This window comes from Aythya marila (genome assembly GCF_965140915.1).
Source record: "Aythya marila genome assembly, chromosome: Z".
NCBI classification, from domain to species: domain Eukaryota; kingdom Metazoa; phylum Chordata; class Aves; order Anseriformes; family Anatidae; genus Aythya; species Aythya marila.
The window spans coordinates 30690184-31223288 of NC_139080.1; the positions used below are offsets into that span (position 1 = coordinate 30690184).

Here is a 533105-nt window from a genome sequence, read left to right on the forward strand (position 1 = left end):
AGTGCAGAGAGAATTGTGTACTGCTTACCTTAACAGGTGTATCATGACAACAAGGTACTGAGATATTCTTTGGGAAATAAGCATTTGTGCTCTTTTATTCTTATCTAGGCGTTAAAGTTATTGTGCAACAGAGTACATAGATTTTGAAAATTCAGGAAGCCTAAAAGGTTATTTTTCAGAAGATTTGCTTCTGCATATACTTGGGGTTCTCTAGTATTTTTACACTAGAAATGGAATTATAAAATTTGTACTTCAGATAGTACACCAATACAAACTGCTGAGATGACAGGTTCAGAAAAATTTTCTTTCAAAAACAATTAAATGAACAAAACCCAAAAGCATCAAACACACACACAAACAAACAAACCAAAACAACAACAACAAAAGAAAGTAAAGCAGATCTCAGAAGTCTATCCAGATTTTCAGTTAAACAGGTGTTAATGAAACAAAAGAATTGCCTGGAAGACACTGACTAAAAATCCTTCCCCCTTTGAAAGATTGGTCACAGTTCCTTATCTTTTGGTGTTTTAATTCTTCCAGAATTTGATCATGTCTTAGCAATAGTGGAGCAATCACACAGCTGTTTTTCTCTGTTCTGTTTAAGTTAAGGATTTATGAAATCCTCCTTATAAATCGTGGAATCTCTAGTAAGGGCATACCTCTTTTTCCTTTGCAGCTCAATGTAAAAGCTCTGTCACGTTCTTATGCTGTAAAGTTTCTAGAGGAATTTTAAGTCTTCATCTACTTTAAAAAGGGCTGATGCTTCCAGAGCTGTAATGGTTTAATATTTATCAACACACATCTAAAGATTGCTTAGAACTTCTCTACAAATGAAGGAAGTAATGTCAGCATTTTCCAACATACTTTCTGTAAGGTTCTAAGGGACCTATAATTGGTTATGGTGTTCTGTTTGATCATAGTCCAACTAATATACACAGATTTACCCCTATGACTGTAGATGAAGTTTAATTTTCTGAGTGTATCAATCTAATATTTTATCATACCAAATTCAGCCTAAAAAGAGGGATGATTTTCCTGGCTGAACAAGCTTAGCAGTCCTACAGAAGGATCATAAAGAATGAACATCACATTCAGTACAGAGAAAGAAACAGGACTGCGCAATGAGGATAGGGGAATGAAAGAAATGTGGCCAGTTCTTTCAGTGACAACCGCTGCTAATGTTGGTTCAGCTGTCCTCTTTAAATACATTTGCAGTTGATTAGAGTATCTATGTTATAAACTCCTAATAAACATGTCTGTGTGGGCTGTTCAATAGAGACCAGGACTGAATCAGCTACATAGAGCAGAACTGAGGAGTCTGTCTCTGAAATCAAAACTGAATAAATACTTTAATGTTACATAATGGCTTAGTTAACATATAACTTGGAAAAAGCTTGAAATGTTGCAATGGCCTAGTTCTTGTATTAGATGTCTTTTTGCTGTTTGCATTAAAAAATGAAAAGTAAAACAATTAAATGGGGCTAAGGAACAAGCTTTTGAACTAATTCGTTTATATGCACTTATTTGAGACTTCTTAGGGTTCAGATATAACTTCTGTAAATATTTCAGCTACAGTGAGCATGCCTTACCTCAGGGTGGCATGATTTGAGCATGACTTACCATTCACTTACACTTCCTGAACTTGACAGTGATCGCACATGGTTTGTACAGTCATGACTCTGCAATTCTGGGCAAAGAGCCATGCAATAGTACTGGCTCAGAGCAGTTCAGCATTAACATAAAGTTTGGCTCTTAACAGGTCTCCTTAATATGATAATGGGCCTCAGCTAATTCAGTTTTTTTTTTTTTTTTTTTTTTCTGTTATTTGTTATATTTGTTATGAAAATTTTTATTTTCTGACTTATGTTGTCCATATGTTGAACCAGAATCCCAACTCAAATGAAGAAGGATCAACACTCAGACTCAGGGAGCACCCAAAAAAGTAAACTGCAGCAGGAAGTTAAAAAATGCAGATTGGGATAGCTACTCTTTCAGTGTGGAAACGACAAGTGAGGGGTGACCTATCAATGTATATAAATATCTGAAGGGAGGGTGTCAAAGAGGATGGAGACAGTTTCTTTTCAGTTGTGCCCAGCAACAAGAGGCAATGGGCACAAACCGAAGCACAGGAAGTTCTGGCTGAATATGAGAGGGCAATTATTTACTGTGAGGGTTACAGAGCACTGGAACAGGTTGCCCAGAGAGGTTGTGGAGTCGCCTTCTCCGGAGATATTCAAAACCCTCCTGGATACCCTCCTGCACAATGTGCTCTAGGTAATCCTGCTTGATAGGGATTTGGATTAGATGATCTTCAGAGGTCTCTTCCAACCCCAACCATTCAGTGATTCTGTGACTTTACAGCTCACAGCAGATAGGAAATGCTGATCAGAAACAGTGTGTCTTAAGTGGAAGGAGAACAATAGAATCAGCAGCTACTGAGAGCAGAGACTGAGACAGGACTAATCAGTGGAGATGAATGAGAGAAAAGAACTGGAATAACAGTAAGTGCAGCACCGAGAGGAAGGAAAAAAAAAAAAAAAAAAAAAAAAAGCAAGTAACTAACCATTTCCTAAACAAGGCAAGTGTTCTAGGGAGACAACAGGGACTTCAAATATTCTAAAACAATATCCTAATGCATATGCTTAGGAGCTAGATGATTAAACCTGCAAAAGAAACTATAAATCTTCATTTCATGTTTTTCAGTGTTTCATCTTGTTTGGGTATAAAATTTAACAGCTATGTCAGAACCTGTCATTAAAATAGCAGTATAGAATGACGGGGAAAGCTGAGAAGCCTCAGATGCTAATAGCAATTCCTTTGGTATGTTTTAACATATCAAGGATTCATAATTTTTTGTCATTACAACCACTTTCTTGAAGAACAACATGGCAAAATACTAACTAATTGATGAATAAAGCAAAAGAAAGTTGGATTTTCTGTAGTACTATAATGTCTGGAAAGTTATATGGTTTCATATTACACTTAATTGGAAAAAGCAAAAACATTTCAGATTAACTTATGTGTAACAAATAGAGTGTTCTACAAGAACACCACACTACACTTGTAGAACACTCTATTTGTTACAATAGACACTGAATTAATTAAGAGCAGTCTGTTAATTTATTACTGTAGTGATGACAATAATAGAGATCATCATCTTCTAATAGTGCTAATACATTAGTCTTCCAAAGTGCAAATATTTAAAATGTACCTACTCTGTACTTACGTTTACCAATTGCAAAATGGCATTATGCAACTCTGCCTTTGGCAATCTTTTTAAAAAACTGGAATAAATAATAGGTCAACTCACCTTTACTTTTTTACCAGATTAAGGTTAACATAAACCAGAAACAGTGTGTCTGAAAACTTAGGAAAGGGAAAGAGCACAATTGCACTTCCTCATCTGAGTGACAACCGCTTTTTAAAAGTGTACCACCACAGTAACTTCTGACATGTGACCATGAGAAACTTCCAGAAACAAAAACTGTGATCCTCCTCACTGCTTCAACAGAAAACCTGCCCTCTGTTGATCAATATTAACTTTAAAATAAACTTAAAAGACAGAAATATGGTTTTCTAAAGAGATAGTTTAGGCTCATTTGTAGGAAAAGCACTGACCAAGAAGTGTTGACTAATCCACTGTCTTCTTGCCTAAGCATTTTTTAATCAAGATAAGCAATACACACTGTTAAAAGGGACTAAGTACTCAGGAGCTCTTAAAGTAATAAAATACAATAGTGGTAATGAAATACAAAAAAAAAAAAGTAATAGATTCTTTCTTCTTTCCTGATCATATCTCATTGTATTCACTCCTTTACTCAAACACACACACATGAAAAAGAGAGGTGTTCAGGTCACCCATTACTGAAAAGCAGATAGCAGCACCTGTGAAATAGTTACCTTCCATTATGAACTTCTGACCAACATCAAATAATATTTGTCATTTTTTTTCTAAGTATTTTTTATTATAGATTAGATAGAACACTCTAGTAATTTTGAGACAGAAAGTATTTGTTGTAGAAATGGAACAGGAAATGGATGAAGAGACCTATTTCAAATATATGAGTGTAAGAGACTTTAAAGCAGTATAATAACCTAAAAAGAGAGAGAGAAAGAGAGAGAGAGAGAATCACAGCTTTAAGGATTCTATTTCCTTCTAAAATAATTACACTTTTCTGAGGTTTTAATCCTGTTCATAACTCGTACAGATACGAAGTTGATAAACACACAAAATACCCATGTTTCTCTATGCATTCCTTAAACCATTTGCATACATTTGTTTGTTGTCCTATGAACTATGAAGTAAATTATTCACTGCCAAATAACGCAAAACTGGTATTTCTTTTCAAGGTTTCATGAACTGGTCTTCATAATCTTTCTGCTTAAGAAAGACTCAATAGAGGCCAACACACTCTCAGTCACGTGATTGTACTTAGCGGAGAACTAAACACAAAACACTTAGCAAGGCATAAAAAGTTAATATAAAAATTAATCTCCCTTCCATGCCCTGTCAGTCCAGTCGTATTTTTCTACACACTCCTCTGCCCTGTGAAAATTGTTTTGATAGTGGATTTAGAAACAGAACACTGCAAACTACTTCCCGCACTGTTGTTACAGGTTGAATAGATCTTAACCCACTTCCCAATCCTTGCCTTCTGATGAATCTCAGTATTCCTCTTCACTAGTTTTAGAGGGCTACAAGGAGCTAACAGGCCATAGAAATGCCACTTGGATGGAGTGTAGGAGGGCCTGTGGTGGGAAGGGATCTGCCAGCTCCTCTGATAAGTAAACATTATCAGCATGTGATTAGGTTTGTGAAAGAACAGAATGTTAAACCTGAGTGTCACTTCATATTGATTCACAGATCACATACAAATATTTCACCAAGTTTTGATGAATGCCATGCCACTTTTAAAAATTATGATAAACTGTGAGAAACATTTGCTTTATAGCTGTTTTTAGGAAAAAAAAATTAAAAACTTTATTTTAATTCTGAGAGTCTTTCAAGCTTACTCAATTTTGTACTGGAATGTGGCCAATATTTTGTACTTTTGGTTTATTCATAAATGCTTAATGACCTCAATTTTTAGTTAAATAGATACAGAATTGGTAGTAAATGGAAGCTAAAATATGTCCTTTCATTAACAAAATATCTTTTTTACCTATTTACACCATGAAAATCTACAAAATTTAAATCATTACAGTCCTAGTTGTCCCTCAGATGAGAAAGTGTGATTGTGCTCTTTTCCCTTTGCTAATTTTTCAGCATTGTAGGTGGCATTTTGTTCTACCAGTGATAATAACTTTAGTAAAATACACATATCTATGGACTTGATTATACTTCAGCATTTGCTGAACTTCAGATGATGGACATGTAGACAGAGAAAGTATTAAAAGCTGCACTGAACTACAAACAGATAATGGGAAGTGGTGATGAAACCAACTAGGCCAGAAAGGGATTTAATATTTGTACATTTCTACTCAGGATAACAGGAAGGATACAAAATAAAATTTCAAATCCTTCTTCCTTCTGGAACAAACTACGCCAAACAGGGAAGAAAGTTACTTGCTGTAACAACAAGCTTGTCTTACAATTATTGCTTTGATAGAGGAATAGCAGATTGGTGCTCCATCCTCCACACCATTCAGGCTTGGAGCCAGTAGGTACACCGCATGGCATCAGGGCAGAAATCAGATTATTCTAAAAGCTTGCCTTCAGTGCTTAAGCAGGGAGATACTTTTTTTTTTTTTTTTTTTTTTTAATTATGTACTTTGTTTTTTTTTTTTTCTGCTTCTTTTGGTTTCTCAGTTCTGGTCTTCTCTTCCCATTTCCTTTTTGTTTTTCTTTGAAATTTTCTTTTGCTTCACCACATTTATCTTCTTTCCTATTTCCTTAAGTAAAACACCAGTTTGAGACCCTACTAAGCACAACCACACACTTTCTATTTACTTTTCTTATGTTTTTATACATCTTCCTACACAAACTACCTACTGTCTCCTTGCTCCTTTTTTTTTTTTTTTTTTTTTAATTCTAATTCTGTTGATCAAAATAATGGCACTAAGCCACCTTCTTTTCTTCAGAACTGTTGGTTCTCTACATGGTTCTCTATAGAAATAACTATAATCTTTAACTTTAATGCATAAAATTTATTTTGCAAGAGTTAGGTCCTCAATCACTTGAATTTTATTCTTTGTAAGAACACCTGTAAATTAGCCACCAAACTGTCACAAGATATATGAAAACAAGTATAAGTCATTCAAGAAATTTGTTTGCAGCATTCCTCCTGCCCCAAGAGGAGGAGAGATTACAAGTCAGGATCATGCTAACACACTGGAGTAGACGGGTTCACAGCTTCCTAAACTGTAAATAACATTTCTTGCCATTTGCTCTTACACTGCCAGTTGCTGTAGTCTGTTAACTATAGTGGTCAGGCTTGGCTGCCATGGCTGCCACTGTGGCAAGAACTCTCAGGCCTAACCTGCATTTTGTTTTGCCTTGGAGTAGGTAGAGGCAAAACCTACAAAAGTAGGTGGTCCCTTCTGGAAATGATGGAGTAAGGTCCTGGAATATTCAATAAAGTCTTGTGAGGTCTTATGAAGTTTACGCAACAATATCTATGCCTTGTTGGTGTCCCACATATTTGTAAGCCTGACTTCTTATTTCCACACGTTCTCCCCCTCTCCCCAGGGTCTTACCAAGTTCTTTGTGTGGACGCAGCAGCAAATAAACAGCAATGCTGCAGGGTACAGTAAGTGTTACTATGTAGGAGTGTTTACACCATTTGGACAAGCAGACTAAGAATACTAGGGCCATAGGACATTAGGGAATACAGGACAAATAGGAGAGGAAAACAGAATGGAATTACATGTACAATTCATAGCAGCTCATTTAATTTCTGTATAAATTTGAAATATACTCATGTGACATCTCCCTCTGCAAGAACACCAAAAAGGGAAGGAAAAAAGGTTATTTCCATCTACACAGCTGGATACTGTTAACAGTACTTTTTCTAAAGAATGTAGGAATTCCCAGAATGCCTTTTAAACTGGAAAGTAGAGAACCACAGCTTGTAACTATGACTGGGCTTAGCTTACTTTTACCCAGTTGTAGGGTGTGATTCTCTATTAACCAGATTTCTTAACAGTATATCCTGTATTAGGCAGAAATGTCCGAGAAAGGTTTATTCTTTTGATTTCTTTTTTGTTTTTAAACTTTATAAAGGGAGTTTAAGAGACAAACAAATGAAAAGCTGTACAGGCTACAGACCTGAAAAGTAAAAGGCTACAGTTGAAAATCAACTGATGATGAGAACCACATAATCAGCGACAGTTTGAACTGATTACCACTGAAAATGAGAGATCTCTGTTTCTCTTCTGTTCACCCCAGGTGCCTTGTGCTTTTGTGATATCTCATAGCACTGAGAGAGGCCCCTTTTATGTGCTGAAATCTACAATCTTCTACTTTATCAGAAAAATTGTTTTTTGTTTTTTGTTTTTTTTTTTTTTCCTTTTCCCTTTAAACTGCTTTATTAATTAGTTCTGAGGGAGAGGGAGGTTTTACTGATCTCAGGAGCAAACTGTTGGCCTGACCTAAGCAGCGTTAGCAGAAACACCCTGTATTCCACACAGATACCACATACAGCTTGACACATTTAGGGGCAGATGGTTAATGATGGCAGTGCACATTGTGAAAAAATCCTGCTTCTGTTTGTCTGTTTCTTTGAAATACATAGAATGCACGGTTCATTATAAAGCTATGCTTTTAAAAGCAAGGTATTTAGGTGCATCCCAACATCAAGACTTGCCTGTGTGTTCTAGTTATCTTATTGTTTTATTCTAATTGGCTTACTTCTCCAGTGTTACAATTAAGCTAAACGCGCGGTTTCCTCTGTGCTTTATATTGTTAGTTTTGGGCCAAATGTTACTTGTACACTGCAACACCATTTTCCTACATCTATCACCCCTGCTAACATTGCCTGCTTCTTTGTCACTCACTGTTTTCCTTCCCTTTTTTTTTCTTTATACTAAAATATCCCATCAAGTGCATTTGAGTGTCTGTTTGGAGCAGGTACTCTTCTGTACTGTAGCTGATGTAGCTCTTTTTAAATATTTATAAAGACCGTATCACTATAAAACTGGGTTAATTTTTCACTTTTGCTATTCTAGCATCAGTGAAGCCCATGAATTGCATGAAATTCTGCGGAAGAACAATTTGGCTCAATGCCTTTGACTTTCAGCTTTTAAGAGCCATACTTTATTTCAGGCATAATGATTAAACCAAAAGAGACTGATTGCACAGAACTCATCAGAAATTGAAAAATGCAGATCAGCTGGTGCCATAGCTCACAAAAGAATTAAAAGACAACGTTGCATGACCCAAAGCATTTCACCATCTGTACTTTGCAACACATGGAAGAGCACACTGAAGCGATAAAAGGGATACAAAGGAGAAAGAATAAAAGGCATGTTAGCTGTGGCTCAGCTGGAAATGAATATTGCTAGTAGCAATAGGCTCTGAGATCAAATGACAAATTTGCTTTTGTAGAAAATCAAATAGAAGGTATGAACACAGTAATAGTTATTTAGCAGTCAGAGTTTTCAAAAACCTGCTTAGCCAGCTGGCTTGCTCATTTTGAAAAAACAAACAAACAAACAAACAAACAAAAAACCACTAATTTGAGGTCCTGCTCCTATAATTAATTTTATGGTGTACTAAGATTTTCATATGGTTAAAAACTTAGAAGCTATGCAAGCTGTGCAAGCCCCAATAAAATAGGTTTGTCCCAAACCTAAAAACCAGTTTGTGCATTTTAAAGTTCCAAATCTGTTAGAAGGAAAGTTATATGAACAGGGTTTATTTCCATCAGCACACTGTATATAAAATTCCCTCTTCTCAAAACCTCTTCTTGGAGAGTAATCAAAAAAGTAATCCAACATTGTGCTGGGATTTTTATTTATTCTCCTGACAGAGGAACTGTCTTCTGCTTTGACCTTTCTGAAGATCTAGTGGGAATTTACAGCTGAACTGGTATTCTGTCAGACTTTGTACATTTGGGTGAAAAGGTAGAAATACAAGAGAATTAGGCTGATGAAAGACTTTCATTTTTGGTGGAACTTCTGACCCTTTCTTATCTTTCCTTGGATGACCTCTGGATTGGAGCTCTCACTGATGTCATTCAAGTCAAAAAGCCTTGAACTATTGTCATCATTACCCTAGGCAGATATTTGAAACTTTCTTAATGTCTTAAAAAACAACGCAGAAAAGAATCCTGCTCTTTGGAAATGTTGTACGTTGATATATGTCACATGGACATATGTCAGGTTAATATATATATTAAAAATATGTATATATGTAAAAAATATGTATATATACTGTGTATTTTATATATATATATATGACATATATAGCAGGTTAGCATATATATTCCACCACTGCACTGGAGGTTGGAGAGGGAACAACTCCCCACCTGCCTCACAACTCACTGGCATTAAAGAGACCTGTTCTCTGTCAGTACTAAAATGGCATCTGAGGGGTCATGGTCTGTTCTCAGCATTGGGAGTTCACAAAAACTATTGTGGTTGAAAATATGATATGTAATGGATATACAGAAATACAATAATAATAATAATAAAACCCACAATCATCATAAACTGAACTTTTAAAATGCTATCGGAAAAGAAAGAGCATAAAAAAGGTTTTCAGGAGTGTTCATATACTTAAAAAAAAAGTGTTTACAATGTAACCAGTCTGTATTTCCTGATGTAACTTGTAAATCAGGTATCTGCCTCCAACTAGTGCTTATTCCATTACTGATTTTAGTCTTTTGCAGTTAACACTTGCTCTGTGTGCAAGTGTTAAACCAAAATTTATCGAGATGATGATAACACTACACACATGACAAAAACTTTACTACTATAATCCTTGTTTGAGTCCAGTATAGCCAAAGTTTTTCTTCTCTGTTTTACAGGTAGGAACACCAACATAAAAAAAATGAGTTGTGCCAAATGAAGTCAGTAAGAAAATTTCATACTTCCTCAGGTACTGTGAACTTGTACGCATTGTTATAGCACTATTAGTGGGAGGGTTAACTGCATCTAAGCACAGCAAAAGCCACATGAAATCACCTGTGAGGCCAAAACCATGTATTTATCAATATTTGGTTGGTTGATATGTTCTCATATCATGTTGCTGCTCACAGCTGTGACAGCATCAGTGCTTTGATGGAATTAATGTCTTTTAATGGAATTAATATCTTTGCAAGGATTATATACATCTACATAAGAAATGAAGTCTCTATGTATATCCTTGCAAAGATTTCTGTAAAAAGTTTTAAAAACTGAAAGCAAGAAAAAAAAAAAGAATACCAAATTAAAATCAAGTCAAAAATTATGTCTGTGTTCAATTACATTGAGTTAACTCTCAAAATCATTAGCCTTTAAAACTTCAAATGTAATAAGATTTATCCATTTAACGTTAATTCTAACTACTTATAAATCACACCTTAACTTATTTACTAAAGGATGCTGCATATTTAAGCTGAAGCTAGTTAAATGTTTGACTACTGTAACCAAATTATCTTGTTTGAAACAAGATCTCAAAGTCAAAAATGAGATTTCCCGCTTTGTAATCTCTTCTTTTAAAGTCATTAATCTTTTATGCTTCCCTATAAGATACTATATTTCAGAATTTAACTGAACAATTAGAAATATGGCAACTTCTGTTTAGTACTAATTGTCCATATTTTCCAGTTTCTCAAGAATTTTAAAGCTAGAGCAAATTCTAGGAAACAGTATTCTGAGGCAATGCTTTCAGCTGTATACACTTGGTTAATTTTTTTTTTCCTTTAAAGTTGTTCTGTGCAATGAACCAAAGGGAACGCTATTTCAGGTACTTCTTGTATTATTGCATAAAGGGCAATTAAAACAACAACAACAAAGATATAGAATAAGAAATAGAGATGATGGGAAGGTTTATTATTATTATTTTACAATAGGCCTTCTTGATTTCTACATATCATCACAGGAGTACTAGACTTGTCTTCAGACTGACTTTTCTTGTAAGCTAGCTTGTGGCAGAATCCAGGTCTATCACATTCTGGGTCTTTCTCAACTCAAAAAATGCTAAGATTGATGACCATTCCCTGGGTCGTCAGCAGCCATCTTTCAATTGGAGAAAATTTCCAAATTTGTTTCCTCTCAGCTCCTCTGTTAATTTTCTTGTGCAGAGAAATATGTTTCAAGACAATAATGAAAATAAAATTACAAAAACAAAACAAAACAAAACAAAAACAAACAAACAAAAAAATCAACAACAGCAACAACAACAACAAAAAAAAGCCAAAGAAACAAACCCCAAAACAAAACCCCAAACCCCTTCCATTCACTGGTCCCATTATACAGGATAGAGTTCATTTCTGGATGATGGCTTTATGAAGGAATTAATTTTTCTTAATTTAGCCCTCAAATCAGTTATCTGCAAGAAAGTACAGTGATTGTTAAATGCCATTAGTTTGAAGGTTCATCTTTGTCAGAGTCTTGATATCCAGTAGGCAGCATGCAGAGGTTTAATTTATTTCTTTTGTGGAAGCAGTTAAGATTACTGGCAGAGCTTTACTTCCTTTCTGTTGTCCCAGTCTAATCAGATTAGTCATTTTTGGTGTGGAAGAAAAGTTAACTGCTTTTGAACAAGATGGAAGATAAAGACTGCCACCTACTGCATCCTGCAAGAAAATACAGTCTACATACAATAACATAGAACATGCTGGCAATCCCGCAACGGATCAACATAAGCAAACAGGACAGAACTTTCTTTTCTGAGATGTTTAAGGCACTGAAAAATAATTCTTTTCTTTTGGTTGTCTTGAGTCCAGTGCTCCAGCTGCCCTGTAAGAACGGTTTGGTTTCACAGAATCCTAGAATCATAGAATATCCTGAGTTGGAAGAGACCCATAAGGATCATCAAGTCCAACTCCTGGCACCACACAGGTCTACCCAAGAGTTTAGACCATGTTACTAAGTGCACAGTCCAATCGCTTCTTAACTCCGCACGGCGGAGGCATACAGCGGCACCTTGCTTGCCATGTGTATCAGTTCTTAACTAAATGGGACAAGCTAATTACAGTGAAAATGATTCCAAACTATAAATAAAAATAAAACATGTCTTTTCCTATATTTCCTGTATTAGTGGATATTGGTATCAACAAATCGAAGACTTAGTAGGTATAGTGTACCTTTGTGAGATATTTAATGACAATACCTATTTGCTTCTTTTTTAGGGTAAATGTATGTACATTTGTTCTTTTATTCATTTACAAAGAAAGGAAAAAAAACATATTTTTTTCATCCTTGTCTGAATATTCATCTTCACCTTGTCATTATCCTGGGCATTGTCTTTTATGCATATAAAACTCTCAAACCTGAGTGAAGTCATATGGATGCTGATGAGAAAGTGGGCGGATATTGTGAAAACTTTGACCTAAGGCTATTAAATATGTATCAGACAACTCAATGTAATGAAAGAAACACAATTTCACTGGCACATAGGGGAGACAGGATGACCTGATTACATATTTTTAATCTCTTTATCATACTATAGTATAATCAAGATTCTTGACCATCTGTCCAATAATGATGGAAATTAGCATGAAATTTTTCATAAAAATGACAGCAAGAGCATGAACGAAGAAAAGAATAATCTGGTATCACCAAATAATAAAATGTTATTCAACTTTTGCTGTTGGATACTGATGAACCTTGACTGCTTGTCACTCCACTCTACATTCAGGATCTTTTAGAGATTCCTGGCAGAACAAGGGCTGGCCAAAGGGTTATGGTTATTAGTGATTTAGAAGTACATAAAAACAAACAAACAAAAAACAATCATCATAGCTTATTATCTACAATTTCTTACGTAGTTTTTTTTAGGTACTTAAAGTAGCTTGTAGTTGCACAGAATTTCTAGCATTCTCAGCTACATGCACTTTTGTAGCCTGGACCATCTGCAGATTGCATAAAAATACTTATAAATCAGCACGATTCAATCATACTGTATCCCCCAGACTCAGGCTTTACATAAAAGAACATGAGTCACTCACTCCATCCTGGGACAGAGGAAGAAGAAAACTGTGGATGTATCCCTGGAGACTGGGTTTTGCCATCCAGCAGCAACTCCTATCTAAGGACCATTTAGGGTTGGTGGCTACTTGAATTTATGGACAGAGCTCCCTGTGTTGTTTGGCTTCCCTGTTCCAATGTTCACCATCCCCTGGCAGCCCTGCACCTAGGTACTGATAAGGTGAATGGGCTTTACCAGCCTGTCAGTGGGTGCCCCACACCCGCTCTGGGTGACCCAGTGCTTGAGTTTCTATGACACTGTTGCCCTTATCACCTTGTCAATAGGTGTCCCTGCACCTGGGGCCAGAGAAGGGAGAGGGTCATGGGTATACATTAGTAGCCTGTTTACATATTGTGAGTATTCGCCTGATTGTTGGTTATGATAACCATGTTACCTGGGGCCAGGAGAGGGGCATACTGGGCACACTGGTCTGAACTGGCTGGGAGACCGGAACGTGAACCTCTGAGATTTGATGCTTGAGTAGAGTTGCAATGTGCTGTTCCATCACCCTGACTATGCAAAACACCACAGGCATCCTTTAGTTCACACATGTAGCCTCTCTATTTAATCCTGACACTTTTTTTTTTTTTTTTTTTTTTTTTTTAGGAAAAAGGCCTTGGCTGAAAGAAAGGAACAGTGTCCGGATAGGTATGCTTTTTCATGAAAAAGACACGCGTTATAATAAGGGAAAAAGACCAGTGTTACACACAATAAGTATTCCCGTATTTTTAATACAAAATGTCAAGAAGAAATATAATCAAAATAAATACTAAATGTGAAATCTCAGCTCTGAAGTTGCACACATGATTATCTAGTCTCCTCTTTGTAAGAAGTGCAGATATATTCTGGGAATTTATACAACAAGCCAATAATTTCTTGTCTGAGTTGGAGCACTCAAAACTTTTTATCTGACCTTAAGTTAGGGAGCCTGCCCACCCACTATATCCCTGGGTAAACTGCCTCCCTGATTTTACTGTTGTTATCTTCACAATACTTCATTCCCCACTTATATATGTAACATTATGGTCATGCCATATGATCATAGAGTATCCTGAGTTGGAAGGGACTCACAACGATCATTGAGTCCGACCCCTGCCTCCACACAGATCTACCCAAAAATTCAAATTTTATGACTGAGAGCAAAGTCATACACTTTGGACACAGGCTTGGTGCTGTGACTACATACACGGGGAGCCCTTTCCACTGTATGACCACCCTCTTTGTAGCCGTTCTCTGGACACTCTCCAACAGCTTGACGTCCTTTTTGTACAGGGTACCCGTGTCCCAGTGAGGTTTCCTGGGGGCGCCCATGGCTGTGGAAGGTGGCAGCTGAGGTGACAAACCAAGTCACCTCAGCTGCTCCTCATACATCTTCCCCTCTAAGCCCTTCACCGTCTTTGTAGCCCTTCTCTGGACACTCTCCAACAGCTTGACGTCCTTTTTGTACTGCGGTGCCCAGAACTGCACACAGTACTCGAGGTGAGGCCGCAGCAGTGCAGAGCAGAGCGGGACAATCACCTCCCTCGACCAACTAGCAATGCCCTGCTTGATGCACCCCGGGATACGGTTGGCCCTCCTAGCTACCAGGGCACGCTGCTGGATCGTATTCAACTTGGTATCAGCCACAGATCCCTCTCTGCGGGGCTGCTCTCCACTGTCTCATCTCCCAGATGAACTCCCCAGATGATCCCCATTGGTGGTAGGGGGGTGGCTGTACCAGATGATCTTGGCCGTCTTTTCCAACCTTAATGATTCTATGGTTCTATGATTTTATTCAACCAACAGCCAACTTGGGGCTTTCCTCTTAATGGGGGCTTCCACTCTGCCCACAAGAGGGTTTTGAAGAGAACTGTGCCATGGCCGTCCGGCTTGGATGTGACTCTGGCCACATCTCCTTCTCACTGAGAAATTCAGGGCACGGCCCAAAACACTTGGGGCTCAGGAACACTGCCCTACTGTGCAGGCAGTCCCCCTGTGCGGACTGCAGCAGCAGCCGCAGGCTTTAAAGACCGCCAGCCCGTGTCCTCCCCAGCCTTGCCACAGCCTTCATTACCTGCCGCTCTCACAGTGAAAGGCCCCGTGACATCACAGGGCTGGGCATGGCGTCAGGCTGCGGCCGGGCATATAAGTTCAGGCTGCGGCTGGACACAGCTGCCAGTGCTGGTGGTCACTGCCAGAGCTCTGCTCAGCGTGACAGCCGTCTCCAGTGTTGGTAGCGTTCTTCAGGAGAGCGCAGGATGAAATTCAGCCTGACTCTCCTCTTGGCCATGGCTCTGGCCATGGCTTCCTTTATCCCAGGTGGCCCTGGCCTTTGCAGCCACCGTGGGGACAGGGTCAGGGTCAGCAGGAGCCTTGGCCCCAAGCAACAGGTGCCCAACTGGCCCTGCAGCCTCGGCTTTTCCAGCTGCCCCAGCCGCATCCGGCTCAGGCTAGGCACAGTGGTCCCTGATGAGGGCGCGAAGCAACAGCCCCTCGGCACAGAGCGCCAGACCTCCGACCTGCCCTACCCCCTGGGCCACTTCTGGGAATACCTTGCCCAGGACGGGGGTGTCTGGATGCTTCGCAGAAGCTGGGAAGCCATCTGTCTCCTCGGTGTGGCGCAGCTTGCCAAAGGCCTCTGGAGAAAAGCAAAGAGACTCCGCAGATGGGTGAGTAACAGAGACACCGTGTGCAGGACTCAGTTCTTCACCCGGAAAGCTCTCATCCATGTCCTTCACTGTGCCTCTTCACTTGTTGCTTTCAGGGAACAGGCCGGTCGGCCTCGGTTTCCGCAGGGACAAACCGCCAGGGACAGGACGCTCTAAGTGATGACAACTTGCTCTGCCGGCTGGAGGGCAATGCTGCCTTCACGGTGAGGTGCCTGAAGCACCTCTACCGCCTCCGCCTGCAAGAGCTCGGGCACCCACGGCCAGGGAAGAAGGTGCAAGACCAGCGCAGGAAAAGAAGAACCCCCTTGCGCTCCCTGGCTAACTTCATCTAGAGCGTGCGTCCCGTGGACTGGCGATCGGAAAGGCAGTGTGGCGAGTGAGTGCTACTGTCCATGGGTCTGGGGAGGCTGATGTTCCGGGACAAGGGGGGAGAGAAACTAGGACCCATGGCTGTGGGTGGCCCCATAGGAGCTCATGTCCCAGGAGAAGGGGCCCACGTTCTGGTGGCTGCCCATGTCCCAGTAAGATGGCAGGGGCGAGGGAATGCCTATGACCTCTTGGGTTACCCCTTGGACTTAGGACCTCCAAGGCCCATGCGAGGGTAGGCACTGCATCAGGAAAGGGGGCAGGTAGAAGGAAGTGCCTGGCTAATAATTCTGCCACTGCATTTTCACCCACGCGACGGTCAGGTCTTTTCAGAATGGCAGCCAGCTGGTGCAGCAGGAAACACCGCAGCCCTCCAAAGGCTCCTGCAGTAAAGGCACCTCCACTGACAGCTGGATGCGAACATCGCCCGGATCACCTCCTTCCTGCATGGGTGCCACCAACAATGCCAGCTCTCCCTTGGTGGGCTGCCCAGGCCCAGTCAGCACAACAGCCAGCAGGGACTCAGCAACCACCTGATGAGGACCTCCGAGGAGAGTCCCCTTTTGCAACCTCCCAGCGGCGCTGCTGGGACCTGCTGGCAGCCCGAAGGACATGGCTCTGCTTCGTTCCTTCACAGAAGACAGCAGGAGCGTGCACGTGCAGCAGAGCTGGCTGAGGGCCTCTTGAAAATTTCTTCTGGTAGCAGACTATTTATTTCAGTTGAATAAAGAGTATCTGTATAGGAGCTTGTGTCCTTTCCTTACCAAGGGGCTTGGGGCAGCAGCCACATGGGAGGCAGTGGGGCAAGCGAGGGCTGCTGCGTGCGGGATTTAGAGAACACACCCGAAGAGGAATGAGGAGGGAGCTGAGCTGGGAGAGAAGAGCTGTGAGGTGCCCCACAGGCGCCTGTGACCCAAGAGGAGAGACCACATCCTGGCAGGGTGCCCGTGTCCCAGTGAGGTTTCCTGGGGGCGCCCATGGCTGTGGAAGGTGGCAGTGGTTCATGAGAGCTCAGGACGCCATGGGTCATGTCCCTCTGAGAGTAATTCCAGACTAACTACACTCCTACTTCACAACGGTTTACATTTGAAGGCCCTGAATAGGGACCTGCAAAGTTTGGATCAATGGCAGAGGCCAATGGGATGAGGTTCAACGTGGCTAAGTGCCAGGTCCTGCACTTTAGAAAATCGCACGATCATCTAGGTTGCAAGAGACCTCCAAGATCACCGAGTCCCACGTCTGACCTAACACTAACTACTCCTCCACTCAACCGTACCACTAAGCCCTACATCTAAACGTCTTTTAAAGACCTCCAGGGATGGTGGCTCTACCACTTCCCTGGGCAGCCCATTCCAGTGCCCAACAACCCTTTCGGTAAAGAAGTTTTTCCTCACAGCCAACCTAAACCTCCCCTGGTGCAACTTGAGCCCATTCCCCCTCATCCTATCACCGGGCACGTGGGTGAATAGACCAATGCCCACCTCGCTACAGACTCCTCCAAGGTACCCGTAGAGAGTGATAAGGTCGCCCCTGAGCCTCCTCCTCTCCAGGCTAAGCAACCCCAGCTCCCTCAGCCGCTCCTCGTAAGGCTTGTTCTCCAGACCCCTCACAAGCTTCATCGCCCTTTTCTGGACGTGCTTGAGCACCTCGACGTCCTTCTTGTAGTGAGGGGCCCAAAGCTGAACACAGTACTCGAGGTGCGGCCTTGCCAGAGCCGAGGAAAGGGGGACAATCACCTCCCTAGTCCTGCTGGCCACACTGCTTCTTATACAAACCAGGATGCTCTTGGCCTTCTTGGCCACCTGAGCACTCTGCTGGCTCACAGTTGCTGGCTCATTAGTTGTGACTAAAGTCACAACTGTTGTGACTTTGGTCACAACAAGCCCGGGCAATGCTACAGGTCTGGGGGAGAGTGGCTGGAAAGCTGTGCAGAGGAACAGGATCTGGGGCTGTTGGTAGATGCTCACCTGAACATGAGCCAGCCGTGTGCCCAGGTGGCCAAGAAGGCCAGTGGCATCCTGGCTTGTATCAGGAATAGCGTAGGCAGCAGGGCCAGGGACGTGATCGCCCCCCTTTACTCAGCCCTGGTGAGGCCACACCTCGAGTACTGTGTTCAGATGTGGCCAGAGAAGGGCTACAAAGCTGGTGAAGGGCCTGGAACAAAACTCCTACAAGGAGCAGTTGAGCACTCTGGGGCTGTTTAGTTTGGAGAAGAGGAGCTCAGGGGAGACCTTATTGCTCTCTACAGATGCCTGAAAGGAAGGTGTGGGGAGCTGGGTGTCAGCCTCTTCTCGCAGTTAACTAGCAATAGGACTAGAGGGAATGGCCGCAAGTTGCTCCAGGGGAGGTTTAGGGTGGAAATCAGGAGGCGTTTCTTCTCAGAAAGAATAATCAGACACTGGAATGGGTTTCTCAGAGAGGTGGTGGAGTGTCTGTCCCTGGGGGTGTTTCAGGAAAGGTTGGATGTGGTGCTTAGGGACACGGTTTAGGGGATGATACTGGTATAGAATCATAGAATCACAGAATATCCCCAGTTGGAAGGGACCCACCACGATCACTGAGTCCAATCCCTGCCTCCACACAGGTCTACTCAGAAATTCAGACCATATAGCTAAGAGGATAGTCCAGACGCTTCTTAAACTCCAACAGGCTTGGTGCCATGACTATGCCCCTGGGGAACCTGTGCCACCGCATTACCACTCTCTTGGTGAAGAACCTTTTCCTGATATCAAGCTGAACTTCCCCTGTTGCAGCCTGACTCCATTCCCTCAGGTTCTATCGCTGGTCACCAAAGAGAATAGATTGGCGCCTGCCCTTCTGCTTCCCCTCGTGAGGAAGCTGTAGCCTGCAAAGAGGCCTCCCCTCAGCCTCCTCTTTTCCAGGCTGAACAAACCAAGTCACCTCAGCTGCTCCTCATACATCTTCCCCTCTAAGCCCTTCACCGTCTTTGTAGCCCTTCTCTGGACACTCTCCAACAGCTTGACGTCCTTTTTGTACTGCGGTGCCCAGAACTGCACACAGTACTCGAGGTGAGGCCGCAGCAGTGCAGAGCAGAGCGGGACAATCACCTCCCTCGACCAACTAGCAATGCCCTGCTTGATGCACCCCGGGATACGGTTGGCCCTCCTAGCTACCAGGGCACGCTGCTGGATCGTATTCAACTTGGTATCAGCCACAGATCCCTCTCTGCGGGGCTGCTCTCCACTGTCTCATCTCCCAGATGAACTCCCCAGATGATCCCCATTGGTGGTAGGGGGGTGGCTGTACCAGATGATCTTGGCCGTCTTTTCCAACCTTAATGATTCTATGGTTCTATGATTTTATTCAACCAACAGCCAACTTGGGGCTTTCCTCTTAATGGGGGCTTCCACTCTGCCCACAAGAGGGTTTTGAAGAGAACTGTGCCATGGCCGTCCGGCTTGGATGTGACTCTGGCCACATCTCCTTCTCACTGAGAAATTCAGGGCACGGCCCAAAACACTTGGGGCTCAGGAACACTGCCCTACTGTGCAGGCAGTCCCCCTGTGCGGACTGCAGCAGCAGCCGCAGGCTTTAAAGACCGCCAGCCCGTGTCCTCCCCAGCCTTGCCACAGCCTTCATTACCTGCCGCTCTCACAGTGAAAGGCCCCGTGACATCACAGGGCTGGGCATGGCGTCAGGCTGCGGCCGGGCATATAAGTTCAGGCTGCGGCTGGACACAGCTGCCAGTGCTGGTGGTCACTGCCAGAGCTCTGCTCAGCGTGACAGCCGTCTCCAGTGTTGGTAGCGTTCTTCAGGAGAGCGCAGGATGAAATTCAGCCTGACTCTCCTCTTGGCCATGGCTCTGGCCATGGCTTCCTTTATCCCAGGTGGCCCTGGCCTTTGCAGCCACCGTGGGGACAGGGTCAGGGTCAGCAGGAGCCTTGGCCCCAAGCAACAGGTGCCCAACTGGCCCTGCAGCCTCGGCTTTTCCAGCTGCCCCAGCCGCATCCGGCTCAGGCTAGGCACAGTGGTCCCTGATGAGGGCGCGAAGCAACAGCCCCTCGGCACAGAGCGCCAGACCTCCGACCTGCCCTACCCCCTGGGCCACTTCTGGGAATACCTTGCCCAGGACGGGGGTGTCTGGATGCTTCGCAGAAGCTGGGAAGCCATCTGTCTCCTCGGTGTGGCGCAGCTTGCCAAAGGCCTCTGGAGAAAAGCAAAGAGACTCCGCAGATGGGTGAGTAACAGAGACACCGTGTGCAGGACTCAGTTCTTCACCCGGAAAGCTCTCATCCATGTCCTTCACTGTGCCTCTTCACTTGTTGCTTTCAGGGAACAGGCCGGTCGGCCTCAGTTTCCGCAGGGACAAACCGCCAGGGACAGGACGCTCTAAGTGATGACAACTTGCTCTGCCGGCTGGAGGGCAATGCTGCCTTCACGGTGAGGTGCCTGAAGCACCTCTACCGCCTCCGCCTGCAAGAGCTCGGGCACCCACGGCCAGGGAAGAAGGTGCAAGACCAGCGCAGGAAAAGAAGAACCCCCTTGCGCTCCCTGGCTAACTTCATCTAGAGCGTGCGTCCCGTGGACTGGCGATCGGAAAGGCAGTGTGGCGAGTGAGTGCTACTGTCCATGGGTCTGGGGAGGCTGATGTTCCGGGACAAGGGGGGAGAGAAACTAGGACCCATGGCTGTGGGTGGCCCCATAGGAGCTCATGTCCCAGGAGAAGGGGCCCACGTTCTGGTGGCTGCCCATGTCCCAGTAAGATGGCAGGGGCGAGGGAATGCCTATGACCTCTTGGGTTACCCCTTGGACTTAGGACCTCCAAGGCCCATGCGAGGGTAGGCACTGCATCAGGAAAGGGGGCAGGTAGAAGGAAGTGCCTGGCTAATAATTCTGCCACTGCATTTTCACCCACGCGACGGTCAGGTCTTTTCAGAATGGCAGCCAGCTGGTGCAGCAGGAAACACCGCAGCCCTCCAAAGGCTCCTGCAGTAAAGGCACCTCCACTGACAGCTGGATGCGAACATCGCCCGGATCACCTCCTTCCTGCATGGGTGCCACCAACAATGCCAGCTCTCCCTTGGTGGGCTGCCCAGGCCCAGTCAGCACAACAGCCAGCAGGGACTCAGCAACCACCTGATGAGGACCTCCGAGGAGAGTCCCCTTTTGCAACCTCCCAGCGGCGCTGCTGGGACCTGCTGGCAGCCCGAAGGACATGGCTCTGCTTCGTTCCTTCACAGAAGACAGCAGGAGCGTGCACGTGCAGCAGAGCTGGCTGAGGGCCTCTTGAAAATTTCTTCTGGTAGCAGACTATTTATTTCAGTTGAATAAAGAGTATCTGTGTAGGAGCTTGTGTCCTTTCCTTACCAAGGGGCTTGGGGCAGCAGCCACATGGGAGGCAGTGGGGCAAGCGAGGGCTGCTGCGTGCGGGATTTAGAGAACACACCCGAAGAGGAATGAGGAGGGAGCTGAGCTGGGAGAGAAGAGCTGTGAGGTGCCCCACAGGCGCCTGTGACCCAAGAGGAGAGACCACATCCTGGCAGGGTGCCCGTGTCCCAGTGAGGTTTCCTGGGGGCGCCCATGGCTGTGGAAGGTGGCAGTGGTTCATGAGAGCTCAGGACGCCATGGGTCATGTCCCTCTGAGAGTAATTCCAGACTAACTACACTCCTACTTCACAACGGTTTACATTTGAAGGCCCTGAATAGGGACCTGCAAAGTTTGGATCAATGGCAGAGGCCAATGGGATGAGGTTCAACGTGGCTAAGTGCCAGGTCCTGCACTTTAGAAAATCGCACGATCATCTAGGTTGCAAGAGACCTCCAAGATCACCGAGTCCCACGTCTGACCTAACACTAACTACTCCTCCACTCAACCGTACCACTAAGCCCTACATCTAAACGTCTTTTAAAGACCTCCAGGGATGGTGGCTCTACCACTTCCCTGGGCAGCCCATTCCAGTGCCCAACAACCCTTTCGGTAAAGAAGTTTTTCCTCACAGCCAACCTAAACCTCCCCTGGTGCAACTTGAGCCCATTCCCCCTCATCCTATCACCGGGCACGTGGGTGAATAGACCAATGCCCACCTCGCTACAGACTCCTCCAAGGTACCCGTAGAGAGTGATAAGGTCGCCCCTGAGCCTCCTCCTCTCCAGGCTAAGCAACCCCAGCTCCCTCAGCCGCTCCTCGTAAGGCTTGTTCTCCAGACCCCTCACAAGCTTCATCGCCCTTTTCTGGACGTGCTTGAGCACCTCGACGTCCTTCTTGTAGTGAGGGGCCCAAAGCTGAACACAGTACTCGAGGTGCGGCCTTGCCAGAGCCGAGGAAAGGGGGACAATCACCTCCCTAGTCCTGCTGGCCACACTGCTTCTTATACAAACCAGGATGCTCTTGGCCTTCTTGGCCACCTGAGCACTCTGCTGGCTCACAGTTGCTGGCTCATTAGTTGTGACTAAAGTCACAACTGTTGTGACTTTGGTCACAACAAGCCCGGGCAATGCTACAGGTCTGGGGGAGAGTGGCTGGAAAGCTGTGCAGAGGAACAGGATCTGGGGCTGTTGGTAGATGCTCACCTGAACATGAGCCAGCCGTGTGCCCAGGTGGCCAAGAAGGCCAGTGGCATCCTGGCTTGTATCAGGAATAGCGTAGGCAGCAGGGCCAGGGACGTGATCGCCCCCCTTTACTCAGCCCTGGTGAGGCCACACCTCGAGTACTGTGTTCAGATGTGGCCAGAGAAGGGCTACAAAGCTGGTGAAGGGCCTGGAACAAAACTCCTACAAGGAGCAGTTGAGCACTCTGGGGCTGTTTAGTTTGGAGAAGAGGAGCTCAGGGGAGACCTTATTGCTCTCTACAGATGCCTGAAAGGAAGGTGTGGGGAGCTGGGTGTCAGCCTCTTCTCGCAGTTAACTAGCAATAGGACTAGAGGGAATGGCCGCAAGTTGCTCCAGGGGAGGTTTAGGGTGGAAATCAGGAGGCGTTTCTTCTCAGAAAGAATAATCAGACACTGGAATGGGTTTCTCAGAGAGGTGGTGGAGTGTCTGTCCCTGGGGGTGTTTCAGGAAAGGTTGGATGTGGTGCTTAGGGACACGGTTTAGGGGATGATACTGGTATAGAATCATAGAATCACAGAATATCCCCAGTTGGAAGGGACCCACCACGATCACTGAGTCCAATCCCTGCCTCCACACAGGTCTACTCAGAAATTCAGACCATATAGCTAAGAGGATAGTCCAGACGCTTCTTAAACTCCAACAGGCTTGGTGCCATGACTATGCCCCTGGGGAACCTGTGCCACCGCATTACCACTCTCTTGGTGAAGAACCTTTTCCTGATATCAAGCTGAACTTCCCCTGTTGCAGCCTGACTCCATTCCCTCAGGTTCTATCGCTGGTCACCAAAGAGAATAGATTGGCGCCTGCCCTTCTGCTTCCCCTCGTGAGGAAGCTGTAGCCTGCAAAGAGGCCTCCCCTCAGCCTCCTCTTTTCCAGGCTGAACAAACCAAGTCACCTCAGCTGCTCCTCATACATCTTCCCCTCTAAGCCCTTCACCGTCTTTGTAGCCCTTCTCTGGACACTCTCCAACAGCTTGACGTCCTTTTTGTACTGCGGTGCCCAGAACTGCACACAGTACTCGAGGTGAGGCCGCAGCAGTGCAGAGCAGAGCGGGACAATCACCTCCCTCGACCAACTAGCAATGCCCTGCTTGATGCACCCCGGGATACGGTTGGCCCTCCTAGCTACCAGGGCACGCTGCTGGATCGTATTCAACTTGGTATCAGCCACAGATCCCTCTCTGCGGGGCTGCTCTCCACTGTCTCATCTCCCAGATGAACTCCCCAGATGATCCCCATTGGTGGTAGGGGGGTGGCTGTACCAGATGATCTTGGCCGTCTTTTCCAACCTTAATGATTCTATGGTTCTATGATTTTATTCAACCAACAGCCAACTTGGGGCTTTCCTCTTAATGGGGGCTTCCACTCTGCCCACAAGAGGGTTTTGAAGAGAACTGTGCCATGGCCGTCCGGCTTGGATGTGACTCTGGCCACATCTCCTTCTCACTGAGAAATTCAGGGCACGGCCCAAAACACTTGGGGCTCAGGAACACTGCCCTACTGTGCAGGCAGTCCCCCTGTGCGGACTGCAGCAGCAGCCGCAGGCTTTAAAGACCGCCAGCCCGTGTCCTCCCCAGCCTTGCCACAGCCTTCATTACCTGCCGCTCTCACAGTGAAAGGCCCCGTGACATCACAGGGCTGGGCATGGCGTCAGGCTGCGGCCGGGCATATAAGTTCAGGCTGCGGCTGGACACAGCTGCCAGTGCTGGTGGTCACTGCCAGAGCTCTGCTCAGCGTGACAGCCGTCTCCAGTGTTGGTAGCGTTCTTCAGGAGAGCGCAGGATGAAATTCAGCCTGACTCTCCTCTTGGCCATGGCTCTGGCCATGGCTTCCTTTATCCCAGGTGGCCCTGGCCTTTGCAGCCACCGTGGGGACAGGGTCAGGGTCAGCAGGAGCCTTGGCCCCAAGCAACAGGTGCCCAACTGGCCCTGCAGCCTCGGCTTTTCCAGCTGCCCCAGCTGCATCCGGCTCAGGCTAGGCACAGTGGTCCCTGATGAGGGCGCGAAGCAACAGCCCCTCGGCACAGAGCGCCAGACCTCCGACCTGCCCTACCCCCTGGGCCACTTCTGGGAATACCTTGCCCAGGACGGGGGTGTCTGGATGCTTCGCAGAAGCTGGGAAGCCATCTGTCTCCTCGGTGTGGCGCAGCTTGCCAAAGGCCTCTGGAGAAAAGCAAAGAGACTCCGCAGATGGGTGAGTAACAGAGACACCGTGTGCAGGACTCAGTTCTTCACCCGGAAAGCTCTCATCCATGTCCTTCACTGTGCCTCTTCACTTGTTGCTTTCAGGGAACAGGCCGGTCGGCCTCAGTTTCCGCAGGGACAAACCGCCAGGGACAGGACGCTCTAAGTGATGACAACTTGCTCTGCCGGCTGGAGGGCAATGCTGCCTTCACGGTGAGGTGCCTGAAGCACCTCTACCGCCTCCGCCTGCAAGAGCTCGGGCACCCACGGCCAGGGAAGAAGGTGCAAGACCAGCGCAGGAAAAGAAGAACCCCCTTGCGCTCCCTGGCTAACTTCATCTAGAGCGTGCGTCCCGTGGACTGGCGATCGGAAAGGCAGTGTGGCGAGTGAGTGCTACTGTCCATGGGTCTGGGGAGGCTGATGTTCCGGGACAAGGGGGGAGAGAAACTAGGACCCATGGCTGTGGGTGGCCCCATAGGAGCTCATGTCCCAGGAGAAGGGGCCCACGTTCTGGTGGCTGCCCATGTCCCAGTAAGATGGCAGGGGCGAGGGAATGCCTATGACCTCTTGGGTTACCCCTTGGACTTAGGACCTCCAAGGCCCATGCGAGGGTAGGCACTGCATCAGGAAAGGGGGCAGGTAGAAGGAAGTGCCTGGCTAATAATTCTGCCACTGCATTTTCACCCACGCGACGGTCAGGTCTTTTCAGAATGGCAGCCAGCTGGTGCAGCAGGAAACACCGCAGCCCTCCAAAGGCTCCTGCAGTAAAGGCACCTCCACTGACAGCTGGATGCGAACATCGCCCGGATCACCTCCTTCCTGCATGGGTGCCACCAACAATGCCAGCTCTCCCTTGGTGGGCTGCCCAGGCCCAGTCAGCACAACAGCCAGCAGGGACTCAGCAACCACCTGATGAGGACCTCCGAGGAGAGTCCCCTTTTGCAACCTCCCAGCGGCGCTGCTGGGACCTGCTGGCAGCCCGAAGGACATGGCTCTGCTTCGTTCCTTCACAGAAGACAGCAGGAGCGTGCACGTGCAGCAGAGCTGGCTGAGGGCCTCTTGAAAATTTCTTCTGGTAGCAGACTATTTATTTCAGTTGAATAAAGAGTATCTGTATAGGAGCTTGTGTCCTTTCCTTACCAAGGGGCTTGGGGCAGCAGCCACATGGGAGGCAGTGGGGCAAGCGAGGGCTGCTGCGTGCGGGATTTAGAGAACACACCCGAAGAGGAATGAGGAGGGAGCTGAGCTGGGAGAGAAGAGCTGTGAGGTGCCCCACAGGCGCCTGTGACCCAAGAGGAGAGACCACATCCTGGCAGGGTGCCCGTGTCCCAGTGAGGTTTCCTGGGGGCGCCCATGGCTGTGGAAGGTGGCAGTGGTTCATGAGAGCTCAGGACGCCATGGGTCATGTCCCTCTGAGAGTAATTCCAGACTAACTACACTCCTACTTCACAACGGTTTACATTTGAAGGCCCTGAATAGGGACCTGCAAAGTTTGGATCAATGGCAGAGGCCAATGGGATGAGGTTCAACGTGGCTAAGTGCCAGGTCCTGCACTTTAGAAAATCGCACGATCATCTAGGTTGCAAGAGACCTCCAAGATCACCGAGTCCCACGTCTGACCTAACACTAACTACTCCTCCACTCAACCGTACCACTAAGCCCTACATCTAAACGTCTTTTAAAGACCTCCAGGGATGGTGGCTCTACCACTTCCCTGGGCAGCCCATTCCAGTGCCCAACAACCCTTTCGGTAAAGAAGTTTTTCCTCACAGCCAACCTAAACCTCCCCTGGTGCAACTTGAGCCCATTCCCCCTCATCCTATCACCGGGCACGTGGGTGAATAGACCAATGCCCACCTCGCTACAGACTCCTCCAAGGTACCCGTAGAGAGTGATAAGGTCGCCCCTGAGCCTCCTCCTCTCCAGGCTAAGCAACCCCAGCTCCCTCAGCCGCTCCTCGTAAGGCTTGTTCTCCAGACCCCTCACAAGCTTCATCGCCCTTTTCTGGACGTGCTTGAGCACCTCGACGTCCTTCTTGTAGTGAGGGGCCCAAAGCTGAACACAGTACTCGAGGTGCGGCCTTGCCAGAGCCGAGGAAAGGGGGACAATCACCTCCCTAGTCCTGCTGGCCACACTGCTTCTTATACAAACCAGGATGCTCTTGGCCTTCTTGGCCACCTGAGCACTCTGCTGGCTCACAGTTGCTGGCTCATTAGTTGTGACTAAAGTCACAACTGTTGTGACTTTGGTCACAACAAGCCCGGGCAATGCTACAGGTCTGGGGGAGAGTGGCTGGAAAGCTGTGCAGAGGAACAGGATCTGGGGCTGTTGGTAGATGCTCACCTGAACATGAGCCAGCCGTGTGCCCAGGTGGCCAAGAAGGCCAGTGGCATCCTGGCTTGTATCAGGAATAGCGTAGGCAGCAGGGCCAGGGACGTGATCGCCCCCCTTTACTCAGCCCTGGTGAGGCCACACCTCGAGTACTGTGTTCAGATGTGGCCAGAGAAGGGCTACAAAGCTGGTGAAGGGCCTGGAACAAAACTCCTACAAGGAGCAGTTGAGCACTCTGGGGCTGTTTAGTTTGGAGAAGAGGAGCTCAGGGGAGACCTTATTGCTCTCTACAGATGCCTGAAAGGAAGGTGTGGGGAGCTGGGTGTCAGCCTCTTCTCGCAGTTAACTAGCAATAGGACTAGAGGGAATGGCCGCAAGTTGCTCCAGGGGAGGTTTAGGGTGGAAATCAGGAGGCGTTTCTTCTCAGAAAGAATAATCAGACACTGGAATGGGTTTCTCAGAGAGGTGGTGGAGTGTCTGTCCCTGGGGGTGTTTCAGGAAAGGTTGGATGTGGTGCTTAGGGACACGGTTTAGGGGATGATACTGGTATAGAATCATAGAATCACAGAATATCCCCAGTTGGAAGGGACCCACCACGATCACTGAGTCCAATCCCTGCCTCCACACAGGTCTACTCAGAAATTCAGACCATATAGCTAAGAGGATAGTCCAGACGCTTCTTAAACTCCAACAGGCTTGGTGCCATGACTATGCCCCTGGGGAACCTGTGCCACCGCATTACCACTCTCTTGGTGAAGAACCTTTTCCTGATATCAAGCTGAACTTCCCCTGTTGCAGCCTGACTCCATTCCCTCAGGTTCTATCGCTGGTCACCAAAGAGAATAGATTGGCGCCTGCCCTTCTGCTTCCCCTCGTGAGGAAGCTGTAGCCTGCAAAGAGGCCTCCCCTCAGCCTCCTCTTTTCCAGGCTGAACAAACCAAGTCACCTCAGCTGCTCCTCATACATCTTCCCCTCTAAGCCCTTCACCGTCTTTGTAGCCCTTCTCTGGACACTCTCCAACAGCTTGACGTCCTTTTTGTACTGCGGTGCCCAGAACTGCACACAGTACTCGAGGTGAGGCCGCAGCAGTGCAGAGCAGAGCGGGACAATCACCTCCCTCGACCAACTAGCAATGCCCTGCTTGATGCACCCCGGGATACGGTTGGCCCTCCTAGCTACCAGGGCACGCTGCTGGATCGTATTCAACTTGGTATCAGCCACAGATCCCTCTCTGCGGGGCTGCTCTCCACTGTCTCATCTCCCAGATGAACTCCCCAGATGATCCCCATTGGTGGTAGGGGGGTGGCTGTACCAGATGATCTTGGCCGTCTTTTCCAACCTTAATGATTCTATGGTTCTATGATTTTATTCAACCAACAGCCAACTTGGGGCTTTCCTCTTAATGGGGGCTTCCACTCTGCCCACAAGAGGGTTTTGAAGAGAACTGTGCCATGGCCGTCCGGCTTGGATGTGACTCTGGCCACATCTCCTTCTCACTGAGAAATTCAGGGCACGGCCCAAAACACTTGGGGCTCAGGAACACTGCCCTACTGTGCAGGCAGTCCCCCTGTGCGGACTGCAGCAGCAGCCGCAGGCTTTAAAGACCGCCAGCCCGTGTCCTCCCCAGCCTTGCCACAGCCTTCATTACCTGCCGCTCTCACAGTGAAAGGCCCCGTGACATCACAGGGCTGGGCATGGCGTCAGGCTGCGGCCGGGCATATAAGTTCAGGCTGCGGCTGGACACAGCTGCCAGTGCTGGTGGTCACTGCCAGAGCTCTGCTCAGCGTGACAGCCGTCTCCAGTGTTGGTAGCGTTCTTCAGGAGAGCGCAGGATGAAATTCAGCCTGACTCTCCTCTTGGCCATGGCTCTGGCCATGGCTTCCTTTATCCCAGGTGGCCCTGGCCTTTGCAGCCACCGTGGGGACAGGGTCAGGGTCAGCAGGAGCCTTGGCCCCAAGCAACAGGTGCCCAACTGGCCCTGCAGCCTCGGCTTTTCCAGCTGCCCCAGCCGCATCCGGCTCAGGCTAGGCACAGTGGTCCCTGATGAGGGCGCGAAGCAACAGCCCCTCGGCACAGAGCGCCAGACCTCCGACCTGCCCTACCCCCTGGGCCACTTCTGGGAATACCTTGCCCAGGACGGGGGTGTCTGGATGCTTCGCAGAAGCTGGGAAGCCATCTGTCTCCTCGGTGTGGCGCAGCTTGCCAAAGGCCTCTGGAGAAAAGCAAAGAGACTCCGCAGATGGGTGAGTAACAGAGACACCGTGTGCAGGACTCAGTTCTTCACCCGGAAAGCTCTCATCCATGTCCTTCACTGTGCCTCTTCACTTGTTGCTTTCAGGGAACAGGCCGGTCGGCCTCAGTTTCCGCAGGGACAAACCGCCAGGGACAGGACGCTCTAAGTGATGACAACTTGCTCTGCCGGCTGGAGGGCAATGCTGCCTTCACGGTGAGGTGCCTGAAGCACCTCTACCGCCTCCGCCTGCAAGAGCTCGGGCACCCACGGCCAGGGAAGAAGGTGCAAGACCAGCGCAGGAAAAGAAGAACCCCCTTGCGCTCCCTGGCTAACTTCATCTAGAGCGTGCGTCCCGTGGACTGGCGATCGGAAAGGCAGTGTGGCGAGTGAGTGCTACTGTCCATGGGTCTGGGGAGGCTGATGTTCCGGGACAAGGGGGGAGAGAAACTAGGACCCATGGCTGTGGGTGGCCCCATAGGAGCTCATGTCCCAGGAGAAGGGGCCCACGTTCTGGTGGCTGCCCATGTCCCAGTAAGATGGCAGGGGCGAGGGAATGCCTATGACCTCTTGGGTTACCCCTTGGACTTAGGACCTCCAAGGCCCATGCGAGGGTAGGCACTGCATCAGGAAAGGGGGCAGGTAGAAGGAAGTGCCTGGCTAATAATTCTGCCACTGCATTTTCACCCACGCGACGGTCAGGTCTTTTCAGAATGGCAGCCAGCTGGTGCAGCAGGAAACACCGCAGCCCTCCAAAGGCTCCTGCAGTAAAGGCACCTCCACTGACAGCTGGATGCGAACATCGCCCGGATCACCTCCTTCCTGCATGGGTGCCACCAACAATGCCAGCTCTCCCTTGGTGGGCTGCCCAGGCCCAGTCAGCACAACAGCCAGCAGGGACTCAGCAACCACCTGATGAGGACCTCCGAGGAGAGTCCCCTTTTGCAACCTCCCAGCGGCGCTGCTGGGACCTGCTGGCAGCCCGAAGGACATGGCTCTGCTTCGTTCCTTCACAGAAGACAGCAGGAGCGTGCACGTGCAGCAGAGCTGGCTGAGGGCCTCTTGAAAATTTCTTCTGGTAGCAGACTATTTATTTCAGTTGAATAAAGAGTATCTGTATAGGAGCTTGTGTCCTTTCCTTACCAAGGGGCTTGGGGCAGCAGCCACATGGGAGGCAGTGGGGCAAGCGAGGGCTGCTGCGTGCGGGATTTAGAGAACACACCCGAAGAGGAATGAGGAGGGAGCTGAGCTGGGAGAGAAGAGCTGTGAGGTGCCCCACAGGCGCCTGTGACCCAAGAGGAGAGACCACATCCTGGCAGGGTGCCCGTGTCCCAGTGAGGTTTCCTGGGGGCGCCCATGGCTGTGGAAGGTGGCAGAGGTTCATGAGAGCTCAGGACGCCATGCAATCCATGCGATCTGTGGCTTTTAGTAGATGTGCACCTGAACATTAGCCATCAGTGTGCCCAGCTGGCCAAGATGGCCAGTGTTATCCTGGCTCATATTGTGTAGGTACCAGGGCCAGGTATGAGATCGCCCCCCTCTACTCAGCCCTGGTGAGGCCACACCTCAAGTACTGTGTTCAGTTTGGGGCCCCTCACTACAGGAAGGATATCGAGGCACTTCTCTTGACACTCTCTAACAGCTTGACGTCCTTTTTGTACTTTGTTGTCCAGAAGTGTACACAGTATTCGAAGTGAGGTCACACTAGTCCAGAAGAGAGCGGGACAACCCCTTTCCTCGACTACTGTCCTAGCTTGACTCCATTCCCTGTACTGTTCGTTTCGCAGCTTGACTCCATTCCCTCGGGTCCTAATACCTAATGAACCTGTGTTTATCAGCTACAAAGTTTTATACATGAAAAAATTTTCCTGAGCACCAAGAGATATAAGCTTATATACAGCTTTTAAGATGAAGCCACGATGGCAAAGATAGAAAATTGACAAATTACACATTGTTCAGGAAAACTTTTATGTTCCCTCTGTAGCCAACACAGCATATATTACACTATTAAATTGCACACTATTTAATTAATAGTGTAATAGCATGCAATATGCAGAAAGTTTCAGCCAGGATTACACACAAACAACAAACTTTCATGTTCGTATTTACAGCTCATTGTAGTGTAATAGCGGCAGCAACCGGCACTCCAGGAGCACGGCAAAATCAGCTCCTCTGCTTTGGGCTTGAAGCACTTTACTTCCTGGTGTTTGCTGCCATCTCATGTCTTTTAGATAGTATTGCAGATGAATTCTTCCAGGGAACTTTCTGCGTCAAAACCAGCCGTGTCTTTAGATAGTCGTGCTACTGACATATTAAGCAAACACATTGCTTACAATTCTGAAAAGGTTTCCTGGTATTGTTCCGGCACAGTGTAGAAGTAACCTACATTCAGGAACAAATATGGTGTTTTCAGAACTAGTTGTGTGGAATACCATGCTGTGCCAGCTCTGGGCTTCCCAGTAGGTGAAAGACATTGGCATATTTGAAGAAGTCCTGAAGAAGGCGGCAAGATCATCCAGGGCTAGAGAATATGACATGTGAGGAGAGACTGAGGGGGCCTGAAAAGGACAAGGCTTCGGAGTGATGTTGGCAGGTGGACAGCAGTCCACCTTTGCCTAGAGAGAGAGCACAGAAAAGGCGGAGCCATGCTCTCCTTGGAAATACATAGTGATAGGCCAAGACAAACAACATAGGAATTTCGGATTACATTAAGAAGAAAAAAAATCCCCATGAGAACAGGCCACAGAGAAGTCGTGGAAGACAAGCTTGTAACTTCCATGAGTAGAAAATGACTATTCAAACAGAAGTGGCTTCCAGCATCAGCCAAACGGGGTGGAAGACATGTACTGTGTAAACTATCATACAGCAGAAAGGCCACTTTTGTGGTTTGATTTCCTGGAACATCTTTTTGGTAGCATAATTAACTCTAACACTCACACTTGAGATGGCTGACCCAGAAATTGAGGTCTTTGTACCAAGTCCAAAGGGCTTGAGAAGCCTATAGTATAATTTCAGAAGCCTGTGCTGTGCAGATATTGAGCTCACAACTTAAAACAAAAGGAAGGGAATTTAGGAGATTCATCCTTTATTTCTGAGTGTTTGTAGTCACATAAGTAGTGTTTTTGTTACTAGCCAACACGTACCTAAATGCACAGCCTGAAACATGAAAGGCAGGAAGAAAGTGCAGAAAAGATTGCTTAAGCCTCAATAAGATAAAAAATATTCCTCATGCCCTAGAATGTCAGCAAACTCACGGGTACTTTAAGATGAGCCCATTAAAGTAAAGAAGGTGATCAGTGAGTTGGAAATTTCTCATTTCATAGTTGGAAATGGGAAAAATTGCACCCCAGAAAGAGTGAGCATTTCACTCCAGAAAGAGTGGGCATTGGAAGGGATTGCCCAGGGAGGTGGTGGAGTCACTGTCCCTCGGGGGCGTTTAAGGAAAGGTTGGATGAGGTGGTTAGGGACATGGTTCAGCGTGTGGTGGCGGTGGGGTGATGGTTGGACCAGATGAAGCAGGAGGGCTTGTCCAGACTTAGTGATTCTGTGAGATCACTGTGCTGCTGGAATACAGGTGAGACAGTGATCTACGTAACTTTTGAAGAAGGCCAGTGTCCTCCTTCAGAGGTGTTTATATTCCTGGCTGACGCTGTGAGGCACACTCTGAACCCCCCCCCCAGCCCAGATGCGGGGGCTGCGGGGTGAGGTAGGAGCCACGTGACCCAGCCGGGCCCCGGGCACGGCACCGCTGCTGGCCGCGTGACGTCGACGCCGTCCTCCGTCACGCGCTCCCCCCCCCTCCCCCCCTCGGGCCTCCTCTCTTCCCCTCCCCTCCCCTCCGGGCGTGCTAGCGCCGCGCGCATGCGCAGGGCGCAGCTGTCATCCGCGCACGGAACGAGAAGTCCCGGGCGGGGAGGGGAGGAGCCGGGCGCAGCGAGGGGAGGGGAGGGAGGGGGCGGGGGAGCGCCCGTGCGTCCGGCCGGCCGGCGGCAGCGGCGGCACCCGCGGCGCGCCCGTCCCAGCGCCCACCCCGGGCAGGTGCCGTGGGGCTGCGGGGCCGGGGCGGGGCGCGGCGCGGCTCAGGGGGAGCTGGGGGCCGGGAGCGGGCCGCGGAGGAGCGGGGCGGGGCGGGGCGGGCCGGGCAGGTGGTGGCGGCGGCGGAGCGGGGCTGGGGGTGCCGGGGCGGGCAGGGGGAGGGCCGGCCGCGGGGCTGCCGCGGGGCGCGCGGTTCATTCATCTCTCCGCGCAGCTGGGGCGCCCGGCAGCCGCGCGACGTGGGAGCACAGCCCGGGGGGAGCGAGGCTCGGCTTCAGCACCACCTGCCCGCCGCCAGCGACCCGGCACCGCGGTGCGTGGCTCCCCCGGGCCGGCCCTCTCTCCCTCCCTCCTTCCCTTCCTCCTTCCTTTCCTTCCTTCCCTCCCTCCCTCCCTCCCTCCCCGCTGCCCCTGACCGGGAGCCCCGAGTGGGAAGTGCGAGTCGCTGCCCCCGGGGCGCTGCCTGCCTCGCTGCGGGAAGCAGCCGGCCTCGTGCCTTTGTTTATGCGGTGTCGGGGGGACAGTCCTGTCCCTGCGGCTTAAAAATCCTCCAGCTGCCTCCCAGAGTGAGCAGGGTGTGTTTTCGGTGCTGTTGAACTGTAGTTTTACACCTCTCGTTCCCCCCACCCCCTTTCTGAGACACTAGTGACAGCAGCAACAGGAGTTTCCTGGTGGTTACTAAAATAAAAGTTTTTTTTTTTTTTTTTTTTTTTTAAGCTAAAACGCTTCCCATAAGAAAAAACTTAACAGCAGCCCAGTGCAGCGTAACTTTTGTCACCTTGCGGTGCTACACGTTTAATGAACCGAGGGCGTGCTGCTGACTGTGGTCATCATACATGGATGTAAAAATGCATCTTGGGCCTTACCCCCATTCTGCCTGGAACTGCAGCAGCCACCTGGGAGCGCCGCCACACCTCTCAGAAGTACCTGCCAAACACGAGGCTGGGGAAACACCAGCACGATTTGCTTTTCACTACTTGCAGTGAGGCTGCACTGAATTGCGACTACTGAGCTACTGCCAGTCATGCTTATCTTACTCTCAGCTTCGGGATGGAGCTGATTTCTCGGTTGTTAGTAGGTTGTTAGATGGTTAGCAGGTTGTTTGATGGTTACCTTTTGCTGAAGTGAGGGTATGGGTGCCTGTAAGAGGAATTTCCTTTCTTGGGACCAGTGCAGGAAACAATATGTCTTATCTGGATAAGTGGATGTGACTGAATAGCAGCTGAATCAGGATTAGAGCCAATGTGTGTAAGGGAATGACCTTTATTTGGTGTCTACTTAAAAAAAACACAAGCAAACAAAAAAAAACAACAACTTTTGATTTGATCTCTGAATTTCTGTGGTGAGTATGGCAGAATAGGAAAAAGAAGTCAGGTCTTGTAATTTATAAGCCTCGGTTTTTGTTGACTGTTGAGTACAGAATTTTGTAGTTACTTTTTTAAACTTTTTTTTTTTTTTTAAACAAGGTAAATGATTTTACACCAAATCTAAATGTATAGTTACCACCGTAATGCATTCAGTTCAGAAAATTACATTGTCAAGTACTAATTATGATAATCTCCCTAAGCTATTACGGGCTAGCCCAGTAATTATGCAGGAAAAAGAAAATCTGCGACTTAACGCCTAACTATTTAAAAACAAAGGGATTCGGTATATTTAGGACTTTCTCAGTTCGAATGGCGCTTGATTGGACTACTAAGTACCGCAGTTAACTTAGAAACTTCTGCTTTTTTCAGTAGGTGTCGTTTGCTAGTGTGTTTCTTCAGTATAATGCCGAATGAGGCATATGGTTTTGTTTAGGTTAGTTTTATGAAGGTCCTAGTCTCCCCCATCCTGAAAGCTACAGGCTCTTCAAACACATTTTCAGTGTACACGGAGCTTCCAGTATAACACATCTTGCTGTAATTAATATTCTAAGATTTTAATTCATATCTAGTGGAAACAACTTCCAAGGTAACTTGTTATTTCAGTATTTCATATTTCAAAACAAATGAGTGATATTTTGAATTATTTTCTTGGCTTTCATTTGGATTCAGAGACTGACTAATAATTAAGATATTTTGAAGAAATGCAGTGTTTTATACTTGAAGAAATCTAGTAGTTGTGTAATGAAATCACAATGAAGGTTTTCATAAGAAGTTGCTGAAACAAAGTCCAGAGTGCTTTATGAATGCTTATTGTAGTTTTGGTGTATAAATTGTTAGGACAGACTTTAGGTTTCTTAGGTGGTATCATATACTATATTGCATTCTGTTGTAAGCTTGAATTTTGCTCCAACTTTTTCACTTGTTTAAAATTGCGACAGTAGGCGTAGTGGGTAAGTTCATTGTCTGCATGAGTAGTCCTACTACTGACTTAGGCAAGCATTCATCTTTTTTATCCTTAATTCTGTTTAATTTTAACTGTTGGGATACAGTATATTTAGGGAAATATAAAATACAGTATATTTTAAGAACATACATATTTTTTAAGAAAATACACTGTACAACAGTAGATTAGAACAATTGCCAACATTTTTTACTTAAGACGTTCAGAGTTAGAATTAAGAACACGTCGTTTTGTGAAGGCTAAATATTGCAAGAAGTTCTTAAGTGTCTAACTGGTTTCACTTTGTGATTGTCAGGCATGACAGGATATACTTCATTGGCTGTTGGTGTTTTTAAAGGAGTTTCATGAACAAAATGTGCTCTAGTTCCTTTGTGACATTTCTGCATTTAGCATGTAGAATCGGTTGACTGAGGCTGTTGTGATTTATTTCAGTAGACTTAAGATTTTCTGCTGGGTTTTGTCTAATTAAAGTTTTAGTTGTTAGCAGATACCCTTTCTTTGGGAGAACCTTGGCAAACATGCCTGGTTTTAATAGATGCTTTATGGCAACGATTACACTGGTGGACCAGGTTTTGTTTCACTTTCACTGTTAGTTCTTTGCTTAAAAGGTAATTTATAAGTGGCTTAAGTTGTAAATGAGTCTATGGTTTTGGAGATCGGTAAATCGTTTTAGAAAAAAAAAAGATGGTAATTTTGATTCAAAATTAAAATTGAGATTAAGTTTAAAAGTCTGCAAACTGAGTTATGAATGAAAGAACAGAAATAAAACTTGAAGAGTTTTATCCCTAAGCATTAGGGATTTTCTTAATGTTTCAGTTTAATTCCAATTTGGAGTATTTGATCTGAATAAATGATGGCAAATACTTCAAAAGTGAGACTTGTAGGAATATTTAAAGTTAGAGAAAATAGAAGAGGAAAATAACTGTTGTAACAGTTGTCAGTTTTAGTGCTGTAGGTATTCCTTATGCAAGTTGCTGACAGTGGGAAGCTCACAGTGTTCTCTTCCAACCCCTACAGTTCTGTGATTCTGTGATTCTCTTGTTCTCCCTGTGGAAGTCTCATCTAGATTTACTCAGATACAAAGCTTCACAGGTTGCTGCTATACAAATGTTAAATGTATGGTTTAACAAGTTCTTCCCTGAACTTTTTGCATCACAAAGTGATACTGTAGAGCTGCAAGTACAACATAGGCAGAGTGCTGGCCTTTTCTTCTTGCTGAAGCTTCACCTTCTAGAATATTGTAGATCAGAGCCAGCCTGCCAGTTCATTTTAGGCTGTCTGCCTCTGCTCTGGAAAAGGTGTATCGTTTTGGTGGCCTGTGATCATTTTGGAGCGAGGAGGCTCTTGGTTGCCTGAGCTGAGGATGTGCTTTCTCTGCTGCTGTGAGCGTTGTAGCAAACTGTGGAAGTGTCCAGTGACTATTCCATGCATGTGCTCTTAGTCAAGTAGTTCACTTCAGCGCGCGTACTTCCAAGTCACAACAGCAGGAGGGCACGTGTGACCCTTCCCTGGCTGCTTGGTATTGGGTCTCTGGTAATTTAGAACAAGATGTAAAGGTAGGGGAGAATTGCATGGCTTCTTTGAATTACAAAATCTTTAACGAGGGGTGAAATGCTCACGGGGAAGGTCACAATAGCAAGTCCTGCACTGTGGTGGTTCTACCTTGCTAGGCAGCTGAACTCCACCACGCTGCTCTCTCACTCCCCGTCCTCAGAAGAGGAGGGGAAGAAAAGGAAAGAAACATCTCATGAATAAGGATTATTTAATTAAAGGAAAAATAATTATTAAGGGAAAACTATTATTAATTAAAGAATTTAACTAAAGGGAAAGGGGAAAAGGGGGGGGGGGACCACAAAGGCCATATGGAAATGCAGAGGAAAGAAATTACTCTCTGCTTCCCGCAAATGAGCGATGCTTGTCCACGTCCTTGAAGCAGGGCGTCAGCACACGTAGATACTGTTCGGGAGGACAGGAGACTTGATGTGGTGACGGCATTGCTCAGCAGCAGACACAACACTGGTGTGGTATCAGGGCTGCTCTGGCTGCATGTGCGAAGCACAGCGCGGTGTGGGCTGCTGCAGGGGAGTTAACTCCATCCAAGCCAGACCCAGTACCTGCACCCATGATGAAGTCTGTAGCTTCGGGGGTCCTCTGAGTGGCATGGGGGATGGGGAGAGACAGGGAGTAGTCTCCACAAACTGAGAAAAAAAGACAACATTTTTTACTTTGTCTTTGTCTTACTTTGTCCTGTCTTTGTTCTTCACCTGATAAATGGTTTACCATGTAATGGCAGCTTGTGAAAGAATATCACTGCTCACCTAGCATGTTCCTAAAAAGAATGCATGAGGTTTGATCTTAAGGAGTTCTGAAATCCAGAATGTTTGTGTACAAGAGTAGCTTCTGGGATGGGATCTGAAAAGGTGGTTAGTAATCTGCCGTAAAGCTAGGGAGCTTTTCCTGGGAGCTGCATTCAGTGTGAGAGATCTGGCAGGACTGTGTACAAAGTACCTTTAGGATGGAGATCACTTGTGGTATCCTCATCACAGCTGTGAATGCAAACAGCACGTCTGCCACCTGCTGTCTGTATCCCCAGCAATGTTATCGATGCTGCGTTATCAGTGAATATTCTTCTGAACTTCTAGGGGCTTGTCAGTTAGCTTTTCAAAAGCTGCTTTGTGATTTCTGTGAGGACTGCACCTACATTTGCAAATGCTGGTGCTCATTTGCGTGAATTCATGGTTTACTTCCATGTTGAATATTGCTTGTGGCTTTGGCACCCTTTTCCACTAACTGAGTAAATTGCTAAAACTAGTTAAGATCCAGAAATAGGATGTAAAGATGATTGGAATTAATGAAATGGATTTTCTGCAAGGAGACTAGGAGTCTTGAGCCTTGAAAAGAGATGACTGAATGATCTGATGGTAGAAATCTTCATGCTATGCATGGACTGAAAGTAATGGAAATGATAAACGATTGTTTACAGCATGCATGTGAGATGTCAGATGAAACTAGAAAGTGAAATATTTAAAGCATACGGGAGATCCTTCATTTAGTATATATTGATTGTGGAGGGCTTTGTCAAAAGTTTTTTTTTTGAATATTAAAGGCCTACAAAGTTTCTAAGTCATGAGCAAAAAAAAAAAAAAAGCAACTCAAATGCAAAAATATCCTCTTTGCCTCTGTATTCCTTGAGCTGTGAATTGCTGAAGACTGAGATGTTATTCTGGAAAAGTATAAATATGAGCTACCCCTTAAACTGCTTTTTCTGAGAGACCTGCTGTTAGCATCTGTGGGAACTGGACAGGTTGGACTGGCTATTACTGTGCCTAGAGACTGTTACATGCTATACTCAGCTTGGACTACAGATTTCATGCTTTTGTTTTAATCAAAAGCTAAAACCTCTTGAAATACCGGTTGCAAATAAAAATGAGAAAAAAATATATATACTTTTTTATTACTCCGGATTAGTTCTTTTAAGACATTGTTGCGTGCTTTGAGCTTGGTGTGGGGGATGAATGTTTATAGAACTAATTAGGTCATTTTTCAGTTCAGTATTTATGCGTTCAAAATAGGTCACTTTTTGTGTTTTGGAAATAATTGCTTTAGGGGTAGTACTGTGACATAGAAATACAAACTTGAAATGAAGTTTGTCAAACTTCTTAGAGACTTATAGTGAAATTAAGATGACTCTAAGAGCTATAAAATAAGGTCACTTATCCAGATCTCATGTTCCTTAAGCTTTTGTAATTCATCAAATACTTTATATAATTTGTAATTTATATAAATATACATTTATAATTTATATAATACATCTAATACTGAGTAGAAGGGAAGGATCACCTCTCTAGATCTGCTGATGATCCTTTGCCAGTGCAGCCAGGATTAATGTTCTCAGCAGCAAGGGCATCCTACTGGCTCATGTTCAGCTTGGTGTCCACCAGGACCTCCAGGTCCTTTTCTGCAGAGCTGCTTTCCAGCTGGGTGGCCAACACTCTGTGTTGGTGCCTGGGGCTCCTCCTCTGTAGCTGGAGGTTCCTGTCAACTCACTTCTCCAGCCTGTCTGGGTCCCTCCGGGTGACTGTAGAGCCCTCTGCTGTATCAGAATACAAATACATAATGTTTGTATTCTCTGCAGTTATTATGGAATTAAGCAGAAGTAGTAGCTCTGAGGGTGGTTGGACAAAATTGTATGTCTGAGAGGTATTGAAGTATTGACACAACAGTTTATGGTTAACAATTCCAACTATTGTTTTTTGCAAAAGAATCTTTAAAGTTAATGCATGACTTTGTTTAGGAATTGTTAGGATTAGGAGTGCTTGACTTGTTACAGCCCAGTTAAGTGAATAAAATGGACATCTGACAAGTTCTTACCTTTCCAATGAAGGAAAGAATATTATTGATTAGTAAAGACAAATTCATAAGTGGGGCTGCTGAAGTTGCTTAGTTTTGGAAAACAAGAACAAACCTCCCCCCAAAAAGCATGAATCAACTCCCTCTGCTTCTGCTTGAATCCCCCCAGAACTGAACTGACAATATTAGAAAACAGCAAAGAGTTTAGGGAAGGATATTAATCTCTGTGCTGTGATGAAAAACCTAATGACTGCAGTCTGTCTTGTATACATGTATAGTCAATGAAATAGGTTGAAGGTGTAAAATGAAAATTAATGAAATACCGTTACATTTCTTGCCAAGAAGAAATAGCAGGTTCTTTTAGAGGTGCTGTGTTTGTGGGTACTACACTCGTGTGCATGTACGTTTAATACATGTAAACCTGAAAGTCTAAAAGCTGATTAAGGAGAGATCAAATCTCCTGCTCAATTACCCTTTTTCAAGTATCACCTCATTGTCAGTGAAGAATTATAAATTGTAGCCATTGTATGCTGTGCTATGCAATGAAGGCAAGCATAACCTGTGAAATAAGTGGCTAATAGCTAACTCACAAGCAAAATTTAAGGTAACAAGGTGTGGCAACAAAACCATGGATGCATGTTTTGCAGATGGAGAAAAAGAGGAATGAGACAGCAAAATCACTAGAAAGTTAGCCAAAGCTGAGTTATTTGTATTTTGGAATAAATTTTTTGTAAGATAAGGAAGTAAACAATAGGTTGTACTCCTTGTTGGCACGTGGTGAGGTAGAGTTGGAAATGACACCCGCTGAAGCTAAATTATATCTGTTAGTGGCACAAAGACCAGTCTTTTCATTATTTCTGTATCTTAGTATGAAACAAAAATATTTCTTTAACCATCCTTAATGTAGTCATGGAAATTAAGGGAAATGCCAGTCATCTTTCTGTATCTACTGCATGCATTGATTCTGCTGAAAAGGCTTTGGAGAATGAGGGGTGATACAATTGCTGTTGAAACACTGACGTGAATTAAAAAATCCAGGTGCTCTTTCCCTACATTTGCAGTGTGACTAAAAAGTCAGTAATCAATTTCCCCATGTGCTAAATGGGAGTAATGATATTTTATTACTAATGTAGTTTTGCTGCTCTAGGTTATATGTGTGTAATGTAATTGTCTACACAGAGAACCTGTGGATGGATCAACACAGGAAGTTGCTAGTATGATGTTAAATGATAACTTGAGAAAATCTGTTGTAAATTCAAACTGGTATGTTGCTTATGGTAGTGTCCCTCCTGGGTGAGGGCCAAGTAGTCTTGAAGGAGCAGGGAGAAAAAGTATATATCCTTTTTGTGCCTTTTATAGAAGCATGGGCAGGGGATTTTGAAAACCCTTTTCCAGTTTGAAACATACATTGAATCTCAAATATTGTTTAATAGAAGATTGTTCTCTTCAGTATATGTAATTATTTTGTTATTTTCAGTATATGTAATTATTGTTGTTTTATTTTTCAGTGGAAACTGAGCCACGATGGAGGCTGTCATCTCAGATAGTCCTCCAAACCCAAGTTGCAAAATCATGACTTTTAGGCCTTCGATGGATGAATTCAGGGACTTCAACAAATACTTAGCATACATGGAATCACAAGGCGCTCACAGAGCTGGAGTTGCAAAGGTATGTAGAAGGAAAATTGTTCCTAATGCACATTTTCCTAGTATTTTTATTTCACTGATTGCAAAACTTACCTCATTAGGACTTAACATTTTTTTTCCAAATGATTTTCAGTGAATACATACTACTCTATTTTTCTTATGCTTTGCAATATTTCTGTTTTATGGAAAATAATGAAGATACTGTTCTCTTTCCAACTTTCTGTTGTTTCTATCTTTACAATGGCAAAAGGCATCTCTTCCTAAGGCAGATCTAAACTATTTTTTTTGTAACGCAGAACTAAATAGGGAAGTGAGAGCATAACCTAGAAAATCCTTATCTATCTGATGTTGAATTCATTCCTTTGGGGTGGCATATAATTTCTCTGAAGTAGATAATCCCACTAGTCAGTGGTTACATATGTGAAGATAGTGAACCACTGATGGAATTTAAATTGTTTACTTTATAATGGTGATTGTGTTATATTTTTATTCTGGGAGTATCACTTAGATTGGAAAAGACCCTTAAGATCATCACGTCCAACCATCTACCTCACTGCCAACTCTTACCTCTAAACAATGTCCTTAACTGCCACATCCATATGTTTCTTAAATACCTCCTGGGACGGCAACTCCACCGCTTCTCTGAGCAGCCTGTTCCAGTGCCTAACCTGTGTGAAGGAACCCTTCCTGATAGCCAGTGTAAATCTCCCCTGGTGCAACTTGAGGCTGTTGCCTCATGTTCTTTCACTTGTCACGTGAGAAATGAGACTAACACCCACCTTGAGAGCAGTAAAGTCTACCCTCAGCTTCCTTTTCTTCAGACAAAGCATCCCCAGTTCCCTCAGCTACTCCTCATAAGTCTTATTTTCTAGACCCTTCAGCAGCTTCATTGTTCTCTGCACAAACTTCAGCAACCCAGTATCCTTCTTGTAGTGAGGTGACCAAAACTGAACACAGTACTTGAGGTTCAGTCTCACCAGTGCTGAGTGTAGAGGGGCAATCACTTCCCTAGTCCTGCTGGCCACCCTGTTTCTGATGCAGGCCAGGATGCCATTGGTCTTCTTGGTCACCTGGGCACACTGCTTGCTCATATTCACCTGGCTGTTGACCAGTATCCCTGGTCCTCTGCTGGGCAATTTTCCAGCCACTCTTCCCAGGCCTGTACTGCTGCTTGGGATTGTCACTGAACCCAGCACTTAGCCTTGTTGAATAGCATATAATTGGGTATGACCCATCGATCAAGTCAATCCAGATTCTTCCGTAGAGCTTTTCTACCCTTAAGCAGATCAGCCTGACATGGTGTCATCTACAAACTTACTGACAATTACACTCAGTCCCCTCATCCAGATCATTAATAAAAAAGTTAAACAAAACCAGCCGCAACACTGTGCCCTGGGGAACACCACTTTTGACTGACTGCCAACCAGATTCGACTCCATTCACAATGTCTCTTTGGGCTTGGCTGTTAAGCCATTTTTTTTGTCCAGTGAACAAGCAGTACATCGGTCCAAGCCACAAGCAGCCTGTTTCTCTAAGGGACAGCTGTAGGAAACAGTATCAAATGCTTTGCCAAGGTCCAGGTAAAAAACTGCTGATGATCTGCTCCATGACCTTCCCTGGCACCGAGGTCAGAGTGGCAGGCCTGTAATTTGCCAGACCCCCTTTCCTGCCCTTCCTGTAGATGGGCATCAAACTCAAAAACCTCTGGTCAGCTGTGATTTTCCCTTTTTAGCAAGGACTGTTAGCAAATTATCGAAAGTGGTTCAGTGAGCAGTTCTGCTAGCACCTTCAGCATCTTTGAGTAGATCCTATCCAGCCCTGTGGGTTATAGTGTTGTTGTGTAGTAGGTTGTTAACTATTCCCGTTTCAATTTTAAGGGCTTCATTCTGCTACCTGGTTTGGTCTTCCAGCTCAGCAGGCTTGGAACCTGCAGAACAATTGGCCTGAGTAATAAAGGCTGAGGCAAAGAAGGCACTAAATACCTCAGCATTAAAGGCACTATCTACCATTGTATTGCCCTTCAAGCAATGGTATATCCAGGATCTTAGAGCAGGTATTCCTTCCCTAATGGAGAGTGACTGGCAGAGACAGTTACTTAATGTTACATCTTATTTGTACCTTACTGTTTTGTCACTTTTCAAACCAACTGCGCACAGTGAAAGTTTGGAAATCCAAGCTTAGTTATTTTAAGTAGCCACTGGGAACAGCTCTTTTCATCACTGGGTTTAAACTAATAGAGCAAAGTGAAAACATTTAAAAATTGAGAGGAGAGAAACAAACCCTCTGAGACACTGAACCATGCAAATTTTCAAAAACTTGTGGTTGATTTTCTTGCTGACTTCTGAGGGTAGGGTGCATATAGGTGATATTTTAAACCGTTCTCCACAAACAAGAGTAGAAATGTGATAGAAAAAACAGGAAAGCCTGAGCTCAATTTCCACGTGTTCAGCCATGCTATGGAACCTATTTGTATGTGTGGGAATGAGCTATTACAGACTTCTCATCTTGAACAGTGAAGTTAACAGCAAATTCATCATAGTGACATCTATTGCTCAACAGATCTACCCCATTAATGTGTATGAGGGCAGGAGATTCTGTCTGCCCAACAAGTTAACTAATCTTTTCTTGCAGTAGTATTAACAACAAAACTTTGTTTAGAAAGAAAATCAAGCTCATATTTCATCTTAAAGAAAAATGAAGTAAACTGTATATTTACCTCTTTGACAGTTCTCAAGAAATGCATAATCAGAGATGATACTATAATCCTTAAAAAGGCTATGCAAAGGTACGTTCTTATTGCTTAGATCATAATAAGAAGAGCTTCAGTTATTCCCTGTCATGAGGGTAGGAAGGCTCAGCAGAGGGATCTGGATAGGCTGGATTAATGAACTGAGGCTGACTGTATGAAGTTCAACAAGGCTAAGTGTTGGGTCCCTTACTTGGGGCACAACAACCCCATGCAATGCTACAGGCTCGGGAGAGAGTGGCTGGAAAACTGCCGATCAGAAAGGGACCTGGGGGAATTGGTGGACAGTCGGCTGAATATGAGCCAGCAGTGTGCTCAGGTGGCCAAGAGGGCCAACAGCATCCTGGCTTGTCAGGAGTAGTGTGGCCAGCAGGTCTAGGGAAGTGATTGTCCCCCTGTACTCAGCTCTGTTCAGTTTTGGACCCCTCACTACAAGAAAAACATCGAGGTGCTGGAGCATGCCCAAAGAGCAGCGAAGGTGGTGAAGGGTCTAAAGAACAAATCTTAACATGGAGTGGTTGAAGGAGTTGGGGTTGTTTAGCTTGGAGAAAAGGAGGCTCAGGGGAGATCTTCTTGTACTCTGCAATTACCACAGACCCAGGAGACCACAGCAAGGTGGGGATCAGCCTCTTCTCCCAGGCACTAAGTGGTAAGACAAGGGGAAGTGGCCTCGAGCTGTGCCAGGGGAGGTTTGGGTTGGATATTAGGAGAAAGTTCTACACTGAAAAGGTTGTGAGGCACTGGAATAGGCCACCCAGGGATGTGGTTGAATCACCGTCCCTGGAGGTTTTCAAGAAACATGTAGATGTAGTGCTTAGTGACATGGTTTAATAGTGGATTTGGCAATGTTATGTTAAAGGTTGTACTTGATGATCTTAGAGGTCTTTTCCAACCTAAATGATACCATGATTTTTTGTGTGTTTGTGTGTGCTTGTTCTGTTCTTACCTGTTAAAGACTGAAGCAGCTAGAAACCTTGTTCAGTGTCTTCTTGGTACAGGTTTTAAGCACTCCTCTGAGGCTGCTTGTATACTTAAGACTGAGTAGGTGTCTAAAACTTAAGTCCAGTGCACTAGCCATTTGTGTGTATGTACTTTAGGATGTCTTAGGAAAGAATTTCTTGGCACTCTTGGTTGCAAAATTTCAGCCACTAAAAGTGAAGAAAGATAATGAATTTGTCTTTTGAAATAATGGAAAGATTGTATGTTTTCAGTTCATTGGTTGAAGACGTGATGACTGGGGCTTCAGTGATTGTTCTCATTTGTTTTCTTATCTCTGTTTTGGTTTCTTGTCTGTCATCCAGCAATTAAACGAAGGTGTAAAGCTAGATGATATAAATATCAAGAAAATATGCTGTCACTTACAGTGTCATTTAGTGCTTAATGTGTTTGGCTTTGTAGATTTTTAACTTTTCTGTAAAAATTATGAAGTTGAAACACCTTAAAGGAACACTGTAATGAGGCAAACTAGTAGTAATCTTTTAAGTTTAGGCATATAAATGTGTGAACATAACCGTTTTTTAAATACTAGATGAAACAGTGATTTCCAGCAGATATCTTAGTATTTTAAAGAGTAGTAGTGTAGATGTTGGCTGTGGAATGGATGCAAGCATATAACATACCTAATTTTAACACTAGCCTAGTCAAAATAGAATCTGTGAAATGGCAATTATGACAATAAAATAACAGAGGTCAGGCTTTGGTCTTTACTTATTCTTTGATATTTACCCTGGTGCAATGCTGCGAGACTGTATATTAGAGTCCTGTAACTGAGTTGAAAACGAGTGGGGAATACATTTTTGTAATGAAATACTTCAGAGCTGTAACATGTTTCAGGATTAGGATGAAGAGTAGGTGGTAAATTTTAGGTTGTATATCTAGCTAATGCTTTTTGAACTATATTAATTCTTAAATTTTCAAGGTATGTTTTTTCATAGGTACTTAAATACAGAATGAAACCTGAAAATTATTTCCTGACAAGATGATGTGCTGCTTCCTCAAGGGCAAAACTTCCATTTGTTTTTGCCATCACCGAACTACAGCTATTTATTTTGTAGCTTTACCTTGACTATGCCATTCTTGCTTCACTTCTGAATTAGGTGATTATTAGATCTCACTAGCAGATAGTAGACACAGAAAAACTTGGCTACAGATGACTGTTCTCTCAAATTTCACACGTGTACAATTAAGAGAAGCTGGAAATTAACTTAGTCTGAAAAATAAATCCAAGATTTGATTTTTCAGAGTTTGATACTACTCTCATCGTTCTTGGAAAGTCATACAGTTTCTTCTGAAATCAGTAAAACTGAACATATGTTTAGGGCAGTATTTGGCTATGTACTCATGGATTTGTGATAGTTTCATAGTATATTTGGGATTAGTTTAAATTTAATGCCCCTATGCTTGTATGACTGAAAATGTATATGTACTCTCTTTTCTTCATATAGCCCTGGTACAACTAGTCTGTGGGGGGGAAATCTTTTGGAATTAAATGGATATATCTAGATTGGTAGGATTTCCCTCCCATTCCATCTGTCAGAGATCAAAACTATTTGGGAAGCTCTTCTCCATAGGACGGGTTCTAATGATTTCCAGGCGCACATAAATTACCTTTCTGTCTGTATTTATATGCATACAGGACCTGGGTTTACAGAACACCTGGACTAATGTATATAATAAGGGAGTAATAAAACCTTTAAAAAATGTATCACGTTTCAGTTCTACTGTGACTGCGGGAAGGGCATTTGTAACCATGACATATGTAGGTCTGTTTTCACCTTTCTCTGCTTGCTCTAGAAATAGTGGTTAAAGCATCTTTAGCTGTTACTACCCTGCTAGTTAGTTGATGCATATTATATAGTTGTCTTAGCACTTTATATGTTCTGATTTTTCACTGTATTTTTAAAAGATATATATATATATTATATATAAAACCTCAACAAACCAAGGAACTAATTATTTTTCAATACAAATCTTAGGAAGTCAGTAATTCATACGGCAAAAGTTGAAGGGATGCTTCCTGAGTTTTGGAAGTTGGACTTCAAAAGAACAGGGATAAAATAATCTCTTCCCTTTCGATGGTAATATAAAATAAACTCAGGAACTAATTGATAGCAACTATAGAACTACAGGATTTATCATCTCGTGTGAATGCAAAGAGAATAGATTGCAAGAAGAGCTTTGTGCAGTAACAGTCATTTAACCTCTGAACAGGGATCGTAAGCAGAGCATGCATACAGTTTACGTAACACTTCAGGTTATATATGAAGATGGGGGGGGAAAAAAGACTACCTCTTACCTGCGTGCAGAAGAATATGTGTATATAAAAGAGGATGAAATGAATGTAAGGCTTGTACATACTATAAGGGGAAAAATAAAATGTAGTATGCTTTGGTTGGGATGGCATGAAGTAAATGTGTCTGAAGAAGGTATGTCAAAGCTTACAGACTTGGAAAGTGGTGAATCACAGAATTGAAGGGGTTGGAAGGGACCTCGAAAGATCATTGGGTCCAACCCCCCTGCCAAAGCAGGTTCCTTAGAGCAGGTTGCACAGGTAAGCGTCCAGACGGTCCTTGAATATCTCCAGAGAAGGAGACTCCACAACCTCCCTGGGCAGCCTGTCCCAATGCTCTGTCACCCTCACCGTAAAGAAATTCTTTCGCATGTTGGTGTGGAACTTTTTGTGCTCCATCTTGTGATCATTACTCCTTGTCCTGTCCCCGCAAACCACTGGAAAGAGGCTGTCCAAATCCCTCTGTCTCCCACACCTCAGGTATTTATACACATTGATGAGATCCCCTCTCAGTCTTCTTTTCTCCAGGCTGAACAGACCCAGATCTCTCAGCCTTTCTTCATAAGGAAGATGCTCCAGGCCCCGTATCATCTTTGTGGCCCTCTGCTGGACTCTTTCCAGGAGATCCCTGTCTTTTTTGTACCAGGGAGCCCAGAACTGGACACAGTACCCTGGGTGAGGCCTGACCAGGGCAGAATAGATGGGGAGGATCACCTCCCTTGACCTGCTGGCCACACTCCTTTTAATGCACCTCTGGATCCCATTGGCCCTCTTGGCCACGAGGGCACAGTGCTGGCTCATGGTCAACCTGTTGTCCATTAGGACCCCCTCCTTCTCCTCAGAGCTCCTCTCTAGCAGGTCGTCCCCCAGCCTGTACTGATACATGTGGTTGTTCCTTCCCAGGTGCAGGACTCTACACTTGCTCTCATTAAATCTCATTTGGTTTCTTCCTGCCTGTCTCTCCAGCCCGTCCAGGTCTCGCTGAATGGCAGCACAGCCTTCTGGCGTGTCAGGCACTCCTCCCAGCTTTGTGTCATTGGCATGCTTGCTGAGGGCAGACACTATTCCCTCATCAAGGTCATTGATGGAGATGTTGAACAAGACCGGACCCAGCACCAACCCCTGGGGAACACTGCTAGGCACAGGTTTCCAGCCAGACTCTGCGCTGCCAATCACCACCCTCTGACCTCGGCCAGTCAGCCAGTTCTTAACCCGCTTTACTGTCCACTCCTCTATCCCACACTTTCTCAGCTTTGCTATCAGGATGTCATGGGAGACAGTATCAAAAGCCTTGCTAAAGTCAAAGCAGATGACATCCACTGCTCTGAAAAAAAAACATACAAACAAAAAACAAACAAACAAACAAAAATCCACAAAACCCATGTATGTGGGGCTGAGGAAACTAGTAGAGAATCAAATGACAAGTTTCTGAATGACTGCACTACTGAAGGATAAACGAGTAAAATTACATATTTAGTAAAGCTAAGTCAGGTACGCAAAAGGAAAATAGAAGTCTGTGGGTTGTATTTGAATGTGGTGTAGGGTGGCTGGGCTATAAAGCATTTTTGCTATTGTGTACATGGGGAGAAGACGAGATTGCAACTGTGTAAAGTCAGGTTAGAATTTTGTGTTAGAAAGATTGTAATTCTACTAAGACAGTATAAGCCACAAATGTAAAAGGAAAAACATAAAGGGTTTAAGATTTTAGTGAAACAGTGACAAACCTGTGTGGTGTGGCTGACTTGGAGGAAAGGGACGCTGTCCAGAGGGACCTGGATGGGCTTGAGAGGTGGGCTTGTGCGAATGAACCTCAGGAGGTTCAACAAGGCCAAGTGCAAGGTCCTGCACCTAGGTTGATGCAGTTCCAAGCACAGGTACAGGCTGTGTGATCGAGAGCAGTTGTGTGGAGAAGGACTTGGGGGTACTGATGGACGAAAAGCTTACCATGAGCCAGCAATGTGCACTTGCAGCTCAGAAAGCCAATTGTATACTTCAAAAGAAGCATAGGCAGCAGGGCGAGGGAGGTGATTCTCCCCCTCCACATTGCTCTTATTAGACCGCACCTGAAGCCCTGTGTTCAGCTCTTCGGGGGCCTGCAGCGTAAGAATGATGTGGACATGTTGGGGCTGGTCCAGAGGAGGCCCACAAAGACAATCAGAGACCAGTGAATTCTGGCTGAGTGAGCTGGGATTGTTCAGCCTGGAGAAGAAAAAGCTCTGAGGAGATCTTGTGGAGGCTTTTCTGTACTTAAAGGGGGAAAGCTGGGGAGGGACTCTTTATCAGGGGTGTGCTGATAGGGCAAGGGATAATAATTTTAAACTAAAAGAGCGTAGATTTACATAAGATGTTTGGAAGAAATTCTTCTCTCATAGGGTAGTGAGGCGCTGGCACAGGCTGTCCAGAGAAGGTGCGGATGCCCCATCCCTGGAGGTGTTCAAGGCCAGGCTGAATGGGGCTTTGGGCAACCTGGTCTGGTGGGAGGTGTCCCTGCTCATGGCAGGGGGGTTGGAACTGGGTGATCCTTAAGGGTCCCTTCCAACCCGAGCCATTCTGTGATTCTGTAAAGTTCCTATTACTATGCATGAAATAAACAATTGAGGCACTGCAGGAACAATATTAAAGCCATTCCCAGAGTAGATGATGCACTATGGCATCCCTGGAGCAAATCAGCTAAAAATCTTCATTAGGTTTTTGGAAGTCTGGAATGAATTCTAGGCATAGATAATATATTTTAGTCTTACTTTTACAGAGGATTTTGAACTTAAAAAGGAAAGTCAGGAATGAAAGCAATAGAAATGAAGAACAAGGCACACTGATAGGTTAGTTGCTCTTTCTGGAGAAAGAAGTGTTTTGGAGCCTGAAACTGAATTCACGTAGAGTGAAACAGTTAAATGAATTTGCAATCAAATTGGCAAGTAGAAATGTGATTTTGGAACACGGCACTGAAAATGTGTTGGCTAGCAGAAGCAAAAAAAACTTTTTAAGAAAATTTTGGATGAAACTAGCTACTGGGACATAGTAGCCAGTGCCATTCATAATTGAATGTAGGTCAGATTACCAATATATGAAAGAGGATTTAACAGAAATTTTATGCATTAGTAGCACTCCGAAATAACCTAATTTCTACAAATGTGCAGCTTTCATGGAGGAGACTGAGTGGTACTTGTTAACTATGACATCCCTTATATAAATATGAATACTTAACACATTGAGTAATGCAACGTAGTGTTATTATGCCTAGGCTGTTTGCTGTATGTATGTATATAAATTGAGAAAGCCTTGCCTTAGTTTCTCCTTTTTATATTTGAGTATTGCCTTAGTTTTTCCTTTTTATATTTGAGTATTGAACTAATTGGTTAATGACTTTGATATAGGTTGCCTCCATGTCATAAACCTAACTTGCCTGACTTCAAAGAGGGTATTCTTTTTAAAAGGAGTGTGGAGAGGCTTTGTTAGGATGGATCAGTGGTAAAAAAAAAAAACAAAAAAAAAAAAACAAAAAACAGAGACTTAGTCATTATTTTCAACCTTGATACTGACTGTGACTGTGTGTCATTTTGGACACGATGCTTTTAATATTTCTACTTCTGGCCATGACCTTTGTTAGAAAATGTAAACTCTTTGTGTTGGAGACTCTATTTTCATTTAAAATGATGTTTAGCATATCAGTGCTCACACAATTCTAATGACTACTCTAACTACAACAGTAATAAATGTATTCCAGCTGAAAGTGGATATTTTGAACCAGTATTCACAAAAATGTTTTTATTTCTTAAAACACACTGACCTTGAATTAAATAAGATGATGCAAATTTTGCTTTTCAGTATTCATCTAGTTGAGCCAAACGTACAAGTTCATGCTTAATAATCATGAAAATGGAAATCTCTGTGCACATATTTGATTTATATGCATATATTCTGAATGCATGAGTACTTTGCTTCCAAACTAACATTCTGTATTTTGCTGATGGGAGTATAACTTAAGATTTGTGTGAAAGAAATAAGTAGAAATCACAAGATGACACCCTTACTTTTTCTCTAAAAGCCAAAAACATTGAAACAAGCTCTTGAGTCTCTGTACAGGTAAAGTCATATGGTAGTTGAGAAGGAAAACAAGGATTTCCATCCATGTGAAAACTGGATAAAGAAAAAGTTTGTTTAAAGTAAAAATGTTAGGTATGGAAGTACATTACTACCTGATAATTTTTCTTTAGCTTGGTGTATCTACTTTAGTATGTACTTGCTACCAGTGCATATTGGTGTTGACAGGGTTTCTTTGAGGGATAGACTGTTGGGTACATGTGCCTTATAATCTGCACACGTCTATTTGTTTTCAAAAGGTAGCAAATGATCTCAGGATCTAGGTGATTTTTTAATTATTTTTAATCTTTTTTAGGGTTTTTACTTTTTGTGATTGATGTCATTACAATCTCTAATGACAAGCGGAGCAAAGTATACATCATTCAGCCTTTTTGGCAAGTAAAATTAAAGTAAGTCACAAACAAACAAAAAAAAAGTAAACAAAAACAACAAAAGCCCCTCCCGATTTGTTTTAAAACTTGTGATTTCAAATTTAGAGATTTTTGTTTTGTTTTGTTTTCAGATTATACTTAAACAGAACATTAAAAATTACACAGGCTGTTAAAGAGTGCTTCTGTGACTACAGGCTCCTTTGAAATTTCTAATGGCTCTAATTGTAACACTAATAGCTACTGAGGAGTTTTTGTAGACTTTGGACAGCTCTCTGATATCTAAAATAAGTGTTAACTTTACAATTGGTTAATCTGCACATAGCTTTAATATTTAATTATGAGCTTTAAATTATGTTAATATAAAACCAGTATATCTTAATGAGTCCAAACTCCTACTATAATAGAGTTGTACCCTGCAGTTTTATGTGAGTTACACAGACAACAGTTATCTGAAATAGCTGGAATTTTAAAAAATTTTCAGTAAAAAAATGAAATTATTCATACTGTATACACCAAACAACTTTTGGGCAAAGGACTGTCAAGTGTGTATGAATCTATTTTTTTATACTGAGGATAACAATTTTGTATCAGAGCACGCAATCCTTGTGCATTATAAGGCTTTCTGACTGTTAAAATTATGTATGTGTATGTCTGCACAGCTTCACGATTGAGTTGCTGTGGATTAGTGAGTTGGTGCTTGTGAACTGAGGAAAGGAAGGTCATGCTACGGCTATTTTGAATTGCTTTTTGTATCATCTAGGAGCATTTACATGGTAACTTAGTTATGTGAAGCATTGGTAAGCAGTAAGTTCATCATGTAGGCATATTTGACCATTTCTTTGGATTTTCCAGAATGTTTTGAATTGGTATGGCAACTGTTGACATTCACGTTTGTTTGTTTGTTTGTTTTTTTTTTTATTTTGAATTTTTAGGTTATCCCACCAAAAGAGTGGAAGCCAAGAAAACATTATGATGATATTGAAGATTTGGTAATTCCTGCTCCAATTCAGCAGATGGTCACGGGCCAGTCAGGGCTCTTCACACAGTATAACATTCAGAAAAAGCCAATGACAGTGAAGGAGTTCAAGCAGCTGGCCAACAGTGACAAGTATGTATATGGCGGCCCTTACTTAAAGTGAAAAAAGTTTATCTGTTCCTATGATGTGATTTCTTTGAGGAGTGATATTCTGTTAGTGTTTTTTATTTATTTACTCACTTGATATTTTCCTGTCTTTTAAGTTGTGGAAGAATACCACAATGTGAAGTTTCCATTTTTCTGTTGTTGAAAGTGGCTTGTACTGTGGTAGCAAGAAGGCTAAAAAACCTGAGACATGATGTTTTCTTTTTGTTCTCTACCTGTTTTTCTGTCTGTTCCAACAAACACATATATTGGAAATAATGAAGGTCATACAGACCCAGTTTTATTTTTAATACCTTTATTAATGTGTAATATTTACTTATTTGGCCTAGGTACTGGAATGACCTAGCATTTAATTCTGGAAAAAAAAACCACACCCCAAGGTATTTTTAAACTCACGTCAGATTTTTTTTTTTAATTTAATTTTATTTTTTTTACTAATGCAAGAGAATGCATCTGCTCATAGTGAACCTCCATGTTCTGCTTATGGCAAAATGGCTATTAAGGAAGGAAAAAAGGGTACCATGAAGGGCTCAGCAGTATACTAAAAAGCTTCAAAGTGTTGGGCATTCCAAGAGGGAAGGTAAAAGAATAAATTCTTCCTCATTACTTCCTGTAACCTGATGGGAAGTGGTTTCTGTATGGTGACTCAAAGAGTCTTAGAGACAAAATGTATTTGAACGTAATGAATTAGAGAAAGCAATATAACACTGGACTGGTTTGAAGGAAAATTTCTCTTACAAGTTAACTTAAGAAGTTAAAAGATATGGAGAGAAACCAAGATCAGGAAAAATGGGTGGATGAAGAGCTCTTAAAGAGGCTTCTCAGCAGATGTTCCATAATATCCATACCTTTGTAAAAGTGCAAAACTGATCTCCGTTTTGAATTAAAAAAAGAATCAGTATGTTTTTTCCACATATTTCTTGTGAAAAACTGATGCTATCACATTTGGAGTTTTCTTTTACTGATAAGTAGGAATGGAAATGTGTTTTGTAGTTCTACGAATTATTTGTTCATTAACTGTTAGAGGAAAGAATGAAGTACAAAACCTCTGTAGTATGTGAAGAAAATTATTCCTATGTTATATATTCGTATATATATACATTAGATTAGCCTATGATAAAATGAGAAACACAAATTTCTTGAAATAGGTTTGAGAATGCATAATACCTGTGAAGACTACTTATGTATCATGATGTTAGTTATGTTTATTTTATTTCTTATCATTCAATATATTTTGGAAGCATATCTGATTTCAGTTTTCGTACTTGTTTTACTGAAAGCAGTTTATGACTTCATAATTAAAATTAAGAACATTTGGGAAGACCTGTATTACTAGCTGTGTGTCTTTTTCTGAATATTTGTAACTGCTCTTGAGAAAATGTCATATAACCTCTTATCTCCTAATACAGGCTATTTTTCTTAAACTGTTAAGCAGCCAGGAGACCCTATTCTCCTATAAAAAGACTTCTGTTCCTTAATAAAGAAAGCTTCTCTGTTATGGACAGCTGCTTTTCCTGAGAATTGTGATGTCATCCCTTTCTTTTAGGAAAGAGGGAAGAGCTATGAGCATCTGAATGAAAATAAACATTTTATTTAAAACAATTGTGTGTGCCCAGTCTAATGCATTGCATCTTTTATTTGTTTAGGCATTCTCAATTCACCACTTAACCAAGGTGCTTCTCCACTGTGTTTTCTGGGAAATATGGGCATACCTGCATTCCATAATTGAGATACTTGTTAAGCTTAGTTCATGTATCCATTTCACTCAGATCCAGTCAGAAATACTGGCTGATTTCTGGAGCTATATCATGAGAAATGATTGCAACAGCAACTCTGTTGCTGAGAATACTTCAAGATGTGTTCTGTTAACTAGTTCTATTTGCTTTCTTAAATATCTTGTTTTCATTGCACGAGAGAAGTTTTGGTACCACTGTTTGAAATATTCCTTCTCTTAAAAGCTTTTCCCAGGGGAGGAGGAAGAGAGCAAAGTACTGTTTTTGTCTGGCACAGCTGCTGCTTGGATGAAGTAGTACATTAGAATTATTTCAGGGGAACTTGTGCAGGCCCTGCCTCTGACTTTGGAGAGCTAGTATTGAGGCAGAAAAATAGCAAATACTTGTCAATTGTCAGAGAAGTGGCTCTTCCATATGTGTTTTTTGCTGAAGATAAACCAAAAGAAGGGTCTCAGCCTGATGGCAATCAGGACATGTTCTGTTTAGCTGCTGGAGATTGAAGAAAATACTGTGTGGGTAGGTGTATAACTTCAATGACTGCAGCTGCCATGTAAGGAAGTTACATTCTGTGGTAAACTATGAAACGAGGAATTCGAGTAGTAGTCGCTCTCTTTAAGGGGATTTGAAATAATGATCTCTTAGAATTCAGCTTGTAGGATCAAAAAAGCATAGTCCATCGTGAAGGAGGTTGTTGAAAGACTATGCTGAACATTTGCCTTACCTCTTCTTCTGCAGATACTGCACCCCAAGACACATAGCTTATGAAGACCTGGAGCGTAAATACTGGAAGAACTTGACTTTTGTGGCACCAATTTATGGAGCAGATATCAATGGAAGCATTTATGATGAAGTATGCATAGCTTTTTATGAAGTTTCTCTTCTAGCCCCCTCTTAACGGGTAGTATACTTAGAGGATACATTCCTGTTTTGTGGCTGAGAATCTGTCTTGTTGGAATCTTTATGTTACTTACTTCAAAGACTCCAAGCAAGGTTGAAATTAACTGTACATCTGCAAAGACACTTCTATCCTTAGACAGTAGGATTTTGATATTCTTCCTGGTCATAAGACTGCCCTTTTGTCACTTGAAACTCTCCAGGGCTTTGAGATGCTTTCCTGTTAATATATTTATTAACATTTCAGTATGCATCCCATACTGTGTACCTGTGTGAAAATTTAGTAATATTTTAAATAACTTTAAAATTAAAAGTACTTTAAAATTTAAAATTAAAATTAAAATTAAAAGACTTGATTTATTTCATTGAGGAAAAATGATAGCTGTACTTCCTACATGTTTGGAATGTCTCTGGTTTCTGTGAAATGAGCTTATGATTACTGTATACTTCTAAATTAAGATAGACAAAAGAAGTGAGCTTCATAAGGAAATGAGTTTTACTGGATACTTGTGAAGATCTCCATGAATAAAAAGGGACGTAACACGCATCTTACTACCAGAATTACAGAAGATCCATTGGTATCAAACTGGCTATATAAGCAGCAATAGGAACTAGATAAATAGGATTATTTAAGTAATGAGATGAATAGAGGAAACATTAGTGTTTCAAACAATGTTTGAAGTTTACAAAACACAGGATTAACTTTTATCCAGGGGAGCCTGTCTTCTGTAGAGTTCTTCAGTTGTCATGTCCTATGTAACTCCCCTTTCCAATCATTTAAAAAAAAGGTAGAATTTCCCTGTGGCAGATGGTCTGAGGCCCTACTAATATTTCATATTTCTTCACAGAAGACAAATTACTGAAAGACTCTTTTGTCCAAAGATAAATGCAGTCAGTCAAGCTAGTTTAAGGCAATTTTTTTTTTTTTTTTTTTTTTTTACTTTTTAAAGAAATATATAAATAAATGTCGAGTGATCTTTTGTTTAGTGACAGCAGCAAATCAAAATTTTATTGTGTGTCAAAGTAGCTGTATAAAAATGATTAAGAAAATTAACTCAAGATTCTGCTTTGGGGTGTTTCAGTGAAGAGCCACTTCAGATGCAGATGACAGTTTTTTTGTAGAGACCAAATTGGGGTACAGGAAAAGAGTGTTTATTTCAATAAATGCAAGCTTGCCTGTTTTTTTCCTTTCCTTCCTTCCTTCTTCCTTCCCTTCTTTTTGATGTTGACAGATAATGCATTTTGTGATAGCATTTTACAGTTGTACACTTTTGTTTTGATTGTGTTCTTTGGTACTTAATATTTTAAGGTTACTGTTGAATGAGCAACATGGCCAAAGAAAATAGAATACAGTAGTATTTGATTTTGAAGTGCTAACTGGTCAAGGAGAGAGTCTGAGTTTTATTTCTCATGTAACTGCACTGTCATTCAATTAGGGGGCTGAGGTAGGGAGGTGAAAACCCTGACAGGTGAAGTGAGAAGTGCAGCATTCAGCAATCCTAACTCAAATGTTAGATGCATAGGAAGAAGAGACAAAGAAAGCATGGAAGGTTACAGGAAGTGGGGGATAAAATAGCACTAGGTAGAATTAAAGAAAACGAAACCAAAGCAGAACAGCATTTTGCTTTTGAGTAAATAGGAATTATTTAAAAATAAAGGAGAAATGTTAGTGAAACATCAAGGAAAGGGTGAACAGGCAGAACAATTAATGTGAAAGCTGTGTCAGGGTGTGCAGCCTGGTAAGGGTCTGGAGGAAAAGGAGGAATAACCCCTGGTATAAGTCTGTTCATGAGAGAATTGCAGATTCCAGATGGAAACATTTCTCATTTGTCAAAATTAATTTTTGGCCACCAGATGGTGCACTTGGGCAACTAATATTTTTTTCATGTCTTGATGATAGTGCTAAGATTTTTTTTTCTTCTTCCAGTTTTGAATTAGAAATTGTTTTTACACGTTCAATCATTTTCTTTCAGGATTGTCATTTTTTGGGGAGAAGGGATGAATGTAGTTAGCTAACATTTGGGGCAATGTACAGCAGAAAGAGGATGGCAGGGTTAATTTGGCAGAAGAGCCTATTCGTGCTAAACAAAAAGAAATGCTTACTATTTATAGAATGTGTTTTATAGAAAACATTGTGCTATAGAAATTGCATTTAATACAGAATGATAAATATATATCAGAACTCTGGATAGAAAATACCAGGAGGTTAGTGAAAGTGGGATGTATAATTGGGCCAGCAAAACTAGGGAGAAATGCTGCTGTGCTGCCAAATCTTATTTTTCAGTTTAAAAGTTTACCACTTACACATTTTTTTTTCACATGGTGATGTTCAATTTTATATTGACAGATCTGTAACTGAAGCACAATGAGGCCTTATTTTTTCCATTTAGGTAATTTAAGAAATAATATTCTGATTTGTGGAATCCAGCATCTTGCAAGCATTATGCTGCAGTTTATAGATTTTGTTTTGTTTGATTTTCTTAGATCAGAGGATGACAGATCCTGAACAGTTTGGAAGGGGTGAAGTTATAAAACTTGTTATAATGAAGGAAAAAAATAACAGCAATAAAGTTATAAATACATGTTTTGAAAATTGACAACTATCATCAATGATTCAAAATTCTCACTTGAGATACATGGATTTTTCTAGTCTCTAGTTTATTTATAATGTATTTATGGTTATCTCCCAGTTTTGAACACATGAATTTTTTATGAATAAAGAACCTGAAAGAATGAGTGTTCTGTACACTCTATAGAAAATAAATTTAAGATAGTTGATTGCTTGTAATATTATTCTATGCTATAGATGTTTTGATTGGTTTTACATTTAATTATAGTGTTTTGTAGGAGAAAGGCAATGTGAATAACTCAAGAAAAATATTTGCACTAATGAGTAAGTTGTAAAGATCATTATTTCTGTTAAGCTTACAAACATTATTAGATGTTCAAAGTTCTGTCTTTCTGTTGCTATAAGGTCATCTGTACTTGAGTGAAAATTAACATTTCTGACAGGGTTTATAAAGTCAATAATAAAGCACCAGTCTTACTAGCTCCAGTTGTTAAACTGATTCATGAATTGATTATGAACTGCTAACGGTTATGGCTGGTTTGGAAGTTTAATTGAGAAGTGGTATTTTTTTATTATGTTATTTCAAGAGAGCTCTCTTGCTTGTAAGTTAGCCTGAATGTAATACCAAGTTGAGCCTGCCTAGACTGTGAATGACTAAGCTGTGAAGCAGTGGCAAAAAGGTACTGTCCCTATCACGGAGAAAAAAGAGGAGAGTTATTTTGTATTTGATATTGTGAGTTTATTAACTCATCTTGCAATTTTAACTGTGAATAAATCTGGAGAGTGATTCCTGTACTCTTTCTGTACAGTCTTTGACCTCAGGACATTTACTTCCGTGCCACTCTCAGTTGTTTAAATCATACCGCTAATCACTGAAGCTGTGGATTTAGTTCTTTCCTTGTTGTATGAGATATTAGGAGCTGAAATTAACTTTTTGTTTCCTTTGGGTCTTTTCTCTAGAAAGTATTTTATTAGAAATTTTGCATGGACGGGTAGGGGAAGTTATATAAAACCTCTACAAAGACTGATCTAGCAATGAGGGAAAAAAATCCTGATTTCAAGACAGGTTCCAAAGAAAATTGACAGATCTGATGTTTTTAACAGATCATAAAACATATTTGAGTACTGTGCTGTGAAAGAAATCTGCTGTTCAGTAGAGAAAGCCAAGGTTTGGAAAAAGCATGTATAAACATTGGCATGCCTCTTTCTTACTGTTCTTTCATCTCCTGTGTGCAAGATAGAACTTCTTCCCTTCCCTTTTCCTTTCCTTAGTTTTATTCTTCCTGATGAGATATTACTTTCATGCTTGCCTTCTCCCATACCTAAGCTGTGGGGAGCACACCTGTTTAGTAATATAGAGTGACTGGTTCAGCTGATTTTGCAGATTAAAAGTTGATTTTTTTTTTTTTTTTGGGCAAATGGAGTTGTAGGTGCATCTCTAACGTAACTAACTTATTTGTGCTTTTATTGTCAGTTGTAGGGGCTTTTAGTACTAGTTGTACAAGAGATGTATTGTTTGCCAGGTTAATATTGTAATTAATCCATGAGATAATCAAAGGAAAAATTAAACAGTGAAAAAGGATTGTGTTTATTAGCATATACGTACACAGAAACCATGTTCATAGAAATAGAATTCCTAAGACTGCTGATTTGATTAAGGAAAGTGTGTAGAATGGTATTAAGTCAGTATCATAATTACTTTGAAAAGGGGAAATGAATAGAATATAATTTTGCTTGGAGGCCTATTTTTGTCTGCCAAAAGGTTGTCACTGTTTGTTTAAAAAAACAGTGAATTTCACTTTTTACCAGGGTACTGAAAGATGTATTTTTTTGTCTTTGAGAAAAGGATGGGTCATCTCCTTACAAACTGTTTGGATATTTGTGAGAACTGCTTGTGAGTTGTCCCCTTTTATCTCCATATTCCATTGCAAGCTGTTTCAGATGCTGTTAAAAGAGCCATAAAAACTCTTGACAGTAATTTACAATAAGTTTGCGTCACCTAAACAGTTTGTAAAGTTTGGATTAGTGGTCTCTTATATAAGCTGTTACCTGCTATATTTCTCTAAAGAATTGCAATGTAAGTATAACGTGCTCCAGCAAGGATGTTTCAACCTTCTTTGTTGTAGTAAATAGAGAAAATTTTTATTGTTTTTTATTGCTTTTTTTTTTTTTTTCTGATGTGGGGTTCTGTGGTACTGTTATCACAGATGTTCTTTAAAACTTTACCATGTGGGTATTAGAAATGTTCTCTACATTTTCCTTGAATTTGTTGTAAAATTATATCCAGATGGTACGCTAATGGCAGAATAAATATTTGAAACATTGAATAGATTATTTTTTTTTGTATTTTTAAAAAAACTCCTAGGTATGCTTTTAGATTAAGGATTATGTGTACTGATGATCTAGTAATGGTTATTAGGAATATGCTGCTAAGGTAGACTTTAATTTTGAGAAGTATTGTTATGTGTTAACTTGTTAAACTACTTTTTTTACAGGTCATATGATGTTTTTAGTCAGCATTGAAATTGTAAAATCTGCAAACAGTTATGTAACTATTGCAAAAGTTTGAGTTAATATTTCACTTAAAAATTCACATAAACATTTTACTTAGTTCTTTGGAGTACCAGAAAGAGGTATACCTTTGAGGTAAAGTAACATCTTTAATAGTAGTTTGTAGTAATTTGCAGTGATCTATGCATAAAGATAAAACTTTTTTTTTTTTTTTTTTGAAGGTCCAGGTATGTAGAAAGAATTAAAATGAATCATTCTGATTTTAGAGTATAAGCCAGTTTGAGTGAACTTTCCTCATATGCTGAAGCTTCTATAGCTTGTCCAGAGTAGTTTTTAGGAAACGGAAATAGATTGTGTCTTGGTTATAGAGATTGTGGATTGTATATGCTTGGTATTTTGAAGCAACCTTCTTACCCACGGGAGGATTTGCTTTTGTTTCATGGACAAACCACTAGTAGTTTGGTGATTAGTTGTTACTAATAACAGGAATGGAAAAAAAAGAGATGTGTTGGGGAAAAAAAAAGATAGTTCATTCTTAATCTATTCTTTTAACTATCATTTAGTTCTTAGTAAGAGAAGAGTAAGATTTCAGGATGTTATGGCTGCTAAGAGCTTACATGGATTAAAAAAGGTGACTGGAAAATTGAATGGGTAAGTGGTAAAAAGCCTACTGGGTACTGTTAAGCAGAAGAATAACAACTCCGGTGAAACTTTCAGTCTGCATATTGCTGGAGGCTGGAAGGATGTTCTTTGCTTACACTGTTTCTTTTCTGCTTTTGGCAGAAAAAGAGGAAACTGCCTAGATTAACAGTTGATTTTTTTTTTTTTTTTAATCTGGTATTTATTACTGTGTTCTAACATTGTATATGTCTGTGCCTCCATAGCTAAGTAATTGTTCTTATTTTGCCATGTTATTTTGTTTCTCTAAACTAACTGCACAATTGGTGAACAAAGATAAATTTTATTTTAAAAATCAAATTTGTAAAGTAATTTGAAGAATAATTAGTTAAAATTGTTCCATCACATTAGCTTTGTACTTCACAGCTCTAATACCTTGCTGATGACTGAGTTCTAGATTTGAAGGGTGCAAATTTTACTGGCATCTACTACTTGGATACATATTTGTGTTTAATTTTATTCTTTGATACTGCTTATCATAAATACATTTATATGTATTTTTCAAGTGCTTTTATGTCACATGAGTGCATCAAAGTTAAAGTATTCATTAAAAATACATACATAAATAAATTTGCTCTCTAGAATGAACTCGTTCTGTAAATACAGCTCCTTTGTAAAATTCCCAGATGCCTTAAGGGTAGCTTTTCATAAGTGAAATAGTCATTGCAGGCAGTCAAAAGTGGTTGCTTAAAGAGATGGTTGAACTTAGTACAGAAGTTGCTATCTTTTATATAAACTCAGGTTGCTGAACACATAACATGCTTCATTATTTCTTCCTCAAAAAGCAAGAAAGCGAAAACTGAGAATATTGAATGTTGATTCTTTCTCGCTCTAACTTGCTTTCTTCACCACCTGCACAACTGTTGAATGTCAACATGTTTCTTAGTCTTATTCAGCTGCATCAGAACTGCAGTCTACCATCAAATTATTTCCCAAATTTGAGTAAGATTGTCAGAACTGTGCAGGGTATCGGTGATGAGAGTTGAAGAGCTGGTGATACTTAAGAACATGTTTTGGTGCTGTCTTTCTTACCAATAAACAAACTTGCCTGAATTGAGTTCATAATAGTTTTCATTGTATTTCACGTTTTCCCTGCTACTTGAGCTACTTTTTAATGTCTTCATTGGAGGTGCTAGCAATTGCTGTTATAGGGAAGTCTAAACTCTTCGGTTTTGTGGTTTTGATCTTGGTTGCACTGACTTCTACGTACTGCATTACCTGAAATTAGAATTGCTCTTTGTGAATCTGGAGTACACAAAAACTACATTAATGGCTTTTAATGTGCAAATTTTATGGGCAAAAAATGGAAGGACAACTGCTGAAATCCCATGAAATCAGTAGATTTATTCTGTGGTGCTCTATTGTGCATTATATCATTATGGTTAGAAATTGCTCTGAAGTCTAATAGTTTTAGTTTTTACGTTGTTCAGAGAAATGGTAAACTTGCACAGGAAGATCGCAGAATCACAGAATTTCTAGGTTGGAAGAGACCTCAAGATCATCGAGTCCAACCTCTGACCTAACGCTAACAGTCCCCACTAAACCATATCCCTAAGCTCTACATCTAAACGTCTTTTAAAGACCTCCAGGGATGGTGACTCCACCACTTCCCTGGGCAGCCCATTCCAATGCCTAACAACCCTTTCAGTAAAGAAGTTCTTCCTAAGATCCAACCTAAAACTCCCCTGGCGCAACTTAAGCCCATTCCCCCTTGTCCTGTCACCAGGCACGTGGGAGAACAGACCAAACCCCACCTCGCTACAGCCTCCCTTGAGGTACCTCAAGGTATAGAGAGCAATAAGGTCGCCCCTGAGCCTCCTTTGCTCCATTTTCAAGATGACATTATAAAAATATTTTAAATAATATTTAGTATTATTTTTGTAAGAAGCAAGAAGCATAGACATGCGCAGTGAAACTTAGTGACATCTAGCTATCTACTTACCAGAGATCCTTGTTTATGGCTATTATTTCTGTTCTGTGTGGTATTTTGATCCATTTTATTTGACGTATTTAGTATTAAGCTGATACGTACCTCCCTGTTGTCTGCTTCAAACATCTGATTTGATACCTGATCTAAATTCTACTAAAGTCAAGAATTTTTTTGTGTGAAAATTTCATCTGTCTGTTGAAGTGCCTACAAATTCATGTTAATCTACAATCTTTTGAAGGACTAGATCAGGCATGTGTCTTTTGAGTAAGACTATTATATAAAATTGCATTATTTTATTTATTAATACATTTGTTATTTATCTTTTTCAGGGTATTGAGGAATGGAATATTGCCCACCTTAATACAATATTGGATGTTGTAGGAGAAGAATGTGGAATTTCTATTGAGGGTGTGAATACCCCATATCTGTATTTTGGCATGTGGAAAACAACATTCGCATGGCACACCGAAGACATGGATCTCTACAGTATTAATTATCTACATTTTGGGGAGCCAAAGTCATGGCAAGTTCAAATTTTTATTAAGTATCATTTGTCTATTTGTTCAGCTGAGTAAACCAAACAGTTGGGGTGCAGTTGCTTTGCAGTGATGAGCTTTACTCAAAAGCCAAAATAACATTCTCAGCTGAAAAAGCAATGAAATACGTGAGGTCTGTGATATAAAGAACATCGCAGTAATGTATTGTATTTTAAAGGAAAAGGCTAGTAAGTATATAGGGCTTATTTCAGTTCAACAGAAAAATATTGTAATGATTCAATTTGAGAAGCTTAATTAGAGTTGGCAACTCCAAGACTATTTGAGAGAACTCTTGTAAGGCCTCTTTGAAATCAGTTTCTGTGGTTCAGTTTACGTAGACACATGACTTGTCCTTTGGGAATACTTACAGGTTTTTCGATTAAACATGCATTTAATTGCTTTTTTTTTTTGCATCAGGGTTGCATTCTCTACTGTTACATGGGTCCGGTAGCAGAGGAGATTCAGCATTGAAGTTACTTTCTATATTGGAAGCTTCTGCTATCCTTTCCACATCATAATAGATTTTTAATTGAACAGCCTTTTGCTTTGTTACCTCTCCATCAGTCAGATACTGCACGTGTAGATAATGGTACACATATATATTAAAGCATGCAAGAGAAATGTCTTCCTACAGATAGTAAGTTTTTTTTTTCTCTGCTCAAAATACCTGTACAAAGAACATAAAGTCATTAGAAAGATACACAGAAGATGCACTCTGCTCAACTGGATTCTGTCAGTTTCTAATCATCCAAACTAGATGGAAAATTTTGTAGCTGGTATTTCCTTATGATGTTATTTGTTGCTTTCATATCGTTAAAAAAAATACTACTTATTTAAACTGTAAATTAGAAAATATTGCCATTCTGATCATAGTACAGAAGGTGGTAAACTGGTCAGCTGCTGGTTCTTAGGCCACTTCTGCATCTTTATCTGCTTTTCTTGTACAGTGGGTCTCTTGTGTTTAGACAGAGTAGGTAAACAACACATATTGGAGTAATGCGCGTCTGTGTTTTGCGTTGTTTAATTATAGATATATTTTTGTTGGAAATTGCTATTTTGATAGATTTGGGCATACTAAGTCTTCCCAGCCAGAAGAATTAGAGCTGTGTTAAAAATGGATGAAAAGATGGGTAATTCCAATATGTTCTAAGATGAAAAGACAACTTTTACTAAATCAGTATGATTGCATAAAAAATTGTTTTAGGTTCTTCAGAACTATAAAAATACTATTTACAGAAAACCTTACTGCACATTGTAAAATTCCAAGTAGTCAGGACCTTTTGTTACATCTTAAAGTATTTAAACTCATTAGGAACTAAGAAAACTTTGCTGTCTTCCACTATTTTGAAGAAGGTGTGAGTTGAAAATATGGTAACTGCTTTTCTAGTTTACAGATACTCGTTTATACTTCTGAAGAAATAGTAGTAGATACTAACTTCCTTTTCTGAACCAAATTGGCTCGTATTATTACAAAGTGTAGCACCAAAAAAAAAAAGTTGAGTGAAAACTTTAAATTTAATCAGTTAAAGATTTATTTATTGTGGTATGGCTGTTGGGGGGTTTACTGGAGGAATGGCACAATAGTTTATGCCAATGCTGCATCAGCAAAATATGCCATGTGTTAACATGATATTTTACTTCAGAAACATGGAGGAGGAGTTGTAGGTTAGGATACAGACAGCAAAGATCTTCAATGTTCTTTTAAAATCTAAGCTGAGTCGACAAGTGCTTCCTTAGTGAAACCAAATACCCTGGCATGTATGGTAGTAACACATGGTTTTAACTTTACTAGTTATACATGTAGTTCTTCAAGACAGCCGCGGTGGTCTTATGGAGAACCAACAAATATTTTCTTATGAAGCATGGTAAGTAGTGTGTTTTCTCCGAATTGTGAGAAGAGACCCACTTCCACCTGAAAGCCCAGATGAGAATGTGCAGGCAGTAGCTAAATCTGACTTTGGTGATGTCTATGGATTTGGAGCTTTCTCCAATAGTTAGGTGTAGATAAAACTTCATTTCTTCGTATTCTCTGTGCACTTTCACCACCAAGAGGTATGCAAGTTTATAGGTTTATGTTACTCATACTGATTACTCCATTGACTGCCTCATCTGAAACAAGAAAACATGTCAGATAACTTTGCAAAATCACGATTATGGTTGTTTTCGTGTCTATGTACGTATATAGTTTTGCAACTCATATGCTTGCTTTACAAATTACTTTTTGCTTGCAAAAAGGTGTCAAGGACAGAAAATAATTGGAGAAGAAAGGACTTAATGAAATCTATAGGCCTTGAAATGGAACAGTATAAGGGGAAAAGAGAGGTCTAGTGAGAGGTCTTACTTATTTTTATATTCATACATAGCTTTGAATTTCTTTTAGCTTTATGAAAATGTTGAGGTTGTTAAATTATTAATAACTTTAAATGGTTTGCAGTGCAAAAAAGCATCTGTTTTGGTTTAACTTCACAGGCTGTTTCACCTTATCACTATTGTGGGCAAATAAAATTTTATTCAGTGTCTTTTTTTTCTTCCTTCTGTCGTGGACATCAGAGGGATACAAGTCAAGTGTGGAAGTCAGTGTATGACTGACAGTTTATAGAATTTTGTGCTGATCCATGCAGTACGGACTCACAGGAAATGTTTTGCTAGCTAACCCAATATATTTTTATTTTTTTTTATGACAAATATAGGCCTTATTTTCTGTTCTTTGAAACTAGGGGCTTGTCATCTTGTAGCCATTGTTCTAAGAGGCTATTACAACCTTACTTTTCTATCTTGAGAATGATAAGGGTTCCTTGGAAAAAATAGAAACAACTTATATTTCAGAGATCTTTGTGTTCTTGTCTATAGTACCATTTAGCTCCACTGCTTTTTGATGTATGAAAGTAAAATTCACTTTCTGTGAAAACAGGCTAAATTAAAAATGTGTGACTCATTGTACCAGAATATCCTTGCTTGTCATACAGTGCCAGCTGTGCAATTCATAGAACAAGTACAGGTATTTGTGAGTTTTGGCATTCTTTGCAGCCAATAAAGACAAACTGTCCTTTTTCCTCTTCCTAACACAGTTTCCCCGGGTGAGGACTTAAATTTTAATTTATGTCCTGAACATATCCTTAAGCCAGGATTTTCATCGTGGAACAAAGCTGGAGATAGAAGCTTCTTCTAGAAACAGAGTATATGTTGATGGATGCAGAATGCTTAAGGTTTTAATAGTTCGTGCGTGTCAGACTGAAAACTTGAAGTTCTGCAGCAATACAGCTTAAAACTGCATGTTGGCTTCTGATTTTTTTTATTTTAAAATGCAACTTAAGTGTATATTGGTCATAACCAATGTAGCCATGCCATTTTGCTTAATTAAAGAAGGATTAGATGGTTATGTATCTTGGATATGTATATACATTGAGTGTATACAGGAAATGAAGGAAAAACTGAAAGGTTTAATTCTTATACAGACAGAAGATAGCATCACTGTATTTGTTTTTAGCTACAATAGTAGATTATGCAGGATGTTTTTTAATATAATATGTTAAATTTTGCTTCAGGAAGTGCAGTTATGTGTAACATGAATGAAGTGTAGTGTAACATTACACTTCATTTTTTTGAATAAATATTCTCATATTACTGTCTTAAAAACAAGGCATTTTTAACTGAATGTAACAGGGAAACTGGAATGCTAAATAATTGCTTGGATTCAATTAATATTTAGAAAGTAATAATGATTTACGATAGAATATTAACAATCAACATTCGTAATGTAATGACATTTTAATTGCATATAATTGCATTTATTTAATTTTATTAACATAGTTTAGGTGATTTACAACTACTGTGGTGTTACAGAAATTCAGATTGCTCTGTAGCATGTTTTCTGGCTGCTTAAAGACTTTTCTCAGAGTCCAAGAAAACTTTTCAGAGAGTTGAATAACAAAACAGACAATTATTTCTTCCCTGATCATATAGAGATATTGGTCTTAAAAATGTGTAAATATTTGTTACATTACTGTTGAAGGACTTAGTAGCTTTGAGCTGGAAGTGTTTTGTTTCAATCCCATCTTTGTAAGAATGCTAGGTAGCTTCAAATGGGACAATTCTTTTGTCTTTTTTTCCTGAATTTACACAAGTTACAGTTGATCAATTTGCCCAATTTTATGATGACGTGCTGCCTTGGTGTAGCAACACCTCATCTACCACGCTACATGGTTGATTCCGAGGAAAAAAAAACATGAATCAAGTACTAGGATTGCTTAAATAGTGTGTTTGTTATTATAAATTGAGAAGAAACTGCAGCTGAATAGGGTGTCTGTTCTATGAAAACCTGGTGCTGACTTAGCAAGGAGTCCTGAAGTAATGAGCTGTGATACCACGCTTAACTTCTTGTCTGCTCAGAACTCTGAATTCAGTGCTTAGGCTCTGCGTACTGTGAGTGGGTGGAACTAGGTGCTTCGTAACAGTACACATGGTGAACAAGTTGAGTGGGAAATAGACCAGTCTAGCCAGTAGGCAAGTCTAAAAAGAGGGGGGGAATATTAGAAATTTTGTGGTTTAATCCTCTAAGAACTGCAGGAATGAGGATTTGAAAATATCTTCCTTAAGTTTTCCTAAGTCATCACTGGTGATGTAGGTGAATAAGGAATCTTGGATTCCAATGTGTTCTGCTAGAAAGTTTCTTTGATTTCCATTAGCTGGTCAGTAGGTAAAAATGTAAGTGCTAAGACCAGGGAATCAAGACTTCCTGTGAATTTGAATTTATTGTATTTTTTTTAAGCCATCAACTGGGGGGAGAGCAAAAAAAAAAAAAAAAAAAATGATGCATATGTTTCAGAAATGTTATTTTCATATATTAATGTTACAAACTGGCACAGCAGCATTATTACAGATAGGCAATCTCAAATTGTATAGAATGTTGTTTCCTGTGTTTTCTGTTTTTTTTTTTTTTTTTTTTTTAAACCCTGGAGTTGCACTAATATAGTGACATTTCTGATCAAAATTTGTTCTGGAATTTTTTTTCAGTCTCATTTTAATATCAGTACAGAAATGTAGCCATTTTAATTTCCTTTTTAGATAACCAAGAGCTCTGAGCAGGTTTCTTTTTTTTTTTCTTATTCTGACCTAAGCTCATTATCAGGAGAAACAAATGGTTATACTGTGACCAGGAGAGCAAAAAGAACATGAAAGTAATGGAAAAAAAAACATGAAATTATTGATAGGTAATGCACAGTATATAATGTACAGTAAATCATACTCTAGCATTATTTAAAAATATTTGTAGTCCATTCATTTAAATGAGTTTGTGTTTCCAATAAGTGCTTGTTATGTAGTATAATTATTTTCTGTTGTCTGATGTTTTTGCTATAGTCTGTCAAATGGCAATTTGAAAAAGTGAATAATGCTGTGGAGATACTAGTTTGTCTTGTGTTTTCTGAAATGTCTATTAGTTATTTCTTCTGAAGTATGTAATTTTCATCTGTGTTTTCCTTTGAGTTAATCCATTTCACAAGTGATCCACATGCTTGTCATTCTTATCTTCCAAGTGAGTTATGCTAAAGATTTCATTTCTGACGTAGAAGAAAATAAAAGAAAAGGAAGCACTTCTTTATTTTACATCATTATATGGATGTGTCTCTGTGCAACATCCATACATTGTTAATAAAACTGAACTTGAGTAAAATCCATATTTTTTCCCTGCACTGATTTTCTTTTTCTTTGACATGCAGGGTGAAACTGTTGTGTTTTACTGTAATGAAGTAGCTCTCCATTAGTACAGGGAGAGAAAAAATAAATTCACTCTCACCTAACAGAAGATGTGAAGGAAACAGTTCCTTAAAGGTTTTTTACATTTTGCATCTGAGTATAAAGCAAATATTAACCAAAGTTATTACTGTGCATTGCTATTTTCAGCCCTGCTTGCAGAATGTTGTTTGTTCATATCACAGTCAACTATCTTAACAACCGTATTTCCCAAGTTAAAGATAGGACTGAGTGATCATGGGTACTAGGCTGTTGCCTGTTATTGTCTACCCTGGGGATCTCAGGTATATAGGACAGGGAGCTTACATTGCCACTGTTCATATATAAACAGTGGATTAATCTTCCATAAGATTGAGTTTTTATTAAAAAAAAAAAAAAAAGAATAAAAAAATGAAGTTACTAGCTTTAAAGTACACTAAGAAATTCTGTATAATCATTTAGTCTTGAAAACATAATAGAAATTATATTAGTGTCCTGCGTATATGTTTCAGAAATACAAATTGTTGACTTAGATTTAATAATTGTTAGTTCTCTTGTTGGCAATACCCTTTAATTGCTGAATTAGTATGTATTTGAGACCTTTTCTGAACAAGCAACAAACAGTGACTCCTCAACTTTAATCTGTCTCTTCAAAATTTTTAACAAATATGTCCTCCTGAGCTAATAAGACTAAAGTTTAGTTAGCACTAACAGAAATAATGTTATTTCTTTCCATTTATCTGCTTCTTTGCTTGGTATCCAAAGCGTTTCTCTTTGCCTCATAGTGATAAAGCATTTAAAATCCATTACATGTACTTCTGAAGAGGACAGGACTTGACCTTAAGATATGAGGAGTCAGACAAACATTATTGGCTGTTTGGAAATGTAGCTAAGTAGAGGCTGTGCACAAGAGGAGGGAAAATATTTTTCTGAAAGCTTTTAACGCTGCAGGTGTAGAGAAGAGATCAGTAACAGGAAGAGTGCATGGTGTTTTCTGTGAGAGTTTCTGTACTTTTTCAGCCTCTCCTTCTCCACGTGTATTTCTTTCCCCTAAGTACTCAGTGCTCTTCGGAGAGAGGAGGGTATGATGGAAAAGTGAAATGCCATTATTAAGAGCTGATTTGAAGCTGCAGTGTAAGTCTGTAACACTTAACCCGGTGAGATGCTGTAGAACGTGTTTCAGTTCAGCTTGACAGTGGTTCTTACCTCTGTATTGAAAGTGATGGAGTGTTCTCCAATATGAGAGAGTGTGTTGAAGGTGTTACATGACCTGGCTAAGGATGCTGAGAGGGATGTTTCTTTCACTGACAATGATCTGAGGCAGAGCTTGGGAGTATTTTGTTTAATGTTCTGTGCAGCAGATGAAGCATCCAGTTAGATTTCATGTCACCATACTTTGACTGATATCCAAGGCAGGTTCATATGTTTAATAAGTCTCAGTTTTCTAATAAATGGTATTTGGAACCAAGGAAAGTCATTACTCAAGCATGCCTGGAGAGTGAAATTGAGGCTTCCAATGATACTATGAAGGCAATCTCCTTTTCCTCATCCTCTAACTGTGAGAAGAGGGAAAGTAGCAACAGTGGGAAGAAATGAAGGATCAAGGAGTGGATGCTACCATGTTACCCCAAAAAAGACAGTGTTAATAAACAGTAGCTTGTGTTGAATCACAGAATGATTTGGGTTGGAAGGGACCTTAAGGATCACCCAGTTCCAACCCTCCTGCCATGGGCAGGGACACCTCGCACCAGACCAGGCTGCCCAAAGCCCCATCCAGCCTGGCCTTGAGCACCTCCAGGGATGGGGCACCCACAGCTTCTCTGGGCAGCCTGTGCCAGTGCCTTACCACCCTCAGAGTAAAGAATTTCTTCTGAATATCTTATCTAAGTCTACCTTCTTCTAGTTTTAAACAACTCGTCTTAGTCCTATTGCTACAGTTTTTGATCAAGAGTCACTCCCCACCTTTTCTGTAGGTACTGGAAAGCTGCTTTCCCTGGAGCCTTCTCTTCTCCAGGCTGAACAACCCCAGCTCCCTCAGTCTGTCTTCATAGGAGAGATGCTCCAGCCCCTTGGTCATTCTTGTGGCCCTCTGGACTCATTCTAGTATGTCCATGGTTGCCTTCTTAATGAATTATTGATTGATAGTTTTAGATTCATTAAACAAATAGGTGTAGTCCAGTTAAATCACATGCCCTGTTTTATCATTTCAAGAGACTTGTTGAGACCTCAGTTGTCAAGCTTTGTCTTTTTTATTCATGAGTACTTAAATCTACAGGTACAAACAAACATGTAGCTCTCTATTACCACAAAAATGCAGTAAATCGTACTTTTGGAAGAACAATATACAAGAATAATTACAGTCCAATTAGAGACATAAGAAGTAAAGAAAAGTCTCTGGATTTTTTTTTATTATTTTTTAGACATAAACACTATCTGTTCTGGTTTTAGTTGTGTATTTAATGACATACAATAGAATATGTAATGCTATACATAGCTATTTGTCTCCACTGGTGTGTGAAAGATACAAACGTACTTTTAGATTATTATGTATACACTGGTGCATGTGTTTTAAGCAGTGGAGAACAGACATAAATACGTTGGAAGTATAAATGGAGATAAACAATCAATTCTGTGAAGACAAGGAAATTCTGATTAAAACTGCAAGCAGTGAGCAGAGTCAAGTTGAAAGTTTCTTTAATAGCATTTGGAGTGGGTTGTCAGTAGGCATGGGCTTTGTTACACTTGTTCTATTTAAAGCACTGACTTTGGAAAAGTCTTGCTTCCGTGCAGCAGTTTCAGTTGAGATAGTGTAAAATAGTGTGTGTGTGGAGGTGCAAAGGAGAGCTTAAGATATGGGGTTGTTGTGCAAAGTGAGTCACTTGTTTCTTCTTAGTTGACAGGGAAGATCAATGAAATAGGTGTTCACAATACAGTAAAAGAAAAAAGCTGCATGTTCACTTTGAAAATGCAGGTTTGGACTATGCTCAATATGCATTTTCTCCTTTTCTGAACCGTATTTTTTTATAAGGAAGAATCAATCTGAAGTTGTTGCAACATTAAACTGGAATGAAAGCTGTTAAAGTCAGAAATAAAGCGTAATGCACAGATATACGTGTAGTATATCTATTAAGTGCAGTAAATGTGTGAAATGTGTAAAGCTTTTGTGTTTTCTCAGATTCTTCTTGTTTTATGTTCTTACTCATTTGTTGCAAATAGCTTATGGAATCTTCTAAAAATAGTTTATTGTTAGAACAGAGTGTTTCCAATCTGTACAGTTTCTGAATTTAAAGAGCATGTATTTGTTAGAGTTAAAAAAATAATTGTAATGTTTTACAAAGACAAGTAACCTCTTACTCCTTAGCATTGGCAGTAAGACAAAATTGTGATGTCTAACGCTCATATTTTTTCTGTTGAACTCTTGTGTCTTGTGAAGCACAGTAAAAATCAGAGACTAAACCTGTATGAATTAGGTTTATTCTGTTACGTGGTTTTGTTTCATTTAGAAAATGTATCTTTTTAACTGGCCTGTTACAATCATGAAACATTGTCAATATACATGATTTTAAATAATGAATATAAAATTTCTGAACTGAATTACTGAACTACATTTCAATATACAATATACTTTCTTTACCGAAAGGGTTGTTGGACGCTGGAACAGGCTGCCCAGGGAAGTGGTGGAGTCACCATCCCTGGAAGTCTTTAGAAGACGTTTAGACGGAGAGCTTAGGGATATGGTTTAGTGGGGATTGTTAGTGTTGGGTAGAGGTTGGACTCGATGATCTAGAGGTCTCTTCCAACCTAGAAATTCTGTGATTCTGTGATACAGTTCAATATACAGTTTGTATTAAATATGAACTGTATTATGATATTAAAGCTATAAATATGCTAAAATATTTTCTCTGAAGTAACTTAATCTTTATTTTTTTTCTTAGAAAATAGTATATTTTTCCTACATAATTTTTCATTCTTTAATCTTCTTGTTTTCTGTGTTTTGGGGGTACTTACTGTATGTGAAATAATTTTTAGTTTAGTAATCATGTCTTTAAACATTTTCTTCATCTGAATTTTAGGTATGCTATTCCTCCAGAACATGGGAAGCGACTTGAAAGACTAGCTCAAGGTAATATTTTCAGTATTTCTGTATGTAGGATATTTGAAGGACAAACCTCCAGCAAAATGACAAACGTTTTTCTCTACTAACTTGTAGTGTTTTATTACTTCTAAATATTGTGTGACTTTTATCTGTCAGTAGTAAGTTTACAAACCAGGAACACTTTTTAGTACTCTGAGGAATTTTAAAGAAACAAAGCCTTTTTCTTAGTACTTTATTTTGTACTGGCATTTTTAGGTTGATTAAGTTTATGAAAATGAGACTTGGTATTTTGCCCTTTTTATTCATTAGATTTTCATTGCCAGTATCTTTGCCTCTTTCTGTGCCCTTGCTTTCTTTCCCTTGTCATAGCTTTTCATAAAGAACTTCTGAATTTGTAGCTGATCTTAGCCAAATTTGATTCAAAGAAATGTCAAAGATAGTTGAGTGTCCAGAAGGTTTATGAAAGTTAATGACAGGGTAGAGGACGGAAACCTGGTTAGTACCTCTGGGAAAGAGGACTCAGACAAAATGTACCAACTCTAAATCTTACTTGGTAGCAGCCAGTGAACAGGCATAATAAGGTACTTTAGCCAAAGCACTTACTGGCTTTTGCCCTCCAGAGATGTGAGGAGCATCTTTTGAGAAGGAGCAGAAGATACTATTGTGGGGATGAGATCTAAGGATGAGGCTAATTTAAAGGAAAATTCTTCTTGCACATAAGCTTATTGTAAATAAAGCTACAGCTCTCCTTTTGTTTCTAGATTTAGAGTGCCTACTTTATAAATACAGAAATAATTAGGCATATTTCTTGGTCAGACAGCTCATGTTTTACAGCCTGCTATCAATGATATTATGTAAGGAATACCATTGAAAGCTGATAACTGGATATTGAGAGTCAGGGTTTAACTGGGCACACAGCTGTTTGCTCACTCCCAGTAAGTGGGAAGGGGGAGAGAATCAGAAGAAGGTAAAAACTTGTGGGCTGAGGTAAAGACAATTTAAGAGGACAGAAAAAGAATGAAAAATAATAAAAATAAATAAACTGTTGTATATATAAAACAAGTGATGCACAGTGCAATTGCTGACCACCTGCTGATCAATGCTCAGCCAGTCTCCAAGCAGCCCCTTGCAGCCAACCCCCCAGTGTTACTGTTCAGTGTGGTATGACATGGTACAGACTGTCCCTCTGGCCACTTTGGGTTAGTTGTCCTGGTTCTGTCCCCTCCCTGCTTCTTGTGCACCCCTAGCAGGGCAGTGCGAGAAGCTGAGGAGTCCTTGACTTAGTGCAAGCACTGCTCTGCAGCAACTAAAACATCAATGTGTTATCAGCATTATATTTCTCATAAAACACAGCACGGTTACTGGCCACCATGAAGCAAATTACCTCTGCCTCAGCTGAAACCAAGGCACAGGGCCATCATCTGGAAATGTTTGTTATTTTCTTTTTGTATCTGTTTATGTGCATATATATGCTTGATGTTTAAACTAGTCACTGCGATCACTAATTGACATGAATGTGTCACTGAGATGTGAAAGTGAAGATGTGAGCTCACACTATAATAAAAATATAATAAACTATAATAAAAAACAAAAATGACAAACACATTAAAAAGATAGATTTCAATCTGGATAATTACTTATACTGTTCCTAATTTTTCCCTTTTTTTTTTTTTAGTTGAGAAAATTGCCACTTCTCTACTTTCTCCATCCTTCTCTATGACTTTAAAAGCACAGAACTCTTCATATGCATACCTTGAAGCTGTTATTTTCACTGATAAACAAATTGATGCATGTGATAGACAGGGCAAGAGACATTGACTTATGCTAAGGTTAATAGATATTTGTAAGATTTATAGGAAATGAGCTGGGAGTAAAAGGATAGAGATATGGAGAAGGTTCAGAGAGAGATAGCGGAGGGACAGTGGTGAAAACTTCATATAAAGGACTGTTACGTTCTTTAAAAGTTTTTATTCTGGAGAAGAATAAAATGGAAACAGGTATGATAAAGACCTGTGGTGATTGGCATGGAAAAGGTGACTAAATGGTGAGTGTTCATTGGATCTTCCAGTACGTATGCAGACTCTGAAGGGTCTCAGAAGGTTAAAATCCAATAATAAAAATCTACATGGATTCAGGGGGAGACTGAACTATGCTGGCAAAGAAATCTGCTAGAGGATATGTAGGAGCTGCATCTGGCTTTGGAATTCTTTGACAGATTACAAAACCTTGGCAGATTACAAAGGGGAAGCAAAGATTTGATGCTGTATTTTAACTATTCTCTACGTCTACTTCTGACATTTTCTGGGAAGATGATCTCAGTATCTGCATTTGATATGTTTTGGCTGCTGTAATGTTTATTACAGAATTTCATATTGACTGTTATAGCTGTGCAGCATTTTAAAATGAGCTACTCACATTTAAATGTTTTATAATGACTCTATCCAAACCTTTTTTATTCTTTTTTTTAAATTCCTTTTTTTTTTTTTTTTTTTTTAATAAAGAGTGGGGGAAGAGTGAAGGAGAATAGGCAATTTCAGCAACACGTGTTTACTTCTTTCTAAGAATTAACTGAAAGTGAAGGATGGCACTGTTTGGTGCAGGCTTTAAAAAAAAAAAAAAAAAAAGATCTCAGATTTTTCTTTGACATAACCTGTTTTTCCATGGATATTAGACTTACTTTCCAAATCTGTAGAGGTAAGTTATTTTTGATAGGCATGCTTTGCTATATGTTTTTTAAATACAAAACCAACCAAACCAAAAAAAAATTGGAGAAAAGGAGGCTCAGGGGCAACCTTATCTCTCTCTACAGGTACCTTAAAGGAGGCTGTAGCGAGGTGGGGTTTGGTCTGTTCTCCCACGTGCCTGATGACAGGACGAGGGGGAATGGGCTTAAGTTGCGCCAGGGGTGTTTTAGGTTAGATATTAGGAAGAACTTCTTTACCGAAAGGGTTGTGAGGCATTGGAATAGGCTGCCCAGGGAAGTGGTGGAGTCACCATCCCTGGAGGTCTTTAAAAGACGTTTAGATGTAGAGCTTAGTGATATGGTTTAGTGGGGACTGTTAGCGTTAGGTCAGAGGTTGGACTCGATGATCTTGAGGTCTCTTCCAACCTAGAAATTCTGTGATTCTGTGAAAAAAAAAAAAAAGAAAAAACCATGTATTTTCATGGGAATTTATGTTGCATATTGTAAACTTCTATAATATTAGCAGACTGTATGGTGAGAGTGCTCAGACCTCTTATTGCTTCTACTAGTGTCTCAATACAGTAAGAGGAACAGGACAAAGCATGGGGGAGAAATGGAAATTTCCAAAGCTTCTGTTTGTCACGAGCTGATAGGGTATATGGTGGGGGGGGAGTAGTGTCTTAATCTCAGAATGTCTTCATTAGAGTTGGGTAGTAGGCTAAATAGGACTTCAGGCTCACCCAGTGCAACAGTTCTTAGGGCTATAACTACTACAGTAATGCAAGACAGGCAGGGGTCAGGCCTAAGGAACGTTGGCATTGGAATACACGTACACCTTTTTCCACAGCTGGGAATAGGAACGCAGTTCCTTGATCATTAGTCATCCTTAGCTTTATTTAGTGAAGCTGCCCAAGCATGTCAAATCAGCCTTTTTCAGTGCACACCTGCATGGAAGTTGTCTACTACTGCTTATAGTTAGTGCTACAAGTTATAAAGGTGTGTGATGAATAGAAGTCTACTTTCCTTGATGAATCATAATAAGGATGATCAAAACTTAATTATTTTTATTTCAGAATCAGGTTTTGAACAGTGAGTAGCAATTAAAAGATAGGATCGGATATTGAACAGTGAAGATAAAATTTCAGATGTTATTTATTATATTCAGTGGATGAAACTGGATTTGTTTCTGTTGGAAAATTACATGCTCATTGTAAAAGCAATGTAAGGTATGCGAGTTAGTTTTACAGACAAACATCTTTGAAATTACCTAAATTTTCAGTGTTTGACTTCTACCTTGCTTTTCAGTGAATAGGGTGTTTTCATGGTATTTTTGGTCCAGCTAGTAGCTTACAGTATGGAAGATGCAGTTCTTCTAAGAATATTCTTCTAAGAAAGTTCTAAGAAATTCTAAACATACAGATGATGAACTTTATGTTCATTTTAACATACTTTCACTTATTTGTAAACTTCCATTTCTGATTATACTTACAGAGCTTAAGACTTCTCTGATCCTCTACTTTGCAACAGCTGCCTGCTAAAATACAGTTTGAATTTTACAGTAGGGTAAATTTAGGGTAGGTATACAGAAGGGTATGTTAAGAAGGTGAATATGAAAAGTTAGCGACATGGCTATAACTTACTTAATGTTAAATATTAATGCAACATAACATAAACGAGTCAATACTTAATGTTTATTAATTTTTTTCAGTCATATTTCTATAGGAGTGCAACATCTGAAGAAAAGTAGTTTATGCAGGAAGGCTAACTGCTGACTAATGCTTACTGAATCAACTGAATGCTCCTATAATAATTAAAATAATAAAATATTACATTAAATGTGGCAGGTTGTCTAAGTCAAGGCAGCAGTAGATACATTAAAATTAAAGGAAGGTTAGTATATTTTCCATTATCTTGTCTGCACATCACAATTATCATACATACCTTTTGTGCATGAATGCTCTCATCTTTGCTTTGCAGTGAAATCTTGATTGACTGGCACCTACAAATATTTTATCTGAAAGACATTAGACTTGCATCTAATAAAGGCAACAGTTTGATTTTGCCCTTCAGCTGCTTTCTCATTTATGTAGGATTTTTTTCAATTTTATGTAGACATAAATGTAATAAAAATCTCAAGTGAGCTGTTACTGCAATTTTTATACTTGTTGTTATGTTAATCTGTAATACTGTGGTATTCTTAAGGATTTTTTGTTTCACAAAACGGGTTAGAAAATAAAGAGAATAGCAGCAGCGTGGCAAATCATAAATGACATTTGAAAGGATTTTCAAGTTCTTTTAATGGTTGATTTAATTGCAGAAATTATTTTAGAGAAGAGATGACATCTATCTGATGTTCAGTTATGTTGCAGAAGAAACTAAAGTAAAAATTTGAAACGTTCTATGTATGTAGTGGTGTTAGAAAAAGCTTTGTATGTTATATAGTATTAATTAATCTACTTGATGCAGAAGTCATTACCTGTTACATATGAAAATGACTATAAATAATTGTTTAAATGGAATTTGATGTAGAACTTGCATAATTTGTAAGGCTCTTAACATCTGAAAACTGCAGCTGCTGAAGAATTGGAGTTTATCTCAATTGATAGTTAAGTGAGTCAAGAAAGTCACATATAAGAGGTAATAAACTCAGGGCTGTAACATAATCATCTGGGCATAATAACACATTTCACAGAACTTTCTTCTTTTGTGTCTTTTGTACTCTTTGCTTTATACAGCATACAGATTGCCACTGCTGCTTTGTGAGGAATGTTGCCATGCAAACTTATCCTCTGAATTTCTTTTATGTACAATACACTAAGTTAAATCAAATTAATTCAAATCATGGCAAATTAATTTTAAAATGTTATCTTTTTTTTATGTATACTTACCAAAGCAAAATGTAGAAAATAGACTAGAAAACGCAATCTTTATATTTGCCCGTGTTCCAAGAGTAGATCTTGCGATCTCTGAATTATGTTTGATGCTTTGTATGTTCTGCAGTCCTTTAAATGAATATCTACGTAAGTGAAAAATCACCTTAATTTTGAGCTTTCTTTCTTAATTACTTAGTTGGGATTAATTTTAACTACCGTAAAGTTAAATTAAAGGTATTTGCAATTTAGGATGTTCTCCTATGATGCAAATTTTATATTTTTATTTTCAAATAGTATTAATAAGCTAAAAATATTACATGCTTAATGTAAAATTTGAGGTGAAGACTTGAGTGTGAAAATGAAGAAAAAGATAGGAATTATGGCCTCATTCATTCCCTGGTTAGAATTTGATTTGAAAGTTCCCTATGAATACGATTTTTGTGTGTTTGTTAAATAATGACTTAATTTCCAGCCAGACTGTGATATCTTTGATCATATAAGATAATATTTAGTCACTTGCCTTGTGGAGTCTACTTGCATGCTTTCAAATTACTAATTTGAGAAGAAAAATACCATAATTTGTTCATGTACAATCATAGCCAAGTGGTTTAACTGAAATCACTATGAACACATTACTAGTAGTATATGGAAGTATTCCAGTTGTTTTAAGAATGCTGATCAACTGGAGGATAAAACCCAACCCACTTCAGTTTTCATGAGAGATAACTGGTGATGTTATGGTCACCTGATACAACCTATAGCTTTAGGTTGGAAAAAAAGTTATAAAGCTGTATGGTTAATGATGCTCACTGTCCCTCAATAATTAATTGAGCCAGCCTTATTTTGAATTTGTCGTTTTCCTTGATCATTTTCATGCACTCTTTAATGTGTCTCACTGCAGCAGTGTTGTATGTGTGTGTGAATCTTGTCTTCGTCAGATACAGCTAGCAATCTGCTTAGTAGCCTCTGCTGCCAGCTTCCCATAAAGATGAGAATGGTTTGACTTGTGTCTGGAAAATGGATCATAAAACCAGAAATTCCATAAAGGTGACATTTTCTAGTGAAGGGGAATAGTCTTCACTGGCCTAGCATTAACAACCAAAACAGTTTTATTAGCGCAAATAGCATTGGTTACCTTGTGTAAAGTTATCTTATTTTGGTTTATGTTACTTGACAGAGTATGTATGTGGAGTTATCTGAGAGCGTGTTTTTGATTCTCAGCACAGTCTGAAGCCTGTGTTTTCACATAATCTTTGCTTTTGTTGCTTGTGCTAACTACATAAGGCTGTTAAAAAGCTTGAGTGGGACCTTCTGTTTGCTGCATAAATGTACTCTACCTGCAGTGTATGTGTTTGTACCCAAACATTTGTCCACCATATGTTGAATCATGTTCTTATCTTGGAGATCATTCTAATCTGCTCTAGATGTTCAGAATATCAGTTTCTTTAAATTGATTGGAGAATTTTGAACCAGATGGTCTGTTATCTTGTAGATGAAAATCATTGTGCAACCTATCTGTTTTGCCCTAATCTTTGAATACTGATCTTTGGTTCTTCTGAAGGAATTGTTTTGAATTATCATTTTGTGTTCTGTGTAATCATTTACGAGAGGGTGAGTAGGGAAGAGGATGGGTAGAGTACAGATGATGAAATGTAAGTATTGAGAGTAGGGATAGAAGAGGTCTACCAGGTCTAAAAAGACTGTCTGTGAAATTGGGGTTGCACAAAATAATACCACAAAATAACCGCTTTTGTAGACTTGATGTAGAGCTAATGAGTGCTTAATTTCATGTAATTAATAAAAGCATGAATCTTCTACGGAACTTGAATTCTAGATTGCAGTATTTTTTTTCTAGATTTGCAGTCTTGTTGTGGGAATTCACTAGGTATTCAGGATTAATGCGAAACCTGTAAATTGGTAATTCTAACATCAACTTAAGTGTTTGCGTGATTCTGATCTGGGATCAAAAATAATTGAAAATTTAACAAAGGAGATAGAAGATTATATGGTGTTTCTATTATTTAAATTGCAGTGTTCTGTGAGAAAGCTTATTCCTCTCTGTCTGTGCATTTAATGTATTTGTGAAGGTCTTGTGAAACTTCCAATGCAACGTCCTCTATTCAATGGATTAGTAGGTCTTTAGATATCCTTTAGCCCATTATCTTTCAGGGTTTTTCTTTGCTGAAGGAAAAGTTGCGTGACCTTATCTTTAGCCTGGGTAGAACAAAAGACCTTCTGATGAACAGTCTTATAATGAGGAGATGCTACCTTCCTTTCTACCTTTGTTCATTGAAGGGGAGCATTTCTGAGAATGGGACTGGAAAATTTGTGTGTCCAAGCATCAGCTTTGAAAGAGTCAGAAAAATATTTTATAGTGGCATAGAATGTGTTGGCAGCACCTTTGATTTCACTGGTAGGGCCCTGTAATCACAACAAATGTCAGTAAATCCTGTAAATTTCTCTTAATATAGATTTAAGTAGTGTAAGTGTATGTTACACCTTTGATCCTTAGGGAAACTTTTTTTCCAGTAACTTAGAACAAAAATCGTTCCGACAGGACTGGGGAGTATGCTAGAAAAGAATATGCAGGGAACGTACCAATGTAGTGTGTTCATTTTAAGATGGCTACAGAATTCTAGGATGGTTAATGGATGTAAATGTGAGAATTATATTAGAAAGAAACTAAATATGACAGTACAGAATAAACTGTATATTATGGAAAATTGCTGAGATTTTATCTATTTAGACTATACCATCCACCATCTATATATTAGATGGTTAATTGATTTGAAGTTGTTATTCATCTAATAGTGATGTTAGTTTAGTAGTGTTACTGTACCAGGCTTGACACTGTTTCTGTGAATGGCAGAATAATGTTTACTTGAGAGGAGGGATACAACTACTTGTCCAAACACAGTAAATTGATGACAGAGAGTCATTTCATACTGGTTAAATGCCCTGTTGCTAATTTCATATCAACTAAACAAAATTTTTATACTGTTAGTTATTTTGTTTTCTGCATTTTTCTTGAGTGACCTCTTCTGCTTTCATACATTTACCAGACATTTTTTTCTTCCCAGCAAAGTGATTATAATGCAGGTTGGACAAAGTTGAGTGGTGTTCTTGATTAATACATTAACCAAAAATTACTGAATTACTATTAATACTGTTATTAAGGAGACTTTTTCGTAATGAGTAGTTGATTTTGTATCTGTTAGTTATGGGAAATTCCTTTGTGCCTTAATTCTGCTTTCTGGAAATTAAGATAATTTTTTGAATTGATTACATTTAAGAGCATTTTATTTTTCAGTAGTAGCCCATGAAACTTTCTGAAGTTGCTGAAATCACTCAGGAATAAATGGCATACAGTGGAGTAAACTATTGATGTTAATAAGTCTTGGTAATGTTGGAAAAAAATACTCTCTCCAGAAGAAAGTGAAATAAATTAATGAAGTTGGACTTCATAAAAATGTGTTATTTTCAAATGTTGTATGCTTGATACAGTAAAATAACACATTTTCTGTGATTGTTATATGGATGAATTGTAGTTTATCCTTTATCTAGATACTATATATCTCTTGGTGATTCTTGGTAATGTTCTAGTGCAAACACTAAAAAGACCGTAAAGATTAATAATAAAAATATCTTTTTACAACAACAAAAATAATAGCTTCTAGTCGTAGCTGATTGTTAAAGGGAAACAATTTACTCATTACTCTAGTTCTGTTGGTTTGTTAGTGCTAACATTTTGTAAGACTTGAGTGATGTTAGATTTTAACACAGTCAAAAATGACTGACTTTTTGACAAAAGTCAAAGTGAGGTGAATGTAACTTTGCTCTCGTCAACTAGATTGTATCATTAGTTAATGAACCAAGCGCTAATGAAATAGTGCATAAAAAATCAAGAAAATTGAAATCTGAATAACAGACTTTGTTCATAGAATCAGAACAAGATGTAAAGAAGCAAGAACAACAACAACAAAAAGCAACCTGTCTCCTTCCCCCCATTAGATACCTCTGTGGGGAATAGTTAAGAATGATGCTTCCATACTACCTGGCCTTTTTTAGATAGATTTTTTTTTTTTTCCTGTATAGATAATATGTGCTAGCTAAATGTAATAATTGTATAGTCCTCCTACATTTTAATGATGTACTTGATTTTCAGGTGTGCAGGAGTATAAACATGAAAGAGGGAAAATACAGAGTAAAGTATTTCTGGAAAAGGAAAGAAAAGGATGCCCAAATTGTATGTTGAAAAATCAGTTCTTTAAAAAACAAAAGCTGAAAATCAGCTAAAAAATGTAGGAGATGAATTTGCCTTTTATACAAGTTTCTCAGCAGCTAACAATGACCAAATAAAAAAAATACAAAAAGTTTGAAGTGTTGTTAAATATAAAAAATAAAATATAAAAATATCCTTGTTATTTTAATTAAAGAATACCCAATTTTGCTTCTCTTGCCTTATTAGGTTTCTTCCCAAGCAGCTCTCAAGGATGCGGTGCTTTTCTTCGCCACAAGATGACACTGATTTCTCCCTCCATATTGAAAAAGTATGGAATTCCTTTTGACAAGGTATGTTTGTGTTTATTTCTAAACTGTGCATTCATATGTCGAATTATTTTGTGTTTATTATAAAGATTGTTCGTAGTGAAGTTGAGGCAAAATTATATTTTTTTTAGGCACAGACTCCATGAGAAGATGAAAACAAGTGTTTCTAATGCTAGAAATCTCACGTGATTTAGCTTGGAATTTTCCAGTAGAGAGCACTCACAGTTGTCACAGTCTGTACCCTGAAAGTATCTGTGCTTTTAAGGGATCACCGTTTTTTTTTCTTTCTATTTTACTTCCATGAAAGCTTGCATGTGATTTTTAGTTGTCTGAAACCCTGCTTAACTAGCTGTATTAATAAAAATTATATTAATATTTTTATTAATGTATATATTAATATATATGTTAATATATCAATTATATATTAATATATTAATAATATATAATATATGTTTATTATATAATATTACATATTAATATTATATAATTAATTATATATTAATATATAATGAAATTACTAATATATATATTAGTAATATATATTATATATATTAGTAATTTCATTATATATTAATATATAATATATAAATATTATATATATATAAATATTATATATATATATATATATATATATATATATATATATATATATATATATATATATATATATATAAAATTATATACCTAAAATCTTAAATGCTTCATTTTTTAATGTCTCTATTGCTTTTCTGATGTAATTTAATAGGACTGTATTATGATATAAAAAGCCTCAGAGTATTTACAGGGTGGAGTAAAACTGAAAGAACTGTTACGTAATTTTAAAATACGTAATACAAAAAGCTGTAGTATTACAAAAATAGAGAATGGTTATTTTGGACTGCTGGGTAGTAGCAGACTGGATACTTAAGAACAAATTTATGTATACAGGAAGCGGGAAAAAGAAATTGTAGTATTCATTTTAGATGAATTTAGAACTTAGCTGCTTTCAAAAATGTCTGAAGTTTTCTGTTTGTTATTCTTCCCTACAAGATTTTCTTCCCAATTTTTTCACTTAGAACATTTTCGCTTGAACTTTGAACTTCCTGTAGGTGTCTGACAGTAAAAGCATTTCTACTGCATTGCTTTTTCCTTAAGTATATGTATTTTATATACTGAATGTTTTCTAAAATTCTAAATACCTAAATTCAATGGTTTTGCAAGCCTGCTTAGAAGACTACCTCTTGATTTGGAAATTCCCCAGCCTGAACATCTGTTTATCTTATTCCAGGATCATAAAAGCCTTTTGATCACTAATCAGTTATGATTCTCACTCTGTTCTTGCTGCAAAGTAGTCCTGTAAACTGTCCTCACCATACCCCTCTTTTATTCTTGATGTTTCTGTTGCTTCTGTTTTAGTGTGTATTTGTTTATTGGTATCATGTGGACCTTTGTATACAAACTCAGCTTCTCACGTTCCCCTGTGCAGTATATAGGATTATGCAGTGCTTTCCATCTCTTTCAGTTGTTTATGTGACAGTAGGAAATGTAGCCCACAAAAACACTTAAGTGAATGTTTATATATATATATTATATAGAAGCATAAAATACTACAATCCACAAAACACAGCAGGCAATATTTTAAGTGAAAGAATACAGAAACAGGTAATCTCAGAGCTATAGGATAACTTTATGATATCCTGTAATTTGTAGCCTAAATAATACCACATGAAGTGAATCCATTGTTCAAGAAGTAAATATAATTAGAGATTATGTCCTTAAATGTATTCTACTACAGATACTTGTCAACAATATAAAATGTTCTCAAACATTTATACCATTGTCAACAACAACATTGATTATCAATAGCACTATTACTAGTAAAACAGCAGTAACTGGCACTAGACAGTTATGTAATGTTTTTAGTAAAACAGTAAGTACAAATTTAAAAAGGTTATTTGATTAAAAGAATCTTGTGAGAAATACAGCATTAGTCTTCAAGACAGGGAATATATTTGGGATGAAGCCATTGATTGTATGCCTTTTGGAAGATTACTTCACTTTTTATGCTTAAATCAACCTATGTATAAAATTGAAGAAATGCAGGCATTTAGTATCATACTGCCTGCCTTGGAAAACAAGCTTCTTTTTGAATAAATTATTAATAGAAAAGAGTAGTTTGTTTTCTGAATGATGTATTATCATATGGAAATGTAGTTGCTGCGTTCAGTTTTTGTAATATATAGGTAACTACTGATTCCCTTCATAACCTTGTGCTTTATCATGAAATGTCAGATGAAACCTTCCAAAATGAAAGGTTTTATAACCGGATTTATAGTTTTGGATTTACTGAATTTTACTCTGAACAATATGAGTTTGGGTAGTTTGTGTTTGAAGTAGCATCTTGCTGAATGCCAATGGATTTGTTTTCAGTACCACACATTTGAGGTGGTGAAGGAGTTGATGTTCTTATTTCAGAGTATTGATTTAACCTGTATTCTATGTTTTTTAAATGAAAGTGCTAGAAATAGTTAAAAATTTAAGTTTGGTTCTGTCACCTAGTGTTCGGAGAAAGCAGACTGTACCCAAGTGTAATTGTAATTAATGGGATTCAGTGAGAAAGTGAATAGAGAAAACCAGGCTGTGATCTCTCATGGCTCAAAGTGATAGAAGTGGAAATGTGCTGAACGCTGATAAGACAGCCTACGCCTACCAGGTGGCAGCTGAACTGCTGCTTGTTGCAATAGAACACCTGCTAAACTGTCAGCAGTGGGAGGGTGTATTGAGATAAATTTTGGAGTTGCTAGCATTGAGAATAATCTTTCTTAAACATTCCCACAGCGATTGTTGGAGTACTATAGTAGCAGTTATAATATATGCACCTGTATCTGTGTTTGCATGTATACACTGCATATGAACCCACAAAAATATTAACCTTGCGAAGTGCAAACGCAAAAAGTAAAATACTATTTTTCAGGCCTTAGATTTTCTGCTAAGCATGTTTTTCTTATTTTTCCTCTTTGCAGCCTCCCATAATACTATCAGAAATTTGCATCAGAAATTTGCATCAATAGGTGAAACATTAACCCTGTGTATTTATTCTTGCATTAAGCATAATAAGCACAGAAAGGATTTGTAAAACTATCAGATGAAAACTTTGAGGGTGCTAAAGGAGTCTTCTAAAAGCAGATTCTTAATAGAAAAAATATTTCAAACTGTGATTTTAATTTTGGTAATTGTTTAAAGTATTACACTTTTTGCTACTTAAAACCACGGGTTTCCCTTAAAAAAAAAAAAAAAAGTGTCTTTATTTTCCTTTCCAACTCCTTAGTTGCTGTATTGCTTATATAAAGCACTGTCACACAATGAAAATCTATTTAATCTCTAGGAAGTCTCATATTTTGCTGTAATCAGTAAATGTGTCTTGTTGAACAGTCATCTGTCATTGCTCAGATTATCTGCTGAGTTTAAGTGGATGTTTGCTTTTTAGTGAGCCTGTCTTCTGATGTGTTTGTCATGTAAAAAGACACATCAGGGTATGGGGAATCTCATTTGACTGTTTACTTCTGAATCTTCTAGTTTATTGATTAACTTTTAGCAGAAAGTTGAGAAGACAGCGTGCCATTTCTGGTCTTTGGCTAGCTTGTCCTCAATACAGTCTTTGTGTCTGACTTTACAGAGGTATGGCTTTAATCTCCCAGAAAGAACATCAGTGAGTGACCAGAAGTGCTGTCTTTTTCTTCATCTCCAGAGGAGAGCATCAGTCCATGAGAGCGCAGGAAGATGAATGTTTTTAATTTTGCTTCTTGAAAAAGAATATCATGACCAATTTTTGCTTACCTTACTCCATGTTTTTGTAATTTATTCTGGAATCCTTTTATATCTGATGTCCGATCTTGCAAACTGCTAGGAATTTGATTTCTTTCAGTCTATACAAAATACAGTCAATTTTATTTTTTTCTTCCTGTAACTTTGTGTTGAGTCAATGGTCTCAGCACACTTTTATTTTGATTGCTATTTGTTGTACTTGGAAAGAACAGAGTTTCTATTTAGAACTACCCTTGCTTATTTTCTAAAGCAGTGCCAGAGCTTAATTGTAGTCAAGTTTTTCCTCTTTGAGAATCTTCTTCGAGGTCCCCTGTTCTGTAGGTATTTAGAATTATGGCCATGAGTAGTACTGGAATTATTATGTCCATTATGCTTAAAGAGAATGAGTAGAAGAACAGAGGCACATTAAAATCAAATTTAAAGTAATGCTTAAGCAATTAAAATGCCACTTTAAAACTGGGACATACTAGATGGTATATCCAATGCAAGAATCCCCTTTGGTGTTAGTAGATGTAATGCTGAATAATTGGTGCAGTGCCATTGGTAATTCTTACTTCTCATTTCCTGTCTGAACTGGTTTGAAGATACTGCCTTGAGGACCCAAATGTATCGTGCTTCACTGTTGTACTTCTAATGTGTTCCATTGGTATAAAACATTTTCTCTAACTGCCAAGGCTCACTAACTTAGTTTCCCCTATTTTATACTCAATCATCAATACGACTTAAAAGCCCAGTCAGTCCCTCAGGTGGATATGGGAGAGAAAGGTGAGCATGAGGTCTCTCTTCAAGAACAGTGAAATGGTTCTGGTGCAATTTTAGGGAAACAATTTCAGGGCAGCAAACAGAATATTTTGTTCAACAATTAGTGTGTATTAGTATTTTGGGATGGAAGAGTATGGGTATTTTTGACCACCATGTCTTTGCTTCCTCTTGGTCAAGAAAATTGGTACATTCTTTCCAGTGTCTTTGTCAGTTCCCAATCCTGCCAGGTCGTCTTCCCAGCAAATAACTCTTTCAAGACTTTCTTTCTTGGAAGTACTTTCTGAATTTGTAAATACATGTAGCTATGCTGAGAAGCTATCCAAATTACAGTAAAAAAAAAAAAACCACTGTCTCAAATATTTTATTTCTGTATGTGTTAAATCACAATTGTGTGCAGGGGGAAAAAGCATTCTTTGGATAATTGTAAAGGGGCAAGTATAGTTTTGATTGCTTCAGGAGCAGAACTTACGTTGCATTTTTTTTTTTTTAAATGCTATAGGTTACACAAGAGGCAGGGGAATTTATAATCACCTTCCCATATGGATACCATGCAGGATTCAACCATGGTTTTAACTGTGCAGAGTCAACAAACTTTGCCACTATCCGATGGATTGACTATGGAAAGGCAGCAAAGTTGGTAAGTCATATTGCAGAAAAATGATGTATAAGAAAGTCTTTTTGTTGGTTATTTCTGGTGGGAATCTGTGAAAGCCAGTGAGAAAGGGAGAACTTTCAGCTAGTAACTTAAACTACCGCTAAAGTTTTAGTTATAGTTGCTTTTTTTTTTCTTGCCAGCAACATATATTCCTCTCAGTAATGAATTTTGATTGAAGCTTACTTTATATATTGTTCTTCAAAAATCAGTCCTATTTATAGAGTTTTTAAGCTGAAACTACACAAATGGAGGGTATATGACTGAATTCTGCTCTGAGCTGCACTGCTTGTGAAGACACTTCATTTGAAGTTGGAATTCTGATACCTGGAAAAGAACCATAAATGATTAAACTGAAAATAAAGTTTAAAGAAACAAATTCAACTTTTATCTTCTTTAATGTGAATATATGCTATACTACAAGATGATAAAGTACCTGTGAGCACAGAATAGATATTTGCAGGTTTTAAAGTCAGGTGTGCTTTACTGAATATACTTCAGAAAAAATTTGGTACATAGCATACATCTTTTTTAATTTTCATACGTAGCATGTGAGTAAATACGCAACATGAAAGCACACAATTTGTCCAGTGAGTGCTTGTTACTGTTTTTCAATGTTGTACGGTTTTTCTCAGAATTATGGCTTAGGTAACTGTAAGTCAGTATGCTTCCCAGAACACATAATGCAGAAACATTTTCTGCATTGACATGGACATTATTGACAAAACCAAAATAACGTGATTTGCATAATATAATAGCTAAGAAAATTAGCTAATAAGCTGATAAGGCTGTTCAGTGCAAAATGAGGTTTATCAATTAAGTAATAACAGTTAGCTCTCACTAAACTCTTTCATTTGGAAGACATCATGTCTTGAGATTTTCTCAAAAAACAGAATTTTATGATCCTTGTCCCTGTTAATTATTATTCTTAATTACATTAAATATGCTTCAAAAAGGAAAAGGTTTGAAGAAATCTTTTTTTTTTTTTTTCCATGTGCTATGTCTGTACTAATGGTAGTGAAAATACTGAAGACGTCAGTATGTATCTAGCATGCTCAGCTTGGTCTTAACCTTAAATGGGAAACTTGTGTTTTTAATAGCTCATGGTTAAAGTATTGACTGTGAAGTCTATTAAATATTTGATAGCTCAAAATTTCAGTAGATAACTACAGTGAAATGATGTTGAGAGGAATATGGGCGTGGATGCATAGCCCCTTTTGTGCTGGGTAAACTGACTTGTATTTTAAAAGGTATGGATGTGCTGCGGCTCTAAAATTTGCATACCTGAATGTCAAGAATGGTAAATTTTAACTTGGGGTGCAGAAAAGCTAGTGACACCTGCAGCTTCATCCTCTTCAGTGTACGGGCTTTGTATTTCTTATGCTTTTAAAAGAACTTCCTACTTTACTGTGTGCAGCAGCACCAGTACTGACCTTTTATGCCTCCAGCATGGCCTCTCACTTCTCATGTCATACCCTAAACTTAAATTCAGGATCAAAGTCAACAGAGTTAAAAGATAATTTGTTAAAGGTAATGAAGTTTTATTTCTTTACATCACTCCAAAATTACTTCTTAAATTCTGAATTTTTAGCTGAGTAGTCTTGGCATACACAGTGTAAGCACAGTTCTATTTAATGAAAACTCTAGCACACAGATAAACCTTCCTTTTAGGACATTGACTTACTTCCGTCCCCTGTGGTCTTTATACATACGCACAGTATTGTATGTGTACATACATAATATAAGAAATGGAAGTAGTTCTGTGGTGTTTGCAATTAAATGTTTGAAAGTTTCAAAGGGGCAGCTAAATCAATGACTCAGTGAGTCTCCCTCTGTAGAGAAATCTTTGAAACCATTGTCAAATGTGAAGTCTAGTTTCTTTGGCAAATGCTGTTTAATGCAAACTGCTTAATGTTTTTTTTTTTTTTTTTAATTTATTGTAAAAAGCACACAAGAATTAAACTTTATATTTTCTTTTTTAAATGAAAAAGAAAATGCTAGAAAGTGTGAATAGGATTTTCTGTATTTTTACTGGAATTGTTTAAAAAGATGGATTAACAGAAAGGGAGTGAAATAGTTCATAATACTTGCGTATGTTGTTCATACTGTACAAATAGGGTAAACAAATTGAAAGGAGGGAAAGTAAATGGCTATCTATTAAATTGTAATTGTGTGGTACTTCAGAAGCATAAACAAGTTAGAGTTATTGCAAGGGGGGTATTCTGTTTCTTGATTATGGTGTTTCTCTAGAAAAACATGAGGATGGCTATTATTATTTTTATAACAACTTCAGGAAAATTCATGAAAATACTAATTAAAAAGGTATGAAGTCTGTCTGCCCAAAGGATACTTACATTTCAGTAAGTTTTATTTGATGGTCTGATAATTTCATAAAAAACAAAACAAAAAGCAAAACAAACAACAACAAAAAAAGTACAGCTTTACATCTCCATTTGTCATTCTTCAGAGTGCTGATGTTGTGTTTGTTATCTATTTCTTCTGTATGTTGTATGTACAAGAATTGTAATTGGAAAAAAAAAAAAGGTTTGGATCTCTTAGTTCCATGGTATTGTACTTCAGAAATTGCCTGTGTCAGCAAAATGCAGCAATATCTAGGTCAGTTTGTTGCTGTATTCTCATGAGAGAATATTGCATGTTGATGACTAATTATTTGTCTTCCTACAGCAACACATTCATTTTTACAAAATAGCTTCTAATTACTTACAGCTGGGTTTCTGACTTAGAAAAAGACCTGAAATACAGTCAATATTCGTTCTACATTAATTTGGAAAAAAAAAAAAAAAAAAAAAAAAAAACAGGCAAAGATTTCCATTAAAGCTGTAGTAAATATTTAGGCTACGTGATAATATTGCTTTCCTGCATAAAATGAAATGATATTAAAGATTCTGTGAAATCAATTGCAAATGTTAATTAAATCAGAGATCATTTAGTCCCTAAGCAGTGTAAACTTTGGTTAAGCACACACTATAGATAAAAATTCCCCAAATGATTTTCTGTCGTTAAAAATGCTGAACTTGTAATCCTTGTTTCCGTATGTGTAGCCTGCCTACCCATCAACTCTGGGAGCAGGAACATACCTCTGGCTTGTTTATTATTATTTTTTTTTTTTTTACGGTTTGTGTAAGACTTCCACTCAGGGGCAGCATATGAAAAGTAATACCAGCTGGCATCTCCAGTGTGCTGTTTGCTGTGACTTGGCTGCTGCTTCAAGCTGTGTTCTTACTTTTGTGAGTCAAGTGGGAACATCTGCACAGATGGGGTGAGAAGTAGAGGATGATGGGCAGGAACGACACAGGTCATAGAAAACATGATGTAGACAGAATTAAATAGAAGTAACATAGATTAGAAGAACAAAAAACAAGGGGAATTGGAGGAATAGGTGAGCTGTACTAAAAGTCCCAGAACTCCAGAGGAGAAAGAGCATAGTTCAATTTCCAGACTTTTTCCTACTGGCAAGAACATGCAGGAAGAGAAATAGGAGGTAACTGCTGAAAGGAATAAACCAATCATGCTTGGCACATGCGTGTGGTGTGGAGGGATGTTGAAGTGCTGATTGATGTATGGTAATGGTGGGACTTAAAGACTCAAAGGGTAGGTAGTGCTCAGCTAGCAAGTACTTTAACTGTGCTTGTTATGTTGTATGAGGGTAGGAGAAGCATTCAAAGGTTTAAATATTCTTAATAGCCGTCATCCTATGATTACAGGTTGTTGACTGATATTTATTTTTGAAAAATTTAAATGGTAGAATGGGGCAGGTGGGATATTTCTACAGATTTTTTTTTCTTCTTCCTAATGGAACAGCATTGGAAGTGCATTTTAAATTTCCTTGCTCCGATGTATTTTATTGCTCTTGCTAAAGCCATTGGGCCAATAGTAACTAGCTGTGTGTTTTGTAAGTATATACTTACACTTTGATTTGTTCAGAGTAACTTAAGTGCTGAAGAAGGAGTAATGTTCTGGTGTTCCAGTCACTGAATATAAATATTTGCACATAATTCTTTTATTTCTAATGAAATAAATATCGTTCTGAAGAGACTGGATAAAAGATACTTCACTAGTCTGAGAAAAATCTTGTGTTCCTTGAGCAGAAATTTAAATTTGTAGCTGTGTGAGCGGAGCCCCCTAGTCTACCCTCTCAAAACGTTTGTAGACCATCTATGTTGATTAATGTTCTATTTTTGTCTACTGTATTTTTTTTAATGAATGTCAATGTTGCCCTCATACAAGGCCCTCTGTGCAAGACCTCTCATTTACAGTTGCCAAAATCATGTTTTCAGTCATGATTTTCACCTGTCCAAATTGTAGCTCCGGTGGATAGGGTTGATGAACTTTATACACTTTAATTTGATACTGAGAATCAGAAACGGATCTAAATTTTCAACAAAATCCTGTGCTTTCATGTTCAAGCTTTTTTTTTTTTTTTTTTTTTTTTCCTTTGGCTTTTACCTTGCTGCTGTTTATGAATGTTGTTTGAAGAACCTAGATGTAGGCCAGTATTCCTAATTACAGGGGATCTTTTGACAAGGCACTTTGTCTGACCTTGCATAGTGTGTCAGGACTGCACGGTCCCACGTAACCTTGCTGGCTGAAGGATGTTCACAGAACTGGGTTGAGATGGAGGTTCTGTGTAGAAAATGTCCAGCAGTAGGGTGATCAGATGAGGGCTCTCTAGTTCTTTATTTGCTGGTGATTGTTTTAGTTTCTTTCCTTCCCTCTTCATCTTGGATTGAAAGCCCCACATTCCCCCATCTGCTGCTTTTCCGAATCCTCTTGTCTCAGTGTCTCACAAGTCCCTATCATCCCTTGCCCAAATCAATACCCATCCATACTTCCAAAAGCTTTCAGAGGAAGCACGGGCATTTCCAAATACTGCTCTACTGTGCTGTGTGTGTTTTCTGGGACCACTTGAGGACTCTCCTTCACTGTAAATGTATGTAAATTTTACTGCCATCTATCAGGGATAGAGTCACACTAGGTGATTTTAGTAGTCATTATAATGATTCCTTTGTACTGTAGCTCATTTCAGAACGTGATTTGTTTTCAGATGTTGAAGGGTTCTGTATTGGAAAGCTTTTTGTTCTTTAGCTGATGCGTAGAACCTGAAGAGAGAAGTCTGCTGACCTTTTCTACTTGAAACTGAGGTTACTTAAGTATTATTGCTCTCTTTCATAAAATTATATTGGTAATTACTCATGCATATTCTTTGGTGGTAGCTGCTTAGCAACGTGTTTTCTGTGGATAGGTTAGATCAAAGTGCTGGCCTGCAGGTTGTATTTTTCCCTTTGGTGGGATGAAGTGCAGTTGTTTTGATGTTAGGTTTGATGGATTTGTTTGCCACTGCATTCATTAGCTTCACATCAAAAAATTGACAGGCTGTTAAATGAAACTTTGGCTTAGATTTTCAGCTTGACTGTTTGGAGACATTTGTGAAGATATTTTGTTTTTGTGCTGCAACAGCCTCAAGCAGTTATGACTGTTTTAAAGGGAAGAAAAGTTATTTACTATCGTGATTTATTTGGGTAAAAGTAATTTTCTTGAGGATAGCTGTGCCCAGTTTATTTTATCCAAACAATATATTTGTTATGAAATGTGTATTGAGAAACAATATGCATGACTTAAATAAACATATCAGAGAAGAAATTATACTTACTGACCACACAAAAACAGTTTTCCACCTCTCAGGATTTATCAAGGTAAAACTTTGTTAAAGAAGGATGTTTAGTTGCTTTTGTTCAATAAAACGGTACAGTTATCTCTTAAAAAAAAATAAAAATCCACTAAATCCCCCCCTTTTTTGGGGGGGAATGGAGATGAATGATATAAGGATTTAGGCTTAAAAAGAATCTTGCTACTCCTGCAACCATGTTTTAGTACTGAATGTCAGAAATAGCTACAAGTGAGCTCATGAATGATTATTTCATCAGTTCATCTTACTAGTTTGAATTATGTTCTCTTGTCAAGGTAACTTTTTTTTTTTTTTTTAGCATACGTGTTGATACATTAGTTTGCAATGGTATTAACATCATTCAAGATGTAAAAGTTGAATGCATTTACTTACTAGAAATCATAATTAGCCTCCTTATATTGACTTGGCTGCTAATGAAATATTGCAAGGATTCAGGAGCCAGACATACTTACACACTTCCCATTTCTGGTCATGATGATAGCATGCCACATCCTGCGCATTCTGCAGTTGTTTTTTTTCTTTTTTTCCTTTTTTACTTTACAATTGTAGTGTCGTGAGCATACTCTCAGCTTTATGATTGTCATGGAACACTTTTTCTATTTTTTTTTTTTTTTTTAAATCTTGATGTTCTTTATCTTCTATTTTTGCCCATCTTACAGCTGTCTTCTATTTCCCTGGTTTGATTCCTACTTTCACAAACTTGGTACTTCCTGAGGACATCGCCTATAAAAATGTTTCTCTCTAAAACATGGTTCTTGTGGCCTGAGATCTATTACTGTGATGGGGACAATGGGCAATAGCTTGCTTGCTTCCAGTTTTCTAGTTTTGTGACATATGTTGAGTGTAGAACTGTAACAGTTTTAGGAATATGTTACTAAAGGTAGTTTTAAAAGCCTTCTATAGCATGAGTGTCTGTACAATTCAGCTTTTTAACTTCGTATATATCCAAATGATACAGTGTGCATGCTGTGCAGTATCTTTATTTGTCTACCTGGTACAATCTGAATTATTTACAGTTGTTGTCTTTGAAGGTTCAGATGCCATCAACTCCTATTTCTGTATAATAATAAAAATATTTTCACCTATGAGCTTAACAGAATAATATTCTGTAGTTTTCTGAATCTTCCCATTTTGGTAGAGCAAGTAATAGCAAATTCATATTCTGAGACTTTTCATGACTGCAGTGCTACACTATGTGCAAGAAGCATTATCATCTGAGTAGTGTCTTCTGTGGTTTGGAAATTCATTGTACATTTCTGCTGAATCTTTTCCATCTGTACATGGCCAAATTCTTGTGTGTGATGCTACAGTATGTGTGACTAAGGTTATGTATGCAGGCATGTTTTTGGTACAGGACTCTTATGCCAGCTGTTCTAATTTACTAAATTAAAATTAAATCAATGGTGCTATCAAAATCCCTGAAATATTAAGGAAAATACCAGATTTTTAATGCAATTTTGAATAATAAATAAGAGGAGAAGAATTTCTTAAAATATAATTTTAAATGTTAGAATATATGTTTGCAACTGAGTGAGTAGGAATGATGAGATCTAATTTTTGTTCGATTTTTTTTTCTATGTGATATTGTAGAAGTTCCATTTTTCAAAGTAATGTATGTACCAATCTGGCATACTTGGTGGATTCCACCCCCCAAGTTGTTTAGAAGTTTTTGTTTTATAGCAGCTCTCACCAATGAACAAAATGATTTTTTTTCCTGAAAAAAAGTCAATAATTTGCAATAAACTTGCCTTTCAGTATATCATTTATATGAATCTTTGAGTAAATCAATGCAGTTTGTCTTTCCTTACTTTTCAACAGAATGCAGATTATAATTATCTTTGATTTACTGAGAAAAAAACATTGTCACTAGGTACTTTCTTTTCCTTAGATTAATGTCAACCTGTAAAGAGAGATCACTTGCATTCCAGGTTTTTCCAGAAGGCAGAATTTCAGCTAAGAACTAGAAACTCACAAAATAGACTCTCTGAGCTTGAGTCAGTTGTTGAAATACAGGTGTCTAAGACCATTTGAGATGAATAAGGTATATTACTTTCTCTGTCAAGCTAGAAGAGTACTGGTATTCCATGAGCTCTGTGTGGTACTGAGAGCTCAGGAAGGTGTCACAGATGCCAGAAAGTGGTTCAAGTGGCAGTGGATGCACAGGCAATTGAAGTGAGCCATCTGTCAGTGTATTCTCTTATTTATACGTTTTGTTTAAGCAGAAGTTGTGCTAAAAATTAATTGCATTCTTGTACCATTTATCATATATCGTATCAATATCCTGCCAGATACTGCCTGGCAGCATGGATGTCTTTTTTTTTTCCTTATGTTTCCGTATGTAGAGAAAAAGCGTTGTATGAAAATCTCTTTCCCTCAGTTAACCTATTTACCTTCTACTGTGACAGCAGACAGGAGGTGAATCCTCTTGCAGCTGGTATTAGTCCAACTCTACAGTGACATTTAACAGTTCAGAGAAGTCGAAGACATGATACGAATTGTCTGTGATACAAAGGATAATGAAAGGTTTTGAGACTTGAGGTAGAGGATATCACAGGTTAGATTAGATGCTGTGTGAGAAGGCTCACACCAAACGTATTGTGAAGCACATACTTGCAATTTTATTTCTTCTTACGAGAGTCTGTGGAAGTTCATGTAAAAATGAAGAAGAAAGATTGACTAGCAGTATTGAGGATTTGCAACAGTCTTGTCTTCATTTCCAACATTTGAAAGAAAACACTGTAAATATAAGCACAGAACTCAAAATCCTTGACTAAGTCTCAGCAATGACTTGTATGATTGAAGAAGAATAAGTGATATACCCCAATCCTGACGTATCTGCAGCAGAGCAAATAAAGTGTATACTCTATTTTTAGTACAAATGACCTTACATAGCCTAGCAGATACGTGAAACAGAAGCTGAACATAAGACCTCTCAGCTGCAGGTTTAGTGTCCCCACTGTGCTAGCTCCTTGAGTGACTAAAACTTGTTTATATACAGCAAGTTTTTTTTTTTTTTTTTAAAAGTCTTAAGGTTTACAAGTCTACAATATGATCATAAATGAATTGTACATGTATAGCTTGTACTGGTTTTATTTTAGATAAAATCCGCAGTAGAACATGCTGCTATGCTTTACAAAATGAAGGCTATTAAAATATGTCTTGAAATCATTTTCTGAAATGTTCTACAGACAAAAATGTTGAATTAAGACCTCAGTGCTTTTGTGGTTGTGTTCAGTTTCTAAGGTTTGTCTTTCTGCCCAATGCATTTATAACTTTCAAGCTGATGAGAGAAAAACTAGAATTAATCACCTTGAACATGTTGTAATTTCTCACAGGATGTATAGTAACCTCCTAACTTGCATGCATTTTGAGTGAGATAAGTTAATCCTTTCTGTTGCTAGTTTATAACCAATACTGTCACCAAATAACTTAAGAGTCTATTTTAAGTTTGTTCTCTGTATTTAATGTAATCTCATATATTTGTTAATATCTTCTGGTCAATGAGCACTGCATGCATAGACTTCAACAAAACATTCATAGGTTTTAATGAAAAAATTCATTTGATCTTACATTTGCAATTCAACATCTTGTATGCTTTGGATTCTGAGGGAGAATTCTTCACGTTAAGTTTGTGATACAGGTATGTATCCACATGAATAAAAAGAGGATTATGTCAGAGAGCCAGAGTGGTATTTGTGTCTAGGAAGCAGTCAAGGGACTGCTCTAATTCAAACTATTTGGCAAACGCTGGAATGAAAAATAAAAGATTGGTGTCATTTTGCTTATTTCTGGATTTTCCAGACTATTCCACCTGAGTTAGTTCAGTTACTTCTATGTATCTTAGAAAAGAACAGTAAATGCTGTGTGTTTGTAGTTGTTTTTTTTTTTTTTTCCAAACTATTAAGAGAAAACAGTGTATAAGAATGACAGAAGTCTGAATATTTTGGTGCATTATAATGAGCACTGTGGGAACAATCTGTAATGTATTAGGATGGGTCAAGATAAAGATTTCAAAATTTCTTCAAAAGGGAAAGTTACAGTCAAGAAAACTCACAAAATCTCCTTCTGTGCATAATTTTCCCTTTTTTATGTTGGTGGATGTTGATATACATGTCTTAGTAAGTGTATCAGCAGTTAATTTGTTAATCGCGACATAAAGAATCTATCCTGAAATCTAAGATTACATAAGATACGAGAAAAAATCCAGATAGATGGCAATTTGTATGTCTCTTGGACATCTTTGAAATGGACTGTAACATAAACCCTTGGCAAGTGCATTTGAAGTTCAAAATAATTTTGGTACTTTGTTGTAAATCAGTTACTTTGATGGTTGCTATGTACATACGAATGAAAGATTGAACTAAGGAATTTTTAAAGTTTTAATGGTGTCATTAAAATTACAATATAACAAAAACAGTTGTCATAGGTGATGCTGTTGATGTTCAGTGAAAACTGGGACCTCAGAGAGTCTAGACCCAACACATTTTGTCAATAAGTCTTTACAGATAATTTTATTTAAATAAAATCTAAAATGTATATTTGATCCCTGAAAGTGGAAACTTTTTTCTTTTCTTGTGTAGGTGAGGTATCTAATTAGATATAGCTTAGCTTCCTGTTTTGTCAACGTTATCCTGAAGAAATTCTCTGTATTTAGAAGCTGGAAGGAGTGCTGCCTTAGCACGTTTAATTGAAGCAAGTTTTACTTCTATTCTTGCTTCATCTCTTAATTCCCTCTAGCATGACAGTATGATAGCAAAGAGATAATAAGAAAAGGACAAAGAAATAATGTGCTAGAGTTTGCTAGCTTTATGAGGAGGAGTATTTCCAGTCAGACAAGGTGGACAAAAGAATTAGGGATAGTAGCTCTTGGTGTTACTGTATTTGTACATATTTCTTTCCTCCACCAGCATGAGAATACTGTTTACTTCACTAACGCAAACTCCAGCCATTACAAGAAAGTCTTCAAGAAAGACTGTGAAAGAAACACAGATACCTGACTGTCTGCACATCATACAGCTACTTACTATGTCTGTGATTGCAAAGTAAGGTGGTTGAAGGTGGTGGAATTATTGAAATTCTTCTGTCATGATGTTGTGGTTTAACACCTGTAGGTAGCTGAGCTCCACCACACTGATCTCTCACTCCCCTTCCTCAATAGAACAGGGAGAAAAATAAAGTGAAAAAAGCTCATAGCTTAAGGTAAGGACAAGGAGATCACTCACCAATTACCATAATGAGCAAAACAGACTCAGCATAGGGAGATTAATGTAATTTATTGCCAATTACTAACAGACTAGAGTAGTGAGAATAAAAACAAACTAAAAACTCCTTCTCTCCATCCATCCTCTTCTACGTCATCCTTCCGAGTAGCACAGAGGAATAATGCTTTGTCTCTGCTGATATTTAATCTCCACTTCCTTCCCTCCTTGAAGAAAGGACGCCGTTCTTCCCGAACTGAGCCTGCGGGGGCTGCCCACAGGCAGCAGCTCCTCAGGCACTGCTCCCACATGGCTCTGTACCACCATGGTACATCCATCCCCCAGGAGCAAACTGCTCCAGCACGGGTCCCCCACAGGTGGGCGGCAGCTCCCCCCAGACCCCCTGCTCCTGCGTGGGCTCCTCTCCACAGGCTGCAGCTCCGGCCCGGGGCCTGGTCCTGTGGGGGCTCTCCATGGACCGCAGCCTCCTCCAGGCCACATCCACCTGCTCCCCGGGGGCTCCTCCACCCATGGGGGGGACTTTCTGGAAGTTATTTTCTATTTGGTGTACCATAACCCTGTTTTCTTTCAAGAGTGTTGATGCAATCACACAGAAGTTATAATGGACAGATTGCGTCTATTTAATCTTCTTTATATGTCTGTTTAAGATTTGTGCTGCTCTGAATTTTTCTAGAATTGGTGCTCTTCTTCATGTTCTGCCATCTGAAATTGAAAAATGCCATTTCTACAGTAATCTCCAGTCTCAGGAAGCTAGAGGAGTGTTCTTTTACAGTTGTACAAAGTGTTCTTGACATTGTACAAGTTCTGGGCAAAGCAGGTAATTCTGGACAAGTCAGTTCAATGGCAGCCTATAAAATCCTGCAGGCTTGATATTTGTAGCTATGAGTTAGGATATCTGAGCACAGGTATTCTTACAGGGCTTTTCTTTCCGTAATGTATGCTCTTTTCAATAGCTGTTAGAAATTGCATGTAGCTTGTCATTATTTGAAGGTTATAAATTGCTTCAAGAGCATTCTAATTTAATTCTTTCTTTTAAAAATCATAAAACATTGGCTTATTCATAATTGTTATCAAGCTGTTCTCTATCATCTGCTGAATAAAAATGAAATGTTATGTTAATGTAACAATGATTCATACACATGTAAAATAGTCATAGATGACTATTGAAAGAAGTCTTGATCGTGTTTTGAAAGCAGTTTCTGTTCATGATCTCTAAATTCTAAAAATTCAAAACATCTTGTTTAAGAGAACATTTAGGGCACTAGATTCTTTTTGGCAATTACCGTATTTAGATGATTGTATATTTTTTTTCTTTTGAAGTAGTCAGAGTCAGTGTTTATCAGTAAATCTGAATAAAGAGGTGCTTTACAATATGTAACTTAGAGGCTTTCAGCAACTCTTCTTTTTTTTTTTTTTTTTTTTTTTTTTTTTTTTTAATAGTGTTTGCAGTGTTAGCAGAACAGGCAGATGGTTTGCTTTGCCAAATTTTTGCCTGTTCTCTCACCTCCAACAAAAACAGGGTCTGTAAGAATAAAAAGAGGGAAGCCCATTTATCACTTTCCGATGGCCTGATCATCAAGAGGAGGAATCTAAGAAATGTTTTATGATCTCTACTACTATGTGCTAGAGATCTTTGGCCAGTGAAATATAGCAGTATGCAACGTGTCACAGGAGGGGGACAGATGTACAAACTTCCAATCAGATAACACATTGCCTAGCATATGCGCATATATATATATATATTTATTTATTTATTTAAATCAAATCACCTCAGTGTTTGTTTCTCACGCTCACCAATGTATCAGAAACATCCCAACCATGCATTTCAGGCATATTTTTTTTAATGGTGGCATTTATTAGAATGTCTGGAGCATTTTTTGTTTATTAATGGAAAGATATGGGACTTTTTTTTATCTTTGCTTACCATTTTAGCATAGTATTCCATAGAGTGTTAAGATTGTATTTTCAGGCTCTTCTTAAATGTTCACATTTTTTTTTTCTCTGAATAAATAAGTTCATGCAGGTCTTGTTCATAACATAAATCCTTGTCTGTGGGGAAAATGCTTCCATGTCCTTCCACGCACCTACAGAGTAACTTGCTTCAAAATGTATTGTAGTCTTTTGTATTATGAATATTTGAATATGTAGCTCATTAGGTCTTTTGCCTGGAAGAGAATGAAATCTTCCATGGTCCTTTTGTGGCTGTGGCAGAAATCTGCCTGCAGTACTTCAGAAGGGAGTACTTAGAAGGGCATTCACATCTTTCCTTTTGTGCTGTTGACAAACTTTTTGTTGTTTATTAGTTGCTTTATCTTGCAGATGTAATCTGGCAGACTTCTTAAAAGAGCTGACTTGTACACATTGTGGTTATTGAATGTGGTATTCAAAACTACAAGGTCTTGAATTTAATTGTAGTACAATCAAACTTTATTCAGAGGGTGTTTGTAGATGAAAACTTCCAAAATACTCTTGATTTTTCGCACTCTTGATTTTTCTTGTCTTGGTGTAAGGTAAAATATGGAAATAAATACCAGAAAAATCTGTTCTTGAAACATTTTTTATATGGATAAATTTAGTGCTAACTTTGTAGAGCAAGAAGGATTTTTTTAAGCCATTTTGACATAAATATATTCTGACAAGCTTCTACAGCTAATCAAACATACTTTTTCTTTTGGCTTTGGAAGGTGCTGAGCACTTCCAGGTCCTATTGACAGCTAGTATAATTTAAAATCTCTAAAAAGTAAGCAATATTTTATTTCATTTCAGACAGGATTTTAATCTTAATCATGACTGCCAGTGGGTATCTTGTAGCTTTTTGGCTTTGCAACATTTACAGGAAATGCTAGATTATTTTTTTTTTTGGTTGGCAAATCCATGTTTTTTGTGAGGCAGGTAGGTCTTCCTGTGCCATGTTAATGACCAAGTACTTGTCTTGCACGGGGAGAAAGGTGATAATTTTAGTAGAACTGTTGCTTCGCGTGTCACCGTAATCATCAAATGGAAAGTAATAATACAGTGACAGGATTGGCATGGAGACTGATGTGGATTTTTCTTTTTCTGTCTTTATTACTAAACTCCAATATGCAACAGAATCTGTATTTAGTTTCATAAAGGTAATGTGTCTAGCATGTAATGGCTAATTTAGAACAATGTGAAATTTTATCAGCTGCTGTGCTGCTTATAAAATTGTTACAGAACGGTTTGAATTGGAAAGCTCTGAATCCAAAGAGAATAAATTTAATATGAATGCCTTTAATTAAATTGTGCTTAATTTAAATAATGTAATTTGTATTGATTATGCTGCTGCAATTCATTTGGATTTTTATTTTTAATTAAGATTCAATAATCTTGTTTTACCTTCTGGAGCTATTCACAAAATGACTGTGAAGAAAATTTATGTTAATTAAATGAACATTTATATACATTTATTAAGCCAAAATCAAGCCATAATTTTTTTTTTTGAAGGTAGCTAAATATAACAACATTTCTTACAAGGACACAGAAGTTGATTTTATTTTATTTTATTTATTTTTTTTGAGCTAATCTGTGTTTGTTTAAGTCCTAAAAATGATGCGAGTCATTTGCTCTCACTTCCTGAATGTCTGCCAGCGTTACCTTCTGAAGTTACTTGAATGATTATTTAAGTGCAGCATAATACTATTGTTTTCTTCTCCATCTTGTAATTTGTTGTGTGACTTCTCCCTATCATCTGGTGGCTGTGGGCCATGGAAGTGAAGTTTCAAACTTGTGTGACCTCCTAATAATTTTCTGGAAAAGAAGCTACCAGCACATAATACTGCATAAGCTGAAAAAAAAAATCCAAAATGAACAACATGCTGTATTGTATCAACTCAGAGCATGAATGCTGTGTTAAAGCTTATTGTTAGTACTTTTTTTTTTTGTATTATTAGCAGTAAAAAAAAAAAAGATTGTGAGATGAGACATCCATTTATTTGTAAGTGTGCAGTGATAAGCATGTGATTTTTTTTTTTTCCCCTGCATTTGTGTATTTGAAGGAGAAGTCATGTAAAGCAAAGGTTACTGGAAAAGTTGGAAGGGCAGAGAAACTGAGCGAAAAGCTGTAGAACGAATTGCTTGGCAAGTGTCGTCCTGTACCTTAAGAGTAGACAGGAAAGCTGAACATATCGAACTAGTTAAGTTCACTTCACCCAGATCTCTGTAAATATTTGTGCCAAAGGAAAATCCTCCAAAGTGGTAGCCTCAAACACTGTTTCAAGCTTGAATTAACACTTAATTTACCTGAATTGAGTCAGAAAGATTGGACTACTGTTGACTCACCAAGTCTTCTTTCTTCCTAGAATCACAGAACAATGGAATGGCTTAGGTTGGATCCTTAAGGACCCTTAAGGATCACACAGTTCCAACCCCCTGCCATGTGCAGGGACACCTCGCACCAGACCAGGCTGCAAAAAGCCCCATCCAGCCTGGCCTTGAACACCTCCAGGGATGGGGCATCCACAGCCTCTCTGGGCAGCCTGTGCCAGTGCCTCACCACCCTCTGAGTGTAGAATTTCTTCCTCAGATCTAAATCTAAAAACATTACCTCTCATTGTATCTACTCAGCTTTGTGTAAAGTCTCCCTCCACCTTTCTTATGAGGTCACTTTAAGTATTGGAAGTCTTTAATAAGGTATCCCTGGAGCCATCTCTTCTCTAGGCTAGCTAACACCATCTCTCTCAGTCTTTATAGGAGAGGTGCTCTAGCCCTCAGATAATTTCTGTGGCCTTCCTCTGGACCCACTCTAACAGGTCTATGCCTTTCCGCTGCAGGGGGACTAAGAGCTGAACACAGTGCTCCAGGTGGGGTCTTCTGAGAACATAGTAGAGGGGGGACAATCCCCTCCTTCCAGTGCTGGCCACCTCTCTTTTAGTTTAAAACTATTCCCCCTTGTCCTATCACTATCTGCCTGAGCAGAAAGTTATTCTCCAACTATTCCCTACGCGCCCTTCAAGCATTGAAATGCTGCAGTGAGGTCTCCCTACAACCTTCTCTTCTCCAGCCTGGACAGCCCCAGCTCTCTCAGCCTGCCTTCATAGGAGATGTGCTCCAGCCCTCTGATCATCTTCATGGCTCTCCCTTGGACCCATAGAACAGGTCCACATTGTTCTTGTGCTGGGGCCCCCAGATCTGGACACAGCAATCCAAGTGGGGCCTCACTCACAAGGGTGGAGCAAAAGGGACAATCACTTCCTTCAACCTGCTGGTCACTTCTCTGTTGATGTAGGCCAAGATGCAGTTGGCCTTCTAGGCTGTAAGCACACACTGCTGGCTCATGTCCAATTTTTCATCCACCAGTACCCCCAGGTCCTTCTCTGGTGGGCTGCTCTCAGTCCTTTCATCTCTTAGTCGGGTATTTATGTCTGGAAATGCTCTGATCTGTGTGCAGGACCTTGTAGTTGGGTTTCCTTGGACTTCTCAGTCCTGTCCATATCCCTCAGGATGTCATCCCTTTATGCTGTGCCAGCTGCACCACTATGCTTAGTGTCATCTGCAAATTAGCTGAGCATGCACTCAGCAAGTCTGTCTTTGCTAACGATGTTAAACAGTATCAGTCCCAATATGAGAGATGCCAATTGTTACTGGTCTCCGCCTGGACATTGAACTGTTGGCCACAACTCACTGGCTATAGCCATCAAGCCTTTTTTTTTTTTATCCACTGAAGAGTATGAGCTTCATTTATGTATCTTTCGTTTCTAGAGACAAGTATGTTGTATGGTACCATGTTAAAGGCCTTCTTTTCCACAAAGTAATTCTTACCTGTAAGCTCTGTCTTTCAGACAGCTGATTGCAATCAATGGTTTTCTTTTTAAAGAGGTGTAGTGGGTTTATGTGGCAAGGTTTTGGTAGCAGGGGGCTATAGGGGTGGTTTCTGTGAGAAAGATCTAGAAGCTGCCCCATGTTTGGGAAGGGCCCCATTGTTTTCCAGATCTGAGCCAATAAGCGATGTTGTTTGCGCCTCTGTGAGAGCATATTTAAGACAGGGAAAAAACGCTGCGCCAGACAGCAGCCGGGAGAGTCAAGGGAGTGAGAGAACAGCCTTGCACGTGCCAAGGTCAGTGTAGAGGGAGGGGGAGAGGTGCTCCAGGCGCCGGAGCAGAAGTCCCCTGTGGCCTGTGGTGAGGACCATGGTGAAGCAGGATGTCCCCCTGCAGCCCATGGAGTACCATGGTGGAGCAGGGTTCCACGCTGCAGCCCGTGGAGGAGACCACGGTGGAACAGGTGGCCCTGCACCGACGGAGGCTGCCGCCTGTGGAAGACCCCTGCCGGAGCAGATTCCGGGCCGGACCTGTAGCCCGTGGAGAGGAGACCACGCAGGAGCAGGTGACCTGGCAGGAGCTGCTGCCCGTAGGGGAGCCAGGTTGGAGCAGTTTTCTCCTGAGGGATGGACCCCGTGGTACGGACCCATATCTGGAGCAGTTCTGGAAGAGCTGCTGCCTGTGGGAAGCCCACGCCGGATCAGTTCATCAAGGACTGCATCCCGTGGGTGGGACCCCACAGCACAGGGGATGAGAGTGACCGAGAAGGAGCGGCAGAGAAGAAGTGCTGTAGACTGACCATAACCCTCATTCCCCTGTTCCCCTGCACCGCTCGAGGGGAGGAGGTGGAAGAGGGTGGATGGGGGGGGGGAAGGTGCTTTTGGTTTCTTTCCTTTGTTTCTCACTTCTCTCGCTTGTTAGTAATAGGCAATAAATCTTACTATCTCCTTATGCCGAGTCTGTTTTGCCCGTTACAATAATTATTGCGTGATTTTCTCGTCCTTATCTCAATCCTTGAGCCCTTTTCATATATTTTCTCCCCATTCCTCTTTGAGGAGGGGGAGTGAGAGAGCGGCTGTGGTGGAGCTCGGCTGCCCACTTGAGCGGAACCACGACAAGAGGTCAAGACTCCAGTCCCTCCTTACTGGCCTTTTTCTCCTGAACAGTTTGTTGGGGAGTTCAGACTAAATAGTTGATGAAGCAGTTTGTTTGCAGTTCAGACTGCATTGCTCCAGTCATGTAATTCATCCCACCACATTTTGGTGATAGTGATTAGCTCCTAGTTGCACAGTGGTTGCCAATCAGCTGTCAACATCACAGAAGGTGAAAACTTGAGCACAGCTCCAGGCAAGCACCCGGGTATTCACCTGTTCAGTTCGTCTCCTTTTTGACCCTGCTTCTCCCACTGGGAGGAGAACACCACCTGCGCTCCTGATCCCTTTAGTGTTGTTCTGAAGGTCAGAAAGCTCTATTAATGTTTGAGTTGCCCTATCATTCCATCATTTGACCCTGCATGGAATAGTAGGAATGGGTGGTAAATTTTTTTTTTCTAGTATATTTACTTCAGATATTGGTACTGTGTTAATTCTGTCATACCCAAGCAGCTAAAAATGCTGAGCTGGTGTTACAGTGTCACCTTACAGTTACTGTTGGAATCAAAACTACATGGGATGTTGACAAAACACAAGGAAATCTAGAGCAGTTTCAGTGTCTGGAAGTGCATGTGTTTTCTGGGGTTGGTCATTTTAAGTCATCGTATATATATAAAGCTACTTTTTATTGAGCAATAATCAATTTCGATCTTTTGCGTGAACAATTTGCAAATCTTCATGTTAAAAATGTAATTCGTAATGCAAATTCCTTGGTTTGCTTTACTTAATTTTCTTCTGTTACAAAATATATAAATGAGTTCGTTATTAAAAATACTATTTAAAGGATTTTTCATTCCTGTCTGTGTTCTGGTTTTCCTCCAGTTGCAGATACTTGAAAGCATGAATATATGGTAGCAAAACTGAAGGACTAAACAGATGATGAGAACTGACAGTGTTGTTATATAGCTCATTGTGACTCTTCTGAAATTAGATCCAGGAAAGTTATTGACTCTGTAGGGCTTGTGAAAGCAGGTGAGAATTTAGTTTTCTCAACTAATTAAGAATGTTGACACAGCCAATTAAGATTATTTAAAACATTCTAATTTTTCCACTTGTTTATTTTCATCCTTATCAAAAATAGTTTTTGACTTTTTATTTTTTCCTGGATATCAAAATTATGTTGGTGAATAAAGCAGGTGTGTAGAGGTCTGGCAAATGGACTGTTTTGGCTTCAGTAAATCTTAAAACAGAAGGTGCTGAGTTAGGCAAAGGGGTTTCATGTCACATTTGTTACCTTTGTCTTTTGATAACTTTTTAGTGACCAGAGAGATAAACATACATCTCTTTATGTCATTCCCTTTATTTGTTGACCATGTCTAATGACCATGACATGTCAGTCATTGGTGATAAATTCCTTTCTGTGCAGAGGCTGAAAGACAGTGAAAACTAGCTTTTCAGAAGAAAGGGTATAAGGTCATGGGACAAAGAGATGCATTGTTTCTTGAGGGCTCCTTGGTAAAACTTAGAGCATTTATTGAAATTTCAAATACATTGAAATGAAGAAAAATTGGACTCTTAAAGGATGATTTTCCTTTTTTTTTTTTTTGTTTCCCCTTTCTTAATAAGTCTTGTATTTCATAGAATGAAATACACTGAATGGTTTGGGTTGGAAGGGACCTTAAAGATCACCCAGTTCGAACCCCCCTGCCATGCTATCAGATCTGGTTGCCCAGGGCCTTTTCCAATGTGTTCTTGAGTGCTTCCAGGGATGGGGCATCCATAGATTCTCTGGGCAGCCTGTTCCAGTGCCTCACCACCTTATCAATGAAGAATTTCCTCCTAACATCTAAATCTCTTCTATTTTATTTTAAAACCGTTCCCCCTTTGTCCTGCCATTGTCTGCCTGAACGAAAAGTTGTTCTCCATCTTTTCTGTAAGTCCCTCTTAAGTATTGAAAAGCTTCAATAAGGTAGCCTTGGAGCCTTCTTCAGGCTCAACAGTCCCAGCTCTCTCAGCCTTTCTTTATAAGAGAGCTGTTTCAGCCCTCTGAACGTCTTCCTGACCTTATTTTGGGCTTGCTCTAACAGATCACCGTGCTTCTTGTGCTGGGGGCCCCAAACCTGGATGCAGCACTCCAAGTAGGGCCTCATGAGGGCAGAGCAGAGGGGCACAATCCCCTCCCTCCCCTGCTGGCCGCACCTCTGTTGATGCAGCCCAGGATGCAGTTGGCCTTCTGGGCTGCAAGCACACACTGCTGGCTCGAGTTGAGCTTTTCATCCACCAGAATCCCCAAGTCCTTCTCCTAAAGGCTGCTCTCAATGAGTTCTTCTCCCAGTCTGTATTCCTGTCTGGGATTGTGCTGGTCCAGGTGCAGCACCTTGCACTAGGGCTTGTTGAACCTTGTTATGTTTACATAGGTCAACTTTTTTTGCTTGTCCAGGCATCCCTTCCTTCTCTTTTATCAGCTGCACCACTCAGCTTGGTGTCGCCTGCAAACTTGTTGAGGGTGCACTTGATCCCATTGTCTATGTCACTGGTAGAGACATCAAACAGTACCAGTCCCAGGGCAGACCCCTGAGGGACACTACTTGGCTCTAGCCTTCACTTGGGCATACAGCCATTGACCGCAGCCCTTTGGGTGTGGCCTTCAAGCCAATTCCTTTTGCAATGCATGGTCCACCCTTCAAATCTATATTTCTCTAATTTGGAGATCAGGATGTCATGTGGGACCCTGTCAAAACCTTGCAGAAGTCCAGATAGATGACAGTATTTGTTACAGTACTACTGCTCAGGATTTTGTTTCTGACTTTTAGAAACTATAGATGTGTTATGATTTATTATAGGCAAAATGCAATTTTTTTGTTAGGCATCAGTATATCATTTGTAGTTACAGTAGGTATGAATAAATATTGCTTTAAGTATATTATTGTATTTAATTTTTGAAGAAATATGCCTTTATGGAATGGAGTTCTATGGATAGTTTTGCAGTTCCAGAACTTCCTGAACCAAGAAACAGTTTTATTCTTAATTTCTTATGGACACTATGTGGTTTTGTACTTGTGGAATATGAGAGGATGTTGCAGAGGTATCAGTTGTTATGATGATGAACAAGTTGCAGTGTATGGTGAATGTGTTGTGCCTATGAGATATGCAGATTGGCTGTAGAGCACTTTCTCTGCCTCCGAAGAACCTTACTTGAATTAGGAGATACCTAATTTAAAGCGATGTTTACTTCTCAGCATAAATGTGTTTTTTTGTTGTTTTTTTTTTTTAAGCTAATGACCACTTAGGGGTCCTTCATACAATGTCTTGCATGATAAAAGCATATAATCTAATAGTTACTTTTACCAATATTTGCCATCCTGATTTAATTTGTGGTCATGGTTACTGTATCATCCTCTGAATGTTACAAATGACTTTCTTTAGTTTAGACTAATTTTGGGGGAAACTCATAATTTGAACCGTTGCTCCGTGTCTGCTGATGAAACTATCAGGATTTCATTCTGAATATCAGAATTTTCATTCTGATACTTGCCCTTCCTTTTTTCCATTTAGGATCTTTCATTTTTGCTTTCTGAATAGCTTAGGTAAGAAACTGTTTTACTTTATGTATGTCTGCTACTGTAATTGTGAAATTGACTTTCAGCACTGTTTAATCACTGAAGTAACTAGGCAGGAGCAATATTTCATTGCAGTATAACAAATATGCACACAACGTTTTAACAAATGATAGTACTATACAGCAATAAATAAGCCTCTATTAGGCAAATTTAAAACATAATCCACATTCTTTTTTCAATTCTAAAACACATTTTATCTCCTATCTAGATAAGCTTTGGTAGTCTTCTTGTCCTTGCTGTTCTCCCTCTTCGGGCTTTTAAGCCTTTGCGCAGATTTTGCTCTCTGTACATTCAATATATTCATTTTTTTTTTTTTTTTCTGGCAGGCTTAGAGTTGTATGTGTTTATTTGTTTATTTATGTTTTTAAAAAACACTACGAATGGGTTGAGACACCAAAAAAGATTCATGACTTTTTTGAACATCCTTAATCCTGATTTTGCTTATTGGGAAAATATGTACAGAAAATGTCTAGTTCAGGAAAGATATAGTTTACAATTCTGTAGTATCATCTGGTTTACAGTTCTGTAGTATCATGTATTTCATTAAGGTTACCATTGAAGAAGTTGGGTGGTTTGCAATACTGAAGACAAGTGAGATGGTAATTCTAATAAGCAATGGGTGAAATTAGCACAACAGCGTTAATACACACTTGGAAATGGGAGAAACTCAGTGAACACCCGCTTCATTTGGTTGTAGATGGTTGTCAGTTTGTCATATCAGTTTCAGATTTCTTATGTATATTCTCACAGGGCTTTAGAATAGACTATTTCCATTCCTACCTTTTTCCATTGCAACTCTTTAAGCTAGAACTTTTTTTCTAATCATATTAATTCTCTGATCATCATTTCAATTTAAGAGAATTATGTGTATTTTTTTTTTTATGGCTGTTTCTAAAACCACCATGACAGCCCTTGTCTTTAGCTGTTTTTTCTCAAGTTTATCCTGGCCTTTTAGGTCATTACATGGAACACCTGTAATTCAGCAAGTCAGGTGTGCTTTTCATGAAATCCATAAAACTTCATATTATTCCTAGCAGTCACTTCATATTGACCAGAGACCACCCATATAAGTATTTTTTTTTTTTTTTTTTTCCCTAGGGTGGTTGTTGTGTTTTCAAACGAATACCTCAGGACCTCCTAAAGTCCCTTCTCAGGCTGTACTTAGACTGTTTTACCTATTTTGGAAATAGGTAAAATACCTGTTTTGGAAATCTTAGTTTGGTTTTGATATTGAGCTATAGGTAATCGGGAAACTATGCTGGCAAAAACACGTCTGTGGTCTTATGGCTTAATGGAAGATTTATATGATAGATTTATTGGGTTAAGTTAAAAAAAAAAAAAAAAAAAGACTTAAAAAATTGGCAAAACTGTAAGCACTTTCATGCGTCTGAGCTTTTTTTGCCCATGGTTGCTGATATCTGCATCTCACTTCTGGTCTTGTCACCGAAGCTGAGTTTCAACAGAGCTGGAGTGAATGAGAGTGCTGCTAAACTGGGGATTGCTAACGGTACTGTCAGTACATATGTGTTGGGATAGCTGCTTACTGCCCTGCTAACGAATTGCTTTGTACTTGTGATAATGCTTATCATCGTCGGTAGAAAATATTTCAGTTTCTTTTCCCAGAAGCACATAAGAAATACATTGATAAATGTCCTAAAAATTTTCAAATCCAAACAATGAGTTTGGAGGTAAATGAAGATTAATGTACAAAGAAAGGGTCAAGGAGGAACATGGGTGACAGAAAACAATTACACAGTTATTCTACTGAATCAAGAACGAATCTTGATGGTTCTAAAGTTACTTTATTTTTAATATTAAGAATGGCAGTAGTCACTGTAAGACATACTTCAGAATCATGGTTTTAGAAGACATTTACAAGTTGGAACTCCAGAGACTCAGTCACTGTTTAGGAAAGCATTCAATGAATAAGAATGATGGAAGGAAACACATAGTCGTCTTCTTTCTTAGTTGTATTGGCCATTGTGGATATGAAAGTTACAGACAGGTATGAAAGAAATCCATGCAGATTTATAATCAATCATATGCTTTATAGAACTTGAAATCATGCCCTAGAGAGACTGTGAAGAGACATAAGTGTGTGTTGCGTTAAAGTAATTGGGAGTGATGCCCAGTTAGGTGTTATAAGCGCGGTTGTGTTCAGGGTACTGAACTATCATGATTACAGTTTCACAGGTAATGTAACGCACCCTCGATCTAGTCGTGTTCCATGAACTACCACGGTCACACTTAAAGAGTTTGGTCGCGTTCAATGAGAACTGTCATGGTTAGATTTAACATGGTGCAATTTATTAAAGCAACAGGTACACAGGGTCTTTGCACTGCTGGTGATAAATTCATTGTCTGCAAAGCACATACAAATACAAATACTCATACAAATGTACAAAAAAAAAGTATAAAAAACAAATACACAAATGTATGAGTAACACAATATGACTATAAACATGTTAAAAAGTATGAAGCGACTCAATATAGATTTCTGAGTTTCCTGGGGAGACACTTGGCATAACCAAGTGTTCAAAAAAGGCATTCCAGTGGGGGGGCGGGAGAAGAGAGGCTCAGTCCATTGACTGATCCCAGAAGTTAGAATGTGTCCTTTGTAATGGTATCTTCCCTAACATCCCCTCTCCCTCAAGCTAGTTTATGTTATTTTCAGTCTTTTAGGTGGAGCTTGAGTGACTCTAGTCATGCATGGCTTAGTTAGGGTTGGCGCAAAGTTTTCTCACTTTTGTTTAAAGGTATAGGCTCAGAGAAATTCAGAGCACGTGCTCAGTGAGGTGGTCGCACCTTGGAGGTGGGTAGCTTTTGGGATGGAGACGTGTTTTGGTATTACAACGATACTATAATGAGCAAAGTTCACCAAAGTACAGCATTTTGTTAAAAACATGCAAGTCTTTGCCTCAGGGTATCAAATGTGCAGCTATTGGTCTTGGTGTGCACAAGAGCAATCAAATTTCCATCTTATCACAGGGCCTAGCTGGGGTGTCTCTGCTCCACTCTATGCTCCTTACTGTTCCTTACAGTCAGCACTCCATGTTCCTCTAGTGTGATAGCATCTAAGGCTGGAGACCTAGGGAACTTCTCTGTGTTACAGCTACATAGAAATTGCCCTTTCTTTAAAATGTGAATATCAGTTTAATTTCCAAGTCACCTCAGGCAATTATTCCACAGTGTGCTGTGAAGCTTAAGGTACCGAGTTAGGAGCTTAATAGGCTTTTATTTGGATTTATTGAGGACATCAAGGTTTCCACAACGGGGATGTTACTCAGATTAATAGTGTTAATAAATATCAATATTTATTGCAATAAATATCAGTATTTTGTCACAGTTCCAATTCTCTCTTTTCCTTTCAAACAGTTTTTATTGTAACCTTGCAGCGTGGGAGTATTGCAAGTGAAATATTTATTCTTATTAAGACATTGCTTACTTTTCATATGCAAGATAAAAATAACAGAAAATCAGAACTTAGTGTTTTCTTTTTCATCACCTTAAGCTTGTTGAATTTAAGAGTGAAAAAAACTTGATATTAATATGAGAACATCTCACTTTTATTCAGAAAACATGATACGTTTCCTTCTATTTGCCTGTTTTGTCTCAGGCCTTAAACTCTTCTGTGGTCTAAAAGGAGAAAAAAAAAAGCATTGTGAAAGCAACCTAGTGAAAATGCAAGATCATTACTTATGTGCTGGGACTACATACTGCCTTGTTTCCAAGGTGATGGTATTTTTTTTTCATGTGTGCTGCTAATCGTATTTTAAGAACATATAAGGAAATCATAGGCCTATATAGATTAGAATTTAAAGATGTGATATGAGATGAAATTACCTAGTGTGATCTAATTAACATGTCATAAAACTGCAGTTAAGATAAAGCAATTGTACTTTAGCACATGCAGGACCAAGAAATTAAAGGCTAGAAGGAAATTTAGGCTATAATTTAATCTACTGAAGTCTTTCAAAGTACATTCAATTGTGTCTGCACTGCTGCTGTTCATTTGAACTAATTGTATTGAAGATAATTAACTAGTCTAGATAAAGGCAAGGCTAAAAAGGAGCGACACTTTATGTAAACTCTTCCCATGTAAGGTGTTTCATTAGGTGGCTCATGTGGTTCTCTCTGGTTACTAGTAAATACTAGTAAGATGTTAACGCTGCTAGTAGTAAGCTCTAGTGTGTGGGGAAGGGAAAAAAAGTAAAGCAAGAATTTATTCTAATGATTAAAATGGTTATAAATAAATGTAAATCCAAAGTTTAGGCAGAATGAGACCTGGAGTCTGTAGGGGAACAATAGATAAATATAATTAGATTAATTATATTTTCATCACATGGCCTGTATGGGCCAGGTATAATGTTCTTTCATAACCTCTCGTAAATAGTGTCTTTTTGAAAACTGCCTTTTAATATCAATGTGGAGTGGATTGTTTTGGTAATTGCTAAATGTGGTATCATTTCATATGAATTAAAAGAAAAAAAATGTGTTAATAAAAATTCAGCTTGATTGGACAAATATTTTCATACAGGAAATAATTCAAAGTGAGGCTATGCAGGTAAATTTATCTTAGACTAGAATTAAATTAGATAGGTTTATTTTCTAATGCTAGGATCAGGAAAAAAAAAATTACATGATTTTCTTCTTCAGATCTTTTATATTACTCTGTTTGCTGATAATTCTCTTAAAAACAGAACTGACATTTGGGATCTGTTGGAATTACAGCAGAACAAATATTTGAATTTTAGTAATATTTGTTATTTAAAAAGTGTTTATTGGAGCATGAGCTCAGGTTTTATGTCCATTTTCAGCTATTCATCAGCAGAGGGCAATATAACCATACATTTCATCGAACGGGTTCAATTTGTTGATCTTTTATTTCTAGTTTTAACTAAAGGAGCGCACCTACTTGTAAATACTGAGGAAAATATTTGAACTGATGATGAAAAAGCAATGAGCTGTGGTATTAGTATTCCTTACGCACTTTTAAAAGGCTGTATAAACCTTCTAGTAGTTGCACCCTTTGGGGGGTGTTCTCCAAGTTCATAAGCAGGCAGATAATGTTCAGGCTTTCTGGTGATGGCAAAATATACTATATATATAATATATATATATAGTATTTTTTTTTAACTGGAAGTGTGAATCCTAAATTGTTATTAGGTGAGGTATTTTCTTCAGTATTTCTTCAGTATTTTTCTTTTGTGTGTGTGTGTGTGGAGTGAGGCTGGAGATAGACCTGAAAAATTTGGAAGGCGGGAAGCTTTCTGTCATCTCTTTTTATGTCTTTTATTGTTACTGTTCCTTACGAAGGTATGTCACACATATGAAGAACTCCTGTCAGTTTAGACACTGTGTGTACCTGTGTTGTAAATTAAAGTGCAATAAGAAGCTGTGCTGTGAGAAGAAAAAGTGGATTTGAGTCTGCATTACAACTCAGTCATATTCTGTATGTTGTGAGAAGAGTTTTGTCTTACAGGTGGGGTGATAAAAATGAGCCTTTTACAGTCCTTAAGAATTGTGGGTACCATTAACCTGTTGGAGTACATCATGTTAATAGTAATCTGTTATGACAGTTCTTTGATTTCCATGTTACCATTTAAGATTTCATTTAGTTTCTCTTTCAAAATATATTAGGAATCCTAAAATGGATATTCATGTGCAGCAATTTTTTAAAAAATGCTTTCCTATTTCTGATGTTCTTGAGCCATATTCAGAAAGACTTCAGACATATGGTTTCTTATTTTCATCCTCTCCTTTGGGCATCACACGTTCAAAGAGTCTATTTTACTGTCAGAGCGTACATCCAATTCTTGCTAACAGACTGGGACAGGCAGCATTTACCACTGTTAAAACATGAGGCTAGGATTAAAAGATTTTGAGTTCTGGCTCCAGCTCTGCCCTTGACTTGCTGAATGACCTTAGGCAGTTGCATCTATCTCTTTACTTTGCTGCAAAAGCATTGGATTATGCTGGTTTTCCTCTATTCATGAAAATAGTTTTGAAGATTAATTTGCCACTGTTTAAACTGTAATATTTACAATGCAAATAACAATTGAACTTATTTTTTACTGCATGAAGATAAGAATAGCAGAATACATCATGAAGAATGCCTGTGTATTGGTATGATGCAGCTTTTATATATATATATTCTTTTTTGCACAGATCTTTGTGCTCATGTATTCTGCATTCTAGTTCCCGAACTGCCCCTAATTATATGATTTCATTAAATTACTCAGTCTTTCGCTCCATCAGTGTGTTAGTTGCAAAACTGGAACAATTTCAAATCCGCTTCAGCAGGTATCGAAGTCCTGGCCTGGAAAACATGAACGCCAAGTAATAATTATGCTGGCTTTTAAATTTTTATTTAGAAAAACATTCAAAATTTGCATGTATAAATACAGCATTCATAAATACAAATGGTTAATTAAATGTAGCATTGTTAGATGGTATAAATGAACATGGTTTGCATATGCAAATGTAACTAGCAATGTGTACATTAGGTGAATAGTTTAAAAAATACCTCCCTAGCATCATAGATTTTTCATTTCCTTTGGGCTAAAAAGGCTGTTTTGTCTTTCTAAAACCAGTTAATTGGAATGAATGGAAAGTTTTACAGACATCTCACTGCACTTGGTGATTTTATTATCCATTATAGCAGGGTTAAGTGGGGAAGAAGAAGCTAGCATAATAGGATGGCTTGCAGAGCAAAACCATTCTCATTCTCAGTGCTATATCCAGGCACATGCATGTGATCCATTTACCGTGTCTTGGTAGAGACACGATAACTTCTTAAAATATACTAACTAGATGATTTTTGATCATCCTACTGTTTCCTTAGTCACTGGGCTTTGTGCCATGTCCTAGGACAAAGGAAAATGATTTTTTTTTTCTCCTGAACATTTGGAAGTGTAAAACATCCTTGTTATTAAAAGCTTCTTAATAACCGGATACATATGTCACTGTTCATACTTACGCAATATATGTGTGATATTGACAAAATGACAAAAGAGCTTTACTTTGAAGACTGTGACAAGTTGGGATGTAACTCTAATTTTATTAAGTAAAATTCCATTAAAATGTAAAATATTCAGAGTGCTTATGTAACACAGTGATGGGTGACTAATGAATTTAATGGAGATGTACTTAGGTAGGAATGTACTAAATACGCTTTCAACCAACATTGCCTGTAGATTTTGGAGTTTCAGAGAACATGATTTGTGAAGGAAGTTGATATAAACCAGTCATGAATAGCTGTAACTCAAGCATCTCACTGACTGTTAGAACGTAGTTTCAAACCAAGGTAATGATGTGTGACAAGCTTGTTGTTAGAAATATATTTTGATCTGGTGCTTCTGTAAGGTTTTATTTTAGGCAGTTCTATTTAAAAAAGTCACATTTTGATTATGATTTTTTTAATCTTCATATATCAAACTCTATTTAACTGTTTATATTATACTTGTATTTCTGCATTTTTATTGTAAGAGAAAGTATATATACAGTTAACAAGTGGTTTTATTTTTTTTCTGGCAACTGCAATTTGAAATAAATGTATTATAGTCATTTCTGCGACTTACAGTATCACAGGTAAATAGGAAATATTGCTGCTCCTATTCTAATTAAGTGTTTGAAAACTGTGTGTATGATAAGTAGCATAGATAATTTTCATAAAACCACTGATTCCCCAAATTTTATATATTTATACAGACAATTGACAGATAAAAAAGAAAATAGAAGGTATTCTGATTGCTTTTTCCTTTTTTTTCTTCACACTATTTTTTTATTGAATTTCTTGAAAACAAAATTGTTTTTTCAAAGGAGTAGTGAGTACATTTTAAACTGTGTTGCCCTGCAGTAGTCATTGGATCTCAGAAGTGTTGAATCCATTTTATTGTCTTGATTGTGCAGGACAAAAGGCTTAGGCATTTAGGAATATGGCTTAGTTAGGTGACAGCACTTCGACAATTACCTCTTACCAACTGGTTGCAGTTTGAACCTAACACTTGCCCAGTTATACCTATGGACAATGATATCAGAAGATTAAAACAAACAAACAAACAAACAAAAAACACACAAAAAAAACCAGCAACACTATTTTCCCCTCACCTGCTTGGATATAGAAGCTGTGTTTTGAGGTATGTGTTTTCTTAGATATGGGCAATTTTTTGTCCCTAGTGATACTCCCCTTCTTCCCTGTAAAGCTGAGGGAGATAAGCAATCTTAAAGAAAATGGTTATTTTCTTCTCATATAATGAACAGGCTTGCTTCCTTGTGTGATTGCTTTGTATTTCCTTGCAAATAAGAGTTTTTCATGTAAGTACTTCTTTAGTACTTTAGTACTTTACTGAAAGAATATGCAAGGTGAGAGAGACAGTATAACATTTGTAGAAACTTCCATTGTCCTAATGATTCTGCTTAAAATCTATACCTTAAGGAAGGTATGGATTTCTGCTATGAAATGGTAGAAATCTTTGTACAATGCTGAGGAGGAAGAGGAAATTTGGGAAAAGATGCATATACAAAGCAGGGTGAGGGAAGCATCATTTCCCACTGATTCCAGAGTGCAGAGGGGTTGTTTGGGCCTAAAATACACATTGCCTTATGGCACCTTGGTGTAGCAGATTCTCAGCCAAAAAAGACTGTATTTTCTATGTGGTCTGCTTTTGGATATCTATTACGTTCTGCTGTCCTTCTGCTGGTCTCAGATTTGACCTGTAGATTGTAATTTGGTGTACCGATGTTTGACATGTGCTTGATAGAAATGAAAGGCTGATCCAGAGCTCTGTATCTGCATTTCGCAGATCCCCAGAAAGGGGCATTGTGGTGCTTAATGAGAGGAATACAACAATCCATTATCAGTTTCGTGTCAGTCTGCAGTACCGAGGTGCTGTGATATTAATGAGGATGTATAATCCAGAATGCCTATTAAAATTAAATGAAATCTTATGCCCCATATGAGGACAAGGATGAACTCCTGTGCAAAGTCGATTTAAATAGATTTTGCATGCGATATTCCCAAAGCTCTGGAGGCAATACTTTTATTTTATTGTGAGATTTCTTGTTTTTGTCCCTACCGGGATTTGTGTCTGCTATCCAGATATCACTGGTCTGCCAATTGTCAGATGTATTTTTTTTTCTCTCTTGGATTTATTTTTTTTTTTAAAATACATGTTATATACGGTTATTTTCCTGTATTCTCCTAAAACTAAACTGTTCAATCTAATTCAAACTTATTTGTCTGTTACTGAAATTATAAATAATGGAAATGACTGGATAAAACTGAATAACGTCTTATATTTTTTCCATGTTTGTAACTGTGTGATACTATTTAAAATATTTTTTTTTGTTTGAACTTTGACATAATTTAAGCTTTTCCTTACTATTAATTTGGTATTTTGGATTTAAGCTTAAAAAGGATTAGGTTGTACCATGTTTGACATATTTTCTTGTTTTAATGATGTCCATGTTTCACGACAGCTGATAAAGAATTAATTTCCAATTCAAATTCTCTTCTCTGCCTGAATCTATTAGAGCATGTTAAGGAAACGTTATTTGGTGCATGTTCTCTGAGGCTATAGTCAGATGTCTTTTCTTTTTTCTTTAGTTTTGCTGTCTTAATGGAAGTAATCTCAGCACTGCTGGGTTCCTTGGCATTTTTGAATCAAATCATTGCTCTTACAGAGCAAGCAGGTACTTGGTAGAAAATGGACAGTCTTTTATTCCATTATGCTAAAATGTAGGAGAGGTGAGGCCTAGTAGTGACTATGTTAGAAGCAGGCTAAAATTGTTCAGATTTTTTTCAAAAATGAAGCTTTACATTCCTTAAAACCTGCTTACTTTAAGACCTGATAAGTCTTCATTGTTCATTCAATATTATTTTTAAAGGATTATTGCAGCGAGTGAAAATAAACTTGTCTGTTAAAGATAAGCAGTGGGTTAAGTCATTGCAAGATTTTTTTTTTTATAATATCAATTAAAAGGACATATCCTACTATCTTTTTTTTTTGTTGAATGATGGTTTAAATAGTACTTCACTATGGAGCAAATGGAGATAGTTGGGAATGTAAGATCTTCCACATTATGCCATGCTTCAAGTAGAACTGAATACCAAGCAGTAGTAAACTGTTTTTCCCCATACTCCAAATCAAAATATTGATGACCTTTGAGAAATCATTTTGGGAATGTGGTTATTAGTACAGTGCATCTCTGAGTTGCAGAAGAGTGATGTTGATGATTTGCCCTTCATCTTTGAATATCACTTGAAGTAATGGTTTGCGTCAACAACTTTTTGTGTTGTGAAAGGCGCTGTGTTTTCCTTTATTTACACAACTGCATGTAGCTATAAAACGGGTAAGACCATGGGTTTTATAAGGGGAAAGTAATGAACTTGATTATTTTATTTTTCATTTAGCAACCTAAATCTCATATTCCTGAGCTTAAAATAACTAACAGGATTAGCATGGGAAATATATGCAGCAAAAGTATAGTAGTTTTATGCACAAAGTGCACTGCAGTTTTCAACATTGTAAAATGAAATGAAATAACGAGTATAAAGATAAAGAGGAACATTTCTGAAATACTGATTTAGGGAGTATGATGAAAGAATAAAGATTAGTTCTTGAGATTTATAATGGAACAGATTTTCTGAAAACTAGCTAGTAAATGAAAATAAGTTGGACTTTTTAAAAATTTATTTAAATTTAAAGCCTTGTATAATGCACTCCAGAGTTTATAAAACTATCATGTAATTTCAAAACTGCAGTATGAAAAAAATGAGATGACTGTTAATTTTACTTTGATACTTATAATTAGTATAATAGAATGCTAAATGTGAATAGGTTTGGAAATTGGTATTCTAGTCAGCATATTTTATTGATTGAAAATGGGTACTTGCTGAGCTGTGCTAGCTGGTAATTCGTGTAGTAACAGGTGTGAAAAAAATCCCTAAATTATATGTAGGTAATAAGTAAATGTTACAAAATGCATAATTTCAAAATAAAAATGAACCCTGCCTTCTTGTAGTTGGATTAAAAATGTATTTTATAAACATGTTTATTTTTGCCTATTTTGAAGCAAAATCTTCTTAGAAGTGGTGTGAAATGGAGATGTCAATTGATGGACATTTCTGAATAGCAAACTACTTTAAAAATGAAACTAGAGGTTAGCTAGATGAACCAGGTTCTTGATCTTTTTCCAAGTGAAACATTAGAAGCTGCTGCTGTTTATTTCCAAAGTTTGTCTGACTTCTAAGATCGCATGTTTATTCTTTCTTCTCATCTTGTGTTTTTTTTTTTTTTTTTTTTTTTTGTGTGTGAGTGGGGGAGGTGGAGGTCGGGGTTAATATTTCTGGCAATGAAAATATCCAGATATTTTGGGTACGTGTTATGTGAATTTTAATGTAAAATAATATACGCATATATGTGCAAAGTGGGTATATTTGACTTGGTGCTGTGTGCCAGTATACTGTTTTTTCTTCTTGTTGTTTAGGTAGTGCTTTTTTGGAACGTCTTTGTAATATAACAAAATTATGCTAGAGTTCAGTCAGTTCAGTATTATTTGTGTCTTGAGCTAATTTATGTTTTACTTCAGAAATTGTGTGAAATAGACTAGCCATGGTTAAATACTCTACTTGGCACTGATTTTAAGAGAGTGTTTTTTGTTAACTACATACCATGAATGAAAGTAGAATCCTGTATTATATTTTACTCATCCCCCAAATACTCTGCTTTGAGGTGCAGGTTACAATCACAGTATATACATTTCATTTTTAGCCTGTGCAGAATAGAAAGGAAGAGATGGTGTGATGACACGTCCTTTGCTTTAAGTTGTAGTGGCTCTTATGTTGGTTGCATGATGTTGGAAATAAGACTCCTCTCATCATTTTCTTACGGACTGTGAGCCTGTGACAGCTTTATTGTGGGTTTTGCTAGGGATCTCTTAAGCCTGTAATTATTGGCTGCTGTGGTTCAAGGAAGGTGTCTGTCTGGGACTGTGACCTGGTGAAGATCAATCAGTATGGAGGAAGGAGATGGTTATTTCCATGGTACCGTTGAGTAACCGTATTTAGCAGTAGGTGACAGAGAGGTATTCAGTACAGAATTTGGGGGCGTGTATCCATGTAGCAGTAGGATAGGGTTTTTCAACTAAGCTGAGAGTCACATGAATACATAATTTGTCTTCTAGACTGGCCACCCAGTTTGACAACCTGTATGTGAACTTGTTTTGGGGCTGACAGCACAGAGTGGAAGGATGATGTTCAAATTGTTGTCTGCTGCTGTAAGCAGAGCCCTCTTTGTTGCAGAAACTTGCTGTGGCATTCTCTTCTTTGCAACTTTGCTTTGGCAGCAGTGATTAAAAACAAACAAACAAATAAACAAAAACACCACCACCACCAAACAAACAAACCCATATAAATAGAAGAATAAAAATACAGAACAAGAATTTAAAAACTTTAGAAGCAAAAGGTAGGATAATTGAGATAGTGAAGGAAATGTGGGAAATACAGTGAAAACAGGGAAGGTGAGTAGAGAAGCTGTTCGTAAGGAGTCCACTCTTTAAAAGGGCATACTTCTGTGAGCAAAGAGGAGGCTGTGACTTTTATTACTTTTTTTTTTTTTTTTTTGACATAACTGTTTATAAGTATGGGTAACTTCAATTTTAATAAATGCTTAATAAAATTGCATGGTCTGTTTAACTAGCAGCGGTGTGGTCACTGGAATGATGCATGCTTACCTTTGTCCATTCTGCTCTCTGTGCTGCATGAGCTTGTTGACTGTCATTACACAGTCACGTTTGACAGCCTCGCTGTTTTGTTTTCCTCATGATTGCTCTTTGATTGTAAGGAAAACATTATGTCTCAGGGAATATCGGAAAGCACTTTTATTTTATTATAGCACTGTTCTTTTCACTGCTCATTCTTAGTTTTGCCTGTCAGTTGAGAGTCTGCTTTCAGCTTGTCACTAATCAGTAAGAAACTGATTATATTTGAATTTTACTAAAATAGCTATTTTCATAGCTGCTAAAGGTTAATTTGTATTTTAGATGCAAGTAATTATTTTGAACTGCTTTGTTTATATTTCTTACAGAGAAAAATCAGTTTACTAAACTTAGGTAAACGTCCAGTGAAGACCGGAGCGTTTTCTTTAACATAACTTAAAAACAATGAGAAATTATCTACTGCCTTTAAAAATTAGTGTTAAGCAATAGAAAATGTGTAATAACCGAAAATACTCAGTGAACCCTGTTTACTTTATGAGGGCTCAGTGTTGTAATCCTAAGTATCATGTGTACTGATAGCATATGTTGGCTATGTTTACTCTAGGCTTATTGGAATAAAAAGTTTCTGTGGAGAGAAATTCATTACTGAATCATGAAACAGACAGTAAACTTCAGGCCCACGTGTGTTTGTCTGAATTTGCACGGAGTGGTTGTGATTGAAAGCTGTCATTTCCAGACAGAGAACTGTATGCTGGTAGAAGGAGGGGACAAGAGTGCTGATTTGTTAATAGACATTTTTGGTAATAAAAATGTTAATTTGAGGAATTTTGGTATGGAAACCAAGAAAGGAGATGTGAAAAAGTACTGGAAAGCAAACAAATTAAAAAATGATACTAAGGAGAAGAAAGAAGTGGAAAGTAAAGATCCCTTTCATACATTAAATGTCTTAGACACCACTTGGATGTAATATACCTGTATTTTCCATTTGTTAAGATGGATTTATCCAACATATAAATAATAAGATGGATTTGTCCAACATATAAATAATAATGGGAGGCATCTAAATAATGGTAATAAATTGAATGTAAAGCACATCTTTAGTGGATATGCATCTATGCATCTTTTTTTTTTTTTTTTTTTCTGGAAAGGATAGCATTAGCTTTGTCAGACCAAAAATAAGGTTTAGTACATGTGAAAAAATATACTTTTTATATTGAAGGAAAATTAAAGTCTCAACCATATTTGGACAAACAGATTAGATGCAGTCTACTAATATGGGTTCACTTGGAATAATAGATTTATTGGATTCATTTTTGTTTCATCAAATTGCTATTATAATTGGGAAAGATGACTGTGAAGCGTTTCACTGATATACAGAAGGCATTTAGTATTAAAAGTTTTTCGGATTTCACTTTTACCATGGTTATACTGAAATCCATATCCTGTGTTTGGCTTCCTAGGTTCTGGAAGAGATATATTTTTTTTTATTTTTATTTTTTACTTTCAAGTGTAAGCAGGAGTGTTATCTGTCTTACAGCTTCCTGCGTAACAATGTTCAGGTATGGAGAAAATAGCAGTGTCTGACTACTTACGTATTCTTGTTTTTGTCATTTGTTTTATAGATATGTGCAATCAGAAAAAGCAGACTGCCAGGCATAATGTGTCTTCTTTAACAGTGTTAAATATAATATATTGCATAAAGGGAAAAGAAACCTAAAATCAAGGATCTTTTGATGTTTATAATTGTTTACAATATTTTGCTTTCTGTTGCAATAAATTTCTGATAGTATTGAACATAGGACTTGTATTGTTTTTATGGCAATAATTTCTATAAAAATATATTAGGAGTAAATTCACTATGCATTTTTAAGGAAGTCTTTTCATTATCATCAGAATGCTAAAGAAAGGTGCTTGAAGGCATGTAGGATGGGAGAAATCATCCTGGTTGTGATTGTTAGAAATTTCTTGGTGGTATTTTTAACAGTATCTGTGTGTCTTTCTTAGATGCCTTAGGGAAGCCAGTGTTTACTTCTTATAAAGCTCTGATATGGTAATCCACAGTCATCCTTCAAATAGCTACTGGCTTTTGCTGTGCAAAGAAAATGCAGTCGCTTGTATTATGGTGAAAGATATTTATTGATGGGGTGGTGAGGTCGTCTTCTGGCCAATGACAGTGGAGACCTTTTGTAAATTAAACTCGTATATACTTCGAGGAATTCCAATACATACCAGTCTACATATTTAGGTTTGCAAGTAATTTTAAAAACCTGTCTTCAGGAAAATTTATGCTTCAGATTTTGTGTTCAGGTTGAAATCACTGCACTCCTGAATTTTAACACATCCAGGTTGCTAAAAATATTTAATCATGAGGAAAGTTTTTATTTGGAAACAGAGATACCAAATCTCTCCTTTAAAGTTATATCGAGACTGAAAATGCATTAATTAGTTAAGCTTTACTACTTCCATACTTGTAATGGATGTGCCTGAATTATTATCCTGAGTTCTCTGCAGAAACAGGAGGATATCTAGGGAGCAGTTTCAACTATTTAAGTACAAAAACTTTTAATTCAATCACTCAAATGAGATAAGTAAATTCTGTAAGTTTGAATTTTGGGATTGGATGTTTGAAAAACAAAACCAAAAAAGCACCCCAAACCACAATAAACAAAATACAAAGTTGCGAGGAGAGTTCTCTGTGGTGACTGGATTACATGACTGACAGTGTTTAGAACATTTTTGTGTAGTAAAATTTCTAACCCTTCTCCTGTGTAATATTCTGGTAAAATAAGTCTTTGCATATTTTTTTAATCAATATAAGAGTTATTGGCTACCTTTGATAGTCCTGCAATTAAAAACCGTGAGTTGAAGTTGCATTTAAGATTGTGTAGCCTCCTGGAGCCTGAACTTTCGAGACTTATGAGATTTTTGGAGAGAGCTCACTTTTTCTGTCAAGGATTACTCAGGGATAGTGCAATGCATACTTTACTGCTCAAGCTGTTTTTCCAGGAGCCAGGAACAGATACGGTGTGTCACCCGTTTTGTACCATGCCAGAGAAATGCAGCCAAGTGAATTGTCCTGTGTATTTTTGTTTGTTGTTTTTGTTTGTTTAAAATTCTTTAGTTGGCTTCGTCTGTTTGGTGATAAATACTGTTTGTGAGCATAAAAGGACAACTGAGCAGCTTCAGTGCTGAGAATTTAGTGATGTTACAGCTTTGGAGATTTTCTGGGAGTGGACATCAAGTCTTTCATAGCTGCTGTCATGGTATTCCATCCAAAAACATTTTATCCAGGTAGAATTAGAAGCTCCCAGGAAATATCAAAATTCATATATAAGAGCTATGAAATTGAACTGTGGAAATCTGTCATGCCCTGATGGTGTCACATAGGCTGTGCATGTACTAATCAATAGCCAATGATCTTGGTGAGCTTGATCTTTATCGTTCGTATATAATGATATGTACGCACATCTGTTAGAGGAATTAAAGTTAGAAATGTAGCTAAGTTATTTTTACAACACACTAAAATTAAGATGACTTGAAATCTGTCAATAGGGTAAAATAATAATCTTTATATTTCAGTGTTGAGAACTTTATGGTGTGAATGCAGTAACTCCTCCTTTTCAGCCAGCTGTAACTACACTTGTAATCAGCATGGTGATCACAGATACTTTACAAAAAATTTACTATTTACAGAAAAGTTCTTTCACTGCTTACACACTCAAAAGTCATGAGGATACTTAAAAATACTTCTTTTGGCACATGCACTGGAATTCAGCAGTCATTTGATGTTAGTCTTACACTTTTACTAAGGTGCTTTATTATGAGATTGGGAAATTATTTTTCATTTCTATTCCATTTGTTGCTATAGGTCAGACTTTTCGTGAAGAACCTACTGATAAAAGCAAATCAAAGCACCATCACACAGTGTTTCATAGACAATGCTTGTAAAATGTCAGCCTAGAATATTCAGGTAGTTCTTCTGTATTTTGGCTTGACTGCATGACTTCAACCAGATGCTCAGTATTTCTTTGTGCATTTCATCATTCTTGCACTGACCAAACAACTGTTTAAAAGAATAGCGATGTTACAAAATCAAGCACTGAGAAATCAGTCTGTCAAAAGGAAGGGGACAGTTTCTTTAACACTCCTATTATGTTAGTATGTGACAATGTAATCTTGAGTTTTACAAACAGATGTATATTTTTTCCACAGGATTTTATGCCATCAACTAGGTGCACTTGTTCAGTGTTCCTTTTTCAGAGTATATAATGTATAGTTATACTGTTCGTTATTTAAACCTGGACCCAATCCACCCCCCCCCAAAAAAAAAACCCCAAAACAAACAACAACAACAACAAAAATCAGAATCCTTCTGGATGTTTTTGTAGTACTTTCATTATTACATCTATAAATTCATAAACATTAATTTAACATCATATATACCTGTGAATTAGTTGGTACTATTATCTGCATTTTACAGCTGAGAAACTTAAGCTCAAAAGTTAAAAAGGATGAAATAGTTTGCTGATTTAAAGTATCTAATATGAGGTGCCAATAACATCCATTTTAAGTTTTAGCAGTTTCTTGCAGGGCTTTTAATCACAGTTTAGTTTACTTAAACTGCAGACATAGTAGCTCATCACTTTCACAGCTTCCTTTTAGGCAGCAAGTAATATTTCATTGCCTGCCACTCATGAAAAGTCTAATTTTGTGGTTAGCCTGCCGTCACACAGGAACTCTGACTGGGTAAAGAAGGAATCCATTTATTTCTGGTAGGTGTTCTCTTTCCTTAAAAACTTAGATTTTACATTGCCTTAGGGAGTTCTTTGCTTCGTTCTCTTTACATCTTCAAGCGCTTGCAAAGATGTGCAGTGCTGGCAATTACAAAATTCTTACTCTGTCCTCGATTGTATCTGTGCTATGCATTTAGTGAAAAGTATTCATTTAGAAATGTGTGCTCATATGATTAAAAATCATACTACAGTATATAGACATAATTGAATGGGTTAAAGGCATTCATGGGGATTTGATTCTAGTGTTTCCTATGTGAGAATGCTTGACTGCAACTGCTATTTTCTGAATTCTTAATTCTTGCATTAATATAAGACTCTAATGTACTTTAAAAAAAAAAAAAGGAAAGAAAAAAGCGAGAATTAAAAATCTTCCTGCGTATGATTTGCAGTGGCCTTGGAATTCTAAATCATCAGTACAGATCTCTTACATTTGAGGTAACAGTGATTGATAGATGTTGCAGGTTTCACTCTGAATGTTGATCAATAGCAGAAGGGATGAGACATAAACTCTGCCTTTGGTTTAAGTTGTTTTCGGGCAAAATAGAAATGTGGATCCTGAATATGTTGTTTTCTGAGGTCTGGAAGAGATGATATTCCGTGGATACAGACTACTCTTGTCATTGGCCTTGTCACTCTGTACTGTCATCCATCCTGCCTTACCCATGCATATCTCTTCCCTCATCCACATCTGTCTCCATTCTAATTCACAATTCCTTCTGTTCAGAGGTCTTTTCTTCCTATTTCCATCTTTGTTCTTTCTCCACTACATACTTTTTCACCTTCTCTCTGCCTTTATGCAAATCCCTTTTCCAGCTGATTCTCAGACCTTGTTTTTTCCTTTTTTTTTTTTTCCTTTTTTTTTTTTCTTTCTTTTTTAAACTCTTTCACGCATCTGCATGCTTTTCTGCCTGCTGCACTCTTTGTTCCTCTCCAGCTTTGTAATCTGTTCAGGTAGCCTCGCCTTCCTTGGCTGTGCTGTTGTTTCAGCCTGTGTCTGAAAGTCTACACCTGTGTAGTTTAATGTAAATCTTGAAGAGTAGTTTTGTGTAACATATGTACCATTGCCAACAGTTAGACCATGTGTGGTATGGTAGTAGCAGTTGTGAAGCACTAGAACATAGAGTATAGTTACACGAAAAATGTGATGAATATAAAAATACTGCCCCCCAAATGTCAGTAGAAGTAAGGAAAATGCAAAGCTTTTGCCAATAATGTTACCTATTAAGTCTTTTTAAAAATAATACAAATTCTCATTAGGATCCTTTTAATGGATTCCACCAGCAGGATGTAGCTTTATCATTTTACCTGAACTTTTTTTTTTTTTCAGCAGTTTCAAACAGGTTTTGTTATGATGGACTGTGATGGTCTGTTATGTTTTCCCTTCTGTAATTTTGCACAGTCCTGGCGAATCCTAAACTTTTACAATATTTATTTATTTATTTTTAATTATTTATGAATATTTTTATTAGGATAAGTCCTTTTCAGACAGAGTTAGGGTACCACGTCCTTTGGAGCGAGGTACAGCAATTTTGAGAGCTGTGTACCACATAGGAGTTCATTTGGAGCATACCCAGTGCACAACTTGCTTTGACTAATTATACATTTTTAAGATTTTTTCTCAACTCTAGTAGTTCGAGAAGTGAAAGGGTAAATTTGAAACTTGAGTCTTTTAGCTGATTTTTGCTTTGTCAACAAAAGACTTTCAGTGGTGCTTCAAGTGCAGAATAAAATTTCCGCTTTGTGTTGTGATACTCTTTGGTAAACATGGGTTAAAATATCTGATGTTATTCAGAATGGAAAACAGCAAAACTGTAACTTCGAAATCAACAGAATGTGCACAATGTCAAATGGCCTGTTCTTGGTATGTGCTCAGATGTTTCCAATGATGGCAGTGCTGTAATCAAAGTTGGTATTGCATAATAATTTTTCGTATTCTTTCCAATATTTTTTTTATATTATTTCCAATGATAGAAATGACCAGTGCAAGACTATATAGGAAGGAAAAGTACTTATTTATTTTTAAACAGAGTTGGTTTTATTCACATGCATCTCTTCATAGATTTCACTCACTCCTTTTTTTTTTTTTTTACACTCATCGTCTCATGTTGACATACTTTGCTGAAGTGTCCAAGCAGTCTGTCTAGGATTACTTGTTGAGATATGGCAGACAAGGGAACGCTGACTTTTGAGTTCTCATCACAGATACGGGGTTTTTCTTGACAGATGATGATTTTCTGTGATCTCAGCAGACTTTGTGCTCAGGGCTAGTTTAAATTCTGTGGTGCCCTTGTTGCTTCAGTGCTGTTGCGTGAACTATAGCATTGTCTGGAGGCAGTCAACACACCACGCAACACCTGCCTAGATTTTGCTTTATCAGGATTCTTACTTGAATTTACAGCTGCTCTATTTATTATGACTTGCCACACTTGTCTTGCTCTTTTAAAGCCTCATCTGCCATTTTGTCTGGTGCCTTTATGCATTCATATCATTTGTACTGCAGTGTAGTATTGTCTTTACTTAGCTCACTATGGTGTCCAGAATAGAGGATTATTGAATGTTAAATATGCAGATGACAGATTAATAAATACATATTGAAAGGAAGTGGTAAATAATGGTTTATAACATGAGACAAATACATATCTTAAAAATAATGGAACTTCAAAGATTTTTTAAACAAATGATATCTTTTAATAAAGTCACCTTTTGCTGCTCAGCAGGACTATAAAGATGATGTGAGGTTATGTGGGGAGGAAATTAGAAAGGCCAAAGCCCAACTAGAGCTTAACTTGGTGACTACAGTGAAAGACAATAAAAAATGTTTTTATGAGTACATAAACAAGAAAAGGAGGACTAAGGAGAATCACCAGCTTTTATTAGAGGCAGGGGGAGGGGAACACAGTGACAAGAGATCAGGAAAATGCCGAGGTACTTAATGCCTTCTTTGCCTCAGTGTTTATTAGCAAGGCTATTTCTTCTCAGGGTAACCAACCTACTGAGCTGAAAGACAGGCAGGGAGCAGAATGAAACCCGTGTAATCCAAAGGGAAACCTTCTACACCACTTGAACAGCAACACATCTATGGGGCAACCAAGAGTGTTGGAAGAGCTGGCAGAAGTGCTTACCAGGCCATTTTCAGTAATTTAGTAGCAGCCCTGGCCAAGCGGGAAGGATGCAGTTGACTGGAGGTTCATGAATGTGACATCCCTTGAGGAGGGTTGGGAAAGAGGATCTGAGGAATTACAGACCAGTCAGTCAGATGTTGGTACCAGGGAAGGTCATGGTGCAGATCATCTTGAGTGCCATCACATGGCATGTACAGGATGATCAGGCCCAGTCAGCATGGGTTTATGAAAGGCAGGTCCTGCTTCACGAACCTGATCTCCTTCGATGACAAGGTGACCCACTTAGTGGATGAGGGAAAGGCTGTGCATGTTGTTTACCTGGACTTTAGCAAAGCATTTGGTACTGTTCTCCACTGCCTTCTCCTGGAGAATCTGGTTGCTTATGGCTTGGATGTGCGTACTGTCTGCTGGGCAAAAACTGTCTGGTCCCCTGTCTTTTCCTTCTGAAAAGCTTTTAGCTCTCGACTAGTGTTCCAGTTGTATGATTAATCTCACCATGTTTCCATGATAGCAGTTAGGTCATAGTTTTCTAATTGCACTGTTTCCAACTCCTCCTGCCTGTTGCCCATGCTGTATGCATTGGTGTGGAAGCACTTCAGTAGAGCTATCTGCTCTATCACCTTTTTAGAGGAGCCCTCCCTAATTCACAGGTATTTTTCTTTTGGTTCCTAAAGTGTTTGTGTTCCCTGGTTCTTTTCTGTCACTCAGATGTACAACCCCTTCCTTTGCTGAATCTAGTTTAAAGCCCTGCTAATAACCTCCCCCTGCCTGCTGCTCAGAATGTTCTTGTCCCACCTGGTCAGGTGCAGCCGATGTGCTGTCAACATGCCCAGTCTCTCAAAGGGCATCCAAGATCATCGAACCCAAAACTCTGAGCATGGCACCAGCCATGCAGCCAAACACCATCTGTTGTGCCCTTCTTCTTTGGTCCCAGTCTCCAACTGGGAGGATGGAGGAGAAGACCACCTGCACTCCTGATCCCTTCAACATCTTTCTGAAGGACATAAAGTCCCTTTTGATATTTTGGAGTCTCCTTGTTGCAGCCTAATTTCACCCTACATGAAAGAACATAAATGGGTGGTAGATCTCTGGCCCCACCAGGCCTGGTAGCCTCTTCATGACATTGTAAATCATGTGTGGGCCCTCAGCAGACAGCAAACATCTCTAGAGAGAGAGTAGAGATGACAGAGATGCCGTCCAGACAGCAAGTAGGTGCTTCAGGGTATCTCAGTGAGGAGTCTCAAATTACTATCACTCTTCTGGTGGCACTGGTTCTAATATAGGAGGTTGGTTAATCCAGCTTTCTGTGGTTGCCCTTTCCTGGGTCTTGACCTTTGCCCACAGTCTCTTTTTTTCCATCACCAGAGCTGTTGTGGGGGGACACTTTGGGGACAAGAGGGAGACTACTCCCTCTGCTTCAAGCAGAGACAAGGGCCATGTCTTCCTTGTCTTGTGAGTCATTTAAGTGATACTAACGAGAGGATTAAGTGTACATTCAGTAAGTCCACAGATGACACCATGATGGGAGAGAGCGTTGATCTGCTTGAGGGTAAGAAGGCACTGCAGAGGGATCTGGATAGGTAGGCCACATCCAGTTGTATGGCATTCAACAAGGCTGAATGCCCAGTGCTCCACTTGGGTCATAACAACTCCATGCAGTGAGGTAGGCTTGGGAAAGGGTTGCTGGAAAGTTGCACAGCAGAAAAGAATTTGGGGTTGTTGGTCAGCAGACAGGTGAACATGACCAAGCAGTGTGCCCAGGTGGCCAAGAAGGCCAATGGCATCCTGGCTAGTATCAGAAACAGGGTGGCCAGCAGGTTTAGGGGATGAGTGTCCCTTTGTACTCAGCACTTGTGAGACTGAACCTTGAGTACTGTTTTCAGCTTTGGGCCCCTCACTGCAGGGATGTTGAGTTGCTGAAATTTGTGCAGAGAACAATGAAGATGTTGAAGAGACTATAAAATAAGACCTGTGACGTGGGACTGAGGGAACTGGGATCGATTGGTTTGGAGAAGGAAGAGGAGGCTGAGGGAAGACCTTGTTGCTCTGTCATGATTTTGGCAGGGATAGAATTAATTTTCTTTGTAGAGGCTCACACAATGCTGTGTTTAAGATTTTGATAAAAATAGTGGTGATAGCACACCAGTGCTTTAGTTGTTGCAGAGAGCAGTGCTTTCACAGAGCCAAAGACTTGTCAGCTTCTTGTGCTGCCCCTTCAGCAAGGAGGGTGGGGGTGCACAAGGAGCTTAGAGGGGGTGCAGCCAAGACAGGTGACCCAAACTGACAAAGAGAATATTGCATACTATACGACGTTACGCTCAGCAATAAATGTTGGGGTAAAGGAGGAGGAAGGGGGGGAACATTGGGAGTGACAGCATTTATCTTCTCAATAAACTGTTACATATGATGAGCCCAGATTTCCTGGGAGTGCCTGCCCATGGGAAGCAGAGAATTAAGTCTTTGTTTTGCCTTGCTTTGCTTGTGCATGTGGTTTTTGCTTTACTTAGTGAACCTGAATAAAGTTTATCAAGCAACTATATCTGTTAAAAGAGTGTATTGTGATTGAGAATGAACAGATGGTGATCAGCTAGCCAAAGTTTCATGAATTAAAACTGTATGGTTTAAAATATAAATACACGAGTCCATGTCCTATGGTAAACAACCACATATTTGAAAGTTAACAAAACAGAAAACAACTAGTAAGCAAATATATTAAATTCATTGTAGCTAAAATCAGACAAATAAGTAGTAAATGATTAGTATTTTAATTAGAGTTTTGTGGGAATAATAAATTGAGGCACATAGGAGCCCATGCAAATGGGCTCCAGAAGGTGCAGTAAACAGAAGTTCATAACGTCATAACATATTTTACAGGGTGTATGGCATTTTAAAACTAATATGAACTAAAAGTGAGTTTATAATCTTTTGTAGTGAAATGTTACAAAGAACTAATGAAATTTTCACTTGCTTGTAAGTATACATCTTAAAAGGAAGCATTTCTGAGCATTGTTTTCCTCCTGCTGCAAATTATTATAAGGTTATTAATTATATTCATAGTATAAACAATGTGCCATATCTGATTCTGAGAATCATGAAGAGATATCAGTACAGAAGCTGCTCTTGCAGCATCTTTGCTTAGTAAATCTGTTCCTTGGTGAATGTGGTAATAATGAAGATTACTAGGTCTTCGTATCTAACATTTTTTCAGTAAAGAATAATTAAAACAAAAGCTAAATAGTGTTTTATTTCCATGAGATTGTAGGGAGAAGATGCTTTTTGGTCATTCAACAGAGCACATTCGAAGTGTGCAGAAATAAACATGAACAGCCTGTGTGATTAAATGTTGCAGTGTTGTTCTTCTCCGTTAGTGGGTGTCAGATAAATACAGTTATGACTTAATGATACCGAAAAGTGGCATTAACTTTTCACCAGAATACTTGAAACCGGTTCAATAGCGTGATTTTTCTGCTTATGATTAAAATGCTATTTTTAAAATATACATCATACTTTCTGTTGTGTATTGCTTTGTTAATGGTATTTCTGCTTAAGACTCAACTCCATGTAAACTTTTGCCCTGTGAGCATTCACGAAGAACAAACAGAACTCTAAACTTCAGCAAAAGTTTTTATACATTGGGTAATTGTAGGAGTATGCATTTTAAAAAATGTTAAATTTTCCACCGTGCATTTTCTGCCTTATGTTTTTTCTGCCTTATGTTTCATCACTAGAGTTTTGATTTTACATATGTACTATATGAAATATCTAAATCTAAGGGATTCACAGTGTAACAAGAATATAATCAATAAAAGTAGCATATTGTATTCACAGTAAATACGAATTTTGTGATAAAAAACTATAGCAGATAAATAGATTCCAAGATTTAAAGTTGACCTAGTAAGTTGATGATATTAGCAAACAAAGCCTGCTGTAGTCTGAGATAAAGGCCATAAGTAATTTATTTTTTTTCTAGTCTTTTTCTTCTAGTATTTCATTATGGATTCCTTATACCTGTGCCACAATTAAATCCCAGTGTTGTTCTCCTATATAAGATCAACTCTTAATTACTCCACTGTGTGATAGTGCTCATTATAAGATATGAGAACTGACTGGATAAGAGAGGATTTCTTCAGTTAGTGGTTGGACTTATACCCACTGGAGACGAATTTATACTCTGTGGCTGTGTTTGCTTTTAGAAAATGAGACAGTCGTAATCATGATTGTAAACACAGTAGCTCAGCTGGGGTTTAGTTCTGAAAATCATTTCTAGGTCAGATGCTTAGTTCAGGCAGTCTTTAAATATGTTTCTAAATAGTGAGTTTTAAGAAGTTTACTTGTACATTTCCGACTGCTAAGAAAAGAACATGAGAATTTTAAATACGCTTTAGCGTTTAAATACTTTTTAATTTACTTTATAAAAACTCTTAAGAGACTTGGTGCTTTTTTATCTATTTGAATTATCATGTCAGTATGTTGCTGTTTTGATCACAGCTCACAACAAGGTCACCTTTCTACAGTTTGCACTTTCTACAGTTCTGTGCTTTCTGAAGAAATGTGGGTAAAATGTTTCAATGTTTTTCAACAGATGAATGACAAAAAGCAGAAGATGAGTAGAAGTTTGCTTTCAGGTTTGCATAGTAGACCTTGAATTCCATGTCGTATGTTTTTGTTTACAAGTCTCCAGTTATAGTTTACTTTCCTCTCAAGAGCTGGGCTGTTTAAATATATAGACTGCTTCAGAACAGAATTGGCCTGAAAAGAAAGAAATTGAGATTTCCTCAGAATTACTTCTACGTTATTGAGATACCAGCTGTCCATCTTTGAGACATGACCATTAGTTTATGCCAGACAATGCTGTCTTCTTTCCCCCTAAGACAGGAATGGTGAAAGCTCTCCCTTTTATCTCCTTTTTCCTATTAGAGATATTTAATTTTAATGTCATATGAAAGGTTAGAAGATGAATTTAAATCATGCATCCATACATCCGAACAGGAGAGTCTGGTTATGTTCTACAGAAATGCATTGGGAAGGCATCACCTCCCTTGGCCACTTGGAAAGCTGAAGAATAAATGTGCACTGTAGGTGCTTGGGTTTTTTGTCCTGTCAGTATTTTTCTATGCTACTCTTGAATTTGGTTATAGAAGTCCTTTCTAGCATTCCAGGTGATTTCAGAATCTTTCCTGGAGTTCCGAACCCCATGGGAAATAACGCTGGGAGTTCACACTTGGTTTTCTTCCCTTAAAACATGAAGGACATACTGACAGTGCAGAATCCATATTGTGATAAAACCTGGAAATTGTTCTTCTCTCAGTTTCTTTAAAGGAGGCATTACTGTGAATTTTTTCTTTCATGGTATTGGCATAATATGTGGGTGAAAGTTTCTTCTCAGGGTGTTTTTGTATTCAACACAACCAACTTTAGTTTTTCATTAATTTAATTTTTTTTCTCTTACGGATTTTATCACATTAACCTGAGATGGTTACATGCACAATGATGTGACCATCTGTATTTTCCTTTGTAGAAATTAAACATACATAAGTTAATCTTAAAGACTACGTTGTCTTTCTTTGAAGAATAAGAGTGTTTACATCTTTTGTAGTTTTGCACTATAAAAGCATCACAGTAATGGTGAGATCAGCACTGCAAAACAAAGCCTCCTCTATTTCTTTATTTATTTTTGTATTTTTGATTGCTTAGAACATCTAAGAATATACTTTAAACTCTGTTCGGTTGCTGTTTATTGCCAATCAATGTTTAACCTACAGAATGAGGCACCAACATTTTATAATGCTTAAAATCATAAGGATTAGTTGTAGTCCTGGTGTCATTTGTGGTGTATTTTGTATTGAATGTGAATTTGGTTTATTTGTTATTGTCAGACAATTTTTAAAGTGGCTGCCAGGCAATCTTAGTTTGCCTTAGCTTAAAGTTACCACTCTAAAATATAGCTGTAACCTTCTTGTAAAGATCTTGAAGTGTCCTTTTAACGATGTGATTTTAGTTACTAAAAGTAAGGTTTTTTGAGGGAAAAAAAAAAAAAAGATGAAAGCAAATATAGTTTCATGTTTAATATCCAAAGAGAAGTTCAGTTTAACATACTAATGATTAGTAACAGAAACATTACTATTAACATACACTGCAGTAAGTGAAGATTTTTTGTTTTTCTGCTGTATAAATAGGAAAGATACATATATATATCATGGTGCATTTATGTATCTTTTGTAAGGGCTGAATGTTAATTTTTGTGGAAGGCAAAGACGATCTCTTAGAATTGGATTCTGTTCATGGTTATGTGTTGTCTAAGTTAAGAGTTCTTATGGTGTTTTCATTTTTAATGACAGGAAAAGGCCTATCTCAAATAAAACAAATGGAACTGGTTTGGAATAGTTTTGTGATTCATACCTAGAGCTTCAGATTTTTGCTTCTGTTGTGCTAACATTACCACATCTGGAGTTCGGCCAGATCCCATAGAGCTGAATAATGCCAGGAGTAGCAGGTATTTCAGTGTTGGTGGTATACTTAAGTTGCCAAACTCTCTGAAGTCACTGATTTAACTTTTGAGATTGCAATACAACACGCAGCATGAGGAACAAGCAAGAGGATTTAGAAGCCTTGGCCCTGTTCCAGAGCTATGACTTCATTGGCATAAGTGAAGCCTAAAGGTGGTGTGCTATGATGGACTCACGCTTAGAAGAGATGGACAGGGCAGGGAAGGAGGGTTGTTGGCACTGTGTATGATGGAAGGGCTGGGCTTTATGGAGCTTGCAGTTGGTGATGATGAGGGTTGAGAGCCTCAGGGTAAGGATTAAGGGACAAGCAAATAAAGGGGATGTCACTGTGGGAGTCTACTACTGACCACTCAGTCGGGATGACGACACCAATGAATTGTTCTTGAAGGAACTAGGAGATGTCTCTTGAGCAACTACCCGTGTCCTTATGGGTGACTTCAACTTGTCTGAAGTGAACTGGGAATATCACACGGTCAACACAAGCAGGTCCAGGAAATTCCTAAAAAACCTTGACAATAACTTTGTGGTACAGGTACGAAGGGAGACAACTAGGAAAGGTGCCCTCCTAGATCTGTTGCTTGTGAGCAGTGATGGTCTTGTAGGTGAAGTGGTGACTGGTGGTTGTCTTGGTTATAGTGACCACGCAGTAGTTGATTTTAAAGTTTTTGGTGTTTGGAGGAAAACTGCCACCATAGCTTCAACCCTGGGTATGGAGAGAGCAGACATTTTTGTGACCAGAATCTCATTGCATTTTTCTAAGATCTGTGTAAGTCACAAAATTTTTGTATAGTTTTTCTAGGAATTTACTGTTTTGGATTTTTTTTTTTTTTTTAATAAACAAAGAAAAACAAACAAAAACATTGCCAGATATGTCAGTTACAGAGGTGTAGAGATAGTAGTATAGTACCATAAAAGAATGAGATAAAACTCAAGAGTTAATCACAGAAAGAAAATTGCAACCTTAACTGTATCCATTCCCATCTTAAGGAATGCAGGTTGCGGAAGATAGTCTTTAGCAAGTTACTGAAGAGCAGCCACGTAGACGGAATCAAAGTCAGGCCTGATTTAAGCCAGTGTACCAGGGAAATGAAGAAATACAGTTTTTGAAAAGGTTGAAATATAGTTTTGAAAAGGTACCATTTTTGAAGTACTGGAGAACAGCATTCAGCTCTTTTAGTAAATAGGATTAATTGGCATCTGTAAACTCTATGTCATTTAATAAAAGCTGTAACAACTTTCCTTTGTTAAGTACCTCAAGCTATGAATTTACTCTTCTCTTCGAAGTAGCAATTTTTGTGAAGAGACTGCATATCTATTATGAAATATATTAATAAACTCTTTTTCACTGAAGGAAAATTGGAGATTGTCAGCCTAATTTGATGACCTTCACCTCTCTGTTTTTCTTTGTTTTTACTTTTCAAGCAATATTGAATAGAGGCATGTCCTGGTTTCAGTTAGCACAGAATTAATTTTCTTCCTAGTAGCTGGTGGAATGCTGTGTTTTGGCTTAGAATGAGAAGAGTGCTGATAACACCCCGATGCTTTAATTGTTGCAGAGCAGTGCTTATACTAAGCCAAGGACATCTCAGCCTTTGCTCTGTCCTGCCAACGGGCAGGCTGGGGGGTGCAGTAAGAGCTGGGAGGGGACAGACCCAGGACAGGTGACCCAAACTAGCCAAAGGGGTATTCCATACCATCTGACGTCATGCTAAACAATATATAGGGGTGGCTAGCCGGGGGGAGGGGGCCGGACTGCTCGGGGTTAGGCTGGGCATCGGTCAGCGGGTGGTGAGCAATTGCATTGTGCATCACTTGTTTGTACATACTATTATTACTTTCGTATTATCACCATTGTATCATCATTATTATTATTGTTATTATTATTTTTGTTATTTTTTTTCTTGTCTTATTAAACTGTCTTTATCTCAACTCACGGGCTTCACTTTCCATTTCTCTCCCCCGTCCCAGAGAGGGAGGGGGGAGGGTGAGCGAACGGCTGCGTGGTGTTTAGCTGCCGGTCGGGTTAAACCACGACAAGGCAATATAAATGATTTCTTTATTCTGAAAATGTTGCAATTAAAATATTTCAGACTGAATTAGTCTCTGCTCTTACTGTACTAATGGACTAATGCAATGTCATAGAAACATTAAGGTTGGAAAAGACCTTCAAGATCATCTGGTTCAACCATCACCCTACTACCAATGTCATCCACTAAACAATGTCCCTAAGCACCACGTTCAACCTTTCCTTGAACACACCCAGGGATGGTGACATCACCACTTCCCTAAAATTTTAATCCAGTCTTCTGACTGGAAATAGATTTGTATATTTATTACACCATTACAAAATAAATAAATAAATAAATCCACTTTGGTATCTTACTAGCTTAATATAAATAAATTATATTGCTGCATGGTGTTGAAGAGAACTCTAGAATGTGATTTTTGGGGAAAAAAAAGCTGCTCTATTCCTACAAATTCTTGTATCCTACAGTCCCCTGGGTTGACAATAAATGTAGGATTTTTAAATGTAACGTTTTGTTTCTGATGATATATATCAACACATGCAACATTTAACAAATTAGCTCTGAATAGAAATAGCTCTGATCTGGTTGAACCTGGTTTATTTACACTTTTTTACACTGTTATCTTTTAATGTTACAAACCAAGCTTACTGTCTTGCCTTCTGTGCTTTAGTTTTCTAGTTTGTTCATTCTCTGCCCTCATATTACTAAATTATATCTGAGGTTCTGCTTGCAATTATTCTGACATTTCTTCCTTCAGATTTTTCTTTCTTCTCATTCCCTTAAATCTGTATTTCAAGTTAGTTTTCAGATTCAAACTACATTTTATGTTCTTCCTCTGTTTTGTTGTGAACTATTTAATGCTATGTATTATAGTTATGCATCTGGCTATAGGTAGGCTGATTTTATCCATCAACAGCCTTGTTGTGTACAGCTGAGCTAGCCACCGTGGATCCTTGCAGTGCCATTGGAGAGAAATACATGTCTGCAGTTGCAGTTTCTCTAGCAAGAAGTCTTAGACGTAACTTTAAGAAAGATGTAATTGTATGCTAAACTCCATTGATTATATTGAAAAATTTGGTACTGATTAGAAAGGTAGTTTACTGTGACTACTCAACAAAAGAATTTACATTCAGTCATATGATTTCTATTCAATGACTTCCACGATTTTTGTGGTGCTTTGAAACATCATGGGATACATATGCTTCAAACTCTTCTGTTTTGGTACTATGAAAAAATTTGTTGAATCCAACAAACTTTTTTGCAGGAATATTACAGATATATTTCTGAGTATCCTTGTCCTTTAGGACATTTTTTTAAGTGGTGTCTTTATATTAATTTAATGTCTGTAATGTAATGTCTGTATATTAAGGTTTCATTCACGTTTCATGCATTAATATAACTATTGCTGTTTTTCTCTGCTGTGTTTGTTACTTCTGATATACCTATCAAAACCTTTTTCAGGTACTACTTAGTATTATATTCTAATTTCTAACAATACTTCTATGTTTGCTTTACAAAAAACAATTGGTTGTGTATTCATGTTCAGTCTTCCATACTCAGACTTTTTCTGCCTTTCAGCAAGTGTTCAGCAGACTTAAAATGTGCCTTGGCTTTCGTTGTAGAAAGATTAAACAAATTGGTCTGTGAGAATAATGAGCTATAGCTTATTTTCTAACCCTGACACTTGAAAAAAAGACTGGTGCTCAGCAAATGTCAACATTGATTAAAAACTTTCTTAGCTATGTTTTAAGAAACCTACATATGTTCTTTTCTACATAGTAGAAAGCTGATTCCCATCTGTTTCTGTTTGTGATGGCCAAATGTGCAAAAATCTGTTTGGACTGATGGTACTTGCTCATCTGGACTAAAATGAGTGAAACATTCGATTTATGAATTACAAGGTATAAAATCATATCATTTCCCAAAACTGTTCAGGAGACATATTGTAACGTGCAGTTGATAGGTATTAAAAGGCTATCTGCTTGTTGTTTACCTTCTATTAGGCAAATTATTGTCAAGCAAAACTTAGTAGTCAAATTAATGTTCTTAATACCAAATGGAGTCTGTTTCTTCCTTCCTGATCCATCTCACAACAGTGATGATTAGCATGAACAGTAACTGCAGATGCCTGATAACTCTTGAGCTCAGGCTTTTTAGGAGAGGGAGAATAATGATTTCAACACTTTTTTTTTTTTTTTTTTTTTTTCTTTGAAAACATATGTGAAGACTGCCTGACACATAGTTGTTGAGAAACATGGTACCCTACCTAATGTCTTTAGGAGTTTTCCGATTGATATATTATGACCACAAAACTTACTGCTGTTTATGGTACACCCAACAACCTACATGTACTTGGTTTTTCTTTTTTTTCCCTTATCTTACTATTATTTTGCCCAAAACTCTTTACATCTCTACATATTTTCCCTTTGGAGTCTTGTCTGTGCTGGTGTGTGTACTCTAAAATTTCCAGCTACTGTTGTTGATGGTTCAGCTGCACAGCTGGCAGGAATGGTGAAAACTGCAGCATACAAAAGGTGCTGAAAGCTCTTGGCAGCTTTACCTTTTTGCTTTCTAAATCTGCTATAAGCAAAGTTAACGCAATGGGCATTTGCCTTTGTTGTTGCTTACATCATTGCATCTGCTTGTGGGGACAGATTGGTAGTAATAAGAGTAGGAAAATTCTGTGATAAAATATTAGTGTAAAAATAGCATGGAAGTTTTCTGCATAGATGTTAGAGAACAGTGATAATCCTTCTGCGGCCTATGTCATGGTTGCCAAGAAGGATTGGATACGGCTTCTTTCATTGCTTTCAACAATGCTCTTATCAACAGTGCTTAATTGGATAAGGAGATAGTTGAAGAGTCAAGTGAGGCAGTGCCTCTCAAAAAAAAAAAAAAAAAAAAAGGAAAAAAAAGGTATGAGCTCAGTTCTGTTGAACAAGTATTCTATTATGTTAAAAAAAAATACAACAATGATAGTAGTCTTTTTTTAGGACATTCTTTATGGAAAAGCTGTAAAAGTCCTGTTTTGCCTAATAAAAAGCCACCTCCTGGGAGAGGAAATCTTGTAGAATTTTCACAAATTGAATGATTATCAGAAAATTGCTGATTCTACAAAAATGAAAAGCAAAGCAACCTTGATACTCTAGCTTTTTAGGACTTGCAAATAGTTTTAGCTGTGAAAATCTACAATTGTAATCCACTCAGATTAACTCTCAAGCACAAAAGAAGGGCAAGTCCATTTAAGATATAGATATTTTATAAATTTAAAGGAAAAAATCTAAATAACCGAACAAGGGAAAGAAGTGCACCTGCACTCAGTATGTTTATACATTATACTATTTAGACAGCATTCAGTCTCTCCTTTTGTTCTGCTTCTAATCTTAAAACAAAGGTTCTTCATCTAGGAATTGTTGTTAAAAAGTAAAATAAGACCAAAGCATTTCATGATAGAGCCCTAACAGTGTTAAAGACAGAGATAATGCAAATGACCAAATTTCCTAGCAATATTAATTTGGCTTTACCGTCGAATATTTGATTTGTAGATTTAGACTGATATTTATTCAAGATTAATCCTTTTGTCTTGAATCAGTTGTGTATAGACTTTACTACTGTTTTTACTGATGTTACATGTATTCATTCTATCTGCATTAAGTGTATATAATAATGTGCATCATGCAAGCAAGTGTTTTTGAAAAGCCATCCAAAAAAAAACACTTTGTCTTTTGTGGTCAACTACAATCCTGTAAAGATTTTTTTTCCTCAGTTTCTTAGAAGCTGTAATATTAAGGGTCTCACTAAGAATTTTGATGTAATTCCTACCACAGTTACAGATACTGTTTTCATGTATAAAGTCACTTTTTTGCAGGGATGGGGCATCCACAACTTCTCTGGGCAGCCTCTTCCAGTGCATCACCACCCACATAGTAAAGAATTTGTTCCTTAAATCTAGTTTGAATCTATGCTCATGCTGATACAGTTCATTTCCCTGTTCTCAACCTGGGTCACGGTGGTGGGTTAGCCTCAGCTAAGAGCCAAATGCTCACTCACCCAGCTGCTCACTCACTCCCCCTTCTTAGAGAGGCAGAAGAAGAAAAAAAAATTGAGAAATCTAATGGGTTGAGAGAAATACATGGATGGGGCTTACCAATTACTGTTGTGAGCAAAATGGAGTTGGCTTGGGGAAAAAATAATTTCATTTTAAGGTCAGCACATGTTTTTTTTTTTTTCTCTGCTGCTCCTTCCTTCTCTCACTTTTCCCTGCTCCAGTGGGTTCTCCCACAGGCTGCAGATACATCAGGAGATATATAATTGCTCCACTTGTGTCTCCTCCATATGCTGCCACCTTGGCTGCAGGGCCCAGCTGTGGCCTGCAGCAGGGCCACTGGAGCTGGCTGGAACCAGCCATGGGGGAGCCCCCGCCTCGCCTCATGGAGGCCCGGCAGCCCCCTGCCCATGCCTGGGCATCTGCACTCAGTATGTTTATACATTTATACTATTTAGACAGCATTCAGTCTCTCCTTTTGTTCTACTTCTAATCTTAAAACAAAGGTTCTTCATCTAGGAATTGTTGTTAAGAAATTATATCTTTTATGGTGGTGATTTAGTGGTATGTATCCTGTTGCTGTAGTGCTTCAAAAATCCCCGCATCTGCGATTTGGACTTTTGCTATATTATGCTGCTGCTGAGACTCAGATAAGCATGAACCTGTGGAGAATTCCCTGTTATTTGAATCATAGTGGCTTCGCTAATCTCTCCTCTATATTTCATTTTGGAATGTATCTGTCTTTTTTTTTTTTTTTTAATGCCTTAGTCGCATTTACATTGAAAAACGTTATATTACAGCTCTGCCACTTTTGGCTTTGGGTCTTGCTATAATGGGGATTCAAGATATGTCTTTCCTTCCACAGGGACAAATGCAGTGCAACTGCAATTCTCTGGATACAATAGCTTGATACTAAGGGACAGGATATCCTTTTGGAAAAAATGTGTAGCTTTATGCACAGATTTTCTCTGTAGTGAAGTTCAACTTGTAGTGTGCATTAAATTTGACCATCATTTACTTGTACCACATCTAAATCACAAAATGAAAATTAATTATAGCTTGTGCTAGTACATCTGGACTTATTTAGGTGATGGTGTGTTTCTATAATGGGAGTACTTGTTTTCTGCTAACTGTGGGTATCTGTGCTGAATTCTAATGAGTGTTAAATGTTAAGGTATTTTATCTCTTATCTTTTTTAACCTATCCTTGTGTGTGAAGGTTAATAGAGGTATTTTAACATAAGCTGCACTATTACCCTATTTTCCTGTGTAGTGACATGAAATTTTCTGTTTTATGTTAAAATCTTTTTATATGAAAGTAGTGTTTTGTTATGAAATAATGCCTTTTATGATTTATTTCCAGGTGAGCTGTTTTCAGACCCGGTGATAAGGGAAGGAACAGTACTTTTTATTATTTCTATTTTTCTTCTGTATGCTTTCTAATCTTTTCTCTGTTTTATCTGTTTGTTTTGGCTTTCAAAATCACTTTATGTTTAAAAACAACAACAACAAAAAACAAACACATCACCAAACACACAGATGAAGGCTGTGCATAAAATTATTGTTGGTAAGGTTACTGTGCCACAGAAATAATGTTAATTTTTCTGTGTGTTAGGTTGCTACACATTGGTAAAGAGAGTCCGGGATTTTCGTGTAAAACTTCTCTGACCATAGGTCGGAGATACCCAGATTCAGACCATGTGCTTTTTAGAGTGAGTTCTGTATGAGAAGTCTGATTTATGGTAGTCGTTTATTTTCTACATTCAACAATTCTGTGAAGCTGGAGACGTGCTACATACAAAGATGATAGCTGGAGGAAAGGTCCTTATTTCTATTTATGCATTCAGCTCCCAGCTTTTGTTCTCATTTTTTCCCAGAGCACTTAAAGCAGACTTCTGATTAAACTGATTGCAATAAAAGTCTCTTTGGGCCTTGTGTCCTTATCGCAGAATACATTCAATACATGCTTGCTGTTCTTGGTATGTGACTGTAGTTGTGGTTAAAATAGTACTGCTTCGGAGTCGTGTTGATGGGAGCCCTTCCTATGCCTGAACAAATTTACTTAGGCTAGTTTGGCTATCGGAGAGGATTGCAAGTTGCCTAGAAGTCTGTGCAATCTCTCTGCACAGACCAGGCTATCTTAGGATATCAGTACCTCAGCATAATACAGAGAGGTATGTGGTAATTTTGTATTGTGTCTTTCGCTGAATTTTGTGATACTACTACTTTTTGTACCTTTGCCAGAGTTGCATTATCTTACCCTAAATGGTTTCTTCCCATTTATTGACAGCGTAGCTCTTCCCGGACAGTGAATGCAAAAGGGGCATCTGCTGTGGCCTTGCTGTAGGTAGTAAGTACAGCATGCCACACAGCCGATCATCATCTCCCACAGTTCATTCAGATGCTTGTGATGGTAGGGATATAATAACATCAGAAGTTAGCATGTAATGAATCACTGAATTGTTCCCCCTTTCAAGGAATTCTATCTAATTGTAGGTCGTGGTTTAACACTGCAAGGCAGCTAAGTACCACGCAGCCGTACTCTCACTCCCCCTCTTCAGCCAGACAAGGTCAGGGTTAAAATGAGGTAGGGGGGAAACAAGAAAAGAACAAAAACTTAGAGGTTAGGGGTAGAAGCCATTTAATAAGAAAACAAATAAATATAAATAAATAAATAATAATAAAAAAGACAAGGTTGTGCAGAAGCAAAAGGTGAAAAATACTATTCTCTACTTCCCATCAGGAAGCAATGCTTGGCCACATCCTGGGAGGAAGGGCCTCAATACATACAGCGTTTGCTTGGGAAGATATATGCTTTTATAATGAGTCCTCTCTTTCCCTTCTCACCTCTGTGACTTCTTATTGCTGAACAAGGGATCAAACTGCATTCAACATCCCTTTGGTCAGTTGGGGTCAGCTGTTCCCCACCTCTTGCCCACCCCTAGCCTACATAGTCTTTGGGGGGCTGGAGAGCCAGCCTCAGTGCTGTGCCAGCACTGCTTGGCAGTAGGCAAAACATCAGCATGTTATCAGGGCTGTTCTGGCTACAGGTGCAGAGCACAGCACTGTATGGGTTGGTGTGAGGGAAGTTAACTCCATCCCAGCCAGACCTGGTGCAAAAACTTAAATCTTGTCAGGGAAAATTATCTATCAATAGGAATCCAATTTATAGTGTATGGCCAAAGATTTAATTTAAATAAAAAATATGAGACTATATAGTCATTGGAAATATGAACAAAATATGAACAGCTCTTCTAGTCTGTCTATCCAATTAATTTTTTACCTACCTAATTGTCCACCCACCTAGGCTATAAGGTGGGATTCAAGAGTATTGTGGGAGACAGTGTTGAAAGCCATGTTAACCCTGAAGGGAATGACTTCTACTGACAACCAAAATCTGGAAATGTTATTACAAAGGCGATCAACTTGGTCAGGTATGATTCACACTTGGTGCCCAAAAATATTTTCCAAGATAACCAGTTAGTTATATTGATTTTTTTTTTTTCCGAGACGTAAGAAGGGCAACTAGTCTACAGTTTCCAGATCACCCTTTTGGCTTGTGTGTGCAGATTTGCCTTTCTCCAGTCAGCAGTCCTTTCTGCTGTCATCTTCACAAACTTTTCAAGATAAAAGAGCAGTCTGAATGTGATATTTGCCAGGTCTTTGGATGGTGGCCCTCAGGACTGCATGGAACTGTATGGCTTGAGTTTTGATGAGTAATTAATGACTCAGTTTTCATAGAATCATATAGAATCATCATATAGAATATGATGCTAGTACTTAACTCTCCTTGAACCTTGTCACCAAGCACAGAAGATGGAGGGGCCTTGTTAGGACTGCAGTAAAGAACGCCTCAGTCTTGTTTGTGTCTCATGTTACTGTATCACATTTACCTATGGGACCACACTTTACTTGCTCAAACTTTTATTACTAGAATGGTTGTAGAAGCTCTTCTTGGTGCCCTTTGCTGTACCTTACAAATATTAACTCTAGGTGAGTTTTGAGTCTCATGACACCATCCCTGCTTACCTTAAGTTCTTCTTGTTTGCTTATCCTTCCTACAACTCCCATGTGCGGCCTTTTTGCTTTGGAGCTTGGACTTGAGTTTAGCCAAGCCAGCTCCTGCTACATTTAAACATTCTGATCTATCAGAACATTCTGTCTCATCAGTATCAGGATAAACCATCCTTGCACTTGGAGGAGGTTGTCCTTAATCATGTTCCAGGTTTCCTGAACTCCTTTATTCTTCAGAGATGCCTTGTTTGGGATCCCATCTACCCGTTCCCTCGGTGAACAGACATTTAGTCTTCTAAAGTTTGGGGGCCGTGCTGCTTTTCTTTCTTTCTCTTCATGAAAGGAAGTATACTGCAGGGTAGTGACTTAAAAAATAATTTATTTTAACAAAGACTTGAAATGCAAAGCAGAACATTTCTTGTATTCTATTACTGTCATTTGAAATATTAAATGCCTGTTCCTTGGGGCACCAGGATATTTATTCAGCTAGTAAAGTATGTCTGTAGAGGTCTCTCTTTGTGAGTTTTTTTTCTTAAATAGTATTTTTCACTGATCACTGTAGTCAGGTATGTTAATAGATTCTTTTCAGTAATGACAAAGAAAGTGATGGTTTAATGAGAGTCTTAAATGTGGAGCTCGACTGTATGTATTTGAGGTAGAAATGAGACCTCTGTTTTCCGTGCTCTGTTATTAGAGTAAAAGTTCAGGACACCCTACTAAAAAGTAACCATTTCAGAGTAAAATGGTTGGTGCTGATTTTTATTTGTTTATTTATTTTTTTGGGGGGGGGTGTGTAAGATAACCCGACCGAAAGCCCCGGGACAAACGGACACAACGACCAGCGTTCTGTGCCGTAAGCCAATTTATTGCTGCGTGACAGTATCTTATATAGTGTTAAAACGTCCCACCCAGGAACCCAGGACCCCTCCCACTGTGCTCGCAGGCACCCCAGACCCCTCCTTTTGTGCACGCAGGCACAACCCAGAATAATCCCACATCTCCCCCCTCTTTATGCAGTAATGTACCCCCTTTAACCCGTTACGCTAAGCGTGATTTAATCATAACTGCTTAGAGACAAGTATCTGTCCCAGGAGCAAGCGGTGGCAATGGGAACCCTTCATGATTTTTGGTGAGAATGGTCAGCATGCTGCGATTCATTATACTGCTTCTATCTATTTTTGCTTTAATACATGCATATACTAGCCCTATCACAATGAATACTATTACCAGTAGCAATATTGTTTGCAAAAGCGATTTAAGCCATCCTTCTAGCTGAAAGCCTAACCCCTCGAGAGTTGCCCCCAGCCAATTCTGTTCTGCATCACGCTGCTCTTCTTTTATTTTGTCTTCCGCACAATTGCGTCCCCGGCAGAACGGCTTCTTTTCCATCCTCCGTCGCATGCGTGGTGCCGTCTGATGACAAGTGTGTTTCATGTGTCAGATTGATACCTGCCTGCACGGTGGCATTGATATGGATGGTAGTCAGCTTTCTTCCCCGGCAAGTAACAGGTGGGAACAACCCACAAAGTGTCCCGTTGAGTACTGGCTCAGCAGACCGTAGGTTGTAAGCGTATGGCGTTGGAAACAGCGGAGCGGTCCGGTAGCCCACAGCATACTCCTGCCGGTAGCCCCTGTACACTGCAGGGCACGAGGCGAGGACAAGCAGGAGTCGCTTTGTTCGAGCCCACTCTATAGCGAGGGCAAGGAGTTCATCCCATTGTGGAAACGCAACATGGGGCACAGACACGTAGCCAAAAAGCAGTAGGCGCTGCAGCTGGCCCTGATGTAGAATAATAATAGCTCCCTGTACCGATCGTTTTCCCGCCCGAGACTGGATGGCAGACTTGTCCACCCCTGCTCGATGGGGGTTGGGACTCACGCTTGCAGCTGAGACGGCGGGTCCCTTTTCGTCCCGGCATTGGCGTTTCCCAACTGCCCATCCCTTTTTCCCTCTTTCACTTCCCCTTTGCATTGTGAGCACTCCCGAGCACGGTGGCCAGACCGCCCACACACCCAACAATGAACACGGCTGACTTCGACCACAGGTTCCCTTTTCTTGGGACATTCACGAGCTACGTGACCACGCTGTCCGCAGCGAAAACAACCACCAGGATGCATCTGGAGGGCAAACGTCTGGAGGGCAGACATGACTCCCATCATCTGCTCACTGAGGGCAGCAGCAAGAGGTTGCATTTCCTGAGCCTTGCCAAACGCACAGCCATGAGCGATCAGCTCGCCCGCGCTTGCTGAAGCCGGAAGCGCTGCAAGAGCAGCTTTGAATTCAGGCTGAGCTCCTGTTCTTAAGCATTCCCTCAAAACAACATCTTGTGCTTCCAGTGGTAAATTACTGCTTGCCACAGCTGTCTGCACCCTGTCTGCAAAACGCCCAAAATGTTCCTCAGGTTTTTGCCGAATATGCAGATAACTGGGAGTCGGGCTGACTACAGCATTCATCCGCTCTAATGCCCTACGACCCAAATCGGCGGCGGCAATAAGCACAGCTTGCGGCAGCAACAATTGTTCCTGAGGAGTATTCCACCGCCCTTGTCCCAACAACGCTTCCCCAGACATGCCATGTAAAGGATCCTGGGGGTTCGCCCATGCACGCGCCATTAACACTTCACCTTCCTCTTCTAGCAAAGACTCAAACATGGGTACCTGCGCTGCCATCAGGCAGGCTCGGGCAACCTGCCGCCAGTCAAACATCAGGGGCCCTTGCAAGGCCACCGCATCCAACAAAACCTGTGTCTGTGGGCTAGAGAACCCACCCTCCTGTACAGCCTTTTTTAACTGTAGCAGCATCTTATAGTCTACCGGCTGCCACTGATGTCCCTGAGACCCTGCGAAAACAGGAAAACACCCTATCCGCACAGGACTTGGCGTTATTTCACAACCTGAGAGAAGACATTCTCTTGCACTAATAGTCCATTTTTCTCTTGCCTTTTGCACCTCCTCGCGGATGTGCATCGGCTGCCGCGGGGTAACCTGTCGAGGATCCCGAGACTCCTCATCTGTTGAACTCTCACTATCCACTCGTTCTCTCTCTCGGGGCGTAGCACCCGACGGAACAGGAACGCGACACACGGATGATGGTAGGGGCTTCTCCGAAAAAGACTCCACCTGCGCTTCCCCCCCCCTCCCGCTCTCCAGGGTCAAACACGGGGGGGGCTGCATACAGCGGCGGCCGGAGGGAGCCCGAAAACGCTGGCGCTTGCCCAGATGCCACCCCTGCCCCTTCTGGACTCCCAGCAGGGAACAGAATAAGGGAGCCCTTCTTATTTACCCCCCAAAAGGACCCGTCCGATGAAGTATGTACTGTGCTCCCTTCCGCTGGAGGGGCACTGGGTGTTGCTATTCCTTCACGATCCAACCGAACTTGCAGGGGGGCCACAAAAGGTTTCCCACCCTCTTCTTTCTCCTGCTCCACATTATTTTCATCCCCCAATCGAGCCTCCTCCTTCACCTGCTCTGACCCTTCCTTTAGATTGTTTTTTATCGGCAGCTCCATAGGAGCTTGCTTATTCTCACTGTCCCCATCGGACAAAAGCATACGGTGCACAGTAGCCCACAGGCATGCCTCGTTGGCTACCTTTTCCAAAACCGCTCGCACCGACCCATAGGTTGGTAATAAAGTCAGCACCTCTTTGTTCCCGATGCAGGCGCTATCAAATAAATCCCGTCCCACCGTTTCTAAAACGGTCTGTCTCAGGCAATGGACAGGAGACTTTGCCAGATTCCGGCGTGTCACCCAGAGCAAGAGGGACTGTACGTCTTTCTTTCGTAGTGTTATCCCTACTTCCTTGGCCAAGGATTTAACAGTACTCACCACCTCATCGACTCCAGGCCCCATGGCCACCCGCGTACCTAGCACGTACGCACCGCGCCTAACTCGCGCCGCGCCTAACTCGCGCCAACCGGTTGCACGTCGGGGTTCGTATCACGTCGGGGTCACCATATGTAAGATAACCCGACCGAAAGCCCCGGGACAAACGGACACAACGGCCAGCGTTCTGTGCCGTAAGCCAATTTATTGCTGTGTGACAGTATCTTATATAGTGTTAAAACGTCCCACCCAGGAACCCAGGACCCCTCCCACTGTGCTCGCAGGCACCCCAGACCCCTCCTTTTGTGCACGCAGGCACAACCCAGAATAATCCCACAGGGTGGGTTGGAAGGGCTTAAAACTGGGGTAGTAAAGCATGCTGTATACTGTTTTATAGTTTCACAGCTCTTAACAGTGTCCACCCTTAAGGGTTGCCGTGCCCTTATGAAACTAGGTGAGTGGAATATAAGGTTTATAATTTGTAGTAGATCAGGCAAATACTGCATGTTAATAACCCTACATTTATTTATTTTATAGCTTACTTACAAACAGGTCATTGCTGTATGCTAACTGATACTGAAAAATGGCATTCTTCCTAATTTGAGCAGGTGATCAGATTTTATTACATGTTCAGTATTATCAGTTTGTTTTACCTTATTACACATGATAGGTCTACAAATGCTGTTAAGAGTGATGAAAAAATATTGCATTCTCTGAGCAGCATTATTCACTTTCTCTGCATAAATAAGATGACACATTCCTCAGTCAAACTGAAGAGGAAGCTAGTTTGTCATTTGTGTGTGTTTTGGTTCCCCTGGGTGATTTCTTGAAACAAAAAAATATTACCTGGAAATTTCTGAATGATTTTAAATAAGTCTGAGCATCAAGGATGAAAGGAAGTATAAGCATCTTTGGTTTATGCCTTATATATGTAAATGACTTTTCCCTAAGCCTGTTTTTGCTTTTTTAATAACATTTTTATTGTTTGAGTTTAAACTAGTTGCTAGGCATACTTTCTGTCAATCTGGCTACTGTTAGAGGTAGCAGTGATTAACAGAAGATTCTGTTGCCAATTGTGACTGTGTCACAATTGCAGTATACTGTTTCTGAATATTTTAATAGTTCAAAATTGGAGTAAGGAAGCCAAAGGAAATTGAAATCTTTATAATGAGAATCTGACTGTGGGATGGTAACTTTTTTTTCCCCAATTGTTTCTGAGTGAGTGTGAAAAAAATAAATCGTACCCGACTTTTAAAAATAATAAATTAGAATTTCCCTTTTATGTTCTATTTCAGTGAAAATTCTAGTGTCTTTTTTTTTTTTTATGCAGTAGTTTGATTCACAGTGCTCCTAAGTATTGTGCAGGTTACCATAATTCTGTCATTTGTTTTCTATAAATACGATCTTGGATTAAAGTACTGATATTGTAGGTTAGCTTCTTAGGAAGTTTATTGTTACATTAGAATGTATTATCTTATCTTTTTTTTTTTTTTTTAAACAGTGAATAGTTAATTGCTGTAAGTAGACAAACGGTATTATAGAATCATAGAATCAGAGATGGTTTGGGTTGGAAGGGATCTTAAAGACCATCCAGTTCCTTGCCATGGGCAGGGATACCTCCCACCAGATGGGGCTGCTCAAAGCTCCATCCAGCCTGGCCTTAAACACTTACAGGGATGGGACATCCATCCACAGCTTCTCTGTGACAGTGCCTCACTGCCCTTGACAAGTGAAGAATTTCCTATTAACATCTAGTCTAAATTTTAAATCTCCCCTCTTTTAGTTTAAAGCCATCCTCTTGTGCTCTCACTACACTCTTTGACAAAGACTACCTCCTCAACTTTCCTGTAGGCCCCCTTTAGGTACTGGAAGGCTGTTAAAGGGTCTCTCCAGAGCCTTTTCTTCTCCAGGCTGAACAATTCCAACTCCTTCACCCTGTCTTCGTAGGAGAGGTGCTCCAGCCCCCTGTATTGACAGGCAGAAACTATTCTTGACATTGTTGAGAATGTAATGTACTTAAATATATATTAATTTTATTAGTTCTTTTTTTTTTTTTTTTTTTTTCCAAAGTCTTGACTTCATAATTGATCGCAAAGTTCTGTGGTGACCATTAGTTCATTCATCTGTGAAGGAATTATTATTTTATATTAAAATTACAAAAACTCAGTGTTGTTGAAAACCATATATGTATATATATTTATATTTATATGAATGAAATATCTGAACCTGTAACTGATAACTTCAATAAAGTACATCAGCTAGTTAATGATATTTCTATATATATTGTGCATCTCACTACTCTTTTAACGTAAGGAGAAAAGGTTAACCACTGTGGCTTTATTTTCTGTTTGAATTTGTTTTTGTAAAAGATGCAAAGCCAGTATAATAAACCTGATCTTGCAGTAAGGAAAATACTACCATATGACTGTATTGGAAGTGTACTGCATACACTACTATTGTAATTCAGTAGCAAGTCTGTGAAGAAGCTACCACCAGGCAATTGTTACGATTAAATAACTAAATCTCCCAGCTGTCAGGGTAAGAAACAATCCACAGATTTTTAATTGTGGAAGCATTTCTTCCAATCCCAGCTCAAAATGACGTATTTGCTTGCCATAGGTTGGAGAGGTTAATTCAAACAATTGAAAGAGTTAAAAAAGTATTGTTCTCTGGGAAGTGCTTGACAATTACTTAGAGAAAAACAGGGAGATGTAGAAATGAACACTTCATGATGTGAGACAATTGGGATAAACTGGTGAAAAACAGCTATACATGGACAGTGTTTGATTGTTTAAACATTGTTTTTCAGTCAGAGTCATCTGTTGTTCCTTAAGGTTAAAAGCTTTTTTGTTTTAAAAAAGCTGAGAAATGGCTGTTTTAATTACCAGTCACAGATTCTGAATCAAAGACAGGCCTACCAATTATAATGGGTAGTTTGAGACCAGTTATAGATTTAAGCATTGTAATCCTCTTGTGAGCTAATAGGCTGAGGGAATTGTCAACTTATAGGATGCATCATAAGAGTCTTGTTAGGGGAAGCAGAAAAGTTTGAGACAGATTCCTTTGCCTGTAAGGGTTACAGATCTACTTTTCCTGTTTCTTATTTTATTCAAGTATAAAACAGGTGGCATTTTTTGTAGTTTCCAAGAAACCTAGAAATATTACTTGAACAAATAAAAATTCACCTGGAAGGGTGGGAAATCTTGAGCACAATAATACTCATTCCGTGAATTAAATGTGGACCAAAGCAGGTGTGGAATGGTGGTAGTGGAACTGCCTCATTGGTGAATCTTTGGTATTATTTGATATCATGGGTATTTTAAAATAGACATTATATTGTGTTTGATGAAGAAATTAATCACCACTGTATTAAAATCCTGAAACAGTAGCCTTTTGCTTGAGAGACAGATAAAGTCTTTTTAGTAAAATGTTATCTCTTAACTGCGCATTGCTGTTTCAAAACTTTAGGGGTGTGTATCTTCTATGAAAAAAAAATCTTTTAAATCAAAGCGGCACTGTTGCAGAAATTTGAGAGTGCTATAGCACAGCTTCTGGTGCATTTATGTTACTACCAAATACTTCAATTTCATTTGCTTATTGAATTGCTTGGAAAAAAAAAAAAGGACCTGTACAGAATAGGTAACAAATACTGCTGCTGGCAGCTGGGACATAATCTCTTAGAAATAAGGCTCCTTGGGTCCACTTAGCTGGTAACTGTGAGAACCTTACAGGATGTTAATGAGAAAGGCAATGCAACTGTAGATAAAAATCAGGAACTTTTTTTTTTTTTTTTTTAAATAAAGTAGAAGACCATAGTAAAACTTAAGTTAAAGAACAAAAACAAAAAATCTACTCAATTCTGATTGAGAAAAGTTAAAATTAAAAAAGGTATAGAAAAGGGTCAACTCTCATTTGAAAGCAGATTTAAAAGAATAGGTTTGTTTATTGGAGCAGAACTGGGTAGCTTGCACAGACACAGAAGTGGGTTTTAAAAACCATCTGCAATTCTGTGTATAACTGCATTTTATCTTTCTGTTTTTTTTCCCCGTAGTTGTAATTCTTAAATCTGTTGGATGGGTACAGGACATCAAACTGTGTTCAAGTAGTTGGTAACTAAGTCATTTGGTACTGTTGCAGACCTGATGTATTTAGAAGTATTATGCTTGTAAACATGAAAGGTTTTTTTCCCGCACAAATATGCAATACATAAGTAATCCATAAATACATTTACGCCAACATCTCAAAGAAATTTTTGTGCACGGTGAAAGTGAAGTTCCGGATTGGACTCCTGTAAGAACAGCTTGGAAAAACATAACGAAATGCTTTTTCTCTTTTTAATATAAGAGATGCCAACATGGTGGGCCAAGTGGAGGAAAATACATATGGTATAGGGAAAATTTGATTGATATTAACTGGAACTGCAAAGGCATGCAATAGGAGTGAATTAGGTGTATTTTTTTCTAGAGATGAATGTAAGAAAGAGAGAAAAAAAACAACAACAACTTATTGCTTCTTGTGCAATACAGCTGCAAGGGACACTTAAAGATCATGTAGTCCAACCAACTTGCTTGATCCAATGCCCATTTTTACTTCTTGTACAACAGAAATTACGGAGCCAGTGTATAATGGGATGGTTTGGGTTGGGAAGGACCCTCAAAAGTCTTCTAGTCTAACACCTCCCGTCTTGCATGTTATTGGCAGACATCTAGACATCTTGAACTAGATCAGGTTGCTCAAAACTTTATTCATCCTGACCTTGAACCCATCCAATGATGGGGCACCCACACGTGGGTAGTAAAAACTTACTGAGGGTGCACTCAATCCCGCTGTCTGTGTCATTGATGAAGATATTTGTGGCTAAAAGTTCGGGACTGGATCATTAAAGGGCACCTTGTGGTTGGGGTCTACTACAGGCCGCCTGATCAAGGGGAGCCTGTTAGTGAGGTCTTCTTGCTTCAGCTACCAGAAGTGTTACGCTCGCACACTCTCGTCCTGATGGGGGACTTCAACCACCCAGACGTCTGCTGGAAAAGCTACACAGCAGGCTGTAAGGAGTCCAGGAGACACCTAGAGTCCGTTGAGGATAACTTACTCGTTCAGGTATTAAACAAATCAACCAAAGGAGAAGTGTCGACCTGGTGCTCACCAATGCAGATGAACTCATTAAAGAGGTTAAGACTGGAGGAAGTCTGGGCTGCAGTAACCATGCCCTGGTTGAGTTTGTGATTTTGATGAATATTGGCCTGGCTAAGGGCAAAGTCAGGATCCTGAACTTCCAAAGAGCAAAATTCAACCTATTTAAAGACACAGTGGACAAAATTCATTGGAACAATGTCCTTAGGGATGAACGAGATGAAAACTGCTCGCCACTCTTTAAGAACATTTTTATCAGAGCACAAGAGCCCTTCATACCCATTTGTAAGAAAGCAAGCAGGGACAGCAGAGAACTGGGATGGCTGAGCAAGAACCTGCTGGTCAGTGTGAAGCGCAAGAAGGAAACACACATGCAGTGGAAGCAGGGAGACATGGCCTGGGGAGAGTAGAGGGATGCTGTCTGTATGTTCAGAGATGGGATCAGGAAAGCACGGTTAGATCTGAACTTGACAAGAGATGACAAGAAAAAACATGAAGGGATTCTGTATGTGCATGAGCCAGAAAAGAAAGGCCACGGAGAATGTAACCCCTCTGAAAAATAAGAAGGGAGAACTGGTACCCGCAGACATGGGGAAGGCTGAGGTACTCATCAAGTTCTTTTTCTCAGTCTTCACTTCCAGTTGGGCTTTTCATATCTCTCGTTTCCCTGCACGTCTACGCAATGTCAGGGCACATTCAAGACAAGGAGATGATATGAGACAGCCGACACAGCTACACCAAGGGCAAACCACACCTAACCGATCTGGTGGCCTTCTGTGATGGAGTGACTGCATCAGTCAACAAGGAAAAACTGACTGATGTCATCTACATGGTCCCATGTGACATTTGACATGGTCCCATATGACATCATGATCTCCAAATTGCAGAAGGATGGATTTCAAGGGTGGACCACTCTGTGGAAAATGAATTGGCTTGAAGGCCACACCCAGAGAGTGGTGGTCAACAGCTCTATGTCCAGGTGGAGGGCCAGTGACAAATGGTGTCCCTCATGGGTCCGTCCTGGGACTGGTACTGTTTATAATTCTTACCAGTGATGTAGACAGTGGGATTGAGTGCGGCGTCATCAAGTTTGCAGATGACCCCAAGCTGAATGGTGCAGTTGATAGAAGTGAAGGAAGGGATGCCATGCAAAGAGAACCTGGATAAGCTTGAAAAGTGGGCCCATGTGAACCTAACAAGGTTCAACAAGTCCAAGGGCAAGGTGTTGTCCCAGACAGGAGTCCTGACTGGGAGAAGAACTCACTGAGAGCAGCCTTTAGGAGAAGGACTTGGGCATTCTGTTGGGCAGAAGCTCAACAGCAGTGTGTGCTTACAGCCTAGAAAGGCAACTGCATCCTGGGCTGCATCAACAAAGGGGTAGCCAGCAGGTGGAAGGAGGTGATTGTCTTCCTCTTCTCTGCCCTTGTGAGGCCCTGCTTAGAGTTCTGCGTCCAGGTCTGGATCCCTCAGCACAAGAAGGATGTGGAGCTGTTAAAGCAAGTCCAGGGGAGGGCCACAAAGATGATCAAGGGACTGGAGCACCTTTCCTGTAAAGAAAGGTTGAGAGAGCTGGGGATGTTCAGCCTAAAAAAGAGCTGGTTCCAGGGAGACCTTTTTGCAGCCTTTCAATACTTAAAAGGGGCTTATAAAATCAGTGGAGAATTACTTTTTACTCAATGATAGGACAAGGTGGAATGGTTTTAAACTGAAAGAGGGGAGATTTAGATTAGATGTTAGGAGGAAATTCTTCACGGTGACAGTGGTGAGGCACTGGAACAGGATACTCAGAGAAGCTGTGGATGCCCCATCCCTGGAGGTGTTCAAGGCCAGGTTTGGCAAAGCCCTGGGTAACCTCATCTAGTGTGTGGCGTCCCTCTCTACAGCAGGGGGGTTGGAAGCAGGTGATCTTTAAAGTCTCTTCCAACCCAAGCTATTATGCAATTTCAAGATACGATGCTAAATAGTATTGGTCTCAGCATGGACCCTTTATGGACAGTGCACATTATTAGTTTCCACTTTGATATTGAGCCATTTCCTATAGTTACTATAGTTTATTGTACTAGTTGGATGTGGCTATCATGACAATTCTTTATTCATCTAACAGTCCATCCATCAGACCTACATGTATATCCGTCTAACTTCCTGGCGAGAATGCAGGGAACTTTGTTAGAGACCTTAGAGAAGTACAGGTAGATGACCTGTATCAGCAGCTCTTCCTTTGTCCACTGCTGCAGTCCCTCCATGGTAGAAGGCCACTGGATTAGTAAGCTGCAATGTGCCTTTGGGTTCTGCTGTTCTTCCTGTCATTAGAATCACTTGATGTTTTTGTTCCTTTAAGCTGGAATGTTCCTCATTACTATCACCAGAAATGGAACAATAATGAAATCATAGCCTGCCTAAAAGCTGTCATTAGAAAACACGAAAAGTAACTGGTGGATGTTTAAATAGATGATCTTTAGTACTTAAAATATACTTATTTTTCTTTTTTCTTTTTTTTCTTTTTCTTTTCCAATTCCCCTTGTAATCAGTCTGAAAGAAGTAAAAATTAAAAGAAATAATCCTCACAATCTTGACCTCATTTGGTAGGTACCTATCAGAAGAAGTTGGTTGTGAAAATTGCGGTGGTAATTGCTGTTCTTTTGTTAGATGATCTGTTTCATTCCACTTGATACTGTGCTTGAGAGTGCAAGAGTTTGATAGGGCTTTGCAGCAGTTTACGACAGTTGACATCCTGCTGAAGAATGTTATCCTCAAAAAAAAATTGCAAAAATACAGAAAAAAATACAATGGATTTCTTCTATTCCTTTGTATGCAATAATGAAGAATATGGAAGTGTGCATGGTGCCTTTTCAGAGCATACAGGGTGGAAGAGATATTTCATGAGTATTTCATGTTTCCCAAAAATTGGTTTTAAAGAGGCATGCATCTTGTTTTAAGAAATTCCTTGCTGCTCTTTTTCACATAATGCAAAAATTTCACATGTGCTTCTGATCAATTTGGATTAAAAACCCAATGTTTTTAATCTATGTTTCAGTCTTTATTTAGAATTTTTTTTTACCTAAGTTGTTTTCCATTTGTGTCTCTTGAATGCAGTTTTACTTTCCTCTTAATCTATTTATGTTCACAAAGCACCTTTTTTGATGGTGCATCCACTGAAAGTGAACAGAAGCTGAAGAAACTATTTGTTTTCTCAGAAGACAATTTTGAAGGCAACTTATCAAAGACTGTAATTCACTGTTCCTTTATCTTCTCTGTCACGATTTCTTGATTGTGCAAGCCTTGAGATTAAATTACTAGTTACATTTGACTAGGATTGGTTACAGTTGTAAAGAGCATCAAGCAACCTTACTCCTTCTGTGTCATGTCCTCCCCTGAGGCAGGTTTAATGTTCACTGCATGTGTCTATTAAGCATTAATTCTTTAACTGTATTTTAGTGGGAGAGAGCAATATGGTATGTTCCGATACAAGAATCTTAATTCCTAGACAAACATATGGCATAGAATTACCTACTTAAAGATGGAACAATCTGATAATTTGGTAGAGTGACATCTGCACAATAAAACAAGATGCTGATCACACTGGAAAAGTAAACGCAAAAGTTTTATACTAACTATTCTGACATCATCAGAAAGCCATTATCATTTCTCCATGGAATGTTAAAATTTAATGATCTAATTTGGTCTTATCACATGCAATATAAATAAAAAATAACCCTATTAAGTATTCAGAGGCCCATGCTGAACAAAAAACTTTTTAAGTGCTGTTTTCTAGAATTTTAACTTAAAGCACTTATGTATGTCTAACAGGGAATAAGGAAAAATGTTAGGTGAAAAATAAAAATTCCATGGTCATTTCCATCCTTTACTGAAGATATTTACATATTCTGTTTTATTCCCTTCATAGTTTAATTTCTTTTGCTGGTCCTGCTACTAAATCAGCAAGATACGTAACTTGACATCAGTCTTTACTTTTGGGAATAATCATGTTAATGCAAGAACATAATTATAGCTTTTGCCTGAATCAAATGAGAGTGATGATACTTTGAGGGCAATATGAAGAGTATTCATGTTTGAATACCAGACTTGAACTTAGAGGGGAAGCTCCTTTGAATCAGAGTGGAATGAAAATGCCAAGAACTTTGGATGCTGCACTGGACTTGAACTCATCAGCATTTGTAGAGCTGGATTCGTAATCACAACAGATGCAGAATGTAAATGTTAGATATTCAGTAAACAAAAAAAAGTTCTATTAAAACTGATGGAAATGGGTAACAAATTGTGATTGTTTAGGTTGGCTACTACATTAAAGTAGTTGTCTTTAACAGGGATGTTTTAACCGTCTGCTGCTTAGAGAGGAAACTTACCTTTTAGAGTTTAAGGGCATAGTAGGGCTTGTGCTGCTCATAGCATTACAGTTTTGAAATACTGAGGCCATATCAAATATGTTTCATGTACAGTTAGAACAGTTAAGACTTTTTCTTACTGATCTTTTGTTCTGTACTTTCAAACCTGTTCTTTTCCAGTTCAATTTACTGCGTCAAACAGCCAAAAAATAGCTTTTGCATATCTTAATGGACAGCTACTGCTGTTCATGTTTTTCTTTCTGAATATACTTATGAATGGATAATGTATTTATGTGGGTTTTCTTCTTTACAGTTAATAGATCATAATAGGAAGGTATTTTTTGAAGGCATAAATAAAAAAATTGCATATACTGATTTCTTTTTACACATCTATATTTACAGCCCTTTTTTTGTGACTGTATAAAGCATATAGATGTGTTCTTCTGAAACCAGAAATACAGTTGGTCAGAATGAGGTAGAATTATCTTAGATTGTTTCTTTTACTACCTGCCAGCCTATGGAACTGATACCAAATTTTTTATGACAGATTGCAGGCTAGCTGCAAGTGTGGATGCAATGTCTCATAGAAATGTATGGGACTGTTGGAAGTTAATACAGTGTTGATGTAGAAATCGTTTTCTCTCTTTGGACAGGTTCTGTCTGATTAATAGACTTTTCACAGATTAAAAAGCCACCAGGATATCATACAAGACCATTTGTTCGGTCTTATCAATTCTCTCTCTGCCAAATGCAGACATACTGTAAAGGCTTTTCCGAGTGACAAGCATGTACATAATATTGTTTTGCATGAAGTGTAAGCAAGATATTTCTCTGAAGTTAAAGCCTTTAAATTTCAATAGCAGTTTTATTTATTTTAGGTGGAATAATTGTATTTTTTTAGAGTAGAATAAAATCAGTAAAATAATACATTTTTTGGCCTGTAAGTAAAATCCACAGTAATGTGAACTCCACATATAAAGTCTTTTGTCTGTTTGATTAAGCCAAATATTAAGGAAGTGGTAGCATCCGAATCACAGTATTTTTGTTTTTATGCTCACCTAAACCCCTTAGTTAAAAATATTCATATTTAATATCCCAGATGAGCTGATTATGAAGAAGTAAAGCTGATTACCTGATTATCTTAAAATCGTCAAGCAGCTATTTCTAATGAACTCTTCATTTTAAGTTTGGGGCCAAGGGAACTGGACATATTTTTTGGTTTAGCTATAGAAGCTTCATTAGTTTATATTAGATGGTGTGACTACAAAAGTTCTTTATCTCCCTGCAGTATTGTGGGTAAAATATCTCCTATTCATTTGGCAGAAAAATTCAATAACAAGCACATCATATTGTCATTCTCTCATGAGTAGAATCCTGATCTTTTGTCAAAATGTAGGGAACAATTGGCTGATGGCAGGTTCCGATTGCTTTAGAAAGTAATTATGAAAGAAGGCATATAGACCTTAAATGATCCTTTTATCTTCTACAGCCATCCAAAATAAAGAATGATAAAAATGACATATATTCTTTATTGCATTCTGTTTAATAAGAAGAATAATAAAAAGCAAAAGGAAAAATACTAAACTAAGCATACAGTGTGATAAGGGCAAAATTGTCATAACATAGTGTGATGCCTTTTGAATCTACTTGCTACAAATGATCAGTTCACAAAAAACATTTTTGTTAAATACCTCCAAGTCAAACCCCAAGCTAGAGGATATTGTAAGGCTGCCATCTTCACTTTCATAGCCTTTTGCCCCGTCCATATTACAAAAATGTTTGTGGAAACTGGCCAGTAAGCACGTACATTTAATTGTCTGCAAATTTAAAAATACTAAAGCATAGTAAAGTGGTGGTAGTTTAAGCACACTTGCCATGTCAGGAATCATCCTTGGCAAACTAATGCAGACAGTAGTATTTTGAACATGTCTTCACAAGCTGTTAGCACTGAGGAGTTGTGATGGTATAAATTAGTATAAACAGGTTAATCTTGTAGTCTTCCAGCCAAGACAGTAATGATACATGCTTTGCAACCACACAAATCTTTGGTAGTACTAACTTCCCAACTTGAGGATCTTCTGCGTGTGTATGAGTGTGGAAAAAGACTATGCATGCATGTGACTTTCTTTTATCTGTTCTCTGTGGATAGTTGTACAGGTCTGGGTTTTGAAATTCTTTAGTTCTGGACATTAGTCCAGTATTGCATAGCATTAATACATTCCTATCTAATGCAGCACAAAGTCAATCTCAGAATAATACCTTTTTTTTTTTTTTTTTTTTGTCGTTTGTTTCTTTTTCAAATTTGTCTAATATTGTTGTCTGTGTAGTTTTTGATACTACCAGACATTTCTTGAATCAAGTAATTTGATCATCTTGCATAGTTCTGAATATGGTATTAGAAAGTCCGTGTTTTTATTCCAGGTAATACTGATATTTGGATATATTGCCCATATTAAGCTTTTGTAAGATAGAGGGCTAAGGGATTGAGAGCACTTCTGTAACAGACTGGCTTAATACAATGTATTGAACCAAAGACATGGAAAACAATATGGATAGTTAGTAAAGGGCTTTCAATTTCTGATTTAATGACTCTTAGTGCTCCCCACTGATCTCTGTGTACCAGCTTCATATTCATTCTTACCTATTGTAACGCTTGGTGGTACTTAGTGTTCTGTAAATCATTTTCTTTTATGAGTTGTTGAACATGTAAACAGATTAAATAGATGTATTTTTACCATTCTCTGAAAACCTTGACCACCATTGCAATGGGATTGTTGGATCTTTTTAAGGAACATTCTTGCCTTATATCCATAGTTGTCAGCATCTTAACCATGATCAGTAGGGCAGTAAAACCACTTTGGGGATTAGTGAACTAACGTTTATTTTCCCAACTGTACAGCATGGTTAGTTGTCTGAAGCAAGAGGAATGTTAGTCATCATATTCTGTCAAGTCCTTCCTATCATTCTTTTAGAAACTGTAAGCCACAAAACCTTATATTGTCCAGATCACTATGCCTTAATTTCTGTCTTTGCTTTAGTGGAAGGGAATTCTCTTGGCTTTGAATTTTTATTTATTTTTATTTATTTTAGGAGTTTAAATTGAATTCAATCTCTGTTTACACTGAGCCTTTCTGTTTATCTATTTTTTGTTTGTTTGTTTTGTCTTGGTAACTCATATTTTCCAGGAAGGGGTTCAGTTTTCCATGACTATTGGCAAATGTTTCTCCAGGATCTTTAATGACAATGATGTATTTGTTGATAAGCTAGTACTTGCTAGAAGGGTCTTTGTTTCACATCAGTGAGTGTTGTTTTTTTTTCTGTGTGTGTGTGTTTTTTTTTTTTTTTTTTTTTTTTTCTTTTTCCTGTATGACAGTTTTAGTCAACAGAAACATATTCAGTTTCTTCCAAAAATGTCTAGGGGTTGTTTAACCCTATTTTGAATGCGTACTTAATGCAATGAGTTTTCCTTTGGTTCAGCTACTCTTTCTGCGTTGTGGCAGGTAAAATATGTGATACTCTCATTTGGCTCTTACATCTTTGCAAGTTGTATATTTGAGTAATTTGAATAGTTGAATGTTGCTCAACTTGCCAGTTGAGTACCCTTCTAGGATTTGAGGAGTGTGGTTCATACGCCTGCAAGATGTTTTGTGTGAAGAACATGTCGGTGTCTGAATAGAAAAAATTTGATGGTCTTTCCATACAGCTTGTATGTATTAGAGGAGAAAGTCAGAGAAGGTTCTGCTATTTCTGCCTTGGTATCATTTTATGTTTACCTCCTTGCTTACTTTTCCAAACCCAGACAACCAGTGTCACAAATTCTGTGTTTTCAATGTGTTAACACAACTTCAATCTCAGCCATATTGTTTCAAGTGGAAAAAAAAAAATGTTCTGAAATGTTCTGTTTATGGAGGATGCCCTGATTGTCCTTGAAAAGAAGACTTTAAACTTATTTTTTTTAAACTTTAAAGTAATAAGGTAGGGGGAAAAGGAAAACATTGTATAAAAGCCTTCTAAGATATTGGTGTAAGACAATTACTGAACAGGTTATATTTGGAAGCAGGTATCAATGTTCCTGTGCCTGAGGGGAAATTTCAAACAAATTTAAGATTCTAAATTGTTTTCTTACAGTGCTGCTTCACAGTTTGCAAGGATAAGTGGGCTAGAAGTGTGCCTGCTGGATGAATTCCCTAAAAGATAAGAAATTTTGTTTTTGCAGGATCAAAGCTGTTTGTTAGAAATGAAGGTTTTAGTACTTAAATACAATACCTATCTATCTATATAATAAAATTCTCATCCGGAAGCAATTTATTTATTTATTTATTTATTTATTTGTAATCAGATTGTAAGTTGTTTCATGTTCTGGCAATATTACTTCAAGAATTTCAAGTGGCAAGAGAAATGTATTAATTAGAAGATACTAGGCAACCTTGTTTATGACATGCCATTGTTAAATAAGATTTTTGTTATTGCTACGGTGTTTGAGTTGTTAGAGCCCAATAAATAGAACAGAACCACTAAAAATACCATATTCATCAGACTTTTAATACCTGAAAACTTTGTCATCTGTCCTTACTTGAAAGCTGCGCAATGCAATGCCACGAAGTATGAATTTTTGTGTGCCAGATTAAACTGAAGCTGTAGCCACAAATAATACCTTCTTACTTAGTAATTCTGTTTCTGTTTGATGTATAACAAATCCTTCTTGCATAGTTGATCAACCAAAATATTCTTCTCTTATTCTTTAACTCGTGGTAGCGCTGAAAGGAAGTTTTCATGACATTGAAAAACTAATACTGAGAACAAATTAATGATGAGTAGTGAGCTAGAAAGATCATTGCCTGCGTATCTAATCATTGATTAGGTTTAGACTTCTAGTAGGGATTTTTGTGGAAAAATGCTCATACGGCATGTAGAGATGCTAAAACCAACGCAAATACAACCTAGAAGTTACTTAGGACACCATTTAATGCACAATTAATTCAGCCATTAACTCTTCTGACTTTAAAAGATTTGAAGGTAGCTAGCTGTTTGCAATGATGCTTAAAGGACAATTCTTTAAGGCTACACTGCATGTATAGAGGTTTGTTCTAATTGGATGCTTTTTGTTTGCATTGTTTCTGACAGGATTTCTTTTTATTTTTGCTTTTTTTCTTTTAATCACAATAGTCACAATGCTCTATTGTTTAATTGGTATGGATGTAAACAATGATAGAATGAAGGATATCTACTATTTTTTTCCTTAGCAGCTTTTATTAAGAGGTAAGCTACATAGATAACAGATCACTGGAAATTATTTGAATTTTATTTTACTACCTATTCCAATACATGGTAGGATCATATCATTATCTTTTTTCATTAATGTTTTTGTGCCCTCTTTTCTTTCTGCTCTCTCTGATAGAATTGGGATTGTTATGGAGAGCATTGAAATAAATGTGTTTTTAAGACACATGGGAAAATCATTCTCTTTTCCTCTCTTCAGTTTAGAAATAAAATACACCATTTGGAGCTGGGAACTGAAAATAAAATATATTCAAGTCTCAGTTCTAACTGTGGCTTGCCATGTGACCTTGAAAAACAAGCCTGTCTGTATTCTGGTTTATTTTTTTATTGTCAGGAAGAAACATTAATATTTGCAAAGCATTCTGGAATTGCTGGATGGTGCGTGGAATTGCAGATTTCTTCATTATCTTTTGGAAGGCATATAGGTTTGCTAAATATTGTTCTGCTGTGCAGGAGTACAAATTATTTTTTTTCCTTTTTTTTTTTTTTAGACATAAACTCAATTTAAGAATCATATTGGCTAAAAAAATGATTCAGTAGATTGGCAGTCTAGAGTAAATCTGTGTTAGGTGTTAATTCTTGTAGTTCTTATTTTCTCTGATAAGAGAGAGCAGTTATTGATATATAAATGAATCAGTGTTTTACTCAGCCTGCTATTTGACTCAGCATTTACAGATGCTGCAAAACGTATGTCTAACAGATTTGAGGAATCTAATCTTGAAAAACAGAGCCAAGCTATCGCAGCTATTTATTATTTACCTTAGAGAAACTTAATGAATATAATGGTGCTTTACATGCTTCATGTCAGACATGACCACAGCTATTCTCTCTAATAGGAATTTCATTGCTGTCTTCTCCTTCCTCCTGGCAGAAATCACTATGTACTGTGATTTAACAGTAATTAATTTGCTGTTTTAAACATCTCTTAATACAGTATTCTAGATACTAATAGGTGAAATCTGAGAAGACATATCTTTATTATGACATGTTAGAACATCTTTAAAATGTTTAGGTAAAAGTTGCTTTCTAAACTTAAAAAAATATACGTTTTTATTAATATAAGAGAGAGTCATCTACCCTATTTTTTTGTGTTGTGCTTCAGAAGCAACATTGTTGAATGTCAAAAAGTGTTAAGGCTTTAGATGAGTCTTTGCATTTAATTTTCAATGTGATCTGCCTGTGAACGTTGTCAGATGTACATGCAACTATAATTATTCATAGTGGCAGGTAGTTCTGGAGCTCTGTAAAATTTGAATTGCTGTTAAAAATACTCATCTGTTTATATTACTGTGTATCTTCAAATATTGTCAAATCTTAAAATGATTTAAAAAAAATAATCTGAAATTCCAGACAAAATTTGACTTACTGGAACAACTAGTCATATACATAATAGTCATATACGGATATATTAATTGTGTTAGGAAATGGTCTTAAACCATCCAGTGGAGGTAACAGTTTATTTTAGCCAATAAACAGCCCCCTAGGATAGCAGGAAAAGTTATTATTATTCCCTGGCTTGTATACTAATGTCAGGTGCATATATGTGTCAGTCTTCTCAGACCTCCCTCAAATATGCAATATGTGGAGTACTAATCTGAGTGTTTCCCCAGGTGGAATTGATAAAGAATCAATTTTCTTTAGAGTTTATTGGGAATAGAGCACTTAATTACTAGATTTACTATTTTACTGACTTCTTACATACAGTGTGTTATGACTCTTGCTTTGCTGTAACTACAGAGCTAAGGATATAGAATCACAGAATCAGAGGGGAGGGACACCTCCCACCAGACCAGGTTGCTCAAAGTAAGGAATTTGGTCTTAATATCTAATCTAAATCTACCTTTTTTTTTTTTAGTTTAAAGCCGTTATTCCTTGTCCTATCACTGTACTCCCTGACAAAGAGTCCTTCTCCTTCTTTCTTGTAGTATATGTATATATATAATATATATCTAAGTGTTAAGAATTTCTGTGCATGGGTCATTTGGGTATTCCTTTTTTATACATGATAGTAGTAAATTTTCTGAACATAAATTCATGATAATGGATTGCCCAGAGAAATTGTGGACATCCCATACCTGGAGGTAGCCATGGCCAGGTTGGATGGGGCCCTGGACAACCTGATCTAGTGGGTGGCATCTTTGCCCCTGGCAGGGGGATTGGAACTGGTCTTTAAGGACCCTTCCAACCCAAACCATTCTGTGATTCTGTGATCATGTCTGTTCAAATTTGTATAATGAAGATTGGAAACAACATTGTAGTGCACCTGCTTTAGCTACCCCACAAATACAGTTTTTTGTTTATAATGCAATGTATAGTATGTAAATAATATTGCACGGACTGTGTTCATATGTAAAGAGGTATTTTGTATAATTCTGGTCTTCTACAGATATAAGCTAATTATTTGCAGTAATTTTTATCTTCAATGGGTCAGAATTCTTCCTGTTTAAAATACAGACATTGTGGGGTAGTTTAAGTTAGTGGTTAGTAGCCTTTATCTTCTGGATCTGAGGAAACATATTCCAAATGTAAAAGGAAAGGAAACAGTGCAGAGTAAGAGAAGGATGGTGTGAGGGCAGTGACACACAGCAGAGGGAGACTTCAGGCAAAGGGTTTCTGTAGGCGTTGGGAATGGACAGAGAAGTGAATCTTACAAAGAGAGGATAATAGTTTTGAAAATACAGAATAAAAAGCTAATGAGTAAATCTTCCAAGAGTGGAGTCAGGAAATATAGTAGTAAAGGATTTACATTAATAAGAAACACAAAGGTAGTATAGTTGTGGAAGCTTGATTGCATTTCCCCTATGTTTAAAAGAAAACAAAACACAACAGCAGAGAACCTTAAACAGGCATCATTCTGCTGTTTTAGTTGTACTTGAAAGGGTTGAACCTTGTTGGTAATGATGCTTAGTTTTCACTGCACCCAACATAACAGTACTGCAAGAATCCTTCTTTTGTCCCCAGAAAATTAGATAGGTGGGTGTAAAAACTCAAAAAGTAAGAATGCTGGCCTGTATGTTAATCTGTTGTTCTGGATGACAACTTGAAAGTAGAGTTACAGATAGCCTGTACAATTACTGAAGCTATAATTATATAAACCTCCTTCCCTCCTCTTTCTGTATGTAGAAATATCTTTGTCCTCACCTTACACCTATCTTCAGCAAGTGCCTCGGATCACAGGCTGGTGTTTAACTTCCCTTTTGAGTTTCATTGGTCATCTCATCTGCATGCCTAACTCATACTTTATTTAGTCATTTCTGGGTTATGAAAGCTAAGAAAGAGTATCATTAGAAGGGCAGTAGTGGCAGGTAAGACAAGCAAAAAGGAGGACTAGGAGGTGGTGAGGTGGGGCTTTTAAAAAGAGATAGGCTTCCTTCAGTGGTTTCCTGGCAGTCTTTCTGTTGTCAGGGCTTCAGTGGAATACTGATACTATGGAGGAAAACTGATGTATTTTTGCAATGGCTTCTGACACCAGTGGAATCAATTCTACGTTTTTTATATTTTTAATATTAGTTGGTTTTTGTGTGTGTGTGTAGGAATGTGTAGGTGGCATTATGTATAAGTGGAAAATAAATTGGAAATAGGAATCAAGAAAAAAGCACAGTTTGTAATGCACTGTTTAAATACTGAACTCTTTTTAAAATATTGCAGGTTGTTTACTAATGCATAAATGAATACAAATAATGATTTTATTAGAAATATTTTGTTCTCTTATTTACCTAAATCATCATGGAATGTATAAAAATAAACTTAGAGTAGTGATTTGAATTTGTATTTTTGTTGATGACTGGATGTGACACAGAACTGAGCATATTCCCTGTTACTTAACCAAGGATGGTTTGCTTTATCGCAGTTTGCACAGATGGCTAACTGATACCAATGGTTTCTGCAGTGGTGCCTAAAAGTTGCCAGAAGGTCGGTGTGAAAACATATCACCGACTGGTTCTACAGCACAGAACAATCGCTACTAGGATTTATTAAATGCAGTCTTCCAAACAAGCAATACCTGTCCAGCACTTGTTCTGCGTATACAGGTGGTCCACAGGAAGCAGCTCTAGTTGCAGCACCAGTAAACTGAAGTTTATCAAAATATCATTTATACGTTTTTTGGAACATTATTCATTTAAGGTACTGCAAGATGAGTAGCTTACAGGAGGTGAAAGAGTCTGTTAGAAGTGCAGCTGAAGTTGAGATGGGAAGATGAATATAAATTCAAGAAAATGTATCTAACAAATACATTGTTGCATATGTACCTTGAAGAAAGCTTTAATCATTATAAACACTTTAGAAAAGTATGTGAAAAAAATGTGATGCGAGAAATACCTCGATTAGACTATTTTCAGAGTATGTTTTTGGATTGGGATTTATATAGGATATAATGGTTACTTTCCTCATTCTGCTTATGTGTTAGTTTGTTACATGATTTGTAGATATCCATTCTCCTTTTATGAAGAAGAGAATTTCTCTTGATTTCTCTTGACTATTATTCTCAGAGGTGTTGTCCCCCCGGTATATAGAATAAGATTTTACCTACAGCATTCAAATTACAGCACTTTTTATATATATATCTGTATAGATCTATATCTATCTATCTATCTATCTATCTATCTATATACTATGTGTATATATATATATATATACATATATACATGTGTGTATATGTATATATATAGATCTATATATCTATAGATCTATCTCTCTCTATATACAGATCTATCTATATCTATATATCTATATATAGATATGTATATTTTTTTTTCCTGAAAGGATTACACAAAGTAAAGGAATAAATCTAGCCTAAGAATGAGCTATCGTTCTTTAAATTAATACCTTGTGTGAATTTTAAATAAAGTAGATTTCAGTTGTAATGAAAATGACATTTTAATTAAGAAAATGCTACACATAGTATGAAATGTTACAGTGCAATGTTCAACAACTTCCAGCTACTTAAGCTTAATGTGTTAAATATTATAACACACCTCACCTTCTAGTCAAATGATATAAATTGTCTATTTACTTTCTGCTGCAGTAAAATATAACCTCTACAGCATTAATATTTCACAGAATCACAGAATTTCTAGGTTGGAAGAGACCTCAAGATCATCGAGTCCAACCTCTGACCTAACGCTAGCAGTCCCCACTAAACCATATCCCTAAGCTCTACATCTAAACGTCTTTTGAAGACTTCCAGGGATGGTGACTCCACCACTTCCCTGGGCAGCCTGTTCCAGTGCCTCACAACCCTTTCAGTAAAGAAGTTCTTCCTAACATCTAACCTAAAACTCCCCTGGCTCAACTTAAGCCCATTCCCCCTCGTCCTGTCACCAGGCACGTGGGAGAACAGACCAACCCCCACCTCGCTACAGCCTCCCTTGAGGTACCTATAGAGAGCGATAAGGTTGCCCCTGAGCCTCCTCTTCTCCAGGCTGAACAAGCCCAGCTCCCTCAGCCGCTCCTCGTAGGACTTGTTCTCCAGGCCCCTCACCAGCTTTGTCGCCCTTCTCTGCACCCGCTCAAGCACCTCAATGTCCTTGTTGTAGCGAGGGGCCCAAAACTCAACACAGTACTCGGGGTGCGGCCTCACCAGAGCTGAGTACAGGGGGACGATCACCTCCCTAGCCCTGCTGGTCACACTGTTTCTGATACAAGCCAGGATGCTGTTGGCCTTCTTGGCCACCTGAGCACACTGCTGGCTCGTATTCAGCTGACTATCCACCATCACTCCCAGGTCCTTCTCTGCCTGGCAGCTCTCCAACCACTCATCTCCCAGCCTGTAGCTCTGCTTGGGGTTATTGCGCCCCAGGTGCAGGACCCGGCACTTGGCCTTGTTGAAATTCATGCAGTTGACCTCAGCCCATCATGGATAGGTGCAGCCTATCCAGATCCTCCTGCAGAGCCTTCCTACCCTTGAGCAGATCGACACACGCACCTAACTTGGTGTCATCTGCGAACTTACTGAGGGTGCACTTGATGCCCTCGTCCAGATCATCGATGAAGATATTAAAGAGGACCTGCCCCAGCACCGAGCCCTGGGGGATGCCACTAGTGACTGGCCTCCAACTGGACTTGGCTCCATTCACCACGACTCTTTGGGCCCGGCTATCCAGCCAGTTTCTAACCCAACGAAGTGTGCGCCAGTCCAAGCCAAGAGCAGCCAGTTTCTTGAGGAGAATGCTGCGGGAGACAGTGTCAAAAGCCTTGCTGAAGTCAAGGTAGACCACATCCACAGCCTTTCCCTCATCCACCCAGCGCGTCACTTTGTCATAGACAGAGATCAGGTTCGTCAAGCAGGATCTGCCTTTCATAAACCCATGCTGACTAGGCCTGATCGCCTGCTTGCCCTGCAAGTGCTGCGTGATGACTCTCAGGAGGATCTGCTCCATGAGCTTCCCTGGCACTGAGGTCAAACTGACACGCCTGTAGTTTCCTGGGTCTGCCCTCCGGCCCTTCTTGTAGGTGGGCGTCACATTTGCTAGCCGCCAGTCAACTGGGACCTCCCCCGATTGCCAGGACTGCTGATAAATGATGGACAGTGGCTTGGCCAGCTCCTCTGCCAGTTCTCTCAGTACCCTTGGGTGGATCCCATCTGGCTCCATCGACTTGTGCACATCCAAGTGCCGTAGCAGGTCACCAACCAGTTCATCATGGATAGTGAGGGCCACATCCTGCTCCCCATCCCCTTCCACCAGCTCAGGGTACTGAGTATCTAGAGAACAACCGGTATTGCCACTAAAGACTGAGGCAAAGAAGGCATTGAGCACCTCCGCCTTTTCCTCATCTCTTGTAACTAAGTTTCCCCCCGCATCCAGTAAAGGATGGAGATTCTCCTTAGTCCTTCTTTTTGTGTTGATGTATTTATAGAAACGTTTTTTGTTATCTTTAATGACAGTAGCCAGATTGAGCTCCAGATGAGCTTTGGCCTTCCTAATTTTGTCCCTGCACAGCCTCGCTACATCCTTATAGTCCTCCCTAGTGGCCTGCCCACTTTTCCAAAGATTATAAACCCTCTTTTTTCTCCTAAGATCAAGCCACAATTCTCTGTTGAGCCAGGCTGGTCTTCTTCCCCGCCAGCTCGTCTTTGGGCACGTGGGGACAGACCATTCCTGCGCCATTAAGATTTCCCTCTTGAAGAGCGCCCAGCCTTCCTGGACCCCTCTGCCATTCAGAACCGCCTCCCAAGGGACTCCACCAACTAGAGTCCTGAGCAGCTCAAAGTCAGCCCTCCGAAAGTCCAATACAGCGGTTTTACTGGTCCCCTTCCTGGCCTCGCCAAGAATAGTGAACTCTACCATTTCGTGGTCACTCTGCCCAAGACAGCTCCCGACAATCACATCCTCCACCAGTCCTTCTCTGTTTGTGAAGAGAACGTCTAGCGGGGCACCACCCCTGGTAGGTTCACTAACCAGCTGCGTCAGGAAGCTATCTTCCACACTTCTCCAGAAACCTCCTAGACTGCTTTCTCTGGGCTGTGTTGTGCTTCCAGGATATGTCAGGGGAGTTGAAGTCCTCCACGAGTACAAGAGCTGACGATTTCGCAACTTCTGTCAGCTGCCTGTAGAACTCCTCATCTGTCTCCTCATCCTGATTCGGCGGTCTATAGCAGACCCCGACCAGGACATTAGCCTTGTTGTCCCTGCTGATCCTAACCCAAAGGGACTCGACCTTGTCATTCCCAGCCTTGAGTTCTACAACATCGAAAGACTCTCTAATATAGAGAGCCACACCACCACCCCTTCTGTGCTGCCTGTCCCTTCTAAAGAGCTTATAGCCAGGCATTGCAGTACTCCAGTCATGAGAGTGGTCCCACCACGTCTCCGTGATGGCAACCAAGTCGTAGCCTGCCTGCTGCACGATGGCTTCCAGCTCCTCCTGTTTGTTACCCATGCTGCGTGCATTAGTGTAGATGCACTTCAGCTGGGCCATTGCCTTATCCTCCGGCCTTGCCATTGTTCCCCCCTGCACAGCCCCAACAATCCTAGCTTCAGCCCCATCCCCCTTCCTACCTAGTTTAAAGCCCTCTCAATGAGCCCTGCCAGCTCCTGGCCCAGGATCCTTTTTCCCCTGAAAGATAGGGACCCGTCTGCAGCCATCAGGCCAGGTGCTGAGTAAAGTGCCCCATGATCAAAAAAAACAAGATTTCTGTGTTGGCACCAGCCCTGGAGCTACGTGTTTAACAGGTGGGCTTTCCGTGTCCTCTCTGAACCCCTCCCTGCCACTGTAGGGATGGATGAAAACACCACCTGCACTCCCGCTCCATCCACTAACCGACCCAGCCCCCTAAAGTCTCGTTTGATAGCCTTCAGGCTTCTCTCTTCAATGTTGTCACTGCCCGCCTGGACTATCAAAAGAGGGTAATAGTCAGAGGGGCGTACCAGGTTGGGAAGCTTCCTGGCAACGTCCCTGACCCTGGCCCCAGGGAGGCAGCAGACGTCCCTACGGGTAGGGTCAGGCCGACAAATAGGGCCCTCTGTTCCCCTAAGAATAGAGTCTCCAACAACAATAACCCTCCTGTCTTTCTTGATGGAGGCAGTCCTGAGGCGCGGAGTCAACCTCCTCACCCCAGGCATCCTCCTGGGAACACTTGCTACCTCTTCCTCAGCTACTGGTCTGTCGAGCTCCAGGGCCTCAAACCTGTTGTGTAAGGGCACCTGGGAATGCGGGGCCGGAAGGGGAGAGCGTCGCCTGCGATGTCGAGCAGGGACCTGTCTCCATTCCTCCTCAACTCCCAGATCCCCTCCCTCTGCCCGGCTACAGGGCAGGGGGTCCACCCCCATTTGAGGAGTCTCACCTCGGTACCTCCCCTTGAGGCCCTGCAGGGAGTTACTCCACAAGTCTATCTCTCGCTCACACTCCCTGATGGCCCTCAACCTCTCCACCTCCTCCTTGAGCTCCGCCACCATGCGGACCAGGTCATCCACCTGCTCGCACCTCACGCACACAGTTTCTCTGCCTCCCGCCGATGGCAGCAACAGGCTCAGACACTCCTTGCATCCGGTGACCTGAACTGCGGCATTTTTTAACGGGTAGTCGGTCTGGGTGTGTACCGACTTCCTGGAGAGCGCACCGTATTTTTGATAGTTTAAAAAATCCCATGTGGTTCTGTTTGAGAGAGTTTAATATTAATGGAAGAGTATTAGACCCTTAAGATGTGTACTTGATTCTTGATGACATAAAATGTTTTAAGAGCTTTTTTTGAGGTACTAGTGTAGATGTTAGTAAGTCAAAATACTGCTGGTCAAAACACGAATCCTGCTATTATCTTAGTAAGAACAGTTAGGGGAAAAATCCCCCTATTTTAAAAGGTGTTTGATTCTGTGTTAAATATGCATAAAAATCTACAAGCTTGGTGTATTTATTTCAAATTGTCTGCATTAGAGCCCAAAATGAGAAGAACTTAATTTTTTAAATACAAAAGTTACTCTTTTTCCATTCACAAATAACATTTATTTGGAAAAAAAAAATACTTTGGCTGAGCATGTCTCTCCAAGGTAATTTACACTCATTACAAATATATATCGTGTCTGGTTATACCATTTAGTTACGGTGCTGATACATTTTTCTTCCAATTCAGTGTGTGCAGTTACTAATAAGAGTCATTTGAATTGCTTACCTCCAAGCTGTGTCTTTATGAGAGAATAAATAATAATAGTATTAATGATTATGTTGGAGATGTTAATTGTGAGGCCAAAAGACTGAGAGAGGATTCTGGTCCCTTAATTTCTCTGATTGTCATACTAATCTTTGATTGAAGAATATATATCAGACTGATTATACTGAATATAGAAAATAACTCCTTGCATTGAATAGAATGGGATCTGAACCAACATAACTGCATGTTATGTGCGTTTTTTGTGTAGTGAGCATACATTATCGGTGAATAATAGTGGATCTACAGGAAGGGCTGTGTTAGTTATACTGATGATCTCTCACTTCTATCAATGCATTTCAGTCTTGACCAGGATGTTCTAAACTTATTCATTTTGTCATTCTCTTGTGAATCTGCCACCAAACAGCTGCCAAATGATGGAGATAACTCCTATAGCACTTACACAGGTAGACAGTGGCCTGGGACAAATTACATTTGTGCACTTACTGGGGTGGATTATTGTTCTTTTTGTTATTTTACAGAAATAATGGCTTGTATTTTTTTTCTATTTTTTTCTGATTGTATGATTTTACTAGTCTAGCAACTTTGATTTCACATTTACTCTTAAAAATATTACATGTTCCTAAAATTGTCATCCGTTAATGTACTATAGTGAGTGTTTTAGTGGCATGTACCTGTGCCTATGTCCCTAGAGACTTCTCCATCAGAATGACATTTAGTTTTGCTTTGGAGAGAGAAGCTTTCACTCACCTTTTTGTCTCTGAAGCAGGAAGCCATGTAACTGTCAGCTCTAAGTCAGTCAAATGAGACATGAGAAAAGAATGTTGCCCCCTCAAGAAGAACCCAAGAAACACTCCTCCAAATTATTTATCAAAGCCACCGTTTTTTCTTTTTTTTTTTCTTTTTTTTTTTTTTTTTTCTCCTGACATAATTTAGGGAAAAATAGCAGAAATAGTTTTCAGATCATAACTGCTTTCACTGGGTAATATGATAATATGATACCTCCAAATATTTACAGCTTTTAGTGCCTAGAAGGTTGTTTTCTGTGTTTCCTGTATTTTCAGGCTAGCAATAGTAGAGTTGAGCGTGATAGCCACTTCTCTTTAATTTTTTACTCAGAGGTATGTGTTTTTAGAAGTTTAAAAACTTCTATAAAAAATCAATGGTATTCCTAGTATCTGATTGCTCTTTTTAAATCACTTGAAGTAATACTGTTAGAAACTGGTGGAAATTAATCAAACCTTACTGAAAGACAGAAATTCTATGCGTCATTTGGACATAATTTATTTTAAGTCTTTTCATATGTTATTATCGTAGAATCATAGAATACATCATAGAATGTATTTTTTCTTGATGTTTTTTTTTCTTTTGACTTAAACGATAGCTTTTTTTTTTTTTCCAGACTGCGAGAAGCCTTGATGTCTAACAGCAAAACCAGTAATCCTTTTAATTTCTACTTAACAAAACATTTCTAATCTGTGTGTAGAAATTTTGTCTTGAAATTGAAAGGATTTTATGCGTAAATAAAGAGAAAACGGAGTATCTCTTGTCCTATGTTACAAATTCTATTTTTAAAAGTGAAAAATAATATAGTGGACTGTATCTGCATCTTTCCACTGTCCAGATATCTCAATTCCTTTCCTGTTACTGCTCATTGTGACTGATTATGGTACTTTATGAATGAGACTGTGTTTCAAATAATGTTAAGTCTTTTTGCAGAATGTGTGTATATGTACATGTATACAAGTTTTTTGAAAAAAGAATATTCTAGGCAGATACTCTTGGTTAAAAACTGTCATAAGATGCAGCTTCTTAAAGCTACAACTTCATTTTTTTTTCTTCTTTCTACTCATTCTTCCATTAGAGGGTAGTGTTAGGAAAAACTGTTGGCATTCGGATGAGTTACTACAGCCTTCTTGTTAGGTGAATGTAGGACTTAATTAACAGTAAAATTGTAAACATATGAATTAAATAAAATGTAATTTTAAACTGATGTCAGATTCTGCTAAAACCATGTCCATTGCAGTGGTAGTAACTCTGCCTTTACAGCAAAAATCAGGTTGCTGTGTAGTTCTGATATCTGTATGTAGTCAGAGGAGTTGAGAAAGTTTTCTTCTGACATCTTTTGAAGTAGGGTTTAGATGCTAGCTTTTGAGATTGGCACAGGGCTTCACAATAGTTGTGTGAGTCCCTACATACGTTACTGCAGTAGTGGTAAAATTCATTGGGACAGTGCTGTGATTTGTTCTGATTACCATAGTCAGGTAGGATATGATAGGAGATGTGTGGAATGAAGCTGTGATGGTAGCATCAAATATGGATATGGCATACCTCATCTCATTTTGTGCCCCTGGAGACTTTAGGCATCGTTGTTTGGAAACTCACTCCATTTTGAGTTCAAAATGTGGAGGAAACCATCCAGTGGAAAATGTCATACATAATAAACATCATTAATGCATATGTAATGAACATCATGTAAATTCAGAAATGTGCCATGGAACTATGCATTTAATAATAATAATAATAATAATAAAGTATTCCAAAGTCAGAAAGAAGAACGAAATTACCTTCTGAAGAAAGAAGACAATATCCCTTTGGCATAAGTTTCAAATAATGAAATAGTAAGTTTACTTGCACGCTTAAGATTAGAAGGTTGGTCAATAAAATTGTTCTACCTGGAGATTGGGCCTCATATGACGTTAAATAAAAAATAATTCCTTGTGGTGGCTGAAATTTGTTATTTTTACTGACTGTGTTTGCAGCAACTTTCCATGAAGTCATTACTGTATTATTTCAGTGCTGATCTAGCTTTTGCCTCCATGTTTTCCTATTTAACCTTTTTTTGAAGATACTGAAAATGAAGCAAGCAATTGAATAATTCTCAGATTCCTTGTGTACATTTTACTGCTTATACTTTCGGAGTGGAAGAAGGGTAGATTAGAAATGGTAGGAGGAAAGAGCAGGCAAAGGAATTTGCATCTAGCACACAGAAAGCAACCATTCTATCGAATGCTAGCATTCAGTCACAAGTGTTTCAATTTTTCTATGAGTAAACACCCTCCTTGTTTTATCACCCCTTTTAAACCAACTATGGCAGACATATGCATTTACCATTTTTTTGTATACACCTGTTTACCTGAAATAAAACATCATCTCAGTTTTGCCCCTTAACAGAGTCATTTAGCTAAAGCACTAAGTTTTTTAAACGTTTTTCCACTTAAGAATCTCTTTTTTTAGCCAGTCAATCTGCTTTTAATCTGAATAGTTTAGCTACCACAGGCATATTGTTTTATTTATTGCAGTCTCCTAATAAGCAGGTATTTTGGAGTATTAGGTACAGTAACTTTAGTTTTAAAGTCATCTGTTAGCATTTACAGTATTTCCATGAAGAATCCTATGGATTTTCACAATCATTGTTCAGTGTTAACTCAGTTACTCTAGAATATGCCACTCATGTGCAGAATTTGTAAAGGAAAGCAGTATAAAAATAGTTTGGTCAGGGATGAAAACAAAGTTGATGATGGAAGTCCTGCATGAGATTTTAGGGTGGACATTGCACAGAAAGGCAGATTACAGGTTCATAACACTCCTCAGGGCTGTAAAACATAATGTTCCAAAGTGTCTACTCCCCTCTCTTATTTGTCCTTTTCTCTTTGTAGGAAAACCTGAATAAAACTGAAACTTGGTATGGTACTTGTGTGCATTTCCTACTTGTCAAATTTCTTTCGATAAGAAGTATAAAAGTTAGAACTCTATAAATGCCTGCACAGGCCTTTGGGACAGGTGGATACAACATGCATAATTTTAAGAAAATTATGATTCTGCTGAAGATACATGCAGTTCAACATATTATGCTTAAAATTATCAAGAACAGTTAATAGAAGAAATGCTATAATTTATTTTTGGTCTTAATTTTAAGAGTTAATAAAACAATGGAGTGTCCATAAGTACCTGTGTGGAATCCTGGAATGTCACATAAGTTGAGATAGCACCTTCTCTTGAACACTCCTTACCTGCAGAAGAAGTGAGGAAGATGGAAAAGAGAAAAGTTTTGATTAAAGTAAAGTTGGCTTTCACATGTGGGATTTTTATTCTGGATTTTCTTTACTGCAAACTGTGGCGCATTACATAACTTGTCACTTAAACATTCCTCTATTCTCTTGCAGTGCACGTGCAGGAAAGACATGGTAACAATATCCATGGACATTTTTGTGAAGAAGTTTCAACCGGACAGATACCAGCTGTGGAAACAAGGCAAAGATTTATATATCATAGATCATACAAAACCTACTCCTGAATCAACACCTGAAGTAAAGATCTGGCAGCAAAGAAGAAAGAAAAAGAAGCTTCCCAAGAGGTATTTGTTTCTTTATCCTTCATTTAGTTGTTTTCAATCTGAAGTCAGTTTCCTTTTTGTTTCCTCAGTGCTCCTTTCTCCAAATTCTATTTTAATTCATTTACTTAAAGTGTTTTGTTTTTTTTCTTTGTTAAGGTGGATGTGGGGACAAGTAAAGTCTTTCAGAGTAACTAAGTGAAAAGTTCATTTGTAGCTTACAAGTCATATACATAGCTGAAGTTAATGAGTATGGAGACCACCAAAATGCATTCCAGTGTGGTGTTTAGAATCCTTCTTTAGTAAAGACTATTACCGAAAATTTTTCAATGGATGGTTGCCATTGTTTCTAGTTACTTCTGCAAACAAAAGACAGAAGAGACGTCTTCTCACAGTTGGGATGGAGATTAAATTGGAAAAACATGTCATGAAGCTATGGCAGAATCCCAACAGCTGTGTTTAGTCTCTAGCATCAGCCTTAGTCCTCACTGCCATCTAGCTCCATGGAGATATCACTGCTTATTTGGCAGACTCACAGTGTAGCAGCCAAAACCCTTTTGCATCTACCACAGGCCAACGAGAGATCAGAATTTGGCATAAGGAGAGTCTCAATCCCAGTTATTTATGCTGACACCACTAACAAAAATAGGAGAATAAAGTTTCAGCTTGTCAGTTGAAGCTGTCAAATTCTATTAAAGCAGTTTCATAGCAGGATATGTTTCCTTCATGCGTGCATGATGTTTGTTTTTTTGTTTGTTTGTTTGTTTCTACATTGCACAAATTTTACTTGTGCACTATTGCTTTCATATTTTGATTTTACTTAACATGACCTCTATGGATTTTCTTTTTCATTATCTAACAAAAATCTACTTAGCTTCTAGCCTAGATTGTACTGTTTTATTGGTATCTAGTTTCTGGGGAGAGAGGCATGCTGGGTTAAAAATACTGTTTTTTAAGACCTCTTTCCTCCTTCAAATTGCTTTACAACATAATTACCTTTCTGTCTTGCTCTTAAACTGGGAATTCTTCATTTTCTTTGTGAATGAATGTGTTTCTTGAAGAAGACAGTAGGCTTGCATAAGAAGCAGTGTGGCCAGCAGGGCTAGGGAAGTGATTGTCCCCCTGTACTCGGCTCTGGTGAGGCCGCACCTCGAGTACTGTGTTCAGTTTTGGGCCCCTCACTACAAGAAAGACATGGAGGTGCTCAAGTGAGTCCAGAGAAGGACAATGAAGCTTGTGAGGGGTCTGGAGAACAAGTCTTACGAGGAGCGGCTGAGGGAGCTGGTGGGGTTGTTCAGCCTGGAGAAGAGGAAGCTCGGGGACAACCTTATTACACTCTATAGATACCTTAAAGGAAGCTGTAGCATGGTGGGGGTTGGTCTATTCTACCATGTGCCTGGTGACAGGATGAGGGGGAATGGACTAAAGTTGTGCCAGGGGTATTTTAGGTTGGATATTAGGAAGAACTTTTTTACTGAGGGGGTTGTTAGGCATTAGAATGGGCTGCCCAGGGAAGTGGTGGAGTCACCATCCCTGGAAGTCTTTAAAAGACGTTTAGATGTAGAGCTTAGTGATATGGTTTAGTGGGGACTGCTAGCGTTAGGTCAGAGGTTGGACTCAGTGATCTTGAGGTCTCTTCCAACCTAGACAATTCTGTGATTCTGTGAAAATCAAACTCTAAGGAAGAGAATCAGTTCCAGTTGTAGAGGAAAAACATAGTTGAAGACATTGGGTTTGTTCTGGGGTTTCTAATAATACATGTAATTTGTGGGATAGAATGAGTTCTTGAAGACATCTGGTGAAGAAGCTGGAACAGCCAGTTTCTTAATGCATGGATAGTACTAACTGAAACAGAGAGTGAGAGAGAGAAATTTTATTGATTAGGTAATTTCACTTGTAGTTAATTTCGCTGTACAGAGTAACTGCAAGTATACACTCCAATGCAATTTTAACTAAAAGACTTAAACAATGTATTGAAAGTTTTAGCATGGGAACACATGGTGTGATTTCATGCACTGAGCTGAGCTAATAAACACAATTCCCATACTTTTTAATTCTTCAGTTGGCTTTTATTCAGCCGTGGTAACAATGCATATTGTGAAGGGAGGATGAAATGTTTACTCAGCTTAATTTCTACTGTAATGTGTTGATTGGCAAGGGGCTTGGAACTAAGTGATCTATGAGGTCCCTTCCAACCCAAGCTATTCTATGATTCTATGATTGAAATTGTGATCATTTTGATTAGGAGGATAATGCAAGTTCCAAAAGAGGGAAAACAGAAGAAATACCATGTATGGGAATTTTCCTGAACATAGTGACATGCAGAGCTTAAGTTTGATGTTTGTGGCTGAAATACTTTGCAACACTAGAACTGCATGTAAACAGTAATTAGGCTGGCTGTTGTGGATGGATGGCCATGTGTCATACTTGGGCAAATTTTTTGAAATTACTGTTTTGTAGAAATACTATTTCTAATATTGCTTTGTAGAGATTGCGTTGAAATGTGTACATTAGATGACACATGATAAAAGGGAAGGGGTAACAAAATATTTTTTCTGGAGGTGTTTAGAGTCCAGGTTCCTGCCGTAGTTGGGAATTAATCACTCTGTGTCATCAGTTTTGGAACCTGATGTATGATTTGTGGTTCACAAACTTGTGAAGGAGGGGAGGTCTTGGTTGGATATCAGGAGAAATTTGTTTACTTAAAGAGTTGTGCAGAATTGGAATAGACTGCCCAGGGAAATGGTTGAGTCACCATACCTGGAGGTCTTCAAGAAACGTGTAGATGTAGAACTTAGTAGCATGGTTTAGTGGTGGGCTTGTCAGTACTAGGTTAAAGGTTGGGCTAGATGATCTCAGAGGTCTTTTCCAACCTGAACAAATCTATGATTCTATGAAGCAGGTAAACATCATCTTCTCCTGTATTACATAGTTGAATTTGAAACTGGATTCCAATCTCCTGTTACCCTTAGCTTGAGCGCATAAATAACAAACCAGTTTCTCAAAGTGGCTGACATCTCTCTTGCTTCAGCCTCTTTCTTCTGATTCTGAGGGTGCATAAACTCTATACTATTTCAACTTTGATTTTTAAAAAGCATTATCAAATGTATTGTTTGATACAGTAGCCATTCAAAATATTTGGTGACTAGAATTTTTTATTTATTCAGATGCTTGTTTATGTTAATATGTGTATAAAAATGTATATGGTATGTAAACAGACCACATTTTATGAGGGTATTCAGACTACTATTGTACTGGCATTAGTGTTTGGAAATATTACCTGGTTTTAGTGTGTTTGAGAATGTTTTGTCTTCATTACTTTCATAAGGGTTAGTCTCTTTCATGTTCAAAAAAAAGGGTTAATTGGAAAGCTAGTCTGGATGCTGATTAAGTAATAGTTAAGGTTATTTTACAATTTAAGTTTTGTCATAGAATACTGATAAAAGGTTAGAAGGTCAAATTGAATCGTTAACCTATCACATAATAAATTGTAAACACCATCTCAATACAAAAAGATGAAAAATTCTCTCTTTTTTTTTTTTTTTTCCTTCTGTCTTTAAGCAGGTGAAAGGGACATATATATATTGGTAGACATTTTATCTTATCCAAGACAGACATTCTACTCTGACAGCAGTATCTCTTATAACAGCTTACAGCGCAACAGATCTCGATCTAAAAAGCTTAAAACTCCAGAGGACAAGAGACTGTCTGCTGTGGCAACTGGTGCGGAAATCATAGCGACTGAAGCAACTGCTGATGACTTCAAGGTCAATGAAAAACGAGAGGAAAAAGTGAGACGACTAAGTGCAGGAGTGCCTTCTGGGGAAGAAGAAAACAGTGGTAGAATGCAGCTGGATCAGGTGTTATTGGATAATGCCAAGGGTGCAGGTGAGATAAGGACTGATGGTTTTTCACATCTAAGTTGTAGACTATTGATACTCTAATGTTATAAATTAGTGGACATTAAAGCAATGTACACTCCTAAGTAGCATACTAAAAATGTGTACTTACAAAGTTATTCAGAGAAGATTGATTCAATAAGAGTGAATGACCAAATTAATATTCTGAACTGAGAGTAGTATCAGCTAAATTGTTTTAGTCGAGTGTGCAAAGAGGATGATTCTTTTAAATTATACTTCTTCAATTGACTGATAGGCTATACAAAAAAAAAAGTGGTAAGTGATATGGAAACAACTCTTAATGATGCAAACATTATAGAGCATATATGCTTCCAATATGCTACATGTATTTTCATCAATAATACTGCATATTATTACTGCATAGTGGTCATACTTGTGCAAAAAATGCTCTGAGACTGGAGTTCTAATTTTCCCTTGTTTTGTCTGATAATGTAATTTACAAAGGCTTTTTCAAGTCAAGGATGCTTCTTTTTTTTTCCCTCACAATGATTTTATAATTTTGTGTTTGGTCTGTTCTGGAACTTATTTCTTCTGTTACCATTGAATTTCATTGTAATTAAGGTATAGTTTCACATTCTTGTTCAGAAAGGGAAACTACAGTCTTAACTTCAGGTTTGGGAACAGTCCCACAGATTTAAAATTTGGTTGTATATTTAGACACTCTTTCTCTGTTTTTGAATGGTATTAGTTTTGCTGGAGGTGGTAAAAACCAGGACTGAACCTCATAAAGATACCAAAGTGCTAATTCCAAACTGGAAGCTGAGAATTTCTTTCTTAAATTTAGGTGTTGCTGTATTTTAAAGCCCCCTTCCCCCCCCCCCACTTTTTTTTTTTTTTTGAAGCTGTTCCTTTACAGCTTCCTCCAGCTTTATCAGAGGTTTGGAGTGTTCATGACCACTGAAAAGCTAGTGTTATTTAGATACCTGACTTCATGTGCTCCTTGACAAGAGAAGGAAAAGCAGAGAAGAGTGGAGCACTGTCCTTCCCTTTGTGCTATTGAGGGGTGGTGCCTAGACCTTTGTAGAGGAAAAGGCCTTTTTAGATATGACACTAGAAGCGCCAGTATTCACATAGGAGCCAGTGGTTTGTCCTGTGTCATCTCCATCTAGTACAGTCATTATGCTACATAAGGGCAGTAGTCTTCATACACAGAGGTTCTGTTTTGGTATCAGATGGGCTTTATATTACTAAATTTCATAAACACTTGACCTGACAAAGTCATTTTTCAGAAAAGCTCATTCATATAACCACTGTAAAGAAAAGTACTTCAGAGACCATTTTCTGTAATGCCTTGGAAGTACTGCTGAACCAGTATTCACTGTGATGTGTGGCAATAGAGTTCTTTAAAAGCATGTTTTTTGGGTCAGCTCTCCAGCTTATTGTGTCTGGAAAACAGCCTAGAAAATATGGAAACGTGTTGAAACATCCACAGATAAAGAATTTCAACAAAATCCACAAATTCACCCTTCAGCATCACTGAAATATAGAATTATGGTAATTGCTGAACTCTAAATTTATGCTAATTGCCTTTCATTTTTAGACCAGTGCTGTTGTTTTCAGAATATTCTTGATACCTATGTGAAATATATTTTCCTAATTATAAACCATTAGTTGATGTTTATTTTCACTTGCAAAACTGGCATAATAGGTATAAATAAAGTTCAATATACCAACCTTTTATATATATATTTTTTATTATTTTTTTTTTCCAACCAGTATAAAGTGCATGTGGGCTGTCAGACTAAACAAATATTGATTATTTTGAATGACTTAAAACTGTTGTAATTCAAACACAAAATACCCATTAAACGATTAAAGCTGTATTTCACGCTCCAAATTTTACATTAAACTCAAAATTTTACATTGAATATATTCTGCAGTCAAACCTGTACTCCACTTTTATGCATGTCCTTCTAACACCTACTTCTTTGTGTGTCTCCTTAATAAGGAGCTGTTCGTATTGTTTTGAAATGAAATACACTAATAGAAAGTGAGATTTATTAACAAATCGTATTTTTGATCCACAGGAAGCATCCTTTCAGAATCATTTTCCAGTCCTGCTCCTGCACTAGAGAAAACAAAAATCAAAGATGAAGATGGGGCAGATTCCAATGACTCTGTCATTACATCTGAAGATTCAGTGGCCTGTCTGCCCATTTCTGATAACTGTAGAAAAGAAGAGAGTTTGAAATCTCAATATCAGTCTATGTCACCCATACCATTCCATGAGTCGCAGGAACATACTTCTGAAGTGGAAAACCCAGGTAAAGAGGAAAATGCCTTTATAGAGGATGATGTGAGTGACCTAGAAAGCTGTGGAAGTATCTTGGAACATGGAGAAGTGCCTGTTGCAAAAAAGGATGAAGAAGATGGCATGGAAACATCCAGTGTATGTGAAGCAAATTTCCATCATTATATTAATATATTCCTGATTTAATGAAATGTGAACAAACATGTTCCTAGTCAGAACTGATATCCATATTAAAGCAGTTAAGAATATGCATGATTTTAATCTCGTGCTAATTTGAGCATGTTCTGAAGTGTTCAGGCAACAGTGGGAATTCAGATCCAAAGCAGAATGTTTTTGGAGCTTACTTGTTGGCATATTTTTCATCTGATTTTAGATTTCTACTAATCTCATTTTGTATCTGTGAATCTGATCTGTCAGTCACTACTCTCAAGCTATTCCCATGTTCACTGCCTGCCAGTACTAACACAGCTACCAGCTTTAATTATTGCTACTGACCTGAAATACAAATTATTACAGAAGCACGGAATGGTTTGAGTTGGAAGGCACCTCTGAAGGTCATCTGGTCCAACCCCCCTGCTCAAGCAGGGACATCTAGAGCAAATATTGCACAGGACCACGTCCAGATGGCTTTTGGGGATCTCCAGTGAGGGAGACTCCACAGCCTCCCTGGACAACCTGCTCCAGTGCTTTGACAGCCACACAGTAGAGAAGTGCTTCCTGATGTTTAGATGGAACCTCTTGTGGTCCTGTTTGTGCCCATTGCCTCTTGTCCTGGCACAGGGCAACACAGAAAACAGCATGGTTCCATCCTCTTTACACCCTGCCTTCAGGTATTTATACACATTGATAAGGTTCGCCCTGAGCCTCCTCTTCTCCAGGCTGAACAGCTGCAGTTCCATCAGCCTTTCCTCATATGAGAGGTGCTCTAGTCCCTTGATCATTGTGGTGGCCTGCTGCTGGAGTCTCCGATATGTCCAGGTCTCTCTTGTGCTAAGGGCCCAGAACTGGACACAGAACTCCATTTGAAGCCTCATCAATGCCGAGAAGAGTGGAAGGATCACCTCTCTCAACCTGCTGGTGATACTTTGCCTGATGCAGCCGAGAATACCTTTAGCTTTCTTAGCAGCAAGGACACACTGCTGGCTCATGTTCAGCTTGGTGTCCACCAGGAGTCCCATGTGGTTTTATGCCAAGCTGCTTTCCAGCTGGGTGGCCCCCAGCATGTGCTGGCGCCTGGGGTTGTTCCTCCCCAGATGCAGGACTCAGCACTTCTTGTTGGACTTCATGAGATTCTTAGCCCACCTCTCCAGCCTTTTGAGGTCCCTCTGAGTGCCTGCACAGCCCTCTGATGAGTCAGCCACTCCCCGTAAGTTTTATGTCAACTGCAATTAGATACGAGTGCTGTATTTGGTATCATGTATCTATTTTTCAAAAAACGTTTATTTTCTTGACCCTTTCTTATGTGAAAGTATACTTTTCTATGCATTTCTATACATGAAAGTATCTGGCAAAAAGGCTGGAGGCATGTCCTATGAGGAGAGGCTGAGGATACATGGGTTGTCGAGTCTGCAGAAAAGGAGGCTGAAAGCTGACCCCATTGCTCTCTACAAGTGTCTGAGGAGAAGTGAATGGGAGGTGCTGGTCTCATCTCCCTGGTCACTAATGACAGGATGTGTGGGAATGGCACAAAGCTATGCCGGGGGAGGGTCAGACTGGATATTAGGAAACATTTCTGTACTGTGAGGGTGGTCAAACATTGAAACAGCCTTCCTGACAGTTGGTGGATGCCCCGAGCCTGTCAGCATTCAAGAAGCGTTTGTACGATGCACTCAATAATATGCTTTAATTTTTAATTAGCCCTGAGAGGTCAGGCAGTTGGACTTGATGATCTTTGTAGGAGGAACTTCCAGATGAACTAAAATCTTCTATTCTTTCTATTCTGTTCTATTCTACTGCTGTTACTCTGCTCTGAAGGGTGGGCAGCTTTGATTTTAGGAAGCAGATTGAAAAATGAAAAGCTGTAGTGGTAGTCACAGAAGCTAAGTTTGGCAAATTCCCAGTTTGGTAGAGAGAGAGCAGGCAGTCTATACCACCAGATTGCCAGACTTGATGGGAAATAGATTTTGGAGGTGTAAGCAAAATCATACTGACCATTTCACAGGCACAAAGTGTGCACTAATGATTTTTTTTTTTCTATTTTGGGAGTTTTAATAAATGTGTGTTGGAGATTCTATTAATCTCTTTCAGTGCCTCTCAGCAATTTATATATCACGTATCACATAAGAGGCTTCAGCTATTCTCCATTATAACTGCTTGCTCTTTCATGTGTTTTTGTTATTACTTCTTACAAGTGTGTTGCACAAATGCAATTAAAGAGGTAGAAGAGGTAGATCTTTCCCTTTTTAATTTGTTGGTAACTTCTAGATCATAAACCTGTATGATGCTTTGACCTCATCTTGTTCCCTTGGGTTATCATAGTAAATACTATCTCGTTTTGTAATTTCCTTCATACTTAATAGAAGTAATTTTCAACCCTCACAGCATTCAAGGGGCACGTGTGTAACTTGTTGGGTTGCTTTCTAGGTACTGAAGAACAAAGTTAGGTGGTCCATAGAAATCATGTGAGACTGTTCTCAACTTTTTGTCAGTACACTTGTGCTTCCTCTACTCCTGAATCTCCAGTTGTGACCAGCAACTGATTTACTTTGTGATATCCCTCATGGCACCTAAATCTGGAATTGGGAATGCTGCAATGATTGCAGCATTGGCTTTAGTTCTTGAACCTTGGCTAACTTCAAGCTGAAAGTACATAAGAGTGTTTGAGGGAGGAGTTTCCTTATATCCCAGTGTGTTAATCCTATGTCAGGAGTCTTAGTTTCTTATCTGAACTCCAGATTATTATTTTTTTTAATTTCCAAGATATAGCATTTCCTCAGGTATTTTGTGTTCTGTGACATATGAAGTTAATACATTCTGGGCACATTTACCAAAACACAGCTACATTATATTTCTAGCTCTCCAGAACTGTTCTTTCTCTCAAACATAACCTGAGCAAAACAGGATTTATGCTCTGTAAGTTTGGATGGACTGTAGAAACCTACACCTCAAATAGTTTATGTGTGCAAAAGATTACTTTTTCTCAGTTAGAGATTGTATTTTGCATTAGAGACAAATATTTTATTATTACACTAAAGGTACTTTGGATATCCTGGTCATACGTGCAAAACTGATATCTGTGCTCATTTGTAGGAGACTGGATTTGTTCATCAAAATTAACTGCAGAAGTCCATGCTAAATTAGTTGTGATTTTCCTTTTCAGTCAGCAGAAGCTGAAAGCAAGAAAATATCTAAAAGTTGGCGGCATCCACTAAATAAACCCCCAGCTAGATCTCCAATGACTTTGGTTAAACAGCAAGCAACTAGTGATGAAGGTGAGTGTACTGTTTAGTATTTTTTTCTGGTAGTCTTTTCCTGTGCATAGACCATATATAGGCATTTTCAAAAACAACGGGAAATATAAACTGTGTATTTTTATTGCATATAAATCATTCAGTGTGGGCTCTGAATCCACAACATATACTTCTATACTGTTTTCACATGAATTCTTCTAAGAACAGTGGATCTATCATTGCAAAAAACTCTGAACAATAGGTCGTTTAAGATGCATGTGTTCACAAATCAAATCTTCCTTGTTAGAACTAAGAGCAACTGTGTTTAAGAGCAAGCTTTTCATTGAGTAAACGTAGCTAAAAATGACACAAAAGTCTTTTGAAAACAAGACCTTAGGTGTAAATCGTAATCCCCCTTGCTGCTTTAAATCTACTTTTTCCTGGTCTTTTTAATAGAAGTTGGATATTTTATAGTCAGTGTTTTAAGTTACTGTAGTTCTCATTCAAAAAAAAAAAAAAAAAAAGCTACTGACTTCTGGGCATGGACAATGTCTTGATTTCCAGGTTTTTGCTTAGGTTCATACTGAAATAATGAACCTCTGTAATTCTGTCATTTTGATAAATCAATTTTTCCCCGTCGTTTTAGAAGTCATTGAAAAGATTATTTTGACCATAGCCCCTCTACATTTCTCCTATCTCTAGATATGGTTCTAACTATATCTAATGAGTAGTTTGCAAGAGATTACAAATAAGGTTTACAGTTTCATAAATGTAAGAAGAGGTGGAAGAGCATGGCTTGGTTTTTAGATGTTGTGGAAAAGACCTTTCAGAAAGACCACCATCAGAAGCAACATTGTAAAAGGAAGAAGCAAATTAAAAGCTTGCAGATAGAATGATCTTGGTGTGAAGGATATTTGGGGTGTGAAAGCTTTCACAAAACACTACCGTCTTGGTTGGTGCTTTGAAAACACAGAAGAGCCTTGAAAGAATGCTAGGATATCCAGAGGCACTACCCCATTGCTCCAAATAGGAGACAAGTGTGAACAGTAAAAATTTTGTTGGCCTGTGGTCATAAAACATAGTGCCTGGACTTGCCTGAGGTGCTCCTCTTTTCACAAGACATATGAGGGCATAATGATTGCTAGGCCTTCATTTAAGCCTTTCCACCCAACAGTAACAATCGGCAGCTCCAAGTAATGATGATCTGGATCAATCCAGACAGTGCAATGTTATTGTGTAAGCAAGAACATCCTTCTCTAAGGAGTATTAGAAAGAAACAAAAGGCCTCATACCAATTTCTCTGGATGAACAATCCTTTAGGTATTTTATTAGAGCAGTTTTGTGTTCTCTTCTAAGAGCCAGAAAATAACTGGAAACAGAGTAAAGTCTTGCCTGGGAGTGTGTAAGACTGAGTTTCTGATGTGGCATTAGATATTTACAGTATATATATTTTGACTGTAATGCTGAGTAGTGACCACAAAATTCCACTGTTTAACTGTTTAATTCCATAAATTAGAAGCCTGATGTTAGGCAATAATTTAGTTTATGCTTCTCTGTGTTGTCACTATAAATTGCAGATATGCATGGTATTATATACTATATGATAACTTCGGGAACTTCAAGGGATGGAATGAAGTAGGAATTAAGAAAAAGAAGCAAGTCCATAAGTAATGACCATAAACAACATTAATATAGTAAACAGAGTTCTGTACACAATAAATGTGTGAATAATTCTACAGCCATTAAATTTAGTGCTCTGGAACTAGATACCATAGGGATCCAAAAAGTTAGAATAATACTCAGAACTTCTCAGATGCTCTTTATTTGGGAACACACATGAGTACTTTAACATCAGAGAGCCTCCATCTTGTTTGGACAGGCTACAAAAGCTAAAAAGGTTACCAGGGTGGGGATTTGCTTTTCTGAAGCAAACAAAAAGAGAAACTTTGCTTTACCCTGCATGCACATATACAGCCAACCAAACTGGATGAATAAAGCTACTTTATTCTATCGGACATGACTTGTGAAGTTTATTGAACTGTGCATCAAAATGGAAAACAAATATACACCTTGTTCATATTGCCTCAATGTTTTAGTTCTCTAATTCACATTTTTTTTCCAGTACTGTACACCAGAATCTCTTTAGTTAGCAGAACTGTAGATTGGTTGTCATGCTTCCGTTACCATTTTGATACTCTGTAATACAGAATGGACCTAATATTGCATCAGAGGCTACAGGTCTTATTCCACCATTGTTGTATGCTTCAGTGTTTACCTGTGCATTGTACCTGTATTTTGTTTAGTGCTCTCGTTTTATACTTTAAGTGGTATAGGAGTCTTGCTGGGTTTCTCTTCTCAGTTATGGGTAGTCAATGGTCACTGTTTTCATACAGCTGCAAATAGACTTTCACCACTTCTAAGAAAGAGAGCATGTCTATTAACTGATTCTTCTTCTTGTAACAAAATAATATAGTTAGCATCAGTTCAAGCATTGTTGAGCTGGGTGCTGTAATTTTAGCTGTTTCCTTGTCAATGGCCTAAAGTCATTCATTTGCTTCTTCTTTATCAGTAGTTTGAGAAAGCCATAATCTCTCTCTCTCTCTCTTTTTTTTTTTTTTTTTTTTTTTTTTTTTTTTTTTTTTTTAATCTAAACCTCAGTTTTGCAAGACAGGATACTTCAATTAGCTGTTAAGCATCTTTCTGAAAATTAGAGACAGCGTAGGCCCATGATCTGTATCATATATGGATATGTTTGGATACCTTGAGGGCTAGACAGAGCATATTTCATAAAGTATTATGGTAATTTGCACAAAAAGGATGATACTAATATTAAGATTCATCTAGTAAAGTAATTAAATATCTAAATATGTGGTAGTTTGTAGTGAAATTTCTCTTTTTTAATTAGAGATTAGAGTGCTTTTGCTGCTGATGCTTTTTTAACATTAGCTGTGTTAGATGTTATAGTCTAAAATTGACACTTAAGCATGAATTGTCTGTGATATAATTCGGCCAGATGATGATGTGATTACACTAGTTTATTAATCTCAATAATTTGTTTGTTGGCCTCCTGATATCTTAATTTTATGTGAAAGTAGCAGTATCCCAACAGGAAGTCATATACTATTACATACTTCCCAGTCTTTCCTCTTCACATGATGATTGTCCTTCTAGTAGATAAGGATATATTTTTGGTAGGAAGGAAAAAGCTGTCTTAGAATCATTTAAATTGCCTATTAAGCACCCGTCTGCTTATTGACTGAAGGAAGTAATTAAGAGTTTTATTGGACGTGGCAGTTACTGGTATTTTCTGGCTGGTACTGGAGCTTGATATTATTTTCATGCATCTGCTTCTCTCTGTGATCTAATTTATCAGCATGCTTTTGTGAGAACACCAGAAGAGAGACAATAGATTTTGGTGAATAAAATGTTTACATCCAAGACAGAGATTGAAGAACTGCTGGGAGAGACTGGTAAACTGACGCCTCATTAGCTTTCCTGGCGCATGCTGACGTGCGAGTTAGAGATCTGTCGCTAGATGGATGCCAGTCAAAGGAGATTTTTCTGATAGTGTTCCCTAATGTTTGTTGTTGGATATCAGGGGAGTAATCAGTGTCAATGTACTAACGATTATGTTCCCCTTTATGGACATGCTTCATCCGTATTCTGGAGATTACCAGAAATGTAGTTCAGCATGTATACTTAACTCAGTTCTCGTTCTCTGTGGTTTCTGAACAGAAATGATGCCAGTAAGGGCTGATACTGATGCTGATACTCTTGGAACCGCAAATGTTGATTTAATCTGTTCTATTCTTCTACAAGGAGGGATATGTGCATTGATACACTGATTTATATTTTAGTTTATCTGGGTTCAATCAATTCATAAATGCAAACAAAATGGAGGAAGGAGAAGAAGAAATGAGCTAGTGCTGTTACAGAAAATTAAAAAATTAGAGCTTTACAGTTCATCTGCAAATCATGTCACTTTAGTTGGATAGTCTGTTCGTAGCCATTTCTAATACAGATAATTTATATTCAAATTAATATATTTGAAGTCCTTCACATGCTAGGCTTCTAATAGCAAGTTTCTGCAAATAGAGGTGATCAGAGACTGTTAATATGAAGGCAGCATTCTTTGAAACTGTCAGCCATTTGCTATCATACTTAACAGTGTGCTTAAATCTTCACCAAGACTTTCTGGATTTTCTATTAATACAGAGTCCTTTGCCAGATTTTTATTTTTATTTTTTTTTGTACAGGATTACTTTGACATTAAATTTAGTATTTTCTTGTTATCACTGCATATGTTTCTTTATGTGCATGTTTCCTTGTGATCTGAATGTTTCTTTGACAGAGAAAGGATTGGGTTAATTGTTTCTTTGTGGTCTATTGCTGTCATATTTTTTTTTTAATCTTTTTTTTTTTTCCCCTTGAAGTCTCTCCCTATGTATATCTGATGTCTGACTATCCCTTATTATGATTTGTGCGTTTTTTTGTGTGTGCGTGTGGAATTAATTCCTAAAGGTTTGAACAATGAGAAATACAGGGGACTGGGGAATCGGTCCCAGAAATTATAGCTCAGGCTGCCAGTTTAGAAAAATAAGTGCAGCAGTACAGTGTGAGTTGTATGTCACAGTCAAAATATTAATATCTTTTACGTAATGAACCTTGGTTTTATCATCAATGCTGGCATATTAGCTTGTGGTAATATTATTCTTCTGTATGTAATGCAGTTATATTTCTGCTCACTTAAGCAGTAAAAAAGCAAATTCAGCAGAAGGAGCAAGTATACCGACTTTGGATGCACACTGATTGGTCCCAGGGATTACTTTCCAGCAATATTTGGGCATGCAACATTAGAAACTGTTTTTAGATTCAAGCTGGCTAAAATTTTGCATTGCCCTAAATGATATAATAACAGTGTATAGATTTATTTCAGTGTGGGTTTCTTTGCATACAGCCTTTAGTATTTTAAGTATGAATCAGAAGTTCAAAGCCATTTTGCTTTCCTTACTTTGTAAGATAATAAAGAGAGAAAGCTATTGTGAATAGTAGCTTGGTTGAGTTTAGTTTATTGGTAAAAATGGCTAGTTTTAAAGCTGTAGTTTTCCTTCTGCTATAGCAAGAAATAAAATTCATTCACTTTTCATGTTCACTGTCAGCATCCTATGAGATATTCCTGAGCTGAAATGAGTAGTCAAGTTATATAAGGCATGTTCAGTAATGTCATAGGTAGGTTAAACATGATGAAAAAGGGCAAAATTACACTCATAGATGTAAAATATTTCATTTGCATTGGAACTTAGAATAGCAGACTTTACTTGAAGATTCTTACTTAAAACAAAAATGTTAACTGTTTTTCTCATGTTACTTCAGAGGTAGAGGGGAAATTGCTAACTGATTGATAAAGGCATGTTTATTGTTGCCACAGTAGTATATTGTAATTTGCAGTGCTTTCACTCCCATACTGTATTGATCTTGGTTTTAAGTAGAAATTAACTTCTTTAAAAATACATTGCTCTTATGTGGGCTTATTGCATTTTTTATTCTTCATAAGCTAGTGTTGAAAGAGACTAGCACTATTGAGAGTCTACAACTGCATCACTGTTGTAGAAAATTCATTTTTTGTCCATTCCTCTGTACCCACTTTGCTTAAATTCAATTTCTAGAATTGACTGTCATGCTTGAGAAAAAGTTCTAGCATTTATGTAGTGCGTGGTATCCTTAAGGGTCAGAATTTTACAAAATTGCAGCAAAAAATTAATAGTGATTTAGAAAAGGGAGGTGTTGAAAGGTCAAAGATAAGTTTTTGCTGAGTGTCAGTTACTCTTGTCAAACTAGCAGCTGATCTCCAGAAATGGCAAGAACTGACAACTCTTACTATAGCCACGGGTGGCTCTTGTCCCTTGACATCTTTCACAAGCAGAGCTAATCTGTCTTAGATTGGACACACAAATGCCAGAACCACTATTTTGACTGAAGAAGGAAATAAAAACCAGTTCCTCTAACCTTTATCCATCATTTGCTGGATGGTGGTGTATGTAGTGTTCATTAAGACCCATTGTCCCACAGATGAACCTTGCAACTCAAATTGAACAGCATTCTGAGCTTTAAAGTATACTTTACAGCTCGAAGGAGTGGATAGAATGGCAGTCTTAGATTAAGAGGCGTGTATAATTTCTTGTTACCGAATGTGCTAAAAGGAAAACGTTGTGCCTGCTGTATGAGTGCAGCTTTTCAACAGCCTTCTCCAGGATAGCTATGGAGTCAATAGGCAAACCGGATAGGAAATTGTCCAAGGAGACAGTTGTCTCTTCTGTATGCATATCTTCTGGAGTCAAACTTCTGTTTCTATAATTAAGGTCCAAAGAGAAACACAGAAAATGTATGGCTTGCATTTAAAGAGGATTACTTCCCTGTGGTATTGGTACAGAGGATTGTGTGATATATTATCCTAGTCCCAGGATAGTAGTCTTTTTTTTGTTTTGTTTTTGTTTTTTTTTTTTTTCTGAATGAAAAAACACACCAAACCCTACAGAACTAGCATTGCCTTTGTCTGTCAAAATCTGAAGCTGCTTTGTAAAACATCAGTATTAGAAGTGACTTGATTTGAGTGCCGGTGTTGTTTTACTAAATGACTTTTCCTGACTCAGAAGTGCATATATTTTTTTTAACAGTACAAAAATAATGCTTCTTTAAAAAACAAATTACAAGAACTTAAAATTACAAATAAATTTTACATAGAAATTGATCCCTAAGAGAGACTGAGTGCAGTTGTTTTCTAGAGTATGTACTGTATACATTGTTGATGGAATATTTGTTTTAATGATCAGTGTGGGGACCATTTTATTTTTAGGCAAGAGATGCGTGAAGATTTGGATAATTTTCAGTGTTTTTCCACTTTTATAGAAACACATATTGGCAAGTAAATGGGACATTTTAGAGTGTTTCAGAAATAATAAGATTTAGATTGTTAGCCTGGAAAATTCTTAGAAGGCAGAAGAAAATTTGAAAGAAAAAGCCTGCTATACTAATACTTTTACACTGATAACACTTGTTTTTCAGCTCTGATAGGGAACTAATAAAGGTAGAGAACACTCCAGTGTTGGTTTTCAGGGGTTATTCCGTACGTGTCCAGAGGTTAAAGAGATATTAAATAAAAAGGAAGAATTAAATAAAATACTATTAATGTCTTTTTCTAGAGAAGCTTATGGATTTCATCAATTCCTTTATGACGTACTAATTTTATATTGTTGACATCATATTGAGCCACAAAACTGAGCACAGGAAGCTCCGCACCAACATGCGAAAGAATTTCTTCATGGTGAGGGTGACGGAGCACTGGAACAGGCTGCCCAGGGAGGCTGTGGAGTCTCCTTCTCTGGAGATATTCAAGGCCCATCTGGATGCCTACGTGGACAGCCTGCTCTAAGGAACCTGCTTTGGCATATGGTTGGACCTGATGATCTTTTGAGGTCCCTTCCAACCAATCCCTATGATTCTGTGATATAAACCAAATACTAAAATAAAGATATATGTGATCAGGTCTGAGCAGTGCTTAATTCTGTGAAATAAATGTAAATTGAAATATATATAGAGGATCATAGAATGGCTTGGATGGCTTGGAATGGAAGGGACCTTAAAGATCATCCAGTTTCAACCCCCTGCCATGGGCAGGGACACCTTCCACCAGACCAGGTTGCTCAAAGCCCCATCCAACCTGGCCTTGAACACCTCCAGGGATGGGGCATCCACAGCTTCTGTAGGCAACCTGTGCCAGTGCCTTACCACCCTCTGAATAAAGAATTTCCTCCTGATCTCTAATCTAAATCTCCCCTCTTTTACTTTAAAACCATACTCCTTTGTCCTGTCATTATCTGATTGAGCAAAGAGTCTCTCTCCGTCTTTTTTGTAAGACTCCTTCAAGTACTGAAAAGCTGCAGTGAGGTTCCCCCAGAGCCTTCTCTTTTTCAGGCAAAACATCCCCAGCTCTCTCAGCCTTTCTTCATAGGAGAGGTGCTCCAGCCCCTTGATCATCTTTGTGGCCCTCCTCTGGACCTGCTTTAACCCACATCCTTCTTGTGCTGGAGGCAGCACTCCAAATGGGGCTTCAGAAGAGAAGGGCAGAGCAGAGGGGGACAATCCCCTCCCTCGATCTGCTGGCCATGCCTCTCTTCATGCAACCCAGGCTGGAGTTTGATTAGTTTAAACGATCTTTAGTAAGCTCATGAAACTATGGCAAACTGTGGTGTTTCCGGTATTTCAGTAGTAAATCAGCAAGCATGTGTTGTCAATAGTAGTTACTAAAAATTGCAATCTAATTTTATCTATTGATCAAAACTTATAGTTGGTAAGTACAGTGACCAAAAGCAAATTGAATTGGATTGCAAATTAAAAATTTTGTTCATTAAAAAATTGTAAAATATTACATGAGGGAATGGAATAGAGAAAGCAGCTCATAATCAGTCTTTCATGGTACTGTAAATTAAAGCTTTTCAAAAGAGCAGATATCAGCCAGTCTTTAGCTTATAGTTTATTCTTTTGCACTGCCAGCTACATTTTTTGCTGATAGGCTATGCAGTAAATTCTAGCAGGTTTTCTTTTGTTTCTGTTTCGATTTTGATTACATGCTTCTTTGAACTAAATTGCAAATATGATGGCTTGTCTTTAAACTTGCACAGTGTAAAGACAGGTGAAATTACTGGAATTGCTATAACGTACATTATATATGAAAATGGAAATTTTAACACAACCATGCTATTTATATTTTGTGTTGGCAGTTCTTACTGCCAACTGCTTACTTATATGTGGTTTCTTGATTAGTGGGTCATACCTGAGGTTGGTTTTCAGATGTGTCTGTATTTGTGGAGTCACTAGGTATTTCATGTTTTTTAGGATCAGTGAAAATTCATTGCCTGTGTTTCAACTTATGTAGCCAGAATTAGTAGACATCTTTGAGAATATAAGTCTTAGCGGTTAGAGCTCAATTCTATATTTCACATTAACTAAGAAGTTGTGTAGTTATTTTGGGAACTCAAAGGATGAAAGGTTAATTTTTAACCCTTACATTTAACAAGTACTTTTGTGGTCCATTGTTTGAAGTAGAGAATTACTTTTTTTTTCAACAAGAAGCAAGCAAAGTATTTTTTTTTTCTTTTAATGAGAATATTTAGTCCTTTAAGAGTTTTTTTTCACAGATTATGTAGATGTGAACTGATTCTGTAAGTCATGAATCTTCAGAACTTTCTCAAAGTTAGTTAGTTTCAGGAACATAGTAATATAAACAGGGTTTTAGTAACCTTACCATTAAATATAAAAAAGATTGGGTTTTAGTACAGTCAATTAATCAATTAAAGTAAATTAATTAATTCTTTAATTAATAATAAAAAAATAATAATTTTAAGTATCAGCATGAACAGTGATTTGTTCTTCTGCCCATGAAAAATCTTGTCTGTGGTTTTACTATCCTTCCTTTTCAAAGTTATTATTGAAGCTTTGCCAGCCTTCGCTGATATTTATAATAACCCATCCCTCTTCTAAGGATAGTGGCTCTGTCTGCAGCCAGTCTTATCACTGCTTGTTCTTAATCACAATATAGGTTGTCTCTACTAGGTTCTTAATTGCAACTATTAAGGAATCATAAAACCTGTTTTTGCCAAAGTTATCATTGTTGCTTTAATGTGTACCACTCACCATTGCGAATATCTTGCCAACTATACCGGTTAATGTCAGTCTAATATGCAGTGACCAGATTCTTTAAGATGTTCCACACATGGAGGGTTTCAAGCATAATACAACATTTCATTTGAAAACAGTTGATGTTACATGGGATTTTGATTTTGCGGAGTAATACAGAAATGTACTTAAGTCACAATGCAAATGCAAATTACTTTCAGCAGAGTGTAGGAAGTGTAATTGTTGTGGTTTAACACAGCTGGCAGGCAGCTAAGCACCACAAAGTCATTCTCCCACTCCTCCCACAGTGGGATGGGGGAGAGAAACAAAAAAGGTAAACATTCAAGAAATTGTTGGTTGAGGTAAGGACAGTTTAATAAGAAACAAAACAAAAGACAAAATAAAACAACAACAAACAAAAGAATAGTAGCAATGCCCCGCCAAAATGATGCACAATGCAGTTGCTCATCAACAGTCAACTGATGCCCAGCCAGTTCCCCAGCAATAGCAGCCCCTGCCCCTGGCCAACCCTCCCCAGTTTTATTGCTCAGTGGTGTTATATGGTGTGGAATACCCCTTCAGTCAGTTTGGGTCAGCTGTCCTGCTCATCTCCCAGCTCCTCATGCACCCCCAGCCTCCTTGCTGGCAGGGCATCACAAGAAGCTGAAATGTCCTTGGCTCTGTGTGAGCAAGGCTCTTCAAAACCTAAACCATCAGCATGGTTTTCATCCTAAATCTAAAACAAAGTAACACATCAGGTACTATGATGAAAAATTAACCTATCCCATCCAAAACTAGGACAGTAATACACAGTTCAATCACAATACCAAGTACAAATTATGTTGAGCAACATGTAGCAATTGTTATACACAGTTAAATCACAAACCAAACGTGAATTTCATTACAGGACTCTAATAACATCCTTAAGAAAAATCAGAGTATCCCAGTATCTAAATGTATCTTTTAAATCATCCTTTTAAAAGTTTTTTGAACTCTGATTTTTTCTGACTTCTCAAAATGTTTTGAAATCTACTGCAACTGGAATGTTGCAGCTTTTTGATATTTTACTTTTTAAGTAAATCACTCTATTATCTTTTGAGCTAAATTTTATTTAGTCCAGGAGCTGTTAGGTTTAGTCTCTAGTGCTCTGCTTCAGTTTGGCTGTCTTCACATACACTTTTTATGAGAACTGAAGCCTTAATTTATAATTCAGAAATTAAACTCCCTAACCAAGAATGTATATGTATTTTAGAGTACTGTCACAAGAAATTGAAGTCGTTACATTTTCATGTTTTGCTATGAAAGTTAGGCTTTCATACTGAAAAAAAAAAAAAAAAGAAGAAGAAACAGAATTTCTGAAATTGAGTTTGCTGATATACTGCAGGAACAGTGAAGTTCAAAATTCCAAGTCTTTCTCCCTGACCGAATTTTTTTTTATTAGTTCCTCCAGGACATTTGAAACTGCCCGTAATGCCTCCCAGGGCTCAGATTATGTTCAACTACCTGAAAAATAACAGATGCTGCTATGCTGTTCATTGCAGAGAATGCTGCTGTACAAAACCAGGAAACATCAGTGGAACATAACCCCAAGCAGCAAAATCATTGTTGTGATTGGCAAAAGCAAATTGTACTGTATTAGTGTCTATGGCTTTTCACATCTGCTGGGTTAAATCAGCAAATACTGGCAACGGCCCATTCTGCAAATGGCCCAAATGTTTTCCGTCTGAGAATCTGAGTTTAACTTAGTAAGCAAAAATCACTCAAAGCAATGGTATTGAGTGTTGGAACAAGTTTGTCATGAACTATTAAACCAATAACATTTGTGAGAACATTTATTTCATTCACTTACCCATTTGGAAAATAGCTCAGTAACTGTTCATACATACTGTTTTTTTTAGAAGGAGTTGTCTTTCTATGAAAACCCATTCTGGGGTATAGTTTGCATTTTTAGCTAGATATTTTGTTAATTTTTTAACTTTTCTTAGATATGTAGAGGGATACAGGTGTCTATAAATACTTGGTGACTGAAAACTGGTATATCCTGAATTACATTACACAGATAAACTAATACAATATAAATACTCTTTTCAAGTACGAATGTGGTCACAGGAACTAGAATGGAATTTCGCATTGGTAATCACCTTAATAGCATCAGTACCACTATGGCTGAATTATTGTATGATACAGTGAGTTTTATAACAACAGTTTTGCATTTATTTAAAGTCATTAATTGGCTCACCAAGTGTTTCTGTCTCTCTTTGAAGCAGAAAAGGACTACTTGCTCTATTCACACAGGAAACAAAATATTTAACCTCACTATGAATTTTATCTGGTAAAATAATACTACAACAAATCATTACAGTTGCAGTAAAATAAAAATGTCCCAGTACTTCATGAAAAATTGGAATCTCTAGCCACTGTTAGGGATGGTAGTGAGGAGGTATTTAAACATAAAGAAATATCCTGTATAATGTCATTCCATTAATACTTCAGGGGTATTGATCCATTGTAGACTTTTGTGTGAATATTCAGTCACAGACAGAAACATAGCAGAAGTTTAAAGCAACAGACATTGTTCATATGAGAGTCTCTTAAAAAAACAAAGGTTTGCATACTAACAGATTTGCATGGTAATGTCCCATTGAAAGGAGATAATGGACAGAAATGTCATCCACTCCACATGCTTTTTATCAAAGCATACTGACAATATACTTAATGATTTGTTGTTAAGGTGTATGAATAATCATGAGATATATAGTCAAAGGATAACCAGTAAAGGGTTTTAAGCATATGTTTACTCTAGCACAGCTCAGCTCTGTCTTTTTACTTGTACATACGATGCACAATACCTGTGCAACAGAACTCAATTTTATGTTTGTGACTGAGTCCATTACTCTGACCAAGTTATTTAAATGCATGCAATACCAAATTTACTGGAAGATATTTGATGTTACAAATTAGCAGAGTGATACAGCAATGTACTGAGATCACAATACAACCACAGTATAGCAATTGCAGTATACAGTTGGATCGCAGAAGAAATGTGTCTTTCACTACTGGTCTTTATATGGTCACTGTCAAGATGCTGGATGTCACCAGTAGCGAGAAAGCATTGCATGAGTTGAAGTCAGCTCAGACCTGTCACCGTCTTTGAAGGTCACTTTGCTCCGTGGTCAGCTCTTATACTCTGTGTAGGACAGAGCCACATACACAGTTCCTATATTCTGGTCTGGCTGGCTCAGGAAGACATTCACACTCTTCTCATCAGCTCAGGGAAAAACATTTACACGATGAGCTGATCCACCCAACTGATACAGCTGTTTATCTAAAACAAAGACCACCATCTGGTCCTCTTTATGTTGTGATAAATTCAGCTTCTTTTGCAACAGCTGTGGTCAGTCACTCCTTAGATTTTTTTCCTGAAATTCATGAGCGCAGAGCCCTTGCCCATCTCCTCTGAGTCTTCTTGCATTGTAGCAGTTTATTGACTGATAACATGATGCATGAAGGATAAATGTATAAATTAGAGGAACAATGCCCTGATTTACATACAAAATATGCCTCCATCATAAAGAATATTTCAGGAGAGACTGCAAGTGTTTGTTAGGCAGAATAAAAGAGTCTCCACTGCTTAAAGTCCTCTTTCACACAGGATGTCCAAAATTTCTTCTGCTGTACAAAATAATAACTGAACATGGAGCTCCTTTTATGTTGTTTAAAGACAAGACCGCCTTGTATTTTTGTTTCTTTGTTTCCTCCTTTGAATCAGAGAATTCTTGAAACTCTGATAGATAACCTCACATTTGTTTCCTTTGAGTTACATATCCTTGTTAATGAACTACATCTTGTGAGATCCCTGTAGCTCTTATTCATTACACATGGGCGATTGAAGTTTAATTCAGAATTGTAAAGGTGATGGCTGGTTTGAGATTAGAGCTTATCTTAATGTACATTTACAGTAATGTTTTGAACTTTAAAAGGATAGTAGGTTGTAGAAGTTCTATGATATTTAACTTTCACAGAATGGTTGAGGTGGAATGTCATCTGGTCCAAGCCCTGTGCTCAAGCAGGGTCTTTTAGACCTGGTTGACTAAGTCCATGTCTAGAGAGCTGTTTAATGCAGCACATACCTTTTTTTTTTTTTTAATATATATATATTTTTTCGGTATTAGCAAGGGCACCCTACTGGCTCATGTTCAACTTGGTATCCACCAGGACTCCTCAGGTCCTTTTCTGACAAGCTGTTTACCAGCTTGGTATACCCCAGTATATCCTGGTGCCTGGGGTTGTTCCTTGCCACGTGCAGGACCTTGCACTTTTTGTTGAACTGCATGAGGTTCCTGCCTGCCTATTTCTCTGGTCTGTCAAAGTCCTTCTGGATGGCAGCATGGCCCTTGGTGTACTCCCAAGTCCACAGATGACAAAACTGAGAGGAGTGGGTGATACAAATCATTAATGAAGATGTTAGACAAGACTGAACCCAGTATTAACTCCTGGGGTACACTGCTAGTTACAAGCCTCTGACTAGACTGTTCCACTGATCACTAGCCCCCGGATTGCCTGCTCATCTGGCTCATAGGTTAGTAGATTGTTTACAAGGAACTGATTTATGGGAGTGTCAAAGGCCTTACTGCAGTCCATGTAGACAATATCCAATGTTCTGACAGCATCTACCAGACCAGTCATTTCAGTTTTACCTAGTTGGCCAAGCATGACTTTCCATTGATGAATCCGTGGTGGCCAGCCATTAGTTCTGTGTCCTCCTTCTTGCCATTCTTGAAGATAAGAGTGACATCTACTTTCCTCCAGTCTTCAAGCACTTCTGACAATCACCATGATCTATCCCTCACTCTCGTAGTTGCATAAAACAAATATATGTCTAGTCTGCTTAAGATTTCCCTGACTGGATCCTCTTCCACCAAGACTAAATCTTTCTTGCTTCCTGTTATTCCTATAGTCTCTGGGACCTGTGTTGCCTGAGGGTTAGGCTTGTTATCACAGACAGAGGCAAAGAAGCCATTCGGTACCTCAGACTTTTCCCTGTCCTGTGTGGGTACTCCATCTTGTTCAGCTATGGGCCCACATTCTCTCTAGACTTCTTTTCTCCCCAGTGTACAGAAGCTCTTCTTGTTGACTTTGTCATCCCCAGCCAGTTTCTGTTCCACTTGGGCCTTAGCTTTCCTAACTTCACTTCTGGATGCTCAGACAATGTCTTTGTGTTCGGTCCAGGTTACCTGTCCTTGCTTCCACACTATGTATTCTTCCTTCCCGTGTTTGCATTTGGCCACATGTTCATCTATGCAGGCTTCCTGGCATTTTTGCCTGATTTCCTCTTTTGGACATCTTTTGAGCTTGGAGGAGGTGACACTTCAATATTAACCAGCTTTCTTGGGCCCCTTTTCTTGTCAGGGCCTTATCCCATCTTCCAAGTAGATCGCTGAAGTGGCCAATGTTCATTTTTGTGACCTTGCTTTTCACCCTTCTCCATGCCCTTAGGATCTTGAACTCTATTGCAGCCAAAGCTGTCTTTGACCTTCATTTTCCCAACAAACCCTTCGTTATTAGTGAGTGGAGGTACAACAGAGCTCCTCCCCTTACTGGCTCCTCTATGACCCAAAGGAGGAAGATACTGTCAGTGCACTCCAGAAACATTGACTGCATATGTCCTGCTGTGGTGATCCTTCAACTGATATCAGGGTGGTAGAAGTATCCCATGAGGAACAGGGACTACGAATGTGATACTGCTACTGTCTGTCTATAGAGGGGCTCAGGCACTTGTTCTGCCTGGTCAGGTCTCCTGTAGCAGGCAACCACGATAGTGTCACCTTCACATGTCCTCACTTAAATGCTAGTGCATAAGCTTGCAGTTGCTGTTGTTTTGTTTCCTGACTGTGTTTGATCTGTTTTAGCTATGATTTCAAGGAGTTGTGTCTACGTAGATGTTCTTAACGATGCAGCTACAAGTCTTTATTTTTCTTTCTTATACTGAATCATTTTAAAATCTTTTAAAAATTTAGTTTAATTGAATTTTTATGTGTTGCAAGATGTTGTGTAAATAGTCCGTTTTAATGTAAAATAGTTTATTTTAGTGTAGATTATTTAGTTTTTATTCTATATAATTCCTCAAGCATGTAAATTTGCGTATAATAAAGGCTTCATGTGGTAACCAGAGGAATTTCAGTTTTGCAGTTTACATAAATAAACTATCTACTGTATCTTTGTAGTTACAGAATTTTAATACATACTGAGAAAGCGTTCTAGGTTCTTCTCTTGGTTTCCCTTCTAAGTGAGGAATGAATACATAGATCTTACTATAGTCAGCCTGTAATCATGGTGCCTTATCTACAGAAGATCTCCTGGACAAATAGCCTCAGAGAAAAAGAGAACTTAAATGTAAGAAAGTGAATCATATAATTACAGATCTCTCTCATTGTTAAGCAATTTTGAATTTGTGTAAGTTGCACTTATATTTCAGATTTAGTGTAACATTTACACTTGAACATTGGATAGCATTCTGTATAGAGAAGGCATTCTGCTAAAGAGATGTTTATTTTTGTAGCTGACATGACAGCTTGAATTTTTGATATAATATTTGTTGCTATGGGAATAAATACTATATCTAGAGTGTTATGATTCAGATGGAGATCAAACAACAGGAATAGATAGATCAACTGAAGACTTTAAAGATGGTTCTTTGAGTATTTTTCAGAGTGTTATGGCTGAGAATTTGGAATCTTGAAAAGTGCTGTCAATTGAGCAACTAATGTATATTCAATTTCCTTGTCATGGCTAGCAGGTGTAGCTCCTGTATTTTATTTCCTCTGACAGCAAGATGTATTCTGTAGTATGTGTAAGTTGATTTGACTTTTCTTTACCAAAGAGTGTCAAGAATGCAATATTCACTTTTGTTTTGATTAATTCTTAATTTGGAATGTAAGTTGTAAAAAGCAAATGACACATCTGAGTTCTTACCAGGGGATTCTGATAAGCACCCATTCAGAATCCTACTCATGTACTTACTGCCAGTTAGGAAGTGTCAGTGATTTGATCCAGGTGACAGCAGACATGAAAATCAAGACAGATTGCTTAGCTGAATTTCATGTGTTTTTATAAAAGAAATGCTCATTAGAGATACACTGTATACCAGAGACTGTATCCAATATCACAGCACTGGCTGATCTGAATCTTTCAGATTATCTATTTGGGCCATTGGTAGCTGCTTTTAGAGCAAGGCCAATGTATCACAAAGCAATTTGACTGAATAATGACCTGAATAATGGTGTTGATGGTTGGCATTGTTGCATAAGTGATCATCAAACCTTATTCTCACAGCACTCAGACAACATTCTCAGCTTCTTGCAGAAAAGCACCAATATGTAAGATTTTTAGTGAAGTGTCATGCTCATAAGTGCTTCATGAAACATTATGCACTGGTCTTGGAAAGTAGATGTGATTTTTGGAGGGCAAAGTTTGGTTTTGTCAAATCTTCAGTATTAAGAAACTGCACTGATAGGTAGTATGACAGTGGAGATTCTGAAACTTTTTAGTCGGTGTGAACACTGCAAATTGTTTATCACAGAATCACAGAATCATCTAGGTTGCAAGAGACCTCCAAGATCACCTAGTCTAACCTCTGACCTAACACTAAAAGTCCTCCACTAAACCATATCACTACGCTCTACATCTAAACATCTTTTAAAGACCTCCAAGGATGCTGACTTAACCACGTCTGTGGCTAAGCCCATTCCAATGCCTTACAACCCTTTCGGTAAAGAAGTTTTTCCTAATATCCAACCTAAACCTTCCCTGGCGCAACTTGAGCCCATTCCCCCTCATCCTATCACTGGGCGTGTGGGAGAATAGACCAATCCCCACCTTGCTACAGCTTCCTATAAGGTACTTAGAGAGAGTGATACGGTTGCCCCTTAGCCTCCTCTTCTGCAGGCTTTTCATTCTTTGAGGATCCTCAGTTGAAATGGATTTTGAATGGAGTGAAACTGGAGGTTGCAGTTGTCTTGTGTCCCTTTTACCATTGCAGTAAGAGTGTAAGGAGGTGCTGATACCCTCTGTGCCTCTAGCAGATATATCTGGTCAAAATCTGAATTCACTTGAAGCACCCTGAACCTCCCACTCAGACCAATGTGAGTCAGGAAAGTAAATCTATTTTAGGCCAAGTCACTGATTGCTCCTCAGTTATGTAGTAAGTAATGGAAGGAGTCAATATACAGAATAAATAGCAAAATAATTTCTACAAAAGTACAAGTTTTCCATGTTTTTAGGGGGAAATTAACAGTATTTTGGAATTATCACATGAACAAGTAAAGAATGGCTGTAACATGTTCCAGGACAATAGCATTTGTTACGTCAAGTGATTTTTACACTGCTTTTTTTTTTTTTTTTTCAAACTGTTTGGAAACTGTTCTTTATTTTCTTGCCCATTTGGATAACTAGACTCTCAGTTTTTATTCATGCTATATAACTTGTCTGACTTAATGGAAACCAGGAAGCTAACTACACCTGTACCCGCTAGGAAGCTAACTTGCAAATCCTTCCTGTAAATGCTCTTGGTGTGTGTTTGAAAAAGTAAACAAAGTGATATTGCTGATATTCAATTTATGAAGAATATTTATGTATAAGATTGCATTTTCTACCTGGTGAGAAAGTTACTGAAGGCAACATTGTCATATTCTGTAATGGGAGTCACGTACTCTAACTTTTTTTAATATCAATTTTATTTGACATTTTGTGATTTTGGTGTGTGGGTAGGTGAATATTGATTGTGAGGAGATGAAATAATATTTCTGAAGCTCTTGAAAGATGATAAATTAAGCTCAGGGTTGCCTAGCAAATTCTTGGAGAGAACTGAGAATCATAAAACATACAGCAGTGACAATAGAGGATCAGAAACGTTATCTCTCTCTCTCAAGAACATCCTTTCTCTGGAGTCTTGATTTGTATACTCTTAATTTTATATCACATTCCTTTCAAAAGTGGTGGGCTAGCTAGCCTCCCTTTGAAAGGAGGATATTTTTCTTTGCCTGGGTGAGCTATGGGGTTTGATTTGGTAAAGAAGAGAGAGAGATTACAAGGAGTAACATGCAAGAGCATCACATAAGAGAGCTTGGGTGTCATATTTGATGCAAATGGGCTGAAAGACTGCAGTAAGGAGCATGGAGAAGACAGAGCTATCTCAAAGTAGATGGAAGGAATAATTAGAGATGTTAGAGATCTGAGGCAACATAGGAGGGCTTTAAGTCAAAAAGTAAGTGGAAGTAGTTGTTCTAAACGTAATGCAAGGGGAAAAATAAATTTACTAAAAGTGTTAATTTTTTTGGAGGCTGTAGCAGTTCAGTATGTTTGCCTATGGCATTTTGTCCCTGACTTCATTTGGAATGAGGTTTGAAAATAAATACAAGGCTCTTTAAAGCAAAACAAAATGTTGTAAGAGTATTTCCAGCTTTTCTCCTGGCCTTTGCATTCTTTTCACTCCCTCAGTCTGGAAAGGATTTGTAAAAAAATTTCAAGGGAGAACAGGAATGGTGGAGTTCATAGGTAGTAGCGATGTAAATATTGACCTCATTAAAGCAGAACCAATACAGTGTTGAACATATCAGTGTACTGTAGGCAATGGTAAACCAGAGAACAGTGTAAGAGAACTGTCATTCTAGAATTGGTTCCACAATTAAAAAACTGAAGATAAATTTTGTCTCAAAAGTACCATAATAGGCTGATGTTCAGGGTTAAGACTTCAAAGCCCATGGAAGAATCATTCAGCAATGATAAGGAGTGGTGCAGTCACACAATACCAGAACATCCCAAGTTGGAAGGGACCCACAAGGATTGTGCAGTCCAACTCCTGACTCCACACAGGACTACCTAAAAATCAGATCATATGTCTAAGAGTGTTGTTCAAATGCTTCTTGAACTCCATCAGGCTTGGTGCCATGACCACTTACTTCCCTGGGGAGCCTGTCCCAGTGCCCGACCACCCCCTCAATGAAGAACCTTTTCCTAACCCCCAGCCTGACCCTCCCCTGTGCCAGCTCCATGCTGTTCCCTTGGGTCCTGTCACTGTCCCCAGAGAGCAGAGTTCAGCACCTGCCCCTCTTCTCCTCTTGTGAGGAAGTTGTAAGCTGCAATGAGGTTGCCTCTCAATATCCTCTAGGCTGAACAAACTAAGTGATTTCAGCCTCTCCTGTGTCTATGTCTCATATGTCTTCCTGGTTAGACCTTCCTTCATCCTTGCTGCCCTTGTTTGGACACTGTCCTTCAATATCCTTAAATTGTGGCATCCAAAACTGCACACAGTACTGCACCATCAGCCTGCTGTTCACACTGTATAGTAAGAACTTGTAAAGCTGTATGCCAGTCCTTTTTTTTACCAGAAGGATGTTGTCATAGACAGTAACAAAGGCTTTGCTGAAATTCAAAAAGATCACGTCTGCTTGGCTTCCATTGGTCAACTAGATGGGTAATCATAGAATTGTAGAATCACAGAATGGCTCAAGTTGGAAGGGACCTTCCAAGGATCCTTTAAAAGATCATCTAGTTCCACCCTCCCACCTGTAGGTAGGGATGCCACACATGAGATCAGGTTGGTCAAGGTTCCATCCAGGCTGGCCTCAAGCACCTCCAGGGATGGGGCATCCACAACTTCTCTGGGCAACCTGTACCAGTGCCTTACTGCCCTTACAGTGTAGAATTTTCCTCTTAATATCTAGTCTAAATATATCCCCTTTCAGTTTAAGAACGTTTCCCCTTGTCCTGTCATTATCTACCTGAGTAAAGAGTCGTCCTCCATATTTTTTTATAAGACCCCTTTATGTATAGAAATATGTTAATCGGGTCTCCCCAGAGCCTTCTCTCCTCCAGGCTGAACATCCCCAGCTGTCTCTGTCTTTATTCATAGGAAGGGTGCTCCAGCCATCTCAGAATCTTTGCAGCCCTTCTCTGGACTTGCTCTAACATGTTCACATCTTTGTTGTGCTTGAGGCCCCAAACTTGGATGCAGTACTCCAGGTGGGGGCTCACAAGGGCAGAGTAGAGGAGGACAGTTACCTCCTTGTACCTCTGTTGATGCAGCCCATAATGCAGTTGGCCTTCTTGGCTGCAAGAGTGCACTGCTGGCTCATGTTGAACCTTTCCTCCACCAGAATCCCTAAGTCTGTCCCCTCAGGGCTGCTCTCAAAGAGTTGTTCTCCCATTCTGTACTCCTGTCTGGGATTGCCCCAACCCAGGTGCAGCACCTTACACCTGGACTTGTTGAACTGACTGTGATTCACGTGGGCCCACTTTTCCAGCCTGTCCAAGTCCCTTTGAATGCTATCTCTTCCTTCTGTTGTATCAACTGCACCACTCAGCTTGGTGTCATCTGCGAACTTGCTGAGAGTGCACACAATCCCGTTGTCTATGTCATTGATGAAGATATTGAAAAGCACCGGTCCCAAGACGGACCCCTGAGGAACACTGCTCGCCACAGGTCTTCCCCTGGACATAGAACCATTGATCATTGCTCATTGGGTGCAGCCATCAAGCCAATTCTTTATCCAGTGGATGGTTCACCCTTCAAATCCATATCTTCCCAGTATAGAGATTAGGTTGTTGTGTGGGACCCTGTCAAAGACCTTACAGAAGTCAAGTAGATGATATCAGTCAGTCTTCCCTTGTTGACTGATGCAGTCACTTTATCACAGAAGGCCACCAGATTGGTCAGGCACAATTTACCGTTGGTGAAGCCATGCTGGCTATCCCAGATCACCTCCTTGTCCTGCATGTGCCTTAGCATTGTCTCCAGGAGGATTTGTTCCATAATCTTACCAGGCACAGAGGTGAGACTCACTGATGTGTAGTTCCCCATATCTTCCTTTCTACCCTTTTTAAAAATGGGAGTTATGTTTCCCTTTTTCCAGTCACTGGGGTGACTGCCATGATTTTTCAAATATAATGAAGGGTGGCTTGGTGACTACATCAGCCAATTCCCTCAGGACCCTGGGATGTATGTCATTAGGGCCCGTAGACTTGAAGTTGTTAAATTGCATCAGGAGGTCCTGAATCTGCTCTTCACTTACTGTGGGGGTCCTCTGCTCCCCCAGCCCCCACCTAGAGGTTTGGGGACACGAGATGTGGGAAGCCTGACTGGCAGTGAAGACCAAGACAAAGAAGTTGCTATGTACCTCAGCCTCCTCCAAGTCTGTCGTTACCTGTTCTCTGTCTTCATTTGTCTGAGGTGCTTCACTCTCCTTAGTCTTTTCTTTTGCAGCCAGTGTACTTGTAGAATCCCTTCTTGTTACTCTTTGCATCCCTCGACGAGTTTAGTTCTGTCAGTTCTTTGGCTCTCCTGATCTCATCCCAGCACTGGGACGGCCTTCCTGTACTCTTCCCAGGGCACATGGCCCTGTTTTCACTGTCTGTGCATTTTCTTCTGCCTAAGTTTGACTAGCAGGTCCTTATTCAACCAAGCTGGTTTTGTACCTTCCCTGCTTGATTTATTGCATATGGGAATAGAGAGCTCATGCTCTCCAAGGAAAATATCCTTAAAGAATTGCCACCTCTCATCAGATCCTGTGTGCCTAAGGGCTGTGTCCCATGGGATCTCATCCACTAATTCTTTGAACAGCTGGAAGTTTTCTCTTCTGAAGTTCAGGGTCCTGACTTAGCTCTTAGCTGGACCTATATCCCTCAAGATCACAAACTCAATCAGGGTGTTTTCACTGCAGCCCAGGCTTCTTCCAATCTTAACCTCTTCAATGAGCTCTTCATTTCCTTTGTCTTAAAAGGAAATTAAGTTAGTTAAACAGGACTTTCCTCTTATGAACCCTTGCTGGCTTTGATCAATGACTGTGTTGTCTTTCAAGTGTTTTTCGGTAACTCCCAGAATAATTTCCATAATTTTCCAGGCATTGAAGTGAGACTGACGGGTTTGCAATTACCAGGCTATTCTTTCTTACCCTTCCTGAGAACAGGAACAATGTCTGCCGGCTTCCAGTCATAGAATCACAGAAACATCGAATGGCTTGTGTTGGAAAGGACCTTAAAGATCATCTAGTTCCAATCCCACTGCCATAGGCAGGGATGTCATCCACCAGATCAGGTTGCCCAGGGCCGCATCCAGCCCTGGGCAACCCTTGAACATCTCCAGGGATGGGGCATCCACTACAGTCAACTGGGACCACTGCAGATTCCCAAGACTGCTGAAAGATAACAGAGATGTCTCATGATGACATCAGCCAGCTCTAATTACCCTAGGATGAATCTCATTGGGCCCCGCAGACTTAGGGACATTCAGCTGCAGAAGCAAAACTTGCACAGGTTTGGATTTTGCTAGGAGTTTATCATTCCAACAGTCATGAGATGGAAAGATTTCAGGTCCAAAGTGCACAATAGATATAGAATATGTAAGTTATACACCCTCTCAATAAATTGTATATTCCTCTCTGTTACCTGGACTGATCAAGCCCTGAATTCACTGTGAGGTCACAAGAATGATGAAAATATTTAAAATAATGGCAATATAAGCTCCTAAAAGGAAATGGTGCCAAAGAACAAATTTGGAGAAAAAAGTTAGCAAAAACAAAGCCACATTTGAGACCATTCTGTGAGGAAAAAATAAATAGATAATAATGGAACTATAAGCAGAGATTTCACATCTGTTTGCTTTACAGATCTGGAAAATTTCAAGTAACAGAAGAAATGTGATTGGACTTTAAAAAAAAAAAAAAATCTAAGAGCTTAGTAAAGTCTTTAAATTAAAAAGAAAAAGGAAAAAAAAATAATTCAGAAAACTAAAAAAGTGATGCTGGCATTTTATGTTTCATATCCTACTTATGTTTGGCTGTTTCTTCATTGCTATTCTTCTGCAGCTGCATTATCCAGAAGAAAAAACTGCTGCTGAATATTGACTTGGTGACAGCTTTTTTTTTTTCAGACATTTTGCATTTTCCTTCTATATGGATTATTGGTAAATGTTTATTGAATTGACATGAGTTCTTCTGAGAAACTATATAAAATGGAATAAAATTCACATTCAGGATATATTAATTACTTTTTTGAAACACTGAGCTTGCTTGTATACAGATATTATAATTCCAATTTTTTCAATGCTGATAGAAATGCTATAAACTTTATAGTGCTTTTGTAGCAACTTATGACAATTTATCATAGGAGGAGACCCATAAAGCTTCTGTTTTTTTGTTTCTTTTTTTTTTTTAAATGGATGGAGGCAGTCATGGGATGAAAGAATGTGATGATTCAGCTTAATGTTCTTCACTGAATATTTCTGTTGTTGGAACTTTCTGCTTCTGCAATAAACATGTTTTGTTAAATACAATATTAGAAACAGACTGCATACTTTAGACCTTTTTTGTTATCTGAGAGTTCTGTTCGATGACTTTTCAATATTCTTTGCCATTTTGCCTTCCACATTCACACAATTTTCTTCTGTTCTAATTGCACCTGTGTGTCTTCTCATTGATTGAAGATCACTGCCCACTTGAATGAACAGAACCACAGATCTGATCATTAATCAGAGCACGTATATAAGGACACAATTTGGGGGGGGGGGGGAAATTTTAAATTTCCTGTCAGGAATGCTTTCCACAATGAAAAAATACTTCCCTCCTCATAATCCATATATTTTGCAGGTAGGGTCACTAGATAGCCTGTGAAGATACCTTGAGGTTTCCAAACAGCTTAAATATGTGATTAAGCTGAAATTCTGGTGTTGACTCAGTCATTAATAATTATGCTATTGATTTCTTTGGGACAAGGCTTTACACTTGGTCTCCTTTCCCAGGATTCCTTTTTCCATGTCTTTCTCAACAGCAAATGACTATTAGATTATGCCTATTGGGTAAACTCTTTAAGCATCAACAGTATTTTTACTCTCCAACTACTCTAGAGGCTTAAATAGTCAACTTTATGAATGAGCGCTACGCAGACACACAGCTCATAAATAAACTTCTAAAACATCTAGAACAGATCACTAGTATTATAAAACAATTTTTTCTTGCAATGCACTACAGCATACAGTGTACCCGTCAGTCCAGCTATATCATAGATCTCATTGTTCCCCATTATATACTGATTATAACTTTTCTTTTGGAAAACGAGTGACAGATTACACAAAAAAAATGAGAGGTGCTGTTTGTCTGAAAAGAGTGATATGTCTGGTTCATCATGGCTAGATACATTTTGGCTGGGAGGAGCTTAAAGCACAGTACATGGCCAGATAGGTGGCGGCGTAGAGGTTTGAGGAATTAAGGAGTGGAGACAGAGACTTTAAAGCTGTGGATGAGTGTGAATAGAAATTCTAAATAGAAGAGCTACTGAAATGCTTTCGAATACTTTCTGTTGAGCAGTCAGCTTATGACCTAGTTGTCGAAGTGCTTTTTTGTGTGCTTGTCATGATGCATAATTCCTTTAGACTTCGTATTCATTCTCAGATTTTCTTTATAGTTGTTTGATTTCATTGTTAATGAACATGACAAATTCAATATTGTTTGTCTCTGTTCCAAAAAGCCAATATAACCAATTGTTTGCTGTCCTGGTTTCAGGACAGAGTTAATTTTCTTCCTAGTAGCTGGTAGGGTGCTGTGTTTTGGCTTAGGATGAGAAGAGTGCTGATAACATGCTGATGTTTTAATTGTTGCAGAGCAGTGCTTACACCAAGCCAAGGACGTTTCAGCTTCTTGCTCTGTCCTGCCAACGGGCAGGCTGAGGGTGCAGCAAGAGCTGGGAGGGGAGAGACCCAAGACAGCTGACCCAAACTAGCCAAAGGGGTATTCCATACCATCTTACATCATGCTAAAGAATATATAGAGGTGGCTAGCAGGGGTGGGATGGCCAGACTGCTCGGAGTTAGGCTGGGCATCGGTCAGCAGGTGGTGAGCAATTGCCTTGTGCATCACTTGTTTGGTACATATTATTAGTAGTAGTACTATTATCATCATTATTGTTATTATTGTTATTATTTTTCTGTCTTAATAAACTGTCTCTATCTCAGCTCACAGGCTTCACTTTCCCGTTTCTCTCCCCCATCCCAGAGAGGGAGGGAGGAGGGTGAGCAAACAGCTGTGTGGTGTTTAGCTGCCAAACGGGTTAAACCACAACAGTCCTTTTGGCACCCAGCGTGGGGCCCAAAGGGTTGAGATAACGACAGATCTGACCATAGTGTGTTAAACTAAAACTGGTGTAAGTATTAGACCTGCTTAGTAGTTGCTAGTCATAATGCTGATTGCTTTAATCTCAAGTCTGCTGTGCCTGTTTTCCAAATTGAGTATTATAGCACGTTACTTTCCGTATGTGCTCTCTGTCGTGCTGTTTATCCTTTCTGGGTGCTGGTTTAAGATCATTATGGTACTGTGTGTTGTAACAGTGGCTTATGATACAATGAAATTTCTGGTCATGACTCTAACGTGGTATTTGTACTCAGCACTGTTGTCGACTCTATACTTTGGAAACCATATCTCAGAAGCTGTTAGCAATTACACCTATTGCCTTTTTTCATCAGGGAGCCAATTTGTGTTGGGGAAAGGGAAAGATATTTTTTCCTAATTGTTCACTCTCCCTTTTTCCTTCACTGCCCTCTTATCATCCGAGCGTGTTACAATAGCTCTCCAAGATGCTGAATATGCTTTGGATACTCAGACCAGCATGTTCAGGCATTGACAAAGCAATTGGAGATGGAGCAAGATCTCACAGCCTCTGGAGGTGTCTCCTGTCAGCTGTGAGGGAAAGGTATCCCTTCAAGAAAGAACTTGTATGTCTACCAGGCAAATGGACCACTGTGGAGAAGGGAATCCAGTACCTGAGGGAATTAGCCGTATGGGAGGTGATTTATGAGGACCCAGACTACGGACAAACATCCACAGATCCAGATGAAGTCAAGTGTACACGACCCATGTGGCGGAAGTTTGTACGGAGTGCACCATCATCATATGCCAGTTCATTGGCAATAATGGCCTGGAAAGAGGAGGAGGAACCCACAGTGGATGAAGTGGCTAAACAACTCCGGCAGTATGAAGAAAGTCTGTCTTCTTCCTTACAGGCCTGCGTCTTGGCTGTGGAGAAACTTTCTGAAGAGTTCCACCAACTTAAAGAGAATTTATCTTCCTCTCTACCTGAACAAAGCAATGTCCACTAACTAAAAGAGAATACTTTGGAGAAATTGTCTGAAAAATTCCACCAACTTGAAGAGAGATTATTTTCCTCCCCACCTGTACAAACCAGCTATCAGGGGTAAGCATTCATCCACACAAGGAAGACGATATGGTGGGTACACACCCCGTGCCACCCTGTGGTTTTATGTATGAGACCATGGAGAGGACATGAGAAAGTGGGATGGAAAATCTACCGTGACCCCAGAGGCACAGGTACGTGAGTTGCAAAAGAAAGCAATTGGGAAAAAGGGATTCTCTGAAAAGTTTGCTGCTCCAACTTCCAACAGGCAGTCCTTTAAACACAGAAATGAAGAAGATTCTGACAAGGATTAGAGAGGCCCTGCGTCCAGCCAGGGGGAGGAAAATGACAATTGAGTTTATTGGACTTTGTGGGTTCGATGGCCTGGCACATCAGATGCACAGAAGTATAAGGCTTTAGTAGACACCAGTGCACAATGTACTCTAATGCCATCAAGCTATAAAGGGCCAGAGCCCATCTGTATTTATGGAGTGACAGGGGGATCTCAGCAGTTAACTGTACTGGAGGCTGAAGTGGGTCTGACTGGGAATGAGTGGCAAAAGCACCGTATTGTGACTGGCTGGGATGCTCCATGTATCCTTGGCATAAACTGTCTTAGAAGAGGATTTTTCAAGGACCCAAAAGGGTTCCGGTGGGCTTTTGGCATAGCTGCCTTAGAGACAGAGGATATTAAACAGTTTTCTACCTTGCCTGGTCTCTCAGATGACCCTTGTGTTGTGGGGTTGCTGAGGGTCGAAGAACAGCAAGTGCCAGTCACTACCACAACTGTGCACTGGCAGCAATATAGCACCAACCCAGACTCCCTGATGCCCATCCATAAGCTAATTCATCAACTGGAGAGCCAAGGAGTGATCAGCAAGACTCATTCACCTTTTAATAGTCCCATATGGCCAGTGCGAAAGTCTAATGGTGAGTGGAGACTTAACAATGGACTATCGTGGCCTGAATGAAGTCATGCCACCGCTGAGTGCTGCAGTGCCGGACGTGCTGGAACTCCAGTACGAACTGGAATCAAAGGCAGCCAAGTGGTACGCCACAACTGATATCGCTGATGCATTCTTCTCCATACCTCTAGCAGCAGAGTGCAGGCCACAGTTTGCTTTCACTTCAAGGTGTGTCCAATATACTTGGAATTGGCTGCCCCATGGGTGGAAACACAGCCCTACCATTTGCCATGGACTGATCCAGCCTGCACTGGAACAGGGGGAAGCTCCTGAGCACCTGCAGTACATCGATGACATTATTGTGTGGGGTGACACAGCAGAGGAAGTTTTAGAGAAATGGAAGAAAATAGTCCAACTCCTTCTGAAGGCCAGTTTTGCCATAAAACAAAATAAAGTTAAAGGACCTGCATGAGAGATCCAGTTTTTAGGAATAAAATGGCAAGATGGATGCTGTCAAATCCCAATGGATGTGATCAACAAAGTAACAGCTATGTCTCCACCAACTAGCAAAAAAGAAACACAAACTTTCGTAGGTGTCATGGTGTTTTGAAGAATGCACGTTCCAAATTACAGACTGATGGTAAACCCACTCTACCAAGTAACCCGTAAGAAGAATGAGTTTGAATGGGGACCTGAGCAACGACAAGCCTTTGAACAAATTAAGCAGGAAATAGTTCATGCAGTAGCCCTTGGGCCAGTCCGAAATGGACCAGATGTAAAGAATGTGCTCTACACCGCAGCCGCGGAGAATGGCCCCACCTGGAGCCTCTGGCAGAAAGAGCCTGGGGAAACTTGAGGTTGACCCCTAGGGTTTTGGAGTCAGGAATACAGAGGATCTGAGGCCCGCTACACTCCAACCAAAAAGAAGCTATTGGCAGCATATGAAGGAGTTCGATCTGCTTCAGAAGTAGTCAGTACTGAAGTGCAGCTCCTCCTGGCCAGTCCTAGACTGGATGTTCAAAGGAGGGGTCCCCTCTACACATCATGCAACTGATGCTACATGGAGCAAGTGGGTTGCACTGATTACTCAGCGGGCTTGAATAGGAAACTCCAGTCACCCAGAAATCTTGGAAGTGATTATGGACTGGCCAGAAGGCAAATACTTTGGGATATCACCAGAGGAGGAGGTGGTCTGTGCTGAAGAAGCCCCACTGTACAACAAGCTACCAGAAAATGAGAAGAAATATGCCTTGTCCACTGATGGGTCCTGTCATATTGTGGGAAAGCATTGGAGATGAAAGGCTGCTGTATGGAGTCCTACACAATGAGTTGCAGAAGCTGCTGAGGGAGAAGGTGAATCGAGTCAGTTTGCAGAAGTGAAAACCATTCAGCTGGCTTTAGATATTGCTGCAAGAGAAAAGTGACCAGTTCTCTATACTGATTCATGGATGGTAGCAAATGCCCTGTGGGGGTGGTTACAGCAGTGGAAGCAGAACAACTGACAGCACAGGGGCAAACCCAAACCCAAATCTGGGCTGCTGCATTGTGGCAAGATATTGCTGCCCGAGTAGAGAACATGGCTGTAAAGGTACGCCACATAGATGCTGATATGCCCAAGAATCAGGCTACTGAAGAACATCAAAACAACCAGCAGGTGGATCAGGCTGCTAAGACTGAAGTGGCTCAGGTGGACCTGGACATAAAGGTGAATTATTTATAGCCCGATGGGTTCGTGATACCTCAGGCCACCAAGGCAGGGATGCAGCATACAGATGAGCTTGTGATGGAGGCATGGACTTGACCATGGACACTATAGCACAGGTTATTCATGATTGTGAAACGTGCTGCAGTCAAGCAAGCCAAACGGTCAAAGCGTCTTTGGTATGGAGAACGATGGCTGAAATATAAATATGGAGAGGCCTGGCAGATTGATTACATCACACTCCCTCAAACTCGCAATGGCAAGCGCCACGTCCTTACAATGGTGGAAGCAACCACTGGATGGCTGGAAACATAACCTGTGTCCCATGCCACCACCCAGAACACTATCCTGGGCCTTGGAAAGCAAGTTCTGTGGCAACATGGCACCCCGGAAAGAATAGAGTCAGACAATGGGAATCATTTTGGAAACAACCTTATAGACACTTGGGCCAAAGAGCATGGTATTGAGTGGGTGTGTCACATCCCCTATCATGCACCAGACTCCGAGAAAGTTGAACGATACAATGGACTGTTAAAGATTACACTGAAAGCAATGGGTGCTGGGACATTCAAAAACTGGGATACGCAGTTGGCAAAGGCCACCTGGTTAGTCAACACTAGGGGATCTGCCAACCGAGCTGGACCTGCCCAATCAAACCTGTTATGTACTGTAGAAGGGGCTAAAGTTCCTGTAGTGCAGGTAAGAAACATGCTGGGTAAAACAGTTTGTGCTACTCCTGCCTCAGGAAAAGGCAAACCCATTCATGGGATTGCTTTTGCTCAGGGGCCTGGATGCACTTGTTGGGTAATGCAAAAGAATGGGGAGGTCCAGTGTGTACCTCAAGGGGATATAAAACTGGGTGAAAATAGCCCATTAGGTGAATTGTATCACGTTAATTACTATAAAATACTGTGTCATCACTACCATGATTACTATATACTGTAGATGAAAATGGTGATTAATTAGAATGTATGGGAAAGTGTGTAACCTGAACATGACATAAATGGTGTGGAATAAGGGGTAGATATATGTCCTGGTTTCAGTTAGAACAGAATTAATTTTCTTCCTAGTAGCTGGTAGGGTGCTGTGTTTTGGATAGGGATGAGAGGAGTGCTGATAACACGCTGATGGTTTAATTGTTGCAGAGCAGTGCTCACACCAAGCCAAGGACATTTCAGCTTCTTGCTCTGTCCTGCCAGCGGGCAGGCTGGGGGTGCAGCAAGAGCTGGGAGGGGAGAGACCCAAGACAGCTGACCCAAACTAGCCAAAGGGGTATTCTATACCATCTGACATCATGTTAAAGAATATATAGAGGTGGCTAGCAGGGGTGGGATGGCCAGACTGCTCGGAGTTAGGCTGGGCATCGGTCAGCGGGGAGCGAGGAATTGCCTTGTGCATCACTTGTTTGGTACATATTATTAGTAGTAGTACTATTATCATCATTATTGTTATTATTGTTATTATTTTTCTGTCTTAATAAACTGTCTCTATCTCAGCTCACAGGCTTCACTTTCCCGTTTCTCTCCCCCATCCTAGAGAGGGAGGGGGGAGGGTGAGCAAACAGCTGTGTGGTGTTTAGCTGCCGGCCCGGTTAAACCACAGCATTTGTTTTCATGGAATCACAGACTAGTTGAGGTTGTAAGGGACCTCTGGAGGACATCTGATCCAACCCCTCAGCTCAAGGAGGAACACTTCAAACCGGTTGCCCAGGACCCTGTCCAGGTGGCTTTTGAGCCCTTCAAGGAGGAAGACTCCAGCACCTTTCTGGGCAAACTGCTCCGGTGCTCCACCACCTTCACAGTAAAGAAATGTTTCCTGATGTTCAGGCAGAACTTCCTGTTTTCCAGTTTCTGCCAATTGCCTCTTGTTCTGATTTTTTCTTTAAGAACTACCTGAAACAACTGTAATGGAAGAGGATGTTCAAGAGACAGAGACATGGGCTAGGCCTCTGATCTCCCTTTGGCAGACGAGAGTACCTAATTTCAGTGCTGAAAAAGAATACAATGCAGCTTGTGCAAAAAAGGAACCCCACTGTGCCATTTGCACTCTTCTCATGCCATACTATAAGGTAAGCAAGATCCTTAGACTTCTACCTCTGAGTAGCATGTGAGATATCTGCCCAGCTACAGCATTTCCAGTAAATAAGTAGCAAATTAGGAATCAGATAAAATTACGCATTTGGTTTGTATGAAAAGTAAATTAACTCAATGTCATTAAAATTAGTACTGATACTCTATCTACCTGCATTCATCCTTGGTTGCAGACAGTATGTACTTTCTGTTTGGTGCTTATGTAGGGAAAAGTTATACTTTTGAAGGTGATGAATCCACACAGGTTTGCATCTTTTAGCTACTTTCTTATATGTCAAATGTTTTTCATCAGAGCCTTTTCCTCATCTTCTTTCTGCAGTGTTGAAAAAATAACTTTTCATGGTACTTCTTAGGAATAGTATTCCCATAGAAACATTCTAATGCAATGTACTGTTCAATATCGGCATATGGAATTTGTGTCAAACAGCAACTAAAAACACTGATACAGTTCCCTAGTACTAATTCTGAAACTATTAAATAGGAAGCCCAACTGCGTGGGAACTGGAAAAAATATTTGCACTGTACCCAGGTAAAAGGCTTAAAGGGAGTCAGTTGTACAATATCATTGAATGCGGTTGCAATAACATTAATTTGCAGATTGAGTGCTTTTTTAGATTTCACAGTTATTTGAATAATTAAGGAACTACAGAATTATTGTGATAGATACCCATAAGCAGTTGATTTTTTTAATAAAACATTGTTAATGGGGAGCTGGGGGAGGAGAAGTCATTTTATCATCATCAAAAGGAGCAGTAAGACAGACTTTTATTTTTTTTTAACTTAAATATAGATTTTGTTTATTTTCCAGCCAGACAATCATGCAGAAGAAGGTTCCACTTACAGGGAAACAAACTCAGAAGAAATATTGATGAATGAAAATGAAAAATCTAAACCTCTTATTCCAGAGATGTGTTTTATTTATAGTGAAGAAAACACTGAAAACTATCCATCAAATGCCTTTATTGAAGAAGATGGAACAAGTCTTCTGATTTCATGTGCAAAGTGTTGTGTTCGAGTTCATGCAAGTAAATAAACTAATTGATCAGTTAGCAGCAGTGTAATTTCAAATTGTTTTATTGATAAATGACAGTTAATGAGATTTCTGTTATGTCTAAGTAAGTACTGGGAAAACATTTCCATAATTAATGCTTGAGAACTCTGGCTACATTTTTTTAACCTGTATGTTCTATTATATGTTAATGGTTGCCGTGAAAATAGCAAAGAGTTAACTTCCCTGTAAACCGTCATAACCTTGGGGAGCACAGACTTCTAATTTTTCTTTCAACTCAGAGTGGTAAAAATCCTCTTTTACTCATCATTTTAAAGCACTGCATAATATCGATATATTCTTATTAAGTAGTAAGGGTGAAATAATGCTATTTGAGGGCTTGTAAATATTGCTATTGACTTGAGGTATGCAGTAATTTCCTCCACCTTGCATTTTTTTATTTCAAGTAACTGATGAATGCATGAACATGTAGCAGTATCTTCTATAGATAGTAGGGCTTATAAAGTAAAATAAAATCCATACTTCCAAGTAAAATCCTTACATGGAAGTGTGGTGTAATTGCATAGAATGAATGTCAGTACATTGATTCAAATTGTACTATGTTACTGCAGGAAGAGTTGATGACTTGCTATTGAACTCACAGAAAGTAATAAATACTCTGTATATTTTTTTTATTTTTTTTTTAAGTTTTGGGAAGTGCGTGTATATACACATACATATATGGAATGTATGTTTGTGTATACACACATGTACATGGAATTTGTGTGTATTTACATATACAGAATAGCAGTAAGCCTACCATTAGGAAAGTCTCCTTGGTCACAGGGTCACAGTTTATGTTTGACTAGTGTTTGTACACAGTTGAATTGTACAACATCATAGACAGAAAGGCAGAATATATTACTCTGGGAGTATTGGTTGATAGTCGGCTGAATATGAGCCAGCAGTGTGCTCAGGTGGCCAAGAAGGCCAACAGCATCCTGGCTTATATAAGAAGCAGTGTGGCCAGCAGGACTAGGGCTTACCTGTACTCAGCTCTGGTAAGGCTGCACCTTGAGTACTGTGTTCAGTTTTGAGCCCCTCGCTACAAGAAGGACATGGAGGTGCTCGAGCGAGTCCAGAGAAGGGCAATGAAGCTGGTGAGGGGTCTGGAGAACAAGTCTTATGAGGAGTGGCTGAGGGAGCTGGTGCTGTTCATCCTGGAGAAAAGGAAGCTCAGGGGCGACCTTATGGCTCTGTATAAGTACATTAAAGGAGGCTGTAGCGAGGTGGGGGTTAGTCTGTTCTCCCATGTGCCAGGTGACAGGACGAGGGGGGAATGGACTAAAGTTGCGCCAGGGAAGTTTCAGATTGGATGTTAGGAAGAACTTCTTTATTGAAAGGGTTGTGAGGCATTGGAATGGGCTGCCCAGGGAAGTGGTGGAGTCACCATCCCTGAAGGTCTTTAAAAGACATTTAGATGTAGAGCTTAGTGATACGGTTTAGTGGAGGACTTGTTAGTGTTAGGTCAGAGGTTGGAGTAGGTGACCTTGGAGATCTCTTCCAACCTAGACAATTCTGTGTGATTCTGTGTACTCAAATTAAGTCTCTTATTCTAGGTTGCTACGGTGTTCCTTCTCATGAAATCCGTAACGAATGGTTGTGTTCGCGATGCAGAAAAGAAGCCTGGACAGCCGTAAGTTTTATATTTTGCTTGGTTATCTAAAACATCCAAAAAAAAAAAAAAAAAGAAAAAAAATAAATGCAAAAACATATGCATTATTCCATACGGAATGTAGCTTTTGCGTCTGTTTTTTACTTAACGCACTTTTGCTGAGAAAAAATTATCTGCAAAATATTATTAGATTTCAATGTAAAATGTAACTTCATTGAGAGAGACAAACTTGGAGAAGGTCTACACACAGGAAAAAGGGCTTGGCTAACAGAATATAGATGTAAAACCTTGTTCAGTGAAATAACTGAAAATTTAAATGCACATGAGAGAGAGAAAATGAGATTTGCTGAAAATATTTTAGACTTTTGGTTATGTATGTGTGGGCAGCTGGAGAATAGAGAAAGGGAAAGAGAATAATATATTACATTCAAGAATGAAATTGTTCTTTTACAGCATTTGGCTTTACTATGCTGTATAGTCAGAAAAAGGTTTCACTTTTGAAGCCCCTAAATGAGTATTGTTCGATATTAAAAGCAGTATGCAGTAGTTTTATATAGTCGGGAATAAATAAAAAAGTAGTTAATAAAATCTCTAAACATACATTCATTTAAAAAACAACCAGTTTAAATTCTTATGTTTCACCAACATTCATCTGTCAGCTGCACTGGTAAGTCAAATAATACTTACTTTCTTTAAAACAACTTAAGGAAATGTGGTAATCAGTTTTGATGTCAGCACAGCTTTTTTTTTCATTCAATTATTGAATTAAAAGCAGATATTTCAAGTGCTTTAAAAATGTAAATCCTTATATGACATGATAAAATTTTGAGATATTTTGAAGAAGATATGAGGATTCAATCTACTGGAAAATGTGATATCACTTTGTCAAACATCAAAGTGAAAGTAGCAATAAATGTAAAACCTTTGTATTTCTACACTCTCAACTTTTTAAGGTTCATTTGTAAATGCTAAGGAAACAACAATGTTAAGGAAACAAAAAAGAAACTGATGCTTTTACTGCAGATATTACCTAAGCTGGGAAAAATAAAACAAAAATAGTGACTTACAATCGCTCATTACAAAAATATAGTCCATAAATAATGTTTAGCCCTGTTTTCTCAGTGAATAGTTATTAAAATATTTATTGAATCAATTTCTATCTCTGTAATGTGTTTTCATCTTAGAAGTCAAGGCTTTCTTACTAGGTAAAATCCAATTTTCATCTTGCGTAGGTAACCAGAAAACCTTGTTATAGCTTTCTTATCAGACAATTGTGAGTTTCAGGATCTCAGGAACTGCTTTTCTAACTATTGTTCTAGTCAGGAGAAGGTCGAGGGGGAAAGAAAGAAGTCTTTCCTAGCAAATGAAAGGTTGTTGTTAACATGGTGTCTAATTATCAGATAAGCAGGGTTATGCAGCCCCACTCTTCTATCAGAAAGTTGTGTTAATTTCCTTTTGGGGAGAACAGGCCTGTGATAAATAATAGAATTTTAAGTAGAACATCCATTTTCATGAGATCTCTTGTATGAGAGCAATAGGATAACTGTTTTTGTTAAAAACTGAAAAATTTAGAACATTAGCTTGGAACCTGATGCTAATTACCATAGAACAGTAACACATTTGTAGGGAAGTTTGAAGAAATCTTTGTCTGTTTGTCAAGTGCATGTTCATCGAAAGTCACTGAAAAAAATTAAAACAAAATTCAGTCCTATAATTTGTTAATGCTTGTTGTAGATAGGATTCTAAAATTGTTCTGGTACTTTAAGGTTATTTTGCAAATCTTCTTGAAGCGAAGAGGACATTCAGATAGAACAACAGTGTGTGGAATATAAGAACAAATACGGATAATTACTGACATTATCGTGACATTACTGATGATTATTTCTAAACACTTAGACAGTAACAGAGTACAAAGCATATGTATTTAAAGAAAAAACACCTGATATTTTTTTGCCGTGACAGCTTCTGTAAATAGTGAACAAACAAAAGATTTGATGCATCCAAACTTTCCGATTTGGATAATGCTGTAAATTCTGATACTCAAGCAAGAGAGATGCTCAAGTAAGAGAGATGGTCTAGGTCAGTTGCTGCCAAACATGTATGTAGGAGTATGGATCTGTTTTCAGCCCTCAGTATCTCAAGCCACCAGCCATCATTTTCATGATGACTCTTTTCATGACTCTTAACTTAAGTCATTGAAAGGGTGATAAAATTCTGTGCAACATTTGCTGATTACTCTTCATGTCCTTTTGGAACTTAATAGGTAATCTAGAGAGGTCTATTTTAAGTAATATAAGATGATCACATGGGGGATGGGGAAATTTCATGTGGAACTGCCAAGGTGTTAAACTTCTAGGATATGTCAAAGGTTTTTCTGTAACTATCTATTACTTGTCAAGTAGCATTCAAAATATTTTTTCTTCATTTATTTCAATATTTCAGTGAAACGAAAGGCTCAGTAAAGAACTATTCCTGATGAATTTTCTGCAGGAAGAACCAAGGACCCAGGGCATTTCATAGGCTGAGCTTTACTATTTTGGGTTTGAATGTACTGTTTTGTGTGGTAATAATAATATTACAGTATTGAAGAAATAGTGTAAAATAAATTATTTTACAGAATTCAGTGGAGGTAGGTACAGTACTTGTAGGTTGTAGGGCACTGGAACACGGTCCCCAGGGAAGTTCTTATGGCACCAAGCCAGGTGGACTTCAAGAAGCATTTGGACAATGCTAAACTGTATGCAGACATACAGTTTAATTTTTAGGTGAGCCTATGTGGAGCCAGAAGTTGGACTCTTTGTGGGTCCCTTCCAATTTGGGATACTCCATGATTCTGTACTTACAAGAGTTATCATCTGTGCATATACAAGATGAGAGTGTCTGGCTAGGCAATAGCTCCTGTTGCCATCTGGAGTTTTGACCACTCTGGTCACAATGCTAATGAACATTACGAGGTCTATAAATCATGAAACATCAGACCAGGATGTTTAAGTTTATATTGGGATTGAAGCCTGGGAAAGATACGGAATAATCTTTTTGTTCTCTTAATGTTTGATGAGAGCCCAGCTGAAGAACTGTGTCTGGCAGTGAACACACATGCTTCAGAAATATTCATTAGACTGAACGGGCTGGAAGAAAACAAGAGATGACATGAATATCTAATTAAAAATATATATTTTTTTAATTCTTTCAATCATTCCTCATAGACAGTAATCATTTGTTAAGGGAGGATTGAAAAAAATTAAGCTTCTTCAGTGTAGCCAGGAGAAAATAGAAAGGAAATAAGTAGTAGTGTCATATATACAATTATATGTATACATTAAAGATGAACATAATCAATTGCCATTCCTTCATTTTAGGAACAAGGTGAGTTGTAGCAGCTTTAAACTGTATCAATAGAAGCTTATGTTAATACCATGACATCCTGCACATTTTTCTTTCTAAAAATAGTGAAATACTGGAACACGCTGTAAAGATTTTGTAGAATCTACTCCTTTAAGATTTTTAAATGTTAGACAAACATTTGTCAGGAGTAGTTGAGGAAGAGCTGATCATGGCTTAAGTCAGAAAACCAAAATAGGCACAGGTTACTTTTTTCTATTGATCTCTTATTTCTGTATGAACAGTATTACTCATTGCAAAGCAGTGTGATTGTAACTATAGTTCTCTTTGGTGAAGAAAATCATCAGTTGGATAGACAACTGTATTACTGTAGTTCTGCTTGCATGGAATTCCTTGCTGACATCAGCATGATTAAGAACTGCTGATACTTACTTGGGTCCCATTTGTCATTTTAACATCAAACTTCTGTTTCTTCAAAGATCGGACAATACCCTTAGATTATCCTAAGAGTATTCACTTCAAAGCAGTATAGTGCTTTAATCTAATCTTAGCTTCATACTTAAGATAAATGTGGTTTTCTTTTAAGCAGTCTTTTGTGGATGTTTAAAAAAAAAAAGGCAAGTTAATTAAATATACTGCTGCCCAGAGTACTACTTTCCTTTTAAAAAAATATGCAATTAGTGTTAGTCATGCCAACCTGCAGCTGGAAATTTTACACTCCCTTTGAATTATATGCTTATGTGTCTTTCACAAATCAGTTTTTTATTTGTTTATTTTTTTTATATCTGTTGTTACACATATGATGCTTTAATTGTATTTTAAATTGCTGTGTAGCACCACAAGCCTGTCTGGAAGGGGAGAACGTAGTTAAAGAAAAGTACTTATTTGCATGACTGTTTTTGATGTAGGGAATACAGAGTGAATATACTTCACATTTCAGCTAAGACAGTTCAGACTTAAAGTTTCTATATGAAACAAAAGCAAAAAAATCGCTCATCTAAATTTGTGTTCAGGGTAAGCATTCCTAAACAGTACAACTGTTGCGGAAGATGTGGAACTGAGATCTGACTCATAATCCCTGTAATAGGGATTATGTACACACATGTTTTCAAAAATTAAATTCTTGCTTCAGGAAAGTGCACAAAATCATAAGATTTTTTATTATCCAAAAGTATCTGTTTCTTGAAACTCTGACTAATGGAATGTCTGAAATTTGGTTTTCTTCCTTGTCACATTGATTCCTTGAAGGAGGAGATTTAGCTGAGGAAGACCTGTCTGAAGAATTCTTTTCTGGGTAAAGCTTTAAATCCTGGAGGGAAGATTGATTGGAAAGCAAGGAGAAAGAGAAGTTTTGTGCGGGGGAGAATAAAATGGAAGTTATGAAACAAAACAGTGTTACAAATGCTGGTTTAGAGTTCATAAGTCATGTCTAAGGGGGGAGAGTTCCTTCTCATTCCTTTGGTTAAACAATAAAGTGTTGTTGTTAATTTTGTTAAATAATACTTAAACTCCAGGTAGTTATGTTAACTTTATAGAAAATCCGTTTTCTTCTAGGTTTTATATATTTGTACAATTTTCTAAACAATGAAAGATGAAAGCAGTTACTAAATAATATAAATAAAACCAATAACTAAATGAAACTGTATTTTGTATGAATCCCAACTAGGAATGCCATTAAAATTTGAAATGGAAAAATGTATTAGTGGACTCAGGTTTTTCAGAGATAGACATGTCTGTGAGGGAGAATTCCATTTTATATTATCGAGTAAAACTGCATCTGAGATTCAGAAGCATACTGTTTTCTTGCAGTTGCAGCTTCTCTAAGTAGCTGAAATAGTATGCTTTACAATATTTTATTTCAACTTTTTCATCTTCCAGGATGTACTTGGATCCATGATAACATATCTTTATATTGTACTACAGAGTAGGTCCTATTTGATAATGATTATTGACAAAATGGAAGACTCATGCAGAATTCTTCTATGCTAATGGACAAAAAATAGCCATAAATCAATCTCCCAAAACAACAACAAAAAATCAAATAATATTAAATAACTCATCTACATGGCTCTTGGAAGTGTGACTGTATTCATACAAAGTGTCTTGAGAGAGAACAAATGCCTCATTAATCTTAAATGCTTCAGCTAAAGAAAGCTAGTGAAGTCAGGATGAATAATGACTGGCATTATAGAGAAGGCAACGTACTGTACAATATGCAAGGATGTAGTCACCTAGTAGCTATACTACATAAACGTAAGTATCTTTATTTTTTAGAGGACAAAAGGATTTGGGACAGGAAAGAACTAGAAAGATGAACAAGTAAGGAAACAGGTAAATATGCCTCAGTATCTTATTTTGTAGTAACCTAGCCATTAATAGGGCTAGTAAGGGAGATCACAGAATCATAGAATCACAGAATGGTTTGGAACTGACATCAAAGATCATCTAATTCCATCCCCCTGCCATGGGCAGGGACACCTCCCACTAGACCAGCTTGCCCAAAGCCTCATCCAGCCTGGCCTTGAACACTTCCAAGGATGGGGCATCCACAGCTTCTGTAGGCAACCTGTGCCAGTGCCTCAACACCCTTGTAGTACAGAATTTCTTCTGAATATCTAATTTAAATCTAACGTTTTTTAGTTTAAAGCCATTACTCCTTGTCCTATCACTATACAACCTGATAAAGAGTACCTCTCCAGCTTTTTGGTAAGCCTCCTTTAGGCACTGGAAGGGTGCTATAAGATCTTCCCAGAGTCTTCTCTTCTCTGTGCTGAACAACCCCAACTCCCTCATCCTGTCTTCACAGGAGAGGTGCTCCAGCCCCTTGATTATTTTCATGGCCCTCCTATGGACTCGTTCTAATACATCCATGTCCTTCTTGTGCTGGGGGCTCCACAGCTGAACGCAGCAGTCCAGATGGGGTCTCACAAGAGCAGAGCAGAGGAGGAGAATCACCTCCCTCAGCCTGCTGGCCACACTTCTTTTGATGCAGCCAAGCATACAGTTGGCTTTCTGGGCTGCAAGCATATACTGACAGTTCATGTTGAGCTTCTTGTCAACCACCACCCCAAGGTTGTTCGCCTCAGGGCTGCTTTCAAGCCATTCTCCATCCAACCTGTATTTGTGTTTGGGATTGCCCTGCCCCAGATTCAGGATCTTGTTGAACCTCATGAAGTTTGCACAGACCCATCTCTCAGGCCTGCCCAGGTCTCTCTGAATGGCATCCCTTCCCTCCAGTGTGTTGACTGCACCATACAGCTTGGTGTCATCGGCAAACTTACTGAGAATTACAGAATCATAGAATCAATCATTAAGGTTGGAAAAGGCCTCCAAGATCATCTGGCCTAACCACTACCCTACCACCAATGTCACCCACTAAACCATGTCCCTAAGCACCATATCCAACTTTTCCTTGAAAACCCCCAGGGATAGTGACACCACCACTTCCCTAAAATTTTAATTCTGTCTTCTGACTGGAAATAGATTTGTGTACTTATTACACCATTACAAAATAAATAAAAAAATAAATAAATTGGGTCAAATGCTTTGTACAAGTCCAGGTAGATGACGTCAGTTGCTCTTTTCCTATCATCCAATGCTGTAGCCCCATCACATAAGGCCACCAGATTTGTCAGGCGTAATCTGCCCTTAGTGGAAGCCATGTTGGTTGTCATCATCCACCATGATCTAGCCAGACACAGAGATGGTACTGACCGGCCTGTAGTTCCCTGGGTCTTTCTTTTTTTCATTTTTTAAAAGTAGGGGTTATGTTTCCCTTCTTCCAGTGAGTGGGAGCTTCACCAGACTGACACACCTTTTCAAGTGTGATGGGTAGTGGCTTAGCGACTACATCCACCACTTCCCACAGGACTTGTGGATTCATTTCATTAGGTCCCATGGACTTGTATACCTTCAGTTTCCTTAGATGGTCTCACATCTGATCTCCTACAGCGGGTGGTTCGTCATTCTTCCATTCCCTTCCTTCTGGGGTCCAGGTTTTGTGCCCGGAGCTTTTGCCAGTGAAGACAGGCAAAAACATCATTGCATACTTCAGCCTATTTCATAACCCAGGTGACCAGGTCTCCCATTTCTTTCCAGAGAGGGCCTGTATTTTCCCTAATCTTCTTTGTAATACTGATGTACCTGTAGAAGCTTTTTTTGTTGCCCTTGATTTCTCTGGCTAAATTTAATTCTAATAGGACCTTGGTTTTCCTTGCCTGATCCCTGGCTGCTTGGACAATGCCTCTGTATCCCTCCCAGGCTATCTGTCCATACTTCTCATCTCTGTAGGCCTCTTTTTTCTGTTTGAGTTTGGTCATGAGCTCCTTGTTCATCCATGCAGTCCTCCTGGTGTTTTTGTGTTACTTCCTCATTGTTGGGATGTGTCACTCCTGAGCTTGGAGGAGGTGATCCTTGAATATTAACCAGTTTTATTGGAACCTTCTTCCCTGCAGGGCTGTATCCCATGGTACTCCACCAAGCAGATCCCTGAAGAGGGCACTGTCTGCTCTCCCACAGTCCATGGTAGTGAGCTTGCTGTGCTCCCGCCTCACTGCCTTCTGGATCCTAAACTACACCATTTCGTTCGTGGTCACTGCAGCTAAGGCTGCTCTTGGATTCCCCACCAGCCCATCCTTGTTGGTGAGAATAAGATCCTGCATTGCACTGCTCCTCATTGGCTGCTCTATCACTTGAGGAAGAAAATTGTCATCAGTACATTCCAGGAACCTCCAGGATTACCTGTGCCTTGCTATGCTGTCCCTGCAACAGATATCGGGGTGGTTGAAGTCCCCCATGAAGACCAGGGCTTGTGAACATGAGGCTGCTTCTATATGTCTGTGGAGGGCATCATCTGCTTGGTCTTCCTGATCTGATGGTCTGTAGCAGACCCCCACTATAATGTCCCCTGCCCCTGCCCTCCCTGTGATGCTGACCCATAAGCTCTCTGCCAGCTCCTCATACATCCCCAGGCAGAGTTCTATATTCTTCAGATGCTCATTGACACAGAAGGCATTGCCCCCTTCTTGTCTCCTCTGCCTGTCCTTCCTAAAGAACCTGCATCCTTCTATTCCAACACTCCAGTCCATGGGAGCCATCCCACCATATCTCTGTAATGCCCATGAGGTCATAGCCCTGGAGGCTTGAATACATCTGTATCTACTCTTGTTTATTCCCCATGCTATGTGCGTTAGCATAGAGACATTTAAGTTGGGCCCCTGATGAAGCTGACATACTGGCTGGAGTGGCTGAAATTCCTTTGTGCTGCTCTTCAGGTGCTCTTCACAAGCTTGTCAAGCCTGTGACTGAAGATGTTCTGCCCCTCCTTTGACAGCTGGACCCCTTCAGCCCCCAGCAGCCCAGGTTTCTCAAAACCTACATAACTTTTCCACAGACTACTTTAGCCCTCCTAGCACTGCAGAAACAATTCAGCACCTAAACTGATCAGTTGGCACTGATTTCAAGAACTGTGTGTATCTCAGAGATTCTATGTTGAGTACTAATAGCAAATGTTGAGCAGTTTAGTGGCTTTTTTTTTTTTTTTTCCTGCAGATAAGCTTTCTTATGCTTCGGATTTTGTACTCATAGTTAGTCTTTTTTTGCGCTGGGTGGATGAGGGAAAGGCTGTGGATGTGGTCTACCTTGACTTCAGCAAGGCTTTTGTCACTGTTTCCCACAGCATTCTCCTCAAGAAACTGGCTGCTCTTGGCTTGGACTGGCGCACACTTCGTTGGGTTAGAAACTGGCTGGATAGCCGGGCCCAAATAGTTGTGCTGAATGGAGCCAAGTCTAGTTGGAGGCCAGTCACTAGTGGCGTCCCCCAGGGCTTGGTGCCGGGGCCGGTCCTCTTTAATATCTTCATCGATGATCTGGATGAGGGCATTGAGTGCACCCTCAGTAAGTTTGCAGATGACACCAAGCTATGCGCGTGTGTCGATCTGCTCGAGGGTAGGAAAGCTCTGCAGGAGGATCTGGATAGGCTGCACCGATGGGCTGAGGTCAACTGCATGAAGTTTAACAAGGCCAAGTGCCGGGTCCTGCACCTGGGGCGCAATAACCCCAAGCAGAGCTACAGGCTGGGAGAGGAATGGTTGGAGAGCTGCCAGGCAGAGAAGGACCTGGGAGTGATGGTGGATAGTCAGCTGAATATGAGCCAGCAGTGTGCTGAGGTGGCCAAGAAGGCCAACGGCATCCTGGCTTGTATCAGAAACAGTGTGACCAGCAGGGCTAGGGAGGTGATCATCCCCCTGTACTTGGCTCTGGTGAGGCTGCACCTCGAGTACTGTGTTGAGTTTTGGGCCCCTCACTACAAGAAGGACATCGAGGTGCTCAAGTGAGTCCAGAGAAGGACAATGAAGCTGGTGAGGGGTCTGGAGAACAAGTCGTACGAGGAGCGGCTGAGGGAGCTGGTGCTGTTCATCCTGGAGAAAAGGAAGCTCAGGGGCGACCTTATCGCTCTCTACAGATACCTTAAAGGAGGCTGTAGTGAGGTGGGGGTTGGCCTGTTCTCCCACGTGCCTGGTGACAGGACGAGGGGGAATGGGCTAAAGTTGCGCCAGGGGTGTTTTAGGTTAGATGTTAGGAAGAACTTCTTTACCGAAAGGGTTGTGAGGCATTGGAATAGGCTGCCCAGGGAAGTGGTGGAGTCACCATCCCTGGAAGTCTTTAAAAGACATTTAGACGTAGAGCTTAGCGATATGGTTTAGTGGGGATTGTTAGCGTTAGGTAGAGGTTGGACTCGATGATCTTGAGGTCTCTTCCAACCTAGAAATTCTGTGATTCTGTGATTCTTTTGATTTAGGTATGTTTTTTGGTTAAAGTGACATCAGCTGAATGACTTTTTTTTAATTTTTATTTTCAAGGCATCAGAAAAGAGCTTTCTGCATTCAAGCCCACAAACTACACTATTTCACCCTACTAAAAATAATGATTTTGAATACTCTTTTTATAGTACTGCCCTTCTCACTGATACAATGTCAGCATATCTATTATAAACTCCCATTTTCACAGCCTAGTAACTGCCAAAATAACTCACTACATGTGAGTTGGCATATAGTGTTTTAATTTTCAGACTGATTCTGCTACCTAGCTTTAAAAGCATTTTGATACTGCTAATAAAGAGAAATTGCTGGGCTGAGTGTAAAAAAAATGGCTATAGCAAGAAACCTTAAGTTTTTTCTTTTTAGAAAAATAAGGCTAGAATTTGTTTATTTATTTATTTCTGAAAGAGGATTTTCCCCAACTTTCTCTGCAAACAGATGACTCGGTAGATTGTACTGGATGCTCCCAGTAGGGAGAATCACTTTTAAATGCCAGCGCTAACCATTTTAGCTAATGATGCTAATCAGATGTGGGAAGCATTATGTTTCTAGTTTTGGTGTAAGTCTAGGAACAGGATATGCATTGATTATAAAAACAATCTCTGACACAATATATTTTAACAAGATTGTAACTAGTTTCTCTGATGATGTCATGGAAAATTAATGGAAGACTATTAAACCTGGACAGTATATTTTTAACTAAAGTGCCATAAAACTCAGAACCAAATTCCATTTAGTCCTTCAGTTCTCAGAATTGCAGAACAGGGAAGGATGGAAGGGACCTCTGGAGGTCATCTGGTCCAGTCCCCCTGCTCAGGCAGGGTCACTCAGAGCAGGTTGCCCAGAACCATGCCCAGACGGCTTTTGTCTATCTCCAAGGAGGCCGACACTACTCTTTGGGCAGCCTGTGCCTGGCCTTGAAGATCACCTTGTTCCAATCTTAAAGGGACCTTAAAAATCATGTAATTCAAACCCCTCTGCCATGGGCAGGTTCCACTAGAGCAGGTTGCTGTAAGCCATATCTAGCCTGGCATTGAACACTTCCAGGGATGGGGCATCCACAGCTTCTCTGGGCAACCTGTGCCAGCGCCTCAGCACCTTCATATACTTCTTTCTAATATCTAATCTAAATCAACTCTCTTAGTTTTATACCATTAACCCTTAATACCATTAACCTGTACTCCCTTCCTTATCAAGAGTCCTTCCCCATCTTTCTTAGAAGTCCCTTTAAGTACTGAAAGGCTTCAATAAGGTCTCCATAGAACCTTCTCCAAGCTGAAAACCCAGCTCTCTCAGCCTCTCTTCATAGGAGAGGTGCTTCAGCCCTCTGATCATCTTCAAGGCCCTCCTTTGGACCCACTCTTAATAGGTACATGTATTTCTCACACTGGGTGCCCCAGAACTGGATGCAGGACTCCAGGTGAGGTCTCAAGAGATGGAGAAGAGGGAGAGAATCACGTCCCTCAGCCTGCTAGCTACAATTATTTTGATGCAGCACTGTATAAAATAGGCTTTCTGGGCTCAAAGTGCACATTTCTGGCTCATGAATGGCTCATTTCTGGCTTTTCATCCAACAGAATCCCCAAGTCCTTCTCCACAGGGCTGCTTTCTACCCACTTATCACCCGGCCTGTATTTGTGCTTGGATTCATTTGGGTATTCTAATTCTTACCAAGCAGTTTTCCATTCTCTGAAGGCTGACACAAGATTTCAGTCTGATACAGCTTTGAATCTGTCCCTGCTTGAAGCTGGAATTGGACCAGGGAAGTATCACCAACCTTGTCCAACCTAAATTCTGCTTCAGAGACCACACCTGGTCATGAGGAGTACTGCTACAAAGTTATTGCAGGGACTGGGGAAAAAGATGGAAATAGCTAGTTGCAGGATATACTGCCTTGCACAGCTGGTGTTACGCTGCTTTCTTGAAGAAACAAATTTTTCATCTAACAATGTTCAGACTTAAATCTAATATTTACTGTTGCTTCCAAACATTGTCTTATAGTAATAGGAATAATCCTGCATATTTTTTATCTGTAGAAATACCATCATTCCATTTTTGTTTGTTTATTTGCTAAATGTTTAGCTTTAGTATTATCTTCTGGCAGTGATTTCTGCTCTCTCACATACTGAGGGAAAATTATCACTTGTGTATTTTATACCTTTGAATTTCAGTATTTATCAATCTATTTATTTATTTATTTACCTGAAGGGTAGCTAATCTAATTCCTTTTGATATCTCTTTGGAGGGGAAGTTGTAATCTTTCTTTTTCAGATGCTTGGGAACAGTCATTCTTCTTACTGTAAATATTTCCTAAATATTTGACCAATAACCACTGGCCAATAACCATATGCAACCATGTAACATTCTCCATTTCGTACTGTATATATGTATGTTTTTGTCTTTGGAGGTGCATGTTGTAGCACCTTGAGAAAGGTCCTTTTTTAGGCTGGTACCCCTAACAAGCGTGGGAGTTATTTTCACCCGTTAACTGTAATGAGAGTTTTGATTCTTGCAGTGTCTTAGCTCAGCCAGTTCATTCATTCTCTGCTTACAGAAACCTCTGCTCACTCCCATTCACTATCTCAGCTCTCTCTCCTTTCCTTTCCAAGTCTTTCTATCTCAGCCAACTCTCTCTTGCTTCTTGCATTCATGCAGAACACAGTTCTCAATGTTGCAAAGAGCAGGGAAGAAGGACTGCTTGCTCTGTATACTGTTGCCTCAGCATGACACGATGTGAAAGCTGCAATTTCAAGGAAATTTTTGGCCATCCTTGAATCAAACACTTGCAGGGCAGACTGAATGTTCATGGCATTTCCCTTCTAAAATGTGCAGATTCACTAGCTGATGATGTGCAAACTTTTAATTCCAAAAAGTGGGTGACGAACAGATTTGAATGTATCTGAAAGAAACAAGCATATCATCCAAAGCAGACATACAGCCACTTTCAAATTTCAAGAACTTACTTCAAGCTTGCAGCTTCTAAATCTTCCTCAGCCAAAGATGTGCATATGTATGAAATAAATACTAACCTCTGGTGGATTTCTTTCATGGAATTATTTAGCCTCCTCAATCAGTGTGACCTTTCAGCATCTCCAAAATGCTAAACAACTTGATAACAGTTTATTCCGGGCATAGTGAGACTTTTCAGTGACAATAAAAAAAAAAATAGTTGAAATGCTTTTCTGAATGTTCCTAATACTAAAAATTGTTGGCATTGTTGAGGCAGAGAATGGTGAAAGTTTGATAGCATTTATGAACAGCTGAAGATGGTGAGTTGCAATGGTAACATCTGGCAATTCTGCTAATAAATGAAGCTCCCAGACATAATGTGGATCCTGTCACTTTGCCTCACTTCATTTGTCTGTAAGTTGTTATTCTTAAGAATATTTTGTCTTTAAAAATCAGAAGTTTGTCTATAAAAAAGCAATTTTAAGGTAGTAGCTTGAAATGGCAAGAGTAACTGCTTCTGTATTGAAACTAAACAATCTCAAAAAAATTCTTCTGAGGGAAGATTATTCCCCTGGTGTGGAAAGATTAAAATACTCATTAGTGGGCAGTTTCTGAAAAGAACATCTGCGAATGTGTTATGATAAAGCCCAACCTTTTTTCTTTACACAAATATAAATACAGACACAAATATTAAAGAGCTAAGGACGTGAGCTATCTGAAAAGGCAGCTGTGCCATTTCCAAATGCACATCCTTGTTAATACTACTAAAAGATGTGACCTTGGCCCTCACAAGGTGAAACATTAAGGGTATTCATTTTCAGTTCAGAGGCTCCTATCAAAAAAGCCTACCAGAATGGCCTGAAGTACATAAAAGATGTTTCTTAGCCTTAACCATACAAATTCTATCTTAGCTGTGGCAGAGTTCACAATTATATGCCTGTTTTAAGTAATGAAGACTTTCTACTAACCAGCTTGTAAATATGACTAATCAGCATATCTGTGACAGTTTTGCAGCAGTTCACTCTTAAAACTGAAAATGACTGTTCTGACTTCATATGAGAAGTATTTTGGAAAAAAACAACACCTGAGCTAACCATTTTGAGTGGTTTTAGGCACTAAACAGAGTCAACAGAAGCATAGGAAACTAATTGACAAAAGAAGAGTGGAAATACCTTGTTCACTGGATAAATCCTACAGAATTATCCTACAAAAATCCTGTAGTGCAGAAAACATTATAAACACTTTCATTGCTTCAGACCACCAGACAAAATGCATTCTTATGTGAAATTATTTATTCCCTTATCACTGCTACTTAAAGCTGTGATAATAAAGTTATGACAATAACTTTGTAATAATAATGTATGCATAAATTTCAGTTAATGCATTGTTTTTCAGAAGAAAAAATCTTATGAACGCATGAAAAATAAATGAAATGTATATTTAATTCCTATTGAAGTATGCACTTAAGTACCGAGTAACGTGATGTTCCTAATATTTAAGTATGATTTCTAAAACATTTCAAAGTGTTTGTTAAAGCTTTAAAATGGCAGATTACATAGAATAGTAAGATCTGCTCTAGTGAATTAACACAGAAACAATTTTAGCCTGTTATCCTGTCTCCAACACGAACAGAAAGGAATTTATCAGAAAGAATATGTCTTAGGCAAGCATTTCCTAATGCTCTCCCAATCTCTAACAATATGCTAATAAGAAACTGCTTTAGGCAAAGGCACTACCTGTGTATTTACTAGGTAAAAGGTAACGTTTGATGGATTTCTTTCATGAACTAATGAAGCAACTTCCTGCATTTAGTGAACTTTTGGCATCCACATGTGGCAAACTTTATCACATTTTGAGAAGAGCATTTCTTTTTGTTTGGTTTGAATCAGCTATATTCTGTTGTCCTCTGATAGCAACCACCTGGTGGATGTTATGCTGGAATACTTAGTCAAGTATTTTTCAAAGCCCTAATGATTTTATTGGGATCTTTCAGACTCCATACTGTTGTCTTTTTCCAGGTCTGAACACCAGCAACATGCTTAGTTATCCTTTAGTTATCACTTGTTGCAGATGTTGTTAACTGAATATAAGCTTTTTTCATTTCTCTCTCTCTCTCTCTCTCAATGAGATATGCGAAGTAAGGTTATTAATCTGGAAAACAGAATGCAATTAAATAGGGAATAGTGCAAGATAATGAAGCTTGAGAACAGACACAGAAATAGGGAGCAATCATACCAGCCACTGCTGTGGAAGGGTTTCTGAGGGTTGCAGTGCATGAACTTAAAGTCAGTGCTATCCAAAGAATTGAACACTGTGGAGGGAAATGTGGGATTCAAGACATCAACTAATCCTGCTCTGCCTAATATTATTGAGAATTTGCTCTCTTTGCATTTCAGAAGGAAAGATGTGACCTCAGACGAAGATAGTGATTTAAAAAGTAGTGATAGTTTAACCTACTAAGGAGCTGTAGATGGAAAATGGCAAAAATGAAAGGAGCAATCTGTTTTTCATGTTTATGATGCATAAAGCAAAAAGCAAAAAAAGGAAAAAAAAAAAAAAAAGGCTTAAACTGCAGCAGGGAACCTTCAGGTTAGCTGTTAGGAAAAACTTCCAGATGGCAGGGATATGAAAAGACTGGAAAAGATTGTTAGGGTGATTATGGAGGAGACTCTGTCACCACATTTTATGAGGAAGTTCTTTGAAACATGTCAGATAAAATTAATTAGGAATAACATGTTTTATTTACCCTGTATTTATCCACCCACATAGATGTATATTTCTTTTAACTGGATAAATATTATTCTTCAGAAGTGCCATCATAATTTACAGGGTCAATATAGGGTCAGGAAGAAAAAAGAGACAGCAGTTTAACAAAGAAAGAGGATCAAGTGTGACACGTTCATAGTGGTCCACAAGAAAAAACATTATTTGACTTATACATGTACATCTCTCTGCTATGGCTCCACTGAGCTGTGTTTCCTTTCTGTGTCAGACAGCTTACTGTCTGACACAGAATGCCATTGCTGATGAAGTAAGTGTGCAAGTATCAAAATGTGAAAACTGTTTTTTAATTAGCATCATTGTCAATATGACTCAATTTTGGTAGAATGCAAAAAATACTCAAGAACAACCAAATGCATTCATTTTGATGTATAAATAAATGCAAACATTTTTTTTCCCCTTGTGTTCATCCATGCAACAGTAACTAAATATGCTTGAGTAATGGCATATCATTGCAATAAGGGTGATCCATCTTTTGGATGTATGTACCAAAGAGAGTATGGTTAATTCACATTGACTTTCACTGTTGTTTATAGCAGTGACTGCAATAGATAGTACAGCATACACCAGATTAGGAATATTGGTTGCAAAATTCTGTTTCATTGTAAGCAAGGGTGACTGTGCAGTCCAGAAACTGCAGATGTGATCTGTATTGTTATGAAAAAACGCATTGCTTATACTGAAAATCTAAAAGGTGACGTGAACGTTTGTGTGATAAGGCTTGTGAATTATACGGAAATGGCTTAGTTTATGCAGCTACGAGGAGAGAGTGTTTTCTTTTATAATTCCAGAATGTAATGGAGATTTTTAAGCAGATGAGTAATTTAAAATATTCTAAGGTTTAATTTTGATAAGTGTAAAATAATATGCATAAGAAATTATTATCTCATGCAAATACAAATGTGATAAAATCCTTGTTTAAAGGATTTGCAGAGTAATAGTGAATACTGGATATGTACTAGGACCAGGCTCTGAAGTCTGTTGCTATCCTGGATTTTACACACAGAAAGCTCTCTCACTTTTTTTTTTGATGTGGACAAATGTAATAATTGCTAATGTAGTCTGATCTCGGTGCCATCCATGGCAGGTATACCTTTACTAGGAATCTTAGGATTTCTATTGATCAGCTGTCCTGTGTTTTCATTGTTCACAGTATGTTGAAACTGGAGGTGAATTTATAGCCAAACTACATGGATATAGGACAATGTTTTGCGAAGCAAGGATGATGTAAGAAAAAGATCTAACAGGCTTTAACTATGGGCCTTCTCACACAGATTTGCTATGAACATCAATGTCGTTTTCAAGTTCTGTATCCACCAGAGAACAATCTGTTTCATTATTGCCTACCACCACTGTGTACTCACTGACGTTTCATATAGGTAGTCTTTGAGAAAGAAACACATTTGGTTCCTGCAGGCTGTGTGTAGGAGATTTTTTTTTTTTCCTAGCTGGTGCTTCTGAGAATAATTAGAGTCACCTTCTTTTGTCTGGCTTTTTTTTTTTTTTTTTTTTTTTAACTTAGTGTGAAAGGTTTGCAATTAGTGGATAAGGGTTATGACTTCTTATTGCCAAGCCACTCTCCATCAGGTTTGAAGAGTCATGGCAATCAAGCAAAGACCCTGGTGACTGGGAAATGGGAAACATCTACACTTTATGACCTTGAACTGTCTAGTTGCATTAACAAACTACACAGCAAAAGATCAGATTAAGCTTTTCCTTCAAAGTAAAAAGTATTAATTAGAAGCAGGACAAGTTCACTGACATTCTAGTACTGAATTTCAAAGTAAGCTGGAATAAAAACATCAAAGCTCATAAGTTAGGGGCAAGAATCTCTACTTTATTTTGCAAAACTGACAGGTAGTCTGTTTTGCAAATGACAAATTGCTCTGATACAATAAATATCAATAAAGTGCTTCAATTTAAAAAAAAAAAAAGAACAACAGGAAGCATGTGAGGGAATTCACAGGTGAAGGATAAGCTGAGCATTTAATTTTGAAGAGGAAAATGATTTTTTCCCCACAAAGATTTCTACTAAATCAGACTCATGTTCTCTTCACCAATCTGCAGATGTTATTCTACATCTTCATTGTAAGCTTCCTGCCCCTTCAAAACTGCAAATGAGTTAGAGAAAGACTGTCAAGTAGTCCTCACAGCTCCTTTTCTATGAGGAGCTTATGTGGTATTTGCCTCTTACTGAATGGATGTTCCATTTTGAGTATTATATTTATGCTGCTTGGTTCATCTGTTTTGTTACTCTCATATGGCTTTGGAGAAGCTTGCCCATCTATTTTTACTGTTTTCATCTTGTATTTCCCACTGTCTTATGTAAAACTAACAGGTTGGAAAGGAACATTCTGTTGGTCAGTAGCTCAGCTGGCAAGCTCTGTATATAAAGCTAAATGCTAATAGGAGAAAAGATGACCCACTCACTCACAATGTCGAAGTGAATCAAAGGAAGAGCTCAGATATAAATCTTGCCTTTGCTGATTTGTAAGCAAGGATCTAAAGATAAATCAGATTGCAGAGGACACAGCGCTGTAGGATTACTCTGTGGTTGTGTGATTGGTACTCCTCAGGAGTCACAGGTAGGTTTAAGGATATGTAGACTTTTTCATCCTGTAGATTTCACATGTAAGTACCTGCTTGTAAATGCCTTGAGTAATGAATGTCAATTAGAATCACATTTCCCATGACTTCAGTGGTACTTTATTGGAAAAACATCAATATGCTCAGTAGCTGTTTAGTGGAATTTTTATTGTATTATCACAGAATCAGTTCTGCACAGTGAAAGTGTATAAAGACTTAACAATTTGATTCCTTACCATCTAGTTTGGGAAAGTCTTTATGTCAGCCTCATGCAGTTCAGTAACTTTTTAGTAACTAACTGAGTGTTGTGTTTGAAACCAAAATTTATTCAAGATAAGAAAGAGTAATAATTCTTCATATAGCTTGAGTGTGTATCTATGCGGATGGCAGCACCAAATTATTCTAATGACATCCAAGGCAGGGTAAGAAACATTGAAAAAAAATTTGAAGATAATTTGAACCAACTTGATCAGAGGTTGACAAAATTTAATACCTATATAAGTTGGCAAAAAGCATACCAAGTAGTTATGATACCCTAAGTATCTACAAATACTTAGAAGGTAATTATGTATATGAAAGAAATTACGTGTTGGAAAGACAATTATGTATAGCAGTTGCACAGCATCACAGAGTAATGAGTTGAACCTAAAATAAGACATGGTACATTAGACAGTATTTGGTATGTGAAGTGGAAGAGTAGGTTCTCTTAGAGTAATTCTGGCTCACCATTTTGCTGTACCTTTAAGAGTGAACACAATGAGGAGAAAGAGGAAATAATCAGCCCTTCTCCCTGCCTCCCTCTTTTGATTGTTCTCCATTCCACCTACTCCTGCCCCTCTGTCCAGTTTTGTTAGGCTTGATACAAGAGGAGATTTTATAAGATGCAGTGTGAGAATCTCACAAAGGTACAGCTGATTGAGTAAAAAGGGTGGCTCTGGAAGAAACAGTTAAAATCATATGGATTATGAGTGTAGTCCTATGGAGTATTACGCTTTTGAGGCTTTTTCCTGCATTGAAGAAGCTCCCTAAAGTTATACGCAATATATGTTGAAACACATGCTAAGTGCTGCAATACCGGCCCCCTTATGTTCCAGTTTTCCTCTTTAATGCAGAAGCTACCTGTTCCTCCTCAGTCTCCTCTGAATACCTGAAGGAATTGGTATCCTAAGCCCATGGATTTCCTGATTTAATGGTCATTGTTCACTGTTACAAAGGGAACTGTTACCTGAATATGTTGAGTCCCATCCCAGGTCTCTTGTGGTTAAATTAGTTAACCTCATTTCTCTTCTCCACACCTCTATAGTAACACTAATTAGATGAAAGCGGTACTGTATGAGAGTTCTCAGTGGTATTGGTATGTAAGGCAAAAAGTTATATGCTTAAATTGCAAAGATAATTTATTTGTCGCAAGGAAGAAGGAAAGGAAAGTTGTTTCCTTGTTTTTAGGAAAGGTCTTACAGGAAACGGTACAGCAAAGACTGACTTGTTTTGTTATTTGAGTTGAATCAATTACTTACAAGTCAAGAATATAACTTTTATTAAGCTAATTATATATAATTTTACTTTGTTTTACCTTAGTAAGCTGCATGGCAATTGCAGCCTTTCTATTCCAATACTGACTGCCTTTTCATTTGTTACTGTCTTCAAAGTAGTTCTATCACTTTGTTCAAGACTAATATTTAAAACATTTTTCTTCAGCTTTTTTGAGTCATGACTCTTGTTGTTATATATTCTTCTATTTTTCCTGTAAGGAAATGCAGTGTTTATAAGTGGCAGGTTGTGACCCAGCACTTAATTACATTAGCAATTTACATATCCTTAAGATCAGCTGAATAAGACTGCTTTGTAACCTGTCAGTAAACTCACTTGTTTCTACACTGTTTTTATTTTTAGGAATGTTGTCTCTGCAATTTGAGAGGTGGTGCATTAAAGGAAACTACTGACAAGAAGTAAGTAATATATTCGTCAAGATTGCATGTTCTTGTTTTAATTTTTTTTGCAATCCATTCCCGTGTACAGAGCATTTGTAAGCTTAATTATTTGACACTATCCCTTTAAGTTGAATCATTGCAGAATTAAAAATATTCCTATTGAAAAGTGCAGCTGCCATTTTGTGAAAATGTACCTAAAATGTACATTCGTTTTGGTATTTGCACAGGCTTATGTGTTCCAAATTCCATTCTGCTGGTTGTTGTGTAAAGGAAGCAAATGAGAGCTCATTTGTCATTGTTTGCATGGTCAAATCTTGCCAAACAGTGAAATGCATATTCTTCTTTAGTCCTGGAAATTTGTGATTACAGAATTTAAAAGGGAACCTTTGAACTTCTGCTAGAAACAATATTTTATATTAATTAATCTGAGTAATATTAAAATACTTCTGGACTTGAAATGTTTTTCTAAGTACGTTTTTATCATACACTGTCAAAAATAGTATTGTTTCTGACATCATACTAGCATTAGTATTTTCATCATACTAGCATTATACATTTTCATCATACTATCATACTAGCATTAGTATTTTTCTCTTCATTTTTATGATAGTGCAGTATACCAGGTAATCTAAATAAATAAAATGAGAAATGTTGCAGCTTAACATTTTTAAAGCCCAATACTGAAACAGTCTTCATGCATTTGGGGTTTTCACATAATTAGTTAAATACTAGTAGTATATTAGCAATATCATGTAGACCACTTTCTTTATAAATCCCTTTGGACTACAGTCATAAGTGCTCATCTAGCTGCAATGTTCTTTTCCAGTTAGCAGGCCAGAATTTATTTATCAATCATTTGCAATTGGTTGCATAGTGTTTTTCTCTGCATTTTGTAAATTTCTGGTTGAGGAGAAGGTTGTATGTAAAATTCAATTATCTTCAGAAGCATTAATATTGTTAGCAAATTAATGAAGGTTTTGACAAACTCATGAAAATACTTAGCTGCTTTATATCTCTGCTTTAAACTCCCCATAATAGTTATTTGTTACTTGCTTTTTCTAACCAGGAAAAAAAAATAATAAAAAGACAAACTGTGTAATCTAAACAGAATTTATGATGTCATTTTTATATTTGGAACTGACAGATTACATGTTACATCTTTGAAAATAAGTCTTTTTTTTTGTAGATCAGTTAATTTAAATTTTTTCATAAGATTTATTCATAGGACAAAAAAGAAAAAACTCAGGGATCTGCAGAGTATGTCTTCCTCTGCATAACTATACCTGAAGTCTTTGGTTTTGCATTATATCTCTCTCTAGGTTTCTGTTACAGATTTGTGAAATAACAGCTCTGTAAAAGTCATTCAACTCTTGTTTTCCTGTTCGCATAACAGATTATAGTTGCTATAAAATGTTGAGTCCTCACCCATACTTAACACTGTTCTATCTACCATTTCAAACTTTTGAAACATTTCAGAAGGTTATGATCCATTTTTTTTCTCCAACAAGTAGAAAATCCAACATAATCATTCTGTTCCTTCCTTCTCTCTCATATACTCATTAGAGATGCAGAATTGGCATTACTTAGATTTAAAAAGTTATAAATCAGACATGGTGGGGGAGTTACAATTTGCGGTAAAGGAGAGCTGAGATTCCGTCTTGAGTGAAGACAGCAATTTTTACGAGTCCTGTTAGGTTGATAGCCGTCAAAGTATAAGAGCTTGAGTCTAGATTTATCGAATAGACATTCTATTTACAGCATTTCTTTCCCCATAAAGCTTAGATGGTAAGACACCTACTATTAAGACAATGCACTTTTGCAGGCAGGCAGCAAGGAGCAAAAAAAAAAAGTTGTTACTAGAAGTAAAAAAAAAAAGAATTCTCAAAGTGAGATGAGATGTTTTCTGTATGTTGAAATATAAGTGGAATAGTCTCCATAATAAAATGATAGATCTACATGCTTTATCTGCTTTCATTTGGGCTGACCTGCATAACTTACTAGTGGGTATATCATCTTTACATACAGCTCTTATTTCACACTTAGGCAGATACAACTTTAACATTATATGACAACAGTTTACTTAGTCCCTGTATGTTATATTATAGTTTGTATAATCACATATTATCTGTATGATGGAAAGGTGTGGGATTTTACCATTCTGGGCAGCTGAACTCCATCACAACCTCTCTCTCACTCGTCCCCTCCCCTGGAAAAAAGGAAGTATGCTGGAAAGAAAGAAAAAAAAACCTCACAGGTTGAGATAAGGATAATTTCATTAAAGGGAAGAGTGAAAGAAAAAAAAAAAAAGAAACAAAAACAAAAACCAAGCAAAGGCTGAAGCGCAGAAGCACAGAAAGAAAAGAAATTACTATCTACTTCCTATCAACAAGCAATGTTCAGCCACGTCCAGGAAGCAGGGCCTCAATACATGCAGCAGTTGTTTGAGAGGATGAACATCTTCATGAGTGCACCCCCCTCTCCTTCCCCTTCCACACCGCCCTGGTGATGTTCCCTCCCCACTTCTTGCCCATCCACAGCCTGCTGGCTCTTGGGGGGTGAGGTTGGAGGAAGTCCTGATGCAGTGCCAGCATTGCTCAGCAGCAGACACAACACTGGAGTGATACCAGTGCTATTCTAGCTACAGGTGCAGAGCACAGCACTGTATGGGATGCTTCAGGGAAAGTTAACTCCATCCCAGCCAGACTCAGTACAAAAGGGCTCAAATGTTGAGATAATGATAAGGAGATCACTCAACAATTATTGTCATGGTCAAAACAAACTCAGCATCCGGAGAGTGATATAATATATTGCCTATAACTAGCAGACTAGAGCAGTGAGAAACTAAAAGTAAACCAAAACCTTGCCCATCCACTTCCTTGCCCTTCCACCTCCTCCCCCTGAGTGACACAGGGGAATGGGGGCTGCGGACAGTCTATAGTACTTCATTTTCACGACTCCTTCACAGGTCCCTCTCTGCCCCTGCTCCCTGTGGGGTCCCTCCCACGGGATGCCGTCCTTCCCAAACTGAGCCTGCAGAGGCTGCCCACAGGCAGCAGCTCCTCAAGCACTGCTCCCACACGGCTCCGTCCCACGGGGTCCATCCATCCCCCAGGAGCAAACTGCTCCAGCACGGGTCCCCCACGGCTGGGCGGCAGCTCCCCCCCAGACCCCCTGCTCCTGCGTGGGCTCCTCTCCACGGGCTGCAGCTCCGGCCCGGGGCCTGCTCCTGTGGGGGCTCTCCATGGGCCGCAGCCTCCTCCAGGCCACATCCACCTGCTCCACCAGGGGCTCCTCCACAGGCTACAGCATGGAGATCTGTTCCATGTGGGACCCATGGGCTGCAGGGGGACAGCCTGCTCCACCAGGGGCCTTTCCCTGCACAGGCCACAGGGGACCTGCTGCTGCCTGCCTGGAGCACCTCCTGCCCTCCTGCTGCACTGACCTGGGGGGCTGCAGGGCTGCTTCTCACTCCTTCTTCTCCCACCTGCTGTTGCCCAGCATTTTTTTTTCCCTTTCTTAAGTCTGCTCTCACAGAGGTGCAAACAACATGGCTTATTGGCTTGGCTCTGGCCAGCAGCAGGTCCCTTTTGTATCCAGCTGAAACTGGCCCTTATCTAATATGGGACAGCTTCTGGAATCTTCAGAAGCCACCCCTACAGCCCCCAGCTACGAAAACCTTGCTACATAAACACAATACAAGGTCAGGTATCATGGGAGGACAACAGAAATGCTGTTCACCATTGCAGGGAGAAAATTTGAATGGCCAAAGCTCAATTGGAGTTGAAAGTGGCTAGTACTGGGAAGGGACAGCAAAAAGTTTTTTTTTTAAAGTCTGTCATTAGCAAAAAAGGACCGGAGATAATATTGATCTTGTAGCTTGATGAGATTGGTCACCTCACAAATAAGGATATAGGTAAAGCAGAGACGTTTAATGACTTACTAACTTCTGTCAGTGATGAGCTCTGGGACCCCCTAAGACTTGGGTTGAAGGACTATCACCGTGGGAACAATAAACTCCCAGCCAACTCCAAATATTTGTTGGATTTGTTGCTTCAGCTGAATGTCCGTAAGTTTATGGAGCACAATGGGATGCATCCTAGGTTAATCGAAGAACTGGCTGATGTCCTCGTGAGACCTCTCAGTTATTTTTCAGTGGTCTTGGGAATCTGGAGAGATCCCAGTTGACTGGAAGCTGGTATATTATTATGATAGGAGAAGAGGGAATGGCCTCAAGTTGCACCAGGGGAGGTTCAGGTTGGAAATTAGGAGGCATTTCTTCTAAGAAAGATCAGTCACGCATTGCAATGGGTTGCTCAGGAAGGTGGTAAAGTCACCGTCCCTGGGGGTGTTTTTGAAAAGGTTGGATGTGGTACTTAGGGACATGGCTTAGTGGGTGATATTGGTGGTTGGGGGACAGTTGGACCAGATGATCTTGGAGTTTTTTTCCAGTCTTAATGATATTATGATTCTGTGATTCTATGAAATGTTGTCCCAGTTTTCAAGAAGGGTAAGAAGGAAGACCCTAATAACTGCAAGCCTGTCAGTCATACTTCAATGCCGGGTAAAATTATGGAAAAGATTGTTATGGGAGTTACTAACTTCATTTCCTTTCATGACAAAGTTGCCCACCTTATAGACCAGTGGAAGCCAGTAGACATGTTTTCCTGCAAAGCTTTTAGTACTGTCTGTAACAACATCCTTCCAGACAAAATGTACAGCATATATCTTCTTGACAAAATCTTACTTGAAGGGTGAACAGTAGTCTGATAGGTTGGGCTCAAAACGTTATGGTTAATGGGGCTACATTGGACTGGCAACCAGTTACTAGTGGGGTTCTGCAGGGCACCATTCTAGGGCCAGTTTTATTCAATGTTTTTATAAATGTTCTGGGCACAAGACTTGAATGCATACTAAGTAAGTTTGCAGATGGTACTAAGTTAAGCAATCACCAGCTGTATGAAATTTAACAGAGCAAGTGTGTATGATCCACCTGGGATGTTCTGGTCAATGGCAAGATGAACTTGAGTTAACAGCATGCCCTGACAGCCTAAAGGGCCAGCTGTATCCTATGGTGCATCAAGCACAGCATTGCTAGCCAGTCACAGGAAGTGATTGTCCTGCTCTACTCTGTGCTTGTGCAGCCTCACCTTGAGTACTGTGTGCAGTTATGGGCACCACAGTTTAAGGACATAAAACTATTGAAGAGTGTCCAAAGTAGGGCAACAAGGATAGTGGAATGTCTCACCAGGAAGATGTATGAGGAACAGCTGAGGTCCATTGGTTTGCTCAGCCCTGAGCAGAGCAGGCCGAGGGGAGGCTTCATGGCGGCCTGCAGCTCCCTCACGAGGGGAGCGGAGGGGCAGGCGCTGAACTCCGCTCTCTGGGGACAGCAACAGGACCCGAGGGACTGGCATGGAGCTGGGACAGGGGTGGGTCAGGCTGGGTGTTAGGGGAAGCTTCTGCACCTAGAGTGTGGTCCGGCACTGGGACAGGCTCCCCAGGGCAGTGGTCAATGCACTGAGCCTGCTGGAGTTCAAGAAGCATTTGGACAACACTCTCATACACATGGTCTGATTTTTGGTATCCTGTATGGAGCCAGTAATTGGACTGCATGATCCTTGTGGGTCCCTTCCAACTTGGGATGTTCTATGATTCTGTGAAAATGTTGAAGGTCATAAATTGCATATGGATAAAATAGTCTGTGCATGTGCACCTGAATAGCACACCTACAATAGTATTGCACTTAACAAATTGAATATGAAAAATAATTTTCAAGAAAAAAGTTGTCATAAAAAGCCAGTCAGAAATGATATTCACATGAAGTGCTAGTATTGTAAAGTTTGTTAACGTTTCAAAGAAATCTTCAGAAATCCTAATAAGGGAAATACCTGGAGATGGTTGCCTTTTAAAAATGAAACAAACAAAATACAAGTAATGAAACATCTTGACACTCATATTTCTATGTTTTTTTTGGTGGTATTCTTGACTTGCTGCTTTTCACAGGTGGGCGCATGTAATGTGTGCAATTGCCATTCCAGAAGTGAGATTTGTTAATGTTTTGGAACGTACACCAATAGACACTAGCAGAATACCTTTACAAAGATTGAAATTGGTGAGTAGTATATTCATACATACTTGATGTATTCTTTGCTAATAAGGTGTCCCAACATTTTGAAATGTATTCAAAATCTGATTTGTGATTGCTATTGCAAAGTACAGAACAGTAAACTGTTTAAGGTTATGAGCAAGTATCAGGGATTTTATCAAGATTGGATTCTTGCTTTTGACATATAATGGCATTTCATTAACACTTTTGACAACCTTTAGTACTTGATGAGAGAGAAATTCATACCTGCGTTCCCCCAAAAGAATGACAACAAACTTGACCAGTGTCAACTGTGAATGTTTAACTTTTGTAACTGTGTTGGTCATGAAAGTGTTGAAACCCAGGCTATGAGTATCACATAGTACATGTTTGTGAGGTCTTCTTATTATGTATTTTTGCCTCAAGGAACAATTTGTTGAGGTAAAAGGATGTATGATCTGGTTGTCAAGCAGTATCTCTGCCATCTGGGTATTGAAAAATGTGCACAAAACAGATCACACATTATATTGGACTAAAAAACCCTACCAAACTGTTTCCTGAAGAATTTTTAAAGCGGATATAAAACATAAATACAAATACATCCATTACTAACAGTTGTACCCTGTGCTACATCCTGAATAACACTGCCATTCTGGAAAGTTGATGTACGAAATCAGAAGACATGCAGCATGGAGGAGAATTTTCCTTACCGTGTTACATGAGAATTACTAAATTTGCCAGCATTTGCGTCACTGTGATATCATCTTCTGATAAACAGAAAGTGACTAGTGGACATGGAAACATGCTGGGCAATGATGCCATCGCTTTTCTGCATCTGCTCCGTGCTATTTCAAAAATATTTCTTGACCTACCTGACTTTATATTAGCTCCTTTTACTCCATCATTTTGAACTATTAACCTTTTTGTTACATTTTCATTTCATTCATTATGTTTTGTAGCTATTTTTATGAATGTGGAGATGCATCTTTAAATTAGATGTCTTTCAAATGGTAATTTGTTCTATATTTTTGTTCAAAAAATCTAAAGTTTGTTTTCCATATCCCTTTTTTGAATCACATAAAGCGTATTTTTAAACACTTTATGTATAACTTAGTACAAAAAATGTTGAAAGCTAATTACTTCCACAATTTAAAAAATATTCCTGAATGCTATTTTGGTATTTGTTTAGTTTAATACCCTCTGTGGAAAATGTTGAATGGTCTAAATGTTTTTTCACCATCCTTCCCTCCAGTTTCTTGCCTCAGAACATTAAAGCATGGATTTTTTTTTCTTGCTGTTTCAATATACTTGCATGCTCTTCTTGTTCCCACACTGACAAAATCTCTCAGAATCCTATTTGAACCTACAGAGTCTTCTTAATGAGTTTGAAGAGAGTCACAAATTCTTCCTAATCAGAAAATACAACCAGTAGAAGCACTGAGAATTAATTTTATGTTCAGTTATATTTTTTGAGGATCTTAAACAGTCACAGACATGTGTCTGATCAGAAATGGTTGATTTAGAGATTGAAACCACAAAAATGTTTAATTTACCAGGTGTTGAAATTCACGTTCTGATGGGCTGTCCATGACTTGAACTGTGTAAAAGCAGTAGGAGCCTTCTGGAGACGGCTCAAATTAATTTTAAATTACTGACTATAAAGATATGGAGCCAAAATGCACAAAATTTGTGAGGTTTCAGGATTTACAATTCTTAGGTCATTTCTGTAAAATATGAGGCAATTATACTAAGAATTTGTTCATAACTGACAACTTTTTCTTCTTTCCTGCAGTTGATAAAAGATGGGTTACAGTCCTTAGTATTTTTTCAGTTCTTGAAGCCTCCATCAATATAAAATTACACTGAGGCACTACAGACTGTATTTAGCTACGTACACCCTTTTGGTCTCCTGTGAGTCCCTGAATGTTTTAAAATACAGTGCTTGTTTTCCTTTAAAAAAATAAATAATAAAAGAGTTAGTATATTTGAGTGGAATTAATACTGTGATGAAGGAACTCAGCTGAATACAATAAAATCAGAGGCAGGATACTTTAAAGCAGTAATATATGTAGAATTCCCCCAGTAGTGGATACCCTTACTGTGAGGGAATGCAGCACTCTAATCTGGGATTGGCTCATTAAATCTTACTTTTCCAAGACTTAGTTTCTGGCATTGAATTTATATTGAAGTAGCTATGCTTGTCCTAATTTAAGGGAAGTATGCAGTTTGACTATCTCTTAAAGGCTCTATATTCCTGGGCTGCATCAAGAGGGGAGTGGCCAGCAGGTTGAGAGAGGTGATTGTCCCCCTCTGCTCTGCCCTTGTGAGGCCCCACTTGGAATGCTGCACCCAGGTCTGAGCCACCAGCACAATAAGGATGTTGATCTGTTAGAGCAGGTCCAGGGGAGGAACACGAAGTTAATGAGAGGGCTGGAGCACCTCTCCTATGAAGAAAGGCTGAGAGAGCTGGGGCTCTTCAGCCTAAAGTAGAGAAGGCTCCAAGGATGACCTCATCGTGTCCTTTCAGTACGTGAAGTGGACTTAAAAAAAAGATGGAGAGAGACTCTTTGTAAGAGTAGAGTGTTTGTAGAGTGTTACAAACACTTTATAGAGTGTTTGTAGGACTCTTTGTAAGACTCGATATAAGAGTAACTAGTTCTAGTTGTTTAAAATATTTTAAATATTTTGAACTGTCTTCCCTTTTCCTGTCTGCATTCCTTCCTCTCTTCCCTCCTTACTTTCCCTTCCCCCCCCCTTCCTGTCTTTCTCTCTCTGAAATAATAAGAAGTAAGCAGAACATTTACTATTTTCAGAGATCTTTAGAGATTGAGTTGACATTTTCTGTAATGTATCATCTACAAAGGAATATCAAAGGAAATAAAAAGTCAGTGTTTTCTTTTTGACAAATTAAATAACATCTGTGCAAATGTGAACATATTGGAAGGCTGTTTTTATTGCCTGGTTTGTATGTATACCAATTGCTATTAAATAGATTTAATTCGCCAGGCATTTTTTGGGTTGAAATCTGTGTGTTTTCTATCAATCTTTCTATTATTAAATATTCAACATACACTGATTTCTCCCAGAGTAGAAGTCAGTATTTATATTGAATTTACAGTAGCTGTTATTTTTTTTATCCAACAATTTCATGTTTGCAAATTAGTGGGGTTTTGTTTTTATAGAATGACAAAATGTTGTCATGTTTCTCCAGCTTTTTTTCAGTGGGTTATGTGTCATGTTCTGTCATTGCTGAAAGTTCACATGACACATTGAAATGTTCATTAAAAATTAATTCCCTTGAAAAAGGTTCTTTAATGCTAGTGGATAGAGTCTAAACCAATAGTAACAAAAGATTTTGGTGCTTCATCTTTCATAGGGGAATGTAAAAGAAAATAATATGCTACATAGTGTGTTGAAATAAAACTGGTTGTGTAATACATTGTATTTCAGGGGTATATATTCATAATACTGATGGGATCTAGCTGACTTTTCATGTGGAAGCAAGAGGCCTCCCACTCAACCTCAGTATAGAGAGAAACTCACAAAGGCGCTATACCTCTCCTCTTTATCTTTCTGTGACAATAACTTTTATCTTTCTTTGATAGTTGTGTGGATGGGAAAATTAGATTGCCCTGGTCTCTTTTGTCAGAGTCAGGCCTCGGTCAGGCTTTTAGATTCAGCTTGTGTGATCACATCCATCAGACACTTTGAGTTCTAACAGTCATGTGAAATTACAGTTTGTGATTATCAAGCTAGGAGGAAGATACATTGGATGTAGAATACAGAGGTTTATGCTCAGGTTCTAGAATGAAATGTATCAAAGATCCTTACCACAATATATATTTTAAACTGTAAACTACAGCTGGTCTGCAGATACTTAGAATAATAGAGTCATGTAGGTTGGGAAAGATGTTCAAGATAATCAAGCGCAACTGTCGACCTGACCTACTGAGTCTCATCACTAAACACACACTGGCTGCTGATAATCACTGGACTGTCTGGTATGTGCTGTTAGTTGGGATGGTCTAGGGGTCTCCCAGTTCTAACAGCAGTTGTACAATTAAATTTAAAGAGAGACAATAAACAAATAGCAATTTTAGTAGTGTTTCTTCATAGTGAAAATGGTAGGAGGAGGTAAAAGAGGAGACAAAGTTGATGAGAAGTTATAGTGTTGAGGGGGGACCACATGCAATCTGTCTGAATACATATGTTGAGCTTCAGCTGGTGGCCATATGGAATGGGTGTGTGATTTGTGGAAAGTTTACGCCATGACTCAGTGGATTTGTGGTATCAGCTTCCATCCCAACATAGCTTAATGGCATCTTAACTGCTTACCCAAAGTAGATAAAACTTGGGTTTGTAGCTGAGTTTATTTATTTTTTTCTTATTTTTGCTTTATTCTGCATGTCCTTAAGTGTCTGAGAGAAGCTTGGGTATAAACTCCTGCTTTTGAAAACTTTTTGGCTGTTTAAGAGGCTTTGGGTCATAGAAAACAGACTGTGGATTCCTAGACTTGTCAAAGTCCATGAAAAAAACTCCATTTTACTTTGACAATGGAAAAGGTTTTCTCCAAGTATTTAGATGGTCTCTGCTTTCGAAAGAATGTTAATTACTTAGCTGTAATTATAGATTTGAACTATAGCTGCAGGAAAAAAATCTTGGGGGATGAAAAATGAGGCTGACCTCTCAAACATAAACCCAGCTTTTAAAAGAAAGAATAACTACTCTCATCTGTCATTCTATTTCAATAAAACATACAACTTAAAAATAGATTAAATACAAACATTTCCTATTATATGGCCAAGGAGCCTAAGCCAGCAGGAATACGGAACGTAATTTCATTTACCCTTGTCAGACGCGTGACTTATAATGAACAGTAGATATTATAAATGGGAGTGTTTCAGTGTTTCATCTGCTGTAAAAAAAAACATTTAAATAGAAACATTAGCATCTGTTCCTAAACCTATGTATTTAAGATGTCAATTCTAAAATCATGTTTTGAATAGAATACATATCAACTCTATTGCAGGATGCATTGTCTGCTTTTTATACTGTTAGTGTTTTAAAATGCTTGGGTATTGGATTGTCTGTCTTTACAGGCAGCCACTGCAATGCTGTACTGAAGCATGCACATAATATGGCTTTGTATCTTTATCTGTAGAGCTTCCTATTATTTTTACATTTGAAATCCTATTTCTCCAACAAAATAGAGGTAGAAAATGAGTTTTGGAATAGCTGAAGTTGCCCTGAAGCTTTTGATGACCTCAAATTTGTATTTGACAAGTGAACCAAGTATAAGCACAAGTGTACTCTGAGTGAGGAACATTATTTTGAAAAGAAATTTACACTGTGATGATGACTGATCTACAAGCCTTTCAGTATCTGGCTGAAGCCATAAAATTCTTTTTAGAAGCCTATACACTTTAAAATTTGCACCTGAAGGCAAATAATAGTGAGCTTGAAAGCCAAAGATTATAGTTTTGAAAGGTACATCAATTCTGAAAATACAGAGGTTTCTCTGTGGTATGCCACTGAAGAATGGATTCAAATGGAAGATGTGTATGAGCTTTAAAAGAATGAGCAAATATTCTCCTGTCTGTCTTTCTATTTTAATAACATATAAGCCTGAGAAGGATTTGAGCCTAAGAAGAAATTTGAGGACACTGCTCATTTTCTGTGTTTTAATTTGTAATAAAATTCATTTATTAAACTACAGTGGGATAGTAAAACTATCACAGCTGTGTTTGTGAAAGAGTAAATAAACATTTGTAGTGAGTATACCAGTGTTGCCATGCATTTCTGGTAATACAAAGAGGTATTAATTGCTCTTCAACGTTTCCAAAAATATTGCTGGAAGGACAATAGAGGACAATCATTTTACCATACATAAATTTATGAATTAACTATCACATTGCACTGTCACAGAAAATGGGAGTAAAATAGACAAATTTTGTGATCAATTTTGAAATATTTCATTTAAAAAAAACAGTGAAATACCATTAAGTAGCACACTTTTTCAATTACAAATTTTAAAGTAAAAATGATCTGATAGTTGATTAAGCTACTAAAATATATAATTAGTTTAAAATTTAGTGACTCATTGCAATCATGCACAAAATACAATTTAGTTTACATGCTTTAGTTGCAACATTCATTCGATTTTTAATAAGCGTGTTAAAAGAATGTACACTGATGGCCGTGTAGTACTTACTATTTGAATAATCTGCTACAATGAGCAGCTCCTATTGCAAACTGTTAAATTTGTATCTAGCAGCAGCACCAAACTTTAAAGACTTCAGAAAAATATGGAAAACATCAGATATGTCTTACTACAAATAATGTCTGTGGAATTGGACCCATCTGTATCAATGAAAGCAGAGTGGTTAAAACGTTAACTGGTCCTCTGAATTTCTTTTTATTAGTGAACAGAGAGAACTGTAAGCAATAAAATGGGTATTTCCTATATTACTAATTTTTTTTTAAGCTGTGTAAGTCTGATAATCAGACTCGGGTGTATGTTTTAAGTTCATTTCTGTCTATGCATCTATGCAATCTGTATTTGCGTATAGATGAGCTCACGTGTATAATTATTTGTGTCCATAGACAAACTGGCAGTTTAGCTGTTTGACAAAGCTAAATCATGAGTTAAACAGGTAGCTGTCCAAAGGCGAATGTCACTGAAGAGCTAAATTAAATACTAAGTTTTGAATTGAATAATAATGTCAACAGTAAAGAATCATTTAATTTCATAGATGATATTCTACATTGTCAAGCATGGAATAACTCTCTGACCTCTAATAATTTGATGACAGCAAAGGAGCAACTGAAAAACATGAGGAGCATCAGTTATGTACATGGTTTTACTTTGCATAAGTTAAAAAAAAAAAAAAAAATTTATAACATTTTTATTAATATATATGTATAGAAACGCTGAAATTATTTTCATTTTTGCCTTGAATTTATTTCAACCTCCTAATAAAGCTTTCAGAAGTGCTTACATGCTTTAAAGGTCAGAGACCACTTTCAAATATGATTTGGGTATTCAGGGACAGAAATAGTTTTTGTCCAAAAGGGCAAAAGGGCTTGTGATTGTATTTAATATAAAAGCTTAATTTTTTACTGGAATGCATTTGCAAGATCTGATTTGACCAATAAGGTAGGAGGTCCTATTTGAACAGGGAGAAAATGGATTTATTGAATTGGGGTCTCATTCTGTGGTTATTCATCTGGGCTTTGCACACACTGTAATATTTGATAAGTCATTTTATGCCATAGTTTATCTTCCTCTTTTGTCAAGGCTGGTGACACTATGTTGCTGAGAAAAATATTGCTTAGTGTGTAGGATTATGAAAATAGTGTTCCTTTAGGTTGTTAAGAGTTACTTTATTTCCTCAGGAACATAAATGATGGGTGCTGGTGGACATTCTAAAATTTGGAATTATTTCTAAATTAAAATTTACATTATTTTTAGGTTTGCTTTTTTTTTTTTGAACCTTTTTTTTTTTTTTTGTAACTGTGTATCAAAATTTTGTGTAGAAAAACATTTGATTTAGAAAATGATACAACATGTAGAAGGGAAAAGAAAAATTGTGAAAATGAAAACAGCCAGGAAAGAGACAGAAATACATGTACATGTGCTTGCTCTGACATAGGTATAGCAGCCAGCAAGGATTAAATGTGTATAGAGTAGAGTGCAGAATTTAAATAACGCTTTATGAAACTGTTGTGGTTTAACCCTGCCGGCAGCTAAACACCACACAGCTGTTCACTCAACCTACCCCCTCCCTCTCTAGGATGGGGGAGAGAAACGGGAAAGTGAAGCCTGTGAGCTGAGATAAAGACAGTTTATTAAGACAGAAAAATAATAATAACAATAATAATAATAATAACAATAATGATGATAATAGTACTACTACTACTAATGCGTACAAAACAAGTGATGCACAATGCAATTGCTCACCACCCGCTGACCGATGCCCAGCCTAATCCCGAGCAGTCCGGCCCCCCCATATACTGTTTAAGCTAGCCACCTATATATATATATATATACTGTTGTGGCTAGCCACCCCTATATACTGTTTAGCATGACGTCAGATGGTATGGAATACCCCTTTGGCCAGTTCGGGTCAGCTGTTCTGGGTCTCTCCCCTCCCAGCTCTTGCTGCACCCCCAGCCTGCCCACTGGCAGAACAGAGCAAGAAGCTGAAACGTCCTTGGCTTGGTGTAAGCACTGCTCTGTAACAATTAAAACATCAGCATGTTATCAGCACTCTTCTCATCCTAAGACAAAACATAGCACCCTACCAGCTACTAGGAAGCAAATTAACTCTGTTCTAACTGAAACAAGGACAGAAACATTGTTTCATTTAAAACTGCTGTGTTTTTTTTTTTTTTTTTTTTTGTTTTTGTTTTTGTTTTAAATGTATTTGGAGAGGTCAGGAAAACTTAGGTCTGATCACTGCACTGACAAGTATAGAGACACTTTTATAATATGAGGTGTTTTTTTTCTTTCTTGTTTTTATGGTGATTGAATATACAACAAATTAAGATACTTTTAAAAGGTAAATTTAAAAGAGAATTTTTCTTACAGAAAAATTATTGTTTCTGTGCTCAGGGTCAGCTATTTCAAGCTGAAGTATCATTACTAGTTTGACTAACCGGACCCTAAAAAGGAATTTTTAATTTTTTTTAGAAGCTTTCCTTTTTATTACCAGTGAGTCTTAGGCTGTTTAAATAAAATTTGCTGTACCATTGACTACAAACACATTACATATATCGTAAAGAAGGCCTCCTGACTAGTATCAGTGGGCACTTCTGTATCATTCTGTTAGACATTTACTCCTTTAAGTTCTCATTGTATTATATCCTTTAAACCTCACTGTTTTATGATTTTCAGATGTTTAAAGGATAGAATGATGAGTAATTTCTAAGGTACTTAGATAGGTATTTGGATATCATTAGAAACAGTTGAAAGCTAAGCACAGTTAAAATGTTTACCTTTCAGAGGTTAAGTTTGTATTTTTAGTAATTAAAGCCATTTTTTCCCCTGCCCTTTTCTTTTTCATATTTCTGTGCCAGAAGGCATTGCCATGGTGATTCCTGGAACACGATTGTCAAAGTAGCTCCCTGGAAAAGGTGTGGTCCAAGTTATAAGCTTGAGATCCTGTCTGCACAAGCGGATATTAGTTTCCCTTTTAAAATCTGTTTGCTGGTTGAAATAATATTCAGAAAGACCTACTGAAGAAAGCGGTAAATTGAGATGAGCAGCAAATCCTAGGAATTTGGAGGAACTCAGGTTAACGTTCATTTCAAGGAGCAAAGAAGGTTTGCTGGACTGCTGCCAGGGATTACCTTTTGCCATGAGTCAAAGTAATGCTATCTGAGCTTTCTTTATCTGCAGTTTCCAAGAAAAAGGATGAGGGATCCCTGTTTGAGACAATTTTTATTATAGAAAAAAAACGGCACATTCTTTTAAAGACTAGAGTTTTGTCCTCCCTTTGTTTACAGTGTGTCTCTTTTAACAGTTGTTTGTTGCATCCTTCTCTTTTGCATCCCATCCATATCAGAAGAAGGTATGACCTTTTGGATAGCCACAGGCGACAGCACTGTAGGTGACTGTCTTGAATGACCCCCAAACAATGGAAGAAAACATCTCCTCTCTGGAGGAGTGGCATTTTCTATTGTATTATATAGTGGCATGCGATCATTTGCGAGGCACATTTAGTACATTTGACTGTGTGGTCTTCAAGAATGGCTGTATGTTGTTTTCATTACTAGCAAGCATTACATCTGTCTTGTCAGCTCTGAACTTAAGCAGCTTACTTATTCCTTGCACCTTATCACAGCAGGGCACTTGGCAAGCTGAGAGACTACACTGTCCAAGTCTGACAAATACAAGTCATAAAGCTATGTGTCAACATCGTAATGATGGCACCGCAGCCTACTTCATCTTGCAATTTCTCCCATAGACTTTATATTACAGAGCAACACTGTGTACAAGAGAATTCTCTATTGTAACAAAATCATATATAAATTTGGTGTAAAGTTCATAAAACGTGTAATGAATATGTTAACTTCATATTGCATAAAATCTAACTTTGTTAAATTGGGCAGATAAAAGTGGGATGTGAACACAAATAGAGGCTGTTGAAAATATCCTGAATTGGATTTGATAAATTATGTATTCCTCTGCTTTTTGGACATCAGAACAATAAACCATAGATGTGTTCTTATGCAAGTTTAATTCCACAGGGCTGTAAACAAACAAGACACTGCAAATAGAATCTTTGTTTTGAAGACCTTCTTATCCTGGGGAAGGGTTAATACACATGATCCTTCACTCTTTTGCATGGTGTCCCATTAATGGCCTTGCTTTAATACATGTAGAATTGTAGCTTTTACCTTATCTTTTAATGTTAAGCCAACATGTTAGCCACAGAGGCTGGCTGGAGGGAATGGAACAAGTAGGATTATTCATACTTCCTGATTCTGCATGATACTTAGCTAACCATCTGCTCTGTAGCTCATTGGTTTTCTTCTGTGATATTAAATATCAGTTTCTTAATGACAGAGGAACTAGAGCCTTGCAGTTAGGAAGCACTTCTGTGATCTTGGAGAACTTCCATATCTCTTTAAAGTAATAAGGCTTGACTTAAATTGCAGATGTCCTTTGGTTGGGGAAACTTTCTCTTAGACCATCATGGAAAGATATTTTTATCCTTGTGAGGGGTCTTTTCCTTCTATAACTGAAATCTGTTTGCTGCCTAATTCATTGTTTCTCTTATACAACATGCAGTTTAGACTTATACTAGTGAAAAGACATCCATCCTTAAGCCTTTTAGGACGAGGTTCAACATGGCTAAGTGCTGTGTCTTGCACTTTGGTCACAACAACTCCATGCTATACTGGGGGAGGGTGGCTGGAAAGCTGTGCAGAGGAAAAGGATCTGGGGGTGCTGGTCAGTGCTTGCCTGAACATGAGCCAGCAGTGTGCCCAGGTGGCCAAGAAGGCCAATGGCATCCTGGCTTGTATCAGGAATAATGTAGCCAGCAAGACAAGGGAGGTGACCGTGTCCCTGTACTCAGCTCTGGTGAGGCTGCACCTCAACTCCTGTGTTCAGTTTTGGATCCCTCAGTAACAGAAGGATATTGAGGCCTGGAGCATGTCCAGAGAAGGGCTACAAAGCTGGTGAAGGGCCTGGAACAGAAGTCCTGTGAGGGATGGCTGAGGGAACTGGGGTTGGTTAATCTGGATAAGAGGAGGCTCGGGGGAGACCTTACTGCTCTCTACAGTTACCTGAAAGGAAGGTGTGGGGAGCTGGGGGTCTGCCTCTTCTCACAGGTAACTGGTGATAGGACTAGAGGGAATGGCCTCAAGTTGTGCCAGGGGTGGTTTAGGTTGGAAATAAGGAGACATTTCTTCTCAGAAAGAGCAGTCAGGCACTGGGATGGGTTTCCAGGGAGGTGGTGGAGTTACTGTTCCTGAGGGTGTTTAAGGAAAGATTTGGATGTGGTGCTTAGGGACATAGTTTAGTGGGTGACATTGGTAGTAAGTAGCGTGATGGTTGGACCAGATGATCTTGGAAGTCTTTTCTAACCGTAATCATTGTATGATTCTATGGATCTATGAAAGAAAGCTAGCTTTCCAGTTCAGCATCCTGCTTTTAAAACACCACTGTAAAGTACTGTGGTCAATGTGAAAGATGCCTTTGAGATAACTGTTGCGCATATTTCTTTTACTCTTAGAAATTGTTTGCAGTAATCCCATATGCCTCTTCAACTAGCCATGGTAGAATTTTTGTTACTGTAGTATCTAGAAATCAGATAACTTTTAAATATAAATTGAAAATTTCCTCTCTGCTGTATATGCCTTGTTGAGTTAGTGGGAAAGCAATGCTTGTAGGAGCTAAAACCTTACCAAATACATCTCAGAAAGTACGTACTATCCTACTTTTACTTTGTATGGTCGTCTTCTCACATTTTATCTTTGGGGTTACTCAATTGCATTGCTTTTACATGCATGGACACATACATACACATACACAGACGTATATACGCAGTTAACACTGGCATTTAGAATAGGGGAAGATTAAGAAAATTGAATTCATTTGACACAAACATTCATCCAGCTCACATATAGGTGGAAGTAACTGCTATATATTTACATTAAGCTTTGTATTTCTTTGGGACGCTTGATAGAAAATACGAAGCTGGGAAGCTTTGACTCATCCTGTTGTTATTGCACAAAGAAATTAAATATCCAGATGATCCTGGAATATTTTTTTTTTGATGTCACTGATTTCTTATTGTTTTTGCAGTCAAAAGAGACATTTTGCTCTAGATTGTTTATTTTGACTAGTGTCTAATTTCCTTGCTTCTGCCATTTCATTTCAAGATTTTTCATCTCTGATCAGGTTAGTTTATTTGAGGTGTCCTAACTTTTCATTCTGTTTTAAATTCTTTCATTTTGACATAATCTATTATCATAAACTCGTTTATACAAATTCAATTCAAACTTTTAAGTTTGAATTTTTAATTCCTTGTTTCTTCCTCTCAGAGGATAGGGGTTCTCCGTTTGTAAAAGGCAGAATGCTTTGGTTGCTTGCCATCTATTTCACAGATTGGCTATTGACTGGAAAAATCATTTTTTTCCTGAATTTTCATTAGAGAGAACATACATGACTGTTTTGTTCATAAATGGATTTTTGTTTCATGTCATTAATTGTTTCTGAAGTTAATTACAGTAGAACGGACAAGACAACCAGCAACTATATTTATCAATAGATGTGTCAGAGTTACTGTAACTGAATGACACAATCTTACCATGTTTGTGGTAATAACCATATTTATTATGGTTTAGGTTTTTTGGGCCATCTTTCAGCTACTTTGGGTGACTACACCTAAGAACATAATTTAAAAGAATCCCCTACATTTTATTTCAAAGCATCAGCAGATACCATAATTCAAAACATGATTGATATTTGCAGCTCTTACTTCTCAAGACTTTTACTCCCCCTTTATACAGTTGAAAAAATGTGACTAGCATGCAAGCAGGTGTCAGAAGACTGAATACATGCTGACCAAACATTTGTATAATAGAGAGCTATGTGCCCTCCTAGACAGCTCCTAGTAAATTTAAAAAAAATGTTCAAGTCAAATATATGCCAAATATATGTGACTCAGCTCTGTTTCATACTGATATTCAGGAAAAACAGAACAAAATAAAATCTTAGAGATTACAAGAGCATGTAAGCAAATTTGAAATTAGAATATATACGTATTGTAATATATATATATATATAAAAATTATTTTGTATTTTATATTAACAAATATATTAATACAATAATATATTAATATACTTATATATATTATATTATTAAAATATGTATATATCTCTATATATAAATAAATCTATCTATGTAATTAGAAAAATGTATCCTGCTAACAGATTGCTTTAAAAGAGGAAAAGTAAGATCAAAATTCATGTTAAAAGTTGAGCATAATAAGATGATTAGTGAGCAGTCAATGGGAGTATGGATGTGATCTGGTAAAACTGATACATCTCATTCACATGAATGGAGGGTTGATGTTGCAAACTGATTTCCTCTTTTTTAATCGAAGATCAGAAAGCAGGGGTTAACCCATTTCTCGGGACATAATATTAAACAGCAGAGTACTTTGTAAAGCAAAGTAGCTAATGCCAACATATTTTTGACCTTAATTGTTAATGTCTGAAAAGAAAGAGGGGAAACTTTAAAGGGTAAGTAAGCATTATATCTAAGAAAAAGGGGAGAAGTTGAATACCATAAAACTACTAAGATGAATGGTTATTGTCTGTGTAGTTCATTTAGGTGGTCAACTACATAATTGTAAGTATTTTAGTCTCTAGATCCTTTACTGCTTTGAAGGAAAATCTGACCAGAAAATGGTCATGCCAAAAATGCTAGAATTTCTAAGTCAATATTACAACATTCTAAAGCTTTAAATATTACCTAGTTTTAATAATGGAGATAAATGTACTTGTAAATACCAATTTTCCTATTCTTCTTGATAACATCTTGTTTGTGTGATTGCTGGTTTAACACAGTTAAACCATGTAAACACAGTTACTGTTTCCTGAAGACTTCATTGCTAAAAATTGTTACAGTGATAGCTGTCAATTGAAAATCTATAAAAGAAACCGTACAAATTTGTTGCTCTGCATTTTGTATTTATGCTATTGCTGAGTTCTGTACTATACTGCCTGCATGGCATAGGAGATAGCCATTGCTCTAAATTTTTAATGGGCTGGAATTAAATTTAATTTAAATACAGTAACTGTTATATCCTAGCTTTTTCAAATATTCTTTTGAATCAGTAAACTCATTTAGTATTATACTACACTAGCTGTTTATATTGCATTTTATTTTGATGTAGATCTTTTATCAGGTCTCATCATAGCATCAGAGAGCCTTTCAGGTAGTTAGGAAACAATGTGAAGGATATCCACAGTGTTCATACTCTCTTGCCTCTTCTCCAAATGATGCATTTTCTGAGAATACCGTAGCAATTTTTTGCAGGGCCCCTCCCCTCCCCTCCCCTCCCCTCCCCTCCCCTCCCCTCCCCTCCCCTCCCCTCCCCTCCCCTTTTCCTTTTTTTTTTTTTTTCCTCAAATGCAAGTGTTGCAGCTTGTTTATATCAAATCACTGGATGCTGGGGAGAAATGTTGGTAGTAACTGCTGTGCTCTGGGTGTGAGAAGTGGTTAAGACAGTAGGTGACCCTTAGTTCTTGGGATAATTTGTGCCCATTTTAAGCTGGTCCTGTAACAGCTGTCTTCTGTGCTATCAAATTTATTGTGGAAAATTCCACCATACTTAGGTCAGCAGCTTAGCTGAACTGTTGTTTTACTCTGGTGACCCCTAGTCAATAAAGTGCTTTGCGTGGGAAGACCTTAAATTTATGTAGCCACTCTGTAGGGACCAGTCTAAAGCAGGGGGATTGATCATACTGTACTTTGGTTTAGACATGTCTGAGAGACTACCAGCAGTTTACTTAATAGTTTTTGACTAATGTTTTTGGTGAGAAGTCCGTTAGAGCTCTCACATTTTCTTTAGAGTTGTATAGACACTTTATGCTATGAAAAATTGTAATATATCATGGAAAGGTAGAATTATTTTTAAAACTCGCATGAAACCTTAAAGCAAACTAAAATGTTTTGTTTTAATTAATACATAATTTCATTTATTTTTGAAACTTTTAAAAACGTTGGAAAGTTTAGAAAGGTTTGTTTGTTTTATTAAAAGGCTAATTTGTTTCATTTCAAAATAGCATATATCATGGGGGAAATGCTATCCCAGAAATGTGTCTTATTATTTATATTTGTCAGTGTTCTCTGTTTAATAGTGTTTTTTTTTTTGATGTTACTTAGATTTCTTACATATAGCTTCTGTTATGGATTTAAGATTCCTTTATCTACTTGGGATTTAATTGGAAAGCCAGATTACTACATTGAATAATCCTGACATCCTTTAAGAGTTGAAGAAGATGTTGCTAAACAGAACAAGTACAGTTCATTGGTCCTGATATTTCACTGTTAAGAAGACTTCACACTGTGAAGTTCCCTTTGTGAACCAGACATTCTAGTGTAGTGAAACTGTAAGAAAGAGGGATGAGAGAAGGCTCAAAAATATCTAAACAGAAGTGTGTCAAGGCTAAGTTCACTACTAAGAACAAAAAATGTTCTACATAAATAATTTTAAACTGAAAGCATCAGTAGACAATTATTCAAATTTGGCTTTTATAATAGGTGCTGGTACTGCATTTAGGTTTAAACAGTAGTATTTATTTTGTGGAAAGGTTCTGAAGCACATGATTTTCTATATCCCAACTCCTTGGCAGATCTTTTTTTCTAAAATAATTAGGAATATGTATAATTCTGTGTATAAAAGGTTTCCAGTTTTTTAGGAAAGGTTTAGAATGCCACACCCAGAGTGTTTGGTGAATTATCTGAATTCTGTGTTTCTTAATTTGTGATGAAATTGTTTCTTATCTAAACACATAGCTTCATATGTTTTAAATATCTACTAAATGGCAAATCATTAGCAACCAACTTGAAAAGAGTAAGACTATACAAGGAAAATGATAGCTTGTAGTTTTTGATGAAAAGTCTAATTGAAGTGTTTGATAAAAAATTAATATTACTTCTGTTGTTAAAAGCGATTCTTTAGCTAGTGTCTTAAAGTGATATAATAAATAAAAACTTTCACTTTAAATATTTTATGATAAAAATAGTCAGTGCAGTGATCAAGAAGGATAGTGCAGTGATCAAGAAGGATAGTAGGTAGGGTTTGAAATACAGTATTTATCAAATAGTCATGTACCTTTTACCTTTGAAGAATCCTTGAAGGCAAACTTAGCTGATATGATCCTTGACAAACAACAACAACAAAAAGTTGGCTGTTGCACCTGCTGAAGTTAGACTTTTCTGTGATTGCAGCTTTCTGTCAGTAGAGTTACTTGTAGGATTAGGAACAGGTCTGTCACACCATCTCTGTTAGATTTTTAATGTACATGTTCTGCAATACGTATATATCTACATTTAGCATTCAGGAAGCACGTGTCTAACTTAGACCTTTAGGCCTAGATGAAGCATAAGCACATTGTGCAACAGCTCCTTTGTGGCCAGTTTCTAGTGGCACAAAGTCCGTAAGAGTCTCAGCCTGTTCCTGGTTCTCTGAGCACTGCTTTTACAATCTCTCTGAGCCTCCCAATTTCTCTGTGTAAGTCTTCAACCAGTGAAGAGTAAACATCAGATTCAGATTTCCAGTAGCATATAGACTGGATTGTATGCGATAAACAATATTTAGAACAGGGAAGAGTTCTTTCTATACATCTGTTCTTCCATGCTTCTGTTTTTATTTTAGTGGGATTTGATCTAGTATTGTCAGTAAAAGAATGGGAAAAGCAATTTTTTTGACTCCTAATAATTTTCAAAATTTCAAAAAACGTTCTTTTCTGGAATCGGCACAAGTTGAAACCTTTAAGAAGAAACTGATAACTTGAAATTCATTGCCTATCAACAACATTTTTTTTTTCTTTGTTATATCTGAATTATGTTTAAAAAAATTTGAACCTTGCTTTTTAACTTGTTAAAGATAAGGCAGTATTTCAGCAAACAATGTCAGTTGGCAACAAAGAAAAGTTTAAAAAATAGTAAAAGACAAAATTTATCTATATGAAAAGTATTGAAGCTAAAGAACACTGCTGTTATAGAGCTCTGACAGTATAAACAGATTGAGGAAGTTTAGACTTCGATGGGCAAGGAGATTTCTACCCATCTATTTAGTGAAGATCTTGAACAATATTCCAATTTGAATAAATTATGCAGACGAATCCAGTGATGTTATACTCAGCTTTAAATAGTTTGTGGACGTGGTCCTGTTATATTTATGCTTCTCAGAATGAAATACTGTGCTCAAAAACCTGAGAAGTTGCTTTCCATCCTCCTTTTAATTCAGAGCTTAAATTAAAACTGACCCTTCCCGTAGTTTCAGTTTTGACTGATGACAATCAAAGGACTGGAGCACCTCTCCTCCGAGCTGGGACTGTTCAGCTTGGAGAAGAGGAAGCTCAGGGAGGATCTTATCAATATGTATAAATACCTGAAGGGAAGTTACATAGAAGACAAAGCCAGGCTCTTTTTAATGGTGCCCCATTCCAGGACAAGAGGTCATGGGCACAAACTAGAACACAAGAGGTTCCATCTAAACATCATGAATATTCCTTTTCTGTGCAGGTGATGGAGCACTTGAACTAGTTGCCCACAGAGGTAGTGGAGTCTCCTTCTCTGGAGATCTTTAGAAGCTTCCTGGACATTGTCTGGTCAACCTGCTGTAGGTGTCCCAGTCTGAGCAGAGGGTTGGACCAGATGACCTCCTGAGGACCCTTTCTACATTAACTACTCTGAGCTTGTAAAAATCTATTGATTTTTTTTTTTTTTTTTCTAGAGCATTTATACCAGTTCTGAATTACTGAACAAATAGTAAGTCCTTGAATTGGTCCATCTGGTTTCTGTACAGACCGAGTCCAGTGCAGCTTTATTGACAATGACTGTTTTTTACTTTTCAGCCTTCATTTAAATGGGAAGCCAAATTGTGGTGTAGGAGGTTGACAATTACCATTCAACTTCTTGGTGATTATTTTTAATAAAAGGAATGTTGGAGTTGTAGATATAGTTCAAATTTAATGAAATAATGAGCTTCCTGACTACAGCAGACTGAGCTTTGTCTGGTTTCTGCAATGATGAATTGACCATGTCAAACTTTGCAATCTACCCTAGTGAAATATTTTGCTATGAAAGTTTAATATTCACTTTTTATTTATGAAAGCAGTTGTACTGTCACAACACGTTATCATACAAGTGCCATTTTATGTGATTTATTTTAATGAGTGTCACTCATTTGTATGTTTAGTGATTTTTGACCCATATTTAATGCCAAAACCTCTAAGTGTTTTGAAGCATAATGAGTCTGCCGTTATTATTGTTTCTTAAATCAACAGATAATATGTCTGCAGCTGTATCTCATCTCAAAAGCTGCAGTGGTACTTTCTTGGATATGGTTGAGCAAAAGCTTCACCCTGCTTTTTGCAAAATCTTTTCTGGAAAGACCTCATAATTAGTAAAGAAAAAGTATGGAATCATTTAAAATACTCATTCTTAGTGGAGCTGTTCTGAAGAATCTATGAAACAGCTTGTTCTGTAAGAAACTATTAACTCGTGCTCATTTGGGACTGAAGGATACAGCACATTGCTTCACTGCAGCGTGGGTAGCCTTTGAGGAGGTATAGTCTGTACTTGCAATTCAGCAAGTTAAAGATATGATGTATATGGCTGAGCGAGATTAAAATGGTGTATTTAGTTGTTTTCTAGGATTTAGTTGTCTTCTAGGTTTAGTTATATTCGTATTGCAAATGAAATCTCTAAGACCAAAGATTAGTTGTCTTCTAGGTTTAGTTATATTCGTATTGCAAATGAAATCTCTAAGACCAAAGATTTAACAAAGACAAAAAATATGGCAGGAATTCTTCCCACTGCATATATTGAGTAGACATGTTGCTTTGTTAGAGAAAAGATGATTTCATAAAGATACTAAAATGTTGCTTATACCCTTAGACAGCCACGTTTATATGTACTGGGTGCAGGGACCATGGCAGGGAGCACCAGAGGCTTCTGTGAAGCAAAGCAAAGTATGTCTGGGCACAGACAGTTACCACCAGCTCCACTGGCCCAGCCAGGGGGCAGGGCAGAGCCAGGCAGCTGCCGGTAGGTGTCTTGGGGAAAATGGATTTAAGAAGGGGAAAGAATGTTGCAAAGCAGCTGAGAGAGAGAGGAGACAGAAAAATGGTGAGAAGCAATCCTGCAGACAACGAGGACAGAGAAGGAACAGGAGGTGCTCCAGGCACCAAAGCAGAGATGCTTGATCATGCTTCATGCATCATCATGCATGATGAAGCCGATTGTGCCCCTGCAGCCCAGGGAGGGTAACATCAGAAGAGATATCTATGCTGCAGCCGATGAAGGAGCCCACGGTGGAACAGGAGGCCTGGCAGGAGCTGCTGCCCATGCTGGAGCAGTCCATTCCTGAAGGACTGCCCCTTGTGGAGAGGAGGACCCTTTCTGGAACAGTTCATGAAGGGCTGTAACCCGTAGGAAGAACCCTTTGCTGAATCAGAGTAAAAGTATGAGGATGAAAGAGTGGCAGAGAGGAGCTGTTAGGAACTCACCTCAACAATCCATTGCACCTGTGCTGCTTGGAGGTGGGGAGGAGGTGGAAGACATGGGAGTGAAAAGGTGAAGTTGAGTATGAGAAGAAGAGGGGCATCTTGATCCATGAGCTTTTCTGTCTTCTTTTCTTCCTTTGTTCTGTTGAGGAGGATGAATGAGAGGGTGGCTGGGTATGGGTCTGGCAGCCAGTCAGCCCACCATGGTACAGCATAACTCCTGCAGTAAATATGAATTATTTAAGGCAGCAGTAAACTGCCATCTGCATTTTGTGAAAAGGGAGTTTTCAAAACATAAATTCAGCAGTGATTTGATTGTTGAGGTCTATGTTTTGAAATCAAAAGATCAGATTCCAGGCTTGTTATTTTCTTTCTCTGGCTTTGGCAATATATTCGATTTTCCTTTTCCTTACATTTCTTCCACTCTCTTAAAAGCTGTTATTATTATAATTTATCCATATATCCATATATGCTTAAATTATTATTACAATAATAAATGGAGATTGCTGTTTGCATATATTTCAGTTTTGCACAGTAAAGTTTTCCCAGATTCTTAACGTTCTTGTATTCATTAAAATTCCCTCCATAAAACTAGAAAAGGAGAACCTTCTGTGTATGACATAAAACATACACTAACAAAACAATAAAATGTAGACAAATCAGATGAGTTAGTCTGAAGGAGAACCCCCAAAAAGATGTATGGATAGCAAGTCCTCAGCACTGAATGTTTTGCTCTTCAGTTCTGCTCTTATTACTTCACATTGCTTCAACCATGTATGTCAGAAGCTATTCAAAACCTCTGTCCTGGTGCTAAAAAGCTGAACTTAAGTCATAGTTTGAAACTGAAATACATAGTGAAGTAAAAGGTGATGCCAAACAGCTGTCAAACTCAGCCTATTATTCAGACGTCATATCTCTTCTGATATGTAAAGGACAGTTGTGGTACATACAGACTGTTATTGTCACCTGGGAAGCATGCAGCCTGTTCTTGAGATAGAACTCACAGAAATCTTCAAAAAATTGATGCTACTTATAATGTACAATTTGGTAGACTAATAGCTGTGTTGCCTTCTCTGGGATTCAAGACAATGGTCCTTAGGAATTCTGTACATTCTGTCTAGAAAAATAAACTGTCCCTAATGATATAAATCAATACTTAGTACAGCTGGAATTCTCACAAATGCAAATGTGAGCATCTCTCATAGCCAAGCAGTAGGGAGGGTATGATATACGGTATAGCCATTTTGGTTTTACGAAAACTGCTGCACAGTGATTCTAAAACACTTCTCTATTTTATTTTTATTTTTTTTATTATTATTTTTTTATTTTTTTTTATTTTTTTATGATCTTCATGATAATGCTAACGTGTTTAGTGTTCTTGCTATATTTTTGCTGTTTCACTCCCTTGTATGAAATCCCAGGATATCCCTCAAATTAGGATATCCCTCAAATTTATGCTTTCTGTCATGCAATTTAATACACAGTCTGCAGACAGAATGCGGAAAGGTTTTCAGCTTCAACGTTCTGTCCAGCCTTTCTCACTGAATTGTGAAGGAAGTACTATCACTGTAGATAATTTTTGTACATCAGAGCTCTTAATTCCCCAAGATAACTGTCATGTCATGGAGTTTCAATTAGCTGTACAGGACAAAAGGCTTAATTGACATCAGTGTAGATGGGGCGGCTGACTTCTGACTTTCTGAAGGCTTAGGTGATAGCCTAATGAAGGTGTACTTCATTACAGTTTTCAATGTTTTTAGGCTTATTAAGATTTGCTGTTCATTCTTTTTTTTCAAATAAAAAACTAAATGTGAAATATATTTCCAGCAGTGGCCAACATTTTACTAGTGGTCGCAGAACTGTGTTTCACACTTTGTTATTACAATGCAGTCCTTGGAATTTCCGTATTTGAACAGTGATACCACTTTTTGCATAGTTAATGCTTTATATGTGTAATGTGACACAGACTAGAGGGAAAAGGAGGAGTAGAACAAAAGTAGCAAATAACTAAGAAAGAACATACCATAAAAAAGAAAAAATAGCAAAGAACATAACAATAACTAGCCCATCATTAGGAATTCCAGATGTTAAAGAGTCTAGAGTCTGGATGTCCTCTTTGAAAGGACTAATATGTCCTGGAGGGGAAGAATTATGTAAAGTACAATTTAAACTTCATTTGAACTTCAGTGAATTTATTATGCTTTTGGAATTACAGCAGAAACAAGGACTCCAGCCAAAGTGACACAAGGGGAGTAGGAAACTTCATGCTGTAGAGCCAAACAAGTCTTGCAGAACCAGGTTACAATGTCCCATGTGCTGCAATGCAGACACTTGGAGCTGGGAGTACAAGAGATTAGTCCATTCCTGAATATACACATAATCATCACACCTAATGTTGCCTGTTAATGAGACGTTTTTGTGTTTTTATAACATTTTAAGTTTTTTATAACATTTTAATCTTTCAATATTGAATTTCAGTTACTCAGCCTCAGTATTTCTTTTTCATTTTTAATCAGCAGTACCAGTATTGATGTTCTCTGTTTTATCCATGGAATCCTTTTTATTGCTTTTTTTCCTTCTATTTTGTTTGTTTACTGGTTGATGTCTTCCATTCGTCCTATATTTCGCTTTTATTCTGTTTGCACAGTCTCATATCTTCTCTTCTGTTTCAGTTTTACCCAGTCCCTGCTCCTCTATGCAGATAGTACAGATGTACTAGTCTAAAATTTGCAGAAGCCCTCGTCTTTGAAACAATAACATTTAGCTCTTCAGAGATCATGAAATCATATATATGATTTATATTCTATTCACACACTCAGTGAATCTTTATTGTGCTGTTTTTCCTAACCATTGCCACTGAGCTTTCTTTCAAATCTGTCCATAGTGAAATACTTACTTTATTTTAAGGTCTTTAATTTCATACTTGCTGTAAGAAAATAAAAAGGGTTTTTTTTGTTTGTTTGTTTTATTATTATTTCAAGCTGCCAAAACCAGCAGTCCTTTGAAAGAGATTATAAATATTGATGATAATTTTTGCTTTTGTTCATTATCACAATATTTTTGAAAATACAGCTCTCTTTTTAGCTCTGTTACAGTATGTTAATTAGGGACTTGGGCATGAAGTCAAAATCATTAATAATAAAGCCCTACTCGTTTAATAAATCTCAGATATTTTAAGCCACATGGGTTTTGTGTCCTATGAGGACATTAGCATGAGTTTAGAATGGAATTAAAATATTGTTTGGAAAAGTAAGACTGTGAGATAATATCATTGGATTTCTCTGAGAACTGTATGTCTGTGTAAGTTGTATTTCATACATTTTATAATGATAAGGCAAAAGAATTCTCTGCTTTAGCCTATTTCACAAATTCTTACAAATTGCTTTGCTCGTATCTGACCATCCAAACATGAAAAATAAATCCAAGTTAACAGCATGACTCTGCTTTCCTCAGATTCACATTGCAGGTTAAGAGTATAGACTTCATACCAATGAAGAGCTGGTTTTGAATAGCACTGCTTCTCAAAACAGAGCACATTCAAATAGGGCAGTATTTTGCATTATATATCATGAAATAATTGAGTTTTCAATTTGTGGAAAAGTAAGGAGGCAGGTTAGCAGAACTGCCACCTTGGACTTCCAAAGGGCATACTTTGGCCTCTTTAGGAGACTGGTTGGCAGAGTCCCTTGAGATACAGTTCTGAAGGACAAAGGAGTCCAGGAAGGCTGGACACTCTTCAAGAAGAAAATCCTAAGAATGCAGGAGCAGGACATGCCTATGTGCTGAAAGATGAGCTGACAGGGAAGAGGACTGGTCTGACTGAATGGAGAGGTCCGGTTAGAGCTCAGGAAAAAAATAGAGTTTATGGCCTTTGGAATAAGGAGCAGGCTACTCAGGAGGACTATAAAGGTGTCATGAGGCTGTACAGGGAGAAAATTAGAAGGGCCAAAGCCCAACTGAAGCTCAGTCTGATCACTGCCATTAAAGACAATTAAAATGTATTTATAAATACGTAAACCAGAAAAGGAGGACTAAGGAAAATCTCCATCCTTTATTGGATGTGAAGGGAAATACAGTGACAAGAAATGAGGAAAATGATGAGGTACTTAATGCTTTTGCCTCAGTCCTTAATAGTAACACCTGTTGTTCACTGGGTACCCAGCTCCCCGAGCTGATAGATAGGGATGGGTAGAAAAAAGAAGCTCTTGCAATCCAAGAAGAAATTGATAGTGACATGCTGCATCACTTAGATTTACACAGGTCTATAGGACCAGATGGAGTCCACCCAACAGTAGTGAAAGACACAGTGGAAGTGTTCACCAAGCCTCTTTCCACCATTTATTAGCAGTCCTGGCTATCGAGGGAGGTGCCAGTTGACTGGGGGCTGGCAAATGCGATGCCCATCTACAAGGAAGGCCAGAAGGAGGACCCTTGGAGAACTGTAGGCCTGTCAGTCTACCCCAGTGCTGGGGAAGGTTATGAAGTCGATAATCTTGAGTGGCATCATGTGGCATACACAGGACTGGATCTGTTCAGGCCCAGTCAGCCCCCACTGTTGTAAATGTGCCTGAAGATGGGCCTGAAAATGTGCCTGAATGTTAAACTAAATATGAAGAGTTTCTTTATATTCAGTGAAAACACACTGGTTTGTAGTTCAGTGCACTTTCTTTTTAATACAGCTTGGAAAAATGAGAGGATAAACACCCCAAGAAGTATTTAAAACAAATACTGTTGATTACTTCTGTTTTGTTTTTATTTTTTTTTCCCTTTTTTTTTTTTTTTTTTTCCAGTGAGCCTTCTGCCTTAATTTCTATTATAAGTATGATACACTGTTGTTCTGGATGTATTTGCTACATGTTAATTTTTCCTCATGTTGACAAATGATCAAAAGCTGATATGGGGAAATTATATCTAGTCATGGAAATGCATCATTTGTCTCCAAAATATAGCAGTGAACAGAAATAATACCTTACCAATACATGATGAAACACACTTACTCTAAACTCTACATTTATACAGTTTTTAAATTTAAATGGCTTTAGTCAGAACACTGAAATGTATTGTCTTCTTTTCACTAACAGGAGCCACGATAATTTCTGTATTACACCTTTAGCAGCTCTGTCCTTGGTCTGCTGGTAATTAATACTGCAAAATCCACACAGCATGAGAAGGCTATTGGACTTAGGTACTAACTTGCATAGAAATGCATAGAAATTACCCAGACACTGAGAAGAGACTTTATTAATTCATAGTGAATGTTACCTTGGCAAATACAGAGAATACATTCCTCCCACGCTGCCACCTGCTTTTTTAACTAAGGGCTGTTTCTTGTATCAAAAAGGTATTTCTTGTTTGCCTTTGGTTACCATAGGGTTTATACGTTTAAATGAAGATAATTCATTGAATATTTACAACTACCTAGTTGCCTTGACTTTAGTCACTGAATAAACAGCTTAAATTAATTAAACTTTTATATTATGTCTCCTAGAATCTCTTTGGTGCTTTAGCAAGTATATTTGAAGGGAACAACAGAAATTCAGTTAGGAAAAATGCAGCTGAGAGCAGAAGAAAATGCTCAAACTTTTGCATAGAGGATAGATAAAAGTACATCGGCACCTATATATATAATGTTCTGTGTTGATGAATGGTAGGACCATACTGAATATTTTAAAATACTATCATGTGACATTGAAAAATATAATGTATTTTGAATTAAAAAGTGAAGTAAGTAAAGGAAATTTTTAAGGTTAGAAAAAAACACGGGTTAAAATTCAGGTTAGAAAAGACCTCTAAGATCATCTAGTCCACTAATTCACTTTTTCTTTCATTTATCTTCTTTATTTATTTTTTTTTCTGAAACTCATAATTGTGAGGTTGTGTCTCTTAAAAATTCTTGAAGTCATTACATTGAAAGAAGAGGATGACTAATTTTCCTCATACTGCTGCTGCTGGTTGATGGAAGAGTAATGGTCAAAAGAGGAATGTTCAATGAAATTAAAGATCCTGTCAAGGTTAAAAGGTATTAGGTCTGAGCTCATAGAAAAAAATCCAGGTTTAGATGACCTCAGCTAATTAAAACAGGACATCACAGATAAAAATTAGCCATGGAACATCTCTAGAAATTATCACATTGAGCACTATGACCTTAAGTGTGTTCTTTCAGAAATATGATAAACAAAAAGAAACACATTAACAAATCTTGGGAACTCATCTGCAAACCATGTTATAAATTTCATCAGTTTATTGAGTGAAGTGCTTGGCATTAAATGCCAGAAGATTGTTGTTACTTGTAAAATATTAAAAGTTAAGCTAAAACACAAGTGCTTATAGGGTAGTTTGAAATTAAAAAAATACTATCATCGTTTTTATCAGTGACATCAAATGATAACAAACCTATTATTATCTGAAACCTAAAGCTAAGGTGGGTTATTAAACTAAAGAAAAATATCATAAAAGTGAAAAAATCCATCTCCTAACTTTACAGCAGCACAGTGTAGTTGAACACCACTGTTGTAGACAAGTCACATATACATAAGTAGCTTGTGAGGAAGCACCCGTTCATTTTGTCTGTTTTCTATACAAGAAAACAAAGCTAATCTAACTGATACAGACTAGTCTCATGGAGCAGTTCTGACAGTCATGATTTCTGGCAGTGGAGATGCGGCGACAGCCATGGTAGTAGAGGTTTCCATGGTGTGTTAACTCTCCAGAAGTCTCAGCTGTTTTTGTGCAGTGCATGACCATGATCCCATAATACACTCTATACCACTCCACAAAAATCTTCAACAAAGTAGTTTTGTTCAAACCAAATGCTTGCCTGATTGTTGATAGCTAAAATCGCCACAACTTGGTTGTCATTCATTCTCAGCTCTAGATCATGCAGTGCATTAGATCCAGTACCTTTAGGGCAAAATGACATACAGGGAAAATAGGATTATTACTGGTGCTTTTAAGAATGAACGAAAATGCATAAAATTTATAAACAGTTCACTTTAGGGTAAAATAAAGTCTTCCTGAAACTTTTGAATTGTTCATGGTCTTAGCCTTTCTCTAACTTAATGATAAATATCTCTGGGAACTTACTGTGATCTTCCAATGTCTGTTCCAATATTTGTTAACCAATATTGGTTAACAGTGAGTGAAGCAATACATATTTTTGACTGAAGTAGTGAAAGTAATAGAACATATACTTTCAGTCCTAAATGTAGCAAAGATTCTGTATTCAACTTCTTTTCTTTGTTCTGTTAGAAATAGTTCTATAAAGAGTTAGTCCATGAACAACAACTTTAATGGGTTATTAATAAGGCCGCCTCACTGTTGAAACAGCTGTTTGTAATGAGGTTAAAAATGAAACGTGCTTCTGGAGACTGATGTCTGCCTCCTTAGTGTGCAGTGGGGATCTGACAGTTATGTCGTCTACAGACTTAAATGACTTACAGGATTTCCAAAGAATCGAGCTCCCTGAATATTTACTTCCAGTGATTTGTTCTTTCTTTTCTCTGGGACACACATACACAGAATTGCCTACTTCTGTGTGATCTCAGGTTATGTAGAGGTCTCTTAGAAGGAGACACGATACTGTCCCAATGATGCTGAATGATGTGTACTGTGTGGGAATATATCATCTGTGTACCCACCAGCGAGAAATCATGGGGTTTGTTAGTCTTAATATGGCAAAGACCTGTGCAAATAAGTATATTAATGTTTCACAGCTACCTAGGAAGTGTGGATATTGTAAGTACCTTTGTATCAGTGTATTAGCTGTACTGTTCTATGAGACTTCAGAGATCCAAATGCTTGTGTCATTCTTATTTTGATGCTGAGACACCGTATATTGTGTATGGCAAATGGAGGATTTATGGGGTGGAAGGAACATTTTTTTGCTATCTCTCTTCCTGTATAAGCATTTAGAATTTTTTAGAGATCATATTGCTGGATTATAAAAAATGGTGTAAACATTAGTTGCTAGAGCAACTAATTTATGTATTGAAATATCATGGAATGGTTTGGCTTGGAATGGACCTTAAAGACAATCCAGTTCCAACCCCCTGCCATGGGCAGGGACACCTCCCACTAGACCAGGCTAGTCAAAGCCCAATCCAGCCTAGCCTTGAACACTTCAAGGGATGGGGCATCCACAGCTTCTCTGGGCAACCTGTGCCAGTGCCTCACCACCATCTGAGAGAAGAATTTCTTCTGATATCTAATATAAATCTACCCTCTTTTCTTTTAAAACCATTATTCCTTGTCCTATCACTATACTCCCTGACAAAGAGTCCCTCCCCAGCTTTCCTGTAGGCCCCCTTTAGAAGAAAGTCACTGTAATGTTTCTCTGAAGCCTTCTCCAAGTTGAGCAACCCCAACTCCCCCAGCCTGTCTTCACAGGAGAGGTGCTCTGGCCCCTTGATCATCTTAATGGCCCTCCTCTGGACTCATTCTAATACATCCAGATCCTTCTTGTGCTGGGAGTCCCAGAGCTGATCGCAGGACTCCAGATGGGGTCTCACAAGAGCAGAGTAGAGGGGGACAATCACCTCTTTTGACCTGCTGGCCATGCTGCTTTTGATGCAGCCCAGGATATGGGTGGCTTTCTGGGCTGCAAGCACACACTGCCAGTTCATGTTGAGCTTCTTTTTAACCAACACTCTAAGGCCCTTCTCCTCAGAGCTGCTTTCAGTCCATTCTCCACCCAGCCTGTAGTTGTGCTTGCGATTGTGTTGGCCCAGATGCAGGACCTTGCACTTGGCCATATATATACTTCTATGCTAATAATTTATTTAGACATATGAATGATATGTTCAAGTCAGTGTCAGGAGTTCCAGTCAGAATATAGTTTAATAAAAGATTTAATTGAATTCTGAACAAGTCTTTAAATATCTTTTCTATGAAAGGCAGGTTTTCAAAAATTCATCGAAAAGTTGGCAGTGCTGTATTAGCAAATTGTTATTATATTGTTTTCTGGAAATATCATCTATGTTCTTTTACATGACATGTCTTTAGATTGAGAGATGTAATTCCTTCCTTCACCAGACTTTTATAATGTATTATGCCATTAAGACACAATGAAGCATCTTTTAATGGTCCATTAACACAAGAGCTGGATACACAGTGTGGAGAGAAAGAATATCTTCCAGAAGTCTAACTAGTCAAAAAGAAGTTTTGAATATTGGTATCAAAAGTCAAACTGTATTCTAGGTGTTCTTCTTCTCCTGTGACTTTTTAAATACTGGTCTTTTGTACTTCTGTTGCTGGTACAGAATTTGGTAGGAGAATTTTAAAAACTGCCCTTGAAGCTCAATCTGTAGTTAGCAGTTTATTTCCAGTGAACGAGTCCGACATTAAAGAAAATACCAATGATACAAAAACACGAGAAAAGAAGTTTTCATAATCCTAATATTACAGGAATAAGGCCCATAATCCAAAGCTTTGTAATTTAATTAAGTTTATAGTGAGGTGCTACTTTTTTGAAAAGTACAGTGTGCAGACAAATGACAGAAACTGTCTGTGATGAAAGTGATCAGAAACTGGTCCACTTAGACCAGGCAGAAGACCACACACTGGACAGGAGAAATGGATTTTTTTGTTTGCTTCTTTCTTTTTGTGATATATTTTATAGATGGGGCAATGCAATGGAATACATCTTAACATTTGGTAAGAGTCCTTGCTAAATACTAACATTAAACAGATCAATTAAATGTCCATCAGGGATGCGAAATGTTTCCCAGAGTGAAAATGAAATATGTCAAAAGATAAAAATGTGAGGGAAAGTGTAACCTCAACCCCTAATCACTGTGTCTAAAAAACTAGGCAAAGAGGAAGACATACCATATAAATATATATATATATATATAAATTAAATACTTATATTTACATATTAAGCAAAATTTGTGTTGAAATAGCAGAAAATAGCTCCACAAAACATAACCATGTTATCCAGAGATGATAGTTTGCTCCTCAGCCTTTTGGTGAAGATCAACTGTTAATTAGAGCCAATACTGTAGAATCAGCAATCAGACCTTTGTAATACTTGCTCATTATTCGTATGTAAAAGCTATCTATTCCAGCCCATGTTCTTGTGTAAATTTCTATACATGACATAATTTGTGTAAAGTTTCCAGTGTGACCTTCTGTTGCAAATTTGACCTGTACATGTAAGACATGTGAGGTCCACGTGATATTTGGATGGTACTAAATAGTCTTTATAAACATATCTATAGAGTGATATAAGTTCAAAGTAGATTATTTTGAAAGTGGAGGAAACCTCTCCCTATTTCAGTTTGTTAAAATCATATTCCTAGGAGCTAAGAGAAACTCATGAACAAAATGAGTCTTCTGACTTGTATTACATTAATCTGTCCTCAGTAGTACATTAATCCATCCTCAGGTCATCTCCCTTGCTTTGTATTGGACTATAATAACATTCATAGCAAATAGGACATTCTGCATTAACTGGGTATATGATGTATTGTGTTCTTCATCTTGGATGGATATGACATAATTTCTTAGATGCATGGTGAAAATTGTGCTTCATATGTGAAAAATACGTATAATCTGAGTACCTACAATCTGCATTTGTTTAGTAAAAAAAAAAAAAAAAGTGTATTTTCTGCAAACTGTGAAGATAAAAACAGTCAAAAACATCTGTTAGTTTAGCTAACATTAACCTTTTTCTTAAGAGCTTACATGAAAAAGGGGTGCGAAATTTAGCATAACTGATTCAGTTTATATTCAAAGCTGCGATATGTTCTGCCTTTCCCCATCCCTTTCCCTTTTCCTTCATTATCTTCTTTCCCCTCTATTCCTTCCTGCCTTTTTCTACTTAATCTTTCCCTCTTTTCTTTCTTTTCATTTTTGATTTTTTAAACGTGCCTTCCCCTCCCACCTTTTCCCCCTTTCCTTTCTCTATTTCTCTGCTTTTTTTCTGTAAACATGAAAGATTCTCATTCTCTTCCCATGTCTCAGAAAGATAAATGAACTAATTTAAAATATTTTCCATGCCTCATCTGTCCACTCCACAAGCTGTCAATGAGCTTGGATTGGGAGCTTTCATGCCAATAGTCCACATCGAACAGTTGTATTATTTTGAAATAAGAATGTTGTTTCCATGGCAAACTCGGGATTCTTTTTAACTGTGCTGACATCCACATACTTTTGGGTTTATGCAAGAAAGATGATAGTTGATGAGATTTTTTTGAAGCAGAAGGTCATTTGTCTACCTGACCAAGATAAAAACGTCATCTTGGTCTTTTATTGTTTTTCTCTCTTGTAGGAAAGCAACAGGAGGAAATAAAACATGGGGAAAAAACAATTTCTTTTAAACATGTTATGATTTCAATTTTTGCTTATGCATTTTCGCCATGAACCGTATCAACCATTAAGTGTATTAATGGTTAATAGGTTTAATTTTAAGAGAGTAATTGTTTGACAGAGTTTTGTAATGACTAAAAACTGTGAGACACTGCTTACCATGTTCTGCATTATGGTCAGATTATTCTAAATATTTACTCAGTGATGTTAATACATGAATTAGAACTGAGGGAAATGTTTTAGAAAGAACTTACTGTTTCTGAGGTACCTCAAGCTGATTCATTTTAGATTGTGGAATTTTGTAAACTTCTTATAGTTAATACACTTTAGTATGTCTTTAAAGAATGTCATAACTTTTCTCCACTGCCTTATCACTTCTGGCTGTTCAAATGACACTATTTTCTGGTGAGGTATAGTGTTAACATCAGTTTTGCTAAGAAATAGATTTTGGCTTTTGGCTGAAGGCTTCAGGAATAATCTTTTATTTGTAAGCTAAGAAGTCCCCCAAGACTTTCAGAACTGAAAAAAAAAAAATAATTTCTGTGAGTTGATGCTGAACGTGCTTAAGTTCTGTGTGCCCTGACCCCTTCCTGAAATTAAAACAAACAAGCAAACAAACAAACAAAAAAAAAAAACAAACAATAGCTCCAAAGACCCAAGTTCCTCCACCCTTTTTCCCCAGCTTTGTCTTACAAACACTTTGTCTGCATTTGTATGTTATTGTTAATACCTGGACATAGCATGACACAGTTCAAGCTACTGTAGGGGTGCCAGGTGGTTCCTAGCCGTTGGCATAACCTCACTTAACTGCCTTACTTATCCCTCTTGTCTAATAGTGTATTCTGTCCACAACAGCTTCTCTTCGACAGAAAACAACTTGACAAGCAGCTGCGTCCTCATTCAGTGTGCTTCATAAGCACAATATTTTCCTTCCCAGAGGCACAGTGCATTCACCTACATAATTGGCCATGACCCCTTCTTGCCCAGAGGATTTATAGTGAAGTCCATTCTCATTTTCTAATCTTTTAAGACACAAAGCAGCACGTTACTGTCATGCTAGTAGGTAGATTAAATTTTGATATGTGTACTTGTATTGTCATCAAAGGTTTCTGTTTGAGCTTGACAAGATTTTTGTTTCTGAACATTTGAGCATACGTCTTAAATGCTATAGGATTGTCTCTAGTGTATTTTGTTGTGTCTGGGGAAGGGGAGAGAATATCTTTTTGGTTTATTGGTATCAGCTTACAGAGTAGCTATCCTCAGAAGGTTGGAGAGTTTATTATATAAGAGATGGCAATACCTTTATTTTGATAACAACTTTCTTTTCATTTTTTCATTTCAGTAAATTGCTTGCAGGATATTGCTAAGAATATAATCCTTTCAATGCCACATCTCAGTGTTCTAATTTTATCTGCTCTCTTATTAAAACGTTAAATTCTTTGTGTGTGCCTGTATGTATTCATATGAAGTATTATAAAACAAGCCATGCAGAAACAGTGATCTTCTCTGCACTGAGTATAAATAATGATACTGCTTTTCAGAGCTATGGTTTGCATTAAATGACAACTCATGAAGAGGTGGAGCCTGCAGTCTTTTAGAGTAATTTACTCATTGTTTGCATACTGAGGTAGCAACTTCTGTATGCCTTCTATAATTCTTTACTTTGTGTTGTTACGTTCTGTGTCTTTTGAAACCTATTTAACACAGAATCTGTCACTAGAATTTATCTTAACTCTAATGATCCTGCATGAGGAAAGATGGAATTGGCTTTGCAGAAGAAGACCTGGGGGTCATGGTGGATAAAGAGTTGAACAAAAATGCTGTTTCGGCGAAGAAGGCCAAATGCATCCTGGGCTTCATTTGTAAGACTGTAGCCAGAAGGCCCAGGTGACTGGTCCGCTTTTACCTCTAATTTGGTGCTTGTAAAATGCATCTCGTAAGATGCAACTAGTCTTCCTATTACAGGAATGATATTGCCATATTGGAGCAAACGCAATGAAAGACCACTGAGATGCCAAGGGCTGGAGCACAGGAGAGGTGTGCAGAGAGGCTGAAAAAATGGTCTGTTCAGCATGAGGAGACAAGAAACCTTTCTGCAGAGATCTTACTGCTGTAGTAGAATACTGGAAATAAATACAAAGCTTACTTCCCTAGACTAGATAGATATGGCCGTAGGTGGTGGGCAGTGCTGTGCAGGCAACAGTTGGAGCTATAACAAGGTCTTTTATTTCTTCCTCTTTGCCTCATAAGACTCACCATTAACCTGTTAAGGAGATTTCATAGGATGTCACAAGAACATAAACCTTGTCAGGTACTTCTTAATACAGAAACTTCTTCACAAAGTGTTTTGTTTTATTTGATTGCTTTTCTTTGTCTTTTAACTTGCAGTGCAAGAAATCTTCCATTACAATCATACAGTGTGCTTCAGAAGATCTAAGCGTTTTTTTTTTTTTTTATTATTATTTTTTAATTCTACACTGTAAACATGTCTTTGCTATTGCTACAAAGTATGATGCTATTGACACTTTATCAATTCTATCAAAACAGTAGATTTATACTGTACCTATTCATACTTTTGTCAAAACCTGGTAATATTTTATAATCTCTTAAAACTGTATATTAAAGCAATATGTGCATTTGGCTAATGTCAAGATCTTTTCATGTTTCAATCAAAAGTAAGCAAGATAATTTCAAAGCCATGACTTACAAGTTCACTCATTCAGAGTGGACCTAAAACCTACATTATTTCAAAGGTATTAGAAACTAGTTGTTTCTTACTGATGCTGATGCATAAATGTGATGTTTACTTCTCTGCTAGAAAGTATGATTAACAGAATTTCACCTATATTTAGAGAATGTCTATTATCCTTAATTTGCTATGCCTTCATGCTATGGGAAGACTTGCTGAGTAGTAGGAAATTGCAAATCACTTTCTTCAATCATTTTGTTGTTGTTGTTGTTTATTTGATTCCCGCCCCCCCGTAAGGTACTGGTTGTTAACTTTGAAATACCAGAGGGCTGCAAAATAGTCTCTTGATACTTTATCTAACAACGTTCTTGGTTAATTGTAATGTAATTGTCTAAAACTGTTAAACAAGAAGTGGAATAGATGATGATCTAAGGAACTCTTTCTGATTCTAAGCTCTGTCAGTTTCATAGCTGAAGTATTCAGCGTGGTTTAGATTAATCAGGAATAAAGGGAAACATAAAAAGAAAAAAGTAATGAGCTTGTTTCCATAGAAACACACTATCTGCCAAAATTAAGTGCTGACTTCGTATTCTGAAAGATGGTTGTGCAGAAAACATGTGCTCAGTGATCTGCAGATAATGTGTCAAATATCTTCATACTATGTATCTTCTCATTGCATAGTGCCTCCTTAACAAATCTTGGTGCTAGTACCTCCTAGCCAACCCTTCCAGTAAGACTAAACTGTAGTCTTTGCTTGGCTCCAACCCATATTATGCTTTTCATAGAATCATAGAATCATAGAATCATAGAATATCCTGAGTTGGAAGGGACCCTTAAGGATCATCAAGTCCAACTCTCGACACCGCACGGGTCTACCCAAAAGTTCAGACCATGTGCCTAAGTTCACAGTCCAATCTCTTCTTAAATTCAGACAGGCTCGGTGCAGTGACCACTTCCCTGGGGAGCCTGTTCCAGTGTGCAACCACCCTCTCTGTGAAGAACCCCCTCCTGACGTCCAGCCTAAATTTCCCCTGCCTCAGCTTAACCCCGTTCCCGCGGGTCCTGTCACTAGTGTTAATGGAGAAAAGGTCTCCTGCCTCTTGACAACCCCTTACGAGGAAGTTGTAGACTGCGATGAGGTCTCCCCTCAGCCTCCTCTTCTCCAGGCTGAACAGGCCCAGTGACCTCAGCCGTTCCTCGTACGTCTTCCCCTCAAGGCCTTTCACCATCTTCGTAGCCCTCCTCTGGACACTTTCCAACAGTTTCATGTCCTTTTGGGCTGGAGAAAGAAAAAATTAGTTTATCCGTGCATATTACACTGTACATGTATTTCAAGTTGCAACAGTTGACAAGCTGGTGATATAATACTTCTCTCAGTATTCTCTGTGAAATCTTTGCTCTGTTAAAACCTATGGGTATTTTATTTTGGTTACAGTAAGAACAACATTTCAAACACTGAATGCGATCATGCACAACAGCAATGCTGTTTGTATGGTGATATAAATTCTGAAGCAAAGCAGGTTCATTACAAAATGCTAAAGAAGATCTCACAGAAAGAAAAAAATCACCTGTGATTTTTACTAAGTTCCTAAACTTTACAGTGGTGTTTCTTTCTTAGTCTTTGTTTCCAATAATACCTGAAAGGCCAAAATTGCCAGCTAAATGAAAGAGAATGAGACTATGCAATTCAGTTACTGACTAGCGGATAATAACCACCTGCAGCAGTAGAAAAGAAGATCTTATGGGTTGAGTTTTAATAATACTAAGAAATTTAATTTTAATAATTTTAGAGGCTCTCTCAAAATTGCTTCTCTTTGTGGAGTTTAATGCTTTACTACTGTGAGCTTTTCCATATAAATCATTCTTCCTGCCAAAGTATAGAAATATTTTTGGGAGAAATCAATACTCCGGATTGTTTCTTGATATCTAGCCCTAACTTTCTTCCACAACTATCGGCTTGTACTTGCTTTCATAAATCCTTGCTTCAGAAAGCAGTTTTGCTGTATTTAATACATCTTCCTATTAGGGTCTGGAATTTGGTTTTGTAAATACTACTCTATTTGAGGGAAGCAATGTCAAATTATTTATATAAAAATGCATAAAGATTATTATGAGAGCTATCAGTGGTCTGTCTTTTACAAAACACTGCCATTCAGTTTTCTCAGAGTTCTTTAAAATCCATGCTTTTTATATAATTGCAACTTATTAATATTAAAGAGCTATTCCATGATTATGAAATCCATTTGTGACAGAATATTTTTTCACTTTGGGGGCAAAATAGGTCATTTCACCATCTAGAAAATTACAGTGCATTGTTCTGTCCTATATTCTTAATCTCTAGTTATATAAACAATTTTATTTATTCCCCAATTCATTTTGCATCTGGATCTCTGATTAAGATTGATTCTGAGCCTCTTCCCCCATTGTCTCTTCATCTTTGCAACTGATGATTCCCAGTCTTCTCTCAGAATTTTGATGTTTCTCCCTTTGGCACTTTATTATTATTATCTTTTCTTTATTTCATTTTTATTTTTTATGTTTTTAAACAAAACAGAACAAAACAAAGCGTTTATAGTATTTGTTTTTGTCATGAATGATCATATTCTGGTCATTCTTACATATATATGTAAGAATATAGATATATACGTATACGTATATATCTATATTCTTACATATATACATGTATATGTATATGCATATATAATATATAAGAATGGGAAAAAAAGGTGATAAAATCCATTTGAATTCATATTCAATAAAGTCCCAAACAAGAGTATAAGAAATACATTCCTAGTTCGAAGTTACAGAGGGAAAGACTTGGTGAAATGGGTCAGACGTAGAACAGTTCAATTTACTACTAACAGCTAAAATATACAGTTTGGTATGTAGCTCAGCTAAGGTTCCTAAAATCTATGCAAAGCAGATTTTTATAGTTTCGTCTGGTTTTAATTAATGAAATACATTTGATCAACTGTTTGACTTTTATTTTTAAAGATGAAGGAGCTTTGTCTTGTATCTCTGAATGGGAAAATGCTGCCTGATACAGTTGTAGAAGTTGTGAATTCATAAATGTTGTATAAATGCCTTTTATCTATACATATATATACTTTTTGAAATTCATGTCTAGGATTGAGACTCATTGTAAAGCTAGCATACATCAGCATCATGACCTTCAGCGTTGTACAAAGGACAGAGCATCTTAGAAGTAATAAGAAACGCTTCATTATTTATCAAACTTGATTATATTTGTACTACATGAAAGAGGACTGTTATTCAGAATTTTTCTGGTATTTCTGGTAAATGTAAGAAGAAATAGGATTTTTTTTGTTGTTCTGCATCTACAGTAACTTCCCTGTTCATATCTGTGATCCTAATCTTTTTGATACCTAAAGGAAAAATAAGAGCATTCTACAGAAGACGAATGTGTGTTCGGAGTTAACTGATGTAACAACTACCTTCCATGTATTTGGCACTGAGATGGATTCATTTCATTGTTGAAACACAGGAAACATTTTTACTTACTGTGTGGCTTGAAGTCTGCATTCGTGTAATTACTTATGACAAGTAGTATTCCTTTTATATAAACAGTTAATCTGAAATACTGTAGTTTTGCACCAGCATGACATAAAACAGAATATAGCCAGTGGTTATTTGACAGTTTCTTGTATTTTCTTTTTTTTTCTCTCTCTTTTTTTTTTTTTTTTTCTTTTTTTCCCAGTATTTTCAAATTGTAACTCTGCAAAGTAATTTGGGAAATAATTTGTCCTACAATATGTCAGTTTGTTTGATGATTTCTTGTTAAGTTAACATGGACTGGAAAACAGAAAACTTGGACTCTGTTACTGAGAGAGATGGAGTTTTGTTCCAGTTTCTGTGGATTTGGCCATTTCATTAAATCTGGTAGCTCTTCAGTTTTCCCAGGTTCACTTTGAGCTTGCCTTAAGCAGTCTTCTCTGACTGTCCTCGTATTTTCCCCAGCTTCTGCACTTCTCATAGATACTAAATCGGAAAATATTAAAGCGAAAGAACAATTGTACATGTATGCATGTATTTGTAATTCCATTTTTTTTCTGAAGAATTACCCTTGTAATGTAATATTTTAATTTCTGCACCTCTGAACTTTTCATGATACTGTAGTAGTACATGGAACAAACATAGAAGCACGTTCTAACATTCGTATACTTGCTGCCTTGCACACATGCAGCCAGTAAATTAAGGAGACCATCATTTCCAGCTGTAACATACTTACCTAAGTTACTGCTACTTTACCTACACTTTCCTGTTTTATTTACCTTTTCGCCATTCTCTGAATTTTGTTTGAACTGCATTCTTTTTGTTGTTTTTCAATCAGAATGTGTAGCCATTTCTGTGGATAACACTAAGATTTAGAATTTTTAATGCTCATGTGTGTTTCCTACTCAGTCTTTCCTTCTTATTTTGATTAAGCTGACTGGTGAATACGTGTGAAAAAGCGTTCAAATCGAGCCATATATTTGCGTGAGCTCAGTGCCTAGACATTAAATATAATAGATTGTGGTTCTGTTTCATTTCTGGAACTCCCAATTAACTGTGTACTTATTATGTATTTACAAAAATATCCCTAAGATCCATCAAGAAACAGTTACTTTATTTATCTGAATATGGTTTCGTGTATGTGAATACAAACACACGATGTGATTGATACCAGCATTATCAGATAAGCCTCTGGAACATTTATTGGGTGAAATCATCTTTACCTCATACTAGTCTTTCAGGCATAATGCTGCTACAGCAGACTGAGCTAGGTTCTGGCCCCTTTTGTGAATGAAGGCAAAAAATATAACTAAGTTCCAGATGACAGATGCTGCTTTTATCATAGAATCGTGTAATCATGGAATCATTGAGGTTCGAAAAGAACTCCAAGATCATTGAGTCCAAACTTTAACCTAACACTGTCAAGTCCACTATTAAGGCATGTCACTGAGCTCTACATCTATATGTTTGTGCAAAGCCATTCAGTCCTGTTGGCTTTCAGGGGTTGGACACAAAGGCAGAATTTGAAGAGCTTTTTTCTGTTCAAAGTGATGCATGAACTAGAACCCCGAATGGCTGATGAACTTGGCAGGGCTAGCACTTGAAGAAATCATTATATCACTCACAAACTGACTGCCAGAAGCCATTGAAATATAAGTTCTGACTGCTACAATGAAATTTCTGCAGATTTCCTTCAGAATATAGAAATTGATAATCAACAAAACAAAATTTCTGGTAGCCTGGAAAGAAGAATTTGATGTGAGTTAATGTGAAATATATTGATTTATTAATTATACAGTAAGAAATAAATCAAAATTATTCTTACTCTTGTTCCCAGAGCAGGCAGGCAAAATCAGTGACTAAAAAAATGAGAACAAATGGAAGGAATCTCTGCTTCCACAGCATGTGTTTAACTTACTGAATTCACTGTTTCTGTATCAAGTAAAATCCTATGGCTATACTCTATAATAGCTGAGACAATTTTATGATCTTCAATAACAATTGCTAACATTGTTTTGTAGTCTGTGGTGAGAATTATCAGAAATTAAGTCCCGTATGTGATACAACACAGTTTTTGTTTTGTTGTTGTTGTTTTAATAGTATGGTGGGCTAATTTCCCAGAACTAGTTTATGGCTCTGCTTAGGGCTCTTTGTGTGTTTCATAGAAGCCCTGTACTTACAAAAGCCTTGAAGCAAAGCCATTAAGAAATATGAATCACAGGAACACAGAATAGATACTGTATTTTGATGTACTCTCCATATTGGGAAAATGAATAAATGTGGAATGTCTTGGCACTGGTAAGGCTTTTGACATAATGTTTTTATAAATTAAGTGGAGGAATATGGCCTACTCTATTACCTTTATATGAAATACACGATCAATAAAAAACAGACTGGAAAAAATGAAAACAGACATAGGAACATCCTTCATCAGTGGAAATATGCAATGGCATGAGCTAAAACATTTCTAACTTTGAGGAGAAGTAACCACTGTAACAGCTTATCTGAAGATGTTGCGGAAACCTTTGTATGAATATGTTGGATTACCCGTCTCCCAAAGCCTGTGTAGGTATAGATTCAGTCCAACTTCAAAATAGGGGGCTGGGTTAAATGATATCTGGAAGTCATATCTAGCCCTGCATTTTTGTTGGAATACTCTATTTCTAAGTCTTGCTGTTACTTTGTGCAGAATTATATATAGGTTTTCAAATTTACTTACTGTAGGAAGAGCAGGTTAATTTTCAGATTAGCGTATGGAATTTGGAATTCAAAATTAAGCTTCTATATAGTTATCTATATATCAGTTTTCTTAGCTTAGCATCAAAACAGGTTGTCCTTACATTTACATAAAAAGAAACAAATATAAATTATATCTAATCACTAGCGTACTACAATATTAGCATACAGTTCATAAATGTTTATTCTTTTGTGACACATGGTATGAGGTATAAAATGTGAACAGTGAAGCACAAATAAGTTTTCAGTCCTGGAGATACATGCAGATGTCAGTGGAACTGTGGTAGTATGGTTAAAATTTTTTTTTTTTTTTTTTTTTTTTTTTGCTTCTACAGAAATGTATTTTCTGCAGACAGAGAGTTAAGAAAACCTCTGGTGCCTGCATTCAGTGTTCTTATGGACGCTGTCCAGCCTCCTTCCATGTAACCTGTGCCCATGCTGCAGGAGTGCTGATGGAACCTGACGACTGGCCGTATGTTGTCTACATTACATGTTGCAGGCACAAGATCAACCAAAATGTGGTAAGGAATTTGTTTAATGATTCGTAAGCAAACAGAATTACAGAATTAAAACATGTTTCTGGAGGAAATGGAAGAAAGAGTCCACACCATGAATAATATCTCTATCATATTTCCGTACATAACAAACTACATGTATTACATCTCGAAGTTTTTTTTTCTTATGCTATTACCTGGGAGAAATATTATTTGATATGCCTAACGTATTTTTGCATTAGAGTAATTGTTGAGTGTTTTGTTTTGACAGCAGAACAAGTCTCTGAGTTCGCTGTTTTGTTAACTTCAAATGTATAACAAATACCCAGATCACAGTATCTTTCAAATACTCCCAGATACTAGGAGATAAAGGACATGGTGTATATGTAAGTTCTTTGTACCACAGCCAAACAATGTCTTACAAATAACCAATTACAATCATTCTGTCATCTGGCAAAGCAACACTGTTATGTCAGGAATAATCATATTATTACTGTTTCTTTTTATTTGTAGCCTATGCTGAGGAAACCTTTAATTTTAGATGAGACACATGAAGAATTTGTTTTAACTGTCTTGTAGGTTTTAATATCTTTTATCCCAACAAACTGTTACTGTCTCAGTTAAGGGAGAACTCTTGCAATTTATCTTGGGCTTTTAAAAGTATATTTCGCTTCCTAGCAAACTAGAAGAAATTCATGCGGTCTTATTAAGGAAATAACTTGATAAGTTAGTCAAGTCTGGAATTCTCAAGTTGCAAACTGTTTATTTGAACATGTATTTTATCTCCCTTTCCATGAAAAGTGAAAGAAACACAGGTAATATCTATATAATGTATGTCTTTCTTTCAAGAGTCTGTCTGAATTTCAGTCTGCTGGTGGTTCATAAAAAGGCAAACAAATTTTGTGTCCCCATTTAAAACTCCTCCAGAAATGTTATGCATTTTAAAGATTTTTGCTTTCCAAAAAAAGTGAACATGTGACACCAGTACACTTTGCATGGTTGTTATTCATATATTGTTGTTCATGTATTTTCTATGAAAATGAGTTTGGTTCATGTCTGTTGATGATACAGCTTCAGAAGTAACAAGTAAGTTTGCTAGCAGAAAAGTTGTTTTCTGCAGAATGGTTTTAAATATTCCTGCTGCACTCTGTATTATTTTGTTTGTGTGAATTGTAGTGTAGTATGCAAGTAAGGCTCTGTGATTAGCTACCTACGGATAGTAGGTCATGTGTTTTTTTTCGATTTTTCCTCTTTGACTGTGTTCATTTCTGGGCATGAAATACAAAACTCACATCTTTTTATCATCAAATTGCCAGAACTACAATTGAGAATGGGTGCACCAGATGGATTTGTTTTGATTAAAACTCCCTTATTCTCAAGAAAATGAGAAAAAGAAGTTATATGCAACAATACTAATGGGAAAAAAAAAAAACACCTAAGAATCCGTAATGATTAGCAAAAACAATACTTAGGGTCAGAGAAAGTCAGCTGGAAGCAAACATACCCGTGGGTGATATTTTATTTCAAAAGTGTGATCAGAAGTATCAACTAGGCAGGCCCAGTTACTTGCATTTAGAAAGTCTTTAGAAAGGGCAATTGGGGTAGGAATTACAAAAAATCCGCTGTTACATGTTTTTGAGCTGTTTTAAATCATTTTGTACTATTATTGGCCAGTTTGTACCTTTGTGGTATACAGTGTATGAAGGGATGCTGTCAAGTGGAAACTGGAGATCCTTTTTCCATTGAACTATGAGAATGCAGTGGTCGTTCCTTGATATTGTCTGCTAACTACTGCCAGCCTCTTAATATTTTCAAAAGTCTAAAAACATGACATACGAAGGAAATATTACTCAAAAATCATGAATTAGCTTTTTTTTTTTTTGAAATGTCATGCACCGTTTCAATGCCCAAATTGCAGTTCAGAGGAACAAGCTTAAAATGATGAAATTATTTATCTTTGTCAAACAAATCTTTATTATATTTAGAAAGAAATTGTAAAGATCTTCCATTAAATACTGTAGTCAGATGACATTTCTAGATAGATATGCATTAGGTGCCTATTTCAGGATAGCTATTTATTATGATTTTATATACATATAGTTTATGTGTATTATTTAACAAGATTTTTGTGTCCTGACATACAGAACATGCAGGGAAAAGTCATTTTCACATGCAGAAGGAGAGGTTAACCTTTTTTCCATTGTATCTGGTTGTTTTCTGTATTTCTGCTGCTATCTTAGTTCATCCTTAGCATAGGTACTGCTAAAAAAAATCATGCTTTTTAAACTACAGCTTTCTCAATAATCTGGTAACTACCACAGCTGTTTCTTTAATCTGATAGACTCCGTTACGTAAAAGCTGTCCATTCTGATCAAAACTGACATTCTTAACATCATTAAATTCTTAGGATTTTCTAACAGGAAATGTCCTCTGGGACATGCAATCAATTGTAGGGTGTGCTTGTCAATATTTTTTCTGGAAAATAAATCAAGAATCCTATCAAGACAACATACTAGAAATAATCTTCTCCTTGAACTAGGATGCATTTCTGTTTCATCCTTTATTTTTGTAATGAACTACGACATTTCTTCTCTGAAAATTTTATCATTAAATGACTGTATTGTCTATTAAAATATTATGTTATGCTTATTCACCTTCTCAGAAAAGTTCAATTTTCAGACTTCAGAAACATTTAAACCTTGTAATAGGGGTATTTCTTCTTGGAATTCTGTGGTGTAATCTCAAACTTCCGCTTTCTGTTATCTCATGGAAGTAATTCAGTTAATACTCTCCAGTTCTGTTTGGTTTTGTTGTTGTTTTGTTTTGTTTTTCAAATAAGTGAATAGACTAAAGTAAAAAATTATCTGGTAAAGTCTTCTTAGAATAAGAAGCTCTTGATTTTATTTTTCCTGGTGAAGAAGGTTGCCTTTGAAGTGGGAAGTTCATGGGTATACATTAGGTGGGTGTTGATGTGGAACAGCTGTCAGCATCATGTGAGCTTCTGAGCATTTGCTGACTTAGAAAGTTCTATTCTTTTTTTTTTTTTTTTTTTTTTTCATAGAAACTGTTAAGCAGTTATTGATGTAGAATTTTTGCATAGTTTAACAACCCTGGTACAATTCTGATTGACATAACTAGTTGTATAGAATGCAAAGTGAAAAAAAAATATTGCTACTAATATAGTAGATAAGTAAGTGATGAAGAATGAATGAATGCTGTCTGAAGTCTTAAAGCAAATGTTTAGCACAGCCTTAGCTAAGAACGTACTCAGATACACTGCTGTAGACAGCTCTGACAAGAACCGGATATGCATTAAATTATGTCATCCCAGACAGCAAAATACAAATTATGAAAAAACATATCAAAATCCAGTACTTGAAAACCCCACCTTTTAAAACATTACAAAACCATCGTCTAAGTTCACCACGTGCTCTCCTCAAACACTACAAAAAAAAATTACTTATATTGTTAATTGCTTAGGTGTTCTTGCTCCACTGTCAAATGGTTTGAAGGCATCAAATGCAAAAATATTTTTGAGTGCTGTAATTTCTTATTCTTGAGATGCTGTTTGTTTTCTCATAAAATGCAAAAACTTTGAGTGTAAAACAAATTTGTGTGATTATGACTGTGAGGAACAGTTTTGTGTTTGAAGATTTTCTACTGAGCAGTGAATTGTTATCAATTCTGCTTTAACATAGATACAATTCTGATGAGTCAACTGGTATTTTAAAAATTTTCTTTCCGTTTTTTCATTTTTTCAAGAGAACTAAAGCATGTGAGAAGGCCATTACAGTTGGGCAGACAGTCATAACGAAACACAGAAATACACGATACTATAGCTGCAGAGTCATAGGAGTGACATCTCAGCTTTTCTATGAAGTTATGTTTGATGACGGCTCTTTCAGTCGAGATACTTTTCCTGAAGACATCGTGGTAAGTACTTTCTCAGATACCTGTTCCCTTTTTTATCTTTTTGTTTTGAGGGGGTTGGGGAGGGGTGTTAGGTAGTTTCACTTTTTATTTCTGTTTCTGAAAATTAGAGAGTTGGAACATCTTGAACTATGACCTTGAAGAGGTAATGTCTTAATATTTGGTTAATGTTTGTTACTTTTGCTGCTGAGATCGATTATTTTCTAATGGGCTTTGAAACAGTGGTTGTTCTAATTAGTCTTTGCCATTTGACCAAATGTGTCAGAAGTAATCTTACAAAGCCTTTTAATTAAATAAGAAATATGTATTTAATAAAGGATATGAGAGAGGGAGTTCCATGTATCCTTATCTGTCTCTCAGAGATAACTTGTAAAAATTCCTTATTGAATAGAAAAATCCTAATACAATGGGAAGAATAGCTCTCATGAATATGTTATAAAAACTTGTTTACACCTTCTGGTGTTTAGTTTGTGAGATTACATTATTAATGATAAAAATCATTGGGGAGGAGAATGTGTAATTTATTGCATTCCCAAAAAGCAATCAAGATTTTGATTTCCCTTATGCACTTACAGAAACTACCATGTTTTTCAGAACTGTTACGGACCACACTGTGCACTTAGTATATATGAACAGAATTTGCAGACAATTGAGGAAGCGTTCTGTTTCCCTCCATATTTAGAATGAAGAGATCAGACCGTAACCTTTGTTCTGTTCATCAGATGTTGCATGATGTTTGTGTCACAACATGACTAATCTTTTTTAACCTTCATGCTCCTCTGAGGGTACTTTGTGCTGAGCTGATTTTTTGGTGTACCTCCTGCTAATTATCTCTAGAAGTTAGAGCCTCCAGGGAGCACTGGCATGCAGAAGTGCTGTGTGTTTCAGGACCAGTTTTCACTTAGCCCCATGGCCTGCGCTGTATGCAGAAGGGGAGAGTCTGGCATACACATAAGAATATATACTTTATTAATATATGCTCCAGGGGCACAACCCCTAAGAGCATTCTCTATTCTTTTTCTGTAAAAATGTCTTCGAGCTGTTCTGTTTTCTGAAACCCTAATGTTTTCCTGGAAGTAGCTTTAGCAGACAGATATCATCAGTGAAAAGTATACTGTTGTTCTTAGAAGCTTCCTAGTTGTTGAAAAGTCTGATGCCTTTTGAAAATACAGCATTTGAAAGGGTACATTTCAGAGCGGTATATGGGGATTGAGCTGTTTACCTCCCACTGGTGTTAATAGAAAACAGTCGGCAAATCCCTGTTACATGTCTTTGAAAATCTATCCTTTAATTTGAAACAGTCTGAAAGGCTCTATTAATGATCAAAGGCATTTTGATTTAGGTTGAGTAAGATTTAAGCAAATGTGGCTATATTGTTATTAGAAACCCTTCTTTTGTGTATGCCTGCATCAAGGTTCTGGTATGGCAGGGATGAGAAACTGCTTGCCACCCTAGTGGGGTAGTCTGATCCAGAGCTAAGACTAAATGTAATCAGGTCTGGATATGCCTCAGTGCTTCTCAGATAGTGGATGAACAACATATAATTGTTTGATGGATACAGCAAACGAATTTCACGTTCCTTAGAGAAATCTTCTTGTGTTTTCATTAGATAATATACCTGCAGCAGTTACTGGAAAGGAAAAAAAAAATGTTTTTTCTTCTGCCTGGACTAAAACTTGCTAATCCATGCAATGTGCGTATCTGGTGTTAGTGCTGCTGGGAGGACTTATTCATCAAATCTGGTGTGAAAGCAATGTTGCTGCCTATTGAAGAACTTATTTTTCTAATCTGTTTTCACTTTTCAACTAGCTCACAAAGATAGCAGCAGCTTTCTGCTTTTCCACTATACGCTGAATCCACTACATAATTTCAGCTCAGCTCACAATAGGCCACAGTTCCAACGTTCAGACACAGTGATTTATTTTTAAGGAGGAAAACAGGGAGCAGGGAAATTTCAGTCTCGAAGCTTCTTTAAACTGTTTGAATGTAAGTATTCAGTAACTACCTAAACAGGGTATACATTGTTCTCTTCTCATATGTACTTTTCATGGTTTATGTTCACATTTGCTAAATAGATCAGGATTTGTTAGCTGTAGGTGTTAGATATATAGGTGCAGCTATATAGGTTCTTTTTATTTCAAGTTATTGCTTGGGTACTTTACTTGATTTCTACCTTGTCAGAATTTCTCAGAGTAATCACTCTTCAATTACAGTGTTTAAACCCATTAGATAGCTTTTTGATGTGCTAAGCAGTCAGCTTTCCCTCTACCCAGTGGGTGGGAGAGGGTGCAAAGAAGTGTATGGGTACATTTTTTTCTGAACAAAACAGCAGGACAACTTCCTCTGCAAGTTACAGAAAGACTGCAATGAGGGGGATAGTATGTGATATTTTAAAGGAGGTGAGATGACAGCTTTAGTGGTTACCTTAACCATGCAAACACACAAGTGGGGAGTGCATATGCTGCAGCCCTGAGTAACTTCCACCGAACAACTAGCACGCCACTTGCTCCTTCTTGAAGGATTAATGCACTATAGCTTGTCACACAGCCCCTAGCTCAATACGAGGAGGAGTTCTGTCTCACTCAACAGGACAGATGTCAGTTAGAATCTTGCAATCTGTAAGATTCTGCGTCAGGAAATGTCTCAAGTCTTTGGCCTGCTCAGTTAGGGAGAGCTTCTCACAGTTGTGTTTTTTTTTAATACCTGATGGACATGTCTTCAGTGGTACAGCTAGGCAGTTTGCTCGAAATGAATATCCTCAGTCAGATTTATTTAGCTGGGAGTTTTTTTTGTTTCTCTGTATATTGTGGCTGCCAACAATGCCTACCAGCAAATATAATTAAATGTACATGTATATACATACATGTATATATGTAACTTGGAATTAGAGCTAAGGATGCAGTTCTTCCCACATTACGTTACTCACATCTCAGCTAAAGAGGGAGGCCTTGCAGCATACCTGGTTGGAAGAAGAAAGGTCTCAACAATTTGTATTTATGTCAAGGAAGAAAAAAGATTGCAGAGTCAACATGCTTTGCTAAATGTGAGTGTGTGGGGAGGTCTGACTAAAGGAGAGGTGGCACACCTCTCCTGAAATGATAGATGTTGTTTCAGGCCACTTGCCCTTCCCTGGTTCAACCATAGCCAGTTTACACAAAATTGTTTGCTGTCATGGTTTCACCTTGTGGCTGTCAAGCAAAGTAGGTAAACAAAAATGAGGGCATTTACTCACGCTGCCATGACATACCCTACATTGTGTTTTAGCTTGCCATCAGGGGTATAAATTTAGGGATTCTTCTTTCAGATGTTGAAGCTCACCTGTGGATTGTTATGCCCACAACCTGAAGTGGACTTTACTGATTAAAAGCAATATATTGAATACCATCGTAAATGCTATTGTAGTTACAGAATGCGGCTGTAAACATCCCTTACAAGCAAGAGCATCATAAGAGATGAGGAAGTAAGATGACTATTAAAAGGCATTTGGGCATTTGGCATTAAAGGGCATACTATAAAATTAGTAGAAATGTAGTTTAAGACACCGCTTAAACTGGAGTGGGAACAAGCAGCAGGAACAAGAAATTTTTGCATGTATCAAACTGATCCGTCCAACACCTTGCTATTTTGTCTGTCATTGTTTCTTAACATACCCACAGTGACACCTGGAATCCTTAACAGTATTATGCTGATACTAATGTAAGTACCTTTTTTTGGGAGTGGAACCAAGAGAGCCTTCAGCATGAAGAGGACAGTGGAGATTAAGCTCCTTCTGTGTCTATCAATACTTTAAATTCACCACTGTCAGACAAGGGAGGAACAGGGCTATTTAGAAATCTGACAGCTAAAGTACATCATTGAAATTATCAAGAAAGCTACAACTTCTTACAATGTGCACCTAAATTTCACACAGCCAAAAATTATTATTTTCTGCTCTCTTTATAATAAAATGGAGCACATTTTAGTTACTAGTATTTGAAGAAAAACCTTCCAGTATAATAGCAATATAATTTGAGAAGCTGTTTAAAAAATAAACCTTTTCTCAATCAGAGACTTTCTTTGCAGTCCTCTAGCTCAGTCCCTGCCAACAAATGCTCACTTTACACCCTTGCAAAGTTATGAAATGAAAACTTTAACAACTCATGACCCACACTCCAATGTATACATATACTGTGTGCATAGGCTTGCCAATGATCTTTCCTTTCTTGCTGATTAGGAACTCACTGAGATTCTGAATGATCCTTGCTAGCCTAGATGTCTGCCAGGGGTTTGAAGCTGCGTAGTTTGAAGCTGGAAGTTGCCCAAGACAAGGTGAACTAATTGCATTGTATAGGTGTAAGAGTAAGGCTGAATACAGATTGTCCCAAGGATATTATTGTAAGACTGTTGAGAGACAGAAAAAATTTACTTCATCACCCTTTGACATATAGAACCAATGGGATTTATCTGGGCAGTTCTTCAAAAATTATTTCCTCCACGGGCGGACTGAAGGGAACATCAATTTAAAACTGCAATGTACCACTATGTAGGTGGGACTTTTTGCAACTGCAGGGAAGAAAAGGTAGTGCTTTGGGGGCCCTTGAGTGTCAGTGCTTGGGATATAGCTTCAAGAACAAAATCTTACTTCTTTACAAGAATTTCTCCCTAGTAACTTTATCTGTATGTGACTAGTGCCTTTCACTGGCAATAAGGGCTGGAATAGTTCAGAACAGTTTTTTTTTGTTTGTTTGTTTGTTTTTTTTCATTCATTTCTAAAGTTGTTGGAAAATGAGGCTTTTGAAAGGAAATAACAATGAGGAAGATACTTATGATCAGATGTCCAGAGTCAGAGCTAAATGTTATGTCTATAGGAGTGTGGACTGATTGACTGGACACTTAATCAGCTTCTCAATTTCTGTATGTGTTAATACGTGTGGCTACTGCTTTTGAAAAAACATACTGCTTGAACAATGGACCTTTGGAAATAGTAGGCTATCACATAAGTCTCAAAAATACTTCAATATCCAACTAGATATGAAAATTGAGGACTTGTTTTTGGCACTGGTCATCTTGTAAGGATGCAGTTCTTTGACAATCTGTCCTGCAAATCAGAGTTGTGTAATTTGCCTATCAGCCTTGTCTGGCATTATAAATGACTAAACTCCTGACTGGTTTCAAGCAGTTTCTTTTCTGCATGCCTTCTTCTCGTTACCTCTTCTGACAACTGTTTTCTGCTTGTCTACCTGTTCAAATCAAAACCTTAAATAGTAGTGCACACTTGCTTCCTTGTATCTGTGAAGGATCCATTAGACTTCTGACAGAGAATAATAGATTATTGTTCATTTTATTATACTGACATGTAAATCTGTAGACGATGGCTAAGGAAATGAGGATGTTTGAATTCATGCTCTCTCTGGGCAACCCACAGATACTTTGGGTGCACTTCAGTATCACCAGCACCAGCAATTTCTGAGAATGTGAAACAGAAAACAAAGCAATGAATTTTTGAAGGAAACAAGAGGATAGATTGTATTTGGTATAAATTTAGTCAAAAGGTTCTCAAAACTGGTTGCATGATGTGGGAAAATCGGTCTAATGAATTAGGTGTAGCAACCTTTTTTTTTAAATTTCTGAACTGAGATAATTTTGAGTCTTTGAGCTAAATAATGCAATACTCGTACTGTACTCATACTGGGCTTGTACTTTTTTTTTTTTTTTTTTAGCATTATAAACTCACTTGATATGTAGGGGAGGTTACTACTCAGCAATTTGTCCAGTGTGAACATTAAAAGACACTTCTGAAAAATTCTGGAAAGCAAGTTTGAAAGCTGTGTGAATTGTCTCGGAGGAGGAAATTTGTGTTTCTTTTCCTTGTTAAATAGATTTGTAAAAATATATTCAGGATTTTGCATTGTTGTTTTGTTTAAAATATTTAAAAATATGTGAAAATGTTAAAAATGTATATATGTTTTGAAGAACTGATTTCAATTTCACGTGAGCTGAGAAATTTAATTTAGCATTGTTTTCTGAAATTGTGGAATTCACTCAATTTGCAAGTGCTGATACACAGAATGCTGTGCTTTACACATGCAAATCACTTTTTGTGTCTTCTGAATACTAACACAAATGAATTTTTGTTTTCAAAACTGTGGTCTTATTAAGTTGAAATCAAACTTTTTTAAAACTAAAAGAAATGTATTCAGGGTGGAGGCTCTCATTCCATCTTGTAACACTTGAAGCTGCAAAGCATTAAAATATGCAATAGCCTTACTTGTTGTACAGTACTATACCGGTATTCATTTAACTGAGGTCCTTTCACTTTACTCCATTGTGGAGAACAGAAGTGATTTTTCTTTGTTTTTTGCTTTTTCTTGTTTCCTGTTATACTAGAAAGAGTAGAAACATAGTAGATAAGCATAAAAATAAATATAGGATAGATTAAGAGCAAATTAAACCCTCAAATGTAAGTATTATCTTTACACAATTTCCTGTGTATAATGTCCTTTCCACCTTATAATGGAATACTTCATGGAACCTAATCAATATAGATTTTACACGAGTTAAAGGTAATGTTTTCATAGTTCAGGGTGAGAAACAAAATGGAAGATAATCCATTACTTTGCAGTTTAAGAAAAAATGGCTGATTTTGCAGTGAAGCAGCTGAGTGACAGAAATGTATGAAATGCTTGTGTTTGCTAAGTGAGTGTACATTCATGTCCAGCACTGTGATGAACACCCCCATGATGAGCACGTGCAGCACAGTGAAGACTCTGGAGTCAGATTGGAACCACAGATGAAGTAGGAATGCTGGGAGTGGGGGAACAGCATTATTTTGCCTCCCAACTTTTTTCAGTGGTAACCAAGAATTATAGTGTTTTCATACCTGGTAATTTGCCCTATTTGCTGTATATTTCGGTAGTAGATTATTTCCAAACTTACTGTGTGTGTTATACTGGGATGGGGAGAAAAGCTGGAGCAGAATATGAAGTGTTCATTGCAGTCCTCTGACTGCAGTAGATCTGCTAGGAACTCTTCAGATTTTCATACACTGCATCTGACTGTGGGCTCCCTAGGAAGAAAGAGACATGGATCTACTGGAGAGTCCAACAAAAGACCACAAATATGATTAAGGGACTGGAGACTCTCTACTGTAAGGGAAGGTTACAAGAGCTGTGACTGTTGAGTTTGGAGAAAAGAAGGCTTGGGGGGGATCTTGTTCAGGGTGCAAAGAGGTCTGGGCTCTTTTTGGTGGTGCCCAGTGCTAGGACAAGAGGTGGTAGACACAAACTAAAACACAAGAGATGCCTCCTGAACATCAGGAAACATTTATTTTTTTATTTTTATTGTATTTTTTATTTTTACTTTTATTTTTATTTTTACTTCAGGGTTGATTGTGAACTGCCACAGGCTGCCCAGAGAGGTAGTGTAGTCTCCCTCCTTGGAGATCTTCAAAAGCTGCCTGGACATACATGGCCCTGGGCAGCCTGCTCTGAGTGTCCCTGCTTGAGCAGAAGGGTTGGACCAGATGACCTCCAGAGGTCCCTTCCAACCTCAACCATTCAGTGATAATGTGATAAATGTGGACATGAAAGGAGGTGGGTGTGGTAGGATTCAGTCTCATTTAACTGGGCAAGAGTTCTCCACTTTACTGAGGAGGCCTAATACTTCAGTCAACCACAGTGAATCAGATGCTCTGGTGTCCTTGCCCACTTTACCTTCCCACCACTTACAGTAAATTTTGTCTCATAAGAGCATTTCATACCCCACATTAAGGCTTATTAGTGATCTCTGAACCTTTTTGTGATGCTCAGAAGCAGCCTGGACATCCTTAGTAGTGTTCTGCAAAGTGAGTTAGAATTGTGGTCTTATGGGCAGTTCTGCATCTCTCAGTTAGCATTATGCATGTTTTTGTGTTAATACATTGCTGAAAGACCATATAATGGTTGAAATAGTAATTTTCTAAGCTAAATAGAAAGTAAATTTTTTTTTTGATTTATTCAGGAATGCATGATTCAATTTGACTTCTATTTTCCCTTTTCCCCAGTGAAAAAATACATTCACTTTGTAAGGGAAGAACCAGTACATCTTAAGGATAAAATATTGTACATAAGTTCAAAGTATTTTTATACTATGCAGTCTGTGATCCAGTGTTAAATTTGTTGAATTACAGTAACTATTCTGTTAATCTGGTGATTTCATTGAATTTATACCAATTCAAAAACAGAATTGTACTCCTGGGAATCAGGCCTGCGCTTTCAAATGCTAATGCACTGTGTAAATCGCTGTTCCTGTTTAGATAAAATTCTGACTGTGGCAAATTAGCTACCACTCTCTTTTCCATTCAAATTCTCGTGGAACATATGAAATCTAATTTTGTGTTTCTAAAAATTTGCGTAAGTCCTGTATACTAACAGTTTCCCAAAGAAAAACACAGTTTAACAGTCTCTTGACATCAGCAGCTGATTTCAAAGAGTTTCTACAATTTTTACTTCACGTCCACTTTAACAGTGTTGATAGATAAACTCGCAGTTTTCAGCTATGGTATGTTATTTGTATGACAAGCTTTTCTAAATCAGAGGTGTTAGTTGTAATCACATTGGTCGTGCTCCTTGTGAAATAATTACTGGTAAGCATGACTGTGAGAGCTTAACCACAAGCACTAAATTTGAAAGTTAATGTCAGCTGAAGTAACATAAGCAGAGGAGACAACTTGCATCAAGCGCTTTTGCAGAATGGCCTTGGGGACATTTCAGCTCCATCATCAGGACTGTTCAGAGGGTACAGGGGAGGCACCTTTCCTGCTCCGTGGAAAGCCCTGTTCTATCTTGGTTTTGCACAGCAGAGCTAACTCTTCATGACAGCTTGTTCACCACATGTTCAGTTCTTCTTCACTCCTTCCTGTTCAAACAATATTCATCTGGGTTCCATTAGTTCAGAGAGCACTGCCTCATTGTAGATATCTTAGTAGCAATGAATTATGTTAGTAAATTCAGTTCAGTTCCTAATTTGAAAGGGCAAAAATTTAGAAATGCAGTTCAACTACGGTCTGTGAATGGATGATTTCTGTGCAGTAGTGCAATATGTAGGCCAAGGTTGTTCATGCTTGTTTCATGTTGTAATCCCGTAATATAAAAGTCCATTTGAAGTATTATCAGTCAAAATCAAATGTAGTAAGTGTGCTTTATATGTGTTGTCAGAAGTAACTGCTTCCATTGAGGTTTCTAAAATTTTTTTGTTTTGCTATGAAATGAATTTCAGTCCCTCCAGAAAAAGAAAACAGAGGTGTTGGTTATTGTGTTTTGGAAAATGTGGATACATTTTAAGGTATTTTTCAGAAACCATGGAATTTTTCATGTAAAAGCTCAAATGAGTTATGAGTATCTTGGCTTGCTCCATGCAAATGGTGGTTAGATAGGCTGATATTAAGGTCTGGGCCATTTCACAGTTTGATTTTAACCGCATGTATGAATTTACAAATACAACATAAGTGATAGTATGAAAAATAAAATGGAAATAGAATAGGAAGACCAGGCTTATTGCAATTACAGTCTGATTTCGCTATAATTCATCTCTTTTTGTATCTGGTTTCTCTTTTATATTCAAAACCTCAGGGCTAGATTATCTGCTTTCAGTTTGCCAGGAGGAGGATTAGAATATTGTACTATGGCCCCTATGAGTAAGGTACAGAACAATACATAAAGGATATGTATCACCAAGCACAGTAGGAGCTGAAGCCAGGCTGCTGCTTACCTCCGCCTTTGGCCATTCCTTTTCCCCAAGTTCCATGTCAACTGCATAGTGAGATTCAAGAGCACTCTGATAGAGAAGGCAGCAGCACAACAAAATGGACTCTTATGCAGGCTTCATGCAAGAGCACAGTTGATTGATTGGAGGATGTGCTCCTAGAGGCTTTTGATGTCTTCTGGTATAGAAATAATGAGTAACTTCAAAGGACAAAAATGTATTTAGCTAAACTAATTGGTACAAATATTTTGCATTGTCAAGCTTTGAGCTAATATTTAAGCTGTCTTTAAACAGATGCCATCCTAATAAATAATGCCAGCCAGATTCTGTCTATATTTTAAAAATTTCTATACTATTTCCTTACCAGTAATCAAAATTATTTACACAATTTATGTATATGTCATTCTTCTGCTGCATTACAGAGTCATACAGCAAAAGCAGTATTAGAAGTACATGCTAGCTCACAAAACCTGTTGCAAGAGCCACATGGACCCACTGTAGCCCTGTGTGGTTTATATCTGTTTTACTGCCAATATTATTTGACTAGAATTTGAATAAACAGAGAAGCATTTCGTGCTTTATTTTGGAAACAATGCAAATCAGCAAGCAAAACTCAGGAATGTCAAGGAGTTGGAAAAATTTTTGGTAAGTGACATCGAGAAAAATGCTATAATTAGAACACAATTTGAACAGATATTCATTTAGAATACAGTCTAAAGCATAGGGATTTGAAAAATAACAGAGCTCAGCACTGTGCCTGCCAGTTAAACAGATAAGCAATTCTATTAGTGTTGAGGAAAATAAAATTGGAGTTGCTCAAGTTCATGTGATAGGGGTGGCTTGGATAATACTTTTCAAAATAAAGAGGTGTCCACCTGATTATGTTTGCTCTCTTGGTTAATTCTTGATTAAAGTTTGATGCTCCACATTGTGGATTTTGTAGGAAAAACTCCTGGGAAATGCCTAGAAGAAATTTGTGTGTATGGTAGACTTTAGAAGGTTTCAGGAAGTTCCAGAAGAATTAAACAGTTTTGAACAGGAAGAGGCCACTCTGCATGTGAAAGGAGATATTTAACAAAATACAATAAATTATGCTAGTTCTTGAATATAAACTTCAGGTTTGTCAAACAGTGCAGCTATAAGGAAACAATTTAAGCTTATTCAGATAGGATGGTGGTGAGTATGAGTAAACTGTGAATTTCTTGCAGATAATATTCCCACTTTATACTGTATAAAATTGATTTTTTTCAATATCTTCCAAACTTTTGGTCTTATTTTTGTATATACTGAAAATGTTAATCTTCGGTTTATAGTTATGTATATCTGAATATCTTAGGGCTATGCTCAGGGAAAACTGGTCTCCAGTCATATTCATCAGATGTAGAAGAAGGTCTTCATGTTGTCACTTACTGATTAGAAATGTGTTTTACATTGTGATGTTTCATTTCCTCTTCCCTACTAAGCTCACTGTAGAAGCACAGCTGCAAGAACTGGGTTTAGTAATCTCCCTCAGAAAATGTTGTGATCCTATCAAGATGGAAATTTAATTCCTTTGTCCTGATAGAAATTCCACAGAATGCGCATGTGAAAGGATGAGTGGGAGGCAATATACAGCTCTTAAAACAAGACATACTAATGGAGGTAATCATAGAATATCTGGAGTTGGAAGGGACCCACAAGGATCATCGAGTTCTACTCCTGACACCACGCGTCTACCCAAAAATTCAGACCATATGACTAAGTGCACAGTCCAAATGCTTCTTAAACTCTGACAGGCTTGGTGCTATGACTACATCCCTGGGGAGCCTGTTCCAGTGAGCGACCATCCTCTCAGTGAAGGATCTCTTCCTGACATTTAGCCTGAACCTCCTCTGTCACAGCTTGACTCCATTCCCGTGGTCCTATCACTGGTGACTAAAGAGAATAGATTGGCGCCTGCTCCTCCGCTCCCCTTTGTGAGTGAACTGCAGACTGTGATGAGGTCTCCCCTCAGCCTCCTCTTCTCCAGGCTGAACAGGCCAAGTGACCTCAGCCACCATGTCTTCTTCTCTAGTCCTTCACCATCTTAGTAGCCCTTCGTAGTAATCAGTTGGAGGATCAAATCAGAGACCTTTATCATTGTATCTTCTCTTGAATCAGGGCAGGATCACATTGTCAAAAAATTAACAAGAGCTACGTGATTTCATGAAGTTGCCCCCTGATTTAAACAAACAAATATTTGTATTTGGCAATTTATCATTTTTGCTGTGATTGTTTTCCAGCAACAATTTAAAACATTAGACAACTGATGGGCTTATACCACCTCTAAATTATGCCATATAGCATTTTTCTCTTTTCAAACAAATTCTTGAGATATAATGACCAATGCTATTGCTTTGATTTTAAATACAATATTTACCTTTTTGGCCATGATCTTACTGCTTTAAGTTAAAGGAGTTAATTGACTTCTTTCTTCACCAATCAAATGCCATATTCACCAGAGACTGAATCAGATTTGGAAAGATATGAATCACAGAATCACACAGAATGGCCGAGGTTGGAAGGGACCTCTGAAGATCATCTAGTCCAACCCCCCTGCCGAGCAGGATCACCTAGAGCACATTGTACAGGATGGCATCCAGGTGGGTTTTGAATACCTCCAGTTTTGAATACCTCCAGAAAAAGAGACTCCACAGCCATTCAGGGCAACCTATGTCAGAGCTCTGTCACCCTCACAGTAAAGAAGTGCCCTCTCATATTCAGCCAGAACCTCCTGTGCTTCAGTTTGTGCCCATTGCCTCTTGTCCTGTCACTGGGCACAACTGAAAAGAGACTGGCTCCATCCTCTTGACACTCTCCTTTCAAATTATATGCACTGATGAGGTTTCCCCTCAGTCTTCTCTTTTCCAGGCTAAACAGGCCCAGCTCTCTCAGCCAGTCCTTGTACTCCAGTCCTCTGATCATCTTTGTAGCCCTCCTCTGGACTTGATTCATGTCCCTCTTGCACTGGGGAGCCCAGAACTGGACACAATACTCGAGGTGTAGCCTCACCAGGACTGAGTGGAGGGGTAGGATCACCTCCCTTGACCTGCTGGCAACACTTTTCTGAATATGCTTCCAGTTAAGCTCCTGAAATTCCAAACTTGTTATAAGCTGACTGTTGCAGAATGTTGTACAAGCTATTGAAAAAAACTTCTCTTGATGCTAGATTCAGAAGGAATTTGGAATATTCAGAAGTATTTTTGAGAGCTTCTTCTTTCTGAAAAGAAAAAATATAAAGTGTTATTAAAGGATGTGTTGTGGTCTTCAGGTCTTTATGTTCAACTTCTGCCATTCTCACTGTGGGGAAAAAAGTCAAACTAAAATCTTTTTTCCTTATTAAATACTAAAATATTTTACCTCAGCTATGCCAATATTTCCCTTTCTAAGATTTTTTCTCTGCCTAGCTTTCTGTCAGACCAGAGACTCTGTAAATTAACTTTGGCTCATATCTGGAGTCAGAGAGTAATTTCATCACTTCCTACTACAATCTTTACACGAAAAAGTACAGCATCCTTTCTACTATCAATTTAACTTGCAAGCTTCTTTAAGCCAGTGCCTAAAGATACGAGCCACACCTGTAGCAGATGACTTGCTCAGGAGCACTGAAATTTAGCCCCGCTGTCTTCAGGATCACACCACAGGTTTTTATGTTTCCTCTGAATTCACTAAGTATGCTTGTTTTCAGTGTGGCTGCTTTGAATTAACCTAGAAGAAATCAAAGTCTCTTAGATTTGTATTATTTCCTAAATCAGCAATGAATTTGAAATAGCTGAATTCATATCATAATTGCCAAGAAAAACATTGTCAATAAAGTTGTAGCTATCCAAGGAACATCTTCATCTGACAGCTTTGGAGAAGTCAGTAGTTCTTAAGTTCATTTTAGATCATAATATCTATATTTTCTAGCCTTGATTTTGGAAAGCATTTGAATGTATTTTTTCAACTCTTTTTAAAAAGTAAGATATGTTATTCAGGTTTCAGTGGCTGCATCAGATTATGGGTATCTTGCAACATTTCTCAGTTCCTGAACTTAAATGCATATTCCAGGTGAAGACCCCTCTCCCCCTTTTTTTTTTTTCTTAAATAAGTCCTATAATTGTTCCTATTCTTCTATGCAGTTAGTGTCAGACATCACCACCCTGGCACAACAGCTGGATTTGGTACTTGCAGATATTCTGTCCAGCTTTAATGAAGCAAAATATTGTTCAATCACAGTACTAAAAACAAAGGGATATCAGAAGAAAAAAGAATGTAGGAAAAAATATCTCTCCTCTGTCTGTAGTGGTGTACACAAGGATTTCTCAGAGACAGAACTTTTTGTCTTAGAAGGCAAAAAACAGTATTTCAATATATTTTCCCAACCCTTATTACTAATGGATTGCTTGCTGTTCTAGTTCAATGCCTATAATGAACTCCAAAATGAATGTTTCTAAATCCAGAAAATTCAGTCTGTTAAAGAAAAAAAAGTTTTAAAAATGCTCTCTACATGTTTTTGCTCATAATGAAATTCTTTTAATGTCTGTAAACTTAGAATGGGTGAGACCATGTCTGAAGCTCTGTGTCCAGTTCTGGGCTCTCCTGTAGCCAACACTATGCTTTTTACAACTGGTCTATTGGAGTGTTAAGGGATTGCCACATCCTGATGTCCATCTTTTCATTACTCAACCAAGAAGAGTGAGGTTGCATTTTGGTAGTTCTGGCAGCCTAACAAATGGGTCTAATCATGCCCAAGAAGAAAATGGTGAAAATTATTTTTGCAGTAAAAAGATAAAATCTACAGAAAGTTCATGTAATACAGCAGTAATCAACACAACTGGTTTAGTATGGATTTCCCAAACGTTGTTCCATAGACTAAAGTACTGTGGTTATACGTGAAGAATGAGTATTTGTCCTAATTACAGCTCCCTTTAGTTATTTGCATGAGAACTCTGATTTTCTCTCTGAGTAATTTCACTAGTTGTCCTACAGAAGCTATGTGACTTCTTCCTGTTCAAGATGGACAGGGGCGTGATTTATGATGGGCTTTTGTTCTTGCAAAATTAATGTTTGGCTTGACATTGATGATAGATTGTTTGGTTTTGGAAATTTTATGTGTTCCATTATGTATTTTAGGAGTTTGGTTCATGACACTTTGCCAAGACTTTTTCTTATCTTTGTGGGCTTTAGCAATAGATAAGGAAGAAATATAATAATGTCAATGAGCATTTTCATAGTCATCACTGAGGAGAGAAACTACCTTCTCTGCCTGTCCCCTGGAAATACTGGGAAGGGTAGCACAGTAATGCCACCTGCTACGCCAGAAACAGGTGGACCCATTGGATATATGGTGAAGTTGAAAGGATACATCTCTGGGTCTGTCACAGCAGCATTTGCCAAGCAAACACGCATGGTGTATTTAAGAGCTGTACTCCTGGCATAAATCCTGAGAGATGACAGAGACAGCATTGTCATCTGTTTTGCAGGAAAGTGTGCTTCTATGAAAGCCAAGCTTTTCTCTGCATTTCTCATGGGCTGAATCAATTTAATGGATATGATATGTATGATTAAAAATAACTTATAAGGCCTGAATTAGGCTAATGTAATATTATAATAAGATAATGTTCCAGTAAGGATCACTGTGGTGCATTTTTGCTCCCACATTTTGGGTTCGTTGTCATGATTGTTGGCTTCGGTTGGACGTGCCTGCTGAACTCAAAAATACATAAGAGAAATAATATTGTTGGAATTTATTCTATTCTGAGACTTTAAAAACGTAACAGTAACATAGCAACCTGAGATAATACCAGATCCAGCAGAAGTTTGTGTCCATTTACCTGAGCCCTTGGCTTTGTCTTTTGTCTTCCCATTTTATATCTCTTAGCAGTGTGCTCTGATATCATGGACTGAGCAGGTCTTTCCACACCTTTCGGAATACCACTAAAGTAGTGCTAATTTATGTCACAAGTCTTCTGATATAGTCACTACAAAGTATAGATGCCTTTTTGTGGTTGAATTTTTGGAGGAGATAATTTCAAAAGAAATTGGTGAGGACCTGGCATGGTCCTTTCCTGGTCCTTCATGTATTTTCTGATGTGCACAGTTGTAGTAATGGGTATGTAGTCAATGAGCTCTGCAAATCAGTCATTTGGGTCATCAGTTATTTTTGCCCTATGGGGCAAAAGAAATCATAACAAGGATATGTCATAAACAGAATGAACCGTGCTGCTCTGACATGCTCAACAAATCAGGCACAAAATTTGGCCAAAAATGGGCCAGGGAAAAAAAAAAAAAGCCTCATGATTTATACAAAAAAACAAACAAAAAACCAAAAAACAAACAACAACAACAACAACAAAAAAAAAACAATACAAACAAACCAAAGAAACCCTCCACCTGTTCTCCATTGTAAGTATTTAGATTGGGCTCTTTCAGTTTTTCTCCATCAGCTAAGCAAAAAACACATTGATATTCTCACCATTTATAGTTTGATCCATCGCATTATGTTTCAGTCAGCAGTTAGCATCTAGCAAAAATGTGCTGCAATTAACAAAACATGAGTTATTTGAATATGTAAAAGAAATCATTGCACATATTCAATTGCACTTTAGTGATCTTTATTTTCAGTGTGTGACAGAAATTAATTTGGGGAAATATATCACAGTTGTTGATAGCTATCTGATTTATGCACATGTTGCCTTGCCAATGCAGCGTCAAGCTGTTAAGAGAGTGCTTCTTTGGTCAGTATTTCATTTTCATAAAGGCTAACAGTATCTTCTGTTAGCCCATTAGCAGGATTATAGAACTTGAAACACGCATGGTAATAAATCTCCTCCAATTATCAAGTTGTAAGAAGCAGCTTACTGGTAATTTCAAAGTGTACTGGCTCACTCACTGATGAGAGAATCCATCCTTCTTTATAAATAGAGCAGAGACTGCCTAAAGCTGGGCCCACCTGCAGAGGGAGAGGTTGTCCAAGTGAAATGGCCTGATGGAAAACTGTATGGTGCAAAGTACCTGGGAACAAACACAGCTCACATGTATCAGGTGAGTGTCTGTATTTATTAGCATGCACCTATTTTTGAGATGTGATTATTGCAAATTGCTCATTTGGCTCTAGTATTGGAGTGGCAGGCCACACTGGCAACGCTGCAGAAGGCAGGAATGTGGACTACATTGTAACTGCTAATGCATTTAAATCAGTAAATAAAGCTTTCTAAAACATTAACCAGTACTGTGCATTCCTAGGGAGGTAAAATTTCACCTGTTCTTCTAAAATCAAGAAATTTGTTTACCTAATGCAACTCAATAGTAATCAGTAGTCTACATTTTATAAGGTTAGCAGGTAAAACATTAAGATTGAAAAATAGCATTTGTTATTGTTCCAGATTATTTATCTCCAGGTTGGTTATTTATTTATTTGATATCAGGTAATTACATAGTTAAAGAGATAAGATCGAGTATGCGACTACGATGACCCGTAGGCATTTAATAAAAAAATTGAAAGAAAGACAGTAAAAAGAAGAGTGTAAATAGCCCCACTTTCTTTTGTGTTAGGCAGTATTGAATTGATTAACACATAATCAGTCTAAGGAGTGCTTTATCTTTAGCAAAAACAAAATGGCAAAATTAATCTGAAGATGGTAGCCTTAATAAATTTTTAAGGCTAAAAGCTGACTTCTGATTTCAGACACGATTTTTTTTTTTCCTTTTTTCTTTTTATGTGCTTGCCTTTGAGAAAAATCAGTCAGCAGCTTTAAGTTCCCAAGTGAATGGTAGAAACTGCAATAAAACAATCACAATAATAATAGCACTTCTGGAAGAATGAGAATCTAGGTACATTTCATTTATACATATATATAGAGTTATATAATCATTTTCACTTATGTAACTCTTTTCATCTGAGGGCCTCACATTACTCTACAAAAATGGCAAATTTGCTATTAGATCTGTAGATAAATTAAGGCACAGAGAGGCTAAATGACATGCTGCATTGACCTTCTCAGCTTGCCAATGACTTGCAATCAAACTCAAGTCCTCAAACACCTGATCCCTCGAGCTAGTCTCTAAATCTTACCTCTTATGTTTAGAGGATGTATTATTTTGTGAAGGTGGAAAGTTCTTTATAAAATATAAAGATAGTTCTATAGTAACATTAATCTTCAAATCATTTAATCTTCTAAACAGTTGGTCTTCTAAGGAATACTGTGAGATTAGATTAATGTGGTTGTTATCTTGAATATTTGAAGAAAACTGAAATAGGAGTAATGAACTTTTTGCCTTATTTGAGTCCTCTTTGACAATATGTTGAAATCAGTTTAATTTAAGGAAAATGGATTAGCGTAAGGAGGTTTGGTAAGGTTTGCAGTTCCTCAGTGTAACAATGATGAGAGGCTATTGCAATCTGGCCTTAACAAACCAATTTTATTTATTTATTTTTTAATAAATGGTGGAAATAGCAAAGATCAGAGGGAGTCCAGATTACACTACATAGGATTTTGGCAATTTAATAAGTATTTCAGTCTGTAGGACAGAACAGCCACAACATGACCACGAATTACAGAAAGTCATGGAGGATGCAAGGCTAATTTCAAGACACATCAGTAGTGTGTCCTATGGTCTTTCTACACTGCCTGTCTCGCAGGCTCCAGGACACCGTTCTGCAGGTTATGAGATCGCTACTGGACCCTTGAGATTCTCTTGCCAAGTCATTTGTGTTCCCTTAGAGGGCACATACCACAAAAGGAGAGACTGAAAAGGGGTCTCTGAAACAGGTTTTATTGTGTGATACAAAAATGTATTCTACTTGGATAAATCTTTGAATTGTCCTCATGTTCATGAGGCACAGAGTATAACAATACCTGTACATGCAAGATTTTGACAAAATGCACCAGAATTCACGTCATCTAGTTTAACATTTGCTACCTGGTTATCCTACACAATCCCCAGGCAGAGCTATACATACCAAATGTTCATGTACGTACCAAGGTGCTCATTTCGAGTCAAATTGGTAATGAGATCTACCTGTATGATGTCATTTTAAATATTGGCATGATAGTTATCAGAATTTATTTTTGATTTTCATTTGAGATGGTTAAGTTACTCATTCACACTATTAATTGTTTTCTATCAACCCTTTAGTTTTTGATGGCTTGTTAAAAGAAAATCTTATGGAGACAATAACATGGTGCACAGACACAGTATGGCAGCAGAAGTGCAAATACAGTAACTTGCTGGGTATCATAGAGGATTTGAAATGTAGTAGTTACCATCAGGATTAAATTGGAGCTCTTAGAGATGGTGGTTTATATTTTGTATGAATCATGATTCTACTGAAAGTCTTAGTGGAGGTCTTGTGTTTGCTTTTAATGGTATGGCAAATTTATTTGCAGTTTAGTATGCTGAAATACAGCTGAAAAAAATGCAGTTGCTCACCATTGCAGAAGTTCAATATATTTCATACTGCAAACATGCCAAATTCTGTGATATGAAGCAGTTTCCTCCCACTTTACACTACTAGCAAAAACAAAGGGATTGCCCATTCAGGAAGGCATTTTCTGATCATGTGGAGACAGCACAATTTATTTCCTGTCCACTTCTTTCACTAGCAATGCAAAAAACATATTACTAATACACTACTTACTAATGGTATTATGCAAAAGCATACTACCAAATGTATTATGGAAGCAGGTAGTCTGCTACTGCATCATTGTGAAAAATACCTAAAGTGCCATGATTTGATTAAACAAGCTTCAGCCAAAAGGATCTTCAAGATCCTGTAATGTACTGGTGGCAGACTTGGCCTGTGAAGTTAGTAACAGGAACAGAGGAACAAATACGACTTTTGTGTTTTCTTTACATGGTTGTGCTCTGTGGAGTGCTCTGTGGTTTTTAAATGCATTCCAGATTTGTCCCCATAAACTACTGTAAAAGATCTTAAGTTAATAGTTCACAGATCTCTACCTCTGACTTTTGACAGTGGGTATGCTCTATTGGATTTTTCAGCTGTTCAAAATTAATCTCACACACGCAGTCATGGCATTGAGCCTACAAAAGCCACTCTGTCTACAAGTTCAGATACATGATTTATCTATGATAATACTTGGATAAGTTAATGTTTTTGTATGTATGCATTTAGTCTTATTCTTCCACCGTAAGTCTGTTGTCATTCAAGTGGTCTCATTAAGTGAAATGGGACTTCTTTTAAGTTCTTGCCAAACTTTTAAGTACAGTTTCAGTAGGAACTAAAACTGCAGTCCTAGATAATAGCTGAAAGTCACAATTGTTAGATGAAGTATGAAAAAAAAATCAGCAGCTCCTGAAAAGGCATAAATGCTTCAAAGCCTCAGCATTTTAACATTCCTCACACCTAGTTACATTTCCTTTCTCATTTTCTGCTAACGGGGTTCATGTTGGATTAAATCTAAACCTAAGCATGATAAAGCTTTTCATCTTCTGAACAGAGCGTTTTAAAGAAATTCCATCAGATTCAATAAAATTCTATTAACTGCTATTTCCTTAGTTGTCACTCATACTTTCTTTCTTTTGACATAGTCTTCCTCAACCTTGAAGCACAGGATGTTAAAATTATTATTTTTTATTTATTAGAAGCAAGAAAAAGAAAGAAGCAAATAAAAATGACATGAAGACATTTTAATATGTTAGTCCAACAAATTATTTTGTTTGTGTTGTTACTGCTTAGCATTCTTAACCTAATGATTTTTATTTTATTGTGTATGTGTCAGTGTTGATTTTGAAGTCTCTGCTTAGATATTATTTTTGACTTAGGAGAGTGCTTCAATTTCTAAGAAATAACATTCTTCCTGTTTTATCTTAACAAAGTATTTGTGTATAAATCTTTGCTTGCACACACATTTTTATTTGGAGGCATTCCCAGAAACTTCCTACAGGAGTAAAATTGTGATTTTGTGTTTAAATAGACTTTTTTTTTTTAATAAATTAGGTTGAGTTTGAAGATGGTTCTCAAATAGTAATGAAGAGAGAAGAAATCTATACACTAGATGAAGAGCTTCCTAAAAGAGTAAAAGCACGTTTTGTAAGTATTCTCTAACTCTATGGTATTTATATGTTCAAATGCAGTTAATACTGTCCTTAGCTTTATTCTTGACTTTCACTTTAAATAGTGCAATAACTTTTTGAAACATGACTGGCTAAATTGGCACAAGAGTTAGTACAAGTACACATTTGCCAGTGTGAATGGTTAGCTTTTCTTCCAATGTAGGCAAATATTGTTGTCAGACATAAAATCCTTGTCTCCAAAAAAGTTCATCTTGGTAGAACATCTGTCAGATATATAATATTTCAAGTTTTAAAAATGATAAATATTGTGTTCTTTCAGAATGCATATGCTTTCTAAAAACTTTACATGTTCTTAGAGCTTTTTGATTGTTAAAGCATTGAATTTAATAAAAATTCAATTAACTTGTCCTAAGAAACAGATCACCTGATAAAAATCATAAATGTCACTGTGACTTAAATAAATGTGACTTATTAGCATTTCACTGCTCTTCAGTTTCAAACCAAAGCTTCACTATGTTTTTTCAGTTTCTTGCAGTTCCAAACAACATTTACCTAGTCATTTATGTATATGGCACTCAGGAAGGAGTTGAGGTTCATAAAAAACATAAGCTTGAAAAGGGAGAGTTTTGTCATACAGCTACTGGAGGATACAGATCGCTGCTACTACCTGTCTTTCTTATAATGATAAATTTTTGTGTAGTCTTACTCATTGCTACTTCTATACTAAAAAGCACCATGTCCTTTTCAAGGCCATGATCTATTTCAGTGCTCTTTGTTCAAAATCATGCATTGCAAGTTATGTTACGTATCTTAAGTAAAACTATAACATAAAGATGTAAAAATCTTATCACAGTTGAGAAAAAACAGTAATTCATGGTCATGAATAATAATAATAATAGTAGTAATAATAATAATAAACCTCTTATTTGAAGAATCCTGCTTTGAAATCTGATTTGTGACGTTGACAGCCAATATGGCTTCAGTAAGGGCAGATCGTACCTGACAAATCTGGTGGCCCTCTACAACGGGGTTACAGCATTGATGGATGGGGGAGAGCAACTGACATCATCTACCTGGACTTGTGCGAAGCATTTGACACAGTCCTGCATGACATCCTTGTCTGTAAATTGGAGAGACATGGATTTGACAGATGGACCACTTGGTGGGTAAGGAATTGTCTGGATGGTTGCGCTCAAAGAGTTGCAGTCACCGGCTCAGCATCCAAGTAGGGATCAGTAATGGTGGTGTTCCTCAGGGGTCAGTACTGGGACTAGCGCTGTTTAACATCTTTGTTGGTGACATGGACAATGGGATCGAGTGCACCCTCAGCACATGTGCCAATGACACCAAGCTGTGTGGTGAGGTTGACAAGCTGGAGGGAAGGGATGCCATCCAGAAGGACCTGAACAGGCCTGAGAGGTGGGCCTGTGCGAACCTCATGAGGTTCAATAGGGCCAAGTGCAAGGTTCTACACTTCAGTCAGGAAAATCCCAACCACAGATTCAGGCTGGGATCAAGACTAAATGTGAAGAAAAGGACCTGGGGGTGTTGATTGATGAGAAGCTCAACATGAGCCGGCCATGTGTGCTTGCAGCGTAGAAAGTCAGTGGTATGCTGGGCTGCATCAAAAGCAGTGTGGCCAGCAGGGTAAGGGAGATGATTGTCCCCCTCTGTCCTGCTCTCATTAGACCCCACCTGGTGTTCCCCCACCTGTTTTCAGCTGTGGAGCCCCCAGCACAAGAAGGACATCCTAGGACATGTCCTGAGGAGGGTCGCAGGGATGCTTAAAGGGCTGGAACACCTCTTTTATGAAGACAGGTTGAGGGAGTTGTTAGTTTGGAGAAGAGAAGGCTCCAGACAGACCGTGTAGTGGCCTTCCAGTACCTGAAGGGGGGACCTATAGGAAAGCTGGAGAGGGACTTTTTGTCAGGGAGTGCAGTGATAGGACAAGGAGTAATGGTTTTAAAATAAAAAAGGGTAGATTTATATTAGATATTCAGAATAAATTCTTTATGGAGCAGGTGGTGAGGCACTGGAACAGAGTGCCCAGAGAAGCTGTGGATGCCCCATCCATGGAGGTGTTCAAGGCCAGGCTGAATGGGGCTTTGGGCAGCCTGATCTAGTGGGAGGTGTTCCTGCCTGTGGCAGGGGGTTGGAACTGGATGATCCTTCAGGTCCCTTCTAACCCAAACCATTCTGTGACTGTATGAAAGGGAGAGCAGCACACAGTGCATTTTTCATTCCTTCAGGGAAGTGGGGTCATACACAATTCCTGCTCACCCATTACGTGACATTACTTAGCTGATTCTTCAGAGGTATGTGGCATGGTGGGGCAATAAAGTGTAGAGTTGATTCTTCGTGCATCAGCTGAGTTTAGTGGACTAACACAGCATTGCATATAAAGTTGGCTGAGTGAATCAGACTTTCCTTTTCTATGCTTCTTGCTATATACACCTGTCATTAGTGTCTGCTTTTAGCCAGTTCTCAACACCCACCCCCTACATGGATGCTATGTATTTCAGAAGGTAGGGATGTATCAGAGACAAGGAATGAAAGCCAGGGATAAATGAAAGAGAGAAATCTGAGACTGTCAGCCTGCTAAGGGAGTGTCCACTAGCAGGATACCCTTCTTTCACTGAAGGAAGAGAATAAGAGTAGGACTGCTCTTTCCAATGGGAGTTGCAGTGATCAAATATTCCTGACTAAGTGATGCGGCTTAGCCCCAGCAGGCAGCTCAGCACCACACAGCTGCATGCTCACCCGTCCCAGGTGGGATGGGGGGAGAATTGAAAGGTAAAAGGGAGAGAACTCCTGGGCTGAGATAAAGACAGATCTCTAGGTAAAGCAAAAGCCACTTGCACAAGCAAAGCAAAAGAAGGAAATCATTCTCTGCTTCCCATTAGCAGGCAGATATTCAGTCACTGCCAGGAAAGCAGGGCTCATCAGCTGTCCTGGCTGTATCCCCTCCCAAGTTCTTGTGCACCACCAGCATCCTCACAGACAGGGCAGCATAAGAAGCAGACCTGAAAGACCTTCACTCTGTGTAAGCACTGCTCTGCAATAGCAGTGTATTATCACCACTATTTTCATCAAAAATCTAAAACACAGCATTGTGTGAGCCTCTGCGATGAAAATTAACTTTGTTTCAGCCAAAACCATGACACTAAGACACTTTTTTCTGTCCATTTATTTGTAATAAGTGCACACATCTTTAAGTGTTCTAATCATCTAACATTAAGATAGATGTCTTGGAAATTGTTAAATGAACCATCTGGCTATATTCAATGTATTTTTTTCATTATACACAGAAAGCATTTCATTACCATTTTTTGTTTTAGAGACTATTCATAAAAAGCTTTTATAATTAACTGCATGTTCTGTAGAATGTAAACTGTTGCATTTCAATAAGAATATCAATGCAGACATAGCTGGGGTTATGCTATTCTTTTCAAAATGTCATTTTTATAGTTCAGTATTTTATTTTTGCATTTGACACCATTAAATTTATATGGAAGACTGTACGTATGTATGTATAAGACTGTAGTCAGACCTTTGAATGAATTAATGTCTGGTTTTAGTCTACAGCCTCTGTCATGAGATTTGAAGACACGTTTTATGGAGCAGATATTATCCTGGGAGAGAAGAAGAGACAGAGAGTACTGAGCTCCCGTTTTAGGAATGAGTATGTGGATGATCCAGGATACCGCACCTTCTTAAAAAGCTCATTCCAGAAGCACTGCCAGAAGGGATTATAAAGAAATAACAAAGAGCCAAAGACAGACAGACAGACAAACACACACACAGAATGTTAGACTGGTTACAGCTGACTAAAAATCATACAATGTTAGTTGCAGTTGGTTTTGGTTTAATTAAACATTTGGTTTTACAGTGAACCAGTCCATACATGAGACTGGTAAGTTGCAGTACTTCAGTTATGATTTCTCCAGTTAATGCATTAAAGATTTTGTAGCATTTTGCATTATGAAACTAAGAGGGAAAACCAAGTGAGAGAAGTGAGAGGAAATGGCATTAAACAGTGATATGCTGAAGAAAATTTTCAGTCCTGCTTGCCTTGAAGTTAGTGATAAAATTCCATTTGAATTACTGGAGAAGATTTGTATCCAAAAAAGGAGACATTTTAGTAACAAGAGACAATCTCAGTGGCTCTTTTTTTTTTTTCTTTTCTTTTTTTTTTTTCTGCAGGTGGGAAAGGATGTTAAGTTTAATAATGGCAGTTTTTATAAAACATTTTTAAAGCAAATACAAATATGTACAGGATTAAGACAAATGAAAGCTGTACTTACTTTGTACAGTGCTTTTACATTTTTATGTCACTACTGCTTTCAGTAGGGTTTGATGTGGACTCAGCTGTTGACTTAAATATTTTTGGCTTTTAAGAAAGGTATCTTCAGCACAGCAATGGTGTTTTGTATATTTAAAGAGAGATTTTTGCAGTTATTTTTAAACACATTTTTTCATAAGATCTATTAAAAAATATCTATTTGTAAAATAAAATTTTCTTTCATTATGTGTGTGAAATACTAGAGTTTAAATATATATACTTAACAGACTAGTTTTGAATGAATATAATATGGTCTTCCTTTTAAAATAATATTCTATCAATGTAATAATGTTTTAAATAAGTATATAAATAAAAAAAATCCTTTTACTTGCATCATTTTGTCTGTTGATGTGATTATCAATTCTAGTATGCTATGGGATACTGTCATATCATATGGTACTATGGTACGATATCCTATGGGAATCAAGAAGCTTCACTATCTGAATTATGCATGTAGTTTTCTGAACACAACACACACATCTTATTATCAAAATAGTAGTTTGATAAACATTGTACTTTAATTTCTTGTCGTTATATTTCCATTCATTCTTTGGGATATTGACCTTTTTGGAAGTTTCACACAAAGCAGCAAGTCAGAATGCATTTCCAGTCTATTTACCTGAAACACTTGGCTATGTGAAACCAGAAAAGAGCTTTATCAAAATGACATCATCTGTTTCTTGTAAATTGGCCCATCAGCAGGATTTCTGCCTGCCTGCTACAGGAGAAAAACCCTCTCTCAAAATGCAATTTAAATCTGAGCATTGCTGTTTCTTGGGTTCTCCTTGCAGAAAAAAAAAATAACCAAACCTAAGGAAACCAAACCAACCATCACACAAAAACAGAACAAAAACAAAAACAAAAAGACAACCCTGAATATATAGACCCAAAGAATTTTTCAGGATAAACCCAGTCTTTTATATGCTGAGGCATACAAATCTTTGTCTCACTGCCTTTGAGTGATTATTCTTATGTTTTTGAGTGGACAGTGAATTTTTTTCATCTGCTATGTAACACCTCAATTGATAATTTAATTTTTCTGTTACGTTAGCTCTTTTTTCTTTTTCTTTTTTTTTTTTTCCTTTGTTTTGTTTTGTTTTGTACCATGCAATCACTTGGAAATTCCTTCAGTCTAAGAAATTGCTTAGCTGTGACAATTGCAATGCATTTCTTATTGACAACAATTTCTCTAGAGGTAGTGGGTTTCAGTGAGTATTGTCTGGCATATTTCAGAATATCAGAGGTTTTTCTAGAGTTGAAAAGTAAAATATACTGGTACAGTAGCAAAATGCAAGATTGCTGCTGCCTTCAGAATCTAATTACAACTGATAACAAAGTATTATACATTATGTTTTTAATATAATAGAAACATCTCGATTAGCTTATTGATGTTGTTTTGTAATATTGTCCTAGGTTAAGAGTGATTTTATGATCCACTGTAAAGATTCAAAAAAAAAAACACAAAAACACAACCTCAAAACACAACCCATTATGAATTGCTTGAGTACATATAAATATATTTGTAATTAAGTAAAGGGGCTATGGGGTACTACAGAGACTACAAGTCAAAAGTGTGCTCTTTGACTGTATCCTATGACCTGTTATTCATGATTGAATAAATTATTCCATCTCCATGCAATGGATCTAGTATCTTTCTCTTCAAGTTCCTTGAGATCTGTTGATTAAAGGCCTGAAAAAAATATCTTAAAATACTAAAAAAAAGAAAAAAAAAAAGTTTGCTTGTTCTGCTTCTGCCTTTCAGTATTTTTTTTTTATTATTATTATTTTTATTTATTTTTTATTTTTGTAATTCTGGAAGGCTTCTGAATAATTTCTAAACTGCGTAAGGTGCCTGTCCTTATGTCTTTACTTTCCCACTCTGGGAAAAGTAAATCTGAAATGTAAATGCCTTGCTTTTAAATAAGTAGATAATTTTCTCAATTTGAAGAGAAAATAACAGAGTGATTCCCTACAAAGCACTAAATTTCCATATTTTATAGATATGGGCAAACTGACTTTTGACAATTAAAATAATTGTCGAAGTAATTGTCAAGTAATATCATTTTAGGAGGTTGGGATAAAAAGTAGCTGTGTCAAAACTATTTTTTATTTGGCAAATAAAATTAATTTGCCTTGTACCTTGTAATAACAATCCTTTGCTCTAAGTAGTAAGGAATATTAAACTTAACAAAGGGATTATAAAAGGAATTTCATTCTATTTTTTAAGCCACTGAGCTTTCCCAGTTGAGGACCTCTGGATTTGTTCTTTAAATATGGAATTTGGGGCAAAATTCTGACAATAACTGCCAAAATGCTGGCATCGATTCTCCTGTCTTGTCTCCTCACCAATGAAACAGAGATAATGATACTCATTTTATGAGGTGTTGGGAGGCTTTGTTCTTTGTTAAGTGCCAGATGCAGAGCACCGTGTAATGAAAAGCATAGCTACTACTATTGCAGTTTCATGACTCCTGTCTCAAGACCCGATATCACTTGCAAAACTATATTTACTAAACAACTGGCCTAAAAAGAGCTTTCTTAACCCCTTACAACTCCTGAAATTTCATGTGTTTTTCAGTTCTATATCAGCATTTATATGGACTTTTCCAGTATGTGAAAAGGTGCAGTAGTTGTTAGTATGCCATGCTCTGGGAAACAGAGAGCTTGCCACTGTGTGACTCAGGTAGGTGCAGGCAGGTAGAACAAAACTGGGTCCTTTGTTGTCAATGTAGCCAATTCTGAATAGCCTGGTTCTCACTCCAATAAAACCTTCCCTTGCTATTTTTGTCCTCATTTTAGGTCCAGAAATGTCTTTTTTCTGATGAAAAAGCACCAGTCCAGTCAGCATTCATCACCATTCACTTACAGAGCTCTGTGTTGTCCAGCAGGAGAAGTGTTACCTTCCAAGACAGGCTAACTGAATCGTGGTGGTTTTCCTAGGATAAAAAGAAACTGAATATAGCAAGAAAGGAACCACTCTCTATTACCTTATTCATAAATAACAAAGTGTTGTTTTTTGCTTGTTTGTTTGTTTGCTTCATATTCAAAAATTCTGAAGGCTATGTATGTGTATGACACACATTTGACAGGCCAGGGTACATTACATTTTTTTTTTTTTCACTATGTTCACATTCATCTCAAAAATATTAAGAATCTGAAGAACTGCAGGCTTGTGAAGCAGAATATTTTAGCACTATGACTATGATTTCCACAGCTATAGCTAAGGTTTGATAAAATCACATTATTAGAATTAGATAAAAATTAGATTACTTCTCTTGAATCCTATTTACTCTTGTATTACTATAGCAAAGCAATTTTGTTGGTGCTTAATAGGAGCTATACAATGTATTGTGTTGTGCTACGGTGCTTAAAAAAAATCAATTAAAAGGAGAAGTAGATAAATTCCTGGAAAATATTTTGCTTTGAAGCTTGTTTACACTTTCCAGCTGTGATGTAAGTGAACAGCAAATTTTTGTAGAATATAATACAATACCCTGATATTTCAAATATAACAGGATAAAAGCTGTCCCTATTTATGCAGAGCCATCTTTTCTGATATTGTGAGATGTTCTCCAGCACATAAGGCATAATAGAAAAAATTACTAATAAGCTAAATACTGCTTGAATGATCTCATGGCTAAATAATGAATGGTTTTATTTGCTACCTGTTCTGCTTGATTTAGCCATCTTTCTTTAGTGGCACAATCACAAATGTTAATTTTGATAATAGATGATGGCAAACTGATCATTTCATTTGGAGTTACCGTAACTCTACTCCATCAGTCCGTAAATGATATTTTTGTAATTGTAAGTCTGTAAGAGGTATTTTTGTTTCCTGTTAAACAACTGAAAAAATTCATGCCAGTGTCCAGTAGTGTATTAGCAGGAGGAAAAGCTTGCATATGATGCACAAGAGGAATCTTTCCTACGCACATGCACAAAAGGCACATCCATCTTTTTAAAAAATAACAGAACCATTTGATAAATTTTATCACATACCTTTGAACTTCAAAAGCCACCTCTGAGGCATCTAGTCTTGAATTCCAAATACCTTAGGTAGGAGTTTTCTCTGACATACCTAGCAAAAATAAAATGAGTGATGGTATGGTAGGACATAAAGGTTTTAATGGAGTTCATCTGAGCTGTTGTATATACTGCCTACTTTGTTATGGGTTCACAGTTACTACCAGACCAAGCTGTCCCGCAGCCATGCTGCTGAAATGTTATTCTCAACAATTTAATGCATTTCCTATATCTAGATTTGTAGGCAGATCTGGTAGCTGCCAAACTTTCTTCTGTAAGAGCCTATTTTCAGTTACTAATAACTTTGACAATGTCAGTATCTTGCAGTTGAAATTTTTGCGTGTCAGTTTGTGCCTAAAAAAAACAGTCAGGGAGGTCTACTGTGAGCAATTCAGTCATTTGGAAGAAGGGGATCAGAAAAAATAAAAATCTTGCTCTTTCTCTCTTTAAGTTTCCCAGCTATTCATTTGAGTATTTTCATGATTCCCTCAAACAGTGGAACAGGGACTTACAGGTGGGTGGGGGAAAGGATGATTCCCATCAGGTATCAGAAATAGGGTTGTTACCATTTCTACAAATGTGCTGCCATTTGACTGATGGATAAATTGACTGCTCTGTGGGATAGGATTTGGGTGAGAGAGCCTGTCCCATCTGTTGTGTGTGTCCCACCCCAGTGTCTTTCCACAGCAAGTCAGGATCCTGTGTACCTATTGCCACCACCATCAGCTCAGCACTGACCTTGAAAGGGTTGCAGAGTGAGAGGGACTTTTCTTGTCTGATCTAGTTACTTAAATAGTGACAGAGACAGGCTCTCCATTGTTCTCACTGCTGTTGTAGTACAGAAAAGCAGGAGAAAAATAAATCTGCCCTCAGTACAGAAGAGTAAAGAATTGAAGGCAGATAGGGAGAATTTGTGGAGCTGGAAGGGGAAGAAACAGAGGGACCAGATTCTGAAAAAGAGATTTGGTCACAATCTTCTGCAGAACCCAGAGTGCCTGAGGCTCAAATTTCTTCTGGTATAAGCAAATGGCTGTGAAATGTACCAGCAAATTACTGGCTGGATGCCTATAGGAATAGCTGTTCCTGATGCCAATTACTGCATCAACTCAGGGAACAGTCATCTTTATTCTCCCAAGGATCTGATCCTGCACAGAGTGAAGGGCAGTAATGTGTGATGAGTTTTTAAATACATATATTTATATATGTATATGTATATATATGTATGTATACGCACACACATATATTTCCAGTTGGTCATCAGAAAACAAACAAACAAACAACACACTTGTGTATGCATTTAAATTTCAATGCTAGAATTAAGGTTGCAAAATGAGGTATACAGCAAATGCCAGAATTTTCCCAGGAGAAGGAACATCATGTTTGAAGCTTCCTTATCTGTTTCTTACAGATCTAGTTACTAGAGCAGCTGTGGGGAAGAATCACCATAATGACTCCCTGGGATGCACAGGAGTTAAAGCAAGAAAGAATGGAGACAAGGAACTGCATTCCCAAAGGGTATTTCTTGACACAGTAGTAACAGTTGATGGCAATGTCATGCTGCATTATTGAGGAGAAAAGGCTCAAGGAACAATGTAATGGAACAGAATTATCTTTGAAAAGTTTTCCTGTCTAAAAGTAGTCCAATGCAATCCGCATGCATCTCCCTTTCTCTGTATGCATGTGCAGTGGACACGAGTAAAAAACAAAGCTGTTACTCAGTCCAGCCCTGATACAGCAACCTCGGGTGACTTGTATGGTGCTGTTGTTTCCCTCAGAGTCCTATTAAGTGAGTTAAGTCAGGAACAAGAGAATTATTTATTTTTAAGCTGGAAAGAAGATGGTGCAGGAAACAAGGTTGTGGAACTTTTTTATTTGTTTGGTGGCTTTTTGCCTTTTTTTTTTTTTCTTCCCAATTGGCCCTGATTGTTAGGAGGAAAGAAGGAAGTCTTAAAGGCACAGGAGCAGGCTGTCCCTGTGCGCTGTAAGATGAGCTGGCAGGGAAGAAGACCAGTGGGGCTGAACAGGGAACTTTTGCTGTGTATACAGGAGAAAAAGAGAGTTTATGGCTGGTGGAAGAAGGGGCAGACGACTTGGGGAGAGCACAAGGAAGTTGCCAGCATATGCAGAGAAAAATTCAGGAAGGCCAAAGCCCAGTACAAGCTCAGCCTGGCCACTATGGGTAAGGATAAAAAATATTTTTATAAATATGTTAATGTTAAGAGGAGGGCCAAGGAAAATCTCCATCCTTCACTGGATGCAGGGGGGAACATGACTACTGAGGATAAGGAGAAGGCTGAGGTTCTTAATGCCTTCTTTGCATCTGTCTTTACTAGCCAGACCACTGTGGTACTCACTTGGGGTACTCAGCCTCCTGACCTGGAAGTCTGGGATGGGGAGTAGAAGAAACCCCCACAGTTCAGGTGTAAACAGTTAGAGATCTGCTGCTCCACCTGGACTGTCACAAGTCCATGGGGCCAGATGGGATCCACCCAAGGGTGCTAAAGGTGGATTCAATTGCTGGGCTGCTTTCCATCATCTGTCAGCAGTCATGGTCATCTGGAGAGGTCCTGGATGACAGGAGACTTGCTAATGTGATGCCCATCTCTAAGAAGGGTCGTAAGGAGGACCTGAGGAAATACAGGTCTGTCAGCCTGACCTCGGTATCAGGAAAGGTGATGGAACAGGTCGTCTTGAATGCCATCACACAATGTACAACTGGAACAACGGGGAGGATCTGGCCCCATCAGCATGGGTTTATGAAAGGCAAGTCCTGACTGACCAACCTCATCTCCTATGACCAGGTGACGCACCTGGTGGATGAGGGAAATGTTTGTCTACCTAGACTTCAGCAAGGCCTTTGACACAGTCTCCCACAGTATTCTCCTTGGAGAAGCTAGCAGCCCATGGCTTGGACAGGTACACTCTGCTGGGTTAAAAACTGGCTGGATGGTCAGGCACAGAGGGTGGTGGTGAATGGAGTGAAATCCAGCTGGTGACCAGTCACCAGTGGTGTTCCCCAGGGGTCAGTGCAGGGACCCATCATCTTTAATATCTTTATTGATGATTTGGATGGGGGAATTGAGTGTACCCTCAGTGAGTCTGCAGAAGACACCAAGTTGTGGGGAAGTGCTGATCTGCTGGAGGGTAGGAAGGCCCTGCAGAGGGACCTGGCCAGGTTGGATTGATGGGCAGAGGTCAATGGGATGAGGTTCAACATAGTCAAGTGACAGAACCAGCGCCTTGTCCACAACCCCATGAAGCGCTACAGGCTTGGGGCAGAGCAACTGAAAAGCTCTGCAGAGGAAAAGGATCTGGGGGTGTTGGTAGATGCTCACCTGAACATGAGCCAACAGTGTGCCCAGGTGGCCAGGAAGGCCAGTGGCATCCTGGCTTGTATCAGGAATAGTGTAGCCAGCAGGACCAGGGAGGTGATCGTGTCCCTGTACTCACCTCTGGTGAGGCCACGCCTTGAGTGCTGTGTTCAGCTTTGGGCCCTTCAGTACAAGAAAGACATTGAGGCCCTGGAGCATGTCCAGAGAAGAGTTACAAAGCTGGTGAAGGGCCTGGAACACAAGTCCAATGGGGAGTGGCTGGGGGCATTGGGGTTGTTTAGTCTGGAGAAGAGGAAGCTCAAGGCAGACCTTATTGCTCTCTACAACTACCTGAAAAGAAGTTGTGGAGAGCTGGGCTCACAGGTAACTAGTGATAGGACTAGAGTGAATGGCCTCAAGTTGCAGAAGGGGAGGTTCAGGTTGGAAATTAGGAGACATTTGTTCTCAGAAAGAGTAGTCAGGCATTGGAATGGGTTGCCAAGGGAGGTGGTGGAGTCACCATCCCTGGGGGTGTTCAAGGAAAGGTTGGATGTGGTGCTTAGGGATACACTTTAGTGGGTGACATTGGTGGTAGGGGGATGGTTGGACCAGATGATCCTGGAGGTCTTTTCCAACCTTAATGATTCTATGATTCTGAGGAATAGCAGTAAGAGATTTCTGTCCCGAATGCTTCTTTGTCATTTCAGGTATTAAGTTGTCTCGAAATGGCCAGATCCATTTTAATTTCTGTTCACTTTTGTAGCTCTCACACCAAACTCTCTCACCAGAGAATTCTTTTTTTTTTTTTTCTTTTCTTTTCTTTTTTTTTTTTTTTTCAAAAGGCAGAGGAAAGAGAACTATTTTTTTTTTCTACCCATTGCAAGCATGTAAGCAGAAAAAAGGAGAATTTTCTGTCTTCCTTTGACAATTGCTAAGCTGCTAAGGGGACCAGCTCAGTGTCTCTAGTTCTATATGTGACTTTAGCATGCATAAAGCACCTCATCTAGTGTGTTTTAGCTTAGTACATTTACCTGACTGAGTTGCATGTGCTGCCAGGGAGTCATTTGTCCTCCTGCTAAGTCGTTTGTGCAAGCAGTTATTTATTCACATGCCATAGGTTTCAGGTCCTCTGCATGACTGAAGCGTCCTTATCAATGACATCTGAAGTGCCAGTTCCACTGAAATCAATGGAAAGTTATGCCTTTATCATAAATTTCATTTTTTAATATATGAATTTAATATCAATATCTGCACCTGCAAAACCTAGAAGAGTAATACATTTTACTTTTAATGAAACAGAAAATAATATCCACCAGAAACAAGTAAATTACTAATATGCACTAAAAAGCAATGTATTTGGATTCACTGATTTGTTGAAGTAACAAGAAGAAACAGAATTGTAGAATAACTAAGCTTTTTTAAGGATATTATTTATGCACAAAATGTCTGCTTCAGTGAAGAGAAGGCCCAAAATCTGACTTGGGAATGGAAAGGGGTAAGTAAGAGAAATTAGATTTTCATGGAAATTGTTAGTGGGACTCTAGCAGTTGCATGAGATGCATAGGTTTATTTTGACAAAACATCCCAGTCCCTTCAAGGAAAGGGTAAGAGTTCAGTATCCAGTGGGAATGACATGCCTCCCCTCTAGTTCCTGGTCTATCATGTACTGCAGAGCACAATAAAATGGCTCTTTCCTACAACTTCAGTGGTGATTAGAACTATTTGATAGGATGTGTTTGTTACTGAGAATGTATGTTCCTAAGTGGGAGAGGATTTGAATTCTGAAAGCTAATGATACCTCAAATAAAGCTAGAAATGAATCTCAGTAGTTATACATGGCCGTGCACAAACTCTCACAGGTGAGACATGAGCTAGGGATCTAAGCAGTCAGTTTGGGAATTCAAGAGCCCAGTTTCCAGGGAGACATTGTTACTTTTCCCCAGTGTGTTTTCCCTATGAATGTGTGCCATTTCTGGAGTTCTAGATGGACAGACTAGGAGCAGTGCCAAACAGCTGATGTGGTCTGTTGCTAGCATGCCCTACTGTTATCTGGAAGATGCCTTGTCACTCTTGTGTCTCCATGCTCCCTCTGTGGGGTTTTATTTACCTGTCTGCTTAAAACCTGGCTGACAGGCTGAGTATGTTCTGCTTCACTTGTTCATATGCAATGTCTGTGTGGTAAGTGAACAGGGAGCAGTGCTGTCCCAGCTCAAGAAATGGATGTTGGCTGTACTGCATATTTCAATACTACCAAATAAAGACATAGCTACAGGTAACAGTGGTAAGTACTGCCTTAAGCTAAAAGTAAAGAACATGACTTTTGTGATATTTTCACTTGTACCATTGTCATCCACAGCTGAAACACAGTAGCATGGCCCAGGACATTGTGGCAAGAGCTCACAATTTTGACACCACTTTCCAGTGTGATTTTGGGTAAGTCACCAGAAATCCTCTTTTTTCTCTTGTCACAGAGGTTAGTGAACGTGACATCACATAAGCAAGTTCAATAAATATACCTTAAAAAAAGAAGAACTGACAGAAGGTGGGTTGTCACACAAAAAGTGACATGAATAAAACTCTTCAATAGCTCCTGATTATCAATGGAAATGCAGGCTGATGCTACATGAGACAGTTGCTGTAACTAAAGGTAAACCTTTGCAGAAAGAAATCCTAGCTATAGGATACCATTCGGACAGTGATATAATTAATACCACATCCTTAGAGAATGACCAGGATGAAGACACATTAGTACACATAGAAATTCTTTCCCAGCCATTTTGAAATACTAGGCAAAAAGTGATTTAAGCCCTCCAAGGCCTTTGTCCCTAAAAGAAGATGGATACTTGAGTACAGCACCCTATTATTTTGGAATGATCAAAGACCCTGGGTCCCTGTAAAACTCTCCTGCTATCTGACTGTGCTTCCACAGCTGGGGATACTAACAGGTGCTGTAGGTGTGTGCGTAGAGTGCAACCTCTGCCTGTAAATACATGATTGGTGTGCATCACTCTCAAGTTTCAATGTTTTTTTCAGCAGAAAAAAAAATGCTGGAAAATGTTTTTTCAGCAGAGTTCCCACAGAACTCTGCAACTATGTAGGTATTTTATGAAAAATAAATAGAAAACACTATTGTAAAAACTCTAGTTTTAAAATGCCTATCAAATTAACTTCTGGAATTTATGTCAATTTATAGTGTTTTGAAAGGACATCAGATGAGAAATCCCAGGATGCTAATCACCTGCCACCAGAATTATTAATTTCATTATGTGTCTTAAAAGGAAAGATCCAGTAGCTGCTGAGGGAGTCCCTTGAGGAAAACAGTACTTCTATGTCAGCACATGACAGTGATAGATTAAAAAAAACAAAACAAAACAAAACAAAGCAAAATCTTAGAGACAAACTACTCTTTTCTGCTCTTTTCCCAGTGAAAAGGAGATTGCAGAATTGCAGAATGGTTTGGGTTGGAAGACACCTTAAAGATCATCCAGTTCCAACCCCCCTGCCATGGGCAGGGACACCTGCCACCAGACCAGGTTGCTCAAAGCCCCATGCAACCTGGCCTTGAACACCTCCAGGAATGGGGCATTGGCAACCTCTCTGGGCAACCTGTTCCAGTGTTCCAGTGAGTGAAGAATTCTTCACCCTCTGAGTGAATAATTTCTTCTGAATATCTCATCTAGATCTACCCTCTTTTACCTTAAAACCATTCCCCCTTCTCCTGCCATTATCGGATTGATCAGAGTCCATAGAGCGCTACCAGCTTTCTCAGATGCAAGACGGGGCCCAACAACCTTCCTAAACACTGCTTAACACTAACATGATACCTGGCTTTATGAAAGCTGCAAATTTTGGCCCAACAAAAATTACAACAATACAGCAATTATAGCTTAGTTCTGCTATAAGAACACTCTCTGGCATCCCCTTACTGTTGTCAGGGCATGTAATCCATTTTCTCTAGTGAATTATGTGGTATTCCCTATGGCAGAAACACTGCTTTGCATTTTGCTACATTCCTTTTTATCTGGATTTTGTGTTTTATGCTTTGCATATAGCCCTCAGCCAATATAATTTCCTTACTAGAATCTCTCCCTTTCTGTCTGGTGCTCCCTTCCCCAGTTGTGTTTAACATGTGAAGGGCAAGGTAGTATGGATGACTGAAAGCAGTATCTTCTGTACAGCTCTGTCCCTCATAACATTATTCTGGACAAATTGTCCACCTATGAGATGAACAGGCTCATTCTATGATGGGTGATGAAATGGCTCAACAGTACAGCTCTAATGGTTGTCGTGAATGGAGCTACATCTGACTGGTGATTTTCCACCAGCAGTGTTCCTCAGGGCTCAATTCTAGGGCCAGTCCTGTTCAACATTTTTATCAATGATCTGGATGCAGGAGTTGAACACTTCCTTAGCAAGTTTGCTAGTGATATTAAACTGGGAGCTGCTGTTGACTCTCTGCAGGGATGAGAGGCTTTGAAGAGGAAGCTACTTACGATACCTTGAAGAGTTGTATGATCCTCAATAGCAAGAAGTTCAACAATACAATGCCAGGTTCAGCACCTGGGATGGAGTTATGCCAGACACAGGTACAGACTGGGAGATGAGTGTCTGGACAGCAGCTTGGCAGAAAAGAATCTGGGTGTGCTGGTCAACAGCAGGCCCGACACAGTGAGCCCTGGCAGACAAGAGGGAAAACTGCATTTTGGGGTGCATTAAACACAACATAGTCAGCTGGTCAAAAGATGTGATTCTCCTATTGTATTTAGCACTGGTGTGTCTAGTTTCTGGCATGATTTTCTCTTGCCTTGTTGCAGAGGAATTTTTTAGGTGTGCATTTAATGTACATTTTTGTGTTTATATTTTTTACTTGGAATCTTTTATAATTCATTGAGGTGTAGTTCTGCAGTTAAAGTTCTGTACAAATATCTTAGGAATCCTTGCTAAATTAGTACAAACTACATTAAAATCCTGCTAGTTCTATTTCTAACCTTTCTGTGGCAGTATATGGCTAAAAAGTCATTCTCAAGTGCATTAGAACTAACTGCTGGTTATTTTTGTATTAAAATTTGTTTGTGAAAGATTTTGTTTATATTCTATGTATAATTAAAAAATCATTTTTCTTTGTGGATTTTTCCAGCTTGTTATGAATTTATCTCCAGAAAGAGCATGTGTTTCCCTGTTACTTTGTAATGTATCTTCATAAAATTAATCTTACCAAATTCATTTCCACACATCCATCTAAGGACCCCATTCTAGAAAATATTTTTATTAAGAAAAGAGTGACAGAAAAAAGCCCAAATTATGTTGCTTGTTGACTTAGAGCAGCATAGAGTTTAGAACTGCAGCCTTGGAATGTAAAACATATTTCTAAGCGTGTATTTTCAGGTCAACCTCAGACTTTAGTAACTCATCAGTAGTGCAGTCTTTGAACTGGAAGTCTTTTAGCAGTTTCCCCAGAGAGCTAATGAAAAGCTAAGAAGGTATTTCATTTGATAATAATTATGTCATTAGCATTTTCCTTGGAGATAAAAAATTATGCCAAGCTAGAAATGGTCACTTTTGTAGAAATAGAGCAGTAATTTAACCACAATTTCTAATTTTTACTTTGTCTCCATATGTGAAATGCTGTAAATTACTATAAGATGTTTGATCTGTGACTGTAGTTGAAGTTTTAATCAGACATATTCTGTAATGAAACATTCTCCAACAGGAACCTGCATACTTTTTCTTACACTCTGATATGGTAAGGCAATTAAATTAAATACTGCCTTTTTGTTTGTTTGTTTTGTTGTTTTGATTATTTTGTTTGTTCATTTTTAATACAAAAGGAGCTGGCTGCTGCAGAAATTAAGAAAACTATCAAGAAATACATTTTAATGGATTTCTGAAAACAAGACATTTCCTTTCTCTCAAGCTCTAAAAGCAATTCAAGTTGGAAGGCAGAAGGTGAGTTTACAGCATAGCACAGTTTGTACCCACGTGTACAACCTTGAAGAAATAAAATAATACATAGATCAGAAAAAAAGAACTTAAGTGTTCAGAATGAGTGTTCATTGGACTTACCTAGAACTTATGGACTCATACAAACCTCTGCTCTGCAGCAAAATTAGTCCTGATTATCTGGTTTTGAGGCTAAGTAAAATAAGGGAATGTATGTAATTCCTAGGCCTGTCCATTCTAATAATGTTTTTATGGGGCAGAATGCTGTATTTCAATTACGTAAAGACAAAGTAATTTTATCTTAAATGACTGAAAATGTACAATCTAGGAAAGGAAGGATAAGACAAATTAATTCTGAATGGTTCTCTCATTTTAGGCTAGCTGATAAATGCAATCCTCAGCTTTTTAGTTACATAAATATAGTCTAAAAATTTATAAATGAGAAAATGAGAGTAGTCTCAATAATTAAGCCCTCTACTTAAAAGAAACACTCAAAGAGTTGTCAAGTGCCAGACAGATCAAGTTACATATAAATCTAGTTTTGAGTGAAAATTCATTCCTGCTTTCTTTTTCTAAACACAACAGATGATTTGAACAATTTGTTGCTTTCAATGAAAGTTTACAATACCTTTAATTAAAATAGAATGAAATATCCCATTAAAATTATTACAAGTAAAAGTTAGACCTGCTACCTTGGCAACAGGCTTTAGGTTTAAGTCCTAGTGGCTGGTAGTGATGATGAACTGGAAGATGCCATCTCTCCAGTGCCCTGTTATCACTCTGTTCTCTTTCTTCTGATTTGATTGTTGTTAGCTGCTGACGTGAACAAGATATCCCCTTAATCTTACTAGGATTTAATCAGATTGGATGTTTTCTTCAATTAAGTAGAAAGATTCATAGCCTTATTTGAACGCTTTTTAGGGAAGGGAAGGGAACGGAAGAAAAGAGAAGGGAAGGGAAAGAAAGGAGAGGAGAGGAGACTTGAGGAGACTCGAGGAGAGGAGACTCGAGGAGAGGACACTCGAGGAGAGGAGACTCGAGGAGAGGAGAGGAGACTCGAGGAGAGGAGACTCGAGGAGAGGAGACTCGAGGAGACTCGAGGAGACTCGAGGAGACTCGAGGAGACGAGACTCAAGGAGACTCAAGGAGACTCAAGGAGGGGAGAGGAGAGGAGAGGAGAGGAGAGGAGAGGAGAGGAGAGGAGAGGAGAGGAGAGGAGAGGAGAGGAGAGGAGAGGAGAGGAGAGGAGAGGAGAGGAGAGGAGAGGAGAGGAGAGGAGAGGAGAGGAGAGGAGAGGAGAGGAGAGGAGAGGAGAGGAGAGGAGAGGAGAGGAGAGGAGAGGAGAGGAGAGGAGAGGAGAGGAGAGGAGAGGAGAGGAGAGGAGAGGAGAGGAGAGGAGAGGAGAGGAGAGGAGAGGAGAGGAGAGGAGAGGAGAGGAGAGGAGAGGAGAGGAGAGGAGAGGAGAGGAGAGGAGAGGAGAGGAGAGGAGAGGAGAGGAGAGGAGAGGAGAGGAGAGGAGAGGAGAGGAGAGGAGAGGAGAGGAGAGGAGAGGAGAGGAGAGGAGAGGAGAGGAGAGGAGAGGAGAGGAGAGGAGAGGAGAGGAGAGGAGAGGAGAGGAGAGGAGAGGAGAGGAGAGGAGAGGAGAGGAGAGGAGAGGAGAGGAGAGGAGAGGAGAGGAGAGGAGGGGAGAGGAGAGGAGGGGAGAGGAGGGGAGGGGAGAGGAGAGGAGAGGAGAGGAGAGGAGAGGAGAGGAGAGGAGAGGAGAGGAGAGGAGAGGAGAGGAGAGGAGAGGAGAGGAGAGGAGAGGAGAGGAGAGGAGAGGAGAGGAGACTCAAGGAGAGGAGAGGAGAGGAGAGGAGACTCAAGGAGAGGAGACTCAAGGAGAGGAGAGGAGACTCGAGGAGAGGAGAGGAGAGGAGACTCGAGGAGAGGAGACTCGAGGAGAGGAGACTCGAGGAGAGGAGACTCGAGGAGAGGAGAGGAGACTCGAGGAGAGGAGACTCGAGGAGACTCGAGGAGACTCGAGGAGAGGAGAGGAGAGGAGAGGAGAGGAGAGGAGAGGAGAGGAGAGGAGAGGAGAGGAGAGGAGAGGGGAGGGGAGGGGAGGGGAGGGGAGGGGAGGGGAGGGGCAGACTGCATGGACATCAGTTCAGCAGTCTTGGTTTAGCTGCTGGTTCTTGTGCTGGTAACCATAACGACATGAAGGTTTACAAAATGCAGAATAAGGTCCTAAATAGAGGTCAACAGGGGAGAAGAGGATTTTAGGAGAAATCAACACAGACAAGACAAGCTGATAATTAATGGCCCTGCAGAAATGCATAATTTTAGTCCTTGTTTTTCTGTGCTGATTCTGGGGCATCTCAGTTAAGAAGGGAGAAGTGCTGCAACAGGTAATCAGAGGACATTGTGAAATTTCCATTACTGAAGGTCTTAAAAAGCAGCCTAAAATAATACCTGGCATCCATAGTTCAGGGATGGCAAGACTTATTCTGAGGGAGGAGGTGTGCTTCTTAAATGTGCAATTTTGTGATGTAAAAAAGATGAGTTCTTCAATGCCCTGAAACTGAAAGAGCTAAGGTTAGGTAATATAAAAGAAACTTTCATTTGTTTGTTCTTTTTGTTTGTTTGTTTGGTTGGTTGGTTTTTGGTCACTCAATGGGTATATTCACTATAATAGCATTAACGATATCTTTACCAGAAAATTCTTGTTTTTAGAAATACAAATACTTCCATTTTGTCAACAAATGAAGCCTGTTTATGAGCAGACTAATTAAGACTATTCAATCTTTTCTCTGTAAAAGCACATTGTTCTACTAAAGAAGATGCCAGTATCTTAATTCTTTATGAAGAAAAAACGATTTTGTCAGAGGAAAATAGTCAGGAAAGATTATTTGATTATTATATTTGATTATTTGAAGTTTCAGATTAATTTAATTGAGCTCTGATGAACAAAATTAGTTGTCCTAGTCTACTTATAACCTCATTTGAATGGTTTAGTAAATTAATACAATAGAAATTGTGGTTGACTTGATCTTTCTGCAGCCTGAGTCTCAGTTGTTTCTGTCTGTCTCTTCCCTTCTGCCCATGTAAAACACAGGCAGTGACCGCAGAGAATGAGCACTGGAGCTGCTCTTTAATGCTGTTTACTGAAGCAGTTTCACTGCAGGACAAATTCCAAAGTTAGTGAAATGAAAGTCTGAAGAAAGTAGACAGTTATTGGAGACAGGCTGGAGAAGCAAAACCAGTGTTAGTGATTGTATAATGCTGAATGTGTTTTAACACTGCAAATGAAAGCAGTGGTGATCTGATCTGTTTGATACTTTGAGAAGTTAATTTCCAAAACACTGGTTATGAAATAAATGTATGAGCCCAGAGAGTAGTCCTGGTAATCTCTGTGTGTAGTATCTTTCTGGTTTAGTTTTCAGATTATATAGATTTCCCAGCTTAATTGTATCAGTGGTACAATTCCTTAAGGAGAGAGGCCAGACCCCATATAATAAAAACAGGTGTTTGAAGTATGAATATATTTTTGATGTCAGATGATTTGCTAGCTTTCAAGAGTTGCCTTCTCATGATTTAATTACAACCACCTAAGAAATGAAAACCAACCACTCTCCAATCCCACCAGCCCCCACTCCAGCCTGAAAGTCTTAGAAATACATAGGAGAGCTATCTAGAGGAGAATGCAAAGGGGAAAATGCTTTTAACTCTCCTGTAAGTCTCCTGTTCTTTGACTCTACTTCTATTTCTGCACATTGTGCACCCTCTATGTCTTTTTTCTTATTTATCAGATCCTTTTTCTAACCATCCTCCAACAAGAGCAGAGCTATGCAGCTGTGTGTCCTGTCTCAGACTGTTTTGATCTTTGATTTGCTGGCAACCAGAGAGCTTTGCTCCATTGTTGCACGCACAGTGAGAGCACTTCATTAACCCTCCTTACTGATTCATTGGAGGGATGCACTAGACCTGAGGCTGTATGAGAACAGCCAGAAAGTTTTCCAATTTAAATCTTGAGAAAGTTGGATATCTGAAAGTTGGATACATGGAGACCGGAAAAACTTGACAGAAAATTCCTAAAAGTACACTGACTGTCAGAAGATAAGGAGAATGAAGTAATGCTGTTTTGCTGCTTATACAGCGTCACAGGACTTGCTTGGGAGAAGTAATAATGAAAATTTTCAGTTAAGTAATGGTTTTGTTCACATCTGAAAGGCAGGTCATTAGCTCATGAGTTTCTTGTCTTTCGCAGCTGAATTTCCTGGTGCACATTTAACCTCTAGCTGTGTTAGGTTGTTTATTTTAGATGGAAGTACCTAAGTCTTTTTCCTGTGATGCCACTTGCTTGCTATAAGGAGTACAACACTGTTCTCTGCTCTCTCAGGCAGACCTTACTCTCATGGGTATTTCTTATTGTTGCTTTTGTTGCTGCAGCTAATGTCCTCCCTGTAAATTTTATGTCTTTTTATTTTACTTTATTTGAACAGAAGGATCTGTCTGTTCTTTGTCAGTCACAGTAAGGTGATTTTCACACACACACGGAGTACAGGATTTTGCAGAATACTGGAAGATATGGGTAATCAAACACAGGTAACCCCACAGGTTTCAGGTATTGTTGGCCATATTTTGACATTGCAATAGGTCAACACCTAAAATCTTAAGAGTTACATACATATGTGTTTTGTAGATTATTTGAATTTTACTTCATTAGATATACTTATCAGTATGGGCAAAGAAACAAAAAGGATAAAGAAGCCTCATTTGCTTTTTAATATACTGTAAACTCATCAATAGAAGAATATGAAAAACATGCACAGTCAGCATTAATACAGTAAACACACAAACAAAAAATATTCGTTCCATATAGAAATATGGATTTCCTTTTAACCCTGGTGTATCTGCACATGCCTTCCATGCCTTCCCTTAGCAGCAGCATCTCACTCTCCCAAAAGATATTACAATGCCATGGTGCCATGGTCTGTGCACTGCTTGCTATACTTTTAAACAAATTATATGAAGGATTAAAAAAAAAAAAAAAAAAAAAAAAAAGCATGCAGTAACAGTGAGTTCTCCTTCTTTCAGATAGTTACTTTAATAGCTCTACTCCCTTGGAGCTGGCCAGTGAACCAATATTTTTGTTTCCTTTTTGTGTATCTGATTTTATATGACTACACTTTGCTTCCCATGCTATTTCTTATTGTAGATGAAGCCATGGACTACCATGTATTGGCTTAGGGCAGAGAGGCCATTTGGTTTTTGCCTTATACATGAAATGTGAATGGGGAAGATTAAGCAAATCAGCTGGGATTCCTCAGCCTGGCTGGACAGCGATGCAAATAAAAGAGAATGCATTTTTCTTTGTTCTGTGTCTGTGCTCATTGACATGACACAGAATCACAGAATTTTAGGGATTGGAAGGGACCTTGAAAGGTCATCTAGCCCAGATATGATGCAACATGGAGGCCAGGATGTTTAGAAGAAGCAGCTAATATGATGGAAGCCATCCAGAGGCTATCAAATATACCCCCAAAAGTGGAAAGGATCATGACTGCTTTCTGGTTAGAGTTACAATTGTTCAGTCAAAGATTATCTAGTCCAACTGCCTGACCACTTCAGGGACAAGAAAAGCTAAAGCATATTAATGAAGGCACTGTCCAAAGCATCTTGACCGCTGACGGTTATGGAGTATCAACCTCTCTAGGAAGCCTGCTGCAGTGTTTGATCACGTTTATAGTCAATAAATTTTTCTTAATGCCTTGTCTGAACCTCTCGTGGCCCAGCTTTATAATGTTCCCATGCATCCTGTCATCAGTGATCAGGGAGCAGAGTCTGGTACCTCCCTTTCCACCTCCCCTCCTCAGGAACTTGTAGAAATAAACGAGGTGGCCTGTCAGCCTCCTATTCTCTAGACTAGACAATCTAAATGTCCTCTCAGCCCTTTTACTGGCTTTGTTGCTCTCTGCACTCATTCAAGTAACCTATTACCCTTTTTATATTGTGGACCCCAGAACTACGCACAATATTCAAGGTGAGGCTGCACCAACAATAAATATAGTGACAGAAACACCTCTTTTGTCTGGCTGGCTGTGCTGTGCTTAATACACCCCAAAATGCAGCTTGCCCTCTGTTGTTATTTAGCCCTGGCAGGCAGCTCAGCACCACACAGCCACTCAGTCACTCTGCCCATGTGGGATTGGGGAGAGAATCACATAGGCAGAAGTTCAAGAACTCCTGGGTTGAGATTAAAACAGATCTTTAGGTAAAGCAGAAGCTGTGTGTGCAAGCAAAACAAAACAAGGAATCCATCTGCCACCTCTCATCAGTAGGCAGGCGTATAGTCACTCCCAGGAAAGCAGGGCTTATCATGTGGAACAGTTTCTTGGGAAGACGAATACCATCACTCCTGACATCCTTCTCCCCCACCCTCCACCCCCTTCCTCCCCTGCTCCTCACCCCCCACCTTCTTTACCCCAGCTTTTATTGCTGAGTGTGGCATCATATAGAATGGGATATCCTTTGGCCAGCCTGGGCCAGCTGTCCTGGCTGTGTCCCCTGCCACCTTCATGTGTACCCCCAGCCTCCTCACTGGCAGGGCATCATGAGAAGCTGAAAAGTCCTTGGCTCTGTGAAAGCACTGCTAAGCAACACTAAAGCATTAGTGTGTTATCACCAATTTTCATCAAAACTTTCATCAAAAATCCAAACACTGCATTGTTAGAGACTCTGTGAAGAAAATTAACTCTATCCCAGCCAAAACCACGACACCCTCCTGGCTGCCAGGGCACACTGCTGGCTCATGTTGAGCTTACTGTTGACCAGCAGCCCCAGATCCCTTTCTGCTGAGCCACTCATCCAGCCACTCATCTCCGTGTCTGTACCTATGTCTGTCACTGCTCTGCCTCACATACAGAACCTGGCGTTTTCCTTTGTTGAATTTCATGTCAGTCATGACTGCCTAATGCTCAGATGTGCTGCACAGAACCAGGGGATCCAGCAAGGGAATACCCAATGGAATACTCAGATGCAGACGGGATAAAACTTAAGAAAATGGAAAAACTGATTTTGCTGATTTTTGAGCACCTATTTCTGAAAGAAATAGAATATGTATGCAAACGAAAAAGAAATACTATGTACCTGAATTTTCCTTAGGCAGATCTGTTTTGTATGCACAAAGCTGAGGGTGAGGCTTGCACTGGAACAGGTAACAAAGTTACACGTTTTGCCAAATTTGATGGAGCAAAAACCTCATACTGTCCCCACACCTATATGTCTCTCCTGTCTCTGTCTCCCCTACTAAGACTTCAGGGAGATTACGAAGTGTTGCCAGGGAGAAGATGCCCCATTCTGGCTATAGGTGTGCTCATGTCTAAGTCCATTTTGTCATCAAGATTGATTTGTTGCTCTGAGGCTTTGTTTGTGATGCAAATGTGAAAAGAGAGTGAGATATGAAAAGCAGGAGAGGGGCTTTACAACTGTGATCTGCCATGACAGCCAGGGTAAAATGCTGTTCATGATCCAGATGGCAGGTCTTGAAACCCCAAGTAAATAATTGCCTCCTGCCATACATGTGAATTCCCAAATGTTTGTAAAAGCTGGAGGTTTTAGCTAGGCTCCCCACATGGGACTAACTAGGGTTCATCCAAGCCTCGTGCCTGGCAGCCAGTATAGTTTTTAAGAAGAAAAATCAATCCTTAACCATAGCTCTTGGTAATGGGTAAGCAGTATTATTTACAAGGAGTGCCAACATAATTAATCCCTGTAACAATACCACATATTTTTTTTGTTTCTTTTGCATTCCGAATAGGACACTCTGCAACAATCCAAGGAAGATACAGGAGTTTTTCTTTTTCTGTGAAATTCCAGCATTTCCACTCTGGAAGTTCAGTATATCCTCTGAAGCTGTTTATATTGAATTGCTGTGATGCTGTGATTCCCAGAGCAATTCTATTTATGGGCTCATCAAAAGTGTGTTGAAATAATTCCATTGATTTCTTTGGCTTTGGATCTCTTCCATTAAGTTTAAACATAACCTCAAAATATACTTTGTTCTGGAATTAAAGAGGCTTGTACTCTTTTCCCAAGATGGATCAGTTGCATCTATTTGGAGAAATAGCATCCTTGCTATTTCATGGTAGCGCTTATCCATAGTAACTAAAATTCCTGCTTGAAAGGTTTAACTTTGCTATTTACCAGTACATCTATGAGTTTGTTAACCTATCTGCTTCAGCCTGCCATTTATGTCAGGAAAAAGATTCACTGTTTTGCAGAAGAGGATTTATCAGAAAGGCGGTTTCATGAAATAAGAAGTATTCATTTTCATTATGCTGGCAGCTTGTCACCACAGACTTGGGCAAAAAAAGGTCTGGTGTTATCTTTTTTGTACATGGACATGAAGTTAGATATTCCAAAAGGTCTGAATGCCAAATGTTTTGTGGCTTTGATAAAACCACATCATTAAAGTTCATGTAGTGCCACAGTGTATGATTCAGTTCAATGTAATGGGAAGGAGTGTATCTGTCTGTGTATAATGAGTTAGGTAGGTTAAATCCTCTAAGAAAGGAACTACAGGATCCTGTAGCTTATTTAAATAAAGTCTAGCTTATTCACCCCATCTCAGAGAAAATCCATGAATAGTATGTCAGTTCTTTAAAGAAGCTACCTAGAATATTGAAGGGTAGCATGCTGAGCAAATGGTTCAGTTTAGACATGAAGTTCATTTTTATTTTGCCAGCCCTTTCATGTAATGAGTAAAGAAAAAAAAAGAAAGTTTTATCTTTCTGAGTCAGACTGAATTTCACTTAGAAAGCTACCTGAATTGCTTGAAATTAATCCCATTTACAACACATTTCAGTATTTTCTATGCACCAAAAGAGACTGTACTTCCTGAACTACTGATGGTGTACTAAGACAATACATTTGATTTTGGTCGGTCTCTTATAAAGGTGTTCTTCCACTGGTCAGTTGGGTGTCACAAAATATGTTATTCCCACTGTACTCTAGCATGTCCTGTGCTTTCCTTAAGGAGTCAGCCATCTTTTTATTTTTGAGATTTATTTGTGTTTCAGTACAAGAGCACTGCAACAAGAATATGTGGAAATGTATCAGAACAACCAAAATGGTGCTCACAAGTGGCCCATGTTCACTGTGCTATTATTATATAGGTTTGTTTATGAAGGGAGATTTAGAAGTAAAGAGAAATCACGAGTAGTGAGAATTCAGTAGTAATCTCTTAGAGAGCTAGAGTTTCAGGTTACCTATTGGCTACACTGTTAGTTATTTAGCTTGGTGGATGTTTATGGTGGAACAAATACATTTGATTTAATTGAGTCCTTTTAGTAAGTTTGTCTTCTTCATTGGACCTCACCTCAAATTTAAGTCTGGTACTGGCACCAGAAAAAATAACAAAACAAAAACAACCAACCAACCAAACAAAAAACACACAAACAAAACAAAACAAAAAAACAGAATAACACTGATGATGTAGAAGGTTATTGACATGAACAATGACATCAGATTACAGAGGAGCAGTTTTCTGCAATGATCAGTCGATGAATCTCCATGATGAATGACATGAAAGTCCACATGTTACAGCATCTTTCTGAATATCCAAGAACATCTTCTTAAGAAAATTTGTCTCTGTACTGATCTATAAATACCCTTAGTGCCTTATCAGTTCATATGATTGAACAGGCAGGTGGTATGTTTTCAGTATACTATATGAAATATTTTCTACTATTCCTTTAAAGTCATGCTGATGTTATAGCTTGGGAATTTGGGCATTACTTTTGGCTTTCAAATATTTTCATACTTTCAAATATTTTCATATTTGTGAAGTCTGCTTGACAGGATGCAGGAAGTTCTTTAAAGCTGTAAAATCATGTAGAGAGATCTATCAGAACAGAAATGCATGACAGACACTCTGTAGATGGACTGAGGACCTTCTTTGTGTGTGTTATGAACATACTGCTTTGGATTTCTCCTCTATGTAAAAAAAAACAGTTTTGATAAGTTTTGATAGTAAAACTGTAGTGACTTGATATTGTGCTGGGAAATGAATTAGTTTTCTGTCTGCTTTGATATAATGGCTAATAGAAAGCTTTCAGAATGGGAGGATGCACTTTTAAATGTTGACTTTGCATTGAGAGTTAACAGTTTCAAAGGTATGATCAACTGGAATATGTGAGGCTTTACCTTAAAGAGGTAATCAGTTAAAAATGTGTTCCAATGTATGCGCCAAGCCAGTGATCAGTCAGTTACGTATGTGCTTGTTTCTACAAGGACAGGTTTTGGCAGGTTGTGAATGGTTGTTTTATGTTTGTAGAACAGATATCAAACAGCAGTGGGCATGCCTATAGATTACTTTTGCCAAGTAAAGAATCATTTTCCTTTGGGAGAACAAATGTGCACCTGACAGCATCCTTTTGTATCCCATGTACATCAAAAAACATTTATTAAACTATAGTTCAAAATGGGTATTGTAACTATCTAGAGATCTAGAGAAGTATTTTAAAATTATAGCAAAATAATACACACAGCAAAACAGGTTTTGGAATAGGTTGCAACCTTTCTTTGTACACATATTTCATGCCTAATACCTTCTGTTCAATCATACACAAAAAAAAACAAACAAACAAGCAAACAAAAACCCTCCAGCTATTCAATCTTAGCTTCCCCTTAGCTTTCTCCTAAAGCATGATATGTAGAAAAATGTGCATATTGAATTTCTAAAATATATTTATTGGAAGCTCAGAAAAAAGACAGAAGTCTTTTGCATGTATTTTTCTGCTAACTGTTGATTACTGTTAACATGGAACTGAAGCATACTGTCTTATAGCTTATATGAAGAAAATTAATATGAATTGCAGACAATTCTAGATATATTTGCTTTTTTCTATTATTTTGAACCAGCAAAGAACAATAATGTGCTTTCAGAAGGCTTGTCGCTTTAGTAGACATTCTCTTTGAGTAGAAATTTGTGTAACATTGCCATTTCAGGGCAAGAATTTGTGAAATGAATTAACAAAATTTGATCCTGCATGCGATAATAATTTGAACGGGTCAAATTGTTAGATTGGAAGTTTTAATCATGCTACTGTAACACAATGCTTATTAATTTGTGATACATTTATTTATTTTTAATGTGATTTATCAGAGCTAGGCAAATCAAAGTTGAGCAAAAAATTGAGTTCTATGTCTGGTAAAGCATAATGGAGGGAAATGAGGAATTTTGAAATTGGTAATTTTATGTGATTGTAATTTAATTTTCTTTTTGTGGATTCTCCAACTAAATACTCTGTAATAATCATGTTTTCCCTTCCCCTTCCCCGACAACATTTTATCTATTTCAGAATGAAGGAGGTTTCACTACTGTGTAGGCTCAACCAAAGAAGTTTTATCACTTGATTCATATCGCATGCTCTCCAAAAGACAAGTCTATGTCATGCCAGAAATGACTACTGAGAGCAGTTTGCTATGAACACAGATTGTAACATAAGAAATTTAATTTGTGTTGCATTACAAGGAATATAGTTTTACTTGAGCTGTGTTGCCTAGATTTTTCTTGATTAAATAAATAATTTTATATATTTCATAACCATTTGTTATTATATTTATTATATCCACTTGTTCTAGCAAGATGGCACTGAAGTTATTGGTTCACAGAGTAATTGTTGTAGAAGCACAGAAAATAATGACTGGAACTCAAGTTCTAGCTATATTTCATATGGTAACTTCTGTAAAGGACGATAGTTTTTATTAGAAAGAGATCTTGTCTCAACATTTGCCTTCCACCACTGAGCTGTTAATCTGAGCTCTTTTTCACTTGCAGACTTTCTACTAAACTGTGGAAACTAACCACAGCTGTTAGCAAAAGCTTGGTTTGGCTTTCATACCTGCTAATATGTTTGATGATATCAATGTTTGTACATCTTTCAAATCTAACGTTGTCTCAGCTGAGCTGGAAGCCTGCTCATTGATATCAAGTGACACGAGACATAAAAGTGCCTTCAACTAAAGAGAAATCAAGTAAGAAATTCATTCTTACTGTTTGTTTCCAGTTGATTCATCAACCCTATGAATATTTGGTCCTGTGTGACAGATTTAAATGGCCAGTTCAAAAAAAACCCTACATTTTATTTATTTTTTAATTAATTAATTAATTATTAATTATTTTTTCCTGACATGTCAGTGCCATTCATGTCCTGCAGGATTATCTGAGAAATGTATTAGCTCTAACCTATCAACCTATCTATCTTCACAGAAAACTCATGGAACCCTTGTTTCCATTGTGCTGATTAGGAAAGTGATATATGGAGAGACCAAAATAAAGAAAGATCATAAAGGGTTTAGACAGCTTTCTGCCAATTTGGTTGTCTAGATTCAAAAGTACAACAAGTAGCTGCTTAGCCCTGCAGCTTCCTAAAACTATGTGGATATTTAATTCTTGAATCACCAGGAAAGTTTTGTGGGATTTAATGAGAGAGATTTGCATACATAAAGAGCCACATTGGTGCGTAGCTAATGACTTCAAGTTAGGTTATTGCCTGCACTATTGTGTGCTGAAGTTGAGAAGAAAAGGAAAACTACAGAAATACTCTCTTGGGATCCACTGGTAAAATCAGCAGCAGAGAGTAGGTTGCATGTCTGCATATACAATAAATCAGGAATATTCTCCATCTTCTCCATTTTAGAAGAGTGTCAGGCTTATTTTATGCCTTACTGCCCCTCAGCTCAGATTGTACCAATTTGAGAATAGAGGCAGAAAGCTTCCTGCAGAGTGTCTTCTTTTTGTGGATTTGAAACAGCTATCACAGCAGTGCAGTCCTTCATCTTAATACGTGAAGCTAGATGGAGTCATAAACAACTTCTGGGATGCAGACCAGTCAACCTGGTGGCATTACATGGTTGACCTCTATCCCACCTTTTTGTCTGTATTGCTCAGTAAACTCCTTTTATTCATCTTATGTGTGTGGTTTGCTTCAAACATCTTCACTAATAGCTTATTACCTCCCTGCTGAAATGGTTTACTCTTTAACAGTTACTCTATGACAAAGGAAAAAACTGTTGGACCATACACTGTGCTGTTTCAGCATCTTTCTGTTTACTCAAAAAAAAAAAAAAAATAAATAAAATAAAAAAGAGGAAAGGCAGAGGCAGAATTTGGCAAAAGCCCAGTAAGGCAATATCCTTTTTTTTTTTTTTTTTTTTCTATTTTATTATAGCTCTTTTAAAAGGGAGCATGTAGTTTTCTCCACATGGGCACAGAATTCAGCAAAGGGAAATGTAATGAGGCAGAAAAGAAGTAGGACGTTGACAGGAAAAATGAAGGAAACCACTAACTACATAGATAAATATCAGAACATATTGCAAGTGGTCACAGCCACAGAAGGAGCTGGAACAATCTCTTTTTCTTTCATAAAAAGCCATGTTTCTATAGGAAGTCACACGGAGTTCCTGTTATGTCCAATTTAAAAACAAATCTAAAATGTCAGCCCCTCTGTGCAGTCTGCACATTTCTAAAGATTGTTGAGCAGATATGATTTAATGTCTATTTCAATGTCTGTTATTCCTATTTCTCTGCTAAGTCTGAGCTTTCAGGGGCAATGAAACAAACCACAAAACACCAACCTTGCTTGGAAATTGGAAGGTGATTAGAAGGATAAGACTGGGAAGATGTTGGTGAATGGTTGGAATCAGCTAAAGATGTAAACAGAATTTAGGATTAGGTCTGCAAATGATAAAATACATTTTCATTACACGTGACATACATTTTCATAACACATGTGACAGTTTACATGTGATTCTACATGGTCCAGAGACAGTAACCCCATGGACATGTTTTATGTAGATTGATCTTTTTCTAATTGTTTGTGCCATTTCTTTATTAAAAGAGTCTCACTTAAAAATCCAGATTTTGGTATACATTTTGGCTTGTTTAGCGCAATTGTGATCCTCAGCTTTGAATGTGTCATACCCAGTTTTGCTCAGATATTGCTATTGAGTTACACTGCATAAAAGCACAGAAATTGAATTTTGGGAAATAAAGGTTGCAATGGTCATGGTAGTGCTCTGCAAGTTATAAAAAGCTATGGCAAAACCTGAAAATTTCCATGCAGTTTTTATAAAGAATTTGATTTAATTTCAGTCTCTTCCTTTTGCTACAACATGGAGAAATATGATTACAAAATATAGTATGATAAGAAAATCTGCTACAATTTTGTCTGAAAAAGAATATGTAAACCAAACCTACTCTGCCAAAATTGGATAACATGTGTAGTATATTTAAGATTTTGCATTAATTTTGAAATAGCCAGTCTGAAAAAGAGTAATATGCAGCTTGATATCAAAATTGAAAAAGCTGCAGACAAGAATAGGAAAATGAAATTAGTTTTTCAAAGAGATGTATGGAGACACACATGGAAGAGCAAAACTCATGAAATGCTAACACGTTTAATACCAAGGGTTATGACTGTTCCCACCTCCCAGCCCACACAGAAAAGTGTCTGTTGTTTTTATTTATTTATTTATTAAAACAGAAGCTCCACAGCTCTGAGTCTATTACCAAAATGAATGGATTCAATATCTGTTCAATGATGTGTTCAAAATGAAAGCAACATCATTAAATGTCAGAAATGTTTTTAGCACATTTTACTTCTTACCAGAATAAAGCAGGCATTATCTCACCAGGTGCTTGCAAAGCTTACATGCTATGCTCTGTCTTTAGGTGGTGGGAATGCTATGCCCAGAAGGCAGGAGGCAGCACTTCTAATGTGCATGCCTGTAAGAACCCCGGTGTTCAGCCCTCCGTTATGAACTCACACAGACAACGCTGCGGCACGCACACAGATTTTGCTGCTGCTGCAAACCTGGGATCACGGCTGCTATGCAGAGATCCTGCTGGCTGACTATTTAAACCTGCATTTGGAAGTCATCCGTCTGTGCTGCTTGTGTGATTGCAGACCATTAGTTTCCTGAGTCCTTCTTTCCCTTTTTCCACCTGTATAATAAGGAAGTGAATGTGATAGCCTGTTAGCAGTGTGAGAGTGTTGACTTTTAGCCCCATGACCGTATTCAACAAGGGAATGTTCTAACCTTCATCTCCTGGAAGTCTCCTATCTGTTACATGCCTGGAGCTATTACCCACTAAAGGACTTCACATTTTTGAATACTTAAACTGAAAGAAACAGATATGGGAGGAACTACATAAATCCATTATTGCAGCAGAAATATCTTTCTGCTTCAGGCATAGAAGATAAATTGCCACCAAAGTGATACAAAGTTGGTTTGATTATTTCATTGGATCAAATATATCATGCTGTCTTGAAATCTCTCTGCTTTCAAGTCAAAATTAAAGAATTTTACCATAACCATATTAGACATTATCATTTGCATATTTTTCATCTCAAAAGAGACTTTTGAAGTTATGTAATGCTTAAGTATTTAATTGTTCTTCACATCATTGAAATATCAAATTATATCCAGAAACAGAGAGGATTCTCTTGCTAGATAGATGTGATTGACTGTCTATCTGACAAGAACAGAATTCTTATGTCAGGGAAAGAAACAGAATTAAGGAAGTAACTCAAAGAGTACCAGATCTTATTTTGTTCAACACTGGGATTTGGGCATTCTTTCTGTTTGAATTTAAGAATACCAATGTTTTACACTTTCACACATACACATAAACACACAAAAGGAAAAAAAAATAAAAAAATCCCCCCCCCCCAAAAAAAACAACAACCAACTCAAATCAGTCACTGAGCTAATATTAACATGTAAAACCACAACTGTGCTGTAATTTTTAAAAATGGTGAAGATCTGCTTCTGCATGGATTTCTTTTGCATAGCTTATAAGTGATAATCTTGATTTAATTGCAAATGCAGATCAAGCAATTAGCAACCTTTCACAGCCTGGGGCTGTGGGGGAAGTGTGGAACATTTGTTAAAGGAATTCTTCGTACTAAAATTTACCAGGTACAGATATGAGTTTGATTTAACCATTGAGAATTTGTACAGAATCTGGAAAGTTTCTGAAATCTTTACTGCCTTCCAGGTTCATTTTTTCCCATTTTATTTCTCTCTTCCTTCCTCATTTTAGTTTATGCAGTTCTGTTTCAACCCAGCAATCAGAAAGCATGGGTGTTTCATTTGCAGTTAATTCACAACTTTTCACTCATTTTGCCAGTGATGTTAAAGATGAGATTATGTATTGTGGGTGATAGAATTATCTGAGGTACAGGTACCAAGATGTTATCTGATGCCAACATGTTGGGAAGAGTTAAATCTTTTTGACAATTCAATGGTTCCCTTTGGGTTTGCACAAATGGCACCTGTTGTTGGAGTCAATAGAGCTTACAATTTAATTTCATCTGCCTGCAAACAATCTCTCTCATTAGGGGGTGAAATGATGATAGAATTCACTGAGGCATGCAGTTTCACTTTCTACAGGGCAATACATAGTACAGTCATCATTTTCAGTGAAGGGAGGCACAATTATCTTGGAAACTGATTGTAAAGAAGAAGAAAGGATAAAATCTCTGGGAAAAACATAAAATGTCTGTTTCATTACATTGTTCCATTGATGCCAATTTGCAATCTAATTATTATGTTTAACAGAATTTGAAAATATAGTTGTCAGGAAAAAAAGGGTTCCTAATACATTTTTCCATCTATTTCAAAATGAGCTCATTGGTTTTGTAAAATAGGTACATGTAAATAAATATCTGTGCAGGGATCAAGGGTTAATGCACACCAAACTTAATTTATTTGTGTTGAAAATACCTGCCTCTACTTGCTGCAGCTCTTTAGGTGAATTAACTGGCCAGATAATGTGTTTCCTATATTTTAGTGCAAAGGGTGTGAACTGCACAGCATATTAAGTTAATGGGGCCTGGCGTTCAGTTGAACACATCTCTACCTCACAGCAAATCGACCCACTTCCAGCTGGTACCCCAGAGTGCTTTGCATGCTGCTAGGTCTAGCTGAGCCTCTCGTCTGTCCGTGTGCCTCAGCTGCCTTTGGCCAAGCGTCTGCTTGTTGCCTCCTGGCTCAAGTGTTTGTCTGTGGCAAAACTTGAGTCATTGCCTTGAAGCTCCACCTGGAAGAGTGCTGGCATTCTTTGCTTAGGTAACACAGCTAAGGAAATACCAGAAAAGGGTTACAAAGCTATCAGTGAAGAAGCCAGGGAAGACATTCAAACCCCAGCTGCAAAGCAAAGCACGGTTGAAAACAAAAAAGCTGAAATTAGCTTAGAAATGGCAAAAGACAGCTTATGGTGCAGCTTGTTTCACCTACTTTTGTCCTTTCACTAAGTGGGGGGGATTTTGATCTGTGATGTACAGGCTGCAGTCATTCAGGATAAACCTGCTCCAGCTCAGCCTCTCAGAGGCTGCAGGGAAATACTTTCCTTTTCCTGTCCAGCTTTTTCTGGCCTTTCCTAAGAATGCTTTTCCTGAAGCATTGCCACCTTAGCTGCAGGGCCCATCTATAGCCTGCTGCAGGGCCGCTGGAGCTGGCTGGAACCAGCCATGTCTGGCATGGGGCAGTCCCCACCTCGCCTCATGGAGGCCCAGCAGCCCCCTGTCCGTGTCTGGGCACCTGTACCCCGTACGGACATGGAGCAGCCACATCTCACAAGACAGCTGACAAACATGACCTTGCCAATTGTGGCCTCGTTATGGTCTTCACAGATTGGAAAGGGTTCGTTAAGCATGACCTTGAGAGATGGAGGGTATATTTAACTTGTTTGTTAGCTTATGCCGAAGTTATCGTTATTGTTGTCATTACAAATAATTTTTCTTATGTTACTGCATTGTGCTTTACCACAATACAGAGGTATTTCTACTATTTGAACATCTTTCCTTATAACAGAACTTAAGCAACTTAAAAGAAACAGCTTCTGGCATTTTGGTTCTCAGAACCTACCTGCTTTTAGCATGCTAATCAAGTAAGCAGCAGTCTTTATTTCTTTTTAAATTTACCACTTTATCATTCTGGGACATACGTATTAAGCAAAGACAATTAGCTATTGAGACAGCTTACTAACAGTGGCAGTGCATTTCCTGACTGTCATGTTTTTCTTCATAGTTGTTCGTGTTTGTGACAGACATGCTCCAGCTCCTACAGTAATTAATTCTGTACCCTTTGTTACAAAAAAAAGAAAAGAAAAAAAAAGTCACAATGTTTGCTTCTGGCCATACCCTATGAAACTGCAGGAAAACCTTGGTGGCACCTGTGAATGAGTGAATTGTTGATTCTCTTCTTGGAAAAAAGGCAGCAAGAAAGCATGTTTTCTTCTAGTTTTGCTGTGCTCTTATGATACTGTGAGTGACCTGCCTGGCAGGTAGGAAGGGTGAATACCTCAGTGCTCTTCCTGGCTCGTATTCAAGAATGGAGAAGACAATGCTGGGCAAAGAAGACAAGTATAAAGTCAGCATTGATTTATTACTTTTATTGCTATGCTTTAGAATGGAAATAAATAATGACATATTACTAAAGAGAACATAAAATTGGAATTCAGGAGTCATGGATTTTATTGCTAGGATTACTTCAGACTCATTTTCCTTTAATATTTCTGTCCTTTTTCCTAGAGAAAGACAAAAAAAAAAACACAATACAGTTTATGTAATGAAAGCTCCAAATGGATTTAGGCCCATTGTGTTGTCTTTTAAAGGAAGCCTATTGTCTTAGCCCCACCTCTACCATGATACATTTACAATCTACACAGAGATAATCAGTGAAACCCTGGGACTGGGGTAAAGAGAGACAAGAAGATGAAGTAATCCGCCTTAACTTAAATGGCAGAATTTTTAGAACGAGGAGCAGAATTAAGTCTCTGGACTCTCTGGGTATGGGCAGACATCTTGAAGTGTAGGAGTTACTATGCTTTAATGAATTACCACTGAGCTACAATATTTCTATCATAAGTACTCTCTACTCTCACTGCATGTGATGAAAAAATTGTTTGCTTATATTCACATGATCTGATTAGATGGTTAAGATTTTTCAAACAGTTGAGATCCACAGATTAAAAAAATGTGGAGTAGGAACTACATGATTGGCAAATACTTTTTTTTTCTTTTACTTCTTTCTTTTTTATTTTTATTTTTTCTGTTCTAGATTACTGACATTTGTGGGTATTATGTACTGAAAGCAGCAGGGATCTGCATTGCAGATAGGCGCTCCTGCAGTGCTAATCTGGGAGGAAGATTTCCTCCAGTGTCATTACCAACCAACCACGCATTACTAAGAAAGTAGAAGAATAGCATGAGGTGAGAGATACTCAGATTTGCCACTAAGCTCAAGGAATATTTGGAAGAAAGGGACTCTTAGGGAATCTTCCCTAGAGGATCATATTTACTAATTGCTTGTAGTGCATTATACCTGATGGTTTTTGAACTGCATTTATTGTACTTAATGCCCAGAAAAGAGTAGTGATCACACAGTCTACTTTAATAATTGTATTAGTTTCAGATCCTTTCCTACTCCAGATGAAGTACAGTGTTTGTGCCCCACCTCTCTTCTGAGTGCTTTGCTTTCTACGAAATTAGTACAGGCAGCAGGTGGCCTAAAGAAATTGCTAAACAACAGCTGATCCGAGTCGGAGCAGGCTGTGGATCCCTGCAATGGAACAGGAGGTAGAGCTCTATTGTACCGCCTGCTCAGTCAGGAGCCACCCCCATCAGCACTCAGAGTCACCCCTTGATAACAGGATGCTTCTCCAATCTAACTCAGCACACATTACTGAGTTTTCTTTAACTCTTTCTTTGTGCTTTTTGCTTAAAGTATGACAAGGCTTTCAGGGCTAGTTTCATAGTTGATGCAATTTACATCGTGCTGTTGATGTTAGTGGCCTTTGCTACCCAATAAACAGGTTTTTGGGAACAGACTATATGGAGCTGAGATGTATTTACCTAATACTGAATGCTGGCATCTTTAGAGAAGCTGTAAGAGCTCTGGTAATATTCCATTTGGAGGCCCCAGGTAAAACCTAATTGAATGAAACAACAGGAAAAGACACACCCAGGGAACATGCTGACTTCTGCTCATTTTCAGTGACAGCAGAGCTGGAATAACTTTTGCAAAGGCCGGTTTGACCAGAGTTGGCAGAGTCAGTAAAATGGATCTGCTCCTTAGGAAGTAAAACTACCCAGTTTTGTAGCAAGCTAAGATAAGCTTGGGATATAGGGAGATACAGTACAAGCCAGAAGACTATGAATCGTGACTAAAGCATAGCACCAAAAAATTAAATTTGTGTGTAGTTTGGGGAGAGCTAGGCCTTGGGAAAGGCAAAAAGAACCTTACGTTCACAGTGCTTTTGACAATTGCAACATATAAAAATGGTCCAGTACACATTGGTATTTCCCTGAGCAGAGGGCAGAAACACTATTCTGCACTTAGACACAAAAACCAAGCATATCGTTTTTATACTACATGAAAAATCTGTATTACCTGACACTTTTGTGGTAGTTTTACAATCCATAGAGAGTTTGCCTGTGCATTTGAGTTGAAAAGCTGAGAGTACTTGAATAACACTGGATATAGGTAGCCAGGCTTTTCTGGTAATTGAGCAAAGCGTAGGTTCTTCCTAAGTCTGCAGCATAACAAGATGTGGTTTTACCCTGCTGGGCAGCTAAGCTCCACCACAACTGCTCTCTCATTCCTCCTCCTCAAAGGAAAATGGGAATATAATGGAAATCAGGGGTTGAGATAAGGACAGAAAGATCATTCACCAATCACCGTCATGGGCAAAACAGATGCAGCATAGGGAGAGTAATATATTTTATTGCCTATCACTAGCAGACTAGAGCAGTGAGAAGCTAAAAGCAAACTAAAAATACCTTCACCCCCAATCCACCCTTTTCTACATCCTCCTCCTATACAGTGCAGGGGGATGGGGAGTGGGGGCTGCAGCCATTTCGTAATTCTTCACCTCCGCTGCTCCTTCACCGTCACTCTGCCCCTGCTCCACGTGGTGTCCCTCCCACGGGATGCCATCCTTCCTGAACTGAGCCTGTGGGGGCTGCACACAGGCAACATCTCTTCAAGCACTGCTCCAGCATTGATCCCCCAGGAGCAAACTGCTCCAGCACGGGTCCCGCACGGCTGGGCGGCAGCTCCCCCCAGACCCCCTGCTCCTGCATGGGCTCCTCTCCACGGGCTACAGCTCCAGCCCGGGGCCTGCTCCTGTGGGGGCTCTCCATGGGCTGCAGCCTCCTCCAGGCTGCATCCAACTGCTCCACCGGGGGCTCCTCCATGGGCTGCAGCATGGAGATCTACAGCATGGGGGATTGCTCCATGGGCTGCAGGGGGACAGCCTGCTCCACCAGGGGCCTCTCCCTGCACAGGCTGCAGGGGAATTGCTGCTGCTGCCTGGAGCACCTCCTGCCCTCCTGCTGCACTGACCTGGGGGTCTGTAAGGCTGGTTCTCACTCCTCTCTCTTCCAGCTGCTGTTGCACAGCAAGTTTTTTTTCTTCCCTTTCTTAAGTCTGCTCTCACAGAGGTGCAAACAACATGGCTTATTGGCTCGGCTCTGGGCAGCATCAGGTCCCTTTTGGAGCTGTCTGGAAATGGCTGTTATATTCTGAGTTCTTCTCATAGAAGCCACCCTTGCAGCCCGCAGCTACCAAAACTTTGCCATGTAAACCCAATACATAAAATTATACAGATTATACCGTCAATAGGTTTGCCTTTTCTAATCAGGTACAGCTTGATGGTGATAGCAATGATCACACATTGGTTTGTAAAATCCATCCTAAAGGTCTTTCTCAAGTGATCTCTCCAGTTTTTCTTGAAGCAGCTCAAGAGTTTGAGGTAGTTATATTTTTTCAGAATGCTGTAAGTGTACCCTATCTATCTCAAGCTCCCAAATTCATTACACTCTGTATGCATTCAGAAACAGAACTATAAAATTGATTATTTGGGTGCAACAACTTGTGGTTATGCCTAATGTAATTAAGTTTAATGGAACACATGGTAATTTGACTTTGGATACTAATAATGTAACACCTTTCAATACAAAGAGCCTGTGATTTTGGCATGCCATAATCTCTCAGCTTTATCATACAGCTATGTTAGATATCACTGGTGTTTTTGCATTGAAATTGCAGCAAATCCAGAGATCATAAAATAAAAATTATCCACTGTAAATGTACAAACAGAAACTAAATAAAGCAATAGCAAAAAACATTCTGCAGCAAGCATTGACAGGGTGCATTAATGTTTTTAACATTCCTGTAGGTTTTTGAAAAAATATTAATTTTTCTTGTAGAATAACCCAAGTTGTAAGTATGCTTCTGTTCATTTGCAATGCAAGCTAACAGGTAGGAACACTTACCTAATTGTGGTGAATTAAGTAATTTCTAGCAATAGGAAAAGATAGAAATAGGTAGAGCCCGGACTATTAAATCTATGTAGTTGTTTCGATTCTAAATGAATTTAATCTATTCTTCAGCACAGTACGCAGTATTTATAGTTGACTTCAGGTAGACTGCAAAGAGTCATGTCTCCTCAGATTCTAATTTCTTTACATCAGGACAGGATGAAGAAAAAGAAAAAAAAAAAAGCCTTTTTAACAATCTGCTTGTGTTAATTTATTTGTCTGGACTGAGTTCCAAAAAAAATTGGCAGTTTCAATTGATTGAACTTCTGTGCTTGTGACTCTTGATTCTTTATCTAGCTGTAGCCAGTTGGCTCATGAACTTCTGTGCTTGTGACTGTTGGTTCTTTATCTAGCTGTAGCCAGTTGGCTCATGTCTCAGGTCGTCTTCAACATTTTAATCTTATAATTTTTTTATTCCTCAATGGTCAGGATGAACTTTGGTGGGAAGCCATGGGCTCAAACAGCTTACAATCTAGTTAGACTTTCCCCCTCTCAGCCTACTAATTGCAGTTCTTGGGTTTGCAAGAAAGAACACTGATATTGTTCCTGATATTTCAGAAGCAGTTTCTATGAAGTTTCCTGTGAAAACTGTAGTAGAAAATTTTAGTTTACAAAGTCCTAACAGAACTGTTCAGGTCCATCAGTCAGCTAGACTGATGATGCGGCTGTGTGCCAGGTGTAGAGAATAGGTTGGTAGCTGAAGTTACTGACTGTCTAGTGAAAATATTTATTTATTTATTTTTAACAAGCCACTGAAACTCATAGAAAAAAGATTAATCTAATGTATTAAGAACACATATTGTATCTATGTCTTGCAAAATTAGGATGAGACGTGGCTATATTGGGTTATACTGCTGCTGCTTCTAAAAGAGTCCGCTTCACTCAATGCCTCAGAGGGCAACTTTCCTCAAAGGGAAAAAAGTTACCATAAATTCTACCAATTAGGGAGCTGCAGTGCCTTCCCCTTGAGTGCTGGATAATTGGGCAGGTGAAAACAGTATGGTGCCATCAAATGAAGGCACATCTGAGTCATCCTGAGCTTTTGTTCACCAGCTCACATAGGAGGTTTGTATCACAACACAATTGCCTTAAAGATTGGTTCAATTTTGAATAATCCTGCATTTGCTGATGGGGAAAAGAATCTTTGTGAAGGAAAATGTTGTATCTTACAGCTACTGAACTGAAGTAAATAAGGTAAAATAGAACTGGGGAATTTAAGGTTGCTAAATGAGATTGCTTATTTCCTAAGGACTAAGATTATATGCCATCTCCTCAGTTACTGGGTTCTCTCTCTGTTATCTCAGGTCCTACAAGTTATGACAGCTGAGAAATAATTGTAAAAGCATTTTCCTGGGCTACCTTCTTTTTCTGTAGTTAGGTTATAGGTAGGTCTGCAGATTCCAGTGTTTTGTCTAATTTTGTTCCTTCTATTCAGAAGCATGGCTCAGTTACATTGTGTTTGTGGCTGCATACATGCATCCTGAAGTTTACATGAGTTTATATTCATTGATTTTTCAACACTACAATATGCAGTGCAACATGGACTGCACTTTCTTGTCCAAAACCAGGAAATGCAGATGCTTACTGCATTCTTGCACTGTTTTGTCTCATTTAAATGATTCCAGAGTAGTGATCTACTGCATGATTCCAACACCAAGACAAGCTGCTTATCACAAGTTCAATGAGTTGAATACCCTCCCTAGTAGTCAGCTCAGAACTGTTACTTTGAATTTTCCTTAAGGCTATGCAAATCTTATTAACTTTCTATAGTGTTCTTTCAGAAACCAAAGAATCTACAAACAACTCTCCACCTTAAACTCGAAAAATGATCATTGAAACTAATATGTATGTTATGAAACAGTAAAAGGAAATCTAAATTAAAACTGTCCTCAATCAAAATACTTTCCCTTAAAATGTGGTAGATCTTGTGCAATTTTGTTGCAGTTTTTCAATTTCCTTTACAGCCTAAGATCATCTATGACTAGATTTTTTCAGCTCCTGTTGGCCTCAACACGAGGTTTTGTAACCTCTGTATATTTGGCTGAATATTCTGATGGTCTCAGGAACAGACATTTTTTCAGGTTTTCTTTCTCAGATCATTGTGTTTCTTTCAGGCTGAAATTGCTCAGAAGTATACCTCTAGTTCAGCTCTGCTTCAGGGTGATCTAAAATGGGAAAAAAATAAAATGGAAAGGTCATATGTCTTATTTCATAGAATCATAGAATCATAGAATCATAGAATATCCTGAGTTGGAAGGGACCCTTAAGGATCATCAAGTCCAACTCTCGAGACCGCACGGGTCTACCCAAAAGTTCAGACCATGTGCCTAAGTTCACAGTCCAATCTCTTCTTAAATTCAGACAGGCTCGGTGCAGTGACCACTTCCCTGGGGAGCCTGTTCCAGTGTGCAACCACCCTCTCTGTGAAGAACCCCCTCCTGACGTCCAGCCTAAATTTCCCCTGCCTCAGCTTAACCCCGTTCCCGCGGGTCCTGTCACTAGTGTTAATGGAGAAAAGGTCTCCTGCCTCTTGACAACCCCTTACGAGGAAGTTGTAGACTGCGATGAGGTCTCCCCTCAGCCTCCTCTTCTCCAGGCTGAACAGGCCCAGTGACCTCAGCCGTTCCTCGTACGTCTTCCCCTCCAGGCCTTTCACCATCTTCGTAGCCCTCCTCTGGACACTTTCCAACAGTTTCATGTCCTTTTTATACTGTGGTGCCCAGAACTGCACACAGTACTCGAGGTGAGGCCGCACCAGCGCAGAGTAGAGCGGGACAATCACCTCCCTTGACCTACTAGCGATGCCGTGCTTGATGCACCCCAGGATACGATTGGCCCTCCTGGCTGCCAGGGCACACTGCTGGCTCATATTCAACTTGCTGTCTATCACGACCCCCAGATCCCTCTCTTCTAGGCTGCTCTCCAGCGTCTCATCGCCCAGTCTGTACATGCAGCCAGGGTTTCCCCGTCCCAGGTGCAGGACCCGGCACTTGCTCTTATTGAACTTCATGCGGTTGGTGATCGCCCAGCTCTCCAACCTGTCCAGATCCCTCTGCAAGGCCTTTACGCCCTCATTTGAGTCCACAACTCCTCCAAGTTTGGTGTCATCAGCAAACTTGCTCAAAATACCCTCTATTCCTACATCCAGATCATTTATAAAAATATTGAAAAGTACCGGTCCTAAAATGGAGCCTTGAGGGACCCCACTGGTGACCGCCCGCCAGCCTGACGCAGCCCCATTTACCATAACCCTTTGGGCCCTGCCCGTTAGCCAATTGCTCACCCATCGTATGATGTTTTTATTTAGCTGTATGGTGGACATTTTGTCCAGTAGGATCCTATGGGAAACCGTGTCAAAAGCCTTGCTGAAGTCCAAAAAAATCACATCAGCTGGTTTCCCTTGGTCCACCATACGGGTGATCTTATCATAAAAGGAAATCAGGTTAGTTAGGCAGGACCTACCCTTCACAAACCCATGCTGGCTGGGACCAATGACTGCTTTGTCCCCCAGGTGCGCCTCAATGAGTCCGAGAACCAACTTCTCCATGATTTTACCAGGCACTGACGTGAGACTGACAGGCCTGTAATTGCTAGGGTCTTCTTTCTGACCCTTCTTGAAAATCGGCACAACATTTGCCAGCTTCCAGTCTACAGGGACCTCTCCAAATTCCCAGGATCGTTGAAAAATAATTGATAGAGGTTCCGCGATGACATCCGCCAGCTCTTTCAGCACCCGGGGATGAATCCCATCCGGACCCATGGACTTGTAGGGATCCAGGTGGAGTAGCAAATCCCGCAAACGTTCAGGGTCAGTTGGGAGTTTGTCATCCCCACCATCCCGGTCCTCCAGCTCAGGGCACCCTGGGTCCCGAAGCCCATCATCGGCATTGAAGACAGAGGCAAAGAAGGCGTTAAGCGTCTCTGCTTTGCCTACGTCATCGTCTGTGAGGAGACCTTCCCTACCAAGGAGCGGCCCTATGTTTTCTTTAGTTCTCCTTTTTCCATTTACATATCTAAAAAAACCCTTTTTATTTTCTCTCACAGACACAGCCAGCTTCAACTCTAGCTGTGCTTTGGCCACTCGAACTTTCTCCCTACAAACACGAACAGCATCCCTGTATATATTTATTTATTTATTTATTTATTTATTTATTTATGTATTTATTTATTTATTTATTTTTAATCCTTGCAATGACAAATAGAAGCAACCTAAACTCAGAAGTAAGTAATATTTCTCTCTCTCTCTCTCTTTACTTTGGAAAAACACTATATCAAATATTATTTTTCCTATGTTTTGTTACAAATCTCTTTGAAGAAATGAACCAAGTGCTTTCTCAACCTTTTAAGATGGAGTTGAATGCTGCTAAATGTTTGTTAAATAATTGAGCTGTATTTCAAAACCAAGTACAAATCAAGGAGAAAGTCTGGTTATGAAGTGCTTCTCCTCCCTTTGCCTAATAATTGTCTTGGCATTTTGAATAACAATTGCAGCGGATGTTTGTGTAAAGAGGATGTGAGGCTACTCATATTCCATAGGGATGCTACACATTTAATTGCATTTTAAATTTAATTACATCTTCACTGTAATTTATCCTGATAAATTGCCCTTACTATCGTGATCAAACCATGTGACCATCCAAATCATTAAGTCTTTTTGATCAAAGGCTAAAAGACAATATTCTTGAAACCTGTTATTAGCATTAAGGAAATCACAGTGATAGGAAGGATTGTGAAAATATTTTAAAATGTGCAACTAGCCTGTGGAACCCCCAGAAATCTGGGTATTGAAGTGTGATGGAAAAACAAAGAACAATCTTTGAAAGTCTTGGTTTGACAATGAGACAAGATGTAGGAGAGCCACTAGTTGTAGAAAAGGAAATATTAGAGGAGCACCTTGTATATGTATTCATGCATCTTTTTGCTAAAGTGAATTATTTTTTATATTTTTTTTTCTTCTTCGTAGGCAGTTTGCGTCTTTTTGGTACGGTTGCATTGAATCTATTTGGGTTAGCTGAACTCCGTCTTTGATAGCTTCAGGAGCATGATGCTAACTGAGGCATGAGCTGCCCTACTATTGGGATGAGAAACACTGTTGACATTTTGCAAATAAGTCTGTGGACAGGGAGTAGTGATGGAAATATATATATTTTTTTCATCTAAAGTTCACAAGCTTTGAAAGTTGTTAGGTGATATCTAACAAATACACGATCAAATTAATATTTTTCAAGGGTCTGAAGAGACATTCATTGTGCACAATACTTAAATAAAGATATTCTCAATCCCTGGTTTAGATGGGTTTCAGTAATTAAAGAACATAAGAATTTTATTCGGATTCAACATTCCCTGTTTGTAATTATCCTCTTGAAGTCCCTTTGTAATTATTCTTTTTTTATGATCCTTTACATTAGCATATTCAATCCAAATTGTTTAATTAGATGATAGTTTACTCAAATTACAAATGCATAAGTTTTCTGTATAACAGTCAGGAAAATAAAGAGCTTTTGAGTTTGTGATATGTTAAGAAGGAAAAAAAAAAGTATTGTACTGCTGTTGTTAACTGCAAATGCAAATTTTTTTTCTTTTTAAGTCCCTACTCTATTTACTCTGCATAGACAGAAACAAATCCGGTGCTGTTATTTAGATGACTTCTTGGTACAGTGGGATTTAATCTTTAAAACCGACAGCTATGAAGCTGTGCAAAATTTGCATTCTTTAGGTCCATTTGAACACAGTGGAAAATCTTAGTGTAATATAGACGCATAATGTATGCATATCTACATAAAAGAAAAAAAGTTCTCTCACGCCTGTCCCTCTTTCATTGTATCAGAGTCTTCAGGATCACCAAGGCTATGTAATATCAATAAAGATTACTTAATCAACCAACACATGGGTGTCATGATAGGTGGTATCTCCTAAGTTTCTCTAGTTATGGCAAATGTTACTTCATGTCAGTCAAATTCTTACCCCAAGACAGGCCAAAGACTGAGGCTTGACATGGTCATCCTTTTCATAACAATCAAATTAGTCATCCCACAGTCTTGGCAGATACCTTTCCGTGTCTTGTTGCTTAGTTATGCGTTCTGATTTTTTATTAGAATCCATTACAAGTCGTACAACAATGAACACAAGAATTCTGAGATTTGAAAGATGAAGTTGCTGTCGTTTTTCATGAGGAAAGCAACACATTTGGTGGTTACCCAGAGTTGCTAAGTGCTTAGGTCATGACAGATGTGTCAACACTGGAAACCGCTGTTTAATGTTAGCAGTAAAATGAACAACATATATTTTCTGTTGTCATCTCAGAACTTTGTCAGCTGTGGCAATGAGACAGGCCTGTGACAAAGAAATACCATGAAGAGCTGTTTGACAAAAGTCAACATGTTCCTGTAAAAATACTGCATATCTCGTTGGTAGAATAGTAATATGAGACACAGTTCAGCTGGTAATATGCCTGTTTTTACAGTTGTCTGAAAGCATTCCACTGTTTTGGTGCTTTGACCCAGGCCAGCAGTTGAGCACCACACAGCCAGTAGTTCACTCCCCCTACCCAAACTAGATGGGGGACAAAAAAGGAAAGAAAAAGCAAAAAGACTTGTAGTTTGAGATTAAGTCAGTTGAGTAACTTTGCTTCAAAGCTAAGCATACAAACAACGTAAATAAAGAATTCATTCACTACTTGCCATCAGCATGCAGATGTTTAGCCAATTCCTGGAAAGCAGTGTCAGCAACAGCCAAAATACTGGTGGGTTATCAATCCCCTTCCAGTCACAAATCCAAAACAAAGCAGCAACACACAAATGTCTATGAAGAAAATCAACCCCATCTCAGTCAGACAGTCAGCTGCTAATATTGTAGAGGCTATAAATTAGTTAGTTATTTTGGATCACAGCACCATAAGGAGAATTTGCAAGTTTTCTCCTATATGATGTCATTAATAAGAAGTTTTGGATGCCCACCAGCATCCAAATGGAGAGGTGAGCCTTAGTCAGATGACTTGGAAGAGCAGGTTTATATGGCAAGATTTCGGTAGTGGGGAGGCTGCAGGAGTGACCCCTGTGAGCAGAGCACAGCAGCTGCCCCATGTTAGATTAAACCCAGCTCCAGACATCTCCAAGAGGAGTGAGCACTGCTGGTCACACCTTCGTGGAAAAAAAAAAAAGCCCACCACAAAACTGCTGCATAACAGCAGCTAGGAGAAAGCATTGTGAAAATGTAGAGAAACGATTCTGTGGACACCAAGGTCAGTGAAGGAGGGAGAGGAGGTGCTCCAGGAAACAGCATATCCTAAGATAGTAGCAAGAAGAGTTCCAGAAGGCTGGTGGTAAAGGTGTCCACACACATCTTCAGAAGACCAGTGGGATTGCAACGTAGGTTTTATTAGATATAAGGAAACGTGCTGTGACAATAAGTCAAAACTCCCTCATACTAAAAATGGTATCAGCTATTGTCTATTACCATATAACCTTTGGGTGAAAACAAGGACTGAAGATGCTCAGATGAATGCCCAGAGAGTGAGTAGCTCAAATTCACTTGAATTACAACTACATTGTTTACTTTTGGTCTTTTGGTATCCCAGGCTAGCTGCTCTGGGAAAAAAGAGAATGGGGAAAGACACAGAGTCAAAGTAAGGGTTCATACAGGCAAAAGGAGAGCAATGGCCTCAGAAAAGGTTTAAAACATGATTCTACTATCAGAGAGCAGGAATTTCCAGTTCTATTGCAGTAGGATTACTACTGCTGATCATCAGCTGCCTCTGTGAACCTTGTTGTGTGTGTGCCATACGCTGTGGACACATCTTGCTATTGAGTACTCTTCAGCTGTCTTCTTTCTTTGCTTAGCCAGAGTAATCCAATATATATTAAAATATACAGTAAGGAAATGTGAATGGCAGAAATGCTTGGCATGTGCTACTACTGTTGGTAGGAAAGCTGGTATGATTACTCTCAGACAGGAGGCAGGAAGAACATCTTAATCATTTCCATCTGTATTTAAGATATGTTTGTTATACAGATGGGAACACAGTAGCAAAAGAAACAACATGATAAAATACTGGACATTCACATAGCAGCTTCCGACTGAGTAGTATGCTCATGTGGGATGTGCATCATGCGTATGCAGGCTACATGCAAATATCCTTACTCTGTCTAGGGACAAATGCTGCCTAGGATTTTCCTGACATGGACAGTTTGGATCCCACTAATATGTAGAAGGAGCTTTAAAATAGTTCTTTCATATATGAGATGAGCTGTTGCTAAGGTACCAAAACAAGAAGCACACATGCCCCATTTGGTGAAAGTGATGCTGGAATTAATTAAATGTTTATAAACCACAGCGAGCATGATTTTATTTTTTTTTTATACATCTTGAGTTAACCTGTATTCATAAACATCCCCTGTTGGGGGGTTTACATTGTAACAAGACAAATGCTAAAAAGCAATGTATACCAGTAGTAGAGAGTTCTTATTTTGTTCCAAGGGACTATGTTAAATGTATGCTGCTGTAATTTATATAACCTGCTCTGATGTAAGAAAAAATTCATACAGTTTTCATAGAAACTGTATGCACAGTTCATTCTTAACTGTAGAGAATCCCTCTCAGAATCAGTAAATAAGCAGCTCAGGAATTGAATTAGCCCCCAGCTATCATAAGCAAATAACCTACATGGGAAATTGTGTTATCTAACTGGCCAGTTGATGCTTTGCTATTTCCAGCTTTAAGAAAGAAATTAAATGGTATGGCAGTGTATTACTCTCATTTCCAATCCTCTGGAGCAGATAAACATTATCATGAAACTGGCCAAGGATGAAATTTAAATAAGTAGTGATTGGAGAGGATGACAGGAAGAGTTTCCAACTTACAAAACCTGACAAATTAGTTTAATTAACTGCAAATTTTGGAGTACAAAGATATGGGGGAATTATTTATTTTGTTGTGTAATGCGTGCTCAATATTTCTGTAAACAGATTAGGGTAAAGAAACCCTGCCACAAAATTATTCAAGAAAGAAGTAAGAAAAAAAGCTGAAGTCATCTATATTTTTCTGCTTTTAAGCCACTGTCAATTTACAGTTCCAGTGTGGATTACAGATTGATTCCATTTTATCTGAGTTCTCTAACAACCCAAAGTCTTTCTCCAGCGCACCTTTAAACTACCATACAGAATAAATACCACTGTCATTTAAGTACCCTAGACACTCATCATCGGTATGAGATTATGAGTCTCATATCAAGATCATATTCTTTTAGCTTTAAATGATTATTACATTTTTTGAAAAGTTTGTATATTGAAAACATAATCTGCCCTGTAAGTGCAGTACTGAAGGAACTGAACAGGCAGTATACAACAGACCAAAATAGAAGTCCAATCTGTTTTTGTGGTTGGTTGGATTGCAGAACCTTTTGGCCTGAGGTTCTTTGGCATCTTTTTATGACTGCAGAAATGCTATGGAGGCAGGTGGACACAGCAACAAATGCAGTAAAGTTACACTCTTTTTTTTTTTTGGTACTGTCCATTTTTTTGCAATCGTGATGTTCTTCTTGTGACATTTTGTGGTTTGTGGTATGGAAACAAGTTACTGTAGAATTTAAATATATATAAGAATAAAGTAATATCAGGATGGGGTAGTAAATGAAACATAAAACCTGACAAAAAGTTTCCAAATACTATCCTGAAACTATTGCGTTTGCATTATTGGAAAACTAATTTGCACTCACAGTACGTCTCTTTCTCAATTTGTGTAGTGTAAGTGTTTCATATGGACTGCATAGTGTCAGTTAATTGTAGTCTGCTCACTGTTTCCCTGTAATGAAGTTCTTGCTGCAGTTTTGGTTTCTAGTTCCAGTACATTCTGTATCTTCAGAAAAAAAAATTCTATTGACCATACTTAGGCTTGTCAACTGCGAAAAACAAAACAAAACAAAACAAAACAACCCCTGAGTTCCCAGACTATGGCATAAAACATCAGTGAAGGTAGATTTCAGCACATAATGCTATTGAGGCAAATAATGTGAAAGACAATGATGGTGAAGAGTGGAAAACGATACCTTTTTTCCCCTTCTAAGTATTACTGCCTGCATTTAGCACAAACACTTTAATAAAGAGTATAGAATTTAATGATCACCTTCTTTTTTTCCAAAACTGAAAAGTTTAGGTCTTACTTGAGAAACAGCAATATCATTAATAGCACGATGGTGACAGGGGGATATCTCTGGGATTACAATGTAATGGAGCTCTTGAGTTTAAAATGTATGCACTAGCAGTTTTAACAGTGAGAAGCCAGAGTAATAACTGCCTTTGTTTCACCCTTGACATTTCATGTTACCTCTGCTGTTCTGTGCTTGAAGTCCTTCCCTTCATGAATACTGCATTTTGGATTTCTATTACATTTTTAGAGGTGAAGATTCAATCACATTTCAAAGCTTAGTTTAAGAAGTCAGATTTTTGTAAGGTTTCGTTATCTCTCTCTCTCAGTCAGATACTGAAAGATTTTAAATAAATTTACCCTGAAGTGCCAAAGTAGAAATCATCTGACAAAAGGTTGCAGATGTTTGGTCTTGCCTGGGTCAGCCTCTGGGCTTGGCTTTCAGTCCATCTGTCAGGTTAGATTTGGTGAGGAAGGCAAAGTGCATGTCAAAAGCAGAGGTGCTACTGGGTGAGGTAGCTCAGAGGCTTCAGAAAGACTTTCCCTAGGGCTAAAATCCTACCTGAAAGGCATGGGAATGTTTTGTGTTTTTCTTCTACAGGTCAGCCACCCAGAGTAAGAAAATAAATAATAGTGAAGTGAATCTGAAGTGAAGGACTTGCTGCCCTTTTATCTTTGTGCTCTGTGGCATGAATTTAGCTGATTCCAGCAGATCCAGGTGACACTGTAAATTTGACAGAGCTATTGGATGGGGCTACGGGATCATCAGGTGACTGTTTCGTCATGACTGCCACCTATGAAACACGTACTTTAGTGCTGTACCAGCAAAAGATTGACAAGCCCTAGTGCAGGCATTGCAGAGCTATCCAGCTCTTGCAGCAGAGTGCTTAGTATAATGAACCTAGGCAAGGCTGGGGGTCTCAGAAGGGGATCAGACTGTTTTTTTCCTAGATGTGTTCTTTTTGACTTAGTTACTCTTGTTAGTTACTCTTAGTTACTCTTCATGCTAGTCCATGAGGGAGTCTAAATGATTTTTTTTCAGTAAAAGAGAGGGTAAAGGATGTATTGCTGGAAAGCTGTTTTTATGTAAGGCAGAATAAATGAAATAGATTATAAGAGGTGAAGTGAAACTGATAAAGTATCAATGCTCAAAAACCAGAACTTCAGTACATGAGGGACAGCCATTGGAAATGGGGATGTTCCTTGGGTATGACTACCTCTGTCATGTCAAAAGCTTGCTTTCATGGAAAACTTGATGGAAGCACTTCCTCCAAGTAAAATAAATTAAAAAGTAAACCAAAGTAGAATTTTTATCTGGACACAGCACACCTTCCATCTTGAGTTGGCTAAATGAAGTGAAAGTGTAGGCTGAAGCAGAACAGCTTGCCACACTTCAGTGTGAGTGCAGGGTAACACTAAATGCTGCCCATTGAATTGTTTCTCTCCTTCTTTTCATGGCACCTTCCCTGTGATGAGAAAGGATGGATAAATACAATGGCAGACAGCAAAATGAGCTGTGAGATATGTCCATAGAAATCATCTCAAACAATACTGTTCTGATGTTCATATAAACATTTGCTTGTTATCTAACAATCTGCTTGTTCTCTCTTGAGTTATTTTTAAGAGAATAGGCAGTTGACATTTCACACTTGCAGTGAGTATTTCACATTCATGTATAGTGGACTGAGTAACACTAAAAAACCAACTACAAAGAAAAAAAAAAGAAAAAAGAAAAAAACACACCCCAAAATGTCCCTGGAAAATTCTGTTTAATTAATGACTTCTTGTTTGTTGGTTTGTTTTAAAGATTCTTGGTGCATTGTCTTAGTTAGCTGCAAACCTAAAGGAAAGGTAGATATAAATTTGAAAAGAATAGGCCAGTACTGCCAAATACAAGCTTATATTATTTCACACGCTAATTTTAGAAGTTTGTAGTAAGTGTGTTGTAGGATCTTCAATGACTAAGGAAAAAATGGATTTGATTAAGGAAAATAATTTTTAAAAATTGTAATGGCAGTGGTCAAATAGTAAATAATGACTGTTTTGAAAGTATCACAACGGCAAGAAAGGAATCTAGATTTGAAAGCTTATCTAGGTGCCAGGAAGATTTCTCAGTTCTTCATATTCAACATTGACACCGCTCTTTAAAACAGTTACTCAGATTTAGAGCTTAAGAGACATGCATGACAAACTCTTAAAACAAATGAAAATGCCCTTCATTTAGCTGTCTGTAGTTAGTTTGAATAAAGCTGTTGAGAAAGGTGCCAGCTGAAGTATGGATACAATATGTATCCAGCTGTAGTATGGATACAATTTCTGAATACATGCTGGAGATATTGGTTGTGAGGGAACTGAAGGGGTAGAACAGGAACTCTGAGTTGTTGCTCCAAAACAGTGCACATAAAACAGCTTACAGGAGTAAGCTGGAAAGCAAGCAAAACATTGCTAGAGAACTTTGGGTCACAAGTGTAAAAACATGAAATCCTTTCCTTTTTAATACTTCCAGTATATGGTTATCAGAAACACCTGAACAGAGAGCATATATATTTATATATTTATTTATTTGTAATAGAAAGTTTAGTTCTGACTTGAAAAGCAGCAGTAGCATTATTTGGCTGTATATCAAAGACCTTATTTTGTAATAGAGCTTCCCCATACATACTGAGGTTTACTGTAAGTTATTTTAGTTGGCTTTCTGAGGATGAACATACTGTCAGCTAGGGTGATATTCCAAACTTCTGCTGTATCCATGTGAGTTTGGTTTTGACACCTGCTGAGTGCTGTAGCGGAGGATGCAATAGAGTTACTCTGAGCAAACATCATCTGGGATCTCTATTTACAAGTTCTAAATGATTGCTATTCTGGGATACTTGAAAAGGTCACAGGAGACTCAGCATCAAATTCAGCCTTCTATGTTTATTCCTGAGATTGAGATTCTTTCACCACCACAAAGCTATGTATAAGCCACATGTGAGAACTTAAAGCCTAAGATTGCTTTTGGTTTTGAATATTGTACATTTCAAGATTCTTTTTAAGTATGCATTCTTACCCCCAAGAACAGAGACTGAAGAGGGATGTACTTGGGGCAATCCATGAGCATTAAATGAAAAGACATATGCTCACAAGTATTGAGCTACTGAAATGCTCAGCTATGTCCTCTTCAGGAATAACTTGGCAGCTGCACAGCAGCATCTTCATTATTGCAACATCAAATTCCTCCAAATTCATCTCTTTCTAACTGGTGCTTATAATCTATTCCTCCACACCTGAGCTATTTGCACTTAAAATCCTTTCTGCCTTCCTGATTGGCAACTAGAAACTCAGGCTGTGGAAGTATAGCTCAGTCAAAGAGACCTGCATTCAGTCAATTTATGGCCTAATCTTGTGCCAAAATGGGATGTTGTAAAGCATTTTGAAAATCCACTGTGAAAAGAATATTTAGTGTGTGCGCATCCTATGCACTGTAGGCCATTAGGTGATGTGTGTTGTTTATTCTTCTAGAACATAATAATGTGCCATGAAAATAGTAGTGTCAAACTGGATTTAATGGAAAAGACAATTGCACCCAACATTAGCTAAAACAACTGAATGCTATTATAGCTGCTGATATACTGCATGAATCTAGAATACTCTGTGTGTAATTAAGAGCTTATGAGGAAAAGCCTTGTTTTAGTACCAAAGATCACTGCTACAATTTGACTGCAGCTCTGTGTCAGTAATGGTTCCTGATCTAGCACCATATAAAAGTTTTTATGTGGGTTTCAATGCAATCCACAGGCATAAGTATTCTTCAGCAAATTCAGTAAAATGTGCCATTTAACACTTGCACTCCTAAATTGTGTTTTGTTTACCTAAGTTCATGAGTGTGAAAGATATACAGGAGAAACAAGTGTTTTAGGACCTCATAATTTTTTAAAAGCTGATCTTGGAAAGGTATTCATAGGCAGTTGAACAGTGAACATTTAAAACCCCAGAAATAGCTTGAGAAATCTGTGGTGCTGGGACCTCAGCTGAGTTACATTGTTGGGGAAACTTGAAAGTAAAATAAGTTTAGCATTAGAATAATTTGTGTTTCACTTCCTGTGCACAATTTGCTTTCTGCAGAGTGATGTGAAACCATGCAATAAACCTGCAGTCTGTGTGGTTGATGTAGCAGGTTCCAGTTTATGTCAGCTTTGATGGGTGCACTTAAAACATTTTGATAACATGACATTCCCCAATGTCCAAATACAGCTGAAGCAGAGTGCACCAGCTGTTACTTTGACTGGTGATCAAGAATCTTCCAGATAAAGGCAATCTCATGTAAATCTGCCATGAAAATGAAAATCCTCTCATGTGAATCTATATTTTTCCAATTACACTGTTATATAGAGGAAAGGTAGAAACACAAACCTGAAAACATACATGAATATATGAAGTTCTGAAACTGTAAAGCAGCATCTTCATTAGGATGGGCTCATATTTTTCTATTTTAATTGTTCTGCCAGCAGAATCATTTAGAATTTCAAGAACAGACAGACTTTTGGAAGCCTAGCGTATTGGTAGGAAGTCTGCTGATATGTGAGGGAAAATGAAGTATTTTCTCTCACCTTCCCACAAATTGCTGTACCTTCCCTTGACTCCTTGGTTGCATAATGTTTATGTGGGCAGATGTTCCCAGAATTCCCCTCTCTGCATGGCACCTCTTTACAACCCCAGCAGGAAGCCAGATTTTGCAGTGTAACCCAAACATCGAGACTTAAACTGCAAGCAATCTGTTACACTCTAGCTAAGGAAATAAAAGTTCTGCAACTGTCAAGGAGAGATGTATTAGTTTGGCCATGCCTAAAATGCTTTGGGAGGTTTTCTGAAAATAAACATGCCAATCTTGCTCTGAGCCTTGTTGTTTCGGGAAATTTGAAAATGTATGACTTTTGTTTCCAAATTTAATGTAGCCAACAGGTAGAAACAATTCAAAAGGACTATTATTTTTTCCTAAGGGGCTAGGGAGTTCATTAGAAATAATTGCACATATAATCTGCTGGAGTTAACAAATGCTCAGCAAGCTATTATAGTGTATAACAGCAGCCTACAGTAACTTAGGGGTGCTGAACAGCCCTGAGATCAACCAGCTTGGTTGATCTTGGATTTAGAATTTTTTTTTTTTTTTTCCTCTAAGACATTCATAGAAAAAATACCATATATATTGAACTGTTCGGCTCTGCATACATTTCTTATATTGCTAGATGAGCCAAAACAAGGCACCAGTCTGAATCAGCCTGCTCTTCACTTCCCTCTGAACAATATATCTCCTTCCTTTCTGGCAAGAGGACAAAAACTGCATTTTAGACTTGTAATCTATCTTGCCATCAGTAAGAAGAATGAGAGCGTGTTAGACCATCGTTTTGATCTCAGGCTTGTTTTGAATCTCTGATGTAGTTCACTTCTGTATCCGTGACAAAGGTCTATAACTAAGGACAGTATGAGTAAAAGGTTACAACAGTACAACTACTGAGTACACTGACACGTGCAAGATATCAGCCGTTTCTGTAACTGGAAAGCAAAGAAAGACTGTGCTCCCCCTCAGTACTTCACAATCCTGTCCATGGCTGGTAGGTGTTCTTTGCCCAGCAATCCATGACAAATAAATATACTGATTGAAAGCTTCAGGCAATCCTGACCAGTGGAAGATGCAATAGTACAGAAATCTTAGTCCCTCAGCATAATGCAAATATTCTATTTTAGCAAACCTAGTGCTGCTGGTCCCAATCTCCATCCCCTGGTCCCCTGTGTAGTTGTGTGCTCCTCCCCTCCCAGTATCCCATAGCAGGCTTTTAATTTATGGCACCTGGATTTTTTTCTTTTCCCTTTGTTTCTTGGCATGTTCTGTATGTGAAATTATATATCTCAACACAGTGACAACCATTTATCTCAGACTTTTTTTTTTCTTTTTTTTTTTCTTTTTTTTTTTTTCCTTCCTCTTCTCCTTTCCCCCTCCCTTTCTTTTCCCTATTGCTTGATTTGCTTGATCAAATATGAGGATGTTGTTTTTGCTTGCTTCTCTACTTTCAATGCCAGGTTTCTCTCATCAGTGATTAGTTTCTCATTCTCTTTCTTTAAGAGAACACTTATAGAAAGGTATTCTGATTGTCTTTCTCATGCCTATGTCTGTTTGTTTCCAGTGATTTGTGATTTTACAAGATCCTAGGAAAATGAAATCCTAGGAAAATGAGATCCTAGTAAAATGAATACAGGAAAATGAAATCACAGGAAATCACAAATGAATTCTTTTCTTCTAACCACTTACATCCTTATTCTGCAGGAAAACCTCCCATTCTCTAAAGAGAAAGTCTATTATTCTGGTGAATCACTATGTTAGTCCTCTGTTAAGTGCAAGGAAAGGAAAAAAGCTGTTCAGGAAAATGTTTCCTCAGAAATTCACACACTGAATTAAAACAAACAAACAAACAAACAAACAAAAATAACAAAAACAAAAAACTTTTATTTTATTATTATTATTATTTTTAATTTACTCTCACTTGCTTTCCCTGTCTTTTGAGGAAATTAGCATTTCTTTTTATCAGGCAAGGCTTCTCACTGTTTTACAATTGATGCTTGCAGCAACAGCACACTTCCTAGCATAGTTCCTAGCATAGTTCTTAGCATTCCCACTCAGTAAAAGGAAAATTATAAACAAAGTATCTCTTGTATTATACAAAGTATTACAAAGTAAACAAAGTAAAAATATACAAAGTAAAAATTATACAAAGTATACAAAGTCAAAACAAAGTATTTCTTTCTCAAGAAAAAAGTCTTCCCTGTCTTTTTAATTACAGTTTTTACAGTAATTTTATAATTAAGTCAGTAATAGGGGCAAATATTTTCTCAAGTACACTTCCTTTCTAGAGATACACCTATCTATTTCAAAATCTGTTAGGTGTTTTGTAATATCACTGAAATTTCTTTGGATGTGTGACCCTTTGAACTCATTTCTTTAGAGATTAGAATTGCATTCTATGTCACTCTGTGTAGTAATTTTGCCTTGGAAACTGAATTATAGCTTGATTGGTGATCCCATCCTTAATTTGCAGTTTTCATTAGGTAGGCACTCCTATTTAGTAAGAAAAGCTTTGAGGAGAATTGTGGAAGCAAGACAAATACAATACTCCCTATACTGTAATCATTGTGTTGTTCCCTGCTGAATGGCTACAAAGGTTATCATGCCCAGACCAAAAGAACTGGAGAAATAACTGGAAACTTCCAATAAACTGGAGAAATTCTAGGGTGTTCTATCCCCAGCCCTTGTGGTTACTTTGAATTCCTCATGGAGTGTCACTGAAACCATGCCTTTTGCATGAGGACTAGGCACTCCAGATAGCAACTGAAATAGAAAACCAGCCTTTAAAAAAAGAGAAAAAGAAATATCCAACTCAGGTTACATCTATTCAGTTGTGAAGTCTGAGCTCATTCTCATTTGTAGGCATATTCAATAATATTCTTCTGGAAGATACGGGCTTGCAAGCTGGTTTGTCACATCAAGGTTGTGGTGTTTCGTGAGTTTGTGCCAACATGAAATTGGACATTGCCAGTAGCACTTAGAGTTTACTTGGTGCAGATGATGCTCTAAATCACTGCTTGTAATCTGATTTATCTCAAAGGACTTTCTAATTTTTTTTTTTTTTTTTTTTTTTTTGACAGCTGGTGAGGTTAGCTTGGCCTCCTGAATTTTTTATCTCTAAAATGTGCCCAAAGGATTAGCAACGGTTGTAGACTGGTATTATATTTACAACAGCACAGGACATGCATGTCTCTGTATGTAACTTTGAATGTGGCTGGTCAGAATGCATTGTCAGGTATCAAGTCTTGAACTACCAGGTCTCAGAAATACATGCCAAAGAAGTATTCATATTCTTTTCTGTACATCCAATGCTGCATTGGTTATATTCTTCTCTAACACAACCTTCTTGAAAATATTCAACTCTGCAAGAAATGAATTCTGGTTCCAGGTTTATAACTGCAGCTCCCATTACAGGCCAAAGTAGGACCAATGGGATGTATTCGATTTAGATCCTATGACATTAGAAGTGAACACTGATGAGTTCATTACTACATTTTCTTTTGTTACAGACCCAGTCTGAACCATTTCATTGTGTTAGCACATACTTTATAACATTGGTTGTAAAGTATGAAGTCCTATGAAGTCCTTCTGCACTTTACCACAACTTACACCAAAGATAAGAATGAATGTAATTTAAAACTTAAGCAGTAGATAATTAAATATGACTTATCTAATTATGTTTGGGTAGAGATCTTTTGTGACAGAATGGAGAAGTGTATGTCAGGTGAGAGAAAGAGCAGTAAGCCCTAAAGAACCTGAGACTCCACAAACGGCATTAGAATGAACAGGGTGCCTGGTGTTCTGTGTGATGGCTGGCAGGATGCTTCAAAGCTGTGGTTGAAGTAACCATCTCCAGTTTTCTGATTATTTTCTGTATAGATGGAAATGGGATGTTGTACTCTTTGAAGATAACTGATTGCTGTTCAGTGACAAGACTCATTCATCATTTCCACTTTCCACTGCAAGCTGCTCATGGAATCCCACATTGACCAGCTATACAGGTCAGAAGGGTTAGCATTATTAATCATCTCACATTGAAAGCTCACTATATTGTGTATTGTCCACAAGCAAGAGAGACAGACTTGATTGTTAATCTAGCCTTTCAGTCTAGGACTCAAATCATGCACTATGTTGTCATGTAGGTGTAGAATCTGTGCAGTTGTTTGCTGTGCAGCAAAAGAGATTTATTTTCACTTGCTCCACACTTGTTCTAGTGTTTTTCACAACTTATCCAGTACAAAGGAGACTTCTTGTTTGTTTGTTTGTTTGTTTGTTTTTCCATTGGGTCATTCTAGCCTTTATTTCACAGCGAATGTAAAAGGTCTTACAACTAGTTTACTATCTTATTTCATTGCCCTTTGCATTGTTAGAAGTTTAATCTCTAAAGAGTTTCAACTGAAGACATGTTTAGGAATATCCTATGCCCTATCACATTTATTTTGCAGAGTGGTAGAATACCTATTTTGGATGAAAAATGTCAAGAGGAGGTAATTAAGCTCTACAGCTTGATATTTGCAGCACTCCTTTGGGATGTAACAGATGCTTGCATTTCTCAGTTTGGGAGGCTCTGTCGCAGGCTTCCCACAACCTGAGTTCACAGGAATTGTGTAATGTGTATTCTTTCAGTGGTGTTTTTAACAGGAATGGCTGTATGTACTAAAGGGGTAGTGCTGAATGTTTAGTGCACTGATGTATCCCAAAGTGTGCCTACCCATTAGATACAAAATAACATGGATTTGAGAGATGCCAAGAAAGCAAGTTTTCTTCTGACATTTCATTAAGTTGTTTTCCTGACCTTGTTTGGAAGCTGCTTGTGAGTTAGAGAAATAGAAACTAAGACAGGAGGAGAGGGAAACGTATCACAATTTTTAGCAGTCAAAGAAGATTTTGCTTTATGCCTTGAATAATAGTCTGGCATGGTTTTTATTGAAATTGTAACATCCCTTCCACTGCAACTATTACTGGAATGATCCCTGAGTTAGGTGTATTTTACTTCTCTCTTCCTCTAAAGCACCTCTAGTTGTATAAATTGTTACTTTTATTCCATATGAAAATGTGGTATATTCTCCATCTTTTATCAGTATAGGGCAATGCTTCTGGTCTGGTGTAATGCTTTAAATTACAAGATCTATTTTGCATTGATTGGCCACTAAATAAACCTAGACAAAAGCCATCTATACTAGAGCTGGACAATTCAGGATCATTAATCAAAGTGTGTTTTTGTTACTGTTTTACTGCCTAACCCTACTATTAACTTGTCACAGTTGGGTTGCTTTTATGTTTTCACACACTGTGTGATGGATTAAACTAGTTAGCTGGCTAGATAGATTATATGCATTAACACTTAACAGCTTTGCTCAAACACTGGACAAAGTAAAAGGCTTGCCTTTTTATAAAGCCTTAAAGAATCTGATTTGCTGTTTTTTAGTCTGTGTTGATTCTTTTCTCTGTAGCCACAGCTACATAATGGAAATAAAACTACTTTTGAACTGAAATCTCTGATTGTATTTTTTGGGAGATTCTTACTAAAGTTTAATGGGCAGTATCGTTCAGCTTCCACTCTCTTCCACAATGTTAAGTCTTATTTTTAACAAAACTAATTAGAAATTCCAGAAGCAGTTTAATTCAATTGAGGGGGCAGCTTGCTGCTTTTCATTCTTTTTAGTATGTTGGCAGCCTTTTCACTATTCAGGTGGTTAATGGTACTACCTTTGTTTTCACTGTTTAATTGACCATCATCCTGCAGATCCATTGATATGGGAGCTTTTTTGGTGAATTCATGAGTTTTAAAATTTATGCTTCTAGGAGCTTTATAAACCAAAACAATAGAAGATCCTACCTAGTAACTAGTCACATGAGCACCTACACCTATGCCTATTCTACCCCAGCGATATTACCTTTCATTTACATATTTGTTTTGCACTGATGTTTATGTACTGATGTTTTCTCTCTTTGGCAGCATTTCCTGCATTTTGGTTTGTCTCCATGGTTTCAAGCCGGATATCTGAGAGTCTTTTTCAGAGCTGCCCTCATGCTCCCTGTCTTTTCAGGAAAACTGGGATGTTAGGGGCCTTCCCTCCAGACCTTGTGGTGTCTAATACAGAAACTGCAAGCATCCCCTCAGATAACATTGATTATGTGAATGAGTTAAGGTTTATTGATAATAAATTTTACATAAATTAAGCTTCAATACTGGTGGTAGCAAGTATTTGCCATGCTGTATATGCAGCACATCTGGAATTACAACACTTCCCTTGGTTTAGGATTTATCGACATAACCTACCTTGTTTATGTTTAGAAGCTAGTCCAAAAAGGCCTGCTGAGAAGAACCAGCAAAACGTTAAACCAAACACTTAAGTATATTTTTCCCCTGAATGATGAAAAGACAATACTTACAGAAGTGACCATGCAGTATGGCATGCCACAGAGGTTAGCTCTGCATAGTTATTTCTGAGGGATGACACTAGCACAACTGACTGGTTTTCTTGTAATCTGTACACTTTTAAGACAGCTCCATTTGCACTATCATTACAGGCAGCTTCACTAGGCTGTTACACAGCTGCATGTCAGCAACTGGCCATTTGTGTGACTGGCCCTGGAGCTCCCAGTACTGTCTTTCTGAGCTTTCCAGCCGGTGCTCTCAGGAGCCCTTGATGTGTCTCTGAAAGGTCATTGTTACAGACAATGTTATTCTCATGCTACTGGGAGTTTACTTGACACAGTCAGGATGTATTACGGATATACTCATTTATACAGGCATATATATGTTTTTTTAACTTGATGTTGAAAGTAATCCAGTCACAACTGTGTTGGTAAAATGAGCTAGAGCTTTGTCCTTCCAGGTTATATCAGCATATGCACTTTCTGAACTAGATTTTTTATTTTAATTGAGGATAAGCAGGTCTAAGTACTCTTTGAGCAATTGTGAAATGAGTTCTCAGTGTAAACCCAGACTGAATATGGCTTATTTCATATCTGCGTTCAAAGAGGGTCAAGAGGAGTTCTTGGATCAGTGTTAGTACTTGAAGAATGTGTGTGAACAGAAGATCATACTTCAGGTAGGGTGAATGACAACAGGTGATTGAAATAAACGGGGTAAATAGAACACAGTAATGAAACACACATGGATAAAATAAAAAACATCTGTTAAAGCAGGCTCTTGTTTAATTGTGGTGGAAGACATTACAAATATAACGGAAGTGGTGGGTTTTAAAGATGGAAATATATAGTAATGTTTCCTGTGTGGAGACAGCAAAATAATTATGAGGAGGCACTGGAAAATCTGACAGGTAGTTTGACAGGTTGATGACATTCTGAAATCAGGAACTGGAGCCAATAGTTTGTGTATCTTAAAAATCAAGTAGGGTAAGGACAGCTAATGGTATGTGAAGTCAAGATTTGCTAACAGATGCTAAAAAAAAAAAAAAAAAAAAAAAAAAAAAAAAAAAAAGATGATAGAGGGCATGTGCAAAGTTACAATAATACATGAAAAAGATGTTTAACTTTCTATGAGAGTATCAATACAACATTTTTCAAGATGATTCACAAAAGCAGTGTGAAATACAGAGGATGTACAGGAGAGATTTGGCTGTGATGAAAAAATAGTGTCTTGAGTGTCCTGTATCATAAAACATGGTATGGTACAACACAGATGTGTATATCAGGAAGAAACTGTCAGATCTAAAGTGAGACAGAAGCTGCAGGACAAGTGATGTGATGATGGGCCTGTCCAGGTTGATTATGCATTAACATAACTGTTATCTCAGTGTTGCTTTTATGCTTCCTGTGGTTTTTCTGGTAGGCATTACCAAGGGTCACAGTCATCAGAATTATACTGTAGCATGATATAGAAATAAAAGGATATGATACAGAATTTTGTTTCTTGGTGCTAAAACTTGCACAACTACTAAATATATTTAAAAAAGACTATGCAAAATGGGGATTTAGACCCTAGAGAAGTTGGGTTCTTCCTTTTATATATAACTGTTTCCAAGTACACACATTCTTCTGGTTAAATGTCTTACTAAAGCAAAATATATGGTACAATAAGAGATTACAAACTAGTAGATGAATAGAATTCCTATCTGAAATTGGATTATACAGGTATTCTCTGGATTAGAGGACCATGACTAGGGGAGCAGTGACTTTCCATTTGTGGCCACCTGAAGTTCTAAGGGAATTCTAAGGTGAATGTTCATAAATCCATGGCACCTGATGGGATTCACCCCAGAGTGCTGAAGAAGTTATCAGATATTATAGCTGGACCCCTCTCAACAATTTACCAAAGGTCTTGGGAGTCTGGGGAGATCCCTGCTTACTGGAAGCTAGCTAGTGTTATACTCATTTACAAAAAAAAAAAAGGTGTGAGAGAAGACCCAGAAGACTGCAGACGTGTCAGTTTAACCTCTGTGCCTGTACAAGTTATGGAGAGGGTTGTCCTGGGGGATATTGAAAGGCCTACTAAGAAAACAGTATTATCAGGCATAGTTAACAAGGGTTTCTGAAGGGGAAGTCCTGCCTTAGTAGTTTGGTCTCTTCAATTAGGCCAACCACTTAGTGGTAAAAGGAAGGCAGTGGGTGTAACATTTCTGGATTTTAGTAAGGCCTTTGATACTATCCCTCACAATATCCTTCTGGTTCACCCAACTGTGAGATGAACGGGTTTATGCTACACTGGGCGATAAACTAGTGGAATGGTAGAGTCCAAAATAGTTGTTGTGAATGGGGCTGCATCTTGCGGGTGACTTGTCACCAGCAGTCTTCCCAGGGCTCAATTCCAAGGACAGTCCTGTTATCAATGATCTGGATGCAAGAGTTGAACACTTCCTTCGCAAGTTTGCTGGTAATCCTAAACTGTGAGCTGCTGTTGACTCTCCGCAGGGACAAGAGGCTTTGCAGAGGAATCTACTTATGGTGCCTTGGAGAGCTGGACAATCCTCAATAGCATGAAGTTCAACAAAGGAAAATGCCAGGTTCAGCACCAGGATGGAGTTATGCCAGACACAGGTACAGACTGGGGGTGCTTGGTGACAGCATTGATGTGGCTTCACCTTGAATATTCTATGCAGTTCTTGGCTCCACAGAAAAAGGATGTTAAGATACTTTCTGCAGAAAAAGAGGCTGAAAGGTGACCTCATTGCTCTCTGCAACTTCCAGAGCAGGGGAAATGAGAGGAAGATGCTGGTCTCTTCTCTCTGATCACCGATGACATGATGTGTGGAAATGGCATGAAACTGTGCCAGGGGTGGCTCAGACTGATATTAGGAAACATTTCTGTACTATGAGGGTGGTAAAACACTGGAACAGGCTTCCTAGAGTGGTGGTTGGTGCTCCATGCCTGGCAGTCACTGGCCTGTTCAAAAGTCATTTGGATAATGCCCTTTTTATTATGCTTTACCATTTTTACCATCTTATTATGCTCTGAAGAGGTCAGGCAGTTGGACTAGATGATCTTTGTATGTCCCTTCCAATTGAACTGTTCTGTTCTGTTCTGTTCTGTTCTGTTCTGTTCTGTTCTGTTCCATTCATTCCTGTTTTAGGGATTTACCATGTTATTCCTGAGGGATAGAGGTAATTCTGATTCAGGCATGAGATTATAAAGTAATAATGCATAAAATACCCCAAACTTCTGTGTTCTTTATTTATTTTGCTTCATTTTCTAACACTAGGGATCTTAAAACTTAGGGATCTTAAAAGAGAATGAACAGAAAATGAATGATTTTTTTCCCAGTTGCTTTCTTTTCTTAAGAATGAGAACTTCACAGAAGGATAAGGTGAAATCCTGGAGTCTTGTTTGGGCTGTGTAGTCTTTCCAAGGACATGATGTGATGTAACAGCCTCCTTTTCCTTTTTGAGGAGTTATTTGGTCTTTTCACTTAGGAGGAAGCTGGAATCTTTCCTCAGTTATTCCCTTACCAGAAGGGGGGTGGGAGTTGGGAGGCTAGGCAATGTTCTCTATACCACTGCCTTTCTGTTGATCTTTGTAGTAGAACTACTGTTGGAAGTACAAGGAAGACATTTAACACTCTTAGGCTACCAGTAGTTTGTCATCCCCTGGGAGCAAGGAGGAGGCAGAGGAGGAATTCGTTTCCACCAGGATTCTCAGGTGCATAATGTCCCTGGGAGACTGTAGCTCTAGTATTACCCTGCTACAGGCTGCATCTCTGCCTTTGTTACAAGCAGTTCTGTTTCCTGTGTATGTATGCAAGTTTCACAATATTCCCCCTTTAAAATTTTCCCATCATTTCTACAGGTAGGTATGCAAATGAAAATGATTATCTAGTAAATGCCTGGAGCAAGTGGTATTGACATCAAATACAGTGAAAACCCTATGGGAAAAGAAACACTGATTCCTACCCAGCACCTCCCTCAGAACTCACTAGTCTCAGGTTCTGCTTTGAACTGAGTGTATAACTTCTCTGACAAATTGCCTGATGCTTTTGTGATGGGGATTAATGTCCACTAGAGGCTAGGGTGAAATCACTGAACTTGTGTTCTCTTGTTCCCTAAGCCAAAAATTCTAGCTCACTGTGCCTGAAACAAAAGGTCTGGGTGACATAATGTTTTAACCCACTGCACTGCCAATATCCCAGATATTATTGCTTTCTCCTGAAGTCTGTAATACTGTCACAATGACTGCCACCTCCTTCGGCAATGCAGGGAGAATGAAAGCATAAAAGTAACAAAGCATTAAACAGTTGAGCAGCTATTCTGCGTAGGAAAAAGGCATCCTTTCTGAAATAGCCAGCCTCAAAAAGTACTAAAATTTCATCAAGTGAATCTCTTTTCAGGGATTTTAAAGAGAACATGTCATAGTTCCTCCCAAGTGAATGACCTAGTTCCTGAGATCTTCACTGACTTCTGTGGTTTGTTAATGGGCTTATGAGCAAATGTTCTTTCCTAAGAGATCACATGACTGAGTCTATTCCTCTAACATATTATTCATTGCCTCTTAAGATTCCTCAGCAAAGCCAGTCATTTTCATCCCAGAAAATAACAAGCAGAACAGCACATCCAGTTATGTTACACTGACAGGATGTCAAGAAAATGAAAACAAATGGTTTGAGTGGTCCTTCAGGGGATAAAGAGTTCAGTTACTAAGCTACCCACCAGAAACAGCGTGATTTAGTCATCTGGGATGATTTCATATCTTTCTCTTTTGTAGGTTTTAACACATAAATCTTTGTTTTATTGCTAGAGAGAGATATCAGTAAAATTTTGTAGTGCTTTTGACATGATCAGAGTTTGTGGGCTGCTATGCTTACAAATGATTGGGTAAAGAAAGAAGCAATAATATTAGTAGCGTCTTTATTTGCTGAGGTTTATGAGCATGTGTATTTTTAGACTGCCATGCAGAAAGGTGGATGACCTACTTGGTGATACTTGTGAATGTGCTACAGCATGTCTCTTAAATGCTACTTCGCTCTGTGAATTTGTGTTTGAATCCTTTACTTCAGGGCTCAAGTCACTTAAAATATTAATTAAAATAGACTGGATGAGTTATAAAGGATAGTAAGTGAAATTCCCTGCTGGAACAATAAAGAGCATGGGAAGTTGAGCTTATCTCCTCTTAAACAGCCTAAACGAATCAGATTCACTTTTACTACATGCACATAATTCACTTGGGTGAATTGCTACAGTTGTGGTATGTTGCTTAGGGTATGTTGAAGCTTGTTGATATTTGGCTTGGAAAAAAGACCAAAGTGTTTGTGTAGGTACTTTCTTATCTCCTTATAGAACTTTATATGAGTAAATGGTGAAAGACAGGGATTAATAACATTATAATTAAGCATAACCAGTTCACTGTTGTGCAGTCTCAGTTTATGCAAAGAATAAGGATAATACTCAATTTTCAAAGTGCATGCAAAGGGCAGCTGTGACTTCACAATACAGGCTCTTCCATGTTATACTCCTGATCCAGGTAGACCCAGGCACTCAGATTAATATTGCTATTAGAGTCATGGGAGTATGGGGCATCAGCAGTGCCAAGGAGATCAACACAAGCTATAGCTGTTTTCCTTCTTACTGCACTAGCCTACATCTAACATAGGTAGGCTGGTGTCCAACACAGAATTAATAGATTTGAAGCTGCTAGCTGTAGCACTTGACTGCTGAATGGAAACTGTACTTCTTATCCAAGTGCCTTTCTAAAGATGTGAAGATAAAATTCTGCTTGTCCCAATGTCATACAGTCACTTCCTAAAACATGTAGGTTTTAAGACTGCTAGGGAATCATGAAATTAAAGCCAGAGATATGCAAAGTTTTCTTCACTTTCTTACAAAAGCTTTGCTTATGGTCACAGTTTGCAAGTAGTTTCAGGAAAACTCAGAAAGCATGTGACAACATGAATTTTCTTTTATTTCAGAAACAAATATTCCTCTCCTGTCTTCTCAGAAAGGAAGCTTGGCAGGATTATGTCTTCTAAGTGGATGTAAGAAGGTAGATATTATTTTCACCTGTGAATAATCAAAATGATATTCCCATAATATAGTGTCTTAGTGTCTTTATAGCATTTTGGACAACATCTTAAACTATAGATTAATTTCTAATACATGTTCTTGTACCAGAAAAATACAGAGAAATCTTAAAAGGTTATGTACGGACTGAAAAAGTATATGGAATCTTCAGCTCTATATTCTGCCTCCCTCTATGAAAATTATAAGTATTTGAAAGCAGGGTCATGAAATGGTAGCATCATTTCAGCTATATTGTGCTGTAACTCAAATGGCACTTCAGCAATAATATGGAATTTTACAAGGTAATTCTTCCTAAAACTTGTTTTATATTTTCTGTTTTCAATCAGCCTTATAGAAGCTGAAGCACTGGTTTAACTATCATCTCCATGATTTTTCTTTCCAGCAGCTCAGATCTAAAACAGAGCAGAAAATTTCATACACAGTTTTTCATATTTTCATAGCAATGTGTAGATGACACGTGTAGGTCTATCAGGATTCTGACTTCTTGCAGGTACAAACCTGCAACTACATCATATTTTGAAGGAACTTTAGAAGTTAAAGGGAGGCATACTAGATGCAGATATTTTTTCTGCTTTAGTATAGTTGTTTTATTTTTTTATTTTTTATTTTATTTATTTTTTTAATGACCTTCAATGGAAAATATCATTACAGCTGCTTAAGATGTAGGGACTCTATATTAAACGTTTTGTGTTATTTCTGCCATTGTTAAGTATTAGCAAGGAGGATAGGTGAGCTATTTAAAACAATATGGAGGATATGGGGGAATGGGTCTTAATTTTTTAATAAATAGTTTAATAAAATCCAAGGTACAATGGAAGACCAAGACTTATTGTGTTTATTTTAAAAATAGGCAGAGATTCAAATCACTTCAATGCTCTTCATTCCCTGCCAAGAAGAAAGGGTTTCTATATTGTATTTCAAAGACTTTTCTGTCTATACTATTCTTTAAAAGCAATTGGAGAACGGATGCCACTACCGGGCCACTCTCCTACTTTGATCATGGCGAGATGTATTGCTTGAAATCATAGAATTATACCATAGACTCATAGAATGTCTTGGGTTGAAAGGGACAACAAAGATCAACTAGTTTCAACCCCCCTGCCATGGGCAGGGATGCCACCTGCTAGATCAGGGTGCTCAGGGCCTCATCTAACCTGGTCTTGAACACCTCCAGGGATGGGGAATCCACAACCACTCTGGGCAAGTGGTTCTGGTGCCTCACCACCCTCTGAGTGAATAACTTCCTCCTAACTTCTAAATCTCCTCTCCTTTAGTTTAAAACCATTCCCCCTTCTTGTTCTGTCATTATCCAATTGAGCAAAGAGTCACTCTCCATCTGTTTTATAAGACCCCGTCAAGTACTGAAAGGTTGCAATGAGGTCACCCCAGAGACTTCTCTTCTGTAGGCTGAACAGACCCAGCTCTCTCAGCCTGTCTTCACAGAAGAGGAGCTCCATCATCTTTGTGGCCCTCCTCTGAACCTGCTCTAACAGGTCCACATCATTCTTGTGCTGGGAGCTCCAGACCTGGATGCAGCACTCCAAGTGGGGCCTCACAAGGGCAGAGCAGAGGGGGACAATCCCCTCCCTCAACCTGCTGGCCACTCCTCTGTTGATGCAGCCCAGGGTGCAGCTGGCCTTCTGGGCTGCAAGTGCACGCTGCTGGCTCATGTTGAGCTTTTCATCCACCAGAACCCCCTAGTTTTCTCTGCAGGGCTGTTCTCAGTGAGTTCTTCTCCCGGTTTGTACTCATGTCTGGGATTGCCCTGGTCCAGAAGCAGCATCTTGCACTTGGACTTGTTGAACCTTATGTGGTTCATGTGGGCATACTTCTCCATCCTGTCCAGGTCCCTTTGGATGGCATCCCTTCCTTTTATCATATCAATTGCACCACTCACCTTATTGTCATCTGCAAATCTGCTGAGTATGCTCTCGATCCCACTGTACACTGTTTTTGATAAAGATATTAAACAGTACCAGTCCCAGGACAGACTCTTGAGGTACACCACTCATCGCCTGTCTCCACTTGGACATAGAGCCCTTGACCACCACTTTCTGGGTGCAACCTTCAAGCCAATTCCTTATCCACTGTATGGTCCACCCATCAAATCCCTATCTCTCCAATTTGGACACTTTGTCTCTTCCTGATCCAGTGGTGAGTGTTCACTCATTATTCAGTCCTGATTAAATCTCTATTATTAAGCATTCTGAACTTGCTCAAGAGATCTCTAAAACAAGACTTGAATGTCTTTATAAAACAAATGTTGCAACTGAAGCAGAAATTATGAGGTTGATGCAGAAATTGGTGGATGACATTTATGTTTGCTTCTACGTGGGAGGTCGGATGTTCATAATTCTTTGATGTCTCTGAATTTCTCCGTTCTTAGGGGACACAGTACTCCTCCCATGTGATTAAAGATTATACTCTAATGCTACTCAGCAATATTCGTTGGTATGCTTATATGAATAACTATGTCAGTTTAGCTTGTTTGCCACAGTATGTGCAGATGTGCTTTTGTGTGTATGCAGTCTCTTTTCAGAGGAAAACAAGAAGAACAATACTTAAAGGGAAGTAGAAAAGCTCAGCAAACTCCTTTCAGATTTTTATTTCAAAAAGAAACTGTTTTCACTTCTTTCTCGATACCCACCAGAGAACACCCTTATTTTGCCCCAGAGTGCTCTGCTGTTAAAGTACATGGGATAGCTGAAATGCATCCTGTGCTTGAGAAGCCCATTGGCAACCCAGAAAGTCCAGCCATGGTGGTCCAGGCTTCGAAATCACTGATACCTGAACTTGTTTTTTACACTGACATCAGCAGTAGCTTGTTGATGTTACTAGTGAAAGATGTTTTGTCTTTACCTTTTACTTAATGGAGCTGAAGTGGAATCTCACTTATTGGAATCTATTAATGCTGATTAGACATGTAATCACTCATTTTTCTGCCTGCCAGTTGTATCTGTCAATATATACCTTTGTGCCACAGCAAAAAGCTATGACCTTGTTTGCTAGCAGCATAGCTGTTATTGCAAAGGACATCATGTTTATTGTATGTCTATTGCTTTTGCACATGTGATTGTGTTTTAGCGTTCCTAAGATCTTTTTCACATAGCTTTTAAATGTCATTTTAATAGAATAAAAAATGTGTAGCTAAGATTTCATATCTGCTTAGTCTCAGGCATGGTTAATATGACAGCTTAATGTTATGTTTTTATGCACTGTCTGCAGATTTTCTGCTCTCCTGTGGAATGTGATTCTGAGAATTCATGTAAGATTTACTCAGTACAAATGATATAAATTTTATTATAATTAATTTTGGTTCCACATGCCACTTTTGTGTTCTAGTATTCCAAATTTTGTTAATGGAAAATAGCCATATGTCTCAAGAAATAGATGAAGCAATTACCAAAGAACTACATAGATACCTTGAAAGCTACTAGAACTAAACATTTTTTTTTTCTTTTCCTTTCTTGTAGAAAACAGATGTGGTAAAAAGAATCAGCCTAACATTTACCTTTTTGAGGCGGCACCAGGAATGGATTTAGCACATAATTGTTTTTTGCTTTATGTGTAATCTTTTCTTCTTTCAGCCCTTCTGGTTTTGCCTAAACAAATCTTTTTCAAGTGTAAAATGCATCAATAACATGTGTTGTGATTAAAACCCAGAGTTGAACAAAAATGCATATATATATATATATATTTTTTTTTTTTTTCCAGTGAGGTTGACTCCTTTTGGAGAACAGTATTCACTTGATTTTCGCAAAATCTAATAGAAGCCAAAAAAGTCCTGATTTTTGTTTGTTTATTGATTTATTGTGCTGCCTGTGCATGCATGTTGTTTGTTCAGCAGTTGTTTCACTACCTAGTGAAAATCACTTAGTGGCTTCAGTGAGTTACAATCTCCATGAAATGTCTCCTATATTCTGAAAATCCTTCCTCTAAAAAGTACAGTTGACTTCTGCAGAACACAATTCTGTGTCCTAGTGTATTTGGTTCTAATCACACCATTTAATCACTGAGATTTATATTGTCTCCTAAACCCAAAACTAAGAAAAACAAAAACAACAACAACAACAACAAAAAACAACAAAATATTGTTTCCTACCTTGAAAAGACTGTGGAATTACAAAGATAATATGAAATTGGCAACAGGCATTTGGATTCCTCACTCAGACCTAGTGTAATCCCTTTTTTCTTTTAAATTTCAGGTTGCTGGAGAGTAGAGATTGGAATGGACTTTGTGATGTGATTTCTGCAAGTATCTATTGGAGAAGCAGCCCATCAGCTCATATCAGATGACTTCGTGGATCATCATCAGACATGGTAAGTCTAAAGCAAAACTCAGAGATGACAGAATCTCATGAACATTCCATTCTGTATTTTATTCCTGAGACCTGGAACCCACCATGAATCCTCCTTGCTACCTCTTCCAAAGCTTACAGAAAGACAGTCAAACAGTGATAGATTAGGAGAGTGATTAAGAGTCAGATCAAAACTTGCCTTTGCTCTAGTGCTAATTATGTCCCTAAGACACTGAAATGTAGGCAAGGTCTCTGCAAGTTATTCCATTAATAGTCTTATTCTGTAGTGCTGTAGAATCTTTTCTCTTAGAAATGAAGTGTAAAGTCAGCAATGAATATTTATTGGCTGTTTATCTGTTGAGTTAAAAGTCTAGTGTCAACAGTCAGCATGTTATTGCCATGATGACTTTTTCAGAGGAGCACTGATGAGATCATCTTTTCCCTACACATTCTTATTGTTTCTCCCTTTGCAGTCATCTTGTAAACAATGCAAATTATAACACTACTAGAGCAGTCCCCAGCCTAATTTGTTGCCATGTCTGAAATGTGTAATACCTTGAAGACCAGAAGAAAACGTGTAATAAGTGTAAATAAGTGACAGTGTTCTCTTTGTTTCATGAGCAATTTCACAGCACAACTGCTAGTTTAACCCCCTTGTAATTCCTAATAGAAAGATACAGTGCTTGGTTTATTTAGTAAATTAAAACCATATCTCAGGTTGGTGTGACCCTGTTCTTGCAACTAACTCACTCTAAAATTCTCCCATGACAGCAGGATGTAGAATCACAGAATCATAGAATCATTAAGGTTTAAAAGCCCTCCAAGTTCATCTGGTCCAACCATCCCACTACCACCAATGTCACCCACTATACCATGTCCCTAAGTACCATGTCTAACCTTTCCTTAAACACCCCCAGGGATGGTGACTCCACACCTTGTTGTTAAGTAAAAATCAGATCTTTCAATTTGGTAAATTAGCTTCAAGAGATCTGATTTGCAGAGAAAATCTTGAAAATGCAATCTCACTATAAACATCAGGGGTTAAGAGTTTCTAATTCTAGAACTCAAATATCCCTAATTCTACAGAACAAGCAAATGGCCTGTAATTTATTTCTGCTTTCTTCCTTTCTAAAATTAATTTTGTATTTCTGAGAGACCAATGATGTGACGAGGTCTGTTTATTTATCAATTATATATTTTCTGGAGCATCTTGTCATTTGTTCTGATGTTGGTCCTTTCCAGGGAAGCTCTTTGATTAGTCAGTAATTAACCTGATGCACAGGTATGATCACAAAGAACTGTACAACAGAATACTCCTGTCATTGGTAATACTCTACTATAGTACAACTCATCACTTAATCTCTTGTATGAACCCATTCAGTATGACATTTTATTCAAAAGGGAGCAACTGTCTGACTGGGACACAGGAAAGCATTGGATATCTACTTCTGAAATTAAAATTTGCCTTTGTAGTATTCTAACCCCTCAAATGGGCCCCAAGCTGGGGATTGTCAGAAAGCTTAATGCTTCTTGAAGTAAAATAAAAATATACTTTTTAATATGACATCTTTTATCAAATTCCTCACTTTAGTGGCTGAAGAACTTCCAGAAAGTTGTTTAGAATGGAGAGCCTTATTTTACTGGGAGTTTCTCTGTGCTTAACATATGCATATGTTATTATTATGTATTTAGATTAAAGCCAGTGGTGAAGGTTAAAAGAGAACACTTCCTGCACTGGGAGAAGTTTGTGGTAGTCCATACATTACTGAACAGTTCTTCCAATAGTCTTGGTCTGGCTCTGGAAAAAGCTCTGCTTCCTACTCAGATGAGCTATGAGTTTGCCACTTGTTATCCACTGTCTTTATGCAAAAATCACCTTGAAAATAGGCCTGACAGGGAGAAAGCTTTCATGTTTTGCCAACACAGAAAGAGATGGTGCATATGTACAATGTTGTGTTATGTGACAAAAGGTCATCTGCACCCCTATGAGAGTGCACAAAGAGACAACAGCAGGAAGGGGAAACCAAATCATACCCTACTGGAATATTCCTAGGCCCATCTTAGGGGGCCATTATTACGTTACTTTCTAACTCTTTTCTGGCTATGGGACATGTGTCTGTGAAAGACAGGCTGTACTAGCACACGCAGAGGGCCTGTAGTCTTGTTTTTTTTTGTGTCCAGGCACCAGTAACTAGAGACACTGGGATCTGGAGTCAGCTACTGGGCAGCCTGCCTGAACCCATGTGCTGGAGGGATCCATCTTGTACATAACCATTTATAATTCCCAGGAGAGGACCTCCCTCATGTCCAGCCAGAGAGGAGAGAGGAGAGCAGGAAGAGATTGTTGGTGCTGCGTAGATGCGAGTGCTCTCGGCGTCTATCATCTGTGTAGCCTATCATGTATCTGTATATATATATTTATGTGCCATATATAGTTGTGCTGTGTGTGCATGTACCCCCTGGAAATGTATTTTCAGCATTGTTACAGGTTGGACCTGGGGTCATGAAGCTATAGAAACCTTGCCTGTCTTGGTCATTAAATATTTTAACAGTACACTGATAGAATGTTTGTAAAGTTATGCTCTTACAGCCAAATCAAAAAGAGGTAATCATGACTAAAATTGCCAACGTCCCATTTCCTAGTACCAGTGTTCCAGTTTCCTGGATTATTACCTGCTTAAAGAAGGATGTGAAAGTTCCTTTTCTGATGGATATTTTGACCTTTTCAGAAAAGAGGAGCACCAGTTGTTTACTGAGCTTTGTTAATCAGAAAGGGCATAGTTTAAATCCAAGTCCTGGATCAACATTGCTATAGGTTTTCTAGGAAGTTGTTAAAGGATGAATGTACTGTACAGTGGGAATGCAAGTTGTTATTGTCTGCTGAAACAGACAGGGGATGTGTTCTTAAAAAGGCTTTCCAGATATGTGGTATTTTCAGAGATGTTTTGGTGCTTTGTTCTTTTGCAAATTATGAGCACTCAGGGTTGAGAAAATAATGTACTGCAATGGATAGTTCCTTGGGGCAGGATTTGGCAGCTTAAGTGGAGGCTGATAGGCAGAATCTCTTAGTTTGTAAAACAACCTCAGCATAAGCTTGGAACAATTTTTATGTATCATCCTGTCAGTAAAGCCTTTGTTTTTTTGCCATCAACACCCTTGTCTCAACTAGCCTTTGTTACCTGCCATCTGTTTGAATCCAGAGTCCTGGCTTGGACTCATCGTTACTTTGAATATGCAGATGCTGCCTGTTTAACAAAGATGCTACTCAGTAATATAAAATATATATACTACTCTTGTCGCATAAAATATTGGCTCAGGAATGTATAGCACAGCAAAATATTCACCAAGGTTCTCCCCTTTTTCAATCATGTGTGGGTCTTTAGATAATCTCACCTTCTCTGATGTTATAAGTTAGACCACACAATTTACAGGTCTATTGAAATTATTTTATTAATCAAGTAAGCAGACACAAGCAAAACAGCGCTGGGCGGCTGGGGAGTCTCTGCTCCACCACGGCACGCAACTTCCCCTTTCCAGTGTCGCTGTTTTATAGCATTGAAGTTCCAGCTTGTCGAGACTTGTTGAGACCTGTCGATTTGTCAACTTTTCGAGACCTGTCGACTTGTCGAGACCTGTCGACTTGTCGACTTGTCGAGACCTGTCCTGAGACTGTGCAGTCTGTTGTTGAGGGTCGTTATTCTTCCTCCGGTGATCATGCGTTGTGCTTGTGTTCAGGTGGGGGCAAAACAGGATGTCTTGCGGTGGGTGGGTGGTATCTTACAAAATCTTTGTTTTAACAAGGATGTTCACCCAACCCCCCTTCCCCATTTGTCCCAATGTTACAATGCCATGAGTTGTGAAACCGTATCTCCTCAGTAGATTCTATAAATTCTCAAGGACAATGAACAAACCCCTACTAATTTATCACATCTGAGAAGACAGTAGTGGTTGATAGGTGGCTGAATATGAGCCAGCAGTGTGCTGAGGTGGCCAAGAAGGCCAAAAGCATCCTGGCTTGTGTAAGAAGCAGTGTGGCCAGCAGGTCCAGGGAAGTGATTGTACCCCTGTACTTGGCTCTGGTGAGGCTGCACCTCAAGTACTGTGTTCGATTTTGGGCTCCTCACTACAAGAAGGACATGGAGGTGCTTGAGCGAGTCCAGAGAAGGGCAATGAAGATGGTGAGGGGTCTGGAGAACAAGTCTTATGAGGAGTGGCTGAGGGAGCTGAGGTTGTTCAGCCTGCAGAAGAGGAGGCTCAGGGGTGACCTTATCGCTCTCTATAAGCACATTAAAGGAGGCTGTAGTGAGGTGGGAATAGGTCTGTTCTCCCACATGCCTGGTGATAAAACAAGGGGGAATGGGCTAAAGTTGCACCAGGGGTGTTTTAGGTTGGATATTAGGAAGATAATTAGGAAGATAACCCCTGAGAGGGTTGTGAGGCATTGGAATGGGCTGCCCAGGGAAGTGGTGGAGTCACCATCCCTGGAGGTCTTTAAAAGACGTTTAGATGTTGAACTTAGTGATGTGGTTTAGTGGAGGACTTGTTAGTGTTAGGTCAGAGGTTGGACTTGATGACCTTGAGGTCTCTTCCAACCTAGACAATTCTGTGATTCTGTGATTCTATGCTAGTCCAGTTATATTTTCGGGGGATTAGAATGAAATTGTCAGTCTCCAGAGTTCACAGCTATGTGCAGTGCTCAACACTGACAATGTCATACTCTAGTCAATTTGAGAATGATGGAGGATTAGAAGGAGTTTCTGCCACTCTAATAATACAATATTATGTATTCCGAGACGGTTCATTGGAACTAAAATCAAAGAAAAGGGTGAAAAGTGCTCAGTTTTGGTAAGTGTCAGCTGATGTTTCTAAAGCTTTTTTGTATATCAGGTCATGCCTTTACCCTTGAGAGGCCTTTCTACTTTACCATCCTGGATTTACAGAAAAGAATTGCCATCACTTTTGGAATAAATCAACCAAAATTAAAGAGCTAAGTTAACCTGTTTTCCAACTTTTTTTTTTTTTTTTTTTCTTTTTTCTTATAAGTCTCTTATTGCACACAGGACTTTTAGGCTAACACATATGTTGCATGACTTACGTATTTTCAGGAAGAGAGGTGGTAGGATCAATAAAGTGGAGACATTCTTGCAACTGTTTTAGAAACAAAAAATAAATACCTGTGCATGAACCCACCCTTTACTATAAGTAGAGGTCAATAAAGCATTTTCCTTTTTTCACTGGGAAAGCTAGAAATACTTACCTATTTAAGGAGCAGGGGATATTTTCTCCTCCGGCTGTTTGAGACAGAAGGGTTGTTTTCCCATAACTTCCCTAGGATTTGCCTTAAGGCAAATAATGATTACTCATTGCAAAAAGTCTTAAATAAAGCCTGGCATATACTGTCTTCAGAAGTCAGTATTTAATAGTGAAGCGGAGGTCCTGTGTGAAAAACAGAAGTACTAGAATTAAAAGCATCTAACAACGAACACTGCTATTTTAAAAATAAAATAATAATTAAAAAACAAACAAACAAACAAACCACTGTCTTTTCTTATCTACTTAAAAATATTTTCTATTTTCAGTGCAATTTCAGGTGGATGCATGAGGCTGTGTTAGACCTGAGAATCAAAGATAATGATATGTATTGAAAAATCAACCTATTTTTAAACTTACAGCTGTGGTCCATGTGCTTTCATAGAATCATTCAGGATGGAAAAGATCTCTAAGATTATCTTCAGCAACCTTTAACATAGTACTAATATCCACCATGAAACCATGCTACTAAATTCTATGTCTACATGTTTCTTGAAGACCTCCAGGGGTGGTGACTCAACCACTTCCCCGGGCAGCTTATTCCACTTTCAATAAAGAAATTTCTCCTAATGTCCAACCTAAACCTTCCATGGAGCAACTTGAGGCCATTCTTGGATGTTTTGAATCATTCCACAGACCCATGGAGCTCTGGAAAACAATGGACTTATGCAAGGTGGTTCAGAGTTTAGAGAACCATTTTTTACTTTTCCTGTGGGAGGAAACAAGGGAATTATATGGTGCTACTACAGGACTTTGAAGTTCAAATCTCTGTTTTCAGCAAATGTGTGAAAGGAAAGTGAGTATTCATCAGTAGGTATGTACATGTATATCACTGCTAACTCCAGGTTCTTTCTCTATGATTTGCATTTCATCATAGTAACAGTACAGCTCTTGTTTGTCTTGTGGTAATGTTTTATTTTCTTGTAACAAGTCTGAAATTTTGGGTTATCACAAATTAATGAATGGGCCACTGGTGCATGCCAGCACTTGAAGCAAAAAAATGTGTTTCAGCAGTATTTTCTGTTATCCTAATTTTATTGGCTTTTATAACCAGACAGTACTTTTGTTATGTCTGTCATTCCAGGAAAATTCAATTGTCTAGGAGAGGGTGCATGAAAGAAGAATTTTGCAAATGAAAATTTTCAGATACAATCCATTAAGATACAATCCATTAAGAAAGAGAAGGCTTAAACTAATAACTCAATTAGCTGAGGTGCTGAACTCTCATATAACATTTTCCTTCTGCAAGAAAAAAATGTCTGGTCAAACTGTAATTACATATGAAAGGCCACTCAGAAAATGAATATATATGAGCATAAATAAATGATCCAGCTAAAGCAATGTGTAACACTTACTATTAAATAAAGGGAGAAGAAGAGGTGCTCATACACGCAGCTTCCTTTTAAAAAGATGGGAGTTTAGACCACAGTCAGATAGAATATGCTGTTGATTTTTGATATAATTCTTTAATATAAATAATAGTAATGTTAAACAAGTCTTTGCCTTGTCAGAATGACCATTACAAGAATTCTAAACATTCAAGATGTTAGGAGAATTAGTTTCCAGATTTTACGCTATGGAATGTCTTTGCTCAAAACATGAGCAGTTGGAAAATAGGAAGAAAAATAAATGTTATGTCCTTTACTCCAAAAATGTCAGTCAAGGTATTTATTTTCCTAGGTGAGCAACAGTACAAATAGTGCATTAATCACAACACAGAAAATAGCTGAATTACACTCCATAGTCAATATTTTGTAAAGAACAATTCTTGATAGAAAATATTTGGGAGTTAAAAGATAGCTAATTAAATTAGATCAATATAATGTATTTTCCATATACACTGTAAATAAAGAATAATGATCAAAGCATTTGCTAATGCATATTTTAAAATATTTCTTTCAAAAATAAAACTACTTAGTTTAAATCCTGCCAGAATTTTAGCTTTGGCTTGTGTAGTTTGGGTTTCATTGAATGCTAAAAGATATGTTTTGTGTCTGAGCAGAAAACATGCTCCTAAAGCCACCAGACAGAGGAAAACCAGGCTCCTGGGAACCAGCAGTTGAGCAGGCTTATGCTGGCAGGTGGTGCTGCTGTCCCTGCACACAGCTCATGGGCAACATCTGGTACTAGTGATCTGCCTTGTGTGGGTGTCTTTGACTGATCTGAGCACTGCTGTGCACTAATACAATTGAACAGTTATCATTACACATCAAGTTAAGGAGATGGATTTTACCTTGTGCTCTGCTGCAATGTGAAAAAGGAGGAAAAACATGAACAAAGGTGTGGCCTCTGAAGAAAGAAAACCCATAAGGAAATTCACTTCACAGAGAAGAAACTGAAGGAATCATAGCACTTCGAAAGATATCAGTGAAAAAGATTTACAAGTGACACACAATCAAGAGTGGGTTAAGAGCATCATGAAGCAAGTTCAAAGACGGTAAAAGAATGGAGCTTGATCAAGGCTAAAAACTGAAGGTAGCCTAGTATAGTTTTCTTTTTTCCTTTTGGACTCTCCAACAAAATATGACAATGCAGAAAATGCTAAGAAAGCATTTTCCTAGCTGTCTTTTACTGAAAAAGGCTCCCTGTTATTGCCATGCATTCCTGGGAGGGAAGAGGGTCTGCTGCCGCTCTGAGTCAATCCCCAGTTTTTCCAGTTGGCTTCTTCAAATTGAACCTTGTGTTGTACATTCTTGGCTCTAGATAGCCCTGTGAACAACATATGCAGAAAGTTAAAGCTCTTTAGGAAATAATCCTTTAGCCATGCAATTATATGCTTAATTATCTAAGCCCTTCTCCATCTCTCCATCTTTAATTTCTAGCATATTTTGTAGGCTCTGCACTTAAAACAGAAAAACAACAACAACAACAAAGTCTTAAACTCAGCATATATATATACTTTTGTTTTCTTTTTCCATCCTTGAAACTTCATTATTATGTGACAAACTGAATCCATATGACTTTAAGTCCAGCTGCAGAAGGATGCAGTGCATCAATTCAGAGCTGTTTTTCAAGTGTCACAGAGTAGTTGGGTTTCCACTTGGTGGAACCGGGGAGTGCCAGTTTAAGTCAGATTGATGAATTATGTAAAACCTGGTTTCCCTATGTATTATTAATCACCCCAAACAAAGGAAGACATTTTAATTAATTTGTGATGATTTTTACCTGTTATCTCCAGTGTTACTTATTCAAATTAAATCCTCCTATTCTGAAGACCTGCATCTTGTTAAAAATGCAGTGAAACTTTATTAATGGTGTTTGTTGAAAGATTTAGAAATTTATACAGAAGTCTGTAGTAATGTATAGATGTACACATGTAGTAAAATACAGAATTTAGGGTGATATTTCTGAAACATTATCAAGGGAATCTATAAACACAATATTTTAAAGGAGGACTAATTTAGTTGCCTGAAAGTTTCACAGAATGAGTGTAAGCATACATGCTATGCAATTGATTTTGGTAATGTTCAATTCATTAAAATATACACATACATACACAAATATATGTATGTTAATATAAATAAATCAATGTGTAATGTATGTTTTCCCTTGTGCTTTGTTGTGATGTGAAAAAGGAAAAATATGAACAGGCATGATATATATACGTAAAATATATACATTTAAATATAATATATTAGATAGATAGGTGTATACTGAGGGGAGCAGATGAGATAATGTAAATCCTGTGATTAATTTAACAGTCTTCTACAGTTATATTACAGACCACTTTTCAAATGGAAATCTGTGCTTCACTTTGAAATGTTGCTTTATTTCACTTAATATTAACTACATATATATATTGACAACCATATGTGAAAAGTATTTCCATTGGGGGTCATTCATCATGTGAACAAAAGTTAACATACCTATGTTACCCAAATATCCCTTACTGTGGCAAAGCCTTACAATGGGATTTAATTTCAGTGTGAACAGCAGAACACAATAGGTAGGCTAATATTTTCTCCTAGCCAGAGGCACAAATTGAGTTCCTGAGGCCACTTTAACGTTGAGATTAAGTTTCTTTTTTAATGCTATTCTCTCTTTTTCCTTTTCTCACATGATTAAACAAAGTCTGATATGCTCATTGTCTCCTTTTGTCTTGGTAACTTGCATATGAAAACTGCCCTACATAAAAGTATATAGCAATAAATTTGTCCTGAGACTTATAGAGTTGTACTGTACAGATAGGATTAGTTATCCCGCTGTGTACAAATAACCAGTTATGAATATCTGGAAATTAGAATGATGTGTCTACTTTGTATCAACTGAAGTTCCTAAATAAAAGATATAGTGATAAAGTGAGAAGTGAGTTAGTGTTGAAAATATGGAGATGTCTTTTCTCTCTATTCACTGACAATACTCAGGAGTAATTCCACTAATATTTTACTGACACAAAGTCCATGCCAATGAGAGATGAAATCAAGCTAACTGACTTCAGTGGGAAGTGTGTGTACTCACCTGTCTCTGAAAGTTTGTATGCCATGTTTAGGAACCTACAATTAAACTGTATTACTTAAGATTTTGTCCTCAGTGTATCTTATTCAGGAATGAAACATAAAGCCAGAAGCCCGAATTCCCCTCTAGATGACACCAGCAAGAATGAAGACTCTGTGAAGTCAGTAGTGTTGATACTAGTGAAGAAGATGCCATAGTCAAGTGAAAGGTGTAATGTTCCGTTGGGAGTTTGCTTTTGATGGCACAGAGGGCACAAGCTTGATGAATGTTATTTCCCATTGGATATGCCTTTTATCTAATGTATAGAATCATAGAATCATAGAGTATCCCGACTTGGAAGGGACCCATAAGGATCATCAAGTCAACTCCTGGCACTGCATAGGTCTACCCAAAATTTTAGACCATGTGACTAAGTGCACAGTCCAATCGCTTCTTAAATTCAGACAGGCTTGGTGCAGTTTATACTTCATTGGGGAGCCTGTTGCAATGTGCAACCACCCTGTTGGTGAAGAACCTCTTCCTGATGTCCAGCCTAAACTTCCCCTGCCTCAGCTTAACACTGTTCCCGTGGGTCCTATCACTGGTATTTAAAGAGAATAGGTCACCTGCCTCTCCACTCCCCCTTGCGAGGAAGTTGTAGACTGCAATGAGGTCTCCCCTCAGCCTCCTCTTTTCCAGGCTGAACAGGCCCAGTGACCTCAGCCGCTCCTCATATGTCTTCCCCTCTAGGTCCTTCACCATCTTCATTGGCCTCCTCTGGACACTCTCCAACAGTTTTACATCCTTTTTGTACTGTGGTGCCCAGAACTGCACACAGTACTTGAGGTGAGGCTGCGCCAGTGCAGAGCAGAGTGGGACAATCACTTCCCTCAACCAACTAGCAATGCTGTACTTGATGCACCCCAGGATATGGTTGGTTCTCCTGGCTGCCAGGGCACACTGCGGGCTCACATTCAACGTGCTGTCAAATGTACAACATTTGAAATGTACAACATTTCAAACATTATTAGGACAAAAAAAGGGTTTCTTTATTTACAATAAAACTGACATGAGTGCTGTTTTTCCTAGTAGGTAATTCCCTACCAAGTAATTATGATTTGTAATAAATACCAAGAAGGTAATGGATTTAGATTCAAGGTTTACTCGAAAGCTTTTCAAATCTCATAATATCCTTTGCCTGATTTATAAATATATAAATATGTGACTGGAGCTGGAGTCTTCAGAGAGTTCCACAGCCTAAGAGAGGTTTTCAGATCATCTAATAATTGTGTTTTGTAGCATCATGCAAGCCTATGCTTACTTAAAAAAGCATATGGCATTGTTCATATCTAAGACACCATCTTTTCCTTTCTGTCTTCAAATGTATGAAAATGTAGACATAATATGTTGCCTTAGGTTATGTCAGGGTGTTGGGTATGCATGATGGGATATGATTGTATATGTTGAGTTTTGACTCAATGGGTTGTATACAGGACTGCAGTATAAATTAAACAGAACACTCCATTTTATGTGAAGCAGGTATTGTTTTCTAAATGGGCTGCAGAAAAAGTTTTAACATGAATGTTAATATGTTTTAGAAAATGATGCACACAGTGGTATCCCTATATGTGTTAGGTTGGGAAAAACAAGTAGCAACTTCTAGCTAAACTATAAGACTTATGCATATTAAAAACCAACATTAGTTATTTCCTCACATATTCGAAGATCAGGAGGAAAATATCTATTTACTCATTTTTAGTAAACCATCCAAAAATCCCAGTCTACACTAACTCCAACCAAAGATTTCTCTTTAAGATCATATATTAGCAATCTAGGGGCTTGGACCCCAGGAGATGTATCATTTGTTATGGAATTGTAGAAGAATGGTGCCTATCTGTCCTCTCTACGTTAAAAATGCTAGTTGTACATTTGAAGATAATATAGTTCTTGTGCCACTGGCATGTGGAAAAGTACTCTGGGCAAGCACACCGTATTCTTTCCCTATTACCCTAGTCTTTCTGAAAACATTGCCTAACAACATTATCAGAGACAGGATTCTAGACTAGAAGGAACTTTGATCTGATTCAGTGTGACTCAATCTGATTAGTCACTGCTAAAGGAGAATACGGTTTTATACATTTTTGTGCATGGCTGTCATGTTTTTATTTTACTGCAATAGTTGTATGCCCACTTACTACTTTCACATAAACACTCACTAATAAAACGATGGCTTACAGAACAAAGAGCGATTTTCCTTCCAAAGCTTATTTGTGATTGTTCATATTTTCTTAGGTTTCATTCTCAAAGGTTTCCACATCATTCTTGCAGTTGAGAACTGGACTTAATATTATAGTGCTCAAACAGCGCTTTCACCAGTGCTCTCCAGAGAGGCAAAGAAGTGGTCATGCCTCTTCTTGATGCCCCATTCTTTCCCTCACAGGTGCATTTTCAGCCTGTTTGTAAACTGCTGTAGGGAGTGTTTATGATGAAGTGTCTATCTATGAGGACACTAGAGTGCTCGCTGAGTCGCTGCTCTCCCAGATGAGGTCTTGCACCCTGTTCTCTGCCATGTTGTCAATTGGTGGAGAAAATTATTCTCCAGATACCTTGTGAAGTTGACATGCACTCAAGATGGTACATATTGCTAGATGATGAGGTGAGAAGAGATTTTCCCTAGTGAGAGTAACAAACCAATTGTTCACTGCTTTTTTTTTTTTTTTTTTTTTTTTTTTTCTCTTATTATGTATACTATGACAACTTGGAGCCTTGTACATATTTATCTGTTCTTTTCCCTACCATTTCCAAGACCCTCAGTAGACCCTTGGATTCTGTTTATTTGTTATGAGGAAGGTAGTTAAAATGTGAAAGGGTCTGAAATGGTTTGTTATAATCAGAACCTTTGGATTTATTGTGATGAAAATCAGCTGTATTTGGATTTCATATAATTAAACAATTTCAGGCTATATGGTCTGAGTCCTGTTTCTATGAAACTATGTTTTAATTTATTAAAATTATTTAATCTCTTAATGACAATAAAAAAGGATTTTTTTTATTATTTTTTTTTCCCCAGGATCTTGAACTTTTTTTTTTTTTTTTTTTTTTTATAAGTTTGTATCCAAAATGTGTATCTCATCTGGTCTTTATCTCACAGCTACAATAAAGGAAAAGAGACCATGTTAATGATTTTAATTAATGGCGATATTTGCTCTTCTAAACAATTTTGAGATAAAGATTACACAGCATATGCTCTTTTGATCTATCCAAAGAAACAGTGGTCTGTGTAGTTTTATGTCAAGATAATTAAAATCAGCACAGTGAGCCTTTGAGAGATATTAGAGACCTAAAGATCGTGAGAAAGATGCATGGTAGAAATAACTAAAGCGAAGTACACCTGTCTTAAATACTCAGAAAAGTCAGTTTTGGAACCTTTCTGAATTCTCCAGCTGACACCTGGAGTACAGTGTCCAGTTTTGTGCACCCAGTACGAGAAAGATATTCTGACATTCTGGACAGAGTCCAGTGAAGGGCCTCTAGTAAGCTGAAGGGACTGGATTTTCCCCTACAAGGAAAATCCAAGTAAGCTGAGACTCTTCAAGCTGGAGAAAAGGCTCAGGGGCATCAAATCTGGTGACCTGTGATGGAGACAGAGTGTTGGTGAATAGCGGAAGAAAAATGGATGGGAAGAACTGCCCGAACTTGTGCAAAACATTTGACACTGTCCCACATGATTGTCACACTTGCTGAGGCCATCAGCTCTGGGGCAGATGCGTTCTGCAGTGGAGTGGGGGATTGGGACAGGCAGGGCTTTTTTTCTGGCATCAAGGCAGCTGAGGGAGCCGCCAGGACCTGGCAGCCCTCTTGGAGGCTGACAAGGTGTAGGTGGAGCCAGCAGTGCCCCCTCTACCCTGACATTCAAAAGCAGCTCCTAGGGAGCACGAACGACCAGGAGTGCAGCAAACATGATGGGCAAACAAGGCATGGCTTGTCTGAAGGGAGGGGTGCAGCAGTTTGCGCAGGCAGGGCGAGCAGGGAGGGCAGAGCGATCCCCGCGCCCATAAGAACAAATCCTCTAATGGCTGTCTTCCACTAGCTAGGCTGCAGTGGTCTACACTAGGCAGAGAGCTCTCTCTAGGAAATCTGTATTCACCCAGACTGACTGCCCGCTCAGAAATGTGGCAGTTCAGGTCTCCCAATGCAGGGAGTGCCTGAACTTGTTCCTGTCCTCTGAGGGTGGCAGAGACACCGTGTGTGTGAGATGCGAGCAGGTGGATGGCCTGGTCAGCCTGGTGGCAGAGCTCAAGGAGGAAGTGGAGAGGTTGAGGGCCATCAGGGAGTGTGCGGGGGAGATAGACTGGTGGAGCAACTCCCTGCCAGGCCTGAGGTGAGACACCCCAAATGGGGGTGGACCCCCTCCCCTGTTGCTGTCGGGCAGAGGGAGGGGTCCTAGGAGTTGAGGAGGAACGGAGACAGGTCCCTGATCGACATTGCAGGCAATGCCCTCCCCCCCTACCAGCCCCACCTTCCCAGGTGCCCTTATGCAACAGGTTTGAGGCCCTGGAGCTTGAGAGACCAGTAGGTGGTGAGGATGAGGTAGAAAGTCTACCCAGGAGGATGCCTAGGACGAGGAAGTTGACTCCATGCCTCAGGACTGCCTCCACCAAGAAAGAAAGAAGGGTGATTGTTGTAGGCGACTCCCTTCTCGGGGGAACAGAGGGCCCTATTTGTCGGCCTGACCCTACCCATAGGGAAGTCTGCTGACTCCCTGGGGCCAGGGTCAGGGGCTTTGCCAGAAAGCTTCCCAACCTGGTTCACCCCTCTGACTATTATCCTCTTTTGATAGTCCAGGCTGGCAGTGATGACATTGAAGAGAGAAGCCTGAAGGCTATCAAATGGGACTTTAGGGGACTGGGATGGTTAGTGGATGGAGTGGGAGTACAGGTGATGTTTTCATCCATCACTACAGTGGCAGGGAGGGGTACAGAGAGGACAAAGAAAGCCCACCTGATAAACACGTGGCTCAGAGGCTGGTGCCAACACAGAAATTTTGTTTTTTTTTTTGACCATGGGGCGCTTTACTCAGCACCTGGCCTGATGGCTGCAGATGGGTCCCGCCTATCTCTAAGGGGAAAACGGATCCTAGGCCAGGAGCTGACAGGGTTCATTGAAAGGGCTTTAAACTAGATAAGAAGGGGGACGGGTCTGAAACAAGGCTTGTTGGAACTATGCCAGGGGGAACAATGGCAAGGCCGGAGGAGAAGGCAATGGCCCAACTGAAGTGTATCTACACTAATGCACGCAGTATGGGTAACAAACAGGAGGAGCTGGAAGCCATCCTGCGGCAGACAGGCAATCAAGCCCAGTCAGCATGGGTTTATGAAAGGCAGGTCCTGCTTGACAAACCTGATCACCTTCTGTGACAAAGTGACACGCTGGGTGGATGAGGGAAAGGCTGTGGATGTTGTCTACCTTGACTTCAGTAAGGCTTTTAACACCGTTCCCCACAGCATTCTCCTCAAGAAACTGGTTGCTCATGGCTTGGACTGGCATATGCTTTGTTGGGTTAGAAACTGGCTGGATAGCCGGGCCCAAAGAGTTGTGCTGAATGGAGTCAAATCCAGCTGGAGGCCAGTCACTAGTGGCATTCCCCAGGGCTCGGTGCTGGGGCTGGTCCTCTTTAATATCTTTATCGATGATCTGGATGAGGGGATCAAGTGCACCCTCAGTAAGTTCGCAGATGACACCAAGTTAGGTGCATGTGTCAATCTGCTCGAGGGTAGGAAGGCTCTGCAGGAGGATCTGGATAGGCTGCACCGATGGGCTGAGGCCAACTGTATGAAGTTCAACAAGGCCAAGTGCATGGTCCTGCACCTGGGGCACAATAACCCCAATCAGAGCTACAGGCTGGGAGATGAGTGGTTGGAGAGCTGCCAGGCAGAGAAGGACCTGGGAGTATTGGTTGATAGTAGGCTGAATATGAGCCAGCAGTGTGCTGAGGTGGCCAAGAAGGCCAAAAGCATCCTGGCTTGTGTAAGAAGCAGTGTGGCCAGCAGGTCCAGGGAAGTGATTGTACCCCTGTACTTGGCTCTGGTGAGGCCGCACCTCGAGTACTGTGTTCAGTTTTGGGCCCCTCACTACAAAAAGGACATCGAGGTGCTTGAGCAAGTCCAGAGAAGGGCAATGAAGATGGTGAGGGATCTGGAGAACAAGTCCTATGAGGAGTGGCTGAGGGAGCTGCGATTGCTCAGCCTGGAGAAGAGGAGGCTCAGGGGTGACCTTACCACACTCTACAGGCACCTTAAAGGAGGCTGTAGCGAGGTAGGAATTGGTCTGTTCTCCCACGTGCCTGGCAACAGGATGAGGGGGAGTGGGCTAAAGTTGCGCCAGGGGAGGTTTAGGTTGGATATTAGGAAGATCTTTTTTACTGAGAGGGTTGTGAGGCACTGGAATGGGCTGCCCAGGGAAGTGGTGGAGTCACCATCCCTGGAGGTCTTTAAGAGATGTTTAGATGTAGAGCTTTGTGATATGGTATAGTGAGGACTGGTTAGTGTTAGGTCAGAGAGGTTGGACTAGGTGATCTTGGAGATCTCTTCCAACCTAGATGATTCCGTGATTCTGTGATATGATATCCTTGTCTCTAAATTGGAGTGACATGGATTTGATGGTTGGACCACTCGGTGGGTAAGGAGTTGGCTGAATGATCACAGACAGTCAAAGAGTTGTGGTAAATGGCTCAATGGCCAGGTGGAGACAAGTGACAAGTAGTGTTCCTCAGAGGTCAGTATTGGGATCAGTGCTCTTTAACAACTGACATGATGACATGAATAGTGGGATTGAGTGGACTCTTAGCAATGTCCTCTAACTTCACTTCTATTTATGTATTTGTTTTGTTTTGTTTTGTTTTTTAATGTCTTAGTTTCTAAATAGCAGATATCGGTTTTCACATGATGTTTTGGTACTGATCCCTCTTTGGATGAAGTATTAGCAATACCTTGTGTAAACAGATACTCCCTTAAAGCCTGGTTACATCATATATGTATATATATACAAATATATGCTTCACCAAGCCCAAAGTCTTACTAACAGCTAAGCAAAAAAGAACTTTTACTATCCCACAAAAATTGATTTGTTGCAAAAAGAGAAGAAAAACAGAAAAAAAAAAAGATATATTTGAACTTTTTTTAGGTCATCTACTTGACTGAAGGCAAAAAGATATACCAGTAGGCTTAGAAATAGGAAAGCCTAACAAACGCAGGAATAGTAGGGAGATTAAAAAAAAATAAATAAATAAAAATAAAAGTACCTTGGGAAACAGGGTTAATCATAAATAATACACCAAAGCTGTTTGAACAATCTTCACATGAAGTAAAAAGACAGACACAGAAAACCTGGGAATAAAAATTGGTTAATGTTGGACATTAGTGGGAACATAACTGGAACTTACATGTTCAATTCTGGGAGTCATATTTTAGAAAAGAAATTATGGAGCATGAAAGGTCTGAGGCTGAAAGATCAACATGAATCAGAGTTTCAGAGATCTTAATTATAGAAATCACTCAGGTGTGGCCTTTGATATACAGGCTCAAATAAAAGGAGATTGGAAACTATCTTCTTGAAATATTTTATGGAGGATCTCAAAGACTGCAAATGCTACCAGGCAGGGGCTTAAGCTAGCTAGTTACTGATGTGGGCCTGTCATACACAGAAAAAACAGCTGCTTCCTCACCTTTCTCTCATTTGCTAACTACATGAAAGCAGTTCCAAATATATTTAAGATCAATAAAATTGAGTTCCTGGTAAAAAAGGGTGTTTTTATAGAATCAGATTAAATATTTAATCTAACAAGCTATGTTGACAATTTATCTTATTCTACAGAAGCATAAGTAGACTCAAATAAAGGTTAAGCAGAAAAGAAAACTGTTCATGCAGATTATTTTCTTAGATGTCCTTGTTTGTTTAGCAGTATCCTTACCAGTTTGCTAGTAGCTGTGGCTGAAAACAGTGTACAGGCATTATGCTCTTTCCAAAGTGTTCGTGTTTAATATCTGTATCAACGACATAGGCAGGGGGATCAAGTGCACCCTCAGCAGATTTGCAGATGACAATAAGGTGAGTGGTGCAATTGATATGGTAGAAGGAAGCAACACCATCCAAAGGGACCTGGGCAGGATGGAAAAGTATGCCCACATGAACCACATAAGGTTCAACAAGTCCAAGTGCAAGGTGCTGCTCCTGGACCAGGGCAATCCCAGACATGAGTACAAACCGGGAGAAGAACTCACTGAGAACAGCCCTGCAGAGAAAAACTAGGGGGTTCTGGTGGATGAAAAGCTCAACATGAGCCAGCAGCGTGCACTTGCAGCCCAGAAGGCCAGCTGCACCCTGGGCTGCATCAACAGAGGAGTGGCCAGCAGGTTGAGGGAGGGGATTGTCCCCCTCTGCTCTGCCCTTGTGAGGCCCCACTTGGAGTGCTGCATCCAGGTCTGGAGCTCCCAGCACAAGAATGATGTGGACCTGTTAGAGCAGGTTCAGAGGAGGGCCACAAAGATGATGGAGCTCCTCTTCTGTGAAGACAGGCTGAGAGAGCTGGGTCTGTTCAGCCTACAGAAGAGAAGTCTCTGGGGTGACCTCATTGCAACCTTTCAGTACTTGACGGGGTCTTATAAAACAGATGGAGAGTGACTCTTTGCTCAATTGGATAATGACAGAACAAGAAGGGGGAATGGTTTTAAACTAAAGGAGAGGAGATTTAGAAGTTAGGAGGAAGTTATTCACTCAGAGGGTGGTGAGGCACCAGAACCACTTGCCCAGAGTGGTTGTGGATTCCCCATCCCTGGAGGTGTTCAAGACCAGGTTAGATGAGGCCCTGAGCACCCTGATCTAGCAGGTGGCATCCCTGCCCATGGCAGGGGGGTTGAAACTAGTTGATCTTTGTTGTCCCTTTCAACCCAAGACATTCTGTAAGTCTATGATTCTATGATTATATGATCTCAACATATGTGACTGCCTTCAAGGATGTCACTATGCTCAAAATAACTGGCCAAAGAAAAGAAGGAAGAAAAAGTCACCTAGTAAAGAGGTTCTTACTTTCAGAGAGCTTGCTTTCATCAGGGCAAATGTCACAAACAGAATCATCAACTATGCCATTGCTTCACTTATTAAGAAAAGAAAAAAAAAACACCCTTACAAATCCAGTGTTACGGTATTGCCCGTGCCTGCCACTATACAAATATGCGGGCAAAGACCACCCCAAAATTCCCTTTGCAGTCTGGCACCAGGTAAAATGCAGTAAACTATTCCACTTCTCTGCATAGTTAGCTAACGCTAACAGGGTTTGCTGGCATTGTGTTCACCCCAAAATAAACTGAATTTCTATATTCCTTGTGAATTAAAAACAAAATAAAAATTGTCAGAACTAAAGGCTTAAGAGACCTGCTCTGCTGACCCTCACCCTCCCTCTCTCCAATTCTTCCTACTACCCCTGAAGTCCTAACTGAAATGTTCATACATCCCCAGAAATGCATGGATAATACTGCTATCAGAACTGAAGCCAAGAGAACTCACTTAACTCATATACATCATCTGTATTTCATGACAATTTCATGACTCAGAACATTATTGGTCAGCACAAAGGTTCTTCTTCTCGCTTAGTAAAGGGTTATCCTTCAGGTATCTCTTGTCTGCTTTACCTTTAAGCCATCTACAAACATTGCCCTTTTTCAGTTTCTGGTGAACGTTACTAGGGAAGAGAACAGTAATGATTTCCCAAGGGAGTAACTAAGAAAATGCCTTATTTTTGGCTTGCTTATTTGCTTACAAACTGTCACAGTGAAAATCCTCGAAATTTATGTCTGAATGAAGGATACAACAAAAACGAAACAGCCAAACAGCAAAAAACAGCCTCACACAAGAGAAGTACTAATTACATTCCTTTGAACTTGTTCATATTGAAAGGCTATACAGCTTTTTGTTATTGTTGTAGTTTGTTTATTTGTTTTTATAAAATCAAACATCATAGTTTATAAGCAGAGAAAGTTAAAGAAAATTCAAATACTGCAGAGTCCCAGATAAGTTCCTTAGGTATCTGTTAGACAGGAGCTGATCCAAATCATTAACTTTCATCCGCAAATACCTCATTCAATAAATAGTGTAATTAAGTTCCTAAATGGAGGAAAGAGAGAAAAGTCTAGTCCATACAGTAGAGACATTTTCAGCTGGTTGGCAGGCTAGTTGATTCAAGCAAAGACATTAACATAGAGAAGGGCAGCCATATGATGGGGCAGAGGAATGAACAGTCAGTGGGTTCAGTCCTTGATTCTGCCACTCACTTGTATGGTTTGAGGCAAGCTAATTACTCTGTCACTGCTTCACAGTCCTATCTGTAAAATGAGATCATAAAGGAACAACTGAACAATTAATCCACTTTTAACAACTGCAGAATTTTTGCAATTACATCTTACATTCTGAATTACTATAGCCCATCATGACTACCTTCTGTTACGATGCTAAGATGCCATACAGTAAAATACAAAGGAAAAAAAATTAATACAGAACAACATACATGTTATTTCTTCAGACATCTTGGCAATGTTTTAAAACTACCATTTTGAAGTTGAAAACATTCATGTTTATGAGTCTTTCTAAGCAGCTGAACCTGTTTCTGTGCATGCACATGATAATGTATGAATGGAATTAAATAGCCAATTGATGAAGAATAGGCAGGAACAGTGTACAGAAAGCTGCTTGGGGCAGCATCAATTATGAGCTGAAAATATGTGCCTACCACTATCCATTTTAAACACAGAAATGTACTAGTTATTGATCAATAACTAGTTATTGATCATGAACCATAATATCTGTGCCTAAACTCTAATAATAATATATCACCTGAGGTGAACTATATTCTTTCTTTTAGAAAAGCAATTTACATATTTTTGAGTATACTATTAATATTTTAATTTCTCATGTTGTTCAAAATATAATGTAACTTTTTTTTTTTTTTTTCCTCTAATGCAGAGTAATGTAATGAATTGAACAAATTTGTTCCTAAATCTATCTGAGGAAACTGGATTTTGTTCCTGTCTAATGAAAAGTATTTAAAAAGTTTTGGAAGCTGGGTCCACCCTTCACCTCTTCACATCTTCCATCTCTGGCCCTGCTGCATTCATGTATTATTTTCCTGTAAAAGTGTATAAAAGGCAGAAAATGTCACTATTGAACATTTTTTTCTTTTTTCTTTTTTTTTTTTTTTTTTTCCCTTTTGTAGTTGTTCTTCAGTACTGACCTGAAAAATGCCTCACTGAACTTTCTCTCTGCCCAACAATTGCATGAGATAGTGTGCTATCTGAAGGTTCAACTCTGTGTCTTCACAGTTTAGATGATAGCACTTCTGCATTACAGCTGAAATTGATTTTTTTTTTTTTTTTCTGTATCTGAAGTACTAGGGCTACAGGTGGTGCTACTTTCTTTCACTCTCAGCCTACACAGAAAAGCAGTGTCATCAGTCAGTCATCAGCCTGTGATTTATAGCTTCTTCCACTCAACTCCACAGCTGCAGAATAGTCTTGACATAATTGTTCATTGTTCATTCATAATCAGGTAACTAGTCTTTATAAGCATAATTAAAGACAGCAGTCTTATATGTAGTGATAAGTATAGTTCATGAGAGGTTGATTATTTGTAGCCTTCATAGAATACAAACACCTTTCACCAACCACATAAAGAGATAACTATTTGACACCAATTATATAATTTATTTGGATGTAAAAGTTCTCAACGTAGACTATATATGGTACGTAATGGAGGGCTAAGTGACCAGGAAAATATCTTTGCTTTGGAAATGTAGGGACTAGTCTAGCTTTTTAATCTTTCTTATTCAACAGCGATGGTCAGCACCACATTAACCTACTGAGCCAAGCTGCTCCCATGCTGGTGCAGTAACCAGACTTCACGCTCCATTTCCTACAGGTGCAGACCCCACTTTGTCTACTTCCTTTGTTACTCCACGATCTTGGAACAGAGACCTCTTTTCTGTTAATCCTTGAATTGCCACATTATGCAGATTTCAGAAGACACATTGTGAGAATACAAGCTAATAATTCGTTCCTTTTCCACACCAACTTTGGATTTATAGTAAATGAGCAATTAAAGTTAGCACTTTCACACTTGCCTTTTTTTTTTTTTTTTTTTTTTTTCCTTCTTCTGTGAAATTACTCCATGTTATGTACAAAGGCCTATACAAAAAATTCCTTTCATGTGAAAAACCCATGTAATTTCCTATGGATTGCTTTTCTGTCTGTGTGTGTCTTTTAATGTCAATGTTCTCTTAGGTGAAATGTAATGATTGTGATTTGACATTGCTTTGCTGGGGCTGGGGGGAGTCCTACATGATCTATTACTGGATCCTATGGCAAACAACAGTTGTGGGTTTTACCACCTTAGCTCTCTATTTATTACAGTCTTTTCCCTCATTTTCTCCTCCTCTATGTACAGTATTATAACTCTTCCTCTTGAACCTTATCAGTACTTCTTCAGATCCTTTTTGTCCCTCTCCTTGCTTCCAGCATTAATTTTCATGGTTATGCTATGCTAAATTTTCTGCTTCTTATATTTATTCACCTTAAATCCTCCTCCTTTCTCTCTTCAGCAGAAAGATATGGCCACTTTTTCTCTGCACTGAAATTTACTTGTTGACAGACGTATCTTTGGTTAAATGTGAGTTGTTTTTTTTCCTTGATGAAAAAATGTTATCTTTTTCTTTCATATGAGTTGGAATAAGAAATAATAATAATAATAATAATAATAATAATAATAATAATAATAATAATAATAATAATAATAATAATAATAATAATAATAATGTTGTTTAGGCCACACATTGAATTGCAGCTTATAAATTCAAATGGTATATTTTTTTCTCAAGTGTTCCTCTTCTTCCTCCAGTTCAGTCTGGATTTTGCCAACTTTCCCAAACTCTGAGTATCAGGTCTTGTCAGCATGTGAATGGATGATCTCTGAGTTTATTGCATCCAAGTAATGCTTGCCCCAGAAAGTATTAGAGTTATTCAAGGAGCCAGCTACATGTTCCACAAGGTAAGAAGAAGTGATGTGCTTCCTATTGCTGAGCATAAATAAGGGTCAGTTTCAAAATCTGAGCTGACAATCAGAGCTGTGGTATAGCACCAGCAGGATGTACAAGAATGGCATCAGTAGATAGCCACATCCAGCTGAGGTCAATCAGCAGCACAAAGACAAAATCAGTGGAGCTGCAATTAAGTTACACCACTTGGCAATGTACTGACTGTATTTAATTTAACAAATAAGGCACATACTCTGAATGCCTGGATGACTGCAAAATTCAAAAGGAACAAAAGGAAAATCCCTTTTTTCCTTGCATTAAATATTGTTCCTGCACTTGTATTGCAGAGTCATGCCTTCCTTGTCCTGGCAGATGAAGAGGAACAGAACAGAATGCAGTTGTCTAACTGTGTTGATAGTTTCTGCTGGGGTGGACACAGTTCATGGGATGAACTGTGTTCCTGGAGGAAGAGTTTAACTCTGTGAGCCACTACTCCTACCCTAAATGGCTCCCAGTTATATCATTAACTCATGTCCTGGTCCTAAAAGTCTAACATGGGTTCACTTACTGCCAAAGCACTTCAGAGTTTGATTGGTAATTGGGAACATCCTCTCTTGGTTAGCACTGAGCTCAAACATTGCCATGGAGTTGGGTGTGGGGGAATGCTCTATTGTGCCACCCCAGCCATCAATCACGTACTTTACTGCCTTCAGTCATTAAAGAATCTTCGGCAATATTCAGTGTAGGCAAACCCACCACAACCTTGGGCACATTACAGTTTGTATCACTTTGTTCTTCCAGTATAAATTACCCCTTTAATTTGTATGGATACTGGGTGTGTTTCTGTGGAATTAGTGTGTGCTCTTGAACACCTGCCAAGACCCAGTCCACAGATGACCGCAAAGCAACTCTTGTAGAGTGTATCTCTTTTCAAGTGTGTGGATTTTCAGATGAAACATCCTGGTTTAGGTGTTGAATCTTCCTCCAAAGACCATTTTTTTTCCCAAGCAATGTGGTTTTTAGTTATCAGTCAGCATGAAGAGTGAGTTCTGAGAAAGGAGCTATTCAAAATACACTGAAAAGGAACAGTTCCAGCACTGATGATTATGCAATTTAAGGTGTTCCGAGGGCTTTTCTGAACTGCTCGCCACGTTGACAGAATGACTTGCATGCCAATGATATTCCTTATGAAAATAAAAGGTATGACTGTAATCAAAGCAGATTCAAGGTTGAAAGTGGATCTGTCTTTTCCTTTGTGAAACATCCATATTTCTGAAATGTATTACTGAAAGATATCCTCATATGGATGGATGTAGACAGATGCATTAGCCATTTCCCTGTAATCTGAAGTAGCTGTTACCTCAGACAGCTCTGATCTGGAAGCCCTATCATTTTATTACAGAAGTTCCCTGCCTGGTGGCTAATTAGACCTGCTCAAAACAAGGTGAATTTGTCTGTTTGCAGTATAAAGTTAGTGCAGAGAAACAGCTTCTGAACTCAGGTTGCCTTACATTTGATCAGCCCAGATTGGGTGGGCAGAAAAGTTCTGAGCCATCTCTGCTTCCTCATATACTCATAAATTCCCTAAATCTGTATGGAATCTTCAAGGCACTGAACAGAAAACTCTGCTCCAGGTGCTTCAAAAACTCCTGAAATCTTTATATATCTGCTTAGTCCTCAGGAAGACATGCTGTTTGGATAGTCATGAATAGTCAAATTACTTTTTTTTTTTTTTTTTTTTTTTACACTGACACATGCATTTCAATTTTAAACATACTGATGTATGAATTAGTGCAATTCTATTCTTCTGAAATTTTTCTATCCTATATCATTTATTGTCAAAGCCAGCCATTTGAAATGCCTTTTTTAACATCTCTAACAAGAACACCTTTTATTATGATGTTACATTTCACTTCTTCATATTACTTTTATAATGTGTCATTACATGTGCTAAGGGCACTATATCAAACTGTAAGAATTCTTGATCTGACCTTAAATGCACAGAAGTTTATGGTAACGACTTTTGAAAATATGTCTATCTCTAACTTTACTAATTTGAACACATGCAAAACACCCCTCTGAAGCTCATCTAAAATGCTTTAGAGAAATGTACCATTTTTTTTCTTTCTTTTTTTTTTTCTTTCTTCTTTTTCTTCCAGAAACTTCCATGTTGTATGGGCCCAAGAAAAACAAACTAAAAACAAAACAAACAAAAAAGCAGCAACACAGTATCTCCCAAACACAATAAATACATGAAACATAATTTCTACCATACCCTCTTTAACTCTCTGTCTGAGCATGCAGAAATGAGGTTCACGAGAAAAAACTCTGTTTAGGAGTCTATTGCAATAGTTTATGTCTCCATTTCCTGTGGTCAAAGTCAGAAAGCATGACCCTTTGTTCCAGAGAGCTGCTAGTGAGTGATACCTGAGGCACCTGAGCCTTCTCCTCTCCCACTGTCTGAACCTTTTTTTTTTTTTTTTTTTTTTTTTGGAACAGGAGACTGAACTAGAGGAATTCTTCTAACCATAGGCTATATGCTCCACATCTATTTATTTTTAAAGTCAATTTTTTACAGTTGTAGTCTTGGGCACTTTTATCACTGCATGATTTGTAGCTGAAAATCCAAGGAGGATGAACTGTATCTCCTTGAGTTCCAAGATATGCAGATTCTTCAAATAAAAAAAAAGGTATATTTTCTTCAGGTTGTTTTAGCATGGTTTTTAATGAGAAAATACTGCAATGTGTTTAGTTCTTGATGTTAGTAAACAAGAACCTGAACAGACCATCCTTTTTAAAAAACCTGTAAATCTGTTTTGCACGTGCTGCTTGAAGGGGTGAGCAGCACAGGATTCCAAGTTAGAATATCATTACTAAAAGCAGTTTTAATGTTGGAATGTTATAATTTCAGCAACATACATTGCTAGAAATGAGGCTCAGAGGAGCAACTTGGTAGCCTTGGTGTGTGCTGCAGACACAATCACACACAAGTAGTTGTCCTTGTGTTTGAAATAGGATGTTTTTCAGCCTCCAAAGGCTGTGAAGGATTACCATGCAGGGGACATTTACAGAAGAGTTAACTGGAAAGCATGGAAGAAAACCGCTTTTTTAAAAGGGCACTAGGGGATGGAAGGGAAGGTGAAAGGCTTTCTATCCAGCTCTTACAGGACATGTTTGTATAGATGTCATCCATTCATAACGGTAGCTATTGAAGAGAATAAGGTTGGACGGGGCTTGAGTAAGCCGGTATAGTGAGAGGTGTCCCTGCCTACGGCAGGGGGGTTGGAATTATGTGATCTTCAAGGTCCCTTCCAACCCAAACCATTCTGTGACTCTATGATTCTGTGAATATTTTCATGAAGATCTTCATCAAGTATTTCAAAACAATGTAATTTGAAGAACCTTCATAGTTTGGATGATATGATAAACTCTTTCAAAAATGCCTGTGCACTTCTTGCAAAAATATGTTTTCCGACACTTCATAAGACTGATACAAAAAAGACAGAAGCATAAGAGGGGAGGCTTCATCTGCTAAGTTGGAATGCAAATGTTTTTCATTGCATGGAAAAGAATCAAAGGGCAGGATCAGAATAGGTTGACAGTTGACTATTTTCTTTTCAGAAAATTCCCAGCACTTCCAGTTAGCTTGAGTTTAAGTAATGGTGCTAAACCTAAATTTATTTTTATTTTATTTTATTTTATTTTATTTTATTTTATTTTATTTTATTTTATTTTATTTTATTTTATTTTATTTTATTTTATTTTATTTTATTTTATTTTTATTTTATAAAATTTTAAAATGAAATGAAATAAAATAAATAATAATTTTATATAATAATAATAAAATAATAATTTCATTTCATTTTTAAATTTTATTTTACTTTATTATTTATTTTTATTTTAATTTGCTTTATTTTGTTTTGTGTTATTTTATTTTATGTTATTTCCTCATACACATTGCTATGCTGAAAAGTCCATGTTTTGACAACAAAAGTTGCAGTTTTTATTTTGGTGGTCTCCCACTCTTTCTTTCTCTAGTTGAAAACCACATTTTAATCAATATACCTCAGAGAAATGTTCCAGCTTCTGTGAAACATTTATTTCAATGAAAATATATTTAGCTGAAAATGATCCAATAAGCTCTAACGAGAACCACATAAAACATTTCTGAACTGGTGAGATCATTGGTTTGCTCTGAGGTAGATGATCTTTTCCCCTTTATTTGTTACATTCATGTCTCTGACATTTGGCATTCACTATATTCTTTCTCCCACAGTAAGATTTAAAGTGACACACTCCTGGATTTTTGTTTTCTCTATTTTTGCCTGGAGCTTTTCTTTCCAGTGCCCGTCCTTCCCTCCCTCCCTCCCTCCCTCCCTCCTTCCTTCCTTCCTTCCTTCCTTCCTTCCTTCCTTCCTTCCTTCCTTCCTTCCTTCCTTCCTTCCTTCCTTCCTTCCTTCCTTCCTTCCTTCCTTCCTTCCTTCCTTCCTTCCTTCCTTCCTTCTTTTTTTTTTTTTTTTTTTTTTTTCCTGATAGCTTTGACATCTTGGCTGCTGAATTTGCCTTGCTTCTTGCAGAAAGACAGAAATTAATTAATCTACTTTCCTAATTGCACAATCAAAATAAATGAAGGCCACAAATTATAAGGCACAGAAATTGCATGTGCATTTTGGATGCCTAGATAATGTCCAACAATAAATTGTTTTCATATAAATTGCATGCTTAATTAATTGCTTTAAAGTGTTCATGTATTTTTGTGCAAATACATCTATGCTTGCAATTCATAAAAAACTAAGACAAATTAAATTGCCCTTCCACACACACAAAAAATGTTGCTATTGGTGTATCCTGTCTGTGCTTGGTCATCTGCTTTTTCTCCAGCCATGACAATAAATTTGGATGAGAGCCTTATACTCTAAATTGCCACTGGGTATCCAACAGATTTCATTTTCTCCTGAATTACTGACATGTGAGGTTGTGCTGTTTGGTTAACTCAAACTCATTGTAATATGCCTGATACATAAAAATCTTTTGGCTTTGCAGTAAAATTGCCATAATGAGAAGCAAAGAATAAAATAAACGGGTTACAGAGGGAATGAGAAAAATGTATTTTCGGATTTTGATTTGACTACATTTTTGGGTAAAATAGTAATTTGAATTATTCATTGGTAGCTTAATCCTACAACTGTGTAGTCTACAAATATCCCTAAGCCAAGTTTACATACTAGTTTGTCTCAATGGACAGAAGTTAGATTTTGAGAATTACTGAGGCAGTCAATATCTGAAAATATGCTGTGTGCTATCTTTTTATTAGTATTATTATTTTTAATCATCAGAAGGTCAAATGATATAAAATATTCTGTTAAAGCAGGTATTTGGCTTTGTTTCCTGAAAGAAAACTGCATGAAACTGGAAACAATGCTACAACAGATTTTTGAATGACAGATGTTCTAGTAAACCCAAACTGCTTTTTTTTATTATTATTATTATTTTTATTTTTTTTATTTTTTAAATTATTTAGTCTTAAGAAACTGCAAGATAACAGTACTGAAGTTGTCCTACAAAGACAGCTAAGCCTTACAGACTGATTTCTGGATTTACTGTTTTTCATTTTGGTTAAGGAAAAACAAGAATGTGTCTGAAGTTGCTGTTCTCAAAATTATCTTGTCATTCTGACTAATGCGTGTGACTCCTACCACAGAACATTGTGTGTACTCAGCTCAGAAAGGGAAACATAGTCTGTACTCTTCATTTAGGAGTAGGCTTTAAAAAGACAGGGTTTTTAGATCACATAGACACACAGAACATGAAATACCTCTTGAGATTTTCAAGTGATTTCTTTCCCATGCCTTATAAACATAAACATAAACATAAATATAAATATAAATATAAATATAATTTTTTTTTCCTTATCACTACATGCATATGCCACTAAACTGGAGAAGATCAGCTTGCAGCATTCTGCTAAAACAACAGAAGCTTCTTTTGCAGCTTGACTGGCTCTTTCCATATCTATTGCTTCTGCAGCTGCTGTCAAATAAGCAGCTGCTCCCCTCTCATGCTCTGCTGCTGGAGCTGCACCTCCAGCCTCGCTGGCGGCTCAGGTGGTCACACAGCTCCTTATCACGTCAGAAGCCATCTCGCGGCTGTGGCCGTTTCTGAAATGACTGCACACAAGATCGCCAGAGACACATGTGGAGCCGGAGCTTCTGAGGACATTGGACTGGGAGGTTTTGGGCACAGAAGTGTGTTCTGCAGTACAGCAGGTGCTGGCAAATGCTGATGCACAGAGCAAAGATGGTAGAAAGATGGCAAAAGAGATAAATTAGGCTATAGGTAGGATTCTGCTCTGTGTTAATCCTTACACAGTTCTTTCTTGATCTCCTTTGTCAGTGGAATTGACCTCTGTGTTTTGTCATACCTGATGTTTAAACTAAACCAAGTCAATCCAACCTGAGGACATTTGTGACTGGGATGTGTCTGGGGTTTTGAGCCTGCAGTCCCTTATTTAAAAACTCCAATACAGAAACAATCAATGCCCAGCTGTTTGAATAAGAGAGGATTTGGTTCTTCAAGCATTTGTAAAGTGTTTCAAGGAGAGAGAAAAGCAGCAGCCAGAGGAATGAACACAGTGGAGAGATGCATTGAGAAGGAGAAGCTGCTAGCAAAACAAGAAGCTGCCAGCAAAACTTTGTCCGATAATAGCAGACATTGAGAGTATGCAAGAAATTGCTTTTATGCAAGCTAGAATAAAATCAGGAATTATGGTCACCACAAGTATACCTTTACAGCATTAATGCTCAGGTATTTGTGACTGGGCAGTAATAGCAAAGAATATAGACCATTTTATGAAGTCCTGGTCAGTCTTAGATTGATGTGCACTATCCAGCCCAAGCTTTCAAATACTGTAGGAAATTCGCATTACATTTTGAAAATTATAACCAATATATAAGTTAACTTTCCCACAACTGACAGTGACCTTGCAAGGGCATATGTTATGTGAGGGAGCTTTCTGGTTTATTGTGTAATAAATGAGGTCTCAACTCAATCTGAATTTTGTAATATTTATAAAACAAATATTTCTAAAAGGTATAAAAGGCAAACAAACAGCACTGGGTGTGTGGGGAGTCTACGCTCCACCAACACGCACACGAACCACAAACATTCTGAATATAGAGAACATTGCTTTACATACTAAACCCGAGTATGCCTATACATACGTACAATCAGAAAAGGTAACAAACAATCCTTTAAGTTCCCTGATTTAACAGTCTCCATTTTCCATTCCTTTTATTGACTACAAACAAGTCTCCATTATTGATTCCTTTTGAACAATATGTCTTACTTTAAGCTGTCAAGCGACTCGGTCTTCAGGCCTTATGTATCCCGTTCTTCCCAGATCAAAGAAAAGCATATCCATCTCCTTTTGGAGGCCAATAGGGCCTGGGTCAAAAGGCACGTTCAAGTCACCAGGGGGCGTAACAGCAAAAGCTTTCGATGGCTGTAGCGGCAGAGGGGCCCATGGCGTAGCAGTTGGATCAGTAAACGAGCCCACAGCTCCCTCACTGTCTGGCAAACCACACGTTTCTGACTGTGGTCCCACATGGCTCTTTAAGGCCTCAGAGATTGCTGCTTGCCACGTGCCGAGCAATCCCACTGCCACCTTGTCGTTTTTTGTAGCAGAGTCCCACACCTTGACCTCAAGTTGGTCCCATATTTCAGGATCATAAACTGTCCAATTGTTAATAAGGAGAATAAGCTGTAAGGTTACCAAGACAGTCTTTGTTCCTAAGGACGTATGATTCCCCATAAAGTACAACTGCTTACCAGCAAGAGGCAGTTGTGTGCATGGGTCCGCTTCTCTCAGCTCGAGCTTCTTCTTCCCAGCTCCGGTGTGCCCATTTCCAGTGACTTTCAGTACGAGCTTCTCTGAGCAGTTTGCTGAGTGTGGCCGAACCTATCTTCATGAGGCAATCAATGTGCCTGTTCCTGTCCTGGTCTCCGTTCTGCTAGCTTGTTCCTCTTCACTCCTTTTTCCTGCTTCTTTATTGATGACATAACTTCATCACATTGTGTTGCCTTCCTTTTCTATCTTGAGGGCAGGCTCCCCTCTTATACACTTCTGTCCACAGCAGTTCTTTTCAAAACAACTTTTCATTGGTCAAACAACTTTGAATATAACAACAACAGCAAACACCCAGAAAGTTCCATGCCTTAATGGCTGGAGAACAAGAAACCAGGTGGAGAAGAAGAAACCAGAGACTGCATGGAGTCTCCCGAATCACCCTTCTTTGTTCCCTCTAAACTCTTTTACAGTCCTGATGGCCTCATCATTAAGAGACTAATGTTATCTCAACCACGGGGCTTTCCAACCCCCATGGCCACATTCCCAAATCTCCCCCTTCTTTTTTAATATCAACCATTTTCTCGACACGAATTACCACTCCATATATAACAATTGGCTGAAGCTGAGACAGATTTCCAGCTTCCTCAGATTTTGGAGATTTAGGAACTTTTACAGACCTCCCCCCCCCCCCCCCCTTTTTTTTTATATATATAATATATATATTTAGATATATATTTTTTAACATTTAGAGGGAAAATACATTTACAATACTAATTGTGATGTTAAATGTATATTTAAAGTAAAATTTGTAAAATGAAGATATGGACTAAAACTAAATTAAAATAAAGTTGCCTTGGCAATGGATTACAAAATTCTTGTTAGGTGAGATCCTGGAGCCCATCTTCCAGTGCAGTTTCATGCAGTAGAAATGGTGTTCATGTGCTTGAGATGTCAAATGAAGTGTGGCAAGTGAGAACAACCAGGAGTCACTTCAGAAACGCATTTTTGACTTGAACTAAGATGGTAATGGAGATATACTCTTAGTTGTTATTTCATGTTGGTCTCAAAGCCCACTGCATTTAGTGTCAGCTGAGTACCTGAAAATGGTAATTCCCAGTTTGAGACTAGTCTTCTGAGACCAGTTAAGAAGTCACTGGCCTCTAGATAACAGTAATTCCTTCCTTCCCATCTCTTTCCCTTTAACCCCAACATTAGATTAAGTTTAAACATTCCAATGTAGTTTAAAAGACTGCTTTTTATGTTTGAGGTTATAATGACAAATGTAAGTGAAGATAACAATTTCATTGGCTTAATCATGCACATCCTAACCCATAAAGTTAAGTGCACGTGAGGTATTATAAGCAAAGTTATTCCAGCTTTTCAATGAATTTGAGGAGCCACAGTCAGACCAATGTCAAGAATTTTCTCCACAAGTGTTTCTTCATATGCCCATAACAAAGCATTTGCTGGAATTAAAAAGAGTTGCAAACCTCCTCAGTACAATTTACTCCTCACACTATAAAAATGGGAAGCAAAAACTGCTCCCTGAATTTGATGTGCCATGGGATGATAAATGTGATTCTTAAGGCTTCATTCACCCCTGAAAATGTAGGGCTGGTCTGAAAGACTGGATTCAGGGTTTTCATTTAAGATGTTTTAGAAAATCACCTGTATTGTTGGCCAGGAGCCATTTTCTTCCAATGACACCATTAAATGTTGCACTTTGCTGGACACTTTTGGATGGGCCCCTAAAAAGGACAGCAGCAGAAGCACAGAGCTTTTTGTCAGGTGTGGCCATGCTTTCTGGCTTGGTTCTAACACTCCCTGCAGCATCCAGCAGAAAAGATTACTGCTTTGCCTTTCGTTTTGAGGACAGTGATCTTATCGATTACTGCTCCTTGGAGCTTACCACCCTCAGTAGATTGTACTGAGCAGCTTGATGTGTTTGGCTTGTAAACATCTCTCGGCAACTACTTAGGTGGGTTTTCCAGTATCCACGGTGCTCCCCGCTGCCTTGGCTGTGCTGCAGGTGTACCTAAGCTCTCAGCTGAAGAACAGGTTTGAGTTTGCCTACTACAGCTTCAGTGTTTGTAACACAGATACTACCTGGCAGTTTACAGCTGGATTTTCCCTGCTATCAGAGCTCAACCATAGCACAGGTCTGTCCACCCTGTTGAAATGACTGTTTACTTGATGAAAAAAGTAGGCTATTTGGCAGCTGACTGTGCTTGTTAATAGCAATGTTTAACTTTTTTCTCAGAGTTATCACCACATTTAATTCTGTAGGTGCAAGAGGGAATCACAATAAGGAATATGTTTGTTGAATGCCTATGTGTTTTTACTTTCCCAAAGCCAGAATAAAATAATCAGGATTTTGATTACACAATTAATAAGGTTATATACGCTCCAGTTGTAAAAAATTAGTGATGAGCAAATTCTCTTCTTCTTCTCTCTCTCTCTTTATTTATTGTTTTCCCCCATGCATTAATAGTGCTTTAAAATTAGCCCGTATATCACATGGTAGCTCAAATATCTGTAACTCTGGTTCTAAAGTAATTTTCCCTAATTGTAAGAGTGATTCTGTTAGGGCAAGTGTTTATGGAGGAAGCTTTCTTTGCCAGCAGTGCTGACAAGCAAGGACCAGTTGTTCTCTCATTTCCCATTGTTGCAATCTGTTGCAAGTCAGAGGTTTAAAGTAATCTCAGAACAGTGTGGGAGTGTTGACTTTCAGACTAAACTGTTAGTTTTTTTTTTTTACCAATGCAGTTATTCAGATGGTAATTTAAGACCTGAATTACAAATAGAATTAGAAATTTGCATACTAGCATACAGAGAAAAATAACCAGAGCTGTGGCCTTAAATGCATGTCTGAGAATTTATTGTGACTTCGGTGGGACTAAGTGCATACTCAACATTGAATGCCTTGCATAAATGTTGCCAAATAGGGATCTGTTTTCTTCTTTTGGAGAGAAAGAAAGTCCTCGAAGCAGTAAATACATAGGTAAATAAAGAAATAAATAGAGCGAGAGGAGGACAGGGATTGGCTAATTTGTACTTGCGAAACTTAATTTCAAACAGTTGTTATTGTATCAGGAAGGGAAATTTATGTCCAGTCTGTATGAAATTGAGAGGGCACTGGATTTTTTTTTTTTTTTTAATGCAAATTAACAAACAAACAAACAAATAAATAAATATTTCTACGCTGTTGCAATTAGTGTTTCTTTGTTGTGGGAGAGAGATTATTCTCAAGGTTTACTGCTCTTGTTAAGAGAGCTGGTAATAATTTGTTAAATGGAAAGACTGTTGTTAGAAGTGTTGATTTCCCTGTTAAAAAGCTCATTTAAATTTCCAGAAGTCTATGCAGGTCTTTCTGGGTCATCAAGTCCATTCCTCTGGCATTATAGAGAAGCCTGCTACATAACTGTGTTCATAAAATCATTGTTATAAATGAAGTCTCAACTCAATCTGAATTAAGTAATATTTATAAAAGAAATATTAATAAAAGGTATAAAAGGCAAGTAAACAGCGCTGGGTGTGCGGGGAGTCTACTCTCCACCAACACCAAACATTCTAAATATATAGAACATTGCTTTACATACTGTAGTGGGTTTACGTGGCAAGGTTTTGGTAGCAGGGGGCCACTCTCAAATCTCCCCATTCTTTATTAATATTGACCATTTTCTTGACACGAATTACCACTCCATATATAACAGCCTGAAATATGGGACCAACTTGAGGTCAAGGTGTGGGACTCTGCTACAAAAAACGACAAGGTGGCAGTGGGATTGCTCGGCACGTGGCAAGCAGCAATCTCTGAGGCCTTAAAGAGCCATGTGGGACCACAGTCAGAAACGTGTGGTTTGCCAGACAGTGAGGGAGCTGTGGGCTCGTTTACTGATCCAACTGCTACGCCATGGGCCCCTCTGCCGCTACAGCCATCGAAAGCTTTTGCTGTTACGCCCCCTGGTGACTTGAACGTGCCTTTTGACCCAGGCCCTATTGGCCTCCAAAAGGAGATGGATATGTTTTTCTTTGATCTGGGAAGATTAGGATACATAAGGCCTGAAGACCGAGTTGCTTAAAAACTTAAAGCGAGACATATTGTTCCCATGACTAGCCCTGTAATTCTCCTGTGTTTTTAATCAAGAAAAGGAATGTAAAACGGATACTGTTATAAGTCATGGAAATACGGGAGCATTTCAACCAGGCCAACTATGCTCCCCTAGTCATGGACATTGATAGTAATAGCATGGACATTGATAGTAATAGACTTAGAGGATTGATTGTTGCCTTTTCTGATTATACATATATATAGGCATACTCGAGTTTAGTATGTAAAAGCAATGTTCTGTATGTTTAGAATGTTCTATGTTCGTGTGTGTATGTTGGTAGAGCATAGACTCCCCATGCACCCAGTGCTGTTCACTTGTCTTTTATAAATATTACAAAATTCAGATTGAGTTGAGACTTCATTTATAACACATCTAAACCTGCTACAACTGCTTTAGGGTTTATGGCTACTTTGTATTTTTGACAGGAAGGTTTTTGGGTTTCCTTTGCCAAAGCATATGTGTTAATAACCTGAGAAAGTCCAGAGCCCTACCTGGGCCAGTGCTATCTGTTTTGGGAAAAGCACTGCAGTTGGGTCCTTCTCAAAGATGCATTCACGGCAACACCTGAACTGTCAATGACAGGACACCTCCTTACATACTGCCTTTACTCTGTTCTTAAATCTGTGATTGAGTTTAGCATCCTTCTGAACATGTTGTTTTATCTGTCTCTGACCATTTGCTTGGCTACCAGCTCCAGATGTTCACAGTTTGTTGTAGAAAGACCATTTTTCCCTCTGTGCTAAACTGGTCTTCTGCCAGTTTCATCAAGTTCCTCTCATGTTTTATTTCTAAACAATTTTTGTGAAGTATTTAACAGATTTGAAAGAAGAGAGTACTGCTGTGAAATAGAAAATAGAAGTAAAATGCTTCTGAGACATAGCTATATGGAAACATACTTTTTTCAGATTTTTAGAAATTGTCAGGGCTTTCCAATTTTTCCATAGATGGTACAGCTTCCTCAACATTAGGTTCATTTACATACATACATACACAACTAGAACATGTGGTGGGTACTTATTCACCAAAGCTGTTTGCTTGTGAAGCAGTGTTAGCAATTTCCATTACCACTCTGGTGATAACCTAAAATTGTTATAGAAAAATGCAAGAATTGATTTATTTTTTATCTTAAGACATGCTACCATGGCATGAAAAGTTAGAAGTCATAAGGCATCTGATATGAGAAACTGATCATTCCCTTCTTTCTTTTTACTTCATCTCTTCATGCTCCAGAAATACCTATTCCAGAGTACACCATTGTTTTTAGGAATGAGCAAGAGTTTTAAAAGAAAGATACAACATGTAAACAGCACAGCAATAGAATGTAAAGTGACTTCAGCACAAATATATTTGATTATTATTATTTTTTAAATTTCTTTTTTTTTTTTTTTTTTTTTTTTTTGATTTTGGATAGAAAAAGTTATATAGAGATCTTGGAAGGAAAAGTAAAAATGTAATTATTAAATAAATAAATACATAACATAAAATAAATATGTATATAGTTACATGAATTCTACTTACATTGAAATATTCTGGGCTTGTTGTGAAAAATACCCAACAACTGGAAGGCATTAGATTAAATCAAACATCATAGGGAATTCATGGAGAGTAATTTTAATGTATTCTTCCTTTTTAATGGGGAAAATACAGGGATACTAGCTAAAATTACTGGTTTCTTTTTTTGTAGTCTTTGTTTCACCCATGACTGGGTGCATCTGGAATTGAGAAAAAGCAAGAATAAAAGAAAATGATGTCATATTGAGGTGTGACTTTCCATGAAGCAAGGAGGCCCTCAGGAAGGGGAGGGCAGGTGAAAGTGTGTAGGAGTTGCCAGGCATGTGTCTTGGCAAGTGGAAGTAGTGTTAGATTTGTCTCTGCTGAGTTGTCTCAGATGTGATTAACAGTGTGTGCGTGTGTGTGTGTGTGTAAACAGTTTTGGGGAAAAAATAGCCTCAGTAAATGCTTATTTTTATAAAAAAAAGTCTGGAACAAATTATCACATCTGTAGGAAATAGCTATACATTTAAGAATGTTGGTGAGTGTTGATGCAGTCCTAGGGGAACTTCTGAAAGACAAGCTTAAATAGATGCCTAAGATGCCTAGACACAGTTGCCATAATAGACCAAAATACAATCATTTCCTTTTTGAATCTTTCTCAGTAGACTTCAGTTCACCTTACACTTACTAGTGATATAATCTTCACATAAGACAGTATCCTGAATAACTGTTTTTAACCTATTTATCTTTCAAGGTAAAGTCTTCATCTCACAGGGGCTTCTCACAGATTTGGTTAATGCACCTGTCAATCTCACAGTTCTTTCTCTGCTGCCTAACACTTTAACTGTTTTCTCTTTAAGGGAACACTGGTTGTATTTAGAGATCTTAAAATCCAAAAAAAGAATAAACCAAAGTCTATTGTAGCACATCCAAAAAATCTGAATTTCTTTAAAGCACATTTTAGAAAAAATGAAGAAAATGTGTGTGTGATTGATGTGTTATAAAAATATTTTTTATGAGGAAACAATGCTACTAGTAATTCACATAAGAATGTATTTTATTTTATTTTTTAAATTAAATTAAATTAAATTAAATTAAATTAAATTTTAATTTCTTTACTTAATGCTTTCCTTCAAGACAAACACCAGGGAAGAAAGAAAGAAAAGAAGAAAGGAAGGAAGGAAGGAAGGAAGAAAAGAAGGAAGGAAGGAAGGGAGAAAAGAAGGAAGGAAGGAAGGAAGGAAGAAAGGAAAGAAGGAAGGAAGGAAGGAAGGAAGGAAGGAAGGAAGGAAGGAAGGAAGGAAGGAAGGAAGGAAGGAAGGAAGGAAGGAAGAGAAAGAGTGTATAGGGTCCTCATCTAAACTAGAAATGAGAATTATATTTAATGCTATTCTGAAATGGTTACAGTCATGTAACACTAGTCACACTGTAATGCATATATTCATTTTTCAGGGGAGAGACATCAAAATACATGATACATGTACCTTGCAGGAAATCTGCTTTTATATCTAAGATTGGCCTTTTGACTTATTGTCCTTAATGAAAGACATGCTACCTGATAGCCAATATTGTTTCCATGAGAAACCCTGCAGTATTTTAAGAAAATAATGTAGGCTTTGATGAGCATAAATGGTTTCTGAATTAAAATATTGAAATAGAATTAAGATATGGCAGTCATGGACACTGAAAAGGCAGATGTTTGAGAATATCAGATGTAATCAGTTTATCTCACCGATTATTCTCAAAATAATAACAGGGGAGACAGTTCCCTGTTCCGTCCTCAATTGCCGTCTACTGTTTTAGTCTGGGTAGTTTCAAGGAGCTGTCCTCAGAGTTTAGATGAGATTTACAACAGCTGGCTGGGATCCAAGCACTTATTTACATCCCATTTCATTATATTATATTATTATAAACAATGCAATCACAACAGCTGACTTTCATATATAGAAACACAATGCTCAAGTAATATAATAGAAAACTACATATGCCCCAGATAAGTTCTGTCAGTGGCAATGTGGCATGGCATGGTTGCAGATTTCTGTGCTCTTTTTTGAAATATTAAGGGTGAAAGAATTAAGTTTCAGAATGAAATGTGCTATATGCAGCCACATATCCTGAAAGGCACACGGTCCCCTTTTGGCAGCCTATGTGCTGATTAACATAACTAATGTAAAGAACTAGTGATTTGTAGTACCCAATTTACAAAACAGATTGCTTTATCTCCTGCCAGCTTGTTACATTTAAATTCTTTTACAGGAAAATTCGCACACCTTACATGCAAAGTCAATAACACATTGTTGGTCAAATTAAAATCTCAACAGTTTAATGGAAGAATTTTAGTAACACAATGGCATTGATATTAACATGATACTAATGTTTATGGTTCAAATCACGCTATTAGAATGGTATGTACGCAACCTGCCTGAAGTCTACCATTTTCTCCAGTGCTATGCTCACTCTTGCACATTGCCTTTGGGTTAAGGCTGATGGTAGCTTCTCACCAGATGTAGTCTTAATCTGAAGAGAGCAGGAAAACCTTGGAGAAAACAGAGACTGGGAACCTTGAGCTTTCAGAAGCAAGGGAGTTAAGGGATGAAAAATAAAAAACAAGGAGAAAAATGGCTGGAGGGAGATTCCAGACTGACCTATATGGTAACCTCTCATGGTAAGTTCATTAAGGGTCATTAACATATTTCAACACATGCACATGCTAATGTATGCAAATGTTGGGCTTTGGTGTCCCCCCCCAAGTCAAGTCTTATGTAATGCAGAGGCTCAGTAGAGATAAGTTAGGCAAGATAAAACAGCCAATCAAAAGTAGCCAGACAGATGGTTTCGTAAGTTAGCTGTCAACAAATAATGGTGATTCAAGTCAGATCTGTGCTTGCTTTGAGAAAGATCCCCAAGCACCTGATTCTGCAGAATTATTTATTGTGACCAATTGTGTCTGAGACACAATTGTGACCAATTTTGCATGCAAAGTAACATGCTCCATACCTAGATTCACTGGTCTGCATGTCCATGTTATGCTGTATGAGGTTTGCTTTGCTCTTGTGGTGACTCGTGGAAAGCTGACTCCGCAATCAGTAAGATTGTAAGGTAGGTATGTTTATTCAGTGCTGGGCAGCACTGTCCACCAAATGTCCACAGTCCCACCAAAGTTGTGCGCACCTAACGCGGCAACTTGCTGTGGTTATATGCAGTAAAGAGTTACATATGCATGAAGTTTCCCATTATGCCTATATATATGCATAACCTGTCCCCACTTAGTATTAAAATTAGCTACAAGAAGTCATTTCCATAAATTCCTCTTGTCCACACTTGTGTGATGCCTTGTGGTGGTGGGTGCTGAGGGTCGTGGGGATGAAGTAAGATGACTTCATCAGGGTTGAACTTTTCACTTCATCTCTTTACGCATGCTCTCTGAGACCTTGGTCACAGTCTGGGCCATAAAGTTGTTTTGATCTGGTTCTAGGTGTCTGAGGGGCTCCTGTTATCTTGAGGCCTTGTATGTTTAACATTCCTTATCTTGTCCCTTTGTAAGCAGTCCTCCTTATCTCTGACCCCTTGGTTAAAGTCTGAACCATGAGGGGCTCCTGTTATCTGGAAACCTAAGTGCAGCACAGGCGCAGTACATCGCAAATATAGCACCTATTCATTCTTAATCAATTGCTCTCTAATTTATAATCCTAATGATTCAGTGGGATGCTTGCTTTTTGTTCTCTTGATTACCACCAATATTGGTTTTACTCAGTTCTCAAGGCTTCAGTCCTCTAATGACCAGGAATGACTGGCTAGATGTCTATAGCCCAGTGCCTTTGGCAGTTCTCTGTGCTTGGACTTTGAAGGTTTCTTCTGCTTCCATTTGATTTCTCTACTCTGTGCTGCATTAATCTCCAGCTCACAGGCATGTCATTCTACATGGACTAACTGCTTGTTACTGCTGTCTTTTACTTACTAAATGCATATCTCTGTATAGAAATAACTGCTTTAACACAGTTATTTTCAAAACCAAACAAAACATAAAACAAAGGAGGTGATAGTTACCTAGTTATTGGAGAGTCGATGTTACTGCTAGCCTAAAACAAATCTCCAGGGAGGCCAAGTGACATTCAGACAGAGTTTGGCAGGTACCAAGCCCTAAATTGTCAGCTTAAGGCAAAGTCTGTGGCCTGTTACAAGCAAGGGCAACACCATCATTACAGGGCTAAAGAGATTTACATATATATACATATACCTGTATATGTATATACATATACAGGTATATACATATACCTGTATATATATAGTTAGAATGATAAATTTCTGACAATGTTTTCATTCAGCAACTATACCCACATTGCTGAAAATTGTTCCTGAATATCCACATAGTGTCATGTGATGACACCAATATTTAGTGCAAGTACAAAACCTTAGTATTAGCCCAATTCATCTCTGAAGCTATGTAGCTTAAAAGGTCTAGTTACTCTTACACCAAGAAAAATTGTATCAGATATATTTGTACTGAAGCTAAGGCTGTGTTTCTCTACACAGTTGGAGGCCTCAGTTTCTACATAGTTAGAGTTATGGGTGCTCTCTTTTATATTTATGGAAGTACAATCCTCTACACAAACAATTCATAATCCATACGGTATGATTTGAAATTCCCACTGAAACTTTTTCTACTTTTGGCACTGAATAACTGTCTACTCTGAAACCTTCACACAGATAGTTTGTGCAATTAGGCTAACTTCAACTTCACACCTCCGTGAATATGTAACTATGGCTGCCTCCTTTCCAGCAGCTGACCCTGGTAATTTGAACATGTTCATACTGTTAAGATTAATGAGTCAATTATTTTTACACAAGCTGTCTGTCACATATACTCTTTTCCTTGGCTCGATTATTTTAATTAAAAAAAAAAAAAAGCTTTATTTATTTATTTATTTATTTATTTATTTATTTATTTATTTATCGATGTTCTTGTATTAATCAGGAACAATTATTAGTAAGACTTTGGTGGATGGTTGCGTCCAAGCTCCTTAACTGAAAATATAACAATTAAATGAGAATAGAAAGTTGGAAGAAGCTAAAGTTTTCTTCTGAAAATTTGTAAGCAAATTCTGTTTGTTTCAGCTGTGGGCAAGAAGGATTGTTGCTTGATATATGGACACAGCCAAATCAATGCTTAAAATCTAAAGAGATATTCTGTATTTACTCTAGAGTAAACAGAATCATACAATCATAGAATGATTTGGGTTGGAAGGGACCTTAAAAACAGTCAAGTTTCAATGCCCCTTGCCAAGGCAGGGACACCTCCTGCTAGACCAGGTTGCTCAATGTCCCGTCCAACCTGGCCTTAAACACTTTCAGGGTTGTGGCTTCTCTGTTACAGCTTTCTGTTCCAGTGACTCACCATCCTCTGAGTGAAGATTTCTTCCTAATATCTGTGCTAACTCCACCCTCTTTTAGTTTATAGTCATTGTTTTAATCTGTCCTTTACCTATCACTATACTACTTGAAAAAGAGACTCTTTCCAGATTTTCTGTAGGACCACAGAGGTAGTGGAAGACCTCTATAAGGTCTTCCCAGAGCCTTCTCTACAGTGAACAACCCCAAATCCCTCAGCCTGTCTTCATAGGAGAGGTGCTCCAGCCCTTGTAGCCCTCCTCTGGACTTGCTGTCCTGTCCCTGTCCTTCTTATATTGGGGACCCTAGAGATAAATGCAGGACTCCAGATGGGATATCATGACAGCAGAGTAGAGGGTGAGAATCACTTCCCTCAACCTGCTGGTCACATTTGTGTTGATGCAGCCCAGGACGTGGTTGGCTTTCTGGGCTGCCAAAAACACATGGCTGGCTCATGTTGAGGTTCTCATCAACCAACACCCCCAGGTCCTTCTCCTCAGAGATGCTTTCAATCCATTCTCCACCCAGGCTGTATTTGTGCTTGGGATTGCCCTGGAACAGATGCAGGACCTTGCATTTGGCCTTGAGCTTCGTGAGGTTCACGACAGGTTAGCACTTATATTTCACATTTACACTTTAACCACAAACAAATCCTGTCAAGTCAAAATCTTGCTTATTCACTTAGGTGACAAAGCTTGATCATATTAAATACCCTCAGCTTCAGTTTTTATTATATGTATTCCTGTATCTAAGAACTTACATCTTGACATTCTAAAATTTAAAGTAAAATTATAAGCCATGGTACATAGACAATAGCCTGCTTGTTTGGGCTTTTGTCACTCACTCAGAGAATCCTGGGAGCCTGTTTAATAATAAGTAACAGAGTTAACAGTTGATAGATTACATTAATTTAAGTGCTTAATGTAATTCAGTCACCAGGTGGCATTACTACATGCAGTGGTTATCTTCATAGATAACATTGAAGTCTTGGGAAAACATTTGAGAACTGTGTTAGGACACTTAGACTTCAAATGTATCAGTAATAAAGCATCTCTTTCCCAAATTTCTTCTGTGGTTCATTAGTCTCTTTAACGCAAGAGATTTTGGATGCTTCTGCTACTTAATCTTTGCAAAGGTGAGAACAACAAATAACATTGCCCAAGCTGATAGTAAAAGGCTTGTTTCAGCCCCTTTGAAAACCATCTTGACTGAGGACATAAAGTGAAACTGTTCCAGAGCTGATCATGGCTCTTTGACTGTTCAGACACTAACACCTATGAACCTGTTGACTCTGTATATCTGTAAGTCATCAGACCTAATTTGAAACATACTCCTAAACAACATCAGTTCATGCGGACATTCGTCAGTCAACTTGGCCATGTACTGCTCAACTCCTTGTATAGCTGAAACTATGGTGGTTTAGCAGTGACTAGTCAGTAGGTATCATGGGGTTTTCATCTGAAGTCTGTAAGACTTTTCACTGTGAATATCATAGTAAAGGAGCCAAACGGTACTTCACCACAATATTACTGATGAAATTAGAATAGTAAGAGATAGTATGACAGTTATTAATAGCAACATTTCATCCAGAAAAGGAAAGGAGTGTAAAGGGGGACAAACCTTTGACAGTTTAATAAGGGCTTATGCAGTAAAACTGGTACGTAATTTTTCTTCTGATTCTGTAGTTACATGTTAAGGTTTGGCTTTAACCACATGAAAGTAACAACCATATAAATAGCTAACAATTTACACAACTCTTCCCAATTTAAATTTTGGTTTAAAAACAGAATTCTCACTCACATTTATGCTTTTGCTACATTAAAGAAAATGAAGCCTTCAAGATAAGAGGTCTACTATGTCCTGCTAGATTACATGTCAATATGCAAGATGTGATCTTTGAGATGACACAGAGGAATAGAGCAAGACAAGTTTGTGCATTACCTTGTTGTGTTCTTTTGTTACTGAATGCTTTGCTCATCAAAATAACAATTCTCCTTTCTTTCTAGTTCCTTTCTCTCAATGCCATTTTCACCGTTCATCCAACTTCCCGTTCCCGCTCCACTTCCCCTTCCCTTTTCCCTTTGTCCCCCTCCCCCCCCACCTTTTTTTTTTTAATCCTGTTAAACACTGAAAAATGTATAGAATGAACATGAACAGGATGCATAAATACTTTTATTTAAATTATGATATGACTGGATCTGGATGAGATTGATCAGAAAATTAGATTCTGACCTTAGATATATCAAATGAGATCAATTAAACAGTAATAATTTACCTCATATAGGTTTCTCTGTTTGCCTTATAATTAGTGTTATTCTGTCAGGATGCCCTGAAAAGAATGTGCACAGTGCAAAACTACACATGTAAACTATTACCAAATCTTACTCCTTTTAGTTGAAAATGATTTAATTGAAGTTGATGTTCATGTAAGTGTAGTATTTTATATTGTTATTTAATAAAAGGTCGGATCTAATAGTTATTTAGTGAAAACATTCTTAAACTGAATAACTTTGACTGTGTATTCCAGGAAAAATAACTGAATAGAGGTAGGCTGAAAGCTTGCACTTGAACAATTTTTTGCTGTTGTGTTCCAATAAGCTGCCTGTGTTTTGTTTTGTTTTGTTTTGTTTTATTTTGTTTTATTTTATTTTATTTTATTTTATTTTATTTTATTTTATTTTGTATTTTTGTTGTTGGAAGTTATATGTCGGTAAAAAATTAATAATCAGCACCAGTGGAACGCACTTGCGGCCCTTTCTTGCTTTTTTTTTTTTTTTTTTTTTTTTTCCTCCATCTCAGAAACATCCTCTCTGCCCCAATTTGCTATGAACAGGCTCTTACATGGTAGTTCATGTGTATTGGATTCAGTTGTAAATGTGTTGAAGTTGTAAAAGTAACACTAATATAAATTATTCAAGTGGCCCCTTGATTCAACTTGCGTTTTGCTGGTGGTTGGTTTATGGAGCTCAGTTGTCAAGGCAGCAATTTGAAGGCAGTCATTTACTGAGCATCAGGAATACTACAGAGGCTGAAAGAAGAGCTAAAAAGAACAAGCAGATATTTAGAACACTGAATCTGTGTCTGGATATTTTCTTAAATGTGCATGTGCAGCAAATGTCATCGAGTGCAGTAAAACATGAAGCTCTCTGCTCCTCCAGCTCTATTCCCTTCAGTAACAATAGTTTAAGAGTCACAACAAAGAAGCCAAGACAAAATATACTATATCATTCTGGCTATCCAGAATGTTTTACTGCCATTGTCAAATTCTTAGAGATTAGAAAAAAAGGGAAGATGACTGGCTTTGCTCCTGAAGCAAGTGAATACAGATACATGGTTGTGATTACAATAATGGGAGTGGTTATTGATAGCTTCTCATCAGTATGGAAAACCTTTTCAGAAGAGGTACATGAGGAGTCTGTTGTGGTTGCAGACGATCATTTCATCAATGATTTCACTGGGGATTGAATGACAGAATAGACAGCATTTGTATGAAATATATAATGGCACTTTGCTGGGAGAGTTTTCAGGCACTGTGCAGGAAACGTTCAGAATCCATCATAACACTGCAGTGGAAGTGTTTCAATAAACGCAGTTGGAAAGCAGCAAATTGTCATGGTAAGATTGTATTTGATGAAGAGTTATAAACACACAGTACAAAATTGCTGACCTATTAACTGTGGTGTATAACTTACTGCTTAAAAAGACCCAGAGACCAAAGCATATAGAGTGACAAAGCTGAAGCTTTTTTTTTTTTTTTTTTTTTTTTTTTTTTTTTTTAAGAGAGTTTTACAGCAGGTCTGGGTACAGCAAGGTAAGTATGTTTGACTTCCATACTGGGTAAACTGGAAGAAGTAGAAATACAAAGACAATAATACATGTGAATATGTGTGAACACAACAGGAAAGATTCAGACTGGCTTCTGCAGAATGAAGGTATGCTTTGCAAATAGCTTAGACTTCATTACAGCATCCAGTGCTTACATGCATGAACAAGATCTTATGGCTGTTTTATCTTTGTCTTGGGCTTTCAAGAATGCTTTTGATTATCTCTCACCAAAGGAATCCAGAGATGTTAACCTTACATAGAGCCAAAGAGGAAGCACTGCTCTTACTGGTTATAATAAATAAATAAATAATTAATTAAATGAAAATAAACCAAGAAGAAATAAGTTTTAGGTGTTGTAGTGTTCACTAATTGAGTTCAAGGCTTGTGTTGGTTGAGGCACATGTTCATATATTCACCAAAATTGTAGGGAAATGGATAGAAAGATTAGATAGATAGATAGATAGATAGTGAGGTTAAAAATGTTTGTGGTGATATAAAATTATTCAGAGCAGTAAAATGAAAACTGACTGCAAAGTGCTGCAGGAGGATGTCACAATACTGAGTGACTTGGCAATAAAGTGAAAGATAAATTTAGTGCTAAAAAAGTAATGCATCTGGGAAAAAACACTATCTGTATGTTCACATTGTGTATATATATCCAGTGATGGGCTGTAAATGACCTATTACTATTCAGAAGGAAGATTGTAGAAGTATTGTGGCTATTTATATGAAAACATCAGCTTAATGTTGAGAGACAGTTAAAAAGGAAAATCAACTGTTAGGAATTACTATGAAAGAAAATTAGAACAAACCAGAAAACATTATTATGCCCCAAGTCCAAGATGTGCTTATATCATTAATACTGAGCACAACTCTTGTTACAGCACTTCAAAAAGGACACAATAGAACTAGAAAGGGAGAAAGATGACAATGATGTTCCATTCGTTTCCACATGAGGATAGATTAAACAGACCAGACTTCTTTACTCTTGGAGGAAAAATGACTGGAGGTACTAGATAAATCCAAGAATGATGAGGAGAAAGCGAACAGGGACTGATTAGTCACACTTTCCCACAATAGAATGAAGATGGAGGAAATGAAATTATTTGGCAGTATGTTTACAACAAATGAGTTTTTTGTTTCCCTACACAGTACATAATGACAATATAGGATTTATTGTCAGGAACGATGTGTTCAGAAAGTAAGTGTTCAAAAAATAACAGTCTACCAGGCACTCTTGCACTCGAGTATGGAAGCTTCTTGGTTTCTGGTTGCTAAAAGCTGAGAAACTGTGGTAGTGGAAATTTTGTAATTTGCTACAAGCACCACCTCAAAACTGTCATCAGCTGGAGAGAGGGCACTGTGCTGATTAGGCTTCTGAACCACACACATAACAGGTGCACACACAAAAAACATTTAGATGGCTTGGCTCAAAGGGTCCTAGTTAAGGGTTATGTTCTACCTGGAGGGGGGTAACAACTGGGGTTCTGCAGTGCCTGTCCTGGGATCTATCCTGTTTGACATTTCTATCAGTGACCCAGAGGAGAGGATTGAGGACACCAAGTTTGCAGATGACAGCAAAGGGGACCAAATGGCTGCTGTGCCTTTCAGGAGGAGCTGGACAGGGGACAGGCACAGGCTGAGAGTGATTCAATGAAATTCAGCAAGGACAAGGCTGAGCCCTGCCCGGGGATGCAGGCTGGGGCTGGTGGGGCTGTGGAGCAGCACTGTGGGGGATCTCCAGTCCTGGGCCCCATGGGCAGCGATTTGAGCAGGGGTTAGGAGTTCTCCTCAGGTCACCACCACCTTGAATTACCATAAGAATTTATGAGCATACCCTATGATTTGATCCTGCATGGCTATTTGTAAGTTCTCTTCCACTATCTGTTTTCATATCTCATTTCATATAGTTATCTGCACACATGCTATACTGCAGTTCTTGACTTCTGCAATGAAACCCATTCATGGAATTTTTTCTTGCTCTTCAACAGCCTAACTGGAGAGATCCTAATAAGTTCTAACTCTATGTCTGATTTAGTGTTTCTGTTATTCAGGAAATCAGACTTTGCCTATGTGCAGGAATTAAGGAGAAAAATATTGAAAGCTATTTTACCCCTGAAGAGAAAGTAAAGCAGTTAATTGGTTTCAGAAGGAGAGACAAATGTGCCCAAAATACACTAGATCATGGAGCAAAAAAAATTAATCAGTTTTGGAAGCTGTTTTTTAGATGCTGCCTAAGCTTGTAAGAAGCTAGGAGACTTTCTCCTAATCAGTAGTGTGGCCCAAGAAACAGAAGAGTCTGCTGGATTTTCTGGATCCTTCTGGTTGGAATAATTAATATCTGCACATAGAAATAATTGTCATTAAAAGCTGCTAGTGGAAAAAATCTCTCACTCTGCCTTTTTGGAGACCACATGACTCTTGGTCTCCTAGAAGAGATGGTTATGGGAGAACAAGAACATTGTTAATGTTTTTGAAGAAAATTTTTAACGTGTAAATCATTCCTTACTTCCTGAGAAGGCTAGTCATTGAGAGTGATTTTGGAGGATACAGATCTGAAATTTGTAGCTCTGTATAATTTATACTTCTAGAATATTATAATCTCAATTTTTAATTCTAAAAATTTATATCCACTTTTCTTTGCACATAAACTAAATTTCCTGTAGGCTAGGCATCAGAACTGAAATACACTACAGAAAGGTGAGAAGTGCCAAGGGTCTAGTTTCAATTCATACGAATTGGCATCTTTTCCAAGAATCCTTTGTACTTGTGAAACAGGGTAAAAATGAGAATTAGTTTTATAGTTTGTTAAGAGTCCTGAAATGCAGCAACTTCTTTTTACTTAACTGAGGCATTCTTAAGTGTATAAGTTTAAAAAGAACCCCTCTCTGTAGCCTCTCTTATTACATCATTATAGTGGCATTACAAACTAAAAATGTGCTGATGTTTTTCCCTACCTTTTCCTTATGATATCTGAATTATAAGACCAAAACAGAGTTAATTTAGAAATCATGTCTAGTACTAATATTCAATATTTAACCAAGATATCTTTTCTGTCTGTCACTCTTTATATTCAGTAATCATGAAATTTAAAAAACTTGGTTTGTTTTGAAAAAGGATTTAGCTAATGTCAGAAACAAAAACAAAACAAAACAAACAAACAAAAAACACACATGCAACCAAATAAATTGACTAAATTTTGCTCTTCAGATAAGTGAATTTATTTCTGTTCATATAAAATGTGAGAGACTGATGCTAAAGTGGTCTAAAACATGAAAGGGGACTACAGTGTTGAATAGACTCAAATGGCATGGTCAATATTTGTCATGAAACACAGCATTCTCCCAAATACATTCAGCATACATTATGAGTAGCTTGCTTAATTTAAAAATTGCTGGAGTCTGTATGAATATATGCTCCAGATTTGTGAACATTTGCTTATTTGTTAGTGGATGAATCTACAGTAGTGCCAGATGCTTAGCTATGGGGGACACTCTGAGCAGCATTTGCTGAGACATATTCACCTCCAGCAAGGGCCAAGAATTGTAAATAGCTATCTTGGGTCAGGGACCAAGTTGCTCTGAAAGTCTAGCAAGTCTAAAGAATTTGCCTTCTTTTTTTTTTGATTTGCTCAGTAAAACCCTTTACAGCCTTTATATTATTTCAGATTCATTCTCAAAACTACCATGGAGATATCTATGTTTTCTCAGTCTCTCTTCTTAGAATATGGCTCCAGGTGCTTTAGATGTTCTTTGGGATTATGAGGGTGTCAGTTTTTGTGTTTCTTTACCACACAATAAAAATAAAGACTGGATGAGCATACAGGGTTGAAAGGAAATTCTGGAGAATTTTAGACACCAGAAAGGAGTGATACTTCAAGTCCACAGACTAATGTAAAGATCTGTGTCCATGTTCTTAAAAGAAGTAGGGTTTAGAATACATCTATATATGTGTATATAGATGATCAAAGAAATGACAATAGAACTAATGAACTCTAAGCACATTTGAAAGTGTAACCCCAACACTTGACAACATGCCCTTAAAAGTTAAGAATATACAAATCACAGTGCATCTCTACCTGCTCTTTTTCCCCGAGTAGTGTTTTACTGAAAAATGACAGATTTGGTTGCATATCTGAATGAATCACAAGAATGCTGAGGCTAGTTTTTCAAAGCTTTCATTAAGATTGCTAATGATAATAATATAGAGTAGAGCCAAATCTTGTAATTCCTTGAGACTGAGAGTGATTAAAATTTACTTGGGAAGAAGGGGATGGGAGCCTCTTCTACCTTGCTTTCTGTATCAGGGTTTGATCTTTGATCTCTCTTCTCTCAATCTTTTTTTTTTTTTTTTTTTTGGTCATATCTGTGAGTTTTGATTATACTTGGGTCTTTAACCATTTTTAATGCTGAGATTTCCTTTTATTCCTTCCCAGTTTCAAGCCCTGACTTCTGTGCATTAACATGTTGCTGCTGTTGCACAGGATTGTCATATTTATGTTTCTTCCTTGAAATTAAATGATGGTTGGAGTCTTTTATGCTGTACCTGACCTTTGAATTCCAGAGCTCAAATCATCATTACAATTTCTATGGTTCATGGATTACTAATCATGAGTGATAAGGAGGTGGGAATGCTGAGATTCATATTACAACACTGTGGGAAAATGTTCAGACTGAATCAGAAATGTTTCTCTATTCTAGATGAAATACTGATACTAATATTTTTGTCGAAGATCAGAAAATCGTAACATTAAGCCTGTGTTTACAGTGACTAGTCACCTGCATGAGAACGGTGACTAGTCACCTACATGAGGAGCTAATTTTATTTTATTTTATTTTATTTTATTTTATTTTATTTTATTTTATTTTATTTTATTTTATTTTATTTTATTTTATTTTATTTTATTTTATTTTATTTTATTTTATTTTATTTTATTTATTTTTAAATAGCACTGTGTAAGTGTTCAGAGTGCTGAGAGACCAGCCTTTCCAACAATTGTTTTGTTTTCTGATATTGACTTGAAATAACATGGTCACAGTAAAACAAGCTTTCAAAAGATGAAAACCCAAAAGGGACAAGGTTTAGTTTTCTATTCTGATAAGTTTCATGTGATTGACTCCCAGCCTCTTAGGAAGAAGAGGTTTGCAGCAATTGCTGCACACTACAATAATAAAAACTATTCTTACCTAATTTCCTAAAGCTCCTTTAAAGTCTTTTTCCAATTAGTCTGCAACTGTTATAGGGATTTTTAATCTAAATTAGAAAAAGTAATCAAAGCAGGATGACTCTGCTCAGCCCTTAGGGAAGATTACCCATATTCAGCCCCTACTAATGGCCTATTGCAACCTGATATATTGGCAGTTGTCCAGTCTGTGTAGCAGTGCTAATGGAAGTTCAGGCCTTGAGTCCTCAAAACAACTTTCCTTTAAAATAAAAGAGCATGTTTTGTTTGACATGTTTCTTTTCTTTCTTTTTATTCCCCTTATATTCTTGGAGTGATTTTTACCACATTGTGTGATTGCTGCCAAAATGTAAACCTGAAACTGTCAGGGGAAAGGGAGGTATTCAGCTGTGTTACAGAAAATTTATACTCCTGTGCAACAAATACTCTCCATCGCTCTTCAATCCACCCTGTCCAATGCAAGTTTATAAATTGCATAGGGTCCAGGAAATGAGGATGACAAGGAATAATTTCTTACTGTTGTGTGCAAAGTCACAAATACATCTCATATCCAGAGCTGTGTAACTGATAGATGAAGGGAGGCTAGAAATGCTTAGGAAGGCAGGTTCTGGCAGTTCTGGATGTACTGAGTTCAAACATTTGGGTACATATTTCCAGTGAGAGTTCCAGAGAGTCATCGTACCTCAGGCAGAAACAGCTTCCTCAGAGCTATTTCAGGAATTCCCATGAAGTCAGATTTTCTTGCCTATGTCTCAGACCTTTTTGAGATGTAAATACTGCTGTGGGAATTAAATTTTCTTATTAGGTCATCAGTTCATAGAAGAAATTACTCCGTTGGCTTTAAAATAGCTCATGAATGGGCTATCTCCTTGCTGGGGAGTTTGGGGCAGTCTGGCTCCTGAAGGGTAATGAATAAAGTAAGCATATGTAGACAAGGTTTATTGATTAGGCTTTGGGGATATTTGCTTGCACAGCTTGCTGGCCAAATTCGCTTCTCTCCTAGGAATGCTAGCAGACTAGTTTAAGTAACATTGAGAAAAAGACATCCCTGGACTGGGGAAATGTAGCTGTCTGCCCTGTACTTATATATATTTGCTTATGGAGGAGAACCCACCCCTTTGTCATGATATTCCAGATGTTGCAGTTTGTGACAGCTGTTCATGTTTGCCTGCTCACTGCTGGGTTATCAAATCATCACTCTGGTCATTTGGGTGCAATAATTACTTGCACATTTTCTTGCAGCTCTTCTTCCAGACTTCCTCACAGCATTTCTGTTCCCCTTGCATTTGTTTCACAGAAGCGAAACTCATACTGGCACTGGAATAATGCTACCAGAATTCACCCACTGCCATTTCTTGCATGCCACTGCCATTAGAGAGTGACTGGTCCTGAAGAGTGATCAAGATCTGGTTAATTATTTTTTTTTTTTCTTCTCCGTCCATAAACTCTGTTTTGCAGCTGTAGTAAATAATACTGCATCATGGCTCAGAAGAGGAAAGAAGACAAAGGAGTGTTCAAGTGAAAGTCAAAATGAAGTATACACATTTATTCTGTGGTCTGGGAAGATAAATATTGAGGTATTGATGGTATTTCTGATAATTATCTTGCCTGATTATTTTTCTGCACATTACAGGAAATGATTCATTTGTCTAGTTAATGCCTACTTTGTGTAGCATATAATAAGGTTAGGATTTCTCTTGATTAAACTGAGTATATACGCCCAAGTCAACAATAATACAACTCTTCTAAAAATATACATGTTTCTCATATGTCATCACTGCTTGGGATGCCAGGAAAATGTGATTCATATGCAAGTGTAATAATCATCAGTGTTCTTGCAAGTTTTTTTTTTTTTTTTTCCTTTTTTTCTTCTCTTTCTAGAGATTCAAGCAATTTTTAAAAATATGCACTGTCTTTGCAATTTTTCTGCCAGGAAATGAAAAGCTAGCTCATTCTGTAATATGAGCCTGTAATGTGGCTGCGTTATACTCAGCTTTTATATTACTCAATACTGTTTGAAGTGTTTCCAAGGTGACATCTAGCACACCCTGGCTTAGTCAAGTATTTAATTAGTATAATGACTAACCAATATGATGAGGGGAAAAAATCCTTTCTGGGTCATGTCAGGAGAGAAACTTCCCCTGAACTATAACTCCGATGTTTTAAGCAAAGTACTCCTTTAATAGAGGCACTGTTTTTCATCATAAACACTTGACCTTTTTATGTATCTTGATTTTTTTTTTTTTTTTGAGGAAAAAAAAGGATTATTTGAGGATGTATTCCTTGGAGAGACATTGCTCCTCATAGTCTTTATCATATTCTTTTTTTTTTTTTTTTTTTTTTTTTTTTTTTTTTTCCTCCTCTCTATGCATATGTCTTTGGTTTGTCTGGGAAGATATTGCTTGTCTTTTTGTTATATGAGGATATATTATAAGGTTTTGTTTTCCTTGAAGAAGATGATGAATATTGCCAGGGACTCAATAGGTGGCACTCTTACCTCTGAGCTGTGCACATGTAACTGTTACACAGAGAGATAGAATACAAAAAAAGCCCAAAAAAACAAGAGGTAGATATTAAAAAGTGAATGTTATAACAGGGCTGATCAGATTCTGAGATTAAGTGCTTTTTTTTTTTTTTTTTTTTTTTTTTTCCCTCATAGTTTGTGGCATTCTGTTAGCTGTCCTGAAGGGTATTATTCAGTGACCATGTTAGAAAAGATAAACCAACATAATACATACAAATATAACTAAAAATACAAATAATGTTCTTATTTGTGTTCAAAGACAATACAGAAAAAAGCATCTCTTATGACCTGCAGCCTCTCTGAGCAACAACTCCATAACCTCAGCACCATCAGTAGACCTGGCCTGCCACTCTGGAGGATTTGAATACTACTGAGAACTCTGTTATTTCATTCGCACCAAAGCTTAGAAAAGTAATTCCAAAATGCTGCAAGAGAAACAAATACTAGGCTAGTTGCTGGTACTGTGGCAGGAAGTAGCAAAATCTAGTCCAGTTGTGTAGAGTTGATTAAGGCTCAGGAAAATCTTCAGGCGTCAGTGTGTTTATTCTAGTAGAAAAATTCCCATTAGCTTTAATGGATTTTGGATTGTGCCTTAGCTTTCTTGTTGTTATATGATATCTCGGGAGAGATTTCATAATGTTTAAAGTTTAGCAAACTTTGGCTAACCACTAGTGATGCTCTACTATTTTGAACCAGGAATCAGGAGATCTGGTTTCTCTTAAGTCTGTAGCAGAAGGTTGACAAATTATTCAACTTTCCTGTCTTGGTATCTATATTAGAGAAATAGGGATAATAATCCCATTACCATCTCCTGTTCTTACTCACCTAAGGTGCTGTGAGAATTCATTTATTTTTGAAATGCTTTGAGACCCTCTATGACAAGTCTGTGAGTGCAATGCCTTGTTTTATTTTATTATTCAATACATTATATCTGAGGCTCAAGAGACATTTGGTACCCATTTTGGAACTTGCTATAAGAGGAATTATTACTGAGAGTTTCACAGATCTATTAAATCACACAAAGCTTTAGAAAAACAAACAAACAAACAAAAAATAAAACAAAAACAAGCCAAGCTTTCCACTGAAACAGAGAAAATTGTTTTATTTATTTATTTTTTTCTTCTGTCAAAAGCCCACATACATCTTAGCTGAAATCTGTATACAGTTAGCATCAGAGATATCCCTATTTCCTCAACCAGGTCTCTGGGTTTCAGTCATTTTTGCTACATTTTCAGATTGCTTTTCTTTAATATAGTGTAAGGGTTAGTTGTTCTGATAGGAGATATGAGCCAAAGCTTTCACTTGTGCATTGCAGACTGTGGATGAAACAGATCAAGATATATTTAAATAAATAAACAGATGGAGACCTGTCTGCTGATTTCATGGCATGTGACATAGCGCATGTAGGTCTTCTAGCAGGCATTTTTTCCAACTTTTATTAAATTTCAACTACAGCACATACTGCACACATTGTTTTTTGTTTGTTTATTTATTTATTTATTTTTTTCCAACAATAAACTCCACAGAAGCCTGGGAAGAAAGAATACTACGTAATTCTCAGGAGGCTGTAGTGCACTATATATTTGCTTTGCCAACTTCTTATAGTGGATGTTTTTCTAAAGCCTTTGAACTGTAACTTCATTCTAACAAGAGGGAAAATATCCTGTTTAATCAATAAGACATGGCAGGGCATGAATAAGTGCATATTTATGATCAAAGCTGCTTGTCCTAAATGAACATCTTCTGGTACAATTTAAACAGTGAAATGTCTGAATAGGAGAATGCAATTTTATTATAAAATGTTACTTTTTGTCAAAGAATTTGCATGATGTTAATTAAATGAACAGGCTAATATGCTCTGAGTGGTGAATTCTGCTGTTTTACATTCTAGTCAATTAGATCATTTTTTTGGGGCATTCTTTATCGTGTAGACTAAATGGTTCATTTTTTTTTCTTTCCTTTCCCCCCCGTATTTTAGCAGAAAAGCAGAAATAGCAGTAAACAGAAAATTAAATAATTGTCAAAATAATTAATGGGATCATTTGCTTACCAACCCTAATAATTAAAATAACATCAAAATAAGTGGATTACAAGACAAAAGAAACACTGCCCAAACAAGAAATTTTACTGCTGATAAGAGACTCACTTCCTCATTCCTTTCAAACATTTAAATTCTGTTAGATATTCTGGGTGTCTTCAAATGTAATATGAGCTACTAAATTCTTAGGCAGAAATATACTGAACTGATATCTTCCTTTTGTGCATGAGGGCTCTGAAAAGTTGTTTGTTTCTCTTCTGTGTTTTCTGGTGTGTCTTCTCCAGCTGTGTGACAAATCTCTCCTGTTAGGCCCAGAGCAGGACTGAAGATGACTACTGAGAACTATATCTTTTTGGTAAAGTGTAAGAGTAGACTGAAGCAAGGGTGAAACTGGAGACCCATCAGTCCCTCTCTCTGAAAATGTATTTAGAATTGAAAACTGAAGGTGCAATATGTATTGACCAAAGAGTACTGAGAGTGTGATATGAAATTTGGATGTTTAGAAATATTTTTACTGTTTACAAATATTTTGTGAGTGGGGGTGAATATACTTTCTCCATATATGAAAAATCACAAGAACAGCAGGAATTTTGGGGACCAAAAAAAAAAAAAAAAAAAAAAGAATACACCACAAAACAGATTATGAACATTTATTAATATGCATTCAAGAGAAGAATAGCTCTCCTCTAATACAAATGGAAAAATGTCTTAGGGAGAACTTCCATTGTTTGCTTAAGACAGCTTTTCTGAGCTATTAAAGGATATATAACTCATGCTTTAAATAGCATGTAGACTACCATTTTCTGGGGATATGTTCTGATGTTGCACACCTAATGAATGTAACTGTCTTTTTAGTGTTCCCAAACATCAATAGGAGAAATGACATGTCTGGGGCATGGATGTTAACGTATCAGTGAGGTAGAGGAGTTTAGCAAAATGCTGGAGACCTGGTCTTCCTGATTTTAAATAGTCTCTAATTAGCTTTTCACAATGTATGTCTGATTTAGGAAGCCACAAAAACATTTTGGGCAGCCTCTCTTTTCCTTTAGAACCCAAGAATACTTGTACCTGGTGAAACATAAGGAGTTTAGGCAGCAGGAAGAAGGATTCCTATTTTCCTTGATTCACAGGAAAAAACAGATAGAGAGTTTTCGAAGAATACTATTATATTTTAAAATATACATCTTTGTTGTAATTTGTTTCACTGTAAGCATTTTTTTTTCAGTGAAGTTCTTACTATTGACACTCATGATCCAGACCCAAAAAAAAAAATAAAAATATAAAAGACAGTCCTTGAGCAGTAGGAAGAGCTAATCCAACCCTCAAGGGGAAACTGTTTCCCTTGTTTCTTTATTGAATTTACTAGATAAAAGTATTTTGCAAATGAACAATACAGTGAAAAAACCCTGCGGACATTCACAATGGCCTCTCAGCTGCAACAGAATATATACACAAGACACTTAAATACCTAAGAACCTCTGTGCCCAGAAAACAGGAATTGTGCTCCTGTCTCACGTTCTAGTGCCGTTATCAAATATGTTTCTCATTATCTTCACTCTGTTATTTTTATGTTTGTTGCAAGCACATACACCTAGGGACAAAATTCAGCTTTGGGAGCACCTTTAAATGCAGTTTTCATCACTTTTTGCAATCACTTAGCTCCCTTCACCATTCTATAAGAAAATAGTCTAAGATATACTGTTTTTACAGTCTCACCATGATAGTCTTTAACCAAGAAGTCAACTTTGTTGTTTCAGCACTTAAATATAACATTCTTACTTTCAACATGCACAAGGACAACCACTGTAGCCTTCAGAATTATTCTGCAGACCTTCTTAAGAACAAGACAAGTACCTGACCTGAAACAGTATTTTAACTTTTTTTTTTTTCTTTGTAGATCTTTTATTTTTCTGAAGATCATTTTTCTTCTATCTAAATCCATCAAACAAATACAACAACACGTCAGATCCATGCACACACATTTATTAATTCAGAAGCTTTCTGTGCCTTTACAGCTTCAGATCCATCAGTGTTTTTCTCTCCAGGATATGCATGTTTTTATGGGTTATTTAAATGAAAGTCAGAATCTCCCTGTATTTGTGACTATATTTCAGTCAGAATACAGAGAAAATCTGTTTTAAAAGACCTGTGGCTTCAACAGGTGCTCTTCAATTAGGCTCTGGTGTACTCTAATGTTATAGTTAGTGTCAGCAGACAGAGATTTTTGGAAAGCAGCATTTAAAGTGTTTAAATAACAAACTATTTGATTTTACCTACATTGCCCTACCTCATTTTTGAAATGAGCTAATTGTGTAATTCATTAAAAGAAAAACACACAGAGGAGACTGGAGAATAATAATTGCAGCCAATTTGTTTCCATGTTTGGAAATTAGTATGTTTCTAAATGGCTAGATCCAAGGATATTAGGAATTGTTAGTGGAATTATATGAAAATCACTAGAACAATGGTTTCTTTAAAGTACTTGCTGTTATAGCCTAGAAGAGAGGGATCTGGGGGTCGTGGTAGACAGCAAGTTGAATATGAGCCAGCAATGTGCCCTGGCAGCCAGGAGGGCCAATCGTGTCCTGGGGTGCATCAAGCACGGCATCGCTAGTAGGTCAAGGGAGGTGATTGTCCCGCTCTACTCTGCGCTGGTGTGGCCTCACCTCGAGTACTGTGTGCAGTTCTGGGCACCACAGTATAAAAAGGACATGAAACTGTTGGAAAGTGTCCAGAGGAGGGCTACGAAGATGGTGAAAGGCCTGGAGGGGAAGACGTACGAGGAACGGCTGAGGTCACTGGGCCTGTTCAGCCTGGAGAAGAGGAGGCTGAGGGGAGACCTCATCACAGTCTACAACTTCCTCGTAAGCGGGTGTCGAGAGGCAGGAGACCTTTTCTCCATTAACACTAGTGACAGGACCCGCGGGAACGGGGTTAAGCTGAGGCAGGGGAAATTTAGGCTGGACGTCAGGAGGGGGTTCTTCACAGAGAGGGTGGTTGCACACTGGAACAGGCTCCCCAGGGAAGTGGTCACTGCACCGAGCCTGTCTGAATTTAAGAAGAGATTGGACTGTGAACTTAGGCACATGGTCTGAACTTTTGGGTAGACCTGTGCGGTGTCAAGAGTTGGACTTGATGATCCTTAAGGGTCCCTTCCAACTCAGGATATTCTATGATTCTATGATTCTATGATATTTTAATAATAATTGCTCACTGGATAAGAAAGTGAAGTCCTTATCATTACCACAAAAGGAAGTTGTTCTAAATTACAGGCAAAGCCCTTGTCTTCCTTTATTTGGTCCAAAACCCAATGAGTTCCACTTTCTGTGCATATTCTTCTGAGAAAGAAAGAGAGAGAGAAACATCCCTTCATAACATTCTCATGATACGTGATAGCAACTATCTTCTCATTAATGTAATTATCTTATTCCTTACTATTATCAGTAATGCTTGCACCATTACCAGTATTCTGAATGTTTTCAATGCTCATTAATATGTATCCATTTCTCTTCTGTTTTCTCCTTATTGCACTTCCAGTTGAGATATCTGTTTCTGTTTGTTTTCCAAACATTTAAAAAAGCATATAAAATCAAATCCATGCTACAGGTGGCTTCCTCACTTCTGTCTGCAGTTAGGGTATTTCTAACATTTGCAATCATTTAGAATGAGAAAGACCTCAATATAAAATCTGTTGCTGACAATTGGAAAATAAGTGAGCACCATAAAAGCAAGCTGGATCCTTGGATGTTTTTATTTTTATATGTCACTGGTATTTTCTTGCATTTTTACAATAGGAAAAATTGGAATGTGTTTTGGTATTTTGGAATAAAACTAGCTTTAAAATACATTGGATCTTCACTCTTTTGGGAAAATATTTTCACAATAGGCAAATGTTTTCCATCTTTCTACAACTCTTCCTAGAGGATTTAGGGAAAAAAAGCATACATGCAAAATTTTAGTCTCAGTACTTACTCCGCATAATCAGCTAGTGGTAGGCTTTCTATTGTTATTTGTTTTGTGCCATTTCACAGTCCAGAAAATTACTTACTGTATTCAGCTATCTTTTACATATGATCGTAGGAGATTTCTTTGACATTTCAGACTCCCTGTAGTGACATCCTTTTATGTGGAGGTGTCTGTTGTCATGATTCCTATGCCTTAGGAGAAATCTGAGCTTGGAAGAGACCACTCAAAGTGCAATGAATTTTTCCTCCAGAATTATCTGACACCCCATGCTGACACGCCACCTTTCTGACACAACTGAAATATTTTGTGGTTGAACTTTGTTTCTGTGTTTTCCAGTTGTTTTTACCACTGTCATTTTGAACTTGTCTTCTCTAAGAAGAGAATTGTTGGTTGTTGCAGATAACTTTTTTGCTTTTATTTACTATTTCATATTCTGTAGTTACCAGTTTATGTTTACACCACTTCATAAGTTTACTCCTAAAAAATGTATTAGATTTTGCTAAAGCAATCCAAAAACTTTGTGTGTTTAGAATGCATTCAAAATTATATCTACACTTATATATGACTTATCTTGCTTTGTACCTTTACGAGTGTCACAAATATAACAGAGTGCACTCATCTTTTATTTATTTTTAATTATTATTATAATTATTTTTCCCCCCACCATTCAGCCTGCCATGTATAAATACTATTGTGTCACTTAGTCTATTTCTAGTGATGGTCAGTAGTCTAGACAGATGTTCACTGAACAACTTGATTTCATTATATCTGCTCTGAGCAAGAGGTTGGTCTAGAAGATATCCAAAGGTCTGTTTCAGCCTCAATTTTTCTGTGATTCTTTGATTTATTCTTGATATTCAGAGTGTTATCTGACTATGGCTTTTTTTCTTTTTTTCTAGGTTTTTGTTTGCCTTCTGATGATACAGAAGCAAGATAGAAATTAAGATTGTTGAAGTCAAAAGAGGAGGATCCCAAAATAATGTAACCCTCTGTCTATAAATCTGGGGTATGTCTTGTAGTGTGGAAATTGTAGTGCAGAAACAGCTGAGCAGAAACTGATCTGACCTGGCATGTTCATTCTACCAGGCAGAATGAATCATAGAATCATTTGTGTTGGAAAAGACCTCCAAGATCAGCTGGTCCAACCATCACCCTACTAACAATGTCACCCAATAAACCATGTCCCTAAGCACCAGGTACAGCATTTCCCTGAACACCCCTAGGGACGGTGATGCCACCAGTTCCCTGGGTAACCCGTTACAATGCCTGAATGCTTTTTTCTGGGAAGAAATTTCTCCTAATTTCCAACCTGAAACTCCCCTGGCACAACTTGAGGCCATTCACTCTAGTCCTATCACTAGTTACCTGTGAGAAAAGGCTGACCCCCAGCTCCCCACAACTTCTTTTCAGGTACTTGTAGAGAGCAATAAGGTCTCCCCTGAGCCTCCTCCAGACTAAACAACCCTAGTTCCCCCAGCCGCTTCCCAAATGACTTGTGTTCCAGGCCCTTCACAAGCTTTATAGCCCTTCTCTGGACACATTCCAGGGCATCAAAGTCCTTCTTGTAGTGAGGGGCCCAAAACTGAACACAGTACATGAGGTGTGACCTCACCAGAGCAGAGTACAGGGGGACGATCACCTCCCTGTTCCTGCTGGCTACGCTATTCCTGATACAAGCCACCTAAGCACACTGCTGGCTCATGCTGGCAAGCATCAATGTGCAATGCAACGACAAGTTCTCAGCCCTTGAAATGGTAATTTCAAGGATATACCTTGTTCCTTTAAAGAAGGAGAGCAGTAGAGCATATGGCAGTGCACACCATCCTGCTGATACGACTGCTTTGACCTGAACTCTCTTTAGCACTCTGGTTAACTCTTAGGAGCTATGTGGCACCTGAAGTTCTATTGAGTCAGAGGCTCAGAAATTAGATCAACATGTTACAACATTTCTGTTTGGGACTTGTCTATTAGGTATCTCTAAGCTGAACACTTTTGCAAGTCCTGCTGTGATCTTCATGCTGCATCTTTCATAATCTGGATGCTGTAAAGTTAAGCACAAAGCACAACAGCAATTGCTTTCAAACAAAAGCTTGAAAAGCTATAATAAATTCATAAAAACCAAACAGCTAAACTACAGGTTGAGTGCTGGAATTCTCTAGACTCTCCTCAGAATGAAGGGATTCTCATTCAAAGTTCACTGTTCACTAGAGATTTTCATAATCAGATGGCTCCTGGTTCTTTCTAGCCTTCTTCAGCTCTGTGTAGAAGTACGATATACCAGTGATGAAGAAAAGTCCCTTGGAAGATGGAGATATGAAAACAGACCCTGTTTGTTGGGGCTGTCTATATGTATTACAATTAAGAGAACTACCAGGGAAAAAGAAAATGGTTATTTAATCCAGGCTGAGCTTAAAGTCTCTCTCTCACTCTCCCCTTTCCTCCTCAAACATTAGATTAACAGAACTGTTCCTCTCCAAAAATAAATTAAATCCTAAAAGATCTTGTCCTATAATACACCCTTGAGTCTTACTGGCTATTTAAGAGATCTCAGCAAGCTCAAAATACTTCACAAGATGTCACAGATAAGAATCCTCTACTGAATTTATACATCATTAATTAAACACAGTTTAGTTTTCTGACATGCTAATGTCTTCTATCCCTATCTCACATTCAACCTCCTCCTGTGAAAAGGCATTTGGGAGGTTGGAGGAGGCAGCATTGGAAAGCTCAGCTCAAAGTCCACATTTTCGAGTCACTCAGAAGAAACAGTCCCCTGCAAAAGAACTGTTTACAAGCTGTTTCTTAACTGGAACTGGATAAGGTCAAATAACAGCTCTCACAACCACTGTACCAGTAGTAATAATCACTATACTTGCAATGGCTTGGAAAATGTGCTTGGGGTTTTTGGTCCTGGTTGCTAAGCTTCTTGCTTATCTTATAGGCAACATGGAACTATCTTTGCCAGAAAGCAAATGAATAAACAAAAAATTCCTTTCCTTGGCCATGTGATACAAAGGTAGGATTCAGTGAAATAGCCAGAGAGAAGAAAGGCAGAGGAAGGTGAGGTATCAGAAAATAATGTAAAACTCCATAGTTTCTTTAAGTCCTCCTCCTCAAAAAATGTTGACTGAAGCCACATGGAAGTTTTTTTCTTAACCACATTTTGGAAAGCTTTTATAAATATCACAGTAAAGTGAAATTAATTGCTAGTTAAGCCCTAAAATGGGCATAAGCTTATTTCTTATTCAGATGTCTGAGCTGGAGCAGAGAAGCAGCACTGAGATAGCACAGATTTATACTGCAAAACTTGAAATATCTTTCTGCATGAAGTAATAAAGGACATTCTCCGTATTCTATTCTAATGGCCAATAAAGCATAAGACCATCTAGAAAAGCAAGGGTGGCAGAAACACAGAACATGTTAGGAAATTATATTTACACTACAGTCAATTACTACATCAACGTTTTACTTTATAATACAAAACTTTATTATAGACCAAAGTGTGCCAAAAATCTTTCAAGGAGGGAATAGGTTGTCAAATATCACTCCAAACTATGAAAAATATTTCCATTACCTTTACCTTCTCCAGATTTAATAAATTGAAAAGGTTTGTCTGTAAATTGCAAAAGTAGCCTAGAAAGTACAAGTCCATAGCTGGTGTGCTAGCAATTAAGGCAATCTTTAAGTTGTTTTAATTTGTGCTGCTTAGCAAAAATACTGATAGGACTTGATGCTGAATTGACACACCTGATTTCCTCACACAGACTTCTCATGGTGGCCTACTTGACCATGTAATGATATATTTTTATTTTTATTTTAGATGCACTAGGGAATGGCATTCATCACAATGTCTGGCCATCTACTGATTGGCATAGACAGAACTCAACTCCTTCCATGTTCATTGGCAGCAGCCAATGTAAGAGGATTTTCATGCAAGGATAAACATATTTCAGAATGGATGGTGTGATCACTCTCTGCTGGATTCCATCTAGTTATTGAAATTGGTTTCCAACAGATATTTGGCTGACAATTAAAATAGCAATTGTGACCACTGAAAACCCAGAAGAAGTGGTTATGTTTGAACAGCAACAGATTTATCTGAGAAATTTCTAAAGAACAGAGTTAACTGGTACTCAGGTACTCAGGCTGTCATCCTTTCCATTTAAAGAGAAAGTGATGGCAGGGTCAGGGGCCCTTGAGGTGATACTTTGGAACTGCCTAATATACTTGCCTTCTTGCCATGCCATTGTCTGGTAAGAGTACCTATGGACATACAGCTTCTTTCAAGTTTTTTTTTTTTTCTTTTTTCTTTTTTTTTTTTTTTTCCCCATGGCTCTGCGATTAACTGAGGTAGGATAGTTTTAAAAAATATGAGTTTTCCCCTTAACTTCTTAGTGTTTTCTTGCTATCAGAAATTGAGAATATTATTCATAGTGCTATAAAAGTGTTTAAACAATAGTGCTATGTAATCATTCCTCTCAAAAACACATGACAGTGAGTATATTGTATGCTGGATACTGTCATTTTTGGCTTCTGTGGTAAAATGTGAATGAAAAGAGAATCCAGAAGAAGCAAGCAGTAAAACCATGTTGGACTTTGGATTTCAAAGTGCACTCTACATGACTGCCTTGGACACTTATGGGTATAGTCAGTACATAAATCAAAACATTCAAACAAGATCTATATGATAGGTATTACATTTTACAAGATGTGTTATGCCATGAACTACCAGAAAGATGCAGCTGTGCAACCTTTCAGATTATGCAGGGCTTCATTCCTGCATGGACATCAGTGTTTGGTAACTATTCACCTGTGGTGGTTTTGCCGTGCTGGGCAGCTAAACCCCACAACCACTCTCTCACTCCCCCTCCTTTAGATGAGGAGGGGGAGAAGTAAAGCAAAGAACAACTCACGGGTTGAGATAAGGATAATTTAATTAAAGGGAAATAATTATAATAATTAAATAAAGACTACCATGAACTAAACAATTTAACTAAGGGGAAATAAAAAGGGAAAGGGGAAAAGGGAGGGGAAAAGGAAAAATAAAAAGAAGGGAGAAAAACAAACAAACAAATAAATGAAGGCTATATGGAAGTGCAGAGGAAAGAAATTACTCTCTACTTCCCACAAATGAGCGATGATTGACCACGTCCTTAAAGCAAGGCCTCAACACACGCAGCTGGTGTTCGAGAGGAGGACCGACATTTTCCCAACAAGAGCCCACCCTTCCCCTCTTCTTCCTGTTTCCACCTTTTATTGCTGAGTGTGACATCACATGGTATGGAATATTCGTTTGATTGGTTTAGGTCAGCTGCCCTAGTGATGTTTCTCTCCTCACTTTTTGTCCACCCCCTAGGAGGGTTAGAGAAAGGCCCAATGTTGTGCCACTGCTGCTCAGCAGTAGACACAACACTGGTGTGATAACACTGCTGTTCCAGCTACAAGTACAGAGTACGGCACTGTATGGGCTGCTGCCGGGAAAGTTAACATTCCAGCCAGACCCAGTACATCACCCCAGCCAGACTAGAAGTGTTCAATAAAATATCCGACAGTAACATTCATAGGTAGTATACCATATTTGTTATTTTCATTCTTCAATTAAGAAGTAGCTTCCAAGATCATTGCAAAGCCCTCAAAGGTTGGACTGAAAATCTTAAACAGTTTCTTTTTCCTTAGCAAAATATGAGGCTGCTCAGATGAGTTAAATTACACTACCAAATTTATTAGCCGGAGTTTTTATTTATTTTTTTAACTTCACACGTTGAATTTAGGACAGCTTTTCTGGGGAGTTTCCATTAATATTCAGTACTAAACTGTGCTGAAGTATATGCAGTGTTTGCTGATTGATGTTCACAGTTTAAGCAGTTGTTTAGCACAGTCTTTTTTCTTAAGAAAATTGCATAAATATGATAGACTTCAGTTGTACTTTGCTTTCCTTTTCTGTGAGTCAGAACTATAATCACTTTAATTGACACACTATCTCATACTGCATCATATTTTCAGATATTGTTGAATGTTTTTATCTCAGTTAAGATACTATAGCTATCCTAAGAAGTGGCTTGACAAAAACAGAACCATATCTTGCTACCTTCCATAGCATCATTGTTCCTTCAGCTATTACACCTCTTGCTGGCAGCAAACTGTAAGAAGTAGATGAGCTAATAAGAAACAGGAAAGCAGTGTCACTTTCCACAGAATCACAGAATTGTCTAGGTTGGAAGAGACCTCCAAGATCACCTAGTCCAACCTCTGACCTCACTCTAACAAGTCATCCACTAAACCATATCGCTAAGCTCTACACCTAAACGTCTTTTAAAGACCTCCAGAGATGGTGATTCAACCACTTCCCTGGGCAGCCCATTCCAGTGCCTAACAACCCTCTCGGTAAAGAAGTTTTTCCTAGCATCCAACCTAAAACACCCCTGGTGCAACTTTAGCCCATTCCCCCTTGTCTTATCACCAGGCACGTGGGAGAACAGACCCATTCCCACCTCACTACAGCCTCTTTTAAGGTACCTATAGAGAGCAATAATGTTGCCCCTGAGCCTCCTCCTCTCCAGGCTGAACAAGCCCAGCTCCCTCAGCCACTCCTCATAAGACTTGTTCTCCAGACCCCTCACCAGCTTCGTTGCCCTTCTCTGGACTCTCTCAAGCAATTCCATGTCCTTCTTGTAGTGAGGGGCCCAAAACTGAACACAGCACTTGAGGTGCGGCCTCACCAGAGCCAAGTACAGGGGGACGATCACCTCCCTAGCCCTGCTGGTCACACTGTTTCTTACACAAGCCAGGATGCTTTTGGCCTTCTTGGCCACCTCAGCACACTGCTGGCTCATATTCAGCCTACTATCCACCATCACTCCCAGGTCCTTCTCTGCCAGGCAGCTTTCCAACCACTCATCTCCCAGCCTGTAGCTCTGATTGGGGTTATTGCGCCCCAGGTGCAGGACCATGCACTTGGCTTTTTTGAACTTCATACAGTTGGCCTCAGCCCATCGGTCCAGCCTATCCAGGTCCTCCTGCAGAGCCTTCCTACCCTCGAGCAGATTGACACATGCACCTAACTTGGTGTCATCTGCGAACTTACTGAGGGTGCACTTGATCCCCTCATCCAGATCATCGATAAAGATATTAAAGAGGACCGGCCCCAGCACCGAGCCCTGGGGAATGCCACTAGTGACTGGCCTCCAGCTGGATTTGACTCCATTCAGCACAACTCTTTGGGCCCGGCTATCCAGCCAGTTTCTAACCCAACAAAGCATATGCCAGTCCAAGCCATGAGCAACCAGTTTCTTGAGGAGAATGCTGTGGGGAACGGTGTTAAAAGCCTTACTGAAGTCAAGGTAGACAACATCCACAACCTTTCCCTCATCCACTAAGCGCGTCAGTTTGTCATTGAAGGAGATCATGTTCATCAAGCAGGACCTGCCTTTCATAAACCCATGCTGACTGGGCCTGATCGCCTGGTTGTCCTGCAAGTGCTGCATGATGACACTCAAGATAACCTGCTCCATGATCTTCCCTGGCACTGAAGTCAAAAGTAGATCCCTAAGAAAACAGATTTTACTCCCATGTTTTGAATAGTCATCTAAAAATAGATGGATGAAAAGGCATTTGTGTTAATTAAATCCTATGTTCAGTATATTTCACTCTGTAAAATATTGTCAATGTAATTTCATATGAGGCCATGTGTTTTCCTCCCTTCTCAGCTTTAACTAGTCAAGGTTTTCACTTGGAGAGAGATTGGTTAAATAGCCTTTGCTTCATCCCCTAAGAGAGTTTGTTCAGGGTTAATTAAATAATCTAACAAAGCAATTAGTGCCTGGTTCAGCAGTGTGCTAAGACAGTCTCTTGAGAGTAAAAGACATTGAGCAGCTTTTGAGGTTAGGTCTTTTGAACAAAAAGCAAACTAACTTTTCAGTTCCTTCTCTTCAATTGTAAAGATAGACATCTTTCTCTTTGGTTGGGTTTAAATACTGTGGCTATACAAAATAAATCTTAACCCATCGTCCAAACAGAATGTCCTATCATGGTGTTGAAAAAGAAGAGTAATAAACTAGCTTGTATAAGTACTTTCCATTTTCCCACCCTGTATAAAATATTTAGACCCTCACCACCTCCCATACCATACTCCCAGTTTCACTAACCTTTACAAGGAAAGATTTGTTAACATACTGAAATTCTCCCTCTCTCTCTCTCTCAGAGAATGATTTGGACTTTCAAATAACAGGACTGTACAGTTTTCTTCACTCTATTTCATTCACAGAAAACTGTGTAAAACCTCCTAAAGAAAGGATTGATAAATAATAATGGCCTGGCACATCAGATGCACAGAAGTATAAAGCTTTAGTAGACACCAGTGCACAATGTACTCTAATGCCATCAAGCTATAAAGGGCCAGAACCCATCTGTATTTATGGGGTGACAGGGGGATCTCAGCAGTTAACTGTACTGGAGGCTGAAGTGAGTCTGACTGGGAATGAGTGGCAAAAACACCATATTGTGACTGATCTGGATGTTCCATGCATCCTTGGCATAGACTATCTTAGAAGAGGGTATTTCAAGGACCCGAAAGGGTTCCGGTGGGCTTTTGGCATAGCTGCCTTAGAGACAGAGGACATTAAACAGTTGTCTACCTTGCCCGGTCTCTCAGACGACCCTTGTGTTTTGGGGTTGCTGAGGGTCGAAGAACAGCAAGTGCCAATCACTACCACAACTGTGCACCGGCAGCAATATAGCACTAACCGATACTTCCTGATCCCCATCCATAAGCTAATTCATCAACTGGAGAGCCAAGGAGTGATCAGCAATACTCATTCACCTTTTAATAGTCCCATATTCTGTGATTCTGTGATATGGCCAGTGCGAAAGTCTAATGGTGAGTGGAGACTTAACAATGGACTATTGTGGCCTGAATGAAGTCATGCCACCGCTGAGTGCTGCAGTGCCGGACATGCTGGAACTCTAGTACGAACTGGAATCAAAGGCAGCCAAGTGGTACACCACAACTGATATCGCTGAAGCATTCTTCTCCATACCTCTAGCAGCAGAGTGCAGGCCACAGTTTGCTTTCACTTCAAGGTGTGTCCAATATACTTGGAATTGGCTGCCCCATGGGTGGAAACACAGCCCTACCATTTGCCATGGACTGATCCAGCCTGCACTGGAACAGGGGGAAGCTCCTGAGCACCTGCAGTACATCGATGACATTGTTGTGTGGGGTGACACAGCAGAGGAAGTTTTAGAGAAATGGAAGAAAATAGTCCAACTCCTTCTGATGGTCAGTTTTGCCATAAAACAAAGGTAAAGGACCTGCATGAGAGATCCAGTTTTTAGGAATAAAATGGCAAGATGGACGCTGTCAAATCCCAATGGATGTGATCAACAAAGTAACAGCTATGTCTCCACCAACTAGCAAAAAAGAAACACAAACTTTCCTAGTTTGACGAGGAGGTACTTGGTGTCATGGGGTTTTGAAGAATGCATGTTCCAAATTACAGACTGATTGTAAACCCACTCTACCAAGTAACCCATAATAAGAATGAGTTTGAATGGGGCCCTGAGCAACGACAAGCCTTTGAACAAATTAAGCGGGAAATAGTTCATGCAGTAGCCCTTGGGCCAGTCCGAAATGGACCAGATGTAAAGAATGTGCTCTACACTGCAGCCGCGGAGAATGGCCCCATCCTCTGCCTCTGGCAGAAAGAGCCTGGGGAAACTTGAGGTTGGCCCCTAGGGTTTTGGAGTCAGGGATACAGAGGATCTGAGGCCCGCTACACTCCAACCAAAAAGAAGCTATTGGCAGCATATGAAGGAGTTCAATCTGCTTCAGAAGTAGTTGGTACTGAAGTGCAGCTCCTGCTGGTAGCCCAACTGCTGGTACTAGACTGGATGTTCAAAGGAAGAGTCCCTTCTACACATCATGAAACTGATGCTACATGGAGCAAGTGGGTTGCACTGGTCACTCAGTGGGCTCGAATAGGAAACCCCAGTCACCCAGAAATCTTGGAAGTGATTATGGACTGGCCAGAAGGCAAATACTTTGGGATATCACCAGAGGAGGAGGTGGTCTGTGCTGAAGAAGCCCCACTGTACAACAAGCTACCAGAAAATGAGAAGAAATATGCCTTGTCCACTGATGGGTCCTGTCATATTGTGGGAAAGCATTGGAGATGAAAGGCTGCTGTATGGAGTCCTACACAATGAGTTGCAGAAGCTGCTGAGGGAGAAGATGAATCGAGTCAGTTTGCAGAAGTGAAAACCATTCAGCTGGCTTTAGATATTGCTGAAAGAGAAAAGTGACCAGTTCTCTATACTGATTCATGGATGGTAGCAAATGCCCTGTGGGGGTGGTTACAGCAATGGAAGCAGAACAACTGACAGCACAGGGGCAAACCCAAACCCAAATCTGGGCTGCTGCATTGTGGCAAGATATTGCTGCCCAAGTAGAGAACATGGCTGTAAAGGTACGCCACATAGATGCTGATGTGTCCAAGAATCAGGCTACTGAAGAACATCAAAACAACCAGCAGGTGGATCAGGCTGCTAAGACTGAAGTGGCTCAGGTGGACCTGGACATAAAGGTGAATTATTTATAGCCTGATGGGCCCGTGACACCTCAGGCCATCAAGGTAGGGATGCAACATACAGATGAGCTCATGATGGAGGGGTGGACCTGACCATGGACACTATAGCAAAGATTATTCGTGACTGTGAAACGTGCTGCAGTCAAGCAAGCCAAATGGTCAAAACCTTTTTGGTATGGAGGACAGTGGTTGAAATATGAATATGGAGAGGCCTGGCAGATTGATTACATCACGCTCCCTCACACATGCAATGGCAAGTGCCACGTACTTACGACGTACTTACAATGGTGGAAGCAACCACCAGATGGTTGGAAACATATCCTGTGCCCCATGCCAGCACCCAGAACACTATCCTGGACCTTGAAAAGTGAGTCCTATGGTGACATGGCACCCCGGAAAGAATTGAGTCAGACAATGGGAATCATTTTGGAAACAACCTTATAGACACTTGGGCCAAAGAGCATGGTATTGAGTGGGTGTGTCACATGCCCTATCACGCACCAGCCTAAAGGAAAGTTGGACAATACAATGGACTGGTAGAGACTACACTGAAAGCAATTGGTGCTGGGACATTCAAAAATTGGGATACGCAGTTGGCAAAGGCCACCTGGTTAGTCAACACTAGGGGATCTGCCAACCGAGCTGGACCTGCCCAATCAAACCTGTTATGTACTGTAGAAGGGGCTAAAGTTCCTGTAGTGCAGGTAAGAAACATGCTGGGTAAAACAGTTTGTGCTACTCCTGCCTCAGGAAAAGGCAAACCCATTTGTGGGATTGCTTTTACACAGGGGCCTGGATGCACTTGTTGGGTAATGCAAAAGAATGGGGAGGTCCAGTGTGTACCTCAAGGGGATTTAATACTGGGTGAAAATAGCCCATGAATTGGATTGTATTATGTTAATTATTTAATAATACTGTATGTCATCTCTACCATGATTGCTATATACCCTATATTAAAATATTGATTAATTAGAATGTATGGGAAAGAGTGTAACTTGAGCATGACATAAATGGTATGGAACGAGGAGCGGCTGAGGGAGCTGTGTTTGTTCAGTCTGGAGAAGAGGAGGCTCAGGGGTGACCTTATTGCACTTTATAAGTACATTAAAGAAGGTTGTAGCAAGGTGGGGGTTGGTCTGTTCTCCCCTGTGCCTGGTGACAGGACGAGGAGGAATGGGCTAAAGTTGCACCAGGGGTGTTTTAGGTTGGATATTAGGAAGATCTTTTTTACTGAGAGGGTTGTTAGGCACTGGAATGGGATGCCCAGGTAAGTGGCTGAGTCACCGTCTCTGGAGGTCTTTAAAAGATGTTTAGATGTGGAGCTTAGCGATATGGTTTAGTGGATGACTTGTTAGAGTGAGGTCAGAGGTTGGACTAGGTGATCTTGGAGGTCTCTTCCAACCTAGACAATTCTGTGATTCTGTGAATAAGGAGTGGCTATACGTCCTGGTTTCAGCTAGGATAGAATTAATTTTCATTCTAGTAGCTGGTAGGGTGCTATGACTTGGATTAGGATGAGAAGAGTGCTGACAACATGCTGATGTTTAATTGTTGCGGAGAAGTGCTTACATCAAGCCAAGGTTGTTTAATTTTGCCTTTCTCATTTTTGAGTTTTAAGTCTTAGGCAAAGGAAAAACAAAAAGCTTAAGAAAGAGGGAGTTTCCAAATAGTGAAAGGGTGTTTAGAAAAATAAGAATATGTGCCCCTCCCTGGAGCTGTCATTCTTTTCTTTCACAGTTAATTTGGAACCAGATGATCCACAAATGGGTCAGTTTCAATATTTAGACTGCTTTCTTCTAATTGAGCTCAAGCATATCATATGAGTCTGTTTCATAATTTTAAATTAACTTTAGATAATGAAAACACTCTGAATTTTAGAATGACCTTTGGAGGCTTTTCTTAAAGTGCTGAGGTTTCTTTGAATTACTTGCTACCATGTGAGTCTGTTAAAGCATTCTTGGGAACATAAGGAAACTCAAATAAACAAACAAAGAAAACCAATATAATCTGTTTCTATTTATGTATTTATGTATTTAATTCAAGATTTATTTATTTATTATTTATTTCATGTTACATGTTTTCATTGCTTTCATGCATACTACAAAGGAGCACAAATAAATCTAGTGTTTTCCTCCAGCTATCAGAACCACTCACTAACGATGACACAACTTCGTAAAACTTAATTCTATAGTTTATGTTTGGTTATATGTTTGGAGATACTAGCTATCACAACTCTTTGCAGAATAAAGCTGAGGAAAAACTAATGAAAAAGAGTATTTGGTACACTATATTTTCTTCTGATTCTTTGAATGTACCTTTTATTTACTTGGATTTCAGAACTACTGGATAGTTCTGTTGTATTTTTTTTTTCCCTCCCTTCGGTGGCATGCCTACAGCAAAGTGGTTAGTTTAAAATCCAGTTATCCAGTTTTGATCTGGTTTGTGAGATTTGAGTTTTATTGCAGAATGAAACCATCAAACTGGAAGCTTTAGAACTGAAGTAAAAGGCAACATGAAAGCCTTCTATTAAGATGACTAATATTCCAGATTAGGCTAATTAGTATGATAACCTATGCACATAACAGAATTGCAAAATTAGTGAGATCAGCCCTGCAATACCATTAACTACATTATAACTCTTCACATGATTTTTCCCCCCACTAACGAAAGGTCTTAGAAATGTGAGATTTCAATTTGCTTTTTCATCTGTTGTAGCTCATCAGCACCGCATGCTACAGAGAATATTATGGTTTTCACAGCAGGGCCTTTTTTATCTCTGTAAATTTGTAAATTAAAATAATTTCACCTGGGGAAATCCTACATCAGAAAAATATTGGTGACCTTGCCAACACTTTTCCAATTCTTCTTTTTTATCTTTTTTTTTTTTTTTTTTTTTTTTTTCCCTGTAACAAAACACAATGACAAATGGTAGAAGTATGCCTTGTGTTATGCATCACTTCACATTCATTTCTATGTTGAGTGTTGTTTTAATGCTACATAGTCAGATTTTATTGAAAAGGGGAAGGAAAAAGGAAAGGGGAAGGGAAAAGGAAATGGGAAGGAAAAGGGGAAGGGGAAGAAAAAGGGGAAGGGAGGAGAAGAGAAGGGGAAGGAAAGGAGAAGGGAAGGGAAGGGAAGGGAAGGGAAGGGAAGGGAAGGGAAGGGAAGGGAAGGGAAGGGAAGGGAAGGGAAGGGAAGGGAAGGGGAGGGGAGGGGAGGGGAGGGGAGGGGAGGGGAGGGGAGGGGAGGGGAGGGGAGGGGAGGGGAGGGGAGGGGAGGGGAGGGGAGGGGAGGGAAGGGAAGGGGAGGGGAGGGGAGGGGAGGGGAGTGGAGGGGAGGGGAGGGGAGGGGAGGGGAGGGGAGGGGAGGGGAGGGGAGGGGAGGGGAGGGGAGGGGAGGGAAGGGAAGGGAAGGGAAGGGAAGGGAAGGGAAGGGAAGGGAAGGGAAGGGAAGGGAAGGGAAGGGAAGGGAAGGGAAGGGAAGGGAAGGGAAGGGAAGGGAAGGGAAGGGAAGGGAAGGGAAGGGAAGGGAAGGGAAGGGAAGGGAAGGGAAGGGAAGGGAAGGGAAGGGAAGGGAAGGGAAGGGAAGGGAAGGGAGGGGAGGGGAGGGGAGGGGAGGGGAGGGGAGGGGAGGGGAGGGGAGGGGAGGGGAGGGGAGGGGAGGGGAGGGGAGGGGAGGGGAGGGGAGGGGAGGGGAGGGGAGGGGAGGGGAGGGGAGGGGAGGGGAGGGGAGGGAGGGGAGGGGAGGGGAGGGGAGGGGAGGGGAGGGGAGGGGAGGGGAGGGGAGGGGAGGGGAGGGGAAGGGAAGGGAAGGGAAGGGAAGGGAAGGGAAGGGAAGGGAAGGGAAGGGAAGGGAAGGGAAGGGAAGGGAAGGGAAGGGAAGGGAAGGGAAGGGAAGGGAAGGGAAGGGAAGGGAAGGGAAGGGAAGGGAAGGGAAGGGAAGGGAAGGGAAGGGAAGGGAAGGGAAGGGAAGGGAAGGGAAGGGAAGGGAAGGGAAGGGAAGGGAAAAATGCATATTTTCCACTGAGGCAGAGATAAGCCTAAATAGTGTGCAACAGACAGAAGAATTCTCATACAAAGTAATGGGGGATAAAAGCCTACCTATCTACAAGAATACAACGGCTTTCTGGTGTCTATTAATGTGATGTAAATAACACACGACATTAAATGCAAATAATTTACACATATGTAACTATTTATTACTACAATCCCTTAACTTGTGTAAAGTCCTTACCCCTAAAATGCGTAAGTCCACAATAAAAAACTGTTGTCACAATGTCTCATCCCAGTGTCAAAGTGAAGGTTTTTAACTTTAAGGAATAATGCCTCTGACCCTTTATAAATTGTTACTGCTTACTTCCTGGATTATCAGCATGAGTGTGGCAATTACTACTGTGCATGCTCTGAGGGCTTGAATCTATGCATTAACTCTCTCCTTTTATCTTGCTACCAGAAAATGGCAGAACTGTGAAAGACTGAAGTATGATTCAAATTACTGAGGACAATAAATTGTAATAATACCTCTATTGAACAAAAATGTAATTGCGAAAAAAAATTGGCCCAAGTGTAGTTCTCTATGGAAGAAAGTCAGAACTTTAAGAAATATGAAAATAAGTTGTTTATTTCAGACAGACAAATTACTGCTTTATCAGGATCTTTATCATGTTTAATACTCTAAAAATAAACAGCAAAATGATTATATTCACAGAGTGTAAGGTAAATTTAATTTAATTTAATGAAACACCCAGTATATAACGTCAGGACACTTAGAAGGGAATTTCAATGCTTTCTGTTCGGAAGAAAATATTCCTTTGGTGGCAGAAGCTTACGCAGCAGTGAAAAACATCTGTGTATATGGTCAAAGGCCAGGAGCCCACAGTGCTCCTCACCCACACAGCTCTGTGCAAGAGGCTGGCTGCAGCCAGTATGGGTGGAGCATCCTTCAAAACCTCATGCTTGAGTGACACCTGGCCCAATACCCGTTGAGAAGAACCAAAGCACCGGAGCTGTGGAAGTGAGGCTGAGGGATGCTTTGTCCTTAATTCCACACACCTTTGTGATTTTTCTTTGTTTTCTCACCACTACAAGAGTTTAAGGTAAAATGTCAGCCTCAGCTTTAGACTATAACCTTAAAATTGAAAATAAGAAGCATTGTGACATTTTAGCTCTGAGACCTTTATTTTCTGGCTGGGGAGAAATAGATCTGGCTTCATTTAAGCTTGTTCTCATCATCCAGAAGCCAGAGGGAAGTTACACAGCCAAAATACCATCTGAGAATTCTTTTTTTTTTTTTTTTTTTTTTTTTTTTTTTTTTTTTTTCATATTTCAAGGGCTTATTTTATTGTTCTTTGACTCTGAAAGGGGAGAGGCCAGGGTTACCCTTGATCAGTCTTTCTCCTCAGGAAAATGCTGTACTTGTTCCTCCCAGTTCATGGAAATCCTACAGGTCTCTATTTTTGAATAACTCTGAGTTTGGTCCACAAACAGCTACAGATTAATGCAGAGACAGGTAATAACCCGAGCAACCATACCAGGTCCTCATTACACTCCTTTAGCACTTCTATGTCTGCTCCAGCAGTTCTTGCCATGCTGGCCCTAGGATAGACTGGTCAATGACATGTTTTCCATGAAGATTTGCCAGTGTTTACATTGGTAGGCCCAAGTAGTACCAAAAACTCACTTTTACTTGTGATCAAACTGCATAAGAGCACTGACTTTTCACTGAAGACTGCCTTCCTTCCTCTGTCTGTCCATCTGTCTGCGGTCCATCCCTCTGTCCCTTCCTTCCCCCACCTCTTCTATCCACCCTCCCCCCCCCCCCCCTTCCTCTCTCCCTCCCTTCTTAAGGATTGCTCAGTACTGTTAAGACTGACCAAAGATTTAAATCAGGAAGGATATTTTGAATCAGAAAATGAAAGTACTGGCAAAGTTCCATGCAACATATGTTAGGGGCTGCTCATGGTTTCTCGTTTTTTTGAATACAGCAAGGTAAAAAGATCTAGTAGAGGAGGAAAGATTATTAAGGCAGTCAATACTTAGGAAAGTAGAGACGGTTCAGATTCTAGGGAGTTCACTCTGTTGCTGTACAGAAATTATATTAAACAGGATTTAACCAATAGCCTTAGAACATCTTCTGCTTATATGAATTCCTGATTGAACCACTCTTCCTTTGTATATATTGTAATTCAAAAGTATTTGATGAAGCTTTCTGGCAAATTTTAAAAGCAGCAGATGCACTATGAAGAGCTCTCTGTGAAAGTGATCATTCAAAATACAAAGAAATTGAACACATAAGTCACAAGATACTGATTTTGTCCTTTGAAATGGGGTAATAGCATTTCTAATGTGATAGCAGTTTAATTCTCTAAATGCATGTGCTTATAACTATACATCTCACTTCCTGTGAACAGTGGCAATAAAAGAGCATTTGAATAGCTAAAGTAAATGAGGACAGACTGTGATCCATCCAGCAACATCAAAAAACCTGAAAATTTTCAGACAATTATTTTTAGATTATAATTGTACTATTCATAAAAATGCATTTTACATAAATGCAACTTGTTAATAAAATTGACCTGTCAAAATAAATAACCATCTTTTCAGTTACCTGTTTCTAGAGCCCTTAGGTTTTCAGGTACGTTGGTAGGTATTTTCCCTGGATATACAGCAATATTGTTTACAATGTTACTTTCTGGAAAAGCCTGGTCAAACCTACAGGGAAAACAGACTGGCGCCTGGCAGGCAAACTTAGAGAATACTTTGCAGCAGCTGGATGGGGTGATTGTTTTAAACTCATTATTCATTTTGCATAATTACTGACCTTTCTACCTGTATTCTCTGGTGAGGAATTCAGATCATTTACAGTATAGACAACTCTCAGTCTAATAGAAATCATTTTTTTCAAATAGTTTTCTAATAGTATTCAAAAGTTTGAATACCCTTATTGTTATTTCTTTTGAGCTTCAACTTAACTACTAAAATATGAGATATTTTAAAGATCAGATAGCCAAATAAATGTTTTCACAGTTGGATGCTATTGTAGTTTTTATTAAGCAGATTGGGATATACATCTAAAAATGTAATTTAGGAATACAATTGCAATGTGTTAAGATCTGTCAAATCATGTTGTTTTGTCTTGGTGAAAGGGTGGTGGCTTATTTATACAAAACTGTTTTTAACACCATTGTTAATTGTTCAGCTAGTTATTATTTATGTACAATTTTGTACTGATTGTTGTTAAGTGATAACCATATAATTTACTGAAATTTGTTCTCTTATCAATGGAGTTAGGAATAGTTTCAAGGAAAATGCTCAAATTCATTTAGGAAAACTGTATCAGAAAAAATAAATTTCAGCTGCTATCTCAATTGATTGTGGGAAAGTGTTTTCTGGTTAAAGATTTTGCAGAGTATCAAAATGTTGCAATACAAACAGTAATCATTAGGAATAATGAAGAAAATAACATTACATCTTTTGGTCTATTTTGAGTGAAAAACTTTAATCTCTTTCTCTGTTATGGTCAGGGAATTCCTATGTAGGCTAACATCTTTATTTATAGGAAGGTCATGGTGATCTTGGACTCTTATTTAATTTGTTTATGTCCTTTTCTGTTTCTAAAACATGTTTACTTCAAGCAATTTCAGAGGCAGCTCTTGGCTTTAAGATAAGAAATGATAAGAAGGTCTCCAGTTAGTGAATGCAGACTGTCTTAGCTTCTGACACTGGAGACCTAGGTGTAAATCTTCTCAGAGGCCAGCTCAAATCATTTCCCCAGAACAGTACTCTAGAGGCAGGTTCATTCAGATTCCCTTGAAAAAAGATTTCATTTCATTAAACTCTAGACTTGACTCTCTTGCAAAGAGGTCAGGAAAAATGCCACATGTGGCTCTCTCTCCATTCAGTAATGTCACTATTTCTTTGATTTATAGAAGCTGATTTTTGTGAACCACAGAAAGGCCATATAGGTAGAGTCCTATCTCCTGTAAAATTAACACAATCTAATAAGGAAATACATGTAGTATGTATTTCTGAGTAAAATACCAGAAAGACACACTCCATTGCAATGTCATCACAATAAGATATCTTTGGACAATAAATATTTCAATTTAAACAAATAAATGAATGTCAGAATTTTATTTTATTTTTAAATTAACTTTAAACCCAGGAACAAGATTAATTAATTAAATTGTTTGTTTGTTTATTTATCTACTTATTTTGTTCTGATGTTAGCCACAACTTACTGCAAGAACATCGGTCCACTTCAGACTTGTCACTATGATGTAACTGGGCTATGTAAAGAAAAAGGTTAAATGTTGAAGTTATTAAAATGCTCAATGTTAGCCTTGAAGAGGCAACCCAGAATGCTTTCTTAAGTGTTTAAATGATGATAATTGCGTTGAGCAAACAATCTCTTAGTCACAACCATATTATCATTATGTTTTGATCTCACATTCATTGTCCACTGCACCTTCAGGCAGCTTGTTCTTTGATGCTCCTGAATGTCAAAGGTCTGCTATTTCCTATGGATCTTTTAGAGTCACACTCTAGTATTCATAATAATGGACAATTTTCTTACAAACTTGTCTTTGCTGAGACAAAGAATATTTTTTTACTTTGTTTCCTATAAAGGAATCTGCTGATCAGATTCTCTGGCTAAAAACTAGATTATGCTTAGACTTTAATTAAACTTAAATACTGAAGGGGAATGGCAATAGTTTTGATATAAAGATGTTTCTGGTAATAGTTGCATTTATGTCCATTTTCTTTAGTCCAGCCTATTGAACATGTCCAGGATACAAGCAACTGAAGGAATCAAGGGTTAATATCCCACCATTGTGACTACATCTTTCATCCGTGTCATCTACATGTGAGGCACAGATGTATTATATCTATTACATGTACTTTTGCTCTTTTTTGCTTTGTCACTCACGGGATCTGCAAAGGTGTGGCTCTGTGTGCCCAGGAGGGAAGCACATCAACTAAGGTGATAGCAGTCCCTGGATGAGAAGAGGTTCTCAAAAAGAAGGTACTAAAAAAACATCTTTTCTAGAAAATGAAGAACTCCAAGGATAAATAAATAAAACTTACAAACGGTGTAATCTATGCTGAAAATATCAACAAGTCAGTTAAACACACATTTTATTGTGAACATTACTGGAGTGTGTTCAATAGAGAGAGTTAAGAATGTAACATTGTGCTATAGCTGCATAGGAAATATTTTTTTCTGTATTACAGGTATTTTGAGATTGGAAAAATTATTTCAATTTCTATTCCTACTTCATATACTTTCTGTCTTCCATGTGCTTGACTGCAAACATGCATTGGTAGTGCTTTGGTATGTGTATCTTCTTTTCCCTGGCCCTTAGTGACCCAGAGATGATGCCTGCTGAAGTGTAAAATACTAGAAACTATCATGTGAATAACAAAACCTAATCACTGTTCCAAAGTATCAGGTAGTTACATTCCTGCTTTTGCCTGTGTACTGGAAAATAAACTCTCAGTAAAACAAGAATTATGTACAGGAAGTACCATATTAATGTGAAAAGGGACTCCTAAGTCACAAATCTTATTGAATGACCTTCTCACTTTTGATTCATATGGTGTCTTTCTCTTCCAAATTATTATATTTAAGAGTGCACCCATTAAATTATTTTTTTTTTCATTTGTTAGATAGATGATACTATTTTATAATATGGCCAAATAATGTGCCCATTATGAGTTTCATGTCTGAAATACCTGCAGCTCTTCTTAAACATCACTTGAAACCTCAGAAGGAAGGTCATTGAGAGACAGTTTGAGAAGAAAGCTATGTGAGTTTAACCAGTAACTTGCCATGTTTGGGTGTCACTGGATTTCTGTTTTAACATCTAATGTATTCCTAGGGTCTGATAATACAGTGGAAGTAAAATAGGGAAAGATTACTAATGGATTTGAGAAAGTCAAACATGTTGACCCCATGTGTGGGTGGAAACATCGGATACAGTCATAGCCAAATGAAGGCTGGAACCATTTAAAAGGCGGAAAGAATAGAACAGATGTGTCATCAACAGCATTTTCCAATGGAATCTCTTCAAATAACTGAATTAAACATCGGTGTTCTTAGTAAAGAAGGTGTTTCTACTTTGGACAGCCCCTTTCTTAATATTATCCTGTAGTTTGCTTACATGACTGTTGTCTATTTTCATCTACTAATAGATCTTTTAGCAGAGTTATTTTTCCATCATATATCCTTAGAATTATAGAATGGCTCAGGTTGGAAGTGACCTCAAAGATCATCCAGTTCCAGCCCCCCTGCCATAAGCTAGGACACCACCCACTAGATCAGGTTGCTCAGGGCCTCTTCCAACCTCGTTTTGAACACCTCCAAGGATGGGGAATCCGCAGCATCTCTGGGCAACCTGTTCCAGTGTCTCACCACCCTCTGAGTGAATAACTTCCTCCTAACCTCTAATTTTAATCTCCCCTCTTTTAGTTTAAATCCATTCTCCCATTATCCGATTGAGCAAAGAGTCACTCCATCTTTTTTATAAGTCCCCTTTAAGTACTGAAAAGCTACAATGAGGTCTCCCTGTAGTCTTCTCTTCTCTAGGCTGAACATCCCCAGCTCTCTCAGCCTTTCTTCATAGGAGAGGTTCTCCAGCCCTCTGATCATCTTTGTGGTCCTCCTCTGGACCTGCTCCAACAGGTCCACATCCTTCTTGTGCTGGTGGCCCCAGACCTAGTCTTGCTGTTTTTATTTTAACTTTTTCTTAGATCCTTTCCCCCTTGTTCATATCAGAACTTAAATGAATAAATGATTAAAAAAAATAAATAACTTACTTGAAAATAAGTAAATAGATATTTTAAATACCTTGTGGAAGTTGAAATTTCTTTATAACAAGGTTCATTTATAAGCACTATCTCAGTATTGCAAAATACTCTTCACACTCCAGATGTTGTCTGTAGGGGGGTAGATTAAAGTTGTATGATTCTTTATTATGTCTTTTTTATGTTGAGCTGAGGAAGTCCTCTATGGTCTGGGACAAAGCTTTCTTAAAACATCAGAGCAAAATATTAAGACATCAATCTAATTATGAACCTAACAAACCATTCAGGCACAGCAGCAGAGGATTAGAACTGAAGCAGCAACTAGTATTAATTCTACAGGATACACAAGCAGGACAAAAATTGAAAGAGATTGTATTTGAGATTGTATATCTGAATGAAGACAAGTGGAAGTGATTCTGTCCACTAGTAGCTAAACATAACCTCTGAAATTGTCACTCCAATTCACAGCAAATTTTTCAGTGTTTGTAAGGTGTTTTTCTCATAACAATGGACAGATTTCTAGATTTTTTTCTTAACTAGATGGACAATAAATATGTGTTATGTCTTCTTCACTAATACCAAGAAAAGTTTAGTTTCATCCTAAAATCCCAAACCATTTTTTTTTTTTTAAGAACACTTTATAGTACTCTATTATTGGTTTCCTTATTACAGAATCACAGAATAATCTAGGTTGGAAGAGACCTCCAAGATCAACTAGTCCAACCTCTGACCTCACTCTAACAAGTCATCCACTAAACCATACTGCTAAGCTCCACATCTAAACATCTTTTAAAGACCTCCAGAGATGGTGATTCAACCACTTCCCTGGGCAGCCTATTCCAATGCCTAACTACTCTTTCAGTAAAGAAATTTTTCCTAATATCCAACCTAAACCTCTCCTGGAGCCCTTTCCCCCTTGTCCTGTCACCAGGCACATGGGAGAATAGTCCATTCCTCCCCTCACTACAGCTTCCTTTAAGGTATCTGTAGAGTGTGATAAGGTTGCCCGTGAGCCTCCTCTTCTCCAGACTAAACAACCCCAGCTCCCTCAGTTGCTCCTTGTAAGACTTGCTCTCCAGACCCCTCACCAACTTCACTGCCCTTCTCTGCACATGCTTGAGCACCTTGAAATCCTTCTTGTAGTGAGGGGTCCAAAACTGAACACAGTATTCAAGGTGAGGCCTCACCGGAGCCGAGTACAGGTGGACAATCACTTCCCTAGTCCTGCTGGCCACACGAAGTTTAAAATATCATATTTTATTTTATTTTATTTTATTTTATTTTATTTTATTTTATTTTATTTTATTTTATTTTATTTTATTTTATTTTATTTTATTTTATTTTATTTTATTTTATTTATTTTATTTTATTTTATTTTATTTTTTTAACCATTAGTAGTGAGAATGGGTCAACGTATAAAGGGTCCCAGACTTGAGGTCCCAGACTTGAGGCTACTTGCATGGTGGGTTTGGCTTGTTGAGCTACAGAAATAAGAAAAATTTTGAGTATGTTTATATGTTTTTGTTTTGTGGGAAGATTTCTGAGGCAAAAACTAATGAATCATGAATTTGCTGGAGAAAAAAACACTGAGATATTCATACAAGTTGTCTGGGAAAGATAGTCTGAGCTTTTTATAGACGTGATCTGAAAATCTTAGTGCCAGAATGTTCTGAGGTTCTGGCCATAATTAGTAGTCACTTATGGGCTTTAAAGACATTTTGTAAAGAGCTGACAGTAGAGTCAAATGTATCTTATATGTATTAAATTTTAATGAATTACTGCTGAAGTACTAAAGAAAAAGAAAAAAAAAGAGTTTAAAAAGAAGATTACAAAAGAAGTTGTGAGTTTGAGGAGAAAATCATTGAATGTAGTTATTGTGATAGTAAGACATGATATGATAAGTATCCCCTTAAATCATATTCCTATATAATGACAGAATTTACTTTAATCTGAAAATCTGTAGGCATCATGATTTTATATCAGATTGCCTTTTGAACAACTTAGTTGTAATAATTTGCTCCAAAAAATGAATTTGTAAGTCTTTTTTTTTTTTTTTTTTTTTTATAGTCATCAGATGTCAGTGGAAAATTTAGCTTAGTACTTTGATCTTGCCAATCTTTATTGCATGACTCCTGAATATTTTGCAGTGGGCTTATGAAGTAAACTTCACATTTTTATAGTGTTATAATATTCTTTGTTTCCTTCAGTTAACAGCATTTTAACAGGAGCTGATGAGCAAGACATTTTTTTTTTTTTTTTTAAGCGCTGAGGGTATACTTGAGAGAGCAAAATATTCTCTAATTGCAAAAATGAGTATCTAAGCCATGAAAAAAAAAATATTTCCATATTATTTCTTCCAGAAAACAAACACTTTCCAGCCCCTTCCCCCTAAATTTGCCATTTCCCTTTACCTGGGAAACTTTTCTCTCCTACTTCTGAATCAAACCAACAAAATAACCCCAGATGATCTATAAGGAAGTATTTTCATAAAAGATTTGCTGAAGTAAATGTGGCATAAATATGCACATGCTTTCAGTTTCCTGAGCAACACTGACATTTTTATTCAATTTCCTCTTAATCCTACATCACTCGCAACTCCCTTGTTTCTGGATTCCTTTCTCAGCAGTCAGGGGTGGGGTTAAAATAACATTGAAATGGAACCAGCTCATTCTGTGTAATAAAACCCATTCCACTGTGGTCCTAATTTCATCAACTAATACAAGTCAACATCGAACAGTAATGAGGAAAGGTTTCCAATTAGATGCAGTCTGACACTGACCCAGCTTTTCAGTCACCTTCAATTGTCAGCGATAAAAAGGACGGTTCAATATGATATGGATCATTCACTCCAAATCTCCACAACTCATTTATGACAAACACAACTAACAGAGCATAGGGAACTGCTGAATTGTTTTTCATTATGCTGGCACATTGGCTTTAGACTACAGTGGTAATGATCTTTAGAGATTTTCCATACAGAGTGCCGCTAATGAGCAAACCAGGATGGGGTGATGAAGTGGTGGTGACCCATATTTTCAAGTGACAATACCAGCAACATGATGATGCTTAAAATTTCCTATTATTTCTGGAAAGTAATTCACTACGAGAGTGAAGACAGTTAGGAGGCTAAACTATTAAATAAAATGAGCACAGAAAGTGAATAGCTCACTAAAAATGAAAAGCTTTTGTAAAATACACCAGCTTTGCCTTTACCACTCACTGTAAAATATACTTCTGTCCATTTTTCCATGCGCAGTTACTTACACTGGTATTGCCATATGATAGGAGATCTCAGGTTGCATTAAAATTACATTAAAATGTGTGTTTTCCAATGCAGTATTCCTTCACTTTCAATCCTAGATCACACATGGGGGACAGAGATGGACAAAAGTAGATGGTAAAATTATTCCTGTTATGAGGAGTAGCAGTTAGAGGCCTGCTACAGCCCAGGCTTATACAGGACATCTTTGAGACACTTCTAGAACCAGTAAGTTGTAACGACCGCTTACAATCTGTTACAATCTCTACACAAGGCATGACAGTAAATTACAGCACTGCTGCAATTACCACAATATGGGTACAAAGTAACTTAAAAAATAAAGTGCAAAAGCTATCTCAATACTATAAAGTATGAGAGTTATAGCTGATATTCTACTACATGTGACCGAGTTGAACTTCTACAACTGTTGTGGTCATTCCTTTCAAAACCTCTCAAGACCCTCCTTGTTTCAGAATAGAATTAATACCTCTTTATCATTTTGAAACCACAAAAATCCATGAAGATTTTTAAAGCCATGGGATTTGAAAGTTTGATTTCATTTTTTTTTTTCATATCAACTATTTACTGGAAAAGGTGTTCCAAGGATCAGAGTATTCAGCGAAGAAAGTAAGGTTGGGATAGCAAACCAAAATGGACTGAGATTTGTTACCAGCAGAAAATGAAACATGAATGTTTCCATTAGACGGTACATCACAAGATGAAATGAGTTTTAACCATATCAAATGTTTTCAGCAGAAATGAGCCCAGCAAATAACACCTTACCAAAATATCATATGGATAGTTTTTCTTCCTTTTTTTTTTTTTTTTTTTTTTTTTCCTCTCCCCAGTTAAAATTTGACTATAATGTCCAGCAAGTGTAGAATGGTCAAATAAAAATCTTGTATTGTTAATCCATTGGAAAATCTACCTATTTAATTAACAGCATATCAAACAAGAGGTGGGAAAAATACAGATCATGGGGTTGATAATGAAGGTCCATGTGGCATGTGAAGCTCTTTTATTTTATTTTTTCAAATAGCATTAAAATCGATAACTTTAATTAAAATCTATTTTGCACATGTTTTGTTAAATAGCCTATAAAAATATGTATTCTTCTCCTTTACAGGATTGCCTTAAACAGTCACTAATCCCATGGAAAGACATTAAGGGATTTATTCATGACTTTTTTTTTTTTTTTTTTTTTTTTTTTATTGTTTATAACACACAGTCAAATGATATATGAAGAAACTTGCTAGTGGAAGCTTATATGTATTTCATAAAATCATGCAACGATTTTGATATTTGGTCTGAACATCCCAAGTTTTATCTGAAGTTGTGCAGTCAGATGACTTGGTAGTTGCACCCTGGTATCAATGGATCAAGGCACCTTACCATGTGTCAATTTGAATGCCTTTCATAGCTTGAAAGCCTGTTCATTTTCAGCGTTTCAAATGTACATTCAAATGTACTATATTTGTACATACATGTACAGGCAGGGTTGCCCCTTTCCAGGTGCAGTTGTACATACATGTACAGGCAGGGTTGCCCCTTTCCAGGTGCAGAATCTGGCACTTGTTCTTGTTAAACTTCATGTTGGTGATTTTCCAGCTCTATTTGTTAAGATCTCTCTTCAAGGCCTCTTTACCCTTGAGGGATTTAACAGCTCGTTTCAATTTAGTGTCGTCCACAAACTTAGTGTGCATTCAGGTCCTGCATCTAGATTGTTTATAAAAACATTAAAGAGAACTGGCCCTAAACTGTAGCCCTGGGAGTCCTACTAGTGGCTGGCTGCCAGTCTGATGTAACCCCACTTACTATAACCCTTTAAGTCTGACTCATGAGCCATTTTCTTAATCCTTCATATTATGTGCTTATCTATTTGTATACTGGATATTTTGTTCAAAAGAATACTGTGAAAAATAGTATCTAAAGCTTTACTGAAATCTGGGATTACTTCAAGTGGTTCCCCTTGGTCAGCCAGATAGGTGTCCTTGTCATAAAAGGAAATATAGTTCATTAAGTGGGATCTTACCCTCCTGAACTCATGTTGGCTATGACCAACAACCATATTGTCCTTCAGGTGTTTTTCAGCAACTCCCAGAATAATCTTTTCCATAATTTTACCAGGCACTGAAGAGACACTGACAGGCCTCTAATTACCAGGGTCATCTTTCTCACACTTCCATAAAATTGGAAAGATTTTTGCCAGCTTGCAGTCAGCTGGGACCTCTCCAGATTCCCAAGGCCATTGAAAACAATTGAGAGAGGTCTCACTCTATGAATGCTTTGAGATGAATCCCATTGGCCCCCATAGACTTATAAGCAGGTGGACCAACAAATCCAGCAGTAGTTCGGCATTGGCTGGGAGCTTATCATTACTTCAGTCACAGTCCTTCAATGCAGGTTTCAGGGGTCCAGAGCCCATTACCAGTGTTGGAGTTAGAGGCAGAGAAGGCATTAAACGTCTGATTTGTATACATCCCTGTTTATGAGGTGTCCATCCCCATCTAGTAATGGACCAATGTTTTCTCTGGTCCTCCTTTTGCTGTTAACATATTTTAAAAGGCCCCTACTTATTATTCCCCGTAGTAGTGGCCATCTTCAACTCTAGTTGAGCTTTGACCATACAGATTTTTCTTCCTATGAAGGTGAAACAGCACCACTGTAGTCCTCCCAAGTCACCCAACCTCACTTCCAGTGGCCATACACTTTCTGCCTAAGCTCTAGAAGAAGATCCCTGCTCAGACAAGTTGCCCTCCTGCCTCACCTGCTCCACTTCTGACATTTTGAAATTAACTGTTCCTGTGCTCTTAAGGGGTGGTACTTAAAATTGACCACCTATTTTATTTTATATTTTTCCTGATGTAGTTCTACTGCTCTCATGTATGACTACGTGACAGGAGCCACCACACAGAAGAGCTGTGCTGCTGTCCAGAGCAGTCTCAGCCACCTCTACCTGGTACCATTGTAGTTCTATTATATCAGAGGGTTAAGTAATGGGTCAGACCAAGAGATGACCTTGGTTCATTATGGTACACAGATCTGGCCCTAATTTTCTCTGAAAATTTTCTCTCTTCTGGACTGTTTGCAAACAGTAGTTGAGACATCCTCAGACTGAGGAGACTGAAAATATTTCCTTGGGTGCATGTTTGTATGAGGAGTCTGCCAATTTTGATAGGAAGCTGACCTTATACAATCCCAAGCAATTACACATGCTGTAGGAATTCATTGCTTTTTGTTGCTGTGTTTGATATTGTCATGTCCAGTACAAGAGTTTACTGTCCAGCTTTGTGGCTTACGTTACTTCAGAAGATATACCAATTCTCTTTTATTTTTTTATGTTATGTTATGTTATGTTATGTTATGTTATGTTATGTTATGTTATGTTATTATGCTATTTTATGCTATTTTATTATTTATTTACTATTTTTTTTTTCCTCTGTGAGAATCACTTGTTAGTGGGAGGTAGAGAGGTGTTAATTCCAAGAATTTTTACAGCAAAGATGGACAACTAAGATATATTTTCTGTAGTGGATTACCAACTCAAGATTGAAGACAAACCCATTTGGATTTAAAATCTGTTAATTTTAAAAATAATGTAGGATATATGCACTGTGAAACTTACCCCTCCACTATTGCATGTCAAGTATTCCTACTGGGATTTACTAATCAATGTCTTCTACTGACGAACAAATAGATTTTATTGTTTTTTTCTCAGAGATAAAGCCTGTGAATGTCTTGCCTTAAATTTGTTAATGTATGTGGTTTATGCTAAAATATTGAATCCTTTGCTTGAAGACAACAGAAACTCTATAATTTTCTATGTAGCATTGTGCCAGAATGTCACAATAATGCCCTTTGGAAACATTTTATCTTTGAAAATAATTTGCAGTTTCAACTACTTTATTTACCTTCCATTTCATTATTGTTAATTTTTAATTTCAGTCCTAAACTACTTGTTTTGCAGATACCAACTTTGCCTGGTGAGTCTTCACAGTTCTCTAGAATTTCTCTAGAAAATGTCTCTAGGTTTCAGTTTTTCAGAAAGAAAAAGAAAACCAAAGTCTATCAGGTCACTATCCTGTAAATTTATCTAGGTGTGTTAAGAAGTGATAACTGAATTATTTTCCTTGTGTGACAGATAGATGTAATTTGTAATAGATAAATAATTCTGCAGATTGCTTCATGATATCTGAAGTATTTGACTGAATTGTTAAAATCTCTAGTTTGTGAGGGTAGGTACTTTTTCAATGGCAGTTGAAATTTGGCAAAAATCTGATTTGGAATTATTTATGTCTAGATTTTCTGTAGAAAAGCATATAGTTCTAACAAAATTTCATAATTTTTGGAAGGTTAACAATGTGTTCTAGCTTTGAGTCTTGTCCAACACATTCAGGCAATAGCCTTTCCTGTTTTGTTTTGTAATTTTTGCTATTAGTGACTGTTAAAAACAAATGTAAAAATGGAAGTCAGAGAAAAGTTAATGGAGTTCTTCTAAGCATAAAGTTACATTAACTGCAGTTCAAGGTTTTGGCTGAGTTTCAGCATGTTTTACTTGAACTGTCACATGTTTCAGAAATTAGTTAGCTTGGCAAGAGAATAAGTGTTTGTTATACCTAACTATGAAGAAGTATAGTAATTTTATGATATACAAATGAAGAAAAAAAAAAAGGATACGCTTCCTAAGTAGCATGATTATATAATTAATGCCGTTGTATTCACAGTAGAATTCTTAGGCTTCTCAAACTATTAACTGGATTATTAGTGGAGGATGGATAATAGTTCTATCAAACCAATACAGGAACACATGAACCTGATTCTCTCCATGCCCTTCCTCAAAAAAAAAAAAAAAAAAAAAAAAAAATTTCATTGTTGTCAGTGCAGTTATATTGATATTAAAACAACACTGAACTGAGGGGACAAGAAACTCTGGGCATATATAGCTTAAAGTCTTGAAGTCTTCAGGTTACAAAAGAATGAATATAGTAAACAGACAATGTTATTGCTAGGCCACTCTCCATCATAGTTGAAATGTCACAAAGAACAGGAGAAGTACCTGAGAACTGGAAGAGAGTCAATATCATGCCAGTCTTTAAAAGGGCAAGAAGGAGGACCCAGAAAACTACAGGCTAGTCAGCCTCACCTTCATTCCTCAAAAGGTGATGGAACAGATCATCCTGGAGGTCATCTCCAAGCATGTGGAAGATAAGAAGATAAGAAGGTGATCAGGAATAGTCAGCATGGATTCATCAAGGGGAGGTCATCTTTGACCAATATGATAGCCTTCTATGATGAGATGACTGGCAGGATAGATGAGGGGAGAGTGGTGGATGTGGTCTACCTTGACTTCATCAAGGCTTTTGACACCGTCTCCCATAACATCCTCATAGACAAAATCAGAAAGTCCAGCCTACTTGAGTGGACAGTGTGGTGGATTGTCAATTGCCTGGATGGCAGAGCTCAGAGGGTTGTGCTCAGTTGTGCAGAATTTAGTTGGAAACCTGTGGCTATCAGTGCCCCCAAGGTGTTAGTACTAGGTCCAGTGTTGTTCAACTTAGTCATCAATGACTTGGATGATGAAACAGAGTGCGCCCTCAGCAAGTGTGCAGATGACACAAAGCTTAGAGGATTGACAGATACCCTAGAGGTCTGTGCTGCCATTCAGAAAGATCTTGGCGGGCTGGATGGTTGCGACAATAGGAACTTCATGAAATTCAAGAAGGGCAAGTGTAGGGTCCTGCACCTTGGGAAGACTAACCCCAAGCATTAGTACAGGCTGTGGGGTGACCTACTCGAGAGCAGCTCTGCAGAGAGGGACATGGGAGTCATGGTGGACAGCAGGTTAAACATGAGCCAGCAATGTGACCTAGTGGCCAAGAAGGCCAATGCTATCCTGGGGTGCATTAGGACGAGCTTTGCCAGGGGGTCAAGGGGGTTATCCCCCCCTCTACTCAGTCCTGGCGAGGCCACACCTGGAGTATTGTGTCCAGTTCTGGGTTCCCTAGTGCAAGAGGGACATGGAGCTACTGGAGCAAGTCCAGAGGAGGGCTATAAATGTGATTAGGGGACCAGAGCACTTGTTGTTTGAGGACAGGCTGAGAGATCTGGGCATGTTTAGCCTGGAGAAGACTGAGGGGAGACCTCATCAACATTTACAAGTTTATGAGGGGAGGGTGTCAAGAAGATGAAGCCAGGCTCTTTTCAGTTGTGCCCAGTGACAGGACAAGAGGCAATGGGCACAAACTGAAGCACAGGATGCAATGGCTGAATATGAGATGGTACTTTACTGTGAGAAAGAAGTAACAGTGACAAGAAGTACCAGTTCCAGTGACAGAGCACTGGAAAAGGTTGCCCAGAGAAGTTGTGGAGTCTCCTTTTCTGGAGATATTCAAAACCCGCCTGGATACCCTCCTGTGCAATATGCTCTAGGTAATCCTGCTCCACAAGGGGGTTGGACTAGATGATCTTCAGTGGTCACTTCCATCCCTGGCCATTCTGTGATTCTGTGTTTCTGTGACAATGTCCTGTAAAATTAGTGGCCTTCTTCCAATTTCTATTTATTTATTTATTTATTTATTTATTTATTGCAGACTATGTATTTAGGATTAAATTGACACTTACAGGAAATTCTGTGGACTTCATTTAAAAAGGTGCTTTCTTGTTTTGAAAAGTCTTTCCTATACAGCTGTCATGCAAAGGACCATTTCAGTAAAAGATGGATTCATTCTGCTGCTGATCATAATGGTAACAAGAAATATGACAGCACCAATGAATTTGAGGTCAGGAATCAGAATAAGCAAAATTGATACCCTTGCCTAAAATCAGGCAAAAAATCAGTTGGAAGAAATCTTTCTATATTACATAAAAAGAGCCTTTTATGGTAAAGGTAAATTAATCTTATGTCTCTCCAGAATGGCAGCTGTGAAGAAATCAGGTACTGTGATGATCTTGGGCTGGCTGCTATTCACAGCTTCACAGGCCTCAGCACGTTGAGTGTTGTGTGTTTATCTGCTTAGAAATCACTAGAATTTTACACATAGATCTTTCTGATTATTTACTGTAACTTTTCAATCATCATAAAAGTTAGGCTGTTAAAAATTATTTACTGCAGAATTATTTTTAAATATTCTTGATGCCTAGCTCCCTTCTTTGCTAAGAAAGCAACTGTAATCGGTAAAATTTTCAGGGGATTCTCTTCTTAGATGAGGAACTAATTTAACTGAAGTATGCTATGATTGCAAGATGAGTTCATGCATTATTAAACTTCTGATACTATACCTGGAAGAAAGGAGGGAGAGTGTCTGAGAGAGAGGGGATGTGAATACTTTGTGGAAAACAACCTTCTGTCTTCACTGACATTTTATTAGACGCTAGAGACTTCACAACAATGAATGCTGTCTACGTGAAGACATATTCTCTGGTGTATGATAAATGGTATAAACTCACTGAAATTTTTACCACGGTCAGGGAACACCCAATGGTGCTCTCTGCTGTTGATTCTGTCTTTAGCTAATGAACTGAGCTCCTGTCATAGCTCTCAATTACTTCGATCAAAATGTCAGTCTGCAGTGAGATACAAATACATTGAAGACCAGGTACCACTGATTGTGGTGCTCTCCTGGGTAGATTATTGAAAGTCTAAAAAAGGGCAGAAAGCATGCTGTGCTCTTTCCCTAGATGACAGCAATATATGTGTCTTTCTTTTCTAGTTATCCAATTTTCATGAAATTCACAGGAGTTTAATATCTTTGAGACTTTAACTTCTGTCAATTTTAATTGAAATTGGCCTCTGAATTGAAAACTTATGAGGAGCAGAGAGAGGAGAGAGTTACCAGAAAGGTACAATGTGATTGCCTAAGCCTAATTTCCTCAGGAAAGCAGGCAAGTTCTCTTTTCCCTTGCCCCCTCTCCACAGAGAAAGCAAGGTATAGCAGAGGGTCTGGAAAGACAAATGAGTCTTTAAACTTCACAGTTCTTCAGAATAAAAGAGGCAGAGTATTTTATGTCTAATTTTGAATAAAACATTACTGGAAATCATGTCCAGTGTCCTATGTTTGGTTTTAATAGGCAGCATAACTTTGTTGGATATTTTATACTGTCATATTGAATGCTGTCACTAATTACATATTGTTTCACACAGTATCTTGACTTTTGATTGGAAATAAAAAAAACTTACATTCGACATTTATAGATAATCAATTATGCCTTCGAGAGGCATAATTGAATAGGACTGAATTTCATTTATTGTAGAAAATGCAAAGTGATATAATGTTTCTATGTTAACCCCACTGTTTTTAAACTCTTTCCTAACTGTTATACCTGCAAGGACATTTTTTTTTTTTAAAAAAAACTACTTCTTTGTGATTAATTTTAATTGTTTGTGACCTCAGATTGGGACAGAGTTAATTTTCTTCACAGTGGTTGGTATCTGCTGGGTTTTGGAATTAGGATGAGAACAGTATTGATAACTTACCAATGTTTTAGTTGTTACTGAGCAGTGCTTACACTAAGTCAAGAACTTTTTGGCTTCTCATGCTGCCACACCAGTGACGAGGTTGGGGGTGCACAAGAAACAGGGAGGGACACAGCCAAGACTGTTCACCCTGACTGACAAAAGGGATGTCCTGCATTGCAGAACATCATGGTGATCAATACAACTGGAGGGAGTTGGACAAACAGGGTGGGGCTGCCATTACCCGAGGACTGGCTGGGCACTGGGCAGCTGGTGGTGAGGAACTGTGTTGTGTGTCACTTGTTTTCTGACTTCCTTTGTGTTTATTTTTTTATTTTTTTTTTAACCCTCTTTCTTTTTAAATGGTCTTTTTCTCAGCTGATGAGTTCTTGCACTTCAAAGTATTTTTCCAAACAAAAACAAACAAACAAAAAAACATGACAAACCAAACCAATCAACCAACAAACCAAACAAAATACCCCCCCCCCCAAAAAAAACAAACAAACAAACAAAAAAAAAACAACCAAAAAAACCCACAACTCTATGGCAAGTAAATGAATGGCTGTGTGATGTTTAGCTGCCTGCTGGATTAAACCTCAGTAGTTTTTTATTTCAGTCCAAGGTAGGGATGAAAGTTTTTATATAAACTCATGAAAGTACTTTGTCAAAAAAAACAGCTATAATGTTCATTTTGGTAACTGATAATTTGTTTTGGAAATTGTCCCAAACAAACAGAAGTTCCTGTGCTTACGTACAAGAAACCTTTTTTGCTTTGACCTGTTTGGGTATTTTTGGGAATTGGAATTGGGTATTGAATATGCATGATAAATTCTGTCACTAAGCTCAAAACCTGTGCAAACAAGGCTGTTGGGCTGGTGAAGTTCACAGTTCAGACTCTGGTCTGTAAACTGTCTTGATTCTGTGGGAAAAAAAATTACGTTAGCATCTAGCCAGATGCTTTCTGCCTATAGATTAATAAAAACAAAACAAAACAAAACAAAACAAAAATCCCAAACCCTTAGATGGATAACTAGAAAAAATGTTTTTGCAAATTTCTTTAAAAGATCTTGTAAATAAGGACATGGAGGGGAAATTTGTATCAAAGACCATGTATTATAATGTCCTTACATGCACGTAGTGGGTTGCTTTCTGCAGTGATGGCTTGCAAGTGTTACTTCTGTAGTATAAAAGCATTCTGGTTCCTACACCCTGTTAAGGCCTGAAATTTGCAGTTACAAACCAGTTACAAATCCAGAATTTGAGACAATTTCATAGGCATTCATAAAGTGGTGGAAATAAAGATGAATTATTGCTTTTACATTCAATAGTTACTTGTATTGAGTGTCTGCCTTTGAATAAATGATGTAGAGGTAGAAATGCCTTACATCTTATCATTGCTTTCCATCTGGTTCCTGTTTATCACACTCTTCTAAATTCCAGATAACATCCTTTTTGTCATAATATTTAAAATAATGTCTTCCCTTTATCTCCTCACTTCCGTTAAGTTTCTCCTGTCCATCACCTAATGGATACATGAAAAGCATGCCTGACTGAGAGGGCACAAAACCACAGGCCTTCCTGTAACAATGTAATGCATTGCCCGAGTGAGTGATTGACTGTGAGGATTTTGAACACATACATAATTTAAGTTCTGAATTTGAGTGGAATTTCATGGTTGTTACTCAGCTGCTTTCTCACACATTAGTAGCACAGCTACTAGTGTTTATTTAGTATTTCTAGTAACATGACAGATGGAAACTTTGTTCACAGGGTTTAAGAGGTATTTTTTCAAACTCCAGCAATGTCAGGAAGAAGTTCTTATAGACTCACAGACTTCTGTTATCCTAACCGAAATGATGTATCAAAGTTAAAGCAATCAAAGCTGCTGCTGCTGCTGCTGCTGCAGCTGCTGTTATTTTTGTTGTTATCATTTTTGGTGTTGAAGTAGCAAGTTATTACTGTTATCATAAGTAGTAGCTTATACTTTCTGTAAGATGAGTTTCACTGTTCAAATGATCAGTGAAACTAATCAAAGATCTAAATTGATTTCAACTGCACATATTCCTGCTTTATATAAATTATTATTCTCAGCTGCAATGCTATTTATTTTGGGCTTGCAACCTGGGGGTATTGTGCTCACCTAGCTTCTGCTGTGTAAAGGATTTGCTATACTTATCTGATTCTCTCTTCTAAGTAGAGTGCAAACGTGTAAGTTTGGTAAATTAAATTAGCAGTAACACATACATTTTTTCAATTTTGTTGAAAAATTGATTCAATTTATGTTATATAGTAACAAACACATAATTATGCATATAGTGTGCCAGGTCACAATTAATGTCTGCATGGGTATTAAAGCTTCCAAAGGATGGTTGGTCTCAGTGATTTAATTGTGCCACTTCTGTCACTATAACATTGCACCCAACCCAGCAGGGCTTTGCAAGGCATCTGTTTTTACAAATGTTGTCTTTTGGATGATAGTTTATGTCCAGACCTAGTATTTTAGCAACTTGTAGTCATTAAAGGTCCTAATTCTACTTGAGGGATAAGTGTCTTAATTATTGTTGGAGATATCTCATTTTGTCTGCTCTGAACTTCCATCCACGTCTTCTCAAAATCTCCTTGCTCCATTGTAAGATTACGTTGTGGAATATCTGTTCCTCTCCACAGGGTGCTGAACCAAACTTTTCTTAAAAATCTTCTCTGAGATTCTTTAAAACAAAACAGTTTGATAACTGTATCTTGCCTGACCACTTTTCAGAGAGTGAACAAATGATTGTCTCTTTTATGCAACAAGAGATTCCAGTCTCTAGGAAATCAGATTCTGCTCAAGAAATGCTGAGGATAAAATTCTGCTGTAAAGCTCAGGTGACTATTTTGAGTGCCTTAAAGCAGGTTCTTCTCTAAAAAAGAGAGAATGGGTGACCTTTACCTAAATACTTGAGTGAATCACCAGAGATAATTTTGATAGTTTTGATGATAATTTTACTTTTGAACGCAATGCCGCAATTACTGAGGGACTGAGGGATGGGGCTAACCCAGTTCATCTATCACAGAAAGAAAAAACAAACCAAACAGTAATATACTTTTAGACTTGCAAACAGAACATTTATTTATGTACATTCTATCATATTTGTTCATTATTATATGAGAACATGACCATGATGTCACCCTCTTAATTCCTGATATCAGGTGTCTAAATATTTCAGAAGCAGACAAGGTCATGACAAACAGACACAGTTCTTTCACTTCTTGGTGAGCAGAGTGACTTTATAGCTTAGTCAGTTGCTGGCTGTGTCTAGTGAACTTGAGTTTTGTAGGGGGTGTTTTTAGGTGAAAATTTGCTTTTTGTCTACGTTGTAGCATGCAACAAAGTGCACTTCTGGTGCTCTCAAGATGATTTATCTACTTCTAGAACAAAGACTGAAAACAGGGAACTGCCAGAGAACCCTACCTGCAATGTGGATGCAATGTCCCTGAGCCCACATGCTGCACAGTATATGCACAGGGGACTGGCTACTGGTGCAAGTTTAACTGCTGATTAAGAAGCAATGTGGACATGCAGTCCTGAAAATATTGCAGCCTGTAGCAAAACAAATCACAGTCCTTTTCTTGTACCATGCACTGGTCAATAATGTAGTCACTCCCTACATAAGATATGTGGTGAAAGAGCAAAGACTTTTTCCAAAACTGTTAAGCTGTATATGTCTCGTCTGTGGTTTGCTTTTTGGTAATGCCGGCATTAATTTTGTGTGTGTTTGTGTTCCTTTAATAACACTGGGTCATGAAAAGGAAAGAGGAATTCTTCTCATGAAAAATGATTTAACCTGTTTGGGAACAGAAGTTTTTGGAGAACACTGGATGTAGAAGGAAATTGGGAGGTTTCATCAGGAACTGAAACTCTGAAACTCGAAGAGTAGGAGAAATAATGAAATGCAAGCAGGGAGCCACTGGTCAGGCTGAAGAAAGGGAAGGACAAACCTCTGCATCAATGCCTGATTTGCCTCAATTTGAAATGTCAGACCTAGAAATAGCAGATCCTTTTCTGTCTCATTTACTCTTCCTCAAAAAGTTAAGTTTCTAGTTTTTATTCAAATACATTATTATTGTTGTTGTTGTTGTTATTGATATTGTTGTTATTGTTTTTGGCTTTGAAGCCCTTCAGCCTCTTTAGAAGCTTTGTTAAAGAACATGATTAAGCATATTTACATGGAAGGTTCTGAGGAGATCTTATTACATCCTTCTGGAAAAGTAGGTTAGGATTTTACAACTATAGTCTTACTTTTTGCCATAGATGCTGTGTTTTGCAGTCCATATATTGATTTGTAAAGTTGATAATTGATAGTGTGCTACAGGATTAATCTGTTACGTGTTTGCTATTTTGTGGACACACGGATTTAATCAGTCTGCACTTTTGCTGATAAATAGCTGGAAAAAAGGTAGCAGGCATACATGCAAACTGTTTCTAAGTTAAAAAAAAAAAAACAAACAAACAACAAAACAAACAAACAAACCAAAACAAAACAAAACAAAAAACAGAAGTCATAAAACCATGCAAGTAATGGCAATTAGTGGTGCAATAGGAAATTATCTGTATACTTTAATGTCAGGTCTAGTGTATCAACTGTTGCAAGATGGCTGTCTTGTTGTTTACCCTTTCTTGACCTTGTGTAAAACCACCACAGACCTTCTCAGTAGTTCTTTCAGTTCTTTAAATTTCTTTATTGAGTCTGCATTGAGCTCAGGGAAAGGAAGAAATGAAGCAACTCAGACTGGCACCAGGCCAACCTATCTGCAATTTGGCTTGGCACCAGACAAATGACAAATCAGCATACAGATAACATCCCTTCACTTTTGCCAACCTAGATTATTGAAAAAAATGAAACATCTTGTCTTTATTTTAAATTTTAAAGAGGCAAATTAATTTTATTAGTTAAACAATTCTAAGGATGGAAGCAGAGCTGTGCTTTGGCTTCAGGGCTGTCTTCTCATGCATTACAGTATGAAGTCTAAGTCTTTATACTGACTTGTCCCTAACCTCCACTGAAAGCTAAAGCAATAAAGCAAACTTATAGTTTGAAATTTAGTGACTTCACTCCAAAGAATTGAAGAGGGAGAGCAGAAGGAACAAGAGCAGCTGCTTCGGCCTTATGAGATTGTTCTCAAGAGGAAGCTTTTTCTGTAGTGAGCTGCACACTGGAACACATGCAAACTGTAGCAAGGGCATTAGTAGTTATTATAATCGGAACAGGGTTGGAAATTTTGTTGGGACCCAACCTTCAATACAATAATTGGATTTCTTTCTTTCTTTCTTTCTTTCTTTCTTTCTTTCTTTCTTTCTTTCTTTCTTTCTTTCTTTCTTTCTTTCTTTCTTTCTTTCTTTCTTTCTTTCTTTCTTTCTTTCTTTCTCTCTCTCTCTCTCTCTCTCTCTCTCTCTCTCTCTCTCTCTCTCTCTTCTCTCTTTCTCTCTTTCTCTTTCTCTCTCTTTCTCTCTTTCTCTCTTTCTCTCTTTCTCTCTTTCTTTCTCTCTCTTTCTCTCTTTCTCTCTTTCTCTCTTTCTCTCTCTCTCTCTCTCTCTTTCTCTCTTTCTCTCTCTCTCTCTCTCTCTCTCTTCTCTCTTTCTCTCTTTCTCTCTTTCTCTCTTTCTCTTTCTCTCTTTCTCTCTTTCTCTCTTCCTCTCTTTCTCTTTCTTTCTCTCTCTCTTTCTCTCTCTCTTTCTTTCTCTCTTTCTTTCTCTCTTTCTTTCTCTCTTTCTCTCTCTCTCTCTCCCTCTCTCTTCTCTCTCTCTCTTTCTCTCTTTCTCTCTTTTTCTTCCTTCCTTCCTTCCTTCCTTCCTTCCTTCCTTCCTTCCTTCCTTCCTTCCTTCCTTCCTTCCTTCCTTCCTTCCTTCCTTCCTTCCTAATAATAATAATTATCATTATTATCATCATCATCATTATTTATTTTACTAGAATCCACAGATACTTGGAAACCTCTAATGTAAAAGGAAGTCGGTGAACCTGGCTTCATTAATTTTTGGCAAATATTATATTTTCTACTTCTCTTTGTCTGGTAACAATTATAAGCATTAACCAATACCTATAAGGCACAGTATGTAATACTCAAAAGTATTCCATCCATTTCCTCTCAAAACTGACCCAAGCATTGGATGCAAAATAGCCACATTAATTTTGGCCTTTACCTGAAATAGGATACATTTCAAATGTTGCTACTGCCTTGCTAGTATATATATTGTGCCTTTGGGATCTATATTAGGTCATTCAGCCCTGGTATTCTGCAAGTGGAGGATGACCAACCACATTTTCCAGTAAAGATGACCATCTTTACTGTTTACTGTCTTTTCTGTTATATGTTATAGAGTAAATCCTCCATCCTAAATACCATAAATTAAAGCTTTTTTCTCCTTTATGTTTCACAGTTTATCCCTTTCTTATGAAACTATTAGATAGGGGAAAAAAAAATAAATAAGAAAGGGCTCCATAAGCTTCAATTTCATTTTTTTATTCTAGAGAAGTCTTTTTAAAAATTATTATTATTATTATTTTTTAATTTAATGAGTTTCTTTTAGTAAAGACACTGTGGTTCAGTGTGACTACTGTGTGAGATGGAAGTCTAGATACCTGAATTCTATTCCTGTTACTCAGTTTTATAAATAACCTGTGCCACATGAACTAAGTTGCCTTTCCGCCTTTCACAAAAGCATCCACTAAATTGGGTTGCAAAGGTTTGAAGTCTCCAACCTGATGCATTTACAACATTATTATTTTTTTTTTTTTTTTTTGTGATGAGCACCTGCAGCTACAAGCCATTCTAGTCGAAGTTGCAGATGCTTGGATCCTCTGTGCTATTTGGTCCCTTGTGTGTGTGTGTTTTTTCAGAACACCCAAATGAGCCAACTCTTAGAATTTTGGCTTAAACTCTCTACATAATCATTTCCCAAATGCTAAATTAGGATAATGATCCCTATCTTTTGTAAATAGCTTTAGCTGTGCAGCTGAGACATACTATATAAATGCTAAGTGATAGTATTATTATAGGTGTGGAGTCACACAGTTCTCCATACTTTCCAAGTGCTTTTGTCACATTATTGTACTAGCAGATTATCATCTTTCTGGACAGCTTGTAGGACGATAGGACTTTGTTGCGCCTTGTCAATCCTGTATCTATCCAGTGGGTCACTTTGGAACCCATGGGTATAGCTTTTGTTCGTTGTTACTGTTGCTGCAACCTATCCCTTGAGATCTGCCCAGAGTTATCTTAATGTTAGATATGGCCGATATGACCCATGTTTTCCAATAATACTTTGTAAAATTTTCCTAGTTGTAGATTAGTGTGCAGGGGCAATTATATTACAATCATCATGGAGCACAGTTCAGCAAACACCTTCTTGTAACTGAGATGTATGTCAACCCTCCGTGAATGCTGACAAGTTGAAAGAACGCTGTTGGATCTATGCTGGGGGAAGATTAGCTTTAACATTTTCCAATATCGACACACTCCCTAAGCAACTTATAAGGCTTACCATTACTTTGCATTTTTTAACCTTTCTTAATGCTGAAGTAGCAAAGGACAAGATGATGTTTATAAAAATTACCCCATTATGTTTCAGATAGTCTATATTTTTCAGACATGTAAATCTGGCATAAAATGGCTGTATTTCTGTAATAATTGTGATAAAACTCTGGTTCAGTAGATTCTGGATCTGAGTCTTCATGCAGCTGGTTAGACAGTTCTGCCTATCCTGATTCTTGTCTTAACATTCAGATGTTAATCAACTGGAGTGGAATACTCACAACAGACAATAATAATACCGCAATTATTGAAATACAGAACAACATCGTTTACAGGAGGCAACGTGTAAGTTTTGCTTCAATGAGTTATTGAATGAGCCCAAACTTTTTAGATTCATTACATGAACATCTGACTTTGGCTTCTTACTGTTTCCTCTACATGTCGTGTGACTAGATAGACTAATTCTGACAGCTTTTTCTTGGGCTTTTCTGTTAGTAAACAGAAGTCTTTTAAATAATGACTACCAAATAGTTCTATTAGGATATATGAAGAACTGCTGATGCCACAGGTGTTCAAATAGGCACAAACATGCTGCTACCAGGAAGCCTCATCTGTCTGTCTGGGTGTTCCCCTGCTGTCAGGAAAATTGGCCTGACCACAACTATGGTCCAACTGAACATAGAAGGAGCACGACTCTTCCTCTGACTAGGAAGGTTCCCCTCTAGACATTTCACCATCTTTGTTGTCCTCCTTTGGACATTCTCCAATAGTTTTATACACTTCTTAAACAATAGTTCCTCAAACTACACACACTACTCAAGGTGAGGCTTTACCAGCATACAATATGGTGTGATAGCAGGATCGTTGCTTCACTCAACCGGCTAACAATATTGAGATTGATACTCCCGAAGATTGATACAACTTCAGTTGGCCCTTTTGTCTGCCAGGGCACAGTGTTGACACATATTCTGATTACCACTTACCACAACCCCTAGATCGCTTTCAACAGGGCTGCTCTTCAGCCTCTCGTTGCCCAGTTTGTATGTATATCCAAGATTGCCTTGTCATAGGTTCAGGATCCAGCACTCACTACTGTTAAACTTCATGCAATTGCTGACTGCCCAACACTCTAACCTGTCAAGATCTCTCTGCAAGGCCTTTCTACCCTCAAAGGAGTCAACAACTCCTCCTAATTCGTTATCATCTGCAATCTTATTTAGTATGTTTTTGAGTCCTGCATCCAGATCATATATAAAACATTAAAGAAAACTAGCCCCAAAATGGAACCCTGGCCTTGTCAGAGATGTTTCATAACTGTCTGTGTGGGGGTGACATCCATTTGTTCTTCCCTGTCAGGTGGTCTGGAGCAGCCTGCCACTGTAATTTCACCTAGCTCTGTCTTCCCTTTACACCATAAGCTCTTGGCCAGCTCCTCATCCATTCCCAGGCAGAGCTCCATGCATTCTAGCTGGTCTTTGACATAGTGGGTGACATGCCCTCCAGCCTGTCCTTCCTATTGTTGCACTCCAATCATGGGAGCTATCCTACAACATCCCAATGAAGCCAATAAGACCTGAAAGACCAATAAGACATGAAGGACCAATGATGCCCTGAAAGTGTATGCACATCTCTAACTCTACTTTTTATTCCCTATACTGCATATGCAAGTGTAGGCACTTAAGAAGGCACCACAGCATGTTGTGTTCCTAGAAGCCTTCTCCATGATGATACATTGTAGTTATTTCCTTGCAAACCTGTAAGCACCGGAGACGAGCCTACTCAAGCTCCATTTCAATGATTTTGTGATCCCTCCCCATCACACCACCCCATGCCTCTTGTTCAGCAGCCTTCTGCATCATTCTTCCACAAGGCTGCTGGTTACCTGTTGCTCCCTCATCCTTTCTAATTTAAAGCCCTCCTTATGAGTTCAGCCATCCTACTGGCAAAAATGTCTTCGCCCCTTAGAGAGATGTATCCTGTCTTTCCCAAGCAGATGTTGATTCTCAAACAGGGTCCCATGGCCATAGAAATGAAAACCTTGTCTCTGACATCAGTTCTGGAGCCAGTTATTGACCTCTTCTATCAGTGCCCTTCTTTCTTTAAAAAGTTATATTCTAACATTAGTGGGCCTCCCTATATCATTAAGAGTTTGGGATTAAAATATAAAGTATGTCTTCATAAAACTTTCATTTAAACTTGTTTTTTTATATAAGTTTATTCTGAAATATTAAGAATTTTTCCATACCATCTTGCTGCTATACATTTTCCTTATAAATATATGTGAATAGATTTAAAGATCATAGAAAGGGATATTTGTGAGATTATTCTATAATATGAGCTAATGATGTGTGATCTTTCATCCCTCCTTTTTAGTGTCATTCAGATTTGACTTATAGTTGCTAATTTTCCCTTGACCGTGGACTGTCATTTCTGTTGGTTGGATGTATTTTCTGACAATCACAAATAGCCATTAGTATGGAGATCGGCAAACTTATCTCCATTTATATGACCTGAGTCAGAAATTTAGTAATTGGTCTCTAGAAACCAAAACCTTGTGCCCTAGCTCATCCTCCAGTCTGACAAAATCTGATTACAGATAAGCTTCCACAAAACAATAATTATTTAGTTATTACACAGTAATGTAAAGGACAGAAAAAGACTTTGTTTCTCTCTGTTTTTGACTGATCTCTTTAACTCTATTTTTCTGTTAATGTTTGGATTTTTTTTTTTTGGGGTGGGGTGGGGTGGAGTGGAGTGGGGTGGGGTGAGTGGGTGGAGGCAAAGCTTCTTCTAATGCCTGTTGCCATAAAAGATTTCTAGTGTACTGGGGTGGGGTGTGTGTATGTGTCACGAGCTTAAAGGAATCTTAAAGAAACTGAAAGGTTACAGGTGTTGAAAATGATCTGAGCAATGTGGTATGGATTGGTGCTTCGTCCTCAGTATTAGCACAACTTCTGAAACAAGAAGTGTATTATCCTTGTTTGAGAGATGTATGATATTGTGAGGAATGTTTTAACAATTCGTGTCCATAAAGAACAATTCTGTTTGAAATGTTTGAATCCTGTCTGCCTCTGGGCCCTGCACTGGCAATTCAATGCTTGAACCACAGCTGCAGTGTGTCCCAGTCTCCCCCTCATTCCTCATTCTAGCCAATTTATCACTTCTTAAATTTATGAACCTGTTTGCTTTTGTTATTCCGGACTTCTATTTCTAACACTGCTATAGATGTGTCTGTGAATGGCTGGGGAAGAATGTTTTAATTACCCGTGTGTCTGGGAGTTTCAGAACAACTGATAACAACTAATGACTGTTATGGGATACTATGTGGATCTTTGGTATCTGGTTGGGGGGGGCCGAGAAAGAAGCTGAAAGGCGGCTGGGAGACAAGATTTGAAGAAGGTGTTTTGAAGAAGGTGTTCCGTAAACTTGGGATGGTGCCCAGTAAGTACAAAGGGGAAGAGGAAGACTGCGAGCCTTCAGCATGGAAGACCCCTAGAGACCCCCAGAAGAGACCCCAGAGGAGACTGCGCATGCTCCAGTAGGAGGGACTGCACCCCGGAAGCTAATTTTAATAATCTATTTTTTTAGAAGTAGTAATGAATATGTATTAGTCTAGGAGCATAAAAATCAGTTGCTTGATGTAATTGGTGTGCATCCTGGTGGAGCGGAGACTCCCGGTGCACCCAGCGCTGTTTGCTTACCTCTATTCCTTTATATCCTTTAATAAATCCTATTTTTCATTTAATTCTAATTTGAATCCTGAGCCATTTATAACAATATCACTTTTAATAAGTAAAACTAATGTGTCGTTTCTGAGAGTGCAAGCTTGCTCTTTTTGAGAAGGATGTAAGGAATTTGCAAGAAAATAAATATATTTATAGTAAAAAATTCTTATTAGACTGACAGTCATACAGCCTGCACAATTCAGGCACATGCCTCAGTCATTGATTTGGTGGAAACTTTGTCTTTTATGTCCAGAACATAATATAATTTTCAAGGGTGTTCTTCCCATGTGTCTCTGAAAATTTTTGTAGTGATGATACGGCCATTCAAAATCAGACTGAGATCCACTGGCTCATTTCCCACAGTTTACTGAACAATATTCAGATGGTAATGCATTTTGATCTTTAGTGTTGCATCTCAGGTGCCAATGCTCATAGTAAAAGATAAGAACTCTTTGCCAGCATTTTCAGCTATCTTTTTCCATCAATTTAATGTTCCTGACATAAAAGTTACAGATATGTATTAATGTCTTGATTGGGCAGTTTTAGAGATAGCAGTGTGTTTCAATTTCTATTTTCTTAGTATACCTGTAAAGCAATCCTAATATTTAGGAATTAGGTCATCTTCTAGGAGTGGTCAACAGTTTTAACTGAAAAAAATACTTCCTGGCTTTAGTGCAATTACAAATTCAATGTATATTCTACTGATGCTTAAATTTTTGTGTTGATTAGCACATCTGCAGAAGGTAAACTTGATATTTTTTGCTGTTACCAGACCAATCACTTCTAAAAAGACATCAGTGTAGTGACTAATTGTCTAGTTCTGAGTCACTCATTATATCAAGAAATAATCACTAGTATATGTACATTAAATGACAGCAACCTGGTCTCACTCTTAGATGCAAGTTGTAAAATAATGAACTTTCTAAAATGGGACTGGATTAAAAAAGAGAGAAAACTTTTGTTCAGCTTCCCTGATCCACAAACATCCATAGTTACAGCATTGTTATCATTATCATTATCATTATCATTATCATTATCATTATCATTATCATTATCATTATCATTATCAATATTATTTTACTGAAATACACACTTTGTACATACATGTATTTCTGTGAATGGGTCTGTCTGTTTCTCTGTCTGTCTATTTATCTATCTATCTATAGCCTTTCCATTAAACTTTGGTTTGTAAACTACCCCTGCTTGGACCAAGGTCCAATCTGTTTCACATACTGTCTCTTAATTAGGCTAAACATTTGTTATATACATTTTTATAGTTATGAATTTGAGACAGTATTGAATATACTCCAGAGCTTACAGTTTCACATGTATAGGGCTCTATATGGCACTGTTACCTAACTAAGGCATATTGTTTTTTTTAGGGGGTGTGGAGATGGGTGTGGGTGTGTGGTGTGTGTGAATGGTTGAGGTTTTGCTTGTAAAAATTTTGAAAAATAGACATGAAACTTGAAAAGTTGTGACAACATACAAAAAGTCTTAAGCATTTATTTATTTATTTTTAAGAAATACAAAAATTTGAGGGAGTTTCTGTTTTTTGAATTTGGCCATTAAATCCCTGATCTCTCTTCAGTTATGTATATCTCAGTAGTTACCACTATTTCTGGTAGTCAGAACTGTTTGTACTCTCCTTCTGACAACACTGTATTTTATTTGAAATATTTTTCCACTCTATTATTTACCTTTTATTTCTTTTTATGTTCACTGTTCTGTTTTTCATACCTTGCTCATTTGCTCTAGCTGAAACTGAAGCTGTTAGTTTAGCTTTTGAAGTTTTTCTACAACTTCCTCGCCCTGGAGAGTGGAGAGGCAGGTGACCTATTCTCTGTAAACACCAGTGATAGGACCCGTGGGAATGATGTTAAGCTGAGGCAGGGGAAGTTTAGGATTGACGTCAGGAAGAGGTTCTTCACCGAGAGGGTGCTTGCTCCCCAGTGAAGTAGTCACTGCACCAAGCCTGTCTGAATTTAAAAAGCGATTGGACTGTTCACTTAGCCACATGGTCTAAACTTTTGGGTAGATCTGTGCGGTGCCGGGAGTTGGACTTGATGATCCTTATGGGTCCCTTCCAACTCGGGATATTCTATGATTCTATGATTCTAAATTATCCTTAATTTTAACCTCTTCCTACTTAGAAGGCACCATGCCTTCTCTCTAAATAGTTCTTTCCTATTTTAGTCTCTTAGCCTGTGTCACCTTGACTTTTAGCTCTTCCTTGTACTTTCTGATGACTAAAATGTAACATTTCTTTGTTGAATCGTCCTTTATTTCAATTGTTATTGTTGTTGTTCTTGCATTTAATATCCTTTCTTGAAGACATTATTTAGCTAATTAGGTCTGAAAACCTCTCTAGAAGTTTTCCCCCTTGGCTGGGGTATAAATTTTAGATTGTTTTTGTACTTTTGTCAGTGCAGCTGTCTTTACCAACCAGTACTCTTAATTTCTCATAATCTATCCTTCTGAAATTGAGAACCTTAGGGCACAGTCATACACTCATTTCTGAAATAGATGTAGCAATTTAAGATGTCATTACCCAATGGCTATTCATTAATACCCTTCAGTCGTTTGAAATTGTTGGAACATCAGCTATGGGGACTGATAACTGATGACATGAGCATTTCTAGTCCCTTTCAGAACAAAGCAGAACAGGTTTGTTTAAACTACTCTTAGCAGCAGTTTACATTCATCCATTTTACTTTGTACTGAAATACACTTCCACACTGAGTTGTTGTCTCTCAGCTGAAGGGTTGGTTACAAATTGCTGAAGAGTAGCAATAGCACACTGCAGTCAACTTCATGGCACTTTAGAGGTGTTGGCTGGAAGGAACCTTTGGAAGTTACCTTCTGCAACTTGCCTTTGCAAATAGGGTGGTAAACCAGTTAAGACAGAGTCAGTTGCAAATATATCTTGTGAAGGCTAGAAAACCTTGAAACTTTAGTTTCAGACACACTTAAACGCAAGCATTTTGCTCTGTGAACTTTCAGAAATGCACATTTAAGTTTAGAGAAGCAATGCTTCTGAAATTGAAGTCCACAGTAGTGAATTATTCTTTCTCTGGCTTTTATAATACTCCTGTCTTCTTATTGTGAGAACAGATATAATAGTCTCAAGTTCTATGCAACCAATGAAATGTTTGGAACAGATGGAGGCACCATTATGTGAATTACTAAGAAGCCAAAATTTGTTTGTGTAATCTGTTCAGGATGTTCCCACAGATAGTTAATATCTATTTATAATCATTCACAAATATATCCCATTTAATGTATATATAATTGTGGTGGATTCATGAATGATTTATGAACAAAGAAGCAAACTGCATTTGTCAGTTGAATTATCTACAGTGAGTAGTTTGACCTACTCATGGGAAGTCCCATATTTTGAGTTTTAATGTTATTAGGGTCTACTTGTGTGATGGAATTTTTAATAAATACGTAATGATAAAAGTGGCCCATTAATGTTTTTTTTTTCTTTTTTTTTTTTTTTTTTCAAGTCATATTGATTCATATCATGCTCATATGTCAAAATATTCTTCAAAACAATAAGCTAAATTGGAATGACATTTACTCTATGGAAATTCTAAACAAAAGAGTCAGAGAATGGCTTTTCTATTAAGAATCTTTTCATTAAGATGGTGAAAATTTTAAAAATACTGTATCATGAAAATGGTGAAAAATATCACTAAATGTCCATCAGATTCCCTGAACAGGTCATTGCCAAGCCAGCGAATTTCTTGGTTGGTTACACATTCTCATTTTCATTTCATGATGCCACAGAAAGCATTCACTGATGGCCAGCAATTAGTACTTAATCAGGTCTTATGGCTCAAATATTTGTCAGCAGCAATGGAGAGGAATCATTTGCTTCATTTCTGAAGTTCACGGCTGTCCTCTGCGTAAAGCAATGCTCATTAGCATTCGGGAACATTGCATGGATAGCCCTTCCAGTGCTTTATCTCATATGACTCTTTTTATCACTAGGAATGATTAGTGTCTTTACAAATAGGCTCTTCAAAAATATTCCTCATGTATAAATTCCCTGTTACTGCTTATGGATCATTTGTTTCTAGTTTGTTTAGCTGTAGATAGGATTTTTATATAAAATTAGTGTTCTTTCTTTTTTTGGTAACTCATTTTAACTTTGAGATGGAACTGTGCCTCTGGGATCCAAAATAGCTCCCTCTGTGACTTAGAAATAATGCACACAAGCTGATTGAATATTACAAAACAGTCAATTTCCACTGTTATATTAAAAAAAAAAAAAAAAAAGAAAGAAAAAGAAAAAGATGTTCTCTTCATTTCTTTGGAACAGGGAAAAGAAATTGAAGTGACAGAATAGAAAATGCCCTATCCCCATCTTTCCATGGAAGACTTGGATCAGTTTCAGAGGAAGAGTAGAGAATCAAGCGAACATTTGTGTTGTAGGAATTCAAATGGTGCCTGTGCTTGTTTCCTCTGTTACAGATGTTAACAACAATCACTGAGTAAAACAACTGGAAGGCACAGTTGCTTTATTCCACATCCTTGTTGATTCTTACTGCATTACAGAGCCCCAACAAATACCATTTTATTGGATATTTCTAATGTCTCTTGAAAGTGCATCACTGGATTTGGGTTTCCACAAGTAAATCTTCAGATAAGGAAAGGAGTGAATGAAATCTTTTCTTATCTATGAGATTAAGCTATATTACTAATATAACATAAACTATGCTACAATATTTTACATTTATGCCTCATAATTCAACTAATATGTGACAGTACTTAAATTTATTTTAAAAGATAAAAATATAAAGCAGTTTGTATTTTTTGAGACATCAAAATAATTATTTTGAACACTTTTTTATTTCTTTAACTATTTTAATTAAGGGTGCACAATAAAATCAGCTATTATAGCTTGTTCATGGAAAGGTCTTGCATAATTTAACACATACTGGTGAGTTCATAGTTTGTGTATTTGCATTACAAAGGAAAGTGAATAATCATGTTGACCCTGTTAATCAAGGTGTCATGACAATAAAAGAACATTTTTCCGCTTCAAAATCAAAAGCAGTAAAGCTTGTGGTTAAGTACTACCAATTCTGACCACAGTAGAGGAATTACCTTGCATTCTGCACTACTATTTATACATTCCAACTTAATGTTTACATTACCTGAGAGCAGATCTTTGTCAACTAGAGCTCATCTTGTAGTCATCTCTTTTCTGAAGAATTGCTTCCCAGACAGTTTTAGATGATAAAACTAGAGATGGGAGATCTCTATTGTAGAGATCTCCCATGATCATCTAATGAATTGAATCTTAGGTTTATACTATTTCTCTAAGCTGTCAACATATTTGAAACTGTAATTCTACTCTTCCAGTCTTGCTTATTTTCCTTTCTAATGTGGAATGTAAATATACATGTATTTACATTCTACAAAAATATGTTTTCATATTTTATAGGGACATTTTCTTGTCCTATATTTAATTTGTGAGATGCAAACAAGATGCAGGCCCAAATATTCACAGTAAATAAGCATTTTCTCATATTTAAAATATATTTCCTCTGTTTCAGTCTGTGCCTGTTGCCTCTTGTCTTGCCACTGGGCAACAGAGTCTGACTCTCCCTTCATCAGATTTTTATACACATGAATAAAATCCTCCCTCAGACTTCTCTTTCCCAAGCTAAACTCCTAGCTCAGTCAGGAAAAGAAACTACTTTCTGCAAGAAAGCTACTTTCTTTTCAAATATTTATATTTCTAATCAAATCTACTTCTGCTGTAACCCATATTGGTGGTTTATTATTATTATTATTATTATTATTATTATTATTATTATTATTATTATTATTATTTTTTTATTCACTTACTAATGACTTTGTTACTTTTGAATGTTCGCAGGTATTCATATTAAGTTTGTTACCTAACTTTTGTGTACTTTTAAAGAAAGACAGCATATTTGCCTATTTCTTGTTGTCCCATTCATTCCCTCTCAGAGTGCCTCTCTGGTGATTCTAACATTTTAATAGACCATTTTTCATCTTGTAAGGTTAAACTGATCTTCTTGAAGTTATTCCAAGGTATCTGGGAGATTTAAATATTCTGTCCCTTTCCTCTTACTGATTGAGATCTTCTCCTTTCCTTCTTTAACTGAAATGATCAATGAGAATGATGAGAGTAACAGTAAAAATGCATTTTTAGTTACCTATGAGTTCTATTATTTTAGAATATGAGGTCAGTAGATCAATGTTCTGCCAATGCTGAGTACTTAACAGTGACTTACTGTCACTGTTAGTGATGGTACTCTCTGATTCATTTTTTCTACTTAGAAAGAAGAGAAAGGACAAGACCACTTGGGCAATGCAGAAAAGCCTAAGGCACTGAGACCAGCTCATTTCTGAATGCTCCACTGGTGGGATGATTTACACAGTTATGTTTAATTACATTATTTTGTTCTTTTCTGTACTGAATTTTAAAGGGAACTTATTAAGCTAAAGGTAAAGTAGGAAAACATTTTTAAAACTAGAAAAGCATAAAATGCATGAAAAGGAATCCAGATGGATGAAAAATTAATTTCAAGTCCTTTGTATGTACTCGCCTACTAGGAAAAGACTCTGAATATCTCTCTGAAGAAGAATTCACTGGGCATACAAACTAGATTGCCTTCCTCGCTCATAACAGTCGTTAACAAAAGGCAGGAGTGGCCTAGCAGAACGACAATAACAGAAAGGAGGGATTCTGTACTTTGCCCAGTAGCATAGAGAGGAATACTTAAGGTTTATTTTTAACAAATTAGTTTAAGTGCAAATACATAATATGAAAGTTAATCATTTTCAGAGATAATTTCTTCTGTTTCTTGTCAAGTGAATCTTTGTTAAACATAGTTTTGTATGCAAGAAAGCTCAGTGAATTGTCTTGGCACAGACTTGTTAAGTAAGCTTCAGAAAAAGGGTGTCAGTAAATATTTCTGGACTAGGAAGGTCTGAAGAAGGGGTTTAGGAAGTGGCAGGATTACTGGCAAACACCAGGTTTCATTGTGGTGCTGCCTGCCTTGGTTCTACTTCTATGTGTTTATGTACTAGGTTCACAGGAAAAAAGATGTTGCTGTCATGTGCACTTCATGCTGTTGCTGAAGAATTTTTTGGTGGAAAACAAAACAAAACAACAAAAACATAACAAGGATGAGAAAGAAAGGACCATTACTGTGACATTGTGCAATATTACAGGAACAAATTTGCATAGTGATGGTCCAGGAATTAGTCACTATATTTAGTACAGGAACATATGTTGGTGTTTTCCTTGGTAGCTGTTTGTGCTGATCACCTTGAGTGAAAAAGATTCTAGAAAGAATGATTACCTTTATAATCCCAACCAGATTGCCTGATCATCCTTTTAGTGCCATATGCATAATAATTTTCCAGCCTCTGTCAGAGGAGCTCTATTCTCTGCTCTTAATGATGTGACATGACACTCCCACCAGTGGCAGAGGTTTAGAGCACACTAAAAGCATGTCCATCAAGATGCTAATAAAAAACACCCAGATGCTGTGGTAGGAAGAAAAAGTGAAGGAGGAGAACGTACTGTTGCCCTAAAATGCTTTTCAGGAACATCTGAAAGACACAGTTAATTAAAAACATCCCTGTTGAACACTTAGCTGCAAATCTTCAGTAACAGAGCATTAGAATGAAGCAATGCTAGAACTTTTTCAATAGTGATTTTGTATACCTTGGCAGGAAAAGTAGGCAGAATGAAGAAGTTATAAAAACACAGCAGCAACAGACCTTCATGTTGTCTAAGTGGCATGGTGAAACATACCGGAAAAAAATCCTTTGTTTACTCACATATACTACTAAGCTTCTCTTAACCATACCCCAGTACCACATTTCTATCCTCAGTTGTGAAAATCCACAGTGATGATGAACAAAACATTCTTCTTCCCTCAAGCTTCAGATTGAGTGTTGCAGTCCTTTGTGGAGCTTGTTTGAAAGGCAAGGGTTCACTAGACAAACTGCAGTACTGTTTCAAGGGATTTTGATAAAATGTTTTGTTGTAGGAAACAAAAGAAGCTTGGATGTAACTACTGAATTGAAAGATTCACCATATTTTCATTTGATAGGTGCCAGTTAAAGATTTGTTCTTTAAATAATGGAAAAGGGAAATCAGAAAAAAAAAATAACAAGAAAGAATAAAAATAAACTATGTAATCTCTATGGAGATGTATTTAAGATTAACACCAGAAGGATTCATAAGATTAAGATCATTTATTTTATAAGCAAAATGAACATAGAATATCTTTGAGCATTTCGATGAGATGCTATCTTCAGACTTAGTAGATGTGATAGGAAATGAAATCAACCACGAGATAGTTTTGTTCTAAAAAAATCAACTGTTTTCCAGAATTAATTTAAAACTGCTGCCATGAAATAAGAAACTTATGCAGGGAAATAAATTAAGCAAATAACAACAGGACTGGAAAAGATTAAGAACATCTTGCAGGTAGAACAGGTGATTATCTCCAGCAGTTTGGATTTCTTCCTTGCATTCAGCATAGTTCTTAGGATGACAGACTGGTAAATCCACTCTGCTTGTTAAAAAGCAAACGAACAAAAAAAAAAAACACCCCACCTTGATAGTTTTCTTTCACTTATGCAGTAATTTAAACTCTGCAATTACACACTTACAGTATTCATAAGGTAAAGATAAAGACAAAACATTCTTTGGAGGCCTGATTATAGTAATATATAAATTATATTACTAAGTGAAGTCATATAATAAAGTATGCATACTTTTTTGTTGTTTGGGATTTTTAGAAGGAAATAGGCAGAGACATTTTGGAATGTCTCAGCAAACACATAATTATAAATACTCAATAGAAGAGCTTAGATATCAAAATAAAAACAAAATAACCCTTTCAGACTCTGAGGTTTCCTTGAATTTTTGTAGTATAACATGTTGGCAATAAATCAAATCTTTCTGGAAATGGTAAATTCACCATATGTTAGAGATACTGTGGCTTTATTTATTTATCTATTTATCTATCTATTTATTTATTTATTTTAGAGTTTAAACAAGGGCTTGATGATTTCACGGATGTAACAAAAAATATTTGGTTCTAAGATTAACATATGTTATGCGATTGCACTATAGGCAACACAAAAGCATTCTGTAGAAGGTCGGAGTTATTGCACTTTTTGCATTATAGAGGTAACCCTGAAAGGAAAAGAAGAGCAGCTAATATTGTGTAATTTACTCTTGCACATTTGATATACTGTAGAGGATGAAACGCTTTCTTTGGCTAAATGCATAGGTAAACAAAATACAGAATGTCTTAAGAGCTATGGCAGAAAGATTAAAATAGTTAAAAATAACTTCAAGGTCTTCCATTTTCTTGGTACCTGTCTTTGACAGTGTTGTCATAAAATAATTGAAAAGATAGAGATCTGGTCCATTCTCCTGCTCAAGGGAGATAAGTAAGCTGTTTTTCATTCCTTGGAGATTTTTGTCCAGTGAATCCAGAAGATAACTAAAGCTGAAGATTCTACAACTATCACATGCAGTTTCTTCCAGTGCTACATAATTTTTACTATTAGAATTTTTCTCTTACTCTCTAGAGTTATCTTGATTCTCACTACTTGGATGAGAGAAATAGTAGTCTTTTCTTCACCAAGTTATTTAAATTTTCATCATTGCATGTATATATATATTGTGTGTGTTTGTGTGTTTGTGTGTATAAATACAGAAATATGGATTAATTATCTACACTTCTACCTATAGACCAATGTGTAGATAGATATAGAGTCTTATTATTATTATTATTTATTTATTTATTTATTTACTTAGATGCAGAGGACACAGAACTGGTCATAGAAGTCTAACTGAGGCCTTGCAACCACTTAGCACTCACAACATCTGTTGTGAGTTTATTATGTACAGTTTCTTGGATATTGTTAGGAAGGAAGAGTACTTTTAAATATCAGTTGAGAGATATATATAAAGTTACCACAGAATTTCTTCCAGTTGGCAATAAACACTTGAAAACCTATTGCAGCCCTTTACAGTTGCCACAGCTACTTTTGTAATGGTGGTACCTGAAACAGCATTGTGGTTTATGAAAGAAAGACTTAAAGAAAGGAACTTCATCTAATGTAAAACCGCAGATTTTCAGTTTTGAGAAATGAAATTGTATGATACCCATAGCAGGAACATATCATGGACAGCCTCCACTTATTATTACTTGAGAACACACATATTATTCAGGCACATGTTCTACATAGACAAATGTCCTTTGACCTGTGTTCACTAAAAGGTAGTTGTGATCTTAATTCATTTCACCAAACAGCTTCTAGCTTGCCATAAAAGCTTTCTTTGTGTGTGCATGTATGTGTGCATGTGCATTGTGTATGAAACAGCATGAGCTCAATTTAGGCATATTCAAATGTTGCAGACATGAAAGTTCATTTTGAATTGGAAAAACTTAAGAGCTCCGGATTTGCTTTGGGGAGGATTCAGGGTGAAGCAAAGAGAAGGCAAATGTTATACCCCATTTATTTTCATTAGAGTAAGATCAGGGAAAGTAGAAATAGATGAAAGATGCTTACAGAGATTGATGAGCTATTATTTTAACAGTAAAAGCACCCTGCATGCATTGAGTGTGTAGTAAGCAACTGTTTTTTAGGAGTCAATGGAAGTTTTTTCTGCATATAAAAAGGAGGAAAATTTCCAGAATTTTTATATTTCAGCTCAGTCAAAGCAAGAGCTCAAATGGGACTGCTGTGACTTCAGGAGGCTTGAGCAAAAAGCCATGGAACATGTAAAGATAGCCTCTGTAAATGCTTTTCCTGTAACCTACAAGGTTCATTGTGAGTGCATGACAAGCTTGTTGAATTCAGGTAGGCTGGATGGGCAGCACAGGAAAGGTATTGTTCCTCAGGTCAGTCTCAGCATGGCCATCATCCAGGGTATGTCATACTTGCCTTACTGTGTTTTGTTTACGCACCCGTACAGTGCATGTTCATATATGTCCAGGCTGACCACATCTCCTGGATGTGCTCTGCTCTACTTTTATGCTTTCATCTGGGATTTACTCGGTGGAAACTACATAGACCTTTGTAGAACAGTCTCATCTATTAGAAAGTGGGGGAAAATACACCCTCAAGAGGTGCTCCAGCACGTCGTATGAAAGACAGAGTTAATTGCTATGGGAGTTAGAGCAGCAGAGAAATGACACATTTACTAACAAGGCCCTGGCCTGAGTCTTAGCATCACTGTCTGGAGACAAGAAAGAGGTTTTCTCAGAAACATAATGTTCTTGAGGAAGGGGAATGACCTTATTAGTTTAGAAGTTCTTTAATCATATATCCTCCTAACAAATACCTACAAAAATTTTACAAATCCAATCTTTTTTTTTTTTTTCTTTTTTTTTTCTTTTTTTAATTCAATTATAGTTTCAGTGCTCCTGAACTTCTCTGTTGGATTGGCATCAAACGTATTTAAACACTACCAGATTAATTTTGAAATGATGTTCTAAATGAAAACTTTCTAGAGGTAATTGCATCTTTATTCATCTAAGCCTTCATAGAAGGTTGTAATAAGCAAGTATAACATGCTAGTGTTTATATTTTACTTATACCTCTCTTTTTGATGCAAGCAATTAGGTGAATATATTCTCCATGTATGATATGATTACATCATCTTTCCCAGTGTCATCTTGTTGGGCTTTAACCCAAAAGGCAGCCAAGCACCACGTAGCCATTCACTCACTCCCCCACTACACCCACAGTAGGATAAAGATAAAACTTGTGGGTTGAGATAAAGACAGTTTCATAGAACAGAAAAGGAGCATAAAATAATGATGATGATAACTATAATATATATATTTATACAAAACAAGTGATGTACAATTCAATTGTTCACCATCCACTGGCTGATGATCAGCCAGAAAAACAGTGCATCTCTTCAGCTGCAAGGAACCCTCCCACTTTTTATTCCACATGATGTCACACGGTATGGACTACCCCTTTGGTCAGTTTTGGTCAGCTGCCCTGGTTCTGTTCCTTACCAATTTCTTGTACACCCTCAGCATCCTTGCTGACAGGGCAGTGTGAGAAACTGAAAAGTCCTTCACTGTGAGCAAGCACTGCTCTGTAACAACTAAAACATTGGTGTATTATCAGCATTATTCTCATCCTAAATCCAAAACACATATATACCAGCACCTGTGTAGAAAATTAACTATCCCAGCTGAAACCAGGACAATATATATATTTTTTTCCCATGTACGTTACAGCATTTTTAGGTCATATATTTTATCTGTGGGAAATCTAAAAGATAAAATTTGGTTAAGGACATAAACTAGAGATGACACAACTCATTTCATCCAGATCCCCAGCTTCAGTAGAATACACATACATCTAAACAGGAGGCAGAATTCTTTCAAAATTAGCTTAATTAAATTATGCTACATTAACAAGAGGCTGTCACAAACAGGAATATTCTCAGGCTCATAAGCACTCTTTCTCAGATACCTCTCAGTGAGACCCTTTCAAATACCCACAGAACACATTTAATCTCTGAGGATCATATATGGTGAATCCATATTATAAACCAGCCCAGACATCTTGGTGGAAAGTATATATCCACATTTTTACAAACATCCCCCATCTCATGGTTGTAGGAGTTGTGCATTTCTGCCTCTGCTGTTCACAACTGCTGTTTCCATTGGGTTCCCCAGGAATCACACATGCCATTTAACACTGTGACTTCATTTTTGTCTTCCCTTTTATTTGCTGTACCCTGGAGCTGAGGAAGCAACAGCAAAAATCTGAGACAGAAAGTGTTGTTCCCAGAGGAGTGAGACTTATGACAAATTGCATTCTGAACTGCTTTTGGTCTCTATTTATAGTCTTATTGTGAAGAATATAAAAAAATATCTTGGGAAATTCCATGATCATCTCTGAGGTCTCAAGATTGTCTCAACAACTCTTTTCTGTTTCCATTAATATAGTAATTTTTCTACAAAATGACCCTACACCAGCCTTTCAGGATGGTGTACCTGAGCTGAAATTCCAAGACTCAGCTACATTTTTCATGTATCTCCTCCAGAAGTTAACTGAACTTCATACATAAGTTGACAAAATAACCCTTTGCAAACTGCAGAGAACAAGGTCTCATGGAGTTTGTGTAGTCAACTTCTTTCTCATTTAGTAATAATCCAAGAGACTAGTAAATGTTTTTAACATTTGCAAAGAGGGTCTATAATACAGCATGGTCATGTCAGCTTGCAGTTGGAGATGGACCCACCATAAATATAGTAAATACAGTCCCTTAATTTTTCCCTAAGGATTTCACTGAGTTTACAGTCCTATTGTGTTCTCTGCTTAGGGCATCACTCTAGTTTAAATAATCTTTTTACTGCCTGTAGTGCTTTGAAGGCTGTGGTGAGAAGTTCATTGATCATGTATCCTCTTAACAAATACCTGCGCAAAGGACTTTATGATATTATTGAAATTGGCTGATGGCTAGTAGAATAAATAGATCAAAAGTGGGGCTAAGTGAAAACAGATTTGAGATCTAGGTTTTAGGATTGTTTTAGTGATTTCAGTTACTCAGGAAACAGGTTCTTCGAAATTCATTTCTGTATAAAACAATTATGGACTTTGAACATTTCATATGGAAGCTATTCATATATCCCAAATTTTTGCTTATAATTGTATATATCTCTGCAAGTACATCAAGAAAGACATCTTTCGTGCATTTCAAATGATTTGGAGAAACATATTTTTTCAAACTTCTTATTTGAAACTGCATCCTGTAGGAATGTTTAATCATAGAATCATAGAATCATAGAATATCCTGAGTTGGAAGGGACCCTTAAGGATCATCAAGTCCAACTCTCGACACCGCACAGGTCTACCCAAAAGTTCAGACCATGTGCCTAAGTTCACAGTCCAATCTCTTCTTAAATTCAGACAGGCTCGGTGCAGTGACCACTTCCCTGGGGAGCCTGTTCCAGTGTGCAACCACCCTCTCTGTGAAGAACCCCCTCCTGACGTCCAGCCTAAATTTCCCCTGCCTCAGCTTAACCCCGTTCCCGCGGGTCCTGTCACTAGTGTTAATGGAGAAAAGGTCTCCTGCCTCTTGACAACCCCTTACGAGGAAGTTGTAGACTGCGATGAGGTCTCCCCTCAGCCTCCTCTTCTCCAGGCTGAACAGGCCCAGTGACCTCAGCCGTTCCTCGTACGTCTTCCCCTCCAGGCCTTTCACCATCTTCGTAGCCCTCCTCTGGACACTTTCCAACAGTTTCATGTCCTTTTTATACTGTGGTGCCCAGAACTGCACACAGTACTCGAGGTGAGGCCGCACCAGCGCAGAGTAGAGCGGGACAATCACCTCCCTTGACCTACTAGCGATGCCGTTCTTGATGCACCCCAGGATACGATTGGCCCTCCTGGCTGCCAGGGCACACTGCTGGCTCATATTCAACTTGCTGTCTATCACGACCCCCAGATCCCTCTCTTCTAGGCTGCTCTCCAGCGTCTCATCGCCCAGTCTGTACATGCAGCCAGGGTTTCCCCGTCCCAGGTGCAGGACCCGGCACTTGCTCTTATTGAACTTCATGCGGTTGGTGATCGCCCAGCTCTCCAACCTGTCCAGATCCCTCTGCAAGGCCTTTACGCCCTCATTTGAGTCCACAACTCCTCCAAGTTTGGTGTCATCAGCAAACTTGCTCAAAATACCCTCTATTCCTACATCCAGATCATTTATAAAAATATTGAAAAGTACCGGCCCTAAAATGGAGCCTTGAGGGACCCCACTGGTGACCGCCCGCCAGCCTGACGCAGCTCCATTTACCATAACCCTTTGGGCCCTGCCCGTTAGCCAATTGCTCACCCATCGTATGATGTTTTTATTTAGCTGTATGGTGGACATTTTGTCCAGTAGGATCCTATGGGAAACCGTGTCAAAAGCCTTGCTGAAGTCCAAAAAAATCACATCAGCTGGTTTCCCTTGGTCCACCATACGGGTGATCTTATCATAAAAGGAAATCAGGTTAGTTAGGCAGGACCTACCCTTCACAAACCCATGCTGGCTGGGACCAATGACTGCTTTGTCCCCCAGGTGCGCCTCAATGAGTCCGAGAACCAATAATATAATTTAATATTATGTATTAATATTTAATATGTACACAGTACATGGTGTTGAGCAATAGGTATTCATTTTTGCCTTGGGAAATTAGCTAGCATTAAATAACGTAAAAATGAAAAAGAAAAAAAAGAAAAAAAAAGGAAAAATATGACACGATACAACAAGTCTCTACCCATTGTCATTAGCTTAAGATTTATTGGTTTATATAGATCCATACTGTAGAGCTCTCTCACTAAATATTTACATTTTTTTAGCCATCAGTGTTTGAACATTTTGAAAAGATTATAGAAATTAAAATATTGACTCTCTCCTAACAAGTTAGGTTTAACTAGCCTAAAATATAGTATGTTCTACTATTAGAAAATCCTGAGGTGTTGCTTTTCTCTTGTAGATGACTTAGATACATAAAGTCCAAAGGGGAATTAAAAAAAAAGAAAAAAAAAAGAAAAAAAAGTGTTAGGTAGAGGTTGAGCAAAGTGACAGAACATTGACTAAGAAGAATGAGTATGCCAAACCGTCATAAAATTTTGTAAAAAGTTGTTTGAATATACTCCATTTTTAAAAGTAGATTAGTAACAAATCTTGCTGGGAAGAGAGTTTGTTGCTGTTATTGCCTTTAGGCTTGTGTATGACACTGACAGAAATCCTGCCTAAAATTTTGCTTGAGCAAGAGATCTAGTAGTGCATTTTCTTCACATATATGATATGCATCATTGTTTTAAAGTGTAGCATTTGTAGAAGAAAGTTGGATCTATGTATTTTCTTGAGAATTTTCAAATCAAGAAAATTAATCAAAATAGAAGCACCATACCAGTACTATTACCAGTGAGGCTCACTTGTAATTTTGCTGCTGCTCAGAATTGTGGAAGGCAATCCATTATATCTCACATTAGACATCTTGGCTGCAGCACCGTAGGATTTCCCAGTGGTCTTCAATTTGTACTCCATCAGGAGTCATCTGTCAGCAACTCCTTTACAGCAATGAATCAGAACAACACCCTCATGCCAGTAAAAGACATCTTACTGGTTTTGAGATGCAAAGTCTTGTCCAGACTGAGAAAAGCAATTCAAATAAACACATTTATAGGGGAAAATTTGGTTGAGTGCAACAAGCTCACACAAGGCCCCACAGTGCATTTAAACCTCCCTTGAATGAAATTTTAGTGTGTGTTCTCTATGCAGTTGGGGTAGAAACATACCTGATATGGTCAGGTATGACCTTGTCTGCAGAGGGCAGAGAAGTCAAAGGTCCAAAGAAAGCAAATGAAAATAAGACAAACCAGATTCTGAGAGTCAAAGAAAAAAATAAAAAGTGATATTTTTTGCTTTCACAGGCTTCCTCTATAGACATTTCTTTACGACCATGATTGTTCAGAAAATCTGGCTCAGGATGAAAATATACACAGTAAATAATAAAAACAGTTTTATGTAACCATTTAATCACACAGTAAGTGAGGTAAAGAATACAGCAATGCAGATAGAGCATAGCATATTTGTGTGCTGCCATTTTAAAGTAATGTATGAAAAAGGTGATTATGTGAAGGAAAAAAAAAAAAGTAAAAATAGTTCTAGCAGAGCATAGTTCTTTCCAAATATCAGTATGGATTATTCTTAAGAAAAAATAAGAGACAGATTACATAGGAAAAAAAATTACTTAACACATCTAAGCATCTAAGCTCCAAAAACAAGTTTCAAGAATATTTAGAGTACCTACAGATGAGAAACTAATGAACATACACACACACACACACAAAGGAGGGAGGCGGGGGGAGGGAGAGCAGAGAAAGACCAGTATGCTATAATCACTTATTATTATGTTAATGATTAATATAAAAGCTACCTCAAATTATAGAAGGTAACTACACATGACTTGCAAAGGTGTCCAAAGAGACTGTGGAATCTCCTCAGATATTTGACTGTACAAGACCCTGAGCAATGTGGACATGCCTCAAGGTAGATTTGACTCAAGTACAGATAAGACTAGATGAACTTCAGGGGTCCCTTTCAACCAGAAATATTCTATCATCTTGATCTAAATAGGATAAAAATTACATTTATTGACTATTCTGTTTTCAAGCTGTTACTTCACACTGCTTGCCTGTGGAATACTTGGATTCATCTCAGACTCTCACCTTAAGTGTTTTCTGATGCAATAAATCCCATTCAGTCTAAAGAAAACTAAATTAACTTAAACGCCAGTACCACTCAGGTTCTTATCTTATTCTGTCTCCAGAGGTTATCAAATAATGGTTCCTATACTATATAACGCAAAATGCAGTACTGAGATCTATTTGAAAAACACCAGCATAAAATATTAGCCTTATGTTTGGCAGAAACAAGACTGAATGTTGGCCCCCAATAATGTATTTTACCTCATCAGTGATTTGTGCAAATGTAGAACAGCTTCTGCAATACGTCTCCTCACTTGGCTGTAGGGAGCAGACTTACCCCAAAGGCCAGGTGTGAATACAGGTTCCTGCTAGCTCTGCTGAGGGTATCTCTGCAGGGATGTTTTCTGCATAAAGCACTGCTGTGCAGTTGGCTGGACCTACAGCCCACCAGCTTCCTCCTTCCTCTCTGTACAGCAGCTTTCCAGAGAAAAGGAAGAATTGCTCCTGTGTGCCAGTTTTGGGCTGAAGTCAGGAGCCTGCCCCTGGAATCGGATAACAAAATTAATATCTTTGCTTTTGTCAGCTCAGCTTCTACTCTTTCCCCATTAACGACAATACCTGGTAGGGGATTATCTCATATTGGGTCTCTGGTTACCAGAGACAGTTTGGGATGTCTGCCAAAACAGAGAAGAGATATATAACTTGATGTTTGCTCATGTGTTTTGGGTTGTGCACCTATTCTCACTGACAAACAAATAAAACACGCATTTTATGGTTTAATGACCTATCACCCATTCTGTAGGGACTTACCCAGGGGTGCAGAAGTCACCTTGGGCTCACAATTTGTGTTATAACAAAAGTTTTATATTCCTCAAATTCTGCTCACTCTCTCATCCTTTCTACAGTGTCACTTCTTAGGCAAGCAAAGTGGGCAGGAGACATGCATTGACGAGCAAGGATCTCCTGGGAAAACTCAAACAGAAGAAGAAGGAACATAGCATGTGGGAAAAGGTACAGGCCATGTGGAAGGAATACAGAGACATTCTCAGAGTACGCAGGGATGTGATGAGGAAGGCCAAGGATCATTTGGAATTAAGTCTGACAAAGGATATCATGGACAACAAGAAGGGCTTCTTCAGATACATCAGTAACAAAAGGAGTAATAGGGAATATGTGGGCCTGCTGCTGAATGGGGTGGGTGCCCTGATGATGAAGGATACAGAGAAGACAGTGATACTGAATGCCTTTTTTTTTGCTTCAGTTTTCACTGGTAAGAGCAGTCCTCAGGAATCCCAGACCCTAGAGACAAGAGAGAAAGTCTGGAAAAAGGAAGTCTTTCCCTTTCTTGATGAGGAGGATTGGGTTAGAGATCATTTAGGCAAACTTGACACACACACATCCATGGGCCCTGATTGGATGCATGCATGAGTGCTGAGGGAGCTGGTAGATGTTATTTTTAGACCACTCTCCATCATATTTGAAAGGTCATGGAAAACAGGAGAGGTGCCTGAGGACTGGAAGAAAGCCAATGTCACTCCAGTCTTCAAAAAAGGAAGAAGGAGGATCCAGGAAACTACAGGCCATCCAGCCTTACATACACCCCTGGAAAGGTGATGGAACAGCCCACATGGATGTCATCTCTCAGCATGTGCAGGAAAAGAAGGTGATCAGGAGTAGTCAGCATGGATTCACCAAGGGGAAATAATGCTTAATCAATCTGATAGCCTTCTATGATGGGATTACTGATTGGCTAGATGAGGGGAGAGCAGTGGATATTGTCTACCTTGATTTCAGCAAGGCTTTCCACACTGTTTCTCATAATGTCCTTGTAGGCAAGCTCAGGAAGCATGATAGTGAGGTGGATTGAGCACTGGCTTTAAGGCAGAGCTCAGGGCGTTGTGTTCAGTGACGTCTAGTTGGAGGCGTGTAGCTAGCTAGTACTGACCCCAGGGGTCAGTACTGGGTCCAGTGTTGTTCAACTTATTCATCAGTGACCTGAATGAAGAGACAGAGTGAACCCTCATCAAGTTTGCTGATGACACAAAACTGGGAAGAGTGGTTGATACCCCAGAGGGCTGTGCTGCCATTCTGAGGGTCCTGGACAGGCTGAAGAATTGGGTAGGGAGGAGCCCAGAAGTTCAACAAGGGCAAACACCTGGGGAGGAATAACACCATGCAACAGCAGAGGTTGGGGCCATCTGCTGGAAAGCAGTTCTGCAGAAAATGGCCTGGGAGTCTTTGCGGACAGCAGATAAAACACGAACCAGCAATGTGCCCTTGTGGCCAGGAAGGCAAATGGTATCCTGGGGTGCATTAGGAAGACCATTTACAGCAGATCAAGGGAGATGATCCTCCCCCTCTACTCAGCCCTGGTGAGGCCACATTTGGAGTACTTTGTCCAGTTCTGGGCTTCCCAGTACAAGAGGAGCATGGAGCTACTGGAGAGAGTCCAGAAAACGGATACTAAAATAATTAAGCATCTCTCGCAAGAGGAAAAGCTGAAGGGAGCTGTGCCCATTTGGTTTGGAGAAGAGAAGTCTGAGAAGGGATCTTATCAGCGTGTTATAAACATCTGAAAGGAGGGTGTCAAGAGTATGGGGACAAATTCTTTTCAGTGGTGCCCAGTGACAGGGCAGGAGGCAACAGGCACAAGCTGAAACACAGGAAGTTCCATTGGAATATGAGAAAACACTTTACTGTGAGTGTGGCAGAGCACTGGCACAGGTTGCCCAGAGAGGCTGTGGAGTCTCTGGTGAGATTCAAACCCTGTCTGGATGCCATCCTGCACAATGAGCTGTAGGTGATCCTGCTTGGGAAGGGGGCTAGACTAGGTGATCTTCAGAAGTCCCTTCCAATCTCCGCCATTCTGTGATTTTGTGATCTGAAAATATTCTGCTGACTTCTGCGGAAGTTATACTGGTCATACCCCTAGCTACTATGTACATATGTGTAAACTATTTATTAATAGTTAAGGTATCAACATATAGGGCTCAAGCAGTGTTTCTACCTTTTATAAGACAGATCCATTAGAGCAACTTTAAAAATAACACTTCAGAAAAATATTTTTAAGACATACTGCACTATGGAACTGTTGCTGTATTTCACAGAATGCTAAACAGATTTCTGTGTTGAACTGTGCACAGCACAACTCAAGTCCTCTATAATTGTAAAGCCTCTGGGATTTTCAAGAAGAAAGGAACTACAAACAAACAAAATCCAACACCACAGAAAAACCCTTAGCTCTCAGAGCACCTTAAAACAATTTAAAATTGATTTTATCTTTAGTTGTATCTTACCTCTTTGTCTGAATCTCTGTAACGTGTCTTGTAAATTCATATAGACTGCTTGTGTGATAAATAATTCAGGTTAACAAAATCCAGGCTATCACAAGCAAGACACTCCATTTGTTAAGGCTGGATGTTGAAAAAACATAGACTAAATTTGCCAGTCATTTGAACAAAAACTAATACAATTACTGAGAACTGGTTTTCATCCTAAAGTCTTCATTTATGTCACCTCAAATATAAACTAGGACCATATTAGGAAAAATAAAAGCTAAAAAAAAAAATGTTTTTTAAAATTGATTTCAAAAGACAGCCTGTTGAAGTTACTAACAGCTAATGCATTATAATCATGTGGTACTATGTGACCAAGATAGTACTATTTACAGAAATTCAGTGTCTCCTTTTTATTTTAACTAGAAGGTTCAAAATCAGTCCACATCATTCCTTCAAGTTCTATGTTAATATCCGCACTGGTGAGTACTAAGCATGGACCACACATTTTAATATTCTCTAGCAGAATCCAGCTCCATAATGAAATACTCAGAGAGGCAGCTCACATCCTTTTATTGCACTTTGTGAGTTAACTGATGGAGTGTAAATGCAGCTGAAGTATAAATGACCATAAATATTTTGAGTACTTTTAATTATAGTGAAAATTAAAAATAAATAAATAAATAAACAAATAAATCGCAGTAAGGGTAAACCTGAACAATCACATTGAGACATCATTTTGTATTTTATGAAACATAATACTTCATGAAATACTACCATAAGGGACCTAAAGATCTGGAGTGTAGAATTTGAGGGAGTGAGCAAATAACTTTGTGGTGCTTACTGCCTGTGGGGTTAAATCACAACAGTTCATTTTAGTGCCTAAAGTGGGGCCTAAATTGTTGAGGTAGCAGATAATAATCTGACCAGAGTGTATTAAAATATTTGTTATAAGCATTATATATGTTTTATAGTTCCTGGTCACAATGTTGATTTTTTTCATTCACGTTGTTTTATGTGCTTTCAAGGTTGATTTTCTTAATTCCTTTCTTGTTGTTTAACATTTTGGGGCGCAGGCCTAAGTTTGTTTACAGTTTTGCCAGTTTGTAGGTAACATGCATTCATATTGCACTAACTGTGAACTTAATCCAGTATTTGTACTCTGTATGGCCAACATTTTTGCACCTCAGGAACCTTACTATGGAAATTATTAACAAGCACAGTCTTTAGGTAAGTTAAAATATTTTTTGAAAATTTTGAATATTCTTGGGTTGTTCAAACTAGCATGATCTTACTGTTACACCTCCTACACGAGTTTCCAGTTTTGTCTTTAGTTAGAGAACTATTTAAAGATATCACCCATAAATCTGCCCGTAGCCAGGATTGCTATGAGTGGCAAGGTATGTGGGAAGATATAGGCAGGTATTTATCATGATTGTCAGCTCCAATGGTTTTGGAATTCACTCCTGAGCAAATGGGGAATCCTAAAAGCCCTGTAGAAGGATTTAAAAAAGATACGCCACAATCCTGGCAATGGTAGAGATTTATAGTTTGCTGCACTGTGCTGCACTTGTGCCTGTGCCTATTCAACACTGTTCAACACTGTCCAACACCTTCAACACCTCATTCGTTAAGGCAATCGGCTCTGGGGCAGATGCGTTCTGCAGCTGAGCAGAGGATTGCAGGGGGCAGGGGTTTCCCTTCATTGAAGCCTTCATTGAGGCCACTCAAGGCAGCTGCCATGACCCAGCAGCCTTCACAAGGGTGAATCCCTGTCTCTGAGCAGAGCAGGAGGAGTCATCTCCCCCTTTGCCTCTGTAGTGTCCCTGTGCAACAGATATGATGTTCTAGGGCAGGAGAGAGGAGACTCCAGGAGAACTAGTAAAGACCTCAGAAAGGCCAACCACACAAAGTTGGCTCAGTCTCCCATCAGCATCGAATTCAGTGACAATAAAAACAAGTGTGTTAGTCGTTGGTGACTCTTTTCTGAGAGACACTGAGGCACTTATTTGTTGTCTGAACAATCTCTCCAGAGAGGTTTGCTGCCTGCCTGGGGCCCATATTCATAGTATTATGAAGAGGTTGTCAAGTTTAGAGAGTCCCGAAGACTACCACCCCTTTCTACTTTTTCATGTACAACCAAACAATGCTGCAACAAGGAGACTCCAAAATATCAAAAAGGACTTTATGTGCTTTGGAAAGATGTTGAAGGAGTTGGGAGTGCAGAGTGTTCTCCTCTGTCCTCTCAGTGGGTGACTGGGACCCAGGATGAAGGAGATGGATGGACCAAGTGAGTGATTGGCTGTGAGGTTTGTACCATGCTCAAGGTTTTGGGTTCTATGATTTTGGATGCACTTTTAACACACTGGGCATGCTGACATGGGATGGAGCACAGCTGACCAGGTGGGGCAAGAGTGTTCTGGACAGCAAGCTGTCTGGGCTTATTAGTAGGGCTTTAAACTAGATATGCTGGGGGAGGGGGATGCACCTCTGAGTGAAGAGAACATGCCTGAGAACATTGTCACTGTAAGTAATAACAGGGAAATACTTGTGAACTGTCTCAATGCAATCAGGAAGGGTTCCTCTGAAAGTATGATGCGACCAACAGCCCAGCTGAAGTGCCTCTACACCAACACATGCAGCATGGGAAACAAGCAAGATGAGTTGGAAACCATGGTGCAATTAGAAAAATAAAACCAGATTACTATCACAGAAACATGGTGGGACTGATCACTTAACTGGAACAGAGAGCTCCAAGCTCTTCAGAAGAGATAGGCAGGGAAGGAGTGGAGAGGGTGTAGCCCTCTACATTACAGAAGGGGTTGATTGTGAAGAGATGCCTATGAGAAACAGCCATCAACAGGTTGAGAGCTCGTGGGTGAAAGTTAAGGACCACACCAATAAAGGACAGCTTGTATTTGGGGTCTACTAAAGGCTACCTGATCAAGGGGAACCTGTAGATGAGGCATTCTTTCTTCAGCTACAAGTGTCATGCTTGTACGCTTTAATCCTAATGGGAACTTTAACCACATGGATATCTGCTGGGAAAACTACACAGCAGGCTGTAAGAAATCCATGAGATTCCTAGAATGGGTTGAGGATAACTTTCTAATCCAGGTATTAGACAAACCAACCAGAGGAGAAGAGTTACTGGAACTGGTGCTGACCAATGCAGAAGAGCTCATTAAAGAGGTCAAGATTGGAGGCAGTCTGGGCTGCAGTGACTACGCTCTGGTAAAGTTTGTGATCTTGAGGAATACAGGCCTGGCAAACAACAAAGTCAGGACCCTGAACATCTGAAGAGTGAACTTCAAGCTACTTAAAAGCTTAGTGGACTAGATCCCTTGGAACACTGTCCTTAGGAACCGAAAAGAGCTGGAAACTCTTTAAGGATGTTTTCTTTAGAGCACAAGAGCTCTCTATTCCCCTCTGTAAGACAGCAGACAGGAGGTCAGACAACCAGGATGGCTGAGCAAGGACCTGCTGGTCAAACTGAGGTGGAAGAACGAAATGCACAGGCAGTGGAATCAGGGACACATGGTCTGGGAAGAGTGCAAGGATGCAGTCCACACGTGCAGGGATGGGACCAGGAAAACCAAGGCACAGATGGAACTGAGCTTGGTGGGGGATGCAGAGAATAACAGGAAGGGATTCTATAGATACATTTCTCAGAAAAGAAAGGCCACGGAGAGTGTACCCCCTCTGATGGATGAGAAGGGTGAACTGGTAACAACAGACATGGAGGAGGCTGTACTCAGCAACTTCCTTGCCTCAGTCTTCACTACCAGTCAGGCTTCGCAATTCTTTTGCTTCCCTGAGCCTGTAGATGAAGACCGGTGAAGCAAAGTCCCTCCGACTTAAGCAAAGAACAGGTTCAAGACCACCTCATGAAACTAAACAAGTACAACTCTATGGGGCCTGATGACATGCATCCCAGTGTCCTGAAGGAATTGACTAATGTAGTTGCCAAGCCTCTCTCCATCATATTTGAACAGTCATGGCAGACAGGCAAAGTCCCTAGTGACTTGGAAAAGGGAAACATCACTCCCATTTTAAAAGAAGTACAGAAAGGATGACCCGGGGAACTACAGACTGCTGAGCCTCACTTCTGTGTCTGGGAAGATCATGGAACAGATCCTCTTGTAAGCAATGTCAAGGCACAGGCAAGACAAAGAGTTGATCTGAGACAACCAGCATGGCTTCACCAAGGGCAAATCATGCCTGACCAATCTGGTGGCCTTCTATGATGGAGTGACTGCATCAGTTGACAAGGGAATACTAACCGATGTCAACTACATGGCCCCTCTGTAAGGTCTTTGACATGGTCCCACATGACTGGGACTCCTGGTCTCCAACTTTAAGAGATAAGGATTTTGTGAAATGTGTTCTTCAGATTCGTGTCAATATGGAACAATGCTAGGGCCGCATGGTATGATGAATGTGATCTTCTGTCATACATACCCTTGTATAACCACAAGTCTAAGAAAAACAGAGTGGTTGATGTATATAGTTCTTGTATCTTGCAAAGGAACGTTTTAGCAATTCATGTTAATAGAGAGCTTGAAGGGAAATGTATTTGTAGGCTTTTCCTTGAAGTCTCTGATATCTGGGGGGGGGTGTTCAGAATAACTGCTAACTATTATGACTATTGCATGGGACACTATGCAAGTCTCTGATATCTGGCCAGGAGATTAAGGAGGTGGGGAAAGCTGAAGAACGACTAAAAGACAAAGCTTACAGGGGATGCTGCACAAGTCTCTGACATACAACTAAGTTGGACAAAGGAGAAGGACAAGAGGGAGGAAGACTATGAGCCTTTAGCACGAGAGACCCTCAGAGACCCCCAGAGGGACCACCGGAGACTGATACGCATGTTCCAGTAGGAGGATTTGGATTCCGGAAACTAATTATAATAACCCTTTTTTTTTTTTAGAAGTAGTAATGAATATGTATTAGCCTAGGAGCATAAAAATCAGCTGCTTGATGTAACTGGTGTGTGTCTTGGTGGAGCAGAGACTCCCGGTGCACCAAGTGCTCTTTGCTTACCTCTATTCCTTTAATAAATTGTAAACTTTGATTATAGTCCTATTTTGAAGACTGAGCCATTTATAACAACTTGATGGGTGGACCATTCGGTGTATAAGGAGTTGGCTTGAAGTTTGCACCCAGAGAGTGGTGGTCAATTGCTGTATGTCCAGGTGGAGGCTGTTGTTGAGTGGTGTCCGTCAGGGGCCTGTCATAGGAGCAGTACTGTTTAATATTTTATCAATGACATAGAGAACGGGATTGAGTGCATCCTTAGCAAGTTTTCAGCTGACACCAACCTGAGTGATGTGATTGGTGCAATAGAAGGAAGGGATGCTATCCAAAGGGACCTGGACAAGCTTGAGAATGGGTCCAAGTGAACCTAATGATGTTCAACAAATACATGTGGAAGGTGCTGCACCTGGATTGGGACAATCCCCAGCGTGAGTACAGACTGGGAGAAGAATTCACTGAAAGTAGTCCTGCAGAGAAGGATGTGGGGGTTCCAGTGATGAAAAGCTCAACATGAGCCAGCAGTGTGCACTTGCAGCCCAGAAGGACAGCTGCATCCTGGGCTGCATCAACAGAGGTGTGAACAACAGGTTGAAGGAAGAGATTGACCCCTCTGCTCTGCTCTGCCCTTTTCAGGCCCCACTTGGAGTAATGTGTGCAGGTCTGTGGCCCTCAGCACAAGAAGGATGTTGATCTGTTAGAAAGGATCCAGAAGAGGGACATGAAGATGTTCAAAAAGCTGGAGCAGCTCTCCTATGAAGAAAGGCTGGGAAAGCTGGTGAGGTTCAGAAGAGAAGGCCCTAGGATGAGCTCGCTGCAGCTTTTCAGTACTTAAAGAAGACATATAAAAAAGATGGGGAGCAGCTCTTTGCTCAATCAGATAATGACAGGAGAAGGGGGAATGGTTTTAAACTAAAAGAGGGGAGATTGATTAGAAGTTAGGAGGAAATTCTTCACTCTGAGGGTGGTGAGGCACTGGAACAAGTTTCCCAGAGAGGCTGTGGATGTCCCATCCCTGGGGGTGCTCAAGACCCAGTTAGATGAGGCTCTGAGCAACCTGATCTAGTGGGTGGCATCTCTGCCTCTGGCAGGGGGTATGGAACAAGATGATCTTTAAGGTCCCTTCCAATGCAAGCCATTCTATGATTTTATGATTCTATGATTCTATGAATCTATGATTGATTCTATGACTCTATGATTCTATTATCCTATGAAAATGCCTCTGGATCTTATCCAAGCCCTGTGACAGCCCCTAGAGCATTTCCAAACCCTGCAACAGGCACTGCAGCTGAACCAGAGAACCAACTCATGCCATTATCGGTTGCTCCTCTACATATGATGAAACAATGGGTGTGAAAGTCAGCTTTTTAGTAAGGAAAGGAATTCCTACTAACAGGGGGAAGGAGGATGAAGAGGATGATGAAGACTGCTCAGAAGTAAGGCCAGAAGTGAGACCAGGAGGAGGAAAAGGCAGATCTTAGGGAAGGATATCCTTCAAGGAAGAAGTTGTATGTCACCCAGGCAAGTGGACCACCATGGAGAAGGGGTATCCAGTACCTGAGGGAATTAACTGTGCTGGAGGTGACTTTTGGAGATCTAGGTAATGGCCAGATATCCAAAGATCAAGATGAAATCAAGTGTATGCAACCCATGAGGTGGAAGTTTCTTCAGAGTGCCTCATTGTCATATACCAACTCATTTTCAGTAATGACCTGAGAAGGAGAGGGACTGCGGTGGTTTCATTTTACTATGCAGCTAAGCTCCACCACAACTACTGCCTCACTCTCCTTCATCAAAGAAAAAAAAGAAGAAAATATGATGGAAAAGCTCAAGTGTTGAGATAAGGACAGAGAGATCACTCACCAATTACCATTTTAGGCAAAACAGGCTCATCATAGGGAGATTAACATAATTTATTGCTTATCATTAACAGACTAGAACAGTAGGAAACTAAAAGCAAACTAAAAACACCTTCCTCCCCCATCCACCCTGCTCCAGCCTGGGGTCCCTCCCACAGGATGCTGTCCTTCCCAAACTGATCCTGTGGGGGCTTCCCACAGGCAGCAGCTCTTTAAGAACTGCTCCCACATGGCTCTGCACCACGGGGCCCATCCCCCAGGAGCAAACCACTCCAGCACGGGTCCCCCATGGGCAGCAGCTCCTTCCAGGTCCCCTGCTCCTGCATGGGCTTCTCTCCATGGGCTGCAGCTCCAGCCTGGGGCCTGCTCAGAGTAGGGTATGGGAGGTTGGGGGAAGGAGGATTCTCCATGGGCTGCAGCCTTCAGGTCAGATGCTCGTCTGTGGGATCCTCCACAGGCTGCAGTGTGGAGATCTTCTCAACCATGGGACCCATAGGCTGCAGGGGGACAGCTTGCTCCTCCAGGGGCTTCTCCACAGGCTGCAGGGGAACTTGTGCTGCATGCCTGGTGCACCTCCTGCCCTCCTGCTGCACTTACCTTGGGGTCTGCAGGCTTTCTTCTTGCACTCCCAGATGCTGTTGTTCAGCACATTTTTTTTTTTTTCCCCTTTCTTAAATGTGCTCTCACAGAGTCACAACCAGTGTTACTCATTGGCTCAGTTCTGGTCAGCAACTTGGTCTTTTTGGATCCAGCTGAAACTGTCTCTAATCTAACACTGGGCAACTTCTAGACCTTTCTCACAGAAGCCACCCCTGCAGCCTCCTTGCTCTCAAACCCTTGCCACATGACTACTGAGGCAAAGTAAAAGGCTGAGGTTCTTAATACCTTCTTTACATCTGTCTTTATTAGCCAGACCAGTTATTCTTGGAGTACTCAGCCTGGAAGTCTAGGATGGGGACCATAACTCCTTCCTCCTTCCTTTCCCAGTTCAGGTGGAAATGAAGTTTAACAAAGGTAAGTGCTGGGTCCTGCACCTGGGACGGGGCAACCCTGACTATACGTACAGACTGGGTGATGAGATGCTGGAGATCAGCCCCGCAGAGAGGGATCTGGGGATTGTGGTTGACAGCAAATTGAATGAGCCAGCAGTGCGCCCTGGCAGCCAGGAGGGCCAACTGCATCCGGGTATGCATCAAACATGGCATCGCTGGTCGGTAGAGGGAAGTGATTGTCCTGCTCTACTCTGCACTGGTCTGGCCTCACCTCAAGTACTGTGTGCAGTTCTGGGCACCACAGTACAAGAAGGACATTAAACTGTTGGAGAGTATCCAGAGGAAGGCAATGAAGATGGTGAAGGACCTAGAGGGGAAGACATATGAGGAGCGGCTGAGGTCACTGGGCCTGTTCAGCCTGGAAAAGAGGAGGCTGAGAAGGGACCTTATCATGGTCTACAACTTTCTCGCAAGGGGGAGTGGAGAGGCAGGTGACCTATTCTCTGTAAACACCAGTGATAGGACCCGTGGGAATGGTGTTAAGCTGAGGCAGGGGAAGGCTGGACATCAGGAAGAGGTTCTTCACCGAGAGGGTGGTTGCACACGGGAACAGGCTCCCCAGTGAAGTAGTCACTGCACCAAGCATGTCTGAATTTAAGAAGTGATTGGACTGTGCACTTAGCCACATGGTCTAAGATTTTGGGTAGACTTGTGCTGTGTCAGGAGTTGGACTTGATTATCCTTATTTGTCCCTTCCACTTGGGACATTCTATGATTCTATGATTCTATGAAACAGTTATAGACCTGCTGCTCCACCTGGACTGTCACAAGTCCATGGGGCAAGATGGGATCTAACTGAGGGTGCTGAGGGAGTTAACAGGTACGATTGCTAGGCCACTTTCAATCGACTATCAGTAGTCATGGTCATCTGGAGAGGTCCCAGAGGGCTGGAGACTTGTTTATATGACGCCCATCCATAAGAAGGGTTGTAAGGAGGACCCGGGAACTACAGACTCATTAGCCTGACCTCAGTGCCAGGAAAGGTTATGGAGCAAATCATCTTGAATGCAATCATGCAGCACATGTGGGACAACCAAGTGATCAGACCCATTCAGCATGGATCGATGGGCAGAGGCGAATGGGATGAGGTTCAACATGGCTAAGTGCCAGGTCCTGCACTTTGGTCACAGCAACCCCCTGCAATGCTACAGGCTTGGGGCAGAGTGGCTGGAAAGCTGTGCAGAGGAAAAGGACCAAGGGGTGCTGATTGATGCTGACCTGAACATGAGCTGTCAGTGTGTGTGTGTGGTTAAGGGCACCCTGGCTTATAACAGGAATAGTGTAGCCAGCAGGAACAGGGAGGTGATCATCCCCTCGTATTCTGCTCTAGTGACGCCGCACCTCGTGTACTGTGTTCAGTTTTGGGTCCCTATAAGAAGGACATTGAGGCCCTGGAGCATGTCCAGAGAAAGGTTATGAAGCTGCTGAAGGGCCTGGAACATAAATCTTATGAGGAGCAGTAGAGGGAACTGGTGTTGTTTAATCTGGAGAAGAGGAGGTTCAGGGGAAAACATATTGCTCTCTACAGCTACCTGAAAGGAAGATGTGGGGAGCTGGGGGTCAGCCTTTTCTCACAGATAAACAGTAATAGGACTAGAGGGAATGGCCTCAAGTTGTGCCAGGGGAGGCTTAGGTTAGAGATTAGGAGACATTTTTTCTTGAAAAGAGTAGACAGGCATTGGAACGAGTTGCCCAGGGAGGTGACAGTGTCACTGTCCCTGAGGGTGTTTAAGGAAAGGTTGGACATGGTGTTTAGGGACATGGTTTATTGGGTGACATTGATAATAGGGTAATGGTTAGACCAGATGATCTTGGAGGTCTTTTCCAACCCTAATGATTCTATGATTCTAAACCCAAGACAGGGATAAATGCTGAATAAATTGACTGCCCACATCTAGCAGTACAAAATCTCTCTTCTTTCCTACAGGCCTTCTTCTTGGCTGAGGAGAAAGAGGTCCAGCGAATCAGAGAGAATATATCTTTCACATAACCTATACAAGAAGGTATCTCAGCTAGTAGGAGTAAGAATTTATCTGACCAAAAGAGAGGAGATAGTGGGCACACATCACGGACCACCCTGTGATTTCACCTGCACAACCACAGGGAGGATATAGAGAAGTGGGATGGAAAGTCTACCTTGAATCTAGAGGCATGGGTTTCAATGAAAAACAGTGGAAAAAGGCAAATCTTCCAGGAAAATGGATGCTCCAGTTTCTAGTGGGCAGTTCTTCCGTTAGAGTAGGTGGGCTGATCTTATTTCTGACTTTAATGAAGGAATGTTTAACTCACATTTGCAAGAAGTGAGTAATGACTTTGAACACAATGATCAGGATTAGAGGGGTCCTAACTCCAGCCAGGTGGAAGAAAAGGAAAATTGGATGTTTTGAGTTTATAGAGAATGCATATTCCAAATTACAGTCTGATTAGCACAGAAGAAAAATGGTTTCAAATGGGGTCCTAAGTAACAACAAACCTTTGAACAAATTAAATGGGAGATAGTGCATGCAGTAGCACTTGGGACAGTCCAAACAGGACAAGATGTAAAAAATGTGCTCTACACTGCAGCTAGGGAGAATGCAGCCTCTGGCAGAAAGCACCAGGGGAGACTCAAGGTCAACCTCTATCGTTTTGGGGTCAGGGATGCAGAGAATCAAACACCTTCTATATTCTAACTGAAACAGAGACAGTGTCAGCATAAGGGGTTTGAGCTGCTTCACATTTGGTTAGTGTGGAAGCACAGCTCCTCTTAACTCCTGCTGCTGTGCTGGATGTTCGAAGGAGGGGTTCCCTCTACATATCATGCACCTGATGCTATGTGGAGTAAGCAGGTCACACCAATCAGGCAATGGTGAATATACCAAATATCAAACCCCTGTCACACAGGGATCATGGACTGGCCAGAGGGTGGGCACTTTGGAATATCATCAGATGAAAAGGTAATGCATGCTGAAGAGGCCCCACTGCAAAATCAGAAGCAATATGTCCTGTTCACTGATAGGTCCTATTGTATTGTGGGAAAACATCAGAGATGGAGTGGAGACCAACGTGACAATTTGCAGGAACTGCTGAAGGAGGAGGTGAATCAAGACAATTTACAGAAGTAAAGGCCACCCATCTGGCTTTAGATATTTCTGAAAAAAAAAAAATATATGTGGCCAGTACTTTATCTCTACACTGACTCATGAATGGTGGTAAATGCCAAATGTTTGGGGTGGTTACAGCAGTGGAAGCAGAGCAACTGGCAAAGCAGAGGCAAACCCACCTGGGCTGCTGTACTGTGGCAAGACACTGCTACCAAGGTAGAGAACCTGGTTGTAACAGTATACCATGTGGTCACTAACAGAAGAGTCAGGCCACTGCAGAACATCGAAACAGCAGTAGATGGATCAGGCTGCTAGGATTGAAGTGGCTTAGGTGGAAGAGTGGTGTTCTTCAGGGGCTGGAATAGGGACAGGCACTGATTAACACCTTTGTCAGTGACGTGGACAGTTGGATCAAGTGCAACTCAGCAAGTGCACAACACCAGGTGCTGTGGTGTCATCAGTATTCTGGAGGGAAAGGTTGCCATCCAGACAGGCCTTGACAGGCTTAAGATGTGGGCTCCTTGTGAACCTCATGACCTTCAACAAGGTCAAATGCATGGTTCTACATCTGGTTGAGGGCAATCCCAAGCACAAATACTGGCTGTGCAGAGAATTTTTTGAGAGCAATCCTGAGGAGAAGGACCTTGGTGATGTTCATTGATGAGAAGCTCAACAAGAGCCAACAATGTGTGCATGCAACACACAAAGCTGACTGTATTCTGGGCTTCATCAAAAGAAGTGTGGCCAGCATGTTGAGGGAGGTACCCTCTACTCTGCTCTTGTGAGACCCCACCTGGAGTACTATGTTCAGCCGTGGGGCCCCAAAAGATCAGGAACATGTACTTATCAGAGTAAGTCCAGAGGAGGGCCATGAGGATGATCAAAGGGATGGAGCACCTCTCTTATGAAGACAGGCCGAGATAGTTGGGGTTGTTCAGCCTGGAAAAGGGAAGGCTCCAGAGAGACCAGTCTTCCAGTACCTAAAGGAAGCCTACATGAAAACTGGAGAGGGACTCCTTACCAGGGAGTACAGTGATAGGACAAGGAGTAATGGCTTTAAACTAAAAGAAGGTAGATTTATCCTAGATATTCAGAAGAAATTCGTTACTCAGAGGATGGTAAGGCATTGGAACAGGTTGCCCAGAGAAGCTTTGAATGCCTATTCCTGGAAGCATTCAAGCACGCAGTCAAAGACTTTTTGGCTCTCACACTGCCCTGCCAGCAAGGATGCTGGGAGTGCACAAGAAGCAGGGAGGGGACAGAACCAGGACAGGTGACTGTCGTGGTTCCGCTCGAGTGGGCAGCCGAGCTCCACCACAGCCGCTCTCTCACTCCCCCTCCTCAAAGAGGAATGGGGAGAAAATATGTGAAAAGGGCTCAAGGATTGAGATAAGGACGAGAAAATCACGCAATAATTATTGTAACGGGCAAAACAGACTCGGCATAAGGAGATAGTAAGATTTATTGCCTACAACTAACAAGCGAGAGAAGTGAGAAAACAAAGGAAAAAAAAAACCAAAAGCACCTTCCCCCCCCATCCACCCTCTTCCACCTCCTCCCCCCGAGCGGCGCAGGGGAACGGGGAATGGGGGTTATGGTCAGTCTACAGCACTTCTTCTCTGCCGCTCCTTCTCGGTCACTCTCGTCCCCTGTGCTGTGGGGTCCCACCCACGGGATGCAGTCCTTGATGAACTGATCCGGCGTGGGCTTCCCACAGGCAGCAGCTCTTCCAGAACTGCTCCAGATATGGGTCCGTACCACGGGGTCCATCCCTCAGGAGAAAACTGCTCCAACCTGGCTCCCCTACGGGCAGCAGCTCCTGCCAGATCACCTGCTCCTGCGTGGGCTCCTCTCCACGGGCTACAGGTCCGGCCCGGAATCTGCTCCGGCAGGGGTCTTCCACAGGCGGCAGCCTCCGTCGGTGCAGGGCCACCTGCTCCACCGTGGTCTCCTCCACGGGCTGCAGCATGGAACCCTGCTCCACCGTGGTACTCCATGGGCTGCAGGGGGACATCCTGCTTCACCATGGTCCTCACCACAGGCCGCAGGGGACTTCTGCTCCGGCGCCTGGAGCACCTCTCCCCCTCCTTCTACACTGACCTTGGTGCAAGGCTGTTCTCCCACTCCCTTGACTCTCCCGGCTGCTGTGTGGCGCAGCGTTTTTTCCCTGTCTTAAATATGCTCTCACAGAGGCGCAAAACAACATCGCTTATTGGCTCGGATCTGGAAAACAATGGGGCCCTTCCCAAACATGGGGCAGCTTCTAGATCTTTCTCACAGAAACCACCCCTATGGCTCCCTGCTACCAAAACCTTGCCACGTAAACCCACTACATTCCACCCCTCGCCTCTGTTAAAAGCATATTTAAGACTACTCACAACATACTCTTACTTTACAATTATCACAACAACCTTCACGAAATTCACTTAAATCAAAACGAAAAAGAATTCACCACACCAAAATAAACATAACATCATCACAGCACCGACAAGGTGGACATTTTACACACACACCACCCCTCGTCCCTTCACCACACTAACATATCACAGTTACTGCTTTCTTAATTCTTCACAACTTGTACATTCCTAACAATCATCCTGCACATATTTTTGCCCGTTACTTCTACTAACTATCATCTTATCTCAAATTCCTTGAGCCCCACGTTGGGCGCCAAAAAAGACTGTCGTGGTTCCGCTCGAGTGGGCAGCCGAGCTCCACCACAGCCGCTCTCTCACTCCCCCTCCTCAAAGAGGAATGGGGAGAAAATATGTGAAAAGGGCTCAAGGATTGAGATAAGGACGAGAAAATCACGCAATAATTATTGTAACGGGCAAAACAGACTCGGCATAAGGAGATAGTAAGATTTATTGCCTACAACTAACAAGCGAGAGAAGTGAGAAAACAAAGGAAAAAAAAAACCAAAAGCACCTTCCCCCCCCATCCACCCTCTTCCACCTCCTCCCCCCGAGCGGCGCAGGGGAACGGGGAATGGGGGTTATGGTCAGTCTACAGCACTTCTTCTCTGCCGCTCCTTCTCGGTCACTCTCGTCCCCTGTGCTGTGGGGTCCCACCCACGGGATGCAGTCCTTGATGAACTGATCCGGCGTGGGCTTCCCACAGGCAGCAGCTCTTCCAGAACTGCTCCAGATATGGGTCCGTACCACGGGGTCCATCCCTCAGGAGAAAACTGCTCCAACCTGGCTCCCCTACGGGCAGCAGCTCCTGCCAGATCACCTGCTCCTGCGTGGGCTCCTCTCCACGGGCTACAGGTCCGGCCCGGAATCTGCTCCGGCAGGGGTCTTCCACAGGCGGCAGCCTCCGTCGGTGCAGGGCCACCTGCTCCACCGTGGTCTCCTCCACGGGCTGCAGCATGGAACCCTGCTCCACCGTGGTACTCCATGGGCTGCAGGGGGACATCCTGCTTCACCATGGTCCTCACCACAGGCCGCAGGGGACTTCTGCTCCGGCGCCTGGAGCACCTCTCCCCCTCCTTCTACACTGACCTTGGTGCAAGGCTGTTCTCCCACTCCCTTGACTCTCCCGGCTGCTGTGTGGCGCAGCGTTTTTTCCCTGTCTTAAATATGCTCTCACAGAGGCGCAAAACAACATCGCTTATTGGCTTGGATCTGGAAAACAATGGGGCCCTTCCCAAACATGGGGCAGCTTCTAGATCTTTCTCACAGAAACCACCCCTATGGCTCCCTGCTACCAAAACCTTGCCACGTAAACCCACTACAGTGACCCAAACTGACCAAAGGGGTGTTGCATACCATATGATATTATGCAGAACAATAAAGATTAGGAGAGGTACTTGGGGGAAAAGGGGGTGGGGGGAAGGGCACACGGTTTGGCTGGCTGGACATCAGTGGGTGGTGACCAATTGCATTGTGCATCATCACTTTTGTATATTATTATTATTATTATTATTATTATTATTATTATTATTATCAGTTCCTTTTGTGTCCTTTTGTGTTCTGCGAAACTGTCTTTATCTCAACCCACAAGTTTTACTTTTTTTTTTTTTCCTCCCAATTCTCTTCCCCATCCCACTGCTTAGCTGACTGCTAGGCTAAACACAGACACACACACACACACAAACATGTTGGAAAGGGATCTCTTTCCATGGGACAAATTCCAAGTTAATTCACAAACCTGGCCAATATCACCAAAGTTAATGGGGTTGAAAAGGGTGTAAGTTAAAACAGACATGGCCCTGTATGTTTCCAGATTTTCCTCTTGTGACTTATCAGAGAAGGAAATGATTTGATTTTTTAAAAAACAAATTCTGACAGCTTGAGGTGGAAGTTAATGCCTTTTTTCCTGCCAAAATTTATATAATTTGCGGTGGAAAAATACATTTTATATGCTATGATGAATTGAAGTGCTCACTGGATGTTATACTGAAATGGAATTGTCTTCTCCAGATTGCTGTTGCAGTTAACATAATGATATATAACTGCACATTTTTTTTTTCCCTGATATGTATTTTCTTGCTTTCTGGCTATTACATAAACACCAAGTTTATTAATTATCTGCCAATGTGAAAATCCATGTACATTGATTGTCTTGCAATCATTGTTATCTATCTGGAGAAGAGGGACTTTGTATAATTGCTGCACAGTTACTTTGACTACTGTAAATACTCAAGTGTCCATACTCAAACTCTTAGTGTAGCTCTTGACCTAAATGCATGAAGTTTACTAAATATTTGGTATTTCCTCTGAAGATAATGGAAAATACTTCCAAGCTCAGCACTTTTAAAAACTGTGCCATCTGGCCTGGTTGATTCTAATGCTTGAGGTGTATGTGACAGAAATATTTGTCAGAAACAAATGTGTGGCTTTTGCTTCTTCCTTTTTTTGACCAAAAATAAATAAATAAATAAATAAATAAAAGAAAATCTGTGCAAACATAAAAGACATGGAGTGACAAGGAGAAGTTCAGACACAGATGATAATGGAAGTATCATCTGTTTTTAACTATATCCAAAAAGTGAAGACTAATGTTTTCCATAATTCTCCCAGTCTTTTTAAACGTTCCTATATATTGGCAAATCTTTTGTTCCCAGAACAATAAACATGCATAAGTGTAGACATTTATCCTTTTTAATATATTTCTGGACAGAAAGGAGTATATCTGACAATTTGTGGAAACATATTGGCACCTCAGTTTTGGGGAGGAAGGTGGAGGAAGAGAAGAAGACTGAGAAGTGCTGGAAGAAAAAACTTGGTGAAAAAATTGAAATAGAAAGTCAGATAATGGCACTGAGAAGCAAAGTTTTTAAATTCTTTCATTCCCTTTGGCAAGCAATTTTTATTTGCACATTCATCTTATTTTTTTTAATTTTAAATTTGAGTACTTAATTAAAGTCTTCAGAAATTTGAGTGAAACAGCTATTTACCTTCTTAATAGCCATATCCTTACACAAACAAACACTTTCTTTTGCTTTTGGCCTCCAAATATATCAGGCCTATGGTCTTTCAATTTTATTTTATTTTATTTTATTTTATTTTATTTTATTTTATTTTATTTTATTTTATTTTATTTTATTTTATTTTATTTTATTTTATTTTATTTTATTTTATTTTATTTTTATATATTTTGTTTGTTTGTTTGTTTTGTAAACAGGAAGCTTTGCTGAGCTATTATTAAAAAAAAAAACTAAAAATTGAACTGATCAATAAAGGTTGATTCAATTCAGTCGGTTCAGTCAGAACAGTCAATTCACCTGTTCCAATTACATGTTAATTTAATTACATATTGCTATTGCATTAGCTATACATGTTTTTGTGAATAAAGAAAGAAAGAAAGGTTAAATGTATGTTTAGAGTTGCTATACTGTTCTTTAACTGTCAAGTCTTATATAACTTTCTTGTTCTTAAGAATGGTAATTTGATATTTCACATACACGTGAAAATAGAATAGTGTATTTTCATTATGTTAGGATGGATGACAGTACAGGCTACTGAAAGAGAAACATATCTTGATAAAAGAAAACAACAACAACAACAAAACAAGAGTTACACTATATAGATTATCTTCCTGATTCTCTCACAGCATAGCTATGTAGTAGATATTGATATTCACCAAGGCATAGCACTGTAAGAATTTTAATCTGTTTTCACTACTAGATTCAACATTCTCTTTCCTTTGAACTGTTTGAGAAACTCCAGTTCAAAATAAACATTCTTCAGGGATGGGAAAATTATTATTTTTTTTTGTGTGTGTGTGTGCTAATTTTCAAAAGTAATGAACAGGTGAAAAGAATCTCCTCCACAAAGTACCTGTAGACACAGACTTGGATAACCCTGAAACTTGAACCCCAATCTATTCAGTGGAAACTGGATGCTTCAGCTTTTTCAGTCTTGTGGGCCAAACTGTCCTAATCAAATTGATCTAAATATATATATTTCAGTGTTTATCTCAGCAACATAACTTGGCCATGCATTTGATGCCCCTGTTGGCCTGGGTGTGCGTGCATGTCTGTGTATATGTGTAGACATCATCAAAATAAAACCATCAAGGTCTTGTTGGTAAGAGAGAGAAAAAAGATGGTTACCTGTTAACGTTGCTTGGCTTTTAACCTGGATTAAATACACTTATAATTCACTGTGATATACTATAAATGATGGCAAAGGCTAATTACGGGGATAATTTCTGTTTATTTGCTCCATTCTAAAATTCACAAAAGGAAATAGCATTATTATTATTAACGTTTATATTTGTATTTATTTTCATTTTTATTATTTTTTTTTCTGTGATGAAAGAAATGGCAACAGTGTCATCCTTAAAAAACAAACAAACAAACAAACAAGCAAACAAAAACATCACATGCCCTTCATTGTTAAGTGTGAAACCTCAATGACTGATGTACAATGCTACGTTTACTGCAGCTCTTTCCAAACCATAAGGTTGTTTAATTTAGACAAGAAAAGTACTTTGTAGTGCAGTGCATCCTGAACTATGAGGATATACATTCCAGTTGGATTTAACCTGTGCATTATCCTGTACATTTTATGAGAGTAGATGTGTTCCAGAGTGGAACTGAATCTGCAGATTAGAGTATTTGATTTTGACAGGCCGAGACAGTTGGGGTTGTTCAGCCTGGAAAAAGGAAGGCTCCAGAGAGACCGGCCTTCCAGTACCTAAAGGAAGCCTACATGAAAACTGGAGAGGGACTCCTTACCAGGGAGTACAGTGACAGGACAAGGCTTTAAACTAAAAGAAGGTAGATTTATCCTAGATATTCAGAAGAAATTCTTTACTCAGAGGATGATAAGGCTTTGGAACAGGTTGTCCAGAGAATCTGTGGATGTCTCATCCCTGTAAGTGTTCAAGGCCCAGTTGGATGGGACTGTGAACAGCCTGGTCTGGTGGTAGGTGTTCCCTGCCTATGGTAGCGGGTTTGGATTTAGATGATCTTTAAAATCTCTTGCAACCCAAATTATTCTATCATTCTATGAATCCATGAATTTCCAGTCTTTTAAAAATTCTGTTTATAAATTGTTTGTGAATACATTATTTTATTTATTTATTTATTTATTTATTTATTTATTTATTCAGAATTTAAGATGTTAATGGTACTCGTGTATTTATTTTTGTTTTTGTTTCACTTACTTGAAGAGCCCCCAGTGAAATCACCCAGGTTATCTGTAGCTGATCCCAACTAGGAAATAAAATTCTTCAAGAAACATAAAGGGTGGAATACTGTCAAATAACATCAACATCATCAACATCTACAGGTAGGAATAATTAATTGTCACTGAACACCCTCTTTTTTTTTTTTTTTTTATAGTGGTACGTAACATTTTATGTTATGTAGAGCTATATATAATTATGTAATTATTAACTACAACTAAATGAACCTAGTTCCATGTCATTCATAACACATTTGTCCAACCTCCTATTAAAGATTCCTAATGTCAGACACAGAACTTTTCTGGACAATTTATCCTAATAATTCACCATTCTTGCTGTTAGAAGATCCTTTCTTGCTTTACTTGGAGCTAAACAACCCTAAGTCATTCATTTTTTATTTTTATTTTTTCACTGTGAGCTTTCTGTAGCCCTTCTTCATCAGGTTGTTTTGTTTAGCGTTTTCATCATTTGGTTCTCACTAACTTCTAAGCATGAAATAGCAAAATGTACAAACAATGCAAGTGCACCTTTGCTGAGAATGCTGGAGGTAATTCTATTCATACAGTCTGTGTTCTTGCTAAAGCATCACAGAGTAACTTAGGCTTTTGCTGAAGCACTTTGGCTTGACCTACTCATACACAAATTCTGATATACTGTAGCTCTTAAATAATTTTCTCCACACTATCTTGTCAGTTACTGCAGACCCTGGCTAAGTCTGTGCCAAGTAGCTAATGAATTGGTAAGACTTCAATTTGTGAAGTTACTCTCAATAAATCCATAAAGGATAACTTCATGAACCAGATTCTGTTTTTCTGTAGGATTTATTTTTTTTTTTTAAGCACTTCACAGTTTAATTCCTTTCTCTGGCATGTTTGTACTGTTATTTGCAAATTAAACAAGCATATTTTTACTACTATACCACACAAACCATTTATAGAATATTGAATAGGTCCAGATCCAGAACATGTTGCCCCTAACTCATCCAGTGTGTCTTTTTATTTTGATATTGTTAAGATTTTTCAAACATGTTGTAAAAATACATCAATTATTTAAGCAGACCAAACCTTCATAATTTGTTTGAGAAAATACTAAGAAAGATAACGTCTAATAATCTGAGTAGAGTCAGGAGATTTGTTACCACTTATTTTTCCTACCTGCTTATGTAAAAGGCCCACTACTCTTTGTTTGAGAAATTACAGTTTGTGACACCCCCAGTTTCTGTTGAAGCTGTGTCATGACTCATCTCCTGATATATTTAAAGTATTTGCCACAAAACCATTTAATTCTTCCCAAACTCCACTACCATCCTCCACCTAATGCCCCTGCATTTTCTGACTTCTGAAGCAGGAATGGTGAATGTGTAATTTAAATACTTCCCTTTATTATTTTTGAGAGATGGGAACACAGTTTATATTCTTCAAACTTCAAACCTTTTAGTCTTTGCACATTCTTGACAAAATCTTTAATAGCTTTAGTGAGAATCACACAGTTCACTAAAAATTATATGATAAAATTCATGAATATTTCCCAGATTATCTCAGTTTTTAACTCAGTGAATTCTGCCAGCTCTAGTTCATATGTCACAGAAGGAGGGTATATATGCATAGGTTTATCTTGAATTTCACAGGACTACCTCGTGAAAATTGTGTGGTACCAAATCAGATAGTGATTCTGCATTTACAAGAGCATCAGTAGAAATTGTTTTCAGTAGAATATTGGCTGACAGTAACATTTTGTCCCCTCTTTTCCTGCTTCCTGCTGCATATATAAAAACTACATAAACTTTTGAAAGACATACATTAAAAGATTAATTTAACAATATCTTAGTCTGTTCAGTGATTTTCTATTAACTGGGTAATTATAACTCATTCATTTTGTAGGAATATCACGGATATTGTCATCAAAGTGACTACTAAAAGGATACTGAAAATATGGTATGAGATATATTCACAGCTGGAGGAGAGTAAGATAACTTGGATCTGAAAAACATATGAAAGATATGAGATAAAGCAAATGTTCACTACCTAAAAATATATTCTACACATATGCATGCAGACAGCTCATGTGTGGGTGTAACACCCACATAATAAATTTCAGAGCCACAATAAGTCTTGTATTTTTCTTGTACCCTAGACAGTCTAACACGTCCTCTGACCACTAATTCAGGTCTCCTAGGATTCATTTTGACATTCAAAATCCCTCTATATCCTCAAGCAGCTGTCACTCCTTAAATAAACTTTCTAGAGGAATGCTTCCTTTCCTGTATCAAAATTACATTGGACTGCACCCTGGTTGGACAAAACTTAGTCCTGGACCAGAAACAGATTTGACTTCCAGTGTTTGTAATTGCTCATGGCAAGTGCAGAATTTTATGTGTTTGGAAAGCTAACTATCACAGTTCTTCAAATAATGTCAGTTCCATGAATATAAACACCTAAAGCAACACACAATGCTTTCAAAACCAATTTTCACCTTGTTAGTCTGTTTTTCCATACATAGCAAAACAAGTATCCAGTAGAGAAAACTAAAATCAAGTATTATTTGAAATGTATAGTTTTGCCTCTAATCATGGCAGAGTTCTCAGATCCGGATTATTTTCTGTTCTCCTTAGTTAATAAACACAAACTGTTTTAATTTTATTAATATTTTTGAGATATGTTGAACTGACATTTGATGTATTTCCTGTGTTTGATAGCAAGCTGTGGAATAAGTTTAAGAAAACCTGCTCTCCTTGGATATACTGAAAAAGTCTTATCTGCTAAACTAGCAGATAAACATAGTCAAACAGATACAGTAGAATTCCCTTTCTGACTCCATATAGATTAGTACATACTGT

General features: G+C 38.7%; 3 protein-coding genes across 8 annotated transcripts; all 3 read left to right on the top strand.

The window, feature by feature from the left end:
* Window positions 1-19871: 19871 nt before the first annotated feature.
* Window positions 19872-20658, top strand: LOC309889796 (uncharacterized protein; the record flags this gene model as incomplete). Its single annotated transcript, XM_082782824.1, has 2 exons — window positions 19872-20326; window positions 20422-20658. The coding sequence occupies exons 1-2, from the start codon at window positions 19916-19918 to the stop codon at window positions 20656-20658; spliced, it is 648 nt and encodes a 215-aa protein (XP_082638950.1). The 5' UTR covers window positions 19872-19915.
* An 8341-nt stretch (window positions 20659-28999) lies between these two features.
* Window positions 29000-29786, top strand: LOC309889797 (uncharacterized protein; the record flags this gene model as incomplete). Its single annotated transcript, XM_082782825.1, has 2 exons — window positions 29000-29454; window positions 29550-29786. Exons 1-2 carry the CDS (start codon window positions 29044-29046, stop codon window positions 29784-29786), a joined length of 648 nt encoding a protein of 215 aa, XP_082638951.1. The 5' UTR covers window positions 29000-29043.
* Window positions 29787-33430: 3644 nt separating this feature from the next.
* Window positions 33431-320716, top strand: KDM4C (lysine demethylase 4C). 6 transcript variants are annotated; one of them, XM_082783468.1, is made up of 23 exons: window positions 33431-33479; window positions 33691-33789; window positions 41663-41822; window positions 53240-53415; window positions 55917-56031; window positions 64093-64286; window positions 74103-74152; window positions 84150-84253; window positions 89295-89432; window positions 180437-180627; window positions 184253-184491; window positions 186551-186912; window positions 190094-190205; window positions 221504-221685; window positions 222516-222732; window positions 224315-224391; window positions 244740-244795; window positions 250781-250889; window positions 291202-291387; window positions 295123-295293; window positions 311935-312054; window positions 315971-316063; window positions 319626-320716. In XM_082783468.1, the coding sequence occupies exons 3-23, from the start codon at window positions 41679-41681 to the stop codon at window positions 319800-319802; spliced, it is 3213 nt and encodes a 1070-aa protein (XP_082639594.1). In that variant the 5' UTR covers window positions 33431-33479; window positions 33691-33789; window positions 41663-41678; the 3' UTR covers window positions 319803-320716. The 6 variants fall into 6 exon arrangements, with proteins under 6 accessions (XP_082639594.1, XP_082639596.1, XP_082639597.1 ...); XM_082783470.1 differs by lacking the exon at window positions 319626-320716 and adding an exon at window positions 316980-318258; XM_082783471.1 differs by lacking the exon at window positions 319626-320716 and adding an exon at window positions 317016-318258.
* Window positions 320717-533105: the final 212389 nt, after the last annotated feature.

Bases quoted from the DNA above. Each gene is read 5' to 3' on its own strand.
- KDM4C (XM_082783468.1), top strand. From the start codon at position 41,679: ATGGAGGCTGTCATCTCAGATAGTCCTCCAAACCCAAGTTGCAAAATC. The intron at 53,416-55,916 runs GTATGTATATGG...CTTCTTCTGCAG, and splicing joins CAGCTGGCCAACAGTGACAA to ATACTGCACCCCAAGACACA. The intron at 89,433-180,436 runs GTAAGTCATATT...ATTCTCTTGCAG, and splicing joins ATGGAAAGGCAGCAAAGTTG to TGCACGTGCAGGAAAGACAT.